Source organism: Pseudoliparis swirei, chromosome 2 (assembly GCF_029220125.1).
Source record: "Pseudoliparis swirei isolate HS2019 ecotype Mariana Trench chromosome 2, NWPU_hadal_v1, whole genome shotgun sequence".
Lineage (NCBI taxonomy): Eukaryota > Metazoa > Chordata > Actinopteri > Perciformes > Liparidae > Pseudoliparis > Pseudoliparis swirei.
This window is the reverse complement of record NC_079389.1, coordinates 10,815,139-11,391,854: the sequence shown is the minus strand read 5'-3', so window position 1 is coordinate 11,391,854 and position 576,716 is coordinate 10,815,139. Positions and strand designations below refer to the sequence as shown.

The 576,716-nt window shown below is 41.0% G+C and overlaps 19 protein-coding genes, 2 long non-coding RNA genes and 1 pseudogene across 33 annotated transcripts; 9 read left to right on the top strand and 13 right to left on the bottom strand.

The window, feature by feature from the left end:
- The first annotated feature begins 59,754 nt into the window (after positions 1-59,754).
- LOC130208383 (polypeptide N-acetylgalactosaminyltransferase 5) lies at positions 59,755-65,917 on the top strand. Its single transcript, XM_056437469.1, has 10 exons — positions 59,755-61,252; positions 61,333-61,499; positions 62,547-62,666; positions 63,245-63,380; positions 63,482-63,601; positions 63,678-63,795; positions 63,903-64,232; positions 64,440-64,520; positions 64,771-64,923; positions 65,111-65,917. Exons 1-10 carry the CDS (start codon positions 60,345-60,347, stop codon positions 65,249-65,251), a joined length of 2,274 nt encoding a protein of 757 aa, XP_056293444.1. The 5' UTR covers positions 59,755-60,344; the 3' UTR covers positions 65,252-65,917.
- Positions 65,918-68,740: 2,823 nt separating this feature from the next.
- On the bottom strand, positions 68,741-73,461 carry cytip (cytohesin 1 interacting protein). The gene is made up of 8 exons (XM_056434488.1): positions 73,293-73,461; positions 73,034-73,083; positions 72,817-72,871; positions 72,122-72,224; positions 70,434-70,527; positions 70,231-70,297; positions 70,047-70,113; positions 68,741-69,841 (listed from the first exon to the last, which is right to left on the bottom strand). Exons 1-8 carry the CDS (start codon positions 73,458-73,460, stop codon positions 69,429-69,431), a joined length of 1,017 nt encoding a protein of 338 aa, XP_056290463.1. The 5' UTR covers position 73,461; the 3' UTR covers positions 68,741-69,428.
- A 1,681-nt stretch (positions 73,462-75,142) lies between these two features.
- LOC130204493 (activin receptor type-1C) lies at positions 75,143-92,019 on the bottom strand. 2 transcript variants are annotated; one of them, XM_056431269.1, is made up of 9 exons: positions 91,734-92,019; positions 85,503-85,733; positions 80,998-81,240; positions 80,644-80,874; positions 80,386-80,553; positions 79,950-80,106; positions 79,017-79,141; positions 78,591-78,721; positions 75,143-77,854 (listed from the first exon to the last, which is right to left on the bottom strand). In XM_056431269.1, the coding sequence occupies exons 1-9, from the start codon at positions 91,801-91,803 to the stop codon at positions 77,729-77,731; spliced, it is 1,482 nt and encodes a 493-aa protein (XP_056287244.1). In that variant the 5' UTR covers positions 91,804-92,019; the 3' UTR covers positions 75,143-77,728. The 2 variants fall into 2 exon arrangements, with proteins under 2 accessions (XP_056287244.1, XP_056287236.1); XM_056431261.1 differs by having other exon boundaries at positions 80,386-80,874; positions 91,734-92,018.
- A 10,462-nt stretch (positions 92,020-102,481) lies between these two features.
- On the bottom strand, positions 102,482-103,776 carry LOC130200034 (uncharacterized). Its single transcript, XR_008832919.1, has 2 exons — positions 103,160-103,776; positions 102,482-102,732 (listed from the first exon to the last, which is right to left on the bottom strand). It is a non-coding gene; the product is annotated as an uncharacterized LOC130200034 (long non-coding RNA).
- Positions 103,777-111,836: 8,060 nt separating this feature from the next.
- On the bottom strand, positions 111,837-136,659 carry LOC130199993 (activin receptor type-1-like). 2 transcript variants are annotated; one of them, XM_056423908.1, is made up of 13 exons: positions 136,257-136,659; positions 124,659-124,804; positions 123,759-123,832; positions 123,065-123,319; positions 122,502-122,774; positions 122,017-122,283; positions 120,210-120,415; positions 117,440-117,539; positions 115,674-115,820; positions 115,035-115,310; positions 113,712-113,909; positions 113,085-113,215; positions 111,837-112,926 (listed from the first exon to the last, which is right to left on the bottom strand). In XM_056423908.1, exons 2-13 carry the CDS (start codon positions 124,712-124,714, stop codon positions 112,792-112,794), a joined length of 2,118 nt encoding a protein of 705 aa, XP_056279883.1. In that variant the 5' UTR covers positions 124,715-124,804; positions 136,257-136,659; the 3' UTR covers positions 111,837-112,791. The 2 variants fall into 2 exon arrangements, with proteins under 2 accessions (XP_056279883.1, XP_056279893.1); XM_056423918.1 differs by lacking the exon at positions 124,659-124,804 and having other exon boundaries at positions 136,257-136,658.
- Positions 136,660-138,940: 2,281 nt separating this feature from the next.
- Positions 138,941-142,300, top strand: LOC130200025 (uncharacterized protein C7orf57-like). The gene is made up of 8 exons (XM_056423972.1): positions 138,941-138,993; positions 139,248-139,291; positions 139,419-139,583; positions 139,676-139,772; positions 140,076-140,196; positions 140,579-140,652; positions 141,610-141,701; positions 141,935-142,300. Exons 1-8 carry the CDS (start codon positions 138,983-138,985, stop codon positions 141,937-141,939), a joined length of 609 nt encoding a protein of 202 aa, XP_056279947.1. The 5' UTR covers positions 138,941-138,982; the 3' UTR covers positions 141,940-142,300.
- Positions 142,301-142,717: 417 nt separating this feature from the next.
- Positions 142,718-145,776, top strand: upp2 (uridine phosphorylase 2). Its single transcript, XM_056423961.1, has 7 exons — positions 142,718-142,903; positions 143,024-143,138; positions 143,244-143,402; positions 143,528-143,642; positions 143,863-144,072; positions 144,199-144,345; positions 144,561-145,776. Exons 1-7 carry the CDS (start codon positions 142,851-142,853, stop codon positions 144,701-144,703), a joined length of 942 nt encoding a protein of 313 aa, XP_056279936.1. The 5' UTR covers positions 142,718-142,850; the 3' UTR covers positions 144,704-145,776.
- Positions 145,660-169,294, bottom strand: LOC130199999 (coiled-coil domain-containing protein 148-like). Of its 3 annotated transcripts, XM_056423950.1 has the most exons (15): positions 169,212-169,294; positions 168,064-168,145; positions 167,696-167,843; positions 164,604-164,707; positions 162,793-162,884; positions 162,534-162,685; positions 160,447-160,542; positions 160,122-160,303; positions 159,181-159,319; positions 156,163-156,369; positions 149,251-149,391; positions 147,940-148,058; positions 146,935-147,052; positions 146,620-146,754; positions 145,660-146,050 (listed from the first exon to the last, which is right to left on the bottom strand). In XM_056423950.1, the coding sequence occupies exons 3-15, from the start codon at positions 167,810-167,812 to the stop codon at positions 145,907-145,909; spliced, it is 1,746 nt and encodes a 581-aa protein (XP_056279925.1). In that variant the 5' UTR covers positions 167,813-167,843; positions 168,064-168,145; positions 169,212-169,294; the 3' UTR covers positions 145,660-145,906. The 3 variants fall into 3 exon arrangements, with proteins under 3 accessions (XP_056279925.1, XP_056279908.1, XP_056279918.1); XM_056423933.1 differs by lacking the exon at positions 164,604-164,707; XM_056423943.1 differs by lacking the exons at positions 162,793-162,884; positions 164,604-164,707.
- A 141-nt stretch (positions 169,295-169,435) lies between these two features.
- On the top strand, positions 169,436-250,943 carry pkp4 (plakophilin 4). Of its 2 annotated transcripts, XM_056426542.1 has the most exons (23): positions 169,436-169,578; positions 185,199-185,332; positions 202,525-202,637; positions 206,491-206,525; positions 218,856-218,981; positions 220,490-220,683; positions 220,932-221,514; positions 223,087-223,113; positions 228,747-228,911; positions 231,717-231,927; positions 232,921-233,053; positions 234,022-234,235; positions 241,931-242,114; positions 242,702-242,819; positions 243,415-243,606; positions 244,022-244,195; positions 244,409-244,559; positions 245,416-245,608; positions 246,081-246,165; positions 246,472-246,589; positions 246,695-246,823; positions 247,560-247,624; positions 249,939-250,943. In XM_056426542.1, exons 2-23 carry the CDS (start codon positions 185,204-185,206, stop codon positions 250,182-250,184), a joined length of 3,585 nt encoding a protein of 1,194 aa, XP_056282517.1. In that variant the 5' UTR covers positions 169,436-169,578; positions 185,199-185,203; the 3' UTR covers positions 250,185-250,943. The 2 variants fall into 2 exon arrangements, with proteins under 2 accessions (XP_056282517.1, XP_056282525.1); XM_056426550.1 differs by lacking the exon at positions 223,087-223,113.
- Positions 250,944-252,954: 2,011 nt separating this feature from the next.
- Positions 252,955-254,634, top strand: dap1b (death associated protein 1b). Its single transcript, XM_056432860.1, has 4 exons — positions 252,955-253,083; positions 253,703-253,799; positions 253,950-254,016; positions 254,123-254,634. Exons 1-4 carry the CDS (start codon positions 253,014-253,016, stop codon positions 254,237-254,239), a joined length of 351 nt encoding a protein of 116 aa, XP_056288835.1. The 5' UTR covers positions 252,955-253,013; the 3' UTR covers positions 254,240-254,634.
- Positions 254,635-260,326: 5,692 nt separating this feature from the next.
- On the top strand, positions 260,327-358,423 carry tanc1b (tetratricopeptide repeat, ankyrin repeat and coiled-coil containing 1b). 3 transcript variants are annotated; one of them, XM_056422883.1, is made up of 26 exons: positions 260,327-260,408; positions 270,771-270,864; positions 288,956-289,162; positions 297,744-297,848; positions 312,806-312,939; positions 315,084-315,273; positions 318,843-319,166; positions 330,727-330,849; positions 332,335-332,616; positions 332,785-332,939; positions 336,998-337,229; positions 337,507-337,673; positions 339,416-340,023; positions 341,403-341,511; positions 341,762-341,884; positions 343,745-343,981; positions 344,122-344,307; positions 345,014-345,092; positions 351,637-351,770; positions 351,982-352,105; positions 352,241-352,416; positions 352,592-352,724; positions 353,446-353,537; positions 354,028-354,174; positions 355,563-355,663; positions 355,770-358,423. In XM_056422883.1, the coding sequence occupies exons 2-26, from the start codon at positions 270,804-270,806 to the stop codon at positions 357,454-357,456; spliced, it is 5,916 nt and encodes a 1,971-aa protein (XP_056278858.1). In that variant the 5' UTR covers positions 260,327-260,408; positions 270,771-270,803; the 3' UTR covers positions 357,457-358,423. The 3 variants fall into 3 exon arrangements, with proteins under 3 accessions (XP_056278858.1, XP_056278849.1, XP_056278868.1); XM_056422874.1 differs by having other exon boundaries at positions 297,741-297,848; XM_056422893.1 differs by lacking the exon at positions 288,956-289,162.
- Position 358,424: 1 nt separating this feature from the next.
- On the bottom strand, positions 358,425-369,002 carry LOC130201982 (WD repeat, SAM and U-box domain-containing protein 1-like; annotated as a pseudogene).
- Positions 369,003-369,512: 510 nt separating this feature from the next.
- LOC130205965 (bromodomain adjacent to zinc finger domain protein 2B) lies at positions 369,513-417,443 on the bottom strand. Of its 4 annotated transcripts, XM_056433601.1 has the most exons (40): positions 417,356-417,443; positions 410,002-410,045; positions 391,380-391,541; positions 389,177-389,362; positions 388,413-388,544; positions 388,050-388,243; positions 387,739-387,951; positions 387,145-387,434; positions 386,606-386,732; positions 385,876-385,937; positions 385,313-385,773; positions 384,867-385,163; positions 383,935-383,995; positions 382,738-382,846; positions 382,501-382,602; positions 381,942-382,152; positions 381,341-381,433; positions 381,197-381,258; positions 380,848-380,913; positions 379,936-380,001; positions 379,573-379,617; positions 379,278-379,304; positions 378,227-378,292; positions 377,883-378,023; positions 377,020-377,274; positions 376,000-376,220; positions 375,497-375,571; positions 375,148-375,385; positions 374,975-375,037; positions 374,741-374,876; positions 373,998-374,638; positions 373,574-373,862; positions 373,283-373,438; positions 372,985-373,133; positions 372,598-372,803; positions 372,226-372,358; positions 371,761-371,907; positions 371,343-371,632; positions 371,007-371,150; positions 369,513-370,894 (listed from the first exon to the last, which is right to left on the bottom strand). In XM_056433601.1, exons 3-40 carry the CDS (start codon positions 391,483-391,485, stop codon positions 370,747-370,749), a joined length of 6,408 nt encoding a protein of 2,135 aa, XP_056289576.1. In that variant the 5' UTR covers positions 391,486-391,541; positions 410,002-410,045; positions 417,356-417,443; the 3' UTR covers positions 369,513-370,746. The 4 variants fall into 4 exon arrangements, with proteins under 4 accessions (XP_056289576.1, XP_056289547.1, XP_056289557.1 ...); XM_056433572.1 differs by having other exon boundaries at positions 385,313-385,937; XM_056433582.1 differs by lacking the exon at positions 417,356-417,443 and adding an exon at positions 416,896-416,949 and having other exon boundaries at positions 385,313-385,937.
- A 4,707-nt stretch (positions 417,444-422,150) lies between these two features.
- cd302 (CD302 molecule) lies at positions 422,151-426,128 on the bottom strand. Its single transcript, XM_056429353.1, has 6 exons — positions 425,975-426,128; positions 424,912-425,037; positions 424,706-424,816; positions 423,879-424,061; positions 423,749-423,769; positions 422,151-423,654 (listed from the first exon to the last, which is right to left on the bottom strand). The coding sequence occupies exons 1-6, from the start codon at positions 426,063-426,065 to the stop codon at positions 423,452-423,454; spliced, it is 735 nt and encodes a 244-aa protein (XP_056285328.1). The 5' UTR covers positions 426,066-426,128; the 3' UTR covers positions 422,151-423,451.
- Positions 426,129-428,107: 1,979 nt separating this feature from the next.
- Positions 428,108-445,555, bottom strand: LOC130204383 (RNA-binding motif, single-stranded-interacting protein 1). Of its 3 annotated transcripts, none has more exons than XR_008833649.1 (14): positions 445,292-445,555; positions 441,974-442,137; positions 440,758-440,816; positions 439,095-439,186; positions 436,151-436,308; positions 435,053-435,132; positions 434,458-434,573; positions 434,027-434,076; positions 433,836-433,923; positions 431,513-431,563; positions 430,762-430,872; positions 430,573-430,653; positions 429,872-430,492; positions 428,108-428,946 (listed from the first exon to the last, which is right to left on the bottom strand). XR_008833649.1 is itself a non-coding variant. In XM_056431111.1 (14 exons), exons 1-13 carry the CDS (start codon positions 445,340-445,342, stop codon positions 430,424-430,426), a joined length of 1,170 nt encoding a protein of 389 aa, XP_056287086.1. In that variant the 5' UTR covers positions 445,343-445,555; the 3' UTR covers positions 428,108-428,946; positions 430,417-430,423. The 3 variants fall into 3 exon arrangements, 2 of the variants coding, with proteins under 2 accessions (XP_056287086.1, XP_056287074.1); XM_056431111.1 differs by having other exon boundaries at positions 430,417-430,492; XM_056431099.1 differs by having other exon boundaries at positions 428,108-430,492.
- A 10,149-nt stretch (positions 445,556-455,704) lies between these two features.
- On the top strand, positions 455,705-460,389 carry tank (TRAF family member-associated NFKB activator). The gene is made up of 8 exons (XM_056437942.1): positions 455,705-455,844; positions 456,644-456,785; positions 457,052-457,160; positions 457,310-457,380; positions 458,109-458,161; positions 458,260-458,378; positions 458,914-459,299; positions 459,927-460,389. Exons 2-8 carry the CDS (start codon positions 456,687-456,689, stop codon positions 460,095-460,097), a joined length of 1,008 nt encoding a protein of 335 aa, XP_056293917.1. The 5' UTR covers positions 455,705-455,844; positions 456,644-456,686; the 3' UTR covers positions 460,098-460,389.
- Positions 460,390-477,299: 16,910 nt separating this feature from the next.
- Positions 477,300-480,889, top strand: tbr1b (T-box brain transcription factor 1b). The gene is made up of 6 exons (XM_056433285.1): positions 477,300-477,991; positions 478,199-478,353; positions 478,545-478,666; positions 478,971-479,129; positions 479,404-479,465; positions 480,034-480,889. Exons 1-6 carry the CDS (start codon positions 477,300-477,302, stop codon positions 480,875-480,877), a joined length of 2,034 nt encoding a protein of 677 aa, XP_056289260.1. The 3' UTR covers positions 480,878-480,889.
- Positions 480,890-505,009: 24,120 nt separating this feature from the next.
- On the bottom strand, positions 505,010-506,883 carry gcgb (glucagon b). Its single transcript, XM_056432060.1, has 4 exons — positions 506,664-506,883; positions 506,444-506,549; positions 505,765-505,920; positions 505,010-505,557 (listed from the first exon to the last, which is right to left on the bottom strand). The coding sequence occupies exons 2-4, from the start codon at positions 506,536-506,538 to the stop codon at positions 505,437-505,439; spliced, it is 372 nt and encodes a 123-aa protein (XP_056288035.1). The 5' UTR covers positions 506,539-506,549; positions 506,664-506,883; the 3' UTR covers positions 505,010-505,436.
- A 297-nt stretch (positions 506,884-507,180) lies between these two features.
- Positions 507,181-511,613, bottom strand: fap (fibroblast activation protein, alpha; the record flags this gene model as incomplete). Its single annotated transcript, XM_056427215.1, has 11 exons — positions 507,181-507,688; positions 507,887-507,960; positions 508,123-508,195; positions 508,306-508,364; positions 509,248-509,347; positions 509,445-509,499; positions 509,672-509,866; positions 509,945-510,014; positions 510,294-510,392; positions 510,803-510,853; positions 511,463-511,613. Coding segments are annotated over 11 exons (1,029 nt in total), but the record flags the coding sequence as incomplete, so codon positions are not given.
- A 3,322-nt stretch (positions 511,614-514,935) lies between these two features.
- Positions 514,936-522,512, bottom strand: ifih1 (interferon induced with helicase C domain 1). The gene is made up of 13 exons (XM_056427203.1): positions 522,278-522,512; positions 521,997-522,178; positions 521,614-521,785; positions 521,366-521,485; positions 520,788-520,841; positions 518,869-519,086; positions 518,131-518,341; positions 516,966-517,183; positions 516,406-516,507; positions 516,186-516,309; positions 515,879-516,094; positions 515,157-515,413; positions 514,936-515,061 (listed from the first exon to the last, which is right to left on the bottom strand). Exons 1-13 carry the CDS (start codon positions 522,432-522,434, stop codon positions 514,936-514,938), a joined length of 2,157 nt encoding a protein of 718 aa, XP_056283178.1. The 5' UTR covers positions 522,435-522,512.
- Positions 522,513-535,807: 13,295 nt separating this feature from the next.
- On the bottom strand, positions 535,808-552,561 carry LOC130204773 (potassium voltage-gated channel subfamily H member 7). Its single transcript, XM_056431746.1, has 6 exons — positions 552,293-552,561; positions 551,622-551,852; positions 542,478-542,633; positions 537,950-538,387; positions 536,326-536,537; positions 535,808-536,049 (listed from the first exon to the last, which is right to left on the bottom strand). Exons 1-6 carry the CDS (start codon positions 552,366-552,368, stop codon positions 535,957-535,959), a joined length of 1,206 nt encoding a protein of 401 aa, XP_056287721.1. The 5' UTR covers positions 552,369-552,561; the 3' UTR covers positions 535,808-535,956.
- Positions 552,562-555,825: 3,264 nt separating this feature from the next.
- LOC130205223 (uncharacterized) lies at positions 555,826-558,681 on the top strand. Its single transcript, XR_008833891.1, has 6 exons — positions 555,826-555,888; positions 556,493-556,517; positions 556,761-556,923; positions 557,052-557,140; positions 557,725-557,803; positions 558,122-558,681. It is a non-coding gene; the product is annotated as an uncharacterized LOC130205223 (long non-coding RNA).
- Positions 558,682-576,716: the final 18,035 nt, after the last annotated feature.

The window sequence follows — 576,716 nt, the reverse complement described above, 5'->3', positions numbered from 1 at the left end:
AAGAAGAAATAGTGCATTTGTTGATATTTTTTAGGCATATATATATATATATGTATAACACTTGATGTGCTAGTAAGTATTTAGACTAGCTGGAAGGTGTTTGTGGGATTGACAAACCAACAGTGCCCATGTTTATAGCAATGAAGGAGCATGTCAAACAGTTCAACAGTGTAACTCATTGATGTGTTGTTCAATGGAGAGAAAACCAAATATAGAAACAGTTACCAATAAGGAAAATACACAATACTGACAGTCGTATCCAAACTGCAGAGTAAACTAAGGACTAATAACCTAACCCGTATAGGTGTTGGACAGTGAGTGGATTAGCAACTGGTGTGTGCTCTCGCTCAATACTGAACCAATTTCAGAAAAATGTTGTCCCCATTAGTCACTTCGACACAACAACACGGAAAAATAGGGTCCGGGATGAAAAGTATTAAAGTGGGCCTTCAAGAAGTAACAGAGCCTGCTGTGACGCTGTACAGTGTCTCTGTCCTCCTGGTAATACATACATATCACCAGGACAGTCCATACCATGTTAGACTTCAAATGAATTGTAAAACGACCTGCAAATGACAAGCACAGATAGTTGCAGCCCCCTGCGACTTTGGTGTGAATGAGTTTTAACCCTTTGTTAGCGAAAAAGAGGGGAAGAAAGCATAATCTATGATCCCAATGTTTCTGGAATGTTTAAAAAGGTCAATATGCTGATATTTTTGACAGCGCTTGACCTTTTGTGAAAAAAAGTAACAAAACCATTGGAATTGAAATAACTTCTTTGTTTAGTTCTGGCACATAATGTATCACAGTCAAAGCATGCCGTCTCCCTGCAGCATCTGCCCATGAGTGACTTGACTGTTAATCCGTCATATTGATCTAATATCAAAAGGTGCTATTTAAATGCAGTATAACTCCCCAGGAGCCATGATCTGTCAGTAGGCTCTGTTTGGAGTCTGGCTGAATAACTAATGTATGTTTTGTCTGATGCTGTGTCCAGGTGGTCCAACATCTGGCCTCTGCCCACCGAGGCAGGGCCCTACCAAGTGGTCATATAACCTGATTAAAGTAAGTGAGTTCATTTTACAGCAGATGTCGCAAAGTGATTCACGATTAAAACAAACAACAGGAAAGCAACAAAGAAGGAGTACAAGTATTTACACATAAGTGAACACTGTCTCCACAGAGAGAGAGTTCTAAACTTCAGAAGCCACAACCTCAAAAGCCCTCAGACGCCTCCTGGTGATGTGGCAGACGGTACTGTAGCGCTCTAACGTAGGCGGCTGCTTGAACATAGCAGACCTCGTGAGAATCTCCAATCAGATTTTGATCTTCATGGGAAGCTTATGTAAATAATTAAGGTCAAAAGCTTCACCAAAGAAGAATTCAGGATCACTTTCGAGCAATCCAGGGATTTCTTGCAAAGGCAGGTGAAACGTTGGCCGGCTGCTGGCACAGCGATATCAAAACTCCCTTTCAAAGAGCAAGGTGGCATATTGACGACGGGATCAGATTATGTATTGATTATATGAGTGATCTTTGTACTGTCTGACTAACTGTGGCTGCTCTGAGGTCCTCTAGCCCCGTTTACTACTGCGGGAACTCAGTAACCCGTGTCCTGTTTGAGTTTCCAATGTCTTCTGTTTGCGTAGGGAGCGACAACACAGTCATACACTCTTCAGTGAATTTAATGATAGTGACAATGAAGACTAAATGTGTGGACAGATTATCAGTATGAACACCACCTCTGTCCCACAGCTGACCTCGCCCTCGAAAGAAGTACGTCTGAAACCTTTTTGGTTTGTAAAACACGTGGAAAGGCGCAGCAGAACCTTGTACCAAAAGCCTCACAGGCTCCGAAGAATTCACGGGAAGATTTAGGTAACAACGCACTGGAGGTACATTACGCTGCAAAATTCTCTGTACTATATTCACAGCCATTGTGGGAGACACTGCTGGGCTTCCTGAGCCTGCAGGCAGCAGAGGAGGCTCTTCCTTGAATTGTGAAGCTCAGGGTTCGGCACAAAAGTGAGCAGAAGAGTCAGGTTTCATATTCGAAACAAAAACATTCAAGAGTCCAAAAAGGTTGTCGAAGAAAGACACAAAAAGCTGTTTGTCTGTCTTCTGTTTAGCTCACTCAATAAAGACCAATGCTCTATCTTACACATGTGTTTAACAATGCGTACAGGTTTTATGTCAAATTAAGCCTGACACCAGCTTGTGCATTACTGTCTATTTAGAATGGATCTTTTTGACAGCCCCATTCACAGTGACAGTAATCCCAGTACAACCAGCTCCTTCAATTCCAGCGTCGTTATTCCCGCACATGCATTAGATTGACCTCACATTAACCCAGATACATTTGATCTTTAAGAGCCATAAATTGGCTTTTGTCATTACCATAGGTTAATTACTGAGATTTGCTCTGTACCGTTGCTACACTGAGATTGCAATAATAAGCACCACACAAAAGCCATTCACGCTGCCTTCATGAGCACTAAATAGGCATTGTTTTGATCTTTCTTTTCCTGTCTGGAGTTGTGTTTGTATTGGTCTATTATTAGCACTCCACTGAGCAGTACTTTTGATACAGTTTGATTCTACTGAGCTTAGTTGAAACCTTGCCCTTCCTGTCATTCTCTCCCTAATAAGTCTTCTGACGTGCAGCCCAGGCCTGGATCTGATTGCTGTCCTGGCATTCCTCACAGCGCCTTTACGAGAAGGAAACTATACTCTTTGTTTAAGGACTTTCTAGAATGCATTGCAAGGGAAGTTTCTAAGATCTGTTTCTCACTCATTTTTTACTGATATTTGTTTTATCGGATTTGTTAGTTATTCAATTAAATTAGTTTGCGTGCATTTATTCAAAATAAATGTTGATAAATTCCCAGATTGTTTCAAATGAAACCTAAAATAATGGGCCCTATATGCCTGCCTTAGTACCAACATTGCTCAGACGTAGGTCTTAGATCCCACAGAAGCCACCCATGCCCTCACAGTACTAAAGCCATCCTCTTCTCACAGGAATGTGCGTCAGACTGAGTGATCAGAATGTCCTTTCCTCTTCTCTGAGTCTCCGTGCAGCAGCACCACCAGACGTCTCTGAACAGCTAAATGTGCAGTCACCTCCTTGTCAGCTGGTGAGGCCAATGAAAATTGACATTAAAAAATTCATATAATAGGCAATTATTTTGATAATACATTTGTATCAAACAAATGTTTTGTCACTTGTACTCCAAATATTCAAATATATTCAAATTGTAGTACATTTAATATCTTTGGGATATTTGTCTATCACAAAAATAATCAACAAAAATCATTAATATATATTGAAAATCATCCTTAGCTGCAACCCAAATGTAAGGAAAGAAATCGCTGACTGCCTGCATGTCTACCCGCCGTGCGTATTCTGTCTGTGCATTTGTTGAACATCTATTTGTATATTTAGTTCATAATGCTAACTTTGAGCAAGTGGCTTTGGGGAGAATCCTGAAGGAAGGGGCTGTCAGTGTTGCAGACTTGGCGACTGTCTTACTAGTTTTAGCGACTTTTGGAGCCGATGCTGCCGGCTGCATCCAATGGAAAAGACACAGTGCTAGGTTTTTGGTTGAATATATTTCATAAATCATCTTACTCTTGCTGGTTTCTCCAATGTGACCTAGTCTAGTTTAAATAATAAGCAAATATGGACACCTCACTTGACCCAAAGTCTCTGATTCAAGATAATTGTCATCTTCTTTTTTAAGGATATAGTGCTGTATTAAAAATGTACACTACTTTAACCCTTACAGTCAACTCTGCTATCATACAACAACCGTCTCAAGTTGTCAATCAAAATTAGAAGTTGTTAATATGGGAATCTTTTATATAAATGCAGCATAATCTTATACGGTCTCTTATGGCCCATTTACAGATGTTTCTTGGTTCTCTTCTGACTAGTACATGAAACGGTTCCATGCATTTCTGTAAAGAAATCAAAGGTTTGATCAACCACGAATGTTTCAAAAAGATTATAGGTAGAGATCTGTGCATGCGTGTGTGTGTGTGTGTGTGTGTGTGTGTGTGTGTGTGTGTGTGTGTGTGTGTGTGTGTGTGTGTGTGTGTGTGTGTGTGTGTGTGTATGTGTATGTGTGCGTACGAACATGCTCATATCTAATTATTACCAGTGGGCGTTGTTTCTCTGATGTGCCTTTATGAGAAGTGGAGAGGTTTTAGATTTCTCTCCTTTCCTAGAAGCCCTGTGCCGTTGATCCTCTTTTAGCTCAGTAACCATGACACTCAGACTCTCCCAGTTTGATATGCAGGATCAGTAACGGCACTCCAGATGGTAACTAGAACAGCACATCTATGTTGTTTTCTTCTGTGATTGTACCCCTAATGACACTGAACGCTGTGATTATGATCAAACCTGAGAAAGTTATGGAAATTATTCCGTGCCTACTGCGATACGTCGTATAGAAATGTCATGAAGACACCGTCATTTTTTCACCAACGCCAAGTTTAGATAAACCTAAAGTCAAATACATGGAATACAAATCAATCTATCGATCTTGACGCTGACAAAAATTGTTGATGAAATTTACACTGTATGTTGTGAAGAAGTCATTAAAGTGTCTGAGCCCTGCACTGTGTGATTGTAGTAAGAGTGTGCTTGAACACCTTTCTGTGTACACATTCAATCAGTGTTGTTCACAAGCCATTGGGGTATAACACACAGAACTACATGTTGGTCCTGTCGTTAGTTAAAGCCAGTTCACCTCAGTTTGATAGGAACAGTATGGATTACCTGTAAAGTGCAATTTGGCTAGTGACAGGTCTCTCCAAGTGAACCCTGCTGCACTTCTAATTGAGCTGTGGGTTTGCTGTGAGGACGAGTGTGGGAGTTTCTGTCAACACTATTTCGAAATGAAACACTAATTTCTGCAACAGCAAATACTGAAGAGACATATTCATGTGAGTTTTTCAGAATTTCTGATATGAAATGGCCATTTTGTTCTGCGAGAATTTTGGGGGACTTTTTCAGATGTGCTCCACACGGTAGTCTCTCTTCTCATTTTCACTTTTCCAGTTGTTGTCTCTGGAGTATTCAACTATTGAGTTAGTTCGATCATTTGAGGTTGTCAGACAACAATCAATAAGTGGTGCTTCTCGGGTTATGTGAAGCGACAGTCAGCGGTACTTGTAAATACCGTAAGGCCCTGCAGTGACAATGGCAAGGTATTAAATGAGAGCCAAACAAAGTTCATGGTAATTACAGGCTTTAATGAAGACCAGCCCAGACTGGCCATGTGATAGGCACAGCATACATCAGTCTTACCTTCCCTTCACTGACCTTATTGAAAGTACACGTAGAAGAGAAAGTTTAACTCACTTCAAACATTTTTTCAGCTCCAGTTTTAATGCCCCGTTTAGTGTGGAGCTTTAAACCCACCTGACCCGTCTCTTAAAGGCTGTTCCTCAGTACATACCTAAAGCTGCCATATTCAATGTGTCTAACAAGGGATAACATTACTGTGTGTGTTTGTGAAAGTCATCACCCTTAGTGCCTAACATTCAGAGAATTAGCATCTAATTGTGCATCTTAGTGTGTTTACGCTTATTGTTTTTTCTTCTTCTAGCAAGCAGCTGCTTCAGTTCACTCTTTCCGCTCTCATCGGCATTGCTTCCAGAAGCAGCACATAGCTGTTTTCCGCAAAATAGCTACCTGTGCATCTCCTCAGCGCCAAACAGCAAAAAGACACAGTTAGCGACTACCTGGGGAACATTGTGGAGCATGAAGCGGGTAAAGAGTCAGACACTTTCCTCAGGAGATGTTGGAGAGCAAAAGAGAGCTAAAGGAAGAGAACATGTTGGATTTACATACCCCCATTTACACTTTATTAAGTTATCTCGATTTTTTTCAAATGCATGTTAATACAAGGTGTAAGTGAGTACAGAACATTCAACTGCAAAGTTTTTGCCCTTATACTATATATGTCAGTGTTGGGTTGCACCTCGTTTTTTCTGCCTCCGAGTGGCCAAAACTAAGTGCAGGTTTATTGAAAAAACAAAAACAAGAAGAAACACAGAAACAAATAATATTCCTGATCCCTGCAATATAATTGTATCATTTTATTTTACTTAATACTGTTTGCTGAGAATAAATGCTCTTTTACACCAATGTCTAGTTAACAGTTAACGAGTCAATTTATAAAATGGATAATTTATCAATCTCGGCTGAGACTGGAAAATGAACATTTAAATATTAATAGATACATAAATGTACAAAATGATGATTCACATAATATAATGTTGGACTATTTAGATTGACCCTACAAAGTAGTGTGGGTAATGTCATGAGGAAACTGTATTATCATTTCAAGACAGGAAGTGGATGACAAAGATGTTAACCCAAAAGTGAACTTTTTTTTACGTCTTCAGGATAAATGTGTGACTCATTCTAAGATCTCTTCCACAGCGTCTGTGTTCAAATAGATGAAAACACATTGCATGAAAAAGAAAAGTGTGATTCATTTTTAAAGATGAAAAAATACATATGGCATTCTCACTTCACCTCCACACACACACACACACACACACACACACCTACACACACACACACACACATCTTCATCTCCTGCCGCCTCTCTTTGCTGCGCACACACACAAACACACCCTCTTTCCTGTCCTCCTGTGACACCGGCGGTCTTCTCCAGCTCGGTGACAATGATGAATGCAGAACATGAAACACATTAATGCAGCGGATTCTGGTCAATGTCAGGCCTTTCTTCACTGTGTCAAGTTAAACAAACAAGATCAAGCCAAAAGCGAATGGTAATTGACCCTCCAGAGATAAGGGCCTTGCAATTGAAGCAGGAGGTCATGGGAATCTCAAGGCATACTCAATCCTGAAAATATCCTCCGCTCTCTGTCCAAGTGGTCACTTTTATATGATGCTATATGCTTCTTATATCCCTTACAGCAGGCCTATTCAACTAGCGGCCCGCGGGCCGGATACGGCCCGTTTGAGTTTAACTATGGCCTGCAAGACTGCAGTATAGCTTGGTAAGAAAAAATAAAACTGACGGACACGCCTCTTTTATACATTGAGACATCTAACCCAGAGCCATTGAGTTTCACTGTTGCCTCAACCAAACCTGTATGGTTACATCTTTATGTTACGCACCCGTGTTGGTTGCCGGTGTTACACCCCTACTGGTTTTCAAACCTACTGGTTTCCCTGCGCGTGCCTGCGTTGTGTTCTCTTCACATCTGCAGCGGGGCTCTGTCTCGCTCACCAGATTCGTCACACATTCACAAACATATTGCTGGAGATCTTTAAGCCACCGTTCATATCCATTTGGGCGATTACGATTGTATAAGTGAGCAGTGCATCACAGCCACGGAGGAAGAAATACATTTTAGAAAAAATAAAAATAAAAAGATCGCCCGACCTGGTTTCGATCCCTTTCACGCAAAAGGAGTCTGCGCTCAAAGACATGCAGTCTGTGCGCTGCGCAACCAGATATTAGTTTCATCCCAAGTCATTTATAAATTGGCGGCTGTAGCTCAGTGGGGTAAGAAGGCCGTCCTTCAACCGTAAGGTTGTGGGTTCGATCCCCGCTCTCCCCATTAGTTGCAAGTTGAAGTGTCCTTGAGCAAGGCACTGAACCCCCAGTTGCTTCCCGGGCGCTTCACCGCAGCCCACTGCTCCTTAATAACTAAGGATGGGTTAAATGCAGAGAACTAATTTCCCCTTGGGGATTAGTAAAAGTGTATATAATTATATTGATCCATTAAGTCACATTTCTTATGTTTTCATGGGAACAGTTTGGACCTCAAACAACTGGTTACCTTGAGCGGATATTTACACTTTGAAACATGTTTATAGTGATGCTTGTTCGCAACACTTTTGCCACACAATACCGACGCATTTTCGTGTGTGACTGTTTACCTGTGGAAATATACATTACTGTTTTTCATTTTTAGCCATTATTTGATCAATATTCTGTGCGGCCCTCACACCCCCCGTGATTTTCTTATTCGGCCCACTTGCTACTGAAGTTGAATAGCCCTGCCTTACAGAGTTTAATTAATATGAGAATGGACCCTGTGTCTTCGCTGTGCAGCTTCACTTCATTGAAAGAAGCGGATTCTAAGTAATTAAGGGAATTTGAGATTTTGCAATTCTGGTTTTCAACGATAAAATAAATGTCCGTCAGTGTAACAAAGTATTTTTTCAATTCAATTCAGTTTATTTTGTATAGCCCATTATCACAAATTACAAATTTGCCTCAGAGGGCTTTACAATCTGTACACATACGACATCCCTGTCCCAGGACCTCACATCGGATCAGGAAAAACTCCCAGTGGACAGATACAATAGATGTCATGTGTACAGTATGGTGCTGATGCTGTATAATTGGAAGTGTAGGTGGTTTAACGCATTGTGAAAGTGATGTAAGGCCAACCCATCCCAGAATTTAATCATATATTCCTTTTTCTTATCATACAATAACATTGGACTTCTAGACCAACCTTCTCAACCTTTTTGTGTTTAGGACCCCTACATTATATACATATTGGGTCATAATCTGCTTTTTGATAAGAGTTATGAGAAGATTTTTGGTTGTTAGATCTGATTAAGACCAGAATTATATAGTTGTCAGCTACAGTTGAGATAAACTATTGCCCATTTAATGGTGGGGACCTTGGTTCTCCCTCAAGGGTCCTTTGCACTAAACAATGTGGAACTCACTGTATTCAGGAAGAGTATTTATATTTGTTTGTGAGCCTTTCAACATAAAGCTTTTATATGCATGCTTGTTTCTAGTGAGTATGTGAGTGTGAGGTACAGGCAGCTCTAAATAAGAAGCTCTGTCAAAACACATCTCACTGTACACTTCATGTGTCAGACATGTGTCATACTTAAAATATATTCTTCCTCTGTGATTGTATTTTTTAATAATGCATGAGCTACCATGTCTTAACGAGACAGAGTTGTTTTAATGTTGCATTTTAGTTCTTGCATTTAAGTATTTGCTTCATATAGACTTGCTTTCCTTTGTAGGAGTTCTATAAATATGTCTGGTGTATTTTTTAATGTGCAGTTCTATACAAAATAATGAGATGCTGAATACAGAATGTCCTTAGCCTGGTTGTAAAAAAGCGACTGGGCAATCAGAGCATTGGAGGAGTGATTCGGCATGAGGACATCATCTCCCTGTGCTACAGACAGAACAAATATCTACAAAGCATAGGAATTAAAATGTTTGCAAACATGAAGATTCACATGGTAGTACAGGTTGTTGTATGTCCATAGCAACACAATAAGAAAATTGGAAGGATGAAAATGTTACTTGCTACTTTGTGAAAAAAAGCAGAATAATTTGTTCAATTAGAAAATCAGTATTTTTTTGCTATGTTTAATTTAAAGAGTTCAACCAAATTCACATAATTTCCTATTTAACCCTGGTAGTATCTAGCCAATGGTTTTATTTATTTGCCTAGGTTTTAAGATATATATGACTTAAAGCTTTCGGCTGCCAGCACAATACATTTTAATTGTTAAATGTGTTAAATAGTTGAAAAGTAGTTGGCATTTCTTTGAACAGAGTGAACAAAATGTGATTCACCATCATAGTGATGGGGTAGTTATGTATGCCCTAGCATAAAATGTGTCAAAACCCAAACTGTCTGTACCTCTAGAACCCATTTGGGGCATGTGAGAAGGTGAACTGGCCCTTTAATGCAATTGGACTTCACGCCATGATTGTACTGTAAGGCGTTATCTATACATCATGCGCCCCAAAAGGATTCTAAATTCTTGATATTTATTAGATTAATTCAGTCAATGCCAAATGAAATACAAATCAATACTAAATGTGTTTAAATATGCTCCAGTAGGTGCATGTGATTGGATCCGAGCAATGTTATTGTCATTTTATTAAGCTGAATGTCGTGTTGATTTCTGTATCTGTCCTGGCAGTTGGTGTTTTTATTACTATTAATTTATGACTTGGGTTTTGTCTGCTTGGCCACTTGCATTTATAGAGTAATAAGGGAATGTATTTAATACACCCCCGCTTACAGTTGCTGTGTGAATTGTGAGCATGAATCAAGGGGATTGATTAAACCATACTGTCCCAGCCTTTAAGTGTGCTTAATTTCACGCCATCTATAAATAAAGCAATTATTTTCTTTTGCACACTGTCGAAGTGAGGGCTTCATATGTTTGGCTTTGCTGGGACAATTGTATATGAAGGCTGTTTCAAAGACTTATTGTGCATCTCTATTTCTCTTCTGGTTAATCCACTTCTAATATCGACTATGGGTGCTTTCATTAAGAAACGGGTGCCGTTTTTTGTTTTTACAAAGCTCAAATTATGAGGGAATTGTATTTTGAATGCACTTATGAAACAGTTTTAGCCCGGGAGTTCTAATACATACTTTTGTTGGGCTTAATCTACAGATTGTTGTTGCTATCCACGTGGGTATTAATGCAAACTCTTCAAAAGAACACAAACAGCGAAATTCTCAAGACTGAGTATGTGGGAGGGCTTATCCGAGCGTCTGCTGCCAGTTTCATCACTCGAGGATGCTTCATGTTGAATGGATTCATGCTTTTATTTCTAATCTTCACTTTGTCTCTCTTGCAGTTAGGCCGGGTCTCGCCTTGATCCTGACCAAAGCAACGAGAAATGAAGCTGCTGTGATCACAAACAGCCTCGAACTGTCTTTTGAATAATTTATATTCATATTGACATTGTTATTAAAAGCACATTTTTGGTTTTGCATTTCCTCCAGATCTCATTTTTATCTTTTTTTAATTGTATGAGTGTATTTCTAAATACTGAGTAAGACACAAGGTTATTCACACAGTAACATTTAGCTTCATAACTGCTTTAAGAATACCTCCACTGTGTACACATTGAAAACGTGTTGTGTATAACAATACCTACTGCAGGACCAAATGCATTGTAATTAGAAAATAATGGGCTAGTGTTCATGGATGGGAGGTTTCTACTTAACATTTTCCCTTCAAGCAAAAGGGAAAGTCAAAATCAACCTGGATAGAGGCCGTCAGACCCCAATATTAAAGTTGATCTAGCCTGTTAAAAGAAGGGGACTGTGCACACAGAGGTGTAATGACCAGGCTGTCTCTATTAAGGCTAACAGCTCGTCTCCTGCAAGGTGGTCATTTAGTAGTGCTGCTCATTCAGCCTAATCAATGGTTGAAGCAGCGGCGAACCATTAAATAAAAAAAGAGACGAGAGATGAGGTGCTTCTGATTGGGGTTAATTGGATGTAATTGGAATTTATACTGTACAGTGGACGACTCATTAAGAACACATTTAAAAATAATGTCGTTTGGGCTCAGGTCATTTAACCATTTGTACAATGAAAAAGTGTAAGGCAGGACTTGGGGAGGGGAAGGCGGGGGGGGGGGGGGGCATACATAGCTTGTGTAATTCAACTACCTATACAGGTTTTTTTTACCAGCTGGTTAAATTTCTGATTAAAAGAACTAATTGATTCAAATTAAATAACATGCTAAACTATGCTAACGCTTTACTTAAAGTCCTCCTATTTAGTATTGTATTATAAGCAGTAGATACACAATTAATAACTGGCTTATAACACATCATAATGTAGTTGAAAGTAGATATAAGAGTCTATTAATGTATGTGTATGAATCACTGCAGGCTGCTATACAAACAGTTATTCAAAGGAAAAGTTACAATGGGTAACAAACACAGTACATTACCAAACACTTATAACTACATTATAGTTTGTTATAAAACATGTATTCATTATTTTTATACTGCTTATAGATGATAAATATGGGGTGTTGACGAACGATGTTGAATCAGAAAATTTCCTTTAAATGCTGAATATATTCTCTCTCATGTGTTGTCCAGCTAGCATCCTGCGTTGGCCAGCTACTTGAAGCCCTGTGCCACGAGACAAGCTCAGACGGATGGATTTCAACACTAATCCGTTTGATGTAAGTGAATTTAGGTTCTAATTCATGTGCTTGTGCACTGTATAACAAGCTAGATTCAGCAACACACGGCCCATAAATTGAAGAGGCGAGTGAGGGGGAGAGAGACAAAGTCTGGGATGAGAGAAGGGGGTTGAAGAATATGGTGTTTAACTGGAAGGCAGTATGTTTTATCAGTCACTGGCACCATTTAGCTGACATAAATGAGCAGGCCCAGCTCTGGGAATAGGGCCTAGGCACCGGGTGTTCACCAAATCCTCACAAGAAGAATATCAGCACTTCTCACATGCTGCTGCCTGATATCCACGGCTGTAGCTGAAAACTATCTCCATTGTCCAGTTTGATTGCCTGAATCAAACTGATTTACTGCAAATCCATCTGAGCTTTGATAAATCTATTACAGTTTCATTCCGCTGATTTCATTAACGTGAATAAAACCAGCCATGCTTTCTGCATAACTGCCTTTTAATGGCTTGGCCCTGTCACCTGCCTCAGTATTAATCCCTCTGACTTATTGCTCCGCAGAGGGAATGAGTAATGGGTATTTGAATGTGATCAGCACAGTACAATGCAATTAAGGAACCAGTACTGTTCTGTGCCTTTAATCCTGAACTAATTTGAATTGCAGTTTGATAGCACTGTGAATCCTGCATAATTATGTAGGGTGCATATTAAACTCTGACAAACCGAAGAGGCCTTTAACTAGCCCTGCCATGAAGAGAGCGGCCAGGAGATTCCCAGTCAGGTAGCCAGCCACAGCACACTGGAAGTCTCAATTACCAGCGTCCTGGCTGACAGGTGGAGACCGGGTGGGGAGAAGCCTTCATTTGAAAATGGTTGGCGTCTTTCTTTTTTTCATCCCCATCTTCAACAATTATGTACAAGTGTCATTTTACCCTCAAAGTACCGATACATCAAGTGTGAATTAGAGAAGGTCCGGGTTTGGTCAGTGTTGATAAGCTCTGAGGGGACGGTACTTTTCTTTAAAGTCTACATTTATCATGTCTCCACTGGTAACTGTGAGTTATTTTAGGTTATTTTCATTTGCATTATACCTACTGAGGAACATACACAATTTTAGAAGCATCAAAGATGCTAACCTCAGCGTGTGCCTCTCGTGTGTTACTATTGCATGCAAATCAGAGCGAAGTAATAGATTTTCTGAAATTTAGCCAGATTAAATAACAGATATTTTTAGAATTCCCTTTGATGCATGTTAAAAAGATTTCTAATACGTTTTCCAAGTTTTTTATAACCCAAACCTAGATGATAATCAGAAATGACATATCTATTTGCTCAATTTGTATAATGTTCTTACCAATATATAATATTTCATACCCCTTGAAAAATAAAAAATATCCTTAACAGTGAACCATAGTGCTTCACACAAGATTGAGTCACAGAGCCAAGAAAGGAGGGATGTAGAGGGGAGAAGAGGAAGAAGACACAGAGGGGGCTTCTGGCTAAATTAAGCCATTGTGACTCAAAATCCTCCTTTAATAAGGTTCATGCTGTCTACAACTTCATCATTTTCTCCTGAATGATAATTACTTTATTCAATCATGTTCAGGTTTTAGTGAAAGCTAGCATTGATTGATTAACTTCAATTACCATGCTTGCATTTGCATAGATAAAAACTGCTTTTCAATTTGTGAGTGGCACGCGGGTGGAAACCCTGCCTTGATATTTGCATTTCAATGTGAACGGTGAAGGATAAAGGTGGGAGCGGGGACTGTTCACTGCTAAGCTCTTTCTGGTCGGCTGCACCAGCATCTATTTTTCCATAAACACCCTTTGTTATGATGTTGGTTTGCTCCCACCACGCAGAGAGATCCAGCAGAGAGCTCTGTTTGCAGGCTGGCTTGACGGCTCTGTTGGGGGATTAGGCAACGTTGCACTGCAACTCAGTGGAGAGCTTAGGTGAGCCGGGGCTGTGGCACTGCACCGCTCGCACATGCACTGAGACGGCTGTTGGGACATTTCACACTCCAAGGAATTGTACATGGCCATCCTCTATCTCTCGGCTGACGAAGCTAATGAAGATACACATGTGTACACAGCAAGAGGCACTGGAGATAATGATAATTATCACATGTCTATATCAATCATCATTAACCAGATTGAAAAACAGATATGAAGCTGCACTATTAATCTTGACAGATATCTCCTGCATTTAACCGTCAATGTATTTGAATTCCCTCAGCTTTTCATCTAGCACCTTCTATTTTACCTCCGCTACAAAACCACACGTTCATTTTCAAACAGGTAATAAGATGTGCACTCTCTTGACAAGCTGGAGTTTTGTTCTGCTTCTTGCCAACTTTAAGTGATAATGGAAAAACCAACAGACACATGTAATGACTTTATTGTAATTGGAAGACATGAGAACTTGAGTGTGAAAGAAAAAGAAGATGTTGAAGTCCATGGCCACTTGATCACTGTGAGCTAAAGTAAAAATAATGAGAGGAGGTGGTTTTATAATGTATAGAATTTCCATTTTGTTCTCCAGTGCATGCAGGTACTGTACAACTATACAGTGAGCAAAATCACAGCTGTGCCACTTATGCTTGAGTATTGGGATTACTGTCACCTTTGTCTGCATATTTTTCTTTGATTAATGTCACCCAAATGCTGTGTCTTCCAAATGAGAACCAAGTTCATTTGCATGATTTTTTGTACATGGTGCAAATTTGGGGATAAATTAGTCAGTCTTCCCATCTTTGTTGGCATGGTATCGAGTGATTTTTACTGAAGGAAGGAAGTCTGGGAGCAATACTCACAGAGAATTAAACCTGTGAGGTATGCTAATGATTAACATAATGACCATATTTACCTTCATATAAAAATACAGAAATTTGCATTAGGTGCCCTCAATGAACGAAGAGTTAATAATCAAGGCACTCACTTTTACTCCCTATTTGTTAGCTGGAGTGGCTGAACGGCAGCCTCAATATGTTTGGTGGCAGGCAACCATCAGCCGATATCTAAAACATATTATTATCTCCTATTGCTGCCTTGGAGGGGAATTCCCAGATGGTGGGATTATGATTAGGTATAGTTCATTTAGCTGTTTAGAAATGAGCATCTGGAAACACAGGTTGAATTAACACCACTGGGTCTCTCATTTTCTCTAAATGAGTGTCATTCAATTAATCTAATTATTAGGCATACAAAAGCTGAAGGACTAATAGATTCCTATTATCCCATAATTATCATCTCTACCTCACAAGTGCTTAGATTTCCGAACAGGCTCACATGTGTTAAGCGCCACACGGAACAGCCTCCAGCTTCTTTCTCATGCTCTCAGCAAGTGCAGATAAGTTAGAAAAATTTACAAACTTGGTTACTTTTTAAATGATCTGATTTGCATTTTGCTTTCTACTGTGAAGCGAGTTTGCTCTAATTCCTGGTCCTTTCGGATACAGAGCCCTGCTGGTTTTCCTTTTTGTCATGTAATCAGGTACTGATTTAGACCTGGAACACCAGCTGAATGAAATTAAGTATCTAGTAGTACTGAAAACAAGAGGCACTCTGGGTACTGAGGAACAGGACTGAGAGACACTTAATTACAGCACTGTATCTGTGACCAAAGAAAATGCACCTCAGAGGCATCATTAGCAGCAAATACACAGATATACTGCTCGGACAAATCAGTGGTATAGGTTTGAAATTCAAAGAGTCAACTCTGAAAGCAATTAGAAGTGAGAAAACTGGCAATCACAGTGGAGGAGAGCTATTTCAGAACAACTTAGCCGTATCCTATCTGGGACTCCTGTGGCTATTTCTGCTACATTTGTTGCAAACAAAAAGAGGTTGATCTGCTGGATTTTGAAGACGTCGTCTTCCTGTCACTTCACACTATCCGACATAATGGACGAGCGGAACGGATGATCGGTGTCAGCTCCTCATCAGTCCCCTCCTTTTACATGGATCCTGTGATGCAAGCCTAAAGTGGCCCGTGCCGCCCCCCCTTCCTATCTGGAGCCCCCGCTGGCCGGAAGGACCCGCTCCCCAGGCTGGAGTGGCTCCTGCTGGGACTGCCAAGCCGCTGGCGAGGGAGGGAGGAGGGGTTGCACAGACCTGGAGAACATTGTCAACAGCCCAGACCTCCCCCATCACCCTCCACCCCATCCTTCTCTCCTATCCTCCGTCCCTACTTACCCTCCCCCACGTATAGACAGATACTCTTCCTGCTGTATGCGCGTGTAGACGTGTGTGTGCACTTGTCATTTATCTCCATATGGGCTTCTCTGGTGAATGCATGTGTCAGAGAAAGGGAGAGACTGTGCATGTGTGCGTGTCTTTGTACAGGTCTTGGTATGAATGATTTTTAGTGTGGGCTGTATACGTGTGTGTAAGTGAATGACTGAGTGAATAAACATGTCCCAGGAAAGGATTAACCTCACAAGCTGAAACATCGAGAGAAAACACCAACAATACGTGTCAAATGCTGTACACAAATAATCAAACACAAGATTAAGTCATTATTTTTTGAGAATAAAACCATTTAAGTTGTAATAGAATTACTTGTGATGCTAAAACCAGCACCCGAATTGAACCATACTATTCCACCATTCACATTTTATTTTCTCAGCTTTGGCACGTTAAAAAAATACACCCCCCCCCCCCGCCCCCCCCAACAGGTCCTCCATCGGCCACTCTTCGGTCTAGCCTGGTCTATAATGCAAACACCCAGGCAACTTAATTCAAAAAGAAGAGATACCAATTTCTTCTCTGCAAGAGATATATCAAGGATGTTAAACAAAGCAAACAGCTGCATCGGATTCTTATGGCGCAAAGCTAAGCCTTCAATTTCAGCCTTCCCTCAGAAGAAAGCAGAATTTACCTTAAAATATATTCCTGGTAGAAGAGAGTGTATTGTGTTATCATGAGAGTCTGTTTATCTTGTGAATCTACATATGGCTATCTAATATCTTTGTGCCATTGAGCAGGTTTGAGGCTGGAGTCCCAGGGGTTTCAAGGCTGGGATTATGCATGGCGGGGGTTGAACTATTGCCCCTGTGTGATTGAAAGGCCTCCACCAGCTTAGGCCCTGTTTATTGTACATTTGCATTGCTCAGTTCCATGAGGCTGCTAGGAACTATCAGTGGCCAGGCAGCTCATATCTGGGCTGCTATAATTCGGTTTCCTCCGGATCCCCCCCCCCCCCATGCCTTCCAGCCAGCAGGAGAGGGAGCAATCATTTAGTCTGATTGACCACGATATCCCCTGATCAATATCTCGCACCAGGCCCCACACGGTGAGAGAAAACAAATCAAGTGTTTGTGTATTACAAGCCAATATTTACACCGGCATTCAGGATTAAATACCTACACACGTGTCCTTAATTTGGAGTAAAGAAAGGACTGTTGGAATATTATGCGTCATGTTTTGCACATGGAAGAAAAAACATTGTGAGACAACTTTAAAATGTGTCACGTTTTGTGTCAATGAGTTGCTTTCTTTATCATATTCTTCCACTGAAGAGCAGATCTATTAACAAAGATAATTGCATTTGAATCCATGCCCTGAAGTGGTCACCTCTGCAATTTCACTAATTCATCCTGGTGAAAGGCTGACCTTAAGAATTGTAATTACACACACCTGAGTTACACAAGAGCCCAAGAGGTCCGCAAAACGTTTACTGGTGAAGAAGGCATAATTACAGAAAACAATTAGCCCATTGTAGTGGCAGTTGGCAAGAAAGCTCTTCCAATGCAGCATCTGGCTTTAAACAAACAACTGATCATAAGAAAAGTTGTAATACGCTGTCGATATCACGGCAAGAACAAAGCCATTTTGTTCATCTGGTTTAGTCACAAACTTGGGAGAAACACAATGCACCTGCCTCTTCTTAAGGTATACAGTGGGGCGCAGCATTAGTTCTACATGACCACGTGGAATTAAGTGGTTTAGAGTAACCTGGTATAAACACAAATCATTTATGAATTTTAATAGGCCCGCCCATGCCTCATAACTATGCATGACTTCATACTTTCATAATTGACAGGAAATCTGAAATAGGCCAGGGGTCGCCTATTAGAATGACTTTTCATTTAATTTTTTGACAGCCTAATACACAAATGCGGGGCGGATTCCTTGAGCATATTCACGTAGTGCACAGGAACCTTTCTAGTGAAATCTAGCAGCAATCCCCCGAGGCCAGGACCACCTCTCTTATAATTACACAGTACTACACTGTACTAGAGAAGTAGATCTCCCTGAGAGTCGCACATAACGTCTGAACTGTTCAAACGAGAATTTAATTTGTCCATTACAGTATAACATTTCAGATCCATTTCAGTGATTAAAAACAAAAACTTGAAGAGCCAGACATGCACATGGCACACTCAGACACCAGACAGTGCATTACAGACAAAACAGTGCTGCGGTGACGGGTGTGTTGCGCAAGGTTACATCACTTCTAATCAGTGTATTCGACCGTGCAGACTGAGCAAGTAGAGAGTGTTGCATTTTTGCCAAAGTTCAGCTGTGGGTCAGGATGACCCCCCTCGCCATCATCTTCAACACCTACTCTGCACTGAGAGGTGTTCATATACAATAGAACAATATGCCGTGGGAGGTGGAGGAATGTGGGCCCTAACACCCCACTTTTTCCACAAGCTAAAACTCATTGTATCCCTAAGCTGTAAATCTACACCTCTGGGCTATAAAAGTGCTACAAAGAGGGTTCTTGACTGAGTAAATTAACATTCATCCCACTTGCAATTAAGCAGACAGACTGACATTGTAGCTCCTACATCGGTGCAACACTGGGAGCTTTGTTGACATGGCGTCTGGACAGAGGAAAAAAACAGAGGAAAATATTTTCAACTGAGTCATCGACTGGACATTGGTATCTGGAGACTGGAGTCTGAGTGCACAAAAAAACAAAAAAACAATGCGTGCAAAAAAGCTGTGCAAGCAATGCTCTCTCTCTCTGGGATACTGCACCATTATTAAGATCATCCTCACACCAGAAGGAGCAGAACGTGTCAACCCCAGTTTGTTATTTCACTGTACACTGTTGACCAATTATGGACCGCACAGGTCTGTACGTCAAAGTGTTTTTCTGTATTGAAAAAAAAATAGCTTTATATCAGTGTCCACATTTATCCACAGTTGGACCTAATAATATGAAAATGGAATTGGTCTAAATCTACAACAGATGGTGCGTGCTGTTAAGGCCATTTATAGCTCACAAAAAGGTGTTCATAACAAGCACAGAAGACACATCAGGCTCATAAAACCCCGATATGGACCAGAGTAAAAGAATAAAGTGTCTCCTGGAGAGAATTCCATTAAAAACAATAGGATAGTATTAAACATGCACATATTGGTTAACACCAGATATAAGAACACATACTGAAAGCATGAATACATTAACATCTGCTGCTTTTAGTCGCAGACAGTTACAGTAGTGGCATGTTTTGGTAAAAGGATATCATTAATCATGGGTATAATCAGATGACATCAGGTCATGGCCCACTAAGTGTGTTTTCCTCATTATGGTAATATGGAGGAGAGGGGTGTGTTTCCGCTCTTCTTCTTTTCTTTTTTTTTGCTTTTCGCTTTGACACTTCTGTTTATGACAACCTACTCCTGATGGAAGAAAAAGTAAAATATTAGGATCTTGGACACAACAGCCATTTTCTTAGATGATATAATCTGGTAAATGGCCGCTAAAATCGTGATTAAAAAAGAGAGTTTGCGATCTCAGACGCAATATCAGGTTAAAATACAAGATGTGTTGCTGCTACAAATAGATTATAAGTACAGGCAATAGTAGGACTATCTATAATTATTCATGACATCTGAATAAGTCAGTATAAACGAAGTGAGTTGGCTCATCTCTAAAATTATAAGTTTTTTGTTTACGTGACATCAAATCTAGATTTAAGTTACCCAAACTTCAGTTTACGAAAAGACCGAAAGCATTTATGTGGCAGTAGAAAATAAACCCTGAGGCTAGTTACTGTCTCCTTGATATATGAAGTTTGTGGGTTTGATTGTGTGATTATGTTCAGGGAGAATGACCTTTAGTGGCAACAGAATTGTAATATAATGAGAATGTGTCAGTCGGCGGGAGTACAGTGATGAGACGAGGCCAGGCAACCGGCGTTTAGAGCATCGATCCGCCGGGCACCATGAGTATAGAGGGGAATCTGAAATATTTCAACGCCTCCTTCTCCCAATATACAGGTGGATACGAGATCTCATCGAGCTGCTCCGAGGCACTTGAGGCAGCCAGAGCCGCCGAGTACAATAAGAAACAAGACAGGCATATGGACCCTCCTGCCTGTGATTAATGATGAGCAATAGATCGGCCGTTTTTTCCTGATTCACAATGTTAGCAATTATATAAAACAAAGTGTGTACTATATTAAAAAAGAAAATTATTGAAAAATCTTGTATTTATTAGTTTTCTTAGTTAAACCACATAGATTTAATGTAAGTAGAAGAATGACAATGTTGTATCGTAGTAATTGTGATTAATGTGGAAAATATAAAAAACAGTCGGCGTGCAGGTGACAGGAGAGGTGGTGCAGATTGATATGGTGATGGATTCTCTTACCTCCACCTTCTCATTAACTCTGGCCTGAGTAATATGACCTGGGAGAGATTTTCTCCTCCTACTTCAGCCCTAACACTGAGTCTCTAAGCCCTGCTCGGTAAGCCCTATCTCATAAAGCACAATTAAGTGGGCCAATCAGACAGGCTTAAAGTCACACCTCTAGTGCCTTAACTCCATAATTAACCAAAATACATCATCAGCAATAAATCAGCCCCATGGGTTTCAATCATAATCATAGTCAATCATAATGTTGTAATTTGCTGTGACTTTTACCTCAAGGACTACTTGGCATGATTTGGTCTAATAGGATTTAAAATCAATATTTTTTAGTCAGTTTTCCTTTAAAAAAAAGAAAAGTAAATCAAACTATCCGCAAATAAGAAATCTAATATAGAATTCAATGGGATTCTGTGTGCTGGTTGAATGTGATTTGAGTATGTAGTGAATAGTTTATCTCTGGGGTCTGAGCCCTAACTATGGAAGCAGAGCACCAGTGAAACATTAATCACCAAAGTATTATGGCTCATATCGTTGGACAGCACATTAATTCAGGTGGCTATTAGGCTGCCTCGCAGCCAACCTTCGAAAAAGGTCCACATTGAAATTCAGTTGACAGTATACAGTGTGCAGCAAGCCAACTATGGTGTTACTGCATTCCAACAATAAGCAAAACAAATTGCACATGTGAATATAACCAACATGTAAGTATATTTAGTGGCGAGGGAGCTGCAACAAAATGTAAACAGTGGACTTCAGTGGCCAGTCGGTGTGATCACTCTTGGCTGGCATATACGGTCTTTCCTGTATTCTTGTCAATAGAGACAGACGCTCTACCTGTAGATGGAAAATAAAAAAAGTGCTGAAGTAACACCAATTAGAAAGGCTCTCTCTCCTGCACTCCCTCAGAAAAGCCAGGCTCCGCTAAAGGTCAGCCTGAAATTTGAATGACAGGGCCAAAGTCTTTTACTCATAATTTTTGTGTTTGCAATAGATTTCGGAGCAATTCACAGCCTTAAAGGCCTTAAGTGGAACAGCAATTAATTGTAATGAATAATCTGACAAATCTGGTTGACATATGGCTGCTAATACTCCTCCTTTCTAGAGGGAGCAGTGGAGGGATTAGATTACCTCAAATGAAATCTGGGAGCGCTGTGCCATCTGCATGTACAGGGAGAGGCAGCGCACGTTAAACAGGACGTGGGTGGAACCGGGGTCTGCTCCCTGCTGCTCCAGTTCTCTCAACCTCACCAGCAACTGGTTTGGGAATAGGAGCGTTCTTTTCTCTCATCTTATTGAACCAGCTGCCTCTCGTGAAGTAAAAAGCAATAATGCTGCGCCGTTGCCAAAATCGAACAAACCGAGGAAGGTACCTTTAGGACGTGAACGATGTATGTAATAAGAGGCAGGCTGAACAGATACGGGGAGGGTATGAAGAGCCGACATGGTGGTCGTGGTGGAAGAAGTATTCACACTAAAACTATAATCCATAAAAAAGTCCTACATTCAAGAACTATTTGAAACAAAATACACCTAAATTATCAAAGAAGATGTTATATTTTTGCAGACTAGTCAACATTATATTATTTTAATACTGGATTATTATTATTATTATAATAAATATAAATGGATTAACATGAAAAGGTTATTTAATGTTGTAATTGATCAAAGTTGGACCAATTTCAACCACTTCATATACAATAACAATTCATCATATTTTATAAACTGTATGTTTTTTAAGTTATATCTTAAACAAGTGACTGGTAATTTCATATTTCCATCTCAAATGCAGTGGTTTAAAAGCACTTGAACAATTGTACTTGTAAATGGGACAAGCTGCTTGAATAGAATCAGAAACACCTGTAAAAGACGGATGGGTCAGATAAACATGTGATTGTACCTATTGATAGAGCACTGTTACACTTTTAGGGTCATTATTATGTCTGGAGCATGTTAAATAGTGCCAAAGAAGTAAGAATAGCCTGGTCCTCAGCTCTGTGAAACAATGCACTGCTGGGAGTGTGCTGCAATCTCATCAGAGGTGTGATCACGTCACACTGCTGAAGTATGAGAAAGAGCCCGCGTTCTGCAGGATGTCTACAGCCAAGTGACATAAGCAACTGGATCAAGGAATTGATTTAAAGCGGGGAAATTCTGTTCTCATCATATACTGTCACCATTTCTCAGCCTTTTACGTAGCATGGAGGCCAACATCTGACTACGTATATACACACACACACACATATACACACATTCTTTTGATGATGTAAGTTAGTCTTGTTACCTATGGACACAGTCAGACCAGCTGCTCCCCCAGTTTCCAGTTATGCTAAACTACGGCTTAACCGTCTGCTGGAGGAAGCTTTATACTTGACCTTGATAAAGGAGTGTGAACTTGGAACATGCTGTCTCCGTAAAATAATGTTCCAGGACAATGAAACTGTAACGTGAATTCAGTTTTGATGGGAGCGTATTTTTCGTAGATTCCTTTTACTTTTGACGTATCACAAATAAGTTTCAAAGGAGCCAGAGGACAAATGTCCAGGCATTTCACCTGTAGACTGCTGGAAACCAAGCACTTTGGTTCCATAAACATAACCAAGTACTTTTTTTGCCTTTTGTTTTTGATTAATTCAATTTCTTTGTCATTTTTAGCCAAACCATGATGTTTTTTATTCAACCTACCAAAGTAGTTTTTATAGTTATGAAGCTTTTTTTTTTTTTTTTTGCTTCAATTTACCAAATAAACAACATGTTTTGACCATCATTTGGGGAGATATAAGTTGGATTCAAAGCGTAATTAAGAGTGCATTTTAGTTGTATGAGTGTCATTTCTTAGGAGACATCAGAGTTGCTTGGAATCTTTGAAGCAGGAATGCACCGTGTTGAGTCCTGGTGTTATCCACTGAGCTGGCACAGAATCACTATCTTTCTTTTAAGATCACAGACCATTTTTATAAAAGGTGTTAAATCTAGTCTGAGAAAAGAGCCAAATTAAGGCACATCACAAAAACATTGTGTACAGGCGAGGTGTGCATTTGAAGTAATTCAGTGAAAGTGAGGTGGAGATCTAAGACAGTGCATCTGCTCACATGTGCCTAACCAGCACTAATGTGACAAAAACTCACCTAGAAAACACAGGCTAATCACCTCATCCAGAGGCAGCAGGTGTCACCTCGCATATCAGTCACTGCTGGCTGCTTTATGATCATCACTTTAACCCCAATGTAACTCTGATATAGAACACTAGATTGGCTCCATTTACTCCACCTGAGAGAAGGGAAAACAACAATGCATAATCATCCTTTTCTTCTTATAAAATACATTCTAAGCGGAAAGTTCAGGAGCCAGGTCTCATATTTAATTGCAGGAATTGAATAAAGAACGTTTTCCATGAGGTGCTGGTGTGTGGCTAGCATAATTGCCAGGGAGCAGGTCTTAATTTAAACCGGGGGGTAATTATCATGCAGAGCATACCCACCCAGAATGTTTGCATAACTATCACAAGCGTTTTCATAAATGATGCTTTAATTAGTCTTAATTAGAATTTGTTTAAGTCAGCAGGGAATGCAGGGCCCGTGAAATGATGTATGTAATAAGCATCAGGGCCCGCTCTGTTTTTTTCCTTACTTGGGGAATAGAGCTGACAAAATCACATCACATTAAATTGATTCAGTCAGAATTAAAATTCTTATGGTATTAATTAAATGGGGGAAGATCTCATTAGCAGGCTGTGTGGTGAGGGAGAGACCCTCTCTGCCAGCAGATGTGACGGTGTCAGAGCTGCTGTACATGCTAGCCATTAGGGCCCCCAGACAAGGAGAAAGTGAGGGAGGAGAGGAGAAGGAAGGAGGTGATGGAGGGAGAGGAAAGAGGCAGAGACGAGCTGAGAATGACAGAAGAGGAAAGAGATGGATCGAGGGGGAGGAAAAGAGGGAATGTGAGGGAGAGAAAGTGTGAAAGAACGGGAGAAAGGCAGCGCATGTCTGCAGCTCTGGGAGGAGGAGAGCGAGGTGGCAGCATATTAATGAGCTGCAGGCTCCTCATAGCTTTATTTAGCTTCATTTGGTCTATTTGGCTGGAGGAATTCAATAAGAGGAGAGCTAATGACTTGACCAGATACCCTGTTATCAGCACTGATGAGACACCCTCTCTGCTTGACTCTTTATACAGCTACAGTAGTCTAATAGGCGTCTGGGAGATTGCTGCCCAGAGTGCAGTGCAGACCTCCTCTCTGGAAATATAGAACATGATTGTGCCTTGGGGAGCTTTGCCTCGCTGGTACAGGGCTCACCTGATCCCCTTGTTAGGGAGCTAATAGCTATTGACACACTTCTTAAGGAACTGAACTGCTGAATAACAAGCCAATGCAGAGGTGTAACTGTACTGAGGATTTCCTCTTTTATCCTATTGTGTTTTTCAACTTGGCTTTTCATCCCTCAGGTAGCACACGGTATCATCAGGTCAGCAGATAGTGGGGATGTTGCGCAATAGACACATTATTGGACCGCCGCAGCAGCTGTCAGTTTGAGTGAGCAGCAACAGTGAGCGGACAGAAGGATATGGTGGGGGAGAAAAAACACCTCGTAATCATACACACCCATAGCAAATCACTATTTCCTCAGTTGGGTAACAGCGGGATGTTTTCGCTTCTATTGCGGGTGGAGAGCAGACATTTTTAGCAGATATATTTTCTATAAGGTGTCTGTAAATGTTGTTTGGAATATGCATCATGTGTCCCTCAGATAAATGAATACAAATAGTTCAACATTCTAGACTTTTTATTTACAATAGAGTCAAAATGTCGAGAAGAAATCTCTCAATATCCAAAACAGCTCTGTAAAACCCCCGAGGCCTACAGTATATGAGGCCGGCATTCTAAACACTGAAACACTGCCCTGTGTAGAATCCAATGAAAATGATAATGGAGGAAACAATGGCCCGAGGCAATGTAGCAGTAACCCAGCACCGCCAATGTTACAAGGCATCACTTTCCCTTTATTAGGAGTAAGCATGACTGTTAGGCCCTGCATAAATATTTGGGGTAAATACACACTATATCATTTTTCTTCACACTTGAATTGCATTATGATTTCCATGCAGACTCAGGTGAACCGGGGTCAGGGGACTAAATTAAGTGGGTCTTGGAAGCAGCTGCAATGGTTTCTCTCTTTAACCATGCTTGGCTGGTTAAGCTATCAAAAGCCGCTTGTACATGCATCATAAAAAACACTGTGTGTGTGTTTAAAATTGTATTAAAATGCTGTTGACCCTTAAAATTAGAAAGGGAAACGTGAAACTCTTTGCATGGCAATTATTTCATGTCCATCTAGAGCACAGTGGAGTGGGGACGTATGACCGAGGCCCCATGAAAATTTATTGACAGGCAGGCAGAGAAGTGAGTTGGTTCGTTTATGACAATGGGGCGTGATGACATCACACCATAAAAGCTCTCCGCAGGGTCAGATGGCATGCGCCGCAGCACGGGTTTGAGTCTTTGTGTTTGCTATGCATGAATATATTAAATGTAGAGTGGGTCAGTGGTTGACATTGCTTTCCTGTGATGAATTGTGACATCTGCCGCTATGCTGTTTTGACTGCAGACTGTCGGACCACGTGAAGTACTGTGGCTCAGAATGATACAAGTTGGAGATCCTGATCCAATATGTTCCTACGGAGAAATAACACGGATGGTCCTCTTTCACAAGGAGCTGAGCAGCAGTTTGCATAAGAAAAATCCCTCAAAATGTCTTTCCGAGGTTCATGAATAGAGTAATTGAGATATTTTCCTACTAAACTCTAGGGTTGGGCGACATATCGATATGTATATCGGAAACAACTGGAAGAGATGTTGCATTATTGTTTCTCTAGAAGAAACGCCTTCATATCTTTAGTTGCATTGGGGCATTGTGGGTAATGTTGCGAATGAATGAGAGGGACTTCATGACAATGTTGGAGTTAATATTGTTTTCATTAACGTGACAAATTGACTTGATTTGTTGGGTATTTATTTCAATAGATCGGCACATTTTATAAAATCATATTCATATTTACCACCCCAAAGTGTATGAAAATATATCAGTTTATTTTGATAGCATAACCATTTGTTCTTTCATTTTACAGTGAATGGCATCGGTCGTTCATTTCATTAGAAATGTGTGCTAATTCAGTTGCTATTCTCAGTATGGTCAAACTCAGTGCTGAAACTGTAAGCACAGGATAATATGATAATGTAGCTTATAATAATTAGCTGTTGTATATTCATTAGCCTTTTAATTGGTTAACTCTGGGGACTACCAGCAATTCCAGTCAGTCAAATACATTAATGACACACACACACGCACACACACACGCACACACACTCATACAACTGTTCTCCACACTGAAAGACCTTGCAGAAGTAACCTCCCCCTGAACTTTTGTAGAGCACTCTCCCTCCAATCACTCCAGCTTTCAATACAACTGTCAGCTTTGGCCAGAAATGCATGCTTTCGCTCTGAATTTGCAGCTTTGTCCTTCGTGAGAGGAAGTACCTATGACATCTGCAGTGACATGCTGGAGATAATCCTCCATGTGATTGTCGCACAAATTGGGGGTCAGCGGCGCTGCAGACAGGGGAACGTGGCAAGGGACATGGAGGAAATGTTCAATCACGGGCCAGCCCATTCGGGAGCCTCCCTTTTCAGCCTCTTCAGCCTATGGTTCATCTCTCTTTCGCACTCTCGCTCTCTTTTTCTCTGCCCACAGCTGCCGGGCTTCCACTGGGAGGGAGTTGTATTATGGCTGGGTTAATTTACTGATTAATATCCAGCCACTAGATCCAGCTTTCCCCAGATGGCCAATTAAAAACTACAACTGGCAGCGCGCATAGGCCTGGCAGCAGGTTGCCGACGGGCCCAGGGCTGGAGGCTGTGACAGAAGGTGTGGGTCCTGTTTGGGCCCGAATAAGAACCACGGACTCTTACTCTTTCACTCTCCACACCAGAAGGACAAACTGAAGTCGTAATACTGAGCTGAACAGAGGAGAAACGGGGGGCTGAGAGGGCTACTACCTACTGACACGATGTGGAAGACTTCATGAACAGAAAGTTAGAAGTGTATGTCAAGTTTGTCATATGAACAACATAAGATAGTACAACGATTGCATTTTAAATTGGGATTATGATATATGGCTGGTACAAAAATGTAATTATCTATATTTATTAGGAATAAATATGTACAAGGGTTTTGTTTTACAAAAAAAACATTTCAGGAACTAACACCGTTGAAAAATTGAGTAGTGCCTAAGTATTTATTAGATAATAATAGTGTCCTTATTTGAAGTGAGTATAGGGATGGCCTATTGTTTACTACACCTAGATATATGTAATGCAGATGTGAACAAAATTACAGTTTTATGCAATTATATGAAAACAAAGTGAAATAGATTTATATCTAGTTATGTACATTTTTAGTCAGTTAACACTACTACATACAGTATTCACGTATATTAAATACCTTTTCTTTGTATTCACTATGGTGGTTACTTTTTTGTCCAAATAACTACTCAACCATTACCGAGCAAATATGTGCAATAAGATCAATAATTATATAACCTTCAAGTACTCAAATTCATTTTTGGTATTGGATTTGGTATTTGGTATGTTTTGATATATTGACCGTTATGCCATACAATGTTGTTAAACTTACAAGTACATTTTTGTATAATTAATAACTAGTAAACATCAGTTGATTACAAGGCTTATTACAGAATTCCAAGTTTTAAATAAGCTATACTTGTAATTACTTTATAAATATGATGTGATTATTGTATTCTAAAGAAAGGGATCTCTTTCAAAATCCAATGTCTTTTGACATATAATGTGATTCATCCTTCTTCGAGTATAATATAATCTAGAATATAAATATTTGAGACCAGTAATATCTGAATACAAACTGTTCAATATAACCTAAAAAGCTTCTTTCCTACATTTCTCTGCAGTACTGCTGAATATTACCAGGCTGTAATATAATCCAGCCTGCAATGGAGCATTGTTAATTTCACTGTAATAACCTCACGTTATGAGGCACTGCTATATTTAGACGCAGGCCATTTGAATACAGGTCTTGTCTTAATACAGACACAAACCTTATAAATGGGCTTGGGTCACCATGGAAACACTGTAAATACAATAGCCCCTGCCGCTCTGAGAGGATGTGTAATTAATAACTGAATTACGGAACGGAGATAGAAGGCAGACAGACCCATGCAGCGTCTTAGTCCCTTGATAAAGGAAAGCGTAATACAAACAGTTGTACTTCTACTGGGTCAGCTAAACCAGGGATATCTGGGCCATCTCTGTTCAAAGAGAAGAAGGCCACGAGCAGAATTGATGGCCCATTTCATTATGTAATTGCCTCTTTAACTTCCTTGTTCTGAGCAATCGCTCTTTAAACTCAAGCTCAAGGTAATATATGCAGAGATATGAGGGTAGTCTCACAGACAGATAATTCAGTAAATAGCTGTAATCTTTGCATCACCTTTAACCACCCCAGAGCAGGCTAATATGTCATCTTACAACCGTGGAGTGCTAGAAATGAGGTACGCTACATGAAAAAAAGTGGTCGGCTACAGAGACAAGTTGTACATCAACACAGAGCTGAGCCGAATCCTGCAGGGTCACACAGTCCGGTGTGGAAAGCTTGCTGCTGCTGCGTATATCAAGTGTGGTCCGGTGGTGGAACAAGGCTCCAGACAGCCTTTAAGCTGCCACCCTCAGTGTTGGGGTACAAGGAGCACAAAGCTGGATATGATTACCTACAAGAGAGTGATGCTTCCTGCCCTCCGACCCCTGAACCTAAGGTGCACCTTCCATAGAATCAAAGTAAACACCGAGCCCCTGTTCACAGCCTCTGAAGTGGGTAGATGTGAGAACACAACACAAGTGACCCGCTTCCTTTCATTTCCTTCTTCATAAAGATCCTACAAATGAAGAAAAAAAAATGCAATGCAACACACAAAACAGTGGTGGGAAGGCTGCGCTCTTATTGAAGGGTCAGTAGTAGGATCACTGGGAGAAGGTCACCAAAGAGCCCAAATTCACACCCCATAATTGAGAAACAGGGGTCGCTGATTACAAGGCACGCAGCATAGAGGAACATAAGACAGTAGTTGGAGCTGTGCTTCACATCGAGCTGTACTGAAAACAAGACAAAGCGTTGAAAGAGAGCTCCGGTAAGACGGGATGGTCTTCTCAGGTCTACCACTGTGATAAAGAATGAAGACTTAATTAACTGAACAGCCGGATCTAACAGGGACCACTATATCAGAGAGACACAGAGACAGAGAGAGAGAGATACAGAGAGAGAGAGAGAGAGAGAGAGAGAGAGAGAGAGAGAGACAGAGAGAGAGAGAGAGACAGAGAGATAGAGATAGAGAGAGAGCGACAGAGAGAGAGAGAGATAGAGAGAGAGAGACAGAGAGAGAGAGAGAGAGAGAGAATTCCCTTTAATGTAATTAGATCAATTGGGCATGAAGTGAAGAGGCTTCATCCAAGAGCAGTGTGTGGTTTTGAAGTGGGATCACTGACTGAGGTTTGATTACCTTTTGATTGTTAATGCAAAATTGGAATGGGCCACAACGGTCTAAATCCCTTATATTTTAATTAAGAGTTTGGAGGATTGTTTTGTTTTTCAATGACTGATTGATACACAAGAAGATCCTAGTTTAAAGAAAAAAGTGACCTTAATGGGCATCATAAATACCTTTTATAGCAAATGTGCTTGTCACGTTCAAATCATTAGAGGTAATTAATGGCTTCTCTGATAATTCACCTGAGTGCTTTATGTCCACTTATTCGGCCTATAAATTACCTTTAGATGGACTTCTACCCTTGTCATTTCAAAACAGAGCTTTTCAGCTGAGGCTCAGTAGGTGTTTCTTTTTTTACCATTCCACTGCTCAAAACTATACGATACACATTCATGATGAAATATACTTTGAAAAAAAATGTCAATGCACTCTAACTGTAGAGAAATAAAACATGAATAGAAACAAACAATTATCTTGGAAGTGCTACCAAAGCAATACATTGCTACAATTATTTCACTACTGTTTGGCCGAAGAGCTCCTTGTCTCTTAAATAAGGACCCAGATTCGGGCTGGCCCCAACTTGAGGGTCCCAAGGGAGGTGATGGTTCTGTGGCCCAGTGGAGCAGTAGAGTGCCTCTGTCTGTGTCTGTCTCTACATTTCCAGTCACATACAGAAGACGGGCGTGAGGGATGGGCCTCATCGTCCAGGGGAAACGGCTTGTGTCGGCCGCCCACACTGCGCCTCCTCTGTGTGAAATTGGCTGAGAGGATGTAGACATATTCCGCGCACTGATCCATGGCTGAGTATAAACAAGAGAGGATCTCGCTTTCACTCCTAGAAGGTCAGGAAGCTTCCCCGTGAAACAATAAGTGACACTGGCTCTTCTGCACCCGCTAACCATCTGACCGGTGGAACTTGACCCTCCCTTCCCCACCCTCCTCCCCCTCCACCATCACCCTTCTCTGTGAGGGTATCTTGTGTAAAACTGATTCTTCCAGTCCTAGTGGGGTGCACTGATATTTAGTGGCTGGGTATGCCAACGTAATCAACAATACCAGGGACGGATACTCAAATTCCCATTGAGGGACAGAGCAGCAGACACAGCATTCAGCCTGTGACTGCAGATCCATGACCAGCCGGAAACACCTGTAAAATGTAACCTCAAAACACGACCGAGTCATTTATCATGAGTTCAGATAGACGGACAGAAAACGAAATCTAAAAATCATGTTAGATCTTCTTCTCACTGCCAGCAATGTCCAAATGGTTGAGACAGAGGCGGGCGATTTGTTCATGAAATCTGATTGCGGCTGCAGTAAAACGGACTAGGGAAGGCATGAATGTAATTAAAGTGGCTGACACTTTTATGCTGGGTAATGGGAGTCCAGGGCCCAGCTATTCCCTGATGAGCTCCCCTCACAGTATGGAGTACATTTTAATACCACCCTGCACAATGACTTAAATGCAACTCTCAAGGCCTTCATGGAGATATAATATTGATGTGTAAATAGGATAAATGCCAACATCCTGGGGTTTAAGGGACATAGTAAATAAACATTGCCTAATACCCAAAATATATAAAACCGCTCAGGCGTCTGGAAACTGCAGAGCAAGACAGGAATGAACGGGGAGGAGAGTGCAATGCCCAGCATCTACCTTTAGCATACTCCAAAACATGCGGTTACAGAATTACATAAATATAATTCTCAATATAATTAAAACCCAAGATACTGCACCATATGTTTGAGATTCACGTGCTGTATACAATAATTAGCATTGCCTTTGTATAGCTGCTGGTTTTAAACAAGAACATTTTCCTGAACAAAAGAAACAGAACATCTCTATGTTAAATTAGGCTTAATGAAATCACAGTCTGCCCTAAGTGGAGGAAACAGATGAGTTGTGGTGTGCACCAGCACTAATGTTAGGAAACAAATGCAGAGAGTAGAAAAACAGTTAGGCATTGTTCAATCAGTAATGTATTTGTTAACGCAGGTAGGAAGGAGGGAGCTTTTAGATCGCAGTGGGGAAGATAATGAAGAAGTTAATAAGAGGAATGGTACTTTGAAATGTTCCTCAACCACCCAGGTCCCACAATTTAATCTGTAATAAATAATCTCGCATCATTGCAAGATGGCATCTCATAATGGCAAATGAAATATGCTGGTATGATAGGTACAATAAATCTGGATTTTCCTATGGTTCCCTCAGGCTAGGACAATATGCAACTATAGTGCTCTCTGTCAGGAAGAGCAGATCTCAGAGCCGTCATAAAATCTAAATGGGCACTAATTAGGCAAGCCTTCCCTCTCACACTTACTATTTCTATTGACATTTTCGGCGCGCCGTCCCCCCTCCCCTGCACTACCATAAGTCACTGAGAGAAGAACTCCCAGGATTGCAGAGCACAGGGCTGTTAAAGGGAAGTTCAACTTAGTGGTAATGAATAAATTTGCCCTCCCATGCAGTACTGTTTCTTTTGTCTTGGACCCAAGCATATTCATGCATCTAAATGGTAATTTAATATTAACCCATGCCACAATGGCAGAAATGAGAGCCATAAATATACTTTGTAATTGCCTTTGATTAGTAACAACTTTATACCCATTTCTAAAAAAAAGAATTTTAGGAGGAAAGAGGAAATATGTTAATTGTAATTCATTTTCTTCAACATAATATCTAGCCAATGAATATATTCTGGTCTTTTTTTAAATGTGGCAACTACAACTATTTTACTACTTATTAAGAACAGTGATGATGTATTTTTCTCGCTGCCGACACCAGTGAGTTTAGGTAACTTCTAAAGGGAGCGCTGTGGTTGAGGGTTGGCGAGGACTGGTGGGATCACGTAGCTATATACGTATGCATTGCTGCCTGCTTGAAATTAATAAAAACCTAATGCGTGCTTGGCACAGGACTGCTTGTTGAACATATGCTGCAAGCATGGCTAAGCCATCTGGCTCAGAGTCAAGTATTCCCACCAACTGTAGTCTTATGCTACCTGACAGTGGAAAAGCTTTATTCCCCTGGCATCAGGGGCACAAATGGAGAAATATTATTGAAATGATTATCTGCATCAAGACTCAGATTTGGGCTGACATTTCGCTGGCTATGTGTAATCCGAGGGGTTGTCTAGGAGAGGGCGGAGAGGGGGTTTGCCGGTAAGCCTTGGCGGGATGATTAATGAAGCCAGGATACTGGGTGGACCCAGCCCACCTCCACTCAGACCCAGGGGCCAAGCCCCGCATATGAAATTGGCCTATGCTGCTCATCTCCCTGGGAGAGAGCCAGTGATGATCCTCCCGACACCGCTCAATACCTCCAGTCACCAAACAGCACTCCAAAGCAAATGCAGGTCCCGGCTTAGGAGCTACTCTCCTCACACTGTGGGTCTGTAAGGGAGGGCTGTGTGGTAAAGAACAGCATCCATACTCCTGCTCTTCTGTCAAGCACATTTTACTCAAGCCATCTTGTGTGTGTGGGGGGGGGGGGGGGTCAGCATGACAAGTTGTGCATTTTAAATTCGGTGAATTTTATCTGAAAGGAATATAATAGTATAATAACCCTTTAAGGTTTTGTAGGAACAGAAGACCTTTATCACATTTGGGGAGGAAAAAACAAAACACTGTCCCCTTTATAAAGTTTCATCAGAGATCGTCATATAATGTTATTTTGCGTGCCGAGTCTTCTGTATTTCAATGTAAAACCATGCTTGCCTTTTAATAACCATGAATTCCTCTGTGCTTTACATCCCTGCAGCAGCATTGTCGTAGCTCTCTCTCAGCCCCTTAGTCTTGATGGATGGGCCTGTGAAAGCCTCTGAGGACGCTAGTAATCGGATAACAGCAAACCAAATTCTTGACCAAGAAGAAGGAGAAAAAAAAGACGACAGACGGCAGCGACATGTAGCTCATGTATGAACACAGACGAAGGGAAGCAAGTAATTCAAAAAAGCGAGGGACATCTTTAATCATTCTGTGTCGATGATTAGTCATAGACAATGTCGCTTTGTTCAAAGTGGGCAGTAATTAATAACTGGAGCAGGACAGAACAATTGAAGGAGCGAGTGTCATGTGTTGTACAATACCAGAGAGGTGATTTCTAAATAGTGTAAATTAGGTGTTTACCTATTGTGATCCAGCCTGTGACACTGCAGCCTCTTTTACTTGAGAACAAGACCAAAGAGAATGATTAATTGCGAGCTCACTGGGTTTTACAGCTTCAAGAGTAAATCAACTTCTAAGAAGTGCTAACTTGCTAAAATATAAACTAATTTTAGGCCCCAGATATTAAAATATAATCCATCTTCTTCCTCCACAGGGAAAGCTAATTAGAAAATGTGACTGGCATAAGAGCGGAGAGGTGGAGGAATGGTGGGATTAGGCTCGCGAGCAGAAAATCACACCCTCTTGCTAAATCTTGGGATTTCTATACACTTCAAATCAACTATATCTCACCGCTTGTCACATTTCAAAAACAAAAGCTTGAAAATAATTGTATTCTACAAATAGAACATTAAATTAATAGATTACCAGAGTATTTCATTAATTTGTGGATCAATAAGAAAAGATGTACTGACATCTGTGATACCTTTTCCTCAGAATAACAAATATTTATGCTTTTTCTCCTTCTCTTGTTTTTTATTTGAACATCTAACTGGCACACTTTCTCTTTAATACAATAGCCAATAAACAACAGTTGCCCAAGGCAGAGAGGCTACCTGACTGAGGCTCGACTGGCATTCAGCTCTTGTGTTCATCATATGTATTGACCTTATGCAGTAAAACATCCACAGCCTATTGTTCAATGCGATTTATATGCTTCAGGAACAAACCAGTTCTAAACAGGAATAGCCAAGTTATATTCTCACAGATAAATTAATCCAACTGTTTCTATGTTGTGATAAATATGCATAAAAAAGGCTTAATTAAGTGATTTTTTAAATTACAATGTCCTTCTCACACAGATATTTTGAATGTCAGAGTGTGTAAATCAGTGGACAATGAGCAGTATGAGAGTGCATTGCATTCCAACATGACACAGTGGCAGTGTGCAACAGAGCTGAGTAGTCCCAGCCAGCCGAGCTTTTCGACGAGTCCCAGAAGACAATCCCCCGAGAGAAGAAATGCTCTGAGTGGTGACAGCTTAAAGGCAATAAGCCAATAATAAAGACCAGCAAAGTGGCCATGGGAGAGGGTTCTCTTCCTGCTAGCCTCAGAACAACAGAGCAAACAAGTGTCACTCAAGAGTCTGCAACCAGGTGTATAAAGTTATCGTGACATCTCTTTTTCTTTCTTTCTTTTTGCAACTTCCTGTTGTCGTGTCCTCTCATTTGTGTTGTCTTTTTTTTATCACTCTATATATGTACAAATCTCCTCAAGCAAGCATCTAAGAAAGATGTGATTTGTTGAGTGGCAAATTGACAATTTATTTTCAGCAAAACCTGTTCTGTTAACTCTTTCAGTACAGGAAATAACTTCATAATCCATTTACAGAGGCGTGTCAAGCGTTTTAGTGCTATAATAGCTCTCCTATTGCTGCCCTGCTCGGTGTTTATTTGGCTGGCCCAAATGCATCGAAATGCTTTTCTACTCACTGTAACTACTCAGAAACACTCAAAAGAAAACCTTCTGGGCGCAAATAGCACTTAAATTAACTAAAGTTAATTGCATAATGTATGGTCATGATACAGGAAGTGATAGGGAATGTATTTTACAGGTGGAGTTGTAAAGGACAAATATCCGTTATTACAGAAATTGCTGTGTGACAGAACAAAGTACTTTGCAGATAGAAGAAAAAACATTAAAATATTTATTTTAAATTCTGATAAATTCATACCTGAAACAATAAAGTGAATATTGCGCTGGGATACAAAGCACTAATTGGATACCAAGTAGCACACGCTGTATGACAGGAGAAGTGCATTCAACGCCATATGGCCCAATTCCCTCAAACTACCGCACCAAACTTTGTCTTTCCAGTCGACCTCTATGTAATCACATTTTTTTGTGGAACTTTAGTGGTCGACTCGAACATTATTCTTACACTTCAGTCCAGTTGTGTTGAGGATAAATTTCCGGGCTGGTTTGCAAAGTGCTGCAGGGGAAGGTAGTGGCTAGTCTGCCATGGGGGGCCAACCAGATGAAAACTCATTTGGAATTCGGCACTGCAACATTGCCATCTTTTGGCCAGACTGTATACTCTGTAGGATCCTCGGGATACTCCAAACCCATACTGAGGTCCTAAGGCAGTACACAAAGGTACGTAATGAATTTATTCTTTATATTGAGAGAGGAGGAATTATTTTGGCTGACAACACAATAAATAAAACAGCCCAATATGTTTGTAACTACTAAGTATATTTGACTGACATCCTTTATAGATTATATTTTCTTAACACAACCTACAGTATATATCACCTATGATTTAAAATGCTGTAGTCTGGATACAACAAAAGACTTCTTCCTCAATGTAACTGAACATTGTTGTGCTATTTAAATGCCATGTTTCAAGTATCGCATTATCAAGATTTAATATGACGGCTTGTAAAAACAAGTGGAACATTTTTTGCTTTTAATCCATCATCTACTCTTCTGCTGGAAGCAAATTGACAAACATGTGGTGAACAGGAAAGCTTGAGTGGATAGACTTGTCCTCTACCTGCATAAATATTTGTCTGAAGCGCCCATGCTGTCCTGTTTTCCCACGGTGGTTTATGGGACATCATGGATAAGCGAGAGGATGGGCTCTGACAGAGAGTGACAATTCATCCCTTCATCCCCCCCTAACTGACATGTCACATTCTCTGATGACTTTATTGTGCTCCCTGTCACTGCACTTAATCTGTGTGTCAGTCAAGCCAAAGCAGCCCAAACCACCACCTCCAGACAGCAGAGCTAATGCCCACCCTTTTAATGACATTAGATTTGGAGTAATGCCATTCAGTATAGCATTGATATTATCTTTTATTTGCATCATTCAGCCAGTGACAGAGCCAGAGCTCGGCCGATAGAGAGCTGGTCATCTCCCCATCCATTTCCACTAAGATGACAGATGTCAAGATGGAAACTGGTTAATATTTACTGTAGCCATGTTGTTGTTTTTATCACAGACAGACATGATGTCTCACTTTACTCCAAGTTGTCAGCCAATGAATCAAAACATTTTTTATTGTGATATTTGAAGAACAGAAGTATATATTTTTTTCTTTTTAAGAGTGCCGATTGCTAAAAATTAAACCCAATATAAGTTGGATACATTTACCTGAACTTTGTAATGAATAAAAACATCAGTTGTATCTTTGCAAGAAAGACACTAAAGCAAATCATCCTCATTTACTTGTCAATCACTTGATAATTAATTTTATGTTCTGTGGAAATTCCCTGACTGAAGGGCAATTAATAATATCTGCTTAGGCCTGGCAAAACCTGCGCAGGAAAATATTCCCTCTAACAATAAGTGTCTGTACTATCCATTTCAGGTGCTATGATGATATTATAATGAACGTGCCACAAATGATTTGGAGTGATTCAAAGTCCCTCTGCAGTGTCTTTGGTCCTCCTGTCATTATGGGAATGAGTAAGCAGCAGTACCAGCCTATCAGCATTAGAGGTAACTAAATACGTTCTTCTTTTATTTATTTTTAATGACAGTGCATTTTCTCTCCCATCAGAGCTCCAGTGCCTAATTAAATGTATTTAGCATCATAAATAATAGGGGACAGGTTGACACAATTAATTAATGTCTTGCCTCAATACCAGAGCCTCTCTACTGGCTGTGGAGAGAAAGTTAGCCCACTGCCAGGTACATGCTGCTGCCTGCATGTCTTGTTAGAAATTAGTAGCACATTTGTTTTCTAATAGGCCTACTGTGGAACTTGATACTGATTATGTCACAGGGCTAGAATAACCACTCGTGTCACTTTGAGTGAACAAGCAGCAACTGATATGTTGTAATTGGATTAATCTTTTTCTTCACTATTTATTTCATTATGGGTTTTTTATAGTGCGGGTATTGTTTGTGAAATATGCTTTTTTGCGTAGAGCAAGATGAGCATATCTCATATCTTTCCAATAAATATAAAGCTACAGCCAGCAGCATGTTAGCTTAGCATAGCGCAAAGACTGGAAACAGGAGGAACAACTAGCCTGCCTCCGTCCAAGGGTAACAAAATCAACCTACCGCGTTTTATTTAATCCACGCAAAAAAACAAAGTGTCACTGTGAGGTTGCCTTGAAACCAGCAGAGACTGTGCACGACTAATACAACAAAAACACTAAATACAAATACAAAACAGTGCAGCGGCACCTAACACTTTGTGTCATTTTTACATTTTGGTTTAGCCAAATCCAGGCCAGCTGCTTCACTCAGAATCCAGTGTTTGTGCTAAACTAAGCTAACCAGCTGCTGGGGTCGCGTGGTAGCCTATCAAACCAAGCGAAGAAGTGAATATCAGTGTTGTACTATTCTTTCAAAATGAGATATTCAATTAAATGTAATTGAGATTACAGAGAGCACAATAAGCTTCTCTACGTGAACGATCATTTGGTTCAAAGAAGTACCCTCTCTACTCCCAATGGCTTCCCGTGTTAGTGTTCACCAGCAATAAGCCAAACAATGCTGTTAGCTCGCTGGTTTTCTGTGGTTGAGTCCCAGCTCACCTTGCTGGTACATTCACCAGTGCCCTCTGCTTAGCAAAGCCCTCCACAAGCCCCTAAGGAGGACAGCAGGGAATTTTGGATGACATCCGGCTTTAAAAGCCCTTTCCAAGTCCTCACCCTTGAAGAGGGAAATATTTTGCAGCTTATTTTCTTGCATGGGCAGCGAGGAAAGGTGTACCAGTTTGTTAAGCCACCACCAGAACAAATAGGTAGCTGCCAGACAGGGCTGAGGGGGCTGGAGAGGATAGCATTACACGTTATTATGTTCATTTTAAATCTAGATATCTTTCCTAATTTTCTCACATTTTCTCTTGCCTGTGAAAACGCAAAGACATCACTTCTCTTCCCCCAACACGTGTAATTGCAATTTGCAAGAGCTAAACTAATTTTACGACACAGGAACACCTGTATTCATCTCCATATTAATAGAAAACAGGAAGTATAAATCCCAATTTTCCAGCAGCCAGTGTCAGTGAAGATGTTCCTTGAGGGAGAAGGCTGTCTCCTCTACATTAAAATATTGGTGTTCTCCCCCCGCTTTCTCTCTACAGCGTCCCTTCTGAGCCGAAATCAGATATCATAATTATGAATGACACCAAATCTACATCACTGGACTTGACACTTTTAATATACATACATGCCAATGCACATTTAAGTTTCCACTGTGAAGATGTTCTCCATGTTGAGTTATAGTTCTATGTGGCACCGCTCTACAATACAGGCCCCTGTGAGTCTCATTTAGCTGGGGGGAAGGGAGGTTCATTTGGATTAAGAAATATCTTTTAGAAAAGTAGATAACTAACTTTTACATTACTCCTGAAGCCACTAAAAATCTCTTAATCTCACACAGCCAACCTTAGCTATTAACAGAGGGGGGAAACTGGTCACCACTATGTATCCACATTAGAATGTTAGTACAAGGGGACATGTTGTGTTATCATCTTAAAACACCTCTATGCATATCATTATTTTTTTAAATACTAATTATCATTTAATTTACAAATGTAACCATTAATGAGTGTGAGTCTCACCCAGGGCTCCTCTCAGTGTGTGTCGTTACACCATGGACAGGGAAGCGCCGGAGCCATTGTCAGGTCAGGCACTACAAAGCTACGGCTGATGTAGGTGCTCTACGTGCCTCATTAGTAACAACATGAGCAGTGGACTAATGAACTTAAGACAATGCTAATTAATGGAAGAGAACAAAGGCTTAACATTTTTAGAAAGTGTGAAGCACTGAGTCTGCTTGTATGACAGCGTTTAAGCTACCTTAATCCGCTTGTGATGCGGCGCGTGGTGCCTCGACCTCGCAGCGGTGGGGCAGGTCAGAGGGAGTCGCTCCATACCTCAGCTGATATAGTCACCTGTGACAATCCTTTATGGGCTGATAAGTCAGGGAAGTCTCTCAAGGAACAGTGCAGTGACTTGGCAGAGGGTCTCCCCGGGGAGCAGGTGTCAGGGTTGTCTATCAGAAGCCTGAAAGGAGAAAAGGGACGCGTTACCGGGCTCTATTGTATCACGGTTGTCATTGACTGATCGGGTCCATTTAGCTGGCTTTCACAGTGAATGAAACCACCTGAATAGATGAAAGCGAGACAGCCTTCCCGACAAACAAGGAGCCCTGGAATATTCATGGAGGATCTGTGAGGAAAAGATTAATGTATTAGAAATTAAAATGGGGCCCGGACGTATGATCTTGCTCTAACACTTGGCCAGACCTGTGTCACCCGCCGCTAGCGCCTGAAGTCGGCACATGCCGCTGCCAAGGTGGAGAGGAATCATTAAGCACCCTGCCATTGTGTGAGCAGAATAATCAAACTTCACCCCCACCCCCCCTCCCCATTCTTTCCCGCAGCACTGACAATGAATAATTCCGGAGCCATTTGCAATGTTAACGGCACCTATCTGGGCCATCCATGCCTTTATGATAAGACCTCCAAATATGCATTTCAACAGTCTGAACAGAAGCTGCTTCACCGGCATTTCAAAGGACACCTGTCAGTCATCTGAAAGAGCTGTCAGTCTCTGTCACGCAACGGTGCCAGTGAAATGGCCCAAAAGATAATCTTTACTCCCTCTCTTTCTCTCTCTCCACCTCTCTCTTTCATATCAGAGCAGTTACATTTGCAATAGAGTGACAAGTGATTTACACTGGAAAATGGATTGTGTTTAAACTGAAAAGGGGGGGGGTTATTCTTTTAGGCTGCGCTATTCTTTGCCGGTGTACAGATGTATCAAATATGCTATCATAAATGTGATCTTGGCTACACTGAATGTCATTATGTTTGATACCATGAGCACTAGACGGGCTACTGAGCTCAAAGGTGAATTTGATAATTCCTATCTCTCTAAACAGAGCTCTGTGTCTGTGAGGAGTCGGAGCCGAGAAGGCTGGGATCAAACAGGTTTGCGTTTCCAAAAAAAGTTTGACCTTTTGTTGTTTTTGAATGAAATGGGACTTCAAATCCGGTTCACTTCTATGTGGTTTATCTACCATGCTGTACAACACTGCCCTGTTATATCTCTATCGATTTGTCCTTAATAAAATCATTTTCATCATCATTTTTACACAGATAAGACGTATAATTGATTTACTATAAACCTGTTTGTTGCAGATTGTTATTGCATGGCCACTTTCTTGGCAAAGAGACAAGTGAAGCTCCCTACCCCTCCACATGTAGGCCAGTAAATTGTTAAGCACGACTAACTTGTGTGCCACCAGCTGTTGGTGATATTTACAGATGAGTGCGGAGGATGTGTTTGGACCGAGGCTTGTGGGGCCACGGCAGCACAGACCCGGTCCCACTTCCCTTATGGCCACTGCGTGGGTGAGGACAGCCAACACAGACCACAGTACCATAAAATGACAATACAGAGGTGCAGAGAATAAAACCAAACTACATTTGACTTCAGCTGGACAGCTCGCTGACTCAGCGGAGCAAGGAGTAAGCCATGTGCTCATCATACTGTGAGTCTGAATCTGGAGAATGACCTTTATGACAAGTCATCCTCTCCAAAATCTTCTCCGTCACCCGCCAAAATGTACTATGCAATAAAGTGAGAAGGAGCCACGGCATGCAGGGCCCAGCTGTTTCCCTGCAGTGCACCACTCTCCCAATCACAAAGAGATCACAGCTAAGTTGTGGAACATTATATCATGCATACCAGACATCAAGTAGCACATTTGGATCACTGAAGTCCACTAAAACTGCCTGAAACTGTCTTCAATGTGCTGCTGGGAACTCTGCCAACCGCCAGAGTCACTTTAGTTCATCCAGCACAAGCCGATACAGAGCTCTGTGGAAACCCTTATGCTTCCCCATTCAAAATTCTTTGTTGTTTTCCAGCAAACCAGGCCATTTTCACACAGAACAAACAGCAATTTGACAAGGATTTTCACATTTTGGACACTCTTCTTTGCCACATAGTTTCCACACCATGTCCGTTCCTTCAACAATCTCCTCATTGTCGCTCAAGGAAGACATGATTCAAGAAGTGAGTCACTCGATGAATGTTCACTTTCATTTCAGAGCGCAGTAGGCTGGCATAATCCCCGATACTGAACCCTGACTCACCAGGTCCTTTTTAGATTGAGCGTTCTGTCCTGTCTTCCTTTGTGAAAAGGAACTTGCACTTGCACTTTTGACTCCATAAAGTTCATCCACACGCTCCCTGATGAAATTGCATGTGTCAGAAAGACAACAAGGCTGTTGTGAACAAAAACATTATGAGGAAACCCACTGAAGACAAATGAGCACACGTTCAAATAACTCACGAGTGAATGAAATGTTATGAGTTAATCAAATGAAGTGAATAAAGGAACAAAAGCGAGTAGTTATCTTGTCTGGGGGGGTTTTCTTCCATTTTGAAATCCTCACACAAATGAATGTCAATAGATGTGCTTGTACAACAGCTTTCTTACAAATTATTCAGTGCCTACAATTTTGCAGTTGAAAAAGTCACACACGTAAAGCCATTTACCTGAGTCACAAATGAGTGTGTAATTGAGTCCTTAGGGGAAATAACTCAGCTTAACTACTGGAAATAATGTGTAAATTCAATACATTTCCTAATGAGCTCATTTGAGTTTGCTGCAATTATATTTGCTAGTCAAGGCGCAGATAGGATTCTGCAGCTGAGTTGAGGTGAATAACACCAGCTCCCTTGTATTCATTAAAATTAGCATATGGACCTGTCAACGCTTCTCAGAGGCACGTTGTAACAATGCCATTTAGCCCTGCATCAAGCACTGCCAGTGGAATGAATGCATGTGGTGGGTAAATGCCTCCCCACCCCTAGCGACAGGGGTGGAATAGGACTGGCTCTGACGCACAAAAGAGGCTGCGTTTTAACAGCCAGGCCCTGGCCTCTGACCAGGGGCCATCCACATCAACACTGCTTACACTCGACCATACCTCCCAGCTACTGGCCCAGCCGACCAGCTCTCTGTACACATGGAGACAGACAGGGAGAGGAACGAGGCTGGAGAAAATGAAGACGGTGTGTGCGTGTGCATGTGTACGTGATTGCGTGTGTGTGTGTGTGTGTGTGTGTGTGTGTGTGTGTGTGTAGACTGTGGTGGGGCCACGGCGCAAAGAGAAGGAGATAGAAATAAAGAAAGGTCTCTGCATAGCGAGTCTCTGTACCTTCCCTTTAACAGCTCTCTATTCATCTTCCTTGACAAAGTGCATTTTACATTTTAATAAAACCAGAATTTATATATTATATATTATAACAAATTATGTGAATCTCCTGATTAACTTAAAAAACTATTCTTATCAAAAGGTTCCAGAAAAGACAGGCCCATGAAAGAAAAGAGCCTCTTTATTGTTGTTTGTCATCATTACACTGAAGCTGCCAGTGAGAGAAGGTATTGTTGCTCAGCGGAGCACACAAGGCCCTCGTTGCATTGTTGTGCCAGGATTTTAAAACAGGCGCGAGTTATCAATAGACCACAGACTATTCGACTCACTCAGCTGTGCCTCTCGATACACTTCAGAACCCCGCATGCTGAACAGCCAGCTATGATCTCACACAATTGGGCTGCTTAACTGACAAGCACTTTGTTTCCAGATGGATCCAGGTCTACGTCTAATGGACAGACGGTATCATCGCTCCAAAGCCTTCTGACTTCCATTTATCTCTTTATTCTTTATAAAGAATAGGAACTGAATTTACAGTATCAGTTAGATTGCACTATTCCAATTAATGTAAATCTCATGAGAATGTGCCATTAGAAGCCACACTGTATTCAGACATAATTAATCTTGCGATTTTCTTATGACAGCAGAAATGGAGCCGGTGAATTCTTCAGCCCCATGAAAGAGAAACAGAGGAATAAAAGACATGGCGAAGGAGAAGACAAGGCCTCAGCTGTGATTACCTGGAGCAGAAATTCGAATGTAAAGGCCTTGGGCTGGCTTTGATATTTCCATCGTTCGTTTGTCTGCGATGACCTGGACTACATCTAACAGACCTAGACTGGAGGTCAGTAGGAATCAAGAGAGAGGAGAGGAGAGGAGAGGAGAGGAAAGGAAAGGAGAGGAGAGGAGAAATTAGGAGTAGGGGCACACACTCTCCACTATACAGAGTTTTCCTCTCGCTCTCTATTTAACTCACACCCAACCACGCTCATTATAGTTACCTTTTGTCTAGTATTTGGTGCCATTACCACTCCAGCCCTAAGATTACTGGAACCAACTTTATTCTGTCAGGGTGCTTATTAAAAGTTTACATATTCACACTTCTGTGACCCTTAATGAGGATGAAGGGAGGCTGGTCATCACTTATGACAAACTATAGGCAATAAGGTGTAGATTAATTTAAACAGCTGCCCTATAGTTCGGGCATATCAACTCCAGAATCAATGTATGGTTGGAAAATGGCCTTAACAAATGAGAAATATTCGATATTAAGTCTAATATATGTCTGGTAAGCATAGGCTACATAGAAAATAAAAAAGACTGTCTTTGTCTTGGCTGGCATGCATTTCTAAAGTTGTGTGCTGTTACTAACAGTGTCAATAGACTTGCGAGTTGAAGGATTGGGGGGTGTCGGGTGTGAAAGATGTCCTCTAATTATCCAGGTGTCACACTGCTAAAACTATTAGCGTGCCCTGTGCTGTGGTGGCCTAAGTGGAGAAAATGCTTAATTAGGGACAAGAATACAGTAAAAAATAAAGAATAAGAATAAATTGCCAAAACGATATGGAGTACGCACACAAAGAGAATCTCCAAAAGGTTTAAAACATCCTAGCACAACTGAATCGCCCAGGGTTTAACAATGTAACTGGTTTACATGAAAGAGGCAGTGTTTGTAATTACAAGCAAATCAGTTCATCACTATTTGCTGCCGAAGCTACAGCATAGCACTAAATTATGTAATTGTGAATGCAAGTAGATTTCAAGCAAAGAAAAAGCTTGATTGATGCTCAAAACATTCACCAGATGAGGATGTAAGCTTTAGTGTAGAGCTGAAACAATAAGTTGATAAGCTGGTAGAAGCCTTAGACCCGGTCTGGGGACTTTATTGTTATAAAAAACAAGCAAATGTATATATAATATATTAATGTTGCACATAAAATTAAACAACAGAGCCTGGGCTACAAGAATCAGTCAGCCATTTAACTTTTTTTTTTTTCTCCAAAAAACTCAAATAATCCTAAATATATGTTTATCATAATTCGGCCCACTCTGCACGTTTCTGGAACCAGCGACCCTTAGCTGGGTGCCATCAGAAAAAGCCTGAAAACACAACCATCCACACTGATTCCAAACATATCTTCCAAATCCCTCTACACCAAAGCATCGCCGAGATATGAGCGAAAGAACACAGCAACATGAATCGCTTTATCCTTTTACAATCAGCAAATTAGGACAATCAAAACAAAAATTGTTACGGTAAATCCACACAAATATATGTTGCACTCTACCCTGTGCCTCATTCAACTCCTCCTGGACATGCAGAGTGACATGTGACATGTGTAGGGAAGTTATCAGATTTTACATTTTAAAAATCATGACGCCTTTCAGGATTCTATTGGCTCCCAGTGCTGTGAATCTTGTCTTGGTTTGTGGACCTCAATTCTACCGGCTCTGACGTTTCCAAAGAGGTGTCGTTTTATGAAATCAACCTGTCCCCCGCTGAGCTAGAGCTTGTTTTTTATGGGATATATAGTTTTATGAGTTTCAAAAAATTCATGAAAAAAAAAAGTTTCAAAATGCTGTATTTGGATAAATAGAACACCATAAGTATCATACAAGTAAAATATATGGTTTGATACTTGAGATAATTAAAATCCAAAATGTGCCAAAATGTCCATTTTGGAGACCTCGTCTGAACTCTGTGACTTTATTCTAACTTTTTCCAAGTCAAACTTTGCAGAGAGAATATTCAAATGTTGTACTATGATTTGGGAGAGCTTTAAATCTTGTAACTGCATCATTTCAAATAAATAATAATCCTGAAAGTGCTTTTTTTCAATTCGGACCTGAAACTTTTTTATTTTTGCTGTGTGCCACCTTTATTTACTCGTAACCAGTAATATAAAGACTCATATGTAAACATCTGAACACAAAAATAAGTGTTTACAAATGTAAAAAATATTCAAGAAGCCCAAGTGGTTGCAAAGACCCATCCTTTTTAGTTTGGGTATGCAATTTTTGAGCAAAGGCCTAACAATATGCAAGGAGCTGTAATCAAATTAATCAGAAACTATTTGCATGTCGTCTGCAGCGAGCAGACAGCCGCTCATTGCCAGCTAATAACATCCATGCTCTACTTTATAACCGCGGTGAATATAACCTCCACTAAGTGTATTTCACTGCTGTTTCTGACCACGAGTCACCCAGACCTGAAGGTTGGTATGTTAGGGCCACATTTAGGGATTTGGGCCCATAACGCTCTCTTGTTGTAATCTTAAGCCTTTCTCTCACTGAGAATTATAGGTAGATACGGTAGTCTTTTCCAAAAAAAAATCTAAATTAAAACTTCTACAAACATTGGCTGAAGAGAAGGGTTAACATCTCTTCAAGGTGGAGCTTTTGGTTCTATGATGCTGGCAGTGCAGTCTTTTTCTTTTACTGTGAACCCTATTGGTGGTCTGTTTCACTGGTGTTTCTAACCATGACTCGTGTGTGTGACACTACTCTGTCATGGCAGGTGTATTGCAAAGGATCAACAGAAGCGCAGTGATGAGTGTAAAAGTGTTTGCATGAGCTGGTCTCCAGGAAGCTGCAAGCTATACAACAACCACCAGAGACCGAAGCATTCAGCTCATTAGAAACAGGCATTTTTTCAACAGGCACTGCGCTCGTACACAGAATTATTGGGAGCAGCCTTTTCTCTTATTTGTAATAAAAAACACTTTCTTGAGTCAACATTATGAAATAATTTACTGTTCACAAAGGGAGATGCTCTCCTGAGCTTCAGTGATGGAAGAAAGAGAAACTATGTGTCACTTTACAGCAAAGACAAGCAATGTATCCCACATAGATAGATAGATAGATAGATAGATAGAGAGATAGATAAATAGATAGATAGATAGTGAATAGATAGATAGATAGATAGTGTCATGGAACAAATGTGAAAATGGGCTTTACAAATAAACTGAATTGAATTGAATAGATGCAGGATGATAATGACTCCAAGAAAAGCACTCATGAATACTGGTATAGCAGCAAGCTTGTGTAACAGCTATTTAAACTCTACAACAAGAGTATAAAGTTACTTGATGGATGAAATCCGGCTCCTGCATGGGAACTTAACTGCATTTAAAATCTGCCATAGCTTTCAATGACAGCTCACAACCGTTTCTCAAAACATGTTTTTGTGTGTAGAGTAATACAGCCGAGCTCGAATTCCTCTCGTCCCTTCAAGCGCAAAATATAAAAGGCCTGGGCTGCCACCACCTGATTCAATCAAGTGTGTTACATTGTATACCCATGGGCAACAAGGCAGCTTGTATTTTAATTAATAATGTAATACCCTGGTCTCAAAGCCTTGACCCCATGGCATTCTTGCTGCTTTTTTGTAAATTCTCTCAAGATCCCAGCAAAGATGCTGGGAGCATTTTTCTAGACACTCATGCAACTGGATTTGATGAATAAAGCTTGAAACTAGCACTGTTGTATTATAGAGCACTATGTGAGGGAAGATCATTTCGCATTATGTGATAGTTTAGGAACCAAGTACAATGTGGCACATGCCATTAATAATGTAAAATATTTTTCAAAAAGAAATAATCACTAATACTAGAGACGGATGGGGAACGAAATTGCAAAGAGCAATTTAACACAATTTGAAAATATACTGGGTTAAGAAAATATCCAATGTCAGCATAGTACATGGTGTGAATGAAAGTTAATGTTCAGGGCTATGAAGACAGAGACATGGCCGTAGGTGCTATGTTGTGAGGAATAACATGCACAGTGAAGGGTAAACGCACGCTCCTTTGGAGATCTTGGACCGGAAAGAAGCCTGAGGGAGCTCCAGGGCTTGTGGGTAGAGGCTGTATTCAACCTTTCTCTGCAGCCACACACACAACAGGAAATGATGGTGCTTTTACAGTATGCCACAGACTAATTTGTTCACACTAACAAAAATATTAGCTAAATATATACAAGTTAATGTAAATGACTTACATCAAGTCACAGGAAAAATAAAAACATTTTTGATGCGAGATGTGAGGCAAGTAATGCATTTTCATATGCAAAAAAAGATCAATTACCTGCCAATTACATATACATATATTACATTTATATACAGTATATTGTTTGTCATTTTATCAGAGGGGGTTTTGAAAGTATTCATAATTTTAAAACCACAGCTGACAAAATATCAAACAAGCAAGTACATTATAAGTATTTTTTTTAATCACAAATTGAATTTTTAATAGAACAAACATTTTAATTAGTTAACATGAGCTCAGCCACGAGTAAATCAAAAGTGATTATTCCTGCCCTTAGAGAAAGGCTGTCTCCCTGCGCTCTGTCAAAAGGTCAAGTATGGCCCCAAACCGGCATGCAGTGACAGTGACCTGGAAGCACTACTGATGACCCCACATCCAGGGGCCCAAAAGAGTTGATCATCTAACATGCAGGCTGCCCGGAGCCATGGAAATCTGACATTTGTCCTTATTCAAATGAACACAAACAATATGCATCTCATGCCTCTGTCTAACCTGTGCCAAATCTAAGGCACAGGGACCAGCAGTCTTAAAGCATTGTCCTCCAATCCAAGTCCATGCCCTTCCCTGTGAATATCGCCACCCAGCAGTCACACGCAGAGCGGCAGTGCGAGCGGACTGCACAGAGGCGCCATCGTCACCAGCATCTACACTAACACTGGGCACCATTGTTCTGGTCTACAGGGGTCACAACACGGACTGGGGTCAGAAAGGGAAGGAAAATGTTCACGATGATAACAATTCAAGTTATGGGTACTGTAAAAATAAAAAATGAAAGGATTAATATTTTCTTTGTGAACACTTTTCATGTTGATGTTGGCTGTCATTTAATTATCTAATATTTAAATCCTTAAAGAAGTTACAATTGATTTTTTGAAAGAATAAAAATAATTTATTTTAAATAAATGATTAGTGTCTGCTGCGTAAAATCGAAAGCTGGCGTATAGCTAAGTCTATAAGTGAACGACACAACGGTCACATGAGGGTGAGTAAGCTCAACAAAGCTGTGAAGGCAGACTAGTCAGCATGATGATGTTTTTTATGGTTTCTTTTAGCCGCTCGTTAGCTCCCACTTTTTAGGACAGAAAAGCTTTAACGTTGGAATATCTACTGACAACATCATTAACATTGTGTAACCTTGGATATTATTTCAGGCATCTAACATAACGTCTATTGACTTAATAATGAGGGAACGGAAAGTGCAAAAATACAAATTTCTGAGGTTTAGGACTCATTTTTGGACCATTTTAGGTTGAACTTTTTTCCAAATTAACGTAAAATGTGATATGTCGGTGATGTTTTTTACAGCTTCTTTCTACTGTCGCCAAGTGGCCAACAGATTTGTGACTGTAGGTTTAAAAATAATGCATCTTAATCTCAGTTAAAGGATGAGGCTGTACTGTCAACAAATAAAAGTAAACTAAAGAGTGCAAACTTGTGGCTCACTGATGTGATCTTACTAGTGTATGGAGAATAATACTGGTCTGAGGTAGATGTATGCCTTTTGACTGCACACATAATATTTAAAATACTTTGATCAATTCAAGATTAGTCTTTATTGATTTTGTTGCCAACAATATACAACAAATGACGACACTATTCCTTTAAATTTGGTCAAACATGATACATATCCATAATACTGTCCCTTCATGCTGTAGCCAACATAAGCCAGTTTACTACACTGGAGTAAAAAGCTTTGCAAAAACACCTCAATCAGAAGGTTATTGCCATAACCGGTGTATCCTCAGTAAATTCCCCCTGAATCGCGCTTGCCTGAAGCAACACCTACCATAGTAAATGCTTATCCATGTGGACTTCCCATCTCATGCTGTTGTGTCTGTATGCAGAAGGTAGCAGCCTGGGCTGGAGCTGTGTGACACAGAGCCAGGGCTCTCATGTCTTCAGGGCGTTCCACAGAGCATGATCATGAAAAGCAGAAACATGAAGAAAACTGCAAAAGGTTGAGCTATGGAAACGTCTTTCTTCTGCACGTCAGTTAATTTCCTCTTTTCCCCTTTGGTTCCACATCACTTTTCTATTATGTTTTGAACACTGTGAAAACATAATACAAATCATGCTGCTGAAAAAAAACAAAATCTAATCATTACGCCCTCAAATGAAAAAATGGATACCAGTGAAAAATGTAAGGGAATTGTTATTTTTCACACATTCTAATTCACATCACAAAGAAGCGAAAAGAAACACATGCTGTATATCAGATTGGTTTGGTGCCTTTTGCCCCGAGCCATGTAGCACACACACCGATATTAGTTTTAAATACAGATTGCTGGCAATAACAAAAGAGAGGAGTCCATGCTTGCCACATAGGCCCGGTCTGGAGTACCTCACATTGCCGGCTGGCCAGGACAACTTCAATCAAAAAGCTCAAATAAATGGAGTTCTTTGGGCTCTGTCAACTGTAAACTGTTATTGATCCCAACAAATGAAATGTGTTCACGTTGATCGATCAAACACATTATCTGGTTTTTTCCAGTCTATTACCAGCAAGTGGAAACTCAGGAGGCATCAATAAATAGAGTTGGGTCACCCCGGGTAGATTCCGCTCAAGCTAGAAGGACTGTAAAAACAGGCGACCACACATAAGCATCTTGTACTTAAAGGTAATGGACCTGCATCCTGACTAAACGCTAAGTGCCTGGGGTGTCTAGATGTGGAAAGCACTTCTGTCACACCTTCAAGGTCTAGAGGCAGTGTGTATGTACTGTATACTTGCCCTCCTCTCTTCTGCCCTTGCTAATTCCTCCCCCCCCCCCCCCACCCCTCCACCGTCATACAAACATATGAAAGCCTTCCAGCTGGCACTCAATGCCTGAACTTGGCAGGTTGGGGGGGGGACATGAGAATTAAACCTATATATCCCCAGCTACCAGTTCTCAAATATCAGTGGAGTCCAGCACTCCACCAGGGACTGATGGGAGGAAAGCATGTCGATGAACAAAAAGCTTCTTCTGGCACTACTCCTCTCAACTCTCAAGGAGTTACGTGTTCATAAGGAAGTAGAGTACAGTAGGTTCACGTGAGGAGGGGATCCATCTCCCAGTTGGAGGGCAAAGTGATGCTTCTCTGCTTTGTTTAATGTGTGCTTTAATCACAAAATGTACCTGGTTTTCCACATAATTATAAGTTGTCACTGTGACCAAGACTGTTGCCGGTAATATTAGATACACTTCACTAAAAATGATGCAGTCGAAAGCAACGGTTCTGCAAAAAAATCCTACCTTCATGAAGGTTATGAAGTTCAGTCTTTGTTTATACAATTTGAGTGCCGTTGATTCAACTTTATGATAATTTGGGAGTTTGTACCTTCGGTATGGTGGAATTCTATTGCAATTTATTCAGATGTATTTTTATTATTTAATCAAATCCAATTGATATGAATGTAATAGACACTCCTTAATATAACAAAAATGTAATTTCTGGGAACTGAGGGTAAGTTGCCGATCTGAAGGTGTATTTTTTTGGAAATATCTGAGGAAAATGGTTTCTTTTACCTTCAAATTAAGAGGACACAAAAATCAATGTGGAGTAATGCATGGCATAAGGAATTATATCTGATCATGAGGGTAATGTCAGATAACTTATTTCAATCGTAAAACTGCTATTTTATGTAGAAAACACGTATATAAACTTGTATGATTTCCAAGTTGTTCTTCTTCATTTCCATGACTGAACTTCATAATCCTCAAATGAACGACTAAAACTATTTTCTGTCCTTTTGCATTTCTTCAGACTAACAGGAGTGACAGCTTGTCCACGAACTAAAGGCAGCCTAACTAGAAATGGGAATATCCGCCCGTTTACAGTGATAGAGCAGCTCCGATAGCTCCTTTATTAAGGACAATTATTTTATAAAAACGGCAGAGGCTCATTCTTTCCATGTTTCTGCCACTGTCATTCCAGCTATTGATAAGATGTCTAAATTTAATGCAGAATAATTCTGCAGGAAAAAGATAAAAGGTTGCTGAATAAAATATGAGGCGAAGGCTGTAAATTGTAGCAATGCATATCATTTCATTCAAATGTAGGACGCAATTACCATCTGCTACACTCATCAGTCCCCTCCTTTATGACTTAATTATATGTTTAATGCTATCAGATCAAGGAAAGGGCAAAACAGATGAATGAGGGAGAAAAAGAAAAGATTCCGCAACAAGACAAAAGGCAGATGAAAAGTAACATAAAAGGATGGAATTGATTTCATTCACCAGGAAATAGAAAAAGTTAATTTAGATACAATGTTCCCTCATCTCCTGTGCCTTTGTAAGATAATGCGCCCAGTGTGTTGCCATTAGCTCGCCCACAAGGCAAACAAAAGAAGTCAAGTTCTTCAAAACTGGACGTCTTCCTGCATTCATTTTGACAAGACGTCAAAGTGGTGAATAGCTCAAAGTGTCTGTACGATCATTGCAATAATCAATGCGTTATCTTCATAAAACTTAAGGTTTAGCATAGGTGAATCACAGAACTCAATGTATTCTGTTGTTGTCCATTTTAAATGGTACAATGAAACTTCACAATACTGAAACTTTTAGTTTGGATGCAAATGGTGTTCGGCAGTGTTCACAAAGAAAACGGGGGTTGTCCAAATGGCTGTGGGGTAAAACGCTAGCCAGTGGGCATCCCAGGTGCCAGCGGGCACTGTCCTAACTGTGTACCTTTGGCCAGAACTCATTATAGGGTGACATTTAGGACTGCTGCTGTCCATGCCAAGTCAGCCCTCTGGATTGAGACAAATTATGTAGTTATTTTTTATGTCAGACATTAAGTCATGTCCAGTGGGAGCCAAATCAGTACCACCTTCATGTCACCTGGGGAGAAAAATAGATAAAGGCTCCTTAAACTCCTTAAAACGGGGCGCTCATCAACTTTTGGGAGTATTTGGTCTCAAAGAAACAAGATTGAATTGAATTTTGATCTGTAGTGCAGATGTTTTCACAGTATTATGAAATATTAGATCATAAGCTAAATTATTGTTTGCTAATTTACTTATTCTCACAGTAAAGACTAAATCAGAGTGTTGTTCAGTTTGTCTTATCCTTGCTCTCTTTCTTTGGATCCGAGAAAAAATATGATGCAGTCATGTCCTGAAAGAAGCGTTTCTCCCAAGCCTGAAGAAAAACTCAAAATGAACAGAATTATTGAATAGCCTACAATTATCTAAAAAATCTTTATTAAAGCCACACAAAAGGTTAATTATACAAAAAAAACACCCGACTTATATCTGTAAGCTATCATATAAAACAATGTACCTTCTCCGATGTCACATTGATGACTGGATTTTATGATTAACTTATATGTACGCACATTTATATCCATTAAAAACTAATAATATTTCTACTAATACTCTACAAGCTTTTTTTATTATTATTTATGGATATATTGCATTGGGAATGAAGCAACATTAGTTCTTGTTGCAGATTCCTCCATGAAGCCAAATAAATGTCATCGCACCAGATGGTGCATCACATGAACAGAACTAAAGCTCCATCTTGTGGACTAAGACAAGTACAACCCGAGCTTCCCGGGCTTTTCCATGTGCAGGTCTGGAAACAGATTTGCTTGCATTAACTCTTGACATTAGCAAATATGTGTAAGATGATATGAAAAGATGGCAATAATTAGGTAAGGCAGTGCGAGTATAAATACACAGTGTCTGTTTGAGAAAAGAGTAAATAGAAAATGCATGAAAGCGATACATATTAACAATACATATTTAATGGTTATTTCATTTAGTGGGAGAATCATTTTGGATTTGAGGATTCCTTTAATTCTCCCAACAGAGGAAGCTAAACAGAACAATTAAACACAGATGAAACAGTCATTAAGTGAGCAGTCTGCACGAGCCGCAGGTATCTTACAAAGCATGAAATTAATCAAAGTTGTTTATATCCTTTGTATTAGTGGGGAAATTATAGATAATTGCTCATATGATGTATTCCAAGTAAAGCAGTCCTACAATGCATATACATGCTGTGGATATGTTCCATACAAACTTCAAGATGCAACAAACAAAAAAATAGGGTGCAATTGATTAAATGTTAATTGTGCAAAGGTCTCCCTGATGGAAACCATCTGCCAAAACAAGCTGTACATTCACTAATTCTAATCATAATTCATTAAATGGCTAACAAATTACATACATCATAGTTAGTACAGGAGGAAAACTACCGCGGGAACTGTTATGAAACAAATTATCTTTAACAATGGAAGAAAATTACATCACATAACTAAATATTATTCTCGTTTCCACAAGCCATATTTCTTAATGAATTCCCTAATTAATTTAATTCACACAATGTGCATAATTTGGAGCTGCAAATGTCAGTGGGTCAGACTTAACCATATTGTTGCTGGCTGTCTCTTCCAACGAGTGCCATATTAGCACAACATGACCTCTATGTAAATTACACAGACCAATTGTTGTAATTTTAATTCCAGGGTGTAATTAACATGTTCTAAAGATATCATACAAGTACATTTAGCTCATTTTACACATGCCAGCGACAATGTCAGGTTTCCATTTGCCTTCATTTTCTGTAATCCCATTGATGGGAAATGGCATGACGGCTTATGTTGCATATGTCAATTATGACCCAAAAAGCCTCTTTTTTTATGTGTCTTGTATTTAAGTGCTGAGCTTTCTTGTCAGGGTGACTCAACACACTCAGAATGCTGGAGCTGTGAGCATTTAGAGACTCATTCGGAAAGCACTTCCATGTAAATTATAAGAGTATTTCTAACAGAGGTGGGCATTCGAACTACCGCTGTTCTTACTTTTTTAATTACGCACTCCATCCTTCTGAGGTCAACGGGCAGAATCAGAGTTAGTAAGCTCGAAAGATGTCACAGAGGTAAGTGTGACTCCAGAGTGAAATATTGATACCCCATGGATCACAATGGTAGCGTTAATGATTTTCGAGCAGTGAATTACTGTTGTGTGATTATTCTCAATTGGTTTTCAGTTTCTACTTTTCTTGTAAAAGAAAATATTGCAATTATTTCCCAGAACATCTGAGGGACCATTTTATTCAGAGTGCAAAGTTACAAACCTAGACTGTAAATCATCAACTTATCTTTTTCATTATTAATTAATCTACTGAATATCACTTAATTTCTGCAAAAATTTCGGAAAATAAGGAAAAAATATATAATTACAATTTCCAAAAGCCACAGGTGATGTCTTTAAATTGCTGATTTTGGCCAAGAAAAATATCAATATCAATTGATGTTCAAACCGAGAAAAGCAGCATCATCTCAAATTTGAGAATCTCAAACAAAAATGCTTAAAACCAGTAATCAAATGTGAAAATGATTGCAGACTAACAATTAATGGACTAATCATTTCAGCTCTTCGGTGTATTCCATTGGTAAAAGAAGCACATACGTGTGTGTGTGTGTGTGTGTGTGTGTGTGTGTGTGTGTGTGTGTGTGTGTGTGTGTGTGTGTGTGTGTGTGTGTGTGTGTGTGTGTGTTTGCACATTGTTTTACTTCAGGTAACACAATGAATGAAATCCTGTGTAATTACGCTCGTGATCATCTCACTGCTGTAAATGCTCCGTCACTTCTGTATCGCTGGCGTTTTTCGAAATGTTGTGCCCATCCAGTTTAGAGAAAATACAATCAAATTTACCAAATGATGCCATCATGAGTGAGAATGCAGACATGGATGAATAAATGAATAAATTGCCCAGTGGATGGAACATATAAGCTAACACATGCATTGCAGGGCTCGGGGGCTGTCCTGAGGCCAATCATTTAGCTAACACACTAATGAAAGCGTGTGTAGTGTGGTTAAGGGCAGCCACCATGGGAGGTACCACTCCCCTCCCTCCTCATGTTGGGGAGCGTTAATAGGCTGGATGGAGCCAATGGAGCTCCCAGGAGAGGCCTGCTGATGAAGAGGAAAACCTGTCGTCGCCTTCACTAATCACTGCCTAATGGCTGCAGTAACACAGGTTTTACAAATGTGATCATGCATGTGTGTGTGCCTGTGCACATCTGCGCATTGTGTGTGAGAAATACTGCAGTTTTTAAGATATCGGTCGTTTCACGAGAATGCTCTTTGCCTGTTGTTTCTATGCTCGGTCGTGTGCATATTTTGCTACCAAAGATGTTCGTTAAAAATGAAATTTACATAACGAGTGTCGGGTTATTGTGCTTTTGCAGGTATTGTTGGATTCCCCATCACCGAACCAAAAAATATAAAGATTTTGGAGTTTGTTTGTTTTGTTTTGTATCGTTAAAAGGTCACTGTCAAACTGACTGACAGCTCTAAATACTGTAACATCATTTTAAAGGGAAATCAATTCAGAGCTACAACGAGAAGCCCATTTATCGATTAGTCGATCGACAGAAATTTATCAGCAACTGTTTTGATAACTGATTGTCATTTTTTAACTTCCAGCTTCTATTTTGTGAGGATTTGCACATTTTCTGTTTTAGTAGTACTGAATATGTTGGCATTTTGGGCGTTTGCTCGGACAAACAAGTCATTTGAATACGTTTCCAGCTTTTTACCTTCGCATTGAAAATGCCAGAAGGTTATGTTTTGATCGCCGTGTATTTATTTATTTATTTATTTATTTGTATGCGTGTTATTCGCAAAACTCAAAAAGTATTGAACCGAATCGCATGAAATTTGGTGGGATGATTGTTTATTATCCGGGGACCAGTTGATGAGATTTTGGGATCGATCGGGTCAAAGGTCAAAGGTCATGAACAGGTCAAAATCTTTCGCAGAACTCAAAAAGTATTGAACCGAATCGCATGAAATTTGGTGGGATGATTGTTTATTAACCGGGGACCAGTTGATTAGATTTTGGGATCGATCGGGTCAAAGTCAAAGGTCATGAACAGGTCAAAATGTTCTTGAATCACATGAAATTTGGTGGGATGATTGTTTATTAACCGGGGACCATTTGATTAGATTTTGGGATCAATCGGGTCAAAGGTCAAGGTCAAGGTCATGGAAAGGTCAAACTCTTTTTTTACCATAGCACGATACATTTTTGTCCAATTGGCATGCAACTAATGCCAAAATGTTCATAATTCAATGCCCAATCTTGTGATATGCGAAGGTATGCGCTCTACTGAGTGCCCATTCTAGTTTTAAACTGTGATGGACATTTTGACATTCTTTACATTTTATGGACTAAATGGGCTAATTAATTAACCAAGACAATGAACAGCAGATAAAACAATAATAAAAATAATACTTAGTTACAGTCCTAAATAAATATCTTCCCCTTTGTTAACAGTATATGACTAATATTTAACAATAAAGCCGGTCTAATTCTCATCATGATCAATTGAGAAAAAACTAAATTTCATATTTTTCATCAGATCTTCGCATTACATGTATCAAGTTGTTGCTCAAACATTGAGTCATATAAAATAAAAAAGAAATACATCACAATGAGCTGACAAATCGTGGTGTCAAATATCTTTATTGACATTCCCTGGATTAAATTGATCAATAACTTCAGCCTGAAGTTTAGCATCGATTACAGGATGAAAATAGCAGCTGCATTTAAAATAAAGCCAATATTATAATAATGGTGGCAACTCTGTTCCTGTTAGCTTACAGTGTTTGCATGTGGATCACAAAGCTCACCTGCACTGAGTGATGTTAGCTCTGACCTAATGTCTGGCAGCACACAACGCCTGCTTGTTAGCACCGCGGTTCATCAAGTTACACAACATTTAGGGTGCGGCGCCTTCCTTGTTGGGCGTGCACTGCAGGTCCAACTTGTTTGAAATCGTGATACGCGACACACGATGACGTCACCATGGCTGGGCTTCAGCTTGACGTAAACTCGCAGGTTGACGCCGACACAATTGGCTCGTCTGTATACATTTTGACAACGTAAACGTCAAGCTGGACAACTTTAAGAAATCACTTCCGGTTAAAATCCACAGAATAAAAGTTCTGTTCTCGGTTGCTTTTTCGAGAGCTTTCCACCACATCACATGGGCCTCATCAGCAGATTAGTTCAGTTACCGTGCAAATAGGGGTCGTTCTACCTCCCATGACTCGGAACACCAGCTGGGACTTGTCATGCATGTTGATTTAAAGGAGCAACATGTAAAGTATAGCCAGATGCTCCAAATAGGAGACAGCACTCCACTGCTATGTCCATACAATATATTTACGGTCATCAGTTATACTTTTTTTTTTTTTAAGCCAGCTACTAACTAACAGCAGGGCAAGACAAATATACCACGAAACTGCATAAGCCAGTCAAAATAACATATTGTAATATTGTATATGCCGGCACTGTAGTTTACTTTAGCCAACTGTGTGTTGGTGCCACTAACCGGGTATGTTTATTGGATTAAATTCAGAGTATCATAAACGAGAAATGACCCGCAACTTCGTCTCGTTGTCCCTGTAACCAGAAGGCCAGCTCAGTAGCCAGATGTGCTCCGTGAGATGGACGCCCAGTCAGCTGACACTAGGATCAGATCCAGATGTGGGGGCGTTCACTGCTTCCAGAGTTGCGCCTGCTCTTCTCCCAGCAGCTGGGTCATTTTCTCTTTTCTGCCACTTTAAAAATTGGATTGAATTTTTCCAATGAGAAAAACATCAAAACGCACAAACCCAACGTACCTGCAACTTGCAACTTAATTGACGATCCCGGAGCATTTCTAATTATGTGTCCCCTACAGTGACTATGGTGCCTCTCAAAGTACAAAACAGGACCGGCTGTCCCTGGAACATTTAATATCAACACTGTAATGTGTGCACATATATCCTACACATTGACCTTTCAGGCCTTAGAAACAGAATTTTGATCTCAAGGTCAAATTGTTCGCTAACTTTTCAACCATGTCATCAGCCAAATGATTTCTGATTAAAAACAACAACATGGATGATGCCTTGGTCCAGAACCCTCCGACTCCATTGAGTTGACTTGACAATTCTGTACTGATATAAGGAATATGTACATGTGAAGTCCGAGAGGATTATGTAAAATACAACAAAAATGTATAGTAGCAAGACAAGACAACACTGTGGCCAGAAAAATGAGAAAATTAAACTTGAATTGACTGCAATATAAAGCATGGCCGACACTTGTATTGGCATGTTTTAGACTCATTATTGAAGTCCGCTATCTTACCCCAAAGTAGTATTGGTAAAATGAATGATCTACTCATTTTTTAGGTGGGTAAGAAAACATGTTCCAGTCATATTTCTCACTTCTTTGTGCTTTTTAGTGTCCCCCAGCAAACTGTTTCCGTCTGCACGTTGAACGCTTTATTTTGAAGGATATAAACACTTCCGGCGCCGCTCTCGCGGTCTCTGGCTCGCTTGCTGTTCGCTGCGTGCAGTAGGCCGACTCTTTCCTGCCAATGTGTCCAATCACAGTTTACTGACACAGTGGAAGTTGGTCGCTACGTACTCATACAAACAAAAGAACAACCGGTGTCAGTCAAAGTTGTGTCGTGGAGGTTCAACGACGAAGCCAACAACTTTAGCAAAGTTTCTGTGAGTGACGAAGACTTTTTTCTTCTTTTTTTCTTCTTCCTGGAATACAAAGAAACGTACCCGCTCACGGTTCCGCTGCGGTTGGAGGTGACCGGAGAGACGGTGTGGGTCAAACGCGTACCGCTGTAGCTTTGTGTCGGGCTCGGTTCTGCGCGTCTGGCGCTGCGCTGTTCCCGACTGACAACCCCGACTACAGCTGCTACTGCTGCTGCGTGTGGTATTCCTAGTATGCCACGCAGGCAGATAACATCTCCAAAGAAAAGGGAACTTAGAAGTGAACCACACAGTATGATTCTTTGACATTTTACTTCTGAATTTTCACGTGGAAGTCCATTTTTTTTAATTATTATAGTTTTTTTACCCAAAATGATGAGGATTAGGAGATACTTACGGGGGAGCGGGAGGGTTCTCGCCTTCGTGTTTATCGCCTCTGTCATTTGGCTGCTGCTGGACATGGCAGCACTTCGCATGTCGATGGACGATGTGAACAGTCAGCTGCTGAAGGAGCGAGTCATCAGAGACCGGGAGATCTCCAAACAGCAGCGGGGGACACAGTTGGTGAAACAGGGCTTTAAAAACCCGGTTCAGAGGGTGGACTTCGCTGTTACACGTGCTGGGAAAGGACCACTCAGTTCAAGCATCAAACTGGCTCATGTGTACAGACATGGAGGCCAGAAAGCTGGTCACCAAGGAGGTCATCTCCCCAAGGCTGACGAACCCAAACATGTTGCTTCTGAACATAAAGAAGGACACTACAATGTCGCACTGAAGCAGGATGGTCCTGCCAAGAAGAAAGCAGTCGACTTGGATCTGAATGGGATGAAATCGGAGACAAGTCGAGGAATGGATGTCATTATTAAAAGGACGTTACCTGTGGTGGTGTCTAATACAACTCAAGTGCCGCCTGTTGTGCACAAAAACAAACATGGAAAGAAGGGACCCATTCATTCTGAACCTAAGGTCGAGACTGTGACGGAAGTGAGTGTGCTTAAGCCCGTGGAGGCACACCCTGTTAAGACAACAACTAAATTAATACAGAAGGATGGAAAAGGAAAGGTAGTAGATGACACTGCAAGTGTCCACAAAGTGATTTCCTTGGATTTGACTAACGTTCCCAGAGACGCCAACGCAATGGGCCAGTTCGGTCAGGCGGCCCTTGTCGCCAGTAACGAAGACGCAGAGGTGAAGAAGAGATGGAACGAAGGGCACTTCAATGTCTTCCTGAGCGACAAGATTCCAGTGGACCGTGCCGTGCCAGACACCAGGCCTGAGATGTGAGTCCTCATTGCACATTTGACCTCTCGCAGTGCTTTGACTGCCAAGCTGAATTGTTTTTGTTGATTTTTATTTGTAGGTGTGCACAGCATCTGGTCCACGATAACTTGCCGTCCACCAGTGTGATCTTCTGTTTCGTGGATGAAGTTTGGTCCACGCTCCTCCGCTCTGTGCACAGTGTGCTCAACAGATCTCCTCCACACCTCCTCACAGAGATCATTCTGGTGGATGATTTCAGCACCAAAGGTAATGGGGATGCTTTACGAATAGAGCATCCTACTTCCAATGGGTCTTCACGGGTCCACAAGATTTGACAACTGCAGCAGCTAAAGCACCGGAAAACTGCTAATGACAACACTAAGCTGTTATTATTAGAGTCCACATTATGTCCAATAAGTATGATATTTACCGGCCTTATGTAGAGTGTTGTGCTAGACTAGATACACTTGCTTGTTTATAGCCTGATGGTTTTTTTTGAGTAACTAAAATATAGTAATAATTAATAAGTTGTCTAATAGTTAGACTTCAGTCTTCTGACTATCAACTTTCTTGCAGCTGCCTCTGTGACTGTAAGTCTTGATTGCTCTCTTTGTATTTTGTACATGTATTTATCTTTGGTCAAGTCTTTTTTAACCCTAGAGCCTAGTCCCGAGAACCTAGCCTACTTCTATCCAGTCAAAACCAATATTTGAAAGTAAAAAATGCAATCAAAAGGTAAATCAAAGGTAATCGTTGTCCACATTATTACATGAGAATGCAGACCTGTGTGAGCTTCAATGTAAGTCCACCAAAGTGAAAACAAATCACACAACTCTGTCGTCTTGGAGAATTTGGGGAGAGTTAGGTAATAGTAATTATAAATAAATAATAATATAAACACATTTCTTTAAGTACTCCCAGATGTGTGGTTATTAAAGATACAAGATATGTACGTGGGGAAACATTTTTATATTGATCATAAACCTGCCAGTGCTCTCCGGAGGACAAACTAATGATGTTTCTATCACTTTATGAATCAAGCGCTATGTAACATACATTATAGTTGGAGCTTTTTGCAAACACATTTTAATGAACATTCCAATATGAAATATGTCTGTTAAAGTATATTGGAGTCGAAAATAGTCCCCAACTGTTATTAAAGACTTGCCCATATGGTTCCCGGTAGTTTGTGCAAGTTTAAACTAAGTGGATCTAATTCGATTCTTACATGCTGTATGTCATCTGTTCAAGCTTTAAGCACTTTTCTCTGCTGCAAGTGTCGTTAAATCATATGTAATATTTTTCTCATGGCAGACTATCTGAAAGAGCAGCTAGACACATACATGTCCCAGTTCCCCAAAGTGCGAATCATTCGCCTGAAGGAGCGGCAAGGCCTCATCAGGGCCAGGCTGACTGGAGCGGCGGTAGCCAAAGGTAACCACTGTTGTGCTTTTGTCATAAATATCATCAATGTATGGTTTGCATCGTTGAGGGATTATGTCCCTCGAAAAAGAAAGAGGAAGGCAGGTGTCACATGCATGTGTCAAATCATGTGGTCAGACTTTGTAATTGGCCCACTGAAAACACAAGGCTGACCTTGTATTTACCATGTGTGTCTGATAAAAAGCATGCAGGCAAAGTTTCAAATTACAAATGTACTTTTAACACTGTTGCAAATCCAAGCTGCCTGCTAGTTTGGTGCGACCACATCTGCAGCACGGGACGCATTTTAGTCTGTTTGCATGGAATAACACAAGTGTAAACGTTCATGTGGCAGTCTTGTAACAAATACACGACCGAAACATGAGAGCAATGCCAGTTGAAAGGCAAACTGAGTTGCATGCATATTATTTACTTACTTAAATAAACAACTCCCTCTCAAGTTTTTCAGCATTAGAATGCACACTTCAGAATCAGAATTGTATTTATTGCCAAGTAGGTTTACACCTACCTGGAACTTGGTTATTTGTTTAACTGCAGCAGGATGCTTGTTTCCTTTCAACGCTCTGTAGGCGAGGTTCTTACCTTCCTCGACTCCCACATTGAATGTAACGTGGGCTGGCTGGAGCCGCTGCTGGAGAGAGTCTATCTGGACCGCAAGAAGGTGCCCTGTCCGGTTATTGAAGTCATCAGTGATAAGGACATGAGGTGACTCAACACAGTCTCGATTTGACAAGCCATATACGTGTCATCATCAACTGTCATTTTTGACGTTATATTTTTTTGCCCTGGTTCTTTCCTCTTTATAGTTATTTGCTGGTTGACAACTTCCAAAGAGGTGTTTTCAAATGGCCTTTGGTTTTCGGCTGGAGTGCACTACCAGAGGAGTACATTAGGAAGAATAACATGACCGTCTCCGATCCCATCAGGTACCTAAACATCAATTATTATATTCATATTGTATTATTATTTCTACTGCATCTTGTATTTATTCATATCTTACAGATGTCCAGTTATGGCTGGAGGCCTTTTCTCCATCGACAAGAAATACTTCTTTGAGCTTGGCACTTATGATCCGGGCCTGGATGTGTGGGGTGGGGAGAACATGGAGATTTCATTTAAGGTATATCACTCGTGGAATTCATACATGAGCATTGGCCACGGGTGTTTGTGAATGCCTCCGAAGTTCTCCCACATGACTCCTTATCCTACGTGTTGCCATTTGTGCAGATCTGGATGTGTGGCGGGGAAATCGAGATTATCCCCTGCTCTCGAGTGGGACACATCTTTCGAGGACAGAATCCTTACAAGTTCCCCAAAGACAGGCAGAAAACAGTGGAGCGTAACCTGGCGAGGGTGGCAGAGGTCTGGCTGGATGAGTACAAGGACCTTTTCTACGGCCATGGCTACCACCACCTGCGAGATAGAAAGGCCATTAACATCGGCAACCTCACCGATCAGATTGAGCTGAGGAAGAAGCTCAAATGCAAGAGCTTCCAGTGGTACCTGGACAACGTGTATCCAGATATGAAGCCTCCCTTAGTCCAAGCTGAGGGCCTGGTATGTTGTTAAATAAATGTTGTTTACATTTTCCTCAAACATCTGTTTATAAAAAAAAAGGCCTCCCTCCTTTTAAGCTACTGTCATGACTGCTGACAACCCAAACCGAGACCCGTTGTCATGCTTAACTCTAAAAACGTCAACGCATGTTTACCGTGCTGTTGTTTAACGTTGTTACAGTCTTTCTCGTCTAATTTGTCCCTGTAGGTCTTTAATCGCGGCTTAAGAAAATGCCTGACTCTGCAGAAAGGCTCTCTGTCGTTTGACACGTGTGACCTCAGCAGCCAGGTAGGTGTCTTTATTTTATCTCACTCATGATTTTACTGTAAAACAAATAATCTAAATCCAGTCAAATGCAATCACAGTGGGATCCAAGACCAACACGGGTGGAGTCTGGGACGAGACAAAGCCTTTCCTAATGTGGACCTTTTGGATTCAGAGCAGCCACTGAGCCATCCTTCAAAATCTGTCAGTCTTCATGGAGCATAATTACATCATGTCACTCTCCTCTCTTTCTCTCTCTTTCTCCGGTATTCAGAGTCAGCACTTTAATTACACCTGGATGAGACACGTTCGCCAGCAAGATCTATGCATCGCTCCCCACGGCAACGGCAGCGGCTTTGCTTTACAATTATGTGACAACGCCGTGCCTGAACATCGCTGGTTGCACAAATCATCCAACTCCGCTCTGGTAGGCTGGCTTCGGGTGTGCCGTTTGTTTTGTCTGCTGTCTGTGTTTCTGAGTCTCTGTATTTAAGACGGGCTGGCCTTGCTTCAAAATGTTGCCGTCAGTCGGACATTAGTGTCGTAGAAACAAAGAGTGCTTAGAGGCTGAAGCGTTGCCCGTTAATCATGTCTCCTGTTTTGTCTTTGTGAAGGCGGACCACCTCATAGCAGAGTATGCGTCCAAGCGCATGTGCCTGGAGGCGGGGCCTAAAGGGGACACTCTTCACCTGAATTCGTGTGAAAGCAGAAACGCCTTCCAAAAGTGGGAGTTCACAAAATACCACACTCAGTGATGAGACGGACATGTGCCGAGCACGACGGAGACCGAGAGAGTGGCGTCACGTGACGGGCCCGTCTGTGGTCCAGACCCAACACACGGCTGTCGAGAGGAGGCGGGAAGCGCTTTCGTGGCAGTCACATGTGTGGAGTAAAGCAAAGGGTGTGGGGGTGTGCAATGTTTCTAATTTCCTTTTGATTATATCGCCATGGACTGACCTTGAGTTTTGAACACTTGTACCAGAGGACAAAGAGCATCTTCTCTCCGATGTGGACCAGAGTTTGCTCAAAGGATTCGGGTGACTGTCAGGAGAAGAATACTCCATTTTGAGTGCAAAATATCATCTCACTGCCAAAGATGAAACAGTGACTCTTATTTCTGAGATGAATAAAGTGATTTTCTTTTTGTGTTTGCTCTGCTGGGATTGAATGAGTTCTCTTGTAAAAATGTATTAGTTAGTAAACATTTCTCTTATTTCCTGTGAGACATCTTGCTTAGTAGATGTCACTTACTTTGATGTTTGGTGAGGCACATGGTTGAAACGGCTGCTTCTATGTTTTTAAGCATTATTTAGGTGTTTCTTTTATTTGTATTTTTTTACTGTCCCTTTTGTATGAATTTCTTCTTGACACTAGAGGGAAGTGTTGTTCAGAACATGCAATAAATCTATGCTGTGACTTCATGATTGTGTGACCCGTCTAACCCCTTTACCACATACTGGTAGAAATGGATTTGATTAAGAAATAAAATGATGGCGATAAGGGTTTAATAGCATGTATTACTTTATTGTTATCACCAGTCTTTAGGACAAGTAAGTATGTAGGTTGAGGTAATCACTTAAATGCGTACCTTAATGCTAGAGGTTAATACCAAACAGATCATAGTTATTAGTAGAATTATAAAGGCCTACGTGTCTTATTTATGTAATCTGCTGCTCAAATACCTGCCTGACATAAAATGTTTTCATCCTAAAACTATCAAATGAAAACATTAAGTGTTTGGCGTAGCACTTCTTTTGGGGCAATCTTGTGTAACCTGGAGAGTTTCATCGATTTCCAATACGCACACATTTTAGAACAAATAAATATGTACATTGTGTACCACACGTTTTAGATATGCAGTCAGTTTTGTTATGTTACATTTTTCTTAAAAGAGCATAAAACCATAATCTTATAAATGCATGATCATGTACTCAAAGTCCTCTATCTTCTGGCGGGTGTTGCCTCTGCGGATCTTGCGGTACGACATGGTGTCGTATTTCGAGGAAGAGAGGTGGTTGTAGGATGTCTTTGGCTGAGGCAGAGTGGAGTAGCCTGAACTGGAGTTGTGATGAAAGCCCACAGGGACATGAGAGCTCTGGTCCTCCTCCAGCTCCAGCTGAAGCAGCCTGCCACCAGACATCTGGAGTTCAGCACTATAACTCTGCTCTGGGACGTCTGCCTTCCTGCTCGGCCTTGCACAATGCTCCTCGTTGGCTTGGTAAAGGGGTTCAATGCTCTGGGTCACTTCTATTTTTTCAACTGGGAGATTCACTGAAAAAAAGAAGAGGAAAGGAGAATCTGTCTTGTCAACAAAAACCTTCCTTTCAAATAATGTTTTACCACACATTAAAGCTAAATTCCTCTCACCTTTTTCTGCTGGTATGTTGTGCTGCATTTGCATGTTTGTGATGGTGCAGGTTAGAGATTCTCCACAGGCGCTCGCTGACATCTCTGCAGTTAGACTAGACTGTGCTCCTGGTTCTGAAGCATCTGACTGGTCCATGGGTACAGCTTTTGCTTTCTGGAGCACTTGTCGATTCTCTTCTTGCTCACTCAGAATGACCTGAGTCACTTCCGTCTCCAACTCTGCGATTTCGTTGTCCATGGTGCATTCATCCCCCGTATCATCCTCATCAGCTGCCACACTGTTGACAAGAAGCTTCCTGTTGTTAGCACCAAACCCACAAGATGTGTTCGCTTTTATTTCCTGATGAGCTCGGTCCTCGTCACTGTAGAACACCGAGTCATCTCCCTCCTCCATGGACCACACGTCTCTTTCTTCAGGATCCTCCAGGCTCTGGAGGGCCTCAAGAGTGATCCCTCCAATGATCTCCAGTACCTGGGATGGGAGTGCATCTTCTTCTATTGTGAGCCTCGGGGCCTTTGGAGGCATTGTGCGTGTCTCCATCTCCAGCTCTCTGGTTTTCTTTCCTCTTTGATAGCGATGATAGTCCAGCTTCAATGCTCTTCGATGTTTTTTGCTTCACTAGTTCTTAAATAAAAATGTGAGCGTTTCACCGTTCTGAGCATGTTACCAGAAAAACTTATTGTCTTACTTTGTCAAAGCGTGAAGAAGGAATCCATCCTGCATTTCAGTGAGCAGCGCACGGTGAAGCTCTCTAGTGTGCTCTCTAGTGCGAGTACCATGTAAGTCTGTGTGCATGGTGAACAGGGGTTTTGTTGTGGCCCCAACAAAGACTCTTTGTGACTCTGGCATCTGCATATTGAAGTGATTGTACTCATTCTTCGATAATCTGTTGGGTGACCACCTTCATTTTGTAACCTTGTGAGTCTGGATTAACATTCTCCTATAGGTTCGCTTTACAGTGTTTCACCTTACACATGTGATGAAGCTAAGCCCCAATTTGCACATAAATCCATACCACCTAAAATGATAATATAACAGGATATTTAAACACATAACATCAGCACTGTTAGAGGTAAAAAAATATATAAAATTCTCCAGTATTTTTCTTTTAAAGCAAAAATTAGAGTAAATTCCAAGAAGTACAGATTTGTGGATTTTCATCTCCCTTTAATCACGTCACAACCCTCAGATTTATCTTGTAACCATGTTAAAGGTTTGGAAACATACCTAATTGTGTAAAAGTAGTTAGATCAGAAAGCCATAGTAAGAAAAATAACTTTGATTATCATTTACAACATTATTAGATTGTGTTATAATCTGTCATGGGAGATATTTTGCTGCTGAAATACTACATGTACTCTTTGAATGTCAGAATGTTGATACTTCCTCCACGCTGTCCGCATGCAACACAACCTTTCCTGAAGAAACTTTTTTAATAAGAGGCATTTCCATTGAAGCATTTCATGTTCTGCTTCATAACACAAAACAAGTGGAAAAGTGGTGATTTTCTAAATGATCTCTCTCCTGGTTTTGCAGCTTGAAAATAAACAGCGTCATCGTGAATGGCAATCATCAAGAGCAGGAACACTGTATAGTGTATCATACATTGACAATGCCTCTCTCTCTCTCTCAACAGCAGGAAACCAAAGAAGTGAGACTTATTACAGGAAATGTGTGAGGTTTCTATTCTCTTTTTGTATTAATATTATTTTGTGTGTATGAGTAAATCATGTGCAACACCCGAGTCATCATCAATGTAGCCCACTCTGTTATGCACAAATTATATTTTTCCTTTTGAAAGTGTAACTTTAGAATGAGTGTGGATTATTATCTGGTTTATGAAGGAACACACTGGTGGGTTTGTAAGACTATCTTTTTTATTTTATTTTACAGATTCTCTTGATTTGATACCAACAAAATAAAGCATGACATTCTGTTAAACGTTGTATTGTCTTGCCACTGAAAGTGAAATTTGCACATTTAATTACATTCAGAATGTACAAGAAACAGTTTCAGTGTTTTTGAACAAACACTGAGAGTTGAAGTGAAGTAGCTCCAGCCCCTTGTGCCCACATCCTGTTGTGAGCTGAGCGAAGTAGAGCTTTGCTTTTGGTTTGCAGCACCTGAATGTGACAGACGACCACTTTAAATGTCTATCCGACCTGAAAGATACATTGTTATCATGTGTTTTATGTCACAATAGTCTCATTTGGAAATCCACGATGCTAGTTAACACATCCGGATTAATGCAGTTTCTTATTCAAGCTAGTGGTATACATAATATAATTTATTATAATCTTATTGACATATATTAATTTCAACAACAGAATATTGTCAGAATGCTTTTGTGCTATCCACAAGTCTAAGCCAAGCAGAACCCTCTTGAGTAAACTTTGATATTGACAAATGCCGAGCCCCTGACATGTCTGTCATCTCTGTGTTTCCCATGGAGACAAAAAATGGTTGTTAAAAAAGGTTTTACCCATCCTTAATTGTGGGGAAACACTTAATTACAGTGTTGTTTTCCCTCTGCGACAAGAGCATGAGAAACCATGTTCAACAAGTCACTGAATATTGGTTCCCCCCTCCTCCTCTTCAACTGATCGCTGGAGTCCAGGAATTAACTTCATTATGTGTTTGCGAACACTGGCCTTCCTGCTTTTACGGGGAAGGGTACCGAACAAGGAGGACATCCTTGTCTCCTCCCAGGAAGGAGAGAGGGAGCTGCTGCTGCTGTGGCTGAGGGATTGGTGGTGTCGGCTGGAGCTCCAGGAAAACCTGCAGGAGCTGAAGTCTCTGAAGAGGAAGCAGCCGTCCTCTGCAGGGCTGGGAGAGCACAGATCCCCAAACACGCTGGCCTGGTCACTGTCATCTGTCATCGTGCTCCTGTAACTACCGTCACTAGAGAAACGCCGGCCACAGCGCACTGTGGGGGAGCTCGGCATGGCTGAGGGGTCAGCTGAGAGGTTAAAGTTACCTGGAAACAAAACAAAGTCCCCGTGAGAGAAAGCTACGGATGACGGGAAGTTAGCATTTTGCTTCTCGTCAGAATCCTCTTTGTTCATCTGTCAGGGGAACTCCTTCATCTCATGCATCTGGCGTTCACACTTGAATTCACATCACCAGCAGCGTCGCTTCAGAAAGGAAGCGCTGCGGTCTGGCAGAGGAGCAAACCCTCTCACCTCGCATGAGACGTTGTTCCTGTTGTGTAAGGCCTTGCAGCTCCAACAATTTCACATGCAGTGATTGCTGTATGGGCAAAAAAAAACATCAGGGTTTTTCTTCCAGTAGTCTACGATCTTTTTTATTATTATTATCAGTTTTGCTCTTTCATTATTTTGAGCTGTCAGGGTCAAAGAGACACACCTTAAGCAGGTTCATCTTCTTCTCCAGCTCTATCTGCTTCACCATGTTCCCACATACAGTCTCCATCCTGGAATCACATAGCAACAGAATAATCACTCACACTTTCAACAGCAAACAGCTGTTATCAAACTGTTTTATATTTCTGTGCAGTATAGATTTATCCCCTGATGTGCTTTATTGCACAACCCATTAGTATCACTTACTTTAGACTGTTGGTGGATTCTCTTATGAGATCCAGTATGTGCTGATGAGATGATCCCTCAATGCTGAGCCCATTGATGGTGACGATAATATCTCCTGCAATAAATGAGGATGCCAAAAGAATTTAACATGACTTTGCACTGTATACATGTGCATCAGTGTGTGTGTGTGTGTGTGTGTGTTTGTGTGTAGAAGTGACATATCTGTCAATATGTACAACAGAAAGATACAATAAGGTGTGAGGGTTTCGTATGTGTATCCCTGTTTCTACAAAACAAATTAAACATTTTAAACAACCTTTAAAAAATCTATGAAACTAAAATGATTATTTTTTCTAAAAACTGGTCATTTAAAAAGCCTAGTATGTTTCCAAAAATGCCAAGCTGGCTGACCGTGAAAATGAACATACATTTTAGAGAGGTTTCAAATACTTTTATTTTGTCATACTTTTTTAACATTTAACATTTAACATTTGTAACCCTTTGCATTGGACTGTTTTTTGTGGTGACATAGCTAGACTCCATTGCTTTATTAATATTTTGCATGTACAGGACTGTCTCAGAAAATTAGAATATTGTGATAAAGTTCTTTATTTTCTGTAATGCAATTAAAAAAACAAAAATGTCATGCATTCTGGATTCATTACAAATCAACTGAAATATTGCAAGCCTTTTATTCTTTTAATATTGCTGATTATGGCTTACAGCTTAAGAAAACTCTAAAATCCTATCACATAAAATTTGAATATTTCCTCAGACCAAGTAAAAAAAAAGATTTATAACAGCAAAACAAAATCAAACATTTGAAAATGTGTTTCCAGGTGTTTCGAGTTAATTAGACGATTCAAGTGATTTGTTTAATACCCTACTAGTATACTTTTTCATGATATTCTAATATTTAGAGATAGGATATTTGAGTTTTCTTAAGCTGTAAGCCATAATCAGCAATATTAAAAGAATAAAAGGCTTGCAATATTTCAGTTGATTTGTAATGAATCCAGAATGCTTGACATTTGTTTTTTTAATTGCATTACAGAAAATAAAGAACTTTATCACAATATTCTAATTTTCTGAGACAGTCCTGTATGTGTGTGTGTGTGTGTGTGTGTGTGTGTGTGTGTGTGTGTGTGTGTGTGTGTGTGTGTGTGTGTGTGTGTGTGTGTAGGCGTTGGATAAGTGACATACACAGGGCTCTCAAGTCTCACGCATTGAGCGTGAGACTCACGCATTTCAGTCTTATCTCACGCATAGTTCACTACATGTACATACATATAACAGGGCTCTCAAGTCTCACGCATTTCGGTCTTATCTCACGCACTCCCGCCACACATCGAATTCCTCACGCTGAAAAAACCTCTCGGCTATTTAATACTTGAATGCAGGGGTGCTCAATACGCCGATCGATTGTTCCGCTGCAGAGCTCCGACGCCGGTCTGCGCGCATTGGGATGGAGCAAAAAATAGTCACTAGCACTAGCACCCCCCCCCCCCCCCGTCAACAACTTTTCTCGCGCGCGCAACGGTCAGCTGTATCGGGTGCTGATGGAAATCTCACGCTTGCCTGTCTTCAAAACTTGAGAGCCCTGCATACAGTATCTGTCAATATGTACACCAGAAAGATACAATAAGGTCTGAGGGTTGTGTATGTGTACGCCTGTGCCGGGCATGTGAGGAGGGTGTGGGGGGGTTCACCAGTGGTCAGGCCAGCCCTCTCAGCAGCGCTGTCCTCCTGCACTGTGGACACAAACGTGTACATCTCCACTGCAGAGCTGTCCTTCAGCTGCAGGCCGGAGGTCTGCAACAAAATAATTTATCAACACTTTTTCATGAAAAGATTCTCTGACGCACAGAGTGAGCATAATACACATTCTAGAAGCAGAGATTCAAATGCATGACATCGATATACTTTATATGAGTATCTAATGTAGCTCAGCGAAAGTTCAGACAGGAAGACATTGGGTACAGCTGGTTCATTCACAAGTCTTGCAGCGATTACTCCATTAGCTGATTGTGGGCGGGCCCGATGAATGAACCAACCATTTAGAGGCAGCCCAGTTGGGTAAGCCTATCACAGCGTTGTTGGTAACACTTTAAAGTTGTGTTCTCTGCTGCTGTCAGTTGTCGTTTCAGCTCGCGTCAGTTCGACCCTCCTCCACCCCAGGCTCCTCCAATTGGCGTTGCGGCAACGCTTCTTCGACACCACCACCAGTGTCTGGTCTCCATGGGGGGATTCTGCTGGCGCAGATATCAGCATCTCTACCCCTGGTTTATCCTACTTCAGGATGGAGTCCAATCGCCAAAAAGACTTTGCACTATTGCAATATACTATTGTAATCAATGATTGTTAAACTCTAAATACCCGTCTCTCCTGATTGAAATGTGATTACCTGAATTGCAAAACCAAATGTTTCATTGTCTTGTTTTCCCAGAACAATGGTGATTCTGTGCAAAGAAGAAATTCAAAACAAGAGAATAAATATACGGTATTAGGTATTTAATCCTCCTCTAAAATAAAGCAAAAATGTCAAATATATATTTATTATTGTAGTAAGGTTAAAGGTGAAACCTGTAAGATAAATTGCACATCAGATTTTATATATTTACCTTTGAGGGTCAGAGTAATCAACCAGTGAGTTGGAGCGGGTTTGTTTGGGCTGCAAAGAGAGAATGCAGAGTTCCTCTTTAAAACAATATTATAGCTTTAAGTTCTAAAGCTCTCTGGAAATGTAAGAAATTGTTTAATGTGAGAATGATGTTGATCCTACAGTGCGAAGGAATTTAAAAGATTAAAATTGTTTTTGAATTGTGTGTGTTTTTACACTTCATATTGCAGCTATGTATCACACTTGATTTACAGTCTCACCTTGCACACTCGGGGCAGAAAGCCTGTGTTTTGTTGATGTCGATCGTTGTTTCCCTTCAGTGAGCGTTGGTACCAAAGGGAACATTTCTTCCTCAGAGTATTATCCAGAATGTAATTCTCTTGGCTGCCCTGGCGTGAAAGGCCAATGAAATTCATGGTGGACTGCATGGTAGAGTAGTCCTTAAAGCGCCATCACGTCCTGCTGCAGCAGCTCTTCAGTGATCGTGTGGCCCTGCCTCGCTGTGCAGCCAACAGCACAATGTTTCAAGCGGAAATCCACGTCATGTGATGGTTGTGGTGGACCCACATCTGCAGATCACAGCTCACATACCTAATTTCCTGTTCACCTTTGAATTTGTTTTTCTTTCTTCTTTATAGAGAATGGGTGGTTTGCCTTATTGAAACACAAAGGAAGGAGCTTTTTTTTTCACAGTATTCCCCTTCAAACGGTCCCTTTTCCTCTTTCGCAGTCTAACCAATTCGATTTATGGTCTGTCAGAAATCAGCAATGCATGAGAAACTGCTACCTCACGCCTCCAGCAGCACCTGCTTCGAGCCTCTCTCACTCTCAGTTTCTCAATGGGCTTAGCTTCTGCCTGAGCATGAGTCCTGTGTTCTGCCAAGCAGGGTGACTTGTCTTATGAGGACAGACAAAAGGCTGATTTAGCTTGGGGCCAGTGTCACGCTCCCCGAACAGACAGCACGGGTCATTGGGCCGAAGGCATCAGACATGGTTGCTTCAAAAGGAAAATCACAGACACAGGCCGTCAGCAAGGGTGACAATGGTGGATGGCGCTTAAATCTTCTTCCACTACCACACCCTTCCTTACAAAAGGTACACTGTTTTATATCCAGAGCAAATAATATCATCTAACACTGTGCACAAAAGCTGCATTTCTTTGGTGACCAGAAAATCAGAGAAAACTGTTTATATGAACCCAGTTGAAATACTCATCTAGCAGATTGCCTCACAGCAATCCGCTCTGCCCCACTGACCTGCAGCAGAGCCAGTGGCCAAGCGACCACGGGACCGTCTGGAATAGATATCCCATTGGTCCAGGACATGGCAAACTCACATCTCTAGTTAAACCACTATAATATAGAAACGATAACATTGTGCTCTCTTATTTGAAATCATACACTCTCTCTGCTGCTTGATGAAAGCGAGGAGGAAAATAAATTGATATACTCTCTTCAATATAATAACACAGGAGAAAGCAGAACATAAATCTCTTCTGGAGTTTTAAAAATGTGTATCCTGAAACAATACTCATCTGTCCATATTGTTGTGTTGCAATGCATTCTAAAGCAGGCGTCAATCAAATCAAGTGTTCATCTTCCATTGTTAGTCTATAAATTAACTCTCTGTATTCACAAATGTGTTTCTTTCATGTGAAAAAATGCAAATCCATCTTAAAATGGTTAAAAAGCATTATTTAAAAAATGATTTGTCCCTAAGGCCCCTGTGGGTAACACTGTGTCACCTCTCTCGTCTTCTGTGACCGTCAGCACAATAAAATACGTGAAAGCCACTTGCTGCACAATCCTGTGGTGTTGACTCATCCGCGTAGTGCTGATGACCTCACTGTTACACTTTTATTTCCTCTGTCTAACGGACACATCATAAGCAGTGCACACGAATAGAGCGCGAGCGAAAGCTGAGAAGAGTCATCAGTTAAGGTAAAAGTGTGATGAGATCAAAACAGAACCCATTTCAGATGAGCTGCTCCGGGAAACTCTGTCCTATGTGCAGTCATCTGCTGAATCAGTGCTTTCAAAATCACAAATGCAAGACATTTTCTACAAGAAAACATATTTATAATGTGAAAAAAGTAATGAAAACAGTTCACTCCATGATAAACAGTTTATTGACCCAACTAATTTCTATACAGAATAAATAGTGTAAGAGATACAATGCAGGGGCATGAAATCTGAGCAACAACACAAAACGATATTGATCTACATAACAGGATGAAAATCCAAAAGCTCATTTTATGAACGTGATTTCACATTTGATTTGAGCATTTAGCGATTCCATATACAATATATTTTTTTTTAAAATTACAATATAAGTCAAAAATCGCACATGGTAGCCACTCTTTGGAATGATTGATACGTCTTTTCTATGATAAGCGTTCGGTTGTGTTACCAGTCTGATTCTTGGAGAAACAGATATGACACTATAGACGAAATCTAAGTTTGGTTTAGCATAAATCCAACAATAGATATAAAACTAATATATATTAAAAGTACTTTCATTGGACCCAGGCAGAGACGGACGCTTTCATACAGCATTTTCAATATTTCATATTCTGAGACACACAAAGTTGAATGATCCCATGATTGAAGTCAACGAAATCATGTCATGAAAAGAAAAACACGAAGACTTACATGAACTGATATTTGTCAAAAGAGCGACGGCTGATGCTACATTATCCCCCAGTAGTCATGACGACGCCTTCAGAACAGAACTTGTATGCGTCAACACTGAGCAGCCACATGGAAGTAAGTACCTCGCCATAACAACTTAAAACCTGGAAGATAACTGAGGATGAATTGAAAGCCATGATGATAGGACACAAACACTTATGGCAGATATGACACTATTATCTTAGCTTGGTTGAGCATCGATCCAACATTAGATCAAAACATATATACATCACAAGTACTTTAATTGGACCCAGGCAGAGACGGACACTAATACTGCATTTTCAATATATCTGTATTCTGCAACACACAACTAATCATTTCATAAAAAGAAAAACACGGAGCAAGTAACAGCTGATTCAACATTATCAACTATTAGTCATGACGCCTTCATAACTGAGCTTGTGTTTGTGTCAACACGAAGCAGCCACGTGGAAGAAAGTACCTCGCCGTCGCAACTAAAAACATGGGCGTGAGGATGAAAGGACTGAGGATGAATTGAAAGCCATGATGGCTGGGAAACGGGGTTTCTGCACAGTACCAGCTTCACAAACATTAACACATCAGATTCACGTCTTTAAACACAGGATGCACATGATATGAAACGCACACACAGGCACACCGTCACATATGTGGGTGCGTATAAGCACACATGGAACACAGATTCTCTCAAAGCCTGTTGTGACAAGACTTCACAGGCCTCATCGTATTGTACACCCATCACCCAGACAAGGCCCTGCAAGGGAAATGTCTGAGACTCATTTAATGACAGTAAGTAGTCATCATTTTTATGATTTCATCATTAGCTTTATCAAGATATTACCTTATCTTGGTCTTTGTTATTATGTAGTGCGTTGAGAAGCCTGCTGTCACACAGCATCGGGCTTGTACAAATGGGTGTTTTATAACATATTGAATGTAGTGTCAGATGTCCTCGTTAAGAATACAAACGAGCCAATGTTAACTTACTGAGGTTTGTGCATTCAAATCATAAAGACTTCATGATTTGAATAACATCCCTCCAGTGGGAATATACATGTATTTCAACAATGTAAAACATCCCGTTTCACATTCATGATCACACTTTGTTGCCAGCATTCACCCGTCAGAGAGAAGCGTATTTCAGCAACGCAAAGCTTTAAATAGGAAAACTGTAGAGCAGGAACTTATAGTTATACTTCTCTTTGTGCAAAAGGAAAAGAAAAAAAAGTCTATGTCAGCTCTACTGATCCCATGAGACTACTTCATTTGTCAGTCTAAATCGGTAAAGTTTGGCTTTGGGCGGCACCAGAAGAACGGCCTTTTCACTAAACCCAAAAGGGTTCAGTCGGTTGATTTTAGGATAACTCTTAGTTTCCTCCAGTAGGAGATTATTATTATTCATCCTCTGGGGACCAGGATTTTCTGAACCAAATGTCATGGTGGTCCGTTCAATATTTGGACCAACAGAAACAATGGACCAGCAACACATTATGTATCTTATTGTACATACAATTAGTCCTGTAATAACTAATCATTAGCACTTCAACATTGAGATTATCAGGGACAGTCTGTAAGTGTGTCATCTAAACCCACTCAGGGTTTCTTCTCCAGTAGGCGTGGGATGGTCAGTTAGCACACTAACTACTCAGCGATACTGTGTTTGATACAAGATATGGCACGAAAACATCACCATGTGCAACTTCAAGCTTCGGGCACTTAAATGTCTGAGGTAGCAACATTATCTGTGTATACATTATATTTTACATACATACATTCTTATGGTTCTTCCGACCAAAAGTGCAGCTGCTCGGTTCTTCTTTTTTTTTACTGTGTGTGTGTGTGTGTAGGTGTGTGTGTGTATGTGTGTGTGTGTGTGTGTGTGTGTGTAAAGCAGCCACTGACACCCCCTACAAAACTTTGGCACCAAAAACAACCTGAAGTTGCTCCCAGAGGGTGAACAGTGTTTATCTTTCCTGAAGAGGGCAGCCTCGGACTATCAGAGTTTCTCCCAGTTTGCTCTGGTCCTACTAATCTTTGACATCCTTGATGAAAGACAGCTGAGAGACGGTTTTCTTGACCCGCAGAGCAGTGAGTCGAGCAGCAGGGTTGGCATGCCAGCACTCTCTCATCAGTTTGCCCATCACACGCAGCGTCTGGTGTATCAACAAGGAGATAGGAGTAGTTTATGAAGATACGTTTTCTGCATTTCTGCTTAATTATACGGCGATAGTTGCAGCAAAGAGCTCAGGTGGGAAATGTAACCCCAGCAGCTGTAATAGGAAGCTTTGTACACGGTACGGCCGCGGACAGAACATTGTCTTTATTAAATTACTTTTTCTATACAGCAGAAGTTTCAGCTTATTTATTTGAGTAATTGAAATACCAAGACATGTTGTAATGATCCAAAACAATGTGTGGTTACTAACAGTGTACATGTAGTTATCTCTAATGACCAATGCATCACAGTTCAGAGGTAAATGCAGTCGGTTTTGTTCAGTTGAATTCACTGGAAGTAATCTTAACTGCTTAGTAACCATCTATCTGAAACAAGTGTGCAGATGTTTCTTTGACTTTCTATACGCTTGTATCTCAGAAGCAGCTGCTGAACTAAGCTGAGGACTTGCTTTCAGTCACCAGTGGTGTAACATTTGTGAAAATGAGGATGCAGGTGCCGGTAGGGAATTTTGGATTCAAAATTGGTTTAAAGGTGAACTGAACATGTCTACTGCAAGAAAACATCTCTGTCTTAAGAAATCTGATTCATCCTCTCAGCATAAGGCATGTTAAGTTTGTTTTTGTATCTGACTTTAGCAGTTTAATACACACTAGATGAGTTAGTATCATAACTATCTGACATGATTATAGATCAGATGCATCCTTCAGTCTCACCTCACAGCTCTGCCACTGGTTGGGAACGTTGGGTCGGAGTTTCTGCTCACACAGTACCTTCCTCATGTCCTCAATGGTTGGCTCAGAAGGCACAAAGTCAAAGTAAGGCAGCTGGAAATCTTCTTGAAGTCCTGTGAAAAAGTACAGATATAGATTTTGTTTATCGTGCCTTTCCTAACCCACATGATTACACGCGGTGTGCAGCAATCTGAAAAGGACATTAACCACCTTAAATTAGCTTATGAAGAACACATTTTCATTTATGATGGAACAACTGTTATTGGTAGAATTACATCAGTTTCATCAGTGGTGTCTTGTATGTAGCTGACTATTAGTGCCAGTCCAGTCTTGCTAATAATTTTAGCATTGAATATTTCTATATATATCGCTCGAAAATAGGGAGTGTATGCGAGTCATTTAAACTACCTCTAACAGAACACCTGCGGGCCAGTTCCCAGAACACCAGGCCTAGCGAGTAGATATCCGCCCTTTTGAATGACTCAAAGCAGTTCATATTGATTGTCTCATCCAGGATTTCTGGGGCCATGTACCTGCAGAGGACACAATAATTAAGAGATAATGACATTTTAAATGCACCGTGTTCTATATATAAGAAAACAAGCTTAGGTCATCATTGTGAAGAAAAAGAGATTTGAACATGTTGCTTCTTGAGACTTGAAAGACAAATAAATCATCTATAAAAACAACACTCACTGATTATTCATGACAATCCTTTGACAAATATGCATTGAATCGTAATTATTATAACAACGTAATTATTTGAACCTTGCACCGCTTTAACTTTATATACTTTATACTCACTTCTATAGACTTAGCATTTTTTTAAATTGTATTTATTACTTAATTGTTACATTTTCTCAAATGTAATATGTCCTGCTCTACTATTTTATTGTATTGTCTTTATAGTACCCTCGTTTGCTGCTGCTACAAGCAAATCCCCCCTGGGGATGAATAAAGTATATCTGTCTATCTATTCATCTACCCATCTATCTATCTATCTATCTATCTATCTAACCATATATCTATCTATCCATCTAACCATCTATCTATCTATCTACCCATCTATCTATCTATCTATCCATCTACCAATCTATCTATCTATCTATCCATCTAACCATCTATCTACTGTATCTATCTATCTACCCATCTATCTATCTATCTATCTATCTATCTATCTATCCATCTACCAATCTATCTATCTATCTATCCATCTATCCATCTAACTATCTAACCATCTTTCCATTCATCTACCCATCCATCTATTCTTATCAAGTTATTCCAGTGTCGTCCTGTTGCTACTTGGTGTGTGTCCGTTGCGTGTTGTGAGGTAAATCCTACCTCTTGGTTCCCACTCTGTGGTTGGACGGTATGTCCATGGAGTTGCTGCTGGAGTCGTGTTTCACAGCCAAACCCAAATCTGCGATGACCGCTGTGCCGTTCGCCTTCACCAGGACATTTTTGGACTTTAGGTCTCTGTGAGCAATGGCAGGTTTCCCTAAAACCAAGAAGGACACCAACATGGTTTTAATTTAGGCCATAATTGCCAATATTTTTGACATTTTAGAGAATAAATAAGAAATAAATAAATCTAAAAAATCAAAAATAATCTTTAATCGCAGGTCTGAATAACATTCCGATTCATCAATTGACAGACAGTTTTGAGAAATCACAGGCTCATCATTAACTTGTGAAATATGGGTTCAGACAATTGTTTTGTATATGAAGGTTTTACTGCGCACACAAGTGTTGTAGTTAGGATAGAGTACCTCCTTACCCTGTGTTCCAATGAGTTCCATGTGGAGATGTGCTAGTCCACTTGCTATGGACAGAGCGAGGACGATCATGCCTTCCAGAGGGACTGTGTACCTGTTCAGGTAGTCATAAAGGGAGCCATGCTCGTGGTACTCTGACACCAACCAGAGCTGGGTCCACGAGCCATTATCTGCAAGAATACAGTCACATGTTGGCACATTTATCTCATAAATATCATGTGAACTTGATTCTTTTTGGTCTGTGTATCTGATTTTGATGCCTTTGTTGTCTGCAGCAATGAAGCCCAAGATGTTCTCATGTCTGAGCATGATTGTCTGATAAATTTCTGCTTCACGAAACCACGACCTCTCGTCTCTGGAGGAGAAAATCTTCACCGCCACATCCTCTCCTCGCCACTTTCCCCGCCACACCTCCCCAAACCGACCCTTCCCAATAGACTCCTGCAGGACAATGGTCTGAGCTATCGTCCGCTGGACCAGCAAAGGCAGACCTGCAACACACCAGCAAGACTGTTAGCTGATATTGATAAAACAATAATATTTCACTGGCTTTACATGCATCCACGTCTTGTTGAGCTGAACCCAGAATGCGCCATAAGCTAAGTCGCTCTTACCTGATCCGGAGCCTGAGGTGCTCATGTCATAGATCAGATCTTTGAGACATTTGTCATGTGACATTAGCATCTGGTCCTCCAAAGGCTCCTCTGGGTCCTGCTTGTGCGCTCTGGTGTAAACACAGCGGTGGCTCTGCACAACGAACACACTCAGCAGGATCCCCACACACAACAGGCAGGAGGGCACCAGGATCACGGCAGCGAGCTGCAGCTTGCTCCAGGCGGGTTCTTCCAAAGGCCTCTCTGATGACACAAACACACATACAACATGTTACAGTTTTTCTCCATTGCTTTGGCTCAATTCTTGAAACAGAAATTACATTCTCAAAGATCTTAGTGCATTTGGTAAAATAGCATATATGGTTCAGCACAACTACATAGATCCCCTTCAAAAGGTCATATCTCACCCAAAACAGTTAACTCAAGCTTCAAACCCAAATCATTTTCTCATAAAAATAGTCAGTGCCCCCAAAATGAAAACTTCCTTCTCGATTGCTGTGGCTCATCTCTCTCGAAAAAAAAGGACATTCTCAAAGCTTTAAATACATTTGCCAAAATAACCTAGATGGTTTAGCAAAACACTATGGCACACCTGCAAAAGGTCATATCTCTCCCAAAACACACAACTCATCAGTCAAAACTCATTCCTTTTCTCATACAAATAGTCAGTGCCCCCAAAATAAAAAGTCCCTTCGTCATTGTTTAAACACTGCAGGTCAAAATGTTTAGATGTTTTGTCAGTATGGCAGTGGACCATAGAAATATCCCTCATGTGCACATTTCAATCTTGGCTTCGTCCTTTGACACTGAATGGTTACTGTAGGAGATGTTTTCTTTCCAGAATACTATGTGTATCAAACAGAAAAAAGATTCATTCAAGAGGAGCCAACAAGGTTTCCCATCACATACTGTATTGCACTTATACTGCCATGGAAATTCTTACAGTAATTGCAAAACAGAAACAGAAAATGTGTACAGCAAAAAATAGTGTCAAACAAAAAGCACATAAAAAATAAAATAAAGTATAGCCTACACGACTGGAACAAAACATACAGTAGGAAAGTAAAGCAAAGCTGGAGTTCAAAGCTGGAGTTCATCCTCACTCTCCTGCTCAACATCGCATCTGATGTTCTCCCTTGCGATGCAACGGGGGAAGAATCGCCCTGCATGCCGCAACCATCCCCTGCACTGATCTGCCGTGACATCGGCACAAGCAGCATCCATTGCCTGGAGAAGGGACCTCTGGTTTAGAGCCCGATGCTCATACACCCTCCACCACCACGCACCCTTGCTCCTCTTCCTCTTCTTCTTCCTCCTCTTCCTCGAACAGGCAGTTGCACTTGTTCGTTTACCTGGCCAGGTGCTTCCATGTTCATACTGTAAACTGTACTGAACTTTGTCACGCCCTAGATATTTGATGGAAGCATTTATCCTCCTGGATAGCACCTGTCAGCTAACTAAAATTACTGTGTGATTGGTGATCGGATGTGAGAAAATCCCCCTTGATTAGTAAAGTTCTAGTTGAACCTGAAAATGAAGCCGATGATCCAAGAGATCCATATTACAGGATATACCATAATGTTTTTCTTGGTATTATGTGCCTGAACGATTTTGACAGAGGAGTGAACTATTGTGCAGGTGATGATGTAAACAAGGAAATTATGCCAAGATGTTTTGCAGAGAACAACCACTTGACTGAGAAGCAACAGTCAGTTTAGACCAGCCAGATGTATTCAATTGGTAATTGGGCTAACTGAAGGCAATTGTACCTAACCATTTGCACAGATGTGCTAAATCATTTGAAATGTGTGCAAGCTGTAGGCAATTGTACTCGTCATTTGCAAGGAGTTTCTAAAACAATTGCAATTTGATGAAAGGAATGAGAAATTCAAATCTGTTGTGAACAAGTGCCCAGTGGTTTGGAGGTTTGCACGAGTTGTTTTGAGAATGTCATTTCTGTTTCAAGAATTGAGCCAAAGCAATGGAGAAAAACTGTAATGTAGCCAACAGTTACCATGTAGTTGGTCTCTACACCAAACCTTTAGGACCAAGACTCAGGAGAATGAGTGGGAATTTACAATTGAGCTCCTTGTGACTGTTGCCCGGTGTCGCTCGGGGGTTTGAGTCCTTCTGATGGAGGCTCATCCCATGGACGGTGTGGGCATTATTGATAATTGTTCAACAGTGTGGCCTGAAATCATCATCTCAAGCAAACAATGTATCATCCCTGGTGAATGAGTGGGTTATGCTTAAATATGCTGATTTCTTAAAAACAATTTTCTGACCTTAAAACTAGCACAGTTAAATTGAGCCATCACTCTGCTGACAATCTAAATTGTAGATTAGGCAGACGCAAAGTTTTGTCTACCAAAAAATGCTTTTTCCAAAAAACAAAACTAATGTCATCACTGCCCATAAATGTAATTTATCAAAAGTAATGATACAGAGGCAGAAGCTTTTAAAAAATGTTCTCCAAAAAGTGCCAACATTGCCATTTTTTTTTTGGGGTTGTTTATTTGAAATAAGTAACTGATCCACAACAGGTGCACTAGGAGAATACATTGTTGGTTTCGCAAAACACAGTAAGCTGACATTGTCATCTCTGACCTTCCTTCTGTCTGTGGGTGGACAGAGGATCCTGGATACAAACTAAAATAGCAGAGCTGGTGGGCGCTGGGACAATATGAGATTGAAAGGCATGCTGACAACATGATGCACAGTGAACACCGCATTGTAGCATATCAGTACAATGACATCATAGGCCAGAGGAAATAAAAATAATAACTTTGGCTACCAACTTGATTTAGCCAACTTTTGGTCCTATTTTAACTTCAGGAGTTATTGCAGGAACTAATAACTCTTTCAAAATACAGTTTCCACATAAACAATGCAGCCTTGAGAAACCCAAACCGTATCCATGTTTCACCAGCCTTTTCATCTTCTCAAATCCCAGAAGCATGAAATGTCCAGGAGTGCCTCAAACGTGCAACATCTGCAGATGGCCCAATGTGCAAAGCAACACGTTGTGGACTAAACCACAGTTTCCTAAGATGTCTTTGGCCTTTTACCTAAAAACATGTCATGTGCAGTAACTACATCATGCCTGTAGCTCAGCAGACATGGTGCAGAACACTTTACTCTCCTCTGGCCAAGAGGAAAAAGACCTTCTTCAAACTGTTTATTGGTGACTGCATGGGTCAAAGGAAGTAATCTACTGAATTTACCTCAAATTATTTTGATTATTATTCCCTTCCCTTTAGTTTATCTCTGTCTTCATTTTTTGGGGGGTGTCGTGAATTAAAAACGGAACATTGTATTTTCAGAGAGTACTTATTGTCACTTATTTTTAAAGAAGTAGAAAGAGGAAAACTAGTCTTTGAAAACCAGACTATATACAGTATATATATATATATCTTGATTAATAATTAATCGGCAACAGTTTTAATAATCAATTCATTGCTTTCAATGTGATCGTTTGCTTTTTATTGTCATCTTGTATGTTATACTAACAATATCTTGAGGTTTTGGACTGATGGCTGAACAAAATAAGACATCTAACGACCTAACCATTTAATTTATTGACAAAGAATAATTGTTAGTTTAATTAATACGTAAAATAGATGGCCATATTAGTGTACTCATGAGCACAAAAAATAATGCTAACTTAATAGGTGATGATATGATGCATTTAGATTGTTGTAAAGATGACCTGATCAATATTCTCATGTGAATAATGGATCAAATCTTTCAGCTTGTTGTTTTGGTCCACCTTTGGTTGGACTAACTACAACAAGGGGACAACACCGACACTGATGTTGCTCTGTGATGAACATGTTAACCATTTCAACTTCACAAGGGTATAACATGTAAAAGAAAAGTGTGTGTTTGTGAAGTCATGTCCCTAACTGGACAAAACATGATGAATCCAGTTTTCACAAATCGGATTTATATTCTTTTTTAATGATCCCATTTTCATAAAATTGCCTCAAACGCATGTTACACATAAACCAAAAGAAACACAATGCATTAAACATGAACCTATTGATTGCAGCAGAAAGAACCCCATGAACCCTGATGCTAAATGTCACTCTCGGCATCCTGTTTTCCACTGAATTGTTTATCGACAGGTAAAAGTAATCCTCCTCTGCTTGAAAGCCAACGTCCACCCGGCAGACCCACGATAGGCTTTTAACATGCAGTACATGCTTGAAAAAGTATTTATTTATATATAATTCAGTGGAGGGAGGGGGAGGATCATTGAATGGCGTCTCATTGCCTCTGACCGATGTGTTACTTCACAGGATATAGTAGGATCAGCATCCACCTTGTCTAGCTGGGGCCAGAATGAGTGGGAAATCCCACCCTGATTGGGGTGATGTTGCTGTTGAATTACTCCTGTATCTACTGAGCAATTTGACATTGTCTGTCTGAGGGTATAATCATTTTTTGGAGTCTTTGAGTATTTACATTTTTTATTTTAATGATCCATTCCATAGCCTCTGTACCTGGGTGCAGGTGCAGAGTCTCATTGTTGCAGAAATCAATGAAGCAGCAGTTCCTCTTTGAGACATTTGGGGAGCTGTAGCAGAAGACCTGGCCCTTCATCTCAGAGGGCGACATGCACGACTTGTCCGTTTCCTCCTTCCCATCAATTAGCATCACAGAGTTCCAGCAGGCTCCATCTGCGGTCGTCTCACAGGTGTGGTTGGCGCAAAGCTGGCAGACACACCTTAGACCTAAAAACAAATGACATCATTAGAGATGGTTATTCTCTCCACAGACATTGATGAAATGGCTGGGGAGGAAAGACAGTATAATTCAAAGTCATAGCAAGTGTTTTTATTACTCTTTAGAAGCTCCTGTTATGCGAGCAGGTACATGCTCTTAAATGGCTGGAAGTGGAGGAACCAACGTAATGCCTCTTAGTTTAACACCCAGATAATCTTGTGTTCCTCTTGGAGCTGCTGTCATGTTTTGTCTGATAAGACTGGGAGTGATTGATAAGCAAGCTTGCACTGCCTGCTGACTGGAAAAACTAGAAATAAACTGTAATTATATTATACAATATTAAATTAAACCAATTTGAATGCATGCATTATTTCTAGGGCTGTCAATCGATTTAAAAAAATTAACTAATTAATCGCACATTTTGAAATTGCGATTAATTAATCGCGATTAATCGCGATTAATCGCAATTAAAAGTTCAAAGTTAAAAGTTCATTCTTTTTAAAGACAAAACTTCACACAGAGCTGTGTTTTCAAAGAGGCTCCTACATATAAAGTGCCAGCGAGGTATTTAATATCGTGGATGATAAATTGTTTCTTCAGTGAAACATCAGATTAGTAAAAAATATATATATATATTGAGACCCCATTGGTCCTGTCATCTTTAACATTGAACACAGCAGAACCAGTGGCCTTGGTAACTGACTGACATTCACATATGTCACGTTAACCCTCTGGAGGCTGGGCTCATTTTATACATTTTACAAACAAACAAAAATTCACCGTTTAACCCTTGTGTTGCCTTCGGATCATTTTGACCCGAATCAATATTACACCCTCCTGCCGCCTTCGGGTTAATTTGACCCCATTCAATGTTTAATGTCGGTGTTCTTTCGGTAGTCAACAAACAAACATAAAGTGCCTCACACTTAAACTTGGAAAACAATATTAATTCTAATAATTTTCTGGAGGTTTTAATTGCTGGCGTCAAATTGAACCCAAAGGGTAAAATATGTAAGTAAATATAAAGGTAACAGGAGGGTGAAACATTGAATCGGGTCAAAATGACCCAAAGGCGGGGGGAGGGTTAAATATTTAATCGGGTCATAATGACCCGAAGGCAACACAAGGGTTAAAAGTGTTTCCCTTCTTTTAAAGACAAAACTTCACACAGAGCTGTGTTTTCAAAGAGGCTCCTACATATACAGTGCCAGCGAGGTATTTAATATCGTGGATGATAAATTGTTTCTTCAGTGAAACATCAGATTAGTAAAAAAAAAAGTATATTGAGACCCCATTGGTCCTGTCATCTTTAACATTGAACAGCAGCAGAACCAGTGGCCTTGGTAACTGACTGACATTCAAATATGTCACGTTAACCCTCTGGAGGTTGGGGGCATTTTATACATTTTACAAAATAAATTAAATTCACCGTTTAAAGTCTTTTGCATGTGACACACCCCACGTGTTATACATCAAACATTCCAGAACAATCTCAGCTCTGAAATGAGCCTCATTGTCCTCGCGCCGTGTCCTCTGGTTGTCTGACTGACAGGCTGCTAAATGAGCCTAACCTGTGAGGTGGGAGGTCCTTTGTGATTTACTGAGTGTTCATTGGTTTGACCAATCACGTTGAAGGTTTCGTGTGTCGCGTTCTTTCCGCGCCGCGTCACCCGACACGTCGCCCCTTCGTTCCTCTGTGTATCAGAGGGGGAGACGGGAGGAAGGAGGAGCAGGAGGAAACCCGACTGATTCATCCACGAGTTAAACTGATTTCTGATGATTGTTTTAAAAACGGAAACAGTGTCAAACCGTACTGCCGCGGTTTAAAAAAAAAAAAAAAAAAATGCCTTAATTGCGTTAAAATATTTTAGTGCGTTAACGCGGCCAAATTAATCGCATAGATTAACGCGTTAACGCTGACAGCCCTAATTATTTCAATAATAATAATCATTAAAAAAAAGTGTTTAAGGAAATGTCTCCATGGTGTCCAATTATAAATCAAATTATTAACTTTTTTAAATGTTTATCATAAAATGTCTGCCAGTATTTCATTTTTAATCATTTGTATACTATAATTGTCTTTCAGTTCCACATAATCTGTATTTGTCATGTATCAACACACGTGAGAAGTGTTTGGATTAAACAATACACAACAAACATAACAAAATATATTGCTGATGATTTTTTTTTAAATAGAGCCAGTCTCCTTAGCTCGGGATCATCCGTGCTGTTTATGGTTCACAAGGAAGCAAAGTCAAAAATCAAAAACTCTTTTATTCATCCTGAACTTGGAAAATAATATAATATACTTCCCCGCATACTAATACTAACCCCTAATTCTACACGAAGAGTGTTGTTGTTGTTTTTACACATCTAGAAGTGGCCTTTTTTACTTCTGAAGGGCTGGAAATAGAGCGATTTAAGCATGTATACTACTGCATGTATTGTAACGCTCATTCCAATAAGGGAAAGAAGCAATCAATATTTCCCAAGGGTTTACAGATAAGAACAGAAACTAAACGACACACATTTCACAACTGCAGATGGTGGTCAAAGTTCAAGTGACTCCTACTTGAGTTACTGTAGTTACTGTACTTGAATTTATATGCAATAAGATTTGTCTTTTTATGTTTTCTTTTAGTTTTTAATGAGATCTGGAGATGTTTAGTCCTTCTCTCGTTGCTTCATGACTCAGTCAGGAAGACATGTTGTTCATGGATATCCTGCTTAAATGAAGTCTACAGATGTGTGTGTCATCAATGTAGCAATCATGAAATATGTTTAATAAAACGCTAATTATAAAAAAAGAGAACAGCATGGGTTTAAGGATTGACCGCACATTACCAGTATGTGTTGAATGGCACCAAGATGGTGTAGTATTGTTTAAAAAAACTGTGCAATATTTATTATAGTGAACAGGATGAATTCATCATCATTTCTGGTCTTTTAATTGATTGAGATTTCAAAAAAATCGAAGGATATACAAACTAATAATCGAAAAGTGTTTTTTAAGGCTCCTCCAGCAGACGTGTTCTTTAACAGTCTCCTTGTGAATCGCTTAGCAACAAACTAACTCAAGGACGAGGGTGATGAGTACTCGGACTCTGACACTATGGGTTAACAAGATTCTGTTTTAGGCAGATGAAAACTGAGCATTGATGTGGATTGGTTTAATGGCCTCTTTAATCACGTATGGTGAAAGGGAAGTAATTAAAAAATGTTAAAAACACACAGCCCGGGTTTAAACCTGCCGTCTGGCCCTTCTGTGTGGAGTTTTCATGTTCTCCCACATAAGGGTTTTTCCTCCAACAGTCCAAAGACATGCAGGATAGTTAAGTTTAGTGTGTGAGTGGTATCTCCATGCGTATGTGAGTGGTATCTCCAGGCGTGATAGCCTGTTGACCTATCCAGAATATACCGTGGCTTTGTTCAATGCCAGCTGTGATCGGCTCCAACCCACCTCCACCACCCTGAATAGGATAAGCGGTAACGACAATGGATGGACGGATGACTGGTTTTGGGGAAGGGCTGCCATAAACACCAAACTGTGTTCAGTTTGCAAAACAGATGGGGAGAACAGTGGTGTGCTAGCAATCAACACTATCACAAATTGTACTGGTGTCTTCAAAAAATGCTGAAACAAAAATCCACACCAAAGACCACCAAAAGAAAAGCAACTGTCTTTTTTAACATAGTGCATCAAATCAACTTAACAGGAGTTGAATTTTTTTTTAATACTATGAACATTATATTTTAGTCTGGTTGTTGCTCAATAACTTGAATTCCATTTACATCAGGCCATAGATATTTAGTCACACCTGATCTACTGTAACATTTTCCATAAATCAGACACCCGAATGAGACTTCCTGTTGATAAAGGATTCTATAGTGTTGTACTGCATCGTTTTAGTGAATAATCTACTCAAAACAAAACAAACAGCAGGAAATCCACCAGAAACCAATACAAGAAAATGAATTGGAAGACCTACAGAACTGTTAAACAAACTGTTATGACATTGCTTTGAGGATGTGATGAATCCAATCTGTTTTTGAATTTGGGGTTTGAAACGGTTAATTCCCAAAGGTGTGAATGCCTTGTTTTCTGCATTGTGGAGTGGGGTTTTGTGGATGAAGCAGTTATCGTTGGAAATATTTCATCACAAAAAGTGTAATCCATCAGTAACTTTGAGGAGACTTATTATTTAAAATCAAACATTCTGCACATTTCCACACATCCAGGAATGTGTGCATGTTTCCTATTATTTTTCCAAGAACTCCTCACAGGTTTGAATAGTTTTGCAGCTCTCCTCAATCTGGGTGGAGATATGATTTATTACCTATGTGAACAAAGGTGATATAAAGCATTTACTCCTCAACTTGTTTTCTTAACTTAAATATGTGTCTGTCAGTTCTTCTCGGAGATGCTCAATAATGTAGGCATGAGTAGGGGAGAGTTATTGAGAAACTGCTCTTAATTCAACAGATGTTAATTTCATTTCTAAGTTTTAAAAGTACTTGAAGAACCGTTTTACCACAGAAGCCGTCAGCGAGAATTGATAGTAATGAAGGATACCACTCAAGTGCAAGAAATTACTCCTCATATCCTTCTTCTTTTTTTGTGAGACCTGGAATGAGGGCATCTTAGAGAAAAAAGCACTCGGTTGATTAGCTGAATTTGTGTGTTTGATTATATCAGGATATAAGTGTGGACTTACTAAAATGGAATAACTATCATTTACTGAGTATAAAACCTGAAATACCAGTTAACTGACACAGCCGTACAAACATTGCCCTTACACAATTGACCCACCACTCCGTTGCCCCATTAAAAACATACAACACTAGCTCCCATGCACCTTCTGTCAAACAAGAACACCTTTCACTTATTTTTAAAGTGTGTGTCAGTCTTCTATTCTAAGCCAAACACAAAGAAGAGGGAGCGTCACACTGCAACCATCGCTGCCTCAGACAGAATAGCTTTAAGTCACACCAGGAAAATCCCAGACAGCAGGAGGTATCCAGTAAGTCAGGTATAGCATGGAAATGGGTGAGACATTGATTTGATGTATTTTACAACATAACATGCAACGTAACAGCCTGCGGACCACCACGTGAACGATTCAATCTTGCTGAAATTAAGGATTATTCTCGTTAATCATCTGGTCTATCAATTCTATGAAATGTGATGGATGAATTATGCAGATCACAACCTGCCATTTTAATTTTGAATTGTTTTTCCAATTTCCAATCAATATGACAAGAATAATCTGCAAATCCTCACATTGGTGAGGAACCAGAGAATGCTTGGTATTTTTTTTATCTAATGCTTCAACTACAGTATAACATTTTGGCAAAGAAATTGTAATAGTTCAATTATAAAACAAAAAAATGCAATTTTTGATATAGGAGGGCCTCTAGAAAAATTCTAAATATGATGTGCAAAAGAAACAATGTCCTTCTGAATAAAACACATCACATTTTAAGTTTAGCCCAAAACAATGACAGCATAATACTGGCTGGGAAATAGCAATTAAGAAAGAAATCTGACAGTATTCTATAGTTTTCTTTAACTGACAGGCAACCATTTAGGACAGCACATGGTCTGTTAACACTTACTGTACCGCATGGAAGAACAAGTAGATTTTGATTTCTTTTTAAATATTATTTCCTTTTTAAATAATTGCCATTTTAAAAGGTGTATTAGGAACATAAATTAGGCCTAATAAAAAAAAAAAGAGGTTCTGTAATCAACGGCGAGTGTAATGGTATAAAATAATGTGTTATAAATAAAGTTAAATGAACTTAATTCATGGTGCATGGTTTAGTTGATATAGCAGCATAGTTTACGGGCGAATTAAAAAGTCAACTGAATTCCTTAGTTAGCAAAACATGTAAATGGCAGGCAGTTTGATAACTCACATACAACCTTTTTTTTAAAAGTGATTGACTAAATGAATGCGTTTGATCAAGCTAATGAAAACTGAGTGCGACCCTGTCAGCTGCCGTACCTGCAGTCAGCTGGGCGACGGACAGGAAGATCAACGCCGCTCGAAAGCTCCGCTTCCCGGGACGCATCATGGCGGGAGCGGCATCTGCTCGGTCCCCACGCACCGTTCCCACCGCGACCCTACAGAAACACGCGCTTCATTGCGGTGGAGTCGGCAGGCTGTGCCTCGCTGAGTAACCGCGGGGGAGGGCACTGTGCACCGCAGAGAGGCTCGCTCGGCCCCTGTTGACGACGATTTAAGAGGATTAACGCTGCAGACCTCAGATAAAGACGTGGGAATGAGAGCCAGAGAGAAAGTGTGTTGCACATCCTTCCAACTGCTGCAGGTCCAGTGGAACACCGCCTCCTGTCTGCATGTTTAATACACACACAATTCAAGAAGGTGTCAGCTCTCTGGTATTTATCAAATGCTTACTGGTTGGAGGTGTGCTGATGTGTCTGTAACCCCTGTGAGATGTCTCCTGTTCAATGAATCTCCCTGGAGCTGGGCAGGCTGGTAGCAACGGTTTATTCTGCATTCATACAAAAGGGACAGAGTACGTAGTCAGCGTCGGTGGGCAACGGCGCGTGCTCCGTTCTCTTGGGGAATCCCGAGTCACTCTCGTTACCCATTTAAATACAGTCACATAATATACAAAACTGAACAAAACAAAAAGTGATCGTATAGTGGATTTACACTGTCTTTCTTAACTAATTAATTATTCATATTTACAATTCAATAACAAAGTAATAATAACAACTCACTCATTAATAACACACTCATAAGAACAACACACTGTAACATACCTGCATTTATACAAAAGGGACAGAGTACGTAGTCAGCGTCGGTGGGCAACGGCGCGTGCTCCGCTCTAGAGACGGAGCCACGTTCGTGTTAGCTAGGTTAGCTACGATTAACATTTATGACTGGCGACGAAACATATGCAGGGCTCTCAAGTCTCACGCATTGAGCGTGAGACTCACGCATTTCGTTCTTATCTCACGCACTCCCGCCACACATCGAATTCCTCACGCTGAAAAAACCTCTCGGCTATTTAATGCTTGAATGCAGGGGTGCTCAATACGCCGATCGATTGTTCCGCTGCAGAGCTCCGACGCCGGTCTGCGCGCATTGGGATGGAGCAAAAAAATAGAGAGAGGGCGAGTGCAATCACTGGCACCGACAACTCACTGGCAACTCACTGGCACCTCACTGGCACCTCACTGGCAACTCACTGGCACCTCACTGGCAACTCACTGGCACCTCACTGGCAAGTCTGTGTGCCACAGACTGCATAGATAATGTATTTTTTTAGACTTACTTAAAATATGCAATACGATATTGCTGTACAATACTGCTGTACTATATTGAATATTGTTTTGCTACTACTACGTTCACCGTAATATATAACACTTATATACCATGATATGTATAATGTACCGCCTTTCTTTAATAATAAAAATATATAATTATTTTTTACCATGTCATACTGTTATACCTCCATGAAATTCTCCTTTGAGGAGATGCCACTGTTAGTCTAAAGTTTAAGCACTGGCACTCAGTGACACTTGCGGCACTTGCCATCAGTTGCCAGCAGTTGCCAGCAGTTGCCAGCAGATGCCACTACTAGTCAAAAGTGCCACTACTGGTTAAAAGTGCCACTACTGGTTAAAAGTGCCACTACTAGTCAAAAGTGCCAGCAGGCGGAGGGTCGGCCGAGTCTGCGACGATTTAGTGACAAGCTTCACTGAAGTGCCCGGACAGCGGAAGAAATCACTTTCATGATCACAAAATGGAGGAGCTGCGGTTTAGCTAGATAGATAGATAGCTAAAATAGCTAGATACACAGATGGATGTGTGTATATATATATAAAAGACACTAATTAATATATATATATATATTATTAGTGTCTTTGTAGACACTACTGACAATATGCAATAAGATAGTGCTGTACATTACTGCTGTACTATATTTAATATTGTTTTGCTACTACTACGTTTCACCGTAATCTATTACACTTATATACCATGATATTGTAACGTCTCGGACGTTATGGCACTGATGACACGGAGACGGGACGACGTTATTAATCCTCCCTTTATTGGGCATCCACCAACACATACAGCGTGTTCCTCTCAGCTTAGCAGGTCGAAAGTCAACAACAACGGTTCCGTCAACCACCCTTAAGTCCCGTTTTCCGACAGGTTAACGCCGCCTGGCCTCTACTCCGCCAATCAGAGGCAGGCGCCCTCGCGCAGCATGCACGGTGCCACACTTTGATTGACAGCCACTTCACAGGGTCGCGACAATATATTACAAGTGAAACGTAGTAGAAGCAAAACAATATTAAATATAGTACAGCAGTAATGTACAGCACTATCGCATATTGTAAGTAAGTGTCTACAAAAAGACACTATATATATATATATATCCATCTGTGTATCTAGCTATTTTAGCTATCTATCTATCTATCTATCTATCTATCTATCTAGCTAAACCGCAGCTCCTCCATTCTGTGATCATGAAAGTGATTTCTTCCGCTGTCCGGGCACTTCAGTGAAGCTTGTCACTAAATCGTCGCAGACTCGTCACTGCGGCCGACCCTCCGTCTGCTGGCACTTTTTGACTAGTAGTGGCACTTTTTAACTAGTAGTGGCACTTTTTAACTAGTAGTGGCACTTTTTGACTAGTAGTGGCATCTGCTGGCAACTGCTGGCAACTGCTGGCAACTGATGGCAAGTGCCGGCAAGTGTCACTGAGTGCCAGTGCTTAAACTTTAGACTAACAGTGGCATCTCCTCAAAGGAGAATTTCATGGAGGTATAACAGTATGACATGGTAAAAAAAATAATTATATATTTTTATTATTAAAGAAAGGCGGGTACATTATACATATCATGGTATATAAGTGTTATATATTACGAAGTGAAACGTAGTAGTAGCAAAACAATATTCAATATAGTACAGCAGTATTGTACAGCAATATCGTATTGCATATTTTAAGTAAGTCTAAAAAAATACATTATCTATGCAAGTCTGTGGCACTTGCCACAGACTTGCCATTGAGGTGCCAGTGAGGTGCCAGTGAGTTGCCAGTGAGGTGCCAGTGAGGTGCCAGTGAGGTGCCAGTGAGGTGCCACTGAGGTGCCAGTGAGTTGCCAGTGAGGTGCCAGTGAGGTGCCAGTGAGTTGTCGCTGAGTACTGGCACCGAGCGGCACTTGCCACAGACTTGCCACTGAGGTGCCACTGAGTGCCAGCGTCGCTAGGGGGATCTCGCCCCTACTGAAAAAATAGTCACTAGCACCCCCCCCCCCCCCCCCCCACCCCCTAACCCGTCAACAACTCTTTTCGGCTCGATACCGGCGCGCGCAACGGTCAGCTGTATCGGGTGCTGATGGAAATCTCACGCTTGCCTGTCTTCAAAACTTGAGAGCCCTGCATATGAAACAAATACATAACCTAATGAAAACATGACGAACACAGTCTAAGACAATTACTAAACAAACAAATAAAGCCAGCTCACTTTTCATTCACTATTCCCATCTATTACACCGATATAGCCCACAGACACATTCAGACAGACGTTACCTCTTGGGGAATCCCGAGTCACTCTGGGGATCCCCCACAATCCCTTTGCGTCTTGTTATGAACTGCAAGTGCACCTTAACCACAGCAGGTGGCGTAAATTCCATTTTAGCTGGATTTAATGCAGACCAGATTGACTATGTTACACAAACGCCTTTAAAAGGTGAATTTACATTTTTTTGTAAAATGTATAAAATGCCCCCAGCCTCCAGAGGGTTAACGTGACATATGTGAATGTCAGTCAGTTACCAAGGCCACTGGTTCTGCTGCTGTTCAGTGTTAAAGATGACAGGACCAATGGGGTCTCAATATATTTTTTTTTTTTACTAATCTGATGTTTCACTGAAGAAACAATTTATCATCCACAATATTAAATACCTCGCTGGCACTTTATAGGTAGGAGCCTCTTTGAAAACAAGATTCAAGAGAGATTCAAGATGTTTTATTTGTCACATACACACACAGGGTGTGCAGTGAAATGAAAGTGGCAATGCTCAGCAGGAATGTGCAAGGGCAACAAGTACACACTATTTACAAATAAAAAACAACACAATATTTACAGTAAGTGTGTGTGTGTGTGTGTGTGTGTGTGTGTGCCTAAGAGGGGCAGTTGTGTGGGTCTATGTGGGGGTCCTGGTGAGGTCGGAGTTCACAATCCTGATGGCCTGAGGAAAGAAACTCCGTCTCAGTCTCTCTGTTCTTGCAGCGTGACTACGGGGGCGCCTGCCTGACCGCAGCAGCTGAAACAGTCTGTTGTTGGGGTGGTGAGGATCCTTCATGATCCTGCCGGCTCTGGTTCTGCACCTCCTGGTGTACAAGTCCTGCAGGGTGGGAGTGTAGTTCCAATAGTGCGCTCAGCCGAACGCACTACTCTCTGCAGAGCCTTCCTGTCCTGAGCGGAGCAGTTGCCAAACCAGGCTGTGATGCTTCCTGTCAGGACGCTCTCTACAGCTCCAGAGTAGAAGGACTGAAGGATCCTCTGGGAAACTTTAAATTTCCTCAGCTGCCTGAGGTGGTAGAGGCGCTGCCTTGCCTTTCTCACCAGAGTGTCTGTGTTTGTTGACCATGTCAGATCCTCGGTGATGTGGACTCCCAGGTATTTATACCCGCTCACCCTCTCCACAGTAGTCCCGTTAATCCCCAGTGGTGAGTACGTCCTCTGTTGTTGTACCTTCCTAAAGTCCACAATCAGCTCCTTAGTTTTGGTGACATTCATGATGAGGCTGTTGTCCCGGCACCAGAGTGACAGATCAGCAACTTCCTCCAGGTAGGCCTTCGTCGTTGTCGGAGATCAGGCCCACCACCACTGTGTCATCCGCAAACGTGATGATGGAGTTTGAGCTGAACCTGGCAACACAGTCATGTGTATACAGGGAGTACAGTAGGGAGCTGAGGACGCAACCCTGGGGGATCCTGTGTTCAGGGTGAGGGATTGAGGTGTGTCTGCCCACCCTGACCACCTGTGGCCTGGCGGTCAGGAAGTCCAGGATCCAAGCACACAGGGGGTGTTCAGTCCCAGCTCAATCAGCTTGCCGGCCAGTCTGGAGGGACTATGGTGTTGAAAGCTGAACTATAATCAATGAACAGTAGTCTCACATAGCCCCCTCTGGCTGTCCAGATGAGAGAGTGTGGTGTGCAGTACCTGGGAGACAGCATCATCCGTGGATCTGTTTGGGCGATAAGCAAACTGCAGCGGGTCCATGGAGGAAGGGAGGAAGGCGCAGATGTAGTCCTTTATCAGCCTCTCAGCATTTCATGACCACCGAGGTGAGGGCCACCGGTCGGTAGTCATTCATACATGCTGGAGAAGCATTCTTGGGCACAGGGACAATAGTGGATCTCTTGAAGCAGGCGGGGACCACGGACTCAGCCAGGAGAGGTTGAATATTGTGGTGAACACTGGAGCTAGCTGGTTAGCACAGGTCTTCAGTACTCGCCCAGATATGCCATCTGGACCTGCAGCTTTCCTGGTGTTCACCCTCAACAGAGCCCTCCTCACACTGTGCTCGGTCACAGAGAGTGTGTTCATCCCCAGCGGTAGAACTCACCTCGGCTACGCTTAACGGTGTTGTTGTTGGCGAGCTAGCGCTGTTGTTGCTAGCCTCAAACCGTGCATAAAATGAGTTCAGGTCGTCCGCTAGGGATGCGTCGGCACTCACCATTGCGCGGGGTCTGCTCCCGTAGTTTGTGATAGTCCGTAGCCCCTGCCATAGGCGCCTGGTGTCGCGCTGCTCCATCTGTGATTCCACTCTGTCTCGGTACCTCCTTTTGGCGTTCTTCACCGCCCTCCTCAGTCCATAGACCGCTGCCTTGTACTCGTCCATGTTGCCGGATACAAGACCGGAGTTATAGGCAGCAGTACGGGCGTTCACAGCTTCACGGATGGATCTATCAACCCACGGCTTTTGATTAGGAAAGACCCTAACTTTTACCGTGGGGACGATGGTGTCCGTTAGCGTTGCTATGAGGCTCATTGCTACTTCCAAACTCGCTGACGTCACTGGAACTGGATTGGATCATGTCCCAGTCGACAATACTCAGAGCGTCCTGTAGCTCAGCCTCTGATTGGTCAGACCACCGCATTACGCCTCGTCACTACCGCTTCCCGCGATCCTTTGTTTATACTCCGGATGCAGAAAAAGGGCGGCATGGTATGATTATTCTAACGGAGGGAGAGAGACAGCCTTATAGCCTCTCTTGAATGGCGTATAGCAGTGGTCCAACGTTCTTTCCCCTCTGGTAGCACACGTAATGTGCTGGTGAAAGTTCGGCATGACTTTTTTTAGGTTTGCCTTGTTAAAGTCCCCAGCCACCACCACAGCCGCGTCGGGATACTTGTTCTGATGCCGACATAACACATCATGTAGGTCCGATAGTGCTACGTCGGTGTCCGCTTGTGGTGGAATGTAGACGGCTGTGGTGATGACCGAGCTGAACTCCCGGGGAAGGTAGAATGGACGGCATGAGATCGTCAGATGTTCCAGGTTCGGCGAGCAGGAACGAGAAAGAGTCTTAATGTTCTTGGGATCGCACCACATGTTGTTCGTCATGAAGCAGACCCCTCCACCCTTAGATTTACCAGACTCTTCCGTTCTGTCTGCACGGAAAACAGAGAAGGACTCGGTTGGACATATGGCTCGATCCGGCACCAGCGGGGTCAGCCAAGTTTCCGTCAGACAAAAGATGTTACAATCCCGCATGTCCCGTTGGAATCTGATCCTTGCCCTAAAATCATCCATCTTATTTTCCAGAGACTGGACGTTAGCAAGAAGGATGCTGGGCAGAGGTGGACGGTGGGCTTGAACTCTCAGTCTGTTCCGAATTCCGCTCCGTTTCCCTCGATGTTTTCGTCGTCTCCCGTAGTAGCGTCTCCACTGCTGTTGTTGTGGTTCGCCGCACGATCTCTGCCGGCCACGCTGGATCGATGGAAAAAGTGGACAAAAACCCTTGTTTTGCGCAAAAGTTTATGTCCAAAAGTGTGCTGCGGTCGTATGTTGTTAGTGCCGATGTGTTTGTGGCAAAGAAAATATTAAAAATAAACACAAAAACTAAAAGAGCGCACAATCTCCGCGGAGCTGCCGCGACGGCGACTGGACACTGCCGCGCCATCTCACAGCCGCGCCAAAACACAGCTCTGTGTGAAGTTTGGTCTTTAAAAAGAATGAACTTTTAACTTTTAATTGCGATTAATGAATTTCAAAATGTGCGATTAATTAGTTTATTTTTTTTAATCGATTGACAGCCCTAATATTTATGTATATATATTTATATAAATATACATATGCTAATATGCGTTAACAAGAGGAATGTGATAATAGCGTCGTTAGCTTGTTTAAAGTTCATTTAAATCAATTAAAGACGGATTTATTTTGTAGGTATTTGTCAACTTTGCCAAAGAACAGACGGACGGCGACGTCCTCACCGACGTGGTCATCGGCACGCTGCACCGCTCCGTCCAACCACCGCCGAGCACCACCCCCCTTCAGCCAATCGGCACGCCACAGCAACATGACCAATCACAGGACAGCAAACCAAAAGAGGGCCAATCAAAACAGCCCAAAGCCGGCGCGGTCAACTCTCAAGATGGCCGAGCCGACGGAGAGAGAAGCGACAGCAAACCGATGACCGGGATGCCTCCGCGGGGGGAGGAGCCTCCGCGGGGGGAGGAGTCTCAGAGGAGGGGCCGGAGGAGCAGCAGCGAATCAGACAGCAGCAACGATGGAGCTCAGGAAGAACCCAGAGCACCCAGTAACCCCAGAGCAGCCAGTAACCCCAGAGCAGCCAGTAACCCCAGAGCAGCCAGTAACCCCAGAGCACGGAGCGCCAGGAGAAACCCGGCAGCCCTCTTCATCGTGGACAGACTCACACAGGACAGCGCTGTGTGTGTGTGTGTGTGTGTGTGTGTTCATGGTTCACACGTCGTACTGTGTCTTCTCTCTCTCTGTCTTCTCTCTCTCTTTCTCTCTCTCTGTCTTCTCTCTCTCTCTCTCTCTGTCTTCTCTCTCTCTCTCTGTCTTCTCTTTGTCTCTCTCTCATCAGTCCAAACTGCAACTAACGATTATTTTGATAATCGATTAATCGGTTGATTATTCTATCGATTAATCGATTAATCGGATAAAAAAACAAACAAAACTTAATTGTCAACCCTTTATTCAAAACAGGGTCCGTACGGTCATGGAATTTTTAAATGGCTATTAGCAGGCCTAGAAAAGTAATTGAAAAAAATAAAATCCCAAAATATTTGGAAAAGTAATGCAAATTTGTTTTATTCAAATTTTAATTTACACGGTATATATACGGTATGCTTTGGAATTCTCATTGTTAGTTTAAATACTACATCTTCTCACTTTGTCACGTTTCGACAGAGTTTTCACAACATGTTTAATCATGGAAATGTGGTTTAAAGTCATGGAAAGGTCCTGGAGACCCACTGGTCAGCATGTGGATGAACCCGTCACAAACAGACTGACAGCTTTACTCTCCTGTTCACTGGTCACCATGGTGATGAACCGTCACAAACAGACTGACAGCTTTCCTCTCCTGAGCAGTGGTCCCCATTTGGACCGGCCCCCTGAACAATATCAGAGACGCGTTCCGATTTATTATTTTTTTCACCCTGCCCGCTGCCGTTGAGATTGCAGTGAGACGCGGAAAAAATGTGAAGTGGTGCTCTTCGCAATAAAACATCTTTGATGGGACGTGTCGAGTCTCGGCCAATCAGCGTTCAGATGTCGACAGCGTCTGGGAAGTTAGGTTAGCTTGAATGTTAGTCCGCTACATCTGCTGCTGTCACGCTGCACGGTGTAGCGATGCTAACAAAGTACCCGTACGTTAAAAACGATGTGATTTAGCATATTTTTAGTATCGATACTTCATTAAAAGAGCGATCAGAGCGCACGCGCTGCTCCGCTCCGTTAAATGCTGTCTGCACGCGCAGCGCAGCGATCACAGCGAGTCGTGGCTTATCTCCGTTGCCTTTCTCCATGGAAAAATATTTTCCGCTATCCGCCACGGAATAAATAACCACGTTTTCTACGTTATACTCTTGTGGAAATGCCACACACGTCGTGACATGTAGCGCCCTGGTGTCTGGGTTCATAACGTCACCCGTAGGCGCACTTAGCTCCGTGAATGTCTCCGACGACGTGAATGACTTCCGCATCCAGCGCCACGTGAGCAGCAGCAGCCAATTAGATTCATCAACAGAGGAGCAGCTCAACGCTGATTGGCTCTCACAACGCAGCGTTGCCAACTATTTTAATAATCGATTTTATCGATTCGTTGTTGCAGCCCTACTTCTGACAGGATATGAAGCAGCGCTCCACGTGAAGCTGGAGGCGTTCCAGGCTCCGTAATAATCTTGATTGAGCTCTTTAAAAACAGAAAAACACTCAAAGACTTTGAGGAGAGAATTGTGACGATGTTAATTATGAAATAACTCCTCATATTTAGTGAACTTTAAACAAGTTATTCTTTTATAAATCAATTGATTGATAACCATGGTTTTTATTTTGTGAGCTTGGGGAACAACGTCAGTGACGATGTTTTCACGTCTTCTGTTGGCCACGTGTCGAATAAACTGAACTCTTATCACAACATATTTAAATATGTTCTCAATATGAAAGGATTTAACAGTCTGGACACACACTATACACACACATCTACACTCTCTACACGCACTATATACACATCTACACACACTATATACACACAGCTACACACACATCTAAACACTCTCTACACGCACTATATACATATCTACACACACTATATACACATATCTAAACACTCTACACACTATACATACTCTATACACATCTACACACACATCTAAACACTCTCTACACACACTATACACATCGACACTCTACACACTATATAAACATCTACACACACTATATACACATCTACACACACACTATATACACTCTCTACACGCACTATATACACATCTACACACTACACACACTATATACACATGTCTTTCTGTCGTGTTGATTGTTGTTTGTTTGTCATGTCCAAATGTTGCACCTTCCACCAAAAAAAATTCCTCGTTTGTGTAAACATTCCTGGCAATAAAACTGTTTGATTCTGATTCTGATTGATCTACACACTACACACACTATATACACATCTAAACACTCTACACACTATATACACTCTCTACACGCACTATATACACATCTAAACACTCTACACACTATATACACATCTACACACTCTATCTACACGCACTATATACACATCTACACACTATATAAACACTATCTACACAATGCCAAAGCCATCCAAATTAAATCAAAGAAATTATGACGGATCCAATAATTAATTAATTTAGTCTCAGCCTCTGGTTATTGGTTGTTTTTGTAATAATTAAAAACTATTTTATTAGTTTCTATAATAATGAATGTTCAGCCGGTTGTTTCTGCTGTTACTCAACAGTTATAATAAAAGGCATGAGGCGAGTATCAGGAGTCTCCAGCTGTTACCTCTTAGTATTTAATGACTACATGTTTTATACAAGCTGAATGTCATGAAGCTGATGTTCTGATGAAGGTCTGAAGGCTGAATGTACTTTACGCTGTTACGCCTAAATATAAAGTATGAGATGAACTGAAGCTGCTGCAGAGGGAAGAGAAACGGCTCCATGTCTGAACGTCTGGAGGAAAATAAAAGACTACCAATTAAAGACTCGTGAAGTGGTTTATTGATGAGTCACGGTGGTGGAGGTCACGGTGGAGGTCACGAGGTTCTTCTTGGTCCCCTTGAGGAGCAGCTCTGGTTCTGATGGAGCTTCATTCACTCCTATGGAGGTTCAGGGTCTTCTGCCAGTAATAGAGCCCACAAGGAGGCTGAGATCCCTGAGATGAGCCGCCGGTGACCTGGCTTCACCACACCGTGCTCACCACAACAATAAAGTGCAACCTGTGAAAAACTAAGAAAAAAAAGTTCAAATATTTGTCATTAAAGAGTTTTACTGTGTTTTACACTGCATATCTTTTTCAAAACCACAATAACATGAAACCAAAACAAAACGAGTTCAGATATGCGAGTCATCACGTGTTATTTTATTATTATAGCTGCAATGAGCTTTTTAAACCGGGGTTGCAGGCTTGATACGGTCACTCAATGCTCATTGTTGAGCTTTTATTTTGAAAGGGAACGGCGGAAAAGACGATCGTAACCCGTTAACGCCGCAACGTAAACATTCACACGAAAGTACAGGCATGTCACGTTTTGTGTATGAATTACTCCGTTTAACGTCCGTGTACTTTGTAACTAGAGGGCCGCGTCCCACCGTTTGAGAACCCCTTAGCTAGGCTAACGTAACGGTTAGCTAGCTATCGTAAATCAAAGCACACCGTTTAGTGACGTAGACAGAGCGCTCGCGCGTCAGTGAGCGAGGACGTGTTGGCCGGTGAGTGTCGTTGATTCGAGTCTTCTTCCCCACATAGCGTCGACTCCGGGGCGGATCCGTTGGTTCCGTCGCCCTCGGTTCGGCCGCGCGCACCCGATAAGCCCCGCCCACGGATCGCGGACCGTCAAACGGCGGATTCTCAAATCGAACGCGCCTTTCCCCCGAGTTTACTGCAGGCAGGCAATTAGGCAGCCTATACCGTTAGGACCCATTGAAAGGGGGGGCGGGGCTTTCCTCTTGAATACAGCGCCAACATTCACGATCAGAGGCCGGAACGTGACGTCACACCTACGTCACACATTAAAGGCAGGACTTTCTATAAATAAGACTCCCACACGAAGCTACTTTATCCAGCGGACTTCAACATATGGTGAGTGCTGTCATTCTGTATTTACTAGATCAAAGACAAAAAGGCTTTCTAAGTTCATTTACGAGTGTCTTTTGGCTCCAGACAACACATTAAGGAAGACTTTTTTGCAAATTTCCTTAAAAAAAAGAACAATGAATTCAAGAGAAGCAATGAGGGCCACTGAACTAGCCCACGACAGACATGTGTTCGTGACATTGGTCATCCATCGGGCGCTGAAAGAACTTAAAGTGTTTGTCTTCAATGAAAAGTGCATCGCCTTTCTCAAGAGAATAGTTGACAAAGCGCTGGAGGGATTTGACTACGATGAGGAATTCTGCGAGAATGTTCATCATGTCAAAAACATCGCCCGGAGTCTAGTGGCCAAGATGAGGATGCATTTTAGTGAGGCGGCGCTTCAGACCATCATCGAGCTCGAGGACCCGATCATCGAGGACTTCATTGCACAGTTGATGCAGATCGCAACCCGCCAGGTGTTTGATAACAAGAGCAAGAGCAAGAGCCCCAAGATATTCTGGCTGGGCCTGGCATCTATGGCATGTCTGGTGGCTACGTCGATTATTTTGATCATTATTCATATCTAAGAGCTTTGATAGCCTTAGCACTTAACCCGCAGTCCCCGCCGGTTCCCCGTCACCGGTTCCCCCTGCCGGTTCCCCCCACCTGTTCCCCCCCGCCGGTTCCCCCGATAGTGGCTTTTGTGTCTCAGAGCTTTGATAGCCTTAGCACTTAACCCGCAGTCCCCGCCGGTTCCCCGTCACCGGTTCCCCCCACCGGTTCCCCCTGCCGGTTCCCCCCCGCCGGTTCCCCCGATAGTGGCTTTTGTGTCTCAGAGCTTTGATAGCCTTAGCACTTAACCCGCAGTCCCTTGGTTCCCGTCACAGGTTCCCCACCGTTCCCCTGCGGTTCCCCCGCCGGTTCCCCCGATAGTGGCTTTTGTGTCTAAGAGCTTTGATAGCCTTAGCACTTAACCCACAGTCCCCGCCGGTTCCCCGTCACAGGTTCCCCCCACCGGTTCCCCCCCGCCGGTTCCCCCGATAGTGGCTTTTGTGTCTAAGAGCTTTGATAGCCTTAGCACTTAACCCGCAGTCGCCGCCGGTTCCCCATTGCCGGTTCCCCCCCGCCGGTTCCCCCGATAGTGGCTTTTGTGTCTAAGAGCTTTGATAGCCTTAGCACTTAACCCGCAGTCCCCGGCGGTTCCCCGTCGCCGGTTCCCCCGATGCTGGCTTTTGTGTCTAAGAGCTTTGATAGCCTTAGCACTTAACCCGCAGTCCCCGCCGGTTCCCCATTGCCGGTTCCCCCGATAGTGGCTTTTGTGTCTAAGAGCTTTGATAGCCTTAGCACAATCTCTGAAACCTGGAGATTGTCTGAAGTCTGATTTTCCCAGCTGCTCCTGAACGCATCATCTCACTCTTCCGGTAAGCTTTGGTTGCCAGCTCAACAGCGAGCATGACTTCTTCTTCTCTCCCGCCTCTTGCTCAGTGTGTCTCATGTATAGTTATCCCCCTGCCTCCCTTAATGATAACGATACATGCAACAAGTGTAGTTTATTTGCTAGGTTGGAGGCAGGTCTAAGTGGGTTAGATGCACCCGCTATCGAAGCTCAGTCAGAGCTATGTAGTTAGCGCGCCTTCGTAGTCGGCGCTGGAGCTACAGTCAGCTGATAGCTGTTCCCCGCGGTAACCGTGCAGCCGGATGGTTGGGTAACTGTCGCAGGAGTCGTAAGTCACACAAGCCCCGCTGTGCACCAACCACTTCACGTTTTGAACCAGTTTTCCTGCTCAGCGACACACCCGCTGAGGAACACACCCTGGTTATCGGAGCTCTATAGTCAGGAACGTGAAAAGAAGCCAGCCACCACCCAGTCGTAGCCTCCCGGGGCCAGAGCGGCGACGGGAGTCTTGTTTGCTGCTGGCTAAGGATAAGCGGAGATACAGTCAGATTGTAATACGCGGTGGGTGGTACGCGCGAGCCCGCCGCTCGGAACTCACTAAAATTAATGTGGAATCGGTGTGCTTATGCCAAGACGTTGTCGGACACCGTAATTTTCTCTGGCCCTCTCCCAAATTTGCAGACAGGGATTGTATGGCGAGATATCGTCTTTCAACCGCTGGCTGTCGAGTGGTGCCCAGCGAATAATGTGGGCTCGTAGACAACTGGAAGACTTTCTGGGAAAACCTGATCTGATGAGGAGGCGGCATTCATCCCGTTTGGACGGAGCGCGCCTCATTTCTGCGAATATGACCAAGTTGATCACGGACTTAATCTATGACAACCCAGGGTTCAGATCAGGAACCGAGCAGAGTTGTAGTTTAACACCCTTCTCTGCTCTTCCATTCGAGCAGTTACCCACCCTTGACTTTAGAGTAGAGACTGTGTCTGTCCCACGGCCACTTCAATTAAATAAATCAAAAGTAAGCAGAAGAGGAGTACACAATAACCTTATACAAGTTAACACAATTATTTCAGCAGTGCAACAAAATAGGTCTATTAAATGTGGTCTCCTAAATATTCGATCTCTGTCATCTAAAGCTGTGTTACTGAATGATTTAATATCAGATAATCACATTGATTTATGTTGCCTAACTGAAACCTGGCTGAGCCATGAAGAATATGTCTGCCTGAATGAATCGACTCCTCCAAGTCATATTAATACTCACATTCCTCGAGGCACCGGTCGAGGAGGTGGAGTAGCAGCCATCTTTGAATCGAGCCTATTAATTAATCCTCAACCAAAATTACACTACACTTCATTTGAAAGCCTTGTTCTTAGTCTTTCACATCCAACCTGGAAAACACTACAGCCAATTCGATTTGTGATTCTGTACCGGCCACCAGGTCCATATTCAGAGTTTATATCTGAATTCTCAGAATTTATATCAAGTTTGGTTCTTAAAACCGATAAAGTTATTATTGTTGGAGATTTTAATATCCATGTGGATGTTGATAATGATTGCCTTAGTGCTGCATTCATCTCCTTGTTGGACTCGATTGGCTTCTGTCAGAGAGTACAGAAACCCACTCACAGCTTTGGCCACACGCTTGATCTTGTTCTTACTTATGGCGTTGACATTGAGCATTTGAACGCCTTCCCACAGAATCCTCTCCTGTCAGACCCCAACCTCATAACTTTTGAATTTATACTCAGGGAGTTTCCTCCGTTAGTCAAAAGTTTCTGCACTAGATGTCTAACTGATAGTGCTGTAGCTAAATTTAAAGCGATTCCTTCTGTATTTGATTCGATACCACGTCTCAATATAACAGAGGACTCCTGGTCTAACTTTAGTCCGTCCCAGATTGATCATCTTGTTGACAGTGCCATAGGCTCTCTGAGAATGACACTGGACTCGATAGCCCTCTGAAGAAGAAGACAGTGAGGAAGAGGAGGTTTGCTCCTGGTATAACCCTCAGACCCGCAAACTGAAGCAAGCGTCACGAAAGCTTGAACATATGGCGTTCAACTAATCTCGAAGAATCCCGCTTAGTTTGGCGAGATAGTCTTAAAACATATAAGAAGGCCCTCCGTAATGCCAGAGCAGCCTATTACTCATCAATAATAGAAAATAAAACAACCCCAGGTTTCTCTTCAGCACTGTAGCCAGGCTGACAGAGAGTCACAGCTCTGTGGAGCCGAGCATTCCTATAAACCTTAGTGGTAATGACTTTATGAACTTCTTTAATGAAAATATTTTAACTATTAGGGACAAGATTAATAATCTCTTGCCCATAACCAGTGCCAATCTGTCCTCAAGTGGAATGGCCTTGGAAACCGCTGTATGCCCTGGTGTATATTTGGAGGGATTTTCTCCTATCAACCGTGACCAATTATTTTCAACGGTTTCTACTTCGAACACGTCTACCTGTCTCTTGGACCCCATCCCGCGAGGCTGCTTAAAGACGTTTTGCCTTTAATTGGTGGCTCTCTATTAGATATTATCAATGTGTCTCTGCTAACAGGCCACGTACCACACTCCTTCAAGGTGGCTGTTATTAAACCTCTCCTGAAGAAGCCCACTCTGGATCCAGAGGTATTGGTTAACTACAGACCGATCTCTAACCTCCCCTTCCTCTCCAAGATCCTTGAGAAAGTGGTCGCAAATCAGTTGTGCGACTTTCTACATCATAATAGTTTATTTGAGAAATTTCAATCAGGATTTAGAAAACACCACAGCACCGAGACGGCACTGGTGAAAATTACAAATGACCTCTTAATGGCAGCAGATAAAGGACTCCTCTCTGTCCTGGTCTTGTTAGACCTTAGTGCTGCATTTGACACCATTGACCATGACATCCTGTTACAGAGACTGGAGCAGTCGATTGGCATTTCAGGCACGGCACTAATTTGGTTTAAATCCTATTTATCAGATCGATCTCAGTTTGTATTTGTAAACGATGGCCTCGATAACCACCAACGTTAATCACGGAGTTCCACAAGGTTCTGTGCTTGGACCAATTTTATTTACCTTATACATGCTTCCTTTGGGCAATATTATCAGGAAACACTCCATAAACTTTCATTGTTATGCAGATGACACTCAACTATATTTATCGATAAAACCAGAGGAGAGCAACCAACTCTGTAAAATTCAAGCATGTCTTAAAGACATAAAAACATGGATGACCTGCAACTTCTTGATGTTAAACTCAGACAAAACCGAAGTAATTTTAATCGGCCCTGAGCACCTCAGAGATCAATTATCTGGTGATGTGGATTCTGTAGACGGCATTGCCCTGGCATCCAACACCACTGTAAAGAATCTTGGCGTTATCTTTGATCGGGACTTGTCCTTTAACTCCCACGTAAAGCAAATCTCAAGGACTGCATTCTTTCATCTACGTAATATTTCAAAAATCAGGCACATCTTGTCTCAAAAGATGCAGAAAAATTGGTTCACGTTCGTTACTTGAGACTGGATTACTGCAACTCCTTATTAGCAGGCTGCTCTAATAAATCTCTTAGGTCCCTCCAGTTGATCCAGAATGCTGCAGCTCGTGTTCTCACTAAAACTAAGAAAAGAGATCACATCACTCCTGCACTAGCTGCTCTGCACTGGCTCCCAGTAAAATCAAGAATCACTTTTAAAATTCTTCTCTTAACCTACAAAGCCTTGATTGGTGATGCTCCATCATATCTTAAGGAGCTTGTCGTACCATATTGCCCCACTAGAGAGCTACGCTCACTAAATGCGGGACTACTTGTAGTTCCTAGAGTCTTAAAAGTAGAATGGGGCCAGAGCCTTTAGTTATCAAGCTCCTCTTTATGGAACCAGCTTCCAATTTCAGTCCGGGAGGCAGACACAGTCACCTCGTTAAGAGTAGACTGAAGACCTTCCTCTTGACAGAGCTTATAGTTAGGGCTGAATCAGGTTTGCCCTGGTCCAGCCCCTTGATATGCTGCTATAGGCTTATAGCTGCCGGGGACGTTTTAGGATGCACTGAGTACCTATCTCCTCTTTTTCTCTCCTTAAGGATGAATTTTCATCTCTCAATCACACGTTACTAACTCTGCTTTCTCCCGCAGTCCTTTTGACTTGACGCCCCATGAGTTCTTCGGACCCTATGGGTCGGCATAGATCCCATCTGCCTGATGGATCGTCTGGGTCGTGGTATTCCTGCTCATGTCTACGCCACTGTCCTGTTGAGACTCGCCCTCCTCCTCCCCACCGCCATCTGCCTGATGGATCGTGGAGGTCTCCATCGTGGAATATGCCTACTATGAACTATTCATACACTCTGTCATATTCATTGAATGTATTTTAACTCTAAATCTGTCCTTCTGTACACATTACATCTATTGCTTCTGTCCATCCTAGGAGAGGATCCTCCTCTGTTGCTCTCCTCCAGGTTTCTTCCTTTTTCCCCTGAAGGGTTATTTGGGAGTTTTCCTGGTCCGATGTGAGGTTTTGGGGCAGGGATGTCTATGTGTACAGATTGTAAAGCACTCGAGACAAATTTGTAATTTGTGAAATTGGCTATACAAATAAACTGAATTGAATTGAATAACCTCCCCTCCCCCCTCCGGTTCCCCCGCTTCCTTCCTCCTCAGACGCCTCCCTCCCTGGCGCTCTCCTCTCCCTCCCCTCTGGCCTCTCCCCTCCCTCCTCCCTCTCCCTCCTCCTCCCTCCTCCTCCACTCCTCTGGCGCCTCCCTCCACCCCTGCCTCCCCTCCTCGCTTCCACTCCCCTCTGGTGCCTCTCCCCCCTCCACTCCCCTCTGGCGCCTCCCCCCCTCCTCGCTTCCAGGAGGGGAGTGGAGGCGCCAGAGGGGAGTGGAAGCGAGGAGGGGGGGGGGGCGCCAGAGGGGAGTGGAAGCGAGGAGGGGGGTGGATGCAGGGGCGCCAGAGGAGTGGAAGGAGGAGGGCGCCAGAGGGTGGAGGAAGGGGGAGGCGCCAGAGGGGAGTAGAAGCGAGGAGGGGGGGAGGCGCCAGAGGGGAGTGGAAGCGAGGAGGGGGGGAGGCGCCAGAGGGGAGTGGAAAGCGAGGAGGGGGGGAGGCGCCAGAGGGGAGTGGAAGCGAGGAGGGGGGGAGGCGCCAGAGGGGAGTAGAAGCGAGGCGCCAGAGGGGAGTGGAAAGCGAGGAGGGGGGCGCAACAAGTGTCTGCAGCCTTCGGGGAGAGGAAGGCGTCATCGATCGGCGCCTGATGGCCACCGTGCCCCCAATGCTTTGATGGCCTTAACCCGCAGTGAGCGTGAGTGTGTATGTGGGCCCAATGGGGGGGGGGGGTTAAATTAAGTAATTAATCACCATCGGCTGGTGACATTTTGGGGGGGGGCGGCGCAGTTGGGCGGCGTGGTTTAAATATCACTCAACAATGAGAAGAAGAGGTTTTGAGTCGAATACGCCACACGCTACACGCTACGCCACACGCTACACGCCACGCTACGCCAGATTTAATGCAGACCAGATTGACTATGTTACATGTCTATATAAAAAAGCTCAGGATGAAAATGTAAAACTACAACATCTCAGGGTATCTGTATACATCCTACACAATCCCACATGGAACATGGTTGTTTTGGGAATGTTCAGTGACTTTTCTCCTACTGCATGTGTGCATAGTGGGTCTATGTTGACATTCTGGGTTTCAGCTGACCTTGTAAACCTGTGTGGTGCCCTGTGCCAGAGAAAGTTGCCGAAGAAAAGCAGCCTAGAAACCGCTGCTAACATCCTGTCCAACCAAGCCAAGAGTAAACACTGGCAGCTGTACATTAAGCTCAGTGTAAATGTTAGCTCAACTCACCTGCATGCAATACTTTCTTTTACTGCCGAGTGCCGACCATGCTGTGTTCCTGCTGCTCAGGCACCATGCATAGCAACAGCAGGTGCCAACGTCACCAAGGAGCGTGGATGAGTGAACCGAGATTACAAGACCAAACCCACCAGCACAGAAAGTACTTCTTTCCATGTATTCACAGCAAAGCCTACTCTAGGCAGTCTGCTGAGACAGTGACACATATGTCACTAATCCAGGAATCTCTCTATTGTGGCTTCTGCAAAGACCAACAATACATTAACCGTGGCTCTGAATGTACTTGTGATTGTAGAAATGTTTTCAAAAAGTGAGCCATATGAATACAATTTCAGAAACATATGACGAGTTCTACCGCTCAGCTGTCGGTGCGTAGAGGTACGCAGCATGGATACAGACCTAGTACAGAGCCTCGGAGAAATAAGATGTTATCTTGGAACTGGTCGAGTCAAAGGTCTGTGGTCTGTTGGTTCAAATGACAATGAATATGAAGACAGTCTGCGTAGAAGGTTTCACAGCTGTTGATACATGCCAGCGGGGGGGTCTCAGCACCGTTTGGCAGTAAGAAAATAAATTGATATGCGGAAATAACCGATGATAGTGACTCATGTCAGGGTAAACTAAAATGTCTATGTTTACTGATATAGAGGCACAAGAATATGGAAGTTGGGTTTTAGGTGGGAATAATAAGTGACTACTATATACTGTAGGAACAGCTTCCTATTGGACTTTGAAATCACAAGAGAATGGTTAGAAACTGGAAGTTTGATTTTAAACCATAGATTGTGCTCAAATAATAAATAATTAAGAGATGTACTTTATCATAACTAAAATAAGTGTGTGTGTGGGGGAGGGGATGCAACATTCATTCAATAGTTGTTGAGGTATTTAAATCAGGCCCCAAGTAACAAAGCTCATCAATATTGCCAACACTGGAGCCGCTCCACTACCGAGGCTAAAAGAGAATAAAAACTGAGATAAAGCATCAAGACAAATGACAGATAAAACACTTTTTTTTCCATTTAATTAATATATATCACTAATTAATATAAAATGTTAAAGCAATAAAAAAAGGCTGAAGTTTGACTTCATTTACTTGACAATGCACGCATTAAGTCAACAATGCACACGTTAAGACAGTATGCAGGATGTGCAGGCTTACTTACAGGCCTCTGCAGGACTAGAGTTCAGTATCTAACAGATATCTTAATGGTTCCTTTAGCATTTTGTCTCTGTAAAGCTGAAGAAACAAAACATAGAACAGGTACAGGGAATACTATGTAAAATCCATGATGATACAGAAAAGGTTTGCAATGGAGAACCTTTTAGTTTAGTTAGATCTCAGGAAACGAACAGTGCCATTGATGCATCTGTACAAACAAATCCTCGCGGGATTGGTGAGATCCCCAAAAATGTGTTCCGACAGTATTTGTAAACAGAGGTGTACGACACACCAAGTACAACATAACAATGCTCGCTGCGATTGCCACTGAAGAAAGTATGAAGATTAAGTAGGCAAGTTGATTACTTCTCCAAATGAATCCACCGTCATACGAATGAACAATGCAGTGCAATTCGAGGGATGAAGTGTAATTGCTAAAAATGTTCAGACATTTTTCAATCGGAAAAGAACGTGTCCATAAATTCTGCGGTTCTAACAAAAGCGAGCTCAATTAAATACCCAGGTAACAGTTTCTTCCTTGAATAACATTGCAAACAGTCCAGCTCCTATGTCACAAGTGTAATATACATTTTCCTATTCCCGCGACTATTATTAGTCTCAGAAATGTCCGGTAAGCCATCTTTGGATGCCAAAATGTTTCCCGCCAAGTGTACTAAAATAAATACAGGTTTGTGCCACTATAAGGGCACTGAACCAATCAAGTCTCTTGTCTTGTGAGATTCCTCCAGGATGGCCCACCCTCGGGATGACTTCAACGGCCTTGAAGTATGTCTGCAGACTCAAATGTCTGTTTTGAGTTTGTCCAGAGAGTTGTCGATCTTCGTGAGGGTCTTCTTGATGCGTAACGCTGTTAATCTGGCTGACGGGTTCTGGTACCAGCACTCCTTCATGAGTTTAGCCATGGAGGTTAAAGTCTGAAGATAAATTTAAAAAAAGAAAAAATAATAATAATCAATCGGTGTGTCCTGTGTCAACATTAGAATATTGCTGAAATGCAATTATATGGGGATATAAAAAGCATGCAGACTTGAACTAATTACTATACAATGATCACTGTATAAATATGACTTACAGGGTCAGAAAACCATCTGTTTGGGATGTTGGGCCTCTGCTGATCCACACACACAACCTTCTTCATATCCTCAAAGCTGGGATCACTTGGAACCACGTCGTGAAAAGGTGGCTTGTAGTCTTCTACAATGCCTACGAGGAGAGCAGAGCACACAGCAATTCACTTTCAAGCACACTCAATCACTTTAAACAAAGTGGAATAAAAAGATACACTGTCAAATGGCTGACACATAAAATACACTTTTTTTGCTCAAGTGCAGTCGTGGGACAAAATAGAGACAGGAGGTTACTGCGTTGAGGGTAAATCAATATCTTAAGGGTGGCTGAGAGCCCACTTCCTACTGTAAGTGATAAACCCATTTGGACCGTGGTAGGTCGTATTTCACATCAGAGGTCTCTAGCTTCTCCCCAGACGGTGGATGTTGTCATGTGTATCAAAGCCAACGCTTTCCATCCCGGAAAAGCTTTTACTTAGTCCACCTTAAAGCACTGATTCTGTGTTCAGTCTGAAGGGAAACACCGTGTGACAATATGCAGATATAGGTAATGCAAATGTATCGAAACAAGGAAGACGGTTAACAACGAGATCCGGTATAACCTCATCATGTCGTGTAAAACGTTTACTGACCATTGCTGACTGTCCTCCTGGCGATCTCCCACAGGACGAGGCCTAGGGCCCAGATGTCCACTCGCTTGTAGGACTCGAAACAGTCCATCTGGATGGTGTCGTCGAGCACTTCAGGTGCCATGTAGCGCTTTGTGCCCACTTTTGGGTTGTTCCCCACATCCAGCTCGTTGGTGTCTTGAAAATGCATGACCGCCAGACCTAGCGTGAAAACACAGAAGACTATAAGGTTCCCCTGCAGATATGACGCAGGTATATACACAGGTATTCGTTTGAATGTGAAAACTCAGACAACTATAATGAAACAAAACACTACGCTCACTCAACTGATGCTGAGACACGACTCGATGTCGTACACAGTCCTGTTCCCACAGGATGTAATCCAACAAAACAACAACAACAACTGCTGCCATGTTTGTCAGAGCAGCAAAAAGCTTCATCTGGAGCAGGATTTATTACATCGAGCTCGTAAACATGCCGAGCCAGTCGCCAGACTACGGCTTGTACCTGAATTTGTTTTTCATCAAGCACCTGCAACTGGAACATTGGTGTATTAGAGGTCAGAGTTTCTCTGAATGCGTTTCTGATTAAGGGCTCGGTGGTACATTTAAGCAGTGGATGTTCTGCCTCGATTAACAACAAATATGGCTCAGCGGGTAGATGCTAGTAGAGTTATATTATTGCAGATGCACGTTTTATGCAATACCCACAGACCACAACTTTCAACCACCATCTTTTCCGCTTATCCGGGCCCGGGCCGTGGTAGCGGCAGGCTTAGTAGGGCCACGGCCATCCAGACATCCGTTGCAATATTTTCAAGCTCTTCCTCGTGAACCCCGAAGCGTTCCCGGGACAAATGAAATGTATAATCTCTCCAGCGTGTTCTCAGTCTAATCAGAGGCGTCCAACCAGCTGGACGTGCCCTGAAACTTCTAAAAGGAAGGAGTCCAGGAGCTTGAATCACCTCAGATGGCGCCTTTGGACACCAAGGAGACGCAGCTCTATTCAGAGTGCTCTTCGGGTTTCTGGGTTTCTCACCCTATCCAAGTTTGACAGCAGCTACCCGACTACCATTACCCAAAGCTCGTGTTAATAGGAGCGGGTCAGAACGGAGGTGGACTGGTCAGAGCTTTTCCTTCCGGCTCTCACAACAATAGTGGTACAGTGGAGCTCCACTTTACCCTCACTAATGAACAAAACCCTGAGTTACCTGAACCAGAGCGATTGATCTTATCAACATCTTGAAGATAGACTTGTACAACTACTTAAATTAAACAGTAGGGAAATGTAATCAGATTCATGTTAACGATTAGTCAGTATTCTCACCAAGGTCAGCAATGCAGCACTGTCCGTTCTTTATGACCAGTATGTTTTTGCTCTTGAGGTCTCGGTGGGCAATGGCCGGTTTTCCCTGAGTGCCGAAGATCTCCACGTGGAGGTGTGCGAGGCCGCTTGCGATGGAGAGCGCCATGCGGAGGCAGCTGGATGCATCGAGGGTGCTGAGTTGAAGGTAATCGTACAAGGAGCCCATCTCGTGGAAGTGTGTGATCAACCACAACTGAGTGCTGGAGTTCCTCGAGGTCATGTCTGAAGCTATGAAGCCTAAATTGAGTGAAATATACCAATGCAATTAATTCAAAAAAACCTTGATCAATACATGCATCATGGTGTAAAGCCAATGAGACATGTTTGGAACTACAGCATAATAAATAAACCCTTAAGGCAAGGTTGGATGGTTTGCACAAGTACTTTTGTAAACAAGAGATAAAAATGCGATTTAAAAAAAAAAATTTAATATTTCAAGCTCTAGAGCCTTTTGATTTGTGCATCATATTTTAAGTCCTGTCGTAATCAATCGAATTGCTCTAGGTTTAATGAGCAATTAGTTATACCTCGACAGATGGCATGGTACAGTGGGTATTCTCACAGCTTGCTCAGCCTGTATACATGAAATATGGTACGCACCGAGGATGTTCTCATGTCTCAGCAGCACAGTGTTGTAGATCTCCGTCTCTCGGAACCAGGACTTCTCGTCTCTGGAGGAGAAGATTTTGACGGCGACACTCTCTCCCTGCCACTGACCCCTCCACACTTCACCGTAACGGCCCTTACCTGGTGGACAAAAACATGGGAGAATCTAGAACGGGCACTCGGTAGAGCGCATACCTTCGCATATCACAAGATTGGGCATTGAATTATGAACATTTTGGCATTAGTTGCATGCCAATTGGACAAAAATGTATCGTGCTATGGTAAAAAAAGATGTTGACCTTTCCATGACCTTGACCCGATTGATCCCAAAATCTAATCAAATGGTCCCCGGATAATAACCAATCATCCCACCAAATTCCATGTGATTCAAGAAGATTTGACCTGTTCATGACCTTTGACCTTGACCTTTGACCCGATCGATCCCAAAATCTAATCAACTGGTCCCCGGATAATAAACAATCATCCCACCAAATTTCATGCGATTCGGTTCAATACTTTGAGTTCTGCGAAATATTTTGACCTGTTCATGACCTTTGACCTTGACCTTTGACCCGATCAATCCCAAAATCTAATCAACTGGTCCCCGGATAATAAACAATCATCCCACCAAATTTCATGCGATTCGGTTCAATACTTTTTGAGTTTTGCGAATAACACGCATACAAATAAATAAATAAATAAATACACGGCGATCAAAACATAACCTTCCGCACTTTCAATGCGAAGGTAATGAGCAAACATAGAAATAGACTCATGACCTTCTTAAAAATATTTTTTTTTAAATCAGCCTGGGGGATGCGTTTTTACTTCCCACTGGCATTACTTGGTATTTTTGTCTGTTTTATGTATAAAGGCTGCTGTTAGTGTTATAATTAACATTATTTAATCTGGAGCCACTTATAGACTCTTTTACTTCAGCTATTCAATGTGTAAATAGGCATAAGTTTAATAACATGTTCACAATAACAACATTGTAAGCCGATAATAATGTGCCGTCTGTGTGAACATCAGCTTATTTAGCTGCCTTCTAGTGGCAAAAAAGTAGTTAATGCATTTCTATTTGATTTCCTTCTCGGGTTTAGATGCAAATACCAATTGCTAAATAGACTTCATCACACTTCTTTCAAAATGGGTTACTCAACACATGTGATCACAACAAGTGTGTCCATTCAAATAGGTCTGCTGTTGGCATGGACGGATTAAGAAACCACGGGCCCCTGAAACCACGGGCCTGGAAGGGCCCCCCCACTATATTTTTTTAAACAGTCCTGAGCAGACAACATAAATTATATGACCATGACATGAATGACTTATACGGCTATGGCGCATCGTCTCATAGCATCATAACAATACAAAGTTAATAACAGCTACTGAGGCTCTGGATTAGGGCCCCCTGAGCTCATGGGCCCCTGAGCTCACGGGCCCCTGGTGCCGTAGGCGTAATCCATCCCTCAGTAGGACTATTGGGGCCCTGTTACTGACATGAATGACTTAAGCCCAGCATATACCGCATACCATATCATCATATTCATATCAATACAATGTTAATCACAGCCCAGGTGAGCTCATGGGCCCCTGGGCCTGGGCCCGGTAGGCCCGTTGGTTAATCCATCCCTGGCTGTTGGCAATATTCTCTCTGACACTTAAAACACTTGATTACAGGATATAAATCATGTAGGAGGCAGAGTCTGACGCAGTGCTATTGTGCATATGAAAACAGCCTTTTACAGGACACTTACCTACACACTCGTTGAGTGTGATTTGTCGTGCAACAGTTCTCTGAACGAGGAAGGGGAGCCCTGAGCCACTTCCTGAAGTGCAGGAATGATCCAGAAGATCCTGGCAAAGAGAAAAACAAAAAGGGCTTTTGTAAATGTACATGTATGTGGTATATTTGCAAGTGAGCGAGTTGAATGAAAACGTTCCCAAAGGATTCCTGTGGCTCGAGCGTATGAAATAAGAAGATGAAATAAGGAGCATCTGGGACTCAGATGGAGACGAATACAAATAGTCAGCCTTTGATGTGGTACCCACAGTAAGCAGTCAGTGTGTATATCAGGAAGTCTGTGTGTGTGTGTGTCTGTCTGTGGGGATATATTCTGGAGGTGCAGAGTGCCCCCTGCTGAGTAAACAACAGAGGAGGTGCCACCCCCTCCCTGATGACTGGTGTGAGTGCTGTTTTTTTTCTCTAACCAGTGAGCTGACTCCAAAACAGGTGCAAAGCAGCGAAGTCTTTCTTTTTATTCAAACACATGCAGCATCCCAATGCCGACACAGGAGGGCAGTGTGCCGCAAGAGACCAAACAAACGGCTAAACTGGGAGGGGAAGATGAGGATTGAAAACAACAAAGAAGAGTGATGCCTCAGATAAACAGATGCATAATGCAAGAGCTTCCTGGGAGACTATTTGAAATCACAACACAGGAACGCAAGGCAGAGGCCATAAAATGTATGACGAGTTGCTCTGCAGAGAGTTTAAATCCCTCTCTTCGGTACAGGTGGATTGTTTTTGGGAGGGTATATTTGGGCCAGGCCGTTAAGCAGCAGAATGCAATCAGAACGTTGCAATATCACCATAATCAGACGACTTCTGGGCAGTAGCCTCCAGAGGGACCAGCCCATGTGTTTCAGGCCGATATGCTTTTCCAAGCCACATCACCGTTCCTAATACCGTCTCTCATGGCACTGCCGAGTACTTTTTTTATTATGCCGAAACAAACAAACAATCTGTGGCACATATTTGGGCTTCCCATTGCCAAGTGCACTGATGGACTTTGGAAATAGCTTGAAACAAAGCCAGAATCAGCCATTTCTTTCTCCGACACGCACACACACTCATCATGAATGATCGTACTTTAACAGTAGATATTTACGAGTTTCATAATTAAAGACAAATGGGATAATCTGGGCTTTGAAGAGTTTAAACATGCTTACAAAAAAAAGATATGTCTTCTATGACAGCTGACATTGTGACTAGAAATGCTTTCAAATGAAAAAGGTTACCAATGTTAGTTAATATAAAGCATATTTTGTCAGAATAGAGGATCACAAAATGGACGGTAGTAGTCGTGCATTTTGTTCGGGCACAAGCTAGACGGAGAGTTTCAGCTGAACTTGATTACAGTGCGTAAGCCAGTGAATGTGCTGGGTTGCCTTTCAGACCTTCCCCTAACCACAGGACTCCACCTAAACTCTGGATCAGTTTAGTGGGCCTCAAAACATAAACTACTCTGCAGAGAATTTACAATCCACAGTTGAGTGGAGAGAAAATAAATCGCTCAAGACATTCCTCAAACAGACTGGGAAAATTAAAGGATTCACAACAACAAACAGCAAAAATGTTGTCCCAACAATGACAGTGAGCACTACAATGTATTTGGACTGAAACCTGCACCGTGTATACAGCGACAGTGCATTTATATATTCTTTCATAGCACTTATTGAAGTTCATCCATGAAGTGTGAAGCAAAGACTCAATAAAACCATTGCAGAAGTGAGTGGGCCAGTTTGATTTTGCCATGTTGAATGAAAAAATGTGCTTTTAAAGATAACTTGGAGCAAATTTTTTTCAGTCAGTATGCGTGTGCTAATAACAGAATATAAGAGTACATCCTTGACAGCCTGGATCACAAATCTGGGTTAAAAGGTATATCGTGCCATCTTGTCACCATTGTATATTATCTGGAGTCAAACAGTATAATTGAGTAAAAAGAAAAGTCCCCACTAATCCAACAGTTTCAACTCATCAGCTGAATCCCCTAAATTAATACAACACATCATTTCAAAAGGGGTTTTCCATCTCTGTTGTTGGGATACATCGGCACTTAGAAGACTCTCTCCATAATCCAAGTGTACAGAAAACAGCCCTCCTACTATTCAACAACAAGGTTGTATCTGCTATCACATGAAAAGATTCACAGAGTAGGTTTTTAAATATCAGAGCTAAAAACTTTATCTAAATAATTATTGTTTTCTGGTGCTGTAAAATGTTGTCTTATTGTTTTATATAATATAATCCTTTACCAACCTTGAAATTATATTAATTCCTTACATAATACAGCTGTGCTTACAGTGCAAATTGCAGATGTGTCATGATAGAGCCAACGCTTTTTCATTCAAGTATTCTTTCCCACTGTTTCCTTTCTAAGTGCCTTGAATTACACTGGCTGTTTTTAGCCAACTCCTTTACTCAGTAAAAAGAGACACGGATTTATTTACCAATTAAAACTTTTTTTTACACAACAGACTTTCTGTGACTCACGCATAGTCCGTTTATAGCCGTATATACACAGCACTAGCTAGCACAGTGAGAAAGAAGTGGGTATAAAATAAAAGACCGGAGATTAATTTGACATACTAGTCAAGTAAAATATGCCATGAGAAACGCTAAAACTATTCTCTCCAGTGAGCTCAGGTATGTTTTATATAGTATTTGTATGTGTTCTTATAGTCTTTATTGGTATACGTCCAATCCTTGATTACGCTTTTAGGAGGTAGAATCCTACTCACCGCCAGAGTGCTCTCCCCCACGTTGGATGCTATAAGGCCATCGATGGTTCCATATTCTGCATCCCGTGATGTTAGTCTCTCCATTTGGTTGTTGTGGATGCGTCTGAACACCAGGATAGCGACAGCAGAGAGGATGATGAGGATGATGATGGGCGCCACGATGACGATAGCCAGTGTGGTCACACTGTAGCTAGATAGCTCGTCGGCTGTGAGGGGAGAGAAACGTTCACAATGACAGATTTCTTCAGACTAATCGGGCTTTCGTTTTTGGACATAAAAAAAACACAAAGTAAAGCTTGATTTCTAAGATTGGATTTGGCTTGCATCAAGTAAACAACAGATGGGAGCGTCCAATGCAACAGAGCAGAGGAGGTGACCATAACTATGTACAGGACTGTCTCAGAAAATTAGAATATTGTGATAAAGTTCTTTATTTTCTGTAATGCAATTAAAAAAACAAAAATGTCATGCATTCTGGATTCATTACAAATCAACTGAAATATTGCAAGCCTTTTATTCTTTTAATATTGCTGATTATGGCTTACAGCTTAAGAAAACTCTAAAATCCTATCTCATAAAATTTTAATATTTCCTCAGACCAAGTAAAAAAGACAGCTGAGTGTTTGTCAAGGCTCAGGAAGCCCTTGCAGGTGTTTGAGTTAATTAGACAATTCAAGTGATTTGTTTAATACCCTACTAGTATACTTTTTCATGATATTCTAATATTTAGAGATAGGATATTTGAGTTTTCTTAAGCTGTAAGCCATAATCAGCAATATTAAAAGAATAAAAGGCTTGCAATATTTCAGTTGATTTGTAATGAATCCAGAATGCATGACATTTTTGTATTTTGAATTGCATTACAGAAAATAAAGAACTTCATAACAATATTCTAATTTTCTGAGACAGTCCTGTATATGTGTGTTGAGGGAAAACTCTTTCTTACTGCAGCTTTTTCTCTCACTGGACCACACAGATGGACACAAATCACACGTTCGCAACACTCTGCATACCTTCGGGAGAAACCATTTAGGGGTGGGGGTGCACATGCGCATGTACATGAGCATTCATTCACACAGACACAGAGAGGATCTCAGTCAGCAGAGGCCGGGCCTGAGGAACTCGCCACCATTCACACTTTCCAAACATACCAAAGGAAAGACGACTCAGCTCTGCCAGACAATGATCCCCTTTTTTCAACTCAAATTATGAAAAGTTTCTCCCAAATACCCATAACTACCAGCACATTGTAGGAACTCACTAGACTTGAACCATTAACTTGGGCAGGGTTGCATTTAGCTTAAATATATTTGTATTTGCAGCAATGTAAAACCAAGACATGATGTGGTAAACTGCACCCAGTTAACTTGTGTTAACACTCATATTATCTGAGCTAAAGGTGATAGAAAAAAAGGTGCAACAGCAGCTCTGTGTTAGATGCCTGCCACTGGGCACTGAGGACACCGGGGAAGTGGACGGTGACTAAACAATACTCGAAACCTCCCTTCGGTTGCTCAGCGTCACCCCCGTGTCCATTTCATACGGTGCCAGGAGTGTGACCACACGGAGGTGGAACTCGGGCCAAGAGAAACCATCCAAAACAGCCGAGGCAGACATTTTCCCAGCTGATGTTGAAGCCCTCTCAGAAGACTATGAATGCTTTGTTTAAAACAGTAAGATCTAGCCCACATGGTCGTTCCTATTCTGAACCGATAGAATCTACGCAGCACTTTATCTAAAAAGGCTTTTCGCAAATACAGTTCAATGCAGAAATCAATAGATGGAGCTCTTGAGCATCGTCGTGTACCTTTGACAGGTAGCTCCACGGTGCTGTTCAAGTTGCACAGGTGCCCATGGCAGCACTCCACTATCTGGTCTCTGGAAGGTGGGGTCTTGCAGGTCAAGGTGCTCTGCTCATAGACCTTGAAGCAGCCTTTCTGGTAGACCATGGAGCCAGCGCTGACCGTCAGGGATGAGAAACACTGGTGGCCCTTGCAGCGTTTCTCTCTTTCGCATGAGCTGCCCTCACATACACAATCATGCTCCTCTTTGATCTGGGGCTTTACTTCCCCCGCTGCAAGAGATTCAGGAAGAGGAAATAGATGATAAATAATAACACTTTTGACAAAAGAAATAATTAAAGCGGTTCCTGCGTTACTACAAATACGCATATAGCTTTGTATGGCGTTAAAAAAAAATCATAATTCAAGTAGAGTTTGTCACGAAATTAAATTGTTGTGCGTGACATATGGTCCATGGTGAACGACAGCCGAGAAATGTGGACAAAGGCACCTTTCCCTGGAGTTTGCACAGTGACGTTCATGTTACACAGATGGCCCTGGCAGCACTTGACAACATGGGCCGATGAGGGGGGCATGGCGCAGGTGACTTTGCCCTCGTCGTCGTCTCTCAGGCAGCCCTTCTGTTGGACGGCCACCCCATCCATCATCTTCAGAGAGGAGAAACAGTGCTGGCCTGCACAGCGATGGTCTCGCTCACACACACCGCCCTCGCACATACACTCCTGGTCTCTGAGGACCGGTCTGCCAGCAGACCGTTCTACATCTGATAAGAGGATATAAAGATATGGGGAAACCCATTACAGCAATACTATTAGCGGACCGTTAAATTAAACAGCATTCACTCAGTTCAGAAAACATGAAAATGTATCTCTGTTGGCTGAAGAGGCCAGTCAAGTAGATTTAAATATACGAGTTTTGAAAATGATAAATGTCTTCATATTTTAAAAAGACTAAACGGTGAACCTTAGGTGAGCCACCTGCTTCCATTCATTTAGAAAAAAAACATTCAAGCAGGATATTTCTTTCACACGGTTAAGAGGCAAAACACTTCACCTTTCACCGGTAACTCCAAGGAGATGTTCATGTTACACAAATCCCCAAAGCAGCACTCCACCACCAGCTCAGGAGTTGGCGGGCTTTTGCATCGTGAGGACACTTCCTCATCGCCCACGATGCAGCCCCTCTGTATGGCCGACGTCCCGTTCAGTGTGGAGAGGGCGGTGAAGCACTGCTGGCCGAAACATCGTTCCCCACTGCTGCAGGACCCTCCGTCACACAAACATTCAGAGTTCCTCGAACTGACATCCCCTTAAAAGACAAGAACAATTGAACTGGTCATAATTCATCCATAAAATACACAGAGCTGCTGCAAAGAAGGACCGCACTCTCCAATATGTTTGGCGACATGATGATGATCCTCATCCTTTGCATGGATCTATTTTCAGTCCGACAAGTGTGAATAGCCACCCTAAAAAAGCTCCTTTCTCCTGGATTCCATCGCCACTGCAGTTGTTTAAAATAACACTGCGAGACAGCAGATGAGAGGGTGACAGACTGGGGAGGGTGACGGGACAAAGAGTGTGAATTGTTGGTCTATAAATGTAAAAGACTTGAGGGGGATAGAGAAATACACCGAGGCTGCAAGATTGTGTGCATGTTTAACCGGAGTAAAAGAGAACAGGGGCCCTGAGACATCCCGTCGACACCATTCAAGTTACTACTGCATGGACTTGGGACAAGCACTTACCTTCCAAGCTTGAACATGCAAAGACCAGGGCGATCAAAACCAAAAGAAACATGGCCCTCGCCGTCATTGTAGAGCTAGATGGATAAAGAAGAAGAAGAGAGAAACACTCAAATGAAGCTGCATTCCAATGAATTAATGTACATGCTGAACGGGGGCTGAGATTGTATTCAGATCAAATGACGTACTTTAAAAAAAATTGTAAACCCTATTTCAGGATACCATTCAGCAAGATAGACAGAAGACCAAGAGAGAGACAGACGGACAACGACAGGATAAGCTGTCGAACAATGAGTAATAGATTTTACAGAGGGAGACATTTTCTAGTTTTTAGAAAAAGCAAGTTTAAAATGTTCAAGTAAAGTGGGTCTCAAGCCTTCCTGTTGTCGTGGAAACGAGGCATTGAGTGGCAAGCAATGGGGAGACTGGTGCTCTCTTACTGGCTGCCTTTATGCGTGCATGTGTGTGCAATGCATGCTCGGTGACGTCTGTGTGTTGGTTGGAGGGACATGCTGCTTGGCAGTGAGGGGAGAGGAGAAGGAGGACGAGGAGCACGGCGGGAGAGTATGGCTGCCCAGAAACTATCATTTAGAGACCCAGAGACAGTCTAATCCTTCAATATCTAATGCGTCTCTAGACGTGTCCACATTGGCTGTGCGTTTGTGTTTGTTTGTTTTATCCAGAGACACATTTCTTTACCAGGCCACCAGTTTAACTCAAAAGGAATAAATCCCCCCCCCCCCCCCCCATTTCATAAAGATGATATGTTGAGTTCTGGGGAAACATCATAGCCTGCAGCGTGCCCCGTTTACACTGAGGCACCGGGGCCGTTATCTTGGAAGCATGCGTTTGCGTGCCTGAATGCATCTGTGCCACTGATAAATACCCAAGAGCCCCCCTTACCTCCATCCCCTCCAAGCGTTGGTGCCCGTCTCCCAGACAGGAATGATTAAGCACATAATGCTAGCATTAGCCCAACGGTGGCGTCTGTACGGGCCGCTCACACACAGACCACATGCTGCTCCTTTAATCAGAGCACAAAACAGAGGCTGCCGCACAGAGATAATCAGGAGCTCTGTCTGCTCCCCCTGGACCAGGGGAGAGGGGAGCAGCCATGGGGGCAGGGCACAGGCAGGAGGGCACGAGGAGGTAAGGGAGGTGCAGTCAGGGGGCAACTGGGGGACAATGGGTCAGAGAACGGACCGTGTGGGCTGCAACAGTGAGGGAGGCTAGATGGGGGGAGAAGTGGGACATGGGGTGTCTGGAGACAGCGCCCAGGGGGACAGCAGGAAGAAGGGCACCATGCTGGTGGCGTGGGGGGGGCGGGGCCACGGTGAAGCCAGGGGGTCGAAGGAAGCAGGATGAAGAGATAAGCAGAGAGGTAAAAGACAATAGTCTGGAGCACATGCCTGAACCTAAAAAAACAGATTCTGTCAAACTGGTTATCTTGGCATTCACTCATTTATCAGTCGTGGAGAAAGACGGCAAAGAGCACGACATCCTGACGCGCACGCTGCCGACAGATCAATAACTCACCTCAATTAACCAAGTAGAGGATGTCATGAGGCTCCATTTAACGGCTTCCATAAGTGGAAGTAAATAATGTGCTGCCTTTTTGTTTATATTTACTGAGGAAAGACCCTCGACGGAGCACTGAAATCACCTCCGGTCTCAAATCATGTCTTAAACAAGCCGTCAGACGCAGTGAGCCACATGCCAGCAGCCAAACCACTACGTGGTCCTTTTATGTGCCGTTACGTACAAAGAAAATATTTCAGTCTGCACTGCAAAGCCCGAGGGCCTTTTGCTTGTTCTCCGACATCTATGTTTACGTGTGTATTCGCATACATCGGCTACTGGAAGTTTTTTTGAATTACTTTTTTATCTACACAGTTTGTGTTTCATAAATACGGGAACACACAAAATACTCCACATCTACCCACACACATTGCTAGCAAACCTCAGAAGGGACTCACAAAGGAGCGAGGCAGGGCCGGCATCTGCACAACCGATTGTGATCTCAGCAGACAACTTGATGGCGCTGTGTGTGTGTTGCAGCTCTCTATCCCTGCATATTGAATTCTCTGGCAGTGTTGTGTACTGTGTGTTCACAGAGCCGACATCCTGCCAACAGTGTGCTCGCCCCTCACCCCCCAAACAACTATCCGTCTCAACCCCCTTCTTTACTTTTACTCCCTCTTCCTATTTCCTCTGATGTGGTGGTGTAATAGGAAACCATATAAATGTCACATGGTAATTATATTTCCCCATGTTTACTGCTGTTGAACATAATAATCTAAGGATTAACTACAGTATGCAGCACATTGTATAGAAGCTAATAAAAGGTGGCCATATTTAATTGTACATGACTGTTTTACGATGCATTGCATGACGATGATTCCTTCTCTATTCTCCCTTCGCTCTGTGAACAGACAGGCAGTGTAAATATTGGTTGACATTTCAAAGTGTATCCAGCTCGTGTTTTACGGGGTACAAAATAAATCAAGAACGGTGCTTAAGTATAATGTTGAAGTACTTGTACGTTGCTTAGGGTTGCTTAGGTATTTCCACTTTAAGCCAGTTCACAATTATAATCCACTACATTTTCGAGACAAATATTTAGCTTTTTAGTTTAGTTACTTTGCAGATTGATGTTTTACATGCAACACATGCAATTATCTTTTTTATGTGGTGCCCTGTAAAGAATTCAACTAACAGAGTGTATAGAAAGTAGGAATAAATACCTGCATCTCAACCAAGCAGTTACATTTAAAGCTACCTACACATTAAATCATCAGTGATGATAACATATACGGGTATAATTATATGCACAATCAGTACTTTTGAATCGCAAGGATTTTTTCATTGATAATCATCAATAGAGTGTTCCTTCACTTTAAATTCTAAATGCAGTTACTATGGATTTTACACCTTACATAAGGAAATAATCTGAATGTTTATCCCACCATAGGCCTTTTGTATGATGATGCCAATGCCTCTGAGATACGTAAGCACTGTCGATGCTCATGGAAATACAGAAACCCCATTTAGCTCAACACAAGGAGGTCAAAGTGTGGCCACCCCGGAGAGAAAGAGTTGATAGACAAGGCCCTGTGAAACGTATGCTAGGTTTAACTCCCACCGAGTGCTGCTGGAGGAACGTGAAAGTGATCCCACTTATCACGGCTCACTTTTTCGACGCCACGTTTCCTTTCCTTCCCAGACTCTTTCCAGTGATCCCACTCCAGAGGGCTATCTTGATAAGCACTTCTAAGGCGTTGAGCTGGGCTTTAAGTGATTAGATGGAGATGATTAAACATGCCACTCAAATCGTGTGTTTGGTACAACTGTACCCAAAAAGAGAAGCGTGTTGGCAGTTATGATGATTTAAATTGTGTTACACATTCCCACTTAATCAACTACATCATCAACTGCAATGTTAAACCTAAAATGGAATTCGCATTTGCGGCTTCTCGGTGACATGGTGCAGGATAGAGAAGGGAGGACGCGGGAAGCCCTGCAGGAATTGCTGAGTCATCATGCTGGCAAAGAGGGAGACGAGAGGTGGAATCTGTGTCTGAGCAGGCGGGCCGGCACAGTTGCCATGGCACAAATAGCCTGGGCACCGCGGACGCTGCAGAGAGCTGCAGGGTGGCGAGGGAGGTAACAGGCAGAGACTGGAGCAATGCGGAGTCTGCTGTTGGCGTCCCCGTCCCCGACCCAGACAGCCAAACTGCCATCAGGGACACACAGATGGTCGGCTCCTAGGCGGATGTGGGTGGAACACAGACCTGAGGGCGAGCGTTGTCCTCTTTGCAGCAGCCCACATTCATATTCACACTCCAGCACAGCAAATAAACATAGTCATCTTGGCTTCAAAAAAATATTCTCCACCTACAGTCAAACACGGCACTTGGGCTGACTCAAACTTAAAGTTCAGAGAATACACAACACTAACTTTTTAGTATGTAATGAGGGAGTACACAGTCACATTTGATACTGCAAATGGTGTCTTAAGAACAAATCTGTGTTGGATTTAACACCAACTGACACCTTACGAAACCCACAGCACAACGATAATGTTAAACCAATTTAGGACATATGTGATGGGCCTTGTCATCTTGCGAAGGGCTTGCCGTATGGTTAGCCGTTGGCGTAAGGCCTCTACACACTGTGTGACATTGGCAATCGTGTAGCTCTATTACATGTCACACTGTGCAAGACGGAACCAAGAAAATATTGTATCACGTCCGTGTCAGACTGTATAATATCAATTTTGAGTGTGCGATGAATGCCTGATGAAATGTAGAGACGTAAAGTAAATAAGTAAAATCATCTGCCCTGATTTTGTGATCAAGAAAACTGCCGCAAGGTTTGGCCACACGTCATTTAAAATTGCAGACAGAATAACGCGTGGGTATTTTGTAAACTTTTGTAAAAGCTTTCTAAAGCCGTCATATGGAAAGAATTTGGTCCTTTGTGAAACCGTCAATATGTTGACGCAGGCTGGATGTGTCGCCCAATGGGATACAAGCAAAGCTCGGTGGAATGTAAAGTGGTCCAAACTCCGCCACATTAAACAGTGATATATTTAGGAAACGTTAATGAACCAAACAAAGACATCGTCCTGGCAGCGGTATTGAAATGGAGCTCCGTGCGGCGCTGTGACCTTGTCTGGCGGAACTGTGAAACGCAGGTTGACCCCTTCTTGATATCCTGTGTCGTACAACTGAGACTGTGCAAGAAAGCCGGATGGTTCCGCTGAGTGCAAAGCTCAATAACCTTTGGAAACACATGGGGCTCATCAACGGCGGAGATAAACCTGCAGTGCCCCATCAGGTGGAGCCAGGCGTCATCTCTCGGGGCCCGACAGCATCTCAGCAGCTGCCTCCTTTCACAGCGTGAGGAATGTAATCAAATGCAAATGCCCCCCCTGCATACGCTCAACCCTCACTCACACATTCATTGCAGTTGGCAACAGCACAGCAGGTTTTGGCTCTTGGATACAGTGCACCCCCCCCCCCCCCCCCACACACACACACACACACACACACACACACACTTCGGTCTAGATCAGATGTAATCAGAGACAATTGTGTCATTTTCTTCCTGCTGCCTTACCTAAGTTCTGGGGTTTTATACAAGACGTCACCAACACGCAGAACCAAAACTAAAGCATCCAATCCAGTAAGTAATAGCAGTTGTTGGAGTTCTGCAAGGTTTTATTATGGATTTGAAAAGGCTTGAAGTCTTGCGAGACAACGTTATACGATTTTACAGCATTGTGGGGACATTGTTCACAAGTCATCTATGAAATGGTCACCATAGCAATTAGACATTTATCACACAGCCATCAAAACATCTGAAACAGCCAATTCAAACACCATCTTTGTGGCCCCCGGCTATGTTTGCCAACTGAGGAATGCGCAAACACTCTCCCCTCAAACCGTCTCAAAGTGCACTGCCCTGGGGCAATGCTCTCCTCAAAAGACATCTTGGTTTGTATCACGGTGCACCCTTTAAAAACACATATTCCTCTTGTGAAACAAGAAAGTCCGCTAAACAGACCAGAGAGCTGTGTGCACAGCCAGACGAAGCTCAGGGAATATCTAGTCTCGATTGATTCTGCACCCTTCCTGTCAATAACTGAGCTCCAGGAGTTAGAGGGCGATCATGATTTCCCCAGCTGTGTGACCCACGACAACAACCAAACTAATGAGCACCGTGCTGATAATCACTCGGCACACAGCTTCCAACAAAACAACGCATGTGCATCCAGCTCAAAGCTCCGTCGCTATGACATGGCCAACGCAGCCTTTATGGCCGAGAGTCTCCTGGCCTTCCGGATAGGAGAGACTTCTAAGGAGAAGGAGCAGTAGTAAACATGGGAAATGAAGACGTGACGGATTCTTGCATGAAGGGCTGAGCAATAAGTACATTTAAACGGGCAGCAATTGTGATGATTTGGTAATATATTGTGACTAAATCAAAGCTAATTCTGATCAAATTGTATTTTCTTTAATGTGGTCCAACACTATGCATTGAGTTTGACACAATTTAAATGTCATTATTATTTTAAATCAGATTAATTGGTAAAATTGATCAGAGAAATCTGATAATCCTTGTGTCATTTAAAAAGCTTAAAATCTTCAAAAATAAACAGGTTCAACTTCAGAAATGTGAATTTGTAAGTTTATTATTTTTACAATCAAGTAAGTGAGAAAGTAATTGTCAGATTAACCAATATTTAAACATTGTGTGAATTACAAGCTTAGATTTTGCCATATCATTTTATCCAACACATATATGGCCAACAAATATCACAACAAATGTAAAAGATGTATGCTGTTGTGATATTGATTTCTTGCTCGACTGCCCAGCCCTACTTGCTTGTCAAAACCAATGAATAACTAAAACCAAACAAATTCCCCATTTGGCTCAAGCATGGGGAATGGACTGGACTAATTCAAGCAAGCTCCATCAATGTGTTCCTGAAGCACTTCCATCACAACAGAACTACTTCAGCTTTCGACCCCATGACCCCAGGAGATGAAACAGATTATTTTCAAGTCGTAGACAAAGTGCCCACACCGAATAAGAGTCCAAGCCTCGGACTGGGGAATGTGATCAGAGAGAGGCAGTAACTGAAACAAAGCCATAACTTTTAACAGCTGAGCGATAAGACAAGAGCACTGAAGGGAATGAAGGGCTCATAAAATGTGTATTGCAGACTGTCTCCAGTCTGGGGTAAGTGTTGAGAGAGGAGAGGAGCCACAAGCACTGCAGATCTATGGGCATCTGAAGACTGGAGTGTCTTGTATCCCTTTTATCTGTCTCCACTGGTCCTCCACCACATTTGAGCACAGAATCAGATAAATCAATCCGTCTGTGCGGAGCCACCAGACGGAAAGAGCGAGCTCCCAAACAGCAACAAGACTCAAATCTGGAAAATACACAGGCAGCCTTTTATCTTTTCCTCCTTCCCCTCTAACAAGTCCTAGAGAGTTCGTCTCATCCTGATATGTTTGGGCTACATAAAGCTGACGATTAAATGGCTAAAGGGTTACCTTGGCCTGGATTAAAATAAATGGACATCTCTCGGACACCATTATATTAGAGCGCGGAACAAGACAGGGATGCCCAATCTCTCCACTGCTTTTTGCCCTCTATATAGAGCCTCTGGCGCAATGGATAAGACAGACAGAAAGCATTAAAGGCATTTGTTTAAATGGATCAGACCACAAAGTGGCCCTGTATGCTGACGATATCCTGATTTACTTAACTACCCCCTCTAACTCCCTTCTTGAATTAATGAACCTGTTAAAAACATTTGGTAGATATGCAGGATATAAATTAAACCTATAAAAAACACAAATCTTGACCTTTAATTGTACACCCCCTAAACACATTAAAGATAAATTCCACCTTAACTGGGACTAGAAGTCCTTGAAATACACCGACCAAGAGATATCTCAACATTGGCAGAGATAAACTACACTCCTCTCTCAACAAAAATTAAAGAAGATATATATCGATGGAACTCTATTTCTTTCCTCGGATTAACCCATAGAATTGACTCTGTAAAAATGAACATTCTCCCACGATATCTGTTCCTATTTCAAGCACTCCCTGTCGAAATTCCCCCGAAACAATTCTCTGAATTGGATAAAATCATTTCAAGATTTATCTGGCAAGGGAAAAAAACCAAGGATTAAATTTAAAACTCTATAACTTCCAAAAGAAGGAGGAATGGCTCTACCCAACTTTAAAAATTACTTCTATGCTGTTCAGATTAAACCCTTAATTAACATGTGTACCCCATCTTATTGCGCCAGGTGGAAAGATATTGAACTCTCTATTATGAATGACCCCCCAATTCAAGCATTATTAGCACACAAAAACCTGGGAAAACTTATAGACAATTTCCAAAACCCATGGATCAAATTCAATTAAAAAATCTGGAACATGATAAAAAGAGAATATAAACTAGATCATAAACTACAAATACTTCAATGGTGCGCCTATGACCCGGGGTTCAAACCAAATGAAATGGATCATAGATTTAAATCTTGGATCTAGGGTTGCAACAACGAAACGATAAAAATCGATTATTAAAATAGTTGGCAACGAATTTCATTATCGATTCGTTGTGTCGCGCGATTATTACAGCGCTCAATAAGTCACGGAGTATAAACAAAGTTGAGTTGAGCGCAGAGCAGCGCAGGAGAAACTAGAGCGGAGCGGAGGGAGAGGACAGAACGCTGCGTTGTGAGAGCCAATCAGCACTAAGCTGCTCCTCTGTTGATGAATCTAATTGGCTGCTGCTGCTCACGTGGCGCTGGATGCGGAAGTCATTCACGTAGTCGGAGACATTCACGGAGCTAAGTGCGCCTCCGGGTGACGTTATGAACCCAGACACCAGGGCGCTACATGTCACGACGTGTGTGGCATTTCCACAAGAGTATAACGTAGAAAACGTGGTTATTTATTCCGTGGCGGATAGCGGAAAATATTTTTCCATGGAGAAAGGCAACGGAGATAAGCCGCGACGCCACTCGACTACAACATTTAACGGAGCAGCGCGTGCGCTCTGAACGCTCTTTTAATGAAGTATCGATACTAAAAATATGCTAAATCACATCGTTTTTAACGTACGGGTACTTTGTTAGTATCGCTACACTGTGCAGCGTGACAGCAGTAGATGTAGCGGACTAACATTCAAGCTAACCTAACTTCCCAAACGCTGTGGACATCTGAACGCTGATTGGCCGAGACTCGACACGTCTCATTAAAGATGTTTTATTGCGAAGAAGAGCACCACTTCACATTTTTTCCGCGTCTCACTGCAATCTCAACGGCAGCGGGCCAGGTGAAAAAAATAATAAATCTGAACGCATCTCTGATATTGTTCAGGGGGCGGGGCCACATGGGGACCACTGCTCAGGAGAGGAAAGCTGTCAGTCTGTTTGTGACGGGTTCATCACCATGGTGACCAGTGGGTTTCCAGGACCTTTCCATGACTTTAAACCAAATTTCCATGATTAAACATTTTGTGAAAACTGTCTATACGTGACAAAGTGAGAAGATGTAGTATTTAAAATAACAATGAGAATTCCAAAGCATACCGTATAAATTAACATTTGAATCAAACAAATTTGCATTACTTTTCCAAATATTTTGGGATTTTCTTTTTTTTCAATTACTTTTCTAGGCCTGCTAATAGCCATTTAAAAATTCCATGACTTTTCCAGGTTTTCCATGACCGTACGGACCCTGTTTTGAATAAAGGGTTGAAAATTAAAGTTTTTTTGGTTTTTTTATCCGATTAATCGATAAAATATTCAACCGATTAATCGATTTTCAAAATAATCGTTAGTTGCAGCCCTACTTGGATCCCAAAAGGTATAACGACATACTATTCTTTGACAGATAAAGGACAACTAAAGGACTTTGAACACCTAAGGGAAAAATATCGTCTTGAAAAATCTGATTTTTATAGATATCTCCAGATACGCAACCATTTCGAACATAACATTAGAAATACAATAGACCTTGATGAACCAATACTAAGAATATTTCTCGGTGCCTACCAAAACGAATCAAACAGAGGTATTATCTCTAAATCCTACAAGGGCCTTATGACAAAAAAATCCCACACTGCAGTATATGTAAAGGAAAAATGGGAAAGAGATGGCAACCTCTCAATATCAAACGAAGACTGGTTAGATGTGTGTAAATTCCAATGGAAATGTACCAACTCTCATATATGGTGGGAATTTGCATGGACAGATCCTGTGGAGATAATAAATGAATGACCCTGCAACGCTGCTCTAGTTTAGGAAACCTCTCCGACCTCTATCCCTCTCCCTCCCTAGTCTCCCCCTTGTCTGATGTATTTCTCTGTTTGTATGTACACTCTCCCAAAAATGTTCAATGTTATTTAATTTGAAAAACTGGATGGTATATATATTGAATACTACACCTGTGCTGATGTATACTATATAAATTAAGATACTATCCAAAAACGAAAATAAAAATATATTTTTTTAAAAAGGCTAACGGATTTTTTTTTTTTAAAGACTAAAAATAACACTGCAGACAGAGGGGCGCCTTTCTAACCCTTTCTAGCTGGACACGAGCATAGAGCAGAGGCAAATTCAACCCACATGCTGTGTTTCTCTGCAACATGCTGCCTCATCTGATGCCAGGTTTGTTGGTTGTCAAACTTTCGAGTAAATCGGCATACACTCACACAGATGCAAGTGCACACAGGACCGAAGCAAGATAGCTGAAGGTTGCTGCAATGAGCTCGACTGCAAGCCAAATTCTGCCCCCTTTCTATCCTCCAGCCGCCGCCTCCGACCCGCATTCACACAAACACACTCATATATTGTCTCCCACACACACACGTAGGCCGGCATACAGTATCCCCTCCCTCTCTTCCTCCTTAACTTCGGAGCCACCTACATGGAAGAGCTACGAGACTCTTGCTCAGACTTGAAGCAGTATATCTTGGGCTCATAACTGCAGTTCTCTTGTTAATGACAGACTGTGTAACCTGATTCCACACACACTCGGGTTTTTTTGGAGCTGGCGCTTCCCTCTCCTCCACTTGGATATTGTACCAGACCCAAACTGCACAAGCTGCTTTTGACAGCCTGTAAAAAGCACAGTAAAATGATCACTATATATATATATATACACACATATATATGGCATTCTATGACTCAATATTACCATTGGCAGTAAGATTGTGTAAAACCTAAATATCGTCAATCATTGTAAATCAGACACACACACACACACGGCCTCTTTGAAACAAATGCATGAAAAAGAATGATTCTACATTCCAAGACACACCAAACCAGTCCTATTGTTGGGAATGCATTGTTGGTCTCAGGGAGACAGATAACCTCCAGATAGGCAGTTTAGAACAATGCCACTGGCCCAGGGCCAAACAATAACATTGTTGTAGACCGAGAGACGTTGAGGAGGAGCGGACTAATCACAATGGCAGGCTGAGCGGCCACAATCAGGCCCGGTGCCCGTTACCTCGGCTGAACGGAACGGGGCGCCCAAGAGCCCCTGGAGTTGAACCGCATCTCTGCCTCAGACCTTTTATCAGACCACTATCAGCCAGACTCCAGGACGCGAGTCACCGGGGACAGCAGGCGCCCTCATGGAGGCCCGTCTTCTGTGACTGGTCAGCTGTGTGGTTACAGACTCCAGATCATCAAGCAAACACACGCTGCCACTCACCATCACAAAGAACCCCCGCTGTGATTCCTCTCATCCAGTCCAAGGGGAACTCACCAACAAACAATAAGTGTATTACATGTTATTTTGAGTGGCTACTCCATACTGATTCAACCATGTGGAGCCCCATGTCTAGCTATCAGAGTAACACATTAAAGTGTGGTCAACTTGTTTAGGGTGCGTCAGCATAAATGCATCTCACCATCAACGGAGCTCGGCGGTGTTCAATCCCAAAGGCTCGGCCACACATCAAAAACAAATTAAACAGTTAAGTGCCCCCTAGACATTTGTTCTCCTAGCGAAGAAAGACCCGATTAGTATGTGGGAATGGGATTTCTTGGGAGCCAGGATCCGGCACAATGAGTTGATTGGGAGGAAGAACCCTTCAGCGAGAGACATTCCCCTTTCACACATCCTTTAATCTGGACAATTACCCCTGAATGTTACTTTTCAGTGAGCATTAACACCTCTGTAATGAAGTTTGCACCCTCTCATCAGCCGGTCTACCGGCTTTACATTTAATTGCCCTGCAATCTTATCACATACAGTTTCCTGTTGGATCTGATTGTTCTTCTGCAAGGAAAAAGGCATGTCAACAAATACTCTACCTAGACTGGAGATATCTGAAATGTCACTTCATTGCCAACTAGTTTCAAATTAAACCACAGACCATTGTAAGCAACGGTGTGTGTGTGTGTGTGTGTGTGTGTGTGTGTGTGTGTGTGTGTGTGTGTGTGTTTTTTGAGCTCTCCCAGGACTGCGATTGTGATGTTAAAGTGCTCAGCAGGGGCTGAAGATGAGACACACGATGGAGCAGGAACGACCCTCCCAAAGAGCGTTTGCATGACAACAAGCCCAAAAACAACCTCCTAACAAAGTCACAACTAGTTGCAAAGTTGTTCGCTTGAGTGTAACGTACACGTTACAAGTCGCAACGCAGGACCCGAGACGATGGTGTTCACATGTTTAGCCCGGAGCTCACCCCCAGTCAAACCAAAACATCTCTCTTTACGCGTGAAAGGAAGGAGGCTAAATCACAAAGCCTGCGCGCGCGTGTGTGCGTGCGTGTGTGTATACATGTGTGTGTGGGGGGGGGGGGGGTAATTACAGAACAGGCCAAGATTTTTTTTACAAGGAAAAGCTGAGAGGGATTTATTGTGAGAGCAAATTAAACGAAACATTTTCCTGCAAAATCAGCAAACTTCTCAGCGTCTGTAGAAATGTCTGCGTGGGGATTCAACTCACCTCCGTGGTGGGTTTTTCAGTAACCGGCGCAGGTCGACCTACTCTTCCATCTCCAGTGAATTCACCGACGAAAATCCGATTTGTTTTCCAAAGTCTGAAGAGCACAGCCTACGTGACGCCAGCATTATCGTCCGTCGTTCGCTCGGTGGAGACCAACACAAATTAAAGTGACACATTCACGCGATACTCAGAAGAGAGAAGCCATAAAGGCGTTATTTTAAAAAACCGGTATGCCTCTCCTTCACACACCGACACTGCGCTGTCTGGGGCTTCACAACTCGCACTCCAATCCACGAAGGCAAGAAGCCAGCTTCGGAGGAAGTTACCTTTGCAACAACTCTGCGTTAGTAAGATGCGGAAGACGAGATGGTAAATACGGGCGTTTCCGGTTACGCGTTTCAAAATAAAACAAAACTAGCTCTTCCGCTTTCTTTAAATGTTATGTTATTTCTAAGGATGGAATGGTATATTTATTGAATTAAATATATTTTATAAAAGTAGATTTAAGAAAAGATCAAAAGTGGCAAAATGTAAGTTTACTAATGCATTGTACTAAGGTAACTAAGGTATCAATTCGATAGTTTACTTCTGCTCCATTACATCTCAGCAGGAAATGTTGTATTAGTTCCATTTGAAAACGATATGGATTTTACAACACATATCATGACACATGTTTTAGATTAATTTAGATTAAGTTGGAGGTAGGTTCATCTGGTTGTAGATGTTTTCTTTGACGGAGGTATGTGCACCTGTGTGAACTGGGTTATGATGACTTGAGTCTTTAAAAAATGTATATTGTCTAACAGTTTTATGTTGTATTGTCTGAAACTTTGTGTCATGTGCTACTGCTGCTGTCTTGGCCAGGACACTCTTGTAAAGGAGATTTTTAATCTCAATGAGGCGTTTTCCTGGTTAAATAAATTTTTAATTAAAAAAAGTTACCCATATTGACCAACTACAAAATAAAAATGTGACTTTCACATAAATAGATTAGTACTTATAATATAATATCATTATATGTCTTGAAATAATATAGTGTTCAACTCAAAGGGGCTATTTTTCCGTTTGGACAACTGTGACGGGCCCTGGCCCTAATCCCTGATCATGCTCTTGTCCCTCGGGAGCAGATTGCTTGATGCACAACACCTGGTCCGAGAACAGGGAGGGCATAAACGCCTCAAGCTCTCACGTTACTGGGTGCAGGTTATTCTCTCCTTACAGGTGGAGGGGTCGCAGAGCCTTGCTGCCGGTTACTTTGGAGTTGGTTTCCTTTGGTCTCGCTGACAACACCTACACTCCATTACTCACACATGCACATTGACACTACTGATGTTACTGACTACCACTCTCCATAAAGTTAACAATTCCTTTATTAAGTTAAATAAACACTAATTTTCTATCAACTACTGTGTCTGCGACGTGTTTGTCATGGGTTGTGACACTGCTTTTACTTTAAGTACTTTGTGTAAATTTGTTTTTTTATGCTACACCAAACGTACATTCACTTAATTCCTATTTTCAATGCAGCACTTTCACATCTAAAGGAGTATTTTAACATTGTGGTATTGCTACGTTAAAGTAGCAATAGGCTACCACAATGTTTTAACATCACTAATGCCATAATTAGTGAGCAGCATTTTATTGTTGTAGCTGGAGCCATTTTTGTATATACTATTAGGAATGGCTAGATTAAGGGGCCTAAAGGGTAATTATCCCATATAGCCACCTCTCACATATGCGTACATAATGTGTAAAGCACTCCTATTTAATACTGCCAAGGCCCTGTGCATACAAACAGCTGTTAGCTTGTTACAGTTTGTGTCCCCCATCTTCTGATCGCCCACATATTCTCTAACGATAAACTGTGCTTTTATGTTGAAGCAAAGGCATGCATTTCCTGTAACAGATGTGTTCTCTCTGGCAAGCTTGACCTGCGCGGTAATTAAAGAACCATTGCTATTTCGTTTCCTCTGCGCATGTTCCCCACTCTGCATTCAGGAAAGTGAAGGTTTCAAGCTTTTCACACATTTTTTGTATTTCAGGCAATAAGAATGTTCGGTTTTTTTTGTTAACAAATATGGGCAGTAAGCAGAAAAAAAGGACATGACATTATTTTAAATTTAGTTTCGGAACATATATGAGTATTTATTTGTAAAAAAGAGATCATATCAATATTTTAGAATTTAAAAAAATCTGAGATGTTACTTTATTGATCATATAAATCGTAGGTTAGAATAATGTCCTGTATTCTGATGTAATAACATAGCCACATCATTAAGAATGATATCTTGTTTGAGTGTGTAATGCATCACTTGTGTTTTTAATCATTAGATGACATCGACACCTTTAGTACTCTTTAGCCAACTTTTCAAATTGATTAAACAAATATAAGCAACAAATGGGCTAAAGTATGAAATATTGACAACGAGTAAGCTACCTGAGTTCAACACAATACCTGAGTTTAACACAATATTGCACCAATATTTATAATCGAAAATAAAATGTTATGTTATTCTGAAATGGTCCCTGATACTTTTGGTATAGGTCTATCTAGGCCTATCTATTTATCTATCTATCTATCTATCTGTCTATCTATCTATCTAACTAACTAACTAACTATCTAACTTTCTATGCCGTCGGGTATTGTACCTGAAAACCGTGTCCATGGCAACGCAGACAGAAGTTCCAAACAGAGTCAGTACTCCGTTCTTCGTTCGGCTTCTAACATGTATTCAGAGTGAGTTTTACTACATTTTAATCCGAACCGTCATTGCTGTGTTTTAAATACCTTACTTATTAGTAAGTTGTAATTATTTACTAGACTTATTAGTTAATGACAGTTTGTATTTTCTTGAAGGACTGGATACATGAGTCAGCTAGTTAGCTAACCTATGCTAACGTTAATGACAACGCTCTAACGTTAATGAGACGGACCAGCTGCCATCCAAGAGGTTGACAGTGTTGACGGGTTTTTGTCCCCATTTCCCCTAGAAATGTCTCAGTTCTGTCGAGTACCGATCCATCAACAACATCTGGCAAGTAGGACACCTGTTTGTGCTTAGTGTAACGTTAGTTATCCCTCACGATGCCAGTCTGGTAGTGATGTAGCTCATGATGTAGCAGTGAGTGAACTTCACTTCTGTGTTTGTTTTAACACTACAGGTGTCAAACCAGGATATCAAGGAATAAATGGCCAGATCTCCCAGATTCCAGGACTGTCCCCGAGCATCAGCACTCTTCCTGAGGAGAGGGCCCGAGGGCGAAGGGCAGGAGTCCTAGCAAGTGATTCGGACTATATCAAGCTTGCAAAACAAGGAGGGCATAAGGGTAGAGACATCCAGCTGCCTCATCCAGACTGATATCCTTTGAGCTGATTGATGCATTTCGCCTCATATTTTTACCCTTTATTTCCCCAACAGGACTTTTATGGCATGAGGAATCAATTACTTCTAAACTTGGTCTATACCAACCTCCAGACTGGTTCAGCGCCACATCAGAAGATACCAGGAAACCAAGGTGACATTTGTCTTGTTTGTTTCTATCATGCACAGGGTCTTACACATGCTTTCACCTCCATTACTAACACTACTTGCTGATAATATGCTCCTAGTGACAGTTCTGCTTCAGTTCTGACACTGCTAACTTTCAATCCTTTTTATAAAGTCCTCTAAATGAAATATGAAAACACAATATAAACAGTCACAATCAGTCACAATAAAAACGAATGTACGCTGTTGATCTTCATTATATATCTTAGCTCTCATTAAGTGGAGGATACATGTCAGATATGTCTCTGCACTGTGTGTTTCTTTTCAACAGTCTAATTAACAGTGAAGAGATAAAAAACCCTGGAGCCCTTGAAGCAGCAGAGGCCCCCTTTGGGACTGACACTGTGTCAGCCATGGGGAGGGATGGTAGCGGCAGCAATGGAAAAGAGAAGGTAAACAAAGAAATGTCAAAGTCACTTCAAAAGTTATTTAGCTACAAATACGATTACACAACAACAACAAAAGCTATTCTATATCTTGCGTTGTTTTATTCTGCTATGTTTGCATGTTAAAGGCTGGTCAGTAAGGCTCTAGTCGTGTTACACACTGTTGCTTAATCGGGCAGACCTACTTTGGGATTCAGGTAATTGTTTCTCAATGTGTTATAGGCAAAATGAGACGATAACATAATGCCTAATTCAAGGCAGAAATGGGGAAAAATACCTAATAATAATAATAATAATAATAATAATAATAGTAATAATAATAATAATATCCTTGCTATATTTACCTTCACAAAGTACCCAGCACGTTCTGTGACTTTGTGTTCTTCAGAACAACGACGTTCATGACGGCCAAGTGGGGAAACGGTCATCCAATCAATATCATGGCAGCAAATTCAAGAGGATGTAAGTTCCCGTGGTCACAAGATGGTGCTGTTGTTCCGTATTCTATCCAATACAAATGGCTGGTACCAGAAAAAGAATTGCACTGAGAAGAATATATTTATTATCGACCAGTGATTTTATTGTGTCAGACCATATCAGTCTTTTTAAGGGATAGGTTTACATTTTCCAAATCATTGTGAACAGGAGGAAAGATTACAGGACGTTTTTAAATGTCACCTGTTTTATGACAACAACTTGAATCTACGAGTGTAATCAATTTGTATATTTGTTCGCTTTTCAATCAGTTTCATTTACTAGCATAACAACACATTATGATATATGGCTGAATTGGAATTATTTTGTATTTCACAGCATATTGTCAGTAAATATTACACCATGTGTCTCCATGTTGTGGTGACTAGGCAGACATGCTCATGGGCAGGGAGCACACTTATGTCACATCACCTGTTTGCTTTGGCTCCCTGCTCCTCTGTGGCTCCTCTTGCACTCTTATGAAATACCAATGACTTGTCGAAAACCCAAAGTTACCTTACAACAGTTAACTAGAACAAAACAGTTACTGTGGCTAGAGTGCATGTATGGTTTTAACCACAAAGGAGCCACTTAAATCCTACAGTCATGTTTGCCACCATTGAAGTGAAGTAATAAACAAAGAACGAGTCAAAGGAACCCAGAGGCTATGACCTGACAATTGTTAAAAAGTTGTTGACTGTATTGGTGAGATGTTTTGCAATGAGTAACCAGTTTATATAATGTTTACAGGGTAGGGTTCAGATTAAAAGTGTGCACTGGGTCAGCTGTAGCCCCTCATGGAAATCTAAGAGACACTTTGAGGGGATGACGAAAATGAAAATCTTTTGGAAACTACAAAAGCACTATTTGGTTTAATTTTTAATGAAAAGTTTTCTTTTTTTATGCATTTCAATGACGTTCACTTTATGACTTTGGTGTTCTCAGAATATTTGATAAGAATCCAGCCCCTGTCGACATGTCTAAGCTGTTGAGCTTTGGTTATGTTGAAGACGACACAGCCGCCACTGGTTTGTCAAGTAAGTCTCACGGTGTTTCTGAACGCTTCAGGTACAATCTTCCAAATCACCGTGAATCATTTCCTCCCTCGTTTTTTCACAATGTTCTTAAAATTCACCTCACGATAATAGAAGGAAATGAAGCCACGGGGGTGAACTTGAAGATATCAACCACTGAGAATTTAAGATGCTTCTTGACAGTGTGAGTAAATGATGATGAGGAGAATGACTTCTATACATTTCCATGTCAACAGATTAGAAGACTGCCAGTGCTGTGGGAAAAAGACGACAAACTCCAATGCTTCCAACAGGAATAGTTGCCATCCCTCATCCATTTATTAATTCCAACTAACTAATTAACTTAATTTCATTGTGAGCCACATCAAATGTTTTACTTCGTTTCGATTGATGTGCCATGTGAGATGTATTACTCAAGTGTGAAATCGCTTCATTGAATTAAAACTAGAGCCTTTTATTTATTGTGCGTGTTGGTGGTGCGCCATTAACTGCATTCCTTAAGTAAAGAAAGCACCAGTAACTCTTTTGTTGTGCTGTGTCTGTTATTGTTACAAACTTTAAGGAAACAAGTTGGATTATTAAAATAAAATAAAATAATATGTCTTATGTCTTCTATGCTTTCTATCACGAGCTGAACTTTGAACGTTATTAATTTGCCACATAATAATGTTACATTACAGCAAAGAAGAGTCCACTTGGTGTAGTTAACAGGGGAAATGTTCACTGACCCGGTTGGCTGTACAGGAAGTTAGCTGTGTGTGCGTAGGTGCGTCTTTGTTTCGCCACAACAATGTATTACATGTCAATGTGAGAGATTATCTCAGTGTTCTTTGGGAAAGCTGCGTGTCATAACACTTATGTTATTCAACCACCACAGGTGGTTTTCTTTTTGAAGGTACACTGACGCTTTGGAACTGGGCCAATGCGTTTTCACAGCATTGATCTCGCTCCGCTTGTTTGGAACCGGTGGATGTTTTTGTGAGAGCAAGGACGGGTGCTACTCCTCTCTCTGGAACCAATCAGCGGCAGGGCCAGATGTCACTGCTATATCAGCTCTGCAGCCAGACACAAATCTTATTCAAAAACAGCCACGAGTGTTAAGAGGTTTAAAACAACAAATTTAAACTGGATTTCAAAGCGTCTCCTCCAGTCATGGCACCAATTCTGCTTAACTGTTTGGGGAATGACCACAATGAGTATATCAAGTAAGTATTTGGGAACATGTACTCAGATTGGAATTTACTTGTTGTCGCCGCTCAAAACCCATTGTAATACGTTTTGGTAATCCATTCCTTTATTAATATGCCGTACTATATTGCTTGTAGACAACTAGTCCAAGTGAAAAATCCCTACTTGGACGCCATGGAGGAGGATATTCTCTACCACTTCAGCTTGGGCACCAAGACTCACAATCTTCCAGAAATGTTTGGAGATCTTAAGGTTTGTGAAATGATAAAAAAAAATCAAATTGAATGATTTTGGGTTTGGAGGATTTCAAAAGCGAGAACATCGAAATCACTCGTCCCCTTTCTCTGCTTCCCGTAGTTTGTCTGTGTTGGAGGCAGCGCGAATCGAATGAAGGCTTTCGCCCAGTTCATCCACCAGGAACTGGAGCTGCCTGGAAACCCAGAGGAAGTCGTCGATATCTGCGAGGCCACTGATCGCTACTGCATGTATAAAGTGGGACCCGTGCTCTCTATGAGTGTAAGTATGACAGAACTATGCCATAAACTGCCCTATTTGGCAAGTGCTTCAAAATATTGCATTACTGGTTTAATAATGTCATTATTTTTAAAGTCATTTCCATCCTGATCTTGTTTCCATCACAGCATGGCATGGGGGTCCCTTCCATCTCTATAATGCTGCATGAGCTCATCAAACTGCTGCACCACGCTCAGTGCCGGAACGTGGTCCTGTTGCGCCTCGGGACATCTGGCGGTGTTGGTAAGTACTTTGCATTTTGTTTTGGAAGTGTTGGAAAACCTTTTCCAGAAGGTGCTTTCACAGAATCTCTCTCCCACCCTGGCTATTCAATTCAATTCAGTTTATTTTGTATAGCCCATTATCACAAATTACAAATTTGCCTCAGAGGACTTTTTTTTGCTATCAGGCAGTGACTTTAAAATAAATCATATTGTACTTGTCTGCCTGGTGTCGCCTTTAGGTCTGGCTCCTGGGACTGTGGTGGTCACGGATAAAGCCGTGGACTACTCCTTCCTGCCCCAGTTCGAGCAGGTGGTTCTGGGTAAAGTTGTGACCAGAAGCACTGAGCTGGACGAGGGATTGGCCAATGAGCTTCTGCAGTGCTCCGCTGAGCTTCAACAATTCCCTACAGTGATTGGAAACACCCTGTGCACCCATGACTTTTATGAAGGTAAACACAGCATCTCTCGCTCAGGTGGTTTGTGGTCATATTGACACATCGTTTGAGTTCACAGAGAAATCGACAGATCAAATCCATCGGTCGGATCGTGACAGATCTTGTGCTGTGTCTCTCCAGGTCAAGGCCGACTTGACGGAGCTCTTTGCTCCTTCTCTCATGAAGACAAACTGGAGTATCTCAGGAAAGCTCACGCGGCCGGAGTGAGGAATATTGAAATGGAGTCCTCCGTATTTGCGGCTATGTGCCGCGCCTGTGGCCTCAAAGGTAGTGTTGAAGTGACAAAACGTCTTCTGTACATTCCGTACAATGACAGAGACTATCTGGCTTTGAAGATACAGTCTTGCCTATGCAACACCTCTATATTGGCCATAAACTGTACAGAATATGATCGTCGGATGATTTATGATTCGACCCAATGACACGAGGACTAAGGAAATTAGCATGTACTATGTGACCAATAATCTCCCTTTTCTCTCCAGGGGCGGTGGTCTGTGTTGCATTGCTGGACCGCTTCGAGGGAGACCAGATCACGTCCTCTCATGACGTGCTGGTGGAGTACCAGCAGAGACCTCAAGTCCTGGTGTCCCACTTCATCAAGAAGCGTCTGGGACGTGCTGTCTGAAATCCCTCCGTCTGCCCTCCCAACCCCAGCTTCCCAAATAGAGTGTAAATAGCTGATATGTGGATATGTACATATACTGTATTTAACATGTTAATATGTGTATTAGACACTTATTAAAAAAGTTATGATTTCTTTGATTTAATTGATGAAGCTCAAATATTAAGTATGTTGCATAAGTACACTACCGTTCAAAAGTTTGGGGTCATCCAGACAATTTCGTGTTACATGAAAACTCACTTTTATTTATCAAATGAATTGAAAATTGAATAGAAAATATAGTCAAGACATTGACAAGGTTAGGAATAATGAATAATATTTGAAGTATTAATTTTGTTCTTCAAATTTCAAGCTCAAAGGAAGGCCAGTTGTATAGCTTATATCACCAGCATAACTGTTTTCAGCTGTGCTAACATAATTGCACAAGGGTTTTCTAATCAGATATTAGTCTTCTAAGGCGATTAGCAAACACAATGTACCATTAGAACACTGGAGTGATAGTTGATGGAAATGGGCCTCTATACACCTATGGAGATATTTCATTAGAAACCAGACGTTTCCACCTAGAATAGTCATTTACCACATTAACAATGTATAGAGTGTATTTTTGATTAATGTTATCTTTATTGAAAAAACTGCTATTCTTTGAAAAATAAAGACATTTCTAAGTGACCCCAAACTTTTGAACGTTAGTGTATATGAAAGTATGTATTGGATCGTTTAATATTTAATACTCTGGCATTTATGTAAGGTAACATTCATTTTCTAAAGAATGTGTTCTGTATGTTGATTTTAATATTTGACTTGCACTTGTAACTCAACAAAAATTGTTGGGCGTGTGAGCAAATGATTGCTAAATCATTGTCATTTTTCTTATGAAACAGGAAATGGACCAGACATTTAGTTGTTCCTGCCACACAAGCAGTTTATAAATATTGATATACAGAGAGGTAATCATAATCTGTTAGAGGTATATGTTTATTGTCAAATAATGATAATGTATTATACTGTATTTCTCATGAAGTGTATACAACGTTCAATAAAAGTCAACAATAATAAAAGCCTTTCGTCACTTGCTCATGCTAAACTGTGTGATCTGTTCAACTGTGAATATCATTCTTCGCTTAATAAAATGTATATATTTAAATGAGATAAAACCAGAACAATGGGTTTGACTTAATAATGTGACCCAAAACAATCCCCGGGTCAGAATTTGAGTGTGGATTTGGTATCTCGTCTCGGGGGTTTAGGGGGTGAGATCACCGACAGGACCTCTTTGGCATACTGGCTGTGTTGCAGACCGGCGTCCCGCAGAGCCTGCTCCACCCGCACTCTTGGATCAGACACAATCTGGAAAACAGATATTAAAAGAAAATCCACGATGAATAATACATATCCAGCTGTTTCCCACTAAATCACCCCACTCTGTTACAATTGTTTGTTTTTGTGGTTCACTCTGTATTTAACACTAAAAACAAGATTAATCACTAATCCTTCACAGTTTGCTCTTGGAGGAGAAGATTTGCTCGATTGAGAACCATTAGTCACCGCTCGTGTTACACAATAAGCACGTTCTAACCGTGATGACGAAACCAGACAGAGGCAGAGACTCCGCAGCACACCGATTGACCTGCTGGCCTTGAGATGCAGCCTGTGTATACAAGTCTCTCACATGGAGGTAAAACATTAACGGACCAGCCCACCAGCTTACATAACTGGCCTCCACTGCATGGGTCACTGGTCAGTTTCACCTCAGATGTAAATAAACATTACGTAAATGGTTAAACATTCAAGGTAATTGGGGAAAGATGTATACTTTGTAGGAGGTAGGGGCAAAGGAGCATGCAGCTGGAGAGCTTTTGTCGGAATAAAAAAAAGAAGCTAAAGGTTACAAGAGACTGGATGTTATAACGGGTCACCTGTGTGTCGGTGTACGTGTTGATGCTATAGAGAGGCCTTTGGAGCTCAAACTCCTCGACAGTCACGTGTCGACCCTTCCAAGCCTCTGTATCTGCCATCATCCTCTCTGGGTCTGCCTCTGCCACCACCCTAACCTTAGATAAAGAGGGGGGATGGGGGAGGAAACATGTCACATAGTGATCATTTTATTTTGATTTACCGCCATAGGGTGGCGGTGATGTCTCAACTGGGAACAATATGAGTTCAGGTCTTCCCTTTGGGTCATTCCAACTTAGGAAACTAGAGTGGTTGAAAGGGCGTATCTGGAGCTCCACCTGGTTTCTGAGAACTTCCAGGCGATTCTGTTTCTCTTCCTCTTCCCTCTGCCACTCAAGCTCCTGCGCCTCTCTCTCCTCCCTTCGCCGCTGCAGCATATCTGCCCGAAACAGGATCCTAGAGGGAACACAGTCAACGCACAGGGTGTGCACATCGGACCCGATCAGCTCCTCTCCTCCGCCCAACGTTACCCATCGCTCCTGACACAGCAGGCCTCCGGGCGGTGGAGGGTTTCATGGAGCCGACAAAGAACAGCTCCTCTTCCATCGTCTGTTTTTATCTGTTCCTCAGCCCCAGCGTGATTGTGGTTCTCATTCATGCCAAGTTCATTCTCACAGGCAAAGTCAAAATCATTATTTGGTTTTAATGCCAGTCTATTTGAATGCCTGCAGAGAAATGCTAAGAAAATTGCACCAAACAGGGTGTTTTAAACTAAAATGCAGTTCTTACCTGCTCCCTCTGAGCAAAGGTTTTAAGTGAAATGACAGCAGCTGAGCCTTGTTAAAGGTAAAATCCACCTACAGTCTTATTATTTATTATAATCATCAGATACATACAGGTACATACATCAAATGTGTTCTCTGCATTTAACTCCTCCTCAGCCCTTTAGGAGCAGTGGGCTGCTGGAAAGCAACCAGAGGATGAACCGCCGAGCATTGAGCCAAAGCCACCCGTCTGTGACATTCAGGAGTTATGTTGACGCCAGGTGCTGTTTATCAGTCTCCGGTAGTCTCTCTTTCAGTTAAAGGTACAGTCCAGCCATTTCGAATTGCACTTCCATAAAGTTGGATGACTCAGCATGGACAGATTTAAATAATAGTCAAATTGAAGCAACAGCAGCAGAGATATTCTGTGTCGTGGGAAACATTTAAACCTAGCTGCTCCATAAAGAAGAGTGAAGTAAGCCTGATATTACAAGTCGATATGAAGTCGTAGGATATTTTGGATTGCAAAAGGTAATAATGCTTTCTTCGGGTTCTGGTTTCTATTTTAGCAACACTCACCTTTCTTTATCTCGCCTTGCCTGTTCTTCCATGACACTCCTAAGATTAGCGAGTCTCTCTTGATCCCCCGCCTCCAGCTTCTGCCTCCTCTTCTGCTGCTGTAAATAAAACTGCCTGACCTGGGGGGAAAACAACAATTTACAAAGAATTACAACAAAAAGTTAACGACAGCCGCGAGAAAAGAAGCCACAGGCCCACTAATTTGACTCCCACAGAGCTCTTAAGATCATCATTTCCTATTGATTGTGCCAGAGCAGAAATCAGATAAGTTTAAATAGAAAGAATGAGATGATATTTCAATGCTTGGCAGACTATTGGCCTATATTATATGGAATCCAATGCAGCCTAAATACTCGCATGAATCAGAGTGTCTCAGGTGGCGCATGGTGTCAAAGCAGAATGAGGTAATTAAATAAACACACACACATTGTGGAGTTGTTGTACCTATGAGGAAAACTAAATGAAATGATCCAAATACCCAGATGATTTTTAACAATGTTTGCTTTTAATTTTATCTTCATGTGTACCTGTAAATAAAAAAAATGTCAATGTTGCAACAAATGGGAAGCAACTTGAAGCATCAATGGAAAACCTGATGATGTCGTATGCAGATATAGTATATGTCCTTTATCTATACAAAGCTCCAGATGTCCCAAAATATGCCATGTATTAATTATCTAATGCAAACAAGTTATTTAAAAGTTTGGAACATAGCATTTCCAGTGGTTCTATAAAATTACTTTCAGTGGTATTTTTAGTTCAAGATCATTTATCCCTCCACTCGCCAAAAGGTTGAAGCATGAGCTGACGTGCCACATTTATATGTATATGAATATATTTGGTGCTTTTCAGCTTGGTATCCAGTTGAGCCAATATGACTATTTATATGGATAATCATCCATCTAAAGTTTACTCATCTATACCTTCTGTCCATTCAAATATACAGCAGATCATTTCTGCTAAGGACTGCCGAGGATAGCGGCATGATAAAGAAGCATACCAATTCATAATGAATTATCGTGTTATGTTTTCCTTCATATAATCTAGATCAACAAGGTACAATATATGAAAGTTGTGGGTACCGGATGACAAATACCACCTGCTATCGTATCTACAAAGAATAATTACTGTACTATTTATGGAGACTGCCTTTCCACCATTTAAAAATGTTACTTGGTTTTTACAAATATTGTGAAATCAAACAAACGGATAATAAAATGAAATGTGATGGACATATTCATAGGCATACATTTCGATATGAAGGAAATGCTGCAGGGAAACCAACGATCCATTCAGTGTGATGCCGTTTACTTTCTCTTTGTGCTGTGATCTGACAGCAGCCTCCTTCTCCTGCTCCCTCTTTCGCCTCGCCTCTTCCTCCTCTTGTTGTCTAGAAGCTATAGCTGCCTCCAGTCTTGCCACCTCCTCCTGCTGAGCCCGCCACTGCTGCAGCTACAACGACACATGCAAATACACACAAGGGGGAAACAAAAAGGAGGTTATTTCCCGTGAGCAGCTGTCTTGAAAGAATCACTCACAGGGGGACCACCGGCTGAGCCTCACTGCCACGGAGCCGACGTGTGGAATGAACTTAAGAAGAGGTGTCAAAACTTCCTTTCACATTCGTCAGATCACTTCAAGGCACGTCAAAGCACTGAATTATAAAGAACACCCTGGCGTTTAAGCCCGATAACAAATAAAACATATTCTGGTATTACTGTTTATTCGGTCCTCAAGGGGCAATTCAGGAAAGATATCATACATCATTTTTAAAAAGGCAAACACAACTATCACCTACATTTAAGCTTTAAGGCTTTAAAATATGATAATCACTATACATGGAGAGATACATTGTTTTGACAAAAAAATGGTGTTTCCGTGCTTCTTTTTTTTGCAGAGAAAGCAATCTTAACTCGCCCAACTAGACATCTGGAAACAGACGGTCTGAACTTATCTCTCATGCACATATTCAGTCCAACATTTGCTGGCGGGTGAGTGACAGGTTCGTTACGCAGCAGCCTCTCTGCGGCATGCTGGGTATTAGAGTGTTGCATTCCAATCGGGGAGACAGATTCACAGATCTATCAGTGGAGAGCTTCATAATTCCCGAAGGAATGAACTGCAAATTAACATGGTCTCTCACACACACACATTAGCCCGAGTGCCATCAAGTCAATCATCCTCGATGTCCGCATGAGAATAAGCAGCAGCTGTGTGTTTGAGAGGGGACGTCAATAAACCGTCTCTCCTCTAATCTACCTCCAACTGACAGTGTTGAAGCTGGAGCTGCAACAAGCCTCTTCTTTAGAAATCAGACATTTAGGGCTATATTTTCCTGAAGCTGGGTTCAAAATAAAATATTCGTGACCGGAAGAACAATCCAGAGTAGTGACTGAGTAACTCATACCAGAACTGTTTCTCCAGTAGTCTTGCACTGTCCATTTGTCCTGCTGCTTCTTCCTTTGTGTGTGGTGATATTCACCTGTTGGTGTTAGCTTTGATTCTAATATTGCTGCCTTGTGTAATTTAATCTTTGCGAATGGGAAAAGGTCACACTAATGGCTCCAATAACTACGATTCTTGCCCTGAGTAAAACTATGCATAACGTGATTAGTCCTGTTGGCCTCCGGGCTCTTACACAGAAGCTGAACACCTGCCCTGGTTCGAGTCCCTGGGGGCATTTGTTGCATGTCATTCCTCGTCATTCTCTCCTTCTCTCCCTCTGAAAATGAAATTAAAGAAACTGGTGTTTTCGAGAAAGAAAAAAAAAACTAAACTATAAAAACTAGCTCACACAATTAAACCATCCATCAAACTCCAGCCTGGCCCCGATAAGAGATACCCGTTTGATGTCTGGAACATTGAGAGATGAGGTGTGTAAACAACCTGCTGGGTCTGGAAAGCATATTTTTGACACATACAGACTTAAAAACTAAGATTTATCACATGACAGATAACACCATCTTTGTCATAAAGCAAGCATCTAAAGTTCAGTTGCACTGGTCACTCAAGGTCACAGAACAATCTGAAGTGTATCTGTATCGCATAGTTACACAAACACAGGAAGAGCCACATTGGTTGAAGTCTTTTTGTCCGTCTTTCTTGTTTAGGCAGAGATAAAAAGGCCTTTTAGGCAGCACAAAGAAAATAAAATGGTCATTGTGTACAGTCTACAGCAATTTGTCACCGGAATCTCATTTTCTGAGAATTCAAAAGCGAAATGGAAGACCATCTTTTTCATGGCAGCACAAAAACGACTCCAGAGATGTCAGAATAACAAAAGAATGAGAGCCTTTTTATCCACACACGGCAGCCTGCTCAAAGCCTTTCTGAATACAACTGTACAGTTATCGGTATGTCTTCTGTCGGGTGCTGTTGCAGCAGCCTGTATTGTAATTGCAGGTCATTTAATGACACACTTTAAATGGATAACAGATAAATGAAACAGATAAGGTATGAACGCATACTAATCTAGCACCAATATCTTTGCTTTGAATTATAGCATCAAACTGTCGACATGTGTTTTATCTATATGAACAGCACCACTCCATCATTTGTGGTAGCACTCGACCGAGTGACACATGAGATATACCGAATCTTTAAAAAGGGACAAGAACTAATGTCCACGAAGAAGAGATGAGAAAAAATGAGACTATGCAATTATCTTTGCATTACCACAGCAGGCACAATCTGAATGTTCCTAAGGTTTCTAACAGGTACATGATTTTGTAAAAGAAAATTATACACATTCAAGCAATTAACTCCTCGAAGATGTCAGCTGAAACCATATGTGGCCCACGCATCGTCTCAACCACCGAGGCTCTGCCGTGTCCCTTCCACGACCACGGAAAGAAGAGTTGTACTTGTTAGTCGCTAACGCTCAGTGACAGCCGGGGATCTGCTCACACACAGCGCCCAGATAACGGACTGATTGCTGCAGGACGGGCACACGGATCATCCAATTCCACAAGTTTGGAATCCCCTGCTATGTCACTTCAGATGGGAGAAAACTATACTCAGTATTTCTCGAGCTTTTGGGTTGTAGAAAGGCATCTTTACTTCTTCTTCCTGTGATACTCATTGAATGTGTTGTAACTCTGTAACACTGTTCACTCAGTACTCATGACATCTCTTGCTTCTGTCCATCCTGGGAGAGGGATCCTCCTCTGTAGCTCTCATGAAGGCTTTTTCCCTTTTTCCTCCGGGAAAGTTTGGTTTCTATTGTTTGGGAGTTTTTCGTGATCCGATGTGAGGTCCTGGGACAGGGATGTCGTATGTATCCACATTTGTAATTTGTGATATTGGTCTATATAAAATAAACTGAATTGAATTTACAAATAGATATTTTACTGTATGAAAATGCATGTTTTGTACATGGGGAACAACAACACGGGATCATTTAAATGGCAGTAATAAACAAAGGACTTTGAAGGACTCTATGCAACAGTTGAATAGGAATAGAAGAAAAGTCACTGGTATTGTGGTTCTGTGCACAATACTGAAAATAACAAGATTACATTCACAGGTATATCTAGCCAGAGCTCAAAGACACATTTGTATTTAGAGCTCAATTGCATCGTTGTGGTTTAATAATGATCAAGTGTCACTTACGCTTTCCTGGACTTGAAGACAAATTCAAAATCGAAGGGTATTTGGGGGGAAAACCGTCTTATCTCCTGTTGTTCAACACTGTAGATCGGACATCAACTAAACGGAAGCATTTAATTATTCTTCTTTTGGGGCCAATACTATCTCAAATGTAAATACAATACTTGGTATCTGAATCATACCGTTTATTATATATGTTGAAATATCACTTATTAGAGGAAAGAAGAAAAACATTGATATAACAAGTGATTTCCAACTTTTGAAGACACTATACAATAATCGGTAAGTGTTGTTTATATTGTAAAGTACTCTGGAGAACAGGAAATGAAAAAAATAGAAAAGCCTTTTTTCCTCTCTATTGTTGTGTTGCTTTTCATGCTGGGCTGCTCATCCGTTCCCCACCTGTTGCAACAATCTGTCATTCCTCCAGCTTTATTTACCGATGTGGAAAACACAATCGCTCATCAAAGATGCCTGTTGGTAAGATGAGTGTAGGAGGCTAAATGAAAGCAGGGAGAGAAAGGGGCTTGAATGAACCGGAACAAGGACAGCAGCCAGAACACCGCAGAACCAACAGCTGATGATTCGAGAAGAGGAATCATTCTTTGAGTTATATATATTTCATGCATGCAGTGTTACTACTCATCTTACTCATCCATGCCATTGTCGTTTCCACAACACACACCATATACAAGTATATCACACCTGGAGCTGCTGAACAACTTCCTTTTTGACCAGTAATGTCGTCTTAAGACTCATGAATCCAGCCAGCCGTCCTTGCATGGCCACTCTTTGGTTGCCAGGAAGATGCTATTGTCTGTGTGACAGCATTACCCTTTCCAAAACAGAAGGACAAGCTCACTCAGAAATCAATTACCCTGGATTTCCTCCCACGTTCCTCAGTAGAGAGCTGGCAGCACATGCCATGCTCCCAATCACAAGGTCAGAAGAACCAGACCAGCACCAGTCCAATATATACTTTCATCTGAACCCACAGCAGCACAGAGCAGATGCGATGACGAGGGTGATCATTTGCATATAATCACAGCTATAAAATATAACAAGTCAGCAATTAACGACTTTAACAAGTACCACCATGCACAGCGGTCCTTTATCTATTCAATCCGTTCAAAAATGCTGTTCCTTAGAGCAGTGGTTCTCAAATGGGGGTGCATTAAGGCACTCCAGGGTACGTGAAATTAAAAAATATCCATTTTTAATTATCAAACTGGGTGTGAATGGGTGAATGACGTGTTGTGTTAAATTGTTCTAAATGGTCGGATGATGAGAAAGGAGCATTACATTAAACTCTTTCAGCTCTGTGTGTATGCTAACTCGTGGTCACAAGCTGCAACAAGGGGTGTTAATGTACTGCATGTGACTCATGTGACCAATGTGCAATCCTATTTGGCTGTTTATTTTCCTAAGTTAAGGATGAATTGTTCTTGAATGATTGAGCATGATATTGACCTTGAGTCCTCCATGAAATCTAAATGTTGATACATTTAGAAGGGGCCTGCCAGCTGCAGTGCTCCAGTCTTCTACCACATTATACAGCACACACACACAAAATATAAGGGTGCAATAGAGTCGGTAGAGTTGCTTAGGTCGGAGGGAGCAGCTGCAGAAAACAAAGTGTTAAAGAAACCGGAGGAGAATATAGTCTCGCCGCTGTGCCACTCTGCTGGGATGATAAAGGCAGCGGAAAAAAAGAGATTGGATGCGAACAGGCGTCCGTCCATCTGAGCCTCCACACAAACTCAAAGATATGCACATACACTGAATAAACAAAAAACATGGAGGTGGAAAAAATCATGGGAATGAAAATGTCTGGGTGATTGTATTGTTCTTATTGTCTCACAGAGCTATGAAAACCAAACTCAGAAATGTGTTTGCAACAGTAGTTTATGTTCTGCTTCAGATGTACCCAAACTGAGAGTCAAAGGCCCCTGTTGTTTTCACAAATACAGAAAATCAAGAGCTTGCATGGACATGTTACTGTCTTGAATAACATATTAAATCCTTTAAAACATTTTTTTATTATGGCGTAGTTGTTGCAGCTGAATTTAAGGTAACTCATTCTGACAGAATGAAAAGTCCCCGTGAATTTACTCTGCCTCACTTAAACCAGCAGCAAATGGCAGAGCACAGTAGAGGATAAAGTGAACACGGACCATTTACCTGTAATAATCAGCTACATAAAAGCAAGGTCGGCGAAAAACTACCCGTTTAATATAATGCATTATGCTCATCAAAGTGAAAGAATCTGCAAGCTGTTGCTTGTTAGAAACTGTAGGACTACATGAATTACACAAGTCAATGCCGCAAAAAAATTAGAATAACCACTTTAAAAGTGCCCCTAAAGTAAGACGAGTAATGCCAGAGAAATTGCACATACATCTTTTCCAACCTTTGTTTTAGGTTTAGCAAGAGAAATGTGCAAAGGTTTCAGGTGTGCTGCAATAAAACAGAGTGCTGTTGGCTTTATCTTCAGTGTTTGTTGCACAGGTTGCACATTTACACGCGGCTTATGAACTGAAGAGACCATTTCTATGTCACAATTTTGCAGCCTTACTATAAAATTAAACCCTAAAATAAAAGACAAGGGGGATGCACCCCATAATTAATAGAGTGACTTCTTGTTGTGTTCCTATTGTCCCAACACAGAAAATAGAGTAAGCTTCTTGGATTGTTAGTAACTGGTTTTACCTTCCATGAATATAATGTAAATATGTATATGGTTTTTAAACTATAACTTTGGCTGACATTCCCAGAGATCAGTTATACATGTCCACAAGAGACATCTGGGGACATTTGGGGGTAAAAAACACTGAGGAAAAAAGATCGTCGTAATGAGCAAGAGGGTGAGCGCAAGCAAACTCCACAGGTTGGAAGGAAGAAACCTAAACCAGCATTCTTCTCCCGGTTATTTGACTAAACTAGGCTCAGTGGGGAGTGGGACGGCCCACACCAACCAGCTCAGTACATCAGACTCTTCTTATCTAATCAGCCAAAGGACATACGCACTTTTTTTTTTTTTTACTTGCAGGCAAAGCAAATTCTATCTGCACGGCACTGCATCAACAACACATGGATTTGTTCACATGAGTAACTTGTTTGTAGTGTGAATGTGAACTAGCACCCCTCAGAGACAGCTACATAATGTTTGCGACACCATCCTTATTAGCTTGTTTGCATTCACAGCCCATCCCATGTGGCAGCTCAAAGCGAGAGATGCTGTCAAGCAGCCTGGAGTAATTTGCAGCCTCGTCAGCAGATATAGTGTACACAAGAAGGCAGTCAGATGCACGTCTGCTGCCTCACAACTATCACGTCCACATATGGGAAAGGAGGTTTAATACATACGGGTTCACTCCATCAGTCAATGAGAGTGAGTGTGCCTTAAAAAATATGAAGTAGATCACAGAGAGCTCCTATTGGATTAGCTGCAGAGAAGACTATCAAAGGTATTCATCCACTTCCTGCCCATAGTACAAGTGGGATGGATGCTCAGAACTGCAGCACACATGCATACATAAAAAGGGCTTTCTTGTGAAGTTAGACATGTTCCTACACTTTGACAGCCCCTGGTGTGAAGGTATACAAGACGCTAACCTTCTCTCTGAGATGTGAGCAGATGTCCTGCTGGTGCTGGTGGCCTCTGTGGCACTCCAGCTCCTCCTGGTGGGCTTGCCTCGCCTCCTGCAGGGTGAACAGGGCTCTGGCCAACAGCTCTTCCTGGTCTCGCTGAAATTGCTGAGTCACCACTCTCAGCTGTGCCTGGGTGAAGCGCAGCCGGTCCCACACACGTTCATGCTCCACCTGGAAGACCAATATGGCACGGAGAAGGCAGTGTTTGCACGTGGGATGGGCTCAAGTGTATTATTGATTCATATAAGCATTGAACAAAAAACATCAAAAGCATCACCTAAAACCCCCAAAATGGATATGAGAAACACGTGCACAAGAAGGACTGCCCTGCCGCCCACAGGGCAACACTGCTGTATTATTCATAGTGATGGTCACAATTGATGACACACAAACCGCAATCAACACACACCACTCCATGATATACCGTCTATAATAACGGCAGCAGGACCAGAGGGAAAACTGTGTGTCAGATCTGGCTCTGCTGGTGTATAAAATGGTCCCTCTCTCCTGGCTGTGAAATGTCCTGAAGGAAAATAGTTCCTTTCTGTGTGAGGACTGCCTGTAGCTATTCATCATTGTTTCAGCACTCACGGTGGCTGCATCACTTGGCTGCTTCATTGGAACAGAGGGAATGATAGTCATCTACGGGCTAATAACGGCTAACTGGCGGTGGGAAGGCATTAGACGGCTGACTGGTTTTATTGAAAATGAGTGAGCTGACAGAACTGCCAACGGAATAGAAGTGACAGAGGCAGTCAAGCAAATCCTGTCCATTAATGCACAACTTTAGAACTTGACGAAGATCCACCCTTTGTTCTTCACTTTCTCGTGTCCTCTCCTTCACTACCCTTCCTTGTGTTGTTGTGAGTGGGCAAGAACACAGTATGTGTTCATGCTTGCAATTTGTGTTGGCACATACGCATGCTTGCACCTTAGCCAACACATTAGATGTATGTGGAGCCATCCCACAGCAGTGTACACTTAAAGTGGCACGACATCTAGTGAAACTGCTGCATCCACATTCCCTCTGCAGAGGGCTGTCTCCTCGAGGACTGCGCCACACAAAGGAGAGAAAAAAACTCGCTGCCCAGGCAGTCGGAAAAGGAATTATTTCCACTTTTGCCATGGAATATTATGTCGACATTAGCCTACTATGAAACTACTTATATTAGAGAACATCAAGGAGTATGTCAGAATAGACCAAAAAAGACACCCATCCAGCAGAGGGAGATGTTCACTTCAACCTAGTGACACTTAGGTTAGCACAAAGAACACAGAACATCTCCACATACTTTTACGCACAGTATAAAGAGTATTTTTTGCTGAGATAGTGATATGCACTGGGATTGAAGTTGCAAGTTTCGTAAAAGAAAAAATGCAATAACAAAATATTTTTTAGGACTTCTTGGGATCAAGAGAGAAAAGTAAGTAAATGTCACCAATTCTCTAAAGAGTAGAAACATAGGTTTCTACTCTATATTCCTTTGGGTAAAAAAAAAAAAAAAAGGTTCTCTCTCAAACTATTCTTCTCATCCCCACCCCCACAAAGAAATTGAAAAATAATATGGGATTTATCACCACGGCTCTTAAATATTTACACTGGACGGAGCCTTGAACTTTGGTTTTATGTCACACCTGCTATCGCTGTAAAAACTGAGCTGTATCTTGCATTCAAATTTAAAGAAAGAACACTGACAGAAGCAATAGTAAATTATGTTATCATTCTGAAAGGATTGAACGCAGACGGCACTAAATGGCATGTGAGGAAAATATTAAGGCTCAAGCAGGATAATGCTTCACTGCTATGAATGGGAATTACTTCTCCAACGACGAATATATCTGCCCAAAGCAGACTACTGCTACTGCAGACATGATTTTTATTTTTATTTTATAAAAAAATAAATGCTGGTTCATTTAGAGCACACTTTAACAAGAGGACCCTCCTTTGAGCATACGGGATACCAATGTCATCGCTCTTCACTAAAAAAGCCTGTAATAAAAGTATAACTTTCCCCCCCAACACTGATCAGTTTGGCTGAATGATGTCAACTCGAAATGCTGCACCCAGCTGGAACTAAGATGAGGACAGCTCTCTGGGTGCAGGCGAGGGAGGAGGAGAGTGCCGCCGGTGGTTGTCATGACGATGCAAGGCGGCGGCATTAACCAGTTGTCCAAAGTGGGTGACATGACACGTCCTGCTGTGTTTTTAATGGCTCATTGTCCAGGCTTATCTGTGTCTGTGCTCAGCTCCGGCTACTGAGCGACATTGATCAGGGAGTCTGGGACTCACACTGCAGGGAGGCTTCAGACTGAGGAGGGAGTCACATTTTTAGATGGGTGTGAGTTTTGGTGCATCAATATACAGTGTGTGCATGTGTGTTTCTTCCATCGAAAAGGGCATATATAGTGGGGGTGGGGGGGATACATACAAATAACCTCCAAATGCTCAGCAGTCAACACATTTTAATTTAGGTAGTTCAGCAGCTTCAAGGTGTCCATGTAAATGAAAAAAAGAGCATTTCTCTCAGCGACAATTCCCCAGATAAACAACTGAAACTAAAAACACATCTATTCCGACTATACCTTGAATAAAAACAGATTAGCACTTCAGGGGTTCTTGAATGGCACTTACTTATGGTATTTTTGTAGTTTGACCTTCTTGAAGAAATGTAACTTTCTTGATTCTTGTTCTTCTGAGTTTATACTCATGGTTGAAAGCACTTATTGTAAGTCGCTTTGGATAAAAGGGTCTGCCAAATGACATGTAATGTAATGTAACGTACGGTAATGTAATCGTCCCAATACACATGAGGGCCTTAAACAAGCTTTTGCTTGAAATATACCATAAACAATAATTGATTTTCAAAATTGTTGATACATTAAAATATTATTAAAAAAAGACCAACAACTATGACTATTTTTCTATACGCGCGAGTGTGTGTGTGTGTCTCCGTGCTCAGGTGGTTTTGCCAAAGTACTAACCAGCTCTTGTCTAGTTTTGTCCTGGAAGAGTCTTTGCATCATGTCCATGTAGAGTGCCCTGTGGTTGGGGATGTCATAAGTGTACTGTGACAAAGTGGACAGGAAGCGTTGGTGGTCATCTGCACACCAGCCACAGAACCTGAAAGACATTCCAATCCAGACAACACATGACCATATCGAAAAATAAATACTACAATGACACTATAGGCTGTGTTCCAAATCTCAAACCTTTCCTTTTTCCTTTTAGCACATACTACCTTGGCATGCAGTATGCATACAACTGGGACATACTACTTTCGATAAAAACACTGCGCCTTTAACTTTGACCCACTTTCTCATATATCCGAGTATATTGTATGTGAAAACTGTCAATGAGTTGTCATCATGCCGTCAACTGTCTCGGCGGCTCAGTCGATGTGACATATCTTCCACTGCGCAGAGGATTGTGGGCTTGCGTACAACCAGATGCAATAGAACATCCTGGTGTTCTTAGTATACTACATTTGACATATTATGTATTGGGACATATACAATAATATTGGAAGTATGGGTATTGGACCACATCATTTCACTTACTTTCAAAAGGATACATATTGATAAATTACTCATAGAAGCTAACAGCGCGATCACATGGAAATAAAAATCAAGACATATTGATATTATCAACCCCCTGGTCAGCAAGACTTGTGATGTCCATCAGACTGTAGCTGGGGAGTAAAGTGACTGTGCCTCTTTATATTGTTGATGTCCTGCTGAGTTTTATTATTTCATCTTGATCTGCTGAGTTACACTAGAGCTCTGCATACACATGTATCACAATTGGATGGCTGAAAATCATTGATAGCAGCAAAAGTCACGACAATCTTCCTGTTCAATAAATGTGTAAGCATTTAGAATTATTAAAAGCAGCAACGCTGAACTGCAGTGGTCCTTAAGCCTACCTGTCAGTCGTTTGCAGTTGACCTTGGAGATTCTGCAGCCTCCTCTGGTACCTTTCTGACAGGAAGTGGAAGGCCTGGATCAGGGAGTCCTTCAGCTCTGGGTAAGGGCAGTCTGAATTCAAAACCTCCTCCGGAATGTTTTCTATGTTCACCAGATTATCCGAAGTACTAGTAAGATATTTCTGCGGAGGACGATATGACCAATTTGTATATATTTAATGCAATGTTTTGATTTTGCGACACACTGTAGCTCAAGTAGGAGCTTCAATACAGAATGGAGGTTGTTCAAAAGGAGGAGATCTAGAAGAGCAGTGAAAACACTTACATCCAAGCCAAGACCAATGATCTCCCCCTCCAGGGCCAGGTACTCTGCCTGAAGTTGTGCAGTTATGTCATCTTGCTGGTCCTTCACAAAGTTTATCTGGTGATCAAACGATAAAAAAACAACATTACAAGTGTATCCTTAACACAAGCTTAGAAACAAACAAACATGGATTTAGCACAGTTTGATCTGATTTCGTACAGGAAAATAAAACTGGCAAGTATGAACTGTCACTTTAGTATCACATGGAGTAAAATTGGTCCACATCTTTCCCTGAGCAGGAAATCTTTTTATATCAATAGTGCTTCGAGAAATCTCTTCTCCTTCAGACTGGGACTTAAGACTCAAGAGCTAATCGACTGGAACACTTTCCCCCTCTTATGTCATGGCTGCTCAAATCAACAGTACTGGTTGAACTGAGCTCCAGCTTGTTCTTCCAGATGTCTAGATTCAGAAACATGTTATCAGGAGAATGATTTAGTAATAGCAAGTAATTAGAAACTGTTTATTTTCCAAGATACTCGCTTGTTAGAAATTGAGATGTTTATCAAATGACAAGGCCCGTTTCTGTTTCATAAAGGGAATATAGACATAAGAGAAATCAAAGTAGATTTTTCTGTTAATATATCAAGTAGAGTAACACGTTGTTAATGAAAGGAAGCAAGAACAAAAACATAAAATGCATAGATGTGCTCCATATTTCTTCTTTGCTGTTGCAATGCAAAGCTATTTTTTCCCTCTAATTAAATATGAACACAGATGCTATGAGCCTGGATGGGATGACAAAGATGGGGACCCCTTCTGTTGATTACAGGAATATAAAATATATCAATAATATAAAAAGGTAGAAGTAATTGACTCCTAAGTATGGCAAAAAATAGCAAAAGATTTCAGAATTCCACAACACCTGATGTGGAATGATGGATGGCTGAGTGGATGGGCAAGTGGTCGTAGTTTGGTCTATCTAGTTGAAACCGTAACACAATTTATGATTAAGAATAAATACTGTTTGACAATCATGATTCATAGAAATAAACTGTGCAATTCTCACAGTTTTAACTTTGACTTACTTATTTCCTAAATTGTTGGAAAAAAACACAACAATAGATAGTGTCAAAACAATTCTAAATATTTAACAACCAGTCCTATGATGGGGGTAAATTGCAGTCTAAATGTACATTTTGAATTCTTTTTTATACAGTAGAGCTTAACATAGTGCTCATTTTCTTCTGACTCTGGTTTTCATTTAAAAACACACGGGGATGGGCGTGTAATTATGTTGCACCTGAAATACATCTGTCTTCGATTTGTTGTGAGTCAGACAGTTAAGTAACCCGGTGAAATAAGGAATAGGACAAATTGATGTTAAAAGACATGAAATAAAAAGAGAGACAAAAAGCAGAGGCATCATGGCTGTGTGTGTGTGTGTGTGTGTGTGTGCGTGTGCGTGTGCTTGTGCGTGGGTTGTCCTATTGTGCCCATGCAATTAGGTGGTTGGGGGCTGTGGGCCAGCAAGAGCAGAGGAGGTCATGGGAAAGAAACAAGCATGAGTGAGCCGCACGGAGGCGACCAAACGGATGGCAGGCGGTTCATTCCAAGTTTGGTCTGTCTTTAAAGACCCCCGCTTACTCCTTAATCTCACCATTCATCTCTAGAGCTTCAGAGAGTCAAAAGCAGACCGGGTGATTTAGGGACTGTGGATAACTAACAAACAAGAGATTCATGGACAGTGGACACGTCTCTGCGTGTAAACTGAGATCATTGTGAGGACAAGCAGGAGAGTTTTAACTTCTGTTAGATGTTCTAGATAGACTGTTTGGTTCGGTACCGGCAGAGAGTGAGCACAACTAAGGTTCATTGTTAATCCCTTCGGAGTATACTGACAAGATGGAATACTCCCAAATGGTTCATTACCAGCCGCGGACAAAGACTTCCCAAAAGGTTAAACCACTTTATTTTTCAAAGCAGGTGCAGCAAAAGACGCTATTTCTGCGAGATAGATGTTTTAAATCTGGCATTTCCACTAAAGCCCTCTGGTCAAAGTCGCTGTGGACATTCAGACATGTCTTTATTTCATACCATTCATATACCTGTTGTATTACATGTTCCCAATTTGATGGATGGGCAGTGAGCTGCTGATGTTGAACTTCGCCCAGTCTGAAGCGCAGGTCATCTGTGAGCTGATGGACAGGTTGCACCGTGGCCATCCAGAATTCCTTCTGCTCCCTCTCTAGAAGCCGCCCTGAACCCACAGACATGCAGGGACACACATTAGCATAGTAGTTATGAACAGAAGAGACTGATGAAGAGACAGTAGGTAATACAATCAACAATATTAGTGTAATTTACCATAATCTTGTAGCGAGAAGATGGCAGTATCTGTTCTACCATTTGGCTTGATTTGTTCTAGAAAATCATTGATGTCATTCTCAGCTTTCCGCCTGTTCCACGAGAGAAAGAGTAAACTGTGTTTCTTTACATAATACGACACATAACCTGCAAGACTGCAAGATAATGTCACTTGAAGAAAAGACTAAAAATAACTTGAAATTCTGGGCACATATATTGCGAAATAAATGATTGATGTGTACTGGTAGGAAGCTTAATCCACAATGATCGATCACAACTAAAGCTGTGAAATAAATGTAGTGACGTAAATAAAGGAAGTACGATTTAATTGCATAACTAAAACTAGAACGGGCACTCGGTAGAGCGCATACCTTCGCATATCACAAGATTGGGCATTGAATTATGAACATTTTGGCATTAGTTGCATGCCAATTGGACAAAAATGTATCGTGCTATGGTAAAAAAAAAGATGTTGACCTTTCCATGACCTTGACCTTGACCTTTGACCCGATTGATCCCAAAATCGAATCAAATGGTCCCCGGATAATAACCAATCATCCCACCAAATTCCATGTGATTCAAGAAGATTTGACCTGTTCATGACCTTTGACCTTGACCTTTGACCCGATCGATCCCAAAATCTAATCAACTGGTCCCCGGATAATAAACAATCATCCCACCAAATTTCATGCGATTCGGTTCAATACTTTTTGAGTTCTGCGAAAGATTTTGACCTGTTCATGACCTTTGACCTTGACCTTTGACCCGATCGATCCCAAAATCTAATCAACTGGTCCCCGGATAATAAACAATCATCCCACCAAATTTCATGCGATTCGGTTCAATACTTTTTGAGTTTTGCGAATAACACGCATACAAATAAATAAATAAATAAATAAATACACTGCGATCAAAACATAACCTTCCGGCATTTTCAATGCGAAGGTAATAAGGTATTATTCCCTCAAAATGTTACTGAAATACATTTATTTCGTCATTTTCTACCACTGCAAGGATTAGTGTTTTTGGAGATAAGGGGGTGGCATGGGTACATATCACAAACACATACTATCTCAGACTCAGATATCTCCAAAACAAATTGGGGATATAATGTCTCATGATGTGGGCAGCATCACACTAACAGCACGGCGGAGGATGCTCCTGTTATTGTTACCTCTTACTTACTGGCCCAGGGGTTGACGTGGTTGTGAATAAAGAGAGTAACCATAGAGATATACCTGCCTGTTTTACCAGTTAATAAGGTGGCTTTTCATTCTAACTAGACATATGTGTTGAGGGTTGCAAGCCGTGACACATCTTTATGATTGTGCTCATTACCGAGGCTCACGCTTGTGTACATCATTAACCTTGGGTGGCTCACACACAGTCATTACGCAGCCAAACAAGCTGCACCGCAGAGCTAGAGCTGCCCTTCTCACTACACAAGGCATGACACCGCTGGGGCCCCCGGTCCCACACTTCTGCCTCAGCACAGAGGGGAGAGTTTTCCTCAGGATACTTCTCTGCCCACACATAACTCAAACCATCCACTTCTCTCCGTGTTTCACCCTTTAATTCAATGTCACCACTGCAAGAAAATCATCTTAAATCTTACTCTTCTCCTCTTCTTGTTTTCTCACTGATCCTTTTTTCTCTCTTTGGGCTTACTTTTATTCCCCCTCTTTACACCCTTTTTTCCATGCAGAGTCCTGTCTGGGCTCAATGGAGCTTAAGTGGAACGACTGCATGGTGTAATCGCAGATCCAGAAAACGGCAGCAGATAATGACAGGGCGTAATAGGGGGCTCTTACTCCGCTTTTTGCTGCCTGGGGCACTCTCTGCTCCACACCTGTCTCTGCTGCCGGAGTATGGACCTCTCCTTGGTTGCCTTGGCTGCACAACAAGTCTTCTGAACCTATAAGACAAGGTTTGATGCACAGCAGGAATACACTCGAGAACTGGAATAATCTCTGACTGAAAAATAAATGTCTGCAGTGTTGCTATTGAATGCACTTTAGCCATGACATTTATTTTCTCCTGCAAATAATTGACTTCATCTCGACAATTCTGAGTCTGGAGTACTTTAATGCGTCAATTATCTGGACCATTTTATAACAGAGGAAAAGCATGAGAACTATAAAGTCAATAAATCATAATGTTGCAAGGACGGTAAAACCAAAAATGGGGTCATTTTTGTTCTCCTATATAGCCACGGATAAGTTCCCTTGCTCTTTGCCCATTAAGCGTATTTTTATACAGGCATTTGCCTCAGCCTTTGGCAACATTTTGTCTTTGAGAGCACCATAAATGTTGGTAAATCATCCGAAACAGTATCATTGTTAAACCAAGAAAGCAAAATAAACAGCGTCAAATTAATTAATCAAGTAGAAACATGCGTGACATGCATGAGACGTGTGGTTAGGAGAGGCGGGGGAGGTAGAGGTCTTCATTTAATCTAATTTGTTTTCCTTTTCCATCATGAAAGAACAAGGCCCTCCTTCAGAAATGTCTCCATGAAGTAAATGAATATCCTATCAGTGTTGTTATACACAGTCCACTGGCTCAGATAACTGCACAAAAGAATATCTCGAATAACTAATATCTGGGTACAAACTTCATTTTAATGGGAAATCAAAAGGACTAAGGTGTTAATTTATGTTGTGACTGACTATCTGCATTTCAACTTGCTGCTGCTTTTGTTGCTTTTGCCCTCAAGGTGATGCCCATTTTATAGTTCTAGGAATCTACAGGGTTCAATCTAAAACGAGTGCTGCTCTGAAAGAAAAAGGCCAAATTGAGGTTATCCCATGCCTCCTCCAGGCCTCCTATGTGATGTTAATTTGCATTGGCTGTCTAATAGGCTGCCGTGGAGAACAGAAACTGTGCCTGAAGCTAAACTTACATCAGCTGATTTCAATCTCGCTGTGCCAAATAAAACTAATCTATTAACATCCAACCATATCCATCTTATGTTGGCTATTAAACCACACATCCACCCGTTTAACGGGCATTACGTTTTATTTGGAGAAAACTATTTTGGAGAAAATCTATTATTCTATTTCCAATATTCATATCTTTGACAATCCACATTTTAATGCATATGACAGCATTTTTTTGGGTAATCTCTTTTTTATATGCACTTTTAATCCAGCCTTTGCAGATTCACAGTCAGATGTTAGTGCCTTTCATCTATTTCTTATGAGTCAATCACAACCTTGACATTTATCAATACAAATTGTAGTATTAGAGTATACAGAGTTGAAAGTAAAACATATTTGTTATAGAACCACATTATGGGGCTCCACTGCTAGTTAGAGGAGCATAATGCAGTAAAATAGTTTTTTGTCTGGACTTGACTGTAGAGTTATTGTGCACATGCATGGCTCTCCCCCTATTGTATAACAGTGGACAAATGTTACCAAACATATAAATAATTGCAACATTCTATTGTTCACTCATTTACTGCTCCCTGCAACATCATGTGAGGTGGCTGCAGGACGCTTCAACAATACAAAGAGCCAGAAAAAGGGAATCAGACACATTCATCGACACGCCGTCTTAACGTTGGAAGAATCTCTCTGAATGTTGGAGAAAACTCTCCTAATATCATCCCGATACCCCCAATGCTTGCAAAATGATTTATAGACTTACGGAGTCCTCGTAAAATAGATGTAATAACATGTTGTAAAATATCAGAAGCCACTTCCGTTCACAATGCGGTGTATTCTAGGTTATTATACGGCGACTAAACATGTTTCTCGGTGAGCTTGAATTTGCATTGTGAGATTGTCGCACATATTTCAGGACACAAAAAAGTCTCTTACTCAGCAAATATATGAATTATGTAGCAAAGAAGGAGTAATTTCGCTCACAGCTCAGGACCCTAAATCTGCAGCAGCTAAACAAACCTTAATTACATATTTACACCTGTGTATTTCCTGTTGTGATGTGTTGAAGTGTATTCCATGGAAAGGCCTTTTGTATCTCAATGAAAAGGTGTGGTGGTTCTCTTTCATAAACTGGGTGGGTACTTGAATTATTGTTTTTTTGTTTAATGTTTACGATAGGGGAAACACTTGTTTTAGTAATGCTGCCGGTCCCTTTTTAGAGAGCAAAAAATTATCCTGCTTGAGATGACTCATGGTCATTTATTCCCCCTCAGCCACATCACCAATGGGAGATGCTCAGAAAGCCTTTCAGCAGGGCAACATAGCAGGTCTTATCTTGAGTATGCAGAGCGCTGGGTTGGATGAAGCCACAGGCAACCGTACTGATACTAAAAGGCCTCTGCCACAGTTTACCAATTAAAACACCGCAGGTCCAACAGCCTTATCTCCACTGCCCCTAGCATTCACTCTTTGCTCTTCTCAGAGTGAGACTATGAACTTCAAACAGTTTTATAGAAACCCCATGCAACCACATTAATATTCATGAAATTGGCAATAAATGCTATTGTGTATGGCAGTGATATTGCTGCTCTTATTAATGTAATAATAATAATAATAATACATCAAATTTCTATAGCGCTTTTCATAATACTCAAAGACGCTTAATGTAAACTCTAAAGCTTATGCAATGCCTGTTTTCATATGGAATCTCTTTACAGTATGTGGTGTGTAAAAGAGAGGAATGAAAGGTAGAGACAAACAGAAATAAATTGGACTATTTACCACTATTAAACACATGCTGTTTTATCACCTCACATTAAAATCAGGTTCAAACTCTTCCTGTGGTGGGTAATGAGGACTGTTTGCTCTCGGGAAAAACAAACATGTTCTATCACTGTGTTGTTCTTTTTCATTTGCTGTTGAATCACCTTGTCATTAAGTGAAACAAGAATGGATTTTATAATAACATTGCTGTTTTAAGCACAGGCACAATATTGATAACAATCTAAATGTACCTTTAATCCAATTAGATGAGACTCCAGGCGTTCTGCATCAACAATGGCTTGAAGTTCTTTGTAATCAGCCGGTTTGTACTTTGAGCGGCCGAGACCAATCGTCGAAGATCCCTTCATTCTTGATTTCTGAAGTAAAGTTTTATGCTGACTTCAGCATAGAAAAAAACAGAAGTAAAGCCTTTTTTTTTTTTACTTCAGCTGTGACTCAACGAGACAGGTGAATAAATACAGGCAATGCTGCCTCTAAGGTGAGCATCAAAGACTTGACACCCATTTGGGGACCAAAGGTCAAATCTGTTCAACAGATCAATGGCAACCATGTTACAAGTCAGTAATGTTGCAGACCTAGTTGCTGCTGACTTACCCACCTCTTCTGGTCTGTAGTTTGTAATGAACGTATGCAGATCCCTTCACTCCTCACTGTAGAGCCCTATTAGTATGCATTAGTGCCTGCAAAATAAAGACATACATACAGAGGTTGTGCAAAACATGTTAATAAAAGACAACATTTTACTTGCACTGGTAACTTTGGTGGGGTCACTCAAATGATTGACAAGATACTACAAGCCTAAAGCAAGAAAGTCTATCAAAAAGCAAACTTTGCCATCAAGGTCTGCATGACATAATCAGTCGACTGTAACAAGTTTTATAGTTTGGGAGGGGACGGGCTGTGCTCGATGTGATCAGATATTCTTCTGGAACATCTATCTATATGCCTTTGTTTTGGATTAAGCTTTGAAAATGTACGGCCTCACAGGCACTGTGTCCATTGTGTACACTGTGGAGAGGGTTAGTGAGAAGTATGCAGGAGAGGATTTAATCTACGACGAAAATAAAAACGTTGTTTTCTGGATCAATTGATGACAGTTGCTATTTTGTGCTCATGTCAGTGGCAGACGTACAGTCCTCTTTCAAAAAATGTAATGAAGACCTATATTATTATGTATCAACTATCAACACAAAATGAAAAGCTACAGTAAGGATAGAGAAAATAAAAGTAGCTTAACATATTTGCGTTTGATTTACCTCAGGACGATTGTCCATAGGCTACTTGAGAGGGACATTTAGGGAAATACCCAAAGTTTCTTGGTTACAACTTTCCAAAAGTGAAAGTATTAGCTGGTCCTCAAGTAAAGTTAAAGCCCTCCCTTTGAATACTTTACTGTTGTTTGGACAAATCAAGCAAGTCACGTAAAAACAACTTAACTAGCTAAATCAACAGAAATGCTTATCAATTAAGAAGAAAATAATCGATAATAAGGAAAATAGCAGATAGCTGCAGCCCTATCGTTCAACATTAATACTGGAGCACACAAACAGAAACAGAAACTAAAGGGCAGGGAAGATGGAGAAGCTGTGACGGTGTTGGCGTTAGTCGATCCAGACTAATATAAATGTGAATAATATTGTGGGCGTAAACACCTCGTAATATAAATAAAAACCCACACAAGTACGACGTCTTTACGATGCAGGTGATACGATATTAACGATATTAACCCACTGAATCCCAGTTTACCTTGTGAAATCCCTCCGCTCTGTACAGTTGACACACATTTGTAACCACGGAAACTATCATCTCGTCTGTTATTGGGCAACTCCGCAATGCAAACATCACATGAAACGCCCATTGCTCCCGTCGCGACCAATCAGGAGTACGCATTGCTTTCCCCCATTCCCACTGACGTCATGCACGCTCGCATTGCCTGGGACTCCTGGTGGAAGCAGGGAACAGGGAAAGGGCAGTCTTCTTCTTCCCGACTATTGAGGCGCGATTCACTCTTCCACATGCATGGGACTAAACGACGGGACTTTACCGATGAAGTTACATCTTCCAATGTAGATCCGAGCCGCAGCTCAGCCAGCGGAACAACAGTCCTCCTAAGGTATTTAATTGCTCCACCCATGCCCGCGCTTTCGCTAACTGCAGAATAACTGAGGGGGGACGTAAGGGGAAAAAGAAAAGCATCTGTGCGCAAGCAAGGAGGGTTTGGACTAACGCGACAGACTCGGAAAGTCTTGAATCTACTGCAAATAACGTGTTCGCTTTTTGTTATGTGGCAAAAAGGCAAACTTTCTATCTTTAGGCTTCTTCAGAGCGGAAGAACATCTAATACTACGATAATCTTGATCTTGTGACCGGGTCTTTGCCAGCAAAAACGCACACCTCTGAGGGACCCTCGAGCCGTCGGGATGAAAACTTGGCTGGCTCGCGTGCAGCAACTGTTTCGGTTTTAGTTTTAGTTCTCCTCCGGCGACTCTCCAAAGCCCCACTTTTCTCTGATATTGCCCTTGAAAGCGTTGTTGCCAAGTGGCGGAGGGACATGCAGGTGAGTTTAAGACTGTGGGAATCTCAGGAATGCGAGGTCGGCGAGGGGTGGAGATCCCGACTCCCCGCTCCCACAAGATACGCTTATCTTTACTCTCACGCTTACTCGCCGCACTCAAACATACAAACGCCATATTTAATTACCCTTATCTGAATTGAAAGCAGGGGCGTTTCTGGTAACGTGTACCATGACTGTGCTTCTAGTGCCTGGCAGTGTGCACGAATAACCTACCTTTTTTAGGACAAGATGGACTCACCTCTATTGCCCCGGAAGCTAATTAAAGTCACATTACCTTCCCTAATGCAGTATTCTCTGAGCATGGTTAATTCGGTATATATTCTAATTCTTTCATGTGTTATAGACACATATTCATTGCCATGTCCCACTTTGGCTTTTAAAGTAGGTCTTGTTTGAAATGCACATCCGACCTAAAGCCCTTTGCTCATTCTTCTAACTTTTATTTCTCCTAACTTGAACTGTCACTATAATCTCAGTGTGAGAGATTTTATTTCAAGGGGAATAGAAACTGTTCCAGTTCATTTGAATCTTTCTGTTTAAGTCTGGCTAAAACAGAAGAAAACAGAGGGTTCAAAGAGCAGCTCTTAATTGTGTTACTATGGCTATTCGCCTACAGTCAAGTCCCATACCTCGCCACATGAAAGATGCTGGGAGTAGTGGTTTAAGTCCCCTCTGTTGCTATGCGAGTGTCGAAAGGTTATCAGCATGTTGTCATAGTCCACGTTTTTTATTTCATCCACCAGTGCATGTGGCAAATGAGATCATATGTGAATATCTCTCTCTCTCACTCAGTCTCACACACACCAATGAGGAATCGCTGGTTTGCTCCCCCTCTCGTGATTCACATTAACGTGAAAGACACACACTGGCACACAGCTGACAGCCATTGACAGTGTTGTACTGTGGAATTGAAAAAAATAGCGAGACATTGGTTCAAAGAGTCAGAGACTCTCCCTCTGTTTTTGCTTCTTTTTTTGTTACAGTTCTGTGTGTAGTCTAAGCAGTAACACTGTGTTTGGCTCAAGGAGAAAGGTTTTTAGCAAGTCGGGCATTCAACCAACCTACTGTCGGTTTAATTTGTTATGCTGCATGTTCTTTATCATTCTTGCTAGACCAGATGATGATCCGTGTCTGTGAAACTTTCTGTATTGATTATGCGGGTAGGCTACTTATATATGTAAGAACACGTTGTATAAAGGGCAACGGTGTAACAAAAACACAACCAGTTGCAAAAGGCTTTTTGTGTGGTTATTTGACCCTGACTTCACGGTGAGTTCTTCTTAATGGCAACTGACAACAGTTGAATAGTTTACGCCCTTTGGCTGGCCTCTCCTCCTTGTACTTTTTTCACCCCCTAATTCTCGCTTGAAATCCAGGCTTAAGCCCTCACCCCTATTTTACATGTCAGATTAGCTTTTTTCTGCTACAATCAAAAAGTATCGCCCCTCCCCCCTTTTAAGGAAGCGGGGGAAGAAAGACTTTCCAGTCTGCGCTTTACAGCCTGTTAGCCTGCAAAGAAAATGGTTGTTTGTCTTGGGTCTTTGCACCGCTGTATTTAAAGTAAAGTGCTGAAGATTCAACCTCTTCTCTCGGCCAGTCAAGAGAAGGTCAGAGCCCCGTGTGCTCTTCAAAGTAGAGCTTTTACAGCGACACTCAGACTTTTGTGTCTTCTTTACTCCTTTACCAACCATTGAATAACTAATTTAAATATTTGTATTATATCAGTGTACTCATAACAATAATACAGAATTGATAGCTGTACAGATGCTAATGCAATGCTCAGAATGTTGTGATGGAATGTTTGTAAATACGTTTCACGAAAATTATTTACTGGAAACTTTGAGAGTTTGCAGAAGTATTTCATACAATAGATTTGGGTTTATTAGTTGTTTTTTGTATGAAGGACTCTGCTACTGGGGTGTGTTTCTAGTGTGGGATGATAATGATGGTTACCAGAAGCAGTTTTCAACAACCCCCCTCCCCTGCCCCACATACTGCAGCTTCTTTCCATCCCACATTAAACTATTTGGTATAGTCTAAAGAGAGTTTATCTCCTGCCTCCATTGAGAACAACCACATGATGTAGCAGAGTAGGGAACTTCCATTGTGAACCTGCAAAACCTCTCTTTGTTTTGATCTGGAGACTTAAAACAGTAACCAGATCTTTTAATATTATCGTAAAATAGGATTTGAATATCTTAAGTATATTTAACTAAGATTTAATATAGTGTTAATATGCAGGAGGATTCCAAGCTTAAATGTCAATTATGAATGAGTAGCACAGCACATATGGCGTGCCTATCGATCTTGAGTAAAAATCAAACAAATTAAAGAAGCACACGTCACATATTCCGCTTGCATTGGCTTGTGTGAATAAGCCTTGACATGCGCGGCTGCTGGCGGACTGTTGATCTAACCAGATATCTACATAGATTCATGAAAGAGGAGTAGATGTAATGCTTTGGTTAGATCCCGGACAGCGAAAGATAATATGGAACACAAAGCATGTCAGCACTTTCAGAGATTAGGGGCACAATAGATATTTGTACGGTAAAATAGCCCTCCATAGGACAAGTTGAGTCTGAAAGGCTGCCCCCTCGTCAGTGTTTGCTATGTGGTCAGAGCTTTGCCACATGTGGCGTTACTACGAGAGTCTTCCGACAAGCTCATTGCTCCAACAATCCCATCCATCTCACGCTCTGGCTGCAGAATTAGCTCACCAGGGCACATAATACCGTGTTGAATATTTCAAAGTGCTACTCGCATTATCACCCCAAGGCGAAAGCTCTCTCTTTACTGGTAGTAAAAGGAGGAGTGGTACAGGAGTCGATCCCAGTGGAGTGGATGACATAATATACAGGGACCCTGAAAACACTGGCGCAACCTCTACAGTCATAAAAACATCTCAAAACCTAGAAATTTAATGCTGAACAGTTCATTTTTGATACAAATCTCGTCCTGTTGTAAATAAGTCAACAGTCTTACAAACTAAGCTGTTTAAAACAAGAGCTGTTCTTGATGTTTCACTGGCAGCAACTAGCGATTATTGGTTATTTTTAGTTTGATTGTAAAGGATATGAAATGTCAGGATTAACATATGAGTCAAACAATTTGAACTATCCCTTAATTGTTTTATTGTTTGAGCACAGGAACTTAGGCTTTGTGCTTCTTGCTTTAGACTTTTAAAATCTGTGGGATCCGGTATCGTTCAAGAGTGGTATGTAAGCGCTCAGAGGTTGGATTAAGTCTGAATGTGAAGGGATCTCCCCAATGAAAGGATACATTCTGCCCACAAGGTCCACGCCTGTTTCCAGACTACGACTGACAACTAAAACAATCGATGGGACTCTCCCGACTCACCTGCTTCTGTAAAACTCTGCCAAGAAGCACTATATTCACTACTTAAAGGAATACTTCACCCAAAAAATGACAATCTATTGAGTTACTTACCTTGTGTCACCTTGAATTTGTGATAACATTTTTTTTTTTGGTGTGTCTCCTCTCCACTATGAACTAGAAATATAAAAATCTGAGGAAATTCTGGAACACTATATTAAAACTCTCAATGACCTGTGCAGTATAATCCAAGTCTCATTTATCCATTTGTTTGCTCATTATTTCCCCAAAGCATATATCTTCACTAAAAATAGCATTTAAAACACTTCTGCATAAACTTCTACTTGCGTAGGTGGGCGACTTGTCCGTGTGAGTCTGAAGTGTTTAAGATGGTTCGGTTTGCATGAAGATGTTGTGTTTTGGAAGTATCATAAGATTGGATGAATATGACTTGGATTGTTCTACACCAGGTGTGCGAGAGTTCGTAAATTGATGTTTGAATATAGTTTTTCTGGACTTAAACGCGGCCCCCATTTACTCCAATTCAGCTGGACATTCTTCTGGTTTTTGATTCTTCATTCACCATGGAGGACTTGGAGAGAACGTTTTTAAGAGTTTAAGGTAACACAGCGGGAGGAATATCTATTTCAATGGCAATCTTGTGGAGGAGGTATTAATTTAAATGTCGAGGCATTTAAACGTCTGTAACAAAGTAATATTAACTCCTGACGTCCTGAGAAGGAGAGTTGTTGACCCAATTCTCCCAACTCTGGAGTTATTGAACAAATTCAGATACTGAACAAGCACATGACATTTAAAATGGCATTTTCTAGATCCTAAGATTTGGATTTTTTTTTAGGCAGATGTGGGCTGTGTGATATCAAAGCTTATACTGTATCTTTTCTTTCTCTATCAAAGTAATGATAAAGGGACAACATCAAAGCTGAAAAACCTGTCGCCTTCAGTCGATGGCTCTGGAACAAGACACTCTGCTCTTTACGTCCCCTTGAATCTCGCACAAAGGATAAGGACATGGATAAGGAAGTTTATTGTCATTGTAAAAAAAAATACAACGAAATTAAAACTGGTGACTCATCATTCAGTACAGCAGCAACAGTAAAACAATATGTATAAAAACATTTAAAGACAGGACATTTCTCATTTAAAAATAAATAAGAATAAATAAAACAAAACACAGGCATCAGTGGCTTAAAAGTGAACAAGTGTCATGTAAAAGAGTATGTTGGTCCCCCCCGCAGCACTGTCCGGTGCTAGCTGGGTGGGGTGATGGGTGTGGGGGTGATGGAGGAAAGCGCTCTGGGGAAGAGTCTGTTCCTCAGCCTGTTAGTCTGAGCCTCCTGGGAGCGATGAACGCAACGTCCCCGGGCCCTACCAGTCGCAGGATCTCCGGTGGGATAGAGTCCAATATTTCTGTAATATTTCTGCCTCGTCTTAAATAGGAGGCTCTGATGCACAAACAAGTACACACAAAACACACAGGCCGAAAACACTACGAACAAACTGAGAGTGCCAAGCCGCTGCGTACATGCATGCCGACAACTTCTATGCTTGGTTAGCAGATCTACAACAAGAAGCAGAGACAAATCACAGAATAACCAGCACTTATGTCTGTTGTTTAAAGTGCTGATGTATTATGAGAGAAACTACGACTTCAATGCTACCAGCTTAATAACTCTCATTTAACCTGTTAAAGGTCTCATTCTCGTCTTGGGTGTTTTTGTGGCACCCAAAGTGCACTCTCCTCAGCATGCACCAGTAACCCCTCATCAATGCCAAAGCCCACTTATTTTAGGATAGACATTCACTCCCAGGTGCTCCCACATCATAGAACATGTATATTATCCGTTATCCTGCGGCATCCAAACTAAACACAGAGAAGCTGAAGGAACATTACTCACACGGCATAGAAGAGATGAACACGTTTTGAAATGGCATAAAAGAAAAGATTTGCACCCACACTAGACACACACACACAAAGTCATACACGTGCTCTATGAATCATTACAGCTTACGGGAATTTTATTTTACCAACATGAGTGGCATGATTTATTTTTTCAATTAAGTCCCACTTTGATAGATTATCCACATGGTGCCATCTATAAGAAACCCTACCTTCTCTTCAGTACGCAGTGACTTTGTTCACAGAACCTTTTGTTCAACTAAACCAATACATTAAAAAAGGTTTGGATCTCCAATGCAATGTATTTTCACCTGAACTAAGTCACTGTTTTAAAACGCCAGCTGGTGCTGGTTGGCTGATATGACATTTACTTCAATAACTGCATTCCTTCTGTCTTTCTGAATAATGCATGTTGTCCTGATGGTCAAACTACAGAAACTACATTTTTTTACACATTTTAATTATTCCGGTTGTTACTTTGTTCTTCAATAATTATTCTCAGTTGTGTTAAGTCTGATCTTGAAAGCATTTTTCTTTTCCTTGAAATTCAAATTGAATGCAATCTTTTTACTGTTAAACATCCAGCAGTGAGTGTGTATTACCTTCATTCATACAGTAATTAACAGTTCTTTGTGATAGATAACAAACAAAAACAAAACACTTTACTCAAGTCATTTCAGTTAAATTAAGCTAATAATAGTAGTCTCTGAAATATTCAAGTCTTTATGTGTATGCTAATTCTGTCATTAGTTATAATAAGGAAAGGTGTTCAGAATTTTAGATGAGGTTTTCTTCCTCTGGACTCTCAGAGATCACTTTCCAACCTGCAGGCCAGAAATGATGGAGGCCAAATAAAGTTGTAAATTCCAAGTTTGAGTGCTGGCTATTTCAAATATGTTATTAGCATTGAGGCATTTCTCAGTTGAGCAGTCAAATGAGCTAAATTGTTAAACTCTTGCCAACATGTGGTTCGGTAACGTGATATATCCTCAGATATACTTTCACGATCCGCATACAGCCAGGAATGTTTGCAAAAGAACAGCAAAAACAAATATTACATGCTTCCTAATTTTGAGTTTTTCAGACAACTTTAAGTGAAATACATGCCCGACACTATACTATCCACACCCACATTTACGGTAGTGTTGTTTGTTGGAAGCATGCATGGAAAATGCAATGAAAGGAAAATATATTTATCAGCCAATCGTGTGACTTTATAGGGCCAACAAAGCCTGCATATTAACACCATGACTTATTAGATAACTGGCTTGTTTCAGTCATACAGTAACGCGTTACTGTAATTCCACTACTTTTAGCGGTAACGAGCGTGTAACAAAGTATTTTTTAAATAAACTAACGCAGTTACAGTTACTGAAATTTAAATGAGTTCGTTACTCGCGTTAATCTCTTTTGTGAAAAATGAACACTTGCAGACAAGAAGACAAGCTAGGCCGACTTTAGCTGCTTCTGATCTGACATCGCAGGACCTTGGTGGCGCAATGATATTGTAACGTCTCGGACGTTATGGACTGATGACACGGAGACGGGACGACGTTATTAATCCTCCCTTTATTGGGCATTCACCAACACAGACAGCGTGCTCCTCTCAGCTCAGCAGCTCGAACATCAACAACAACGGTACCCGTCAACCACCCGTAACTTCCGTTTTACGACAGGTTAACCCGCCTCCCTCTACTCCGCCAATCACAGGCACGCCCCCTCGACCAGCACGCACGGTGCCACACTGTGATTGACAGCCACTTCCAGTGTTGCCAGGTCCGCGGTTTTTGCCGCTGGTTGAATTTTTTGTCCGCTGGTTCGGGTAGACCTATTTTGCATGCAAATTACATGAATATCTTTAAATAAAAATCCATATTTTAAATGAAATAATATATTTATACCCAAATCCTACCAAACTGACTCCAGATCAGCACGTACACGCCTCAATAGCACCCCCCCCCTCAATTATATGCAGCACCTCAAGGCACCTTTGTTTTCTTTTAATTAGTGTTAATACTGTAGGCCAATCACTTTTATTTCATTGGGCCTAATGTAAAAAAACCACTGTTAAATGACTGAGACAGTTATTTTGTATTAAGTTAAGTATTAAAAGGGACTTTTGTACTACTGCTTGATTTGAAGGCCTGTTGCCCTGTTGATTGCAATAAATAGGTCTACAACATATGTTTATTGTGTTTGACTGTTCAGTACTGTTCATTACATTAAAAAAGCAGACATAAAAGTAACTTAAAAGTTACTTTCCCGAGTAACTAATTACTTTTGATATACAGTAACTAGTAAAGTAATTAAATTACTTTTAAAAGAAGTAACTATAACTAATTACTAATTTTCAGTAACTTGCCCAACACTGCTGTTTCCTGCGTTTACTCCAAGGAAAGCCCTGCCCTGTGGATACACATGTTCAGATAGGCCTCCGGTTATTGCAACATTTGTCGGGGTGAGGTACATGGTGTGATGGAGGCACGAGGGTAGCTTCTGAATGATTTATTTTGCACGTCCACTTTGTAGAGAAGTTGGAGGAGATGCTGTCGGACTATTGTCTCCTCTCTGTAAAGCCTCATACTTCACCACGTTTAATCCTAGATCAACAGGTATGTGTCTATTTGTGGCTGCCTATTGAAGCTAATGATTGATAAAGTGATTTTATGATCATGAAAGACTGTTTCTACTCTGGAAAGGAGACATTCCTTTGCTGCTGGGTGTGTCAATATGAGCAAAGCATTTTCAGCTGTTGAGAGCAGCAGAAAGTGAAACATCTAGGTATGGAATAATAACTTTTTTGTGTGTGTATTGCTGCAGGCTAGTCTATCATGTGCTTTTCAGAAAATCTGTGATCCTCAGAAGAAGAATTTCCCACATGTGGCACCGACTAAGAAGTTCCAGTATGCGGATACTTAGGAGTGTACGGTCTGAGGTTACGGTTAATCAGTGACATGCAGTGTGTGCAGGACCATTGGTATATTTGTGTTACCCGCATTCTCAAATCAGCTCAGAGCAATGACTTTGTCAGGGCTTCGGTCAGCTCTTCCTCATAGTAGTGTGTGCAGTACAGGGGATTGTTTCAGAATTCGTTGTAAAACATAATGCTGCTATCGTGAATGCTTTCTGACACAAACGTGTTTTTCTTCCTCTTTCTTCCTTCTGGGGATTTATTAAGACAGAAATATCTTTTTATTCTTTAAATTGGTTAACTATGTTAAACTACATTGGACCACACATGCTAGTTGTATTCAAGGAAAAAAAATACAGTTTGTGAAAGAAGCAATTAAACATTGTGGTTCTTTGGGGATGGTGTTTTAGCTGTTGAGAGATTAGTAATGGGTCTATACTTCTCCCCTCAAAGCATTTACATGCTACATCATGCCGCTAGGTCACTCTAGTTCAGTGCTATGGGGAGTAAAAATCCACCAGATGATTTCACTGATCAGCTCCTCTTGCACAAGTCAAAGTCGCTGTGTTAATTGCTAATTTGGTGTATTGGTGACAACCTACACAATGTCATCTTCAAGCTTTAATGTGTACTTGAAATGCAGCAAGAATATTTATTGGCTCAATCCACAATGTAGCACTTCATAGATTGCTATGTTTGGTTCTGCTTGTAGAAATAAACACAAGTTTTAAACATACCTGCAAACTTGTCACCTTTCGGTGAAATTCACCGTTTTGAACTCAAAATAGGTCATCCACGTGAATCGTGGAGATCCGAAGAGTTTTTTTGGGGGGGGGGGGGTCACCTGGCCCGCTGCCGTTGAGATTGCAGTGAGACGCGGAGAAAAGTGTGAAGTGGTGCTCTTCGCAATAAAACATCTTTGATGGGACGTGTTGAGTCTCGGCCAATCAGCGTTCAGATGTCGACATCGTTTGGGGGTTCAGGTTAGCTTGAATGTTAGTCCACTACATCTGCTGCTGTCACGCTGCACGGTGCATCGATGCTAACAAAGGACCTGTACGTTAAACACGATGTGATTTAGCATATTTTTAGTATCGATACTTCATTAAGAGAGCGATCAGAGCTCACGCGCTGCTCCGTGTTGAGCTGTCTGCGCACACTGCGCTGCGCAGCTCACAGCGAGAGAAGTGGCGCAGCTATAGAGACCGACTTCGGCTTAAAAAATAAAAATATGCCAGAAGTGAAATGTTTCAGTCTTTAAAGTTCTGTAACTCTACAGCTGCTCATCCTGATGAACTGTGGATCATCTGGTCAGAGACTAACGGCCTCATAGTGTATAATCAATGCTATGATGGAACCATGTAGTTTCATTCATATCTTGCTGTATTAATTCTAATATTACTGACATTTGTTAAGTGTTGAAAAAGTTGGTAAAAAGGCCTACAGGCCTACAGATGTTTTATTTATTACTATTATAGCTAAATATACCAGTCTCGTATTTATGGTACCATATTGTTTTTATGGTATTGTATTGAATTCTGGTATCGGGTATCATGATATTTATGGCAGGTATGTAATATGTATAGAAGTTATAATATGAGTATCGTGACAAACAGGTAGAGACAGAACAGATTCAGGGAGAAGTCCATGAGGACTGTTCAGGCAACAACAAAAAAGGAAGTTGGTTCATGAATGACTTTAACCATATTATATATAATGACAATGTATATTTGTTATTACTATCATTATAGGGCTGAGTCAGAGCGGAGGACCTTTTGTTCTTAAACTGTTTATTATCATTATTTAGATTTGTGGTCAGAACAATAAAATGACCGTAGTTGTGGTTCTAAAAGCTTTGAGGCTTCAAACAACGTGGATGTGGTGTGGTGACAAAAAAGAAGAAAAATCACCTGCACCCCCCCCCCCCCCCTGTTGTCACCTTTTTCACCCCTCATGAGTTTGCAGGTATGTTTAAAGAATAAGGTAATTAACTGTTACTTATCACCTCTTCGTCTCCAAAGAAGAGCAGTAGATGAGGAATGGAGCCGGCTGTATATTCCGTCAGCCGCTCTCAGCTGTGTTCGAGCTGTAGATTTCCCGTAGCTCTTTTAACTCAGCAAGTCGTAGCAATCAGCATTTGAACTGCTGCTTCTCCGAGACTCCCTGCAATTGCAATTTAGACTAATTTATAATTATTTGTCAGCTCATCTCCATTTGTCTGTTTTGAATGTCTGTGACCTGGTGTCACTCAGCCTCCTGAAGGCAAATCCCCCCCTTCTCCCGAATGATAGAGCTTTGGATTTAGGACTTCGCCAACAGCCACACTAATATGTTTCCATTTAAAACAAAATGATTTATATCCATGCTAGCACAACTAGTAACAAATATCGCATAACTATTCACGTACACTGGGCATGTGGCTGACGATTACTTTAAAAGGAACAACTACAAATCACAGTTTACCAGATTATGGGTCCACGCTTGTTTCGTTGTTGTCTGTGTGTTTTCACAATGGTAGCTCTGCCAGTTGGAATTCATGCTTCCATTCGTTTACAGTTAATAAGCATTTCTATTCAAAAGAAAGTCCTTCTTTTGTCTCCATCGCCTTACTCAGAGCGGGACTTCAGACGTTGCTCCAATTCATAGTTGTCACGTCGTGACATGCATGGTGTCCTGGAAGGCCAAACAGTCGGCCAAATATGGCGGCTCGCACTTGACTCCCAATAGAAACGCAGCACAAGCGTGTCAATGTTCCTTCTAATTCAAGCCACAAATACTTTAATTACCTCTCCACTGAAGAAAAACAAAGATATGAGATCAAACTGTGGGCTTTTAGCACTTGCGATCCATACACAACACAACACACAGCCATAATCTAGTTGCTAAAATCCTGCAAGTCCTGTCAGAGTGTTACTTCAGCAGTGTTTACATATATATGCTGTGGAGAATCCCTCACCTTACACTGCCGCCAGGATGAAAACATACAACAATGTGTACAGCTCCTAATCTAGCAACATTACATAACACCAAATCATCTGACGTCGAGGGCTGTTACTGCGAGTGCCTGTCCGGCATTATGAAGACGGACTTGAGTGTAAATCACGAATCTGTAAAAGACACGTTCACAAAAGTTGTTTAAAGCTTGACACCACACATTTATAAAATATTAAGCTGGAAATGCAGCTACTTTATGCAGGTAAAATCTAAACAAAAACTGCACAAAGTATGGGTTTAAACTGTTAAATCTGAAATATCATTTCTGCCCACTGGTTAAACCCTCTCTCCCTTAATACAACTGCTGACAACTTTTCAGAGTGAAAATAAACCTTTCCTTGTCACTATAACTGATTACAACCATGCTGTGTACTCTTACAAAAAAACGATCTAGTTTATTCGTCTGAACATTAGCTCAACATTGTCTTTGTTCTTTATTTCGTTGAAAATATGTGTGAAAGGATTTGCAAATCATTGCATTATGACTGTATTTACTTCTCACACGGCATCCCAGCTCTCTCTAACCAACTTTTGCCAACAGTGTAACCAATCAAGGCCACTGGACTTGGTTGTCTCGATCCACAACAGAAATCCATGTCAGAACAATTACTTAAAAATATAAGAATTCTAATACTCAGTGTTTATTTGAGCTGGCCTTTGATTCACGCCGGGAGATCTTTCTCGGACGGGATTCTGTAGAAACACGGTCATGGCTCGTCTCCTAATCGTTTAGAGCAGTGGTTCTCAAATGGCGGTATATGAAGGCCCTCCAGGGGGTAAAAATAATAATAAGATAATTATAAATAGCATCCATGTTTTTATAAAAGCAAGTGTCATAAAGTATGACAAACGCTACAGTCGGGTAGTATCAACGCGAGAGCAGCATATAAAGGAAAGATTACTTATAGCTGTGCATCCTCCAGCCGAAAATAATCAAATCAAACGTCAGACTGAAACAGAAACTGAAATTAATATGTTAGTTTAAAACGTTTTAAATGGAAGGATATGTGCAACATTCAGCAACACAGTCTAGGAACCCTCTCACTGCCCCATGAATCCAAAAGCTCTGACCAGCAAAGAAAACAATTATTAAATGCTATGTCAGTGATACACATGGATATGCGGTTGTATTCCCTTGGAGAAATGTGCTTCCTGACCAGCTGCATGTGAACACATTCGAAATAAACGTGTTCTCTGGTTTGTTGCTTTAAGATGGTAGACAGTGTTTATTTTCCACTTGGTCAAGGAAAATAACCAAAATAGTAATAATTAAATGCAAGTTTACCTCATTGTTTAGACCAGAATGAGGTCATTTCTACTCTGTGGGAACGGCGCAGTACGGCCCCTTAAGTGGTTGTAACTTGTAACTGTCAAGAATGTAACATGGCTCTGACCAACAAAAAAACAATAATTGTGATATATATATATATATAAAGTCTAGTTGTGTGTGTGTGTGTAGATGTAAGTGTGTGTGTGTGCGTGCATTTTTTAAAGTGGAACTCTGACACTGCCACACCAGATTTCGTGTGAAGTATTGAGAAGCATGGATAGTTCAGCCAGGTTATTTCCCCCTCAGCATTTGGAGGGAAACGCAAAGAGAAATGCTGAAGAACCAGTCGGCCGCGTGCCAATAGGACTGTGGTAGGTTGGCAGCAGCGGCGTTGTCTTCACTCCCATCTCGGAGCTTCTGAGGAGTCCAAGCTAAGCAGAGTGTAATCATTCAGTACCAGATGTAATGGGGAATTTCAGAGGTAGGCTCAAATATACAATGAGGGAAATGTATCTTTCTCTAATGGTGCCGTTGGTAGAGGTGTCTTTCCTTTTTGAATGCGTTTTTTTTCTGTGGTTCTATTTCCTGCAGTCTGCTCAGTGAGTACACTCCTACAGTATTTGTTAGACTGCTGAGATTTTTCATGTGGACAGGTTATATTCACAGATGTTGGTGAAGCCTTGATGTCATTTTTTCCCCCCCGACAAGTTAGTAAGTACTTTTTTTGATGGCGGGCATGTTTTATCAAATATTGAAGGGTTACAAACAGGTTAAGCTTGATAAGGCACATTTAATACTTAATCCATGGTTATTTACATGTACAATTGCCATAACAAGCTCCATAGCTGCACTCCTCGCTTTATTCTTCTGTGGCAACGTGCTGAGAGAGAAAGAGGAAAGGATTTTGCCCTCCCGACCGGGCTGCCAACTTCTGTCGGTTTAAAATGTGCACTCCGTTAGTCCTGTCTGTGGTGTTCTCTTGTGTTTGTGCAAAAGTCGGGGAGGAGGAGTTCTGTCAAATTCAAACAGCTTTTCCTTTTTCCTGTCACTGCGTTTTCTGGGAATCAGGCGCCATGCCCTTGATTCAAAGGCTGCAGTGGAAGAGAGAGAAAGAGAGGGGGGGGGGGGGGCTGTGTTGCAACACTATGAATGAGCAGGAAAGGAATTTAGGAGACTGACAAGGGAATACATGGAAAATCCTGTGTGGACTAACATACTTGGGAGTAGTAAAACCGTATCTGTCATTTAACACCACGGCTGGCACGTGACCCGGTTCAGGTCCAACACCTTGAAATGCGCACGCTGCCTTGGTGACAGACTCCCAGAATACCTCAGGGTCACATTTCGCTTAGATGTCTGGGGGACCTCCCACGTTCTTCTTCTCCCAAAACCTTTTCTGTTCTCACCATAAACAACCAAACCAGCTCACACAAACCGTCTGTCAGCCTGAGCTAAATGATTCCTTACTCGTCTTCGTTTGTGTATGTGCATCGGCAGATTTAAGTCGGCGGGTCCTTTTACATGACAACAAATTAGCCTTTAACCCTTTAAAAGAATGTCTGTTGTTGCAAATTTGACTCATTCAGTAAAGCTATTGTATAACAAGTCACCCTAAGGTGCTAATTATGAACCAGGAGTGCTCTAATACACACTTTAATGGAGGGGAGAGCTAATTTGCTTCTGGCATGGCTCTTTAGTAAATTACCATATGGTTATTTCATGGTGGTTTTCGCAGATACTATCTCTCTCCGTATTCACGGTGTTTCTGCACTACATGTATCACCGTAACTGCATTCTGTGTCGTGTAGTAAAGTACAGCATGCCGAGATATCAAGATAAAAGTGCAGAAACCTAGGGGTGGAGTATGTCTTTGTGTTTTCTCTTGGCGATGACAGTGGCAGTGGATCTCTTCTAAGGCAGTAAAAGTCCTCGTAAAATCTCCGTTTCCCTAAAGTCACATACCTCCTGTGTTATTGGACTCCTTGCTTTTGTCTCCTGCTGCAGCTCCTTTGAGGCAGCCATCGCAGCCTTTAGCTGCTCTTTCTGGCTCAACAGGCTCCTTCTAGTAAATATGAATCCACCTTGAGCAGCGTCCCCCTGACACTCTTTTTGACAACAGATATAATGAGACCATAACTATTCACTTTATTTTCCTATTTCAATCGCGGACAAGAGGCCAGAGAGAGCGGAGGAGACAGGAACACCGTATCTCTTTCGTCTGGCTGTTTTTTGTTTCTCAAAAGCCAGCTCGTCCTCTTGGACCTCTCCACTGCATCTTATTCACAAACATATATTGCATTCACCTATGCTTCTGTATTGCTCATATTTTAATTTATTTTGTGTTTTTGTTTTTTTGTCTTTTTAAATTACGTGACTGTATTACATACACTGATCATTTAAGTTGGGTGTTGTCTTCGTCCACACTGCATTGATTTGCACAGATGTAAAACATGGACAGTCTATTTGTTTTTTTCGAGCCGTATTGCGTGTGTGTGTGTGTGTTTGAGTATAGCTGGTTGTGGTGTATGATCATGGGTAGTCACATCTCAGCATTGCTCACCTCTGGGTATCAAGGAGTGTTTGACTCATCTGTGTGTTTATGAGTGGAGTGTGTTTGCACACACATGCACACATTCCGTTGTGTGTGTACAAGATTGTGTTTTCTTTTTCTGAAGAGTGCTTGCGATGACCTGTGTGTGTGTGTGTGTGTGTGTTTGTCCACACAGGAGGAATGCCAGCTCCTGAGCAGAGCCCAGTGACGGAGGAGGGGCTTCTGCTGACCATCTGCAACAGTTCAACTGGCCGCAACATGGAGGCTGACATCACCGCCATCCACATCCTGGCCTCTGTTAAAGAACAGGTAGTGTGTTTCTTCGTTCCCACCGTGCTAAAAGCTCATTGATTGACGTGACATTTATTGAATGCATAATTGTCTGGTGACTCACACATTGTATTGAGAAGAAATCCACTGTGCGGTAGTGTCACACACACACCCTGTTGTCATTCTGTTTATAGAAATTGTATCTGGTTGTGGGAGGATTTTAGTTCAAAGCAGAACTGCGGTTGGAGTGGACTTGTGTTAACTTTATTGTTTTAAATGTGTAATACGGTTGACTCTGAGCTTTTGGTTGTTTAGTGCCTGCAGTCATTGGCCCTGGCTTGAGTCAACAGACAACCAGGAAGATCATCTCTAGCAGGGTTTGTGAGCGTGTAGTGAGACATGCCCTCAGTCTCACTCCCTCTATGATTCATCCACACTGCCTTCTGTTAAAGACACACACACACACAGACACAGACATGCACACACTCCTCTGCTCTCTGGCTTCTCTCCAGCCCTCCATATTCCTGATAATTCAGCACAGGGCAAACTGGGCTAAAGAGATTTAGTCTATTATTAATTATGCTAATTACCCTCTGGGACATCTCGCTACCTTACTCCCTCCCAGAATGACCCTTAAGTTGAGCTACAGTTTGATAATAAATACCAGAGAAGGCAATTCATTTATTTGAAATAGCCCTAGAACGTCCCATTTAGGGGTGCACCCGGAAAGTGAGTCTTGTTTACATGAGTAAATAGGGAAGGAAGGAAGGAAAGAGGGAGCACCGGTTGATGTCACTTCCTTCCCTAGAGTATTCCTCAGCAGCTCGTCCGGTTAGAGCAGAAATCCATGCAGGCGAGCAGGAAGAGCGAGTCGCCTGCCTGAGCTGTTGCTTTTAGAGGGACGGGCTGGAAACACGCAGTCGAGGCTGGAAAAAGATCGTTCTCCTCAGTATTTAAGTTGGAGAGGCAAATGAAAGGGTGAGTCAGAGTGAAAAGATGAAGGTCAGAAAGCTTGTGTGAGTGTGTTTTCCCCCTGTGTGCTTTCGTGTGAAATTCTCGTGTCGAGAGGCAGACCTTCGAGGGATCCTGCTGTCGATGTAAACATGCAGGTCTGTCGCGGTCAGGGCTTAGCGTGACTGAGTGTTTGGTAAGTGTCGACTATCGCTCGACTATCTTGTGTTTTGTCCCCCCCTGTTTCTGCCTGTTATTGGCTGATTTCTATCCCTCCTCTTGTCTTATTCACTCCTCTTCATACTCATTTTCCAAACTTCTTTTTCTGTCACTGCTGTAAGTTACAGCTGCACAGGCTTTGCCAAGATGCCCAAACAAGGAGAGATTCTCCAACATTTTATTATTGCATTCTCCTTTTGTGTTCATCTGCATGGATTTAAGTCTTCCCTCTGTATTTCCTGCTGTATTTACGACGAACACGCCTTAGACTTTTTGCCCTTCATTTGAGGATTTGGTTCTGTTGTGCTGTAGTTGCTGGTTTTTCGAGTCCTGTCTTTGCCTCTTTTTAAAAGCACGGATCCACCATAACGATGACACATCCATAATGGTTTATTACAGACCACATTTAAGTGTTTAAATGTCAATGTTTTTCCTGCTGCACTGCACACCTCGCTTTGAAGAACCACATGTGCTATTCTTCAAGCCCGACTTAATCACAAAACCTAAAGCTGTATTGTCATTTTAAATCACCTCTATTCAGTATTTATTATCTTATTCAAATTGAATCTAACCGAAGGGGGTTATTTCAAGAATTATCTGAGACATAGTTTTTTTTCATCCGATTCATCATTAGTGTAATTGAAGCAGTGGGAGGTGGCGGCATTCATACAGTCTTTTGTGTGGATTCGGCAACCACAACGTCCTTGTGTGTCTTGTCGATGTGTTTTGCGTTTTTTATTTTGTTTTATACAAAAAACCCAGATGTCTGTAATTATTGGAATTTAAAAGAAGAATTTTGTTGTATATTTCTGTTATTGATATTATTTTCTCATTAAATTAAAGAACTCATCAGCTCTCCATGTTTTTTCTTCACATTCTGTAAGCATCATTCGAGCCAGAGAGGGACCCCATTTTATTATAAATTGCAGCAGGAAACATAAAATCTGATTGTAAAAATATGAATTAATTCGAAATGTGATTTTGATTTCATCCCTCCAGTCAATCATAAAAGGTGTGGGATATATTTCCAAATAACTCTAAATCTGTTAAATATCATTTTAATTTGTCACCGATCTGTGCATTTGTGACACATTTTGCTGCTGGAAATATGCAAACTACAAGTCGAGTGTGTATGAATGTTACAAGCGATGAGGTTAAGCCGTAAAATTAAGTCAGGATTTTCTACGATCTCCAAATTTCCAAGGTGTGACTTATAAGAGCACGTGAACAGTTTTTTAATGATGACGATGTGGATTGTCTTGAGTCAGAATAGAATAGCCAATATAGAATCAGTCTCGCAATGACGGATGAGGATCTGATTTTCTGTGTTTTGTACATACAGGACTGTCTCAGAAAATTAGAATATTGTGATAAAGTTCTTTATTTTCTGTAATGCAATTAAAAAAACAAAAATGTCATGCATTCTGGATTCATTACAAATCAACTGAAATATTGCAAGCCTTTTATTCTTTTAATATTGCTGATTATGGTTTACAGCTTAAGAAAACTCAAATATCCTATTTCTAAATATTAGAATATCATGAAAAAGTATACTAGTAGGGTATTAAACAAATCACTTGAATCGTCTAATTAACTCGAAACACCTGGAAACACATTTTCAAATGTTTGATTTTGTTTTGCTGTTATAAATCTTTTTTTTTACTTGGTCTGAGGAAATATTCAAATTTTATGAGATAGGATTTTAGAGTTTTCTTAAGCTGTAAGCCATAATCAGCAATATTAAAAGAATAAAAGGCTTGCAATATTTCAGTTGATTTGTAATGAATCCAGAATGCATGACATTTTTGTTTTCTTAATTGCATTACAGAAAATAAAGAACTTTATCACAATATTCTAATTTTCTGAGACAGTCCTGTATATTCATTTAATTAGTTTAAGTGTCTCTCCTTCAGTTATTGCAAACCTTTGGGAAATAAATGCATTGCTGACGAATAAAGCAAATCAGTCTTTTAATGAAATCTGCATCAAGCATTAGAGTAAAATATTTAACCTCCACTAGTGGAGACTAGACACATTGTGATATTGAAATAAAGGGAAATATATTAGAATCTGCATCAGCATCAATATTGGCTGAAAAAAGTATAAGCAGTGACGAGAGAAAATAAACTTCTCTCCAAAACCCTCCTCTTCTTTTTTTCTTCTTTAAAAAAAAATCAATAATTATTTCAGGTTCTTCGTGTGAACAACACAGTTGTCTACGTTTGTATACTTTATATACTGTATTCCCGAATTTATGTTTTGACCAATTCTTTGCTACATTAAAAACGTACACTGCTATTGTAATTCCATGCAGAAGAGAGAAAATAAACGTCTCTCCAAAACCCTCTTTTATTGTTTACCCTGCAATTAAAAATAATTGACCACGTTGTTACTATTTTAATTAATAATAATTAAAAAATGTACTGTATATCTATGTTTTTATTTGTAACATTAGGTTTTACGAAAGCAATGTTGTTGCCCCACACCAAAACGACATCTCAGTCACTTCCGCACATTATTAATTAAACCCTGGTATCAGATCGGCCGATTACCAAAGTCCAGGTATCGGTATCGAGATTGAAAAAGTCGGATCAGTGCATCCCTACTAACAAGTGCCATTATCGCCATATTTAAATGATAATCCCCCCCTCCCTTCTCTATGACAGTTTTTCTCCCCACATGGTGAGGTCGTGAGGAACAACTATGAAGTCGTTGGTCCTGGACGACACATCATATGAACCAGTTGGTTTCGAGCAGTTCCAGCTGAGTACGGCTGCATCCTACAGACAGCGTTTTCATTTGAGTTGTTTAGCTCCTGCTTGTTTGAGCAGGTACGGGTTCAGTGTGGCGTTCACCGAGTGTTGATGGCCACATTCAATCAAGTGGCCATTAACCACTCAGCAGTTTACAACTCTTTGATGAATAAAATGGTCGACCGCGTTTTGTCTGAGCCAACACTGTATTCACACGCATATAAAAACGCCCTGTCGTTGCCCCATTAGAAGTGCTCTCTCCAGTGATTTAGTATGATGTGGGCAGAACAGATGCTTCCAAAGTCCCAAACTTTTACGTTTGACATTTTCTTTTGTGTCTGGTTGAAGTACTTTCCACCAGCAGAACAACTAACAATTTGCATCAGTTGAAATAAAGAAAGGTCAGAGATGGATGTCGACAGGTATGAAATGTAATGCACACTTGAGTGTGTGGAGGGGCTATAGAATGTTTCTTAAACACCGATCGGCAAGATAATTGGCTTGAAATCCATTTATGAGAGATTGTGTTTGTGATCATGTGACTGGTCCATATAATATGCTTCCACCCAAACAACGTGTAGGTTCAAGTGAGTGTGTTTTCAAACACCACTCGGTAACTCACAAAGGGAAGCGCCTACAGGTGTCACCCATCATGGAAGCTTCAATGTCCTCATGTTTATGAGGGCTGAGATAAACTCAAACAAAAACAGATTTTGCGAGACATCTGAAAGCCAGGTTGGGAAGCCATGCGATTTTATTCATCTTCTTTCAAACGTACAACACATGTAAGTCTCTTTTCTTTCTTTGCTAACTCCCAAAGAAAAGGAACATTTGACTTCCCCCTCATGGGCAAGAGCAATCTACTCCAAAGGAAACACATTAATATTATTACTATTATTGCTCGAGAATAAATATTTGTGAAAGCATCTCCGGCATTTCCATTCAGGTGTTCTTTTCCTCCAATTTAAATGCACATAAAGTAGCATATAGACGAAACCTTTTCGAAGCTTTAGATGTTGGGGTATCCTAGCAGATGCATTTGGCACCCGACCAAACAGCCTTTTGGGAGCTTGTTGGCAGCCACCGGGCAGCCATCAATGAGCGTGAGGTCAAGCCTTTAAAGAGCATGTCAGTGATCACTCTGCCCTCATCTCCGCTACCTACTGCATCTCCCAGGAGAGGAGCAGCTGCGTGAAATTTGATTTCGTCCCCACCAAGCACTACTTAATGTACACACATATCTTCAATGGCTTCTCAGTATTCCTGTTTTAGTTATTTTTGTGTTCCAGCATGAATCGGCTGGGGGAACTGAAAGAGGGATGGGTGGATGGGGACGATGAAGAGAAATCTCGCTCCGTGTAGTCGGCGTATTAAGGGTTATTAATGTAAGCCTTGAAATGTCGAGGCTTTTTGCTGCAGTGCTGCACATTTGCAGCCATGAAGGACTCGACGTATGAAGCGGTATCCCTCAGCAGCCTTCTGTTTGAGATGAAGCGTTTCTACCTTGATAAAAACAGCTGGCTAATGTCCAGTATCAACAGCAGTGACGGGTGTCATCCAGATCGATGAAAGAAGCTTTATTTTTGTTGTCGACATTCATCAGCGACACAGTTGCCACATTTGGTCGTAAGTGTATGCACTTCTGTGTTTCTGTTAAAAAGCCTCTAATTTGGAAAGCACATTTAAAAGTGTTTACAGCTGATTCTGTCCTTTTACTTTGTTTTAGTGATTTGTATTGGGGGGTTTTCTTCATAAAAACACACATTTAAAATGTAAAGTAAATCAATTAGTGATTTTATGGATTACAACAATTATGTATTTTAAACTGTCTAGATGTATTTTTTTTAAAGGTAATAATTCATCTCTAATATCTATTTATGTTGTTGTGAAGACATCTCATTTAAAAAACTGGATTTATTCAAGTTTCTCAGCAAAAATGGCATTTTACGAGATTACATTTGATCACATCCTTATTTTCACTGAACAGAGCCTGAACGCATCATAATGAAACTAAACAAATCCTTCGTAGCTTGACCATTATCGGGGCTGCCATGGTTACCAGCTCTCCTGTTGATTTAAACACGGGTTGGTTGTTTTCAATGTAATGTTATCAGAGAACAACTAGAAAAGCATAAATGCAGATGCCCTGCTTGCTTAGTTACTAAATATCGCCGGACTTATTTACAGCAATACGAGTTTCAGACAAGGGCAGAGGAGGGAGTTTATTCAGGGTTTTATCCTTTTTTGTCGTGGAGAGATTTATCCCCAAACACAAGTCTGGTGTCAAATTACTCCTTCCAATCTTAAGCGCTGGGAATCATTTTGCGGTTTGTTACCCGTGGAAACGCGGTGTTTTTGTGTCCTCCGCTTCCTCCCCCATAATTGGGCTTTGCCCTCAGAGTGATGCTGTTATTAGCTGTGCCTGGACATGCCTACACGTACCACACAACTGGTAAAAAAAAGAAAGAGGGCCTCTTAGGCGTGCCGTACTATGGCGTTTCAACACACAGCGCCTTCCAGAACACACCACAGTGGAATTTTCCCACTTTGTTGGATACCATTACACATGAAAAAATCTGTCTGCCTCCAGCTTCTCGCTGGCAAACTGGAGCTACACTCTGTGACCCCGTTTTCATCCAAATGCAGCACAGACGGACTCTTTGCGAAGCCTATGGGCTGACCTTGTTTGAGTGCAACAACTCCAGCACCCTCGTCAAGGCTTGATGAGCTGACTGAAATATTACTCTATTGTGACACCAGTGCAAGTCCCCATAATATTTCAATGAAGCCAAAGTCGTCTTTGTCTAAGTGACCCGCTTAAAGACTTAGTAGTCGGGTTGGGGCAAAAATTCAAGACAGTGTTTTTGTCATTTATGCAATTCCCTGCCATAAGCACAGCAGAAAGGTTGAATTATCTCTGCAGGCGATAGTGTCTATTCCACCTCCATAGCAGAAATAAGGACTCTAATTACAATCGACTGGTGATTTTTTTTCCACTCCTTGGGGTCTTATATGCCGTTCTCTCCCTAGCGCTGCCTCTTTCACACGGGCAAGGAGAAATCTCGAGGCATCAGTATTCTGGCCTCGATTATAGTCATACAAATGGAAGCACTGGCTCCGAGCAATTACCCCACGGGGGAGCAGGACAAGTATGAGAGGAAACGAGTGAGACCGTTTGAGAGGGGAGTGATGCAGGTGAAGGAGAGTGCTCAGATATACAGAGGAAAGACAAAACGCTCAGAAACAGAGGGGGGGGGGGGCACAGAGGGTGGTGACTGAATGGAAAAGGACAAAAGAGAGCGTGAGCATGACGGAGAGCGGCAGAGTCAGAGAGGCTGTCACCTGTGAATGGTGCTCTAAAGTGCTGTGGCAGGGGGCTGTCAATGCAGAGGAAAACAGAAAAGAGGGAAGAGAGGAAGAGGAGATAAATGTGACATGGTGCCAAAGGAGGTGTGTGTGTGTGTGTGTGTGTGTGCGTCTGGCCCGACACAGCGCTGACGTTTTTGAACCCAGCCCTGGGAGATCTCCCCCAGCTAGCCTGTTAATAGTCATCACCGTCATCATCCTCATCATCATCCTCATCACGATAATCATTGCCACAGTCAACAGCACACACAGAGGACCCGACCCGGTCACCGGGGAGCAGGAGCTGTGCTCAGGAAGTTGGAAGCACAGTAAAATGCACCCGGGCTGTCCTTGGCCCGGCATACGTCCACTGAGGAAGTTTGAGGAACTTCACTGGGTGAATCACCAACCAGGTGTACGGCTCCGCTTCGTCCTCTGCCCAAACATCTCAGATGAGTTTCTCTAAATGATCCTGAGGTAATCGTACAAGTCACTGCAGTCTTTGTTCACGACAGCAACCGCCAGATTGACAGTCCCTAGATTGCTTACTCTCCTCATTTTGGCCCAGAGCAATGTTCTTTTGTGTCTTGTGCCACAACGCGGTTGATCTGTCGGTGGAATTGTTCTTGCACGAGTCTACATGAATTGCACCGGCTTTGTGATCGCACTGCTGCAGCATTTAGATTTTTGTTCCAGTGGAGGAGATACGGAGAGCAGATAGCGGATTCTGAGTTCCTGTTATCTACTGTCCGCCTCTATGCCGTGGCATTATTATCAACAGCATCCCCTCAGAGCTGCTGGTGAGGTTCAGCATCGTGTAGCTACACAAAGCAACAGTTCACTTTTGTCAGTGGCAGCTGAAAGTTCGTTTTTTAAATTCAGTCTTTTGTACTTGCGAAATGATATGAGGATGTGTGACGGACATGACCCCACACACCATAAGCAGGTGCCACATGCACTTGAAGCCAAGTTTATTCTAGAAGTCAAGGTTTTTTAAAGGAGAAATTATGTCCACTGATTTAACAGAATATATTTAATTTATTTTAAACGATGCCACATATTGCTTATTGGTTCCACTAGGAATGCGACATAAATTGTCATTTAAGGCGTAATTACGTCTGGCTCGGAATGCCAACGAGGCAGAAATGCAAAGGCGTTTACTCTGAAGGGGGAAAGAACACCAACCGGCCTTTTGCTTTTAGCCCCATTTCCAACATGCTCCTTTTTGACCAAACCACCTCTACCAGAAACACCTCGCTTTCAAGGGCCACGGAAAAATGTTCAAATATTTTCTTCTGTTCAATCAACACATTTTAAGATCGTCGTTGGATCTGTTGAGAACGGCCTCTGTGTTTCTCGTGCTCTCGCCCTCGCAGTCTCTCTCCTCCATGTCTTTGTTAGTGACGTTCTTTCTTTCATCGTCAATCTCTGGCAAGTGCTGGCTGCTGTACTTGCTCATGCTCGTGACAGCTCCTTTTATTTAGCATTCACCATGCAGATGACAGTTTCTATAATGGCATTTTAATTATCAAGCCATAATTGTAATTTCTTTTTCATGCTCAAATATATGAAAAAAACCGATGTTCTCAGGGGTCTTACTCCCCCGCAACATGTTTTATCTCAAATGTCCCCAACATTAAATTATTATTGGAGTGATGAGGTCTGTTGAACAATTTTGTAGTCACTGCTTTTTTGTAATAAAGTGCAACAACTAACATTGTGACACGTCTTCTACTGAGTAATCTGACTCCTCGAGATCACGTCTCACTTGTCATGTCTTTAAGCTCAATGTTGGAGTCGGATATCATCCTTAAAATGTGTATTTGTCATGCTGCTTGACACCACTTTATTTCAGTTTTTCCTGATTTTCTAGATAAATATAAAGTTAAAATTGACAGAAATGTCAGCATAGGATGAATGCAATACACTGTATTTGGGTGAACACAGAATCATAAGCAGCTAAAATGTACTGGTACCATATGGAGGTCAACATGGAACGACTCATTATTGGACATGGGATTCCAGCACTATATTAATTTGTGAACACTAATCATCCTGCTTTTATTTTAAATCCCATGTCTGTATACAACTGCAGTATTTCAGTTTTCTCTCAATAGAAGAACTTAAAATATCATCTTAGCTGCTGCTCTGCAAATCTCCTGCTATAAATGCTGGTAATGCAGCATTATAAATCCTGGCCGAAATTCAGTTCTATTGTAAACTTGCTTTTCCATTATCTGAGAGTGAATAATGATTTGCATTTCTGTTAATGGCTTCTTGTCACATTATCAGCTTGTACAGTATAAACGCTGTGGGTGCTAAAGCAATGTCCTCTCTCTGATTCACCTATTGCTGCTGTACTTTACAGTGTTTTAAAATGCCGTTCTATCCAATGTGGTGATTATCATGCCGCTGCAGCCAGTTTCCTCGAACCTTAGTATTTTAACAAGGTGACTTTGTGGCAGTTTTTGTAAGAAATTGCATAGCGTGGTTCCTCCAGTTCTGGTCACACAGCCTGTTCTCAGGCCTGTTCTTTTCGCTCACCCCCCAGGCCTGCTTTTCTGTCCCTGCTACTGCAGAAAATCCTTTAACCTCTGATGTCATTCTCCCACTGCGCAACAGTGTCGGGCTCTCGTTACAATGGGTCCTCCACACTGCAGTGAGGACGAAGAGCTGTCAAAATGCACCTGAACATCACAAATGAGCACGCAGACCCGTCTTTACAGGCCCAATTCCCAGCACCACCAAAATACACTTTACCACAGATTCAAACGGGCGGGACTCAGGCTAACGAGAACTATTAAGGATAAGATCTCCTATCTTAATTAATAGTGGGCTTTGGGCTCTCACTACCGAAGATTAGGCAGAAATTGCTTTGATGTATTGCTCACAATTATTATTCTGTCACATAAAGGAAGGTGCTGAGTTACCAAGCATAATTTCACACATTGCTAGCACAGCATTATATCATCCTAATTCATCATACGTGGCAGGTATGATGTTGTAGGTTTCTTGTGTTACATACAGGAGGTGAAATGATGCATCTGTTTGCATGGTGACTCTCACATGACATGGACATGCATTCCTCCCCAGACATGACAATAAGAGAGATTGCATTACAGATCTAGGTCTACGTATTGTGTATATTTTGTATAAATGTAAATATACCTTTGTAACAACACTAGCTATAAATACATATAGTGTACAAATATACAGCTGTAAGCGAGTAGAGTGATTTGAGGTATGAACTCTTTTTAAGCTGCCGATGCTGACTGTTGGAACGGGGAACGACCATAACCGAGAAACCATCTTCCAAGTCAAAATATTTGATGTAAGAAAAATGCAAGGTTGGAATTAAATTCCTATATCATAATATTTGATTTTGACTGAATAAAGAAAAATCTTCCATAATCAATCTTGACATTCAAGCACCCAAACCTGCCCAACAAAGCATTAGATATGCATTAAAACATATTGAATAATGTATTCGAGTTCCCCAGAAGGGAAAGCTGGAAGCAGAAGTACACGCCAAGGTATATAGCAGGGTACGGTTTATGCTGATCCATGTTACATTTTCTGGTTGTCCAATTTAATACATTTCTGAGGAAGTGATTTAACAATCAAAGAGTGGGCTGGTTGACCAAATATCGTATGAAAGACGTTTGAAACGTGTCACTGACAATCTGTCCGATCTAGTTTGAAGAGCGAGGCGTGATTGGCTTTGGTTCATTCATAGTCGGACGCCTCTCTTTTGGATGTTTCTACTACAACAACAAAATCTGTACTGTACTGACACAAATATTTAAATGGATAAAAATATTGTGATTTTATATTTTTATATATATATAAATACATACACACACTGTATATACAGGCTGTTAAAAAATTCAATTATTGATTAATAATTAATACATGATGCTGTACTGTAGTTTCAATACATGACATGATGGGTTTATGTGTACGTAAGCTCCCTCGCTTATCTATGCTGCACCAGCGTTCATGTGCTGAACCAGCAGCGGGCAGAAGCCACTTTAGGCATTTCAGATGGGTCTTGTACTGTCAGCATCCATAAAGATGACAAGGGAGCCTGTATATTGGTAGCTGGGTCTGCTGCCATGTGTCATCTGTTTCTTTAGGGCCCATCTAAGGGACACGAGGGGACAGGATCTGATTCAGCTCTGGGACAAAAGGCTGACCAGTCCCAACAGGCTCATTGTAATGTCAAATAAAAGCATTGGAAGCCTTGTTGGCACAGAAAATCTGGCCACACATTGTTTCGGTCCTCCCTCTTCACACTCGGGCCACATCCAGACGACTACGTTTCCATTTGAAAACGCATATGTTTTGCTGCGTTTACACTGAGCATCCACACTAATCCGGAGATTTAGAGCACCGAAAACGGAGGAGTTTAAAAAGGCATCTGAGGAGTCATACGTTTGTAGACTGCGGGGTTACCTCATTGTGTGGACGGCGGGCGTAACCAGATAAGTTGGAAAACGATGACGTAAACATCCGCGGTCGCTACTTGATCGGGTGCCTTTCCCTGATTCCGCAGTGAAGTCCACACAGAAACTGTAAACAAACAAAAGTATAAATGTTCTCTGGTACAACAGGGACTTCAGGGAGTGTGATAGGTGTGTTGATCAATATTATTGACCGCATGCATGCGTGAAAAGTAACGTGAGAGAATATGCGCTTTAGAAGGTGATAGTAAAGAGGCATGACAGTAATCCTCGATGCCATCTGAGAGGCCAATATACTCAACGTGACGTAAACTCTGCACTGTTGTGTCATGGTTGGCTGTAGGATCAGAAAGAGTACGCCACCTGATCGTTGCCTTCTAAAAAGTGTCAGCTTTTGGAAATTGTGCTCCAAAAAACTAAAAATATATATACAATTTGACACACAGTGAGTCTACAACTGAAAGAAAAGACTTGGAGGGCGCAGCTTGATGCAGGAAACTGTCCATAGTACGAACACAACAGGGTTCAGCCGGGCATATGGGCAACATGCCTGCCTGCTTCAGCCTTGGAGCAGCTTTGAATATCACTAGTGACAAAGACTTATACTGCCTTATAGCTGCAACAGATGTCTCTTTCGGCTTGGTCAATATCAAAGTCCATCCAATCAGCCAGCTGAAGGCCAGCCACTCTTTGTGTGAAGTATCAAGAGAGAAAGAACTGTTTATTTCTCTCGTGCCTTGCATTTACAACTGTGTTATGAGAACTGCTGCATAAAATGAAGATGCTGGACTTGACAGTCTGCCAAAACAAAACAATTGGATTATGAGCTTAAGAGAGAGAAGGCACATAAATGGTGGGCCAAGAATAGTGACATTTGCAGGAGCAGGGATTCTCTGTCTTCATTTAGATAGTGTTAAGTCTCTCTCTTTTTTTTCTCATAAACGTCTGTTACATATTTATACAGGAATCGCATACAGTCGCTATAAGCTGTACACATGGAGGATTCATTTAATCCTTTAGTTGTATGTATGGGTGTTTGTGTGAGGATGAATGGAATTCATTTTTATGTTAATTTGTATTCATTCTGTATTTGTCCCATTTACTCACTTCTACAATGACCCATTGCTGCCAGACTGAGATATATATATATATATATATATATATATATATATATATATATATCTTTCCTGTTGTCTGTGTGTGTCCATATGGGTTATACCCAGGCACGTGCACAGATAGAGCCCTAGTGGTGCTCAAGCACCAGCCCCTTTGCCCTGGATGAGAAAAGTGCCCTTTTTCCTGGAGACACATTTTTTTCATTCATCCGTATTTAAGAATAAAAGTTACTCTCTCTGTCATCAAGTCCCCCCAAATGTGTTTTAATATCCGACGGGGCATTTATTTGAGTTCTTGTGAGAATTTCGCCTAGACCCGCTCCGCGGCGCTCACGAGCCCCCCTCCTCCCCCCGCTGCGCTCCTCCCTCCTCCTCCTCCGCGCAGTGCTCCTCGCGCCACGAAACGGCTGCACCTCCTTCTCCTCTGACCTGCAGCACCAGACAATCAGGTCATGACGGTGTTTGTCCCCTGACGTTGTTTTGTGATAAATCAACCACAACATTAGCGCTGCTGAAAACATGACGTCACAACTGGTCCGACGTTTCCTAAAAAAAATAATAAACAAAAACTCAGAAATCCGTGATTTCAAAGCCTTGTCCAGCTGTTTACTGACGTTAGTTATGTTTAGAGAGAGGGAGAGAGAGAGAGAGAGAGAGAAGAGAGAGAAAAGAGAGAGAGAGAGAGTTCGTATTTCTATTTAACGGGCTAGTCTAGGATTTGCGTGGCCAGACTGAAAAAAAAATCATACGGCCTCTCTGGTATTGTTCAGAGGGCCGGGCCAAATGTGGAGGCGGGACGTATCCGGCCCGCGGGCCTTAGTTTGAGGACCACTGCTCTTGGCTGTTGATGTCTATCAATATCGCTCATTTTGAAAATGACGTCAGAGGGCAATACGGATCCGTATCAGACCAGGAGGAGGGCAATACGTGGCTGGCATGAAGTCCCATTAGCCAATCAGAACGCTTGTACTGTTGTTGCTATATAATAATTCATCTTTATTCATAAAGAACATGTAAGCTAGCGGTCTGATGCTGCCCAGAGGAAACGCAGGTCGAGGAGAGCATCATCAGTGTATTGCTGCTTATGCTTCAACTCTGTCAGAATTTTTTTTTGGCATTGGGTGCCCTTTTTTGTTTGTTTGAGCACCTGCCCCAAAATGTCTGTGCACGTGCCTGGTTATACCCCTCCCTTGTCACTTCCACCATATGTTCCCTCTCGTGCACATTGGTGGCAGAATCACACACTGGAGTAATTCCAGATTAGTATCAAATAGACTGTGTTTGAATCCTCTCTCCCTCCTGGCGCACGCTTACCCCTTGTCCCTTCTGTTTAAAGTCCCTCTCTCTTATACCTTGAAGGTCTAGCATTAAGTCATATTCATTGTTTGCACCGTAAAGTAATCTTATTACCTCAGCCCCGTGAATGCATACAAGGTGCGTGTACAGGACTGTCTCAGAAAATTAGAATATTGTGATGAAGTTCTTTATTTTCTGTAATGCAATTAAAAAACAAAAATGTCATGCATTCTGGATTCATTACAAATCAACTGAAATATTGCAAGCCTTTTATTCTTTTAATATTGCTGATTATGGCTTACAGCTTAAGAAAACTCAAATATCCTATCTCTAAATATTAGAATATCATGAAAAAGTATACTAGTAGGGTATTAAACAAATCACTTGAATTGTCTAATTAACTCGAAACACCTGCAAGGGTTTCCTGAGCCTTGACAAACACTCAGCTGTTATAAATCTTTTTTTTACTTGGTCTGAGGAAATATTAAAATTTTATGAGATAGGATTTTAGAGTTTTCTTAAACTGTAAGCCATAATCAGCAATATTAAAAGAATAAAAGGCTTGCAATATTTCAGTTGATTTGTAATGAATCCAGAATGCATGACATTTTTGTTTTTTTAATTGCATTACAGAAAATAAAGAACTTTATCACAATATTCTAATTTTCTGAGACAGTCCTGTATGTGCGTGTGTGTGAGTGTGTGTGTGTGTGTGTGTGTGTGCGCGCCCGTGTGTGTGTGTGCAGTAATGGTGTCACAATAATTTAATCTACGTCTCTTGTGGGAAACAATCCCGCTTCTAGCACTGCCCCAATGTGCATCACTTAGTCGGGTTCAGTCCTGGGGCTCAGGAATAATTCTGTTCAGAGGAGTGTGTGCAGGACCAAGAGTTCAGATCGCAATATTTCTTGCTAAAAAAGAAAAACGTCCAATTTCTTACAAATAAATGTTGTGTCAAAAGCAGCTGGTGAAATGAATAAGTCCCTCTCCCCTTGACATTCTGCACATACGGAGCAATTTATGACTGCATTGTGATTACTGAGCCACATCTGTTAAAACAAAAAGAAGTAATACTGGGAACAGGAATGATTGTTTGGAATGAAAAGTTGAAATTGGCAATTTTCATGCAACCGAATCACTCAGAAGGGGTTATGTGTCACAAAGAGGAATTACGGCTCATTTACTTTTCTCAATAAATCAGCGTTTCGGCCACTCTATCTTTGTTCTCCTCCTGGAGCTGTGATCAGCACTCTCTTATTATGTATCAATCAGGAATAAGGAGGCGTGGGGAGGAGCCTTGCTATTGCCTCAGGAGTCTGGCCTTTGCTGGGCGATTACATATTGGAATAATTATCTGAAAGTGAAAATGTAATTTGCACAATCATTTTTTGTTACACAGAGGAGTTTACACTGCTTCCTAAAGTGTTTCTCCAATAGCAAGTGACAGCTTGAAGGCCAATTAGAATAGAGTAGAGTTCAGTTCTGTGTAATCCAAATATCAAGTAATAAGGGAATATTCAACCAAGATAATTACATTGAAGGTAATAACAATAACAAACCAGGCTGTCCTTTTTTAGGATGTTCATTTCACCATCCAGCATCTTGGTCACACACATTGTGTTTGGTGTGAATAAAGGTCTCTCTCATCTTATCTTATTTGCCTGGCAGCACAAGATGTCATCACGGTTTACTCGCGGCACTGCACGGCTATCTCAGCGAGAGGAGAAAAAGAAATGTCATTTAGGAACGAGGACTTAGCAGCTTTCCCTCCCGCATGCTCCCTCTCACTGCAGTTAAGCTTCACACATCAGCAAGCGAGGGAGAGGAGAGCAGCGGAGGGTGAAAAGTAGCAGTGTGGGGGAGGGGTGAGTAGGGCATGTCTACAATGTAAAGGGACATTTCAGTGCACCCTCGGGGAGCATTGAACAGGAGGTGTGGGGAGTGGGCGGGTCTTAGGATCGTAGAGTGGCCAAACTTCCTCCGAGGTCACAAAAGAAGCTGAGAGTCGGTTTGTGTGTGTGTGTCTTCGTGTGAATGCAGCTGACTATGAATGTGATTGGCCATGGTAATGGGCGTTACATGGGTTAACTAAGGATAGCAGGGCGAGGATCCTGCCATCAAGAGTTTTGGTGACTTGAGTAATTTTTGCAAGAAAAACACGAGTGTTGGTGCTGGTTTGAATGTTCTCTTTATACTGCCGTGGTAGTGGTATGGATGGATGAAAAAGGTATTTATACATTACAGCCCCTTTCACACTGGTCAGAAAACAAAACATGTGGCTTTTAGTAGGAACGGGTACAATTGGCATTTATTCCTGGGACAAGTCACTGCAGTCGTCTCAGGTCTCAACAATCATAAACTGTGGTTTAAGCATTTTGAAATACATAAACAGAAGAAAAAAACATTTCCACTACTTCCAGTGACGCACCAGAAAAAAAACATAACAGAAAGGGTTCCCCGTCTACTGCCAGTGAGAAATTAGTTTTTTAGTTTAGGCTGTTTTTAGCACATTTTCCCATTTACAAAATCTGCATAAACAGTCTAATTTTACAAAAAGAAAAGTGTGTGTGTGTCCATTTGTCTGTGTACTAAAGCTCCTCTGAGTGTCTTATAAGTGTCATGATGCAGTGCTTGGCGCTAGGGAGCTGTGCAAGTAATGGCTTCGCTCAGGCTAGATAATTAGTCAAATGCTGATTTCTACTCGACTTCTATAGGAGCAGAGCCGCCACGGCTAAATGTCCCCCACTGAAGTGGTGCTTATCTCTCTGTGTGGGCTGGGGAAATAGCAGTCTACCATATAGTGTGTGTTAGAGAATGTCTACAGCCTGTATGTGTTAACCTACTTGTGATCTAACATTTATATTTGGATTTGAGTTGTTTGAGGTGCTTCTATTTTGTGTCATCATCAACCTACATGCCATGATGAAGCACAACACTGAAGGAGCTAGCAGTCCGACTGTCAACCGTCCTCCATCATTGACTTCACATTTGCCATTTCGAACTACGTAAAGCTCTCTCTGATGAGAATGTCCCTTGTCTTTTTGTGTGTGTGTGTGTGTTTGTGTGTGTGTGTGTGTGTGTGTGCACAGGAGCTCCAGTTTGAGCGGCTAACCAGGGAGCTGGAAGTGGAAAGACAGATTGTGGCCAATCAGCTGGAAAGATGCAGACTGGGGGCCGAGTCGCCAGGCACTGGTAGCAGCAGGTAATGAGAAGATGAACACACACACACACACACACACACAGAGCAACAATCCAACACATAGCATTTTCATCCTTCACAGCAGTGGCCATATTCCATCGTGTAACCTTATGTCACAGTGATGGAGCGTCCCAGTTTGCGTAACTATGATTGGACTGTGAATGTGAAAAAGTCCCCATCTTGTCCTGTAATTTAGAAACGGACAGCGTCATCTTGGCTTATCGGAAACACGGTCGTAGCAGTTAGCTATTTAAATCTGCAGGATGTTGTCCCGGCTAACCGACTCAAATAATTTTAATGGTAAACTGAAATGAAAATGTAAACGTCTGTGTCTGTCGGCAAAATATTACGCCTATGTTTATCAATGACGGAGCGTGTGTGTGTGTGTGAATGCGCATGATAGTGGAGTGTTGTTTGCCCGGTGAAGCACTGCTGTCAGCGGGGAAGGAGCGGGGAGCTTCTGAGTTTGTTCTGGGAGCTCGTTGCCATCAGCTCAGAGACGACACGGCTTCATCATCACACCTCAGTGAGCGCACACGCTGTCCTGCGGCTCAGACATGCCGGGTTCATTTGGACAGCTCAATACCACATACAACATCCCGATGGGCTTCAGAGAACTCCGTTGATCCTTCAAACACCAGTCCTATATTGTCACATGGCTTGAATGTTTACCTACATTTCATTTGACAAAAGATAGAGCAAATGAGGAGATACGCTGTTCTTCGGGAATGTGATGGCATTGGCAAAAAACAGTCATGAATGAATACTGGTAGTTCTCCAAAATGAACTATTCAATCTAACAAAATACTGCAGAAGAAAACATCACGGGTGACTATTTCGATACATATAATCTGTCATAACATGTATATATAAGTCATAGCAACATGGTTTGAAATGTTCCATGCATGTTTTGTAACATTCATTCATGCATCACTGTTTTCAGTTGCACTTAATTAAACAAGTCATATGTGTAGCGTCTTTTAGGTGTAGTTAAAATGCAATTATATCAAGTGGCAAGGGAAATTACAGTTGAGGTTAATAGACTGTGACATTTAAGAGATTGCTTAATGGTCAGAGTGTTCAGGCATTATTAAAATATATAGAGTATTTTTTTCTTCTGAGAGGAATAGCCCTGTAAAAAGCGCTGATTACTTTATGACAATACTGGAAGCCTCTTTATTACCCAAACAGCAGTACGGGCCTGTTGAGTTCATCAGCTTGGCAGTTTCTTCTTTCTCCCCTGCTGCCTGCTGTATGTATAATGTATCAACGGTTGTTAGCACCTTACTGACCACAGTATTTATGTAGAACACTGAATACTAATGTCTTTAACCAAGGCTAGCAGCAGTTTTAGATGAACCCCATGGTATCACCCCAGGCCAAGTGTTATTTGCATTTTTTTCATTTTTTTTCCACAAATGGTCACGGGATGCCAGGTTTGAGCCGCATTGGTTCCCAAATAGACCATGATATTATTGTGATATATGTGGATACATGACACTTAATCTGAAATGGGGCTGTAATGACTCCCTGTGATCTCTTCTGACTTTGTGATAAAAAGATATGCCCTTACACAATGCAATTTTGTACTCCAGCCTGCATACCTACACAAATTGCAGAACTCGGGACCCAGAGTGTCAATTTCCCCTTTCTTCATTTTTAGAGAGGTGCAAGTATGGAGCAGCTTCAATTGGTGGCAAAAAGGTCTGGACAACAGCTCTCTGGAAATAGACACAGCCAACCTCCTCTCATTCCCTCTTTACGGTTCTGTGTTTTAGACCCCACATTTAATGTATACATCCACGCCAGTGATCATAACTGGAGATATAAGCGACACGTTTCTTTCCTGTGGTTGTCCCATAGTCGCTCACTCATCCAAGATGCATTTTAGAATAAGAGCTGGAGAACTAGACAGTCTTTCTTTCAACAATATGACTGCCTCTTGTATGTATTTTTGTTTTTTAGGCCTTTGGGCCCGAAAACGTCCGCACAACCTTTTAGAAACATTGGTCGTGTTATTTCTAAACTGTTCCAAACTGTTGACTCGGAGAGCCCTGCACGAGATTTCCAATGGGTCTGGTCTGTTTGTCTAGGCACAAATGGCAAATAAAACTTTGAATCTTGAATCTTCTTGGTACGGGTTGAATCAAGTTGAAGTATTCAGGTGTCTTCAGTGGAAATCTAGCTTTGTTAAACAGTTTTTTAAATAATCCTATTCTAATAAGGAGACAGGTTCCCCATGATGTTTTAGAAATCCGGTTTGTGACAAAAGATGTAATCACACTTTAAACGCAGACACTTTTCCTTCTGTATCCATCCACCACCTCCTCGGGACTCTTAAGAGAAAAAATGCAACAACATTTTCACACCTTTTTAATTCAAAGACAGACATAACAAAGAAAGTCAAATAAAATGAATGTCACTGGAGATTTGTGTGTGAATTGAGATGAGCTTTAACCATCGAGTTCACACTGCTTGGCTCAATAGCTCAGCGGGACGCCGGCAGAGGTGATGGTGCACTTTAAGGTTGTAATGGGAGTCATTCCATTTCATGACACCTCTAGAGTTGACCGCTCCCTTCATTTCTACCAACATACAGGGTGTTGTTGTCAAACTTTAACTTGACCTCAAGTGAAATTTGTGAAAGATGCAACCTCCACCCAGCCAGAAGGAGTGTGCTTTGAGGTTCAGGCCTGTAGTTTATCAGCATTTTATCGGCATCATCATTATGGTCACCATTCTTCTACTACGTCTGTTATGGTTCAGTATAGCACAGCTCCCCAAACTTCCTCTTTTTAATTGCCTGCATGCTCATTACAATTCTGAGACATGCTTCTTAAAGCTCACAGTGTCACCTTTGATGGAAGAATAGCAGCTGTTGCAACATCGGGTATTGTCCAGAAATAATATAGTCGTCTGGTTCTGCACAATCCATGGGCCTAGTGTTGTGATGATACCAGCGGATGAAATAAGATGCTCAACTATTAATCCAAAACCTATTTGCTGGGTGGGTTCACCAGTAAAACTCCAGCTACCGGTTGGACTTTACGCTTCCCCTGTAGCTTTCCTACAGTCGGGTGTGGATGCCTCAGGCCAAAGGTCGCGAGGACCTTTCCCAAGGGATTGAACAGATTTCTGCCATAGTCTTCTGGGAACTTGGTCTGATGCTTTCCTGCTCTTTTCTTGCCATGAAGAATGATTCCTCATCTACTGACCGAGGCTGATCCATCATCGATCTCCCACACACTTCCTAGATCCGATCTGATTTTGCTGCTTGGTGTCCTCAGTGTTGTGGCTGAGAAGTCACAGACGGTGACCGCTCTCTGGCTCGACCATTATTCTGCCACATTATTCTCTGGAGACTGAGTATCTCTCTGGAATATACACTGGCAAGCCGGTCACGATTGCTTTAAGATGCCAGGATACTGTTGACTTGTACACTCAGTGTGTGTGTGTGTGTGTGAATATACTGTATGATCACTTCTGTCTTTTGTCTGAGCTCAGCTTTAGCTCCCATCCGGATGTGTCCAATCCTTTGGCCATTTGTACTTTTTAGCTTTGTTTATTAAGCTAATTAAGTGGAAAAACAGCTTCCAGTCTCACAGTTGTAGAATATCTCTTTTTATGCTGATGGGTCCTCAAAACACGAGCTGTCACCAAAAGCACCTTTAGGTCTGGATAGACACAGATGACAGGATCTCAACCAGGGATTACCCTCTCCGACCCTTTTAGTGAAAGGCCCAAGGGAAACACACATGAAGCTGAAAGGTGTCTCTTCCACATCTCTTCTCACCGTGGTGTCTATGGTTTGTAGTGCATGTATTCACTTTTCCATCTCCTGTTTTCTCCCGTACAGCTCGTCTGAGAAGTCCCTGCCTTGGAGAACTGCAGGTATGTCAACTCAAACGTGATCGATGTTCCTCTTGCGAACAAAATCTGTTTGCTGTCCAATTCTAAGCAAGTTTACATGCATTTTGATCGTATGAAGCATCCTCTACACTCACTCATTGGTAACCTGATAGTTACACATGGGGAAATATGTGTTCAACAATTAATATGGAACAACAAATCAGTGCTCACCCCAGAGAGTTTTACTATAATAATAATAATAATAATAATCATTTATTTTATATAGCGCTTCTCAAGGCACCCGAAGTAGCTTTACAGAGTCCAGTAGTCATACACACACACAGTCATCCCGGTGGTGGTAAGCTACATCAGTAGCCACAGCTGCCCTGGGGCAGACTGACGGAAGCGAGGCAGCCAATCAGCGCCTACGGCCCCTCCGACCGCCACCAACATTCATTCACATCCATACGAACCGGGTGAGGTTGCGGTGCATGTTTTTATGATGGTGGGGGGAACCGGAGTACCCGGAGTCAACCCACGCAGACACGAGGAGAACATGCAAACTCCACACAGAAAGGACCTGGAACGACCGGGACGACCGGGATTCGAACCCAGGGCCTTCTTGCTGTGAGGCGACAGTGCTAACCACTGAGCCACCGTGCTGCCCTTACTGGAACAAAATGGACTCAAAATGCCACCTCCCATCAGGGACACTTGTTACTGTGGATATTCATATCAGTATCAACATCATTATATGTAAGTGATATAAATACTTAATCTGATCTGTGTATTGTATTTTTAGCTTTTCTTGTCTTTACGATTCACTTATTTATCATATCTTTACTCTTTGAATATATATCATACCTGCAAACTTGTCACCTTTCGGTGAAATTCACCGTTTTGAACTCAAAATTTTTGGGGGGGGGGTGGTGGGGGGGTGGTCACCTGGCCCGCTGCCGTTGAGATTGCAGTGAGACGCGGAGAACATGTGAAGTGGTGCTCTTCGCAATAAAACATCTTTGATGGGACGTGTCGAGTCTCGGCCAATCAGCGTTCAGATGTCCACAGCGTTTGGGGGTTCAGGTTAGCTTGAATGTTAGCCCGCTACATCTGCTGCTGTCACGCTGCACGGTGCATCGATGCTAACAAAGTACCCGTACGTTAAACACCATGTGATTTAGCATTTTTTTTTTATCGATACTTCATTAACCCTCCTGTTACCTTAACATTTACTAACATATGTTACCCTCGGGGTCAATTTGACCCCAGCAATTAAAACCTCCAGAAAATTATTAGAATTAATATTGTTTCCCAAGTTTAAGTGTCAGGTACTTTATGTTTGTTTGTTGACTACCTAAATAGCCCTTTAAATATATAAAAAAGTTGATATTTCTTATATGTTTGACACCTGACAGCCTGGAGTCAAATTGACCCCAAGGAACACCGACATTAAACATTGAATGGGGTCAAATTGACCCTAAAGGTAACAGGAGGGTTAAGAGAGCGATCAGAGCGCACGCGCTGCTCCGTGTCGAGCTGTCTGCGCAGCTCACAGCCAGAGAAGTGGCGCAGCTTTAGAGACCGACTTCGGCTTAAAAAATATAAAGATGCCAGAAGTGAAATGTTTCAGTCTGTAAAGCTCTGTAACTCTACAGCTGCTCATCCTGATGAACTGTGTATCATCTGGTCAGAGACTAACAGCCTCATAGTGTATCATCAATGCTATGATGGAACCATGTAGTTTCATTCATATCTGGCTGTAATAATACTAATATTACTGCCATTTGTTAAGTGTTGAAAAAGTTGGTAAAAAGTGAACCATACAGATGTTTTATTTATTACTATTATAGATCAATATACCAGTATCGTATTTATGGTATCATATTGTTTTTATGGTATTGTATCGAATTCTGGTATCGAGTATCATGATATTTATGGCAGGTATGGTATAGAAGTTATAATGTTAGTATCGTGACAACCAGGTAGAGGCAGAACAGACTCAAGGAACAGAGTCATGGCTCAGCAGAGCACGCAAGGCCCAAAAAAAGGAAGTTGGTTCATGAATGACTTTAACCATATTATAATGAAAATATATATTTGTTATTACTATTATTATAGGGCCCGAACAGTCAGTGCGTTTACATGATGGTATAATTCGAATCTTGCTTTAGTCGGACTATGCTATCTTTTGGGGGATCTGCTGTTATCCCAATATACATGGCAGTGAGTAATTCGAATCATTGGCTGAAAGCATGTCATATCCGATACGATAGGCGGCGCTGTTTTCATTACAACTCGTGGTGATACAGCCATTTCCGCTTGACCTCTTCACCACCACCAACAACAACATTTCGAGAAAGATGGCGAACAGAAAGCGAGGCGAAGCTACATCCCTCTACTATTCTTCCATGGTGTTAATAGGAGTACAGCGAATGCAAATGGCGCTATTGGCTGAGTTGAGAACGGAGAGAAGACGCCGTCGCCGAAGGTACACGGAGAATTTAATATATCGTCTCTTTCGACTTCCGGGTCACGACATGGGAGGGAGGGAGGGGGGGAGGGAGGAGGGATCTCGAGCATGCGCAAAGACGCAAAGTCCAGTTCCGAATCGAATTCAGAGTTACATGCCGCGAGAGTCGAATTATCAACTGGATCGGACCGAGCTATCCAGGGGTGTTAATCGGACCGAAGTCGGACCGCACAAAGTCCGACTTCGGTGTTTACATGAAACGGATAATTCGATTTCAGTCCGACTAAGCCAATAATTCGATTGCATGTAAACGCACTGACTCAGTCAGGGTTAGCGGCGGTCAGGGTTAGCGGCGGTCAGGGTTAGCGGCGGTGAGGGTTAGCGCCGGTCAGGGTTAGCGGCGGTCAGAGTTAGCGCCGGTCAGGGTTAGCGGCGGTCAGAGTTAGCGGCGGTCATGGTTAGCGGCGGTGAGGGTTAGCGGCGGCGGTCAGAGTTAGCGGCGGCGGTCAGGGTTAGCGGCGGTGAGGGTTAGCGGCGGTCAGAGTTAGCGGCGGCGGTCAGAGTTAGCGGCGGCGGTCAGGGTTAGCGGCGGTGAGGGTTAGCGGCGGTGAGGGTTAGGGTCAATGATTCAAATTACTCACTGCCATTAGGAATGCGCGATATAAACGATATAAACGATAAAAAATGGCCTACGATAGAGATCTTAGTTATATTGCTCTATCGCGATATTGCATGTTTGACGCGATCTATCCATGACCCGCGAAATATAAAGTGCCACGAGTGTCACGATGTGTACAGGATGTGGACCCAGCGGATGTGGACCCAGCGGGACGGGCGGTGATCGCGGGAGGCGCGAGGCAGGAACGGGTAGGCACTAGGCAGACGGATGATCGGCTGGCTGCTGACGGAACGAGTAATCCTCTGGCGGGTGTACATTACGTATAACAATAACGCATGTGACAATAGTACAATGATCCCACAACTCGTGGGTGTCAAGCTGGGGTTCTTATAGTCCCGTTGATTTGTGATTGCTTGCCGGTGTGTGCGCCGCGCGGCAGCGGAGTCCGAAGCCACGCCCCCCACCGCGTCAAGCCCGGTGACACGGTCGCGACCGTGACAACGAGCTGCAACCGTCTGCAACGCATCGTCCGCGAAAGTAAACATGTTCTTTAGTTGACATATATGTCCCTTATACTGGAAGTGTATTCTTTATTCAAAAAATGTATTATACTAATTTCATGTTCATTTCAAAATTGTATGTGTGCACAATAAATGTTCTCAAAACGACATACTAAGTTTCTTTCTTCTTTTGTTTTATACATTTAGCAGTTTGGCTTTCCTTAGAGTCTATGTAACCTGTTCTGAAATGGTTCTATTATGATTTACAGTATATATCGTGATATATATCGGTATCGCAATAGCTGCAATGTATATCGCAATATGGATTTTAGGCCATATCGCCCATCCCTAACTGCCATGTATATTGGGATAACAGCAGATCCCCCAAAAGATAGCATAGTCCGACTAAAGCAAGATTCTAATTATACCATCATGTAAACGCACTGAGAGATGTAGATAGGGACATGTATGTGATATAAGTAAGGCTCAACTGTTCCGCTAAGCGTCTGTTAAGTCTGTGTGTGTGTGTGTAGTACAGTTCAGGCATGTTTTACATTTCATCAATAATCATCGCTAACACGAGGCATTTCAACCACGCAAACATTAATGTGCAGCCTCAGGCGTATTCTTGTTTTAATATTTCTCTAAGCTATATGTGTTAGGGTATGAGTGTTGTGGAGGACCCAAACACACGCAACACAGTAGCTTCAGAATCAAATTCAGGATTTTATTAACCTGAATTTCACAAAACCAAAAACAAGAAACAAACAAATCTCAACACAGGGAGAACTGGCAGTCTCACTCTAAAGTCGGGAGGGCAACTCAACCGCTCTCTGCTGATCCGGCGTCGGGAGGGCAACTCCACCGAGCTTGTGAAGTCGGGAGGGAAACTCAACCGAACCTGTGTGCTGCTGCTGAACCACAGGCTTTACCGGAACGACCTGACAGCGCCCCAGAGAAAGACCTGGTCCTTATAACCACTGCTGGTGATTACCAGAACTCATCACAGCTGGTCCAACGGAAGCGGGCGTGGCCGTGGGCGGAAACCGGGGGTGGATACTGTAGACAGACAACACCACACAGACAGAAGGGAAACAAGACAGGGAATCACACACTAGGAGCAGACAGGAACCCTAACAGTACCCCCCCCCCTCAACGGGAGCCTCTTGGCGAACTACCAGGTCTAACGGGGTTCCGCCGGTGATAGGCAGTTATGAGGCCTGGATCCAAGATTCGGGAACGGGGAACCCAGCACCGCTCCTCCGGACCATAACCCTCCCAGTCAACCAGGTACTGATACCCCCTACCACGGCGACGGACATCCAGGAGGCGATTGACCGTATAGACGGGGCCCCCCTCGATGAGCCGGGGGGGTGGAGGGGGGTCTGGCGGCGGATTAAGGGGGCTAGAGACAACGGGCTTGAGGAGGGAAACATGAAAAACGGGGTGAACCCTCATGGAACGTGGCAATTGAAGTTTCACCGAGACAGGGTTGATGATGGAGATGATGGGAAAAGGGCCGACATATCTGGGGGAGAGCTTCTTGCACTCAGTGCGAAGGGGAATGTCCTTGGTCGAAAGCCAAACCGATTGCCCGACCTGGTAGGTGGGAGCTGGAACACGACGTCGATCCGCCACCTTCTTATTTTGCTCCGCGGTGCGAAGCAGAGCGGCCCGAGCCACCCTCCACATGCGCCTACACCGACAGGCATTGCTCAAAACTGATGGTACCGCAACCTCGACCTCCTGGCTAGGGAACAGGGGGGGCTGATAGCCTAAGGAGGCCTCAAAAGGGGATAGCCCGGTGGCGGTGGAGGAGTGGGAATTGTGGGCGTATTCGACCCAAGGGAGATGACGACTCCATGAGGAGGGACTGGTGGCGATCACACACCTAAGGATGGCCTCGAGCTCCTGGTTCATCCTCTCCGTTTGGCCATTAGTCTGGGGATGGAATCCCGAAGAGAGACTGGCCGTGGCGCCGAGGGTGTGGCAGAAAGCCTTCCAAAGCTGGGACGAGAACTGCGGTCCGCGGTCCGAAACTATGTCCGCCGGGATGCCATGAAGTCTGACCACATGCTGGACCAGTAAATCGGCGGTCTCGCAGGCTGAAGGGAGCTTGGACAGGGGAATGAAATGAGCCGCCTTCGAAAAACGATCCACCACCGTCAGGATGGCCGTGTTCCCGTCCGACGGGGGGAAACCAGTAACAAAATCTACCGCAATGTGGGACCACGGTCGATGAGGCACAGGAAGTGGTCGTAGTAACCCCACGGGTGGTCGATGTGAAGTCTTGTTGCGGGCGCACGTCGTGCATGCCAGCACGTACGCACGGGCGTCCCCCTCGAGAGACGGCCACCAAAAAGAACGGCGGAGCCAGCTTATCATCCGACGGATGCCAGGGTGACCGGAGAGACGGGACTCGTGGGCCCACCGCAGGACTTGGGATCGGACAGCCAGCGGAACAAACAGGCGGTTCAGGGGGCCCCCTCCGGGGTCAGGTCGAGTGTGCTGAGCCTCGCGTACCACCCTCTCGATCTCCCAGGTAACTGCACCAAGCATGCATGAGGCGGGTAAGATGACGTCGGGAGTGGATTCCCCCTCCTCCGGGGCAAACTGACGGGAGAGTGCGTCCGGCTTGGTGTTCTTGTGCCCTGGCCGGAAGGTGATAGTGAACTTAAAACGGGTGAAGAACAACGCCCAGCGGGCCTGGCGGGAATTGAGGCATCTCGCCGAATGGATATACTCCAGGTTCCAGAATCAATCAGAGCCGACAGTTGCACTGGCCCAGATGACAAATGCAGGGTGGCAGGAAACAGTGCTTGAGACCCAGAATGGGGAATTCTCCTGGAGTTATCACTCGCCAGCACCCCCACTCTTACTGGCGAGCTCTCTCTTTTGGCCGAACCGAGCAGACGGCCATGCAGTGACCCGACTCGCCACAGTACAGACAGCGTCCCGTTCGAAAACGTCTCTCTCTCTCCTCTGGAGAGATATGGATACGCCCCAGCTGCATCGGCTCCTCCGGATCCAAAGGGGGGGGTGCCGAAGAAGTAGAACGTAAGCGTGCCTGGCTGTACGGGCGGAACCGGCTCGGGGACTGAGGGCTGGGAGCGGAAGCAAATTGACGCACCGGATTGGAAGACCCGTGGTTCCTCTCCCGACGGCGTTCCCGAATACGGTTATCCAACCTGATTGTGAGGGTGATGAGCTCCTCGAAAGAGTCTGGCTCCTCTCGGACGGCGAGTTCATCCCTCAGAAGATCCGACAGACTGCAGCGGTATATTCCCTTCAGCGCCTCACTGTCCCAGCCTGACTCCGTGGCCAGAATCTGGAACTCCACGGAATATTCCGCTACACTGGAGGAACCCTGGCGAAGACTGAGCAGTCGCTGAACAACGTCCCGGGTGTACACCGGGTGATCAAATACCCTCTTGAATTCCTCCACGAAGCGCTCGTAGGAGACCCGAGCTGAGCGTCTGTGGAGCCATGGCTCAGCCCAGACCAGCGCCCTGTCGCGTAGTAACGCCACCGTATACGCCACCTTCGCATTGTCCGAGGCGTACATGCGGGGCTGCTGGCTGAAAACAAATCCACACTGGAGCATGAACCCTCTGCAACCTCCGGACGCTCCACCATAGGGCACGGGTGAAGGAACAAAAGACTCACGGGTGCTGGACGACTCCCCGTCATCCGAGACTGGCTCCGCTCGAGGTGAACGGCGCAGTGTGAGCTCCTGCAACAGGCCTCCTATCTCCGCCATCTGGGTCCCGAAAGTACGCTGGGAGGTCAGTAGGTCCTCCAGTACCTGCTGGTGTTGGCCGAGGAGGACACCTTGAGAGCTAACCGCCCTCTGCAGATGATCCGCAGAAAGTGAAGCTGCTGCTGCGGCTGGGTCCGTCATTGTGGTTCAGGTCGTTCTGTTAGGGTATGAGTGTTGTGGAGGACCCAAACGCACGCAACACAGTAGCTTCAGAATCAAATTCAGGATTTTATTAACCTGAATTTCACAAAACCAAAAACAAGAAACAAACAAATCTCAACACAGGGAGAACTGGCAGTCTCACTCTAAAGTCGGGAGGGCAACTCAACCGCTCTCTGCTGATCCGGCGTCGGGAGGGCAACTCCACCGAGCTTGTGAAGTCGGGAGGGAAACTCAACCGAGCTTGTGAAGTCGGGAGGGAAACTCAACCGAGCCTGTGTGCTGCTGCTGAACCACAGGCTTTACCGGAACGACCTGACAGCGCGCCAGAGAAAGACCTGGTCCTTATAACCACTGCTGGTGATTACCAGAACTCATCACAGCTGGTCCAACGGAAGCGGGCGTGGCCGTGGGCGGAAACCGGGGGTGGATACTGTAGACAGACAACACCACACAGACAGAAGGGAAACAAGACAGGGGAATCACACACTAGGAGCAGACAGGAACCCTAACAATATGGCTGCCCGCTTAACCACGCCCTTGATGTGGAGCGAAAGCATCTCTCAACGACCCCTTTTTCTCTCTGTTTGTTTAGTCCACATCCTTGAAGGATCTTTACCTGATACCTATAATTAATTAAATAAGAATAATTAATTAAATATACCAGTGGTCCCCAAACTAAGGCCCATCCAGCCCGCCTCCACATTTGGCCCGGCCCCCTGAACAAAACCAGAGACGCATTATGATTTATTTTTTATTTTTTATTTTTTCAGTCTGGCCACGCAAATCCTAGACTAGCCCCTGTCAAATAGAACGGAATAATGGCGAGTTAGTTCGGTTTCTTAGCCTGCTTGCTTTGTGGTTTTCACAGGGAAGTTGATGAGAGAGAGAGCTGCAAACAGCGGTGTCTACAAGCCTACTGGAACCTATAAAAGGATTATAAGGAAGGAACACGAGAACTTTGAGAGACTGCTCATATGAGTCATTTGAGTAACAGATTCTGCTCTGACAACTAAGCTTTTACCTGTTAAGATTGTGCACGGCACAACAGAAAGTTAATGTTAAATAAACTTTTTTTCTGTGAAGAACCCAGAGGGGTATTTGGTTATTATTTATTTCATAAATAGTGTTATTTATTTCCTGACTCTTTTTTCTGTGAAGATCCCGGAAAGGGTTATTAATATTTGGTTATGTGTGGCTTTATGGAAAACAATAAATGTTTACATTTAGGCACCCCTGCGATCATCACACTTGTTCTGTTACAAACTGACCCCAGCCCCCATCAGAGAAGGGAAAAGTTATGTGGCCCTCACAGGAAAAAGTTTGGGGACCCTTGGAATATACCAATAATTTTCATGGCTCATTTATTGCACAGTGGAACAAAGCAAATTTCTGCAATGGTCATTAATATTTTATCGTCAACCCAGTCAGAAAAGCCTAAAGGGTTATAGTTGTACATATATGCACTGCGAATATGAATTCAGCACCGCTTTCTCATTTTCTGCCCATTCCTCATTTCCTTGTTGAATGCATCACATTAGTGTTTCCACAACACCGGGGACTGATCACAATCACTGTTTTGCTTCATATTGATTTATCATTGTAGTGTGGATGATAAATAATAGTCAGATGTGGCAATGTATTTTTTTCAATCTAAATTAATTAAAGTGTAAATGTGTGGCACAGAGCATCACGGGCCACGTTTGTCCGTGGGGCTTCTTGGCAACAGGAACCACTGTCGGTCTTTGTTGTCTGAGAGTGTTGTATATACGTGTTAGTTTGGAAACAGCCTTTTAGCACCAGGGAGTATCAATGTAGTCACATCTCTTGTCCTCTGAGGGTAGAAAACACCACAGAATGAACGGTTTCTTTTTCTGTCGCTCGTCTTCTTTTTTTCAGACATGCATTCTCCTCAATATGCTGAGTTTAACTTGTCAGCACCACTTGTCAGCCTAGAGACGCGATGGGAAGGGTCTTTAAACTAAAAAGGGGCATATGACACCCCAGAAAAATGTGACTTTTAGATGATTGTTCTGTCAGAAATCGATGGTGGAATAGAGTGAGTCATATGTGTTGTTGTTGTTGTTGTTGTTGTTGATCCTGTGTGGTGTAAATGAGCTGATACATTATGTTATAACGTGATTCTTCTGATTGTCTCGAAAACATCCATAAATAATTATATATATATATATTTATTTATTTATTTTTTACACATATATGTTGCAAAGCGTACCAAATTATGAAGTGAATATCACGTGGTAATTAGGTTTTGGTAGCATTCATTGGTTACCTGCCCAGCTCTCCACTGGTTTTCCTCATAATTATAAGCCTGTGGTCCTTTTCTATGATTATTAATATGTATTTTCAACCTCAACAGGCTCAAAGTTAGCACTAGAAACAAGATGTATTATTAATTGACACGTCTGGTTTCTTTGTTTTAAAGTGTAAATGAAAAGTGCCAGATTTCCCTGTCGTTTATACATAGATATATTTTTGGAAAACCCACATACTTTTCCCACACACTAATTAGAAATAGTGAAATACCTACACAAAAGTAGTGAGGGAAATGTAAATACAATTCTTCTGATCTAAAGCCGTGGTCAGTGTCTCTACAGGTGCAGCTTGACTGTAAACTGTATTGTGTAGTTTGATCTAATACATAATCAATAGACAAGAACATGTTTTGGTGGGCCTTAGGGTGCTTCGACAACCAGTGTTACAAAAGTGAGCATAAGTCGTGGAGATGCATATTCAACTGCAAAATAAGTTTTAAAATATATCCCCTGTGGAATAAGTTCCAACTCTCTTCTTCAGTTAAAAAACAAATACTCTATCAGAGTTATGGCTGGAAGCGGCAACATTAACAACTTTCAATTGTAACATATGAGAGACCTTATTGTGAATGCCAAACACCCTTTCTTTCTTGTCGTCTCCCTCTCTTCCGTCTCTGTTCTGGCTTTTTGGCATCTCATTTATCAAACAGGATCAAGGCTCAGTATAAAAACCCTGTGGTATGAAACGACACTTGGTGTGCCAGACACAGAATCACTGCTGGGATCGCAGGAGACAGAAGAGTAGTTCAGTCACGTTATTATTTAAGTTTAAAGGACATATAAATGCTTCCTGATCTTCTAAAACCTAGAACGTCATCGTGTTTCTGTAATTACTTAAACAGGTCTCTTGTATCACCCACATGCAATTTTAATTACATTCTCTCTGTGTGTCGTGGCCCGTCGCCAAAGAGCATTGGGGCCAAAAAAAAGATCACGTAGAGAGAAACAAATAAGGTTGATGAACCCTTGCTGCATCCTCTGCAATATGTGAAAATGCATAATTGAGGAAAGTTTTAATAACCCAAATAAAGAGCGATGCTGCGGGTGCTGCAGCATCGACCCACCCAGGTGGGTGAGGAATATTATGCATGTAATTATGTTTTTCCTGTCACATTACACTCCACCTCTCCTGGTTGTTGTCACCTGTAATATATTTGTTTTTAATTATTTCAAGCAGCGTAAGATTTCCAGATGCTTTCCACTAACATGTAGTATAGTGTGCTGTACTAATTTGTCTTTTGGCCTATTATTAATATGAAGTGGCAGGAAGGTTTGGACCAGATTCAGACTCTCAAAATATGATTCATGTCCAACTATTAACCAAAAGTTGCATCGAAGAAATGTGGCTTTGTCACCATCAGCTGCCAGTGTTGTTATACTGGCGAGTGAAGTTTACATGTCTGAACTGGTCTGTTTTCATACAGCTGGCACAACGTGTGCTTCTGTCGGGGTGTGATTTACATGGTTGTATGATAGGTAGGAGCTTGAGGACATTAAGTCTTGCACAAGTTTAATTACGTCAAACTGTAATATTTTGGTTTTATTAGCTAAATAAAAAATTAATTCCATGCCTAAATAAAAAAAATTATATCGTATCAAATAAATATTATGAATCTTGCACATGGATCATGACACCCTCTAATTGTACCTCGAGATGTGGAAAACAAATAAAGAGAAAAGCAACCAAGGAGACAGTGAGTGGGTGAGCAAGAAAGCGGACTAAACACAAACTGTCATTTATGCGCTTGTTATTTTCAGCGAGGTTGTCGATTATATAAAAAAAATGGCAGCACTGTTGAAAGGGACACGATTGTCAAAGTGTTTTTGCAAAGAGTGAGGATGTTTGATCTAGAATGGCCCTGCTGAAGGCCCGGGGGAGATGCAGGGCCGACCTTCACACAACAAGCCATGCCAAATGTGTATTCTTTCAACCGGACTCCGTCAGTCCCATCTGTGAATGGGCAAACGTTCTGAGACCTTCAGGTTGTCAAACACCACGCGACGCTTACTGTATATGTCAACAGATTTATTCAACAGGTCAGTTTGGGCAACAAGGCGGCTTCTTCATCCAACCCGTCCTCATCCTCACACCCGCTTGTTATCGGGCAGCATTTGAACAGCTCCAAGCCGATGTTTGCCCCTCGTTTCTCCTCGTTTGTTGCAGTGATTGCAGACTAACTCATTAACACTGGTCACACTTAACTCGATTGGAATTACTGGGGGGAACCTTCTGCACAGGGACATAAGAGGGCTGATTCCAGCTCCTGCTTTCCACATGGGTTGTTGTCATGAGGAGAGGAAGATGTAGTCTGAAAACGTTAGAGGAGTGAAACTATTCGGATTTAATGACTCCACTGTACACAAGCATGAAACTAATGTTGCAGACATCATTGTTTGTTGTTTTCTCTCAACTCCATCAATTGTTCACTGCTTTAATTTCTTTTAGAATCTTTCCATCCAAAGCCCAAACTCTTATTGTTTCTGACGCAAAGCCTTTCCTCTTTGTCTGACTCTCTGCTGTGTCTTTCCAGATGCCTCCGCCGCGGGGGATGCCAAGTCTCGGGTGACTGACAGCTCCCAGTCACCCAGCTACCGCATCAGGACTGAGTCAGAGCAGGTGTCTGTGGACTCCCCGGAGCAGTCCTCCCTCCATGAAAGTGAGGCTCTGTATATTGCCTTCTCTCTATCGTGGGCAGGCTTCTTTTTTTCTCTCACTCCCATCCTCGCTTTCTTCTCTCAGCATTGTCCCGCTAAATGCACATGGCGATCATTTGACGAGAAATAATATCATTATATTTCTCCTTTGATGATACAGAAAGCCTGCTTCACCCTGCGGCGTTGTCCTTTCCACACTTTGAGTGTCACCTATAACAATTGATTCCTAATCACGGCTTTTAAAAGGCTAAATGTGCCATGGCGCCCTGAACTATAGTGGTGGCAGAAAAGTTCTCACCTGCTGAGCCATTTGTCATTAGCAATGCTGTCTAGGTAAAGGTCATGTCTATTAAGAAACTGCGTATAATGTGTCCATCTCCTATCCCTCTAACCCAGAGGTGTCAAACTCATTTTCACCTTGGGCCACTTCAGCATCATGGCCACCTCTTAAGGGGCCAGTGTAACCGAAACTGGATAAACTACGACCAAACATATAGTTAAACTAGAACGGGCACGTGGTAGAGCGCATACCTTCGCCGCAGCCACTTTTTGGTACTTGGCATGAGAGTGTGGGGAACTGTAAATTTATGTTACTTGATACCGGAGATTGTGGTCATTATGACATGTCATATATCACAAGATTGGGCATTGAATTATGAACATTTTGGCATTAGTTGCATGCCAATTGGATAAAAATTTACCGCGCTATGGTAAAAAGAAGATGTTTACCTTTTCATGACCTTGACCTTTGACCCGATCACTCCCAAAATCTAAACAAATGGTCCCCGGATAATAACCAATCATCCCACCAAATTTCATGCGATTCGGTTTCATACTTTTTGAGTTATGCGAGTAACACGCATACAAATAAATAAATAAATACACGGCGATCAAAACATAACCTTCCGCATTTTCAATGCGAAGGTAATAACTGTCTTTGCATTTTTTTATTTTTTTTATTTTTTTATAATGGTTTATTTAATAAGGGACAGTGCACATTGATAAAAACTTTGCAGTAAATGTGCCAGAGTTAGCCAAGAGGCTATTTTTCATCTGTAGTCCCAATGTTGCTGATGTTAAGAACAAACCTAAAAACATAAGATTACAAATACAATCTACAGATAAAGCAAATAAAATAAGGGAGAACAATGTTAAAATGGACAGAATAAAAACATAATGTCAGAGATACAACGTAAAAGCTTACAGACTAAATGTGACATATATTTGATTATAGTTTATTTGAGTGTAGAGACATTGTAGATAAGAACATTTCTCTAATATTATAACATAAACCCATTTAATTTGAATCCTTCAAAATAAAAGTATAGGATTTTTTTTTCAAGAAAAGGTGATCATATGTCTTTCAAGCCGTCATGGGGCCACATAAAATGACGTGGCAGGCCGGATTCGGCCCCCGGGCCTTGTGTTTGACACCTGTGCTCTAACCCGTCCTTCTTCTCTCTCTCAGCATTTAATTTTTGCCCTTTATTTTTCTGTTGCGCTCTCTCAGGGCCCGCAGGGAAGTTGCGTAGCTCAAATCAGATAAACTCGTACTCGGACAGCGGCTACCAGGATGCCAGCAGCGGCTACGTCAGCAGCCAGAACCTGGGCAAGGCGGAGCTGAGGGTGCAGCACTCCTTCCCTGGTGCCGGCACTGGTACCCTGGGGAGGAATACCAGGGCCGAGGGCCAGGCTTCAGCCCAGGTACTGCCAGCAATCAACGGACAACATATTGCTGTCATCAAGCACAACATGCATCTTAAAGATTACCCTCGAAGTAACACCAGCAAATATTCAGTAAAAATTTTTTTAGAACAATATATCCCAGAGTGAAGTCATCCCCTGTAATGAATGCTGTGTTTTTTAGAACGTTATAGTGACAGCAGAGAGTACAACACGCTTGTTAATGATTGTATCGCTCCTGAACATATTGTTCTCTTTCTGACGTGCAGGGTCCGGCCGTAACAACAGCTGTGCCCGGTCGTGCTATGCGGAGGGTCAGCTCAGTGCCTCCTCGCTCTCACTCGCCGGGCTACGTCAGCAGTATGTCCCCCTCCCGCGGCTCCCTGCGTCCCTCTGTTGGCAGTGCCTACGGCTCCCCCGTTGTGACTGAACCCAAACCCCTCTCCAGCATCTTCTCCACTACCTTGCCCTCTGCCCAGCGCGCCAGTCACACCGTCGCAGCGGGCAGCAGCTCGCCCTACACCACGCAGAGAAACTCCCCCGCCGCGCTGCGACGCGCGGGCTCCACCAACTCCCGGTCGGGAGGCGCCAGCCGTACGACCTCGCCTTATCAGGCCTCGGCGGGGTCCTCATCAGGCCGCATGGGCTCGCCTCTGACAATGGTGGAGAGCATCAACCCTCCACTGACGAAGCAGCCGACTCACTCGTCGTCTCCGGTCAGGGCCAGCATGACCGCCGTGCCGCAGCACTTCAGCTCCACGCTGCCCCGCTCCATGTTCCACAGCACCGACCCCTACGGACCCCAGAGTTATGACATCTACGAAAGGATGACGCGACCCGACAGCTTCACAGGTGCTTAAATGCACACACACATGCACACAGACACACACACACAGAGAAAGACATTACAGTGTTTCAGCTCAGTAATCTGCTCAAACTTAACCTCGTAATGGTAGATAATAACTTTTATTTAACCCTCCTGTCGCCTTAGGGTCATTTTGACCCGATTCAATGTTTCACCCTCCTGTTACCTTTATATTTACTAACATATTTTACCCTTTGGGTTCAATTTGACGCCAGCAATTAAAACCTCCAGAAAATTATTAGAATTAATATTGTTTTCCAAGTTTAAGTGTGAGGCACTTTATGTTTGTTTGTTGACTACCGAAAGAACACCGACATTAAACATTGAATGGGGTCAAATTAATCCTAAGGCGGGGGGAGGGTGTAATATTGATTCGGGTCAAAATGACCCTAAGGCAACACAAGGGTTAAGAATGTTGTTATTTTTATTTCAATCATTAATGTAAGAAATTAATATTAACGTCTATATTACCGTAAAAATGAAAACATTGATATAATGAAAAGTAACAAACACTTTTAAGATGGCTATTTTGAGTTTGACGTTCAACTTGCCATCTCTTCGGCTGTCACATAATTGCTTTCCAAAAGTGAAACCTTTTTTGTTGGTTTGCTGTTGGCTCTGTGCTCAGCATAATGAATCTGAAAATAAACAGCGACCGTGGGGTCAGCAATTGTTCTGGTGTGAATCCAAAACATAGTTCCTACGAGAAGATAAATAGGCTATTAGTCCAAAGACTATAAAAGACTGCTGATCACAGTTAGTTTTGCTAATAACAAAACAAACGGGAAACCGATTTTTAAGCTGCGGTTAAGTTGCAATTTAAATTGAGCAAATTCATAAAGAATGTTGGTGGTAGTTTTAATTTGCAGGTTGAATAAGGGATCGGCAATTTAATTGCATACTTCTGCAGTGAAATAATAGAGAAGGTGGAAAAGGACATTTCCACAACACATAACAGAGTTCTGTGGGAATCTATTATTTTGACGAGTGCATTATAAAGCTATATTGAACGCACTCACCAAGGACAAAATGAGGTGGCTGATTAACTGTGTGTGTTTGTGTAATTCAATCAGAACAGTTGAGGAGATCAGGAAGATAATAATTTCAAAAACCCGCCTGTCCCAACTAGCTTGTGTGTCATCCTTTTAGGACACACGCTGACTCATGTTTTCTAGTGAAACACGCATCCTGTTAGAATCTGGAGCCAACCAGTCCCCCCCCCCCCCCCCCCCCCCGCAGCCAAAGGAAGAGGCCGGCCTGCGCAGCGCTCACTTCTTCAAGTAACTCCTGTAGATGAGACAAGATGATGAAAACAAAAGTTATTACACCGCAAAATCACACATTTACTCCCATTTCAGTATTCATATTCAGTATCCTATTATTATATTTTCAGCTGGAAAAAGAAATCAAAGTAGTCAAGTGAAAGCAGGATTCCACCAAAAAGCAAAGAGCATTTCTGTTTCCCTCCAAAAGGTAAAAGAAGCAAAACACGATACGATGTTTCCACGGTTAATAGACTGTTTTCTGCTTGACTTCCTGCTGCCTCGGGATGTCCTCAGATGTCCTGGTTGATGATGACGTTCAAGGTGAACATTTGTGGTTGTTTCCGTGACATCGGTTTCCCATCATCCTCACTGCACCGGAGTTGCATGAAGTTGCTGCATGTGCACTTTTGTCTTTTATTTGTTCTCGGTGAAATAATCATCTCCAACCAATTGCCATTCCTACCATGTTTATTTTATTATCCGCTGTAATATAAAATGCTACATTGGGAATGCTATTCACAAAAATATTGCCACTAGGTTTTTTTCCATTTTTATCTTTTGCTAATTATCCAACTAGACATTAAGGTACATGCAGTCCGAATCTTTACTTTGAACCACACATAAACATACAACAATGTTAAACAGTACAAAAGATAAACAAGTTGATATCTATATCTCTTCGCTATTCTTGGTGGGATGGGTCCTTTTTCCAGACAAGAAGAGCGTTGTTGTGTTTCACAGCTTTCGTTGCCACACAACGGCTGTACTGGTTAGCGATCTGTTCCAAACCATCTTTAAATCACAGAGAAAGTGTGACCTTGTTGGCAGAATTCCTCATCTTGTGCCTTCTGTCAAACGTTTATTTTCACATGCAGGTTCTTGTAAGTAGGCATTTAAGTCACAGCGCTGAGTGATGATGTTTCAAGCAGAAACAAATGGGTTTTCAGTCTCCTCTGAGCAAGGGAGACACCAGCCTTGTTCTCTCTCTCTCTCGCTGGTCGAGCATCCCTCACATGTCCTCCTTCTCCTCTCCCTCCTGTCACTCTCATCCTTTCACTGTCTTCCTTTCGCTCACATACACAACGGTGGAGCCCAACCTCTGACACAGTCATTTGTCACGTGTGTTTGATGAGCCACAGTGGAAGAACGTGGGATGTTGGTGTGATCGGGCTCAAATGAAAGCATTTGGCAAACGCCATCCGACAGCCGAACCTTAATGCTGTTGCTTTTGGTGGTTTTCCGTCGGCATCTATCAGAAGACGCTTTGTCTCCTTTCCTCTCCTCTCGTTCTGCTCTGTCACGCGCTGTGTAGTTTCCTTGTTTTCCTTTCATCAGACCTCTATCCCTTCACTTGTATTTTTTGTTTCTTATCTTGTGCTCTTCTCTTTTTCCCATGCCCCCCCCCCCGCCTTCCTCACACCCTGCTCCCTTCCCTCCACTGTCATTGGCATGAAGTCATACCTTCCCTCTGCTGCTGAGAAATGAAGACACATTGATCTTAATAATGTCCCCATTAGGTTTTATGTGCATTTCAGAGTAGGGGTGCGACCAACTGAGCGAGTGGAGACGCCACCGTCGTAGTTTTAACCGTGGAACACTTTATTTTGTACACCTATTCTCCCTTTAAAGTAATTACGAATTGTACTAATGATCCTTTAAGTTCTCCAGTTAATCTGGATAGGGTTTTTGAATGAAACGGTTCTTGTTGAGGATGGCAGTCAGCTGCATCCATTTACGTGTTTGTTTCTCCAGAGCGAGCACGCGCCAAGCCCGCCACCGTCCTTCATCGCGCCTCTGCCAAGTGCAATCTGTTAAAGCCGCGGTGAAAGGGCTGAGGAGGAGAATTTAATGACTATAACGCAGCAGGAATGTGGGCCATTCATCCTCGATAGACAGCAGTATGTTATTTCTCCCTGACAATTTGCAGATGCTTTTCAGAAGTCACTGCAGCCAGGGGAGCAGAGTCAAGAAGGCGGACGGATGAGTCTCCTCTGACGTTGTTTGAACGTTGCTGCATGCAGGTGTCAGGCTGCTGAGTGGGAGAGATATAGGCATGAAGGCTCCATGCCTAGGAGAGTCTGTCCCCGTCGCTCGGTCACAGCCGGGCTTTACATGGGATGAGAAGTCTCTGGTGGTCCTAGACGGCCTCATTAACCCTCTTTTCTTTACCTCCCCCCTCTCGCTTTTTCCTCTTTTGCTCTCGCCTATTCCTTAAGTCTTCCCACTGCCTCCTCTCTCTTCATAGCCTTACCCCCCCTTTAAAAAACCTTTGAACACCAGAAGTGATTTCCTGCCAAGCTGCTGCTAGTGGCTATTGTGTGCTCTGCCACCGAGTGAAAGGCTTCCTGTGCTATTGAGGGCGCCACTACAGCACTCGGCAGCGGCAGCATTATTCAGTTTTACTCCCTTCCCTTCACAATAACATGCCTTCCATTTCAGAGTATTTGTTTAGATGTAGGCTGTGGTTAAATGTAACCCCTGGTGCTTCAACTGGAGGTATTCAATATAATTCATAGATAAGCCTGCCATTGTGAACCTGTTTAATTTAGCAAAAAGCCACAAGAGAGACCACTAAAAGCTAACGTTGGAGAGCCTAAAACCCTCTAAGCTGCTCTGAAAGCATTGCCTCAAATCATTAATTTGATTGAATGATGTTTGAACATTACTTATTTTAAATAATGTAAAATAAGAACAAAATTAAATATTATTTTCCCACCAAGCAATTCATAAACAATCGAGAAACAACCCCGGTAGCATGTGTGGAGTGGGACTGCCGGTCAGTGCAGGAATCGAACAGTGTACCACCGAAGCAGGGTTGTCGGGAAGAGGGAGTGGGATGCTTTTGACACGAGCCAAATTGTTGGATATAACGGAGCCAAGATCTGTTAATATATTAACAGATAATTGGAATTCGACAGCAAAAAAAGCAAAAAGCATTTTAATATTAAAATGTTCCACAGCCTCCACAGGTGTCTGAAAGCTGAACAAACAGCCAGGGATGAAATACAAACGTGAGAAAACCTTCATTTGAAGTCAAACACAGTCTTAACATTCAAATGAGTGTTTTGTCAAAGCGGCAAATTTTACATGCACAAAATATACAATATCATAGAGGATTTAGACTCTCCACCCCACATCCACTGTTCAGAATTCAGCTTTAATATTTGTAAAAGATGTGGGTGAGTCTGTCTATCATCTTAGTACATAAAGTGGAGTGCAGCCATCTTTTTTAATAAACACAAACCAATAATCTAGATAATCCATTCTCCTATGCGTTAGTCATGCGGCGAGAGGTTGGCTCGGTCTTTTGATGTTCTCCGGTGCTTCGGAGGTCCGCCTCGGTCCACCCGCTCTCTACATCTGAAAGGTTCCCTCGCTTTGCCCCGGAGCCCCGCTACTCCCAAAGGAGGCAAGCGTTCTTATTTATTAATTTCCTTCCGTCTCAAACTGTGACAAGAATCCCTCATTTAGCTGGTTCTGCATGGCAGCGCTGGTGTTCAGCAGCAGTCTGGGACTGAGCTCACGCAGTTGGAGAAGGACCCAAGTGACGTTTGTAGGCCCGCGAAATGTGCAGCGAGCAGTTAGTTGCCAGCTGTGTACCGGCCCACCGGGCTTCACAGTGCAGTGAGCTTCACTGATGGGAGGTTCAACACAAACAGAGAAACATCGGCATGCAGATCAAAATAGAGAATAAAGAAAAGCAAACCTGAGATTTATATCCACCTTGTCTTCTACTTTCCACTGTAGAAGTGTTTCTTTTACTTTGTATAGTCCAGAACACATTCATGTCATTATCAGAACTTTACAGTAAACAAACGTTATTGTACCTCTTGTCACAATAACACATTCACCCCAAGGGAATTATTAGCTGAATCAGGCCCGTAACTATAGCCATTAGACCTTTTATTATTTGGATTTTGCAGCTTTACAGCCCATCATTCATCTTCGCCACAGCAATATCTGTGTTAGTTTTGTCCTTTCCAGCCTCAAACGACTCAAAACACTGAAAAAATGATTGTTCGGTCTCAAAAGACAGAACCATTGTATTTAATTTAGTACAATGTTTTGATCATAACTTGAACATACTTTTTACTTATTGCTGTTTTATGTGAATTTCTCCCTTATGAGTAAACCCTAATGGACAGTATATGTAGCACGGTCAACGATGGGCTTCACTTGGAGGGGTGTAGCACAGAGGAGGATTTTAATGCTCTAGAATGACCACGTCCTCTTCAAGAAAACACAGAGCGGTGCTGGGTTCATGTTGTGATTTTGAGGTCAGTCGGGTAAGGGGTCTCATGGCGGTATATCTTGTTTATGCAGATGGATTCAGAGCTACAGATATTATTGTTGCCTCACTGTTATTGTTTCACATGTGGACTGAATCAGAGTCCGACAGGCATCGCTGCCCCCATGCAGCATTTTGTTATCAGGACTTTTGTTCCCTTTTGTTATTTGCGTAGGTGTCGATTCAATCACTCTCCTGTCATCAGCCCTGTGTGTCTCCTTTTCTCACCTTCTTCGAGTTAGCTTGTTGCTGATTTCAGAAGCCGTTTCCCAGACCACACTTTTCTCAACATCTTCTCAATTTGTAAATCAAGTTAATAACAAGATTGTTAGTTAGTTTTGTTGATCTCTCCAGACAAATACAGAATAAAACTAGTTATTTCCTGTCCGGCTGGTTCAGAACATACACTACCGTTCAAAAGTTTGGGGTCACCCAGACAATTTCGTGTCTTCCATGAAAACTCACACTTTTATTTATCAAATGAATTGAACATTTCATAGAACATATAGTCAAGACATTGACAAGGTTAGAAATAATGATTAATATTTGAAGTATTAATTTTGTTCTACAAACTTCAAGCTCAAAGGAAGGCCAGTTGTATAGCTTATATCACCAGCATAACTGTTTTCAGCTGTGCTAGCATAATTGCACAAGGGTTTTCTAATCAGACATTAGTCTTCTAAGGCGATTAGCAAACACAATGTACCATTAGAACACTGGAGTGATCGTTGCTGTAAATGGGCCTCTATACACCTATGGAGATATTTCATTAGAAACCAGACACTTCCACCTTGAATATTAATTCACCACATTAACAATGTATTGTGTGTATTTTTGATTAATTTAATGTTATCTTTATTGAAAAAACAGTGCTTTTCTTTGAAAAATAAAGACATTTCTAAGTGACCCCAAACTTTTGAACGGTAGTGTACATGGATGATGGCAGTTGACCCATAGAGAATATTAAAAAAGAGCTTCAAACATGTTATTTTTAAAGTCTTTACTTGGGGTGACAAAATCGATTTTATATTGTGACTGATTACATTCATTAATTTTATTCTAGACTTAGTCCCATACTTTCTATTTTCTCGCAGGTGTGTCAACTTTATTTAATGCGGGAATAGTGACACACAGAAACAAGAACAACTAATAGTTTCATCTTGTCTTTAAGAATCCTGTTTAATTGTTTTTTACTCATCCATTCTTCCTGTTTGTTTCCATTCATTTTCAACCTGTGTAGAAAATAACGTACAATCCTGAAACTTGCTTCAAAGAGGACCCAGTGAGCGTCCTATCACATCTTCTTTTATTTGTCTCGGTGTTGACTGTCCTGTTATTGTTGTTTGTTATTGTGGAGCAGACTGCATATTTAAGCGTCTTTTGAGTGTCTAGAAAAGCGCTTTATAAATTCGAAGTATTATTATTATTACATCGGTGAACCGCATGAGCATGCAACAATGACCTTAGCTTAGACAACAATTAAAGGAGACATGATTGATGGCCTAAAACAAGCAAGTATCTCAACCTGATTCTCATACCACAAGGGGGGGGGGCCTTTAACAGGTCACATGGGAGTTGAATGACCAAGGGCTCAAACCTTAAGACACTTAACTGTCTAACGACTCATCCCCTGACTCATCCGCTCACCACTCTCCTTCACCTCCAGGAATACGGAGCTCATACGCCAGTCAACACAGCCAGCTTGGCCCGGACTTAAGGTCGGCCGTGTCCCCGGACCGCCACATTGCTCCAATTTACGAGGATCGGACGTTCCAGGGCCCGTTGTACCGCAGCCCCACCCAGCAGGGGACCCTCTACAGGAGCGCCTCAGGTTGGTCCCCCATTATTTAGTATGTAAAACAACAGGAAACAAGGAAAAGTCCAGATAAAGACAAACCACCGACAACATTATCAAACTATGTCCAAAAAGATCTTCGATGTGTATTTTACTTCATTGCCCGCTTTCTATTGGCTGTCACCTTGTAAAGATGTATCGCTGCAGATGAGACAATACTTCTGCTATGGTTCGGTGAATCTGATTTGCATCAATGTTAGCTCACAAGTGTAGGACTGAAGTTATAAACCATCCTAAAAAGTCAGTATACTGTATATTGGGAGTTTTTAATCGTGGTTACTCTAAAGGTACATTTCATCAGGCTATATTAATGTGATTTTGCCTTCTGGATTGTTAGCAAAAGAAAACGTAGAGAGAGGTACGTGACTGTACAACAACCCTTCAAGTCCCAGTGTATTTAGCTTCCGTACTATTATGTACTCAGAAACTAAATATTTAAGTGGTGTGTGCAGGTCCAAGAGGGATTTAAATCAAAACCTTCACATTTGATTGTTCTGCTGAAAAGTGCGCAGGCTTTCAGAGCAATAATGAGCTGCGGAGGACTGTGCTGTTGAGTAATAATTTGAAATCTCCATCGTCTTATTTTGATTTAGTTTGTTTGAGTTTGACATCAATACGAAAGGTAACCGGTCTGTCACTAGCTACCAGCAGGTACTTTGTTTCTTTTACCGTTGCACTAAGCTAGATACAATGATAAACTAATCAAAGGGGATAATAATAATAATAATAATACATTTATTTTATAAGGCGCCTTTCAAGGCACTCAAGGTCGCCGTACAACACATTAAAACAATCAAAGAGGGATCAAAGAGAACGTAGCACATAATGTCATGTGATATCCTAAATACGGTGATGTTTAGGCTGGTTTGCAACAGTGTCGTCAATATGATAATAATCTGCTGTGCAAACAGTTAAAACTGTATTTACAGTTTTCTTACTTCTTTTTGAATTCTTATTTAAGCACAATTCTTCTCCGATAACATTTTAATTTCAAGCGGACTCGTTTTTGCGTTCAGAGCACTTTCTCGCTCTTATCAAGTACAGGCAAATCTCTCCGTCTTTTCCTCTTAATCCTCGAGCCCTTGACTCTGCAATCTTGCCTTCCTTTGGGAACACCCTCCCTCCGTCCATCTGCCCTTGGGCTCAACTGCTCCCTATGTTATGTCTTTCTTCTTTGCTTTCTATTTTTCACTTTGTCTCCCTCTTCTTCCCTGCCTCCCTTCCTTTCCTCTCTCTACTGTCAGTAGAAATGGTTAGACATGAGTTAATAGGCAGGTACTGATATGTCATCCTGCCACAAAGGAGTCCATTACCCGTGTGTCACACGGAGAATGGAAAGAAGGATGGAGGCGCTGGGGGACAGCTTGGTTACCCACAGCCTGCTTTCTTCCAGCGCTCCTGATGTTGGCATTCTTGTCTCATCATCCCCTCTGCCTCAGATACACATGCTTAGTTTGCACTGACACACACACACTCCATTCAGCTTCCTCCTTGGCACACAGGAGATCTGCTTCGACCGATAAGTTGACTAATAAATGCTATTGATGCTGCGAAGAGGCCCCCAGACAGGCCACTATAATGTGTTTATGCCAGCTGTATTGAGTAAAGACAAGTGGGACGGAGCTGGAGGGGTGTTCAATATGGACTCTTTGTAATTGGAAAATCCAATTTGATCCCAGGGTTTTCTTTGTTATGTTGTGAAATGAAATTTCAATGGGCCATTTCCCCCCCATCGGCTTTCCTTGCATTTTCTTTGATCTTTTTCTGGAAGATTGCACTTTACATTTTTTTGCAAAAGAGAAATATTGATCCTGGGTTGAAAAGATGTGAAATGGAACCCAAGTAGTTTTACTGGAACTGCACTGCGACACTATATAGTTTATAATTTGTCCTCTGGTGTCTTTGGCTCTATTTTGGGAGATAACCATATTGCAGGGAAGTGCTGCCGCCCAACATAAAAATGCACCGATGTGAGAAATTGTCTTTTTGGAGCAGCCCCACCAGTAGAAACGTCTTTGTTTCTGGTGGGAGGGAGCAGGAGCACGCACATGCCCAGTCCTCTTGGCATGCCGATAGGGATCTGTCACGCTGCCACGCATCACGTGGCTCCGGTGAGAAGGAGGGCTAAACTCAACCTGCTTGTTTACGCAGTTCAGTGTTTTTGACCCATTGTGTGAAAGAAGTAGGTCATAATATGACTTGGAGCGAATGAAATGAGGAAGACGACTGGAGCGAGTTGTCGTCAGGACGGAACATTGGAGCTTGTCTGGAAGGATGACTTTACTAGCATCTCTCTGAAGGTCTTGGAGCTGGTCATGGTTTGGCGTTGCCTCCCTGCTGCGTTTGGCAAAGTTAGCCTCGGAACACAGTGGCGCAAAGGAGCGAGAAGACATTGAGGAAAGGCTTTTTGGATCTTTGAGAAAGTTGAGTCCTCCGGCCCTCTTTGAAAACCAGCAGGATCCGTTTGGTTGAACACCAGCTTTTAAAAGCAAAACAACACGCAAACAGCCCCTTAAAAAAAAGAAGACTTCTGCTATGTGGAGCCATGGGAGCTGTGTTTTATCCTCGTCATTAATTGGTTCCAGGTTTTAGAAGTTGCTGAGTCTGACGGAACGGACGCATGTTTTTATTTTCCCGCTGGTTTGAAGTGGTTTGCTACCGGTGAGCAGAGCTCAGAGTTTAGCTGAAAAGGTTTGAATGCTGCTCATAGCCACTAAAACGTCTTTGTCAGCTCGCATCTGTGTTTTTCCTCTTTAAGCGTTATTTTGTCTGCCCCCTCAGGTGTGGGGAGTCTCCAGCGGACCCCCAGCCAACGCAGTGCTATGATCTACCAAAGAAACAACTATGCTCTTAACACAGCAGCCACCTATGCTGATCCGTATCGCTCAGCCCAGTACCGGCCCACTGATCCCAACTCCACCCGCCAGCCTGTTGGCATGGATGATAGTGCTAACCGCTCACCCTCTATAGACAGCATTCAGAAGGATCCCAGGTAAGTGCTGCTCACATTGTCGTGTGATGCTATGTTTCTTAACGATAAGACGTAGCCAGCTGTTAGTAACCAGCACAGTGTAGCGGGAAACAGTCCACGAGGAGACGAGGAACACTTACAAGGCATCGCTGTTCTGCTGGGTCAACACCGGTGTCCTCTTTCTATCCAAACAGGGGGCCCCATGGGGAGTCGCATGCAGTCTCGAGCTTTTAAGCTGGCTTTACTGTGCTTGGCCTCTTAACAATAAACTCTCACATACACTAAAGCGCTGCGTCGGCTCTTGTCGGTCAGACGTTTAAGCGTAGAGAGTGGGTTGACCTCTGCGGTAAACCCCCTGACCTTGCACATGGGGAGCGTTGTTTACCCCCATGTCTGTTGCTGTCGTGTAACTACTTGAAGAGAGTGCACCAGGGGGTGGGGGATGGGGGGGCACCATGACCCAAGTCTGTTCAGGAAGTAAAATGTCCTCCTAAACTATCTAACGGGATCTCTGTCCAGGGTGATTTTCAGCTTTGTGCTGGGATTTAATCAAAGAAACAAACGGTGTGAACAGCTGGGGCCGTTTATCAATTCCAAGTACGCTTTTGTACTTTTGGTGTTTGGACTTGGGAGTCTCGACTCCAAAGGACAGGAGGACGGTCTTTCTGCAATTGGAACAGCAGCTGACTTGATGATGTCACCACATCAGATGTTCTTGCTAATGAGTTTACAGTCAAACTAGATATGACAGCCCTGCTTTTTCCATTATCCTTTAAATCTAATTATTTAACTTGTTGTGCGTGTGTGTGTGTTTGTGTGTGTGTATATGAGAGGGAAGTCAAGTGGATTGTTAGATAGAACGGGATTTCAATGTAATTTCCTTTTCTTACTAGTTTGCCCTGAGGTGCTGAAAGTATTCGTTTCAATCAAAACTGTGTCTGTGTTTTTAAGGAGAAACATAACGTCTTCCTCTGTCTTCATGCTGTTGCATTTGCACCCCATCTGTGATTCTAGAGAGTTTGCTTGGCGTGACCCGGAGCTGACTGAGGTGATCCACATGCTGCAGCACCACTTCCCCTCAGTGCAGGCCAACGCAGCCGCCTACCTGCAGCACCTGTGCTTTGGCGATAATCGGATTAAGTCTGAGGTAGGTTTTTTTCCCCACCAATGCCAGACTGTGTCTCAAAATAAAGACTTTTTCTACATCTGAACTCAACCAATTTACCAAATGGTCCGTGGTAAGCGTCCTCCACAGTCCCCACGTTCTGCTTTAAGCGTGAGCTTTCATACACCTGCTACAGGTGTGGACATTTTTCATGTGCAGTAACAAGTTGTCAGTTCATAAGTGTTGGAGGAATTAAGATCATTTTATAGAGATACTCATGGCCACGAGCAGATTAAGCCGACTGACTTTTATTTATGTTTCAAGTGAAATGACTTGACGTGTCACCTCTCGAGGACGGATTACATAGACATGCATGTCCCCCTCAGGATGAATTGTAATCTCTTGAGTGATCCGTTAAATGTTCCAACGACCCAGCAGACCCTTCATAGAGGCAACATCTACAGCACCATCTCACACATAGACGCATTCCCACTGCTGGCTCATGCCACAAACCAATGATAAAACAACCACAATGCAACAGTTAACCGAAAATACATCGACACACAGGAATCCATCGTGCTGCCTATTTTTCACTTGAAACATTAAAGGTCAAGTGTGTCCTTTCTCAACTTAATGCTGAGAGAGGAAAAAGACATCAGAGATCCCATCATGCCAAATGTCAACACATCACAAACGACTCCTGCTATAGAATGAAAAGCAGAAAAGATTCAGTTGTCCTTTCCTCGCACGTCTCATTCTTCTCTCAAGAGGAAACCGTTAATTTCGTCCTTTCAGCTACCATCTCCCGTGGGAACGGCTTTTCTTTGGTGGACTTAGATTAGCAATTTAAAAAAATGTGTCTCTCAGTGTGATTTATTTCCATGTGTGTAGATGTTCTTGTCACATGAATAAATGCATGATGTGGCTGTCCCCAGTATATAAGATGAAAAGAAAAACCTCTTTGTGGACAGAATCTTTTCCCCACCTGATCTCACTCACGTCGTCCATAGGTGTGCCGACTGGGAGGAATTAAACATCTGGTGGACCTGCTAGACCACAAGGTCGTTGAGGTCCAGAAGAACTCTTGTGGAGCTCTGAGGAACCTGGTTTATGGGAAAGCTATGGATGAGAACAAGGTCGCTGTGAGGAACGCAGGAGGTATCCCAGCTCTGCTCCGGCTGCTGAGAAAGACCGTAGACGCAGAAGTGAGGGAGCTCGTCACGGGTAAGTCGGCACGTGTGGAGGATAGATATGCATTTCAAAACATTGCGGTGAATTCTGTGCTTCATGCTTTCCCTTTTAGGATGTGAGCGTGTCGTGTTCACGCTGTTTCTTTGCCCCTCCACTCCACTTTTACATGCTTCCACGTAACTATCATCCCCTATAAAGCGCTTCCTTCTGCCTTTACATGAAGGCAAAAGTACACTTCCTGTTATGAGTTTCATAATTTCTTTTTGTCATAACTTTTAATCAACAACATTTTTTTAAATAGTGAAAAGAAACATTGTTTCTTTCATATTTCCCCACATTCAAATTTGCCTTTTTATGTTCCAAAAAGCAGGCCAAAACCCACACATATTCAATTGACACTCATTATAAACGGAGACACATTTTCAAATCGTCACATCTAAGAGGCTCGAACCAGAGGATGTCTCACGTTTGTGCTTGGTGATTAACTGAAAGCAGAGATTTTTTTATTAATATTTTCATTATTACCAAAATCAAATGACAATGTCAAAATGTGAGAGGAGGAGCTTGTGGTGCGGAGCCTAAAGATGATTATCGCCTGAATCTGCAACTCCCCTCGGCTTTACGGAGCTCTGTCTGTAGCAGCTTGCAGCCGTTTAGCTCTCCAGCATTAAACTCTGTTGTTTTGGATCCCTCTTCTAGAATCAGCTCTTCAGCACGTTACAAGACAGGAACATTGTGCAGAACATCCTGAATTATTTACCTGACAAACTGTGTGTTAGCAGCGTGTTGTGTGGTTGCTCACGATTCGGCGTTGCTCATGGTTACCTGGTGCTGCATGTCACGGTCAACCATTCAATCTCGCTCCGAGAGATTAGGTATGAAATCAGAAACTACTTAACAGTTAAGCAGACTACTTACTGCGGTTTATCCTAAGATTGTGATTGTCGTAGTAACTGAGTCAGAAAGGCTTTTCCTTAAGTAGCCGCCACTGCTGTCACTACTACTTAAAATATATGTAAAGAAGTGAAGCCACATTTTCACAGGCGGCGGAGAATTGTAGCTCCGTCTCCGTCTGCTTGTCGGTCTCCTCCTCTCTGCTTTGCACTGAGTGCAGCTCTGTGCTATATGTGTGTTGTCTGAGCTCTGCAAACGGGGGTATAAACCTGTGTGGTTTAGAATCAGGGTGGAGAACTACAGAAATGACCAAGCCAAGACGTTTGGCTCCCAGGTGGCTGAGTCAGCTGCTTGAGCTCGGCTCCAGCCCCCGCACCAATATGGTCTCAGGTGTCGGTCCAGCGGACCCCTGAAGAAAAACAATACAGAGAGAGTACGGACACAACACAGGTCGCATTGCTATCTGGCCTGGGAGAGGATGGTCTTCAGTAACGCCAGCGTCGGAAATAGACACGGGTAAAGGGCAAAACTGCCCCTAGGAAATATAATGTTGTCCCTGATGTCACGAGGAGAGGGGCAAAACATGCACCCATAATTATGATAATTTAATAGCGTTTTGTTTTTGTTCTTCATTGTGTGTGTCCTATCCGTATTGCCTGTACTAGGTAGGTACACAAAAAATGTTGAATGATAAAAAAGAAAGAAATACGTTTTTATAAGAAATGACCACAAAGAAATAAGAATACAATTAAATATGATTGTCTGATTTATGTTTGTGTAAAAAAATCGATAAAAACACTTTGAATCTGTAGACTACTGCCTAATAGTCTTATTATTTCCATGTTTATGATAATTTCTCATACACTGTAAGCCTAAATAAGTATACTTATTATTTTTGAACAAAGGTTAAATGCCATTTCACAAGTTGGAAAAAAGTGCCCCCAATTTCTTTTTAAATGCCCCTGGATTTCAGTCAGTGGGCGAAGAATTGCCCCCTAAAAAATATCTAAATTTCCTACCCTGAGTAACGCATACCAAAGGAATACTATTTGAAAAGAGCACAAGAGCAGAATGTGTCTTCTAATTTGTCGCTTAATTAAGTACACAGGAGTCACGGGTTGATATCCAGTAGAACTTCTTTCGCTGCCTTCATTCACTTTTCAAAAGGTTGGCTCCCCTGAGTGAGCAGCTTAACTGTGAGGTCTGTTCAAGCTTTTCCCCGTCTAGCCTGATAGCCTGCTGCAGATAATTGTAGTTTAGGCCCAAGGATGGCGCAATTAGAAAAGATCACAAGTGCTGCATCACCTCTGGTTAATTACGACTGATGAGAACAATCCACATGAAGAGCTTTCAGCTGGATGACAAGGCCATCCCACCTCTACCTAATGGGGACTGCACTGTTTTGGTCTAGTTGTTTATAAATGAATTATAACACCTTAGAAAGCCATAACTTGGCTTGGGAACCGTCGGGGCTCCCATTTGTGTCAGTGGCCTTCTCGACTCCGCTGGGAGGTCCAGGTGTCGTCTTGCTTCATTACAAGTAGCTGAAATGGCTAACCCCCTGCTCCGGGTCAGAGGTCATGTTGTGGGGACACACAAAGCGACCCTTACCTGCCTCGTCTCCTAGCAGCTGTTGTGGTTATTGCTCTGAAACCAGCATGCGTGCACAAAACTCTGTGTTTTGTTACCATGTGTTCGACATTACATGGCTGCATTTTTTTGGGCTTTACTTTGGCAAACTCAACCACATTCTTAAACATGATTTGATTGGGTTGTGCGTGTGTGGGTGCTCTTCATGGTAAGAATAAGTGTATTAAAAGATAATTATTTGCTCTTACAGAGAAAAGATGTTGTCAAATAACTAAGAGTGAATAATTTAGGAGATCATCAATTTGGATGGTATCCACTCACCACCTCATCCATCTGTTGCTAGAATAGACACATCTCTGGAAGTAGTTTGGTTTAACAATGAACTTAAGAAACCCCTTATCCCCTCTTCCATATAAAATAGGACTTAAGCAGGAATATGTCATAGTCTTCCTTGTGTACTATTATCACCTGTAACTTCATTGCAGTCACACGGCCGCTTGTATTGTCTTCGCTGCTGTCATTTCATTTGTGACCATTCCACATGAATTTACATATTTAGTTGCACCTGAACAAAGTCTGTAAGAGTCTAACTTCTTTTGACAGTTCCAACCCAGACCTACATACAAAATAGTGAAAGATAAAAACACGGATGGAGATCACATGTTTGTTTTTTCCCTTTCCTCCAGTCCTGCTCTTCATGAGAACAGATCATATTTAATCCAATCAACACGTCAAAAACATAATTTTCTGGAATCTGGTGAATTTGAAATCTGAAGCACTTTACCAGTTGAACTGTATTTAAATGTTTCAGTGTATCAAGCTGAGCACTACTTAGTTTAACTTCATCCATTTTCCACAACAGTGAATCGTTTCCCAGTGTTGGAATCTCAATTACTGTGTTTGTTTTGTTTGAGAACAAAGAATGAGGAGACATTTTGATCAAATAAAAAATGGGAAGGTGAATTTGATCCAAAAATAAATCCAGTTATAGCCGTAAGCAGCATTGCACTGACTCCCGCTGCATGAGGGAGGAAATGAGAAACGCCCACCAACCTCAAACGTACACAGCCGGCCCCTTGTCGGACGTTTAGTCGATGCAGCATCGACAAGTTTCCAGTCCAGCTCTCCAGAAATGTAAAGGTTAATACATGTGTTTGTTTTTTGAATGATCAGCAGCTTTTCAGAGAATGAACTAAATGCTGACCGAGTTACTGCACCTGAGAAAGTCGATAACATGCTGACCCGGGCTTTCAGAGACAAAGATCAGAGCAGCAGCCCGACAGTTTGGGAATCCAACAACAACAATCCATTTGATCTGTGTGTGTCTCGTAGAGAAAGTTGCAGGTCTTGTTTAGCCTTGCAATGCGGTACCTCTACAGTGAGAACAACAAGTGACATGTGAATAAGCAGGCTCTTAAAGCGCTCTCTTTTTATGCTTGTAATATGAACGAGAAAAATGCTGCACCTGCCACTGCAAAGGCAGAGGTGAAAAACAAGGAACAATTGCAATAAAGGGGTGACACTATTGATTTTTCAACATGCAGTTCTGGTGATTGGTTCCAGTACAGATAACATCAACAGTGCCGTAAACTCAACAGGCATCGACAAGACCTGTGGTCCTTCTGACGGCCGCCTGACCACAGGCTCCGGGTGTCAGGGCCATTAAACCGCCAGTATAACTGCTTTATGCTTCTTGGTTGGTCGAACCAGGAGAGACTGTCTGAAAATGTCTGCCCAGTTTTCAGTTCAGTTAGCTCTTTGTTCAAGGCTTCAACTGCTGTAAGAGATATTCTAACTAGCTTTTGACATTTATTATTTTTCCTCCACCCCCGTATTGAGCCTCTCCCTTTTCTTGCTCTCTGGAGTTACGCTCTGGATAGACGATTGGCCGTCGTGTCACAACAGTGTCTACATTGGCTCGCTGTTACAAAGTCAGGGGGCCAAGGCAACTGAGAGCATGAGCAGAGAACACAGTTTGGTACACACACACACACACACAAGTACACAAAGTTGCTCCATCATACTGTCAGACATGACTTATTGCCGCACCCCAGTGAATTTGACTTGATTTTTGCAGCATGCCGCCGCCTCCTCAGGACAGGTCTGAAATCCTGCAGAGAATGTCTTATTTCTATAAATGTACATTAGATTGGGTGTGGTCGTGTGGAGGAACTATAGTGGGGTTGTGGAGGTGAAAGCACCGGCGGAGTTGGTCAGCAGGCGGGGGGGAAGTGTTATCACTGCAATGGTGGTCCTATTTCAGGGCATTCCTTGTGTATCGGAGTGTCTTGTGAGAAAGGCAAACACAGAACTGAATACGCAAGGAGGAGGGCTCTATCGCCACAGTGGGATTTAATTGAAACGTATCCCCCTGCCTGAGAAGACCAGAGATGGTAGCCCCCTTCTGGTGCTCTGCTTTCGGCATGCAACCCCTCACACACACACACTGCTGGCAAGCTCTGATAAGAAGCACATGCTGCATGCTTTCTTTACCAGAGCCAAGTATCACTTCATTCTCTGCATTGATATTTTACGATGATGAAAGCTCGCACACAGATTGGAATGTTTCTTTAAAGCAGTTTGATGCCGTATTAAGTGAAATGACTGTTGATTAAATGATTGGCAGAAAAGCTGCTTGGCAGACGCATATCTGTCTGTATGGCTTCTTGCCAGCAGCGCATCTGAAATGGACTCCTGGTCTTTATTATAGACTATTATCGTCTGTGTTGGTTCAATTAGAGAGAGAGAGGGGAGAGCGTGCTAAGAAGAAATAAAATGTGTAGATAAGAGAGTAGGGTTTTTCCTGCATTGAGAAAATTTTGGCGCGCGCCTCAGCCGTTTTCCTGAACGCCTATGACAAATCCCGAGCGCCTAAGGGCTCGAACACACCAGACGCGCCTCTCAAAAACGCGTCGCCCGCATAACCATTGATTCCCTATGGTACGGCGCTGTTTTGCCCGGCAGGTTTTGACAAGGTTTTTTTTGGTGCGGCTGCGCTTTTTAGAGGCGCGACTGGTGTGTTCGAGCCCTAAGGCAAAAAAAAGTCTGCAATGAAAAAAAGAAGAAAAAAACTGTGTTCATCACGTGCATGTCAGCGAATATGTTCTCAATAGTATGTTTCAAGTAGGCTACAGCCGAACCCTCGTTCTGTTTTGATCAATAGTAATCGAGTTGATAAGCGCGTCTTCTTGTCTGATCAATACGCAACTGTGAGGTGCGCGAATGGACAGAGCGGTCAGCTGCTGGTCACTCAACAGCCCGACGTGCACGAATACACCTGCTGGACTATTGTCAATAGGGATGCAGCGATTTGATCGGCGCCGATCCATATCGGCCGATATTCCCATTATCGGTTTTGATCGGCGTTCTCAAAACGGCCGATCAAACTTGGCCGATCAGATGACATAACATCTGCGAGAACTATCAGAGACGTTTCAATCGCCGCGCATCGCAACGGAGACAATGCGCCCGGCGAGGGCCGCAGAGTGAGAGGTCCACGAGGGGATCCTCACCACCGAGCGGCGTCCCCGTCCCCCGAGTTGAATCTCTGGGTCAACTCAACCGACACTCACATGTCTGCCCCTATAGACTGATGTTCACGGTAAACGCATTCGATCGGGAGCGCGCGAGGGTTTTGATTAAGTTAGCGGAAGGATTTACGTGACACAACATCCGGTTTTGAAAAGTTAGCGGAAAGAACCACGTGGAACAACATCCGTTTTTCAAAATAAGATGTCGACAAATCATACACTAACATATACAAGTAAACAATGAACTGATTTTGTATCTTTAGAGATCGTTTCTGAGATTTAGCTTAAATTATGCTAACATTAAAACATTGTTACTGTACCAAGGAAGAGTTTATAAAAATAAGTCAGACTTTTGTATGTTAAGAAAAGTCCTGTATATAGATTTCCCCAAGAGTTCCAGGAAATGAATAATGCAGATGTGTTCCATACATATCTGAAATCCCCATCACTGGCAATCAATCAATTTGAATGTATCAATTAGGACATTTTTCAAAGTAAAAGTCCTAAATGTTTAAAGAAATCGGTAATTTCTTTAATGTTTGAGGTGCTTTATATATGTATTTTCTCATATTCCTAGGCAATAATGCTACACAATAAATAGAATGCTTCAATCGACACCGTGATCGGTATTATCGGATCGGCAGATACTGATTTCGGTGATCGGCACCCAAAAACCTGATCGGTGCATCTCTAATTGTCAATCTATTAGCCTATCTATTTTAATCTAAAGTGGAAGCAAAATGATTTCCTCAAGCATTGCCTCCATTATTTATGTGAAGAAAAAAAAAATCCATAGATGTCTGCTAATTACATGGCAATATAGATTGCGGCAAAAAAAAATGTGGGAGCACCGAAGACCCATTTTGACCCAGGAAAAACCCTGGAGAGAACAAGTCAGGATAGCTAATCATTATTTTTCTTTACCTCTTACATTCAGGTGCACACGTACAGAGTGCAGCTTTAATAGCTCGCCCTGGTCTGTAGATCATGTACTTTGTTCTGCACTTACAAACCAAGGTCAAGTTGAAGTGCAAAAAACAGAAGTCATGAAGTGACCATTCACACTCGTGCACTCTGTAGTTTTGTTGCATTTGTAGCATTTTGAAGTACTAACCGTGTGCTGAGCCGCAGCTTCAGCCATCCGCCTGCTCCAAGGTTGCTGGTGCCCTGCACGAGTCAGCCTGGGCCTTACTGTAAGCCTCGCAGCAAGACGCATCTAATTAGAAGAACATGCTACATGCTGGCTAATCCCTGACAGATGCAGCATCAAAGGCTGCCAGGTCTGTGCAGAATCATCAGTGGTTACCGAAAGTCTGATTTGAATTGAGTTAAATGGCAACATTTCTAAATCCTTGACATTTATTTATATTTCATTTCAAATAACTGAGTTTGACTTTGCCAAATGGATCCCTACCCGGGATCTTCTTCTTTTTTTAAATACCGTTTCAAGCAAATAATCTTAGCCCTGGGGATATTCTGCCCAGATAGAATTACAAGTGAATGTCTGATGCCGTGATGCTCGAGCGGTTTCTTGTGAGGAGTGTTCTTCACTTGTGTGTGCGAGTCAGTGTCTGTTTGTTCGTGGACAAATGCACACACTGAGCTATTAAAAGCCCAAGTTGTGGCTTCCTCTGTTGGGTTAACCTAACTGCACAACCGGAGGTGTGCGTGTCTGCTTCTCAATGCCTGTGTTTGCGTGCGGGTGTCTCCACAGGGGTGGTGTGGAACCTGTCATCATGTGACGCCATCAAGATGACGATCATCAGGGAAGCCTTAACGACACTCACCAACACTGTGATCATCCCTCACTCTGGATGGAGCAGCTCCACCTTCGATGACGACCACAAGCTGAAGTTCCACTCCTCCCTGGTGCTGAGGAACACCACAGGCTGCCTGAGGTGAACCACCTGATGAGCACACTTGGCACTAGCACCCCTATGTGGACAACTGCCGCTATTACATCCAGCAGGGGACGGGCTGCTCATGTGGGTCTTCTTTAAAAGCTCAGTTCATGTTGTCAGAACATAACAAGAAATAAAATACCTAAACTCTTGTAATTGTGCATGTTTTAGTCAAATAGCTGTGACCTGTCACATGTCTGTTTCAAAGTTATCATTCCATCGACTATTTCAGTCAATTATGTAATATGAGCAGCTTCTCTCCGTGTGTCTGTGTGTGCGGCAGTTAGGATAGTTAGCCGTTACTTTCTAAAAGCTTGTGTGTGTGTGTGTGCATACATGCATGTGCGTGTGTGTGTGTGTGTGTGTGTGTGTGTGTGTGTGAGAGAGCACACTTAGTTCCTTATTTACTCAGCAAAGTGTGATAATGACTTCAGTCAGACCACACACACAGACACTTCATACATTATGGATGGTGTACATAATTAATTGGGACACACACACACACACAGCTGTCATTTTCTGTGTTAGTGAAGCCCCAAATCAAAAGCCTAATTTATTTGTGTGTGTGATGTGCTTTTCAAAAGGAACCTGAGTTCAGCTGGTGAGGAGGCCAGAAAACAAATGCGTGTGTGTGAAGGCCTGGTTGACTCACTACTCTACGTCATCAAAGCGTGTGTAAACACCTCTGACTTTGACAGCAAGGTACACACTAAAACACTTGTTTGAATAATTGTTCTGCCTGTGTTGGAATGACCTCCACAGCATCCAGCAGCAGCAGCTATGTCATGCACTTTATGGCCCAAAGCACAACTCGTACATGCACACCCTTCAGAATCCAAGAGCTGTGAGCTGCTATAGAGAACATGTTTCTATGGCAGCTGTAGAAATTGGATCAGATCTCTCAGACGTGCAGCTGTGGACTGTAAAATACATTAAAAAGTCAAGTGGCTCATCTGTAAAGTGGAGATCACATCCCCTGGGGAATGGGCCTCTTCATTTTGTCAAACATTGATGCTCATTGGCATTCTGTGAGGCAAAGCTTGCAGAGAACTCAAACGGGGTGAAATAAAATCCATTAGCTCTGGTCAAGAGAATGTTTCTAGCTGGAGACCCTTGGACTCCATAACGAACTGATTTGTGACGTGGCCGATAGCCGGCCCGCGTGGCACACAATGGCCGTATATGGTGTAGCGTGCTGCACAGAGTTTATTGTATTGTCAATTTGTTCACGGGGATTAATTTTCGACCGTCTTTCCTGTAACTACTCACACCCCTGTCTCCTTCTGCCTGCCATCAGATTGTGGAGAACTGTATTTGCACTCTGAGGAACCTGTCATATCGTTTGGAGCTGGAGCTGCCGCCGCCCCGGCAGGTTGGGGGTCAGGAGCTCGACGGCTTACTGGGCAGCGAGTCGCCCAGTAAAGAGGTGGACTCCAGCTGCTGGGGCCGGAAGAAGAAGAAGAAGAAAAAGAGCTTGCAGGAAGACACGGTGAGCGTGGCGCTTTTAAATAGATGCTCAGTGCAATATTCATATTAGCAAAACATTTTTTTCTCAAAGGAAATTCACAAAATGTTTGCTCGGACCACACAAGGAAACCTAGCAGTCTGTTTGTTAAGTGACCTAACATTATCATGCAATTGTTATTTATCATGCTACAATATAAACATTAAACATCCACATGAACAGTCCCACTCATACCTCTCAAATGGAGCATTGTTACTGTCATCTAAGTGTCCATTTCTGTTTTAATGAGGCTCGTCTTCTCCTCCTTGTTTCCTTCCCTGCCTTAGTTAGTGTGTTATGTACTTTTGATGTATTGTTTTTCATGCATTTTTGAAAAAAGGAAAAGTTCTGCATCAGAACCAGCATTTAAACCTGACTAAACATTGTGATTGTTGTTCAGTGGGACGGTGTCGGACCCATCCCCGGCTTCTCCAAGTCTCCCAAAGGGGCGGAGATGTTATGGCACCCTTCGGTGGTGAAACCGTACTTAATGCTGCTGGCTGAGAGCTCAAATCCCGCCACCCTGGAGGGCGCCGCTGGGTCCCTTCAGAACCTTTCAGCTGGCAACTGGAAGGTACAGTAATGTTTGTGTATCTATGTACACACAAACAGACACACACATTCTCCAGGAGACTATTTATTCAAGCGTCTATTCCCAAACAATCTAAAGAAACTGTGTCCGTCATAGCTGAGTAAGCTTTACACTTGGAAATGCGCGTTCAGGCCATCCATTTCCCCGTGAGGCGGCGGGCCCCTTTCGGAGGTGTGATGCCTTGTGTGGGTTCAGTTTGCAGCGTACATCCGTGCTGCCGTGCGTAAGGAGAAGGGACTTCCCATCCTCGTGGAGCTGCTGCGGATGGATAACGACAGGGTGGTGAGTTCGGTCGCCACCGCTCTGAGAAACATGGCGCTGGATGTCAGGAACAAGGAACTCATAGGTCAGTCACACATTTCATTTCAGACGAATTGATTCTCATGAGTTGCATAATATGATACACAAATATGAAGATTCTTAATGCTGTTCTTCTTTCCATGTGTTCGCTCAAGTTAACAATGAAGCTCCTGTTGCACTGATAAGACATGTTGTAAATGGGTTAAGCATGGCTATATGCATCAAACGTGTTTATAATATGTAAATTAGCATTATAAATACTTTTTATTTACACACATTATATCCCATTTAAGAGCTGCTGACAAATTAAATCCAGTTAAACAATGTGTTTAAATTCAGAAACAGAACCAGTGCATTTTGTGAACATTTTGACGACTGGTTGTCATTTTTCATGATATCTCACTCCAGTCTTTTTGTTCCATTTAAACCGTCTCATTTAATGAAGAACAAGTTAGTTTGTGCTCTCTGTGTGGAATTAATGAAGAGTTCCAGTTACAGCAATGCAGGGGTGATGCCGGGCAGATGGGGCAGGAGTTGCCGTGTTGTGTTGAGATGTCCTTCAGCTGCTCTGCTGAAGGAGAGATAGGGGGAAATCCTTCTTCTTTTTTTTTTACATCAAAATGCTCACTCTCTGTCGTCCTTGTGAGGAAGACGCAATGTCATTGAGGAAAACTACTTACCTCACCACAGTCCGGAGCCGAATTAGCATATCATTCAAATAGCAAGCACAAAATACCGCTGAGGTCACCGTTGCAGACATCCACTTACTGACATTACGCAGCATGGACAGATAAATGCAACGCAGTCCGCGTGTCCCGTCTCTGTGCATCAGCTTCTGCTCGCTGCAGCACACTGCGTCATCATGAGTTTGCTGCATGTCTCGCTTCCCCCTCCTCCCTCAGGAAAGTATGCGATGAGGGACCTGGTCAACCGGCTCCCCGGGGGAAACACCACCCTGCTGTCGGACGAGACGGTGGCGGCCATCTGTTGCACCCTGCACGAGGTCACCAGCAAAAACATGGAGAACGCCAAGGCTTTGGCCGACGCGGGGGGCATCGAGAAGCTGGTCAACATCACCAAGGGCAGAGGAGACAGGTGGGCTCCAGCAGCATGCATTTGTCCCAACGGGTGTCGAGCACACACTGATGTCAACCGGACTCGCCACCATATGCACACGCTCAAACCCACTGCTAGAATACACCGAGAGCCATATGTGGCCGGTGGCGAGACACACTGTCCTGGACATTGGACAGTTTTACACACACACCTACACGTTTAACAACCACACACACCAACATGTCAATGCTCAGAGAAGAACAGATCACAGCCGCAGGGAAGGGGGTGGTGGAGGTTTGATGTCCCTGTGGAATGATGGACTAGCAGCTGTTTCTAACCCACGATATATTCAGTGATGTTTCGGGTTAAAACCCACTGAGGACACTCGCCTCCTTCAGTCACACTGTTGTGTGATGTCAACAGTGTGAATGGAAATGAGGTTAAAATGATTGGGGAATACTCAAATATGTGTGTGTGTGTGTCTGTATGTGTGTGTGTGTGTGTTTTCCAGGTACTCTATGAAGGTGGTGAAAGCAGCAGCTCAGGTGCTGAACACACTGTGGCAGTACCGGGATCTGCGTACCATCTATAAGAAAGTGAGAACTTTGGTGTTTAAACTTGAAACAGTCCCATACTTGTGTCTGTTCACAATCAATTGATTTGTACAATTCAACTGTAAGAAAGAAACTGTTAAGCATGTGTTACATGTTGTAATATTCAGTGTGTACAACATGTTTTTTATCAATATGGACTTACTGTTGGTCACACAAGACATTTATTCAAATATTCCCTGTGACCAAAGGCGGGGAATTTTTACAACGAGATACAACACAAGAGTTTGACCAAATCCAGCACTGCTCTGGTCATTCAAACCACCGCTTTTCCTCTCTTCTTCCCAACAGGATGGATGGAACCAAAACCATTTCCTCACTCCAGTTTCAACACTTGAACGGGACAAGTTCAAGTCTCAGCCCACCCTCCCCACCAGCACCATTCAGATGTCCCCAGTCAACCACACTGGTAGGCTCCAGTTTCCTACAGACCCTGCCAGATGAAAATAAACTCTGCCAGTGAAACGTGAAAACCTCTGGAATTTACTGTTGAAATGTGTTTTTCTGTTCCCAGCTGCCAGTGCCACGTCGTCTCCTGCCATGAAAGAGCATAGAGACACCGTAGATTACAAGAGAGCACAGTCAACTATGCAAGTTCATAATAACCAAGGGGACAACAGTATCCAAAAAAACCAGTATACAGGTACTCAAACAATGCACACATCTGAAAGTCCATACGGTTTGCCCATTGGTATTCTTTAAAAATGTATCCACTGACTGCACCAGACTGTAATCACAGGCTACCCTCTGGTCCTCTCTGTGCAAGGCTTCATCTATTTTATCCCTCATAACGCTCCAAGCAGATTCCATGGCCAGCCTCGTCTCTTTTTATCATCTCCAGTAAAGCCTGCCGGCACTGAGACAGTCAGTCATTTTCATTTCCGAGCACTTCGGAGCTGGTCCGCACAGCAGTAAAGTGAATTGTTCAGCCAGTGGAGGGCTCGTTGTTAGCTGACCCGAGTCGTAGCATGCAGACAGGGGCGGTGAGTGGGTACCCAGACACACTAGAGTCAGACGAGAGCTCTTGTCAGCCTACGCTGGTTGGCGGGAGCAAGGGGAGGGAGGAGTAAACAAAATGAGCCGCAGCCTCAACAGTCCATGCATTACATAACCAAATAGAAGTTGAGTTTCTGGATTCCACCAGTCGGGTAAAGTGGCAACAATAATACTCACCCCATGGGCAATGCAAACGACAGTGCCCAAATGTATTAGTTGATGGTATTGCTCTCACAGCATAACGCTTCTTGATCATGCTCCATCTAAATACAGATATTTGTCCTCTGGGGATGTGTTGACTTTTTCCCTGATATGAAATGAAGTCAGGAAGTGTATTTGCTTAAAGTACCATTAAACTGCTCTTTATATGTATTCATTTCCAGGGTCTGGCAAGCCTTCTCCATATTACTACTCATCCCCCACAAGAGAGGAGCCCAGAAGAACACAGGTGAATATAATAATTCTTCAAATATGTTTGGCTTTATTTCACAGGCTCTGCATTCATATCTGCTTGTGTTTTCAACCCTGCCATGGTAGCTTTTATGAGGTTGTTTCCACAATGCAAATTAATGCGATATATTATTTGCAAGCAACAAGCAGCACCCCCTGCAATGATATAACATAATATTATCTTGGTAATCACATACAATAACATAGCACAATAAAAGAAGCCCAGAGGGCCATGTCTACACAGTTATGTATTCTTCCTTATTATATTTATTAGTATACTTCAGGACTTGGTTGAAGGTTCTGACGGAGACGAATCCTCACAATTTCCCAAAGCCCAGGGTGATATCTTACAGCCTAATGATATTCAATTGCCAATGATTTACAAGGCAGGCTCAAAATGACTCAAAACAATAAAAGGAATTACATTTCTTGTTGATTGATTTTTTAAAATTTCTGATCACCGTTTGCTTCGAGGTAGCGTTTGATAGTAATGGTACACGGCCGTTGTTTGAGATCCCTCCAACGTGCTGTACAAACCTGGCGAGGACAGCGGGCTCTTCCACCCCTCTTGACTAATATATAGAGACTGACTGTGGATAAATGCCGATGCTGGGAATGACCCAGTCCATCAGCTATTGTCTGAGCGAGAGTGATTGTGACTGCTGGGATTGAGATCGTCCGGGTGCGTCTCAGGCACCTGTCACTGTGGGACACGTCCATGTGTGCCCATTCAGATAACAGGCACAGTGAGGAGGAGGGAGGAGACAAATGAGAGCATTCTCTTGTGTCTTTCATCCCATCACATTAGGCCAGTTAATGTTCGAGGACAGTCATCACCTCATTTATTTGAGATAAATTCCTTCTATCTTCTGGATTCATAGCCTTTACTAAGTTTTCTGTTGCATTAGTGGCCAGAGACGTGGGGGCTCTGAGGTGTTTGAGTAGTTTATTCGTGTAAAGACAAGAGTGCATTTAGATGAAACTGCAGACATGCTTGCATCTTGGATCTTGCATCTAAATCTGTCCTTCTGTACACATTACATCTATTGTTCTGTCCATCCTGGAGAGGGATCCTCCTCTGTTGCTCTCCTGAAGGTTTCTTCCCTTTTTTTCCCCCTGAAGGGTTATTTGGGAGTTTTTCCTGGTCCGATGTGAGGTTTTGGGGCAGGGATGTCTATGTGTACAGATTGTAAAGCACTCCGAGACAAATTTGTAATTTGTGAAATTGGGCTATACAAATAAACTGAATTGAATTGAATTGGTTCATTTTATTACCAACAAGTGGAAGATTCTAACACAACTATTTGTGTTCTTGACAATGCTGGAAGAAGTACTCCGATTCTTAAATAATTGGAATACTTTCAGCATATATATTTATTATTCAAGACAAGAGAAAGTAATGCACATAAAACCCGGAAACTATATCTTAATGTATTTTCACATCGGTTTTTGTATAGATTGAACAAACAAGATATTGTTTCTAGCCGTTGTTTCCAATCGCTATGCTAAGCTAAGCTAACCTGCTGGCTGCGGTATTATATTTATCAGATAGACATGAGCAGATTAGTGGTATGAATTGTCATGTCTCAGTTTATTTAGCTTACTTTATATGCTTGCGGGTAATAATGCATCATACAATTGGAATCTGAAAGTAGCCACTAACCTTACCAGCACAATACATGTAGTGGAGTAAAACGTACAACATTTCCCTCCGAGATGTAGTGAGTAAGTATTTTGAAATGGAAATACACCTCAAGTACCTCAAACAGTCATTTGAATCCTTAAAATGTTGGTCCTGGTTGATCTGGCATCACTTGTGTTAGAGGTCGCCTGTAACTCCTCATCTACTCGCCTGTAAGTCTGAAAGGACCATGTCTTGTTTCGCAGATTTGTTTCTAGTGATTCAACTTGAATCTTGGTGATGAATGCTTCACAATTTAAACCTCCTGATGTGTTTGCCATTTGAATGCTTTTGATATTAGGCAGCAGCAATGGGAAATGTTTGCTTTGCATGAAGTACATATGGGCTCTGATTCGGTGTGAGGAGGCTGAACAGTAAACAGTGAGACTGACATCAGTGAAACAGATTCACTACGTTACATACGGATCATTTCCTGTGAATATCTTGTCGACTCCGCCACTAACATTGAAAACTAAAGAGAATCATCAATAATTTGATTTCAGGATTTGACTCGTGGAATTGATTTCGCGAGGATTACAATTTTAAGCACGGCGCTTGAGTACATTTGTTCGCCGCTGCTGGCTCTTCATCTTGTTTCAGTGAAACTCAAATCTGCCTCTTGTCCTTGCAGCCCGTGTATTATAGCGAGGAGCCAGGCAGGAGGAACTACGATACATACAGAATGTACCCGCAGCATCCCTACGGCTACGACGACCCGTACTTAGAGCAGGTCATCACCTACCCGCCCACAGCCGACTACAGCTCCAAGCCTCACGGACTGAAATCCACCACCAACTATGTGGACTTTTACGCGAGCACGCGGAGGCCTTCCTACAGGGCAGAGCAGTACCCGGGCTCTCCTGACTCCTGGGTATAGGGGGGAGAGGGGCAGGGAGCCCGAAGAGCACACAAGAACTGACAAAACTTTTTCATGAACTTGGCTTCATAAGTGTTTGTTTTAAAGTGAATGTGTGTGTGTGTGTGCGTGTGTGTGTGGAGAGGGAGTTCAACTGACTGATGGCAGATGGAAAGATGGAATGTGTGCCAAAGAAGGAAATCAAGGAATGTTCTTTTTAAATTATTTTTTATTTGGTAGAGGAAGATGGAATCATGCTGGGGGGCCTGTCGAGGGACGATTCCCTCCACGACGGTGAGGAGACGTGCATCCTGTCTAGATGTTTATGTTTTCTTTTCTTTATGAAACTCTTAGCTGTGATAGCGGGGTCAAAGGTGTGAGTCATGTGAGCGAGGGTCCGCGGTAAGAGTCAAGATGGGGAATGTGTATGTGCTGAAGCCAAAATGGATCATGAACTCTTATCTGTCAATAAAAAACACACACACACACACACAAAAACAAAAGTACAATAATGATGTTAGATTGTACAGAGGGATAACGTTGTATCTGTACTCAACGTTGAAGCTGTGTAATGCCATGAAGTCTTGTACATTTCTTTCATTATATTGTAAATATAGAAGAAGAAAAAAACATGTTACCTGGTTTACACTCATCAGCACTGGTTAAAAAAAACGAAACTTGTGCCATGTCAAATCGCTTTAGATATATAAATATATGAAGAAACAAAGATGGCATCACAACCATGCGAAAAATAATAAAAGGTCAATTTTGTTTTTTAAACCCTGTTGTTTAATTGTAACTTTTCGTCTAATTGCAACTTTTCGTGTAATTGCATCGTTCGGTGTGTTTCTATGCACAAACAAATGAGTGGGAATGTGGGAGAAACACACAACAGAAACTCTCCTCTCTTTTGGATAGTTTGTTCTCTGCAGTTTCCTGTTGTTCCACTATTCACACAAACATGTGGGGAAGCAGGCCGGCTTCCAACCAGCAAGGCTGCGCTTCATAAAACTGCTTCTGATAGGTCCACATAAATGTGGGGGACAGATTTGTGGACTATTTGTGTGAAAGACACACCCTCATGCTTTAGTCCACCATCAGTGCATGTGCACTGTTCAGAGTGGGAACTTTCAAATCAGCACATCATAAGTGTATCAAGGTACGCTGATCATCATTTAAACTTGCCACTAAATGCAAAGTGCTGGTGTGGACCATGTACCTCTCAGGGTGTTGGAGATTTAGATCACTTCTCTCTAAAGGAGTGAGCAGGGCTGCGGTCACTAAATGTGTTCCAGTTGGGTAAAGAATAATAATCACCATATTGAAGAGCAACTATACAGCGATGTAGAAGCAGTGGAGGAAAATAAATCTGTGACCCAAAGAGCCTGCAGCAACACTTAATAGCACATGTTAACATGAACACACACACACCCCTCCCCCTCTAAGATCTGGTTACCTATTAACCCCTTAATGTGTAATACATGTAGGTTTTCTATGCCACCTGGTCTGACGTTTGCTGTGTGATTTCCAATCGTTATGCTAAGCTAACCTGTTGGCTGCAGTATTATATTTAAGTTTTAACAGATAGACATGAGTAGATTACTGGTATCAATCAGTATCTTGCAATTGGAATCTTTAAAGTAGGCACTAACTTTACCAACACCATAAATGCAGTAAAACGTACAACATTTCCCTCTGAAATGTAGGGATTAAGTAGTATGACAAGAAAATACACCTCAAATATACTATTCAACACAAACGTACCAAACAGACACGATGAGGGTCTTGAAACTAGCCTCAGGGATTGATGATAACACACAGCTTTAAGATCAGATAACACCCTTAAAGCCCTTATTGTGTCAGTTGACATTTGACTTTAGTTAAGTATATAAATAAATACCCAAACAAGTGTGCTAGTCATTTGACAAACAGTCACCAGGTTTCTTTGAGCAAGAACATATAATACAGTCTCAATCATGTGTTAATAAGACACTAAATACAAATGATATATCATTAGACTATTGTTTAGACAGAGAAGTGACTTTAACAGTGAAGCTGCTGCAAAGCATCAGGACTAGGTCATGTAGGACAATTTGGAGATTAATGATTTTTGTTATATGCATGCGTGGAAGCAGATGTCAAATCAAATGTGGAATTACACACATGGTTACACACCCAGAGGTGTGTTTGATTGGCATCCGCCTGACTCGGGTTGGACTTGATGGAGCATCTCTAAGTTGAGTGACACTTCTGAGGAAGGAGAGATCTTTTTAAACAAGCTCAAACATATAAGCAAGCCTCACCCTCAGGCTGGATCGTATTCAGCCAGAGTGACTGGATACACCTGTGGATATCAATGTTAATCACACGCAGTGTAGATACTGATATCAATGTTCACTTCCATGTGCATTTTTACACAAAAGCACAAAGATAGTGTTGTTGTTGTGCGTGTGAGTTAATGTCTGGCCCACTATTTCTGTCGGGCGGAATCACAGCACTTGTGGATTGCGCTTATTCGGTTCAAATGAAACGGGTTTGCCGAGATTTTCAAAATAAGACAGTCCTTCAAATAATTAAATAAAAAGACCAACTTCAATAAAACATTAATAAAATAGTATTCCTGAGACAATTAATGTAAGTAAGGGATCCCAATGGGACATTGTATATTTGTTGTTATTGTTTTACAAGTCAGAGCGCAGTGAACATCTCAAAGAAGCGTCTCTTTAGCTGCGCGCTTCCGGTCGCCCAACAGGACGTCATCTCTGTTTGAACATAAAAACAACGAGTGGGCGTGGAGCAGAGTTGCTGTTGTCGTGCTTTCTTTGCGTTTACTCCGAAAAGTTTGAAAATATGGTGCAGCAAATCTCCAAGTCTAGAGCGAGTGAGACTCCTCTGCTGAAAGCTGGCCATCCTCCGGCAGGTAGGCCGTTGTTCGCGTGACTTTGTGTTGTGGCGTTGGCTTTTATTTGGTGGAATGCGTTAAAGCCAAAGCACGCTGTTGTGATTGTTGTTGTTTTGCACGGCTGAACCCAGATGGAGAGAGCCGTGCAGATCGAGACCTCACGTCTCTTTGTTTGTTGCACTATCCCGCTGTAACGAACAGGTTGCTGCAATATTATCGTGTGATTCTCTGATTTCTGTTAGTACTATTCGCATCCATCGGGCGACTCGTGTACATCTGCGGCTCACGCGCACGCGCTTCTTTGCAAGCAGGCCTCCGCTGAAAGTAACACTGTGTTCTCATCGGCTGAATGCTCACACAGGCACGATCCCTGCAGCGCACACCGACTGTTATTGTTTGTTTTTGTTATTTTTATTTATTTATTTGTAGACTGCCACAATTTGTGTGTGCATGTAAACCAATACATTTTACTTGTTTGCGTTTTAAGTGAACGTTGCATGATTTATGGAGAACTGCTTTAATGTCTAACTCGCGTTGTAAGGTGGAGAAGATGTCTCATTAGTTATATATATACTTTTTTTTGAATGAAGTAATGTCTTCTCACATATTTAACCCATGTTCGTCTCTGGGTCAATAGTGAAGGCTGGAGGTAAACGGATGGCCAAGAAAAGCTTCGACGACAGTGGCAGCCATGGGATTCCAGACAAGGAGACCAAGAGGACTGATAAACCAAGGTTGGCCGGAAATCTTCATCTTTTAAATTGTAATAAATGGTGTCAATTAAAAGGGATATTACCTCACACGGTCATCAGTTTTGATCTAGTAGACAACTGAAATGAGTTTAAGTGAAACCTTTTGATGTGTTTGTGTGTGTGCTCTTGCAGCAGGTCCCTCACCACCTCCAACAGGATGCAACCAGTTAGTATTCTTCTGTCAGGAACTCTTGACAAGGTAAAAAAAAGGAAACTTATTTTTAAAATACCATTTACAAACTGGAATAGTCACAGTGCGTCTCGTGCCACACTACAGTGTGTGATAAACTCCTGCCTGTTTGCAGCTCAGCCATAACTTTCCAGAGACTCCAGTCAGCATGAGGCACAGCAAGGTGCGCCCTGCTTTGGAAAAGTCCTACTCCCCCCGGAACTTTGTCATCCAGCAGCCGCAGAAGTTTTGAACAACATGTGTTTAATAAAATCCCAGAGGGAACCATGCAAAGTCAACCGTGAAAGGCAAACATGAAGCGCTAGACACGCGCGGGGACTGACTGGTTGTCCGTAAAGTGTCAGTGTTTATGAAGGGAGAGCTTTCGTTGGGCTCTGTTTATACTTTCTAGGCTGCGCTTGTTTATAAGAATACTTTAAAGTGGCATTGAATCTGTATTTTCAAGTGTTGTGAGAAAAAAGTCCTAGCTGATGAAAACCAGATGGTGTTTTGGTATGTTTATTAATATGAGGGTTGGGGGTTGTAAAGTGAGGTTTTTTGATAGCTTTTCCAGTGAAATCTTCTCAATGTATTGCTTGTCTCTTAGATTTGATAAAAACGTATCTAAAAATAAATTGTATGGCCGTACTAGATTGCGGATCTCTTTTTTTTCTTTTCTTAATGTGTATTTTGTAGTAAGCTACAATGACCACTAGGTGGAAGTAAATCGCTATTTAAAACACCTCTTTGAGCTTCAAACGACTAACTTCAAGCCTTTGTTGCCTTTTCAAGCATTTATTCACTGATACATACTCCTGTGCATTGCAATAAGTGACTGCATCGACTAAATCTTGACTATCGTGCTGATCAAAAACAATCTAAATGTCTGTTCTTCCACAGCAGCTATTTTAGTATCTCTTGAATTAAGGTTCCATTGTGGATGGTGATTCACTGTTAAACGGTCTGACTAGACAAAGTCTTTAGGGACTTCCCTTAAAGGCCAGCTCTGTCTTGTCAGTAAACAAAAGCCACAAACTGCTCGGCTTCGCTTGAGGCCTAATGACTCCAACAAAATATTACATCTGCAAAAGGACCGCAGTTAAGTAAGCAAAGAAATCCATGCTGGTTTAGCGTCAGATTTCTGAGTGACGTTGTATCCTGCAAGCTGCCCTTCCAACGTGTCATTATAGACACAGGATAATAGCACATACATAGACTAAATACATTTAAATCAATGCTGCCAAAGAAATATAAAGAATCTTGAAAAGAAACTGAAATGAAAAGATTCAAATACTAAACTCTTTTCTGGAAACCTCAATTTTTTTGTTAAGCCTTTTTCAAAGATATTTTGACTTGTCTTGGGTCCTTTCAATGTGTCACAGTAAATCATGATTGCTGCAGAGATTCATCTAGCACAATACCAGGAATGGAATTCAACCTTCTATAAAACCAATTTCTCACACCAACATGTACGTTGAAGGCCAATATATTTTTTTACGCCCTCATTACCAACACTGAATGCATTGGGGAAATGCCACACATTGGGCCTACAGAGACCATTCTCTTCCATAGGCAGATTACATTTTACCCAAGTTGCACCATTCTACATGTGATTAATACTTAATGATTTATAACTTTAGGGTTGTTGCCTATTTTCGTTAAACATCTGACATTTTTTGGGGGGGCGAAGCCAGTATCAATGTATGCTCTCTAGGGTTGGGTACCGAAACCCGGTGCCAATATGGTACCGGTTCCAATACAACCGGTATTACCCGGACCGAAACGCAACGCACATTTCGGTGCTTCTTTCCGGTGCCTGAGCCGATTAAAATTGAAAAAAACTATTGTTGTGAACTTCTCTGGTGACTCCGCCCTGTCAGCAGGTTACGATAGCCTATCATTTAACTTTGACAGCGGAGGCTGCGCCGTGTGCAGTGTTGCCAGGTCCGCGGTTTTCCCGCGGAATTGGGCTACTTTTGAAGTGTTGCCGCGGGTTGAATTTTTTGTCCGCTGGTTCGGGTAGACCTATTTTGCATGCAAATTACATGAATATCTTTAAATAAAAATCCATATTTTAAATGAAATAATTTATTTATACCCAAATCCTACCAAACTGACTCCAGATCAGCACGTACACGCCGACACATCCGCGCAGTGCCTTCGATCTCCGCGACCTTGTCCGTCACCATGGAAACATTGTCACGTGACATCTAAGCGCTTTGGTGCTAGTGACGTCACGGAGCCCCGAAGCAGAGTCTGTAAGTAGAAGTGATTTCCAGCAAAGCAGCAGGGATTTGTGAATCTCACAGGAGCGGTGGGCGATAGGCGGTTCAGAATCGCCTACACGGGAGGAGCGATTCATAGGCGAGTATGATTATGAATCGCCTACCTCCCCAACGGGGTGGGACGGTTTGGCGAGAATCACCTCGTGTGATTACTCCTACACCCCATCCCGGGGTGGGTTTGGTTCTGTGGGATTCACAAATGGGGCCCTTTTAACCCCTTAGTTTATTTTAGTTTAGTTTATTTCGATCAGCAAAATATACAACAATCAGAATTCAACAAAAGAAGAAAGTGGCTGACCGAAAGGGTCGAGGCTGAAGCTATCTAGCTTATAAGTGCCCTAACCTATGATTTCTCAAAAAAACTTATTTCAAAGAACCATATATATATATATATATATATATATATATATATTAGTGCTGTGAAAAATAACGCGTTAACGCGTTATGATTAAATTACAGGATTAATTTGTTTTGTTTTTTAACGCATTTAACGCATGTGCAGAATGAGCTTCCAATCCGTCTGTTGTTGGTCGTCTCTACAGCAGCATGTCATTCTGTCTCTTCGTGTCGCGTTAACACGACTCCGATCTCAGTCTCGCGCGCGCCGCAGAGCTCCGGTGCCGCGCCTGACGAAAAAAAGTCACTTGCATGAAGGAGTTATGCTTAGGACACCAACATGGTCAGCAGCGGTACTGGACATGGACTTTAAAAGCAGTGTATATGGTTTGGCACGGGCATATTTTGAGTTCTGATATTGGGCTGGTTTTGATTGGGCTGGTTTTGTCACACAGACCTGGCAACCCTGGCCGTGTGTGACTACGTGAGCCCGTGTCGAGCACACCAGCGTCAGGCTGGGCGCGATGGGGAGACCGTCACCGGTCCCCCTGAACACGTGGAGACCGATTATGACGAGCAGCCTGAATTTAGATTAGTACCGTAACGTTGACTGCAAGTCTTGCATTCATAAAAGTAGGCCAAGAAATAATAAATTAGCCATTATAACCATGCTTAAGCTAGCTCGTAGCTAGCGCTAGCTACGAGCGTGACAGTCTGCTAGCAGATGTGTTGATGTCCAGCGGTCCCGGCTGTATACCCGGTGTTACCGGGAATATAATGACGGAGGAATAAAGACCGTGGGGCGTCACTTTGTTTCAGTGTAACTCTCGCTGTCAGAAGCAAAACTTTATTTGTCACGTGTCATCTTCAGTCCCTCTGATTGGTTGTTCTCTTTGCCCATCAAAACAGTGACAGGATTAACCCTATAAGGTCTGCACATGACAATACATATCACATCATATAATGGAGAACATATATTGTGTATGTTAACAGTCTGATATCCGTTGTGTGTCAGTGCTCCATGATAACGGCTTCTACAGGGAATATGGCCAAAGAGGTTTTTAATGTCCTCATTGTGCGTTTAAAATAAAAAAGGTATCGGTTCAGGCACCGTTTGGGCACCGGTATCGTTTTAAAAGTACCGGTTTAGCACCGGTATCGGAAAAAACCCAAACGATACCCATCCCTAATGCTCTCACACCTTATTTCTCAGAAATAAAGTGTGCATATATCCCATACTGTCCTGTGTGGAAGTTTTTATTTCGACAAAGTATAAGTCACCTGACCGTGGAGCCTGAACACTATCTTTTAGTAATGCTATACTTACGCTGCAGAATGAGCCTTTGTGTCTAAGTTATCCGTTTCAATAAAAGCCCTGCGAGTGTGGGAATAGAATAGCTTCTCCTAATCTACGAACAGGTTGAGTGTGAGCATGCAAGCGTGTTTTCCCCTGTTCTTGCGTGTCATGTTGTCCATTTGTTCACTCACAACCTTTTTGTTTGCACCAGAAAGCCCTCAAATTATCTGCTCGTTTGTTCGCCCAACAAAGTACTCAACGATAGCCTTGCAAACACAACGTGCCAACCTTAAATTCCCAGTGATGCTCATGCTGTTCACACATGCCTTTGGTGCCATCTGTGTGTGTAAAGTTCAGAGACCCCTTCAGCTCTGTTTGAGTAGTGGAGCAGTTGGTGGTCTTCTGACTTGCAGACATGGAGCATTTCTCTGCCAGTGTCTGCCCGTTCCCTGCCATGTGAAGAGCCTCGCTGACCCAGTGACGCCCACCACACTGCTGAGAAAACACTGTCTGCTCAATGTATAACACCGCCTCACACGGAAGGGTGGGAGGAATGAGAAGATGTGTACAGTCCCAAAATATGTTCCAATCACCACAGTACACTTTTTAAAGTATGCAGGTTAATGCCTTAAATTGCAGAATTATAATTGACAAAAGACACAATTCTGATTTTATGGCATTACACTTCTGTTGAACACATCTTTGGTGAGACAAATGTGTTCCCATGAAACAAACTGCATACAATATTGCCACCTCACGAGGTCCCCATAGAGTAAGGGCTGCTGTGAGCATCACTTGATGGGCAGAGGGTGAGTCAGAAAGCCTTTGCAGTTAATTGTATTCCACAGAGTAAGGACTTATTTGCACTTTGGACATTTTAAGGTAATTAGATACTGTTTTTATATACCTGCATATCTCTCAATAGGAATGACATTTGAATTAAGATCATATGCTGATATGAGGCCAACAGTAGACACCGATTCAGCAGTACACACTAAGCTACTGAGAGACATTCTACAGCCACTGTCACAAACCTAAGCCAATTAGGCCTAATTTACATAAAAGCTTTGACTCATGTTTCAACCCTTCCTCACCTAATGGGCATCAACAAGGATGAAGTTACATAGTACACTACATACATACATATGAGCAATAACATAACATGTATTAATAGTAAAAGTGCTTATTGTAAAGACTGTGATAAATCGTTGATATTTTAATGTTGTAGCTGTACAGGTGGTGCAATGTAGCAATACATCATGTTTTATGAGCTTCTTTAATCTTGTGTGTAAAATCTTAATCTGCAGAGTAACAACTAATGATAAAATAAGATTAATATATGGAGTAAAAATTACAACAAAATAAAAAATATATTTGAGGCCAAGATGACATCTTTAAATTGTTTATATTGCCCCAAAATCAATACATATATATATATATATATATAATTTCCAAAATATATAAAAGAAAAAAGCAGCAAATCCTGACTTCAGAAGCTGGCATTTAGAAATGTTTGGCAATTTTGCTTGATAGGTGACTTACACAATTATACCAATTATCACATTTATTGTTCATACATTCTAAAGTTATTAATCGTCTCCCATCTGACAGGAAGCCTACTGGTGCACATGTATAAAGTTGTACAAAAAGTAAAAAGGCTTAACGCAGCCTTCATGTTGCTTTACTTCTGCAATCAACATCAGTGTTTATCTTGCTCATCAAAAGTCTTTAATATTATTTTGAACACAAAATTATCCTTCATGGTGACCTGTAAGTGTTAAGCTAAAATGTCAGTGTTTTAAGGCTGATTCCAGAAAATCTAGCCTTAGTATATTTAAATTATTACTAACAAATTAAATAAAGGATCCAGTAATTATCTTGAAATATGATTCTGACAGTGTGGCGGGCCTTTGAAACAGCATAAGATAAAACTGCATCAAAATTTATTTTCACTTATATCAGTATCCCACAGTTTTATTTTAGTCATGATTTCCTAATAATTTTGTAACTATGCTATCTGGTATTTTGACTTGTGTTGAGATGATGAGCAGGGAAACGCTTTATCTCAATCATCACAATGAGCAGCAATTTGAACAAATAAGAATGGAAAATCCAAGAGACTGAACTATTTGAGGGACTTCGGTGTTTCTGGTTAGTCCCTGCAGCAAATCCCACAACCCTCTAAATTACAAGCCTGCAGTTTACGGTGATCCTAATCCATGTATCTTCTAGCGTCGAGCATCCTGTCGTGTCCATGAGGCACGCACAGAGACACGAGGAGGAAGAGGAAAAGGGGAGGAGGGAGGAAGGGGGGCCTTCCTCTCGGTTCCCTGGCCTCTGGTGATGTGCCTCCCTCACCGATGACCTCACGCGGGGAGGAGGAGCCCAGAGTCCCGTCGCCTACCTTGGTGGATCCGGTGGGAACTGAGTTCGTGTGGAGATACGCTGGAAGACCGGGGAAAACTTTTTTGGGGGGTCTTTCTAATATCCATGACATTTATCAGGTAAGACACTAAAAATAACTATTCTCAAGTTGTCGTCAGAGCTGGCCCGGAGGTGTCGGTTCACCGGTTCGGTAAAAGTAACGCCTCAGAGAGTTGTTCCAGTCAGGGGAGTTTTGGTGGCATTTTTTCCTGGGAGGAATGTCGGGACATGCCCATTGAGCCGCCGTCAGAACCCACCGGGAATGACAGCGGCGTGTTTTAGTTCCCACTTATCCCGGGTTAGTGCAGCCTCGGTGTGTTGACTTATTTCCCGTGTCGCCGACGTGACTGACGTTAAGTGTGCCCGTTACTCGAGCGAGTTGGCTGAGCATCGAGCCAGCAGCGTTAACGTGAATCAAACGGAGCACGCAGGTAACGTTTCCGTTCGCTGCGACGTGACGCTAACCGGACACACACGTCACACTCAAACTCACCAACGTTAACCGAACAAGTTTATCTATTAGGGTTTCACTTTCAATTGTAATTGATTAGTCGATGATATTGGCACCATTTTTTGATAATGATGAATTACTAAAGAAGCAAATAGCTACATATATGAGGCCAGTGTAGTATACCGCTATTACTTAACTACGTTATAACACTTCCGGTGACATGGGGCTGTAATTATTGCTGTATTGATAATTTAATGTCAGTTAAAAATGCCTCGCTCACTATTCGTGTCAAATGTCACACTGGCTCTGAAGATTTAAAAAAAACATATTTTTACAAATTAAAAAATGTATGGGTGATTTGATTATGTCATGCATTTTGCTGGTATGTGGTGACCTTTCTAAAGACAAACAGATATCCAAGATAATTTGAAGATAGATAATAGGGATGGCGGAGTCACATCCTGCTCAGTAGGATGCAGATGTTTAGCTAAATGGTTAATGACTTTTCTTATAACTGTGTGGTCTTGTTTGATGCCAATGTAAGTCTGTATTTTGTGATTGGATGCTGTGGTTTTCAAACCAGGACCAAACCCAGATATAGTAGTAGGTTTAAGGGTACAGGACTGTAATCTTGTCTGCCCACATAGATTGAGTCATTGAAGTTTCACCACTGGCTCAATGTGACTTTAGCTGTTTTCAGCATATTTTGTCGTGGAGGATTATCCTTGTAACTCAGCCAGGTGCTTTGAAAAGTTCTGTGTTCCTTTCAGAGAAATTGCTTGTAAATGTCAAGATGCAGTTTTGATCTTTGAAAGCACATGAAGTCATCGATTCTGCGTTCTCTCTGAACAATTCATCTAAAGTCTTCATAATCTCTTGGCGGTCTTTCTGCCAGACCATTAGCTATGTCTTAAACTGAGTTACTTTTCTCAATCTAGCTTCAAGGGAAACTTCACTCTACATACAGTGTTGATTTTACATGTGACACTCAACAGGTGCAGCACGCAGGCTTTGCTGCGGACAATCCTGCTAACCTCCAGTTAACCTGGAGACAGTCAATATTAACTTCCCAATATAATTTCACGCAATTTTACGTTGATCTACAATGGATTTGCATGCCTCCATTCCAAGGCTAGATTGACCACAATTGTCTTCCAACTGCAGGGTTATGAGATGTTTGCACTACAGAGCACTCATCTTATTGAAAGTGCCACAAGAGTTTGCCTCCCAGTATCTACAGAGCCTGGTTCCCATGGTCCCCAGCCAGTTGGCCTGTAACAGATGCTGGCATCAGAGTCGCATTGTTATGGCTAAGGAGGAAAAGTTATTGGAGCCAGTGACCCGACGGACTGCACATACTGAGTTGTTGTTGATGTTGATCATGATGATGATGAGTTTGTACTTTTGAAAAGTGCTACTCATTGCAGAATCACTTGGGTCGAAAAGGAAACAGGAAAGAAACGCTAAATATTAGAAAAATACAAGCGTCAACATAATTCCCTAACACACGGATGCTCTCAAACCATACTTATATTTTACAGTTCAGCTGACTTACTATTGTTTTTTGGGGATCTGGTAGTTCTTGTATTTTGCAGTAGATATTGGATTTTAGCTTAAATCTGAAAGCTAAAGTACTGTCATCCATCTATTTATCACAAGGGCTCATAAGGGAGCAGTCTTCTATGCTATCTAAGTGATTTTCATAATGTGTACTCATGGCCAAGACATGTTCACACATATCCAAGTCATTGCGGTGGTTTTGGGGCATGTTGTAAAATAACTGTAATATCGGAGGAGGCAAGTAGCTGTTCCTCCCTGAGCTACTGAAACTGAAGCAGTGTGTTTATTGCTCCGCCGTTGGTGCGACACAATCTCCTGCAATGAGGTAGCTGAAGAGCCATAAAATCAAACAGGCCTAACATTGCAAAAGAAGGATACTCCTCGATGTTCTACTTACTCTTTATTTGCCTTCTAAAAAAACACTAATCTCACAGACATCATTAATAAGTCCTAAAGTTCTAAAATGACTACATATTTACCAAGGAAATGCATTATGTTGTATCCTCAGTGCTGGGGTGAAGGATCATACACAGGCCCTCTGGCAAAGAGGCATTGTGTAATTGAATTAGCTCAAGTTTCCTGAAGACTCATGGCACGTTTTGAATCAAAACGCCTCGCCTTACCGCTTAATTCCCCCTCAGGTCATCAATTAAAACATTACAGAATGACAGACATACATATTGAGTTGCCTTTGTGCGTTAGTGATAGTGTTGGCACGTGTCCAAGTATGACTCATTCTGCAACATTTTATACCAATGCTAAATATATCCTAACTTTATCTCTCGAGTTGAAAGTCCATGTACGCAGGTGTGTATGGGTTTTTAAGGTCTATGCACGAGCATATGTGCGCTCATGCTTGCATGTGTGTATCCAAAGCACGTGTGTGTCTGTTTGGAAGTGCTTCTTAGGAACAGCTGTTACTGATTTACATCTTTGTCAAGCTTTTTTGAAAAAGCCAGACAGACAGAGAGAGGTCGAGATGCAGCGCCCCTCGGGCGTGCCAACGTGTGGAATTCAGTATTTGTGACGAGATACTTGCAAATAATACATTTCGTGATACATTTTGTTGACATTGGCAAAAACGATAAAGCAGAATTAGTATTCTTTCCAGCTTGCCGTGATTATTTTAGCTTCGACAGCTAATGCAGCTCTGGCGGCTACAGAAAAGGTCATTTTATTTCTCAGAGTTCACGCTGGACAGATTTATCAAATCTGACAGATTTGATGAATCTCTGTGTATCAAGATTTTGATTCTGCTTTTAGTTTCAATAAGATACGATTGAACTCTAAATTTAAATGGGGAAGGCCCGGATTAGATGTCCACTCGAAGCACTGGACCCTCATAGACTTAAATAACATGACTCCTCTATTTAGTTAAACCTGAGTGCAGGAGGAGAGTGTATGGTCTGTCCTCACCATTTTTAGCTCACAATACTTTTGCATCGTGGGTTCCCTCTTTTAACAATCACTTTACAATTTCACAGTGGGATATACACTCGCCTTCTGTGAATCTTTAAGGCCAGACATTGGAACCGTGTGTGTGTGATATACTCTTATCATAACAATTAATCGGTGAAACTAATCTCATTGGGTCAGATGTGTCTATTTGTCTTGGCTCTTTGCATCTGTAAAAGTCGGCGCACATAAAAGACTGAATCAAATCTTGTCTCATGTGACAACAGTATCTGTATGTAGTTTGTATATTAATGTGCAAAGCTAGGTGTCCTTCCCTATTCAGTTATGGCATACAAACTGATAATCCACCATGCGTCCTTCGCTGCTAAATGGTATTAACTGTTTTTAACACAAAATAATATAAGAAGTTCAGTCAGTATAGATAAAGTGAGACGGGCTAAGAATAAACCTGCACTCAAACTGAAAGTGGGTATGGTATCTTATCTGCAAAGTGCTTCTTGGTCTGAAGCCCTATTGGATGCACACTGACTAAACTCCTGGCTTAAAGGCATATAGTGTTTCATTTCATAGTTCAGTTCATATATGTAACCCTGTGACCTACAAATCTTAGCGACCGATAATCCCTCTGTAGTTACGGGCACTTCCTGTAGACTTTAAACACAACTGTTAATGTTTTACCCTTAATCAAACACCAGGCTTTCAGGGAGGCAAATGTTGAATTCGGTGCAGGCACGAGGCTGATGGTACATCTTTGTTTATTTCTTACTCCAGATGTTCATTAACACTTAATTGCTATGGCAAATCAGTGAAAGTGAGACCGTTAAATGTGCAGCGTTCAAAGCAGTTAATGGCTGTAGCTCTGATCAGATGATTGTTGTTACTCAGTGTGCAGTTAGTGCTGGCTGATAATTTCAGAGGAGGGGTGGATGTTGGTGTGATGTAACTCGAGTGTAATTGTTCAAGAGGAAAAGGCAAGGCTCAGTGGAGAAACTGGTTTGTGAGAACTTAGAAGGAAGATCCTCGGCACTGTTAGTTCATTCATAAATCCATGTTGCACTCCGATCTGTCAAGCTAAATTAATGTAGGTTATTTGCAAGTCTATAGCTGGCTCAGTTTTTATTTTAATCTGGTTAGGTTGTGTTGTTATGTCCTATCTTATTCCAACCTTTTAGCTTTAGGTTTAGGACCTTGAGTGAAACTGGGAATTCAGAGCAAAGATTGCTTTCTAAAACATGCCTTGACATTTCTAGAGCAACACTGCTGGTATTAAAAGACACCATTACTGCTGATCCAGCATGCAGGCCTGTGTATGGATTCATTATTCATCAGTCATATTAGAAACGATCAAGAACAAGTGGCCTCAGAGGGTGGATCAGTCTTTTCAAAAATACAGTTCTTTCCCCACGGCCGTCTAATGAGCAGATCAGACTTGTTATCCTTTTTAATTTCATGCAGAGCCATGTGGATAATCCTCCTCAATAACAAACTATCTAGCTTTGCCCCAAGCTAGCTTTTTGAATCAGCCCGTGTCTGTGATATCATGGTTCAAAGGCAAAGGTAAATAATCACATGTCTTTGAGATTAAATATCGGTCTGTTTTCTCAGAATATAGTTTTGAAGAATTTCTCCCTGAAATTGTTTATATTTTCTAAGACTCATGCTACATACATGCCACCACATGTCATGCTTAGAGTCAAGTTGTGATGCTTTTTGTTTTCAGGAACACAGTGCTACCGATGATACCATCCCTATCCCATGGAGAAAGCTTGTGTAGAAGAAACCATTTGAGCCACCACTTTTATTTGCGTCGAATTCCTCTTGTCAATTGCATAAACAATATTCATGAACCTAAGAACCTTTAGGTCACGTGTATTTCAACTGCAGGTTTGAGGTTTGGTTCCTAGGCCATAGTTCCTGGCGTTTAAAGGTTCTGCTTCCGGATGACTCTTCTGGCTCCGGATGGAGTTTGCATTGCTGAATGTTGTTGGAAGGTCAAGCCGAGACCTTGAGGCTGCTATAACTTGTGTGCAGTATTCATCCCGACTACTTAGGCCTTTGGTACTCTTATCCATCTCATTTTACTTTGAAAACTCAGGAAGTCCTTCTATTGCTTAAAATGGCTGGCATTTGACTTTCAAGGATTTCCTTTAAGAGTGAAACTGATGCTGCACTAATGACTGCCTTTAAATAAAGTTTGAAATGCATATTCTTGTGCACTTTTGGTCCCTGTGATGGACACATGTGCTGATTTGGTGATTGATTCTTGCAAGTTGATAGCAAACTACACTCATTTCAAAGGATCTGGACATAACCCTGGTTATGTAGGTAGTTATGCTACACATACAGTGTGTTTGTAATTCTAATGTAGTTGCCTCACCTTTCTTAACTGTAAGTTGGACTTGCTAAAGAATTCTTTCTACCTCGTATTTAAGTCAAAGTAAAGTAAAATGTTACTCGAATGTTTAGCAAGAATGCGTTCATGTGAGTATGTTTAAACCGCTCGCCTGTCAAATGATACAAGCAGGGTGTAGTATTATATTATCAAGTTAAACATTATCTTTACTCTTGATGGTCAGCTATTGGCGTTCCAAGACATTTAACTGCTCATTATAAGATGAAAACCTGCTTCTGTCGGCTCCAAGGTGCGGGCTGTCCTGGAGGCACTTCAAGCTGGTGGACTAGTTACATAAAAATGTCTTTTCTTTTGTTATTTCCCTTCCACTCATGTGAGTGTGAATAACAACCGTTGCTTACAATGGCCGACACTGAGCCTGTGTTGTCCTCCATAGCTACTCCCCACACTTCCTTCTTCAAGGGTTTGTTAGCTAACTTCTCATTGTTTATGGACCACTTGAACTCAGCGTCCAGGCCGGGGCCTGTTTCCTGCACTCAGTAAATGGACAACAAAAGAATAGAATAATATGCCGTTCACAGAGACATTTTAAAAATATCTGATCTCTTTGAGGCAGTGTTTGATAAACTAACTCGAGGGTCCGCCAATAATGAGAATTTCTTTGTTGCTATGACAACAGTGTGGAAATCAGAGTGATCATTCATGTAGAATCTGTTGATCAAGATAGCTGAAAGGGCGTATCAGCTGGCAAGAAATGAACACGCAGGGTAGGAAATAGCTGTTTCCTGCAATCCTGGTGGAGTGGTGAAGTTTATTCGAGCTTAAAGGTAGAACCCAATAGAGGACAAAGCAGGTTTTAACCCACCAACTACCAATGTATGTGTAAAGCTTTCCTGCCAGAGGCATTGGGGTCAAACAATCCTATTTCCGTTCTATATATAGCTTCTCAGATGACTGTAGTATAGCGACATGACCCCATTAAAGACATGTCACATAAGCATTCTCCAGGTGAGAATCATTTCTTACTCACAGCCGGTATGGATTTGAACTCCATCAAGTCAGGAATGACCTGAAAAACATACATGTTGGTAACCCGAGGAACCCTTTAAGCACCCTGGTTTCCAATTGTTCTTCTGTGAAAGGGAAACGTCTCTTCATTGTAAAAGAGCCTGGAGTCTTTTTTTGTTTTGTTGCCGTGATCCGTTCCAAGGTAACAGAAGGTCTACATGTGAAGGTCATAGAGCTGACTTATGCCTGGTTGAAAATGCCAGCCTTGGGGAAGCATCCGTAATCTTACATGGCACTGTCCAAACACAGTGATACGGTCTGCTGTCTGTTCCTACAGTTGCTTGTGGCTTTTTGAAGCCTGTTGAGGACTTTTGATGGCTAGGTGGCTGGTTTCTTGTGCTGTTTCTTCCTGCTTTTGGTGTGTCTTGCACAGAGAGCAGATGTGAATATTGAGAGTATTTTTTAGTCCTTTCAGCCTGTGTGTGTCCACAAAGACCTGTGAGCCACTGTGTGACTGTCACAGCTCTGTTTTAATATTGAGAGGCCCCTTCTTGGAGGCCAGGCTTTGAGGCTGATATCCAAATGCAGCTTAAAAGCACTGTGATGGACCTGACTTTGAGGGCTCTCTGGATACCCGTCTTTCTGCATCGCATGCAGTCCATGAGTCCTGCGAGGAGACTTTCTTACAAAGGTCACAGCTATATCCCCACCACAGCTTAAGCTGAATTGGATGTTTGTTGTGGTGCCTTTGCTATCGTAGGATCCACATTTTCTCACATCGACTTCCAAGAAAAACAGCCTAAGGCCTAGGCAACATCAACACGTACTGTCTGTTTAAAATAATGTAGATTTTAGGTGTGTTTATTCACTGACCTCACGATTCGATTAAATTTCATTTCACCAATGATTCAAATTCACGACGATTCTCTATCCATCACAATGTATTGCATCTTTCATTTTCTATTTTACTGCACATGGCTACTTTTTCAACATGCAACAATAAATCTGAACTCCTTTTTATTTCCAAAGTGCTTTTCAAAGAGCCAGTAATATATGACTAATTGTACAGTTTTCCTAACTTGGTTTACTTCAGAGAAAAAACCTTGTTGTTACACCTCTGCCAAACATTATTGGAATGAGTACAATGATAACGTCATCTTGATTCCTGACCATCTGGGGCTATTGCAACCTAGTGTCATAGTCGTCTGTTCAGTGGGCAAGAATGTGTCAATGTCTTGTGGGGAAAAGTATTCAGACTGTTGTAGTATGTAGCACTGAGTCTATGTTGTGGCTCCGGGAACCAAAGGACTGTTGTTACTGTTGAGCAATGTTCAGGGCTTAATTGTCCTCACCTTGGATGTCTAGTGGAGGCACACCTCGGGATACAACGTGATGAGTGTGGATGATGGCTGATGAGGTGTTGTCTCATTCTCACAGTCGGTCCTGACTCTGTGTCTGGTGGCTGTGATGAGGGGGGAGGGGGTATGGAAGGAATTTGTCATGTTGGCTTTTGATGTTTCAGGAGGGCGTTTCTCATTTCCTTTGGGTTAACCTGAGTGATGTTTATTGTTACTGTGGCGATGAGCAGCCAGCTCCCAAACAGCAGTTAGCCGTTCTACTTGCCACGCAAATGTAAAACACAAAGCCATATTATCCTGAATTACACTCTTCTGTATACATACAGTTTTTGGTCAGGCGGCTGCATTCTTAAGTATTACATTAAATACAGTTTCATAAGTGCTGCTGTGTACTTGATCCTTCCATCTGACCTCCCTGTTATTACATCAATATTTCAAACAAAATAGGCTTAAAACATACCAGACGTACATGACTACATTACAATACATGTTGATTATACCACAACATGAATTAGTTTAAATTGTTACGCTTTGGACAACCTTTACCACTGTCATTTCTTGGTTGATTGTTGTCCTCTAGTCAAAGCACCAAGCGTACAAAGCTTGATTAGTCAGGAAGAGATGTATTTTTCTCTGGTGCAGAGTACTACTTACATCTACTAGGTTGACACTTTAGCATGGTCTTGTTAATACAAGTCTCACATGTCAAGTTCAGGTGTTACTGGGGAAGGGACTTGCCTTGAGAGAGAAGACGACAAGGACATGGTGACTCTGAAAGCACCTGACCTTCCTGATCTGATGACGTAAGGGAAACAAGTTATTTCACAGAAGAAATCAGGACTATTAAATCATCTCCAGAAGATGATGGATCAGACCTAGAATTGCATTATGAAGCCTCTCAGGGGGGATATTGACTTAATGTTTGGCAAATTAAATGAAATCAGTTTTCACTACAAGCTGATTGAAGGGCATTGATGATATACTATTTGAAACCGTGGCCCTGCCTCCTGCCGTGGCCCTGCTGGTGCCGATGTGAGGTCCTGGGACAGGGATGTCGTATGTGTACAGATTGCAAAGCCCTCCGAGGCAAATTCATAATTTGTGATTTTGGGCTGAACAAAATGAACTGAATTTAATTGAACAGAGCCAAATAAATTGAAGATGACCATGTGGACCAGTTCCAGACATTAAATATGGGGTAACATAGGGCTGGAGAGTATGATGGGCTCGCCTTGTGTGTTGCGCTGCTTTGAGAATGCTCTCATAATCTTGAATACGGCTCGGTGGAGTTAACCTCATGAATTGTAAAACATTTTGAGCAGTCAAGGTAGGCTCGAGGTACAGGGCCTCATCGGGGATTTGGTCCCTACATCTCCACCTCCAATAACAGGTCCAGAAGGGGCTCTGCTTCATCATGTTTCATCTGACACCATCAAGGAGGAAAAGGGCAAATCGATAGCCTCTCTGTCAGCAGCAAAGGAGGACCTCGATTTTTATAGCCTGGATTCTGGGGTTGAGAATTCAGTGTGTTGTGTTTGCAGTAGGCTTACCCTTATTTGGTTGAAACCATTATTTTCATTGGAAAGATTGCTCCGCTGCTATTAATACAGCAAGTTAGCAACCTATACTGTGTTTAGAGGGTTAAAAACCCAAAATCCCACACAATTTAGTGCTTTAACTATTGCTGTGTTTATTTCAGTATGTTTTTCTCCATTGTAAATTGTCATAAAACTATAAATAATTCCAAAGTAAAACAAGCACATCAAGGCATATCCAGACCGGGCCGCCAGTTTCACAATGGATTCACAATGCGCACGAGCTCGGGAATATCCATGGAAAGGGGTTGAAACAGCCAAGTTCATCCACATAGCATCAATTACATGTGGAATTCAAGGCATTTGACAGAGTGCATAACAAGATAGGAGAAGTTGTCCTTTTCTGTTTAAATATTAGAGCATTCTTTCCATGAGCCGCTCACTGATGACCTGCAGGATTGGGAGTGCTGTGGGAAAACTCCCTGGTGGGTGCCAGCTAAGCAGGATGAAATGCGGATATAGACTGTTTTTCCATTGCTGTTAGAATTTCGAGGACACATTTTGCTTTGTTTGTTTAGTTCTGGGGAACGCAAATACTTGCATTTGAAGGTGTTTTAATTGTTTTCTTATTGACAGGTGTGTAGAGAGGAAATGGCCTCTGTTTGCTGGATAATTGGTACTGTTTTGGATGAGGGACAAAAGAAAAATTTCTGTTGTTTTGTCGTGCTTTGAGTGACTGAATTTGTGTCGTTTTCTCCCAGGGGCCTTAAAGAGAGGCTTTCAGGAATCTTGCCATGTTCAAGGCAGTGCTGAAGAAGAGCAGAGATGGAGGCAAAGGGAGCAAGAAGGATTCAGGTATGTGGAAGATCAGGAGGAGAAACGTCACGCTAGGCTTCTTGAAACAAACTCTCCGCAGCCTAAAGGCTTCGGCACACATTCTATTCTGAGGCAGATAGATGGACACTTCATATCATCCTGCTTTCATTTGTGAAAATGGAAACTATAAGGTAAACAGAGAACTTAAATACAGGTAGGGTGACAACATAGCAGTGGTACAGCTTAACAAGAAAATGAAGTTCTTAGTTTATTACTCAATTGTAAGCACTGACCATAAATCAAATTACTTTAATTAAGGATGTGAGACAGTACAGATATGAAAGTGTTGCTGCATGTTTTGTTTAAAATTTGCACCGCAAATGAGTACAACAGGCTCAGTAATGGTAAGGACCTCTATCGTCTGTGTTGGGAGGTGTGCAGCAAATGAACTTTGTCGGCTCACAGAAGTCCAGCATCAGCCCACTACGTCTTTAAATCACTCAAAATCCATAGAACCACTATTACGTCTACACCTTTTGATTCAGAGCAGGATATAGTCCAAGATTCTTTGATTAGTTTTTTATGATAGAAACAACTCAGCCATTGTGTCATATGTGAACAGATGTTTTCTTTTCCTTTGGAAGTCTGTCGTATTGCCCAACATGACTAAACATGAGTCACGCTCAGCAATACATTGTGGACTCGTCTCTTGTTCATACAACCTCCCCCTCCACTGTCTTTACATAGCATACAACCATTTATACGTATACTGCATCTACCAGCCGAGACTCGATTTACGGCCTCAGGACTGGTTTTAACAGGCAGCATCTGGTTCAAACGGCAGATTCATATCTCACACGTGTGCTCTTTAGTTGTCTGCTTTGATTGTTTCACTCAACACTTAATGCTAAATTGAAAGGGGAAAAGATCACCTCCCGTCATCTCCACTGCTCTTCAGCCCAGTACAAAGGGACAATTGAGTAGTGTGGGCTTGTATTGTTTTATATCAAGTTGTTGCAACCTGTTTCACATGTATGAATCACTCAGACATCCACACTATACACTTAAACACAGGAGTTTCTGTGTGCACTTGAAGGCCGGGAGCAGCGGAGTTTTATGGCGGCATACAGCTCCTTTATTCCAGCCTTACTCTCCCAGTTGGAACCCATCCATCAAGCTAAAGCAGCTCTGTCTCCCATTCTCATGCTGGGACAATAACATCGAGCCACTCGTCTCTGTTGTTCGGGGCTCTTAGGACAGATGAGAGGTCACAGAGATACAACAGTTAGCAGTGGCCACATTGCCACACTGGCCACTACTGCATATTTGTGAAAAGATGTTTTGATGGTCAGACCCATTAAAATGTATTGCAAGTATGTTGGCAAATCACCTGCAATATTGGATTATATACCTTAAAACATTTTGATTAAAATATTGATGAGTTATATATTGTATTTGATTCCATACGAACACCTCCAGTAGGTTATTTTTATTAGTCAGGTATAAAATACGTTTCATAGTCATTTGCATTAAAAGTTTTAAATTGCGACCCTGTGTTTACTTTTCTGTTGTCCTTGAAGATGAGAATTTGTTCGTAAATTCAGATCCTTCCTGGGATCTGAAAGGAGATTTGCCAGACAGAAGCCCTGATGTGGAAGGCCGTGTTAATCAAATTGGGATACACTGCAGTGTAGTTGATGGTGTCTGAGACAAGATGGTACCATGTTGGACATAATCTATTCACTGCTCCTTCTGTAAGGGTTCATTTAATTCTGATCCCAAAGGCTTTGGGAAATAATGTTGTTTTGAAAGTAAATGTCTGCAGCATTGTTCTTTCGTTCATTATCTATGGTTCTATCTTTCTGCCATTTTCAAAATTGGAATATGGACAAGGGTTTGTTTACTTTGGTTGATACAGGTTTGTGTATGACAGCTGGTATTCATCTTACCAGCTTGTTTGGGGGTTTTTTTGCAGATGAATGACATTTTCATTCATTAGTCAACCACATTGTGTTGGTTCAGACGTATGGCGTATCAGACTGTACAGATTTTCCTTCATTCAGAAAGACCAGATGTACAGAGTCCTTGTAACTTCTGCTCAGCAAAATATAAAAAAATCAGTGGGAGGAAAGACCTTATTATGGTATAATTGCAAGATAGCTCAGCATATGTTGCTCATGACATGGTGGCAACTTTAAAGCAGTAAAGGAAACTTGGCCCCTACGCGAGATACCACTACAGTCTCTCCTTTGGGGTCACCCCATTGCCAACACCACAAAACACACAGTTTGCTAATTTAGTCCTCTCCATCATGTGCTCCTCCTAGATCCTTTCTCTTCCTCCTATTTCTCGCTTGCCTCCTCCAGACTAAGTCTGTAAGGAATCTGTTTGGCATTGGCCTTTTTAATCCCGTTTAAGCACTTCTTTTTCTTTATGGTCTGCCAGTCCGGAAGTGGGATGCTAGTTTGCTTTGGCCTGTGGGCTTTGATGTCAACATTTTTTGAGAGAGGTTACATTGCAAGTAGGTTTCACTGCTGCTAATAGATTTGGGACCTGGAGGCACAAGAAGATGATTATATTGTAAAGAATCAAACGGTGTTTTAATTGGTGTTCTCTTTAATGAAACAGGCGCCTCAGATTTGACCGCACATTTCACCTATGACTTCTCATTAATTCACAGCAGTTTCTGGTTTGTAGTTCATTATAAAGAAAATTGCTTTTTCCAAGTTGATAGAATTGTTTCAGGACAGTTTACTGTCATAAGGACAGTTTGTGTGAACGCATTTCCTCCTGTTCTCCTCTTGACCTGAAGAGCCTATAGTAATTATAGGCAGCAGAAGTGCTTTTGCGGCAGTTTCTGGATGTTATTTGCTGGAAGGGTCCTACATGCAGACTGTGCTCTCAGGCAGTCAGGGCCATCACATCAATTGTGTCTTTTTTTCAGCTTGAATTATGGAAGTGAATATGAGGGAATATGGACGAAATTGGATTACGGGCAACTCAATTGGTGCATGCCAATTTATTATGTTTTGTTGTTTTAACCTTGGTTGCTTTTTTTGGTTTTTCATTATTAATCAATAATACCCTTGGCCCATTGTTGACGCTTTTGGATTCAATTCCTTGTTCACCCTCCTTTTACCTTTATATTTACTAACATATTTTCCTTTTGGCCTAATTAAAATTTCCCTTAAAAAATTAAAAAATTATTAAATTTGTTTTGTTTTCCAAGTTTAAGTTGAGCTTGTTATGTTTTGTTTTGTTGACTACTACCGAACAAAACATTGAAACATTGCAAATTAAAAATTTAAAGGGGAGGGTGGGGTATTGATTCGTTGAAAAATAAAAAAAAACTACTAAAGGTTAAGTGAAGTTAAACTTAAAACTCGGACAAATCCCTTTGACTTGAAACACTTTCCACCAGGATTTAATTGTCTTCTAGACGAAAGTGGTATACGAGTCTTTCTTTTTAAGATCGCTGAGACCTCACTGTCTTGAATAAAGTATACTGCTACCTACAGCTGCTTCTGTCCTGGGAGTTTCTTCAGTCAGTATCTGTCCATAATGTGACCCACAGAAACAGCATCTTTGACTCAGATTTAACTGCTGTGTGTACGTGTGTGTGTGTGTGTGTGTGTATCTGTGTGTGTTGGGTAATGTCTCTGAAGGCCCCCCCCAACCTGAGATGACCACTTGATGAGCTCGGTGGCTGGAGGCAGCTGCCGGACTGTTGTCTGTCTGTTGTGGGTGACGCAGTGTTAATCACACGAGCATGCGTTGTCGTGCACTCTTTGAGGCTGATAACAGTTTCAGCTGTTTATTACACCTATCCCCAACACACACACAGGTCATGTACACACAAACGCAACCGCAACCGCCAGTTGGCAGGGTTTGTCGTCGTTTGTTTTCCAGCACGGAGACAGAGTGCACCTGTCTGTACGGGAGGCAGGAGTCCTGCTGTTGACCTGCCTGCACACAAAAGAGGTCTCGACCCTACAAATCCGATGTGAGTTCCCAGCAGTGTATCTACAGGGGAAATAATTGTCCCCTCTGGCATGTTGTCAGCAATGACATGGGGTTGTCAAAGAACAGTTCAACTAGTTTAATCATTACTATCAGAGGGAGGGGCAAAGGATTTCTGCAATTCTTTACGCTGGCAGTTTCCTTTCACATCGGCAATTTAATAACAACTACATCTGCACCAAAGTCCCATTTAAAAGGTGACCGATCGGTGTTCTTTTCAAATGCAACTTGGCGTACAGCTGAAGATTGTGAACATGTGACCACAGCGGGGAAAATATAATGAGAAGCCACTGACTATACGAAGACTCTGACAACAACATGTTCCTGATTCGCTGCCTCTCACAATTATTTGAAGTCTGTTTTCGTTGTCAAAGGTTACACTTTTGATTCGGGGAACCTCATTTAGATTTCCGAAAGAAAAGTGAAATATAAAAGGGAGTGTTCATCATGTTAAGGACCCATTCACCAACTAATGGTGTGTGTTTATGCATGTGTGCGTTAGCGAAAGAGCCTTCGGACCTGCACTCTGTTGCCTCAGCTGTGGTGGTGAGTGGTACATGCTGCCTCTGCAGTTTCTGTGACTCTTTGGTGTTTTCACATGAAACAGGGATTTGTTGCAAAGGGTCAGACAACAGCAAATTGGTCAAAGAAGGACTTTGTTTGTAGGAATGCATATGGTTCTTAAAATTTCAAGCACTACAATGATTATAGAGTTATGATAAACCTGAATGCCAAATGTACTTCAGGGGTTGGACTCTAGCCCTGCAATAAATTCTTCCTTTGTGAGGCTTATAATGCCCAGCTTTTTCTGAGCCTGCGAGTGGAGTGTTGATGAAGCAATAGTTAATGTGGTTGTGGTTTAGTTGGGCAGCTGACAATACAGATTTCTGTAGCCTTCTTTCTGTTTTCAATACTGTTCATTCACTCTCTGTGGCGATACAGTTAAATATTACAGCTGACATTGCAGAGATTCCTTTCCTGTTGTCTTTCTTCTTTCTCTTTCAGCTGCCCTCAGGGGTTTCACATGGGGAATTTTTACTGTTATTGGAAGCATCCCTCAATAAACAATGACAACAGGTGGTTGGGCAGGTATTTACCCAAACAAAAGAATTGCTTTTGATGGACAGTTGTTTGTCCAAACAAAAGCTTATTTTTGTATTGGCAAAAGAGCAATTATAAAATTGTAATAAAATGTATTTTTGTCTTTTTGACAGTTAGTGCAGCTAAACATTTTTTTTTCTTCCCACAAACTTTTGTTGCCCAGGATTTTTTGTATCAGAAATGGAGAAGTTTTACCTTTGTTAAAATGTGATTCATAATTAACGACATGCTGTTCTTTGAGGACCCTCAACAGGCTAGCTTTGACAGTTTTCTCTCACCCTTTGGTTTCTTCAATGTGTGCCAGCCACTTTGCCAGTTAGATGATACATTTTGTTCTGAAGCCAAGGGATGGGCTTCATGTTACTAATCAGGTTGTCTCCATTTTTTTAAAGAACTCTGTTTCTAGTCTGAGGTGAAGTCCTCCAACATCACTGTTGGAAAGCTAAACCGGATGCAGGACCACAGTGAACTCTCTCCCAGACATAAAGAAGGTGGCCAACCATCCCCTCAGACATTAACAAACACTACTCAGTGCAGAGTCCACACACTGGTTCTTGTGTCAAACTGCTTGTGTTAGTCTGGTTCTTCTCCATGAACAGCTGGGTGGCAGTATCCTCTCTAGCCATATCTACCGCATCCATTTTGAGACACGCTCCCTCCTTGTCATGTGGCTTGTCAGGAAACTTAAAGAAAACTCCCTCACTGTGTTCTTCTGTTGTGGGTGGACATTTTAACATGTACTTAGGAATACTGCTCTTGTACCAAAAGTGTGCTCAGAGTGAGTGTGAAATATAATGGTGTCGTCTTTGGGTGAAACTGCATGGTAACAACAGCAAAGGAATAATTTAGCTAGTGAAAGGCAGTGCTTGTGTACCTAATAATCTTGATACTAAAGCACAGACACCAAAAATACAATGTAAAATTTGGTGTCGCAAAAATTAAAAGTTGTAAGTGCTAAACCAAGACAGACAGAGAGACAGACAAACAAACAAGATGTTCTAAGTCAACCACAGGATGTCGAGACCACACACACAGTATGTGACCTGTACAGGAAGACACGCTCCACGTTATGCCACACACATGCATACACATGCGGATAGAGAGCGAGAGAGGAATGCAACCATAAGGTGCATTATTAACATCCTTTGATTAACCATAATAACTAGTGCTCAGACCAGAACCACGGACTCCTTTTATCATCAGCTCAGGGTTTTCCTTTTGGAAAACATGAAGTACTGTAAAACAACTCTTGCAGCTACAGTGGTCGGGTTTGCCGTCAGTTTACCACTTGAGCTTTTAATTGTAAGTATTATGTGATAAATAGATCTTTAAATTACTGAAAAAAAACATAGGGTTATATCTAGGTTACCATTCTATAACCCTCTTGTAATTTTAATTAAAAGAAAACGGGGCTGACAATTGTGAAATGGATTTTTGGACCATGTTTGCTATTTTTGCTTGCAGTCATGTTTGTCTAGATTTCCATGCCCAGACAGTTATGGTAGGATTTAAGATTGGAGAAAAAAAGAATGCACCTGATCTACAAAGGAGCCCATTGAGTGGGTATCAAAGCACTGTGCAGCCAGCAGGCAACGATTAGCAGGGCGTAGCTCCAAACCACATCTTTCACACACACACACACACACACACACACACACACACACACAAACATACACAAAAACCTCAGGTGTATGCATAGTTGACACTCCATGTCTGTAAAGCAAAATCAGGGCTCTCAGGAGGAGTGGACCTGGTCAGTCAACCTCACTGTTTTCTGTTTGCAGAGACTTTGAGAACAAACATTAGCACCTGGTTACATTTCACTTTTACATGATCACATGACTAAAGGAAAAAGGCTATTAAGCTCATTATTTTCTGATCACATTTTATGTACAAAATCTGCCTCTGGTTGCCGACCAATCCTAAAAGGTTTCTATGCTGCCGAGCCTCATTGTACTGATTTATACTGATCTTATGGTGCCTTTTATTTTACATGTTCACAAGAAAACCGTTCTAAGTACTTAGCTTAACATGAATAAACGTTTTTCTGACAAGGGACCATATTCTATTAATTATTAATTATATTAATTATTAATTGTTTTCTTGCAGCTTGAAGTCAAACATGGTGGCATATTAGGTAACATCAAATGACATATACAGTTTTAATTTCACATCTCCATTCAGCCTGACATTGTGTTAATTTGAAGCTTTTTTTTCTTCTCTGGTTATATTGTTAATTTGCCATAAGCAATCAGCAGCAAGTGACTTATCTGTCTCGCTGGTGGTTGCTGGGAGCAGTTTATGTTTTTCACATTGATTTCGGGTTGATTTGAGGAATTCTGTAGGTTAACCTACAATAACCTTTACAGCTACTTCAATCTCATCCACGCTTGTGTTCATTTGCATATCACTAGTTTTCACTAACGATTTTTCCCCAGAACGAGTACTTGGTTTTTTTCTGGTAATATGAAATAGGAAAGTTTGGCTTAAGAATTCTACTGTACTTAAATCTATTGTTGTGGCTCATTTCAGTGTTAATGAACACCATTTTTCTTATAGGGGTTGTTTCAATTTGAACTGAAATTTGAATCTCAATCACCCTTTCTTGGTTGATATTCAACCAACAGACATGCAGAGAAGCCACATGCATTAGGTAATAGTCAAATCTGGCACTGCTCTTCTTGCCCAGTGGCTTCTGATTGGGAGGTATTTGGAGAAATGCTTCCATGGTTCCCAGTGGTCCACTGTCCACCCGAGCAGCCGGTGACCGCCCTCCATTACCCTAATTTGGCTCTGGTACACTCGGCATCGATGGTGCCTCTGACCTTGGAAGTGTGTGCACAGCAACGAAAATTAATCCAAACAAATACACAAGGACTCGATGGAAGCAGGGGTGGTGTAATCCACCACACAGCAACACACCAGTCACAGTCCCCCTCTTATCCCATCACCCATCCATGTGCAAATTGTTTTTTTGCCACTTCAAAGAGGAGGAAAAACAGTTCATCAGTTAACATGCCAGGGTGTTTTTAGGTTGTCTTTGAAGTGGCGATAGTGGCTGCCACGGCAGTTCTTTGGCTGGAGAGGTCAGCAGGCCACTGTTTTTTTCTAATTACAGCGTGACCTGCCTGGGCAGACACATTCCTCCTGTCTGATTTCCTGTTTTGCTTTCATACCTTTAACATAATTTGCCTGTGATCTAAAGAAGCACTTGAGGTGTCCCTTTTTATTCAGAAGGCTACGCTGTCACCAACAGGACGAGCTGTTTATAGCCTTTCTTCTGTAGTTGACTTTGATATTTTTTCAAGAATCTTGAAGGTTGTGCTTTTCTCATTTATTGCCATTTCTCTCTATGCAGATACCAAATCATGCTGTCACAGTCTGACTATCAGAAAAGTCTGTGTGGGTGTCAGTGGAGACCTCTGTTTAGACGTGGACTTTGGGGCCCCTTTCTCTCTCCTCTGGGCTCCTCCTCTGCGCTACTCTTTTCTGAAGTTCGGAACACAGAGACTCTTTTTTTGGAATTGTGCCTGCGATGAATGTCTTGCCATCCTTCGCTCAGGAGGGTTTGAGACCCTGAACTAATGACCTCGGTTCCTTTGTACCCAGCCTCAAAGAAACAGGAGATAGTGCTTATTGCAAGACCCATTTGCACATTTATTCCCTCTTCATATTTATTCATCTCATATTTTTAATGGGGCATTTCAAATCAATATTCCTTTGAAAATTATTGGTTAAGCTTACTTAGGTCGAAAGGGGTTAGAGCAAGATAGAAATGGCATTATGCTGGACTTTTGTTAGAAGCCTGTTTCGTGACGGAAGAGGTCATTAACTATTTCTTCCCTTATTAATCATGACATTTACAATCATGAGAACATTCAAATGCTCATGGTTGAAAAAGAAGTTCCTATCAGCCTTCTGAGTGCATGAAATGAGGCAAATGTGATTGATGCTAAACTCACACAGATTCGCCATTAACAAAGATTTTCAAAGATGGTACAAAGCTTGCAAGATTTTCCCTGGTGCGTGTTTGCTTATGGGATTAGGCTCTTTGGAAGGACCGGCCAGCCTTTGTGCCACGTCCTCGTCCATTTGACGTGACTGAACGGGCTGTTGTCCAGGGGTTAGTGGTGTTCTCATGACCTCACCTGGCCCCAGCAGAAGCTCTGCCTAATGATCTGTGCTAATGGCAAGACCAAATCTGTTGTTAAACCAGATCTCCATGGCAACGTCGGACTCCAGACCACATTGCACTTTTGCCTGGAATCAAATTCCATCTCTGTCTCAGAGCTGCTTTATCCATATTTTTAAAAGAAAGGAGTAAACTGAATTGGTGGAAAGCGCAAACATTTAGACACATCTGAAAATGTGGGACAACTAAAAAAACACATTTCATCTGGCTGCATTTGTGACTCCTCCACCTTGAAGCAAAGTGGCCCCAGTGCTGTGTTCCTGGTGTTCACATGATTGATCATAGTATGGAAAAGTGTGCTCTGTAATCCATCATCCATCTGTCCTTTGTCTGGACAGTACCAGATGTCTGTAGAGGACATTCATGTAATTAACCCCATGTACAAACCCATGTGAGGAATTTTATGGTTTACTGTTGCATCAATGCAGATGATGCTCACCAACTATTTAAAGAGTCTATGTAGCAGTGTTTTTTTTCTCCAAAATTAAGACCTGGTCATTGAGTTAATTAATCATCAATATGTGCTTCGACAGTTCATCAGAGATGCAACCAGAAAAAGCATAAAAACAACATTAAGAAACATACAAAAAGAAAAGATGGATTGTTCGTGTAATGCTGAGCGCCACTGTTTTCACCCTTTCTTTACACGGCCTCAATTGTTGTAGGTATGCACTCGGATATTTAAAGAATGTAAAAACTCATGCCAAGTACTTCAAACTTAGTTGAAAAGTGTTAAAGCTCGGACAACAGCTGACTCCCTTGCACTAGTCAAAGGGCTTTGATTAAGATTAGGGGCGTCGGATAAAAACGGATAGGAGGAGAGAGGTGTGTTTTCCCTTTCGTGTGGGGGTGAACAGTTTGTCCCACTTTTGGTGTCTGGTATTGAGGAGGCCTGCAGAGAGACATTCATACCGGGACCTCACACACCATTCTGCTTGCATAAATATCAATAACTCTCCAGACAGGAATGTCAATGGTGGATCTGCCATAATTTATTCTAAATCTCTGATGAAACAAGGTCACGCCCTTGGCAATTCAACATTTCATGGATGGTTAAACATATGCATGTGTGCCCTTTGTCTATAATATGCAAACATCAAACCTCAAAAATCTATTTATTCATTTAGTTATTTGTAATTGTACTATGTATTTAATTGGTTATTCTTTATTAGCTTTCTCATTATTAGTTATCTGTTGAAGATGAATCTAATCTAATCTAGACACCATTGTAGCACCCCTGCCTCTGCATAGACTGTTCTCAGGTAGTTTATGCAGTTCATCTGTTTTTGGAGCAATATCCTCTTACTCAGTGAGAATGGTCTAATTAAAATATGCTTCACTTGACTTTTGTACGATTCTGTAGCACACTGTATTTCTCTTCTGGCGGTCCCTTTATTGGTCTTCCTCGTGCTTTCCTGTCGCATATCTGGACAGTTTCCCCATATCCACTTAAATCGTCACTGCTCCTGCTCCTCCTCTTCCTCCTCTCCCCAAGACACACCCACCCCTCCCTGTCAGCCTCTCCTCCCCTGGGGCCGGTGGGGAAGGCATTCCAGAGCTCAGGCCTCTGCAGAGTCACAACGGAAGAGAGAGGCAGGCAGAGTCTTAGTGCTTAGTGCTTAGTTTCTTGTTTTGCCGACAGCATCTTTGCGTTTGCATAAAGCAGCTAATTTGTTCTCATTGTCAAGTGTGTGTGAATCTGAGTTGAGGGGTTCAGAGCTGCAGGAGCTGTTCCTGTTTCTGACACGCTAAAACTAAAGACCCTTAGTTGTTTTCCCTCCTCGGGGGCCACCAGCATAGATGTGTAATCCTCTGAAATCCCGAGGAGAGTTGCTCTCGACACTCGACGAGTTCATGGAATTTGATTGCTGCAGACAGAATTGACATTTCATGGTAGAAAATATGCCCACAGGAGGCATGTGGAGCCGTCTGTTCATATACTTAACATCCAATAAACAAGAGGGACAAGAAAAGAGAATCAAACGCTGCAAGGGAGAGATGTCGTATTAGTTGCCTGTATACTTAATTCTGCACCAGCAGTGAAGCCGGGTGGTCAGCGACGTGCACGTTTATACAAGGGGAAAGAAAAGTGTGTGGCATGTGTCGTAAGAGACACTTGGTTTATTTTATTATTAATCATTTAAATAAGTCTGTGTTTCATAGCCTTTTGTCAGGCTGCCTTGTACAGTATTTAAACTGTTTCTGTGGCTACCGCCGAAATGGTCTAAAATAAGAATGGCTCATGGGAAAATAACTGATGTCTATTTCCCAGACTGTCTGTATGACTTTGATTAACAGTCGTTTGTCTTTTAAATGTCTTAAAATATTGACTAAGTTTTGAACCATCTTATTATCATATCTAATTGTTCCTTCTTCATCAGAGACCACTTGTCCCGAATACCTTCCCCCCATGCTGTATTCCTTGTTGTCTGTCTCTCCTCCCTGTGGGTTGCTGTGTGTTAACCACGACAGCTTTTGTGCGACTGTCACCCTGGTCTCGGAAGTACACAGGGAATCCACATTGGCACTCGGTCTAGCGGGAGAATTCCTCCTTTGGTGGATTGTCCTCCGGTCATCGTGCTTTGTGTGTCGACTGAAAGAATCTGCATTCATTATCGCCGTTCTCCATTTTCTCTGTTGTCCACTAAATGAACTGGTGGCAAGCTAATAGAGTATTTGGGTGTGTTTACAATATATGTTTCTGGAGAGAAAATATAATGGTATCATGGATCATATTGTTGATATAGACTTTTCCAGTAAAACCAGCTTCTGCAAACAGTTTTCACAGTGTTAGTCGTCCTCTTAGTGGCAAGCCAAGCGGTTTGCATTGAATGCGATGGGCAGTGGTCAAACTATTATTCTGTCTTTGGCATGTCAGGGTTTTTGAGACGTTGCTACATCACAGTCTTGCAGTTTGGAATCTAACTTCCCTATTAAGAAAGGTGCAGGGATGTAGGTCAAAAGGTCAATTTACTTCATCTAACTCTCAACCTCCCCTTCTCTCGGGTTAAACACAGGCCGTCATTTTCCAATTTTTGCAATATGTTTTATAGCATTATATAGTCTACTCTATAGCTTGAACAAATGATATTGTCAATCTACAACGGCATGTGAGAGCGAGAGATAGAGGTGGGATTTCTTTCAGAGACCCCCCCCCCCCAATAATCCTGTTGAGGTTTTCAGGGGGTCTCGAGTGTCACTCAACACTCAGACCCCCCGAGACCCTCTGGATTTTGCACAATGTGTGGAGGCCCATGCCACGGTGTCTCGTGGGAGTCAGCGTTGAATGTTAGATGCCAACTTGACAGGTTTTACTCGAGACACCATGAGCACAATACGACCATAAAGATATACTTGGGCTGTAATGTAATGCGTTTCTGTTATTTTGGCCACTCCTGTTAAGTAACCTTTTGTAGTCTAGTGTACAGTTTACCACAAAGTCATATTATTTGATTGGACAGTTCAGGCTGTCTCTGTTGGACAATGGAGGGGGTCTGTGTCTTTCACAGGGGGATTGCATTCCCTCACAAGGAGCGACCGATCACATTTCACTGCACAGATTTACTTGAGAGGCGAACAACAGCATCCAGTTGTAGACCCTTAAAATAATCTATACCTCAAAGCATTCAACATTCAACATGGACAGTGCCTAACATGCTAGCAGGAGAAAAAAGAGAATGCTTAGTTCATGTCTGGGAAGTGGGTTTTAATTAGTTTATTTGATGAGGAGCCTCGACAACCATTCACTACATATTGTAATCGGAATGCAGAAAAGGGAAGTTCATCATCAAAAAATAAGAAGTGCACTTGCAATGCAAAAGCCCTAATCAGTCTTCAAACAGTTAGGATTATGTATTTCCCTTTTCATGTTGTTTTAATTCAAAGTACAGGGTTTCCATCTTTACATTATTGCAGAAGTAGGAGCCAGTGAGACGGAACATTGGTTGGAATAAGCGTTTACGATTGACTCACATTGACCTGCTAAAAAAAATGGATTTCTACTTTAATGTTTTTTTTACTAAATCAATGTCTTGAAATAATATTGAACCATTTTGTGTATGGGTTGGGCATGTCCTCATGGCTCTGGCCCATCACTTTGATGAGGACGAAAGAGCATACAAGGGACTGTAATCATTTTTACATCATCTTGGGCCAGCACTGTATAATTAGAAAGGGTTGATTTCCTTGACCACAGCAGGGTTTAAAATTGCAGGCCTTGCCCCAACCGGGGTTTAGGAAAGTAACAGAAATAGCTCTGGCGAGTTTCTGTCCTTGTGTCCTTCTGCGTTATAAAGTGTCTGTCAGATGGCAGAGCAATCACCGTGACACACTGCAGCCTATTCACCAGCACTCGGAGGGCCAGCTTTTATGTGGCGCCTCTTGTTTTCTGAACCAACGACCAAAATTACAACTTTGTCTTAATCTCTTTAGCATGCAATATGCTTGTAACCTGTACCAGCCACGGGCTGCTGTGCAGCTAGTGATACTGTTTCTGAAAAAGGACACGTTTTTACTACACAAGGGTGTATGTGTAGGATAACTGCACCAGTTATCATGCCACCACAGAATCACAAATAATACCAATTACATTATGATATCTTATGTTTTCTTTAATTGTGAGGTTGCTCACTGAAGGAAACGAATGCTGCTGTCAAAGGAATCGGTCTTTAGACTAGTTTGATAAAGAAGAAGGGTTTTCTTAGGAAGATGATTTTTTTTCCTCCTATTATATACTCTCTGTAGTTTTATTCTTAATTTTAAAATACCACACTTAGGGGCTTTATCATTTTTATTTTATTTACAATATTTATGAAATATATCATTACTTTATTGTTTTTAGTTGTGGGGCATGTTTTGCCTTTATTCAGGAGTAAAAGTAGAAAGATGACAGGAACTGATAGGAGGGAGAGAAGAAACAGGCTATACAGATTATATATTATACAAAGAAAAATATTGTCATTACAATGAATAAATGTCGTAATAAAATCTCACACTTGTGTTGAGTGCTTACTACAGGGAGAACTTGACTCAAATGATCTTCTTCAACTCTTCAATAACTCTATCTAAAAAATGAAAATAAAGAAGGGAATACGAAGTGCTGGATTTAAGTGTGACATCAGAGAAGGTGAACTTCAGCTGCCCGGAAAAGCACACACACTCGGGCTGTGATTTAAAAAAAACAACCAGATAGTCAAAGCTGAAAATTATTTAAATATTCGATTGTGCTAAGCTTTCTCCCGAGCACACTTAATTCACCACATGACGGGAGTCACCAGATCAATTTGGGAACAGTGTCATGGACATAATGTGTAATTAGTTTGAGCATATACATTTTTTTGGGGACACATATTCAAACTAACAGTGGCTATTGACAGCCCTGAGACGCTTCCCTCAGGAGCCTTTACAGTGTCAGTTTCAATGTGGATGCAGGTCCCCCTCAGGTCAGGGTAACAACATGTCCTGGCCTTGACTAAGTGACCTTTGGGCCATTCACAGGTTTTTCCATGTCTGGAGGCATGCAGAGGTGTCATTGCAACCTTTCCGCTTCCTGTCTCTGGCATTCTTCTTTGTTTAGGAGGCTTTTAAAACACAGACCAGCTTTGTGTCCCCTGTGGCGAGGCAGAGGCGTGGAGAAAATAGGTCTCTGTTTCTGATTAGCCCGGCAGCCCAACAACACTCAGACCCCGAGGAGAGAAGCAGGATGCGAATAGCAGCTTGCCTCTTGGAGTTGAGTCTTCAGTGATTTCTACAAACCTCTGGCTGCAGACGGGCGTCAGAGCTAATCTGCTGCAGTCTTCCCGAGCAGCACAGAAAGCAGAACCAAAGCTAATTGTCAGTACAGTGGTTCACCACATCTGCAGTTATGTTTTAGCTGGCTCTGCTGACATATGGTCTGTATTATTAGTGAGGTATTACATGTTATCTTGAGGTTGATTATTCATACATTTTAATTTGTGGCCATGATGAGTGGGCAACTTTGATGCCGCAGAATAGATGAATTTGCAGTTTGCTGGCTCCAGTGCTAAAATGTTCTTTCCATTCAGGTTTGGTTCTCAGTAATGCAAAACCTGTTTTTTCCATCTCGGCCCGGACTCCTTCGGGTAAAACTAGTAGCCAGGTTAAGTGATTTGCAAGCCCTGAGTGAAGTCATGTGCAGAGACTGTGGGGAGCCATTTCTGTGAGGACAAATTACATCAAGAGGTGAGACAAAAAATGAGAAAAGAGAAGGGAATACGAAGTGCTGGATTCAAGTGTGACAGCAGAGAAGGTGAACTATAGCCGCCCTGAAGCCCAAAGGACTTACAGGGCACCATGAAGCCAGAGGAGCAGTCTTCCAGCTTACATTGCAAACTAGCAGATTTCTGAACAAATAAATTGTATTGCACACCACCGCAACTAGGTTAACAGGTTTTTTAAAGATCATAATTACACAGTGGTGTTTTTACATGGGAAACACGACAAAGTAAACTTCCATACAGATTAGAACGAGCATGACGTGTGGATTTCTTGTTGAGTCCTAAGTGTACTATTATTGTGTTTGAGAGGTTAGTTGACAAGGGGCACAACTGTTATTAAGGTCAATGTTGATTTGTTGGGCAAATGTACCAATGCAGAAGAAGTAGATCCAGTTTCCCCCCCACAGGTGAGGGTTGATACAGCTCCTTGATACAGCTACTCAAAACTGTGATGCAATGCAATGTGGGCTCTTCAAGCTGCTCAGTGTTGATTACAATACATTTGACTTTGAGTTCACATGTATACGAACACCTTTGCATTGAAATACCAAGCTACTCTTTCTGTTTTTTTAATACATCTGCTCAAATTATAAAACATTTCAAAACAGTCACAACAAAACTATACAAACTACATAATTCCCTTTTTATGTCACCCCCACTTCCTCCCTTTTTCTTCAGCTTTGATGTTCCTTTTGTGCTCACTAATGGCAACAAACTCAATTTGATCTTATCCAGTAATCTTCAAAACTGGCGTTATGTTGAAGACGTATGAGCCCAGTTGATGGGGAGTGCTTGTTTTCCAATCTGGGATTGATCAACATTCTGCTGTTTTCCTGCAGAGCGATAAATACAATGTGGATAGAGGCAAGATGAAGCACCTGGCTTTGAATGAGTGACATTTAATGAATTTGATGACACATTTTGGTCTTTAACCCTTGTGTTGCCTTAGGGTCATTTTGACCCGAATCAATATTACACCCTCCCCCCGCTTTAGGATTAATTTGACCCCATTCAATGTTTAATGTCGGTGTTCTTTCGGTAGTCAACAAACAAACATAAAGTGCCTCACACTTAAACTTGGAAACAATATTAATTCTAATAATTTTCTGGAGGTTTTAATTGCTGGCGTCAAATTGAACCCAAAGGGTAAAATATGTTAGTAAATATAAAGGTAACAGGAGGGTGAAACATTGAATCGGGTCAAAATGACCCAAAGGCGGGGGGAGGGTGTAATATTGATTCGGGTCAAAATGACCCTAAGGCAACACAAGGGTTAATAACTTAAAATACTTCGACAGTAACAACTAGCCTGTGTGTTTAGTGAATCACATGTTATCTTAACTCATCGGTCAATGACACAGCCTTATTGACTCCACGAACTGGATGTCCTTCTCATGTGCCCCGATGGCATGAGAAATGCTGACTGCCCGTGACCCCGGGTTTAAAAACCAATGTGGCCCTGTGTTGTCAATGATCCAGGTCTCTTCTGTTCTTGTCCCACCTCTACTGGTCTCGTTGTGGCCCCAGTGAGCTCCATGTGAGCAGTGGAAACAGGCCAGTGCATCGACAGCTTAACTAGAAAGAAGCTAGATGCACGGTGAATATTTTTCCTTCCATAGACTTTCTGTAGGAGACAACTCTACTGTATGCTGAGATCAACCATGATCCCTGCTGTGTAAGTGGCCCCTGTCTTTGTAGCGTAGTTGCATAACAGGCAGCTGAGTACCTTACAATGTAATGCATGTAGAACGTTTTGTGTGGCTTCATTTTATTAATTCAAAGTGCATGCGAAATATTTTACTCTATCTGTTTTCTATGAATACTCAAAAATGGTCAGATCCTAGTTGCTTTCCGCAGCAAAAAAAATGGTTTCCACGGTTTCCACTGAGGTTTTACATTCCTGGTGTTCAGACTCAGATGGTAGTAAAAGTAAATGATTTGGGACATTGTTTCAGTTGGGTCAGCTTCAAGGTCACTGTGGTCATCCTTAGTTATCAAAACAAAAAGTCTTTGCAAGTTCTGGTCTGTGTGTAAAACAAATTAAATTGTTTTGCTATCATCATCCTTTGGTAATTATACGTAAAACATCTCTTCAGATCAGTGTACTAGAATTCCACAGTTCTCTTTGAGTTCATGAAGTTTGTAGGTGACTCTGTTCTTGATAATATTGTGACGTTTTAATATTCTATAGGTGGAGGCTTTCTGGCTCTTCCTATATATCTTAGTTAGGTTTTTGTGTTTCATAAATTGTGCAATTAAAAAAAGGTAAATACTTCACACACATTCTTACAGTGTTGTTTTCTAGTATTTGTCTGCTTGTTGAGCTCTTCAAACAGTGCAGAGTTCTGCACAATCAGCAGTGTGAACATATACACAATACTGATTAGTGTGCAGTGCATTCATATAACACACGTTAGTACATTTATTCATAATTCTCAACAACATTGTACTTTGGTGGAAACACATTTCAAATTCCACTGGGCACTAGCAAACAAAAGTGTGACTCAGTTTGTCCTTACATCTTCGCATGAGGTAAAACAAAAGCTATTTGTAAAATCAACCCTGTGTTTCTCCTCAACAGGGGATGTCCACAGCCACAGTGCCCAAAGAAGATTCCCACCCGAGGGAAGCCCTCAGCTCCACGAGCCGGGCAGCGGGCAGCCTCACATCCCGGATGATGTCTTCAGATTAAGCCTTGCCAAGGGAGTGTCCATGTCTCTTCCATCCTCACCTCTCCTGCCACGACAGTCCTACATGATGCCCTTACGCCCGAGCAAGAGGTCACCAGGTACTGGTTGTCCATATATTTTAGCGTTTCTATGGTTCCTGGTGTTGTAACTGTATTTCCAATAGTTCAAATATTCTCAGAACAAAAGGCTTCTGTTGTGGACCATACACTATACACTACCATGAGTATTAACATGAACAAGATATATTTGCTGCAAGAATGTGGCTCGATTAAATTCATTGCACACTATTTCAGTCTCAAATTCCATTCCCGTCTACCTCCAGGTGTTCTTATCCGATAGTTGAGCATTTGATACTTTGATGCTCCAGGAATGACGATCCCTCGGCCTTAAAACTTTGCTGCTGCAGCTTTGAACTTAAACCTCCTTCAAACTTGTGAAACAATTCTGAGTAATTGTTACTCTTCAAAATAAAAGTTATACAGAGGGCAAGTTGATAAAGTAAAACTATAGCTCGGTGGTTCTGGATCCCAGCACCTTGACTATCAGACGGGGTGCAGAGGATTGCTCTTGTCACTCCACTCTTGTATTTGATCACCTTGTGTCGATGTGGAGGTTTCTACAACCGCACTGCGTGTTTACACTATACTGGCTGGTAATGGGCGTGTGTTTACACTGGATCCAATTGTCAGTCCTCTCGAGCTCCTTCTATCCACCATGTTGAGAACATGCTTGTCAGCAGCTGTGGGGTGCTTCAAAGCAGGGGCTATCTTTGGAGCTGAACTTGTCTCAACCTGAGTCTTTGTATTCTGAAGACTTTGCGAGGAGAGAAATCTTTTCAGTGGTCAATGCCGCCCCACTCACATGTGGCACTCATCTGTGGGCTATCTCGCCTTTGTTAAAAGTGGTTACAGCTTTGCTCTGTTTAGTGTAAAGATGAGTCGATAGGAAGGGGGTAGTATGGTTTCATCCTTATGCAAACTTGTGTTTCCTGGATTTTAATTTTGTTTTCAATTAGCTGATGTAAAGTAGTTCTGAAACTGGGCACTTCGCAGATGATGGAAAACAGGCTTCCGGACGCGCGTGAATTAAGTTATCAACATTTAATGGCAGGAAGTGTAAAACAAACATTCAAGGCGCTCTTCCTCGGCTCCCGGCTCCTCCGCTACCTGTAGAAGAGACCCGATTTCTCTAATCCACGGAGTTTTATACTCCAAATCACTGGCCCCGGTCAAAACGTCACTTCCGGTCAAGTCGCTCAACAAGTATTTTCACAATAAGAGTCCTGTCTTGTTATTGTCCGCATTAAAGTCACTTTCACAATAAAAGTCCCTTGTTATTGTAAGTCACTTCACGGAATTCAACCGGCCTCGTCAATCTATAATACTAACATACAGTCACTCTCATGCAACATACATTAATTCTTGCCATTTACATTTGCATAGAGTAAACATTACCCCTATGCTTCATAATACATTAATAACAATATCAATATTCTCCCTAATATTTTCTATTATAATATCTTCCTATATGTATTAATTTAAAACATAAGACCTCTGCAGATGTTATCAAAATAAACTATTACAACCGAACACTGATCAAGTTGCTGTGTTTCTGGATTTTTGTTGAAATGCAATCATGCAATTTTCATCATATCATTTCAAACCTCATATTGGACTTGTAGGCCCGCCATTGTGATGCAGTACATTGTACCAATGTTCAGAGGAAAAGCAGATATATCATTGCTTAGGCACGCTTAATCCCAGGTTTATAAAAAAAAGTAGAGTTATATTTGCTTTTTTTTTAAACCCAAAGAGAGTGTTGATGAAATGTTCATCTTCAGTAATGACATGAAGGACACAAGGTAGTGAGAGATGAAGGAATAGAAGAGACTGGGTTTGTGAAGGTGAAAAGGACTCTGCGGACGGGGGATGGGGGACACTCATTAACGGCATAGTCCCACTGGGGGTGCTCTGAGGTATGGAAAAAGGAAGAAAAAAATGGACTGACAAGATAGGATGTTATGGAGGACAACCAGGAAGAAAGGGGGATGTTTTGTAGGCTGTCCTCGCAGGTAACTGTGAAAAGCGGTCGGGGGAGAGTTCACACCTCCAGTTAATAAACACATACTGAAGGAAATGTCTCAGCTCTGCGACGAAAACAACATGGGTCATAATCCTTCTCGCCGAGCCTCAGTACACTCAATTCAAGACTCATCTCCGTTGAAATGAGTGTGAAACAATTCATTGTCGTTATACTGATGTTCTGCTAAATCGTTCATTTTGATTCACCACGGATACCTAGCGAAAAGAAAGCTGGAATCATTGCAACCATTTTATCAGCATCATGCATACATTTCTACTGATATTTGCAAAAAGCTCATCAGGCAAAAGACAAAGTTTAAAAAATATTGGTTATACCACACATCTATTTGTTCACCTTCCCATCAGTGATGTGAGGGGGAAGTGGTTTCGCTGATTCAAAGAGCATCTTGTGGCCTGGCTTCATTTCCTGACACATTGGATAATCTATCGCAGTTCGGAAGACTCAAACTTAGTGGTTGGTGTTTTCTTTTTCATGAAAACTTCACAGGGGAGAACAGAGAAACATTGAGTTAATTAGGAGCGTAACGGATGCCTGAGCCACAAAATCCTGGTGGCGTTGAGTGCCATAGCTTTGATCAGCTAAGCCCAGAGCTTAACCATGAAACACTGCACCCTGACATGTGTTTAGCAGCACCTAGGCTTTATAGTCTTAATAGTTTACAGGCACCATGAAGGTCCAGGGAGGAGCATTTACTGCAAGAATGTAGCCTGAAACGACCCATCTTGCCGTCCAATCCAGTGCAGGTCAAAGATCAGGAATTGAACAACTTGAACCTCGATCTTAAGTGGGTAGAAAATAGCCGATGACACTTTTTCAAAGGTTGGAAACTCCCTGCGCGCCAGCTCTCAGTCTCCTGGGTATCTACACAGTGACCTCCTCTGGTTGTTATATGTTACTGGGCCATTGAGGGTTGAAAAGCATCTGTTGTCCTCAAGGTTGCGCTGCTTGTAAAGATGACGCTTTGGCAGCTGTTGGAATGAACACTAAATGCTCCCCTCTCCATAATTATACTTACAAACAATATATAGAGCCAGACTGCACCCCTGAAGTATAAGTTGGTGGCCAGAGAGGTGATTCTGGTGCTGCCACTGGATGTACCCATACCCCATGCTTTGCCTCCCCGTCAGCTTCCAATGGATCATAAAACAGCAATTCATATAAAAGTATTGCTGTCATGTGAAGTGTATCATTTTAATTAGTATATCTGGAATGAGGCCGCAGGGTAAATTGTCTCTGGTATTAGCTTTTATTGTGTAAATTGAAATAGTTGAGTGTATTTTTCTATGATGAGAGCTTTGTTTTCGGAGGTTCAGAGGCTGATTCCTTTATCGATCAGCAAAGCAAGTCAGAAATTCACTATTCTGACATCATCTCCTTGCTATTTAGTCGGGAACACGTCCGTCACACTGAGACCCATTGGGCCAAACTGAAACCAATTATCTGCAGCTTCTAGCTTGTGTTGTTGTTGTTTTTATTAATGACCATAACCTTTCAGTAAAATGTGTTTTCTTTGAGATTTTTTTTTGAGTGGGGATAAAAGTATTAAGACAACAGACTACATCAAACAACAATAATCTGGTGGAATTTCTCTGTAGATTTGTGTGTTTTAACTAAGCTTCAGAGCAATTGTTAAAACCATGTATAAGTTCATGTCTAATTAAACTGACCTTGTCGAACGGAGATTTGTGAATAGGATTCAAAGTGATTCAATCCCCAATAACTGTAATCGATTTCCCCATCGCAATATTATCTTTAAAATGTTCTCGCCAAATCATTTGTTAGAATTTGTATTAACCTGTATGAGTACAATGTTCATCCACTACCGTTTTACATCTTCATCGCCAGATGAGTTCACATTATTTTGCAGCACCGTCATTAGGGCAGGACTGGTCTTCAAAGCCCGTTGTAGCCTCTTTGAGGGGAGCTCTCCTGAAGTCCGCTCTGGGGTATTGACAGTAAGCACACAGCCCACTGGGAATATTGATGTCTTTTTGAGAGCCGAGCTGCAGAAGACCTTGTGATTCTGCAAGAACCCTTTGAAATGTTCCTCTGATGAGCACCCATGAAAAGTTATATCCAGTTCTTCACTTCACCGCACTTCGCTACACTCCAGCTTCGGCTGATTACCTTCGCATTGAAAATGCGGAAGGTTATGGTTTGATCGCCGTGTATTTATTTATTTATTTGTATGCGTGTTCCTCGCATAACAAAAAAAGTTTTAAACCAAATCGCATGAAATTTGGTGGGATGATTGGTTATTATCCGGGGACCATTTGATTAGATTTTGGGATCAATCGGGTCAAAGGTCAAGGTCATGGAAAGGTCAACATCTTCTTTTTACCATAGCACGGTCAATTTGTATCCAATTGGCAACTAATGCCAACATGTTCGTAATTCAATGCCCAATCTTGTGATATGCGAAGGTATGCCCATTCTAGTTATCACATGCAATCCCCTTTTTCATCTGCAGTGCAATCCCAAGTCCCCTCCTGCCTAATAGACCAACATGGCTTCTGCAATTGTTGTTATCTTTGAGGAATGTATGACCAATGTGCACGGTGGACATTGAGTACATAATTCATACCAGTGTGTGAAACAGCATGTGTGAGATTAGTCATGACGATGTAGTCTTTGAAAAAGATGACTAGTTTCTCTTTGTTGTACAGCGCATACATGGCAATAACCCGGAGATAAAGGCATTATGTCAGGCTGTGAATAGGGAATGAATACAACATGTGCACTTGCATTTTAGTCAACAAAGCATCATTTCTTTAACAGTTTCTTCGCCGCTTTGCAACCACAATGTTGAAAAGATTAAAAGCTTGGTCCATCTTTTAACTCTAATAAGTATATGTCATGCTCCTCATTAATAGGAATGCAACAGACTTTGATATGCAGCGCTCCAAATGCCAGCGTCATCTAATATATTATTTTTCACTTCTGAGTTGAAGAATGACATTTTGGAGCATAAAGGGGGCTGTTGTGAGACGGCTGCCATTCCCTCTGCTGCACAAAGAGTGCACACTCTGATTGAAAAGTTGAAATGTGAAGAAGTCAGAGTCCATCGTGAAGAATGCTCGGAAATCTCCTTGATCACTTCCTATAACCATGAACAATCCTCTCTTTCATTGGCATTGACTGGACATTGTACGTTCTTGGTCATAGGTATGCCACTGTTTGGTGTGTGCGTGCATGTGCTGAGTGATGGTTGCTGGTCGTGGATTCCTGAATCTCACAGTGAATACTGGCGAGTAAAGAGTCCTCTGCAGTCCTCCTTGCCTGGCTGCTTTCCCCGAGGGAGACGCTGTTCTCTCTGTTTTTCTTCCTGTAGCCCATCTACTCACATTCCCTTTGTTTGCTTGCTTTTCTTCATGTGTATATTACCGTGTGTATTTACAAGGACACATGTTTACTGTACATTGAAGGTGAGCAGCTAATATTTTTAGAGCTAAATTATCACTCATGGAAACATTTCTGTAAGCTAAAAACATACTTTTGATAGATTATGTGAACTTAATATGCCCTTTTTTAACCCTTGTGTTGCCTTAGGGTCATTTTGACCCGAATCAATATTACACCCTCCCCCCGCTTTAGGATTAATTTGACCCCATTCAATGTTTAATGTCGGTGTTCTTTCGGTAGTCAACAAACAAACATAAAGTGCCTCACACTTAAACTTGGAAAACAATATTAATTCTAATAATTTTCTGGAGGTTTTAATTGCTGGCGTCAAATTGAACCCAAAGGGTAAAATATGTTAGTAAATATAAAGGTAACAGGAGGGTGAAACATTGAATCGGGTCAAAATGACCCAAAGGCAACACAAGGGTTCAGATCATCACATCCAATACACATTGAGACATCATAACTATCAATAAAAACACAACTGCAGAATAATACATGTAACATTTGTTAAGAAACGTGTCGCTTCCCCTAATTAATGTGAATAGATTGGCGTTCTGAATTTTGCGTCCGAACTCTGATGAAAGTGAGAACACGTCTCACGTCTGCCTCTCTCTGTCCTTCAAGGGTCATCTGACACTTCCATCTCCTCAACCTTTTCATGCCTGTTATAAACTGCAATTGCTTATTCGTCAGTGCTTCCATCTCGAAGGGCAGAGCGGTTACAGCTCGCTGTTAAATCTTGAGATTAGATTTTGAGACAAAACAGAACCTGTATGCTTTGTCTTTCATGAGCTGATGCTCGAACATCAGCATCTCTCTTCCCTGTGTCATCAGCCCTCAGATGTGGTCTAAAAGGACCCTTGATAGCCAGCAACATGTTTGTTGTATCATGTGTGGATCCCGTGTTCCTCTTGGCACTTTGTATAAACCCAATCTGAATTTAAGCACATGGTTACAATTCCTCAAACTATGCGCCTTGATTTGAGATAAAACGCACTCAATTAAATATATTCGTCTGTGTGTTTTTGGTCCAACATATTTACCTGAACTAAATGTGTCCCACACACAGAGCCCCCTGTGTCTCTGTTGTTCCACTTGAATTGGAGCCGTGTGACTCGGGTGTAATAGGTTGTGCCTGACCGTCCACCGATGAATGGAGGGTTTCAGGACTCTTTGGCTTCGTCTGCTATAAATAACAGGCTGCACTTGGATTGCTTTGTAGATGCTTCACTGGCTCAGACTTCGACCTCACCTATGTACTCGGGCTGGGCGGTATATCAATCTAATATCAATATTGACATTGCGTCGATATTGCAAAACATTTACGCCATGAGATTTTTGTTAAATAATCATTGATAATGTGAATATAATGACTAATTATAAAAAGCATTATAATAGAACAGCTATTTATTTCTTTATTTACATATTGCCTAACCCCACTATGTACACAAACTTCACGTGTGGAAAACCTCATTTTAAGATTCTAGTGTTATTATCACCCGTTAAAACTCTTTTGCACCACATAGTGTGACTACTGCTTTCTGCTCCTCTGATAGAGGAGCCCAGTAAAAGTACTTTGAGCTCTTTTACTGGGTTTATATCGTGACTTCCGCTAACAAGCAAGAAGAGAGAGGGCGTCAAAAGCACCATTCCCCACGATGCATTTCAAGTTGCATATCCATAGATGGCACTGTGCATCAAGATTACTTTGACTGTCATGCTTGGTTTGTGGCAATGACACTTCCAGATCATGTCCCCTAATGTGGCTGCTGCCGTTACTCCCCCCCCCCCCCCCCCCCCACACACCTCCACTTTTAGTATCTGGCCAAGAGCGAAGCCGCAGTTTTTAAAAAATGTCGTCTAACTCAGAGGATTTTTTTACTGGAGGTGGGAGGGACTGGTTATCAAATGTGGTAATAGGAAATGGTTATCGCTGCTCTTCCATTTAATCGTTATGTTATGAATGGGGTTACAGATGCAGTCATCTGGAAGAGGGGGAGGTTTGGATCGGGTTACAGTGGGTCAAGGTTGGAGTAGAATGGAGGAGTCGTTTAAGGGGAGGCATGCTGTTGCGATCCTCCCTGAATTGATGGATCTATATTGTACAGTCAACTCATGTTAGATTGTTTCCTGCAGTCAAACCTTTGATTTTGTGTCTGGACTCTGGAAATTAATTATTTGATTCCACCATAAATTGTGGGATAGAAGTAGAGTACTTGTCCAGAGCCAGTTGCTTGGGAGATGTTTGTTTCAGGTCGAGTGTCTTTGCTGAATCTCCTGCATGTACAAATAATTATAATGTCATTCTTAAGAAAGATTAGTCAATATTTACTGCCAATCATAAACATAACCTCATGTTTTGTCTATGTCGGGCAAATTAAAAGCAGTTTTTGCAGAATATGCATGAGACAACATGGGCAAATCCTTGTGTACGCACAGAGATGGAAAAGGAGCTGTGTCTCTCGTGGGGTGTGTATGTCAGTGGTTTGTGTTACAGGTCGGCACAGTGAGCAAGCATTCTGTTTGGAGCGGGGGGAATGTCTGAGTCTGTCCTGGTGAGAGAACCGAGCAGCCAGCTAACCTCGACACCAAAGACAGTCCTCAGAGGACTGCACCGCTTTCCCTGATGCAACATCTGACATACAGCAGGACGTATGGACCTACATCTCCCCTTGTGTATCTTTGCAGCAATAACAGGGGATACTTTCATGGGACTGCTCACAGATGAAAAAGCAGAACAATTCCGTGTCTGTTTCGACGATCCCCAACAGTGCATGTGTGTTTAAATACTCATCTTTAAAGTTCACTAAGAGGCTAATTGTTGTGGTTTCCTGCTGTATTCTACATTCCCAGAGACGACTCGCAGTATTTCACTGCGAGTCTCGAGCCATGCAGACAATATTCTGGGTTGTTAGACAGACCAGAGCTGCTATCAGCGCAGGGAGCTGGAAGTGTGTGTGTTGGTGTGTGTGTGAATGAGTATGTGAGCTACGGAGTGCAGCCAAGCCTCTCCAACTAAGACACCACCACCTCTCATCTCTAATCCCTTTTGGAGCACGTTAATCCAGCAAGAACTCTTTTTCTCCCTCTTTTTCTTTCATTCTCCCTCTCCCTCTCTCTCCCTCTCTCTCTCTCTCTCTCTCTCTCTGTATCCTCGGTCTGTGCTAGCAGGTCCAACCAGGAAACCCAAATATGTGGAGAGTCCTCGTGTTCCCTCTGATGCCATCGTTTCAGTACTGAGGAACGTGGCCGATAACAAGGAGTCCTCACATAATGGTGAGTTCACATCATGGCTTGTCATTCATTTGTGTGTGTGTGTATATGTCTCTGTGTTTTTGGAGGCATTGGAAACTTGAGCTGGCTTAAGAATGAGTAATGTACATGTGGTCGGTTGGAATTCACAACGTTGCTCTAAAACTGTGATCTTCATGGCTGTGCGTTTGGTTTTTTATTGAATATCCTTGTTGTGTCCATGGGGTCAGGGACAGGTCTCTGTAATTTAAGGGTTCCTGCACGAGCGGTCCATGTAAGTACCAGTGCGTTTGAGCGGTGCTCCTTCATGTAGCCTCTTATACAAACACACAATAGTGCCGTGTTTATTTTAAAGTGTGTGTTTAGATTACAGAAGAGTCAGTTTTCTTCTACGGGGGACACATTGTCTGACCGGAGCACTGCATTTGTTATACATGGGAATGTATTTAGGACAAGACCGTAAATTTCTCAATAGGACAAGACCGTAAATTTCTCAAGAACGGAACCTACTGTATATATATATATATATATATATATATGTGTGCGTTTGTGCGAGGTGAGCCGTAAGTGTTATTCTGTCCTTTATTGGGCGTTGTGTTTGAGTGTTTCGGGGTAACGTTCCCCAAAGTGCTCTCTATTGGTTTCCAGCACAGCAGGCTCAAATTCCTCTCATTGACTTCAGCAGAGTGATGAGATGCGTTATCTTTAGCAAAGGGCAACACAGAAAGTGGTGCCCTGTTATTGTACATGGCTCACATACGCAGACAGTAGTAGCTCGGCACATACCCGCCACTGCTGACCGTTACATACCAAGGCACAAGGGTGTGTCTGACATTCAGCTGGCACAGAGCCGTGTTTCGGCTCAGAGCGGCCGACCGGCAGATAGCAGACGCCAGATAAATGTTATCTCATGACAGCTGTTGCTCTGGCACTGGTCGTCGGCTAATGTTTGGAGAACTTTCGAGAGACCTGGTTTGGAATTTTTCTATAGAAAAGCATGGGGAGTATCTATGTAGTTTGTGATGTTTCAATGATTTTGAGTTTACACAAGCAACACCCCTCTCCCCCATCTCACCTCTGCAGACCTGAGACCCCCCTTGAAGCACATGTAGTATAAAATACACATTCACATGCCGGTGCTGGGCACAGTCCTTCTTAAGCTTTTCCTCCTCCCTCTTGCTTCCCAACAGCAGGGTGAAAAGAAAAACAATGCTCACGGTGTGCCAACTTTATGTTAAAATTGACTGACTAAGACCTCCGTAGAATTTAGAAAAGCAGAAAATGAAACGAACCCTCAAACAGCTTCAGTCTCAATCACAGAGAGTGGCAAAGAACTTCCTGAGGTTATGACATTTTATTTAGCATTTCTGGTTTAATCCTGATGGTAGAGATAGCTGTCGCAGATCTGGTAAATGTATGGCACATAATAAATGATTTGGCAGTCTATAAGATGGTTGTCTTACCCAGTACATTTCTGTTGCTCATCGCACTCTTTGTATTGTAATACAGCTACTTGTTATTGCTGCCACGTACAGTCATTCATTCACTGGATGTAAGTAGCTAAGCCAGAAGAACTACCGTCTTCTTCCTAAAGCTGTTGCTGTCAGGTAAAAGAAGTTACAGCAATGAGTCCACTTCCTCAACTATTATGTACAATTATGTGCTGTGTAAATTCTAGACTAATGATGGCTGATTGTGGCGGCCCAGCTGTTGTCGGATGAGGCCCCATGAACCGCAGAAAGGCTTCTCAACAGAGCTTCACACGCTATTCCTCTCAAGGGGGTACAATCAGAAATATAAGAATTGCATGTGATCTGAAGTTACACCATGTCGTTGGATCTAGTGTCTGAGTTTGCCTTTGGCCTGTGCATCACTTGCATGTGACAAGGACGTTTCCAGTGTTCTGTTGTCAATAAAGGAAGCATCTCTCAGCCTGTGTCGTCTACCACTTCAGAGATTGGTAAACAGTGCTGTCGTTTTTGCAAACTTCTGAGAGCGCCGGATAAGATAGTTGTTTGACATTGGAGCTTTTATAACAAGGTCAGCGTCGGCATGGAAGGTTGATACAGTGCCGGAAGAATCGGATCTGGGGAATGAATCCGTTGGAAGTTTAGGATCACAGTGTGACGTTCAGGTCCAAAATAAAGTCAGTTCTTAGGAGTTGTAAAGGAGCTTTTGTTTGGTCTTGTGCGGGAGGATGCCACTCTTGAATGCATAAAAACTGTCTCACACCAATAGTCACAAGCAACTGAGGCTTCTTGTGGTATGGTAGGAAGTAAGACCCTTAGTTGCCTAAAATGGTAATTGTATAGCTTTCTTATCCAGTATCATTTTTGTGTTTGTGTGTTTCATTTTGGCCATCTTCAGATATGATTGAAGCTTGCATGTGGAATTCATTTGTTCTTCTTTTAGGGTGGACTGTCAGCGTTCCACAGCTCTCTGTTGTGTACAAGCGGGATGGGCTGGAGGCTGTGATAGGAAATGTGTATTTGACCGACAGTCGAGTCTCACATCGCTCTTTGAGGAAGGATAGAGTTTCCTGTGCATGTGTGGATGCCATGTGTGTTTCCGTTGCGTGTCCGCAAGTACATTTATGTTTGTTTATGTATGCGTGTATGACTGTGTGATTGCATTTGCAACAGGCGGTCAACAGTCACCTGTCACCTGACACCAATAATTGTTTCAGCTGTTGTCTCAGAGCTCTGGCCCTGTCGATCAAGCCTGTACCTCAGGTCCCATCCTCTCCCACAACGATGTCTCTCTCTTACAGCACCCCTCTCCCCCCTGAGCCCAAGCACTTTGCACCTGTTTCTTCATGTGCTGGTTATCTTGTCAAGGCTGAAATTAGGACCCAACTCACAGTCGTGTTCTGTGAATTTACGCCTCCTAAAACATCTGACTGTGGCAGTGCTTTTTCTTCTCTATTGTATGTGCAGTTCTCGTATTAACCTGAGCTTTCATTTTGGATTTCCTGTATAATCACACTTTTGGGAGACTATCGTTCTTTTTGCTACTTATAGAACTGTTATTGTTCCCGTTTTATTGGGAGATAACAGTAAACACATTTAAATGTGTCATCGTAGCCATCTTTAGCTGTCAAATGATTCATTTTGGCACACCTTAAGGCTAGCTTATGGCAGAATACAACATCACACATCCGTCACCACGTTGAGCTGCTGAGAGGCAATAGAAATGCTCCCAATCTTGTATTTAGCACCTTTTAACAGTTTCAGATAAGTGTATGTGGCTTTTTGTGTATTGGCTAAATCGTGTTTGATATTTTTTATTTTATTTATGATATGTAAAACATCTCATCAAAGAGAAGTCATGATGCAATGTTTCCCAACTAAGGTCCGAGTCTGCATTCATAAGATGATGCAGATAGTGTGATATCGTTCTTGTTGTCTTGGTATGATACTGAATTTGAAAGAGATGTGAGGAAATATGTTCTTATATAATGAGAGTGAATGCGGTGCACCAGTTAAGCATAGGACATTTTTACAAACTGGCTTTACTTTGTACCATTTCCAAAGATTAAATTATAAATTGTATAATCAAGACCCATTGTTCCCAGTTTCTAAAACTTCTGATAATGATGACAACTTATGATCGGCAAGCAGTGGCGAGGTGGCAGCAGAGTTGAATGGGCCGTGATTTCTTTTTGGCTATATATAGTCATATTCATTTCGGGTTCATTGCTCATTTCTTTTTTTTAATCCGCTGCTCAGGGCTGACTGTTAGTTGTTTGTCGTTTTCCTTATTTAATGATGAAGCTTCATTAATCAGTATTTCTCATCTCTTGAGGATTCTTACACCACAGCCGCCAGGCCCCGCAGGGGGGCATCAATTAATGAAGAAGCTTCAGCTCTGCTGGTCAAACGGTGAATGAAATGCCATCTGTAGCGACCATTAGAGCCACAACAATAACAGCTAGCATCAAGCTGAGATGTCAGTCACAGTTATGATTACTACCCCTTTGCCACCCCCTCCTGACAAACCGTATTTTACGAGGAGATACTTTATTATTAACAGTCTAACTTCAGTTTGCTGTCCGATCTCATTGGACATTTCATCTGTGCTTGCAGCAAAGGACATGTATGGTCCTAAGAGTGGAAACAGGAATACGCGTCCTTCAGGAGGGCACGTCACCTCATACCTCTGAGCTCAATTGGGGAAGCAGGATATATGTTCTCATCGAGGGTTCATTAAACGGGCTCCACGGTTGGGGTAATGAAACTCCAGCTGCTAATGAGCACCGGCTGGATTGTATTCTCGGCAGGGAGCGAGCCAAACGGGTCTGTGGAGCCTGTTGGTTCACGGTGTTCCCCCGCTGCGCCGTCCTTCTTCTGCTCCTCCTACTTCCATCTTCATTCTTCTTCCCTTGCAACACGCCGCTGCGATTTCACACCTGCTCATAAACTTCCTCAGGCAGCAGATAATGATGTTGTTTTCTTTTGCCTCCATTTGCCATACAGTTACTGGAATAACAACAAGTGGTTCCAGTTGCATCCTTTTCTCTCTCCATATCTCCCTGGTCACATATAGAAGGCTAATCAGACACCTGCTTAGTTTCATTGTTTAGTCATTTAACTTTATAAGTGCCTTCCGTCCACATCAACTGACATCATGTTATTGTCCACCACATAATCATACATTTCCATCATGAAGTCTTAAATTGATTCATACATTTGTGCTAAATAGCGTTCACGTTTTGATTGAGTCATTAAGTCATGTGAAGGCGTTTGGAATGGGACCAATGAGACACTGGATTGAGGAAGGTAAGAGGAGTTAATGAGAAACATTGGAGCACTGCTGCTGATTCATTACACATTGTCCCTGAATGGTATTTTATGACAGGAGGTGGGCTATAATAGACAACACTCAACAAAGCCTATTTTCCTTCTCATCAAATCATTTACATTGAGGCAATTTACAGCCGTTGTGGAACGATAGCATTACTGTTTACTGAGCTTTCACGGTTGGACACTCCAAAGGACTTTTTTGTTTTTCTTGGTACACACAGGCTTCTATTTAGGACTGGTCTGTGTTTTTATGAGTTGTTTTTTATTCATCAGGTTAGCCAAAGATGTTTCAGTTCTGCCTTTACAACCCTTTTTTATGCTTTCCTGTTCAGAAATACTTGACAGCTGAGGAAGTCTGTGGACTAAGTTGTCAATTGTTTTCTTATTTGAATTAGATTAGAAAATTCCTTTGCAGGATGTATGCTATACAGTTATCATTTAAATGTATCATTTTTTATGTTTTAAAACTAAAATTCTGGCCAGAGCTTACATATTTCACCTTTTAAAAGTACATATCATTTTATAATATTGTGGTATTAGTCTTCTTCTCTATTTATTGGAAGAGACACACAGTACTGCAACACTTACATGGCCTTGAGCCGACTGAATGTGAGATATATAAGACTTCATAGTCACGTCAAGCACAGTTTCACTGCATTTTATAGTAATTACTAACTATTCAAAAATCCTTGGGGAGATAATTACCTGTAAAGCTAACTGGTAAACAGCACACACAGTATGGTGTCATCACGGAAAATGACGTTGGGACAAGACGATGACCAACAATTGAATTCAGTTTTATTTACATTGCCCGATTTAAGAGGCATTTACAATCTGTATAACACAACACATCATGTGTCCTCTGCAGGGATTTATTTTACATCTTCAATGTCACTTTAAAGGCAATGGCTCCTCGATAGAGCTCTCGATGCAATCAGATCAACATAGGAGCAGAAGTGAAATAGAGCATGTGACTGAAAGTTACCCGATTTGATCCACAACCATGTTGAACAAATTTGGAAGGTAAGCGAAAGAACTGTATTTCAATCAGCGAAGACCCGTTAAATGAAGAAAGGATGTTTATTGTTAACATGTGATGTGCAATGATGAAGTCTCAGAGTCTTTGGCGCTTGGACTCTACGGGGAGATTTGTAGTTGAGGGCTGACGGCCCTGATCAGCAACGAGATAGATCGTGGGTTAGATGCACGGCTCCGCGCTATCGAAGCTCAGACAGCTATGCTAGTTAGCCCGCCCTCTCCCGTAGTCGGCGCGGAGCTACAGTCAGCTGTTAGCTGTGCCCCGACGGTAACCGTGCAGCCGGATGGTTGGGTAACTGTTCGCAGGAGTCGTAAGTCTACACAGAAGCCCGCTGTGCACCAACCACTTCACGTTTCGAACCAGTTTTCCCTGCTCAGCGACACACCCGCTGAGGAACACACCCTGGTTATCGGGAGCTCTATAGTCAGGAACGTGAAAATAGCGAAGCCACGGACCAGAGTCGTGTGCCTCCCAGAGCGGGCGACGTGGAGTCTTGTTTGAAGCTGCTGGCTAAGGATAAGCGGAGATACAGTCAGATTGTAATACACGCCGGTGGTAATGACGCCGAGCCCGCAACTCACTAAAATTAATGTGGAATCGGTGTGCTTATGCCAAGACGTTGTCGGACACCGTAATTTTCTCTGGCCCTCTCCCAAATTTGCAGACAGACGAATTGTATAGCCGAATGTCGTCTTTCAACCGCTGGCTGTCGAGGTGGTGCCCAGCGAATAATGTGGGCTACGAGACAACTGGAAGACTTTCTGGGGAAAACCTGATCTGATGAGGAGGCGGCATTCATCCCACGTTGGACGGAGCGCCTCATTTCTGCGAATATGACCAAGTTGATCACGGACTTAATCTATGACAACCCAGGGTTCAGATCAGGAACCGAGCAGAGTTGTAGTTTAACACCCTTCTCTGCTCTTCCATTCGAGCAGTTACCCACCCTTGACTTTAGAGTAGAGACTGTGTCTGTCCCACGGCCACTTCAATTAAATAAATCAAAAGTAAGCAGAAGAGGAGTCGTACACAATAACCTTATACAAGTTAACACAATTATTTCAGCAGTGCAACAAAATAGGTCTATTAAATGTGGTCTCCTAAATATTCGATCTCTGTCATCTAAAGCTGTGTTACTGAATGATTTAATATCAGATAATCACATTGATTTATGTTGCCTAACTGAAACCTGGCTGAGCCATGAAGAATATGTCTGCCTGAATGAATCGACTCCTCCAAGTCATATTAATACTCACATTCCTCGAGGCACCGGTCGAGGAGGTGGAGTAGCAGCCATCTTTGAATCGAGCCTATTAATTAATCCTCAACCAAAATTACACTACACCTCATTTGAAAGCCTTGTTCTTAGTCTTTCACATCCAACCTGGAAAACACTACAGCCAATTCGATTTGTGATTCTGTACCGCCACCAGGTCCATATTCAGAGTTTATATCTGAATTCTCAGAATTTATATCAAGTTTGGTTCTTAAAACCGATAAAGTTATTATTGTTGGAGATTTTAATATCCATGTGGATGTTGATAATGATTGCCTTAGTGCTGCATTCATCTCCTTGTTGGACTCGATTGGCTTCTGTCAGAGGAAACCCACTCACAGCTTTGGCCACACGCTTGATCTTGTTCTTACTTATGGCGTTGACATTGAGCATTTGAACGTCTTCCCACAGAATCCTCTTCTGTCAGACCACAACCTCATAACTTTTGAATTTATACTACAGTGTACTCCGTTAGTCAAAAGTTTTACACTAGATGTCTAACTGATAGTGCTGTAGCTAAATTTAAAGAAGCGATTCCTTCTGTATTTGATTCGATACCACGTCTCAATATAACAGAGGACTCCTGGTCTAACTTTAGTCCGTCCCAGATTGATCATCTTGTTGACAGTGCCATAGGCTCTCTGAGAATGACACTGGACTCGATAGCCCTCTGAAGAAGAAGACAGTGAGGAAGAGGAGGTTTGCTCCTGGTATAACCCTCAGACCCGCAAACTGAAGCAACGTCAGCTTGAACGCATATGGCGTCAACTAATCTCAAGAATCCCGCTTAGTTTGGCGAGATAGTCTTAAAACATATAAGAAGGCCCTCCGTAATGCCAGAGCAGCCTATTACTCATCAATAATAGAAAAATAAAACAACCCCAGGTTTCTCTTCAGCACTGTAGCCAGGCTGACAGAGAGTCACAGCTCTGTGGGCCGAGCATTCCTATAAACCTTAGTGGTAATGACTTTATGAACTTCTTTAATGAAAAGATTTTAACTATTAGGACAAGATTAATAATCTCTTGCCCATAACCAGTGCCAATCTGTCCTCAAGTGGAATGGCCTTGGAAACCGCTGTATGCCCTGGTGTATATTTGAGGATTTTCTCCTATCAACCGTGACCAATTATTTTCAACGGTTTCTACTTGAACACGCCTACCTGTCTCTTGGACCCCATCCCGACGAGGCTGCTTAAAGACGTTTTGCCTTTAATTGGCGGCTCTATTAGATATTATCAATGTGTCTCTGCTAACAGGCCACGTACCACACTCCTTCAAGGTGGCTGTTATTAAACCTCTCCTGAAGAAGCCCACTCTGGATCCAGAGGTATTGGCTAACTACAGACCGATCTCTAACCTCCCTTCCTCTCCAAGATCCTTGAGAAAGTGGTCGCAAATCAGTTGTGCGACTTTCTACATCATAATAGTTTATTTGAGAAATTTCAATCAGGATTTAGAAAACACCACAGCACCGAGACGGCACTGGTGAAAATTACAAATGACCTCTTAATGGCAGCAGATAAAGGACTCCTCTCTGTCCTGGTCTTGTTAGACCTTAGTGCTGCATTCGACACCATTGACCATGACATCCTGTTACAGAGACTGGAGCAGTCGATTGGCATTTCAGGCACGGCACTAATTTGGTTTAAATCCTATTTATCAGATCGATCTCAGTTTGTATTTGTAAACGATGACGCCGATAACCACCAACGTTAATCACGGAGTTCCACAAGGTTCTGTGCATGGACCAATTTTATTTACCTTATACATGCTTCCTTTGGGCAATATTATCAGGAAACACTCCATAAACTTTCATTGTTATGCAGATAACACTCAACTATATTTATCGATAAAACCAGAGGAGAGCAACCAACTCTGTAAAATTCAAGCATGTCTTAAAGACATAAAAACATGGATGACCTGCAACTTCTTGATGTTAAACTCAGACAAACCGAAGTAATTTTAATCGGCCCTGAGCACCTCAGAGATCAATTATCTGGTGATGTGGATTCTGTCATTGCCCTGGCATCCAACACCACAGTAAAGAATCTTGGCGTTATCTTTGATCGACTTGTCCTTTAACTCCCACGTAAAGCAAATCTCAAGGACTGCATTCTTTCATCTACGTAATATTTCAAAAATCAGGCACATCTTGTCTCAAAAGATGCAGAAAAATTGGTTCAGAGACTGGATTACTGCAACTCCTTATTAGCAGGCTGCTCTAATAAATCTCTTAGGTCCCTCCAGTTGATCCAGAATGCTGCAGCTCGTGTTCTCACTAAAACTAAGAAAAGAGATCACATCACTCCTGCACTAGCTGCTCTGCACTGGCTCCCAGTAAAATCAAGAATCACTTTTAAAATTCTTCTCTTAACCTACAAAGCCTTGATTGGTGATGCTCCATCATATCTTAAGGAGCTTGTCGTACCATATTGCCCCACTAAAGAGCTACGCTCACTAAATGCGGGACTACTTGTAGTTCCTAGAGTCTTAAAAGTAGAATGGGAGCCAGAGCCTTTAGTTATCAAGCTCCTCTTTATGGAACCAGCTTCCAATTTCAGTCAGGCAGACACAGTCACAAGAGTAGACTTAAGACCTTCCTCTTGACAGAGCTTATAGTTAGGGCTGAATCAGGTTTGCCCTGGTCCAGCCCCTTGATATGCTGCTATAGGCTTATAGCTGCCGGGAGGATGCACTGAGTACCTATCTCCTCTTTTATGAATTTTCATCTCTCAATCACACGTTACTAACTCTGCTTTCTCCCGGAAGTCCTTGACTTCGTCTCATGGGGTCATCGGACCCTATCTGCCTGATGGATCGTCTGGGTCGTGGAATTCCTGCTCATGACTACGCCACTGTCCTGTTGAGACTCTCCTCCTCCCCACCGCCATCTGCCTGATGGATCGTGGAGGTCTCCATCGTGGAATATGCCTACTATGAACTATTCATACACTCTGTCATATTCATTGAATGTATTTTAACTCTAAATCTGTCCTTCTGTACACATTACATCTATTGCATCTGTCCATCCTAGGAGAGGATCCTCCTCTGTTGCTCTCCTCCAGGTTTCTTCCTTTTTTCCCCTGAAGGGTTATTTGGGAGTTTTCCTGGTCCGATGTGAGGTTTTGGGGCAGGGATGTACAGATTGTAAAGCACTCCGAGACAAATTTGTAATTTGTGAAATTGGGCTATACAAATAAACTGAATTGAATTGAATTGAATCCCCCCCCCCCCCCCCCCCCCCGTGGAGTCCAGACCTGGTGGTGCTGATGAGCTGATAGAATGATGAGTTGAAGCTGATGGATCCTTGAAGACTGGCTGGAGATGGGGTGGTGAAGGGGTGCATGACAGCAACCTGAATGAACTGAAGGTAGAGAGACGGTCATATTTGAATGAGTAGGCAGCGAGACGATTGGCTCATTTTCCTCGTTCCTGATCTGCGCAGCTGGACTCATGATTGACGGCGCCGAGCGATGACAGCGAGTAAGTAACGAGTCCGCATGTGTGGGAAATGATTATCGGACATCGGGATGAAAGGCTGGCGTGAGGAGTATGGTCTTCCTGTCTGAACTTACACGAAGCTTCATGTGTCCCTCCCTCAGTACAACAGCTGAGGGGCTCTGGAGTGAGACGCTTAACCAACAACAGATAAGACCGAGGATAAGACCGAGGTTGTTATGAGAAGCTCCTAGGAGTAGAAATAATGATAATACAATAATTACATTGACCAGTATTTACTTTACATGAGCTCATTTTTTATTGTGGTTTGAGGGGATTTGGATGTCATTGTTGCCAGCAGTCAGTACACTGGTTACAAGTGATGAATAGGCTATGATAATTCATAAGAGAAACTGGTCCCAGTGTTAACCATTTAACTGTACGAGACAATTGCTCTGTTGTGTTTTGAAGAACGTGTGATGAACATACAAGCAGATACATGGTATTACATTATGTATGAGCTACAGGTTTACAATATATTGCACTTACTTTTCTCAACATCATGTAAGGGGGGCACACATTTTCTCTGGTCTTCACCAACGCATTATGTTTGCGCTTTTCAGCCACGCTGTACTTTTAACAAACTCGCAAATAAAAAACAGCCTGTCACTCTGTGCTAATGTAGAGTTGCCATACATGTGTGATGTGTATGGTGCCCTATTAAACAACCTGGGCCCAGCTCTTCGCTTTATCTGTTTCCTTCTACTAGATGCTGATTTAGATAAGATTAGCTCATGAGTTCTTAAACCTTAATGATAGAAAATCCCCAAAAGATGTCAAAGTAAGGCAACGCCTGAGAACCAAAGCATTGAAAGCTGACTTTCAAAACATTGTCAGAACCAGTAAATACATTTTTGAAGAAATTATTTTTACAGGCTCCTAGTTATGTGTATTTGTGCATGTTGTGGTATGTAAGACATGGCAGTTTAATTATTAAAGTACTCTGTGAAGATTCAACAGGATGTGTTCTATAATCCAGTGACCCTGCATCTATAAAATAGTCGTTGTCGGCAGCATTCAGGCTTCAATGTCGTCTTTGCACCAGTGGTCTTAAAAGGCATTTACATGAGCAGGGTGACGGTCCCTATAAATGAAGCGATTTTCAATTTATGGTCTTTCTTACTGCACAGACTTTGCAATGGATAAAAGTTAATGCAAGTGCAGCATCCAATTTGTTTTAGGTTAGCAATCAGTGCCACATAGAAAACAACTAAATTACTGCTATGTCTTCTTTCAGTGCTGTACCGTTTTTCAGTTTCTCTGGATTTAAAACAAGTGGTGTTCTGAGAGGTGGTGCAACTGGCTTTACGTCAGCGCCAAGGCGAAACAAATACTGACATCTAAATCACGCAACCCGGTGAGCAGATATGATAAATGTGCAAAGGCTCAGCCTCGAGATATGTGCTTGTCTGATATTACTTACAAAACAAGTATATTGTCAAACACATTTTCTAGTATAGAGAAGCTAGTGTTTAGATGTTATTGATGAATTACTGTCATTGTTCTTCCTTTCTTTGAAAATGTGCTCTTGTTATAATAGCATACCAGCTGTTTGCATTTTAATTCTAACCATCTTAAGTTTTCAAGGAGATTCAAGAACCATTGGTGCTCTTAAATTAGTGGTCAATTAATTTTCACCATTTGCGCTCTCTTCTTGATTAGACTTGCATTTTATTTCCATTTAAAAACAAAGTAATCTACTAATAAGATCGCGAGTCCAGATGTTCAATTAAAAATAAAATACATTTATTTTGTGTAGCACAAAATCACAAATCACAAATTTGTTCAAAATAAAAGCTCATGTTGGAAAGCACCTGTTGTTGCTACAGGAAAGCAGAAATATTTGACTTGTGGTGTGAATTATTTAACACATATTCTTGAAAATATGGTTTTCTAGTGAAATCATTGCATTGAATCAGGCCCACTTTTATTTAAGATGAGAAATATTAACATAATTCCCCTTTTGGGAATCCATCTCTGTGACATTGACCTCTCTGCTGCCACTGGTGGCTGGTTTGACATTGTATAATGTCCCGACAAGACCGTTGTCCTGGAACCTCACTTCATTATTGTTGCAATAATAACTTTCTTTGACCAGTGGGAACACCAACAGCATTCAATACTCAGGTGAACTCCCGATGGACAAATGGCAAGAGCAATAAGACAGTGAAGGAACAGATTTCCTACTGTATGTCGTTATATGTGCATTATTTAGAATGACCTTACTCCTTCACAGCCCGCAGTGGAAGTAGGGGCTTTCATCAAAGCCATGCTGACTTTGATTTCCGTGCACCAGCTCTCCATCATTCTTCCTATTTCCTCGTCTTGACACCACAACAATCTACATCAATGTAAAGGTTGATTATAGAAGAAATATGAACATCCCAAATTATTGAAGCATCTTAATTACACTTCAGAATTCTACTAGGCCAGGAACCTCAGTATATTTTATTATTCCAAGGACTGCATGGGAAGAGTTACTCCCCTCTCATTTCCACGACTAGAAAGTATATACAATTATATAAAAATGCCTCAAAGGAGGATGAGGCAGCTCCACTACCTACAATATTACAAGATGGAGTTTTGGCTCCCCAAAATTCTACACGTACTTTAAAAAAACACATTTAGAACCCAGCAGCATCCAAACATGCTCACCTAAATTAATGCATACACCAATTGTAGATATAAATAGACAGCGCAAAGCAACTTGAGTAAGAAAACAGATTTAGGAATATTTCACAGCAGAATATGGAGGAGCGATTGACTGGCATGGCCAATATTAAAAGTGTTTCTGTCGTGTATCAAATTTAATTTCAGTTCACTTTAAAATTGGAAATATATCTTTTTCCTCCTAAAAAGTAATTAACTGCCAACCAAAGAGCAAATGTAACAGTCTATCACAGGTGTGCATTCACTAAAATGACAGGTCTGCCTGTCGAGTCATCCTTATTTTAAGATTGCTAGTTGTCCAAAAGTGCCGTCAACTGTGATATTGACGTTTTAAATGCGTGCTCTGCTCATAGAGAACGCTACCATATCAAATATAGTGCTTCCTAACTATCAGCCAGCCACCAGAGGGAGTTTGAGATGTTTTCGCTTCACTTTTGAGGAGCTCTCATGGCACTGCCGACACACTCTTCAGAGAGGGAAATGCTGTATATTACTAGTTTGGCCCGTTTGCTCTGTGTGGTGTTGTTGTTGTACAATAGGGAGCAGATGGGCAAAACAAAAGGCGCTGAATTTAGTATTTGGTATCATTCTGTTTTCCTAGGAGCTGCCCTGTGAGTAAGGACCATTCTTGGGAATGTAGCACAACATGGAAGTGAATACGGTGCTCTGTTAATTTCAATGTGAAAGTTCATCACAACATAACAACATGGCAGTATATTGGGCCATTGGAAGTAACTTGTTTATTTATCAGATTGACTGCCAACGTTATTAATAACTGCAAGAGAAAGAGGGTAAAGGAGAAAATGAAGGAGAGAGGAGGAAAAGGTGCTGACAGAGAGCTGTATGATACACTTGTGTACCTTGGACATCTGCCTCTCTCTCTCTCTTTTTCTCTCACTCTCTCTCTCTCTCTCTTTCTCCCTTGTCTGTCGTTCAGTCTGTTCATTCTCAGGCAATGTTGTGACTCTTCCTTAATTACCCTGACACACCCACACATTTGTGTGGATGATGAAATATAATTTGTTCCATTATATATAATATATGCTAAAAAACAATATTTATAAACATAAATAGATTGCAGTTGATCTCTGCCTTGTTGACGGCTTCTCAGCCTTGAATTTGCTGTCGAAACAAGTGTTGTGCCTCGAGAGTTAGGACTGCAGGCGGTTTAAGCTGTTGGAGAAAGTCTCGATCCACTCATTGATATTCAGAGGCTCTATGAGTGAGAGCTGTAAACAACCAGAAAGCCCTGGATTTGGCACTTGAAGCGTTGCAGCACACACACACTCACACTCACACACTCACGTATACACACACACACACACACACACACACACACACACACACACACACACACACACACAGTCCCTGCTTTCTTAACAATGCAAGACATTCACATGTCTTCGGACTCTTTTCGAACACACACATGCACACACACTCAAGTCGTGCAAGCCCCCACCACACTCCCTCTCTCTTTCTCTCACTCCCTTGCTCTTCTTTACTCCCTCTCTTCGAGGCTGCACCACATCAGCAGCAGCTGGAGGGTGCAGCATAGCATTTCAGAGCAGAGTGGCGCTGTGTGGGCCATCCTGTGGAGTGAGGGGATCTGCCCGCTAACGTTGAGCATTTCTCTCTCTGTCCCTCCCCCTCCCTCTCTCTCTCTCACTCCCTTTCTCCCTCTCCCTCTTCTCTAGAGCTGCAAGCAGAGAAACAACCAAGCTCCTCCTCCCTTGCCACTCAGGAACTGATGACACGGCTGGGCTTTTTACTAGGAGAAGGGATCCCGGGTACGGCACGCATACCTATGGACGACAAGATTGAAAAGAAGGTATTTCATTTTCACCCTCCCTCCAACTCACTCCCTGTTTCAGCAACGGCTACTGCCACTGCTGCAGCTCACAGATAGAGAGAGAGAAAGAGAGAGCGGGTAAGGATGAGAGAAGGAGGGAGTTGTGAGAGTGTAACAGAAGAATGGATTTTTTTTGTTGCAGCTTGATTCATTTTTTCCCACTGTGCATTATTTTCGGATGGGGATTCAGGAGGCACCTCTAGGAATAAGTTGTTGGCACAACAAACAACGGTAACTGTCAAACTGTTTTGTTAGAGATGAATGATGGAGCTGTTTAAAGAAAGTAACTGAGTATTTAAATTCTGCTGCATGTGGTCTTATTCTCTCTCTGGTGTGGTGTATGAGTCTCTCAGTAACTTGAGTGCTATTCCAGGGGCTCTTGAGTATGTAACAAGAGTGACTGAGTCCCGGTCCAGAAATAGAGTTGTGTTAAGACTGAGCCTCCGTTTGTTTGGTTCTACCAATTATGCTCGGGCTGTGTGAAGAGCACAGCCCAGCATGCTACGCTTCCCTCATTTATCTCGTGTCTTAGACACATTTCGACACTGAACTGGCAATTCTAGGAATGAGAAAGAGACTTCCAAAGTAATTTATCAATCATGTTCATTAGTCGAGACGTGGGAATGGCTTGTTTGTGTGCGTTTAGGTGTGTGTTTTAGAACACAGTTGGGGAGGAGCACTTAATTGTCATCTGCCAGCAATTTTCTCTTCCTCCTTACTGCTGTTTTACAGCATGACTCAAATTCAGCATGCTTGTTTTTAGTCCTGCCAGACAGTAAATCATGACGTGACAGTTAGCTGTTTGGTTTTATTAATATTAGGATGCCACAAGTTGTTCATGATGCCTGAAGCGCTGTGAAATCCCTCCTCTTGTGCTGCTTGTTTTCATTCAGTGTGCCACTGCACAAACAAGAAGAGCTTTACACAGCAACAGTCGGTACAATTCAGTTCAGTTTAGTTTTAGTTAAACCTCCAATGAGACGTTAGTCCCACTTCTATCTCAAATGGGCTACGCGTTGGTGAGTTTACTGTTTTGGGAGTTCAGTTGGGCTAAAGAACAATAGGGTTTAAAAAATACTGCAGTACGGTTTTAAGCAGGACACAGATTGTTATTGTTTTAACAAACTTTGTTATAACAACTACATATACACAGTAAGTACTATCATTATAATATAATACAATTAAGTTGTTATTAAAAAATGTTAGTGCACTATATTAAGGAGGCTTTTTAAACTGGTTATGGTTGTTTGAGTTCAGGTATAGTGTTAAAAATGGTTTGTGATAGTTTGCTGGGATTTTAATTGGAGCACGTGGTTTGAGGTAATGCATGTCTTGGAGAAAGTGGTGCTGGAGAAGCCATCTGTCGGTGAAAGTTCCTGCATGCAACAAATTATGTGCAGCGAAGTTGATTTATTGAGGATAAAGGTTGATTTAATTTGACCTGGGCTTGTAATATTGTTTAATTGCGATGTGCATGGAGCAGTGTATGTGGAACAGTTTGAAGGATGTGGCTCTTCTCACAGTGGGCACAGATGATTCTTGAGCTACAGTATGCTGCGTGCAATCAGAATACTGTTGGAAGAAGATGGGAAACCAGCTTTAATTTGGATTTCTACGGTTGTCAGTTAGCTCGAACAAAGATTCAGCTGCTGTTTGGTTGAGGGACAGGCCTGATGGCACGCATGAGCAAGGCATCTATTGTGCCACAACAAAGTAGATACTTCTTCCCTTGAGAATTTCGATTCAGGCCTATTTTGGTCCCTTCAGACATATAAGTGTGTAATTTTCAAGCCTGGCTCCATTTACAGCGCTTCTGCCCTTTTGGCTTGTGTGTCATGCTCACGTGTAAAATGCGTGTTTACTTTTGAAGGAATCATTGTCATTGATTTCACCTGATCTTGGTAAAGAGGCAATGAACTTGGATCAAATCATTCTTATAGTTCTCTCACCTCTTCTTCCAAATAAGGTTGTAAAATAGAAAATGTTTGTCGTATTTGTTGCTGCTCATGCTGAAGAAATGTGATGATGTTGCCAGCTGACAGTTTATATTGGGTGGACTTCATACTTCGTTGACATATTCGTGTGGAACTTTAACCCATTTCTGCTTTCTTTCTTCTCCCCAGTGCTCGGTGATTAGCCAGGGTATCAGCCCCTGCTCTACACTGACCAGCAGCACTGCGTCTCCCAGCACCGACAGTCCATGTTCAACACTCAACAGCACGGCCAGCCGCCCCCCCCTCAGCCGCTCCAGCCCCTGTGGGACCATCACAAGCCCCAGCTCCACACTTGAGAGCAAAGACAGTGGCATCATCGGTGAGAAATAACCAACTGCGTTATCATACTCAAATAGCAACTTGTATGGAGTAGTAAAAAACAGAAACTAGTACTAGTACCCTGTGGAGTTTTTAACTAAAATTAGCATTATGGAGAGATGTTTTTACAAGCAAGTCCCCATTTTATTTGTTTCTTCATGGACGCAAATACACTTCCTTACCACAGGTTTAACGTTGTTTGCGACGAGAACGTGCAGGCCAAAGCTAGCAACCATGGATGGAAACAATATATATATATATATTTTTTTTGGTGAGGATTAATATGGCCGGACGCAACGATTTGCACTGTAAAGATATCGTGGAGTAATGTCCTCCTGAGCAGAGAAATTTACCGCTTTACTAATACAGCTTTTAACAATAATAACTGTTGATAACTGTAAAGCATCCTCCCTCTGGTTGCCCCCCAGGCTAACACTGTTAGCTCTGTCTGTTGCAGTTGTTTGTACTTTTTGCGCCGTAAGCAAAGTTAGCTTCCGGCTCCAGAAGCTGCTAGCTGCCGTGTAGAGCTCCTTTAAAGTCAGCTTTTAAAAAGTGTTTTGTGGGAGCAATGAACACAATACCTTGTTCAGGTCTCAAACCCACGAGGCATTATTGAGAGTGACACTGAATGTAAATATTACAAGAACGGTTCATGTGGGCCAGAGGTTACAACTGTTTACTGTTGTGCTGCATTTGTATTTTAAAAAACTGTTTAGGATGACGCAAAACTAAATAATTCAACGGACATTCATGTCATAAAACATGACATTATAGCAATCACTAACAATGCTAGGAATGTGACATTGATGAGTTAACCCTGCTGTTTTCTCTGCACACAGTCAATACTTTATTAATATAAACTAATTACATCATTTCCAATGATTACATTCTATCCAGTCTGAGAATGTTACCTCATGTGCACATCGTGATTTAGACCATGACGTTTCTCCTGTGCCGTGTCACTCATTTCTCATTTTGTTTAACCCGTTTGATTTTTTGTGGTACTAAATAGCATTTGTGTCAGGTTGTATTAAACCACCATGTCTCAGTTATTACGTTTCTATAGAGCTGTTCCTGTATGAGAGAGCATTGAGGTGACAGTTGCCAGACATCTGGAGATTTACACAGGCAGACGGGGATATGGCGTAGTCTATTGATATAATAATCCCTCTGCCATTTCTACTCAAACTTTCCGGTGGCTATACAAATGTTCGAAATTCATTCTGAAAATATCTTTTGACTATTTGTCGTGGGAATTCAATAGCAAATTGTTACTGCATGCTCCTGCAGTTATCCTCGGTTGAACTTCTGAAGGCAATGTTAGATTTGGGGGGGAAAGTAATATTTACCTTCGCATTGAAAATGCCGGAAGGTTATGTTTTGATCGCCGTGTATTTATTTATTTGTATGCGTGTTATTCGCAAAACTCAAAAAGTATTGAACCGAATCGCATGCAATTTGGTGGGATGATTGTTTATTATCCGGGGACCAGTTGATGAGATTTTGGGATCGATCGGGTCAAAGGTCAAGGTCAAAGGTCATGAACAGGTCAAAATCTTTCGCAGAACTCAAAAAGTATTGAACCGAATCGCATGAAATTTGGTGGGATGATTGTTTATTATCCGGGGACCAGTTGATTAGATTTTGGGATCGATCGGGTCAAAGGTCAAGGTCAAAGGTCATGAACAGGTCAAATCTTCTTGAATCACATGGAATTTGGTGGGATGATTGGTTATTATCCGGGGACCATTTGATTAGATTTTGGGATCAATCGGGTCAAAGGTCAAGGTCAAGGTCATGGAAAGGTCAACTTCTTTTTTTTTACCATAGCACGATACATTTTTGTCCAATTGGCATGCAACTAATGCCAAAATGTTCATAATTCAATGCCCAATCTTGTGATATGCGAAGGTATGCGCTCTACCGAGTGCCCGTTCTAGTCTCTTATGAACTAACTAGAATATGTCACATGTTATGCCTGTTTAGGTATAAACGTATCAGCATGATTGCTCTGCAGTAAACAGCAATGCATTCCCATTTGAATTTCAAGTGATGCAGACTGATTAGCACGAGTCTCTCAGTCCCCCCAGAGCAATATCTGAGCTCACCATTAAATAATTTCTGGGAGCTGGGATATAAATTGTTCCAGCATGGAACATCGGCATGCTGCCGCCCAGCATGGTCTCCCGCGTTGTAAAGCTACTTGTGTCAAATCAGAATTGACTTTGTGAGAGAAGGACACAATGTGACATGGTCTACAACATGCCACCCAGCCTTGATACGACTCTACAGGCATGTAAGAGAACAAAGCTATGTTGTGTCCACAAGTCAGATTCCAACCAGTAATTCATGTTCCCTGTTCTTTGAAGTGTGACTCTGATTTCAAAAGCACATTAGTTTAGCTTTGTACTGCCGTTAAAAGCTTCTTTGGTGGATTTGGGAGATTTTGCAATGTCTTAACATTTACAAAATAGCTCCCGGAGGAGTTCTGCACGGGGTGCCTGGAGAAAGACTTATTACAGCCCTGTAGCAATAACTATAACCAGCTGGTTAAATCACACGCTCATCATACTTTTGAATGAATAGATACAAAGTTATTTCTTGCCAGGGGCTGTATTTCAACACAATAACAGTCACTGTAACTTCTTCACTGTGATGACGGCTCATGGGCCTCTGAAGTCGAGCGTGTTGCCTTCCAATTGGAAGATTGACGGTGTATCTGCAGATAGCCCCTTGCATGGGAGCCTTTGCCATCGTGTGTGATTTTATTTGTGACAGGGAGAATAATGACAAGTAGTGTGAAGTGCTTTGAGTGATCGGACGGCGCATTACATAGAAAGGCTCACTGCAAATGCATGTCCATTGACCATTTGATATTTTGTGCCATGCTCAGAGTAGCCCTAAACCTTACTGCTGTCATGAATGACATCATACATGACCAGATGCAGACCACAATGCCAGGATGTGTTATGTTAATATTAGTAATGATGTAACGTGATGCGGCATTATCAAATCCAGATTAAGAGCGTGTGATGCAAAAGCAGCCAGCTGGACAGTCATTTCCTATCCTCTGACCGTGCTGATGTTTCTGTAACCAGCTTGTGTCGCTCTGGCCCTCCACTCATCTTTTAGGATTGTATTGGATACCTTGGTTGGCCTGAGGGAGGATTAAAGGATTTGTTGTCATGTTAGCAAAACATAAAAATACTCAAGGCAGTTTCAAATACTACTTCTTCACTCTGCTTTTACATTTTTTATATATTTAAGGTTGAATTTTGTGTCAATGTACTGCATTCACTATAGCTGTTTACAACATATTTTATAGGATCTAATGATCGGTAGAAAGAACAGAAGGCATTCAGGAAATGAACTCTAGTCTCGTCTCATCAGTGCAAGCAGACAGCCTCTGTAAAGGGCAATGAGAAAAAGCACGGACTTATTAAAAGTTATAAGTTCCATTACAGCTCAGTATCTCATGAAAGATGAAGACAGATAAATGTTCATCGCACACAAAGCGCATCTTACCTCACTAAATTGCTCTAATTCCTTCTCTGTTTAATCTCCCCTCAGCCACCATCACCAGCTCCTCTGAGAATGATGACCGCAGTGGCTCCAGCCTGGAGTGGAGTAAGGATGGCAGCCTGAGAGGCAGCGGGCGCCATGGCCTGGCACAGAGTGTGCGGGCTGACACCTGCTCCCCTGTGGCCGAAGAAGACTCCAACAGCGCTCCTGCAGCACCAGCCGACACCCCGTCCAGGACAGACCAGCAGCAGCAGCAGTCCAGCACATCAGCAGGGGCACCACAGCCTCAAAGTCACTCACCCGAGGGACCCTTTCCATACCCAGCACAGACATCTTCTTCCCTCATGATGCCGAGGCCGAACTCTGTAGCAGGTAAGATTCTATGGGTTTATTAAGCATTCGAAATCCGGATGTCTGCTGGGCAGAAGGGAGTAAGAAATGGTCTCTCTTTCCTCTGTGGCTGTGTTCATTTAGCATTACAAGAAAACTATTTCCTCTTAGCCGAGTAACCTTTGTGATGCTGATAACATTACAACTCTGGCGGTCAGCTTGGGTGTCTCACTGAATTGCATTGCCAGTCAGTTCATTGACGCGGTGATATGATTTGTGTGTCATTTCCGGATTTAGGCACACACAAAAAGCAGGTATAGAAGTAATGAGAAGTGTTTCAGAAGGCAGTTTGCGCTTGAGAAGTGGGGCATCAAGGCAGAAGTCTGTAGGCAGCTGTTGTATGCTCTGCCTCGGCCCTGCTTACCATTTCGGATCTAAGTGCAAACCAGTGCCTCACTGATCTGTTCTGCATTCCGGCCCTGGAACCTCCCTGTTATGGCTCAGTCCTCCATATCCACACAGCTGTCACAGTTGTTGATATCCCTCCGCAGCCCACTTACCCTCTCCTTCTTACCCCCCTTTTCCATTCCCAGATCTCCTCCACTCTGCCTACCTCTGTTTTTGCTGTGACTGCTTCTGGCCTTGGCCCTGTTGTTGATGGAACTCACAAGTTCTACATCTTCCTTTCAAACTAAAGCCCTTACTGAATGCAATTGTTGAACGAGTACGTGAGATCCTGTGTTATGCACGAAGGACAGCTGTTGAATTTTAAGTGAACGGCAGAATCACGAACCATGTAGTCTGCAGCTCATACTCCATACCCTGGGGAATATGCTGCACACGCTTGCTTTTAGGCTGACTACAGACGAGAACTAACAGCAACATGAACATAAAGGACATTAAACATTAACCTGTTTTAGCATTAGCAGACTAGAGCGTGGATAGCGTGTGAATGGTACAACAGATGAAAGAAGCGCTCTTCAAGGGGAGATGAAGATCGTACGAAGGGAAGGGTTACAGCTTGGAGAGCAGATGATCTTAATCACACTGCATTATACAAGCTGATCGTTTCATTGGTGATTTATAAGTCACAGAAAAGTACAAAGGCAGGGCCAGACTGTGAAGAACTGGGGACAGAAGCATGGAGAAAATAAGTGGACTCAGGTCAGACCATTAGCCAAGAATAAGACGAGTCAAAGAAAGGTAAAAAAGAAAAAACCTTTTAGACTGATACAACTCATAAAACACCTAAATCGAGACCGAGATAAGACAAGAGTAGTATATCCCTCAACATATGAATAGTAGTTATTAGCTGGACAATGATTCATTTTTAAAAATCTATATTTTGGGGCTGAGGAGTATAACTGGGTTCCGAGTGTTTTGCCCACCAGGATGCTGCAGCGGCCAGTGTGTTGAAGATCAAATGCTTTATTGCTCCTGTAAAATATGCCTTGTGTCTGCTACTACTCTTTTTTTTTCTCTATGATAACATCAAACTTAAGTTCCTATTGAATTTGAATGAACTTATTGTGAATCACAGTTGGCAAAAGCATGTGCCAGATAGTTGTAATGTAAATGTGTTTGTGTGAATTCCTTGATTACATTACATTTAGCTGACGCTTTTATCCAAAGTGACTTACAATTACACACTGTAGACACAGCTACAGGGAGCAATTTGGGGTGTCTTGTGTTTTGCTCAAGGACGCATCGACTAGGCCTAGCAGAATCAAACCGCCGATCTTCTGATTGAAAGACGGAGCTGTCGCCCCTTGACAAATTGCAACAAATGCTAGTCCTTGCAATGTTATTTTTTCTATTGACAAGAGAGGAAGATGGTATGCAGATGAGACGGAAGCCGAATAATGCTCTGGGAACATCACCTGCCGATCATAGCTTGTGTATTTCCATCCCGCACTGTGCACTGCTTTTGCAAAACACTTTGATAATATTTCTCCAGCCCACCGCTGAATCTGTCCCCACATTGCCAACATGAAGTGGCTCGTGGCATTGTGCTGTACAGATGTCCTTCTCTTGTTCCATTAGTCCATACCCTTTTACATCTCATCATTATTTTGCCGCTGACATAAACCTGAACAGCAAAGACACACACTCAGACCAGGAGATATGTGGACGTTAATGTGTGAGCGCCAGTGTGCATGTCTCTCTGTGTGCTGCAAACGTGTATTGGCTGATGTCATAGTTATGCAGCTTTGCCCTCTAGGGTCCTGCAGAATCCACACCTCAGATTGTATGCGCTGTGGCAAAGCCCCGAGCGAGCACATCAAGGACGTGGTGAGACAACTTAATGTACGGCAAGAGAGGGTGCTTCTTTCCAGTTGATGCTCAAGGATATTGTATTAAAAAGACATTCTAAAGAAGCATACCAAATCAGGGAGGACCTGAGGTAAAGAAATGACATACCATTGTTCAACATAAAGAAAGAAATGTATCACGAGTAACATGCATTCACTCTGTGCCAGTACCTCTGTGACTCTTTTACAATGTGTGGTTCTGTGTCCCAGCACGTTGGATAATACGATGTCTCCTGAGATTATGCCTTTACCTATTTGATAGACATTAAGTTCGGAGAATGAACATGTCAGATAATTGCAGATAAATAATCCCCCCACTCCCCAATATCCTATGTGTACAGATTGTGAAGCCCTCTGAGGCAAATTTGTTAATTTGTGATATTGGGCTTTACAAAATAAACTGAATTGAATTGAATAATAGATTCTGGGGTGGAAAACACTTTCTCCACCCCCATGCTTTCAAGTTTTCATTCCATAAACTTTAATTTCATCTCAGTTCCTCGAGGTCTGAGACGATATCACTCTGCTTAAAAACCCTGGATTGCGCCCTTTGGGTTGGGAGCCCCTTCTGCTACACATGAGGTCAAGTATCTCAGGGTCTTGTTGACAGACGAGAGTAATGTTGAGAATGCGTTGCACAGTTGGATTCGTGTGGAGTGGGCAGTGATACAGACCGTGTGCTTTTCTGTGATGAAGAAGAATCTTGGTATGAAGGGAGAGCTCTCTCTTTTACACTTGATCTACATCAAGAGGATTGGAGCGACCAATACAGTGACGTTCTTTTGCAGAGTGTCAGGATGCACTCTTAGGCTCAGTGGGAGGAGCTTGGACATCTGAAAGGTAAAGTAGCTATTTCTTGAAGCTGAAAAGAGAGATTTAAGTGACTATGGGGAGACCTCTATGTGTAGTGGACTTGGAACACATGTCTCTCTATATATTTAGATAAAATAAAGCAAAATATTAAATGTACTTGCAATTTAATTACATCCATTTAATTGAAACTCTGTTCTGTTCTTCTGTTGACTATCGATTGACGAAGCATTGTCACATCGAGGTAACACAGCATATGAGTTGCAGCACAAAGGCCACGTTTTCTTAGAGGCAAAGTGGATTGTGCCCATCTGTCTCATGCCAATCAACAGGGCTAAAGCTGTGCCTCTAGAATGTGAACTATGTATGGAGAAGGAATGTCCACCTATTCCAGAGAAGGGTCATTTACACTGCCTTGGTGAACACACACACACACACACACTTATACTGTCGCTAGCTTGTCCCTGAATTGTCGTATAAACTCCAGCAGCACTGTGTGTAGCCTGGATTTGCTGTGGAAGTTGCACAAATGTTGGCTTGCACCAGCTGTCACCGCTGGCAGAGCTGAATCCTGATGCCACTTTCGGAGCAGCTTGGAATAGCATCATTAGTTGGTAGCCTGAGGCACTATTTTGGCCACCATTCAGCACAGAAATGTTCTGCCATATCGTATGAGGCAACATTAATGTTGTAACAACACCTACCTCAGACATTTATCGTCCATATAGAATTAAAATATCCCCTGTTTTAAACTGGACATTTACCATATACAGTAACGGCTGTGTGGCATACCAGGGTTTTTCCTGGGTCAAAATGGGTCTTCGGTGCTCCCCAAAAAAAAATTCACGGTCTCTATTACTATATCACCGTAATTAGCAGGCATCTATGTCTTTTTTTTGCTTTTTTTCCCCATAAATAATGGAGGCAATGGTTGAGGAAATCATTTTGCTAAAATAGATAGGCTAATAGATTGACAATTAGAGATGCACCGATCAGATTTTTGGGTGCCGATCACTGAAATCAGTATCTGCTGATCCGATAATACCGATCGCGGTGTTGATTGAAGCATTCTATTTATTGTGTAGCATTATTGCCTAGGACTATGAGGAAATACATATATAAAGCACCTCAAACATGAAAGAAATTACAGATTTCTTTAAACATTTAAGACTTTTACTTAGAAAAATTTCCTAATTGATACATTAAAATTGATTGATTGCTATTGTAGGGGATTTCTGATATGTATGGAACACATCTGCATTATTCATTTCCTGGAACTCTTGGGGAAATCTATATACAGGACTTTTCTTAACATACAAAAGTCTGACTTATTTTTATCAACTTTCCTTGGTACAGTAAAAATGTTTTAATGTTACCATAATTTAAGCTAAATCTCAGAAACGATCTCTAAAGATACAAAATCAGTTCATTGTTTACTTGTATATGTTAGTGTATGATTTGTCGACATCTTATTTTGAAAAACTGATGTTTCACGTGGTTCTTTCCGCTAACTTTGCAAAACCGGATGTTGTCACTTAAATCCTTCCGCTAACTATCAAAACCCTCGCGCGCTCCCGATCGAATGCGTTTACCGTGAGCATCAGTCTATAAGGGCAGACATGTGAGAGTCGGCTGAGTTGACCCAGTGATTCAACTCGGGGGACGGGGACGCCGCTCGGTGCGTGAGGATCCCCTCGTGGACCTCTCACTCTGCGGCCCTCGCCGGGCGCATTGTCTCCATTGAGGTGCGCCGCGATTGAAAATTCTCTGATAGTTCTCGCAGATGTTATGTCATCTGATCGGCCGTTTTGAGAACGCCGATCAAAATCGATAATGGGAATATCGGCCGATATGGATCGACGCCGAACAGATCGTGCATCCCTATTGACAATAGTCCAGGTGTATTTGTGCACGTCGGGCTGTTGAGTGAGTGATCAGCAGCTGGCTGCTCTGTCCATTCGCGCACCTCACAGTTGCGTATTGATCAGACAAGCTTATTAACTCGATTACTATTGATCAAAACAGAACGAGGGTTCGGCTGTAGCCTACTTGAAACATACTATTGAGAACATATTCGCTGACATGCACGTGATGAACACAGTTTTTTTTTCTTCTTTTTTCTTCCTGTCGCGGACTTTTTTGTGCCTTAGGCGCTCAGGATTTGTCATAGGCGCTCGGGAAGACGGCGCGCGCCCAAGTTTTCTCTATGCAGGAAAAACCCTGCATACATTGAAGGCCCAAATAGTACAAGCTTTATCCCCGACTTCTTTGTGCTATTAAAAAAAAGAAGGAATGTTTTCATGTCCTTGCAGCAAACAATTTCTGAGCATTTAGCATCCCTTGAAAATACACTCGTCTTGAGTCTTACTCCAGTCCAGTATTAAAAGCCTCCTGAGACAGTTCTCAGCAAACAAATCACTTTGTTTGCTGCACAAATAAATGTCTGTCTTGATTCAGTTGGAATCACACTATCTAATTCAATAATATTTATTTCAAGACTATTTTCTTTTTTTTCTTCAATATAGTGCAAAGTAACTCCATAGAGAAGAGCGTATGTTTAAGCAGAGGTAGAGTCTGTGTATGTTTCAATGGTTGACAAAGTTCTTGCTCTCTTCATTATGCTACGGTAAAACTAATTCTATTTTTAAGTCATGGTTGTTCAGCTTTTTAAAAATCGATTACAGAGCCAAAGGGCCATATTAGTGGTGGCCACTGGAATCTAGCGGTTTAAAAAAAATCTGCGCTCGATCTGCTTGTGGTCAGGTTGCTCAGACAGGGAGATTGAGTCCAGGTCACTGTGGCTCAGGAATGCTGCTACATTGCATCTGTGGTGTTTTGCTATTTGACGGAGCTTTAAGGTCAGATCGATGTTGAAGTACAGGACACTGTGTCTACTGTCTACTCCACAGTCCTCGGCTCCTCTGGCAAAGACTCATGCTCCGTGATATATTATGTGATGCTCCTCAAGGATGTTATTAATCCATCAAAACCGTTGAGAACAATGACTAGGTCAGGTTTGAGTACAGCTCACATCTTTGTTTTATTAGAAGGACTGAAATCATCTCCATCTGGTCCATGTGAACAATGACTCAATGATGTCTGCAAAGATCAGAGAGTAATCTTTTCAAATTAAGAAATCATGTCTGTCAGTATTGCAACATGACGATGACAACTCCAGTCTTCTCTAATAGTTCCAAAGACAATATTGTCTCCTGTACTTGTTGGACCGTACAGTATCTTCCCGTTCTTGTCAATGTCCTCAGGTAGCTATGGCGCTCTGCTCTGCCTCTGGCTTTATGTAACTGTTGCTCTTTTCAGTTAGAGATAGAATAGAATGCGCAAAGAAAACAGATAACCCATTAAGATCGTCCAGCTCTCTAAAAAGGTCACAGCAACTTCTTTAAAATGTCCGCTCCCAGAGAACTGTTGGTGAATCAATCACACAGCAGGAGCTACATTAAAATCTATACAGAGATCTGCATCCCATTTGAAAAGCCATTTAAAACTCTGCTGGGTGTCACTCCATTGGTCGATCAAAACTTGCCAAAAGCCGAATCTCAAAGGGACAATGTGTTGGAGAACTCCTCACCACAGAAGCCATCTGGCTGTGTTTGATTGACAGCACCCCGTGACTGAGAACTTTGTAATACTGTAGGTGTCGAGGGATTATGCAACTGTTCTGAAGGCATGAATGTCTCAATGTCCAAGGTGTCTTTTTTCATAGCTTTAGCTCTTGGCACTGAGTGTTTCCAGTGAGGGATGAACTGGCCTGTGCATGCATCCTGTGTTTAACATCATTTCCAAAGCTACTCTCTCTATTGTGCTTTTAATTTTGTAGTTATTTCAAAAGTATATGCTTTTAGCCACGCTCTCGGGCTGACTGTCTGTCTCTTGGTCGCCCGGTTGGCTGGTATGCTACTTTGGTCCAGACTGAAATACCTCAATAAGCATTGGATGGATTGCTATTAAAGATTGTACAGAAATTTATGACACGGTCCCCTCGGATCATTTGTAATAACTTTGGCGGCCCCTTAACTCTTCATGTCGCGCCCTCATCAGATCAAAATGTTTTATTTCTCCAATACTTTGGTTTATGACCAAATAACCACATTCCCATAGCTCCAGCTGCACTTTGTTGCATGTACATATTAGACAATGTTAGAATACTAATGCTCAAATCTAATGCAAGCTTATCTCAGGGCAAGAAATAATGTCTCCTGTAGATGCTCCAGTGGGAGAGCAGTGTTTCATAATCAAAGCACAACACAATACATTTAACACACAACTTGCTCAAGTTTTTAACAGATACATTTTTCGCAAAAGTGGACCTTTGCAGCTGGAGTTTTTTTTTTAATGTTTCCATGGTAACAAGCCACATTTGTGTGCAGGCCACTTAAAATGGTACGTTGCACTCAGTCATCTGAATCTGAAGCCATTCTTAATTAACAGGGCAGGACTGGAGCTCCAGGAGATGCTAAAGTATTTAGTACAGATAATTCCCCACAACCTTCTGAATCAAACCTCTTTATGTTACACATGTGACACATACAGTATCTTACATCAAGATTCCTGGGTTCATAGTTTCCATCTCTCACACAACACTTTGCCTAATGATGTAACTGTATGATTTTTGTAAACTTGAACATTACAACAAATTGATATCAAGATTATGCCGAGATAATTATCAGTGTATTATTTCATATACCAGAGCCACTCTAGAAGTCCAAGATATATACAGTATATTGCTGACTTATTGCTTACTGCTCAGTATATTGTCACCAGAGGGTCGTCAAATTCCCTAAGAGCGTTTTTCTAAACTGAACTCAATGAAATAGCTTACAGCTTAGGCTATGCAGCAATGATTCTCAGACGGACGCTGCCAGCAGCCAGACTGCTCTCGGCGAGTCCTCGACCTGCGCATGCTCAAATCTATTCAAACCTTTTATTGAAAAAAAAAGGTTGCCACTCTCCCAAATTTGTATTTCTGCCGGAATGAATGGTTTTGATGAAAAATATTCACAGCAAAGTATTTAACATTTTCCTGTTGTTAACTCGTCACCCCCCCCCCTCCCCGGTGGGTCCAGGCCTTTACTCTAAAAAAAGAGTCTTTCACTTGTATCCGCCGGTATGGAGGAAAGTCACATCAGTGCAAGACGGACTAAAGGAGCTCAGCCCTCTTCCTCTCTGCTCTGCTCTGGGTCTGAAGGTTTCAAAGGGCAGAGCTGCCTGAGGAAAGAAATAATTTCCATATGAATACAGTCTGCCACATTTCTACATCTTCAAAGTCACTGCAAGTATAGACTTCAAGGTATCAAATGTACGTTTTGTCAATGAGTAGAGAGACATGTCAGAATAGGAAAAAGTAGAGACTGAGGGGAGAAGAATAATTGAAGAGGGGATTGGCAGGACATGAAGGCCTCCTGTGGGAATTGTTGGCCTTGAAAGAATTGTAGATACCAAGCGATATGAGGAGTGTGTGCATTGATAGTACCTAAGCACGTTAAACTGAGGACCACCTGCAGTCGTTGCCTATTGGACCCACAGGCAAGAAGATGTGCCTGGTGCAGAATGGCATACAGTGTGCCTTTTGTGTTATCACTTCAGAAATCTTAAAGATATTGCAGCAGAAAAGAGAGAGCTCTCCTTAAGGTCTGTGTCGGTATCGGGCTGTAGAGTTGATTCGTGGTGTGTTTGCTGTCCATCTCCTCTCTCCCTCATTTGTTTTCACATCTCATGCTTTTTTTTTACCCTCTTTTTCTCATGCTTTTCTCTTATCCTTCACCCCACTTCAGCCAGGACCATTGATTAATAGTACAGTAGCTGGCCATTACAGACTGTAATCAGCCACTGGAGACTAAATCTCTCGGATTTTCCATTTATATTCCCCCTAATTCATTCCTTTTCACCCTCTGTTGCTTGCTCACCAATTTCGGAAAGCATTCATTCATTTAGCAAGTGCCTCATGCTTTGGATGCTGTGACTGTCTGAGCGCTAGAGAGGGGGCAGCCAAGCCCTCTGCGCAGCAGCTGAATGCTGTTCATGTGCCTGCATGGGAGCACGAGGGCAGAGGCATCGCTTTTGTGTCCTCAATGAGCTCATCCACTCTGAGTATTCAGGTGGAGGGCTGCTCTTTGCCCATTGGCCTGTAAGCCTGTCCCAGTATATTCCACGCTGGAGACGAGGAAGTCTCCCAGTGAGAAAGCCCTCTGTCCTTCCGGGCTCTGCTGTTGCATGTAAGTAGCTGTTCAGTTTCGCTGTAGAGTCACGTTTGCTCAAGTATGAGTGCCGTGTTACTCTGCGCTCACTGACTTGATGAGTTTGCCCCTCTTCTTTTCTTTACTTTGTTACCTTCGCATTGAAAATGCGGAAGGTTATGTTTTGATCGCCGTGACTATTGTCCCCCGCGTGGCTCACCTCGGTGCTTAAATAAGGACTACAATCTTCCTCCTTCCTCTTCCCTCCATGGACCATGCGTTGCTTTTGCCGCTGAAACAGAGACGGACGGATGATCTGTCCTCCCAGTGCTGCACACACTCTCATCTGGACAGCCAGGGGGGGGGCTATGAGACTGCTGTCTTTCACAGTAGTCCCCCTCCAGACCGGCGGCAAGCTGACTGAGGGGGACTGACACCCCCTGTTCCGACAACGGCGAGAAGGCTACCCTGGAGGAAGCACAACAACAGAGGACCTCACCCACTGGGATTAAACGGGACTACTGTGGAGAGTGTGGGTATAAATACCTGGGAGTCCACATCACCGAGGATCTGGGCAGCGCCTCTACCACCTCAGGCAGCTGAGGAAATTTAAAGTTTCCCAGATCCTTCTCAGTCCTTACTCTGGAGCTGTAGAGGCGTCCTGGTTTGGCAACTGCTCCTCAGGAGGAGAAGAGAGAGAGAGTAGTGCGTGCGTCTGAACGCACATATTGAACTACACTCCCACCATCCTCCCACCAACAACAGACTGTTTCATCAGTTGCTGCAGGCAGGCGCCCGCCTCCGTAGTCAGTCAACAGAGAAGAGAGAGACAGTTTTTTTTCTTCTCAGGCCATCAGGATTGTGAACTCCGACCCACCCGGACCCCATAGACCCACACACCTGCCCTTGTTAGGCACACACACACACACACACACACACACACTTACTGTAAATATGTGTTTTTTTTTTTGTATTGTGTGTTTGTTGCCCTTTGCCACATTCCTGCTGCATTGCCACTTTATTTCACTTGCACACCTGTGTGTGTATGTGACAAAATCTTGAAATCTTGTATTTATTTATTTATTTATTTATTTATTTGTATGTATGCGTGTTATTCGCAGAACTCAAAAAATATTGAACCGAATCGCATGAAATTTGCTGGGATGATTGGTTATTATCCGGGGACCAGTTGATTAGATTTTGGGATCGATCGGGTCAAAGGTCAAGGTCAAAGGTCATGAACAGGTCAAATCTTCTTGAATCGCATGCAATTTGGTGGGATGATTGGTTATTATCCGGGGACCATTTGATTAGATTTTGGGATCAATCGGGTCAAAGGTCAAGGTCAAGGTCATGGAAAGGTCAACAATTTTTTTTTACCATAGCACGATACATTTTTGTCCAATTGGCATGCAACTAATGCCAAAATGTTCATAATTCAATGCCCAATCTTGTGATATGCGAAGGTATGCGCTCTACCGAGTGCCCATTCTAGTTTGTTCATAGTTCAACGTTCTACATTGTAGTTAACTGTGAAAACACCACCCACTGCCGTAAAGGGAGCCGCGAGGGCCTTCTTTTATTCCTGTCAAAGTTGTGTTGAGGGCAGCTTCCTCAGTTACTCTGTTGTCAGCAGATGGGTTTTAATCAGTGGGACATTCCAGAGAGTGAGTAAGCGACCAAGTGAGGGGAGCGAGGGAGTGAAAAGAAGAGTGGAGTGTTTTGACAGTCTCTCCCAGCTGAGACGAGACTAGAAAGCAGATGCTTTGGTTCTGCTCTTCAGCAGGGCCGACATGGATGAGAAGAGAAACCTTGAAACACTTATGCACATCTTTATATGTTCAGACCATGTCTCATGCTTCAAACAGGATGTTGCATCGCTTGAATAATCAAAAGTTGAGATTCAACGAAACATAAAGGTAGACTGCTCTCTCCCTGTCTGCCCCAGTGTGTTTGTGGGGACAGACCTCTCACTGCTATATCGTGGCTAGCTGTCACATCAAATCAAAGAAAACGGGAGCATCACTGTCTTGACGTGGGGATACTGGTATTTTTCTAGAGTGTACTGGTACCTGCACTAACAGCTTCAAGCAAACTGTAAATGTCAGAGCGCTCTGGCTCGCCTCTTCTTCACTAATCTTCTCTCAGAGATGCCAAATGTGCCACCGCATTTTTCTCTTGTGTGTGTTTCTGTCTTACTCTTTATCGTCGATGTGAAAGAAACTTCCCTCAAGATGCGCCAAAGCGTCTGCTTCACTCACCCTTTAACTCTGTCTCTGCATACAGCAACCAGTTCCACAAAGCTGGAAGACTTGAGCTTTCTTGATGAACAGCGCAACGCCCCCCTGCGGACATCCATTCGCCTACCCTGGCATAACACGGGAGGAAGGCCACCTCAGGACTCTAAAGGTGACTCCGCGATGCATTATTACTGTAGATGCACGTGAGGCAAGCCAAAGCACTTAATAGCAAATGTCTTCATTTGAAGTCATGACAATTGTATGTCGACAACATGTATGGTGTACTTTTGTCAGTTGTAGTGTTAAAGGTTTCATTGTTTTGGCTAGGCTGCATAACACTATATTTCAAATAAAACAGTGACAGTTGCTGTGTTTCAGCTCTCATGGTGTTTGGTGAGTTCACATCCATAAAAGGCAGCGTAGGAAAGAGTGTAGGAATTGTAGCTTCTCATGCTATTAAGAGGAATGTAAAGCATGCTCTACAGTTCATGCATGGGTCATCCTAGGTGGATGTAATTACCCTCAAATTAAAAGTAGAGGTCAGCATTTAAACTTCATGTTCTTAGTTTTGAACTCAGGGAGTTAAAGTGCTGAGCACCAAAACTGTCCAGATACTTCAAGTACACTCCGCAAACACTACTACACTGATTTATATATTAAAGCTAAACTATCAAAAAAACATTTAGCTCTGCAGATAAAAACCTGTCCTTGGTTCACCAGACTTTATCGTGGTTATAAAACCTCGGCCTCAATGAGAGAATTCCCACAGAGTGAATATTAGATGAGAACATGAATCATTTAATGTGACATCATTAGGTAGTCAAATGTTTTAGCTCTATTTTAAAAGAGTCCTGTTTTCTTTTCCCCATTTCCTTAAACAGGTTGACTTTAGATATGTTTATTTAGACCTCACATATATCTGTATTGCATACATCATCTAATATGTTAAATGTGCTTGTAATCGTTTCATTAATGTCAACGTCACAAATTAAGCTTCAGTTGACTCATTTGTAGTAGCATGAGTAAAAGCAACAGTGGTTTTAGTTTTTGTGATTCTCGTATTAGTAGAGAGGATGAGAGCTTTCTTGAGTGAACAAGTGTTCTACGATCTGATTAGTGCTAAAGTGGACAAGACCACTTACATTGAGAATCCACATAAATGAACATTTATCCAAGCTGAAGTGGAACAAAAATACAGTTTTAAGATGTTTTTGATAGATAGATAGATAGATAGATATATACTTTATTAATCCCCAAGGGGAAATTTGTCGTGACAGTAGCAGCAACACACAAGAGTAAAAACAAAACACAAAATGTAAGAAACAGGGATGAACATGGCACATTCTGGAAGAACCAAACTATCAAGATTATTTCTTACAATCTGTTAAATGTTGGTTTGTATATGGCAATGTATACAAACTTGTGAAGAATGAAAGATGTATTTTCTCTGGGATAAATTAAAGCTGAACTCAAAGTCGCCAGTATGCAAAAATTGTCTTTAAAAAAGTCCATTACTGACAGAGTGGGATTCTTTCCAAAAGCTAGTCACCTTTCTCTAAAAAGCAGACACTGACTCTGAATATTTTTGCATTTGTAAGGGAAAAAGTGACAGAAATGTATTTGAATGCTTTTCCTTCCTATTACTTTTCCCCAGCTCGTTTCGCTCCCTACAAACCCGTGGACATCATGCTCAAGCCCTTGCTGTTTGAGGTGCCCAGCATCACCACAGACTCTGTGTTCGTGGGACGAGATTGGCTCTTTCAGCAGCTGGAAGATACCCTGAGGGCCAGCGGGTCTACAGAGAACCACGGCGCTGTAGTTGTCGGCAGCGTGGGTTATGGGAAGACGGCCATCATCTCTCGGCTAGTAGCACTCAGCTGCCATGGAGGCCGAATGCGGCAGATCGCCTCCAACAGTCCCAGTGCCTCCCCAAAAAGTAAGCTGACAATATCAACTAAAAACAATCTGGTTTCACAAATTGCATAAAACCAATTTATCTAATGCGTTAAATACAAAATAAACACTGTTTGATTTAGAACTCGCATGTCTATATTCATTCACGTCTTCATTCGTCCGTGACAAAGTGTTTGACTGTGTCTTCCAGGTTGTGGCGGACCAAGCACAGAACTTCCACTCAGCCAGCCTCCACAGCCGACTCCACCTTCCAGCGCGACCAACACGCTGAGGCCCAACAGCTGCCCGGGCACCCCCGAGATGCAGCGGCGCAGGGAGCAGGCTGTCAAACGGCTGGCTGCTAAGGTACGACTCCTGAAATACAGCCCCTCAGCATGCAAGAGGAATCATAGTGTCACTGGAAAATAAATTGTCTCACTTATCGTTAAAGATGATGATCCATCCCAAAAAATATGACTACGAATCAATCATTATAGAAACAAATGCAGATGTATCTGCCGTCACTGTGTACATGTAGTGGAGTACTGCGCTTTTTTGGTCTGTATTATCCACCCTTCTTGCAGTTCCTATGCGTGTTCTTGCTGGTGATGCTCTCCCTCATTACAAAGACGCTCATAGTGTGTTGAATTGCTATTAGTATGTATGAGATGAGCACCGCAGAAACCTCAATTGATTTATGTTTAGACGTGTTTGTATTTGATTTATGGTTGTTTATGTTCATTTATTTGATATTCAGCCTATAAAATATGGATGGTTTTTCACTGAGGTTATGAAAGACGATGCAACTATTGGTCTCTCGGAGACCTTTATTATCTCAAGCTAGTTTGATTTGAGAAGCAGTGAGCTTAGTTAAAGACATGGAAATGCAAAAAACAAGTTAAATATTAATGTCCGCAGCATCTCACTACTGCAGTGCAACTGTGGGGATTTGGGAAGATAGAAAGCCTCAGCTCACGCCTTTAGCAGGACCCTTTCAGCTCACAGATTGAAGGCATTGTGTAGGGGGAGGATTACCAGAGGGTCTCTCTCTGCTGCCATGAATCCACAGTTTACGGTACTCAGAGCTTTTGTCCTTATTAGAAAGCTGTTTTAAATGGCGCCTAGTGCAACATGTATTGTAATCAGCTGTATTTAGTAACAACTTTTTAGATTACATTTTAGCTGCTGTAGTATTCACTTTCTTTTTATAAAGGTAGACACCAACATTGTTACATAGGGTCTATAGATTTATATTATTTTCTGTGTGTGTATATATATATATATAAAATTGTCCACGAGTGCAAAATAGTTTTTGGATTGCAATATCAAATCAATGGTGTACTTTTTTTGCCCTCAGTGCACAGTGCATCAACTATTTTAAACTAAATATACAAATTGTTTCATTGTTAAGCTTTAGTACTAAAGAGTTATCAGGTGACCGAGCAACAAATGGAAATCTACGCAGTTTGTATTTGTCCCCCATTCTAAGAATAGTTGCGTACTACTAATAATTTGACTTTGATCTATTACAGCTGTTGTGAATCTGTTTAATCAAATCATTTTCACCAAAGCTTCAGTATCTCTCATACATTCCCACACAACCTGGAAAACCGGTAAACAGTTGACCATTTTTCCAGTCATTGAAAACACTCGGACAATGTCCAAGAAAATCTAGTGTTGTCCGAAGTTGTATCTATCGGAGCCCTCCGTCGCTCTAAGTTGTGTTCGGGGTGATATTTATTGTCTTTTATGTGCGAGAATATTTTTTATAGGCTGCTCTGGGTCATGTTGTGGAAACAAACACACCCCAAAGTCACGTCACATGGCAGCACATGCAGGTTGGATGACTACACATGTGTTTCCCCCCCAACTGGTTAAAAAGATTGAATAGTGTTAAATTGGTTTCTATGTTTGGTTCATTTGCTAAAGTTGATGTGTGAGAGAGATCATTTCTGACACCACTAATAACCTTAGACTGCATACATTTCAGATAAGTCAGACTTCAATACAGAGATACATATTTATGCACAGCACGATTCCTGCCTGTCATACCCGCTTGATCATCACTGAAAATCTCGGAGATCTCTAGAAAAAAGTGGGAACCTTTCGGCTAACTTAACATTTTTGCATTTAAGTCAGCAACACTGTCATCATTATCGGAGACCACTGGTTTGTGACAGAGTTGGCAGCCAAGGCACAAACAGGAGTTGGGCCATATTTCTGCAATGTTTTCTCCAATGACCAAAATAGTTCCGTTTGCAGTCGAGTCCTCGCTGTAACTCAAATGTCCTCGACTCAATGCCCTTTGGCTTGCTTCGTGGAATTGCTGCTCGCGGCTATCTTTTTTTATTTTTTTATTGTTAGCTCCACATCTTCGGATACTGCTTTTAGTACGGTGGTACGCTTTTGTCAATCAATTTCTAATTATTCAATCTTGATCTCGTTGTAATCTATATCTCTTTATATATATGATCTGAATATATCTCATTGGCTGAAACTTCTCTCCAGGTCTTCACTGCTGCTCCCTAAGGGACTTCTGTGTAGAGGCAAACCACGACTGCTTACATCATGCAGATTGGGGGCCGCTGTGTTGCAGAGGATTCAGATCCACAATGGCATTCACTTCATTTGAATACCTTTTTGATTGTGGGTTGTTATCTCTTTTTGAGCGGTGACACAGATTTCTAATGGGACTCGTTGGTGCTTACATCCAGGTGTCCCTGTAACACCTTCAGTTAATACTCCTGCCCTGTCATGGATACCTGCTTAATAGTGAAATGGAGCATGAAATACATCCTGTACAGTTTGCCTATGCCACAGGAAATGCAACATGTCATGTACCAGTCATTTGACTTTATGCCACTGATGCTCATCTTAATGTCAATAAACCCAAGCGATATCCCTCGAGCTAATTATCGGGTGAATTGTTTCCAACAGGCGCTCAGTGATGTGTGAATACTGAGGCTCTGAGCAGCTTCTGTCAAAGTCTGTCAGTTCTTTTTAATCATTGATTTGAAAGCGGTCTCATAACAGGGGCACTGAGGCGTTACATTTTATCGTCTATCGCAATTTAATTTCTCACCCGTATTCCAGAGGCACGTTTTAGGCATTGTTTCTCGACAACAGATTCTTTTCTGTGCCGGTTCATACATGGCTGCAGGTGCACTGCAGAGTTTTGCATCAGATTGGTTGGATGCTTATTGGTTATTTATGAGGCAGTAGTGGACATGACTTGGACACTAACTACCACTGCAGTCTTTGTCAGGCAAGATATATTGTATTTCTACAAATGGCAGGTAACTTTCATTTATTGTACATTCAGTTACTCAATGCCCCAAGAGAAGAGCATTGAGCAGTCTGTTTCCTCTGGAATATGATGTTCTTTAAAAGTCACAGCTAATTTGATTTCATGGAATTAAATGGCTATTCTAGGATGATGTTTTTTTCTGTGAGTTTCACTCTGAGTTACCTACTTCTCTGACTATCACATCAGCATACAAAGACCTTTACATAAAGAACACACATCTGGAGAAAACGAGTTGATGTTGTAGTGAAACACTGGTGCTCCAACCCCAGGGTTTCATTTATAACGACTTGTTTGTATCACGGGGCTCTGGATTGTTTGGTATTATTGTTCCTACCTCGTCATGTTTTAGATCTCAAAGTCACTGTCAACATCATGCAGCTTGTAGTGGATATATTAGTTAATGTGGTTTGTATTTACTTCATTACAAATGTTGGACATATAATACACATGACGATGTTACTGTGGTTTGGCTTAAAAGCAAGTCCTTTAGTTGGTTATTTTTCAGAAGCTGGTCATCATTGTTGAACAATAGGCAGCAGCAGCAGCAGAGTCAGCTACTCCTCCTCCTGCTGATCGGGGAAGTGTGTCAGCTCCTCCAGGTTGGACTGTAATTAGAACAAAGTCACACATCCCCAGGGCATCTCTCTCTTTGCTTCTTCCCCAATTCTTGTCCCACCCTGTTCTTTTTCAATCAGACCTCCTTGGAACTTTGCAGCAACTTCAGAAAGACAAGATACTCCTTTTAGAGCTACACCTGGGATCCACTGGCTCCTTTTTATAGTCGAGTTTATTTGAGGTTTTCGGCATTTGCCCAATTACTTTATCACCCCTTCAGAATTTTTTTTTATTACTTATTTGAAGAGACCACATGTGTCTTTCTGGAAGCGGAGTATGAATAAGAGATTCAAGACTGTATCCACAGAATGTTGTTATTAAATCAACAAGGCAGTCGGATTTTGCAAATGCTTTGAGGTTTTTGAGCGTTTCCAGCGTTGCACATTTTTTCATTGCTAAAGCCAAAACTAATGAACCTTTATTACTCTGACATGTTTTTAATACGCCTAAAGTCTGAAATAACTATGGCTTCTTCTGTCTTTCTCTCCTCTTTGTGTTCCAGGTGGTGGCATATCACTACTGCCAGGCAGATAACACGTACACGTGCCTCGTCCCAGAGTTTGTGCACAGTATCGCTGCCTTGCTGTGCAGAGCACACCAGCTCAGTGCGTACCGGGAGATGTTGCTGAAAGAGCCCCACCTCCAGAGCATGCTCAGTCTGCGCTCCTGTGTCCAGGACCCCTTGGCCGCTTTCCGGAGGGGGGTCCTTGAGCCACTAACCAGCCTTCGTAACGGTAAAACACCATTATATTTATGATACTATTTATATTAGATTATTTCATGTTTCCGGGTGACTTTTTTCCCCTCTTTTAAATAAAGAAAATACCATATTATAATGCCAAATAATTACACAGCACACCTCTGAAAGAAAAAGTTTATTTACTGCATTGAAATAAAGCACCACTCTGCACACAGGCCACGGTGAAGTTAAGTTGAACTGAACTGTCACAGTAAGAGTTGCACCTCGCTGCCCATCGTCTGACCTTAGTTGGTTATTGTGTGTGTTTCCAGAGCGGAGGATTCCAGATGAGGATCACATCATCTTGATAGACGGGTTGAACGAAGCCGAGTTCCATAAGCCTGACTCTGGAGACACCATCGCCTCCTTCATCACGAAGATCATTGCCAAGTTTCCCTCCTGGCTGAAACTTGTGGTCACAGTCCGGGTCAATTTACTGGTAAGGAAGAGCTCATTTGTAAAAAATTAAAAAAACATTGTTTTATATAGTTGACATATATCAGATATGAATACCAATTATCAATATTTATATGTGTTCAACATTTCAAATGTACTAGCTTGTGTCAAGGGAGGGTTAAAATCAGCTTCTTACAGAGGGTTAGTGCATTGGAAAAATGTTCTCAATATGATTGTAAAACCTAACAAAGCTCAAGTCAGATCTTCCGCCACTTCTTGATACTCTCACTCACCCTGAAGATTTGACAAGTGGGAAAGTCTCTACAGAGGAATTTCTGTCAAGCATATCCTGGAACATTCAAGAGGGAACTGAAGTATCAGTGACCCAGGAATCCAGCCTGTATGACAGGGAAGCAGCAGTCAGTCACGGAGAGCTGACTCACTTGTGTAAAGAGACACGAGGTCTACCAGTTACAGGGATGTGCCGCGCCTGTGTCGGACTCACACTGAGGTTTTGACACGCCGATGAGACACAACGTCTGATTTTCTTGGCTGTGATCAGTATGAAACTCACTGAAAACCAAGATCTGCCCATTTGCTTTCATCCTGCGAGTCAGAATCTAATTAATATTCGGTTTATGCAGAGGGTCTGTGGATATGCTAAATCAATCTATTGTAACAGTGACATTTTGTATTCATGCTCTTATGTATTCACCTCTATTAATCCGTCAGGGTCCGTTTGTGGGGTGGAAAGATTTCTCCGGCTGTCTGTTGACTGGACACAAAGCAAGTTAGGTGTAGCTCTGTCGACTCTGATTGACACAGTGGAACAGTTTTTAAATTGAAGGGAATTTGTGTCACAGCCTCTTAAGTCGTCAGCCAGTTTTTCATGGCACATTGTTCGTAGTAATAAATAGTCAATATAAAAAACAGGATGAATCATTTCTATAGCATTGCGAGGACCACATAATAATCCATCTTCAATGGAATCCATGAAGAAATACTACTCAGTTTGCATCATATTTGTGCATAGAAGTGTCATGAAAGGGTCAGGGTTGTGTTACTTGGAGCCAACAAATCGGATGTCAGCCCCGTAGAAGGGTTCAGGGTGTTGGCTTCTGCTTGCTGGACTAATATCTGGCCTATCGGTGAGGTGTTGCTTGCACTTCAACCACCTCGTGGATTAGAATCAGTGCGATTCAGTGACTCTGTGCATGTGCGGACACACGTTCACGTGTGTGTATTTGCTGTACCCTGTCGTGATGAGGAAGAGTGAAGTGTTATCTCACTGAGGAAATGTTTTTTTTTAGCCTCCGACAGGCAGAGGATTGGAGGATTACGGTGCATTGATTTCTCAAACCCCCAGGACAGAGATTGAAATGTGAGCTCTGGCTCAGACCTCTGTTTGAAGTATTCCTGTTGCTCTGCACCATTCCAGCCATCCCCTGCCTCTTAATACTCACTTTCACAGTCCTGTTTTTTCCTCACAGCCACATTTCCAACAGTAACAAGTTTCTGCTTTAGCCTGATAGCTCGGCATGTTTGCTCCCCTACTGTTCAAAGCAGCCCTCTGATAATAAACACACAGAAGCCATTATTTCTCGATGGGTCTGTTGTGGTAGTGAAGAACACAATTTATATTGCAGACACGACGAGTGGAAAACTACTTATTGTTATGCGGGTTTTGAGATTTAAGTAGTACATTCTCTCATACTAATTTTCAAAGAGCATGGAAATGTGACTTCTTATATGTCACTGACTGTCTTTACTATGTCTCTTCTACAGGAGATCACCAGCCTTCTGTCCTTCTCCAAGATCTCTCTGGATGACTTCTCCGACAACACAGAGATAAGCAACGACCTCAATGCTTATATCCAGTACCGCATCAACGGCAGCAAGGATATCATGAACAATATCAGCCTGAATGGCAAAGCCGACCCGACCACAGTCGGCAAGCTCAGTAGCCACCTGATCTCCCGCAGCCAGGGCTCCTACCTGTATCTCAAACTCACCCTGGATCTGTTTGAGAGAGGTCACCTGGTGATCAAGAGTGCCAGCTACAAAGTCGTGCCCGTCTCGCTGGCTGAGCTCTACCAGTTACAGTGCAACATGAAGTTCATGACCAATTCAGCCTTTGAGCGCTCGCTGCCCGTCCTCAATGTGGCCCTCGCCTCACTGCACCCCATGACCGACGACCAGCTGTTCCAAGCCATCAACGCCGTCTTCATCCAAGGGGAGCTGCAATGGGAGGACTTCCAACAACGCATGGAGGTGCTCTCGTGCTTCCTCATCAAACGGCGGGACAAGACGCGCATGTTTTGCCACCCCTCCTTCAGAGAGTGGCTGGTGTGGAGAGCTGATGGAGAGAGTACGGACTTTCTCTGTGACCCCAGGTCTGTCCTCTTTGCCTTTTTCAGCTAATGCAGAAACTCAGCAGTTCTCAAGTCTGTAGTGCATCTAGAAAAAACAACCTGTAATTCAGGACATGAGGATAGTTACAATACAGTAGGCACATTATTAAAATGTAGGAGGCTTGTTATCATAATGTCCTTACAGCATTATTTTCTGAGTAAACTGTTACGAATTCAGCCCTTTGAGTTCAAATATTATGCAAACAGCACTCATGAAAGAAAATCATGTTGTTTGTCCCTGAGGTTTCTACTTCTGGCTCTGAATTAGTTATTAATGATATGTGAATCATGGCCAACCCATTGCATTAAAAGTGGACTGAAGAGGACTATTTGTAGAGAATAAATGAAAGATTATCATCAGGAAATGCAGAATGATTCATATGTTGAGGTCAGCGAGGAAATTGGCTTTGAGATGTTCCAGGTATTTGTTCATAACCCACTTTTCATAACGCAGTCGCTATTTTATACATTTATATTTTATTTTGTCACGAGCATTCAACATTCACAAGAAAAATATATATGGGATACATTTTGTAAAACTCATTTTGTTTGTGTGTGTTCCTGCTCACTAAAAAGGTTATACTGTAAAACAAGTTGAAAAAAGTCTTAAACTAGTCCTGAATATTTGACATCATGCAGCATTTGTGGGAATCTCCCGTGTATTCTACTCGAGTTTCTAGAAGAAACTTCAATCTGCAGAAAGTGATCAGTGTGCCTTTCTTGGGTGTATCTGCTTTAGTAATGCTACCTACTTGTAATTCTGGAAGCCCCTCGCCCACATTAGAGACTTCAATCATTCACAATTCACAGATTGGATGATGTCACTGGCCGCTCGTCCGTTGCACCTCTGCTCACACAGTGGTGTTTCTAAATGGACCCGAGTCGAGCTTCATATTCTGGTCATTCACAACCTTCCAACTCGCCATTAAAAAACAAAGACTCTGGCAAAGGGAATGCACATGCTGACAAAAGCTTTCCTCACTGCCTCTCTGTCTGTGCCAGGGCACCAATAGAGATCATTTTAACCAGATCAAAGCGATCTGCAATCATGCATGTCCTTTTAATGAAGTTTGGCATTAATTAATGGCAAAGTGCCTGACTGGATATTAAAGGGAGAACCCAGGGGTTTTACACTCTTCCCTTGCGCTCTTCATGGCCAACATAAATGAGAATTTCCATGTTCACGGGGGCCAGATAAACTTATCCTGAAGCTCAAAACCAGATGAGACTATATTATGAAAACATTTTATTCACATTCATTTACCAAAGCAACGGGAAATCTCCATGTGTTCTGCTGTTATTCAGTTTAGTACCTATTGTCCTTCATAGCCGAGTATCGTCTCTGTTGTTTCCTCCCACAGGACTGGTCACGCTCTTATGGCGTTCATGCTTTCCCGCCAAGAGGGGAAACTTAATCGTCAGCAGACGATGGAGCTGGGACACCACATCCTCAAAGCACACATCTTCAAGGTACAGCCAAGGAAGCTACGCATGCGCTCCACATTCATCTTTAATTGAAATCAATCCTTTCTGGAATTGCCATCGTGTTCTGTTTATTTTGTGTATCTTTCGTGTGAGGATAGTTCACCAGAGGATACGCTACGAGATGAGAAGAGAAATGCTTGTTTACCTCAAGTCCATTGACTTTATGTATGTGTGTTTTTATCTTTGTACATTCAAATATGCATTGGTGTGTGTGTGTGTGTGTGTGTGTGTGTAGGGGCTGAGTAAGAGAACGGGTGTGTCATCCAGTGTGCTGCAGGCTTTGTGGATCAGCTGCAGTGCTGACGGCCTTTCTGCAGCGTTGGCCTCTCTGAGGAATCTGTACACACCCAACGTCAAGGTAAAGATGTTCTCCAGCTCTTGTGTGTCAGTTAGACCTAAAACAATCAGCCCAGTAGCTGATTGGTTGATGAAACATCCGCTAATTCCGGTTTCTCAATACTATGCCAGGTTTTTGATTGGTGGTAAGACCAAACAAGCAATTTGAGAACATTGCTCTAGATTCTGGTATCTTAAAATAGACACTCCTTCATATTTTAGACTTTAATTTTGATTAGTAATAGTACTGTTCTTACTAGTTGATTGATTGATGAATCAAAAAGTCAAAAATTAATATATCACTAAAACCCACTCAAACTGATGATTAGTATACCGGGCATTATCAGTGACACATGAAGAACTAACATGTCCTCCCTGAATGCTCTTGTACTTCCACAAATGGCAATTACGTTGTGATTATTATAAACTATCTGTTCCTTCCACATACTTATGGGGATGAACTTAGAAGAGATTCACTTTAGAAATTACCATTAAAAACAGTCTGTATTTATCCATATATTCAGTTCCATGTTTGAGTCCTCGGATATTCTACTAATGGTTTGTTGCTTTTGGAGCTCTTCTAGTTTGGTTTTGAAGGGGGGAGTATTGGCCTTTCCTCGATTATGTCACAATGATGTATTCTGGCTTCAAGCTAAATGATCCCGCATATTGTAGTATTTCAGTGGTATTCCATCACTTGTTGTCATCCTCAATGTCCATTTGTGAATTATTGTGTGTGAAGTATACCATCACTCAGAGACATTTACAGAATGACCTTGTTCTGTCCTTTGGGGGGAAAAATGAGAATCGCTGTTAATTCATTCCACAGTGGATCCAACGAAAAATACACAATTTAATTTCATGTTGTCGGATCCTCATGTGGCTCCGTGGTTCTGTTTGACTCGGCATTCATTATTGATTTCCTCATTGAGGAAGAGAGCAACGCACTTAATAATTGCATTCAATCGAATGTGACCACTTTATTTGGTGTCTGACCTTTGCTTGGTGAAAAAGAGCCGAAGCTAAAGCAATAGAAATGTTGGCAGTGAAATTAGGGGGAGAACATCACATGTATTTGGAGTCTGAGTTTTAGATTCTGCTGCTGTTTAAACTAGTCCTTGTTCCTAGTGTTCACTAAGTCATAAATTGCTTGGGTTTAGATTATTTTTAGAATAATGAGTGCATAAGGATTCACGTGATCCTTCACATATATTCTTTATATGTGTTCGAATGTAATGATTGTCATTTTTATTTTCCATGTTGCAATTGAGCTATTTTGTTATTTTCTTTACACACAACATCTATTGCACGTCCTGGGAGAGGATCCCTCATCTGTTGCTTTTTGCAGTTTCTTCCATTTGTTACCTCTTTAAAAGGAGGACAGAGGGTGTAAGGACAGAGGGTGTAAGGACAGAGGGTGTTTTATTCCCTACACATTGTAAAGCAAACCTTTGATTTCTGATATTTAGCTATATACAGTAAATAAAATGGAGTAGACTTGACATGGTTTAAAAACAGCAAGATTATGTTTTTTTACCTAAAAAATCACAGCATGACAGCATGTTGTCAGTCTTCTGTTTCCTCCTTTTTAAAATTACATTAATCAGAATCAGAAACATTTATTTGCTACGTGTCTTAGACACACGAAGAATTTGTCTTGGCGGCCGGTGTGTACACATTAGACAGACAAAACAACAACAATCAAAAACAATCAACAGTCAACATATAAGATCAAATAAATCCATTCATAGGGGTCAGCGGGGGTCAATCTTGAATTCAATTTCAAAGGAAACTTTGACATAGGAGCTGCAGGTGGTAACACTTTGTATCCACGTTGTTCCAACACCAGCTGTCTGTGTTTGCCTTTTATTTGTACAATCAGGTGAGCCGTCTGCTGATGCTTGGTGGAGCGAACGTGAATTACCGCACAGAGGTCCTGAACAACGCGCCGGTGCTTTGCGTCCAGTGCCACCTCGGTCATCAGGAAATTGCCTTCCTGCTGTTGGAGTTTGGGGCCAGCGTAGACGTGGTGTCCGAAAATGGCATGAACCCCCTCTGCTTTTCAGCCGCTGCAGGACACGTGGGACTTGTCATGCTGCTCTGCAAGAGAGGGAGCAAGGTAAGGAGCCCACACGGTTCACCCTCTAGTTTTATGACTCGTTTTAAGACTTCATATTGCTGCAGTACATCACTCAAAAGCTATTTCAACACACAGTACATTTATCCCAGGTAAAACTAACCTTGTTGTATTCCCACCAGGTTGATCATGTAGACAAGAGTGGCCAGTGTGCACTGGTCCACGCTGCTCTCCGAGGACACCCAGAGATTATCCAGTACCTGCTGGAGCTGGAATGGAGTGGTGAAGGGCAGCAGCAGGACTGTGCTCTGAAGAACAAAGCTCTGCAGCAGGCTTTGATAGCGGCATCCAGCATGGGACACACACAGGTCGGACTCACACACACACGCACACGTTTTACTTCACACACAGTCCACCCCGACCAGCACCCTCACCACGTACAGGAAAAACAAGAATATGATAAATAAACAATACTGATGACAAAAAGAGATAAAGTTGAATGACAAAAACTAACACACACACATACAAAACAAAACATCTTTCCAAAGATGTACTCCACGTTTAGCTTTTTTCTGACTTTACAACAGCACCTTCTCTTTGCGTTTTCACAAACTATTCCAGAAAGCGGAGGTAGCTATAGATACGATCTTGTTCTCAGTGAAGATGACTTGGGGTTTGAGCCGCATATGTCTGAAAGCAGGGTTCAGTGATTGCTGCCCAGGTGTGTCGCAGGCTTAAGGTTTATTTTGGCTTCCTTATTAGTTGGAATGGGATCCTGAGGCCCGGCTCAGAGTAACAGAACTGGGCCAAGCTAAGCTGTCAACCCACATGCAGACGGAGACCCCGTTAAAGTATTAATCAGATTGGACTCAACTCACATACTCTTCTCCAGTGGTTCAGGGACAAGTGGCTGTCTCGTCTGCTGCGATTGATTAAGAAGAATTCTCTCCACCAGCTGTATCCCATTTGTTGCTATTCTGCTTCAAAATTAGCATTTTGTAGAACCTCGAAGATTTATTTGATATCTTTTGCTGAAACAGTATGCCATTAATCCAAGTTTCTCTTTTCTGACAGGTTGTGAGAGGCTTGCTGGCAGTGAATAATGAGCACGCCGTGCAAATCGATAGCCATGACACTCTGTGGGGAGAGACAGGTATGTGTTCATCCATCTTTTTGCATTACGGGGCTCCCTCGTATCATCACCTGCTGCTTTAACATTCTGGACCTCACTGCTGTGAGCGGAGGTGTGTGTGTCTCTCCTGCACAGTAATGCTCTCGGCTTGATGTGACGCTCATCTCAAACCTGTGTGCGTTTTTATGGCTATTCCAAGTTTTCCCTCGCTTTCTGGTAAAAGCATTACTTACTGTGGCTCATGTGGGTTTCTACTTTGAGTTTTGTCAACACAGCATTTCCTCTGAACGATGATTTCCCAACATGCCGCTGGATTTCAGCTCCAGTCTCCCTTGGTGCTCTGTGTTTAGATATTGTTAACAGTTGGGACATTTCAAGTCAGTCTACCAGATGCTGGTTGTATTGTAGACCACATTTAGGTATAAACTAATTACATATTATTTATAATCCACTTAGATGTAGTTGTTGACATTAGCAGAACCTTTTTTTCTCTCCACTTCCAGCTGTGAAACTGCGAAAAAAGAGAGCTGGACAAAGTAGTCAAGAGCAATATTTACAAAGAATGGACCCATATGTGGCCATAAGAATATTTATTCACACATGTGCTTTGTTTTCTTGATCCCTGTTTAAGTACTACATATATTTCTTCGACATTATCCGAGTTTCAGACACAGTGTTCGAGCTGCAATATTCTTTGTGAAGGTTTTTGAAATATTGGATACATTTTTAAATGTTTGTCTCTCATCTTCAACGTGAGCTTTTTCTTTGAGACACAATTCAAGCTCTACATGTTCGTATCGCACCGCTTCTTGTTTGACAATAGTGTTCGATGCGTGTTTTGTGCATCATCATACTAGAATAGATTTTTTTTGCAGAAGGAGAATTTTAATACTAGTCATTTTTATGCCTGTCTCAGTTGTAACCCAGCAGGATTCAGCACTAAAAGTTTGGTGCCACAGGAATGTAGGTCAGCCTATTAGTGCGGAGGCTGTCCACAGTGTGGTTAACTGCTGCTTGTGTTCTGCAGAATGACTGCAGGACTTCAGACCTTATTACTGTCCTGGACAGAGAGCCGTCCCCCTGAAATATCCCTTTGTGGAACTGCTGCTCTGTTTCCGCTGATGACTGGAATCTGTGTTCTGGTGAAATCGTAACATCTGCCTCTGAACAAAGCTTTGAGTCACATTACTAAACCTGAGATGTAACCTGGACATGATTATTGTAACCACACATATAGTAACCACACCTCTAAACTCTCTCAGCTCTATTTACAATGTGGATGTTAAATCACAAGCAGCACCCTCTTTGTATGCCTTCTAAAGTATTAAAATATGAGGCCACAGGTAGCAAATGGAAGTTGCCGAGCTTCGCTCTAGCGCCACTGACCTGAAACAAAGTGACCTCGAAACCCTCGGCATGACCGGATATTCAAATATTTCTGAACCAATCTGGCGAAATCTGTCGTTTAAAACTAGATTCAGACTGGGTTGTGCTTGCGGGGAAACCAGGTTGTATTTCCTGCAGACGCATAGTGAACATTTTGTGGCTTTCCAGGTAGAGATGCAGCTTTGTAGAGTTCACGGTGTGAAAACGACTCTGCCCATATTGGCTGGATGCAAACAACAGAAATGATCAGCGCTGAGCAGCATTCTATTAAATATCAGTTTCACTTCAAATGCCTTTCCTACCATGCAGCGGGAAGATGTAATAATCCAACCTGGTAACAGAATGCCAAAACCGACAACGACTCGCAATATCCCCTCTAAACACGTCCATTCATCGCTGTCTCCAAAACAATTCTCCGATAATAACCTGTCTGTGTGAAGATGAATTTCATATTTAAAATTCAATGGAATATTTCATCTCTATGCAAATAGGCCTAATATCTCCTGTGTTTAAATAGAGGCGGATGGAATTGCACAGCTGTGGAAGCTCCATCTTTTTTAAATCCCCTTTTAGGACGCCAAACACTTCATCGTTATGCAAAGAAAGGTAATTTGCCTGCAAAGAATCATTGAGGTGAAGGCTCAACGCAAAGATCAACACGTCCTCGTGTTGCAGGAGAGTAATCTTTTGTAAATCATGTATCATTAATGATAATTGTGTTTATCCCCTGTGACGTACAGATGGGTAGAGACCATCCTCTGTCTTTTTGTTATACTCATCTTAAAAAACAAATATGTATATAACAATGTAGGAAAAAAGCAGTAGCCAGTGGATGCCTCGATGCATATTATGCTTGTCAGCTGTTGTCATGGCAATAATCCATTTGGATGAGAGTTTATTTATATTATTTGAGACAGGATCCCAATTTATTTGTAGCCTTCATTTGTTTGTCTTCTTGTGTTTGTTGAGTTTCTGAGTTCATGCTGATCGAGCTTTATTTGGCGGGGTCTTAAGCTCGTGGAGAGACGACCCTCATGCTGCTGTAGTTAGCATGGCTTCAATTTAGGGGACGCATTCTGAATACTCTTTATTCTCTTCTTTTTCTTTATTCTCACATCAAGTGACAAACACCTGCATTTTTCCTGTGAGCGCTGAAGCCAACCCTGTGTTCATCGATGAAAAGATCTTTTGTTAAAGGCTATATTCATCAGCATCTTGAAGAAAAGATTCTTCATCCAAACTCGTGCTTCTAAACAGGAAGTTGACGCATGAATAAATGCTCCGAAATAAATGGGAAATGTAACTTTCAGTTCGGGAGCTGCTGGAATGTACTGGTTTTATTTCTTTTAATGTGGAGCAGTCAAATGTTAACTGAAACGTTTCCGATAATATCCATGGGGTTCACAGAGGCAACGTTTGCTTGTGTGCTCAGTGGAAATACATTTCTTTAAAAAAAGTCCAAAACAACCATCCATTTTACAAATGACAAGTCAATGTTTCAGTTTCTTTAACATGTTGCCTGTAACCTTATGTAATTGACATTTTGTTCAGTCAAATTATACTTAATTTAATTATTTATTATTTTAGAAACTAACCAACAGATAAATTATAACATGAGAAAAGTCCCAACTGTCCTAACTCTGGTTAGAAATGTATATTTAGAGCCTTTAATCGTGGTTGGTAAAACAGCTCCTTGTTGTTTAATGGATCTGCAAAGTTGTTGTTGAAAGGCCAGGTCACGACTAGGGATGGGTATCGTTTGGGTTTTTTCCGATACCGGTGCTAAACCGGTACTTTTAAAACGATACCGGTGCCTAAACGGTGCCTGAACCGATACTTTTTTATTTTAAACGCACAATGAGGACATTAAAAACCTCTTTGGCCATATTCCCTGTAGAAGCCGTTATCATGGAGCACTGACACACAACGGATATCAGACTGTTAACATACACAATATATGTTCTCCATTATATGATGTGATATGTATTGTCATGTGCAGACTTTATAGGGTTAATCCTGTCACTGTTTTGATGGGCAAAGAGAACAACCAATCAGAGGTACTGAAGAGGACACGTGACAAATAAAGTTTTGCTTCTGACAGCGAGAGTTCCACTGAAACAAAGTGATGCCCCACGGTCTTTATTCCTCCGTCATTATATTCCCGGTAACACCGGGTATACAGCCGGGACCGCTGGACATCAACACATCTGCTAGCAGACTGTCACGCTTGTAGCTCGTGCTAGCTACGAGCTAGCTTAAGCATGGTTATAATGGCTAATTTATTATTTCTTGGCCTACTTTTATGAATGCAAGACTTTCAGTCAACGTTACGGTACTAATCTGAGTTCAGGCTGCTCGTCATAATCGGTCTCCACGTGTTCAGGGGGACCGGTGACGGTCTCCCCATCGCGCCCAGCCTGACGCTGGTGTGCTCGACACGGGCTCACGTAGTCACACACGGCCAGGGTTGCCAGGTCTGTGTGACAAAACCAGCCCAGAAACCAGCCCAATATCAGAACTCAAAATATGCCCGTGCCAAACCATATACACTGCTTTTAAAGTCCATGTCCAGTACCGCTGCTAACCATGTTGGTGTCCTAAGCATAACTCCTTCATGCAAGTGACTTTTTTTCGTCAGGCGCCGGCACCGGAGCTCTGCGGCGCGCGCGAGACGGAGATCGGAGTCGTGTTAACGCGACACGTAGAGACAGAATGACATGCTGCTGTAGAGACGACCAACAACAGACCGATTGGAAGCTCATTCTGCGCATGCGTTAAATGCGTAAAAAAAAAAAAAAAAAAATCCTGTAATTTAATCATAACGCGTTATTTTTCACAGCACTAATATATATATATATATATATATATATATATATATATATATATATATATATATATATGGTTCTTTGAAATAAGTTTTTTTGAGAAATCATAGGTTAGGGCACTTATAAGCTAGATAGCTTCAGCCTCGACCCTTTCGGTCAGCCACTTTCTTCTTTTGTTGAATTCTGATTGTTGTATATTTTGCTGATCGAAATAAACTAAACTAAAATAAACTAAACTAAACTAAGGGGTTAAAAGGGCCCCATTTGTGAATCCCACAGAACCAAACCCACCCCGGGATGGGGTGTAGGAGTAATCACACGAGGTGATTCTCGCCAAACCGTCCCACCCCGTTGGGGAGGTCGGCGATTCATAATCATACTCGCCTATGAATCGCTCCTCCCGTGTAGGCGATTCTGAACCGCCTATCGCCCACCGCTCCTGTGAGATTCACAAATCCCTGCTGCTTTGCTGGAAATCACTTCTACTTATAGACTCTGGTTCGGGGCTCCGTGACGTCACTAGCACCAAAGTGCTTAGATGTCACGTGACAATGTTTCCATGGTGACGGACAAGGTCCCGGAGATCGAAGGCACTGCGCGGATGTGTCGGCGTGTATGTGCTGATCTGGAGTCAGTTTGGTAGGATTTGGGTATAAATAAATTATTTCATTTAAAATATGGATTTTTATTTAAAGATATCCATGTAATTTGCATGCAAAATAGGTCTACCCGAACCAGCGGACAAAAAATTCAACCCGCGGCAACACTTCAGAAGTAGCCCAATTCCGCGGGAAAACCGCGGACCTGGCAACACTGCACAAGGCGCAGCCTCCGCTGTCAAAGTTAAATATGAGAGGCTATCATAACCTGCTGACAGGGCGGAGTCACCAGAGAAGTTCACAACAATAGTTTTTTTCAATTTTAATCGGCTCAGGCACCGGAAAGAAGCACCACAATGTGCGTTGCGTTTCGGTCCGGGTAATACCGATTGTATTGGAACCGGTACCATATTGGCACCGGGTTTCGGTACCCAACCCTAGTCACGACCTCTTCGTTGGCGTGTCTTGGGTTACTCCGGCCTAGAAGTGAAGTGTTGGTGGATAAAGACATTATGTGTTTACTTTGTAAATCCGTCTCATCAGATGGTGATTCAGAGTCTCCTCCTCCGTCAGGACGCTGCTGCTCTGAAGGCAGAGTGGAGACGAGGCTGATGATCAGCTCACAACACATGTGCGAAGATTACAAATTTGGCCAGAATAGACAAGAAGTTGCACGTCGAACTGAAACAAAGAATGGCCACATGTAGAAGAAGGAGGAAGAAAAGTTCATAACATCTGCTCATGAAGATATGGGAATGTAGTGAGAGCTCCTCAGGATACACTGCGTGATGTAACAACAGGCGTCCCTTTCACCAGCTGTTGATGGTGTGTTCAGTGTAACCCAGGTGCTGCTAACGTTGCTCTCTGAAGCCTCAACTCAGCCTAGATTTAGCCTTTCTACATCATTGTTTTCCGTTGTGCTGTGGGAGGATTTCCATCTGCAGAGCAGATGGAGGGCGGGATTGTTTGGCCTTTATGACTGTTGGTCCAGATGGATGATGTCAGTCAGATCTGGAGGCTCAGCAGCACCTTAAATCTCTCCGAGGTGAATATGAGAGAAGAGCTGTTCCGGTCCTTACGGAGGATCTCGCTCTGTTTTGACAAGCGGCGCTCGTTTAGGCCCCGCCCATCTGCTGCCGGACGCCAGCAGCCGCAGATTAACTGCAAGCGTTGAACATTTCCAGAATCTGTCTTTTGATTTTCTTCCCAGACCCGAATACAAGCACAATTACGTTGTTCTTCTTTTTGTTCGGAATGAATTTGACACGGTTAAATCCAGTTAATCGTGTTTTGAAAAAAAGATACAGAATATAAATAAGAACGGGTGTTTTGCACACTTGTTTGACTCAGTTGTCTAATGTTTGTCTGGTAATGCAGAACATGTAAGGCTTCGCTCTGTACAAGGCCCGGGGAGCTTGAGGCAGAATTTTAATGAGTTTAATAAGCATATCGTAATTGTCTGTTTATAATCTCAATTAGCGCCAAGCATTCGCTTTTCTCTCCTCGTCGTTGAAGAACAAGAGGGATTGGGTTGCTAAAGAGCCTTGATGAATACGTCCGTGTGTACTGTACATATTGTTATTGTCACTAATCTTGCTACCCAGTATCCTCTCTGGCTTAAGCGTGATGCTTTATATTCCACTCTAATCTCACGACGGTACGCCACCCTTACCGTACGTTGCTCCTCTACAGATCTAAATGAAGAAGTCAGGACGACTTCAGATTCTAACGGCTCCTCCTTCATCCTCTCTTTAGCCTTGACGGCAGCAGCCGGCCGGGGGAAGATGGAGGTCTGCAGCTTCCTGTTGGGGCAGGGGGCGGTGGTGCAGCAGTTCAACCGGCGGGGGGTGTCTCCTCTATTCTGCGCCGTCAGACAGGGACACTGGCAGGTGAGACCCACCGACTTCAGACAAACCATCACTCTGTAACCACAGCGGTCACACGGCAGCGACACCTCGTGTGGGATTGGATTGTTGTCTATGTTTACTTGTAGATGTCCGGCCCATAGAGCGACTTCTGGTCTCATTGTTTCCTGTGAATGTAATGACCTCATGCAGCTGCATGTGTCTGATGGCCATTCTCTGACTGACTGTTTCCTAGATTGCAGAGCTGCTGTTGCAGCACGGTGCTGATGTCAACATCAGCGACAAGCAGGGCCGGACCCTCCTCATGGTGGCTGCCTGCGAGGGTCACCTGAGCACCGTAGAGTTTCTGCTTTGTAAAGGTGCGCGACACCATCAGCACCACAGCACATCCACCATTAATACCGTCATGCACCAAGAAATCACAATACTGGATGTATTGACTGAGCAGAATGTGTTAACGTGAAGTATTGAATGGCTGTCGTTGGTTTCAAAAGGTGCATCTTTGACCTCGATGGACAAGGAGGGCCTGACCCCCCTGAGCTGGGCATGTTTAAAAGGACAGAAGAACGTTGTGCAGTTTCTGGTGGAGAAAGGTGCGGTCATCGACCACACGGACAGAAATGGACGGACTCCGCTGGACCTCGCTGCCTTCTATGGAGATGCAGAGATTGTGAGTGAAAATAGTTTCAAATGGCCCCAAAACCCCGAACATCAACACGACTTCATTCAGCCTTGACCGAGCGCCTCCCGTGGCCATGACGGCACACACACCGCTGTGCATCCGGCCAGCTCGTGACCGTCAACGCGCTGTTTCGGAGTGTTTAACTGTCGGTGCGGTCGTGTAGGTCCAGTACCTGGTGGAGCGAGGAGCGGTGATCGAGCACGTGGACTACAGCGGCATGAGGCCTCTGGACAGAGCCATCGGCTGTCGCCACACGTCGGTGGTGGTCACTCTGCTGAAGAAAGGGGCCAAGCTGGGTAAGCACACTGCTGTGTCCTGGTACTGTAAAGGTTTGTGTGTGAGCGGTCCATTAGTTCACCACTGAGTGAGCTGTTCCTCCTGTGGGCTATAGAAACGGCATTTTGGTTTTCTACGTTTTTCTGTTTTGCTTCCATGTCCAGCTCGTTTCTGTCTGCTCAGATCAGACTAATTCTGTGGAATGTTTCCGGAAAAAAACCTTGTTTCCATTCCTGCCTTTCACTCGCTGTTCAGCTTGTGCGTGTGCGTGTGCCATTCCTCTTCTCCCTCATGCTATGCTCGGCTAATTTAAGAATGTGACTTATCAGCTAAATGACGTTCACGGAGCTATCTGGGTCTGCAGCTTATCTCCGGTGCACTCTGCCGTCTCAGAAAAGACTGATTATGTTTTTAAAGTCATGATTAGAACCGACGCACTTCTTTCTTAGCTCGCTTTAAAACTTTTTCAAGTTGATTGACACATAATTATATCTGGTCACAAAACACTTCACACCTTTTCCTTTCTTTACAAATGACTCCTCCTGCATGACCTCTTTTCTCTTCACTCTCTCCCTCCCAACTCTTTCTTAACTGCCTTCAATACATTAAGGCTACAGAACGTCACCGTACGATCGATCAGGTACACTCTTTAGGTAACTTTACCTTGTACCAATATACAGAGAATACAGTGTGTTCTGTTGGCACCAGTGACAACGACATGACGCGCCTCTCCACCCACAGGGAACGCAGCGTGGGCCATGGCGACGTCCAAGCCTGATATCCTGATCATCCTCCTCCAGAAGCTGATGGAGGAGGGAAACCTACTTTACAAGGTAACGTGGACCTGGACCAGAAGTGGAACGAGCCCTTTCCTGTCTTATCGAAATGTTTCTTGTAAACTGAGTTATGATGAGATGTCAGGCTTCCTGTCATCTGGAAGGGAACAAACATCGACCGATATAATTCAGTTCAGCACAACAATGAAGTGATCACCGTCCTGTTTTTAGCCCAGGTAAATGCAGAAAATGAATAGATGTGTATGGTCCGCACCACTTAACAAAGGAGCCGTGATTGATGTCGAGCATTTAACGGCTCGAGCTTGTGGGAGAAAAGACAAACTTGTCAGTTGTTATGTGTGTGTGTGAGTGTGTGTTATTTATTGGTCTGTGATTCTCATATGATTGATGAGAAGGGAAGGCTCAGCTCGGGGAACAGCTTTGCAGAAGTATGTGCTGAGTATCTCGGCTCGGCTTCTCTCCCCATATTTTCCTTGTGGTTCGGTCCTCTTCTTCACTGCATGTCTGCCCTCCATGTGTCCTCCAGAAAGGGAAGATGAAGGAGGCAGCCCAGAGGTACCAGTACGCCCTCAGGAAGTTTCCTAGAGAAGGCTTTGGCGACGACCTGAAGGCATTTAAAGACCTGAGGGTCTCCCTGTACCTCAATCTCTCCCGCTGTCGCAGAAAAACCAACGTAAGCCTCTCGAGAGACACTCCACTTTCTTTCCCTTTGTTCCTCAGCTAGTGCTGCTGTTTCTAGCACAATCCTTTCATGACGGTTTCTAAAAGGTGGTTCACTCACCACAGTTGTATTTGTCTGTGAGTAATGAATATCATGGGGCATCAATAGATTAATATTTGCTGAAGAATACACTTGTTTCTGTTATTAAATGTGTTTTATTCACTCTTTCAATACATACACACATAATGGCACACAACACTGGTAAAAGAGTAACAGATGAGATGAGACAAAAAGTAGCAAATGAGGAGGGACCAAGTATCGATAGGTTGGAGAGCATATTTCCTTGTTAGGTTCTTTCCTTTTAATCAGAAATGTCAAACAATTTATGTTGGTAATTATTAGTTTCTATTCTTACTTTTAACCGTTCAGCGTGACTTGTGTGGTCTCTGAGCAGAGAACAGTCCTTGAAGCAGCAATAAAGCTCGCCAGCGCAGGAGAAGAGCTCCGAAAAGCTGGGGACATTCTGCCAGTGGCCTCGGCACGGACTGGCGTCCAGAAAAAGAGAAACAATGTCACAGAAATGAAGACAAGTCCTTCTTTCACTTGGACACTTCCACAATAGTTGATAGTGAAGAGTGAAATATGTTAATGTGCCCACCTTTTTTCCTCCAACGGTCACAGTTACTTTATAGAGTGCTTGCCATCATTTAATTAAAAGCTGAAGCTGATCAGTGCATCAACGTTTGAGGCCGAGATGAATCAGTGACGAGCTCCTTGTGAAATGCGTTGAGCATGTGGAGGCTTGTTAGTGTCCAGATGGCAACAGGGAGGAAGCCACAAGCCCACTGGGCAGTGGACTCTAATCTTTTCAATGTGTACATGCGCCTGTCTGCTCACTCAGAGTCTGTGCCGAGAAGAGAATGATGCATTAATGACTATTGCAGAAGGACATTTTAAAAATGAGTGAAGAAAACATAAGACTTTCTTTCTTGGAACCTCTGGATACTTATTTCTTCAGAGAAGCTCTTCATAATAGTTTGTTTACATAATGCTCAGTCTAGTCACGAGTCTTAGTTACAAATCTGACTTTTGTAGAAAACCAGCTGATAATGTTTTAATAATAATAATAATAATCATCCCAAAATCTAGAAGGAGATTAGGGGGAAATGGATTCCAGTGGGTTATCTGTTGTGTGTTTGTACAGTAACAGCACCCGGGGGTGCCTGCCACACTTTTTGATCACTCTGCACAGAGATAGAAGCTGCTGGAGAGATGCAGCTTGGGTCAAATGCTGTGTTGGAAAATACTGTCATCTCCTTAATGCAATAAATAAAACGTGTGTACTTTATATTTTGAATATCTTCTGGCTCACTAATGAATTAATTCTGCTCTTATTGTAGGATTTTGGGATGGCTGAGGAGTTTGCAACAAAAGCACTGGAGCTGAAACCCAAATCCTACGAGGCGTACTATGCCCGAGCACGAGCCAAAAGAAGCAGCAGGTAAACCATCGAGCGCCAGAACAACTCCTGCGGTTGTTATTGCTGGTGAATGATGTCATCTGGATCCACTAACAATGTTTCTCTTTGTTCTTTCTCTAACACTCAGGCAGTTTACGGCGGCCCTGTCGGACCTGCATGAAGCCGCCACGCTGTGCCCCAATAACCAGGAAATCCGTCGCTTGCTGACTCGCGTCGAAGACGAGTTCAGACAGATGCAGCGCGCTCAGCCTAAAGGAGGCGCCGGCGCCGCGGCCGCTCCCAGCCCGGCTTCTGGAGGTCACGAGTCCCAACAGGAGCAGGACGAAGGTCAGGAGGAGCCGTCAGAGCACAGCCTTGCCAGGAGCGTGCAAGGACAAAGAGACATCCTGGAGGAGGAAGAGGAGGAGGAGGAGGAAGAGGAGAAGGCCGGTGCCTCGCTGCACGACAGAACCAGTGAAGCCTGCTGGTCACAGAACAGTTCCTCCGACAACAGAGACTTACCCTCCGAGCCCGTCAGCAGCAGTTTGGGACATCAGAGTCCGAGCCCCGGCTCGCCCCCGGGCCCCAGCCGGCTGCCCCTCCACCGGTACCCGAGAGAGCACCGGGAGGCGCTGGCCCAACAGGGCCTGGTCCTGCAGCCCACCAAGCAGGCCCAGATAGTCAAGACCAACCAGCATATGAGCTCAATGCAGGCCGGGGGAGGAGCTGCCGGGGGAGGAGCTGTCGGGGGAGGAGCTGCCGGGGGAGGAGCTGTCGGGGGAGGAGCTGCCGGGGGAGGAGCTGTCGGGGGAGGAGCTGCCGGGGGAGGAGCTGCCGGGGGAGGAGCTGTCGGGGGCCGTGCGACAGGGGCCAGATCTCAGTACGCTCCCTCCAGTCCCTTACCGAGCCGACACATGTCCAGTATGCTGAAGCCGGGCCCCGGCATCGACATCGGCCCTCTGCCGCTCCCAGCTGACGAGCCCGTGTACGGGACCCGCATGTCGCTGGCGGCCGCCTCCACGGGCCGCGGTGGTGAGAACGAGAGCCTTCATTCCTCTCAGGTGTCTCCCTCGTCCTGCAGCAGCTCCAAGGGTCAGGGCCCAGAGCGGCCGTCTGTCCACTCCGCGTGCTCCCTGGATGGTTTGGCCTGCTCTGGTCCCGGACCTCAGGGGAGCCACACTGACCAAGGAAAGGACGGGCTGTGTGGCGGCGGCGGCGTGTCCAGTTCCACCAGCAGCCTGGCGTCCAGCAGCAGCCTCTCGGACAGCGGCAAGCTGGGACCGGATGTCCGCACCAAGACCTCCGACAAAACAAAGCACAGCCAACAGGCCGGCGCCGCAGCCGACTACAAACCCAGACCGTTCATGGGCATCATTGACAAGACGGCACGCTTTCTCCAACAGCAGCAGCAAATACAGCAACAACAACAACAACAACAACACGGGCTGCAAAGTTTCCCGAGCCTGCAGTCCGCGGGCCGCAGCTGGCTGAACCACTCGTCCGACGGCCTCGCGTGTCCCAACATGGCGCCGCTGCCCGCCGCCGGCGAGCCGCCTCACGCCAAAGCAGGGAGCACTTACCAGGAGCAGCACCCGCCTCCAGCACCCCAGGGGGCCACGGCCACGAGCGGCTTCCAGAACGGCGTGCACGCCAAGGAATTCACGGAGAAGTTCTGCCAAGCCGCCAACTGTTTCAAGGAGTCCAAGCCGGCGGTGGCGATGGCGCACTCGTTCATGGACGGGAAAGCCAAGCAGCCCGGCCTCAACCGAGACAACGCCGCCATCCACGGAGCGGCGATGAAACCAAAGCGCTCGTTTATCGAGTCCAACGTGTAGACGCGTGTGTCATCGTTCATGCGCTCCACGGCGCACACAAACAAGCAGAAAGCTTGAGCGAAGAGTCGCTTCATTTGTTTTATTTGACCAACCCGACACGCGCCTCTCTCTCCAGCCGGGCAGGAAGTGCAGTTTGCCGTCTGTTTCCAGTGTGAAAGCGGCCGGCGGGCGGCGGCGCCCCGAAGGCTCCGGGCGGCTCTCCTCCTCCCGACCCGTCGGCTTCTGTTACGCGACATGTCGGCCGCCACTCAGCCAAGCTGGAGCCTTTGCACTGAAGGAAGCGTCCGGTCCTCGTCAACGTGACCCGGAGCACTTTATCCACTCGGAGGCCAGATTCAGTTGCAGCAGAATGTTTTTACCCAAGAGTTTAGTGCGGGTGAAATGGGGTTTGAACTGGTTCATGACGCCCATGGTGCCCAGAGGAGAGAAAGTCCTCATGGAAGGCGTGCGTCTAGAGGACGGGCATCCCTGTGTTCTACCAAGGATGTTATAGATCCTCGTGTTTATATTATATAAATATGTATGTTTCCTTCTTTTCTGTGGAGATCTATGTTAAGTGTATTGACAAATTGAGACATTTGTTAAATGTGTTTGTACATTATATAAATCACCATTAACGTTGAATTTAAATCCTTACTGCATCAGCTTGTTGTTGCTGTCTAGTTTAATTTATTTACAGCGCCAATGGCTTCGTTAATTGTAAAAGCAATATATTTTATATAGTTATTTTTGCACAGCTAATAAGACATTTAATGATTCTCAATAACGTTGAGTTTAAGTGTACGCTACAATTACAGTTTATATTACAGAGTAAAAACGGTGTTGGGGCCGGTGCCATCCGCTCTATTTTAATATGTACGTTAAATGCAACTGTTGCCATGTCGTCAGTGTTGTGAGCGTCACGACTGGAGAGAACATTGTGCCACCGCCACCATGGGAGAGAAATAAAGAGCCACTGAGGAACTCACTAACAGGTCTACTGGCTTTTATTCTCAATCACAAGACCGGCTGAAGAGGACTTGATGATGATGACGAGCCCGAAGAGGAGCGTAAACATTCTGCAGCCAAACGGACCAATAAGGCGGGACGAGGATCTGCTCAGCAGCGCCTCAGTGGCCACACGTGGAACTGCAGGACAACGGCACTTAGATTAAATTCGGTGCTTGCTTTTTGTAATCTATAACTAGTGTATTGATTCGATTCAGGTTTTTATTTATTGTTCTTGAATTGAAATGTTCATTTGTCAGAGAAACAACAGCACAAGTGACCATTTATTACCGGATAATGAAAGGAGTAGAGAACAGTCGTACTCTGAGTAATGAACAGCGGCGCATTTAGTTTATTGTGAATTCAATTAGTATTTCAAGAGAAAATGTTATTTGTAATTCAGTTGCATAGTGTCGTTTCTAACATATCATTAAATATACAGTATAATAATGCCGTAGGCTACAATTAATTAATAGGTATGCAGGTATTTTGCTCAACAGGACTCTTTCCGAAGTAAATATCTCTCAACTTATGAGACTTTGAATTCTAATTATTTTGTTTTATTAGTAATTACTTGAACACTAATAAGAGCATCCAGTTTAATGATAAAGTACCTGTTTAGTTGGCAAACCACCTCCAGTGAGCCTCTGCCTCCCGGCTCGACTTCCATCGTGTTATTGCCATCTTCACAGCTCTGTTGGGCGTGGTCCGGAGCAGCAGGTCATGGTTCTGGTTCGGCCCCTGGTCCAGCTCTCAATGGCTTCCCGCCTGTGGAGCGGACGCGCAGTGTGACGCCTCACACACACGTTGGGCAGCGATGACCGGATCCTTCATCGGCTCTCTGGGGACACAGAAACTCATCTGGAGCCTCGGCGCCCCGCGGCTCTGCTCTCGAGGCCTCGACCGCGGAGGCCCACGGACTCTGAGGAACACACGCACCGTTTAGTGCCACCGGTAGATGACATCACGCGCAGCGCAATCTCCCGTAACACTTCAAACTTTGTGACGCAGAGATTATGTGTGCCCATTCCTTTAGTGACCGAGTATCTAAAGCAGCTGACATCTATTGCACGTGAACGTTACTCCTCTAAAGAGGCATCCGAGTTGTTCCCGTCGAACAGGATCAGCGCTCTGCACTCGACAGCCTGCCTGTCCTCTCGCTGGCCTCCAGGATGAAACAGGCAGCAGTCAATCTGGACCTCGGTGGACTCAATCTGTGCCAGACACGAGGAGCCAGACACGTCTGATCGCCTCACAACTCATGCGAGTATCTCCCCTGAGGCGTTGGTGTGTGTTGTAGTTTAAAAGTGAACATGTCATTATTCTACTCGGAAATAAAAACATATTAAAAAAGGGCCAAAAGAGGAACACGTTGCTCTGCACACAGCTGCGAGTCTCAGCGCGCTGACAGCAGCAATCTCTGAGTTTGTCATCGACTGCTAATTTCACCACCTGCTAGAATGGCGGGAGCACTTTGACAGCCTCGTGATTAGTGTGTGTCCGTGTAGAAAGTGGCAGGCAGAGCTCCAGTGAATGAGAGCAGCTGCAGACAGATTAGTCTCAAATATATCGTTTTTACGCTCCGAATAACATTATTTCAGACTGCAGTTTAACAATTCTATTGAGCCAAGAGATATTCTGTGAAGGTGTTTACTGACTGGAGACTATTCCATCCATTTCCCATCTACCTTCAGTCTATTTCTATAATTCTTGCAAAATATTGCAAGGTGTAGTCATGTTCAGTTTAAAAAAAAAGCTGTTATATCTTCTTCAAGGGTACACAATTAGCAGTTGAATTTATTAATATATATTTATTTACAGTTTTCTGTCATGTATTTTTTAATTATTCTGATTAGTTTATCTATTCAGTTACAATATATATATTTTACACAAAATAATCAGAGTTCAAAAACTATTGTAATCAACCCATAAAATATCCCCCAATGCCAAATCTGTGATCTCCCCAACACCCAGACACGATGAGCTGCGTGTCCTCAGTGGGAGTTTCTGAGCGTATTGATGTTCGTCATGATTGTGCTGAGGATGCTTTAAAAACATCTGCTTCTATGTTTGGAAATGATGTCAAGAATGCCAAAACAAAAAGGGAGGATTTTTGGAAGGAGTGATAAAACGGCAATATGACTTAAAGTTGCATTTGATGACAATTTGAACTTTTTGCACATATGGAAGAGACTTCAGGATATATTTTGTATACTTTTGTTTCAGAATAAGAGAGTCATTTGAATTGAAGTTCTCTTCTCCCAATAGGCTGCAGAGTGACTTTGTTCTGAAGCATCGTAAGTACACATGGCAAAGAGCGGCTGCCTCCCTGGACTCGGGGCCTTGAAAGTCCCGCATTCAACTTTAAAGTGAAACAGGAAGTGGTGGATGTTTGCGGTCATAATCATAAATACTTTGAATACTACGGGAAAAGTGATGTTGCACAATCAAAGTTTCTTCTCCCAATGAAACACGTGGAACCTATTAAGTCCCTCAATTCATCCAATAAATTACTCTTGGATAGAGAAACGGCTTAACAGCTCTATAAGGGTTACGATTTCCATAAGTTCCCACATATTTCATAAGGACTGAAACCATTAGTGCTATACGGTCCACTTTACATTTAGATTGATAATTTGATGAGCCGCTACGATAAAACTGCAGAATAAGGCCGTCTCCACAGAGAGACACTGAATTATATTCGAGAGGAGAGGAGAGGAGCACCCCCCCCCCGCCCCCCCCCGTCTTACTCAAAGATTCATGAATATTTCATTAAGTAAAGTGAGCTTGAATCTAATCTTCTGCCTGTGTGTGTCTAAGTGTGTGTAAGCGTGTGTCTAAGCATGCATACTCATTTTAAACAAACAGCATGGATGAAAAATATATATATATTTTTTTACTGCTGTCCAATTAAAGCAAACAGCAATATCCAGCAGGGCGTTTCTCCTGTGATGAAGGGCGGGCCGGGGACGTGATGACAGCCGCCGGCCGTAATCAGAATAAAGACGGCTTTTCTGGGCATTGTGGCATTCATGCAGCGCGCCAACTGTCTGCTACGTCCTCCTCAAAACTGTGTGTGAAAATAAGAATTCAGGATGTGCTTAGCCGAACTGTGCTGAAATACTAACGAGAAAGCACACACACAGGAAATAAGGTGAGAGATCAAAACTAATAATTAAACGTCATATTACCTTAATAATTTATAATTGTTGCAGTCTGGATTCGGCCTTCATAAATTAGTTATTATTAATAATATAGTTTTTTTCTGTTTAAAGTGTGTAAACTAAAACATAGATTGGTTAATGATGATAATATGGTTCCTGAAATATCCCATAATGGTTCAATTAATGATAATACATGTGCATAGCAGGTGTGAATCTTATGCAGCGGGTGCCTGCACACATTGTTTTGACCCATAAACATCCACAATGTTGGGCATTTGGTGCCAGAGTTAACAAAAGCTAAAACAATTGAAGTATTTACATATATTCCATGTATTTAATGTGTATAAAGACTGAGGTGTAAACACCCTAACGCTGTGAGAACAAGAGGTGACCCATCGATGCTCGTGTCTGGACATTGTGAGCGAGTGAGCTGCTTCGGGTCACAGTTTGGAGTGACTCGACACCGTGACCTTGACCGACCCTGGAGGGACTAATCTTATGATGTCATCCCGTGGGGTACTGTCCTCACAGCGTGATTTGTGATTGTATAAGCAGATAGAAACGTTGCAGCTCCGCTTCCCTAAATCAGATCATTGTTTGGGGAAGACTTGTGAGGGGGAAATAAATCAATCAGAGCATCAATAAATAAATAAAAAAGAAGCGGCTTATGTCATGCTATCCAACTGAAGGTTGTCATGTTTTAGGATCAAATGGTAAATCCCCACAAAAACAGAGTCCCAGGGTCCCTGTGTGTGTGTGTGTGTGTGTGTCCTGTCCACTAATGTGCGCGATTGTGTTTTATATTCCTCACCGATTCCCAGCTCTGCTGCCGCTCCCTCGTCCAGCTGGCTGATCTCCGCTCCGTCGATGGTGTTGGCTTTGAAGATGCTGACGAGCTCCTCCAGTCCGTCCTCACACGGCCAAGTCTGCACATCCTCCTCCGACCAATCAGCCGCCAGGAGTGACCCGGCAACTTCCTTCCTGCAAAACACACAACAGGAAGGGAGCAAGTGCCCTACAATTATACCCCCCCCCCCCCTCCTCTGAAACAAAACTTATCTGATGTTCTCTTCCACAGAAAAGGACACGCTCCCTCTGAGCTGATCGTCCCGGCACACAGATCCCTGACCTCGCATGGGATCTACCAAAGAAAACAAAAAGTCCCTCCCAGGGTTGTTCCTTCAGATTGTGCCGGCATGTAGCTCATCAACCTTCACAGCGACGATCATTTATCGGCCGAGTGCCAGACAAGCCGGCCTGTTGTGCGGCGGCCTCGTGATCCCCGCCGCCCGTCATGATCTGCGTGGAGGATAACCCCGACGCCTGGGAGGCGTTGCTCATGACCACGCCAACCGCACATTAGGCCGGCCCCCTTCCTCCCACTGCCGGCCGAGACCATTCTTAATCGATGTAAATGATTGTGGTTTCGATAACCCCCTCAAAATATGCCTCCACCCGAGAATGAGTGCGGCTTTGCAGCTGAAAAAATAAAAAGACACTCGGATTTGCTTTTGGATACGACAGTAAAAGTGCTGACGTGCGGATGTTCAGCAGGCGATCCTCAGCAACACGCTGACCGGTCAGCATCCTAGCACTAAAGACACAGTCCAGTGTTGTTCTCCCTTATTCGGCGAGAGTAACACTTTGTCAACATAACTCATGCCCCAAGCACAGAGTGGACAAATGCACTTATCAGCGTGACGGAGAGCAGCACCTCCTCTCTGCAGCGGGGAGTCTCCCAGTCTGGGAGGCCGAGTCATGGAAACCTCACAGAGCTGCACACTGGGACCGCTCAGACGTCGGTGTTTCATCACAAGGGCAGATGCACACATGAGGCTCTCGTCATCATCCATCGGAACATGTTCTGTAACTTCTCCTTGGCAGCAGGTTAAGCCAGACATGCAGACATCCCTCTCCCCAGAATCGTTCTCCGGCCTCTCGGGGAATCAGGCGTCCAAAGCCAGATGAGCTACATAATCTCTGGAGCTCGTTCCTGGTCGACACTGGGGTTCCTCCACCTTCCCCATCACTCACAAGATAAGGCTGGGGATGTGGAGACCGCTCTATTGTTCTGCTGTCGTCAACAAATCCCACAAACAGACGACAAACAGGAATTAAGTATTTCTACAAACACATTTTGAGAAAAAGATTGATCGCTTATTCCGCACTACCATTGACCTCCAGTAGTTTCCAAAAATCACATTACATTAGTATGTCATAACAGAGTCATAGGAGAATAAGTCATACAAACGTCATTGTATTGTAAGGAATACAAAAAACAATAGTATGTAAATGGAGGTCATTCGGGTATGCTATAAACATTAAGTCATATGTAAAGTCGTAAGAGTCTGTAAAGAAGAGGTCTAATCAAACAACCTGGAAACACCTGTGCAGGAGGACTGATGTGTGGCATTAAGATGACATGTTGGTTGCTTAAAGTCACGTGCTCCACTGAGCTGTATTGTTCCGTTTGGTTCCATTTTATCTGATCTTTAAAATAAGTGTTTTTTCACATCGTCTTAAATAAAGCACTTTAATAGAAAATTAATGAAACAAGACATATTTGTGATGCATTTTTAACAACTCAGCAGGAACAAACGGCCTCTGGAAGGTGTTCAGAGACGGACCAACACGGTGTTGGTTCAGTCTTTTAATGACATTTCCTGGCATTAGAAACATATTGAATAATGGCAGCCTTATCCTTTAAAGCCAGGCAGTTGTTGTTGAATTTTCTTTTACATTTTTCTTGGCGTCTCCATTAGCTTCTACAAAGGCAAAGGGGTTTCTACGGGTTCACATAACCTGACATTCAGTAGCTATACAAACATGATAAACAGTGGGCTTTAGCTCAAAGATGTCGAGGGTGGAAACAAGAATGTACCTGGGCACGCGGCCTGCCGTGATTCAGCGGCTACAGAAAAACATAAAAGAGGATAACTTTAACATGTGCAAAGAAAGAAAGAAAGATTAAAGGAAAGGGTAAATATAGATGAAGAGGTAGAGACATAAAAAGGCAGATCTCCATTGAGATGGAATTTGCTTTGTCAACATAAACCTGACTAATGGCAGACGGGAAGTTGCCCTGTTGAAACTTCAAGGCCTCCAGATGTCTAACGATCGCACCTTTTCATTTAGTATTCCGATTGTTGTCTTTCATGTTGGGTTGGAACTTTCTTCTTTTTTAGGAAGAGGATTCACAACAGCTCTCTGAGGCTCAGTGGTACTTTGCCCTGCTGCACCAATAAACATCAATGACACTTCCTCCTCCAGAGCCACTGCAGCCAGACAGCAATACACATGGAAGAGGAGCTTCTCCTGCTGGATATCTCCCCAAACACTCTTTAGGGAGGCGTTGCTGCTCCAAGGGGATCCTGTGCTTTCAACCACTGCTAACAGGCTGTTAAGAAATGGTGCATTTGAAGGCACCAACCTAAACAATTCCCTGTTAAGTATTTACCAGTTCTGCTGACTTCATCTTCTATTGTCCAAACATTTACGGTTCGGTCCATGGAGCCAGTTGCAATCCACGGCATGGTGGGAGACAGAGCAACAGCAGTCACATACCTGCAGTGAGGAGGAGGAGGAGGAGAAATGTCAAGGGTGTGTATGAGAGAGGAAGAGATCAGCTTTAAAAGTCAGCTTCAATACACCCGTAATAAAATATAAATTAAAATCCAGTCTTAGATCGTACTGCATCTTAAATCCTTTCAAGCACTTCAAAGGGCCCCGCTGGTGTCCACCTGCGGGGCCACCTCAATGACTTTACACTGTTGCATCACTGCACCCGGGGATTCTGGGAAAGAACTAGTCAGGCAAAAATCACACGTTTTGACCTGAAACTCTTTTGCCGTTTGTCCGATAGCCGCAGAGATTGCATCGCTGCGGGAGGTCAGGACATTGACCCTTCATGCTGCTTCAAAGTGTGGAGCAGGGTTCCCAGGTTCTGTAAACAAAGAGCAAGCAGGAACGTTTGGGATCTCTGTGTTTACAGTAGTTGGGATAAAATATTTAGAAAAGGTAGAAACAAAGCCAAAGTGCTTTACTTACGGCGTCATATATTGCAACACTTTTATCCACCGAGCTGTGGAATAATTGGAGTAAAGTTATTTGCAGAATCCATATCTCTGCATTTGCATTACAGAATTAACAACACATGTACTCAAAAAATGTCTTCAAACACAGATTAATGTGCAGTATGTTTGACTTTAAACCGGAAGGCGCAGAGGGATGCAAACAGAAGTTTAAACACAACTAAATGCACTCCTCCTGTGGCTGCTGAGGAAACACGGCACCAGGGCTCCGCAGTGGCATCTGCTGTTTACAGCCAAGACAGAAAGGAGCACTCAAAACATGGAGGTGAGATTCATTTAAACCCAATTCATCCCAAATGAGCCAATGATTTCACAGCAAATAATAAACAAGAAGATATCCAGTTGGCAACACGAGTTGTTTATTAAAGCTGCTCACACGTGTGAAGATGAGGTGTGTGTGTGTGTGTTAGTGTGTGTGTGCGTTACCCCGAAACGAGCAGCTCTCCATCAGACGAGAAGGCACAAGACAGAACTGGAGCCGCCTGGCTGGTGAGAGTGTGCAGCGACGTCATGACACATGCTGAGAGGTAAACAACAAACACATGTTTACTTACATTCACTGATGTTCTTTTCCCGGGACTTTCCTGAACCCCTTCCTGCCTCGCCTTAACCACCGAAACCTGGTCTGCAGTGTGAAACAAGTACACACACACACACACACACAATAGTGCAATAATCCTATGTGCCACTCGTCAGTAGCATCTAAATTGTTCTCCTGTAAATACACATGTATTAAATTAAACCTCCCTCTTTTTCATTAGAGTAAAGATGCTGTTTTCAGGCCCCTTGGGAGCTTGATTAGTTATTTGCATACATATCCAGCATGTAAAGTACCCTTACTTAGTCAGGAAAAAAAACTAAAATGTATAATCAAACCTGACAAACATGTAACCGCACACTTATGAATATTTATTAAATGAGACGTGTGCTGCTGGGTGAAAGGAAAAGGCTGCAACACTGACAAGACAACAAATTGACTCGAATAAGACCATAACATTTTTATATGGAGCTGCAAACACAAAGTAAGCCCGGACAAGAAAAATGCTCCATACAGATCCAACTCACAGGCTCAAAATGTTCCCCTTGCTTCCCTGTGTGATCTACGCTCGAGTCTTTTCTCCCTGTAGAAACGGAGCAAGAGGGGCTGAAGCCTGTAATCTTCTTTAAAAAGACAAAGGCACATCTCAGGAAGGCGGCCTTGTTGAAAGCTCCTCCAGAGAATGAGGAGAATACATTTTAAATAAAGGAAACAAGGACAGACATTGTTCTGTCTCTCTCCACAAGCTGCGCAGAGATGAAAAATCCCTGCGGACCACAGAGGGTCATCATCACACATCTCACCCTCCCTAGAAACGCTCGTTACCACGGCAACACGACTGAGGAGCCAACAACATGTCATGTTCACACTCTAATGAAGACACAGTCTGGTAACACAACCTCAGGACATACACGAGATGTCCTGTAGGCGGTTCAAGAAGCGAGTGTCACACTGGCGATACTGTGTGCACCTGCTTTCCTCTGCACACACACACTCACACACACACTCACACACTGTCCTCTGCAGCTGCTGTACTTCAGCACACTGTCTTGAAGTGATCCATTATTAATGAGTCTCTCTACAGCCGATTTATTCCACACACTAATAAAATTCCTCTATTCTGCAGAGCGATTTCAAGGTGAAAGCAGTCAGCAGGTTCCCTCCGTCTCAAATAAACAAGGAGCAGGAGTTCATTGGTCCTGGCTTGAACTTTGGCTTAAAATGTTGATAAAGTTATAGAGATGAGTTTAATGAGATGAATTGAAAGCACCTGTGAGAGCCTGGAGGGTGCTTGAAAAAGATGGAATCCTTAATTGAAGGAATGAATCCTCCATCTCGATTGGTTAATCCAGCCCGTGGAGTTCATTATGCGTCTCTTTTGTTAATCCTTTCCCAACTCTGGTGTGTTTTTAGAATATTAGTTCAGTTAATAACAAACTAGGCCCGAGTAGGACACAAACCAAACCAGAGGAAGTCAAATGTTTTACAGCCAGGGAAACCTGCATCTGTTTATGACCCATACAGTCTTATGTTGTGAACAATATATTGGGTTCCAAATGAATACAATACGTTCTGCCAAACAGGATTATCATTTATTCTATCTGCGCTTCTCTCCCTGGTTTGAAGTAGGCGTGGCTCTGATGAAATAATCACTTCAACATATTTCAGTACACTAATCTGAATATTTCAACGCAAGAATCAGGATGGTATGTGATGACAAGGGCAGTAAGATGCAACCAAGTCGGTATATGGGTGTAAAAATCCCTAAATCAAGAAAGAACCTCCAATCTCAGGTTGTGACCTCATTTGGCAGAAAAATCAGCTATTTAGATCATCAACTATTACTTAGTAGCCTTTCCAACATGATGGATACAACTTCATATATTAATGGCAAAGTGAAGAAATTAAAGTGGCACTTTCTCACCTGTTTTTGTCATTTTGAGCACTAAAAGTTTAATCGAGAAAATAACCCACACATATATTCGCAGTTTTAAACCGTGGTTAAATCATATCCAAGTGTCTGCTCAGACAATTGCAAGTAATTATAAATTAGGAATAGGCCTATTTGTAGAGAAATACCCCGGAAAGTAGCGGGCCACTTTCAGGCTATCGCGAGGCAGGGAGCTGTAACTGAGGACATGATTGCCACCGGGTCTCCTTGTACCTGCGTAACGCCTTGGAGGGGAAGTCCCAGAGGGCCACGGTGCCGCCATCGCTGGCCCCTGCCACCAGGAGGGAGGAGTCCGGTGCTACTGCGCACGCGCGGAGCGGACTGGGTGCAGCAGCACGGCGTGCACCTCACCGGTCTCCGTGCGCCACACGATGGCGGATCCGTCCGTGGAGCAGCCGAGCAGGTAGCCGCTGCACGCGCTGAAGCAGCAGCAGTGACCCCACCTAACCGTGGCCCGACAGCGGAGAGAAGGGAAGCTCCGAGAAGTCCGCCGTTTCATAAACACGGGAGGGTTCGTCTCCGGAACAGGTCGCGAGGAGCCACGGAGAGAAAGCACAGCCGCTGACTCCGTCTGCGTGGTGCCGAAGGGCGCAAAGTAGTGACACCATCTTGGGACGGACGTGTGGCTCTGCGGAGGGAGACGTTCACTCACAAGGTGGCGCAAAATGCCCAATTGTCTGCCTGAGAGGAGAGTTGTTGGCGACAGCAGTCCGTCCGTCAAACGTGTCGCTAAAATGTCGTAAAGATACACTCGGCACTAACTGTTGCTCCAATGTGCGGACGGGAACTCTCATTAAATACTTCCTCCAACTGTAAAGGCCGCTTATCTCGCCCAGCTGTTATCAGTCACGTGACGCTTATAGAGTAGCACAATGTTCGTAGTCCATTTTGTTCTCTAGTTGCAATTCTATAAACATTAATAAAAGCTCAACTTAAAAACAATTAACTCTACTATCAGCTAAACTTATTCGTACTAATCCAAAATGCTTCTTTTCAGTGTCAGATTTATATTATTAGATCAGCATTTTATATTGTAGCGGTTCGAGCTGGAGCTAATTTGACATACTTTATTGTGCTGGGTAGTTTTATCTGTAACATTGCTGCATATTTAATGTATTATCATGTTAAATTTGAAAGGTCCTAGTCACTACAGAATATATGTAAAATAAATGTAGTGGAGTTAAGTATAAAGGTTTCTCCTAAAGTATAATATAAGTGTAAAGCATCAACATTTGGAAATACTAAACTACATGTAGCTCAAAGTTTTACATAAGTGAATGTACTTTCTGAAATTCCACTACTGACCAATAAAACAATGCATTAACTCCATTTCAACCAAATCAAAGTTTTAATTTAAATCTATGATTAAAAAATTGTCAGTATACAATTTGCTCTAAATCAAAAGGGAAGACGGCGAGGGCCTAAAAGTGTTATTGAGAAACAGGTTTATTTTATCTGTGCCACACACTCACTATTCCAAAATAATATTTCCACAAAAGTCGCTACTCATTTCACAATATTCATAATAAAATACAGTTACTTCGAGTCTTCTGACTTCAGCTGTCTTGAGACGCCTCTACTGGACCGTGACACTGTCTGACCCACTGCAGGTTTACGGCTGTCCACGGGATGCCTGACAAGACTGGCTGAAGGAAACGCTTGGAGATGACACGCACTATATGCACCACATCTATTGTTTTCAGAGTAGAAGCTCACAAGAATATTACATTTTGTGTAAGGGTTTCCAACAGTATATTGTGCAGAACACACATACACAAACAGTACACACACACAGAAAATAGAAAAAAGCACACTCCTCCACGCACTGTTTAGAGGTCAGAGGTCAGGCACAACAATACTGAGGAGGCCAGTGTTTGAGTGGATATTCAGCACCGGCAGAGGACAGTATAAGACATATGAAGTGCTACAATCATCCTTATGCATCAACAATATTTTAACAAGACTGTATGGTATGTACACTCTATACATGTTAGAAATACAACTTGAAAGAGTGATACCTCCTGTTATTTTACACAATTAACTTGCAGATTAACAGAAGTACTGCTGGCACCCTATAGTCAAAGAGCTGTAAACAATTCCTTTTTTGATTGGCTAGTTCAATAGTAAAACAATCTCTTGATTTTTCTTTTAAAGCTTTGTGCCATGTCCTGCTTTTTTACTTTTTTTAGAAAAGACAGACTGTAACATAAATACTTGAGAAAATAAATACACATATATACACTGAAATAAAGTACTGATGGTAAAAAAAAGGAATCATCAAGGCCAATCGACTGAGGACATCCCCAAAGTAGAAAGGCCCGAATACATTATTGAGCCCAAGAGTCAGTGCATTCTGATAAAGAAAACAGTTTTGCACTTTAAGATATTAATCCATGAAGTGTGTTTTTCGCAGCAGGAGAATTTGTCCCATCACATTGCACGTCAGTGGAATTATAACTTATTTATCGATTTAGTGTCTCAGGTGATGAGAAGGCCTCTAACACCGTAGCTGAAGTGTGCCATGTAGAGAATAGCATTGAAAGGCCACACTGCAAATGGTTACTCCAGCAGTTCAGTCCATCGTTTGTCAAAAAATGTCCTCATGTTGTGTCCGGCACGTCCGATTTCGGAATCGTCCTCGTTAAATTGTTCACAGTTATCAAAAACCAGGTTCACGTCAACGATGAAAGTTTCCAAATTCAAGTACCTGTAATTGTTAGAAACGGTTTTAATTCATGTTTATACGCAGCAACAAATACACAAATAATAATGATTGTGTCTACCTAAAAACAAACAATGTGACAGTAACAAACACATACTGGTTGTTGGTGAGCTTTTCTTTGATGGTGAAGAAGTCCATGGGCTTTTTGATGACCTTCCTGTATCCAGGGACCACTTTCTGGTTGACGGGCGTGAGGAAGGGCCACGCGTCCTGTTGGGCCTCCAGCTCATCCAGCAGCACTCTGGGGAGAACAAGTCAAAATAACAAGTTATATCATCGTGTCAATAGTTAGAGAAAAGCTTTGAAACATTGTCAAATTATATATGAAATGAAATTGCCTGATACAAAAGGAGGTTTTGATTCCCACAGAGGAGAACGAGAAGAGGTAAAGTAAATGCTGCTATGCATGCAGTGAGAACATGCTCATGCTTACCGGCACATCGTGAGCCCATTTGTGGTGCTATCTTTGGTCATTTTGGCTTTTTTAACACAGTGGACAGGGCTGCCTTGCCTGGCCTGGGAGCAGGGGGGGCTTTCGTCTCCTTTCCTCTTCTTTAACTCCTTGGTACCTTTCTTTGGCACGCTGTTGCTGCTGGCAGCCTCTTCTTTGATGAGCTCTCCTACCACAGATGGCTTACTGTTTTTTTTTACCTCGCTGCCTTTCTTCCCTCCTCCAGCTGTTCGACTTTGTTGCTTCCTACTCCAGAGGGATTGACCGCTTCCCTGAATGACAAAACACACAGGAGATGAGTGAAGAGACCCAGAAAACATATAAAATCAATTAACTGGGTGTGTACATGTGATGCATCTACTGTGACAGTGGAATAAACCATCAGGGCATGCTGGTGTACCTTTGCTACACAAGTGGGACAAAACCAGTCGCCGTCAGGTACTGTCGTGATCTTGGGTTTCTGGCAGTAAGTGTGGCAGCCTTTGTCACAGCCGTCACAGAGTAAGAGCAGTTCTTCATTATCTCCCTTTTGACAGAGCTGGCAGTGCTGGAAACAAAATAGTGTTGATACATTACTGAGAAAACCCGAGTTTCTTAATGCCTTTCATTGCGGCCAGTCACATTGAATGATGTTGATTTGTTACTGATTGTAAACCGAAATGGTTGCGGCGTTGTTTTGATGTATTGTGTATTGATGCACCCAACACACCTCTTCTGTCTTTTCTTTTGCCTAATAACAACGCTGCTGTGCAGATTTATTGTGTTATCTTTGATTGCTTTCAAGAGGTTTATGTACTTTAAAAAAAAAATCAATAAACCATTAATTTATACAATCTGTGATTATGGGAGAGAGTGTGTCACTAACCACTTTCATGATGGATCGTTCCCAGGCAATGGATTTCTGCAGCTGCTGAATGCAGAGTGACAGCTGGGCCGAGCTGCGGACTTCACCGAGGGCTTTACGCCACAACCTCATCCCCGGTGCCACCTCCTCCTCACTGTTTTAAGATCACAGAAAGTGAGAGCATAACTATCACTTAACATTCATATGCAGTCTGAAACATTATCCAAACTGAATAACAAAAGCCAATAACCCTCGTTTCAGAAGCAGTGCATTGCATAAGTGTGGGATGAACCTTCACCTTCACCACTAGAGGATGGTGTGGTGCAGGTACAGTGACAGTATCCACTCTGATCTGAAAGGTTGGACTCAGAGGGTCTTCTTCTCTCCAATTACCTTCGCTCGATGTTCCTCTCCAGCTCTGCCAGCCTGATGACAGCTATATCAAGGGGATTATCAGGCCGTCGCACCACCGGGCCAGGGGGTTCCTCCTGGCTGGTTTCTCTCTGTCCCTTCTTCTCTGGAGGAGGGAGAGAAAGCAGCTTGTGCTCATGGTAGACCAGATCCTCCCTCTCCGACTGGGGCTCGGGATACATCCAACCCTGAGGGAGACGTTGTTACATTTAATGACACAGTACTTAACATCAAGACAGTGAGGACACTGGTCAAGGACAAGCATACATTAGATAATTACTCAAGAAAATTAATTTGAATAAAACCAGTGTTATATTATCGACATGATCTGTAAGAAGATGAAAGAGTCGAATGCTCATTTGCACATACCTTGACCTGCAGGCTGGCCGATATAACTTTCCTCTCTAGACCCTCGACTTGCTGCAGCAGGCTGATGTCCACCTCCATGGCCTGCTCCTCAACACACCAACCCTCCACTGTCTCCTCACTCGACTCCCCCTTCTCCAGCACATCAATCGCTAACACCACAGGTACAAAACAGAAATTACAAACTACTGTCTACTGAAAGAAAACATTACATTCAAAGTAAACCGACCAAATGCCAATAATACACATCGCATGTGTGTGGACTCTTGACATGAAGAGAGCAGGGGAAATGTGGACGAACCGTCTTTGCTGTTGGCACAGAGCTGGTTTGTGTACTCCATATGTCTCTGGATCTGTTTCTGCAGGGCCTTCTCTCTGATGCCCCGGCTGTGGAGGGCCTTGACCAGACTGTGCAGCTCCTCCTTGTCTGCCACCCTCCACCAGCCACAAAGCATCTCTGCCAACACACATGCACAATTTAAAAAGTGTTTAATTTTCAGAAACATAGAGGAGTTGTATAACTGAGTGACCGTCTGTCTGGGCAGTAAATACTCCAGCATATGAGACAGTACTGGCAGTGAGACATTCTTACCCTCGGGGATGGGCTGAGGACTCGGGTAGTCCTGGGTCTTGGCCACGTCCACAGCAGGGAATGAAGCACACTCGGGCTTGTCACTCTGTCGCTCTGGGGTCTCGATCTTGTCGACACAGTTGTTGTTTGCCAGAAAGATGACCGTTTTGCCATCACCCTCTGCATGTTGAGAGGCCAGATCCAGCATTGGGGGTAGATAAGCACCAGAGAAGGGCAGGCTGGTACATGTTGCTGCGCCGAAGCCGTCGCACCATGTCAGCCTGCTTTGATGAATGCCAGACTGTACTTGCTGAGGGGACAAGTACACACACTTTAAACGACGATCAAACTTTACTTCAACAAGCTTGATGTTTAAGCCGATACAGTGGGAGCACTGCACAGCGACAGCTGAAATAATTGTGACGGATTATTGCCATCAACCAACCTGAGAGACAGAAGGCTGAATGTTATTGACCCCAGCAGGACCAGTGGAACTAGCTAGTGGATTAGGGGAGGAGGTCTGTAGTGGAGAGGAGGCTGGAGGGCTGGAGCCTGAGGAGGCGAACGACGACTCGTCACAAGGAGAGCGAGGCAAGAGGCTAAACCACTGGTTGCTCTTTTCCATCAGTATCTTGGAGAGCAGATCCTCGTGAAAGATAGACTGAGGACTGCAGTTCATCCAGGGACTATTGAGCTGGGGAGCACCAAGCAGAGACACCACTGAAGTATCCAATTTATCGATCAGTCCCTGCTGACGAGTCGCTGTCCGAGAGGTAGGATATGAGGGATGACATGCAGTGGTAGGTACACGAGCAGAATGACTGCAGTGAGAGTTGATGTCTGAATCTGGAGCCATTTTGGCAACTTGAAGGAGTTTGCTGAGCTTGGAGAAGGAGCCGGGTTTCTGGAGGAACAGATTGAGACTGTCCTTATCCTGCTGGCCCTCCGGTGTGGTTGTAGAGCCGTCTGTGCTCTGTGCTGGGCTGGACGCCACTGCCTTCTTCGTCTCTTCCTGCTCTTCTTCTTTTACCCCGATCACCGCGGAGGTCCTCTGTCTTTTCCTCTCTCTCTCCGCCTCGTCACAACCTGAAGAACATGAAAAGGTAACGTCAGCACCAAAACAAGTGCAAAAAATGTTGAACAAGGGCAAAAGTTAACAACATCTGAGCTCTCAGTTTTGGTCTGCACCTTCACCGCTCTCCACAAAGACGCTGCTGCACTGTGGGAGGACCCAGTAGCGTCTCTTGTAGCGGTCCTCTCCAACCGCCATGGAGCGCAGAGAGTGAGACGAGTCAAATAACTTCTGTCTGATCTGACTCTGTTGCTAGAGGGACAGAGAGCACAGCAGGTTGAACTATGCACTGTTGAATTCATTGATGTGCTGATCCTGAAAAAACAATAATCTCAGAGGGTTTAATATACCTTGTATGTTTTCTCTATCTGTTTCTCCAGCTCCTCCATGCTGGCCGAGTGGACACTGTCGTCCTGGAAGAAAAGATCTCATTAGCACGAGGCCGGTGGACCGGCTGACATTTACTATAGCAAACACTCATTTCAGTTGCTGGCTCCAGGAAAAGCATCGTGCCGTCACTGACCTCCTCTTCACATATCTCTGCTTTCTTCCCCTTTCTCCCCCCCAATTCCTCTTCCTCATCATCGTCGTCGTCCTCTCCTTGGTCTTCACTGGTGTCATCCTCGTCCTCTTCCTCCTCACTGTCCCCGTCTTTCCTCTTGCATTTGTTTCTAGCAGTGGGGATAACTACGATGTGGCAGTCCTCTCCTCCCACATTGCTGTCTCTTTTCCCAGTCTTCTTGGCGTGGATGCTTCTCAGTCTGTGAAGACAACAATGGACAGTCAGCTTGTAGAGTGCACATATGCGTGAAATTCAGATTTGTTCAGCATCATAATCTTTGAATAGCAGTTTAGAAGTTGTATGTACTCACTTGCGAAGTTTTCCCTCGACTATCCACTTATCCTTCCTCAGGTTGGTAATGTGATCTATGTTTTTGTCGATCTCACTGTAAAGTATCAGAAGAGATTCACACAAATGTTTCCGTGACCTTCTCTGCATTATAAAAAGAGCATGTCGTCTTTGCGCCACACTTCTGTGTGCAGCAGATGTGTTTCAAAGTGTTACCAGTACTAATTAAATATTTATGACATGTAGTTTGATGCAACATTGTGAAACGGTCCATCAGACCTCAATCTATGCAATTACTTTTGGTACTTCTGTTATTTCTATTAGACTGATGCCTCAATGAATAAAACAAGCCAATACTTTCCACTCTCAGGCACAGAGGTTAACGCGTGTGCTTCAGGCACATATAGTACGATCAACTTGTTTGTACAGACTTAGAATGCCCGCCGCATTTTAGTGCGAGTTTAATTCATTAACATTACAGGATTATAAAACGTATCTTCGGTCAGAAGGAGGGAGGACGCTCACCTGATCACAGCCTTACTGCAGCAGAGCTCATTAACTAGGAATGCTAGCATGGAGGCCTTCTGTGACGGGCTGTGGGCCTGAAACGCCTTGGTCCTGAGGCTGAGGGCCAGAGCGGCCTGCTCCGTCTGGCCGCTACCCTCCATGTAGATACGCAGGATCTCAGACACGTTGTCCCGGTTGATCCCAACATTAGTCAGGTGGTCCCCCAAGGCTGTCTTATTCTGATAGAAAAAGGGTGTTTCAAAAACGGAGTTCAGGGGTGTTAAACAAACCATAATATCATTTTATATACTGTAATCCATGAGAGCAGGGCACAGGTGACGGATATAGCCCCTAAGATGAAATGAAAAACACTCTCCTTTTAAGCAATTATCTTTTTGTTAAGTGAAGTAAGCAACGCTAAGTGCTTGTGTGACCGTTGGGATACGTCTCAGACACAATTAGGATGTTAAGATATTATGAAAAATCATGATTTAGTTCACAGTCTGGCACATCTCACTAAATGTACACAGCCTCTTAATACAATGAGCTGCAATAACGCATTGTGATGATTGCACCCTTTCGCACAGCATGGAGAATGCATTCAGACTTTGACTTAAAATGTATCTGTTTACCAGCAGCTCTAAACACTGATACTCTCCTAAACACGCTCTTCATTTAGCTTCAGAGAGCCCGAGTACTCATAACTCTTAACATCTGGACGAGCCGGCCACTGTCCTTATTTCCTTTTGTAAATCATTCTATATTATCACGGCAGTTGGTTCTTCATTTAAATATCTTAAATGAAACAAAATAGAACTCTACATTTAAGAAAATTGCAACAAGAGCTACAATCGTTACATCGAAAATCCATAATTAAAGCTGTGAAAGATTGAATGTGTTTGCCCAATAGTTAGGTCTGAATCAATACATGTTATGGGAGAATAGCAGCTGTGTGCTTGTTTCTGTATGGATGTGTGCACATACAGTTCACATGTATATTACAGTACATGAACCATTTGCAATTCAACAAACTCTCACCTTGGGACCGGCAGGTATCCCAGGATCACACACAACTGCAGAGAGCATGTTCACCAGCAGGTCCTGCACCTTGCCCATACTGTCCCCAGTGTTCAGCAAGCCCTCTTGAAGGTCACTTAGGTTCAGCATGTTTGGATTCATGTCGAGCTTCAGGACCTTCCCAAAGCTTCTCAGAAACTGCAGCACCATCAGGCATTCAGAGAAGGTACTATCCGATAAGACCAGACCGGGGATCCGGGACAACTCTGGAAGTGGCTGTCGAGTAATAAAAACACTATTTTAAAAATGAAATGCGTATTTATCATCTTTCGACCAAATATGAATAGTCCTGCACCCAAAGAATCAACATTAAGACAATTTCAAAAAGATCTTAAAGACTAAGATGGAAACATTTCCTAGCATGTCTCCCAGTGCAGATATTACTCGTTTCAGACTCTTTTGTCTGTCACGTCCTGTAAAAGAAATCTAATGAATCAAATATCAGCATGTTTTGTTCACCCAAGTAGCAGATCAGTCATACTGTAGTTGGTGTTAGGGCATCAGTCGCCACTTGATGGCAGTAGTTTAACCTAAACCTGCTTTCTTTTTAATCTATTCCAGATGCTTTCAGTGATATTGCACATCTATTTTGGTAGATCTGATAGTGAAACAATGAAACCATAAATTTGTCAGAGAGCATTTCTAATCTTCATGCCTATAGCTCCGACAGTGATTACACTGATTGATTCCCATGTCAAAAAATCCCCTTGCTGTCGGAAAATCCAATCTTTTCCACACATACCTATTCCACATATGAGACAATTCATGCTGACACACATGGACTCTCACTCTCATCTGCTAGCAGCGCCACAGTGTGTGAATACCTTATGATCTGCTAAACACATGTCTTCATTTGGTTTCTTCAGCTCCTTTGCTTTTTCAAGTTCCAATCTTCGGAGCTCTAGTTTCTTCTCCTTGTTTAAGCGTTTCTCGTCCTTCTTCTCTTTCTTCAGACGCTCCTTCTCCTACAGACAAGAAAAACTATTATTGACACTGCGGCAGACTGTAGTGCCCAGAATTACAGAGGGTGGAAAACACAAACTATGACCTCAATTACCAGACTGTTGAATCATCAACAACATAAAACATTACTGAGGGAGGGAAAACTAAATGAAACCGTGTCGCAAAACACAGGAGTGGGGATGTGAGCAGCTCAGGCGTTACCCACCTCTGCCTTCTTACGGGTCTCCACAGCCTTCATGAGCATCAAGTGCTGCCTGCGTCTTTCCCTCTCCTGGCAAAGCGCACACACACACACACAAACACACACAGTTTATTTTCTATTCACAGTTCATATTATTCTTTGAGGGGAAAATGGCACATCGAGTACATGCACAGTAGAAGAAGAAACACAGATCACCATTTGTCACAATCGTCACACACAATGTAGCACATAGCACGGTAGTTAAAGTGTAAAAACCACACAACAGGTCAACCAAATGCAACACAATGATAGACGAAGAGCTACATCGCGGGTAGTGACGCACACATAAAGCACAAGTTAGAAACAGCCATTATTAATCTGAGCATGTCGACGAGAAAGATACAAGCCAAGAAGTTTAGAAATATAAGCTGCAAATATTAAGTGTTACAGTGACAAGTAAAGCACATCATTTATAGTCAACTTATGAACAATGTTGTAAGAAACCTATTCTGGAGATTAAATAATATATAGTATAACTTTTTACTGTGAACACTTTACTGTAGAGTCCATGTATGCTGTCATTGCGTTATCTAGTGATGCAAATGAACAACCATGATAAAACATTTCAATCTCAAATAAGGAAAAACAAGAATTTGGTTTCCATTAAGTCAGTGATGTAAATCACTGGCAAGAAGTGTGTCTTGATTTTTCTCAGGTGATAGAATAGATTAGAAATGTGACTCATACACTTTAGAAGAAAAGGATGTGAGGAACTACATTTATTCAATCTGAAACAAAAACAATGTAATAGGAAGTTGGTGTTCCTTCGGGCGATTACAGTGCTTTGCACGCTGTTAAATGTTCTGCTTTTAATCAGATGGGCCAGATAATGGATGTGTTTACTTTGAGAGACAAATAGTGCAGACGGATGGAGTGCACTGCTTTGGAAAAGCCATGCAGAAGGATGTAGTATGACTGCAGCCAATGCTACACTTTGCTATGCTTTGATGGCAACCATTTATCACAACACATTCACAATAGGTTGTTAAATGTACAGAAACAAACATACCCATACCATATCTAGTCTATGTCTCTCCAACTCCTGGTAGAAAGAGTTTGCAAAGTATTAAGAAATAGACAAATCACACAACAAAATGAATGCCAGAAAGATTGAAACTATAGTAAACTCAAATAAAAACACAGCCATGAGGACCTCAAAGCAGAATTTGATAACATACAGTGTACAAAACAATTGAATTAGGCTACGGAAAATGATCTTTAGTCAGAGACTATTTCCAAGACATTCAGTTTAAACAGAGTAAGAATGGCTTTGGCATAATTTAATCTTGATAATAAAAAATAAAAACTACCTGATGCTTCATTATGACAGCTTGGAGTCTTCGTATCTCCTTCTCCTTTGACAAAAAAAATATAGTCAATTAGAAATCAAAACATATACACATAAAATGACAATTCTAAAAGTTGTGTACATACTTTATTGAACAACATCATGCTAAAGTTCCAGGCTCCTAGACTTCATTGAAAACATTTCATAGATAGATGTAGAACGCAAGGAAATGATCAAACCTCTTTTTATCAGTGATTAACTAAGGCAATGGAAATCTCGTTTACACTGACGAGCAGCTCAATGGAGCAAAAACATCGTACGGCAGACTAGCAAGAGAAACAGGACGGGAGTCAGCTGAACAAGGGAGCGTGCTAATCTGGAGCACCTTGTTTCGCTTCTCAGCCTCCATTATTTTGGTATTGGCTGCTTCTTCTTTCTTCTTTCTTTTAGCCTGTACGTAAGGAGACACAATAGCTTCATTTAAAAACACATGGCACAGAAATGCTTTGAATAAAAAATGTTTTGATTGGGGCAGAACACTCTGATTGAAGATTTGAATTAAGAAAATTATCTTTATTACATTTTTATTAAAGTAGAAATAATAAAAAATACTGTGGAAAATATTTAAAATATATTAAATGCATATAAATTGTATTCTTAATGTTATGTAAACGTGTTTGCTAGATTATTATTATTTTTTAGATTTTAACTCCATCAATGGAAAATATTCCACAGAGAGCTAAATAGTCTCACTAGGCTGGCCAATAAAGTCCCATCTAACATATTCAAATCTTGTGCAATGAGATGTGTATGTCCTTCCATTACAGTGAAAGACAAAATGGTTGCAGTTAATATGAAACACCAGCAGGCAGTGAGAATAAATTAAGCTAAATTCTATCAGTAATTACAGCCACAACGAAATCCTGTTAAGAGCTGCTTGCCAAGCGTGTCAACTAAAATTTGATTTATAAAAGCTCAAATACTTCACAGATGCTATTAGAGAGAGAATGCAAAATAGGAATTTCACGTAGCCTTGGCAAACTCTGGGCCACCGCTTACTTAATGAAATACTGTATTTTGTATTAAGCTCTCACGGTCCGAGGAGATTTTCATATTCAATGGCACTTTTTCAAAAAACCAATTAGGCATTAGTCACATGTACTCACTGGATGTGACTAAAAGTGGAGCCACATAATTTAGGAATAGCCTTTGGTTGGGTTTTAAAAAAAGAAAAAATTCTATCAACAGCAGAAAGAAAGTGTTTTATAATGTTTCTGCAATAACTTTCAGGACGAACCTCGAGAATTTGCTGTGCACGGAATTCTTTCTCCATACGAATTTGCTGAATGCGCTTGATCTTCTCCTGGTAAAAGGATGAGGGCAAGATCAAATGAATTAACTGTTAAGTCATGCATGTTATAGAGTAGTGGAGGGGGATAGGGGGGGGGGGGGTGAAGAAGTACAGTGGGTCTTTGCAGACGAGAAAGGTGCAACATTTAAAAAGGATAGCAACTTCCTTGTAGAATTTTTAAAGCAATTCGACTGTGCTTAAAACTTTTTGACCTTGGAGCACACATGGTCTGTCACACATGGTTATGACGCTTTGCATGGAAAATTAAACAATACGTGCAAAGGAAAGGCCTTACTTGCTGTTTAATAATCTTCATCTGCTCCCTCTTTTTCCGCCTCTCCTCTGCAGCCACTATTGCTGGAAGACAGACAAATGAGGCATTATGTAGCATTATGATGCAAGTGTGTGAGTGGAGTGGAACTCGTCATTGTGTGTTTACCTTGTTGCTTCCTTGTCTCTTTGGCTGCTTGTGCCATAACCTGTTTCTCAAGTTTCCTCATCATTTTGATCTGAGCTGCCTGTCGAGCTATTTCTGCAACATAATTAAATATGTTACTGAAATCACAGACCCTATTAAAAAATTAAAAGGAAAAAGTGACCCACAGATACTCTTACAATTCCCCAAATCCCCCTGAACAACCTGAAAATAAAGTGCCAGGAGTTGTTGCAACAAGAGACTGTGTTTACATGCAATAATGACTTTGTGGCCTAATGAGAAATCATTATTGCTGTCTGGGATTCTAGAAAGAAACCATTACAGCTTGATTTTAAGGATATGACGACAGAAGATTCACCACTGCTATTTTTGACTGTTGGAAAAATGTCTCTGCTATTAACCTCTAGTTAAAAAATATATATACTCGTTTGACGCTTAGTTGGAAATATGATGAAGGGATGACTTTATCGTCAGTCGTCTTACTCGCCTTGCAGAAAAGATAAATATCCCAAACCACAATACAATACATAGCCAATAGTTGTGTTTAATGGTTGATTTTCTCTTGAACAGGTGCTGCGGACAGTATTCTGAGATGTTAACTGACCTTGAGCCTCCAGTTTGCGTAACAGCTTTGCATCACTGACATCTTGGAAGTTATTTTCATCAATATTAAGAGGATGGCTCTTCCACCGGCTGGCCCCAGTGACATCACCTATTGACTGCCGCTCAGACTGTGTGCAACGGCTGCGCCTCCCATCCATCGCCATGATACTGGGAGCGATCTCCTCCTCTGCCAGCAAGAACCACTGTAAGCCCTGGGTTATCAGAGGAGAAGAAAGACATACGAAAATCAACAAACCAAACTAAAATGTCTCGACTGATTATACACCCAATGCTTTCATTTATGGATTTCCTACTTAAAAGCTGCAGCGTTGAGTTTGTGTAGGAAGTACACAACATGCCTCAGCGGTACTATTCTTCATGTTTAAAACATATTTTAATTAACTTTTGCATTTCATAAAATAATACAATATATTGCATTGTATTATACAATATTTTACTTTTCCATAAGTGATTGAATTTCCTATTTGTTCATAATTGATATCGACATCCTTGAGCGATGAAACTAAATCACGTACACAACAACAAGTGGACACATTTACCTCCGGTCCTTCTCTGGCTTCATAGAAGTCGCCAACTTGAATTTTTGTACTGAAGCTGAAATTATCTCGTGAGATTTCAGTTATTCCATTCCGAAGTAAGTACTGCAGACAATTGAATAATGCATATTAATTAAAGAAGGACATTTCAGTCATATTAACTGCTGCAGTGAGCATATGCAATAATGTCAGGCTTTAAAGCTACTTTCAATAAGAGGAAGCTAAACCTCGTAGGCTTACCTTCATGACATCAGGATACTGACGAAGCTTCTTCCGACATGGAGCAAAGTAAGAAACTTCTCCTTGGAGACGACCCGCCACCGTCCTGATACGCGTCTCTCTCTGCCACCTGAAAAACAAAAAAATTGCTAAAATAGCACACACACGACCATATCGTGAAAACAATGAAAGACAGATCGCTCCAGTGTCAATACTGGGACAGGTACAGTACACATATATCATGTAGTTCACAACAGGAAGCAAATAAGGAGATAAACGGTGCAAATGCTGTTTGTACAGCGGTGTAGTCTGTGGCCTCGTCTTCCTCTGACCCTCCAAGTGGTCACATTTCTAGATGGCCATGCACCAAGTGGGGCTACCCCTCATTTCCCATGAGCTACGCTCAAGAGCAGCCGTGGCTTATACACAAGTCATGTCGGCCGTTATCCCACACAGAGAAGGGGTTAATATACAGACTTATGGCCTGTTTCCTGTGAACCTGCTGATGAAAAACATCCCCAGAAGATGAAAGGCGCTCTGATCCAAGGCTGCAGAATTTGTGGGCAGGGGGCTACTCATGTTGCATGTCTGTGTTGAGGCTGGATGCAATTAACCCCTTGATGCTGAAGTGCTGGGCCTCATTTCATTTCCTGCCTACTGCTCACGACTGGACTTTTTAAAGGCCCCTAAAAGGATGTTTTTTGTTATCTACTTCTACACATCTATTGATGAAGACGCGACTGTTCTCGAATTAGAAACTGTCGTAGTCCTTTTTACAGGAACATTTACAGTATCTACCCTGGGAATTCTTGCTGCATTCTTGCCCAGTTTCATATTTAAACAGTGATGTGACCCAACTCCAGTTGACAGATGAAGATGAACATCTCGTTTGCAATGCCACAAGCACAGTACTCGTTTAGAGAAGTAAGTGCTTTGTATTCCTTTTTTTTTTACTGGTGTGAATACATTCACACTGAAAGTTTCTTAGCAAACCCGGAGATATGATAATATTTGTGTCTTTTGCTCCTCAAAGACCGTAGATAACCTTTTGGGAAAGGTCACTCGTCAGCCTTCAGTGAGCTGGCATTTTACGACAACACCAATTGCATAAACACAAACAATTCAGCAAGTAGAACAGTAAGGACAAAATGGAACATGGTCAGACTGTCAAACCGTGGTGTGTTTCCTTTGATATGAAGTGCATGCACAGTAGCTCACCCAAACTTAAGAGGCAACCGAAGTACTCTCTCATCAGTTACTCTCCTCCTCTTGCCTGATCCTAGAAAACAGGAGAAATGACTCAGCGCTTTTCATACCTCCAATAGGATGTGAGCAAATCCACAAATATGCCAATGTTTACAGATATATCCACTTCAAAAAACAAGTGTTGGGGCAAAACGTTATTGCAAATATAAAACATCAAACAAAAGGAGACCCTGTTGTACTTTATTTGACTGTGAATAGCTGTTCTCTATTTTAAATGGCAAACGTCACATGACTTCATTTAAATAACCATGCCGTCAGCTCAGTTCACAACAATGCCCTGATATGCATGGACATAAATATTAGACGAACAATATTTCGACCTTTTGACACATAAGAGAAGTACAAAACACAGGAACAGAGCTTGTACAGCAACAAGCCTCACCGCTGTCATGACTCGTTTTGATATTTTGAAATAGTTAAATTCGGTATTTTCAAAATGTTTCTTTTATGTCTTTGAGAGTAATACACAACATACAGTCTTCTATTACTATTATTAAAAGGAAATGAATACTTCTCCATTACAGTCAGTCAGAATCCTGCTCTATTAGCAGTGTATATGCTCCGTGACTCATCCAATATCAGATGTGTAATGCATCTTCCTGGTTTAATAAAGAAAAAGCTACTGGGGACATCAAAACAATGACACAAGCCATTTCTTCCAAAGAGATCATTTTAACCTGGAACTATTGAGGGATGTGCATCAATGTTTTCATACTGGAAAATGAACGTCATTTTCCAATGATGGATTGGAAAGTCTGAATATGCAGCGTGAGAGGAGAAAAAAAATACCAAGCTGACTTTTGTCATGATCCTCCTCTGACTCGCATGTAAAAAGCATCTCATTGAATTGTAAACTGAAGCCGTCTTGTAGGTTGATTTGTTACCTGGCTGAGTTGCAAACGTGAAGGATGGCGATATGGTGCTGTGGTTACTGAGGGCCCCAGAGCTGGTCACTGTGTTGGGGCCAGGTGGGCTACGAGGTGAACTTTGAGGCTTGATGATCTGCAGGTTAAGCAGCGAGCAGTTGTCTGAGAGGCTCGTGGAGGACTTGTTAGAAGACGTGGACGCTTTAGCGAGTTTCAGGTGAGTCTTTTCTGCATCGCTGTCTGTTTCCGTCTCACTGCGTTCCTTAATACCATCTTCGGAGCCATCAGAGTCGCTATCCAGATTGCTCTCCGACTCTACAAGGGATACCAGTGTGACGCGGGGGGGAGAAATGATATTCTAATTAGCATTCTGCTCACAACCAAATCTCATCTAACATTTAATATCTGCAATAACATGTTGTCAATGGCATACACTTATTCAATTACGGTCTGTTTAGTCTAACCTGAGAGGCTACTGCCAGAATCTTCATCCTCAATATTATCTTCATTGTCTTCATCATCGTCATCAAAGTCATCTCCTAAAGAGTCGTCTGAGTCCCTGCTGCTGTGGATATCAGACTCACTGCCTCTGACCAAGTCTACAGGTGGACAGGATGCGTTGGTTTTAGCGAGGCTCTTTCCTGCGTGGAGAGACTTGGGAGTGTTATTCTTCCTTGGCCTGTGAGCAAGACCTGATGAGACTGGAGATTTAAGTAGGGAAGCAGAGCTGCCGGACATCTCCTCAGTGCATGTGTTCAGGTTGATGGCCATGAGATAGGGCGGGCTGGTGGCTCCCAGGAGTGGCTTGCTACTTGGGATGCTGACCTGGCTGCGGGGTTTAGTGATGAGGGCCAAAGGGGCATCCTGAACTGCGTTGTGGATCACTCCATTAAGGTGGTGGTTCAGGAACAGATTGGTGTCACTGCTGTGTGGGAGGGACAGTAAATGACTGCTGAAAGTATCCAATGAATGTTTATGCCGTGTCGGCAACGATGAAGAGGATGCTGAATCTTTGTGACTTTTATACCAGTTCTGGCTCTTAGGTCGCAGAGGGAAAGCTTGCTTCACAGAGTCCTTGGACTGGAGGGTCTTTAGAAGTAAAAAAAGAAAAAGTGAAAGAAACACAAAGACAAAAAAAATGAAGTAATTACACAAACTGTCACTCACATTACATTACTTTGGGCTGTGAAGGATGGAATTGAAGGTGTAATAAGAGACAGGGACAATGAGAGCAGGCTCGAGCCTGTCAACTACAGGAAAGAGAAAAAGGCTGCTGTGGAAAATATTTTCAAATTGTTTGGCTTAGTGCCATTGTGCGACTCTGGCTGTCATCTTGTATTTGTTTCTATTGTCATACTCAATCAAAAGCCTGTATTTAATGTACCACCATTATATGAATTAAATCCTTCTCGTCACAGACTGCTACATTTTCCTTCCTTTTCAAAATAGTGACAATAACAGAGTCCTTAAAAGAGACAGAATTCTCGTCTCCTGATAACAAACATCCCAAAGTGTAAAAGAGCTAATTGCTTTTACATGTTGTGAAGTATTCCCCATTGAGCTAACTGCGTTGTCACTTTTCGTCATGTTGCGGTCAGGCTCACATGGAGTATAATAAAAGCCCTGATTTCATTAAAGCAATTAGATTTTTCATATCGTGGCCAGAATTTGTAAAAAAAAAAAAAAAAAGCTACAGTTTCAATGCAACAATGAATAACAAATATAACTTGTTTAAATTTAAAACTCTTCAAGTGTACCGATCTTTGATCCTGAAGGTTTCCACTGCTCTCCTTCATGCCATCAGCCAGCTGGGTGTGCTTCAGAGAGGGCATCAAGAATGTGGGTTTCTGAGGAGGCTTTTGAGAGGCTAACAGGGTCGGCAGTCTGGGTGAAGAAGAGAGGGAGAGGCTTTGGTGAGGAACACAGACAGAAGCTTCGGAGGGTTGTTATGCAACATCAGTATCAATATCAATGTATGAGTGAGCAATAAATATAGCCTGTGCAATACTAACAGTTTATATTCCCTACCTCATATGAGCAACATTTGTTTACAATTTGATTATTCCTTGTACATGTTCAGGTATTTTGTACATGTTCAGGTATTTTTTTCTACTGATGTCTCTTGTTGCACTATCCACTTTGATGCTGTAATCCTGCAAATGTCCCCCACTGTGGGACTAATACAGGATTGTGTTATCTTATCTTAGGTGGGATTGAATGAGAGAAGTGTTTCTGTGAGGTGGAAGGATGTAAGAATTTCGATGAGATGGAGAAAGAGAAGGCATTAGATGAGGACCTGGAGGGCAGTAGAGAGGCCTCCCTGTGGGACGGTGCTTGGGGGCTGTTGCCGGCTGCCAACCCTGTGGCCTGGATCACGCTGATGTGCTGCTGGCCTTCCTCCTCCGCAGTCCCGGAGCTCGGGAGGACCAGTGCTGTCGACTGCGACAGGCCGGCGAGATGGGAAGAGGAATGCAGACGGTACGGGGAAGTCAAAGGAACAGTTTCACGTTGACCGTCTTGAGCTGAATTTCCATCAGCAGTGCAAGGTCTCTTCTTTTTACTCTCAGAAGTGTTCTGTGTCAGCCGCTGAGTAGGAGGATGAGGAAAAGACAGCATGTCATGTCAGCTCCTACTGAGATAGCCTCACAGTAGCAGCTCTGTCAACTAGCACATACATCCAGTTTTCCACCCACGACCATGGCTATTTTTGACAAATTATGTTTACAGCACTTAAGAGAGGAAATCTGTCAATTTAAAAAAAAAAATTTTACCAGCCATTTTCATAGTAGGACAATATTTACAAAATAAACTACGTGTCTATGCCTCTACTGATTTTCAAAAGCGTAGTATGTTGCTAAATATTCAAACAATACAAGTTTGAGAAACGTACCTTGATTTTCCTTTTCACTTGACTGTCCTTTTCTGAATCAGACTCGCCACTGTCATTGCTCTGATCATCCCCATCTTCATCATTGTCGTCGTCATCCTCGATATCATCAGGATCACTGCTGCTGTCCTCACCATCACTGCAGGAGCTATCTGACAACGATCCCGATTGGCTGCCACTCATGCTGGAGGTCTCTATTGGTCTTTTGTTGGGTTTCTAAATATTGATGAGCAAGTTGATTAATCAAGTAAAATAGGAGAAAGTGTGAAGTGGGTTTTAATGCAGTGTATTGTACACAAGTGATGAGCATTAACCTTTTCTTTGGTTTTCTGGGTGATCTTCTGGTGCAGTTGGCTCAGCTCCTGACTGTTCTTTTGACTCTGAGTACTGTTGGCTTTAGTTTTCTCCACGTTTCTCTTTGTTGGAAATGAATTGGTGTTCACAGCAGAGTTCCCAGTAGGAGACGAAGCACTCCTACCATTGACTGTTCCAATTACGCCTACAGAAACTGGAATTATGCATTTCTTTAGATGGAAACTAATGAGAACAAGCAACACATTAGATAAGTCTCATAATGTTACCATTAGTATTTTAATGTTATACAAAAATATGTTTATGGAACCATTCTTTGTAGAGCCTCTGTGCTTTTCTTTAATCTAAAACAACATGTTTTTTACCTGAGGCGCATGACTGCAAGTGAGTGGGGTTGTGGCTTTTGAAGGTTGATGCAAATACGGGATGCAGACCTAGAAGAGGAGGGAAGAAGGAGCCTACTCCGCTGGCCTGTACCTCAGATGGCCGCCACCAGTCTGGAAAGAGGGGGTTGCGAGATGTCGTGCAGTGAGGCTTAAATAGACACTTTATCTTGATGTGCAGAGAATTAAATCTGACATGTTCTAAGAGCATGTTTTATCCAACCTGTCAAAAACACTAATCACAAGTTTTACATTGACAACAAGTGAATTCTACTGGCTGTTATTTCATCCCTTTATATTGAGTTGAAAAATTAAAGCAGAGGTCATCTACTACAATAGCTGAAACGATTCCCCTCATCGACTAGACACGGCAAAGCTGTAGCAGCTTCCCAAGCGCAGCATTCTTCTGAAACAGCATCTGCTTTCTAAAACCTACATTTACTCTGCGTTGAGTGTCATGATATCACTTTAAAAGCATAGAATCAGACATTCCTGAATGATTCGACATAAAAACATGCCAAAATCTTACATTTTCGAGGGGAGACTGAAAAGGGAAGAGAAAATATGTAAACTATGTGTCTATTTCTGTAGCAATGGAGTTTTACATTTGACCTCACCATTAGAATGATGATATGATCCAGTAAGACGCCAAAACAGTTTCAATGACGATCAAAACAATCAACGCTACGATCAAGCACATGTTGCGCTTTACTTTAATTATTAGAAAAACACATTGCATTTCCTACCTGGAAATGTACCAAACTGGGAGTGAGCAGTCAAGGCAGACAAGCCCAGACGACCAAGGCCTCCAAACTCAGAGCGGCCTGAACCTGATGTGTAGAGTCCGAAAGCTGGATGGCTGACCAAAGGAAAACCATTGTAACTGCCAGAAATATTTGAACGTTCATTCCCAGTCACCTGGCGCAGATGACCTGGAGAACAAAGGACACAGTTTGAAGAACGCTTTAATTACAATCTATTGACATATTCATTTTTTGGGGTTAATCTAAAAATATGGTGGATCCTGATATTCTATAAACATATACAGTACACAACAATCTATTGAACATATCATGGTTTAATTATTCCTTTTTTAAATAATCAATTGTTAATACCATGATACCATTAAGGACCTCTTTAGACAGTATTTTGTGCACTTTGCCAGTGTCCACTCGTCTTCCACAAGCCGATAGCTTGACAGTTGAGATTACTATAAAAAGCCATGGTCATTGTTTACGTTTATTATAAAATGTTTTCCATTACAGTGATTATTTTGTGGGAGAGGCTTTGGAGGAAAGCCTGAAGCTAGTGCTGCCAGCTACTTCCATTGGAAAAGAGTTGGATACTTTAAAAAAAATCTAGCTTACTCTTACTGACTCAGACCCTAAGTGGAAGAGCCCAGAGCAAGTATGAGCCTGACCAAAGCAAACGCCGTTGATTTGTTTTGAGTAAATCCAAAGATAAACAGGCTAAATAGGGTATTATTACTGTTTTTCCATAATCTGCGAAATTTGGCTACAATTATTTGATCAATCGAATACTACATTTTCAACACCATCTGTCCAATAGGCTTTAAATGCATCTAATTGTAGTTGTTTGTATATCAAACCCTAACCTGTTAATGCAATCTTACTTCAATGACAATTAACGGAAAAGGTTAGTGCAGTTTAACTGACATGAAAGTAGAACGAGAAACCCTAAAAACCACACAGGCAATTTTTAAGGTTGTGGCCTTGACTTTATAAAATGCACTCCTGCTGTACAAGAACAGTGAGATCTTTTACAAACTTAAAATAACCAGGTCATGCCTTTTCTCAAATGCCACTCTGGAATTAGACACTTGTTCTAACTGGGTTAAATTGACCAGGAAGGGAAGCATAAACATGTTTCTCAGATACACTCACCTAAAGCAATTACAAAGCTTTTAAGAGTATGAAAGCTTGAGAAAAAAATGTATTCAAAGGGGTGTAACCATCCCGTGTCTTGTGGTATCTTTCTTCGACTTCCCACAGGGGATAGGACATCTCTTAAAATAACACAATGTACTTGATAATCATAACAGCTATGTGACTACAGAGGTGCCAATGTGCTTTAGTGTTCAGTCCAAAATAAATTATCTGGGAAATTTCTGTGCACGTTTGGTGTGGGGGTTTGAAAATGAATAATTCATGAGCGTCTCTAATGTGTTCTTCGTTGTGATAGCACAGCAAGAAAAAAAGACACTACTTTTTGGGGCATCTTATCATGAAAGAAGAAAATAATCACAAACCACAGTATGTAAATTTGCACATTATTTTGTGGTCAGGGGTAATCTGACAGTTTATGCATCACCGCTTCTCAATACATAATGGCTTTGACCACAATTAATATTCAGAGAAGAGGATGTTGGCGGCTGCATGCACACCGAGAGGCTGACAGACACGTCAAATCACACAGGATAAACTGGAGCTAAAGGTTGTCAAAAGACATTCACAAGGGCGTAGACCAAGCTTTTTAATTGTAGGCATTCATTAATTCAACAGTCAATGCTATTAAATTGTCTGTAACATGTTTCGACTCGGAGAAGCTCCCTTATTGTGGCACAATTTGAATTTAGTGTTTTCAACACAATTTAGTTGGATGTCTCATCTGGATTTTCTTCTGTGTGGAAGTGTAGTTATGAAGTGCATCCTGACTGTAAAGTCAGTTGGAATGGTGCATTCATTAACATTTATTAATAGCATGTGGATTTAAGGCTGTTTTGTTTGTGGCTATTAAAACCATTTGAAGCCCTTAACCTCCCAAAAGTAATGTATCGACCTCGTCTAAAATGTGGGCAGAATTATAGGAAATAATGACTTGAAACTAAATAACATGTAAACACAATTAACTTTCCGTCAGCTTTGATCTTGTGACTTGACTTGTACAAAGTGTGTGTGTGTGTGTGTGTGTGTGTGTGTGTGTCCATACCACAGGTGATGAGAGGGGAGCTGCCTGCAGGGCTCGGGGCCGGGTAGGACTTTGTGGAGGGTGTCTGGGGTGGAGCAGGGGAGGAGCTGGCTGAAGAAGAGGCCATGTGAAGGGACGACGGGGCTAATGATGGGGAGGTCAGCCGCTCTCCGAACTCCACATCTGTCAAACACAATTTAGTCAATACATGCAAGTAAAGAAGAGACTCAGTTTCTGTCCAACACATCTGAAATACCGTCAAAACAAAACTGGATTTCAACCACTGACGTCTCAATGTGTAGAATTCCTTTGTGAAAGCAACATGTTGAGCATTATTACTGCAAATTACACTGGCTGAAAACTCCATGGTATGGTTTATTGTATTGTGATGTTATTAGTGCTGACATTTTTTTTGTACTATCAAATTAGCGGCATTATCCCTGTTTTCTGGCATTGTATGGAGCAAATGGTCAATCAACTAATTGTATAATAAAATATAATATATATGTATATAACAATATAATCAACAATAACCTGGAGGTGCAGCACTGGATCTAATACTTCTGGGTAATTAATTTACAAAAATCTGATGTTAAAATGAAGGATTCTAATGACATTGTAATTAAATACAAATTGCCATGGTTTTGTTTCATGTAAAGCAAAACAGCAGATTGTAAATGTGATTTTGCATTCAGTTGCCTTAATATTCAGAGATATATACCGTTGTACAGTTTGGAGTCTCACACACACACACAATACATCAAAACTGAAAGACACACACCCACACACACGCGCACACACACACACACACACACACACACACACACACACACACTCTTGTCATGTCTATTAAAGCAGGAAGACAATCTTTAGTGTCTTAAGAACACATTTTATTTCATCCTTCCACAATTTTTAAATGAAGTCCACAATGATGAATAAACAGGAGCCACAATCATAGTCTCTGCCATTTTCTCTGATGACTGTCAGACCACTGTCTTTCTTCCCATCGACCAAATCATGCCACAGAGATTCTAGTACTGCGGTGTTCTTTAATCAGCGTCACATTTCCGGGAGTTTTTCCATAATGTATGCCACTTCACAATCCCCTGATCACAAAAGCCCACATCTGAAATCCTCTTTAACGCACGTTTCCAGGTTGTGCTTTACAGCCTGCCTTTGTTATTGTATTGTACATTACTCCACCAATTTCAAGATCTCCCTGGTGATTCTCCTCTGCACAAGAAAACAGGAGCGGCTGATTAATTTGAGGAGACAAAAGCTACCATCTGAATAGCAAGTATCATCCCTCACCAGGAACAGCACTGATGAGACGTAAATGACATGAAAGCTGCAGCCATGCTTCACTGGAAAGGCCAACACTTCCTGCACTAGTGTGTGTTTGTGTCGTACAAAGAACAAAGATAGTTTCATATTTATAAATCAACATTTTTAAAAATTCAAAGTAATTTGGTGTCATTTTGACCTTGCAGCATCACACTTCACCTGTCATTCAAAGATGTCAAGTATGCTAATGTCAACCTAAAACCCTTTTTCCTGCGTATTCATTATGAATCTGTACAAATTAAATTAAATATTCAACACGGTGGACAAGGATTAAAGATAAAATGGTTCAAATTAATTCTGCACGACAGAGGCAGCAAGTACAGAATGCTGGGTATTTTCTAAATATTTTAATTAACTTGATGGATGGATGTACACCATCTTGAGCTAATAAAAGCATGTGATGTGAAAGACAACCAGCAGGATGCAGGGGGAGGGGTGGGGGAGGGGGTGGGGACAAATTACTATGATTGAATGAATCAAAGTCAAGTCCACATCTATAACTCCACAAGAATAATTCAGCCCGTCGCCTAGGAGTAAAAACTTCTCTTCCAAAGGGAAAACAATTAACTTATCAACAGAATTGAAGAGCTTCTAATGAGACAAATCACAAAATGCCGGCAATCATTTGAATGTAGGCTGCTATCACTATTCAAATAAGCAATCTAACCACTGAGACGAAACACTCGACAAGCAAACATTCACATGATAAAACATGTCACATAATTAATAACCCTACGTCTCTGGATCCTCATTTAACATGACAAAGAGGAAGCCTGTTCACATGTTCTTTTTCTCTCGTGTGTATACAGTGTTATAAATGATACACATTATATTCACACTTTGGCTATGCAAACTAGATTGTACACTAAAATAAGGTAGATCCAATAATGTCATTTGCACATTCCTACCCATGGTCATGGGTCGCTGGAGTCGATCCCAGCATGCATTGGCAGATGCACAGTAGTGAAAATGCTTCATCAGATTGCCAGTGCATGACAGGTGCAAGGGCCCAAGAGAAGACTCGTGAGCAGTCTTCAATCCCCTTGACATGTTGTAATAGAAGGGAACTGAAACACCAAGCCAATAATCACTTTGTTTTATTGTTGGCTCCTTTGTTCTTCTACCGTTATCTGCTGGATCTTAGAATCACTATTTCTTATTGTGTTGATGTTACTTGCTGAACTGGCATCGTCAAATACCTGGATATTTTGAAAAAAAATGCTTATTTTAGCTCATTAGGGCAACATTTACAATTGTTTGTACTATAGATTAATCTAATTGATTAAAGCTACTTATCATAACAAACCTAGTATCACAGCATGGCTCTGTGAGCGTAACTAGCATGTGCATAACACTCAGCCGTCGTTTTCTATACTTCTGTATTTGTCCGGATTGAACAAAGAAGACAAAGAGGGTTAGTGAGCTTGTTTTTACAAACAATTTCTTAGATGTTTATAAATTGATATGGTAATCATTAATGACAATAAACGATAAACTGTTAAAATAAATAGCATTAGTAATAGTGAACTTTGAAAATAAGCATTTAACAGTCAAAACAATAAAGTTGATTAACTATGAAATTACCAATTATTAATAATTTGTATTGGTTATGTAACCGAGAGCTTAAGAGTTTTTGGTGGGCAGATTTTGGATGTAGCATGTTTATATACTGGGAAGAAATATCATATTTACCCTTCAGATTTAAGAATAGCAACAATCTCATCCAACTCTTGGCAATAATCAGCAAGTTTCTCAAAATGTCACAGTATTATTTTAAACTGAATGCTGAATTAAATAAATAAAACTATGCAAACCAAAAGGTTTTTACCCAACTGATAAATAAACAAGCACAAATATGTATATGAATGTATATTTGAGGTTTTCACATCATAAAAACTGATGGATTATTTTGTATTTCTCTTTCCAGCTGTGTCATTGTGTGTGTGACGGAGCTCTGTATAATTTACCACATTGTATTGTTGTCGAGTACACGCAAGCATTTGTTTTCTATTGTGTGTTCCTTTGTGTCCATGCTATCTTCTTTCACAATAATAGATGGCTGATGCTAACTATGATAATTCAGTAACGGAGTCATAAGCATGGAGCAGCAGTATTCGGACTCCAAACATATTGTCTTTTCAGCTAATGGAGGGCACACACAGGAGAAAGAGGGAGTGTATCAGAGTGTCTCGACACTGTTCCAGGATACAGAGCTGCATCACTCAAGGTTCTCTGCCTGTCCAACAATCTGTGATGGAAGTGACGTGATGAAAATAAAAGAGCAAGTGGCTGAAAAAGAAAATTCAAAACAAATAGAATACGTCAAGTTCTGACTATAATTGCCATGTATTAATACTGACCCATTAATTATCATTTTTGTACATCACAATGTTAAATCTACTTTCTTAGACATCAACATCCCCCCTATAGCCTACATGGTTTCTTTGCCATCATCTGCACACTCTTAAAACCTACAAATCACTGCTGGTGTCCATCATCCGACAAGACAATGAATTCCTTCTGAAAAATAGCAACGCCACTCACAGTTTGGCCTCCATACTTTTCTAGATGGGAGGGAAAAAGGTTTGTAAGAAACAGAGGGACTGAAACAATGACCCTAATTCTCACTTGATTTATTACCAGTAACATTGTAAACTGGAGTTGTTGGTCTCAATCGCTCGTTTCAAGTCTTTCTAAATACAGCATGATGTTAATTGAGTAAATTATGGACTATCTTACTGTGATCGATGAAGTCAAGGCTCCAAAACGGCAGTCCACAAACCAATGGGTGATCTCACGATGATTACGGCCACTTCTTATATACAGTCTATGGTTTACACGCACAAGATGTGCAGGATGAGAGCTCGATGTAGGCCGGGATTCTTGTGATCAAAGGATGAATGGCTGTTCAATGGTACACCCACAGTTCAGTTGCAGTACCATGCTCCTATTCCATCAGTTTATGTCTTCTGATGACATGTTATTGTTCCTGGCCTTGACTCCCACTCTACCTGGAAAGTGATGAAGTGCTCTGTCCGACCCATCCCACAAGCTAAGGAAGTAACATTCAGATTGACCTGCATAAAAGGGCAACACTACAGTAACACACAGCATTACTCAGAGTCGAGTGAGTCTGAAGGGGGATTTCAGGGCCAACTATTGCCTTTTATGTTTGGTGATGTTGCAGTTTGGGGATTTATGTACCATTAAAACCATTTTCTTTGAGTCCATGGAAATATATTCAAATGAAAATCCACAGACTGTGTGCAAAAAGGCCAAGTGGTCATTTAATAAGGTGACATTACAATGTAGCTTAAATTTACTGTTCAGAAAGCAATGACTGAAAAAGGTACGTTTAAGGTAATTTGGCATATAATCAAATGTATGTAACCCTCCGCAATGTCGTTCACCTCACATCTGCAAAAAAAATTTAAACTGAATATTCTTCTCACTTTTACTCAGGTCTTTTCAATTAACGGTGTTTAGGTACACTGAGCATGCTGACATGAGCTGTGTGGAGTGATTAAAAAGAAGGGGAAAAAAATCTATACTCTGCATCACAGGCTCGTTTACAATTCATCTCAGGTTTGTTTTTTGCAGCGAGGGCCCCTTTTTTATGACCATGTTGGGAGGGGAAATAAAACCAGGTGCTTTCCAGAGGGTTTGTGTTCATGAGTGTGTGCAGCGATGGTTGTCATCAAAGATGGAACAGTTCAGACGAAGATGCTGGATGTAGGTTGAAAATAACGGAATCGATGGAGCAACTGATCGACTGACTATTACTGTTGGATGGTAGATGGCAGAGCAGTGTTGGTTCCACCGGAGAGCCATTGGGATGCTCTGTGACACTGATCCAGTCGTCTGTCACTAAATGTCATCCATAGCAAGGCCTGCCCTCGAGTTACTAAACACCTTCAAACACCATCTATTCACAGATTTGACCGTCTCAGCCAGTCATTTATGCATCACTGTAATCACATGTTTGACCTCTTCTGCAATAATGCACAAATGCTGCAAGCCCAGCAATGAGATCCACCGACCATACCATACTGCAAGGATAGTCATCCATTCTTCCTCTTGAGAATTACCACAAAACACAAGGCGTAGGCATTCTGTTATCATCATTCTTCAAGGCACATCCATCTTTTAGGGAGACCTTCACGCCAAAAAATAAATTTCTGTTTGCATCGACCGCTTCACACAAATATGGAATGCTGCCGCAAATACATTGGAAAGGCGGGTAGTTAAAGAGGCAAATGTACTCTGATGAATGAGGTGAGGCTTCAGTTTGACAAATGTTTCAAGAAATGCATTTGTCCTTCACCGTTGGCACAGTTTGCAGTCTGCATGTGGATCATTTTCATGAAGGGTGTTCTGGGGGTGGGAGCCCCACATGTTCTGCACAGACTGACATCCATCATGAACACGCTCCTCGTGCGCCTGCCTACTGCTGCCCCATCAGCAGCAAGCATTAGCCATAAAATGTGGAGCTCAGCCTCCAGTTCTTAATTAGACACATACAGGGAAGGAGGAAGAGAGGGGGTAGCGAGAGAAAAGGACAAGTAATTGCATGCATCTTCCAATCAACTGCTATTAAGCTGTTGTTGTTGTTGTTAGCTTTGAAAATGCAGGTGGCACAAGAAGAATGGTACACCTGTATGACGTTTTTATTTTTAATGCGTTGTTAGGGCAGTTTATTTTCCAATAGAATGCTACACTCAATATAAATGAACTATTAACTGAGCTACAGTAGGTGGCAATATGCAGCCAATTCTTGGTATTTGTAGTGTTTTCCAAACGGTGGAGATGGAGAGGCAAGCCTAAACTTGTTCCAGATAATCCCATGTGCACCACATTAATATCCCGACACATGTCAGAATATACCACGACACCCTCCTTGTTTAATTCTGCATTATTTGTTTGCGAAACTTCAATTACTCCGAGAAAGCAAGGTGGCAATGCAGTTCGACAAATTCAGCAGTTGAATATCTCAGTTTGACATTATTGGGTTGTGAAAGGTGTGCATTAGCATGTAAACAGGGAAGAAACCAGCTTGAATATAAATCAGTTGCAATCATCTGACAGGAAGCGGAGCTACAAATTAAACGTGAAAGTAGGATGCTGGTGCAAAGGTTACGTGTCATTATGAACAACTAAATAACACGCGGCCGAGCAAAAGACTCCTTCTACTATACCAGACTCGACTGTAAACACATCCTTGTGTCAATACAATAATTTCTTATTTACTTGGTAAACAAACAGCTGCAAGGAGACAATTTGAATTCAGCTACATAAATACATTATGTCACAAAACTGCCTGTAGTTGTTACCAATCAAGGATCTGCTTGTTGTCCGTCGGTGGAAGGTGACGTGGTGAAGTCTGATGGGGTGATTCTGAATATCTCTCATGCCAGAGACAGTGAGGACAGAGGTCTAAGGTTCCCTTTGTCCTTAAGGCTTGATACTACAATGTCAAGAACACTCGTGCTTTAGATTATGAAAGAAGCAGCGTTTATTTATGGGAAAACATGGAGCTTAACAGGCCTCTGACGCATTTCTCCCCACTGTCCATGTCCAAGATGAAATAGAAGGCAGTCAGGATCTAGGTAAACATCACTATCACGGCTCTTTCATTCCCGACGCCTCACGCTCTCTCTCTCTCTCTCTCTCACTTTCCAAAGAGCACAACATAAATCACATGGCAACCGTAATGGGAAGTGGGACTGCGGTGTGCCAAATGAAGCACTAAAACAGATCCCGAGTGTCCCTTTCAAAGCATTAGTCACACAGTGTCCATATGCCCACAGCTTTATTGAAGCAGGCAATGCTGCTAACATTGAAACAAACACCTGTGCAGTGTGCACACACCGAATGTCCTGAATGAAGGTCAATGACACAAAAACAAGATAATCAGGGATTGTAACCTCATAATTTGGCACTGCACCCTTACAGCAAGATAATGTCAGGCTGCCAAAAGACGATTTTTAATCGCTGAACTCTCGCATCAGCCGTCTAAAGGAGACGTATGGGGACGGACACATCACAGATTCACATCTCAACACTGGTCGCGTTGACGTGGAGAACCATGGGACCACACACCCAGAACACATTCTTGGAAGACAAAGAATCAAGGCGGGCCCTCACCTCAGACGGGATGGAGCAGGCTTGATTAAGACAACAAAGAGGAACATGAAACACTGACAGATACAAGACTTTCCAGCTTTGACACATTCTCCAGACTCTGATGCTCAGTATTTTGTCTTAATGCCACTAGAAATGGTGAATGATGATTTAAAAAATACGCAAGTGTGTTGCGAGTAGCTGAGCTAAGCACTGCACAGCCAGCCAGTTTAAGCTTATTTCTGTTTGCAGCACACCACCTACAAAGGCTGATATTCTGCTTCATATTGTATGTCAATCAAACCCTAGAAATATCATTAGCAGTGTGTGTGGCAGTGAAAATACATGCAATAAACCAAACCTGTAGGGGAAAAAGGCAAAAGGAATTGAACAAATGAAAAGCGGTGCAGGATGGATGTTGAGAAGCTGTCAGCAGCTGACAGGTTTCCCAAGCAGACAAATGAAAAAGAAACAATCAAATCCTTAAAGTGGACAATGCTACTAAGTTGTCCACACTGCAGATGCACTGTCTTTTCAATTATCAATTTGTTAAATCAGGGTAATAAAGTCAATAATTTCGTTGATTTCAACCACGACAAATAATTAACTCTGGATCTGGAACAAATAGTCCAGTGATTGTAAATCACAACCTTATTCTCGACAGATCACAACCAGAAAAGAAGAACAAAGAATGAAAAACAGTTTTACTCGGGTATACAATGGTTAAACTAATAATTACATTCATAATAACATTTGAATGGAGCCAAATTAATGAGTTTTTGCCTTGCTGCAAAAAAATATATACATACACTCACTTTCACACATGCGCATTATCTGTTAAGGCGCGAGTTATTCTGAATGTTGCCGTCAAAATAACACTGCTCTCTGTGCAGAGGCTGCACCAGAGCCACAGACTGAACAATGCGGTGCCATTCGGCTTCATTGTGATCGAATCAAAGCTGATCAGGAACTGAAGTGTCAAAGGCGGAAAACAACAGTTTTGCCATCTCGAGCTCTTTGTTCCTGGCACCAGAATGCAACTGCGTTCCACATCGTAATTTTAGAGGAGTAATATAAGTTAAGGGTATCACATTAATTGTGCATGTCATTATTTTAAATATACTAATTTGTGGGATAAAACAAAGAACAATGGCGTTTAGATGGAGAAGAAGAGGAAAAATAAGTCTTATAGTACTCAAAAACACCTGAAATTAATTCGAGACGTATTACTAAGCGCACGGTACATGCAGCTGTGGCTTCAATAGATGTGGGAGAGTCACTTGGGATACTCATCAGACTTCTTCTATTTTGATGAATGTGCGGGTAAAATAACTAATTTCCTGTCTGCCGATGAGCCATGTTCACAAAAAGAGCTTCTTCTCTGCTGCTATATGAATATTTCCATCTCCTGCTTGCACTACTCAGACACTCTGTACTGTGTTACATGGAGCGAACAATGACCATACTGAACACCACTGGCCACTTCAAGCAGCCATAATAATAAGTGGACCTTTTAATACATGTGAAATATTATTGTACCAGACTACAACCAGTCAGCGTTTGGGAGACCAATGCCTTATTTTCAAATCAGATTTAATTTGGAATTTGACCGGGATGTGCAAACTGTTGAGAGTTGGCTATAAATCAATGGAGACAAAAAGCAAACTGCAAAAGAAGCAATTAACCAAAAACAAGACCAGAAACTGAAGCTGTTGCGAGCTGTTATTATATATAGATGTTTTCTTGAGCATCCTTGGAATTTGCAGGGATCTCACCCTATGGACATTAGCTGGACCAAAATAACACTGTAATGTTGGACTGATGCGTATTTTTGAGGCCAATATGTATTTCAGAGTTTAATTAAATCAGATGATACGTCTTTTCCAAGGAACTGAGGCGCTCAGAATGCATTTTGACCACTGAGCCAAGTTCAAGTTTGTATTTGAGGCCATAGTTTCTGCTTCCGAAAAGTCCCTGCTTTTGAGCAAACAATTTCTGTTAGAAAAGGAGCTGTAAAAGATTAAGTTTAAATTTCGCAAACCAACAAACCACTTTTAAAAATGGTGGTTAGTAACACTATTAGGACGAGAGGTGGTAATTTCCTTAATGTTGACCAAAAATTCTGGAGCCCAAATCCTGACTAGCCTAAAAAGATATATTAGATTAATACCTCTGCATGTCTGCTTTCTAACATCTAGGGACACATCATTATTGCAACAGCGTATTTTGTTGCATGCAACACAAAAAAACATATCTAAAACTGATAACAGACTAATAAGGAGCAGCTTCATCGAATGTACTTCATCTTTAGATTATATAGTTTTTGGTAAAGAAAAGCCAATGAAGAAGAAGTCAAGATGTGGGAGCATATAAATGATAATACACTGTTCATAAAAATAAAACACAAAACAAGAATGAGTGCAGAACTACCTCGTGGGACTCCACACATTTACTGAGCCGATGAACGAACAACAAAGAGACGTAGAGATTCCTGGCAGGAAACAGAAAAACCATGCGTGTTGTTATAGATACACCCTCCTTCAGTCTAAGCCCAACAACATGATGCCATGACCATCAGTGCCACACAAAAACAGCCTGTTGACTGTAGGAGCCATATTGCAAATATTTAAAAATATAATCATGTTGAGGAGCTGCGTTGCCACTGAGCTCCATTTATTTATTTGTATTTTGGACAGGAAAAGCAGGACGGGTTCTAAGGAAAGCAGTTGCATGAGGATAAGATGAAAGAGACCACCACAAAACGCCTCACTGAAGGGCCCCCCCCCCCCCTCTGGAAGGCCCTCCACATCCGTCAGGCTCCAACCCCATCATCCCTCACAACCCACCTCTTCAAAGTCTCCTTCACCTGCTAACCTCTGCACCCTCCTCATCACTACATGACTCATCCCGCATAGCTTTTCCAGTTCTTTCCTTTTTTCCCGAAATGTTCGGTTTGTTTGTTTTGTTTCCTTCTTGTCTTTCTATTTAGTTTTGTTCTGTTTGTCTATGCCTAATGTAAAGCGTCTTTGAGTGTCTAGAAAAGCGCTACCATCCACTGCAAACCCTTCTACTCCCCACGTGAGTTCGCTTCATTCATCCTGGCCGGAGTTTACATGCCGCCGCAGGGAAACGTGCAAGAGGCACAGCGGACTGTCGCCGAACAGATACGGTGTGTGGAGCGGACCTACCCGGACTCTTTAGTTATTGTACTCGGGGATTTTAACAAAGGAAACCTCAGCCACGAACTTCCTAAATATAGACAGTTAATTAAATGCCCTACTAGAGAGAAGAGCATTCTGGACCACTGCTACACAACAATCAGCAGGGCCTATCACGCCGTCCCTCGAGCTGCACTGGGAAACTCTGACCACGTCATGGTTCATCTGATTCCCTCATACAGGCAGAGACTAAAGCTCTGCAAACCTGTGGTGAGGAAGTTCGAGAAGTGGACCAGTGAGGCTCTGGAGGATCTATGGGCGTGCTTGGACTGTACTGACTGGGATGTCTTCAGGACTGCTACCAACAGCCTGGATGAGTACACAGAGGCTGTAACTTCCTACATCAGCTTCTGTGAGGACAGCTGTATTCCATCCAGCTCCAGGGTGAGTTATAACAACGACAAACCCTGGTTCACAGCGGAGCTCAGGAAGCTAAGACTGCAGAAGGACCAGGCATTCAGGAGTGGGGACAAGGACCTGTACACAGAGTCCAAATACAGGTTTAGCAAGGCGGTGAGAGATGCTAACGACTGTACTCTGAGAAACTGCAACAGCAGCTCTCAGCAAACGACTCTGCTTCTGTCTGGAGAGGCTCAGGCAGATCACCAACTACAAGCCCAAATCACCCCACTCCATGAACAATGTGCTTCTGGCAGGCAGGCTCATGAGTTTCTACTGCGCTTTGAAAGACAATGGAGCAGTCCTGAGACAATCCCCCACAGCCCCATCAACAAGCCACAGACCATCAGCCCACCCTCCCCAGCCCATCAGGGCTCACACCTCTGGAGCACCCTCCATCAACTCAGCGACGACCCTCGTCATCCTGGAGAGAGACGTCAACAGGCTGTTCAAAAAGCAGAACCCCCGCAAAGCAGTGGGCCCGGACTCCGTCTCCCCCTCCAACCTGAAGCACTGTGCTGACCAGCTGTCTCCGGTGTTCACCGACATCTTCAACACCTCCCTGGAGACATGCCACGTTCCAGCCTGCTTCAAGGCCTCCACCATCATCCCCGTCCCCAAAAAACCCAAGATCACAGGACTCAATGACTACAGGCCCGTCGCCCTGACCTCTGTGGTCATGAAGTCCTTTGAACGCTTGGTCCTGTCACACCTCAAGACCATCACCGACCCACTCCTGGACCCCCTGCAGTTCGCCTACAGAGCCAACAGGTCTGCAGGCGACACAGTCAACATGGCCCTTCACTACATCCTCCAGCATCTGGACTCCCCAGGAACCTACGCCAGGATCCTGTTTGTGGACTTCAGCTCTGCTTTCAATACAATCATCCCGTCCCTGCTGCAGGACAAGCTCTCCCAGCTGCACGTGCCCGACTCCACCTGCAGGTGGATCACAGACTTCCTGACCGACAGGAAGCAGCACGTGAGGCTGGGGAAACACGTCTCAGGCTCCCGGACCACCAGCACAGGTTCCCCCCAAGGCTGTGTTCTTTCCCCTCTGCTGTTCTCCCTGTACACCAACAGCTGCACCTCCAGTCACCAGTCCATCAAGCTCCTAAAGTTCGCGGATGACACCACCCTCATTGGGCTCATCTCTGGTGGGGACGAGACCGCCTACAGGTGGGAGACTGACCACCTGGTGACCTGGTGCAGCCAGAACAACCTGGAGCTCAACGCTCTAAAGACAGTGGAGATGGTTGTGGATTTCAGGAGGAATGCAGCCCCCTCCCCCTCTCATCCTGTGTGACTCCCCCGTCGACGCTGTGGAGTCCTTCCGCTTCCTGGGCTCCATCATCACCCAGGACCTCAAGTGGGAGCTGAACATCGGCTCCATCACCAAGAAGGCCCAGCAGAGGATGTTCTTCCTGAGGCAGCTGAGGAAATTCAACCTGCCAGGGAGAATGATGGTACAATTCTACACGGCCATCGTTGAGTCCATCATCTGCTCCTCCATCACCGTCTGGCACCCTGCAGCCACAGCCAAAGACAAGTGCAGGCTGCAGAGCATCATCCGCTCGGCCGAGAGGGTTATCGGCTGCAATCTGCCTTCCCTCCAGGTCCTGTTCACTTCCAGGTCACTGAAGCGGGCCAGAAAGATTGTCGCTGACCCCTCCCACCCTGGACACTCCCTGTTCGAGTCCCTCCCCTCGGGGAGGAGGCTGCGGTCCATCAGGACAAAGACCTCCCGCCACACCAAAAGTTTTTTCCCGTCGGCAGTCGGGCTCATCAATGGAGCCCGGGACTGACTGACTGTCACCCCCAGGACTACCACCTCTTCTTCCACCTTCCACTCTCCTCCTTCTTCCCGCTCCTTCCTCTTCCTCCTACTCCTCCTCCCTCCTCCTTCTTCTTCCCTCCTGGAGGCCTCCTCCACACACGTCACTTTAACATGCACTTTAACTTGAGGCCTCCTCCACACACATGCCACTTTATTTACATGCACTTTAATTAAACACACGCCACGTGTAACATACACTTTTAACTAAAACACACCACTTGAAGCACACACCCAAACACTTTCACATTATTTGTTGTCTTTCTGTCGTGTTGATTGTTGTTTGTTTGTCATGTCCAAATGTTGCACCTTCCGCCAAAAAAAATTCCTCGTTTGTGTAAACATTCCTGGCAATAAAACTGTTTCTGATTCTGATTCTATATCAATTTGAAGTATTATAATTATTATAGTCACATAGTGACAGAAAAACAACTTGCCTGCATGTGTATGTCCCATTTGTATATAGGACAGATCAAATAACATATAGCATTAGAGCATGTAACAATCAAAATCTGCATTTTGCATTACTCAAACAAAAATGTGGAACATGCTTTTAAGTATTTAAATGGAGATAGGATCACATAAGAGAGGGGCTCATGCAGCCAAGCGTCAAGGAGTGTTAACATTCTCCAGTGTTTTCTCCCACGAAGAAATAAATACCATTGACCCAAACGACAGATAACAGTAACCTAATAATGTAACATAGATATCCATATGTAATGTTAATTCAACATTTGTGAAAATTAGACATATTTAAATAAAAAATGGGATATAATGTTTTGTAAAATATAACTCAAACTATAACAACATATTGGAATGAATGAAGATCAACACGTTGTATAACAATATCATAAATAATTACAATCTGGGGAAGGAAGGCAACACTTTTTCTGAAGGAAAACCACTCAAATCCAAACACTTCCTCTGGAATATTCAGACTAAGTGAATACAATATCCATTTTACTGCAGGAGGACAGTCAGTGCATAACAATGAGAACTTCAAAGGAAATCAACTATCAAGCTGAAATGCATACATATTAAACTTGGGTCTAAATGTCATTTGCTTTTTGCATCGTTTCTTCATTTCCCTCATTTTTCCCCAGGTTCATTCAATGTTTTATTCTGAATTAAATTTGTTTACAGCCGGAATTAATGACTGCATATCATCATTTTATTCTGTGTGCCGGTGTTATCTGTGTAATGAGAAGAGCCATTACGACATTAATATAATGTACATGTTTATTTGCATAAACATTTTAACCTGAGCAAATTATTTATTTTCAGTCAAATAATGTGAATGAAAACCAATTGTAGCAATGCCATACATCTTTACTCCCGAGGAATCTCTCCCACTAACCATTTTGTTTGAAGAACTGTTGGAAATCAGTCAAATCAATAACAATAATCCTGTAACAACGGGGAATAGTTGGAGCTAAACAGCTGCCATGTATCGCTTTTGTGTGAGTCAATCTTGCACTGATGTATTTTCTACTGACCTAAAAACAAACTACAATTGTTTTCCTCATTATGTATTAACAACAAACACCAACTTCACAATTTCACATGCAATCTTTCTCTAAATTAAATTTGTTTTAATTTCACACTAACTTAGTCAACAATGGAAGTGAGATAATTGATCGTGTGCAAGGGGATCTCTTTAAACGGCAGAAGGTCACCTCCCGCCAGCCGAGCTGATAGGGAAAATGGCGTTATGCTCCAATCTGCCATTTCTCTTCCCAGACAAAGACTCCATCTGCCACCGAGCCATTTGCAGCCTCAGAGTCAGAATATCAATGATTTCTAACCATTCTACAACTCGCCGTTCACCTTGATGTCACCTCTAACCCGTCTGAGCGCTGACACCACAGATCCTCTCGCTGAAGGTCCTGTAGGCTGCCAACACAACTCTCATCCAGCTACGTAGCATTTGTGCTGCTCAAGAGCGGTACGCATTTTATTAGCATTGATGATACAATAGTTTTTTGAGAGCAGTTACAATGTTTCAGAACTCCGAGCTTACTCTAAATATGACAAATATGTGCCCTCAAAATCAAGTCCCATCAGAAATTTGACAGGATCTGCAGGATATTTGTTTTGTGATGCACAACGTTGCCGTGTACTGATAAAGTAAGAGAGACTCAAAATCTCTGTTGCCCAATGAAGACTTAATGCCATCTGTAAAGAAGGAACACGAGGCAGCTGGCCATGACCACATGAGAACACTTTATCTTCCCCACTGCCATCTGCGCACCTCTTGCAGACCTACAGTCTCCCAACAAGCTCCCCAGTAGACCATGCAGGGCCTGTTCAGCCCAGACCTCTCACCCCAGAAGACAAACATACAGTCATTATTTCCACTTCATTGAAAAGAAACCAGCCTCCTGCAGCTGCCTGGACCTCAAACAGCTGGACTAACTTCCTCCCAGTTAAGTGGGACAACTGCGACTCCACATTACCAAAAAAAGGAACCTTTCTACAGGTAACACACTGCGTGATGCTGCTGAATTTGCACCATTGCTCTTGTCCCTCTGCGTCTGACTTCCCTGAATCAATCACGACTTTGTTCTAAATTGATAAAACAGGTGAACCATCACCGTGAACCATTTAAGTGATGTATTGTCACATCAAAAATTCAAAAGGAAGTTCTGAGAAACCCTAATGACTACACAAGGTTAATTAGACACAATATCTCTAGTTCTGTTTTTCCAGAAGCAACCTTTACCTGCACTCCTTTTTATTTGAGGCTAGAGAAGTTTCTTTTTTACTTTATGAGTTTTGCAGAATTTCAATATTCTATGGTATCTTTCTGTTGCTTAAACGTGCAAATGCACAGGCAACAACAATGTGTAACCTTCGTGGACTGGTCAAATCAATGACCTCACAACGCTACAATATGTTTGATGTAAAGATCATTAATCTCATAACCTCTGCAATGATTCTGGACTACATGCACATTGGACTATTCTTAGAAGTTAAACGTGCCTGTGTATTCATTACACTTTTGAGAACATGTGTGAATAGTATCTGTACAAGTCTTTGATTTGCCATTGACAGAGTTCTTTCATACCTTCACTTCACGTGTGTTTCAGTGCCCTTCATGGCAGAAAAATGTGGAGCAAAAGAAGAGTGGGCTTGATGTACGACCTCAACAAATTACATAGCCACGGCAATCTGTTTGCTCTACCAGCAAAGTCACAAAATACAGCCTCCTCTGTAAAGCGACACTATGACCTGAAGGCCATCAATATGAACACAAGAGGACGGTTACTGTGGTAGCTCAACCTCTCTCTCTATTACACACAAACAGAGCACACTCAATGATGATGCATATAAAACACACCGTTCACCTGTCCAGAAACTGGCCTCCCGTGCATTTAAGACGGGGAAGTGTTCGAAAAATAATTAGACTTTTGAAGTGATACCAAATATATGAATATCAATACTGGAAGTGATTAACACTACATGCCGACTCAATCCCACATTCTGTAAAGTACGAAAACTAACAAAGTCGAAATTGGAAAAATCATGAAAATATTTAAATTAGCTGAATTATGCAAACACTAATATGTTTATTGGATCACAATGTACCTGACATTTTAACAGTGCGAGGGAACGTGTCCTGCTTCACTTCGTCTCCCTTAACAATTCCTCCGAAAATAAACACGCCTGCTTTGTCTGCAGCCAGACATGCCCTTTGTGTGCTTTGTACCTCCATTGTGTTAAAGTGGTATAGAAATGAACAGCAGCACCGCCTGGCTTTTACTAAAAAGCAGCTGCAGGCACATAATATACAAGAAGTGCCAATTTAAATTTATTTTAGCTTGATTAAAGTTAGTCTAGGTCTCTCACACGTGTTTCTTGCCTCTTTTCTGTAGATTATAGCTGACAAAGATCAGAGATCATTATGTTCAGCAGAACTCAAGTCGGGACTAACTCTTGGAATCCTATCCTCATTACACCTCTTAAATCATTTATACATTACTCTTTTTTTTCACAAATTGAAGCTTAATTTGTTTCATTTCCCCTTTAAAAGTAGGAATGTTCACTTCATGTCCAGCTTGCTTGGAAAAATGTAGATTAACTCTGAAAAAACAAGTAATTGATCTATCATCTTGGTTTAAATTAACAGAGGCGAAGCAGGGCTGGTCATCTAGGAACTGCAGTGGTACCAAAGCAACAGCACAGTGCACAGAGTAAACTAATTAACAGAGCTAATAAACCAGTCAAACTGCTCTGATAATGTTCAAATAAACATACACTGTATCGGTAAGCATCGTTGTGTGAATATGTATCACAGCGAAGCAAAGAAAGAATGTTATGTTTCAGCATTCTTGAACCCATTGTTTGTCATTCAATAGCATGTGTATGGACACAGGGTCATACTAGCACTGTGAAATTAATGTACAGAAACCACTGTGTCATCCTCTGGCAAGCAAAAGCAATGGCTGGCTATAACTTGCCAACCTGGCAACGGTTTCTGAAACCTAAGATTGGGCTCTAAACTGAAGGTTACTCATAACTGCTATAATAAATCCTCGAGGGCTTCTACTACACACAAATGAAAGTGAGAGTACTCAGGTTTAGAGAGGATGGGATTCCTATGGCGAGGCGCATTTTGCCATTGCCATTTCAACTCGGCTTGTCTGCAGCTCTACAGATGACCTGTCTCCTTCCAGGGTCAGTCACATAAACAGTAGGAAACTTTTCCCTCGAGATCCGGAGGTGGCCGTATACGTGCCATAAATTTCACAGTACAACTTCAGCATTCTTCGCTTCATGAAGGGTAAAGGAGCAGTCACAGTCACCTTTAGGATTTTACTTCATGTTGAAAGAGTTGCGGCGCACAAAAACGGGGTCAGAGTAGCAAAGAAAAAAAGAGACAATGTTGGATTCAACTCAGTCGTTAAATGTGAACACAGACCCTTCCAGAAACAGTAGCACTGATCACTCAACTATATAGGATTAGCCAACACTTCAATTAGGGAGCAGAATTATTTCTTGTTGACAATATTTCACTTGCAGCACAATACACTTAATTTCAGCTGTGTGTGCACCAAGTGCAACTGTCTTCATATAGACACTGCTTGGGAAATCTCATCAATTTACTACTATTCTACAATGGAGCATGTACAACAGAAAACAAATTAACTGCACTTTCAAAACTGCAAATTGACTCATAATTTAGCAGCAAGTATGTTCAGAAAGAGAAAATAAATCAGGATGAAAGGCAGTGCCTTTGACACAACCACCACCTCTGTCTTGGGGCCATTTTTAATAGCAACCAGGAACCATCTGTATATGGGGAGTAGCCCAAATTCAACTTTAAAACAAAACAAAAAATAGCTTCAACCGCACCAATTATGCATGTTTGGTTCACAGTAATTTATCTTAATACACCCCTTAGTCAAAAGAGTTGTGTTTTCTCCCAAGAGATTTAAATATGTTCTGATGCTTCAACATTTTAATTCTAAAAAAAGACAGGAATTAATTAAATACATACAAAATGAGAGCAAAGTGTAATGCAGCGCAAACTAATTCCATAAAGGAGGACATTGTTAAAACTCAAACTAATTGGAAAACTTATAATCCTATACCTAAATAGTACTTTAAAATGGGGTGTTTTGCTTAGTCGTGCATTTCCATTCACACATTTTTTCAATTTACCAAAGCAAACTACTGCACAATGGCAGTGATGGACAATGTGTAGCTAACGTAACCAAACACTTACTTGTATGAGACGGTCCTCAGTTCTGTGACATCACTGCTCTGCACCTGAAACACGAGACAACAGTCAGATTTATTGCTTGCTTTTATCGATTTACTCATTCAGCACCGTTCCTATCTGACGGCTCTGTGAAAATGAAATAAAAATGGTAATATGGACCCCAAAGGGAGATGAGTTATCCATTCTTAGCATCAGCAGAAAATCTAACTCCAGCTCCCAGAGACAAGCACAGTGCAACGGGACAAAACACTTGGCAGAGATGCAAGTATAACAAGAGTAGATACATCTAGATTCTAAAAAATCCAATGACCTTCGGAAACTGTAATGAATAAATGCCTTCAATTTGATGAGAAATTGAAATGTTTTATCATCACTCAAATACAAAGCTTGAACGTTTTCCCCCTTCTCCTGAAATAGTTTTAAAATGTGTTCAGATGAAGAAATGTTTATCTTGAATCCTCTCATGGTGAGGAAATGTCATAAGAACATAGACATATGGTAGGCCCTGCAAACATTTCTGACCTGCCACCACATGTTTACTCTGCATTACCATATGGGTTCATTTTGTTTGGAATGTAAAGGAAATTGGTCCTAAACCAATTTCAATCTTTGAATCACTGAAAACCTTGCAAGTCTTCATATGTCATTCAAAATTACTGACCCTTTAATGTGTCTCCACAACCATAAGAGTATTGCATTTATGGTAATGTATTAAAGCCCTGGACTATATCATAGAAAAATACAGACCTGTCAAAGAACCACAACCATTTTGCGGTCTATCAATAATAACTCTGGGTTTTTAACGACTATATCATCACAGGGTTGGACAATCCATGTAATATTAAAGGTTTTGGTCAGGCTGTATTAATCATATCATGCAGATAAAAAACTAAAATTTTACAATATCATTAATAGACACAATGGTAAACACCTTTACTAAAAAAAATCTTTAGTTGAACCTTAATTCGATGAGTTGACTAATTTGACATGTACAACCATAACATTCACTGTGACCCACAGTAAAAAAAATAAAAAATCTTCATGTCAGACCTTTATATCATCTCCAGAATTTATGCATGATCCTATATGCATTTCCCCCCCAAATAAGTTACATTTTGAGTATTTTTTATCAAGAAAAATTCATCAAATAAGTATTTTTACATTCAATACCTCCCTTGTAAAAATTCCAGAAACTGCCAGACCCTTTGCTCTCTATATACTTTTAACTCTGCTGCACCATTACGATGTGTTTTTCTCATCAAGTTCAAGTACTTACATTTGAGTACCAATACCAGTACTTAATAATGCAAAAACAATTCAATCAACTTTTAAATTATTGAAATGATCAGTTGTACAAAACATCACCAAAAAAAGAAAAAGCTTAGTAAACTCAGTCCCCTAAAAGGAGGTCATCACTCCTTTACAAACTCCCCTTTGTAGGACAATACTATTGGCTAAGGACAAAGGGATACACCTCTCATGTGTTAGGTTAGACTCATGGTATCCATGTGTGATCTTTAACAGCGGAAAGCTGTAATATTATCCTCATATTCTAGTTTGCAAATGGCTGCAAGCCAACTAAAAGCATCAAAGGAGTGAGCTCCCATGCTATCGGGATACAATTAGGGTTTTTATTCACCTATTAAAGACGACTACAGGCACTTAAGCAGGAAATCCGCTATAGAAATGGAACAACTCGAGAGAGCATCATGTGATAGGATCCCACAGCCGCAGCGATAAATGGGGCCAGTGGCAAAAAGTGGTGGAGCTCCTTCTCCACTTCCAAAACCCAGACTTCTGGCACTCCCTCTCAGACCAAAGCAGATCACGGAACGTCCTTTTTATCTCAACTAGACACCTGTAAAGCATTTTCACTATATTGCAAATGGTTGCAATATACTGGATTGGGAGCATTGTATTGCCTCTCAACATGGCGACAACCGGCAACTCACGGTGCCAACAGCGCAAATATTGCAAACTACGGCGAAAGTGCTGACAGAGCAAACGGTGTTTACCTGAAAGGACACTGGAGTGCGGTTGCTGTGCTTCCGCAATGACGCCGTTGTTATCAGATTATCAGATGTAACCGCTGTATGAGAGCAGTGCAGCTCACATTCACTAAATCATGCACTAAAAGCACATGCGGCCAGCCGAGCAAGGTCAACAAAGCAAGGAGAAGCTTGGATTACAACACAGAGGGAGAGCAACCTGCTTCTCTGCTGAGGTGGACATTACTACACAATATTCAAAGCAAATAGTTTGCCATCTTGCACCTTAATCACAATTACGGTCCTAAATTCTACCAGATTAGATTATGAGGACTCCAAACAGCGTTTGGCTTATTGGTTGCAAAAGGCCAACATTGTGCAGGATCTATGTTTTCTACACAGTTACTATTTTCTACAATGCAGCAACTTTGGATAATAGTGAATAATATCCGACTATCAAAAAGTAAGACACGTATTCACTTAAACTCCAATGAACCAACCAGAGATTGCTTCAGGTCATCTATTCAGCATGTTGGTTGGTTTAACATATGCTTTCTCAAGATTTAATTCCATAATTATAATCTATCCGAGCACTGAAATGCTGCTTTTCAAAGATATCTGTGAACTAGTTGAGGCCTCTACAGTGTGTCATAATATATGACACACTGTAAGAAAGCCTAACAAGCACATTTATTTGGTTAGGATTTTAGGTCAACACATTACTGACCCAGAAAAACATCCTCAAAACTGGATAGGCTTATGATCAAAACAATGACAGAAGGCTTTCAACTGAACACCATAAAAAAACACAGCATTTTAAAATGTCTTATAAATGGAAAAAATAACAGATTGGCCACTTTCTTCTTTCACATTTATTTTCTGATATAGAAAATATTACCCTTCCTCTTTATGCTTTTAAAAACGGCTCCTATACTACCATCAGGACACATTGGATGTATCGTAACCTCCGCCCTCTCACATGAGTAGCAGCAACACTGGTTGTGCGTCAACGACACGCGAGTCACCTCACAGTTCCATCTGTTTATTTTGAAGTGTGAATAACAGTGTAAAATTTTTTTACCGTCTTCTACACTTACATGTTTCATTCGATATCTAGAGGGAAAAGGTCACTCTGTAGTTTCAAATAATTGATGCTGTAACTAGTCTTTGAACAACTGCAAGGCTGAATCTCCTCAGGTTACATACCGGTCCATCTATCTGGCATATAATGGCATTGGCCTCCCTCCATAGAAAGACGTTTACTAAGTCACGAGTCATAAGTTACTAAAAAGAAACCAGAGTACCAAACGCAGGTTCTTTGCACAGCATTATTTGAAGGTTTCTGCTTGCAAGTGAGGTCAGAGTGACCATTGTGTTTGTTATGACAGTAGCGTCTTAATAACTGGTATTCATTACTAAATCTCACCCTTTCAGCTTTGACAAACTCACACAGTCTCCTACAAATGATGTCAATCTGAGGGCTTTTACATGTGTAACAATATATTCAACGGCAACATTCAGGGCACACACAGAAAGCAGTTGTGATATATATCGCAACGAAAAGAAAAAGTGTGTTGGTTTACAAATTGTAAGGAATTGTGGTGTCCTTGTAGATTTTTTTTAATTATGGAGATCATTTCAGGGTAATTTACTTCACCTGAACCGTGGATCATTTTGAACCACTCAGCTAAAACACCTAAAAGCGTGTCAATGAAATGTGTTTATTTGAGGTTGTATGGAGAATTCTGTGCTTTTATGGCGTTTCTTTAATGGAAGAAAGTGCTAATTTTCACAGTACGAGACAGAAAGGCAATACGTTGCCTGCACAATGTCTCATCAGGGTGTGGAAAGAATTTAGTCAATCCGATTCACTAAGCCTTAGAGTTTGGCCTTTGCTGATCCAAACATTTCGAGGGGAAACAAATATTTTCGCCCGTCTCTTATCAGGCCAGAATATTTAAAAATGGGACTCGAGCAGCATGCCAAGTGCCGCTCAAGTAGGACCTGTTTGTGGCAGCAGTGACCAGATTTTAAATGCTTGAGGATCAATAAAAAAAAAAGTGAACTGCTGAGGCACAGCCTTTGTGTGAGAGTGAAATGGTTTACAACAAAAACTGGACAAAAGGTTTGTATTGGATCTGCACCTATCTGACTGAGAACAATGTAAGTGAAGCCACCTCATTCATTCACAGCTGGTCTGCCATTCCTGCAGCAAAGGGGGTAAATAAATATGAAACAGTCAAACAAATAGAACAGACCAGTAACATGTTAAACATCAGCCTCATTTACACAGCAGGGAGACTTCAATCTCAGAAGCATCATTGGCTCAAATAAAGCACTGCGAAAAGCATCTCCAGGCGGAGAGAATATAGATCAGGAAGATGAGTGAAAAAGAGTAATCTCCCTGACATATTCCTAATAATCCACCTCCCTCGTGCCGCTCCCCCCAAGCTCACCCAATCATAAAGTGTCAACACTGACCTACAAAAAGGGACTCCCGTCAAGCCCTACATGTTTAAAAACATCAATCACAGCAGACAAAGAGGGTACATTGAATTATACAGTATTAACCTTCAGGGCTTGCATATAAAGACCATAGATTTATTTATGCTTGTGTGTTAAGAGCCTCTGCATTGTTCCTTACAGCAAGTTGGCTGCCAAATTGATGAACCTGCTCAGCCCTCAGCAGGAGGCCAGCATCTTTGATTAATGAGTGCAAACTTCTGGAAAGGGTAAGAATCGGAGAAACATGGTAAAAATGGGAGAAAACAATTATTAGCAGATCAGTCCTGTATTTTCTGTGTTGGACTAAAGGCCAAAAGAAAAAAGAGGCAAAGGAACATAAAAAGGGGCCATCTATATAACAAAAGGGGCTACAGAAATATGTGATTTCCACAACACTGACTAATTGAACAAAGCACAACACATTTGGATACATCTAACACAGAAAAAAAAAAGACAGACAACTGAAAACATACTCTATATACCTGATGCACAACAATCCAACAACGCTGATGTGTTTACTCTGTATTTATTTTAAGTAATACAATAAATAGTGTGTAATCAAGTGAATACATTTCTAATTATTAATTTAGCAACCATGAGCCTTATCAGCATGGAAGAGCAAAACCCTGTATTATCTTTAAGATTGTTAAATGTGAAAGGCTCCTATTAGAATACAAGTATAATGCACCTGAACATTGTTCTCTCTGCAGAGGTTTTTTTTCAAGGACATGTGCTCTGAATAAATATGAGGCAAATTTATTGACCTTCTACCTGTGTTTTGATTCATTGGCAGTTACTGGATGCATGCATAACACATCAAGGCTATGATCTGATTTATCTCGCTGCCTTGGCTACTGAAGCCATTTAAATGATGGACTTTACCAGGAATAATGTTTACTGCCATTTCAGTTAGGACTCTGTGTGCAAAGGGCATACACAGGTTCATTATTATCAATTATATCTGTAAGGGCAAACCAGCTCCACTATGCCGCAAACAAAAGATGCCTGGTAAAACAAATGAAAGCAAGTAGCTTTACACCATCGAAATAAGCTCGACACCGGATGAGAACAGTTGCTCACGAATCATCAAGCACCACACACTGCTGTCTAAAGTGAGGTTGATGCTGCCATGACAAAGTTCAGAAGGGCCCACTGCAAGTTTATTTCCAGGTTGTAACAATCCAGAGGCCTGTTACTGCATACATTGCTTGACATGTCACAGTAGGAAATAAATAAAAATTAAGGATGGCTGAATTCCATAGGCGCTTCTGTTTCATGCTGGCTCGCTGACAGTACTTACCTAGATACTAGAATACAGCAAAGTCCTCGTTAATGTTATGAGCAACACCTGTGAGTCTCCAACCCTGACTAAATCAAGATGCCTGCGGTGAAAATTGCCTATTAATATGAACTTATCTTGAGCATGGTCTTAATTAATTTCAAGGGCAATGGGTTGTAACATGTTTTAGAATAGGCCTTACATTTAAATGTCTGCCTCTGTTCAGAATTGGCAGAATGAGGTATGGTTTGTCCTTTAAATATTTCTTTTTCAGTTTTCTAAAATTAAGAGTCAGCCAAGTATGTTCATCATAAATAATAACATAGTTGACATGAATTATAAATTGGCAGTTAGGCCTGTTAGTGTTTGTGGCAGATTATTATTACAGCCACTAACGTTTACAAAATGAATTACTAGGGCTCATAAAATAAAGTGATGTGTCATCACAGGAACAGTAAAGTTGCTGGTTTGCAGTTTCATAACACTCAAGTCAGTTAAGAAATCACACGAGCCTAAAATCAAAACTCCCAAAACATGTGTGCGAATAAAAATACTGCTTTCACTTTCAACTCCATAGAAATCAAGAGGGTATCATTCAGATATGTCCCCAAGTTGCACAACTTTGTTGGAGAAAACAACGTTTAAATCGACAGCAATAATCTCATTTAAATAGCCCAAGATGGCGTAAACCTGGATGTTAATATGAAAAGCAGAAACATGGAGGGTATTGTCATAATCTCAAAGGGTACATTCAGGCCAGACCGCAGCTGCAGCATTAGCTGCACTCTTAATAGGAAGCAACAACAAGAGAAGAAGATAGATAGAGGGGGAGCAGCGGGCAGCTAGACCCCGGCTTTAACACTCGTAACACATGTGTAAGAGTTCAAATAAAACGCTGTCAAAGCAAACGTGCATTATATAGTCCAGTTTGGTCATTTCATCACATGGTTGTCACACGAAGCTTGAAACCACGCGCTACTTTATATATATGATGCACTCTAACAATAGGCATGCTGGGAGTTTTTTTTTAAACGACTGCGTCTATCAGCGAAGTTATATTGACGTGTTCATCACCGTTAAACGTTTCCGGACGAACCGTGAATCCCCGGGAGTGGACAAACTCACGGTATCGGGCAACAAAGACGAGAGACGCTGCAAGGTAATGAAAGCCTGAGCAGCGGTCCCTGTCCGCCTGCCTCCTGCATGTCGGTTCGTCCGGGCCGAGCAGCGTTACCGGTAACATGTTCACGTTAGTTTCTCCACCTTACATTCCTCCCGTGACCAGGTAACGAGCTCAACGTGACGCTGGAGCTTTTTTTGGTCAAAGTTTGAATCTGAAACATCCGCAAACACCGAATCCACTTTGACACTAACTTTTTCTCTTTTTTACATTTCCTTTTTTTTTTATCGTGGTGTTGAACCTGCGCAGCGGATAACGCTCCAGTGAGGCAAGTGTAGAGAGGGATGCTACTGCTTTAGCAGGAGAGAGAAAACAATACGAAAAGAAGCCATTTGCTTAGCTGTTAGCCCAGGCGACATAAACCTGTGAAAAATAACACGTAACTGAACGCGGACGTAAACTCACCTTATCGTCGAAAAACGGTGTTATTCCTTTTTAGTAGAAGCGAATATGGACAAACGCCGTGTTGATTTACTTCCCAGTTTTGCGCAGTTTTGCGGGGTGTTAGAAGAGATGAGTGGAGGACGCGGCCGGTGTGATTGAGTGTGTTGGTCTCTGACGCTGGTCGCGGATTGAAGAGATTCTCTCCTCCGCTTCACTCGGAGCAACTCGAGAGAAGTGACGTCAGCTCGAGGCTTCTCCAATGCAAACTTTTGCTCCCCCGAAAAACTGCAGCCAGCAAGTGCAACATGCCTACCGTCAGCATACGTGCAAGTCGTGCATGCACTCGTCCTGTCTATACGAAGAGTGCAGCTGATGCCCCCTACGCGGAGCGCCACCCATGTAAAGAAAATCAAAATAAGGAACGGCTATACTATGAATTACGTTTGTTTTTTTAACTGCGTTGATTGATGATATATGATTACTGCTCATCACTCTAGACTGCATCAATGTAGCCCATGAAGGTAAATAGAGACATGAACTCCCTCACACACAGGTGTATATGTGCTTTAAATGTCCAGCTTGACAGTGAAATCTTTTTTGTTGTTGTTTTTGCTACAAATGTGCAAGTATAGAAATAGACACATCGAAACAAACTCATCCAACAACAAACTCACAAAACCAAAAAATTGAAAAGGTAACTTCTAGTAGCCCTAAGCAAAACAAGGTAATGGCAATAAGTAAATACACATTTTAACTGGAAAACCAATTGATAAGAACCAGTTAAAAATGAAGACAGGTGCTCAACAAATTAATTTAGACTGCAAATAACTATATTCATAAAACAAATTATGCTTGGATCTCTTGCACCTGCCATAGAGGAATCCATACCTCTTTTAACAGGTAAAAGCTCAATCTTTTTATTTATCTGATGCCAGTTATTTTATAATTATATAACATTTTTATTCAAATTAACAAGGGATTTCTTTTGGTGACAACGCAATACCTTTCGTTCACCCAATGAAGCGACTCCAGTAGGACAAGGGCTACCATCTGTCTTTCTTTATCCACAATAAGCAACCGTATGATCTGCTGCAGGACATGGGATGCATTTTATCATTCCACTCAAAAACAAACATTTACGAACATCAACAGAAACTGTATCGCTGGTGTGGCCGGATGAAATGCTGTAGATCAGCGTTTACATATTATATACATCTTTTGTAATAGATTATAGATTAGATCAAAATGTGTTTGTTCTTAGAGATTAGGATGAAGTGTATATTACATTTGTGCATTTAACAAATAGTCACTTGTCATGACAGTACGTTGCACCATGCTGTGTTTTGTGAAAGATGTGTTTTAGTGGATGAAGCGGATTTCAATTCATGGCACTGCAACTTTTGCCAAAGCACAGTGTACACAAAGCTGAGCTATTAAGATATGGCAATTAAGGCAGAAAGACATGTTTTGATTAAAGATGTGGAGAAAACAATAATTTTACAAAGACATTTGGGCTTTCTATTTCTGTGTCATTTCTGTCAATTTTAGATGCTGCAGTCACAGCAGCTACTGACTGAGTTAAGCACACGCCTGGCTGGATTAAAACACATGGTGAGGGAGGTGAAAACATCATCTGATAAATGTATCACCCGAGCCACAGGATACCTGGGTTTTTATTGTATTGGACAATCTTCATTAGGGAGAATGAGTGATGCGAGAGATCATGGCAGCGTCACTTTGAAAAGCCTTTTACGGCCATGGTTTTTCACATTGCACAATCAAAATGTCAGCCTAGCGTGGTCATTTGTAACATACTAGTCGCAGCCGATGGCTGCAATGCAGCAGCATGCTGGGGGAAGGGCAAAGAGTCCGTCTCCTTTTAAAGGTTTTTTTTTATAGTCTTGATTAGAAAGTATAATGAGATACCAAAGACACAGCAAAGATGATCTCTCTGGAGACTGATGGAAAACAAATTAAGATGGTGCTTTTGTTTTTAATTATTATTTTTCTATCAGTCCACAGAAAGCTTAGTATACCCGTAAGGCACAGGAGTTGGACTCTCTCACATTTTTTTTTCTTCTGTCCTGACATATTTAAATAATAGAGATTTTAATCATGTCAGCACACGATGTTCTGATCCCTTTAACACCGAAGCCTCCGAGCGTTGCACATGCATTTGATTTAGAAAGTGGCACAGTGTCTGAGCTGAAAACTGTGTGCATTCATCGCTTACGTTTGCATGTGTGAGTACTTGTCTTTGTAAGATGCAGTCTAAAATCCAGGTTTAAAAAACAAATCCCCCAAATCTGCCACACCACGTGTGTTGTCAGATACAAATGTGAGCTTGTACTTGAGCTTGAATCACACTGCATCGTTGTACCATACACTTAGAGTAGCTCTTCTTACCATGCATTAATGGGGAATGCTAAATTAATCATACAATACAATGGCAGGAACGTGAATCGAGGATGAGCGGAAAATAAATATCTGATATGGAGTAGTCGTGGGAAAGAAGGGAAACGGGATTGTGGTGAAACCAGAAAGACAGGAAAGAGTTCTGGCCTTTGTATTAACACAAAGACCAGAGAGAGTTATTAATGTTTCTTTGTATTTACAAGTCTAAGACTTTGTGAAACAGATTGCAGCTTATTTGATGCACAACTTGAAAATGCAGAGGCTTGATGAACGTCTGTCTTGAGATCCAGTGTGGCTGTCACTTTCATTCCATCTGTCATGCTCCTGGATGTCATATCTTATTCATGCATTCCAATGTCCATTTTAATTAGCCACCGTGGCTCAACTTGACCTCTTCCTGGTTCAAGCCGCACCCTGGCAGATGTGAAGAAGAAAATTAATTTGAGTGAAAATAGGCCATTAGGGTTATTGGGATGGGAAAACAGCCCCTCTATGGTATTAACATACACAAATGTACACAGTTAAACAAAAAAGACAACGTTAGGGATGTTAGCAGAAATCACTTCAGTTACATGTTTACACACATTAAATGTTTATTCCTCAAAAGGTTAGTCATGAATTCAAGAAAATCCCATTATTAAAAATAAATACAAATTAAACGAGGTTTTTCAGTACATTAGTGTTCAAATTAATTATCATAATTCAAATTATGATTATTCTGCCAGTGCAGGAAAACCATCCTTCTGCATGCCACAACATGTTTTTCTCTGTTGGAACTGTTGACAAAAAGGAGCACTACGACAAATTGCAAATCTGTGTAGGTTCAGCAGGCCTTATGTAGTTTGATAATCATTATTATTCATTCTTAACTCATTCTATTAGAATTGCTAAAACATCTGAGAGGAAGGCAGCAATTCAGAGAGCTCGAACCAGACTACAATGTGTTTTCTGTTTACAATCACACTCCAAGCTTTCTAAATGTGCCATTAAGAGTTCTATTCAAATGAAGGCATACTCAAAGCAATCTGCATCTCTATAAATTATAATGTGTTGTATGTTAACAAGCGTAAATCCCTCGTTGGCTTTGGCAGATCTGGTAAATAAACACAAACAAATATCTACTTAAATAAAACCAATTAAGGCCCTTTAAAGGGCCCCGTCTGGGAAACAATTCATGTAATGCATGTTAGAATAATGAATAAACATAATTTTAGTTTAATGGGTTTTCCGCGAATGTTTTTCACTATACGCCTTTTTGACTGACAGTCATTTTGATATACAGTAAACAAATTTGTAACAGAGTGCAACAATTTAAAAATCAAATAAATATGGTTGTCATTATATCAAGACCTGTCAATCAGCAGGTTGCATGTTTATTTTTAGTGGTTGGGCTTTTTTTTCATATCTGAATCAGGAAATGAGCCTTTAAGCTCCGTTTACTCACTTCCTGTTTGGTGCTTGGGAGAGGAATCCTTTAACTATACCCTGAGAGAAGCACCAGTGTCAAACGTATACATGCTCTTCCCTAGCTCAGTCCTATTCTTGCCTAACATGTTAATTATTGGCCACCACAGTGAGACATATTACTTGTATACTTATCAAGGACTTTCACCTTAGCTGGAAGACCAGATAAGCTTTCCATAACTGTACATTGGATCTTCGGTACCTACTCTATCACATGGTATTTGTTTCCTCTGGAGACGGGCATGTCATTTTTACAAAGCGGTGTTTTCTATAGATTATTTCGACAACAAATACTCACACAACCCTCAAACTGATTCTCATCCATGTTTCCGGACCTCATTAACTATTTGAAGAAAAAGCCTCCCAGCAGTGTCAGGAAGTAACTTTACAGAAATGTGATTCACTGTCCCACCTTGTGGCCACATCTAGACATTACCTGCTTGGAAGAAAAGATTATTGGTTTGGTTCTCTACTCGCTGCTACATCAAGAAATGTTGGTCCTCAAATGCTTTTTGATAAGTGCATGTTAAAAAGATTGAAAGAAAGAAGAAGCTAATGAGACACACGCAGCAGAGATTTAAAGACATTAGATGACATAATTAGATGTCAGACTTCTTGGAAGTCCAAAATTAGATGTGCATGACTGAAAAAAAATGAAAAGTGCATCTCTCTGCTGTTTCAACCCGGCCCACACTGAGATGTCAACAGAGCCACTGGACATTTGAAGGCAGTGGCAATGTTGATGTCCCGATTGATCCAGAATGAGATATTCTATACATTTCACACAAAAGGTAGGGTACTTCTTTTTTTCTCAAACTGCATATTTGTGACACGCAAGGCTGGAAGGTGACATACTATTGTAACATATTATTCCAAATGCTTCCTGTTACAATTGACCTATCTGACGCCGATCAATTCAAGAAACGCAACAACAAGCTCTTCTTATCGTCAAACATACTTTATTAGGAAAAACACACAGGGGCTCGGATCCTGCAGCGTTAATCTCAAATATTGCATTCATGCTGTTAAAAGTGTACAACAATGTTAAAAGGGGTACTTTACAAATGTTTCAGTATACCCATCAATTATTGATTGTCTAATATCACAGGAACCATCATTTCCAACACCAAAATCTCTCTCCTCAAAAGAAAACAATGATATTAAGATTGGACTGAAGGAAACATAGAACATGCATATCTTTTTGACAAGGTAGGACTGACGGTCTGTGAATAGAGTATATTCATAACGGCCACCTCCACAATATTCTGGAATGACTGAAAGACGGTTTCTTCAGTGTTAGGATTGTTGACCAACGTTGGCTTTACTGGCTATATTCTGGCGAGTCACAAAAGAAATCAAAGCATGCAAAGAATGTGAGGACATTAGCCAGGACCCAGCTGCTCATTTCAAAATGATATTTTACCTGGGAAACAATCTGAATCCCGCATTGTGCAAATCGGTCTTATTGGCATCATTTACACGCGTGGAATAACAGGACGATTTCTCAAAATACAGCTAGGTTTATGTTCCGACCGAGCTATCTACATGGATGTGCCCTGAATAGCATGTCATGTCTTTGAATACTGCCCCAAAAGGGAATACTCCACTGGTTTGAAAGACGTGACCATTACATGGCCGTCTGGGTCGAACGGAGCCATGAGATTGGTTGCATGTGAAATGTAGAATAAAGCATTTTTGGAGCTTGATACGCATGAAGGACTTAACATCAGGGTGTCTTTGTCTTTGCTGCATCAATTTCACATACTTATTTCAATCTCATTTCAATCCTTCAAAACTAAAATCACTGAACATTTATAAAAGCGTGGCTCTTTATTTGATCCCTCCCTCTTTTTCGATAAGAAACAGCAAGTTACTTTTCACACGGAGGAATAATTTTCCCAAAAGTTATTTGAGAAATGCGCAGTGCCCGATTATAATGCCGTTACACATGACATGTAGAGCAGGCTGCTGTAGCTGCTGATGCACTAATCTGAAACATGTACAGATGATTCTTTGCTTGCGCAGATGACAAAAAAGCAGTGAGATGTTTATGTGCCATAGTGAGTCGTTAGTATTAAAAGTAAGCCGGGTGTCAGCTTTCTCACAATCACACGACATCATTCTTGACAGAGCCATAACATTGACATGTTTTTTCCCCCCCGAGTGGACATATACTGTGCATAAACACCCACCCAGTGAGGAGGGCCTGGTGCTTCCTGGGAGAGAGATACCGTTCTCCTATGGCACGCTGTCAGTCTCCTCAGACTCCACCAGGCAGGAGCGGTCGGTGTCCAGAACTCGGAACGGCGGGTGGTACTCAAACGCTGCGAGCATACTGGAGCCAGGATTGTGCCTCTGGTGTACAACCCACACTACTGCCGAGACTCCCATGATAGCCACCACGCTGAGGATGACCAGGCCGGACAGCAGTGCGCTCGATTCTGGAAGGGAACAAGTAACAATGCAACGAAGGTCACGACTCTAAAAACACGTCACCGAGGAATAAGTAAAGAAACGGCTAAAAGGTTGACTTACTCGGCTTGACTTTCTCTGCCTCTGAAGATTAAAAAAATAAAAAAATTTAAAAAAACATTGTGAGGCAAGTGGAACACAATCCCGACCATATTAGTCACATTAGCTCAAATCTTTGTGACTTAATTCTTACTCTGAGCCGTCTCACAGACCACTCCATTCTCAGTCTGATCCAGGCAGCTGACATTTTCCCACTTTCCCGTGTTGCAGTGCAGAGCCACACATGTATCCAAGGTTACGAGGTCCGATGGAGAAGGGCCGTCCTCCCAGTTACTGAATCCTACTGGTTGCTCACCCAACCACTTCATGTTGTCGCCTGTCAACATACACCGATCAGTACAATACAGCCGTTACCACAGGTAATGTGTCCCTTTTGATTTGCCTTAGGCCTTCCTCCAGCACACAATCTACACTGAACTGTGTTCCAACACTAAATAATAAGGGTTTCCCTCCTCAGGATTTAGATGTGATTGAGAGTTTCTGGTAGCTAAGCATCCCCCACATGGTGCCTTCAAATAACAGGATTTCCTGAAGTTGTGCATGGATTTATAGACAAGGATGAGGTTGGTGTCGTCATACAACCTTTCAAAAGAAGCACGCACAAAACACACAGTAAACAAATAAATGGAAATGAATCTTTACATGGACAGGATATTTTAAAAATCCTAAAACATATATAGTCAAGCTGACCTTGAGTTCAACATTTTTGTAGAAATGACAGTATATTGAACCCCAATGGAGATTTAAAAAAAACATCAGATATGGTCTATGGACTTTGAGACAACACTTTATAATTATTATTTTAAACAAAACCCTGAACTAATCATACTAGTTTTTAACTAGTAAAAAGTTGAAATGTTTCCTTTTTCATTGTTGTACAAAATCAGATGTTATCCTATATTGTATCCCATGTCCTATATCTAGCATGTTTTCACAGTCCTCCGGTCACATGGTACTTACTGTTTGTGTCATAATACATTCCCAGCCAAATGTTGATCTCGTTTTTCCACACCGCTGGGCTGTATTTGATGACAAAGTCATTCTCCTCAGCACTCTGGATGGTCAAAAGCTCTGGAAAAAATCAGAGCAATTTATGACAACCAAATCACATACACATTGAAAAAACACATATTTTTTAAATATATATTAGAAAATGTATCGGGTACCAAATCCTTGGCAGAGGGTTTTTGCTCTCTCAAAAGTGTAGCTTTTGATTCGGTCTTCTTCTCCGTGGACAAAGTGGTAACACCGGTCTCCAAACGGCACCCAGGTGCGTCCATCTGCGGGGCAGTCTGAGGAGAAACCCCGGGAAGCAAACATTTGACACCTGGCCCTATCCGGAATTGTTATTTTTAGCCGAGTGCATCTGCGCAGGAGGATTTAGAAACGACAGGAGAAGAGTGAACAATGAAATGTGGGACTTAACTAGTTTACAACTATCACAAGCCCCATTTTAAGATGCTACAGCAGCGCTGCTTCGTGTCTGGTTGGATTGTTACCGTCCTATAGCCCCAACGCGTACGTGTGTGTTTATTATTTTTATTTAAAAAATATGTTTTAACCATTGAGATTAAAAATCTCCTTTACAAGAGTGTCCAGGCCAAACAGCAGCAGACGCACATTACACAAAGTTCCAGTCAATACAACATAAAACAGTGACAGACAAAATAAAAAGATAGATTTGTTTAGATCACAGCACGAGTCCAGCCGGAACCCCACGTGACCCCTGTTCCTCTTAATCAGTGCGGGTTGAACCCGTGTCGAGCCTTTCCAGATTGTTGCTAGTTGTTGTCTCGAGCCGCTAGAACAACGCACATTATCTCACATGTTACACGTCTCTTATTGTCTCCGTCATAAACTTAGTTAACAGTGAGTTTCATTACGTTACCGTTATAATGTAGCCCGCGCGCGTCTCAAAGGGGCAAACACGAGTTGTACGTTGCGTGGACGCGTTGGCGGTGGTTCAGAAGTTACGTTGCCGTATATTATGCAACGTCGACATTCAGGGCAATTGGTTTGCTAACATTGAGGCTGGAACACGGTGCACGTATACCTCCGTGGAGGCAAATGTCGACGGAAACAAGACCCGAAACACACACAGGCGCAACAGGGTGAAGAGCACTGACTGCAACAGGCCTACAGCCAGGTTACACATCGATATGCCTGCGGAGATAAAAAAACATATCGCGTCCATTTAGGAGGGAAGAGAAGAAGTAAACGAACTCTTACCTCCCGACAAACACAACCGCAGCTGCACAAGCAGCACAAAGACACTGGCCACTAATGACAGGGAGCGGGGATTTGTCTTCAGGGACTCCATGACGGCGCAGGCGAGTGATCATTGAGCAGCAAACTAGTTTCTGACTGTTGACCGACTGTCTGCAGCAGCAACGTGAGCGAGATCCCACCCACCCGCACGGTATATGGCTCTCAGGAAGGGCCTCATCGCTTCACTCAAACATAGTGTAAACCCGCCAGTCTGCCCTATTTTTACCTACTTTGGTTTAAAGTTAGTCATGGGTGATTGTTGTAAATCGAGCGCGGGGGCAACTTAAAGAAAATTATGTTTGGTGGAGTTTCCTGGTAATTTAGCCGTTGTGTTCGTATGTTTATGTATTAGTAAAATAAGCTCAACATGTGTTGCACACACACGCCTCTAGGTGGTGCTGTGCGCACAGTGTTCGTCTGAATAGAGCGTAGATGTGCATAGTCAAGCTGTGTGTAACACACACACACACACACACACACGTTCTCTGTAAAGTAGTTATCATTGTTATCAGTCATCACGGTTCCGATGCTGTGGTTAAGTATATTGATATTATGATATTGTTCATCAGATTCAACCTTCTACCAGTTATTTACAATTCGTTTTATTTTGAAATGCCCATCTGTTATATTTGTAATGCGTTTCAGACTATTTGCTGTTACCATAAAAAAATTGTGTTGGTGTATATTCATTTTTAAAACGCATGCGTGTACACTGTTGTTTTGTATTGAGACTGTTCACTCAGTCTCTATACAATAAAAAAGGCATTCCGTTTTAAGGCTCCCATTATATTTTCTCATTACACATTAAATCCATGACATGTTTTGGAATATTCCAAATGTATTCAATTATGGTTTGTCAATATGTTTTAGGACATCAGTGGGCAGGAAAAAGCAATTCCCTCTTCCTAAACGGCAGAAGCAAATGGGTGAGGCTGTAGGGTGCTTCCTCCCTAAGCAGGTGAGGATGGAGGAGACAGCAGAGTTTCAGCGGGGAGAGGGGGTGCTTGCGATCGCAGGTGGCACACACGCAGACAGCTGGAGCGTGAGTTTTGCTCCTCATCGAGCTGGTGGCTTCCCGCAGGGTGGCACAACACCCTGCAGGGTACCGTGGGGGCCCATCTGCCACGACAAGGCCTGCTCCCAGACGCCCCCATCCACCCACCGTACGCCATACTTCCTGATACCCCTCACTCACCATGTCTGGGCCACGTATGTTGTCAATACCATGCAGCAGTGTTTATGTAATCCGGACCAGGTCCTCACCCGTTGGCGGTACAATTCATAAATACTGTTAACCAACTCAGAGCTAGAGAATACCGTCTTTTATAGATTGCAGAATACATTTACTTTATCAGTACTGATGGCAGAGCTTCATTTCTGTTATTATAATTGATAGCATAGAGGACTGAAACTGTCCGATAGCTATTTAATATAGAATAGGTATAGTGTTTGTATCTAGTCATTCATTAAATTATCTTGCGATGACACCACATGGAGGAAAACATCACAGGATCTTTTTCATCGATGGTAAAATATTTCTTGCTAGCTGGAAGAAATAATAATGTCTCATTAACTCACAAGAGTGAATCTCTGAAAGATTGGTTCATGTATGTGTAAGGTAAGAGATGGTCACTGTCACAATAATAGAGTGCTATCTGGGAGAAAAATTAAAATGAAGTGACCTCTGTCAGCAGCTGCGTTGATGGGGGACCTGAACAGATGTTTCTTTTGTTTCCATGTTTGTGTTTTTGAAATTGTCACTGGAAAACTACTCAAGTATGTTTAATACATCCCATGTTTAAAAATAACAATGAAAATAATGAGATGTTTCAAACTGAAGAAAATTAATTCATTATATTGCATATTTTAACAATCTGCCAAAGGCCAGATTCCTTAAACATAAATCAAAATAAAAAACAAATTATTATACAACTACTAACTGGATGAGAACACAAATGATGTATTTACAGAATTCCATCATCAATCCAAGGTGAGCAACCTGCTATACTCAAGACAATGTAAAACAGGTGTAATCGGGATTCAAGAGAAAGAACAGTAGATCTCCTCTACAATAAAGACAAGAGGTGCCATGTATTAGAAGTTGAAAACTTTGAAACATTTTATTCACAAATGCCAAAGAAATTAAAAGAATAAACCTTAGGTGACCTTCTCCGGAAAACAAAACAAAAGTTGTTGGCTTAAACAAACACTACAGAACAAAATTCCAAAGGAACGAATCCCTAAACTGTACATAGAAGTTACCACTTTCAATTATGTGGCACAAGATTAAAAAAATAAAATCAATAAACTTTCATATATCTATGAAAATGTCCTCAAGCTGTCTGTACAACAATTGTCATAAATTAGAAATCTTTTCATATAACTTAATGACTGTTCAACATGGTGAATACTTATGAGCAGTTTTTCTTAGGTGCACCCCTGCAGCTCTCGACCCAGATACAATGGCACTTGGTTCAGATGCCACTAGCAGCATTAACCTCACAAGACAGAACTACCTCTCAGGCATTACAGACATCTCAAGTATTATCACAGTGATCCTTGCCATTGGTTCACACCCAAGCCGACTACAGAGGAAATGCTGCTGCTTGTTTGCCGAGACCCCGGACAAAGCAACACATGTTAAACGTTTTCTTGACATTGTTGGTTTTTACCATGTCAAAATCAGCCTCTGGAATCTATAGCCATAAAAGCAGCAGCAGCAGCAACTTTTTTCTTTTTTTTGCAACCAAGAAACGGAGTGTGTGAACAAGAGTAGAAATATGTTGTCGCCCTAATGATTACAATAATAGATCATTTAAAAAATAGGTCTAAAGGAAAATCTAAAAGTATTCAAAACAACCTATAGCTGTATGTGGCCAGCTCCTGAGCGTGGCATTTGGTCTGGAAAGGCGGGCTGGACCTGCTAACCCGACCTAGTACAGAGGAGAAAGAAAACTCTGAGGTAGATAGCTGGTTTGACTGACCACCAGGTCGAATCACAGGATTATTAGAGGACCATAATCAAAAAGCCTGCTTTGATCTACTATGATCAAAAAATATCTGACTTTTATTTAGTTTTTAAGTCATATCACTATCTTTTTATAGTTGAAATTTACTCATTTTTCCATTTTTCAGTAAGTACGAAATGAATCTCTTGTTGGATCCAGGGCTTCCTGTATGCGTGCGCGTGCGTTATTACCTATGGAACTGAATGAAACTGTACAAAAAAGGCACACTCCAAACTGCAATCTAGTTTGCAGAGTCACTTGTATCCTGTTTAAAGAGACAGAGGATTTCCTCGGTGATACTAAGCTCACAATCTTTGTTGAAGTAAACTACATTTGAAAGTGCCTAGTTTGTTTGTATTGTGTCAAAGAGCTAGGTGCAATAAAATATATATATTCCTCTCATTTAACCCCCCAACTCGCAGAAATTTTGCCTAAATTCTTAAAAAACAAGGCCGCGATGAGTCTTTTTTGCACAATCGGAAGTCTAAGTTTTCCCGTTAGCTTTTCAGTTAAAAGTGAAAAAGACACACCCCATCAAAATAACAATTAACATCACCCCAAAGACAAAAAAAACACAACCAATAAAGTAAATTTGCCCTCTCATTCCCCCACCTATAAATTTCAATATCAGTTCAAATTCTAAAATCATCAAAAAGGCAAGATTCAAAAAGGGAACACATTCAAACATGTACAATTTTCTTTGCGAAATAAATATTACAATCAATAAAATCATCAGATGTGGAAACATCTTTTCCTAAAATGTCAATATCAGTTTGGAGGGGGAAAGTAATAGCACGTTGATTTCATTAAAAAGTCCTACATAGCTCATTTTCAAGGCAACAGCTCTCACCATTGTTTTGCTTATTGTTGCTCTTTGTGGTGTTCTGTGCAACTACGGAATCAAAACTATAGAGACAAGTTTGAATTAGACAGCAAGGTCAATCTAAAGTACTAAGATAAATCACTTTACAAGAAAAAAACCACATAACCCTTAACCATAGCAACACTCACACAGCAAGCACAAAAACATGATTTTCTGCTGAAAAAAGTCCTCAGAAAAAAAGAAAGCTGGAAATATTAACAAACACACATGTACTATCATGCACGTTGAACAACTAGTCACAAATTCTTCCTTGTATCCTGTGGCAATTGATAAAAAATAAACGTTTTCTAGTATGAAAATAAAACTTTCAAATCACACAAATATATATATCTGTATATATATATATACACATACACTAATAATTTGAACTGAATTAACTCAGATATTCTCTATGAAAATGATACCAAAAATAGTCTCACTTAAACATTTGCAGAACCTGTGCAAAACAGTGAAAAGATCCTTAGTATCCATTGCATTTGTAGACATGATTGTTTTAGCTGTCCGAATGTTACCTCAGCACTACTTTGCTTGTTGGTAGGAATATGGGGAATGATTGCCAGATGAATCCACTTGTGACTGTGCACCATCCTGGAAGAGAGTGGGAAATAACAATGAGCTGATGTTTTAATTCCTTAATACTTTACAGACATTGATGTTGACCCACGCACCTCGACAGGAACATTTGGTGTCTGCATGTGTGCATACTGTGGGATATATCCTCCTTGCATAGCTGCGTTGGTGGCCATGAACTGCACAACGAAGGAGCGGAATTAGTTTAATGGAGCACTTCGAACACCTCCTTCTCAAATAACTAGAATGTGTGAACTAATTTCTGATCCCATGCAGAGTTCACTCACCGATCCAGCACTGCCCAGAGAAAGATGACTCATCTGCTGTGCAAGAGGAGCCATCATGGAAGTCGGCTGTAGTGACATAGATGGGTCCATAGAGGGCGATATCACAGTACCCTGGAAGAAAAGTGTGCCCAGATGAGAGGAATGTATGCAGCTTTTGTATCGCACACAGTCACTGAGAGAATATTCTTCTTTTATACTGAAATACTACTCAAAATAACATATGGCTTCAAGATCATAGAATGTCACGAAAAGTATTTTTTTTTGCAGCATTGGATTTTAGGTAAAGAGTAACTCATCTCAGGCTTCACATCAAATGCCCACACCAGAAGGTGACATAACAAGCTGAGCAAGTTGTCTATGAGCATCTTGGCTGGCCTGATGCCTCGAGCAGTGTTTTCTCATCTATGCTGGCTCATTTTCAAAGCAAGAAAGGAGTCTTCTCTCTCTCTCTCTCAGTTCAAACCCATCTGTGATAAAAAAATATTGGGCATCTGTCATCAAATACACTGTTTCATGTAGCCTCTCCAAAGCAGTTGATTTTACATTCCTATACAAACACTTTAGTACTGTAAATCCTCAAGGATCAGTGTTACCTTATGTGTAACTACTACTCTCCCATATTGTGTCTGTATGTTTACAGAAATATGTTTCAATTTCTGTTACAACCACAGAGGGAAATGTTTGGATTACAGAGAAAAGGGAAGATAGAGTTGTGATGAAGACAGTGAGAACATAGGGATTCAGTTCTTACTGGGTGCTGCATGATGTAGGGTTGATGGGACATCCAGGACGGGTTCTGCACCTGGAACACCACACAAACACACTCTGTAAACACACTGACATTGAACAGCTGCCTTGCCAGAGATCACATGCTACTGTGACTGGCACGGCAACAAGCACAAAAGGCCACTGTGTCCTTTGTCCCATATTTAATCCACACCTCAAAAACCCCACAGGACAAGTTTCTGAATCCTGAGGACACACAGTTGTTAAACACAATGAGCTATGTCCCTGCATGTACACTGGTGATAGCTATGTGCTCTCTTTGTTGCATTGCAGTATTAAAGCTTCATTACATTACATGTCATTTAGCAGACGCTTTTATCCAAAAAGACTTACAATAAGTGCATCAACCTAGAGTATAAACTAAAAACAACAAGAATACAGGAAGTAACATTTCCTCAACTCAGTCGAACTACAAAAGTACCATAATAAGAGCCATCCCAGTGCCACTGAAGTGCAAATCTGTGCTTTAATCCAGATGTAGTCGGAAAAGGTGTGTTTTCAGTCTCCGGCGGAAGCTGTAGAGACTTTCTGCTGTCCTGATGTCAGTGGGGAGCTCGTTCCACCACTGAGGAGCCAGGACAGCAAACAGTCTGGATGTAGAGTGATTAGCTCGAGGTGCAGGAGGCACAAGTCGATTGGCTGTTGCCGAGCGGAGCGAACGTGCCGGGGTGTACGGTGTGACCACATCCCGGATGTAGACGGGGCCCGATACGTTTAGAGCACGGTACGCCAGAACCAGTGTTTTGAAGGTAGAACGAGCTTTTGGCTGCAGATATAGAGGAAGAGAAGGAAGAGAGAAGAGATTGATAGAAGAGCAAGTCTTCCGCTTGATTCGATTTGCGCCATTTTCTTTCCGTCGCTCGCAGGGTGGCTCTGTCGGCGCGCACCGAGTCCGACAACCACGGAGCCGGAGAGGATTTCCGAACCGGTCGTGTCTTAAAAGGACAAAGAGAATCAAGACATGAAGACAGGGAAGAGAGGAGAGCGTCTGTGGCAGAGTTAGGATGCATGAGTGAGAAGGAGCCAGTTGAGGGGAGAGCAGATAGGACAGAGGAGGCAAGAGAGGAGGGACAGAGGGTGCGAATGTTGCGACGTACAGGTGCAGAGTCTGTAGATATGGGTGGGTTGTCAGTACCAGAGAGCGAGAGAGAGTAAGAGATGAAGAAGTGGTCAGAGACATGGAGAGGAGTCACAGTGAGGTTGGAGGTAGAGCAGTTTCTAGTGAAAATGTAGTCAAGGTGGTTGCCGGCTTTGTGAGTGGGAGGGGAGGGACTGAGTGAGAGGTTAAAGGAAGACAGTAAGAATAAAAGATCACATGACTTCTCTGTCTGGATGTTCAAGTCACCCAGAAGGATGAGCGGGGGGCCGTGTTCCGAGAAGTTCGACAGGAGGGCGTCTAGCTCTTCCAAGAAATCTCCCAAAGAACCAGGGGGACGGTAGAGAACAACAATGTGTAGTTGAACCGGATGAGTAACCGTCACAGCATGGAACTCAAAAGTCAGTGGGATAAAGAGTGGAAGCGGGTAGGGAGCGAAACACCATGTGGGTGAGATGAGTAAACCTGCACCTCCACCCCGACCAGAGGGTCTGGGTGTGTGGCTGAAGGAGAAGGCCGAGGAGAGAGCAGCCGGGGTAGACGTGTTGTCTGCTGTGATCCAGGTCTCAGTGAGAGCCAGGAAGTCAAGCGACTGCTCCACAGCAAAGAGATGAAACCGGCCTTGCGGTTGGCTGACTGACAGTTCCAGAGGCCTCCCATGACAAGGTGCTGGGTGTGAGTAGAACGGGTAGGAAGGATAACCGAGGAGGGGTTCCGGTACATGAATGAACGAGGCCGATAGTAACGACGAGTTGAAATACACACATATTCACAAAATGGTGGAATACACAGCCACCCACGCAGACTCCAACGGAAGACTCCTATGTCTTTGTCCTCCGAGCCTTCGTCACGCTGACGACCCGATCCGGTTATGAGCCCAAGTTGGTGCCAATTACCTCCAGCCGCGTTGACACCACCCCTTCGTCGTTGATATTCAAATGACACTCAATTGAAACCAGGTGATGAGCGCTCGTCCAATCAGTGAAGATTCAGGTGTCAGTAAACAGGACACACCTCTCTACCAAAACAAATCCTAAAACAGTACAGACCAACAATCTAGCAGCTCTAAACAACAATACAACAGTAACTCAGCAGCTAAAACTAATTTAAAGAAGACACTTAGCAGGATCCAAGTAGTCAGTAGTCTCGCCTCACAGGCTTCAGAGCTGTCATGGAAAGGAGGGACTCAAACCTGGTATGTTGAAACCGGAGACATGTAAGGAGACAAGGTTGTTTGAGCGATCATCCTGTTTGCAATACTGTATGCTGGTGGAAAAAATCTGAGGACACAGAATGAAGTGGAATTCAATCAAACAACAACGTAAGTTGAGTAAAATAAAAATGTTTTGAGACAGAGCGGTCTAATCTGTTGTTGTAGTTTACCCGTTTTGCATTGCAGCTGCACTGGGGTCATACGTCAGTGTCATTCCGGCCTAGATACAAAAGAAGGCAGAGGCTTGGCAACTAAACAGAAGCATCCCAAAACAAACACGGCATCATCATCATCATCTGAAAGTCCATTGTGCATCTATTCTGCTCACACTTAAAAAGGTGACGCCCTTGAATACAACATACTTCAGGATTAACAAGGATCATAACCTAAATTCGAACTCAATAGAAATCTGTCGCTACTGACAGGATCCATGATTTATAGAAGATGATTCTTCTGCAACACTAATCAATAAAGTCACTCTGAAGTGCCTCTGCTTTTTTTTCATCAATATGTGTTTCACTCTGTTGTTCATCATTCAACATTTAAGATTCACCTAAACTGTGTCCTTTATTATTCATAGTTGGTTCCCATCACCACTTACCAGTCTGTTGTCGCCGTCCCTTCCCCATCCACGACCATTCAGGCCAAATTTATTTCGACTTTGACGCTTTTTCTGTCCACCATCAGCAAACTTGCACAGCAAAGGTTCAGCTGGCGCTAAAGAAAGAGAAGCGGCGAGAGAACAACATAAAAGGTTCGTCTTTAACATAATCACACACTATCTGTTTTTGCTTGCTATACAGTCGTTCACTTCCTAAAGCCTGGGAGTGCACATGCACTAGCCAGCCTGGGAACGCAGACGTCTAACTTGGCAGCTGTGGATCTGTAATCCCCTCCCCTTCCTAAAAGAGGCAAGGCCAGCAGAGACTATTTCAGTCTAATAATCCAATTAAAAAGCTTAGAGAGGAAGCAGAGGCCACACAGAGCAGCTCCCACTCTCACATTTTCTTTGTCTGTGCTCTTCCCCTTAGGGCTGAGTATGTATTAGCAGCAGATTCACTGACTCCAGTTAAAGGAAAGAATATTTGGGCTGACCACATTATTAAATAAATCCAGTTATTTTCTTACATTTTTTATGGCATGGCAGTTGAACTACAATATTTGTCCATGGAAATATAGGATCCAGGAAGTCTTACCTGGATAACCTGGAGGTGTCTTGATAAACTTTCCATTGAAGTGAGAAATGACTGCATCACATTTCTCAGTTGACTCCATCCTGAAGTTATAAAAGACACACAAAGCATAACTACATTAGTGAACTGCTTTCTTCTGGTCTGCGTAGAAGTTCAATATCAAAGAGTGCAAGGTGAAAGAGTACATATGTTGTAAAGAAAGCTTGTATAGTAGTCTCCACAATTTGGACACACAAACTAATGAACGCACACCCACTCCTATGATGCACACACATGATATGTGTCAATCAGGTATTTCCGGCAAACCTCACGTTGTACAAGTACGGCTGGTGGGAGCAAACATCGCTACTATAATTAAATCACCCAGTCATGAAACTATTTCTGAGAAGAAGTTACCATTTGTCCATACATGAACTGTTCTCTCCGTCCTTCTCTCATCAACACATCAATAGCTATGTGTATTTCTGTATCTTTTTTTCTGAAACAAAACTATTCTACACTGAACTGCATGGGAAACTTTATAATGAGAAATTAACAAACCCCAAAGAGGTTGAAATCCTTTTCGACAATTTGAAATGTTAAAACGTTATTTAATCGTTGATAGTATAGATCCTTTGGTATAGTTAGCAGTCTTGTATCTTGAATGACATCATCTTTGTTGTCACTTTCCTTGACATCCATCCATTATCTAACCACTTATCCCATTCAGGTCCCAGTTGACATTGGGCGAAGGCAAGGTGTACCCTGGGCAGGTTGTCAGTCTCTTACATGGCTGACATAAATAGACAGACAACCATTCACACTCACATCCACACCTATGGATGATTTAGAGTCATCAATTAACCTAAGCTGCATGTCTTTGGATTGTGGGAGGAAGCCGGTGAACCCAGAGGGAACACGAACACACACACACACGCACGCCTGTTTACTGCAGTAAAGGAGTCTCTTTATGTTGATTAATCATACCAATGTCTCATATTTTATATATCGTCACCTAAATGATATGTAATTTATTATTTAACATATTTGTGGCAAAAAAATATATATATATATTAACATTGTTTCAGGAATCATTGACAATGAATACTACAGGGATGTAACCTTGCAAAGCCAACTCCTCTGCTGCCTCCACTGGAGTCCCTCAAGATGCGTGTGGATATGACCTGGCCGAAGTGCTTTAACATGTTCTCCAGTTCCTGCTCATCCAGAGACATCGGCAAGTTGGAGATGTACAAGTTTGTCGGGTCTTGTTCTTGTTGCTTGACAGTGAAAAAGGGGGAAAGAAGAAACCATAGAAAATGTAATTACACAATAAGAAATGGTTGAATTACACCTGGAAAACACAGAAATACACCTGGAAAACACAAAAACATTACTTTGTGGTCTCATATTCCCACTGGCTTTAGTAACAAAGAGGAAGAGAGGAGGGAGTTTCTCTTACACTTCCGTATCATGTAACCCTGGAAATGACTAAATGTTCAATAGACTTCAAAAAAGGGATATTAGTCATGGGGTTAACATGTTTTTGCTTCTTCCGGTCTCTATTGGGGGTTTTAGGTAGTAAAGGGTTAGTGTGAACAGTGATGAAAAGACATTTGCATGCGGCCCACAATGGCTTGAGGCTGACATCAGCTGATTTCTTGCTGTATTTTACTAGCATCAGCAGAAACATAGGACCTGGAAACAAGATCCTGGGTAGCGGTCTCCCACCATAAATATTCATCAGCATTGTGTTGTTCAGAGTCAGCTACAGGGACAGGTTGATTCACTAAAAGTAGTACACTAGCAGTAAAGTCAACATTTCAACAAAATGTTGAACATATTTTCAACAAAAAAACAGGGAAGGAGTCCAATCAAAGGAGTTGGTCCTGAACACAAATGGAATGAGAGAGTGGATGATGGAGTAAAAGGTGCACGGATGTGTTGATTCAGCACATCAGGCCTACGCAGCTCTGACAACTGTAAAGAGAGCAATAGACCTTCAGTGATACCCTTACCTATCCGCTGATGGAGGGGTGCTACTCTTTGCTTTGCTACAAGCACACACTGTTACCTTTACTTAACCACGATACATTAGCTTAGGATTTATGCTTCTTGTTTAGGAACAAAATACCCCACATTCCCACCTGGTAAGTGCCCGGTACGTCACAGTCTCATCTGTTGGCCACTCAGCAGCTCCGCTAAAGCAATTGGGAATTTGAGTGTCTTCCTCAAGGGCTCTAACAAGTGTGGCAAAGAGGGAGTGCTGCTCTTTTAACTTCCTCTGCTCACATTTAGCCCGCTGATCCAGAGATTGGACTGGGACTTTCCGGTCACAAGAAACAATGATAAACAATGCTATTCCTCTATTAATGTAATTCAGACAGCTTGATGAAAACATCTAAAAGAATTCCATGATATACAATGTTGACTATGTTAATAACTTTTTCTACAAATGTGCATTAGATGTATCCCCTTTATTCATACAGAGAAAGGGAAGCACCTAATCAAGTAGTACAAGGCATTCATTGGAATAACATATGGTAAAAAGAAGGGAAACTCTTATCTGGCCACTTACCAGCAACTGCCTTTGAAATAATAATGAGAGAAAGTCCATTAAGGGTGCTTGGGCAGATACAAAACAGGAAAGGGGACCTTTGTCAGAGAGTCCATTAAGCCCAAACAAGCTTCAGCAATCGTGAGAATAAAGCTGGAGTGAAAGGCTCACATTTTATAATGGCATTTACCTTCCACAATACAAAGATTAAACTTCAGCATGCCCCTTGGAGCTGCTCTATTTTAATTAAAAAAGTTAAATGGGTGCACAGAGGCATGTCAAGAAGCTCTACAGATCCCCAGACAGGGAAATGAGGCAAAGGGTTCTCGCTCAGCGTCGTATGGGAACTAATTTCCCCTGACTGGTTCCTGTTACCATAACAACACATACAAGTATGTACTTCCTTTCCGGATGTCAGAGAGTGTAGTAAAGTAATACAGTCCTTAAAAAACCCTTTATCTAAAAATCTCCAAAAGCTGGATCTGTCGTGTAGTGCTTTATGGACAGACTGTCATTAATGTAATAGTTTTATCTATTTATTCAACATGACGACCTACTGTAACTCCGACTTGCTCAGTGAAGAATCATTTTGTTTGCGCATTTCCTGCAACGTTTGCCAATGTTTGACATATTTTCAGCAGGAAGCCTCATTTGCTGCCAGCTCATTTTTGCAAGGCTTAAGTTAAATAATCTTTCAGGGAAATGTTTGTGTGCTTTGGAGAAGACGAGTCTCCGCTCACTAAACATGTCCACATGGTGGATAATGTCTGGTACACCAACCCACTGTCAGCCACACCAATCTCCCACTTATATGCAAATGGCCACATATAAATTATTACATTACATTACATGTCATTTAGCAGACGCTTTTATCCAAAGCGACTTACAATAAGTTATAAACCGGAGTCCAACTTTATCTAAAATGAAAATGAAATAGAAATGAGATGGGGGAGATAATGAGACAAATAAGAAAGAGAGAAAGACGGAGCTCCCCGCAGAGGGCAGCAGGTGGCAGCATGAAAAACAGCATGCTGTTATAATAGTACAGCAAATGTCTCAATAGAATACGACAGTGCAATGCATTCAGGGGCTCACTGTGAATGTTGGGTCAAACCTGACATTGTGACCTGGCAGATATATCAAACAGACACTTTCACTATTGACACACAAACTGAGACATTCAAACTTCAACAACCTTGCGCACATGTGTCACATCGCTTCTGAAAATGGATGCAAGTCCCTCAGTAAATTTGCTGCTGAATTGTGACTGAAATCAAATTTCCCCTCCGTAGACACAAACTTAATATTTACTGATCCAACTCTCAGAGTCACTACAGAGTACAGACCAAAGGTTGGAGAGCAAACACTCTGCAGTCAAGGATTCCAGTCCTGCTCTCCAATACCACACATATTAGGTTTAGGTTTCCTCGCCAGACAGATGGAAGAGAAACAGGGTTACGAGGTGACGTATGAGCGTGATATCAGGATTAGACAGTAATGAATCCTCACCTTTGCCATCTGAGCTTGGACACCAGTGGTCTTCAGGGCAGCCACAGCTTTCTGCGCAGCGGCCGGGCTGTCAAAGTCCACAAAGCCATATCCTGAGGAGACGAGCAGCAGAGTTAGCACAATGTTCTACACAGCCGGCACAAACAAATGAGTGAGCCGGGGTGTTACCTATGCCTCCATGTGTTGGATGTGATGGGTTGTGCGTAGGTAGTAGGTGTAACATGTTGCTAACAAAGCTTCACATACTGTGGCTCACTATGTGAATGTACAATGTGTATGTCTGCATGTACTTCTGCATTATATTGGTATATTTACAATTTGTATACATACAATGTATTTAAGTGAGCGTGTGTGTGTGTGTGTGTGTAAGGAGAGGTAGAAAAGCGCTGAGAATGCAGATCCCAGTGTGACGTTCATGGCTCAGGTCAGCTCTTTGTCCTGGGGGATACAAACAGGGAGAACCTGTGGTTCCTAACCTCTACTGCAGCTGCTATATTTAACCTTTTCAAACTTAATTATGTTGAACGTCAGGGCGCCTTCCGCAGAGTCACATTGGTACTCAAAGTTAAAAGTGAATCATTGTCTGATGCTGTGTCTCAAATTACGTTCTTGCGCACTAACACTTGTTATTTGAGTGCATAAGTGCGTTCACACACAAGTATGTCAAAATGCACCAGGATGGTGTGTTCATGAAAGCCATAACGTTGTGTGTGGAAGGCTGGACCCTCCTCACCCTTAATGGTTGCCATCTAAGCTACAAAGCTGAAAGGGGGAGGACCACCAAACGTGTAAAAAGGGAAGTTTAGGAAGCTGCAGCGGTTGCATTCGCCTCGGTAAACACCGCACACGGGCGGTGACGTATTTTCCTCCTCGCATGAAACGGGGAGCACACACAAGCAAGGAAAGGTTTCAAAGTAATTATCAGGTGAGCGAACAAGCTGGCAGATACTTTGGTGGGCGACATTTACATTCAAATGTTGTCCCTATTACTTCGTCCGGTTGCAATTTGCCACTGTGCAGTGTACTACATGGAACTATACTAGCGGAAGTAAACAAATTGAGAGCATTTTAGCTATTAAAACCACGTTCTTGATCGTTCTGAAATTAGCTATTATTAAACCATCTCTTTGGCCTTCATGCAAATGTCAGTCAGAGCTTTAAAAAGGTCTTTAACAGTGTCCCTTTTCCCTGGGGGCCATCAATTAACTTGCTTCTGTATAATCCAGAGGAGAGTGACAACATTCTCCTAATCCCATCAGAACCAGGGAGAATCCGTGAGCAACTCTTTAGTGCAATGGGCAGTCTACTAGAAATGGATCAAGACCAACACTGTCCCTCAGCAGAAAGAGGAGGAGTCGGCTACTTCTCCCCAGGAAGCGCCCACAACAGTGACAAAGCGCCAGACAAGGGCTGAAGCTTAAAATAACATCAGCTGGGAGGCGCCTCAAGCAGCCTGGCTGTCTGTTTCCTGACTTGCCTGATCGTCTGACACAACGGCATAGCTGTCAAATGAATGTTTTGACACATTGGAAGTCAACCAATTTTTGAGAACATTTTGAAATTGAGTGTTGAAAGTCCTCCAGGTAAATTCCTTGCTCCATGCATAATCAAAGGAGAGCGAAAAGAGGGCAGGGCTGGAAAGACGAAAAACAACTTCACACACCTTTACATTTGTTTGTAGTCTTGTCCAGGATGGCCTTTGTTGATACAATTTTACCATACCTAGGGGAGGAGCAAAAAGGCGAGGCATTTTTAGCTGTATTATTATTACAGACTGAGTTATAAAACAAGCAGAGAGGGAGGGTTGAGCAACAATCTATGACATCACCGAACAAATATGAGAAACAGGAAGTGGTTTCCATGTGGTAGTGAGAAGTTAAACAGTCCTTTGTGAACCACTTTATGCAACTTTATACAGACTGAGTTACCATGTTCACCTTACATGTTGTAATGGCAGACAGCACATAAAAAGGGTTGTGTTGTTTTCAATCTTTACAGTTCAAAAGAGTTAATATGCTCAATGAAGTGAAGAACATTTTCAAAATTGGGAGTGATGTAATGAACATAGGCTTCTCTTAAAATATATTTCCTTCAATGTGTGTTTTCCATTTGGACCACATTAGTGGATAAATTCAGTCCAGAGGCATTATGTTAAAAATGACCTCTTTAATCTACAGTGACCGTGATAAATGCCACGATGGACTGCAGTTTACCAGAAGGGTCATTTAGCCCGGGGTTAGGCTAAATGGTAAAATGGGTTTAATTCCATGCATTCAAATCTCAAATAATTTGTGGATTTAGCATGTTTGCTCTTGTACAACCTTTAGGTTGCTTTTAAATCTAAAGTTCTCCCATTTGAGGATTAATCCATAATTTAAAAGTAAAAAGAAATACTCTATCTCTCACAGTAAAGCATTTTCAAGATTGTTTTTTATCCATCTGAATTTTCAATAAAATAAAAAAAGAATAATAACTACTGAGGCCAATTTCAATAAGCGATACATTTCTTAACACACAAAGAATGACTTTGCAACTTTGTGTTGTAAAAGACAAGGCCTCACGAAATAAAAGCAAATTTGACTGCATTTGTTTTTAATTTCAAATATTTCTAATATTTAAACTAATTTATGGCTCAATTTGTATTACTAAAAGCTACAACAAAGACAAAACTATTTTAGGATGTTTCAATAAAATATGTTTAAATTTGATGTCCATTACATATTTACAGCTTACCTTTTGCATTTTCACAATTTATTTGTACTTTAAAAAATGTGTGTCAAAAAAGGACTGACACTCTCACTACTCTCTAAAACTAAGTAGGCCAAAAAGTCAAGGGCTGATCAAAAGCAGATAATGATCAGAGGAAGTGTGGTACTCACGGCTGACAGAGCTTGACCAGGTCATGGTCTGTGGTTGAAGGGGACAGGCCTCGGATGTAGAGGTTTGTTTTGCTGAGCTGGTCCCAGCCCGCAGTGCTACTGCTGCTGCTGTGGTTGCTCGGGCTGGGTGGAGCCATGGGGTGTGACGACGGGGCAACAAATGGCTGGAATACACACACAAAATTAAGTTGAATTCAACTTCAGAATGGCTGGTAATTAAATAATATGGTTCATCGTCGTAGTTCAAAGTTATCGGGTCTTCGTGGATGAATCGCCTCCGACCACGACCAGCATCCCTAATGGCTGTGGTCGAGTGTGGTCAGAAGATTGCTTCTGATGTCCCAGTGTCCTGAGAGACCCTGGAGCCCACTGGGGCAGCAGTTACAAGCTTAGCTAACTATGCAATATTGACATATTTTTACCATACAAAGTTGATATTGCAAATTTCTTAGCAAACAGTTGCTAGCTCTAATATATATATATATATATACACACACACTCATAGTCTCAATCGATAAAAAAAATGTAACTAATTAATCGCACATTTTGAAATTCATTAATCGCGATTAAAAGTTATTTTTGTCTTCTTTTTAAAGACAAAACTTCACACAGAGCTGTGTTTCAAAGAGGCTCCTACCTATAAAGTGCCAGCGAGGTATTTAATATCGTGGATGATAAATTGTTTCTTCAGTGAAACATCCAGATTAGTAAAGAAAAATAAGTATAATTGAGACCCCATTGGTCCTGTCATCTTTAACATTGAACAGCAGCAGAACCAGTGGCCTTGGTAAACTGACTGACATTCACCCTCTGGAGGCTGGGCTCATTTTCTCCATTTTACAAAAAAATGTAAATTCACCTTTTAAAGGCGTTTGCATATGACACATACCCACGTGTTATACATCAAACATTCCAGAACAATCTCAGCTCTATATAATGAGGCTCATTGTCCTCGCGCCGTGTTCTCTGTCTTCTGACTGACAGGTTGCTAATGAGCCTCACCTGTGTGAGGTCCTTTGTGATTTACTGAGTGTTCATTGGTTGTTTTTTTCGCAAAATGTTGACAGACAAACGGAATGACAAATCATGGTGAATGTTTCGTGTGACGAGTTCTTTCCGCGCCGCGTCACCCGACACGTCAGTCATATAGTCACATATTAGCCAATGTATCATGTTGGTTTGTGTTCAGTGTGAGGATTAACTTTTGACAGAGCAGTGATCCGTAACTGCAGAACAATCTCCATCACACCTTCGTAGTCAGCACAATAAAGGTCCACAGGGGCTTGTAGCTTTGTACACTTTACACTCTCATTAATGAGCAGCTTTATAAATATGCTCAGAATGGTTTGAATGAACGCTCATTCATTTAAGAATTTTTAATCATTTTTCTCTGAGATTATAAACCCAGTCAAACAACTTGCACTGTAGTTTTCATGTGCTTTTCAATTTCCGGTCGTTTTTTAAAGTCTAAGTAACGCTTACAATGCCTCTCCTTTGGAAAGGGGGAAAAGCAAGACTCCTTTAGCGATAGGGGAACTTTTTTGCTTTATGTTTACAAAACACAGATGTCGTCGCTCTCCCCTTCAGGGATTTTTCTTCTTTACTATCCAATACCTATTACTACCAACACCCCCCCCCCCCACCACCACCACTACCACCACCAACCCCCCTCTCTGAGGAATCACAAGCTGAGAGGAAGCTGATGGAATCACAAGCATGAAGTGGTGACAGGATTCAGCAACCCAAGTCAGGACAAGAGGATCTTCTCCTGTGACCGACTGGTCAACGGCCTCACATGCCTTCAGCTGAAATACGTCTGACTTCCTGCACCACACCAACCAGTTATCTGCTCCCTTAAGCATTGGTCTGTCACAAAGTTCATATGGTGCGAACTAAATCGTTTTGCCCTTCAGTAATCGCCATAAAGGCCACAGCAATAATGTTGCTCCACGAATAGGTGACAAAGGAAAAGTAGTCACAACATATTTAGCATTTCTTGGAAAATTAAATAAAAATCGTACACACTGCACGACTGTTATGTGAAATATGTCACAGTTGCTCTCATGACAAGCCCTCATTTACAAACAATATAACCGTGGCATCACTGCAAATATATTTTGGGATTATTTCCAGAATTGCAGATCAGGCTACAGGTCAAAAATGTACTTAAAAGAAATGATCCATATTTCAAAAAGACCAGGTGCCGAAATAAATGTACTAAATGTGGAAAATAAAGATGTTTTAGATTTGAGAGGAAAAAATACTCCATGATCTATTTGTATTAAACTTGTACTGTTACAATCAAGCAATAGTTCATACCATGTAACCAGCAGCACACAAGACAAGTCAGTCTTCTAAAGAACGCTTGCCACTGAGCCCCGAGCTTCATGTTCAGTCTGGGCTTCAGGTGAGTGCAACTTCCCTTTTCTGGAGGACTGGAAGATCATTTTGTGTTCATACACGCGGCTGGTTACTGCAGGACTGTAAGAGGCTGTGATGGGGAGACGATGGCATCTTATCAGCCAGCTCCAGACCAGCAGAGCCTGTCATATCCAAACTGGAAATACACAGGGCTTCCAGTAACAGGCCTCGCCCATGGAGCTCTCGCCACAGAATAACAGCATGATCACTTAAAGTAAATATGCTTATTCAAATCGTTTGGCTACAGGGAGTTCTTAAGAAGATCTATACAATCTGAAAGGAACGTCCGTACTATTATTCTAGACAACACAGAGAAAACTAATTTGCAAGTGAAATGGGGTGTATGAATTACATATTTAAAAAGGTGACATTTGATTTAGTAACTGGAAATGACTAAATAGAAGCCGACTAATGTCCACTGGTCCAAACTAAGCAAGAATAGTATACTTTGGAAATCGCAAACATCTGTTCTATCGAGTTTCTGTGAAGTGGTGTTCACTGCCAGCTCAAGTGACTTTATGGGCAATCCAAAAATATGGAGAAGTTACGCAATTAGAGGGGGTAAGCCGACACGTTTTGCTTTGTGGCCACTATTAAATACAGCATCCACTGAGGTTGAAGGCCTGCGTCTCTCCAGTGGAGCACAGCCCGCAGCAGGTATTCTCAGTATGCATAAGTGGCCCGTCTGAATGGTTCATGACACACAGCAACACAACACTGCCATTTAAAAATTAAGGTTACATAAGTAGCCGAAACCAAATGAAGTTTTCTTTCTGTTTGAGCGTCGCCTATAAGTTTATTTAGGCTGTGAGCTGCTGTCAGATATAGATTGTTATCGACTTCTATTAGCTTTGCGCCATATTATGTCTGAAGGCTGGTAGATTTGAGCGAGTTTACCTGTTTGCGATACGGAGTCCTTAGTGGGTTTCCAGAATTAGCAAAAATCATCCTTAATTCGAACAGGGAGGGTAGTTTTTTTCTTCTTCAGTTGAGCTACAATTGTCTAGAGAAATACATAAAACTCCTTGTACAAGTAGAAACTGTTTGGGCATGGATATGCTCCTTACTCCGCTGAAGGACACAACAATATAATTATATACATATCCTTATTGTCGTCGACTATCCTGCCACAGGAACCTCCGTAAATTGTCCCAACTTCGATTGCCCAGCCCCGTTTGTTTGACTGGCTTCATTGATTTGCAGTCAGCGCTGCGTAGGACAGACACTGCCACGGTGGGAGAAACCATTCCACATCTCAGTGTAGGGGTGTTAAGAAGTAATACAAAGATCCCAAAATACACTTCAATTTGCATCTGTTTACTCTGATGAGGATTGGAAGGTTATATTTTCGTGCGTACAGCATTGTGTCTTGTCGTTGGCTTTTGTTTCCTGAACACATAATATAGAAACGCTGTTTGCACCTGTTGTTTGTGTATTAATAGATGCATACCAAACATTCCGCCGTCAACGCTGGCCCATACATAATACCTTTCTACCACGAACCATGGTGAATATTTTTAGAAAAGGGACAAATAAAATTAACTTCTGTGTTTAGTTTTAATGAAACGTATCAATGGCAGTGAAGGATTTCATTAAGTTGGGAGGGAGCGTCCTACCGCGAATATATGAGCTCCAATTGGCCACAATCCACAATTGTTTTAGAGGCCTGAATAAATATGTGTTTTTTTATTATTAAAATGCTGGATTACAAGCGCATCTATTTCCCATACAATGATAAATAAAAAAAGAACGCACATAATTAAAATACACAGCAAGACAATTTAACCAGACACAAAAAACATAGCCTAATTTTACAGGAAACCGCAGAAAACATTGTGGGAAATGGGCATTTCCTCAATATACCTATACATTTTTTTTCTTAAACTACTTGGAAATGGATGATACAAATGTTAAAGATGTAAAAGATCAGTCTAGTAAATTTCGCAAAAATCTCTGAAAATGAAAAATAAATGATTTGCACGTCTAGAAACAACTATAGAGGACATTTAGTAAATAATGCTTTAGATTATGAGCTATAATCAGCAATAATGGAAGGATTCGGTCTTTCATTATAAAATATTATTTTGAAAGAGTCTCTTTTGTGTATTGTGTTTATTAACTCTCTTAATGTGAGTGGCAGATGATGGTGGGGGAAGTCTTTACTGAGCAGGTAGGGACAGGGTGGGCTATAAATCAAAAGCAATCTGTCACCTGCTGATTGGAAAACCAATGGTGACAGAAAATGTGAATTAATGGCGACCTTCAGCAAGGTATACAGGCACCATGCTATAACCGTTGTCTTGTCCTGACTTAGTTAACAGCTGAACCATGTTGTCTCCCTGATTTTAGCTTGCAGTTGTTGATAGCAGTTGTTTTCTGTCACCACTGTCAGCGAGAACAAATAAGTCCCTGTGTTTTTTTCTCATTGACCCAAATGTGCTGTGTTGTAATATCTGAAGAGAACACGTGGCTTTGTTTTGGCCAAATAATGTGAAACTGGCTCATTAAAGCTAGGAAATGACCACTATGATATCAATGTATCCAAACACAGGTGCAATAGGTGATATGCCATTCCTAAATGGAAGAAAAGGTCACCAGTAGCGCATGTAGAGAAGTTCACCAGGCCAGCAGGAGTCAGCATTAGAGGAAGGGTATAGCTGTCTGATTCACTCTGCTCACGGTGCCAGAGAGGAAATTGAACCACCACCTTTTATGAAACAGTGAAAGGAAGGGTGATCTCTGATCCCTGTATTTGTATAGCCCAATAACAACTCCTAAACTAGAATGGGCACTCGGTAGAGTGCATACCTTCGCATATCACAAGATTGGGCATTGAATTATGAACATTTTGGCATTAGTTGCATGCCAATTGGATACAAATTGACCGTGCTATGGTAAAAAGAAGATTTTGACCTATCCATGACCTTGACCTTGACCTTTGACCCGATTGATCCCAAAATCTAATCAAATGGTCCCCGGATAATAACCAATCATCCCACCAAATTTCATGCGATTCAAGAGGATGTTGACCTTTTCATGACCTTGACCTTTGATCCGATCGATCCCAAAATCTAATCAAATGGTCCCCGGATAATAACCAATCATCCCACCAAATTTCATGCGATTCGGTTTAAAACTTTTTTTGTTATGCGAATAACACGCATACAAATAAATAAATAAATAAATACACGGCGATCAAAACATTACCTTCCACATTTTCAATGCGAAGGTAATAAACCTACACATGTATATATCTCTTCGATGCTTTCCATAGCAACAACCAGCCTTGGAATGAATACCTCACTTAAATATATAGCCTGCAGTAGAATGAAATCCCTTCTAGCAGTGTCAGAGTTTTTTTTAATGAAAGGGCATACCGTTGCTTGATATCCAGAGAGCATGCTGTTCCTCTTCAGGCGATCTCCTTTCATTATAGGTACAGGTTTAGATTTTGCATGCACAATCCCCCAAACAGGCACAAACATGCATAGATGTAAAGAATATACGATTCCTAAGACACAAACCCATACACACAGAGAGCTCCCTCCCTCTCTCTCTCTCTCGCACACACACACACACACACACACACACACACACACACACACACACACACACACACACACACACACACACACACACACCTGTACACACACTGCTGGGTATTTCCAAGGGAAATAAGAGAGAGAGAGGTTATTTTAGGACGTTGTGGTATTTTTTTCTCACTCCTCCAGGAGCAAATGAAAACAGTCTATAGGCTACTAGCTGAGGTATATTGAGAAAACGTGGCTCTCTGTTTTGTTCTCAAAATTCACAAGATAAATTGCAAATTGCAGTCCAAAGGCAGAGAGAGAGAGAGAGAGAGAGAGAGAGAGAGAGAGAGAGAGAGAGAGAGAGAGAGAGAGAGAAAAAGGATTTCTCCTCACTTCCTTTCTGTGTTAGATTCCTGATAAGTATTTTAGCAGCTCCAGGAAGCTTTTAGTATCCGTTCCTGTACCTTTCTCCCAGCACGGATTGGGGCGTGTGACCCCTCTTTGGCAGCAGCAGATTTATTTCCCCTGACTCTTTGACTGTAGACTAACCACAAAAGAGAGCTGTGAGTTTCCGATGTGTGTGTTGCACAGAAAAAATGCCACATTCACAACTCTGGTCTTTAATTAAGGTGCTGATGTGGGGGTGGTGTTCATGACAGGCCTGCTCAATTATACACAAATTAATGAGTCACTTTACTGACTCCAAGTAATAAATAACAAGGAGGATGGGGGTTTTTTTTAAAGAAAGAAAAAGTTCTATGGTTTGATGTTTGAAATGGCTAGATGGTCTTTCAAATACTCTTTATCACATTATTTTTTGAAACCCCTATCTATGTGATTCACAATCTGTGTTTGATATATAGCAATAGAGAACTTTAATTTCATAATATATTGATCATCAAGTTATTGTATTCACTTACTGTATTTATTATTTTGTTCAGTTGAGTAAATCCCATAACTGTATGAGGCTTATACAGCATTAGATAATTTGGAATCTCCATATTTGTATGACACCTTAAGCACACAGTACATCACTGCAGAAGAAGGATAATGTTAGACATACTCATTCATTTTATAGCTTTGACATCATGTACAAAACATGTGGAAAGGCAATTTATAAATCATGAAACATGAAACCATCTTATGTCCATTATGAATTTTCATACATAAGTTATTTCTTCATGAAAGACTCAAACGCTAACTTTTGTTTTATTGATCCCTTACATAACTTTATTAAGTTATGTAAAAACACATAGTTGCAAATACAATATGGTCTTCTTTTCAAATATGTCCCACATAAAGTGGTTCATATGATAAGGTTTTATTTAATTCATATCACTTGCTGACATTTTACACACATATTTGAAGCGTTTCAGAATTATTTCCAACATATGAGAGGAAATACTTGACAGCAGGAAAGGTTTTGTTGTGGAGCCTGGCCTCATTTCGCTCATGTCAAATGTCCTGAGAATAAGAGTCATATGCGTCCAAAGGCCGTTCTTTCAGGCCTGACTGACATAAAGAGCACGGCCACTGGGCTGTTTCATTGTGTACATTCTGCTGCCAGGCAACTCTACACACTTTATTGTAAACACTGTATGGTGCAGTTCAGCCTCAGCATAATGCCATTGTCCACATCCTCACCATGGCAGTTGATGCATTCAACTTGACAAGGATTTAAATTGTACTTTGGCGGAGGCAGCCTGCCATCAAGTTTTGTCAAAATATTACGAAATTATCCCGACTTTGCTAACTGTTAGCTCTAAAGAATCTGTATCTATGTTTTCTATGCTTTATTTAGATATAGGCTTTAGAGAAAACACTACAATACAATCAGCACAGTCCACAGACAACATTTGCTATTGTTATGACGAGAAAGTGCAGTAAACTCATTAATAAGATAAATACACAAACTAATATGGTGATGATGAGTGGAAATATATAACAGGAAACAATCACCATGTCGCACTTATTTAGAGGCAACTTCTGTTTTAGAATATCACAAATCCTGCAAAATCCAAACTGGCTTAAAAGCCTTTTTTTCATTTTAACTTTTTTATACAATGACACTTTGTTGAGTCGTCTGGTACGCTGTCGAGTAATCATCAGATACATCCTCCCATCCATTGTAATTACAAGAACCACCATGAATGAATGACCCCATTCTATGAAATCTATTCACTTGGAAGGGAGTTTGAGGATGAACTAACGCACCAAAATATGATTTCCATTTTAATGTAGGATGGCGTGAATGCATGCTCTGTTTCCTGGAGCTGGTAGAACTCATCTATGAGAAGCCTCAAGTCTCCTGCTGATAAAACTTTCATGAGCTTGAGTAATGAAGAGCACTACAGAAGTCTTTATGTGAGGTCGGCTACGGACTTTCCTCTTATCCTAATATACTCTTTCACTTCTTCCGTTTTGTTCCGTCTGACATTTTGTACTATTTGACCCTAAATTTCCACATAACTGACTTGTATTCTGCTCTGTAGTTGGTATACATTTTCAGTTCAGAAACAATTTGAGAGTATTTGCAAAATAAACAGATGCCAAGTTGTGCTCAGTTATATTCTGAAGAGCAAATCAACTGTGTTTGGGCAGAAGAGAAGAGATCTACAGTCAGCAATAAAGACAGAAATAAAAGCATTCAGTGGGTCTGCTGTCTCACATACCTCACCCACTGTGGGAAACACACACAACATTGAATATTGATTTTAGATGCCCAAAGTGCTTTATCTTATACTTATCTTATACTGACAAATTAGAAATCAATGCACATGTTTGAGGACAACCAATAATGCATTGCTTGCTCACTTTGGGGGCTTTTGGGACGTGAACACATAAAGTTAAATAACTTAAATGTATTTATATTATATTAAAAGTGAAGGGTTTGTGCTTAAAGTAATACTTTAAAAATGTATCGATAGAGGGAATATAAAACGTATTTCTTGTATTGTACTGATTCAGTAACAGGATTTGTGATTAATCAACCCTTTAAAGGAAGATTAAAGAGCTATTGATGTTTTAGTCTGGTGACATGCCTTACTGTGCATACACTGCATTGTAAACAACATTTTGTTCAATGAGAGGTTTGTGGTTTAGCTCTTGTGAAACAGGAACAGGGAGAGAACTTCCTCTCGCTATCAGCCAGGAAATTCAATACCGTTGCAGAAAAGTCTTCTTACCGACTTTTTGCTGCACCATCTTATTTAGATTGCTGTGGAGGTGCAATAAGTACAATGGTGCTTTATTACTAAATAATCATGTTATGCTTCTCTCTGGAATTTGAAACATTGGCCCACAAGAGCGGATTAGAGTCAAGTACAACTCACGATCATATAATATCCCATAAAAAAAGTATTGCAATAAAACCGTCTTCTCACAATGTCTCAACATTCTCACTCTGTGCTCTTCAAAAAGCAGGAAGGCCCTGGGGCCAGAGCCTCGACCCAAACACTATTGTGTGCAGCTTTAGCCTCTGATGGAAACCACTGTGACACACATACTTTCACATATTCCAGAAGAAACACTAATTGCACCTCTTCACGGTGCGATAAACTGTTTTGGCACGGCGGCTTGAATGAATAAAACCACTATAAAAAAATGTGCGAAAAGACAAAGAAGAAATTGCATCTCCATTTTTTCTTCTTTCTTTCATTTGTAGTTTCTTGGTCTCTTGACAGGAAAGGTTCTCTTCATTCTCCTCCACCTCTCTCTGAGCTCCTGAAATCTGATCTATGCGTTTCCCCCCTGCATTCCTCTTCTCCCTCTCCTCCCCCGGCATGCCACAGTCCTCAGCTCTGCCCTCTGTCTGATCCCACGTTTCTGCAGACCCACAGCAGATTGTTTATTTTGTTAGACACGGAGGAAACATGGATGGACCCTTACATTGGCTCAAGATTTACTCCCGAGCTCCAGGCTGGCTCCAGTGTGATGTGTATCTAGAACAGGCCCCTATAAGCCTAGTATCCCTTTCACCAGTGACACATCACAAAGGACAATGGGACTGCATGCCTGGGGAATACAATATTAGATGATCACACCAGTTGATATTGAGCATGCAAACAATCCACTAATACTACATGTAGAAATTAAGGAAACAGATCATTGGATAAAGCACACACACCAATGTCCTATGATGAATGATGGGCAACCCCTTACACACACACACACACCCACACACATGCACACACACACACACACACACACACACACACACACACACACACACTCACATCTTACCCTTTTATATGCCTTCTCTTGGGTTGTCCCCAGAGATCATTTCTGCAAAAAGTGTATTAGGCCTCTTTGCAACCTCTTGTAAGTGGTGAGGTCAGGGTATTGACAAAATTGCTTTGGGAGACTCATCAGAAAAACATCTTTCTGCTCATTTTATTTTTGGACATTGGGCTCATAAGTGTTATAAGTGGCTGCATTTACGGAGGTTCATTACCAGTCTAAAGGAAACACTGTTTATAATTAATTAAAGCACTGTATATTCATCTTCTTCTCTTCAACACTATGGGTTATTGTATAATGTTAAAACACAGGGGTCTGCAATGCAGGATGTGATATAATATGAATATATACTTTTGAGGGAAATGCCTTTCAGCCTTTGTGACTGTTGTAGCTGAGTAATACTTCAGTGCGGTTTACTTTCACCCAGGCGTGACAGGTAAAGTTGAGAAAGAGTATATAATGCAACAATATTCCTAAGTTTATTGTTTTCTTTGGGTAACATATTGACATTCTGAGTCGTCAGCCGGGTAACAAAATGCCCGTTGCAGGAAAGATAGAGAAAATGGTCCTTGAGGTGAATGACTGTGTGTTCATCACAGTCTAAGATGGCATTGTTCTTTACCAGAACCACACGACAAGAGTCACATCAGATTGCCAAAAATTCAGCAGCCATGAAAAATATGTGACACCTTTAAGACGACATGCTGTTTAATAAATTCCTGTTATTTTATATATACATTGAGGTTGTTGGTGGCCCTCTGGAAATGTAAGTCATTCTCAGTAGGAGTAGAGGTTGAGGTTGGAATGTCAGTGAGGGTCAAGACGACAACCTCCGTGGCAGGACTCCAGATAACGGTCCCAGGAGGAGCCAGGCCACTGGAGTCCCACTGGGCTGGACGGGCTACATGAAGGTCTGCACGAATGATGCCAAGGAAATATTACTTATGATAACGTTTTGTTATCTGCAGTAAATCACGACATGATTAAAAATGTAAACGCATATTTACTGCACCATAAGTATTTGCAACATACGTACATTTGGAAAATATTACATGAAAATTGGCATTTGACAAGCGAGTCTGCTTTTTCCAATTTAAACTGCTATCACCCTCACACTCCAAATGATCATTTTCAATTTGCTAAAAATATTCTCTGTTTCACTTAGTATTGATTCAGTGGGTTGTACATACTCTGCCTCTATGGTCTGAAAATCCTCAATAACTTAAACATCTGTTAAAAATCAAGTTAAAAGAGATCCATCCATCCATTCTCATCCGCTTATTCCGGGGTCGGGTCGCGGGGGCAGCAGACCCAGCAGGTTGACCCAGACTTCCCTCTCGCCCGCAACATTTTCCAGCTCATTCTGGGGGATCCCGAGGCGTTCCCAGGCCAGCCGGGAGATGTAATCCCTCCAGCGTGTCCTTTGTCTTCCACGAGGTCTCCTTCCAGTTAAAAGAGATACTCTGTTTTAATAAATCCCTCTCAGCTGCCATCTACTGGTTATCTTGTTGTCCTGAAAATATTTCTTGAATCGGCGTTTGCCGAGGAAAGAGTTCTCGATGAAGCATGTAATCAGAGTTATAAACCTAAATCATGTGCAGACAAAGTTCAACATAAAACAATGGCGGCTTGATGAAGTGTAAAAGCAATAGCTGTGTAGAAACAGGGAGGAGATTCCCAGTGTGTCTCCAGGACAGAGTACTGCATCACTTTGAAAAGAAAACTATACACGCCCAAAGTATTTATTCAGAAAGAAGTGAGACATTCACACTTGATTTAGGGTGTTGTGTTTTAGTGGAAGTGAAACTAATGTACCTAAATAAAAGCAGTCCCAGATTAGGGATACATCGACTATTTGGGTAAATTAAGCCACTGAAGTATTCATGTCGGAATGTTCTTTGCCCAAACATCAACAATGGAGAAGAACCATTGTTGTGTCAATTGTCAAACAGACCTAAGGTTTATTCGTGCCAAATTACATGCTGCAAAACACCCAACTGTGAACTGTAATGTGATCTAACCACTGGCTGTAGCTCAATTGCCCAAAACCATTAACTATTCTGTCATCACCATTACATCCTCATTATAAATTGTACAGGTTTGGCTCTGGACAGGTTTTTAGAGGTGGATCTGAAGGAGCACAATGAGGCCCGTATATCACATTACTATGAATCTGATCCCATGTGGACCTGTGGCCACAATTTACCTCTTTCTTCCACCAGTATCACCAGAGGGCACCAGAGCTCACCTTTACATGGTAATGTGCTGGTTTTCGAGGAATAAAGCAGAACAGATTATTAAATCTTGCCTGGACCATTGTGCGTTCACATCATGGGAAAACCGTTAAGTCTTTACATACAGGAGACATTATTATTCATCCTGCCTTTGCATGAGAGTGAGGCATGTCCCCTCATTCGTGATCAGACTATTTTACAACTTTTTGAAAAGTAATTTGTTTTTCCTGCCCTTTAGTGGTGATAGTTCCCACCTGTATATAACCTGTATAAACACTGTTGGCTGTGTGTTTATTCTAAGCCTATCTCAAGGGTAAGAATGAGGGCATTTGGCCATGTGAGCACAAGATAAGGGCCACATGATTACAGGACAGAGTTAATATTGTACTTTAGTGGTTTCCAAATAAATTAAGAAATCTATTTACCAAGAATCAACTGACACACAGCAGTGAACCGAGGCCTTTTGAGGCCTCTGGAGGTCTTGTATCCATGTGGCAGTTGCCCAACTGTAATCCAGGAAAGGTTTTTTATTATTTATTTTGTTAACATTGCTATGTGATACTTTTATATTTTTTCTTCTGGTTTTATATGTTCAATGTAAAGCATAAATATACTTTAATTGAGTGTTACCAATTGGTCTAAGCATGCAACTTCTTCCACTGCCAACCTAATGTCAATTATGTTTTGCTTTTTTAATTAATTGCACATTTGTTAAGGAATTTGAAACTAGCCAAATGTAACGTCAACAAAGGCGGTCTGGCTTTATTAGCTTATTTTGTGCTCACATGGCAGGCTACATAGTCCTAAATAGGAAACTGTTTACTAGAATGATCACAATAGACCTTTCTCAAGACAGGGAAATTGATAACATCATTTCATTTAACATAACATCGATTGCTTAGTTCTAATAAGTGCCGGTAAACTATTCCAGCGAGCCAGCATGCACAATACCATGGCCTCCCCTCAGTGGAATGCATACATCACTAATGTTATTAAACACACCAAACAAGTCTAGAGGCCCTATAGTGCTGCCGACATATGACCCCCCAACAGGTTCATCTGGCCTTGCTTGTCACAGCTTTGTTCACAACGAGGCAGGCTCAATACTTTCGACAGAACATTTAATAACATTGAAAAGTAAAACGAGCACAGTGTAACTCTGCTTTGGGGACAGTCGGTTGCAGACTCGTAGGCTGGAAGAACCCTCAACCAGCGACCCACCCAGCGCTCCTCTGAGCTCGGCGCTGATTGGCCGGGGTCGAGTAAAGGCGGAAGTCGACAGAGCAAGGGGATTCCCCGAGGGAAGTTCCCAACTCAACTGGGCTATGTAAAACATACATTGCCATATCCTCTCTGGCGCTTCGTAACTTTGCATGTGAAGATTAGACGACGTCGCTGCGGTGGTGTCAGACCATAACTTGGACTTTTAACAGTTACTCGAATGAAGGTAAGAGGACGCTCACTCACTGGCGACGCGGAGAACCGATCCGCGGAGTCGTTGCTCGGTCGCTTCATCCGCCACCGGTTGAATGAGCTAGGGCTGAGCGGTCAGATACGGTTAAAGGAAAGCGGATCTGTGTGGATGAGGCTTTGAATGACACTTTACACAACTTCCCTGCTGTGCCTCGGTAGTCAGGGTTGATGCAGCGTACTTACTGTGGTTCCACCGTTGTGTGTGTGTGTGCGCGCGCGTGTGTGTGTGTGCGTGTATGTGCCAACGTTAGTGTGTTGAAGATTGATCAATAATTGATGAACAGCTCTGGAAGAGACTGACATCAGCCTCTTGCTTGTTTTGCATCATCTCACCATGTCCATGTTAACTGTTACATGAATAAGTTTTGCTGCTGCAATTGTCCCAGAGCTATTTTGAAGTCTGTGCTGCTGAAACTGGACAAGAACAGACAAACTTGTAGAGCTTACTTAGGTCAGAGGTCGAGTTATGCAATACATTCAGTATCAAGTTAATTCATTTTCAATGGCTCAGTTTCCCAACGTCAGAATTTCTTTCAGAACTAGAACAAGGCATTGATTGTTGAATGCAATTTTGCTTTTGCACTTAAAATGATAATAATCCATAATCTTATGATATTAAGAAATATGTTTTCTCAGTTTTCTCATTGCATCAGAGTTTTTACTGTTTTGTTACTATTTTGTAAGTGTGTAAGGACAAGTTGTCTGTGTGTAGAAACATTATGAAACAAGCAATGTTATGTTCTAAAACAGTAACATTGTGATTTCACTTATAGGGCTCATGTCTGCTTTGCCAGGGATGATTGTGGAGCACACGGCATGGAAAGGAACATCGGAGACCAGCTCAATAAAGCTTTTGAAGCTTATCGCCAGGTCTCCATTGAAAAGGACAATGCTAAAAAGGAGCTGCAACAAATGGTAACGACATGTGGAGAAAGACTTTGTCAAACTGTGTGTGAAATACGCCAAACTTTACCAATATAGCAAACGATTCTAAGTCACAGAGCAGCTTGCTAAGTGTGTTTACTAATGTTATTTTTGATAACAGTCTGATCGCAAGAAATCAGTTTTGAAAACATGATTATTATGTATATATGGATATGAAAATGTGACACACAGATGCATTCGCATAGACCAGATTGCGGATATTGGTGCTAAAAATAACAGAAACCTAATTTTTACAGAGTGAATATTATGAGCGATACACTCAACAACTTCAAAAGCAGATAGAGGACCAGCAGCAGTTGATTTCGAAACTTGAAGCTAAGTTATCAGCAACAAGGCCACCATCAGGTTAGTGAGACGAGGTGATCGATCATTTACACTTCTATTACATTGCTTTCTGGCCATTGATATTGGATTGTAATACATTTAACGTAATCTGTTTCATCTAGCTTTACCTCTTGTTCAAACTGTTAATTTGAACTGTTTTGGTTTCTCAGGTGAGATGAAATGTGAGCCTTGTAACCATCTACTTGATGGGGCCAGCGCTTATAAGAAAATACAGTTCCCGGTATGTGCGCTACAGTGTGCTCTGTTTCTTCTTCTTTCTGTCTAGACTATGGGAAACCGGCAATATGACTGGTTTTTTTCATTCTCACATTTGAAAAAACACATGAACATACCTCCAGCTTCCTCTCGCATACAAACGTTACTTTTACTTCGGCTGGATGTTGTTGCACTTGCGTCAACACAGATGTTGTGAGAACACATTATATCAATGGGAAATAAATATAGCCGTAATTATAACATATGTTGATCCATATTTGATTCATACTGCCTGATAACATTTGAGCAGTGTACGTTTAGGGTCTGTAAAGTCTCAGCATCATCCTTTAAATTATTATAGTCATTACTTATTTACTTTAAAAAAAGAAAAATTCAGTTTGTAACTATTGTTTACAAATTTCATTAACTCAGTTAGGAGAAATGTTTCTTTTTCCAAAGGTTTCATCAATCCAGAAAACCAATATTACATTGCTGCTGTAATAGTACCCACCCTTTATTTTACTCCACACTAGGTGTATCCACGTTTACTTCACCAGATGGTGCTAGAGGATAATATCGCTTGCACAGTTAAACAGCTTGAGCATCATTGTTCATTATTTAATGGGTCAGGGAACATTTTCCACTATTAACTGACAATGTGTGATGTGTAAATGAAATTGCAGATACATTAACAATATGCCCTTGGATAATTGTTGCTAATGATCATTATAAATGTAATGTGTCTTTTTACAGGAGAATACGGGCACTGTTGCTTCTAAAATGCCAGTCAACAGCTGCGTTGACTCGTATGTCTCTTCAGACTTTAAAATAAATATATATATATAAAGAAATCATAGACATTACGGTTAAAGAATATGTTTGTATTTATTTATTTATTTGTCAGTCAGGATATGCTGAATGCGTTTGAAGCAATTCAAGGGAAATTCCGGCAGATTCGCTCTCTTACCAGGAGACAAAAAGATCACCTAAAAAGGTTCCACGGAGGAACCGATGCATCAAACGGTAATATTAATATTGACCAATTATTAATACTGACGTGTTTTTCGCACCTGAACCTAAATCGACTTGTTTTCTTAATTAAATTACTTAAAAGACAATGTGCTCCATTGAAACTTGCTTTTGAATTGCTCATTGAGATAATTACGTAACACCTTAACTAGGACTGTGCTCGAATGCCTTGTTGTTCTTTTGATTTATAGCTGTTTAAAAAGTGATCTAAAAATACATTTAACAATTCCACTGACACATGAAATAGTGTTGGCTCTCGATACTAGCTGTATTGTTAATAAGGATAATAATTATTCATACAATAATAAATATAAAATGTGATGAAAATATCTTTTCTATCTGTGTGTATTAATACACTTGCATATATAGTTGCATATATATAATGTCTGTGTGTTTTTTTATACGTGTCCATATCTATACATATATTTCTGCAACTTAAAATGTCAATGTGAAATGCTCAATTGTCTTTTAAAGCATGTCAACATAGCAACCAGGACATAAAATGTCATGTTTCTCTGCCGCCTGACAGATCAGCGGTTCTCCATGCCCATCCAGTGCACAGACCGTACAGCAGAGGCAGAGAGACCCTTTAACTCAGCGTTAATGTCAGCCGTGGATATTCCACTCCCGCCTTTGTCTCTGGCGTCTTGTGGCGCCAGCCCCGAGGACAGGGACTTAGAAGACTCTCTCACCAAACTCAGTGTCAAATTCCCGCCCTCTGCGGACAGTGAATATGACTTTCTGAACAGTGCTCCTGAGAGACACATTGGTCTGACCATGCCCACAAAGCGGTCTCTCAGTAGTGTCCCCTCCACATTGACAGAAGAGGAGCCCGTGGAACAGCCCATGCCTTTTGTCTACCCTCCATCCCCCACCCACTCACCATCACCTTCGCTCTCCCAGGAGAGTGTGCAGGTGAGAAACACAGGAGAATGTCTGAGAAAACTAGTCGCAAATTATCAGTCTCTGATTGGTCTTCGCTAATGGAGAAGAGAAGCAGTGTGAAGTCCATAAAAAAATCCCCTCGGTCTAACTTGAAACGTATTACTGTGTAATGTGTGCTGATTCTTTTTTTACTTAAGCATGGATGCTCTGGTTATATTTGGCATCCTTGCTGGAAAGTGTGAGCCAGATGGAATCACATTACAGTGTCTGAATCTGATGAAACAAGTATGATGGTTAAGTGGAATTTTTATTTGCTGATGTGTGTAAATGCAGAATAAAGAAATTGTGAAGGACATGTAGTAATATCTTAAAGTTGGTTTCAGAGTTTTTCGTAGCATGATTCTTTCCCTGGATTAAATCAACACAGGCATTCATAATAGACGAGGCTTGTGTGACGGTGCGGTTGAACACATATATCGTAAGATAATTAAACACTTGAGAATAGCCTTTTGCCTTTATTGTTGTGGAGTATTTGTGGAGACCAGTGTGTCGACATGGTCTTGTTTTCCTGAAAGCAACAGATACTTCAACATGAGTGTAAGGATTGTTAAGACTATGAATAATATATTGTTTCCTTTGGATCCTCCTGCTCTGCAGCCTCTCTGGAGCCCTGAGCTGTGTGATGCAGGAGACGTGGGGACGGAGCTGACGACGCCTCAGAGCAGCAGTCCTGACAAATGTGCTTTCTGCCACGCTGTGGTTCCTCAGGACCGAATGAACGGCCACCTCTACTCTCATTTCTCGCCTGAGAACGAAGCCGACAATTGAGAGTGAAGGCAGAGACTGACGGGCCCAGGGCCACAACTACTCCGATACTTACTGTATTCATAGTCTAGTCCTTCCTGGCATGATGAACATGCGCTGTACTGGATTTGAAATGACACTGCAATACGACTTGAATCCATTTATTTAATATTGAAGAATTGAATGGTACACTTTCAAGCCCATTATATTTTTCTAATATCACGCTGAGATTTAACTCTAGTTCAAATGATGATGATGCCTAACATGAGTTGTAAATATATATATATGAGCAAATAAAGCACACATTTACTCTTTACATTTTTTATTATTTGAATAATTTTCAACATGGAAACATAAAACAGGTCGGGGTACTTATGTATCGATACATAAACATATAAGGTGTACAAGATGTGTATTTATTTACTTTCTTTCTGCAACATGTTTAAACATTATTATTTTACAATCGGAATTAATATTGTAACAATTTTATTTTAAAAGAAACATGTTTTGCATTGTGAATTTAGAATATATAATATTTAAATCCAACTTTTTAAACTAAATACAACATTTTAGATAAACAGTGAGATTTTATATCTCAGAACAATAATATGTCACATATTATAAATGCCAACAATATTCATCAAATCACTCAAATGTTTACAATGTACATGTTGATGAGCACTATTTTCACTTGTGTATTTCAACCAGGATAATTTGAAACAGCTGTATGTTATTCTTGGTGCAGAGTTGGGAATAGTACCAACCTAGAAATCACTCTCAGAGCTAGTATGCCATGTATTCATTAAAAGTAACTTCCCAGATGGCAGCACATAACAGGGCGAAGCTTATTGTTAAATAGGATTCCTAATTACTTTGCTATTTGTATACTTGTGGTTTTACCTCAGACAATATTATGTATTGTGTATTGATCGGCACATTTCTTTGAAGGGACATTATTTGACGTTTTCTTTTCTCCAATAATGCTCCACAAAGTATTTAATGAGACATTCCAGGCGTCCCAGTTTCAAATGTCATTATAAGCTAACATTGATCAATTCATTAGTTAATAGTTATGAAAAAATATGTCAATTTCACAAGATGTTAAAGAGACTAAACAGTGAAATGCAGGTAATTGTAATTTGGGAATGGAACAGATGGTGTTTCAATCACTGACGTATTTTACAATATGTACACAACCTAACATTCGACTAAACCGGAGTCATTTCAGCTTTTGACTTCCGCAGTATTTATTCACACCTTTGAAAACAATTGCAGTGAATTTCACCATTCAGTGACAACGTTTGAAAAAACGGGGACACTGTGTGTTGGGACAGCGTTGTGCAAAGAGGACCTCTCAGCCCTTCAGATATGGGCTGGTAACACTTGTGCTGGGTAGATGAGCTGGTGTGAAGACTGCAAGCAACATTTCTCCTCTCTTTACAAGTGTTTGGTATTTTAACTTTATACCACTTTCCAAAATCAAATACTGCTTAACAGATGGATTGATTTGTTATATCAACCGTAACTGATTTAGCATGGCCCATTTCACTGTGTTTTATAAATGACTCAAACGGGATGCAGTGATATAGTAATGCTACCAACTACTGCAAACTAGTGAGTCATTAGACTAAAATAAAGGAGCACTAAAATATAACACATGTATTCCTTTTTTTTTTTTTTTTGGCAAATACATATCCCTCATGATCCTCTCTGGTTAATCTGCAAAGAGTCCAACATTGTGCAGCCTGCATGCTTTTCTCTCTGGGATCATGAACAGCTGCTTGCTCATAATTATGTTGTCATTCGTTGTTATTTGGAAGAGGAAACTCGTACTGACAGCTAGGATTTTTGTGTGTGTGTGTGTATTTCCGCACACTGTATATTTACACACTTGTGTACAGTCCACTACAGCTCTAAGGCATTATTATTACCATCATTTCCAGTAGAATATGATATATTTGTGCCATTTTTCTACCAGTATATTTGGCCCCATATTGGCTACCAGTGGCAGTATGATTGAAATAGATATAGGAGCTGTAACAAAAAAATGAAGGCGGATAAAAAACAAAAAAAGAGAAGGATATGGATTGAGACGGAGAAGTAGCAGGCTGATTACAAGGTGTCAAAATTGCCAGGAGCAAAAAGGTGAAAGCAATCAGGGGTGAGAAGAGTGCAGCATTCGTGAGGGGCAACTAATTATCCATCTCATTTGTGGAGAGAAGCATTTGAGGCAGCTCTAGCCCTGTGAATGGTGACAGATTGGTGCGGAGGAGAGGGGAGGTGTTAGAACAATGGAGCCCAGCTCACCATCATTACTGCATGCTAATCAGCAGTTATTCTGCACCACCAGTCGATGCTGTAGAGAGTTTGGGGAGACAGGGAAGTCACAGGCTTCAGGCGACCACAGTCCTTTTAAAGCAGTGAAGAGGGACGAAACAGCACAGTAAAGCTGTTGGCAATTATTTGAGCTTGTTATCCTATGGAGAGACTTATATGTGTGGCCTCCTGTATTAGCTTGTACTTGAAAGATGAGGTCTTGGTACTGGAGTATTTCTAAGTGGATTTAGGGAAGTAATAGGTCACCATGGTGTAACAAATAATATGCATACAGTATATATATATATATATATATACACTGTATGCATATTTTATGTATATTTACTGTATATATATATATATTTATATATATATATATTTATATAGTACATGTCAATACAGAATAACAATAAATAATAGTCGTAATTTTAAGATTTTAGAGACATTTAATCATTTAAAGATAATGAACAATGGAAGAGAAAAGTATAAGCAGAAAGCACAATAAAAGGAATGTAAACAAGCTATTTAAAGAGGGGTACAAAATAACACCTTTTTAGGGCATTTTTTGTTGATATGTATATTGTAAAAAGACATACTGTGCATTCCAATTCCCACACCACTATACTATTTAGTGCACCACAAACATGTTTAGTATGTCTCAATGCGCATCAGATATATGAGCAATAGGATAAAGGTTTAAGGTACAATTGTATGACCGAGTAAAATGTCAGATCACAATATTTCATGAAATACAATATGCATATAAAAAAAGCTACTTTGCTTACATGCAGCTCATCTCTTTGGTTGTTGCCAACATTGTTAGTTATAATCAGCTGGTTTCAGAGTGAGTAAAAGGGCTGCTTAAAGCTGGATGAGGCCGCAGCTGTGTATTTCTGCATTGGAAATCTCCACTCATTCTGTAAAATGGTAACACTTTTTAAAAACCAGTCTAAAATAATGTATTTGTCTTGTTTTATTGTTAATAGTAGCGTTCACCAGTGCTTATTCCTTTTTTGCTTTTTACACCCATTGATAGTTGTTATACTGTATTTAATATATATATATATATATATATATATATATATATATATATATATATTATAATAACAGACCATATACTGATGAGACACCATTCCACAAAGTCATTGTTATTTAAATATTTAAACAATGGTTTTCAGATTGTGCCATTGCCAAAAGATGTAACACGAGTGGGGGAGAAAAAGGAGATTGTTAAAGGGTTTAATCAAATCATTAAAAAAAACAGAGAGATATCAAGTGGATTAAGGTCACCTGACTCCAATGACCTCTTCACATCAATCTCATTACAATAATTAACAACTTTGGAGAGAAGCATATTCAACTGTCTGTGCACTGGTCACCATTGGCATGAGAGACTGCCAACTCTCATGGCGTTGCGAGCTGAGAGTATCACCTCACAGTTGTCTTGCCATGCGTTGGGCCCCTCGTGCTCTCTGCGCAGCAGTGGTGGAGCTGACTGTGTTCGATTAAATGTGTTGAAGCCATCACTGCCTGTGCAAACAGCCTCCCATCTCCATTGTGATTGTTTCAGTGCTGGTCTGAGAGACCTGATTTCTGGAGCAGATATTTGGCAGTCACAGCAAGTGATGACAGAGGCAGTGGTGAGATCGCACCCAGAACCCCAGAGGAGACTCACGCTTCAGGCTCTTTCAATACGACAAAAAACACACACAAAGGCACTGATCAGAGGATTCTGATGATGACATTTTTCTGAAAGTAATTTTTTTTCCCCCAAGATGATGGGGGCGGGGGGGGGGGGGGAGGGTTGGACATTTGTAAACTTCTGAACTTTTTGATGACACTTGGCTGCCAACTTGAAATAGTTGTACGACTACAAGTATAGCTCTCGAGATGTCGTCCTCTTGTTATCTTATTGTCGCTGGTAAATCAGTGGATGTTGTTATTTCCTCTTGACACACGGGGGTGGGATGGAGCCTGACGATGTTTGCGGAATGGCAACTTGCAATTCAGGGTTTAAGGCAGCATGAAATAATCCAATCTTGGTTTAATGACCTAGCCTTGCTGGGCGAGGACGACAGGGAACATGCTCTTGACTTATACTGAATTTGCCAATTAACACCTCCAATAACAGGCTGCCTCTGAACATCACCAATGTGGAGAGGGGAGGAGCAAGTCTCGTGCACTTTGTATTTCAGCCTCTGATCCTGTAATAAGGTCTGTGATTTCTTATATGCTGAAAATGATTTTGGCCTTATACACTGCTTGGTGAAATTTCCCTAAATTGTGCATGAATTATTGCAATGGCTTTACAATAAATTCCCCCTTCACGAGCTGTGCAGTCACTGACTGGCATTGCTGTTGCTGTAAATATTTAATTTGTCCACGTGCTGCTAGAATCCTTATGTAGTTATTGGACATTCTATTTTTCGCACATGTCCATATGGCCATGTGCAGCTTCAATTAGACACATGGCTGGTATCTAAGATACACCGTATTTAATTGGCTTTGTCCCTTCTTATTGTTAGACATGAAAATACAAAACAAGAGCGCTGTCCTCAATAGAAGATATATCTAAAAAGATCTGTCCCCCTCAAATAAGCTTCCTCATTCTAGTCACCCCTCTGGTTTCACACATGCTTATCAGACTCCCAAACAACACCTAGTACAGGTGTGAATATCAAAATCCCCAGTGAAAATCACAGTGGGTATTTGTGTGTTGTCCTCGGAGTCCTCTTACTTGCAGCTTTGCATTGGGGCTGAGATGCTGCTGGCTAACAGCAACTGCAGAAACACCTTTGGCTAAGTGTAAGGTGGACCTTCTTACACCAAATGTGCTTAATGACTGAAAAAAACGGCACCCATATCTAATTGAAAAAAGTGTTTCAGTGTACAGTAGCTGGGTATTGTCAGGTACAATCACACCATAACACAGTAGTTTCACAATTCATTAGCAGGTACTTTAAGAATATACAATAAGTGAAATATGGCTGCATAATTGACAGCAGTTCACACCGTAGGGAAAGTGCAGTGATCCGTCTAATGATCGTAAAGTGTAGTAAATTTCGCGGCACAAGTTAACACTTGAGGTGTGAGCTGTGTATAGTTGTGACGACAGAGGCCTTGTCCTAACACTTTGTCAACATAACAGATACAAACACTGCAAAGATGCGAGTTACTGTATATTCATGTCAGTAGGACTGAAGAGATTCACAATATCCCTCCTCAAGGTTGGCAGATCATAGCGCTTGTATCCTCATGCTGACCACCTTTGTGTCAAGAGTAGACGAACATGAGCCTTTGTAAGAGACGCGACATACAAATCAATTCATTTATTCAGTGTTAAGAAACCATCTGGCTTGATTAAAGCTGAAAGTCATCCTGGCAGACCAGTTTCCTGACTGACACCTCATAAAATTAGTGGGAGGACAGCTTCATTTACCGCCTTTGCTCAGCTCAGTCTGCAGCTTATCATCTTGCTGTGCTCTCCACTCAGATTTGAGCGGAAAAGTCGTCCACAAGTTCCATTTACCTCAAGTCTTTGTTACATTATTAAACAGATTCAGTGTCTCTGGGTTGTTGTTTATTAGTCTTAGATAGTGAGATATAACACTTTTTGTGTTCTCATTGTGGAGGCTGTGAAAATGACACGCCATATGTAATACACTTGCTTGCTGATGGTCTTGCCAATTCCCCTAAGATCAGTCAGTCCTGTGCCAATGCTCACACTTTCTCTTTGTCCTTGTGATTCGATTGAGCTTTGTGGATTGGATGGCTTTCTTTTTGATGCTGTGTCTGGTGTTTAGTTGTTGATTTGATGTCACTCACGACCCAGTTAATATCACCATTTGAACCAGAACATACGTGTTCACGTATACTTCCAAGCCACATGGAGAAAGAAATCCAGATACTATCTATTTGAGAGGTACAGATAAAAATGAAATTATTAACGTTGTTCAGAAGTTTAAGAACAAAACATCTCTGGATTGGAATGGTATCGACATGACTTTAATAAAACAAGTAATTGACACTATAGTAGACCCTCTAACTTTCATCTGTAATCTATCGTTCGACTTGGGATGCTTTCCCAGTAATATGAAAACGGCTAAAGTGATCCCAGTACACAAAGCTGGAGAAAAACACCTATTTACTAACTACAGGCCGGTTTCACTGCTCTCCCAGTTCTCTAAAATTCTCGAAAAGCTCTTTGTTGTGCGGTTGGACAGCTTCGTTGACAAATATGAGTTGATTATGGACAGACAATATGGTTTTAGAACAAATAGATCAACTGCAATGGCTTTAATGGATTTAGTCGAAGAATTAACAAGTAACAGTGATAACAAAAAATATTCAGTAGGTGTTTTTGTCGATCTAAAAAAAGCGTTTGACACAATTGATCATGGTATTTTAATACATAAACTGGAAAGGTATGGGATTAGAGGGGTAGGGCTAAATTGGTTAAAAAGTTACATTGAAAACAGAAAACAGTTTGTTCAGTTGGGTGTAACTAGGTCACCTCTCTTAGATATTTTATGTGGTGTTCATGAGGTCAATTCTTGGACCGAAATTATTTGTACTGTACATCAATGACATCTGCAATGTTTCTAAAATATTGAATTATGTTATTTTTGCTGATGACACTAATGTATTCTGTGCTGGGAGAACCTTCAGCAGCTGTTGGAGGTTGTCACGGCAGAATTGAGTAAGCTAAAGTTGTGGTTCGATGTCAATAAATTATCAGTAAACATTAAAAAAACAAAATTTATGGTTTTTGGTAATAAAAATATACATCCGAATACTCCAGTAGAATTAATGTTGGATAGTGTTAGGCTGGAAAGAGTTTTCGAGAATATGTTTTTGGGTGTGATAATCGACCACAACTTTAGCTGGAAACAACATGTCAAGTATGTAAGGTCCAAATTAGCACGAACTGTAGGGATATTAGGCAAAACACGGCACATACTGAATTATAAATCATTGCAGACATTATATTACACTCTCATTCTACCATACATGACCTATTGTGTTGAAGTGTGGGGGAACACCTACAAAAGCACCCTACAGCCATTATGCATCATGCAAAAGAGAGCAATTAGAATAGTAAATAATGTAGGATATCTTGAACACACCAATTCTCTGTTCTTAAAATCACATACACTGAAACTTATGGATATAGTAGAGTTCAAAACAGCACAAATTCTGTACAAAGCTAAACATAATTCACTTCCAGGAAATATTCAAAAGATGTTTAGAGATAGAGAAGGAGAGTATGAACTAAGAGGGAGATGGAATTTTAAACAACCAATTGTTCATTCAACTTTAAAAAACATGTGTACATCTGTCTGTGGGGTGAAACAGTGGAATAGTTTAACTGATGACATCAAGGAAAGTAAGAATCTGGTGATATTCAAAAAAAAATTTAAAGACATGACTCTGGACAAGTACAGACGTATTGATGACGCATTATAAGTAACTGGTAATGGGAACAAGTTTTTTGTTGTTTTTGTTTTGTTGATTGTTTTATGTGTTTCTGTAATGCAATTAAAAACAAAAAATGTCATTGCATTCTGATTCATTACAAATCAACTGAAATATTGCAAGCCTTTTATTCTGATTTATTGCTGATTATGGCTTACAGCTTAAGAAAACTCAAATATCCTATCTCTAAATATTAGAATATCATGAAAAAGTATACTAGTAGGGTATTAAACAAATCACTTGAATTGTCTAATTAACTCGAAACACCTGCAAGGGTTTCCTGAGCCTTGACAAACACTCAGCTGTTATAAATCTTTTTTTTTACTTGGTCTGAGGAAATATTAAAATTTTATGAGATAGGATTTTAGAGTTTTCTTAAACTGTAAGCCATAATCAGCAATATTAAAAGAATAAATTTGCAATATTTCAGTTGATTTGTAATGAATCCAGAATGCACATTTTTTTTTTTTTTAATTGCATTACAGAAAATAAAGAACTTTATCACAATATTCTAATTTTCTGAGACAGTCCTGTATATGTAGGTATGTGTATTTATGTGTGTATATATGTTTATATGGGTGTGTGAATTTGTATGCATGTTTATATGTTTATGTATATATATATATATATATGTATATGGTTCTCGAAAATAAGTATTTTCATGAAACCATAGGTTAGGGCATTTATAAGCTTGATAGCTTCAGCCTTGACCCTTTCGGTCAGCCACTTTCTTCTTCTGTTGAAATTTTTTTGTTGATTTTGTATATTATTGCTGATCGAAATAAACTACACTAAACTAAACTAAACATATGTTATAATCAGTCAAAGATAGCTAAGGCATTGATAGAGGAGAAGCACACATGTAGTAAACAGGAACGCAAGTGGGAGACGGGTGTATAAACCAAAGCATGTTCCTGAGCCAGTGATGGTTTTTTTGTCCCTTCTAATTCTGCACAAAACAAATTGGCTGCATATTGTGTTCACACCTTTAGTAACCTGGGGACAGCAAGCTCAATTCTCCCTTGTCATACCTGTGACAACAACCCGCAAAGTGCTCCCCGTGCCCTAATCTGCGAGGTAGAGACCTGCTGCTGCCGCTGCTGCATGAACACGTTGTTTTCTTCTTCCTTTGCTGCTCGTCACTTTTTTTTAATACATTTACACACCCACCAGAATCACACAAGGTAAAAGAAAATATGCGAGTGTCTCACAGGCTACCTTTTTTTTCACGAAAACATGGAAGCGCTCAGAAGAAGGCAATAAAGGCTGATGGTCTTTGATTTAGAAATGGCAGTCAGACCATGATTTTAGCATCAACAGATGGCCAGTAGATTGGTTTAAATGAGTAACACCACTGCCTGTTTTAGAGTTGGCTCAAGTAGTCGAGTAGTGTACTACTGTCTTATCATATCTCCTTGTGTAGATGATGATGTCACCATGATAGATGCTGCTCAAGTGGGATCAGACCTACTCAGTGATGCCTGTAGAGATCAGCTCTGGGAGATCCCTGTCTGGCTGCATTATTCAACAATACTCCTTACTTCTCCCAGGGAAAAGGGACTGTTGAATATTTGAAAGACACAATTTGATTTTGTATTTAAGTGTATAGACGTAGATGCGGGTGGGTGGGTGTGTGTGGGGGGGGGGGAATAGAGATAGTGCCAGTCGGTGCAGCCTGGACGGTCACCAAGGCAATTTGCCGAGTTTTTGTAACTGATCTACAGGACTTCTTGGCCGTCTCACTAGGGGGACGTTTTGGAAAAGTGGGCTTCTTTGAGCGCCTTTTGACTGCGACGACAAGCTGACAGGTCATTGATCATTTCAGTCTCATAAGTATTGCCACCAGTTAGTTTAGAATTTTATCAAACCTTCTTGTGCCAAGCTTTTCAGTCACCTTGATGTCTTGAATGGATAGCATTTTATAGCTGTGCCAGGTGGTACTCCCGTTACACCATGCAGAACATTTCTAGAGCTCAAACTGTCACTTACTGTTTCCCTATATTCCCTATAGAATTAAAATGTCATTTAATTCTAGTGGAGAAACAAGGTAAAGTGCCTTTACTTTCTGCGTATCGGTGCCACACCACATGCATCGGGTGCACTTTCAATTTCTTTGTCCCTCTCTCCTCATACAGCCTGAGTACACTGTCTTTCTTCATCTGTGTGTGTGTGTGTGTGTGTGTGTTGTAATGTGAGTTTCCCTGTGCTTTGTTTACATAGCCAGGCTGGTCGTGCATGCTTTCTAGTAGGACATGTTGGTGCCCCACTGGCTAGCTCATTGGTGTCGCACTGCACTGCACTCACATCGCCGGTTACACCTGTTTATACAATCCTCACCGACAGCGGTGTCATGGAGGCATAGCGCCCACCGTCCGGTTCCACCCTCAGGTAAACACTACCGGGTTTGTCAGCACTGCTGTTGTATTATACACTTTTAATTGAAACAATAGAGCTATTAATAAAAATAATAAAAATAAAAATATGCAAAGGTTCTGAGTCTTCTCTGGACTCCTGTGCTGTTTTGTTAAATTGAATGTAGCCTATCAATATTTCAGTTGCAACATAACGTACCAGACATTGTGCCAGTCAGTTTTAGCCCATTTTCAGTACGGAAGTGTAAGAAACAACATGGCTGCTGAACCACTGCTCAGATCCTGATGAGCCAAGCGGGGTATCGATCCATCTGGCTCTGAAGACACTGTCATGTCACCTTTGCATTTAAGTGTTATCTTGTCAGCTTCAAATGACGTAGCTGTCAGACCTGGAAAAAGCCGGCCTGTGTGATGTTGCTTTGTCTCTAATGTCCAGCTGTTGCTACAACAGTCTGTCCCAGCAACGCGTTTGAATCCAGTTTTCAGATGGTGTTTTGTCAAGATTTATATCTCTGTTGCATATTCGTTGATTCGGATGTTTATGTGTTTATAATTTCCATTGTGTATTTTTGAATGCCATATTCCACCCTATGCATACAAGTTGATTCTCAGCTTCACATATTTTTCTTCTTCATATTTCCTTGATGTCACCCACTCCTTTAGATAATTAAAAATAACATTGAATGTTATCAGAAGCTCAGCTCAAACCGAGTGCAAATTGCTTTAAATGCCTTTCCTGCAGATGTGACTGATGGTTAAAGGCGTTGAATTCAGCTTTGTGGTAAAAGGGCACGCAGTCTTTGAACCAAGGTGTGGTAACAGGGTGAAAATTTGAAAGCAATTTCTCTCCCCAGCTAATGCAGCCCACATCACCCCTAATGATAACACGCCCACTGCATTGCACCTACAGCACTAATTTTCATGTTTTCACTCACATCCGCTGCAAACGCTTTAGTCGTTCCATCCTCTTTTCTCATGCACAAATCAGTGTCCAATGTCTAATTTATTCCCAGTGTCGCGGCTCTTCCTTTCCCGGTCATTTAAAAAGTGGATCACTTCCTGAAGGCTCTTGCAGAAGATGCAGGCTGGAGAATGGTAAACAGTAGGACACCAGCCAGTAGTTCACACTTGTTGGAGCATCCTAGAGAGGCCGTGGAAATGGATTCTTTCTTGATTTCACGGTACTGCCTGTATTTCTCATCTTTTTAATCAGTGTGAAATGGTGGCACTGTGTGATGTATTATTTTCTGCATACCATTCCTGAAACATGTGATGTCGTGAAGCACATGTGCGGCAGTATGGATTGAACATTCATATCGCAAAAAAAGAAGCAAAATGGATCACAAGATTTATTACTGTTGGTCAATTTTGTCATGAAAAATAAACTGGTTTCCACATGTTTGTTTGTGACAGCAAGATTTGAGCGGTAGAGACATAAATCATGACACATTTATTTTTCCTCTCAACTTGGAACATGGTTCTCTTCCCTGTAGAATTCAGAGCTGATCATTAACCTTTCCTTTAGTTCATTCCTTGCCTGGTCACATTTCCTCTCGATTTGGTTCCTGGCCCCATATGCCACTTTCCTATTTCCTGCCTGCAGACAGCAGGGAGTAGCTCTATTATCACCTTCCTAGAGCTGTCTTTGAATGTGAGAGGCAATTCCATTTCACTCAGCCATGGGGAGGAGGAGGAGGAGGAGGAAGAGGAGGAGGGAAAATAACACACCATAGAAATTGGTTTACGGTTACTTCTTATCGTCGAAAGTAGTACTATGTTGTATTTGCTCGCATTGCCTGGATGTAAAGATTATAAGATGCACAGTCTGTTGAGAAGGTTCAGGTTTTTGTGGAATAGTTCCAAATCAGAGCAAAGGTTAAGCGTGGTGTATCATGTCTGGTTGTTGTGTGAACACTTTATCGTCAGGTCCATTTAGAAGTCATCTTTTGAAATATTAACAATCCTAAAGCAGCTATTTTACAGTGCTGTGAAGCTGTGCTAAACATATCTAAGATGACTCTAATGTGTTCACTTTCAAGTGTGTTTTCTCCTTTTTGCAACATTCTACTCGTAGTCTGCGTTATTTTTGGACTTCCCTAAGTCTTACAGCAGCTTTTATGAGCCTCTAGTTCCTTGGAATGGTAGGGCTCTTGACAATATTGCTCCTGGATAAATTAAACATGAGTTACGTAGAGTGCTAATCTGTGGGCCTCTCTTTTCACACTGCATTCCCAATGAGCTGCGTGTTGGCCTGGTGTTGTTGCCTGTGATTTTAATGAAGATTATTCTTGTAACACGAGTCGCCTGTTTGCTCTGACTCTCCCCCCAAAATATTTTTTCTTCAAACTGAGAATTTGTGTTCCTTTGAGGAATATGTGCAGCATTTGTCTTTTATTTGAAACATGTTTTTGTTGAAGGTTAATCACCAGTTGATCGCAGTTATAATTAAAGAGATTTAGGCATGCACCTTTTTTATGTTGATTCATCAGATAACAGGTTTGTGAGTTGTTGTTTCTAGATCACACATTCATGTCAACCTAGTGATAGTTATCGATTAAACAGTATGCTGGCAGACGCATCTTTGACTGGATAATTAGTATTTATTTTCATCTTGTCAAAGCAATGCAGGCTCGTATCAAAAAGGGCAAAAGCTTAAGTTACTGGATTGGATCTGTTTTCTCTCGTTCAGTTTGAGGCTGATAGTGCTCAAGGAAACCTCAGAGGATCCTCAAAGGACTAAGTGCACACTTCATGGCATGGCTACTCTTAGAATGGAACTGATGTTTTATAAATAATTTCAAAGTTACAAACATCAGCCTTACAATCACAGCGTTTCAATGATATTCATTTGGCATAAGTCAGTTTCATTTCAGTGTGCTTTTCATCAGAAATGGCTTAAAAAGTAGAGTTAGTCTGAATTTTTCATGCCATTGGCTTACTGGGGGCAGTGGCCATGTTCTTCACTTGCAGACGTCTGACAGTGTATGGCAGCAGAAATAACAAAATGGTCACAAACCCCAATTGCACTCCCCGGGTCACACAGGCTCTTTAAAATTTAAAGAGACTAGCAACAAACCAAACAGTTGATAACGGGTCAGTAGCAGGTGATAAAAGAAGTTTTCGTATGGGGCATTAGCTTTCCACTAACTTTGTGATTCCTGACATTACATCCTCACCATTTGTTTAGCCGTTGTAAGCATTGCTCTCTCTAAGGGCGTGTAGTACCCAGAGGATTGCAATATTTAACACGTGCTACTTTGCTAGAGAATTGGTATGAGACAAAATTCACACATTAATGATATGCATTCATTTTTACATTCCGGTATGAACCTTATTCTATTCTTAAAAGGGGGAGGGCTCTATTTATCAGTATAATAGCTCATGCATTATCCCATACAAGCATACTATCCATGTGTTCATTGCAGAAAATAAAAAATAACAAAAATGACATCTCCTTTACCCTCGAACTTATTCAAGAGAAAAATAAATGTGGCACAAGAATATTAAATGGCATATTGATGATCCCTATCACAGGACTGTTTATGACCTTGCATCGAATATTGGATAATAATACAAAACACAATTAAACCTGAGTGGTATAATCGTAAAACTCGAACTGTGAATAAACATAACATCTCTTTTTTTATTCTCTTTATTTATATGACTTCATTCACCTATAATTTGGAGATTAAATAGTGCAGAAATAGAGAGTAACTGCTCATACATATTATATGACTATTATATTATATAATAAAGATATAATCTCTGTTTTCTTACATTGATCTCTGCTCCAGACCAAGAAGCACATGTATAAATATTTGTTTTTGGTGAATAATCTCTAGAGTGCAGGCTCAGGTATGGTATTGGGACACACGCCATGTCACTTGTATTTCCACTGAACATCACAATCACCTGTCCTGAGGGTAATTTGCTGTGAGGTTTGTGGTAAAGAATCACGGTCGGGTCTGGACATCAATAATGAGCAGGTGTAGGAGTGCACTTCTGCTGAGACGTGTGTCTAGGTGTGTCCAGGGAGCACGGCTAATAAGGGTTTAAAAGCCACAACTGTCCACTCCGCCCCTTAACAGGCCTCCAGCTGTCTTTCCTCAGTGAGCACCCTGATTCCCTCTGACAGAGCAGATCACTGATGGCAAGAACCCACAGGGGGGAATAGTTTTGTCAACAAAGTACAAAGCCCCACCTAACTAGATCAGATAAGTCACGCTGGTTAATTAAAGACGTAAGGTAAACATAGGGTTTGTCTTGTTTTTTTAATTATTATATTTATTTATTTGAATCAAAGACCCTTGAAGAAAGGAAGAAATACGTCACTTTGATTTATTGATGGAAATTGCAATGTGACGTCTGGCAAACAACATATAAATAACTTAAAGGCCATCTTAAATGCATTCCCATAAAATTTTTAGTGCCGCTGTAATATAAGCCACTACCTGTCATGAATCCCAAATAACCTTGGCTCTATCCTCTTAGTTCAGCCCAGTGTGCCTCATCCCTTATTACTGGCCTGACAAGGAAATGTTTACCCATCCGACAAGAGACACGCCATTTCATAGTCGGAAAAAGCAATTTCACCTGACTGGAGTAGCACACTATGTCCCCATATCCTTGCTGGCTATAATTTTGTTGTCATTTTGTGTGCTGTGATCATATCATTGAAGTGACAGTGCTGGGCATTAGGTAAAGTCCCTAAGCCAGTGCTCACTTTCAGGCTTTTTCTCTCCTTGTCATTCACATTGATTAGATTAGACCCAGGTGGCAAGCAGATTCCTTTGGCACAACAATAAAAAATGGCGATACAGCAGCTTGAAGATAAAAGCATGTTGTTTTACGCTCAACTGAACATTGTTAACCTGAACTGGTTTTATGGGGGAAAAAGTATTTTTTACAATTATATATATTTTGTATTTTCACAGATTATTGAGCGATTATTCTTAACAAGATCTTTAAAAATAGGTGTGTTGCAATTTTTTGTATATGCCTGCATTGACAAATTGTAGATGTATTAATGCACTTATTAGAATGAAATCTTAGAGTATGATAAGTATGAAGTAGAAAGAGCATACACATGTTTAGGGACCCATTCCATTGAGCTCATCTGGTCAATGGTGGGTTTGAGCAAGGCAAGGTGAAGAGATCCTATCTGTACCATGCTATCTCCCAGAGGGACAAGGCTGGCCGGGCAAAACAAATCGGCCCCCCTCCTCTTTGGTCATGTCCACTAGCTGGATGAGCCAATAGAAAGAAAGGACTTCTGATAAACAGGCACCAGAGCACCTGGGGAAACAAACCGAGCTCCTGCACGGGTGATTCACCAATTGGTTTGTTCAGGGGAAAATAAGCTTATTAAAGATCAGTGATGGAAGTGAACCATACTCCTGTAATGAGGAGAGCAGAGAGTGGCCTCTTTTGCGTGGGCACAGACAAGCCTGTGCTTGCATGTTTCACAGGAAGAGAAAGCTGGACCATATAGCTCTCTAATGTAATGACCCTTCTTGTTAGCTTCAGAGATTCATGGCAGTTCCTCAGAGATACAACCTTGTGGATGCACAAGCGAAACAGGCCTTGATTGGTCTTCTCTCATCCTTCTCTGGTTCAGATTGTATGGGTTAAAGACACTACAGTATAGAGCTAAACCACAAGTTATTTCATGAAGAGGAAATGTTCAATGTTTGAGGTCGAAGTCAATTATGTTTCAGCATTACTTCATATTGTCAGTTTTCTATTTTTTTGTCTCCCCCCCCCCCATTCACACACACACACACACACACACACACACACACACACACACACACACACACACACACACACACACACACACACACACAAATTATGCAATTCAATAGAAAAATAGCCATGTGTTCATTAATTCCCTGACATTCATTCGGAATATATTGAGATTCATCATTATTGATTTGTACCCAATGTAAATAAATCCAGTGCAACTTAACAAAAGTATACATAACATAACATTGTTTTTATTATTATTATTATTGTGTGTCCAAGGACTCTACTAAAAGCAGTTTGTGTTAACTTAGAAATGACTGTGTTAGTAAGTTAAGCAGTATGGTAGGACATTCTAATATTTCCTTTTATCTTTTCTTATTTTGGTCAGATGGAAAAAAAGAATGGATTCTTTTGTGGATTCACATAATCTCTTCAATGTGACTGTATGTACTGAAACATACTTCAACCAAACACATGAGCATGCAATCTGCATTATGTAGTGACATAAAATATGATATTTATTTGAAAATCCTTTTGTGGAAAATACAGATTTTTGTTCATAATGGCAGTCTGATTTTATGAGCCTGTGCAATAACTTCTCTCAAAATATTTTGCCGAGCAATATCAAAAATCTTCAAACTGATTTGCTTTTACTTTCTACAAGATGTATTTTCCACAGCAGCACTGTTATTAGTCCATATGGTTTATAACTTTAAGGCATCAACTATTTATCCGCACTGGGACTCATAAACACATCTTCAGTGGGACGCCATGATTTCACGCTATACCACAAACATTTTAAGGCATCAGATGTACTGCCTGTCATGGACTGTCATTTTTGGCGTGTAAATAATACATCTTGGTTTCTTCAGCAGACACTCTTTGGCACTCATAGCGCATAAATAGGTAAATAAAGCGGATAAGTAGGTAAATAACGCAGCTGACAGTCTTTATAACCCTTATACTTTCATGTTTTTTTGTTTTTCTTGTCCATAATCAGACACATGTCGGAGTCCATATATTTTTATCAAATATAGGCCCATGTCACACTTAAAATACAAGCACTTTATTCACAGCGCTCCTCTGATTGTTCTAATTAAGAGCTGTCTAATTAAATTACAGCCTTGAGTCAACCAATGGCAGCCCTTGTTTCATTAGCAAAGCGGGGAGAGTGACGGAAAGAAAATCCTTCCTGTGTGCAGGATAGTGTCAATTGGCTAATTTGCTGCCTTCGCCACAAGTCTTAGTGTGAGATTAGGGAAGACGCATGCAAATGCTTGCGATAAAGGTTGAGCAAATACGTGTTTCTCTTTAAGCTATGCAGGTCGAGAATTGCATCTCGCCAGCGACTGATCTCTCCAAGAAATTTATGAATGTGGGCAGTGGCTTTTCGAGCTCCGATGGATCAGATCTTTCGTTGCAGGACCATCCTATTATATCTGCAAGTGACAACCTGGAGAGAAGTTCACCTCTGAAAAAAAACTCTAGGGAGATGACGAATCAGTCAGAGGCAGACAATTTCCCTGACTCCAAGGACGCATCGGGGGACGTCCAGAGGGGCAAACTCTCTCCTGGTCTTCAAGGAGTCTCTGACATCCGTCATAATTTCGATGGATCTGCAGGAGAAAGGTGCATCTTTTCTCCATCTATCCAGCCACAGTCAGTTTCAGCAGCTCCCAGTGTCATGTTCCCTTACCCGACCCAGCATGGACCAGCGCACCCGGCTTTTTCTATTGGAAGTCCCAGCCGTTATATGGCCCATCACCCGGTCATAACTAACGGAGCTTACAACAGCCTTCTGACCAACACTTCTCCTCAAGGCTACCCGGCAGCGAGCTACCCTTACGCGCAACAGTATGGACACACTTACCAAGGAGGGGCTTTTTACCAGTTCTCCACGGCGCAAGCAGGACTGGTTCCGGGGAAAGCGCAGGTGTATCTGTGCAACAGGGCCCTGTGGCTGAAGTTTCACCGGCACCAAACAGAGATGATCATCACAAAGCAAGGACGGTAAGTGCACGAATACGGGCTTGCCTGTTCTACACCTGCAGCATTTCTGCTTTTAGTTCAAATGTGGTGTGTATTAATTAGCATTGAATCACTATTACCCCATAGCAAGTCAAACGTAATCAAGGCAAAAAAAGGGTGGGCATGTCGCCTGATTTCTGTGCATTTTTTTCCATTTTTTATAAATCTCTCTGCCTTTATTTTCCACAGACGAATGTTCCCATTTTTAAGCTTCAACATTTCTGGCCTTGACCCAACCGCTCACTACAATATATTTGTGGATGTAATACTTGCTGATCCAAATCACTGGCGATTTCAAGGAGGCAAGTGGGTGCCATGTGGAAAAGCAGACACAAATGTAACAGGTAGTTATAGTATACTATAACTAATTTGTCCCAACATTTATTTAAATTAACATTGTTGATTCCATGGAATAACTTTTTGTTTTTTAACCATTTAACCGTTTAACATTTAAAATACGGGCAAACGACTTTATTTTGAAAATAAAAATACATTTCGTGTTTTAATTCTTTGTATTTCTGCGTATTGTTTTAAGGAAATAGGGTTTATATGCACCCGGACTCACCAAATACCGGAGCGCACTGGATGCGTCAAGAAATATCATTTGGAAAGCTAAAGCTTACGAACAACAAAGGTGCCTCCAACAACACAGGACAGGTAATGCACCATCACACCCAATGTTTCAATTACAAAGAGATTTTGTGTTTTTTTGTAAAAGCAGATGAACAAATGCAATGATTTTTCCATGTCACCTTTCGTTCATGCTTGTTGCACAGCCTTATTGTTATTACTCATCTGGAGGGGCTTACTGCTTTATCATATACAGCGCAACAGCATGCGCACCGTTGTTACAATAATCATTACACATATATATAATCGAGTAAAAACAATTCAGCGTGCTGCTTTCACCATCTATCGAAAGTTTGAAGCTGAGTTTCTGATGTGCGTCTTGAATCTCCAGATGGTCGTCCTCCAGTCTCTCCACAAGTACCAGCCCAGGCTCCATGTGGTGGAAGTGAACGAGGATGGGACAGAGGACACCAGTCAACCGGGAAGAGTCCAGACTTTCACTTTCACAGAAACGCAATTCATCGCCGTCACAGCGTACCAGAATACAGACGTAGGACCACTTCTTAATTCACACAACACTGCACACGGCTCCCGGACAACACTTATTCATTAAAAAAAATTAAATATCATTGAATAAAAAGAGAGAAAAAATTCTCTACATTTCCAAATAATATTTATTTGAGGTATTTGTAACAAATTAGATGAAAATGGATTGTAATATAATCAAGATAATAAACAATAACTATTATTTCAGAATTTGACGCAGAATTTGACTTATCTCCAAACACACGCTGCTTTTCTAATGATATATTAATTTCCCACAGATTACGCAACTAAAAATCGACCACAATCCGTTTGCTAAAGGATTCCGGGACAACTACGACACGTAAGTTTTTCTTTTATTCTTCGGATTTGGGGACTTTTATTCGATTGTAATTGTGTTAAGTGTATAGCCTCTTTGTTGTACATGTTGCTGTAATGCGGGTTAGGGTTATCGCCATATTAAAAACACATAAATGCACTTCTGATTCATGGTTTTGAATTGATATCTGACTTAGAGGGGGGCTCATAAGATAAAAAAAAAATAAACGAAACGAAAAAAGAAAAAAAAAGAATTTTTTTTGCAGTTGAAATTGAACAACTTTATTGAAAAGTCTTGACAAAAGTGTCCAAATATTCGTTAAACACGCTCGGTTAGTCAGTGGTGACACCATTTATCCTTCATGGCAATTCAGCTTGTTCTGCTGAAAATAACAAGCGCATATTGAACCATTAAAATAAAGCAGCATTCCGATTGGGAAACACTATTGCGTACAGATTAGGTTTGATAAATATGTTTAAATCACGCAATGATATGATAATACTATTTCGAATGTCTTTGATTTCCAGAGCACAGATGTAGTGCACACTGTAGTCACTGCATTGTTTCTCTGTTTCTCTCTCCATCTCTTCAGTGTCTACACAGGCTGCGACATTGACCGCCTAACTCCATCACCGGGTGACTCTCCGCGTTCACAGATCGTGCCGGGTGCGAGATATGCCATGCCTAGCTCTTTCCTGCAGGACCAATTTGTCAGCACTTATGCCAAATCTCGCTTTCACCCTGGCGTGGGGACTGGTCCTGGCACGGAGCGCAGCGTCCCACTCGGCCACAGCTTGCTGTCCCCGCAGCAAACCGACGAGCCCAGTGTTGCCACCCCCCCGCAGCGATGGTTTGTCACCCCTGCCAACAACCGACTGGACTTTGCTGCCTCGGCATACGACGCCGCTGATTTCGCCGGTAACGCGGCCACCTTGCTGTCCTACGCAGCGGCCGGAGTGAAGGCTCTTCCCCTGCCGACTGCAGGCTGCTCCAACCGGGCTCTTGGCTATTACGCAGACCCGTCAGGCTGGGGAGGACGCACACCGCCGCAGTACTGCGGCGTAAACAACAAATCCAGCTCGGTCTTTTCCTGCTGGCCCGCTAACTCTATCGGGGGCCGAGCATGTACCAACTACCTGGCCGAGGAAGGAGACTCCCTCACGACAGAGAGGTCGCCGATCGGCGGCTCGGACGAGACCAAACCCAAAGACATGACATCAGAGTCGAGCTGGATAGAGACACCGTCCTCCATTAAGTCCATTGATTCGAGCGATTCTGGTATCTTTGAACAGGCCAAACGGAGAAGAATCTCACCTTCTGCCACGCCGGTTTCAGAGACAGTGTCCCCGTTAAAATCTGAGCTGCTGGCACCGAGAGAGTGTGAGAAAAACGGCATAAAGGACATTGGTTATTACAGTTTCTATCCTCACAGTTAAAACAACAGAACAGTGAACTATCTATCTATCTATCTATCTATCTATCTATCTCTCTCTCTCTCTCTCTCTCTCTCTCTCTCTCTCTCTCTCTCTCTCTCTCTCTCTCTCTCTCTATCTATCTATCTATCTATCTATCTATCTCTGTTAATCAATACAAATATAAAAGAAGGACTGACACCTCCACAGTTATTAGCCAAAGTGTAAATTATTCCATGGCTTGGGCGCCTTGTTTCCAGAAAACACTGTAATTGTGAAAATACTGTACATATAATATTGAGCATTTGGTGATAGTAATTGAATACAGAATAGATCAAATCCGATTAAGTAGTGTTTAAAAAAAATCTTTTGTTGAGTAGCCTAGTAAACGAAAATATCGATAATCTTGTACATTAAATGTTCTTGTGTAGCATGCTGACATATTAATCCCTGTCAGTAAAAAAAAAAGTATTTTGTACTTTATCGATGCTATAGGCTCCCAAAAGTTTATGACGATCACTACATTCATGATATCCGTGATTACATGTTGGTAAAGTAGACTAAGAGTCTTTTTTCTTTCAGTTGGTTATATTTCATGGCTTGTATATGATGTTGTGAAAATCTCTGTATCTGCTTGTAATGTGATTCTAACATAATAAATGAAGTTATCATCAGGGCAAGCAATTTATTTGTTCAGCAGTTGTTTAAAAAAAACTTTTGCATTTAAACAGACACATAAGGACAGTTAATCAAAGCTGTTGTATCAGGACATTAACATAATATTTTAATCTCACTATTAGAAATAATCCTAATTTGACAATGTAATATGTTTTCTTATGTGTTCACTGATTGGTCCAGGATGAATTGCATATTCAAAAGTCCGTTTTTGGTCATGAGACTTCCACGTGTCCAACACCGCACAGCCAAAACACGTTAAATTAAAGAGAGCATATACGTAATGGGGGACACTTATCACGTGAATGCACTTCACATTTCATATGTGTCATTTTCATATCCGCCAAAATTAAAAGTTGACCAGTTGGTTATTAACGATTATGAAAAGTAACACTGCCTAATATTTTTCTGACTCAACTTGTGCAACACCATTTGGAGTCTCAGAGGGTGACAACAACAACACAAGTTGTGAAGTATTCTGCGGAAGGAAGTGACACATCAAACAAAAGGAAGCATTGTGCCTATGGGTACGTAAGGACCAGAACAACAGGGGTAAGAATAATAATAATAATGGTATTTTGTATTGAACATTCGTATTATTATTTTGACTGCAGATCAATTGGTTGGTTAATGCTCATTGAATGATTCAACCCGTATTTAATCGCTGCCTTAAATCTATCATTACTTCTGAATGGCGTTTTACAAAATGATGTTAAACACTGCTATCCAATTAATGAAGTTACAAATTATAATTAAAACGGGAAGATGCATAATAAAACCCAATGGACACTTAATTGTAATTTTGGTGTGAAAGAGAAGCTCGTAGCTATTAATAAGATGTGTGCTATTTAACGTCTTAAATAGTGTGTGAGGGGGATGCTCACTGACAGTCAGACAGGCTTTCCCAGGAATAAACAGTAGATGGCGTCATGGCGATAACTGAATGCAGCTCCTGTAATCAAACAGCTTTTCACCACGTGTCCGTTTTTTAGGCGTACTGTCCAAAACAGAGGGAGCTGTGAGACATTACAACAAAGTTATTACAATAAATGAACTATTAGCGACTCAAATAAAGGCATGGATTTATAGGGACAGTGACGTCAATATTATTATATCAGCTGAAGGGATCCATGTTATCATAAAGACTCAAAACAGCAGAGACAAAAATGGTTTTAGCTGCAACATGAAAACACCCTGAAAATAAAAGTTACAACAAGAAAAAATAAAAATAAACTATTCGTATATCTTTATAGGCTGGAGTCAGGCAGAGACATCACTGATGTGCCTGTTATTATGTATCCCCAAATACTTATGATAATTACTCCTTATCTGATAATTTGATTAGTGTCTGTTGTGTTTTGTGAGGTACTGTGCACATCTGCTGATACTTTCCATCTTAAGTTCATTTAAAGCATGATGCCCCAGATGACTCAGAAAAGCGTCTCCTAAAAAACATTTTATGCAGGCATTTTCTCACAAAGACGTTTCCAAGAAACACTATAATATAATAACATAATGTGCAATTTAGCTAATTGGCTCACAATATGTTTTAAAATACTAATTATATAACAAAACAAAAAGCCTACTAATTTGAACTCAATTGAGAGGGAAGCATGAGTGAGACATTTTACGGAACGTGTGGGAGGGAAAACACTGCACATTGGAGTGCAGCATATTCTGCTATAAGCTTGTGCCCACTGAATCACAGTCTAATAAAAACCACAAGGACATTGTTTCATGACGGAACCGAACAAAGGAAGGTTTCACCCGGAAAAGCGGGCCTCTCTGCTCACCTCTGCGGCTAAACAAAGGCTTAACGTCGAAGAGTGACGCGTCCGCGTCAGCTGGCAGAGATGCGCATGTTTCTAGGAGCGAGGACAGCGCGAGAGGCGCAAATCACCCCGGAGCGGCTGACCGACGATGAGATAAACATGTGACCGCCGTTTGGTCGCGCAGACACAGCTCCACCTGCCCGGATTACACACAGCAGAGGTCTCCATCTCCCTGATACTGATACGGGGACACCGCGGAGAGAGGAAGATGGACACCGTGGACCAAGGTGCTCAGATAGAGCCGCTGCTTCCGACGGTAAAGAGCCCTGATCTCCAGGGACACATATTATACTCATGTGCATATTAATATTTCAGAACGCCTTTTATCCAGACTGTCAGGCGTAATCCATATATGTGCTGTGTACTGAAGACTAACATTTAAGAGTTATTAAAAATGCAACTTTTTCTTCAGGAGGCTGATACCTTTTGTTTTAAGTATACCTGAGGAGCTTTGAGCAGGTGTGGCTCACCTGAAGAGAACCACTCACTTACAGAAAGACGAAAGAGGAATAAGATGGAGATATTGTATCTGACGAAGTATTTTATTTTATTTAACTTATTGTTAATTGAGCCGAAATGGGACTTTGTAGCCTTGGCATGATGCCAAAGTTACTTTCTAATATGAAAAAGGCACCCGGAGGCTTTATATGTCAGTATAATGCTGTTTTGCAGTATATCATGGAGGCTTCAGGGGTGATTACAGTAAGTGTTGTTACTTTATACATCAATTTATAAATGTCTTTTGGAACAGATGTGCGATGACTATAGTACATTCAGTCAGAAGTGACCTTGTGTATGTTGTAATAAAGTTGATGCGGCATGTTGGCGTGATGCTGTTCTGACCACATGTACATATGTCCATACAAATTGAGGCAACGAGGTCACACAGACAAGCTGACAACAAACTCTTCCAACAAGTATCTTGGGAGGAAATGGTCTATTGAAAAATGTTATTGCTATAAAAGAAGTCTCTTAGGGGACGTTCACGCGTGGGCCCATCCCCATCGGTCTTTGCAGATCACTTTGGAGGAGATTTGTTATCAATATTCATATGCTGTTTACATAAAAATAGATTTTTTTTCCATTTAGCTGAAGGTTTTAGACTGACTGAGCTTCTTTGCTCGGGTACTATTAGACCCACTCGGCTTTGATTTCAAAATGTAAGGTTGTAACCCGGCCTTGAAAGTCCCTGTACATTTAAAAATCTAAAAATAACATTACGTTATGAAGTGAGTTCATCTTAATCTGATTTGCAGCAACACATGTCTGAGTATGAAGTGTTTTGAGCTGCTGAATAAACCCTTCCAAACTAAAGTGATGATTGTTTATCTTCCAGGTCAATTCTCCATTTGGCTCATCTGTTGGGCATCAAAGTTTGGTGAGTTACATCCCCTCGGCCTAATGGATCCATTTTGAAATTAAGGACTAGCATACAAAAATGACATTTGTAATGCATTGCCAAAATGTTTTTTAAACAAACTTGTACAAGTGAAATAAGAAGAGAAAACTCACCAGAGCTGCAGGAACACTCCTGAGTAACCACGTTGATTTCATGAGCAAATAAAGAGGGAAGAGAGAAACAATGCTGGAAATCAAGTTTTGTTTTTAAAGAGAGTGATGATGTCACCGTTATTATCTCACATATGCTCACAAATTGCATCTGTTTGCCACAACAGAAGGGCGTCGGTGTGAAGCAGGGCAGCAGAGCTCAGCTTTTAGACAGTGTCCAAAACCAGAGGACGCAGCGGGAGAGTTCCTTCATGCTAAGCACATGGATGCTCATTGGCTTTGCACATATCAGGTATAGGACAAGCGCCTTTTGGAGAAAACACGCAGGTTAAGAGAGGGCAAGATGTGTTTCACAGAACAGACATGTCGGACATTTTTTAAATTGGGACCCCCGTCTCTGTAAGTGTCCAACATGAGAGTAGAATCTAGGCCAAAATACAAAAGTAGAAAACAGCTTTCTCCTGCTGATCACACCAAGTCTGCCAACTTGAGGGTTCAAATACGTTAAATAGCATCTCTGCAAAAAGAAAGTACGAATGTGTCCTTACAGGATATTGACGCTTATAGCAGAAACATTTAAGGATTACAGAGGTTTTTTGTGGCACATGAAAGCCTGTGCAGTTAACGATATTGCTCCCACTGATGGTTCCAAAATTGCTACAGCCATCTGTAGGGATCAGATCCAAGTCTGTGCCACATCCTGTGATATCACTTCAGCTGTGGGGTTTGTGCCTTAACTGAAACATGATTTTGTTTGTAAATTAATGAGTATTAGTCTAAAAGGCATGTTCCTTTGGATTCTTGTTTTTTTTTTAGAACCTATACTTGTTCCTGAGAACCACATTATTGATCTGATCTTGTTCTGTAGCCAATCTGTCATATGTGTTTATATATATATATATATAACGTCTATTTAAACAATCAACCTTTTTACAGTAAAAGTTAATCTAACATCTAAAATGCACCAGAGCAACCCAACACTTATTGCACATGTGAGGAACAAGGCTTGTACCTGACACTAACACCATGTGTCTCTCAACAGTGTTGTTTCAGCAGGTATAGCCTCAACACATGTATCACTATTTCCAATTAGGAGTCCATGTAATGAAACAAATATTTATTTTTTAGATGTAGCAGAATGTACCAAATTACACGCAGTAATTTTGTATTATGCTTTTGAAAGTGAATTGAACTGTTTTTTTTCATAATAAGTAAATGTGTACAATAGAGTGTAAATACACAGACATTTGGTTGGTTGAGTTTGAATGAGAAACAAGTTAAAGAAAGTGGTCATTGACGAGTGACCGACAGTATCGTCCACATTGACTTCTGTGGTGCTGACTGTGTGAAGAATAGAGTTGGAAAAACGTTAATGAGTTTTGAGACACATGTTACAAATTGTACAACACTGTAATGCTTTCTTTACAAATGTAACAGCAGTGCACATTTAATATGGGCTAATGTGTCTGCTGTAGTAACAAATACTGTCGGCGTAATCTGAGCAGGCATGTTGATCCGTGCCCTGTGTATCTGTAGACACATGTGTCGTTGCAGTTGTGAACAGCAGTGCCCTTCATTATCATAATGCCTTGATGGTCAACTGTTGGTCAAGATGGATCAGAAAAAAGCTGATATCAAGCAAGCTTTCAGAATTTCTTGTGTAATAAAGGTTTTTAATCTGTTCACAATTTCCAGGAGATATTGGATTTGCATTCGCAATTCCAGCTGTTACTGCATGGATTTACAGGAAATATCCGGTCCATGCGTGAAGTATAGTGTATCTGCCACTGTGCACGTTGTATAAAGAACAATGTCATTTAGGGTTGTGTTAATGCAAATATTTGTTGATGTTTGATAGCCGATGCTGCCTGAACGCGGTTTATGCTTGGCCTGTGCGATTGATGCATTGAATGAACACGTGCAATGCAAACCCGCCCTCTAAACCTTCAGCTTGTTCCACGAACCACACTTGAACATTTTTAATTGAGTCGAGTATATTGAGAGGCAGACAAAGAGAGGAACGTATAAAAGTTTGGCATTCATAAACATGTTCAATTTAAGGAGAGGTAAATTAAAAGCTCTAAAATGTTATTCCTTCACATTTTTTGATTTCATCGTCCTGGTGATTAAAAGATTCTTTAAGGTTTCTGGATTTCCTTTTCACACACAGTAGAAGTAGTGTGGCCAGTGTGTCGGTCACAGATTCAGGATTCATTCATCTGTTTAATGTTGAAACGCTCCAAAGATTTAAAGGAATCGTGTCATTTTTTTATAGAAAAGATCGAGTAGTTCCATGGGCTCTATCTCCTGCCATGGCAGTCTCTTGTTGGTTTTTCCAAACAATTTAACTGGTTCAGATAAAGTGCTTATTTACTTTTGCCACACGTGGGACAGGTGCCCATAACTTCTGAGGTTGTATCAGCCTGGTGGTTCAGGAGATTCATGGGAAATCTTTTCCGCTCAAACAGCATGCCATTCAGTATTCTCTCTTGTAATCTGTCTAAAACTCTTCATCAAGGATTATAATGCATGTTTTCTGCCATGTGGACCAGTCTCATAATTCGCCTGTTGCAGTGAGAATGAATATAATACACCTGTTTCAATGTATTGGTGTCACTGGATATGTGTGGGTGGTTGAAGAATTCAGTGATTAAAAGAAAAAGGAAAAGAAAAAAATCAGATAATGAGGAGATTAGAAACTTCATTGAACTAACGTGTTTGTTTTAAACTGTCAACAAATGGTGACTCACCTTTTAAGGTCGGGTCACATTAACAAAGTAATACAGGTCACTGCGAAAAAAGCACTGCAAACAAGATTAATCAGGAGAGACATGTGAATGAAGAAAAGACAAGTGTGTTCCATAACATGGTCGGTGATCATGAAGTCGTGGCAGAAAGTCGTTGGCGCTTACACTCAACTGGGAGGTTTATAGTCAAGGGGTGTTTGCCCTGAGTGGCAGCAACATAAATCCCCCATGCAGTCCAGACCCTGGTGGTGGCTGCTGGTACTGCTGAGTCTAGGATGCTGATGAGGCTGAACAGATGAATCTGTGGTGATGGGAATTCAGTAGAGGGGCTAGAGAGGATCGTATTTAAAAAGAGACAATGGTAAAATGATAGATTAACAATGTAGGTGTGAGGCTGGGCTATTAGATATATGTGATCATCTGATGAGAACAGCTGGTATTGACAGTCCCAGACAATGATAACAAGTACATTATGAGTGGGCGTGCGTGAGAGGACTGAATAGCAGGATATACGAGAAATATTCTGCAGGCCTAAGCAGAATAGTCTTCTAGTGAATCCGACTAGAGCGTAATTTTAGCTTTAATTGTACAGTCATTTATTTTTCCCATTATGAAAAGCTGTTTGTTTGGACTAAGACGATACTCTTTCCTCTTCAAGGTGATACATGCAATTATTTGCCGGGTTTTAAAAAGGAAGGGGGGGTTAGAAAATCAAAAGCCAAAGGGGGGGGTTCCCCAAACGGGAAACCCTTTAAAAGGACAGGAAAAAAACTTTTTTAAAAAGAAAAAAGGTTTACTTTTTTTTTAAAAAACCCAAAATTTTTTTTTTTTTAAAAATTCCCCAGGAAAAACCCCCCAAGGTTAAAGTTTTAAAACCTTTATAATTTTGAAATTTAAAAAAATTTTTCCAAAAAACCTTTTTTTTAAAAAGGGACCTTTTTATTTTAAATTTTAAAACCCCCGGGTTTGCCCAATTTTAAAAAAAGGTAAAGTTTTTAAAAAACTTTTTTTATTTTTTTGGGGTTTTTTTTAAAAATTTTTTTTAAAAAAATTATTATTAAAACAATTTTTACAATAAAAACCAAAATTTTTAAAAAAAATTTTTTGTTTTTTTTGGGGTTTTTTTTCCCAGGGGTTTTTTTTTAATTTTTGGGATTTAAAAAAAAAATTTTTTTAAAAAGCCCAAAATTTCCCTTTTTAAAAACCTTTAAAAAATTTTGCCCTTTAAAATTTTTTTTTAAAACGTTTTCCCTAAAAGGGGGAAAATAAAAAACAAAAAATTTAAATAAAAATTTTTTTTTTGTTTCCCAATTTAGGGAAAACTTTTATCTTTTTTATTAAAAGGGCATTTTTTAAACCCCACATTTTTTTTTGCTTTAAAAAAGCCCAGGCTTTTTTTTAAATTTAAAAAAATTTTTTTTAATTTTTCCAAAAAACCCTTTATTTCTTTTAAACGGGTATTTTTTGGTTTTAAATTTTGGCCCCAAAATTTTTGTTTTAATCAATTTTTTAAGAGAATTTATTTTTAAATTCAAAAAAAAATTTTTAAAACAAAAAGTTTTTTTTTAAAAATAAAAAGGTTGCTTTTTTTAAAATTTATTTTTTATTTTTGAAGGGGGGGGAAACGGGGCTCCCTCCTTGGAAAAAATTTTAAATTTTTTAAAATTATCTAAAAGGGTTTTTTGGGTTTTAAAATTTTTTATTTGAAAAGAAACATTTTTTTTTAAAAAAACTTTTTCCAGAAAAAAAGGGCTTTAAAACCCCAAAAAAAAAGATTTTAAAAGGTCGTCAAGGGCGGGGAAATTTAAATTTTTTCCCCCCCCGGGGGTTTTAAAAAGGGGTTTTGCAAAGAAAAAATTTTTAAAAATTTTGGGAAATTTTTAAATTTGTATTAAAAATTTAAATTCCCTTTTAAATATAAAAAAAATTTTGGGAAAGCCCCCAAAAAAAAACCCCATTTTAAATTTAATTTTAAATTTTTGCATTTTCCTTTTTAAAAGTTAAATTTTCAAAAAATTCCCCAAATTTTAAAAAGGAAAGGGAACTAATGTGAAAGAAAAAACTTCCCAAAAACCCAAAAAGGTTAATGAAATTTTTTGGGGTTGGGGAGGGAGTTTTGGGAAAAAGTTTTTCAAGAAAAAAATTTATTTTTTTAAAAGGAAAAGAAAATTTTTTTTTTAAAAGTTTTATTTTTTTTAAAAAATTTTTTTTTTTTTGGGGAAAAAAAAACAAATTCCTTTTTTTTTTGCCCAGGGTAAAAAAAATTAAAAATTTTTTAAAAAATTTTAAAATCCTTTATGGGTTTTTAACCCATGTTTTTTTTTTGAAAAAAAAAAAATTTCAATTTTAAAAACATTTTTTTAAAAGGGTTTTTAAAAAAAAAAAAGTCTAAAAAAAGAATTTTTTAATAATTGGGGGTTTTTTTGGGGTTTTTCCCAAAAAATTTTTTTTTTAAAAAAAGGGAAAAAATTTTTAAAAATTTTTCTTTTTTTAAAAAAAATTTTTTAACTGCAAATATTTGGGCCCAAAATTTTGGGCCAAAAGGGAGGGAATTTAGGGGCCCTTGAAAAAAACCAAAAGGGGCCCCCCAAAATAAAAAAAAGGGAACCCAAAAAGGAAAAATCTGTGGGGACCCCAAACCGGGGGGGGAAAAGGGAAGAAAAGAACAAAAGTCTCGGGTTTTAAAAAATTTTTTTAAAAAAAGATTTTAAAAAATTTCCCTTTTTTTCCCAAGCTCCCTTTGCCCCACCCCATTTTTTTCCCGGGGGGGTTTTTTTTTCCCCCTCCTAAACAAAAAAACCCCGGAAGAATTTTTTTAAAAAAATAAACCAAATTTTAAAAAAATTTTTTTAAAAAAACCCAAAAAAACCCGAAAATTGGGGGAAAAAAGTTTGCCTTTTGGTCCCATTTTTTTATTTTCCCGGAAAACCCCCAAAACCGGGGGTTTTTTCCCCCCTTTTCCCCAAAAAATTTGCAAATTTGGGTTTTGGGGGGGGGTTGGTTTAAATTGGGGCCCCCCCGGGGCCGGCCAAAAAGTTTTCGGGAAAAGGGGGGGGGCCCGGGTAACCAAATTTGTGGGTTGCAGATTTGTTTACGGGGGTTCCCTTTTTGGGGAAAAATTTTGTGGATTTTTTTTAAAACCTTTTTTTTTTAAAATTTTTAAAAAAAAATTTACCGTTTAAACCCCGGGTTGAAAATTTTGGGTAAATTTTTAAAAAATTTTCAAAAAAAGGGGGGAAAATTGAAAAAAAAAATGGAAAAAAAAAAAAAAAGGGGAATTTTATAAAATTAAAAAATTCCTTTATTTTTTTTAAACAAATCCTTATTGTTTTCCTTTTTTGGGGGTTTTGAAAACCCCTTTCCCCAGGGGGGCCAAAGGGACCTTTTTAGGGAGAATTTAAAACACAGGAATTTAAAAAAAAACTTTTTTTTAAAAAAAAATTTCCCAAAATTTAGGGAGCTGGGGAAAAAAAAAGGGGGTTTCGTTTAAACCCCCCAAAATTTTGAAACCGTTTTTCGCGGGTTTTTTTTAGGGGCCCGGGGTAAACCTCCAAAAAAATTTAAAATTTGTGTTCAAAACCCCCTTTAAAAGGGGAAAGGAACCTTTTTTCTTTAAACAAACTTCCCAATTCCCCCAAAAAAACCCTTTTGCTACCCTGAATTTAAAATTTGGGGGAATTTTTTTTAAAATTTTTTTTTTTAAACCTTTTTTAAAATTTTTCTCTTCAGTTTTGGGGCCTTGAATTTTTTTTTTCTTTTTTTTTTTAATTTTTTGGAAAAGGGGAAAATTTTTAAACTAGATTTTTTAAAATTTTAAAATTTGAAACCAAAAAAATAAACCCCGCCGAAAAAATTTACTTGTTTATGGGTTTGGGGGGAAATTTTAAACCCAAAAAAATTTTTCAAGAGGTTTTTTTTTGGGAAAAAAAAAACTTCCCTTTGGGCCCCCCCAAAAACCTTTTTTTTTTTTTTAAAAATTTTTCCCTTTTAAAAAGCCCCTTTATTCCCCAAAAGTGAAAATTAAAAGGGAAAAAAACTTTTTGTTGAAACCGGGTTTTTTGGAAAAAAATTTTTCCTTTAAAAATTTTTAAATTTTTGTTTTTTTTTAATTTTAAAAAATTTTTTTTTCCCACCAAAAATTTTGAGCATTTTGCCCCAATTTTACCCCCCCGGGGCTTTTTTAAATGGGGTTTCTTTTTTTTGGCAAAAAAAAATTGTTTTTTTAAAATACAAGGTTTTTTTCCCCTTTTTTAACCCCTTTCCCCCAAAAATTTTTTATTTGGAAATGGCAAAAGAACAAAAAAATTTTAAAATTTCCAAAATTTTAAAAATTAAAAAAATTTTTTAAAAAAGAATTAAACAATTCTACGTTTTTTTAACAAAAATTGGGGGGGTTTTTGGCCCCCGGGATTTTTTTCAAAAATGTCCCCAAAGGGGCCCATTTTTAAAAAAATTTTTTTAAATTTCTTTTTTTTACGACACAATTTTTTTAAAATTCATTTTAAAAAAAAAGAATTTTGGGGTTTTTTTTTTAAAAATTTTAAATTTTTTTCAATTTCATTTTTAAATTTTTTTGGGGTAAAAACCAAAAGTCGGGAAAACCCAAAAAAACCCCTCATCCTTTTTTCAAAAAAAATTTTTTCCAAAAATTTTTTTTTTTTGGGTTTTTTAAAATTAATTTTTTTAATTAATAAAATTTTTAAAAAAATTTTTTTTTAAAAATTTTAAAAAGGTTTGTTTTAAAACCCTTTTACATAAATTATTTTTTATTTTTAAATTTTTAAACCCATTTTTTTTTAAAAATTTTTCCCCCTTTGAAAAGAAAAAAATTTTAAAAAAAAAATTTACCAAAAATAATTTTAAAAAATTTTAAAATTTTCCCCAAAATTTTAAATTTTTTTTGGGGGTTTATAAAACATTTTTTTTTCCCAAAGCAAAATTTTTTTGGGCCCCCCCTTTTTTTTTTAAAAAATAAATTTTATATTTTTAAAAGAATTTAAACCCCCCTTTTTTCCCCAAATTAAAACCTTTTCAAAATTTTTGGGGTTTGGGTTTTTAAAAAAGTCCTTTTAAAAAATTTTTTTTTTTTTTTTTGGGGGTTTTCTTTTTCAGGAAAGTCAGGGGTTTTGATTTGGCGGGCCCCCGGGCCCTTTTGGGGGCCCCTTTATTTTTTCCCAAAAAAAAATAAACCCTAAAATTTTCTTTTAAAATTAACCTTTTAAAAAATTTTTAAAAAAAAATTTTTTTAAACAGAGTTTTTTTTCCCCCAAAAAAATTTTTGGGGTTTTTATTTCCCCCAACAGGGAAATTTTCCCCAAACCCAATTTAAATTTTTACTGAAAATTTTTTAATGTTGAAAAAATTTAAAAAAAATTTGGGCCCTTTAAAAAAATTTTTTTAAAAAAGGGAAAAAAAGCCTTTTTTTAAAAAATTTTAAATTTAAAAAAAGGCATTAATGAAAAATAAATTTTAACCCATTTTAAAAAACCTTTTACAATTAAAGGAAAAAAAAATTTTTGGAAAAAGATTTTGGGTTTTAAAAAAAATTTGTATGTTTTTTTTCCCGGGGTTTTTTCCCCCCCGGATTTTTTGGGGAAAAAAGTTTACCGAAAAATTTTAAAAAATTTAAAAAAAATTTTTTTGAAAAAAATTTTTTTTTGGGCGTTTCCCAAAACCCATTTTCTATTTTTTGGGGGTTTAGGTTTTTTTTTAAAAATCCTGCAAAAAAACCCCAAATTTATTTAAGGAACTTTTGGTTTTACAAAAAGCCAAAATTAAGAAAAATTTTAGAAGTTGGGTTTTTAGGGGTTTAATCTTAAAAAGGGGAAAAGTTATTTTCCCCAAAATTTTTTACATAAAGTAAATTTTCCAACAAATTTTTGGGCCTGGTCATAAATTTTAAAGGGGGTTTTTTTTTGGGGGAAAGGGGTTTGGAGTAAATTTTTGGGGAAAGGGGGGGAATTTTTTTATTACCCCTCCCTTTTTTTTTTAAAATTTTGACCCCTTTTTTAAATCCCCTTTTCGGGGGTTTTTTTAAAATTTTTTCCCCAAAAAAAACCCTTTTCCCCCAAAAAACCCCCGGGGGAAAAAAATTTTAAAATTTTTTTCCAAAATAAAAAAAATTTTTTTTAAAAAAAGGGGCCCCTTTTTTGGGAAAAATTTTGTTCCCTTTTTTTTTTTTTGGGGTTTGAGGTTCCCCTTTAAATTTAAAAAAAATTTTTCCCCTTTTTAAAAAACCAAAAAAAGGGGGGTTTGTTTTTTTAAAAAAAAAATTTTTCAAAAAAAAGGGGAAAAGGATAAAATTTCAATTTTTTGAAAGGAAAAGAAAAAAAAAAATTTTTAGGGTTTTAAAAAAAAAATCTTTTAAATTTAAAAAAAAACTTTCCTTTTTTTGAAAATTTTAAAAAGGGAAAAGTTTTTTTTTTTTTTTTTCCCCTTATTCCCGCAATTTGGGGGGGGTTTCCCTTTGGGCCGCCACCCCCCCCTTATTTGGTAAACCCCCCTTTGGGGGTTTTTTAAAAAATTAAAAGGAAAAAAAATTTCTCTTCAAAAAAAAGGGAAAATAAAAAAAAAAAACCCCGCCCCAATTTTCTTTTTGCTTTTATAAAAAATTATAAAATTTTTCCAAAAATAAATGTTTTTTCCACATACTTTGCCCTTTTTTAATTTAAAATGTTAAAATTTTTTAAAAAAAATTACCCTTTTTAAATTTTTTTTTGGGAAAAAAGGAAAAAAAAATTTTTTTTTACCAACCCCCCCCTTTGAAAAATTTCTTTTTTTTTTAAAAAGTTTCTTTTAAAAAATAAAAATTTTAAAATTGGGCCCCCATTTTTTTAAAAAAAGAAAGAAAATTTCTTACCCCAAAAAGGCCCCAAAATGAAAAAAAAAATGTTTAAAAAAAAAATTTTGGGTTTTTTAAAAAATTTTTAAAAATTAAAAAAAGTTTTTTTAAATCGGGGGGAAAAATTTGGGTTTTTAATTTTAAAAAAAAATTTTAAAAAAAGGGGGGTTTGGAAAGGGCGCCTTTTCCCCTTTTTAAAATTTTTTAAAAACAAATTTTAAAAATAAAAAATTTTTTGGCAAAAAAAAAAATTTTTAAAAAAGTAAAAATAAAAAAGGAAATTTAAAAATTTCCAACCCCGGGCTTTTTTGGGGGTTTGGGGGTTTTAAAATGTTTTTCCCCAAAAAAGGGGTCAAAACAAAAAAAATATTTTTCCCTTTAAACCGACCTTTTTTTTAAAAAAATTAAACTAAAAATGTTTTTTGGGGCCCACTTTGTTTGAAAAAAGACCCCCAAAAAAAGGGAATTTGAAAAAATTCCCGAAAAATTTTTTTCATAAAATTTTTTAAAGATATTTAAAATTTTTTTTTCAAAAGTTTCCTTAAAATTCCTTTTTTAAAATTTAAAAATAAGCCCTCCCCTATTTTATAAATTTAAAAAATTTAAACCGGGAAAAAAAAATTTATTAAAAAAATTTTTTAAAAAACAAAATTTTTAAAAATTTTTAAAATCTTAAAATTATTTTAAATAATTTTAAAAATTAAAAAAGGGCCCCTAAATAAAAATTTTAAAGGGGGTAAAATAAAAAGAAAGGGGTTTTAAACCCGTTTTATTTTAAAAAGGGGAAGTTTTTTAAAAAAAAAATTAAAAAAGGGGCCCCAATTATTTAAATCCCGGGGGGTTTCAAAAAAAAACCCCCCGGGGGGAAAACAAAAAAAAGGGAAACACCCTGCAAAACCTTAAAATTAAAACCCAATTTTAATTTTTAGGCGTGTTTTTTTTTTTAAAAAAAATTTGTTTAAAAAATTTTTTTAAAAAATTGCCAAGGGGAAAAGGGGTGGGAATTTTTGGGGGAAGGGTTTAATAAAATTTTTTTCGAAAGGTTTTGGAAGGTTTTAGGGGAAAAACCCCCTTTTAAAGATAAAAAAGGGATTTTTTTGGAATTTTTGGGACCAATTTTCATTTGGCCCTGGGGGCCAAATTTTTAAAAAATTAGCCCCCAAATTGGGAAGAAAATTATGAAAAAATTTTTTAAAATGAAAACCCTTTGGTTTTTTGGGTTTTAAAAAGGAAATTCCCAGAAAAAATTCGGGGGAAAAAAATTTGGGGGAAAATTTTTAAAAAAATTTTTTAAGGGGAAAAAAAAGAGGGCCCTTTTTTAAAAAATTTAAAATTTTTTAAAAACCAAAAAAAAACCCGCTTAAAATAAATAAAAAAAAATTTTGAATTATTTTGAATTTAAGGGTTTTTTTTCCCCAAAAAAAACTTAAGTTCCCCCCAAAAGCCCCAAAATGCCTTTTTGCCTTTTTAAAAAAAATTTTTGCCCCCGGGCAAAACCCCCCGGGAAAAAAAAAGGCCCTTTTTTTAAAATTTGGGGGTTTAACCCTAAAAATCTTTTTCAAAATTTTAAACCACACAAAAGGGGTTTTAAAATTTTGGGGTTTTTAAAATCCCAAATTTAAAAAAAAAGAAAAAAAATCCCCAAAATAAAAAAAAATTTTTAAAAAAATTTTTAATTAAATTAAAAATTTTTTTTTTAAAAAGCAAAAATTAAAAATTTTAAAACCCCCAAAATTTAAACCCCCCCAAAAAAACCAAAAAAAAACCAAAAAAATTTTTTTTTCCCCTTTTGAGAAAAAGGTTTTAAAAAACCTTTTCAAAAAAAAAAAAAAAAACCCCAAACACCACCCAATTTTTTTTAAAACGTTTTTCCTTTTTTAAAAAATTTCCCCCTTTGAAACGGGCCTCGGGAAAAAGTTTTTAAAAACCCAAAAAAAATTTTTCCTTTATTTTAAAAAAAAATTTTAAAACCAAAAATTTTAAAATTGTCCTTTTTAATTTTAATGAAAAATTCCCTTCTTGGGAATGATCCCCATAAACCCTTTCCCCTTTAGGGGGGCCCCTTTGGTTAAAAAAAAAGCCCAAATTTTTTCAATGGGTTTTTAAAAAAATTTTTGGGGAAAAATTTTTTTTTGAAATTTTCCTTCCAAAACGGTTTTTTTTGGCTTTTTTTTGGGCTTTAAAAAACTTTTTAAGAAAAAAAGGGGGGTTTTTTCCCGGGGAAAAATTTTTTTTTTAAAAAAATTTAAATCGGATAACAGGGAAAAGAAATGTAAAATTTGGGGATTTTAAAAAAAATTTTTAAAATTTTTTTAAATTATTTTTTTAAAATTTAAATTTTTTCCTTTTTTTTTGGGTTGAAAAAAAAAAAAATTCAAACATTTTAATTTTCCTTTTAAGGGTTTTTCATTTTAAAAAATTTTTTTCCCCTCCTTTAAAGGGGAAAGGCTAGCCCAAACCCCTTTTCCCCAAAAGGGTTAAATTTTAAAAAAAAACCCCAAAAAACATAAAAAAAATTCAGAACATTAAACCCTTTAAAAAAATTCCCCCTTTTTTAAAAAATGGGGGGGGAAAAAAGGATGGTTTTTTTTGGGGCCCCCCCTTAAACAAATTTAAAAAATTTTTTCCCCTTTTTTCCCCCCTTTCTCCTTTAAAAAAATTTTATAATTTTCCCCCGGGGGGGAAAAAAAATGGTATTTTTTTTTTTTTTTTAAAAAAACCCAAAAAAAAAATTTTTTTTGGGGGGTTTTTTTTGGGGTTTAAAGGGGGGCCGAAAAATTTAAGGGCCCAAAAAAAAAAGTTTTTCCAAACCAAAATGGGACAAAAAACCCTTTGGGGGGGAAAAAAATTTTTCCAAAAAAATTTTCCCGGGGGAAAAACCCCCGTTTTCCCTCCCCATTCAAGTAAAACCCTTCTTTCGGGGGAAAAGAAAAATTCCTGGGTGGGGCGGGTTTAAAAAATTTTTCCCCCCTTGGGCCCTTTTTAAAGCCCCCCCTTTTTCCAAAAATTTAAAAAAAAAATTTTTTTAATTTTTTTGGCAATTATCTTTTTCCTATATTAAAGCAGCGTCCATAATAACCGAATTTTGATATTTCGGTGGCAACCAAGATAAAATACCCATGCATCTTAAACATGATTGCAGAAAAACCATGCTCCATATCTAACCAAGTCGGTACTTTCCTTTGTTTTCGACATCAGTAGTGTTTCTTCATTCCCAAAGATAGTGAACGAATTGTAACCCCGTAAAATGTAATTGACTTACATGCTGTGGAATCCACCAGAGGTTCAGTAAAAAAAAATTAAATTGTACTGTATTTAACCTAAAATTATTCAAATAAAAATGTATACAATATTCATCAGAACTTAAAGCAGCTTTGACTAAACTTTTAAACGATTTTATTTGAATTTCCACACATCCTTGGATTATAATCAATAGGCAGCTCCAGTTAATTCTACTTTATAACTAATTCCAGATGTGAATAACAACAAATAGGTTTGGTATTAGAACCCCTCACTTCTAATTATAGGAAGGTTGAACATTGGTTACCATTTTTCCAATTTGAACACATTTGTTACTAAATAGTTTTCCCCTAAAATGAAGAATTGTTAAGAAGCCCCCAAGGTTCTTCTGCCCAGGTTAGGTGGTAATTCTTATGTGTTCAAAAAATCAAACATGGGTATTTAAATTTGAACTTTAATTCCTTTTATTATTTCTGGTAAAGAAGGCTCTAATTACTTGATTTTTAAAATTATGACATCGCGAAACTTTGTCTGGAAAGTCCCTGGGTTGTTGCCACCGGGTTTCCATACTTTTTAAAAGTGAATCACTTTGTGACAATTTTCCATGAGATGCAATTTTTCCTCCTGATGTAATGTTCATTGGGGCCCCGTGCTAAATCTTTGTTCAAGGTCAATGCTTTTAATTTAAATGCATACCAAAACAATTACCTTTAGTATACCCAAGCGAGAAATATATACTGTAATTGGTCAATTTCAAGGGATCGGTTTAATAATGTTTACGAGGTTGAGGCATCCTTTAAATAGGCCCCAATGGAAATTGGTCTGAAATATGCTCTAAACATTCATCCAAAAGCATGTCAATTGTAAGAAATTGCTTTACTGGCATTTTTTCGACTTCAGGTAAACATGATTATGACTGATTTCTCCCAAGCTAAAAAACAAGCCAGATTTTACTTTGCATTACACATAACAAGTTTTTCTACACATTTTAGCTCAGCTTTTATTCTGAATACATAGGGTAAAAAGGGGACATCCGTTTACAAGTCATTCCCTATTATGGGTTAAACAAATAATTTTTGCATTATACGCAGGTTAGCATTTAACAACATTCGTGTTTTCTTTTAATTTGTAGCCAGCTTGTTCCGGGTTTGTTGGCCCTACCATAGCATGTTTAATGAGCGATTATGTCGAATGCCAAAATAAAATAATAAAATTCTAAAGGTGTTACAGAAATACGAACATTTTATTTAATTAAAATGTATAGACTTTCATTTCAACACTTGAAAAATCATATTTTGTAAAACTTTAAATAAGAAATTTTGAAAAGCTATGGTGCCTTCCCAACTTTTAAACAAGGGCCATTTGTTTTACCATCGTAGACAGAGAATACTCAGCTTGTTCGTTAGCTTTTTAGATAAACTGAAAAGACAAGTTTTTTAATTTAAAACACCAAAAAGTACATAGATTGCTCAGCCCCAGAGTGGAGAAATAATTACTGACAATAAGGATCCCAATTAAAAGATATGCTTTATGGTTGTGGCGATCCCAGAATGGTTCATTTGGATATTATTTATTGAAAATTCATTTATTGGACCAATGGTTAGAAAGACTTTTGTCCCTCTCTTCTGATCGACTTGCTGCCCACATTTAACCCGTTCATCTTTTGAACATATCAGACTTCTTCAAACAAAGAACCCTTTTGCCCGGTCAAAGACCCAAAGTGTTGCAGTCTTTCTTTGTAAAGTCAATTCTTCCCTTTTTTCCCATACCTAAATCAACTTTTTCTTTAATGCTATACACACCATAAATCACCTCCACTTTATCTTTTAAAAAATATTATTTTCAGGTTTCTTGTTTGGCCTTTTATCCTAAAATTGTATTTTAAATAACAAGAAAAAGTTCGATGGTTTGATAATCAAGACTTTTAAAAGGTTATTTTGGGATCTGAAATGAGGTTGTTTTGCTATCTTTTGAACCACAATAAAGTAGGGACACCTCAGGTGTCTTTAAGGATGAAAAAATGACAGCCTTTTAAAACTAGGACAATAAGGAAAGGAGGATGAGGCTGGGCAGAAGACGAGGTCGTACAAGTGCAAATTCGGGGCAGAATAACATAATGGTTATTTTAAAAAACTTGTTGGACAGAGGGGAGTCATTTCTTAAGCATGAATCTAAATGCCTTTCAGCATGCAACTTTTACTCTTTCCAAAGGAAGGCAAAGTTGACACTATTTCCAGGGAATCACACCATCTTATATCACACGACCATCCAAACAACGGTTCTTTTGAACACATGCAGGGAAAGCTAATTTATTAGAATAATAATATTCAAACATTAGGTAAGACTTCTGTTGTATCAAAAGTCATTAATTTTGTTCTTCACCAAAAGGGTTGAGTTTTGTTTTCCCAGCAAATGCAGTTTGAAATTCTTAAAGGTTTTTAAATCAGAACTTAAAGCTTTCCCCACAAATGCAATTAAAAGGATAATGAAAATGCAACTTAGCCCTTAGGAGACATTAACCAGAAACGTCTACACCATTAGCCAAAAAGTTGGGTATGAAATTTTCGGTTAAAGTCTTTCTGTTAACAAAGGGACATCTAGTGAATTTTTGAAAAGTTAATGACATCTTTTACGGGAATACCATTTATTCCCTGTTAAGGTGAAGCAAGGATGACAAATTTTATTTTTAAATAATCGTATTAAACAAAGCTTTTGGACAGGGTTAACCAAGCCATTACTTAGATTAATTGGTTTATGTAAATTGCCAGTCCATTAAAAGTTCTCTTTTTAATTTGCAAATTTATCAAATAATGCTCAAAAGTAAATTAATAAATTTGTAATGAGTAAAATTTCTGATGGCACTGTCAAATTTAAGATCATCTAACAAAGCAAATATTATATTTTAGGAAAAGGATGGGAATAAAGTTTTACTTGAATGCGGGATGTTTCCCACTCCGATTCTTACTGAAGAAAAGTACGTAGCAGCAAGTTAGTTACGACGGGAACGGAAAATTTCTTTGAAGTAAATCTTTATATTTTTAAACCATTGCCTTGTTCTGACTCTTGATTCTCACAGTTCCCCAAAACAATGTCTTTAATGTTTGAGGAACTTGTAATGCAAAGTTTATGAACCCAAGAAAGGTCATTAACTTCAAGCAAGGACTTTTGAATTAATTGCCTAACACGGTTTTGTTTTAAAATTTCCCAAAATGTTTTGTCAATTTTAGATGTATATAATAAAATCTACCATACAAAAACTAAACGGCTGTTGTTAAGCATCCCCGTATTTAGGTAGATATTAAAATAAAAATATCTTAGGGCATTCGAAGAGTAGTCAGAGTCCAGGCAGGGTCGTGGGCACGGCAGTCTGGAAAAAGGTTTGGAGAAGGAATGCACAAAGATGAAAACATCTACAAAGTACGGGCACAACAATTTTATCTAAGCTTCTACTGGCTTCCCAGTGATTCTATATGATTTGGGAAGTAACCAGCAAGGACAGCAGGGGTACTGGGCCCCGTTTAGCTGCCATGGTGGAACTGGTGTTCAATGATTGAAGGGCCTTTGGCTGGCTAATTGCAGTATTTTAATTGGGTTGCTGCTCCCCACCCAACCTCTGCATCAACCAGAAGCCTCACAAGTAACCGGGCGTGGTCAGCAAGCCCCTGTCCCTTGAATAGCAGCATCCCAAAAGAGGCCCAGGGGAGGCCTGTTTGCTGAGTTCATGTTGGCCAGATCATCTTTTTTGGCTTTGAGTGGTGTTTAACCAAAATGCAGACTTCACAAATGAATTTGCCTACGAGGCCTTTTAATGTCCAACAAGGTTTAATTATTACCTATATATATAAATCTACCTGAATACATAAAACTCACAGGCTGTTGTTAAGCTACTTAATTTAGGTAGATATAAAAATTATTTAGGGGCTTTCAAGGTAGTCAAACAACACGTGTCACCAGGTTGGAGTAAAAAGGTGTAAAGGAATGCCGGCGCATGAAAAGTCTACAAAGTAGGACGCAACATGTAGCTCAAAGCTTACGGGTTTTTCCCAGGTAAATTCTATGGGTTGATCTCGGGGACGGGAAAAGTGAACCGGTTATTGTAGTCCTGAATTGATTGTAACTGGAATTCAGTCCAGCCCAGTCACTCGTAAGGAGGAATTTAATGACCTGAGTGTTTAGATGGTAAGTGTGGACGCGCAGTGGATAGCGCACAGGAATTTTAGAAGCAGAACCAGAGTGGCTTCAAACCGTAACACTTTCAGAAAACTGGAGTGCATGATGAGAAACGTAAGATGAAGAAAATGGAGGAAAGTGTTGTGAGTCGTTGTCACTGTCCCATCTGTGTGCTCAGAAACAAATCTGTGTCCTATTCTGCAGTTAATCAATCCTTCACGTTTAGTCTTGTAAATCTCTGTGCGTACGGTAAGTGAATAATTGTATTATCTCATGTGTTGCAAATATTTTGCCTCTTCATGATCCAATGGAACCTTCTATTGTACTTTTTAAATCTAGAAACTGCTGAGCTGCACTATATGTTAACTACAGAAATGTAAAGTCTTTTGCCTAGCTGGGAGATTTTTTAAATTTTTTGTTGTTGGATACATTTCTTTACATTTTTTCTAAACATTTTTGAAATATCATTATACTAACATATACAGCATAAGATATCCTTGAATTATTTATCTATTTGTATACGTATTCCCTGTAATTCTTAATGCTCTCTTTATACATTGTATATTATGTGGAAATTATTGAGATCTAGTGAATATTTTTAAAGCCTCAGGTCATTCTTTATCATAACCATTAACACATTTTGAAAAGCCATAAAGAAATGTGTTAAAATCCCGATAACTTATAAAGCCAGCAAAATACACATTTACGATGTCTGTTTATGGGATGGGGCCATTTAGAATCTCCAATAATGGTTATGATTAACAGGAATGAGTGCTTTAATGTGATTGATAAAAGGCAATATAATGTTAAGAACCAAATGCAACATCACTTTCTGCCAGAATGTTCATTTTGTATTTACATGCTAAATTATTTATCCATATTTATTTTGTGGAATTAAATGTTTGCCAGACAATACCTTGTATTATAACAGATACTTACAGTATTCTTCCTCCAGGTGTCAGTGTACTGCTTATATTGTAAATGTAAATTCAAATAATCTCATTATTTGTTTGAATGCTTGTATGAAGTTTAGTGGATTATAAATTAAAAATCGTCATTGTCATGAATGCAATTTAGTTACAGGATTAAGTTTTGTTTTGTGTTTATTAATTTACATATGTTGTCTTTAGCCATTTTCTCATGTGTATTGTATCTGAGCAGTTTGTGTCACTTGTGTGGACGGTGCTCCTGCCTCCTGTCCAGGCCATTATTGTAAATGAGAATTGGTTCTCAATTGATTTTACCTGGCTAAATAAAGGTAATATATAGTATGAATTCCTTCCATTAAAATATCATCATGTGACTATGAGTTAATTACATTACATATCATTTAGCTGACTCTTATCCACAGCGATTTACAATAAAGTTACGTTCACACCGTAGATTCAGGATTAAGTGTCTTGCTCAAGGACACATCGACTAGGGTGGGGATTAAATCTCCAACCCCCTGATTAAAAGACGAACCTGCTAACCACTGACCCACAGTTGCCCCTAAACAGCTATTAGTTAACATTTAAAGGCTGATGTATCAGTATTAATGATTGTATTCAAATATAAATTGATACAGGATCACAATTTATGGAATTCAGTCACACAGAAAAGACCATTCAAGCATACATTTGCTCAATCTCACTGAAAGCAGAATAGTACCTATTTATACTCGCCTTACGGGAATGTGCATTAATTTATAATTTACTATTTATTGTGTAATGACGACTACTAACTGGTAAGAAATGAGGAACACTTCCTTCAACAACAACACCCCTTACTTGTTAATGTTGAATTAAGGCTGTTGGGCCATGTAGCATGTAGATGTCGATGGATGTTTGGTAAAACAGCTGTTTTTTTCAGAGATACAGATCACTTGCATTGGTCTCAAACGGTGAGTGTAATCTGGCTAACTCGGTGGCATAAAGATGAATGCATGACGTAACTGAAGCCCCTTTCCCACTGGACAAAAACCCCCACTAACATCTGGATTTTGTCTGCAGTGGGAAAGTAACAATTGCCATTAAATCCCTTGACAAAATTAGAGATACAATTATGGAGATGATAATCCATGATATAATCTATTATGATAATGCATAAACTCATAGTGACTGTAACATTGCTTCAAGGTGAGCAATGGGAATTCCAGATACAGCATGTTACATAAAATAATCTGTAGTTATTTAATAGTAATGCATAAATTAAGCATGTTTCTTATGAAGTGTTTCAGAAATGTTTACCCCTGCTTGAAAAGCAACCAATTTAATTTTAGACTCAGAGATCATTTGTATTGTCTCAAATCACATAGACTGTCAAATAATTAGGTAGCACCACATGCTTGGTCACGCACAGCATTGATGTAATTCCTGCAGGGGGGTACCATGATAGAAACATCTAATATCATTGCTGCTAAGCAATAAGCATTAATGTCCAACCCTCAGAGATTTGGCCTACAAATAGATTGAAGTGGGCAGAGGTTCTTGCAATCAACAGCTGGTTTTGATGAGCGGTGGATGACAGCTTAGAGAGGTGGCACATCCCAAAGCATCTCAAGCTGCTGGCTCATGTGAATTCCTGTTTTTGTCTCAGCGCCAGGAGGAACTGGAGAGCGTCGACCCGGTCGTTGTTCCCAACGAGTCTGAGCTGATTGACGTGATTTCATGTTCTTTCATTCAGCCCTCCTTGGTGTCGCTGGGTGCTCCTCCTCCAGTGAACAGCTGACAGGTGATATGCATCATCCTGTAACCCGATGGAAATCCCACAGCACATTTCTCCCAGGGGAGTGACGTGCTTATTGATTTTTTTTTCTGCCTCCACAAACGGAAAGATTAGGAGAGCATGATTGGTGCCTGCAGTCAAAATGTAACACTGGTGTTAACTGGATAATTACAATAGTATGCACTGTATATTCTCATTAACTAATCGAGAATGTATAACATGTTTTCTTTGAAACAAATATCGTTTTTGAAGTTTCAGAATTTATATTTTTGGTGGACATTAACAGGTGGATCCTGTGCCTAAAACAAGATCTCTATGAATTATCTGAGATTATGTGTGTAGATGGACTCGTACACACTCAGATGTAGAACCTTGACAAGAATATTGACCAATATTTCAAAAGGGATTACATTTTTTTTTAAAGAGGAAACTCATAGATTGTACACATTTCTTTATTGAAAACTAAATATGACTTTTATCTGAATAATAAGAAAAGGTATTGAGACTATCTACAGATGTAATTATCCAAGTTGCAATTCAGCTCGATAATGTGATTTTAACATATTCTTACAGATTTTATGTGAGAAGGAAAATGCAAACAGCCAAAATGAGAACAAAATGAATTATGGTGTGAATGCTTGATAAAATAAAATAATCACATTGCATTTATGATTAAGACTCATTTCAAACATACTGTTCCTTTTGGCATTTTGACAAACTTCCCTTTAACCATTGAAGGCCACCAGAGCTTCTTATTAGGAGAATTTAATAGCATGACCAGGAAAATACTTGAATACAGTTTGTGAAACATATAATAGCACAGAGTCAGTCTGAATCGTCGCATATTTAGGGAGCTGTTGGTTTTACTCTCTTCTGCCTCGGCCAGTCTTCAACCAGGACACAAACTCCTTGACTGCTTGGTCCTGCAGGTACGAGCTCACGTCACTGGTGTAGGTGCCGTCTGCATGGCGTCTAAACAGGCTCCTGCAGAGACAGACACATCTAGATGATGTACTAGCTGTGTACACAATTGCGTTGTCTGATCCAATGACCCAGGCATACAGCAATCTAGAGTATTACTACAATTAAAGCAAGACTTTTGGCTTCCTTGATATGACTTGAGCCCTATTTGATATCATTTATCCTATGCAACCAAGTTATAGTGATCCAGCAAGAAACGGGCACACTCACCCAGTCCTTTTTGAGTTCTTTAGCCACTGGACAAAGTCTTGTGCTCTTCTTGTCTCCAGGTATTTACTGTAGTCGTTGGAAAATGTTCCCTCCGAATGTCTCTTCATGTTTGGGAGCTCAATGGGTTCGGCCAGCATGGAATTTTCCGCCAATAGACTAGAATATTATGGAGATAATAAAGCTTTAGTTGACACAATCTCCACTCAAACACTCCCCGTCCTGTCATTTGTAATAATATCTTAACGTTTGGATGGCTTTGAGGTTTGTGAAATTGAACGTTCAAAGAATTTCAATTACTGTTTAAAAAAAATGAATAATAACAAATGTCACATTATCCTGGGATCCTTTTCCCCTAATGTCCATAGCTAAAACTTTGAAAGCAACATGTCAACCTACTACCTGTCTACCAGAATAAGAGTCTTCCTTTAGAAATGTAAACAAAAAAAGAAATATGATATAAATATAAAAAAGTGGTAGTTGCTTCTCTGCTGTAACACTGAGCCATCTAATTTTGTTAAAACCTTTTTTTGCCTTTAAAGGATTTGCTGCATATTTGTGCAGCTCAGGATGGTGTCACCAAATACTCATAAGAGCCTTTTGTAATCCTCTCATAAAAAAAATCTTTGCCAGCGGAGCTTTTTAGGCCAATGTATGAGACCAAGAAGAGAGCTGATCTTACATGGGGTTTCGGTTTGTGTCCTGGTCAGGCATCTGCCAGCTGCTTTGGATCACGATGAGCAGCAGGACTGCCGCCACAGAGTGAACGCTTTTCATCGTTTGAGCTTCTGAAAGATGAGCAAAGAAAGACACTGTGAGAATATTTAAATACAGGATGAGATAAATAAAATACAATGGAGACATGCATTTATTTAAAAGGAGGAAGGTACAACAATTCTCACCTGTGCTCCTCGCTGTCAAGCGTCCAAGAGAAGGATTGTAAAGTGCGTTGATTGGTGCCCTTCTTTCCTCTGAAGCTGTTTCATGGTCCTCTTCTTGATCTGCCCAGTCTTATATAGTAGAGCTGAGGATCATTCTCCCAGGTGACTCCCCCGTCACTGAAACACCAGCATCCTCTGTTACTCTCAACCCATTAGTCAGCTTCCATCTCAGTCCACTGAATGTATTTGACTTTGTTTAGAGCAAGCTACCACTTTAAGTGTTGCAATCAAACATGACCTCTACCCTGTCAAACAAACACTGACAAATACTGGCACCCATATATGTTCAAATTACTGCCTCTCAAGTCTCTTGAATCAAAAAACATTTTTTTTTGTATCATGCTATAAATATAAATATATACAGTATATTATACAATATAATTCTCTTTTTTAATCGTAAAATTCATGTTTTCTCCACATTACTTGCATGTGTGTAAGCTTTAAAATATAGTTAAATGTATCAATAGAGACAAAAATCCATCACTCCATTATTTTTTATTGTAATATTTATCCAAAAGATCTGTGGCAAAATCATCTGGAAAAGTAATCAATCAGTTTTATTTTAAAACAATGTTCATTCAATAGAACATGACAACTACACACATTATAACACTCACACTACAAATCAGTACTGTGCAATTGATCTATTGTATGAAATCACATTAAAAAAATGTTTTAAACATAAATGCATGCACGGCTTTTAGTGTGTTTTCAATGTCAGCTATATTGACAAATATCCATAATCCATATAAAGTACAAATGTGTGAGCATTTAAACATCCATGCACACATGGATAAAACACTAAAACAAATATGGACTAATATGTTCTTTCTGACACAAAAGATACACAAATTAGAAAAGAAATGCTGTCACATTCTTCAAATCTATTTGGGATAAATGAGGCATTTCTTCAGGAAGTGGCTCATGAGGGTGTATGTATGATAAAAGGCGGATCCCCTGAGAGCGTGGTCCTTGTCTGTGTACCACTGAAATTAATGCCAAATTCAGATTAGTACACAGCCTCTAAAATGCTTGAATCCAATTTCACATTATACACATTTTAAACCATATATTTAAGACTAAGCATTATAACACATGGCAGTTTGTTTTCCCCATTTTAAACGTTCATTAAATCAACACCATCAAGGCTAATATTATTCCCACTTCCCAGAGTCAATATTTACCATCGTCTCAAAGTCCACTTGCTTGTCCACCAGAGCTTTGGAGATCTGTGCTGCCTGCTGGAAATGGACATTGTCTACAGGAAAGAAAGGGCTTTCAATATGTGAATGAACATCAAAGCTCAAGGCAAACAGGGTCCATTAGTGAAAAGCTTTACTGCGTTACCTGGTACACTGTTGAGAAACAGGGCTACCACATGCTCAAAGACTGAAAACAGGTGTATTGTGATGAGACGTACCATCTGCTGTGCCGTGAACCAATAGATAGTCTACTGTTTTGAAGTTCATTGCTCTGGCTGTCACTGTGGAATTCTGTTAGATAAAAGAGATATGTCACCATGAACAACGTCCTGTATGTCTCAAGTCAGTATTGTGCAGTTTGAAAAGAATATTGTGATAGAGCTGACTTGTCTAAAACGTACCTTGTAAGACTCAGCATTTTCTGCGGGGATGCCCATGTAGCGTTCGGTGTACACTGCATCTGCATAGAAAATACCACAATTATACAGCACATGGTACAAAAAATGACATTTATTAAACAGAAGGAAAGATGTTTTGAGAGAGTTGACAAGATTTATATGGAGATTTGAATCCTTAGAGGGGAGGGAACTTAGTTGATTTTACACATCAATTTAATTACATTTATTTTGTGTAGCCCCATAGAAAATACCACAATTATACAGCACATGGTACAAAATATGACATTTATTAAAGAGAAGGAAAGATGTTTTGAGAGAGTTGACAAGATTTATATGGAGATTTGAATCCTTAGAGGGGAGGGAACTTAGTTGATTTTACACATCAATTTAATTACATTTATTTTGTGTAGCCCCAAGTCACACATCACAACCTTGCCTCTGAGGGCGTTACAATCTATACACATACAACATCCTCTGTCCCGGGACCCTCACATCGGTACAGGAAAAACTCCCCCCCATTAACCCAATAGCAGGAGGGGAATAAGGAAGACACCTGAAGGAGCGTAACAGAGAAGGATCCCCTTAGAAAGAAGTTCCAGACCTCTGAAGTCTGCTTCATATCTCTGCTCGAGGTACGTGGCTCGAGGCTTCATTAGCCAGCACTTGGAAAACACACCTGCATCTTCAACCAAATAATCTGGGGTTGGGTTGCATTGTGAGTAATATTGATGCCAGATTTTGGCAAAGGAGGAGAATGCATGGAATCGAAATTCCGATATCTCTGCTACTGTAGCATTGACTTTAATACAAATATGTTTTTAGTTTCTGAAGATGGTTTGGAACTGCTATGGCAAATGAGTGGAGAACACTCCTTTACATTGTGAAAATGATGACATATGAGGCAAAAAGTTCTCAGTTGTAGAAATATATACTTTAAACACCGACCATAATATTCCCACTTGGCCACTGGGGCGACTGCGATTCCACATTTGAAGAGTCCAGTTCCAGCACCCAAGGCCATTGAGGTGACGTAGCCACCATATGACTGGAAGTCAGAATAGATTGGATTTAGAGAATGTAAAATCTCTTCATAAGTAGATATGTAAAGGAGAAATACAGAGAGCAACAAGACAGCAACTTACCCAGCCCCAGATTGCTATTCTGTCTGGGTCGATAAAACCCATGTCGATGAATTTCCTACAATACATAAATAGTTTATAAGCAACAAAAACAATGGACACGAGTATTGGCCCATCTTTGTGAATAATATGATACAACTTTGCTTGTCAGAGGTAAAGCCAACAAATGGGATGCCATCCCGGTGCATGCGATGTAACATGAGGTGATCGGCTGCGAGGACACACGTTACCTCACTGCTGATATCTGATCCTCCACTTCGAACGTCCCAAGGCGTTTGTAGATTGCGTGCATTATTTCATCACCTTGGTAACCGCTTCCCCTTCCATCAAAGCTGGCAATGATGATCTCGTTTGAACTGGTGAGGTACGTGCCCCAGTTCAGGTTAAAACGATAGTCCACCTCTTGACTGCAAGGCCCTCCATACCTGCAGATGTCATCAGATGTTTACGAAGGCTCACTGAATTATTCTGCGACGGAGTGCCGAGGAGTATTGTTAACTTACACATCAATCAGAAGAGGATACTTTTTAGACTTCTTGAAATTTTGTGGTAAACTCATTTCATACCAAAGATCTGAAAAAAAGTTATAAAGGTTATGACAAGCTGTACTATTCCTAAATCAGAGGCTGATTAACAACAAAACTCCAATGAACCCATAAAAGAAAAGTAACTGCAGACACATAATAAAATAAATGTGGGTGACCAGTGAATAGGAAAAAAGGGAACATGTTTTAGATATCATTAACAGCACTCATTTTTGGACTCTTTCTGTTATGATATCAATGCATTGGGTCCAAAACTGAAACCTGACATCTTCAAACATACTGCAAGAGATCTTTAAACATGTCTCACCATATCCTGCAACCTTTAATGTGCCGTACTTCATTGTTGGCATTTGAATTTCTGACAGGATGTTTTGCAGTTCACTGTTGTCTTCGAGAATGGAGAGCTCTGACAAAAAAAGAAGAACAAAAAGACATTTGAATATCAAACTATGCTCATGCTGGAAGTTACTGAGTTGCATACAAGTGAATATCAAAGATATATTTCTACTTTTAAACCACAAACTGTTAACCTTCAAAATCTGCCACCTTGATGCAACCTGACCAGAATCAGTGTGCAAAGTACAGAGCTGATGTCACCATAACACAACATAGACTTTACTATTTAACACTGGAGTTAAACTTTCATGAAAAACACAAGAATATTACAGTTAATTACTTTTGCGACAACAACATACTGATATATAGATTATCAATCTGTGCAGCACACAACATTAGATGATCTGACATTTATTAACTGTAAAATGTCAATGCAATACACAATCCAACAATGGGCTTAGGGTTAGTGAGGATACAGACCTGCACCTGAGCCCCTGTTGTCCATGAGTGTGTAGATGGGCAACCCAGGTCCTGGTAAAAACAAAAATAGAAAATGCACAATTAGTTTATCAAACATCAAGTCTTCTGTACCACTTCAAAAGTCTTAGCACAGATTATTGTTCACAAATGCTTCTTGCCAGTGAGTTATTACCTTCGCATTGAAAATGCGGAAGGTAATGTTTTGATCGCCGTGTATTTATTTATTTATTTGTATGCGTGTTATTCGCAAAACTCAAAAAGTATTGAACCGAATCGCATGAAATTTGGTGGGATGATTGGTTATTATCCGGGGACCAGTTGATTAGATTTTTGGATCGATCGGGTCAAAGTTCAAGGTCAAAGGTCATGAACAGGTCAAAATCTTCTTGAATCGCATGAAATTTGGTGGGATGATTGGTTATTATCCGGGACCATTTGATTAGATTTTGGGATCAATCGGGTCAAAGGTCAAAGGTCAAAGGTCATGGAAGGTCAACATAATTTTTTTACCATAGTGACATGATCATTTTTGTCCAATTGGCATGCAACTAATGCCAAAATGTTCATAATTCAATGCCCAATCTTGTGATATGCGAAGGTATGCGCTCTACCGAGTGCCCATTCTAGTTGCTTAAGAGAAGATGTCGATGGGTAACTGACCGTAGCAGTCCATTCGGTAGTATGAGGCGTCAGAGCTGAAGTAAGCTGAGTTGTACTGACACCTGTCCTTACGCAGGTCACAGGTGAGACACAGAGGAGCAGAAGGGCTGCTTCCAATAATAACCCTGATAAACAAACAACTCACGTCAGTTATGACAGTTCATCCTCACATTGTAATATTTAGTGTGCTCTCATTTTTTTCCTTGTAAAATTCAAAATATATAAATTTAATTTCTGAGTCAAATTCCTGGAGAAGATTTTAATATTCTTATTAATTTCTCTTAATTCTTCAATCCTAAAAAATTTATTAATTCTGTATTAATACAATACTGCAAGTGTCTTAATGCTAAGTACTCAATGTTTTTTAAAATTGGATTAAGTAATATCATCAAATGATAAATTCAAAGTTACAAAAGTAAATTTTCCCAAAATTTTGGGGAAAGTAGAAAGTGCATAACCAAAATAAATAAATATCTCTACACTCACAAGTGGGATAAATTTTTACCCTGGGTTACTATTCGCACTTAAAGTAAACGTAGTTACAGTTTAGAACAAGAAACTATAAATAAAATATATTTCATTAACAAATCAAACAACCATTTAATAATTATCTCCACCAAACTTGGTCCATCAGAGACCATTTATACATATTTATTTGCTGCCTTAAGTCGTTAAAACTTGTTCTGAACTAATTGGTTACACACTGTTTTCAAATGAAAACGACAACACGGATTCAGGGAAAAAAGCAGACATAGCTTAACAGGTACTGAAATAAACCTGGCAAACAATGAGAGTAACAATAAAACCATCAGACTATGTTTCGCCCCTTAATGTAAAGGGGCTGTTGATTAATTTCCTTTGTGGGTTACACAAACAACCGTTTGGGCGATTTTAGTTTAATCAAACAGCAGTTCCGGTAAAGAATACGCACGAACCAGGAGCCACTTTTAAATTTACGAATGAAAATAATGTGGCATGGTCGTATATTAACTATGAAACATATAATTGACCATATCACCTTGGGTTGCAGTCTTTGAATCTTTGAAGGTGAAAAGTTAATACTTCTTTCACCTTGAGAAAACACACACGGGCTTTCCGCTGGAGATAATAAACTTAAAGGGCCCTTTAAATTTGGGTTCATCATGTAATTAATCGAACAAAAATGAGACCCTCCTAATGCCTGATGAATCAATTCAGGACCTTTATGCTATTTAGGAATGGCAATCCCTTACTACCAGGCGAAAGATTCCAGCGTGAAGCATTCATCTTAGAAATAAATTTTTTGAAGAACAACAAATTTGGTTTGAAGTGAAATGGAACTCTTTAATTACTTTTGAAAAAGTAAAATAATTATGAAGAACAAAAGGAAAACCAGTGGTAATTTTGTTGTTTAAATGACTTAAATGATCCTGGGGATCCACAACTTTCGCAGGGGACAGAATGTCTGATAGTTCTAAAAGCCTAAAGCCAACATTGATCTAAACTGCAAAGCATTTTTCTCATGGTTGAAGTGCTACTATCCCTGTTGGCTGCAAAATTCCCAGAAATGAAGAAAAAAATATCATTTTCCTACGAAAATTTGCACAGTGTGGGAAAATCATAAAATATAACCCCTACAATAGGTGTTTTCAAGTTTTTAGAAGGGAAAAGTATTAAATACGTAACAATTTGGAAGAAAACAAATTAGAAGAAAAAAAGGACTACACAGATGTACAGTTTTAAACTTGTCATCAATACCTTTGCCCTCCTCCGTTAGAATCGATAATTTCTTTTGCCCCTGGTCACATTTTTTTCCTTTAAAACAACAAAGTTCTCAAAATGGAGCAGGGCCGTTTCCTTGGTAACATATTGATCTTAATGGAAAATCAAATCACAGGGGAGCAAAATTGTTTGAAAACTATGCATTCTTGGTGGGCCAGCGAAAAACATATATTGGGCTCAAATCCCAAGAAGACACAGTACTGAATAAAATAATAATTTTACTGTAATTAGCTTATCATGATCATAAGACTGAATACTATTTATGTGAGTGTCCAACCAACATTCAATTTCATGTTTTAAATGGTGAAAATCCCAAATCATCAAGTAACCCATGTTATATTGAACATGGTCAAACATGGGAATCCTGGATCCACCCAGAGAAAGATTCGAATAAACAGAAATTTATGAGTCTGACAACATGTGATTTGGATTCATTCTAGTGTTTCCTTAAAAAAGTTTTCTGTCATTTTAAAAGTTCCCTGTAAAAGAAAAACAAATAGTTTACAAATGTTAAAGTCAATAGAGGAAATTCATTTTTAATTGGAGGAAAACTTGCCCACTTGTGTGCAGATATGTCCTTTCTCAGTTTAAAGACAACTACTAAAATCAGGTGTAATTGCTCAACATTATTTTGATGACCTTGTCTGCATATGGAATGGGTTTGTGACACGGCAGCAAATTAGACCTTTCAATGTATAATAATCCTTTCCATTTTAGCCCTTTCCATGAGCTGAATAAACAATTATTTAAAAAATAACCAAAGAAAGAATTGTCAGCACTGGAATAAATCACAACATGAAGAAACATTTCCCGTTTAATTCAAAATAATAGGTCCATGGATTTTGATTCAAAATTATGTAACGTCTCATACCCCCTTCTTCAAAGGTTTAAGCCCAAAATGAACTCTGTCATCAAGTTCCCTTTTTTGGTTGAAAGCCCAATTTGGTTCATCAATCAACTGAAAGTATATGAACCTTTTTTTAAGGTACAGTAGAAAACCAAAAACCTGATAATAAACAATTCATTTTCCTGGCCAGTAAAAAGATTAAGCTGAGTGTGTCACGAAATTGCATTGTCGGTTGATAAAATAGGAATTTGTTTATCAGTTACTTTTCATGATAAATAAATTTGAGGATTTATTTGATTTTCGTTAAGGTGCTCAGCTGCAGGTACATTCAATAATTTGGGCATTGATTAAAACCTGCATGCATAATGTCGTTCACTCGAATAAAAACATAATTAAATTTCCTGAACTCCGCTGACTTATGCATGTTTTTGATGACTCTGGATGTTGCCGGGAAGACGGTTTGCTTCAGTCGCAGCTAATTATAAAATTTATCGATTCCAGATCCTTCTCCTGCAATAATCTAGAGTCAGTAATGTAAATTGTGTTCATTGAATTAAAGGAACTGAAAAACTCAAAAAAGTTGGATCTCATTTGATGACAGTTCGCCTTAGGGTCACAACTGAGAAAACAATACCCTCTTTCATCACTGCGTTAATTTCTGACTTTGGTGCTGACTTGTCCATTATGTACCATTAACATCCATTAGCCCGTTTCGTTTTACACTTTGTTAAGAAACAACTTTCACTTTTAAGTCAGAGGTGATGCATTTTAAATGGTAAACAAAACTTAAATGCCAATTTAACATATTGATAAAGGTCACAAACAAGGTATTTCCAACACACAATAACCTTTAGATCATAAATCTTCAGGGCACGGCCTGCATAACAAAATTGCACGCTGGTATGTCCAAACCCTCCTCTGCGACGGTGGTAGCAATCAACAAGTTGACTTCACCATTGCGGAATTTGTTCAGTACGTCCCTCTGCTCTGCCTGATAAATGACACATTTGAGGCCATTATGATTTGTATTTAAAGTTGTTAGGTTGCTCGGGGAAATATGCTGCAGTTTGTGTCACATGCACTCACATTGGTCATTGCCTTAACAGCACTCTGGTCACTTTGCCCAATCATATGTGCGGCTTTCACTCCGACATCAGCATACTTGGGATTTTCCTGAATCCACTGACTTAGAGCAATGGCGCTGCGACGTGTTTTGGTGAAAATTATCCCTCTGGCCTCCTCCCTGCTGCTGAATTCACGCAGGATTTGGCTTCTTAGTTTCGACAGGCTATCATTTTCATACTCTGGGTTTGATGCGAGCATCTCCAGCTCATCCTTCTTCTCTGCAAGACATCAGATGTCAAAGTATTGTGGTAAATTCTTAGTATCATTTTAGAAGTTAAAGGAACAGTTTGAGGAAAAACTTTTATTCGAAAGCCAAAGTGGATAAACTACGAGGTGTTGATGTACAGGTCTCGTTAACACCGTTGGGCTCCTAGGCAACCTGCGGAAACTTACACATGAAACCACGGCTTGCAGGTTTTACACTTTGGAGATATAATGAGTTAATTAGTGAACTTTACAGGTGCTGTATTTTGTGGATTTTGTTGCCTTTGGAAATAACCATTTTAGCTGTTTCCTTATGTTTCCAGTCTTTATGTTAAGCTAAACAAACTTTATATTTAGAGATATGAGAGTGGTGTCACTATTTGCAAGATGTTAAATACTTAACTATTGACTTAAAATGCAACGGGAAATTAACAGTATTGATAACAAGTCACAAGGGCGTTTTCCCAACACCACAATACCTTTAAACAGATTGCAGAGGAATCTCTCAGTATCGGTACTTTGCATGACATGCTCCTCGTCTGGTATTATTTTTTTCTTTATCTCCTCCTCGTGGTATTTGTTCAGGAAACTGAAAGCATCCTGCATGCGAATGGTGTGGCTGAGTTTCAGGCCCTCGTTGTACTGTCGAAGGTGCTCAGAGCAAATCCGCACTTTCTGATTTTCCTCTGTTGCAGCTGGAACAAATTGAGACAAGTTTTAGATCCGAGAAGCCAGGTAGCTGGTTATAAAAAGCATCTAGAGAGAAGCATCACATATTGTGCTCACCTATTCGCTCTTTTTGGACAACCCACTGTTCATAAATCTGAGTGCCAAACTCAGAGGTGAGGCTCAGCTCAGCATGTGTGTGAATGGAATTCATGATGTTCTTGATTACATCACCAAAAGGATCCTGAAAAGAACGCAAACATGTAACACTCTTTCATTCCTGATAGAGAAACTGTATTATAAAGCTACCATGAGGTCATCCCCTGTTGAACCAATGTACCTCTTTTCTGTCTTCAACAGGACAAAGGATTTTCCTTGGTTCCCTTTGGTACTGCCCAAGGCCCTTCGTCATGATTCTGGAAGCATCCAAGTTTGCACAAATCTATGAAAGAAAGACATGTTTTATTTTTCATTGAAATGAATACAAATAAGACATATCCATCTCAGTGATTTCCTACTACATAAATGTCTGCATGTCAGACACAGTTGAGCAGAAGCCAAAAAGCTGTTTTTAAATTTTCCAAAAACTTGGAAATAGCTTGGCAGGATGAATGTGATCCTCGATGACGAAGGCAAAGAAACGGCAGGGTTCAGATGAGCAAAAGATGAGAGTATAAAACTAAAAGAAAGATCATTATTTTGTTGATTTTGAATGTGAATATATCAGGTGTAGGTGCACAATTAAAACAGCTTGATTAGCAACAGGTTAATCATCTCTTCTGTGATTCTTATGGGCCTCTGGTTGTATAGTAGTTAGCATTCGATTATTAGGTGTTGCTAATATGTGTTCTGTGCTTTTGTCTACATAGGTGTGGACAGGAAGCAGAGAATAGTACTCACGCGCAGTATGTGGTCCACAGTTTTGTCCAATTTTGTGGCACCATCAACACCCGGTGAGGCGGTCAGGCCCAGGATCTGAGGGAGGGGCTTGGGCTTCTTCTGCTCTTTTTTCAGCCTTTTGTTTTTGTGCTTTTGCATCAGATAGCGCATCATTATGTGGTTGTAGACTCCTCCTTTCTGAGTGTGGTGACACTCATCTATTACGATCAGTGTCAGATCTACATGAAGAGAAGACGTGACAGAAAAATGTATAAAAATGCATGTATTGAACAGTATGTCACACAAAGAAGTCTTGTTGTAAAAAGCAACATGGAGGATTAAAACAAGAGATTCTTTGGACAGAATGATGTTTTGGCAAAGCAGTGCCATTTATAGGATATTTATTTGTATTTCTTTTTCAGCCTTGTAGAGTTTGATTTTAACTGCTACGATTATTTTTTTCAGTTCTAACATCTGTCTTTGAGAGAGATCCTCCCACACAAACCAGCACATTTCCAGGAACCTGACTCATCAGTTTAAGCCACACAATAAATAACACATGCTGGAAAACCTCGAAAATAGCTTCAACTCATTATTTATTTATTTTTACTTTAAAAAAAAGTCTGAGTGAGGTGAATCATAAGCATTCACACGAAGAAGTTAAACCAGTGATACAAATATGTCCCCGGGGGAAGAAGAGAAAGAACGGAGGAGTGGCAGCTTGATGTACTGTGGGTGATAGAAGGTCTCATGTGAATTTGATCAGCCGCACACTGATGGCTTGAACAGACGTGTGGCCTGGAAGGCAGGATATAGGAAAAAAAGAAAAAGGACACGCTCTCAGGCGTTTCAACAAACAGCATATGTTCCGCCGGGGTGGCTATTCCACCTTGGACTGGTGAGTGCCAACAATAGTGAACAGCCGAGCCGGAAGACTTTGACAAGATCCTGTCAGGTATCATCAGGGGAGATGTTACGAGTCCTCTGGGTGGCTTTCTATTCAAAAACCTGTCAGTGTGTGTGGTTTAAGCCTGAACAGATTTGAACTAAATGTTTTAGGATGCATTTAAAAAAAAAAAACCAGGAAGTTGTTTTGACCTTATTTAAATGCTTAATGCCTGTGTGTTTTTAAGAGGTGATCAGGTTCAAGACGAAAGAGAATTGTATAATAATTGTATAAGCATACCGCTCAACTCCACCCCTTCATCCTCTCCTTTGTTAGACCTCTCCAAGAAATTCTCAAGGATCTGGGCAGTGCAGATGATGACGTCATTTTTCTTCACTATCTCTGTGAATGAGATTTTGAGCTGGCAGTCTCCACTGACTCTCTCCACTTTATACGTCTGCTTCAGAAATGGCAAGAACTCTGCAGAGTAATGCTGCTCAACAAGAGGAACCTGCAGGACATCAGAGCACATTCAATACAATGATGTTGATGGTAATGAAGAAATATCTGCATCGTTTCTATTACTAAAAGCTCCTTGTTGTTGTTTGTTTATGCAACAGCATTTGGTGTGCCCTGATTAAAAAATATGTTGTTGTTCAGTGTGAGCTACTCTCTCTTCTGCAGAGAAGTGACTTATTGTGAGTTATTATTTGGTTCTTTCCAGTGTTAAAGCACGGTGAACCACTATGATCAGTTTAAGTCACATACAATCACTATTTCTCAAGCTGTTTTAAAATTCAACTAAATAGTTGTACAACTTAAATAGAGGCCTTTTCCAGTGCGGAGCAGATCACATGCATCTCAAATGGAACCAAAGTGCAAGGGAATACTTAAACCGTGTGGCATGTAATTTGTGGTGAGCTGACCCACATGTCCAAATTGACTGAAAGATAGAATGTTTTCTTTGGATTTGAAGAGCAGATAAGTCGGTCAGCATAGTGTTGCAAAGCCAAGCGGTTTCAAGTCAGGTTGTTGTACCTTGTTCACCAGGACGACCACTTTCCCTGAAAGCCCTTTTGCCCTCCTGTGGTCCAGATGTTTTTTGGTAATGTAAACTGCAACTCTGGTTTTACCACTTCCTGTCGGGAGGCACACGATGATGTTTTTCCCTTCCAAGGCAGGTCTAGCGACGTCCATCTGATAATCTCGAAGAACAATATCAGCTATTTCTGGACCTCCAGCTGCTGCTCCAAGACCTGTAATGCAGAGCAGAGCCTCAGACAGACAACACTTATTGTCTATTTCAGAAATCCACAATTACAGGCATCACAAGCAGGAAACCACTGTGCTTGTCATTGTTTGTGGTTTTCGTCCTGGGCTGGAATGTTTTCTTAAAGCTGCTATGAAAAATGCAAAACACACTGTGACCATGTGCACTGATTTCATGGAATATGTTCTTCTTAAAAAACATAAACAATGAACATTCAGACTCTAAAGTCTCCTGACTTTAAACAACAATGACGACAGAATGAACTATACAGAACACCATAAAGCCGCATGCCTGACATACAGTAGTCAATATTTGAACACTGTGCTAAATTTTTTTATTTCAGTCAGATTGCTTAGTTTTAACCAGATATATTCAAACATATGTGCCAAAAGCTGGCTAGCAGACGTCATTGTTCAAGTACAAATAAATCAATGTAATTTGGCATTTTACTCATGAGATCTAAAATAGGAATTCCCATTCCAAGGCGTATATGATAACACTTTTACTGCCTCAAATGTGTCTAAAATAATCAAACTCCAGGTGATGTACAGTATTTCCTTGCACAAGCTAACATCTGCTTGTATTTATCAATCATTTAGATTTTCTCAAGTGGCTTGCAGTGTATCATTTCATCACATTTCATTTCACTGTGTCCTATGTTCCTGTTTGCAAGGACAGAACACTTTATGATTCACTTCAGTCAGACTTGAAGTCGCTGGCGGGCTATGACTCATTTGCTCTGTCTAGGCCGGGGATGTGCATATACCCCCCTCTCTGCTACCTTCAATTTGAGGTACTATGTTTCCCCCCAGTTATGAGTTCAATCTCCCGGAAAGCTTTTTTTCCCCACTGTGCAAACAGCTTTTAATTTTCCCTCTCAGACCGGGTATGCCAGAGGTTAAAGTGCTGTTTCAAGGAACGGCTAGAAGTAAATACATGTCTGTGCCTGTGGCTAGATCGAGCTTAAAAGACAATAACAAGTAAACAGTGGCCTGTGTAACCCCCTGTATTTTTACTTATTACAGTAGGAAAGTCAACAATCAGCTTTGTTTAATATCGTTAAAAAGCCACAGGCTTATTTTTCAATTTAATTCAATGCAGTGAAATGAATTCCAGAACCACTAATAACTGCACATGAAACAATCGTATATGTGATCATCTCTGTTTAATCCAAGCACCTTGGCCAACCAGCCAGGTTGATGTCACGACTCATTTAACGAGACAAACTGCACTGCAACGAATTATTAATGTAATTAGTTCACACGGCTCTACTCTCTACATATAGGTGTAATGGAAAGCCTCACTCCACAGCGACTTGAATTCAAGTTTTCCTTTACATTATCTAACAATGTGCCAATATAGCAGCATGTGGTTTAAATTTAAAGTGCTGGCTATGCTCTGTCCGCTTTGACCTCCATGTGGTCCATCATGGTACACACATGGAACTTATTGTCTGCTGTCAAGCAGCCAGAAATATTACACTTGCAGCAAATCCCAAACACACTCATTCTGCTTTTACTGCACTATTGGGCATCTACACATCCAGCTTTTCTCGCGATGATTTGAGTTTTGTTGTTGTTCCGTGTGTGGGACTAGAATCCACTTTTTAGATTACTAGCATACTTTGAATCCTAAAACATAAACAGTATCAACTACTGTAGGGTGAGTGGCGGTGGATCAGTCCCACCTGGTTGTGAGCTTGTTGGCAGTTGATTGGATTCAGGAGCTTCTTCGTACAGGTCTGAAAAGACAGTTACATTTGTAGTTTATTACAATTATAGATACAAATGCAATGACATGCATTTGGCCTGGCTCTCTCAGCCCTTAAAACTCTGAAAGAAAAAAGACTGCTTATACTGAGATATTAACTCAGGTATACCATCATGAAAGGCAGGACGTACATCTTAAACCTGTTGTCTGTGTTGGGAATAGCAACTGCTAAAGAGTCAGTCCACCAACATTACCAAAGGGTAGATTTCTCCTCTTCCTCCTGGTGGTATCTCACCATGCAGTTAATTGCAGATGGAGATTTCTGATTTCTGGTGCCTCTCAATAAAGCAAAAGAGGTGGATTGAATTCTGTGAGGTCCTTAAATTACATTTTTATTTTGTTTACGAGAAGCAATGTCCCAGTTACTCATTATAATTCACAGACCTGGCTCTGGACAGTTTCAGAGATGACATATGTGAGTGACTCTTGTGCGTGTTTTACTATATCAACTAAATAAACTATTTTCATAAACATGTCCATACAAAACTGCCAGACCTGCTTCATCCTGAGACTCCTCCATAACGTTGATGTCCAATAACTGTAGGCTATCACTGCATTCGGCCACTGCTGGAGCTTCAATCTCATCTTTCACTGAAGGCAGGTTCTCTTCGGCGCCTAATGGTAAATAATAACATCACACTTGTTAAATGAATTAGTAAACGTCTAGTAAATAATCTCTACCAAACCCAGATACTTCTCTCATGACATTCCCTGTGTTGGGTGTGTGCTCCTGTGTGAGTCACCTTTCTTGTCAGAGTCAGGTGACCCTCCAGTCAGCTCGTACAGTTCCTTGTGATCAGTTTCACGCAGAACCTCGAGAAACTCAGAGAACCATCCTTTTCGACCCTTCACGATAGCACTCAGAAGTTCACGTGCTCCAGCTATGTTTCCTCGTTGTGTTGTTGTGGAAATAATCTACAGCAGGAGCATAATAATATACAGGTTTAAGGTTGTCAGAGTGAGGTACAGCGCTGTGTGAAACAGATGAGGAGCCTACATGTGTCTGCCATCGTGTGGCCAACCACTGCAAAGACAAGTGGAACTGGAAAAAACTACACACGACTGTGGATGTTGTGAGAGGTACAATATTCTCCAGTGACAGATTCAAATATGATGGTGTACTTACAATCTCACTATCCTCCTGGGTGAGTAGTTCTCGGGAGAAACATTTCATCTGCACCTCATCAGTCTTCATGTTCAGAAGACTTGGTGAGAGTAGTTCAATGAGCTTGACACGTTGATCATTTTCGGCCTCCACTGCAGGCTCTGGGGGATTGGATTGCATGTATTCCGCTGCACATTCACACCCTGCATGTTTCAACGCATCAACAAATGTCATGAACCAGCCATCGTCATGTGGCTTCTTTAGAACTGCGGAAATAAGTTGATCCGCGGCCTTAGGGTTACCTTCGTTTCTCGCCTTCTGTTTGATCTGCTCCTTTTGGCCGATTTCGATGAAATCTATATGATCCAGAACCTGATCCACTCTGATAAGCTCTCGCAACCTCTGCCTATAGTGTTCGATGAGGCTCTCACATTCCTCGTTCTCGTTATCAGAAGCCATGGCGACTTCAATCAGCCGATCTTTATCACGCTGAGCGCAGGAGCCTCGACTCAAGCCTCACTAAGTATGACAACAGGGAGTAAACACGATGACTCGCTGTATCGAGGAAATGAAACAGTTTCACTTTCGTTTCTCCCAAACCAGCAAGCGTTAAACTGTAGTTATCTCAAAATAGACACAAACACGTTGCCCATTGCATGATATACAAATGAAACATTAGATGTAGACAAAAACAATAAATTATAAATGTTTTTCGGTATTCACAAAAGCGTAATCCAATCTCAACCTGAATAAAAACATATTTTACGGACATATTTTTTTAACTTAATCTTTCACAGATCTGATGATTCGGCTTAGAATTTTGTTGTTGCGTAGGATGAACATGTCTGCAATATTTGTGACATTTCTATTCATGTGTTTATAGATGGTTTAAGTGTGCGCACGCGTCGCCTGATATACGGATCAGGTTTTAATAACTGTCTCCGGTGTCAAGTTTTAAGACTATTTTTTACGGCGTCGAGCTCCACGCATATTCATGCTGCGTTTAAGTGCTAGTTGAAAACTAGGAATTCTGGGTTTTTGGTAAGTCAACGTCCTTGTAATCGAATTCACTCCTTATTAAACTGGCCACCAGGTGTCAGCATTGTAACATATGTTCCAATAATAGGTCTTTGAATGCAACTGACTGAGTTATGTACAGCTGCTTTAATTTGAATATTTACACTGACCTGTACTCCGCCGTTTATAATAATAATAATAATCAATGTTTATAGGGATATTTTATGTGTTAATATACATATTTGTATTGAACGTTTAGTATAACATGTTGTTAGGAACTTTGTTTAAAGGTGAGTATAAGTACATTAAGTTAAAGCCCAACACACCACTTGTCCATTAACACAGGTGTTTTCATTTGTGGCTGATTAACATCGTTTGATTGTCTTTTCCCTCACTATAATTGTGCACCTGTAAAGGTGGGACAGCTTTACTATATGCATTGAGCTGACCTCATGTAATTCCCCAACATAGCTCTGTCAAGCTTGTGCAACTTTAGAGGAGAAATACTACTCTCGTAATTTGTATTTCCACTCTTAGTACACCTTTATGGACTCACAAAGAATAATATGACACAACTAGAAGTGTTTTTTTCTCTTCATTTATTGCTCCCACAGCTTCAAAACAAACATGTTTTTCTAATGAGTTTCTTATATAATTTACTCAGTTAAAAAAGAAAATATATATATTTTTACATCTTGCAATGTGATGTGTTTATCTTCTAACAATTGTCTAACAACATTTATAATTGAATGTACATTATTAACAAAAACAGTACAGGGAAATGATATGCTTCAATGATGTTATGGTTAGTTATACATGAAGATGTTGACTTAGCATTTGGATTGGTTGAATAGGCACAAAACCCTCTCTGGGGCCTGTTTATGCGCAAGTACTAACTTTCCATGTGTTCTCCTTCTCCTCTCTCGTCAACACATCCTTTAAGTGCATCCTAAAAAGAGACAAATATGCTGACATCATAAGATATTGTTATGTGCTACTTTGGGCTCTTAAGCAGTGCAAAACAGTAAACATATACATACAAAAACATGCACTGCCATGTAGAAATACCTACATCATACTTGTTTGTCAGAGTCCTAGCTCTGAGATACCAGCAGAATACTCTTAAATCTGTTATGTTATGTTATGATAACTTCACAGACAAGCATGTATGGTGTGTTCTGTTAGCTTAATGTTGTGCAGTAGGTGCAGGCCAGTGTTGTACAGTAATAATGCACATTGTTTGAAGAAGAAAACAACAGTATACTTGATACTGTGCTATATAATGCAGTGCAATTTTTTCATAACCCCTGAGTCACACTACAGAGAAGACGGGCATACAACTAAGGATAAGAAACCTTTTCTCACAACTTTGTAAAAATGCTGTATTACACTAATAGCTTCAGAAAACAGTATAATCTGTTCATATGCAGGCCCTCTCAGGAGAGTGTGTCTATGTATCACACACAAGCGTTATACTCAAACAGGCTCTAACAGGACTTGCCAGGTTCATCAGTGACTGTTGAGGCTGCTCACGTGGCCAGTATCCCAGCAGGGGTAATTCACCGTGTTTGTTCTGACCTATGGCCTTATCATCGCCTCAGAGTCAGGTGCCAGGCAAAGACTTCAACTGGGGGAAGAATGGCTATGTCACCATTTTCCTGTTATGACAAAGTGTCCTTCTCATGCTTAACGTAATCATGCAGTTCATGAAAGATGGCAACAAGGACACAGTAGTGCAAGGCCCAAGCATTGGCTCACATTCTTGATTCCAGGACTCCGTTTGGTCTTGAAAACAGCTTGGACTACCTGGTGACAGAGGCGGGCCGCCTCTAGCCAATAATCACAACTTTGAGTCAAAGTCTCCATCTCTACTTCCTTTTCCCCACTAACTGGAGTACAGGAAGCTAAGTGATGGATTGCATGTGCCTGTCTCTAGGGCCACTTTAGCAGTGGGTAGGACAGTTACTGCTCTCTGTTGACACTGAGCTTCCTGGGAAATAATCTTCCCCTCTTCTGACGACAGAAATAAAAGGGTAAGAAAAGCCCAAATAAATAATTACTGTTAACTATTTATAATGCATTTCATAAGTATATCAGTCGATGGACAAAAATGCTCCTGGCCAGATCTCGGTTCTATATAGTTGGGTGATCTGGGTGTTTGGCTTTTTACTGCCCCTCTTCCTTGCTTTCTGCACAGGGGTACTTGTAGGGAAGGATTTGTGGCTGCCATGTGTCACCTTGTCTGTCAGGTGACTTTCTTCTGTCTTTGATTGTGGTTTTAGTGTCTATAAACTGTGTTTGGTCTCTCTCTGGATGTTGCCAAGCATGTTCAGCTCTTACAGGAACATTATCTGGGGATGACGAGGGGCAGTTGGCCTGAGTCTTTTTTGTGTACATGCACTTCCTGTTTTCCTGGCAGTGGCTTGGCCTGGGTGTTTAGGAGCTACTCTTGTCGGCGCTTTGCACCCGAAACCAGAAAGAAACACGTGATGTGATGTACTGATGCCTGGAGGGCTGGACATTGGGACCTGTCTAATGAGAGGTAAGTCAGTCAGCTCTTCTCGCTTATGAATATAAAAAACATGTATTGCCATGTTGACATACCTCTATCGTACTTGTTTGTCAGAGTCCTAGCTCTGAGATAACAGCAGTATACTGTTAGCAAGTAAAGATAGAGGATGAGACACATCTCTCTCTTGTCCTGGGGTCCACGAATGAAGTGCAAACATGATTTGATACAGTACGTGTGGTGTTCGCTTTGGCTGATTCACTGGCCCGCTCAGTCTAGCCCAGTGTGACCAATTGTGTGTTGGGGCATAACATGTTGCATCAAAAGGAGTGGTACAGAACCCATGAGAGCCCATTAGAGAACAAAGCTGGTTGAAATAGAAAGTTGCATTAGGTGTTTCAGTGCTAGTTCTATAACAGCCAGGTGGAGCTCTTTAACCAGCATTTCCGCCGTTTACGTTGAACTTAGCTGTCGACTTAGTAAATGGGGCTGTCCTTCCACCGGGCCACTCTTTAGGGTGTTGTTCGATTGGTTGAGCATGTACTTGTGCATTTAAAATGTGAATCTGATACCTTAGTGTCCATTCTGTGTTAAGAGAACTACGGTTAGAATATGTAACCATTGTTATTACACTGATAACTGCAGAAAACAGTTGAACACACTGTTAACTGCAGCAACAGTATTTTATCCACATGCATAATGAATAATAAAAACACTGTACGACTATTACTAAGCCATCACAAATTAACAATACAGATGTCTGTGCCAGCATGCCGATAAAAAGCCGCTACTTAAAAGAATACACATAAGAATAAAATTTGGATATCTCAACGGTTGGTGAATAGGAGGAATTTTTACAACAGTTTTCAGAATCCATATTTTAATTTGGACTCCAGGAATTTCCAAGATGAATAATTAAGCACAAAATATTCAAATCAATTTGAGAGTGAACATTGTCTCCCAAATACACTTCACCAATAATTTTTCCTTTAACGAAAGAAATTTTGAATCATGGAATATTCAAAGTTCGGAAGAAAATTTAAATTGGGAAACAATTTAAACATCCTGGGTACAAAATAATTTTTCCCTTTCAATAAACCCCAACATTAAGGTCTCTTCTAAAATTGTTGAAACTTGTCCCTTCTTAGTGACAAAGAAAGTTTAATAAATTTCTTGCTGCATACAATAATTTTTATTGATTACAAAAAAGGAAACATATTTTACTTTAATGGTAAACTATTTAAGTTACCTTTAAAATTTGTACTATGGCAAAAATTAAGTATGATTGTTAAATTAATGTATCAAATATTAAAGTTAAAACTTGTTTTAAAAGTCTAAAAATAAGATATTCACAAGGGAATTTAAATTTGTGGTTTCATCTTGTTCACATGTAAATTATATCTTTTGGAGTATTACCTGGGAATTAAGCATATAGGGGGAAGATTGGTAATTATTTCATTTTTTTAAAAATTTTAAATAAATTTATTTCAAATTGAAAATCTCTAAGGTATTAAGTAATCCTTGAAGGAAAACTTTGCACCATTGGATCTTGAATAGAATCATTGGAAGCAAAAAAATTTATTATACAAATGTAATTGACATTATCAATTAAAAAAAACATTTAGTATATCAATATTTTATTGATATCCGTAAGTAAATAATTTACAATGATTTCAAAAAGTTCATTTTCAATGGAGAAAGTATCTTTTTAAGTAATCTTTAATAAAGCACCTATTTTCATATTTTGATGAAATTAATCCTAACCCTAAAATAATTCCCCCCAATTTAAAGAAAAAAATTTAAACACAGCTTTGCAAGAGAACCTCAATAAATATTAAAGTTTAATTGATCAAGTAAAAAATTCCCATATAATTCAAATAATATCAAAATTTAAGATAATTAATAAAACTTTAAAATAACCAAAAAAAACCTTTTTAAAAAATTAATTTTCAGGTATTGGAAATATATATATTAAAAGAAATTCTTTTTTTTTGTAAATTTTTAAATTCTATTTTGTTATTAAAAATAATTTTATTATTTTTCTAAGCTTTAAATAATTATGTAAAATAAATTTCCTATTGTGGATCACAGAAAAGCATAATAAAATCTATTCAAAATAAATTTTATAAATTTCTACAGGAAAAAATTAAATAAAGTAAATTGTATTTCATTGACTGTCAAGTAGAACCTTGCAGTTGAGCAATTTAATTCAATTTACATTTCTTATTTAAATAAGTTTATTTTGGATATAACATATAATAAATACCCGGTTTAAATAAAAGCAAGTAAACACACAATGCCCAAAATTGAATTAAAGTTAAATAATACAGAAAACCCAATAAAGATCAAGAATCCAGCATGTGGCATGAACTTATTGGTTTTTTATTACAATTCATCAACCAAATCCACAAATTCCAGCGGCATGCTGCTGGAACTTAAATAATTACTGCTTTTAAACGTTGCGAAACGAACCCTAGACAAACTTCGCAAAAGCCTTAATTTAAAGGAAAAATAATAATCTCTTTTTTGAAAAAACCTTGCAAAGCATTAAGGCCCCGTTCAATTTTTACCCTTAATTTTCTGTTTACATGAAGGGCTTAAATGACAAAAAAAACTGGTAAACTGGGAAAGCCAAACTTTTTTTAAACCAAGTCAAAAACCCTGAGTGAAGGAACCGAGACAGAAAATCCCTGAATCACCACCACAACAAAGGGAAATTGCAGCTAGGATAGCCGGTCCACTAGCCAAACTTTAATATGCATTTGATTCCTTAAAATTTGAGTCTGGAAAAAAGACACATTAAAGAGCAAACGTTTTAAAGTGACTTTTGCAAACATTAAAAAAAAGGAAAAAATTATTTTAAATATTTAGTGGACACCCCCCAAACCAAAAGTGGAACAATAAATTAAAACAGTTATGTAATTTTTTAGAATAACAATTTGGAGGGCAGGGGGAGGGTTTTTTTAGTTTTCACCCGGGGTTTTCTTTTTCCTTTTAACAAAAAAAGGAAAAAAAAAACCCAAAATTTTTTTCCAAACCCTTTTTAATTTTAAATTTGGGTAAAGGTTTTGCCAAAAAAACCCCCTAGAAACCCCTTATTCCCCTTTTTTTAAAGGGCCCCCTTTTTTTTTTTCCCTAAAAAAAACCCCCTTTTTTTTCCCCCTAAAAAGGTATTGGTGAGCCTTTAGGGGGCAAAAAAAAAAGGAAAGGGGTTTTTCAAACCCAATTTTAAAAAAAATTTTTCCTTTTTTTTTAGTGTTCAAAATTTTAGGGAAACCGGGGGGGTAAATTTTCCGTTAAAAAAAAATTTTTTTTTTCGGGCATGAATTTTTAAAAATTTTGGGGGCTGGAAAACCCTTTGGCCAAAAGGGAAAAAAAACCCTTTTGCAAATGGAAAATTTTAAAATTTTTAAAAAGGTTTAACCCGGAAAAAAAAAAAAAAACCCCGGATCCTTTTGTTTCCAATTTTGGGAAAAATTTTTTTTAAATTTTGGGTTTCCCGTAAAAAAAATTTTTTCCCCCGGGCCCCCCCCAAAAATTTTTCCCCTGTCAAAAAAAACCAAAGGAAAAACCCCCAAAAAATGTTTTTTTACCCCCTTTTTTTAAATTATTTATTTTTGGGAAAAATTTTCCCATTAAAAAAAAAAAAAAATTTTCATTTTAAATCTAAAAAAATTTTTTTGGAAATTTCCTTTAAAAACCCTTTTTTGGGGGGCCCCCTTTTGGGTTTTTATTTTTCGGTTTTGCCAAATTTGAAAGGAAAAATCCCCCCTTTTTTTTCCCTTTTTTGCCCCTTTTTAGGGTTTCCCAAAATTTTTTCCAAAACCCAAGGGCCACGGGGGAAAGAAAAAAAACCCAAATTTTTGGAAAGTAAAAAAAAATTTTAAAAATCCCTTTAAAAAGGGAAAAATTTCCCCGGGTTTTTGCCCCCCTTTTTTATATGACCATTTTGGGCCCGAGTTTTTTTCCCAAAAGTTTTGGGGGTCCCAAATTCCCTTTTCCCCGGGTTTTAAAAGGGGCCCCCATTCCCATCAAAGGGGTTCCCCCGGGTTTTTCAAGGGCCCGGGTAAAAATTTCCCCCCTTTTCCTTTTTTTTTCCCCCCCACGGGGAAATTTTAAAATTTCCCTTTTACCTGGGAAAATTTTTAATCTTGCTAAAAAAAAGGGAAATTTGGGAAAAAAAAAATTGTTAAAATTTTAAATATCATTTTTTTCCCCGTAAATTTTTCCCCCTTTTTTAGGGGAAAAAAAAAAGGGGTTTTTTTTTTTAAAAAAAACCATTTTTTTTTGTTTCCCTTTTTTCCCCCAAAAAATTTTTTTTAAAAATTTGGGTTTTTTAAGTTATTTTTTAACTTTCCCGGGTTTTTTAAAAACAAACCCCCCAAAAATTTAAAAGTTGGGGAACCCATTTTTTTAAAAATTTTTTTTTTTTTCCAAATTTTGGGTTTTTGGGCCCCACCCCTGGGGAAAACCCCCCAAAAAAAAATTTTAAACCCTTTTGATTTTTGTTTTGGAAATTAATTTTTGGGGGGCTTTAAAAAATTTTTGGGGTTTTTTTTTTATGTTTGAAAAAAATTTTTTAAAAAAGAAGGTTTTAATGGGAGAAAATTTAAAAAAGCAAATACAAAGTTTAAAAACAAAGCCTTTTCCCAAAAAAATTTTTCTAAGGGGTTCCCCTTGCCTTTTCTTTTTCTTTCCCCCCGGGTTTTTTTCCCTTTCCCCCTTGTTTGTTTGGAAACCCAAATCACTTTTGGGGCTGTTTTTTCTTTTTTAAAAACCCCCCGGCCTTTTTGAAGGGAAATTAACCAAAAAGATTTTTAAAAATTAAAAAATCAAAAATTTTTCCCTTGGGGGCCCCCTTTTAAACAAAAAAAAAAAAAAGGGGGTTTTTTTTTGTTTTTGGTTTAATTTTGGGGGGAAAAAAGGTTTTAAAAAGGGAAATTTTCCTTTTCCCTTTTTTAAAACCCAATTTTAAAGGGTTCTTTCCTTTCCCCCGTTACCGCAAAGGGGGTTGGGGCCCTTTGGGACCCCCCGTAATTTGGGCCCCCCAAAAAAAGGGAAATTTCCCTTTTTTTTTCAGTTCCAAAAAAACAATTTTTTAACCCCCCCCTTTTTTTATGTCAACCTTGGGGAGAAAAATTTTAAAAAAATTAAAATTGGGAAAAATTTTTTTAAACCCTGGGGAAAAAAAAGGGGGGGAAAAGGGAAAAAAATTTAAAATTTTTTTTTAAAAAAAATTTTTTTTTGATTTTTTAAATTTTACAGGGATCCCCAAAAACCCTTTTAAAAAAATTTCATTTTTGAACTACCTTTTTAATTTCCCTATTTTTTTTTTATTTTCCCCGTTTAAGGGGGGAAATTTGTAAAAAATTTGGGGGGCCCCCCCGGGGAATTTTTTAGGGTTTTGGAATTTTCCCCGGGGGGGTTTTGGGGGGGTTTTAGCCTTTTTTTTTGGGGGCTAGGAAAAATTTTTGGTTTATTTTTGGGTTTAAAAAGTAAAGGCAGGGAAGAAAAAATTTTTAAAAAAAATGGGATAAAACTTTGGGGGGTTTAAAAAATCTTTTTTTAAAACCCGGGGGAAACAAAAATTTTAAAAAAAAAGGGGTTTTTCCTTTTAATTTTTTTTTTTAAATGATTTTTAAAGGGTTTAAAATTTTTAAAAAAAACCCCCCCCCAAAAAAAAAATTTTAAAAAACTGTTTTTTTAAAATTTTTTTTTTATTTAAAATTTTATAAAACCCCCAAAAAAGGGTTTTGTTCAAAAAGGGGGGGAAAAAAATTTAAAAATTTTTTTAAAAATTTTTTTTTAAAACAAAAGGTTTTTTTTGGGGAAAAGGGAAAAAAAGGGTTTTTTTTAAACCCCCCTTTTTTAAAAGGGGGCCCCAAAAAAAACCCCCCAAAATTTTATTTGGGTTTTAATTTTTGGTTTTTTTTAAACCTTTTTGTGGGGTTTTCCGAAAATGAAAAATAGGAATTTTTTAAAAAAAAAATTTTTTTTTACCCTTAAATCTAAAAGTTTTTTGTTTTTGGGGAAAACCCAAAGGAAAAAGGGGAAAGGGGGGTTTAAAACCCCTTTTCCCCCCTTTTTCCCCCTAAGTTTTTTGGAAACCAAAATTTTTTCCAAATCCCGGGAAAATTTTTTGGAGGTCACCCCCAAATTTGGGTTTTTAATTTTGGGGCCCCAAAAAACCCCAAAGAACCCAAAAGAAAAAAAATTTTTTTAAAAAATTAAATAAAAAAAACCTGGGTTTCATTTTTTGGGCCGTTTTTTTTTTTTTGGAAAAAAATTTTCCTGTTTCTTTTTTCCTCAAAAAATTTTTTTTTTTTTTTTCCCCCTTTGCAAAACCCCGAAAAAAACCCAAATTTTTAATTTTTTAAATTTTAAAAAAAATTTTTAAAACTTTTTTCCCCCCTAATTTTAAACAAATAAAGGGGAAACCTTCCCAAAAAAATTTTATTTTTTTAAAACTTGGGCTTAAAGGGTAATGTTTTTCTGGGAAAGGAAAAAAAATTCAGTGGAAAAAGGGAAGTTTTTTTTAAAAAAAATTTTTTTAAATTTTGTTTTTCAATTTTTTAAAAAAAACCTTTTTTTGGGGCCCGGAAAATTTTTTCCCTTTTTAAACGGCCCGGGTTTAATTTTTCCAAAATATTTCATTTTTGGCTTTTTCCAAAATTTTTTAAAACGGAAATTTTTAGGGCCACTTTTTTTTTAATTTTCAAAAAGGGAAAACGGTGGCGTTTTTTTTGGGGGGGGGGGGTTTTTTTTTAAAAAATTTTTTTTTCTTTTCAAAAAAATTTTTTTTAAAAAACCCCCTTTTTTTTTAAAAAAAAAGGGGGGAAAAAAAAACCCATACACAAAAATCCAAAGGGGTTCAAATTTTAAAGCATTTTAAATATTTTAAAAAAATTTTTAAAAAAATTTTAAAATTAACCCTTTTCTTTAAAAAAAAATTTTTTTTCATTTTTAAATTAAAAAATTTTTGGATTTTTAAATTTTAAAAAAAATTTTAACCCTTGGTTTAAATTTTCCTTTTTTTCCTCCCAAAAAAAAAAAATTTTAAAACCCCCATTTTTTACACCAAAAAACCCCCCCAAATTTGGGGCCTTACTTCAATTTTATTTTTATTTTAAAAATTTTTGGGGGGATTTAACCCCTTTTACGGGGGTTAAAGTTATTTTTTTCCCCCAAAAAAACCCGGAGTTTTAAATTTTCCCGGGGGGGAAAGGTCTTTTTTCCCCAAAAAAAAATTTTTGGGAAAATGGTTAAAGAAAAAAAAAAAACCCCCTTTCCCCTTTAAAAATAAAGGGCCCCTCCCAAAACTTCCCCCCTTTTTAAATTTTAAAAATTTAAATGAAAACCCCCAAAAAAGATGAAAAATCGTATTTAAAATTTTTTACAAGCCCTTTTTTTTTAAACCAAAAAAAGGTTTGGGGTTTAAGAACAATTTGTTTTTGTTTTAAATTTCCCTTTTTTAAAAAAAAAACCCCCCAAAATTTTTTCCTTTTTTTTATTTAATTCCTTTTTAAAGTGGGTTTAAAAATTAAAAGGGGGTTTTTTTTAAAAAATCCAATTTTTTAAAATTTTTTTCCTCCCAAAAATTCCCCAGAAAACCCCTTTTTTTTGTTTTCATTTTTTTAAAAATTTCTCCCAATTTTTTTGTTTCCCCCCCAAAAAAAAAAATCTTTGCTTTTGAAAAACAAAACTTATCCTTTTGGGGGAAAACCCCACTAAAAAATTTTAATTTCAATGGGGGTTTTTAAAAGGGGAAAAGTTTTATTTTCCTAAAATTTTCCCCCCTTTTTTTTAAAAAAAAAAAAAAATTTTGGGGAAAAAATTTTTGGGGTTTGGGAGGGCCCCATCTCCCCAAAAAGGGGAATTTTTTTTTGGTTTTTCCCCCTTTAAAACCGGGGGTTTTTTATTTTTTTCCCCCCCAAAATTTAATTTTTAAAATTAAATTTTTTTTTAAAAGAGGGCCCTTTTTTCCCCGTCTCTGGGCAAAAAAATTTTTCCCTTTTAAATTAATTTTAAATTTTAAACCCAAACCCGTTTTTTTCCCCCCCCCGTTAAAAGTTTTTTTGGAAAGGGTTCCCCCCAAATTAAAATTTTAAAAAAGGGGGCCCAAAAAAATTTTTTCCCTTTTAAAAAAGGGAAAAATTTCCAAACCCCTTCCCTTGCAAAATTTTTTTTTCCCCTTTTAAATTTTTTTTTCACAAAATACCCCCCCCCCAAAAATTTTTGATATTTTAAAAATTTTAAAAAAAAAATTTTTTTTTTGGGCCCTTCCCGCTTTTTGGGGTCCACTTTTTTTTGGGGGGGTTTAAAAAAATTTTTTAATTTTGGGAATAAATTTTGGCTAAACGAAAAGGGTTTTTTGTGTTGGGTTTGGGCTTTTTTAAAAATCTTTAAAAATCAAAAACTGGGAAGGGTTGAGAAATTTTTAAAGGGAAATGTTTTCTTAAAATTTTTAAAAATTTAAAAAAATTTTAAAGCTTTTCCCCCTTTAAAAATTTAAAACAAAATTTGGGGTTTTTTTGAAAAAAAAGGATTTCGGTAAGGGGGGGAAAATTTTAAATGTTTTTTTACACAACCCCCCTTTTTCCCTTTTAAAAAAATCCCAAAAGGTTTTTCTTTCACCAAATTTAAAAAAATTTTTTTAATTGGTTTCTCGTTTTTTGTTTCCTTTTCCAATTTAAGAAATTTTTAAAAAATTTCCCCAAACCCCAATCCCAAAATTTTGCATTTTTTTCCTTTTTTCTTTAAAAAATGTTTTTTTTTAATCCGGGGGGTTTTTTTTTTAAAATTTTTTTCCTTTTTAAAAAAATTTAAATTTTTTTTTAAAACCCGGTTAATGGGGTTTTTTTAAAAAAATTTTTCCCTTTTTTAAAATGGAAACCCTTGGGGAAAAAAATAAATTTTGTTTTTCTTTTCCCAAAAAATTTTTTCCCAAAAAAAAATTTTAAATTTTTTTTTCAAAGGGTTTTAAAATTTTTTTTAAAAAAGCGCTTTTACTTTTTTTTTTAGAAATTAAAAAAATTTGAAAAAAGGGCCCGGGTTAATTTTTTAACCCTGAAGTTTAAAACATTTTTAAAGGGAAAAAGAAATTTTTTTTTAAAAAAAATTCTTTAAAAAAGGGGAACAAAATTTTTTAAAACCCCCGAAAAATTTTATAAATTTGAAAAAACCCTTTTAAAACCCCCAGGGGTTTTACACTCTTTTTAAAAAACCCCGGACTCCCGTTTTAAAAAATTAAATTAATTTTAAAAATAGTTTTGGGTTTTTTTTAACCCTGATTAAAAAAATTTTTTTTTAAAAAAAGTTTTAAAAAAAAGAAATTTAAAAAACTGGTTTTTTTTGGGGTTTTTAGTTCCAATTTTTTCCAAAGGGTTTTTTTTCGCTTCAAAGGGGAAACCCCGCCCCAAAAAAACCCCAACATTTTTTCCTTTCTTTTGGGGAAAAATATTTTTAAAATTCCTCCCCCTTTAGGTTTAGGGTTTGCCTGGGGTTTTTCCTTTAAATTTTTTTCCCCCGCCCAAAAAAAAAAAAAAAAATTTTTTTAAAAAATAAATTTTTTTTTCATTTTTTTTTGGTTTTTTTTTGTTTTTTCCCCCTTTTTTTTAAGGGGAGGGAAAATTTTGGGGGGGGTTTTTTTCAATTTTTGTTTAAAAAATTTTTTTGGGTTTTTGGCTTCCCCCCTTTTTTCCCCTTTTTTTAAAAAAATTTTAAAAACCAAAAACCAGGGGAACCCCCCTTTTTTAGGCGGGGGTTTAAAGGGGTTTTTTTAAAAAAAAAAATTTAGTAAACCAAATTACCGGGGTTCTTTCCCTTTTTTTTATTTAAAAAAATGAGTTTTTTTCTTTGTTTTAAAGGGTGATAATGGAAAATTTAAAAAAAAAATTTTTTTTGGGAAAAATGCCCTTTTTAAACCCCTTTTTTCCCCCCCTCCCCCTTACCTTTAAATTTTAAAAACAAAAAGGCCCTTTTTAAAAAAAAATTTTTTAAATTTCCCCCAAAAACCCAGACTTTCCCAATTCTACTTAGGGCCCCCGGGCCCCAAATTTTAGGGGCTTTTGGGGTTTTAAATTTCAATGGGGATTTTTTTAAAAAAGGGGTTTAAAAAATTTTTAAAAAAACCAAAAGTTAAAATTTTGAAAAATAAAAAATTAAAAAGGGTATTCTTCCCAACTCCGTTTGGGGGGGCCCCCTTGGGCCCTTTTAAAAAGGCATCAGCTGGACTGGTCAACAGGGAATTGAGTGACTACATAGCCGCTGTGACAGGAAGCGTTCGTTCTGCTGCATTGTCCTTGAGAAGGAAACTGAATACCTACAGAAGGCTTGCTCGTAAAAAATATATACTGTATTTTGTGAGGGATCAGTGGGATGACCTTTCCCTTCCTGAAACAACTACTCTTAGCTCTCAATATTATCCTCCCCTTTTCTGCAATTAGGAATGTCCAATTACCCATCACTCCTATCCTTAATGTCTCTTCTCCACTGTTGACCTGGATGTACCTCTGTGAACCATCGGATCACCAGCTCTTCTTTTGTCACCTGCCAGCAAGAAATGTCACCAGCAAGTCACATGTGCAGATAGAGTGCCACGCTATCTAACAACCCACCTGAGGTTTTTAGAGGTACCGCATCAAATGACTACATTTGGACTCAGTGCAGCGATCAAGACTTATTCAGAGCCAATTGGGTTATTTTAAATACAGAACCAAAGATGATTGAGAATCAAATAACTAGGTCTTATGATGGTGGTTGAAGAGTTTGCCTATGGTTCAGAAGGCACTGCAATATCAAACAAAGTGGAGCATACTCACTCACCTGCGTGACTTTTTCCGTGACATTGTGAGTTCTGTCTTTGACCTTTGGTGCTATGATGGCTGTCTCGGGTGTTGGCGGAGAATGAGTCTTCTTGTCAGTCCCCTCAGAGAAATTGAGTGCAATCAGAGGGATCTTGTGGATGGTGCTATACTTATTGATGTTAGAATCAGAGGTAGAGCCAAGAAGGCTGGACTTCACATGATTAAAAGTGCCTGGTGGTTTAGAACAAATAACAGTCACATTAGTATCTTTGATAAACTTATTCTATAAACAATACCTCAAATGTATATGTTGATAGGATTGCATAGTTTTCATTAACAACCGAAGCTTTGGGGGTGGCTTTAGCTCAGTGGGGTAAGAGGGCCGTCCTGCAAGATCTCAGTGTCCTTGAGCAAGGCACTGAACCCCAGCACTGCTCATAACTAAGGATGGGTTAAATGCAGAGAACTAATTTCCCCTTCGGGATTAATAAAAGTGTATATTCTTCTTCTTACTATCTGATAGTCAGTCTGCTCACTTGATGTAGTGAGCAGAGCTTAAACAAATACAGTTAATACAGGAGTGAAATAAGTGTAATGGTTTGTTGACTTAAGAAATACTAAAAGCGATGCTTCACCTTATTTTGATGTTTTGTTAATAGGGTGACAAACTAATACTTTGTAGATACTGTAGATGCATTGGTGTAGCCAGCTGTACAGTAGCAGCTGACTAAACTTACACAGCTGATAGTGGAGGAGCTACAGAGAATGTTTTTCAACTTTATCTACACATGTGAAGTTCACGACAGCTCAGCGAGCTTATGCTGGTAAGAATAAGGTGGGATATCGAGAATCTCACATATTTCTTCAAGCAGTTTTGCCAAACTCTGCTTCTCTTTTCCTCACAGGATACGCATGTATCGACGCACGTGTTAACAGTATGACGGTCTGGAGGCACATCCCGAGCTAAAATTACCTTTTATGACATTTGTGGCAACAGAGAGCTGTTGAGTAGAAATTAAGTGTTTCTGTAACATAACATAACACGGCTATGGAGATATTTAGGATTTTACCTTGCATAATACAAGCATACATTAATGCAGGTTAATCTAAAAGCAATGCGTTGATTATTAGCGCATGACGCAAGCAGATACGAGGTTGATGTGACAAAATCACAACAGTGTTTCAAGAAAACAAATAATTAAGTGGAGTCAGCCCACTTCACTGATCCAGCAAAAGTGGATCTGTCAAGAGCATTTATGCTGATTGCCTTTTTTGAAAGTCATCCTCCAGAAGCACTGAGTCATGGGCAAAAATACACGATTACCTTTGACATTGTCAAAAGAAGCGTTAGGTGGACAACAACAAATGAATAAACATTTTAATTAACCTATATATATTAATGAAAAAATAGTAAAGGTAAGTACAGTGTGCCTGTCTACAAGTGTTGATTCTTAAATGTAACTTTTGATGACTACATTTGTAATAAGTGTACTGCTGAACCAAGTGTCATATGGTTGAATTAACACTGGTCTGCATTCTAATGCAAACTCCATCATAATGTGCTGGATGGGACAGTGGGGCGCTTTACACCAATTTCTGCTGGAGCTGTAAGCTCTACGTACATTCTGTAGTTCGGTACATACCTTCACTGGTATGACAATCCTTGAATATGCTTTTGGAATTTGAGCTGTAGGCCTCCATTTCATGGACAGATGAGGCTCGCCTCATGCTGTTGAAGCTGCCTCTGGGGAAGGTGTTTGAGAGGGTGGTGGAAGATTGGTGTGGCTCTGTTTGGTACAGTGTCTCCCAGATGTGTTTAGGGGACAAATGGCAAAGTGGTTCAGGGCCGACGCTAGCCTGGGAAGATTTGTGGCTTGAGTCTATGAGGCCATGCGTGTCATTGGTCTCAATGGGACTGCACATGCTCTTGGTGGGTGAAGGGAAGCTCTGCAGGGCCACTGAGCCCTCATTCTCTTTGGGTGGGTCCACCATCACAGCATCTGGGTCCTCTTGCGGGAGAGATTGTTTGGTATTCATTAGGCTGAAAGCGGCCTGGCGGAAGCGGACAAATCTACTCCTCCCTAAAAAGTGAGAAGAATTATGAGAAAGCACTCTCAACAGTAATAAGAAGGCCCGACATTGAGAACATCTGAAACATGTCCGCTCATAAATAATGAAATAAACAAATTTGGACTCTGGTTTTTCAAGTGTGCAGGCCTCCATATTATTTTCAAATTAATCTTTTATAAGACTTCCATGCTGTGTTTGTCCCTAGACAGGGGATCAAATGTCTGTAATTCCTGCAAACCTTTTTGTAAGTAAAGCTTCATGTCTTCTAAATAATAAAACCATGTTGTTATATTCTGTCGTGGTTAACCGTTGCCGTGTAAGCACATCAGTGCTCTAAACTATAAAAATTAAGATCAAAACAGATTGTCAAATCATCTTTTTTCTGTGTCCATTAACATGTGAAAAGCCGATTGCCAAATCAATGTATTATGCTCCACCCAATTCTTTTATAAAATAAAAAAATGTTTTCACAAGGGACACAGTCGTCAATGACCTCTTGGGACAGTTTTGTCTCATTAATAATAGAAGGAGGGCGAAAGTGAAGACAACCATCTCTCAGGAGCCTCCTTACATAAAGTCATTGCCATCTGTTTCCATTCCCTGAACAAATGTGCTAATGTTACAACTATAGCTGCTTACAATAGAGACATGACAATCAATAAGTTTCCTGAAGAGGAACCGATTGACATTCTGAGCTGGCAGGAGATATGGACAACCTTCCTTTCTTTTCCCTGAAGGGAGACTATCATCAATGCTTTTGACTGTTGCTCTGGCTGCATGTTTATATATAATACCTATATAACATATTGTCGTATAGCACTATCGACCTCATTAGATGCCCTTTGTTGTCAGAGCTGGCGGCTGCAGACTAAGAAATCTCAGCATCTCTTGAAATAATTGTCGTACGATTTGGAGCCTACTAACTTTGATGGTCCTCTGACTTTACTTCTAGCACCAACATTAAGTTGACATTTGAGTTTGCAGTGAAATCTTTCAGCAATTACCTGCAACACTGACATTAGCCTCTGCTGTACTTGGTGCTTATTGCAAATGATCAAATTCTTGCAGGCTAAAACACAATATGTTACATATCTCATATCTATTATGAGTCTGATATTGTACCCAATCATATAAAACTAGGCGTGTTGTCTGAGTCTAGAAGGCATTGCACAATTCATCCAGGTCTATTGATTTGTGTTCAAGGGTTTTAAACTTCTTCACACCTCGGCATCGCATGAGTCAGTCATGTGAGAATTAATAGAGTTCCATGTATCAACGAGTGCAGTAGTCTGGGGTGGGAATATAAAGATGGCATTGGGAATTGCTTGGAAATGGTGATGCAGTCATCCGTCCTCAGTGCAGTGGTTGTTGTATTTTAACAAAGATGGCTTTAAATATGATGATAAAATAGTGTACAAAGAATAACTCAGAAATCTGAGAAAGGTTGTCATGGAACTGGCCTGAATGAACAAATTATTGTTGCAACTCCAAATCCTCCAAAATAATGCCAATGTACATTTTAGAGAACAAAAATATACAACCAAATAAATACATATGGAATAGGGAATACATACATGCATCAAAATGGATATATAAAGAAGTCACTATAGTTCAATGAATGAATACATTTAAAAAATATGATTTGCAAATGTCACATGTATTACCCAGTCGTTCTATTTTCATCTGTTTTGTTCCAATGAATAGGGCGTGGTTACCTCACAAACTGAAGTTACATTTCCATCGCTGCGACTACTTCCCCAGGAGGAGAGCAGACAGCAGCTCTGGAGACGGAGCTTCGGTTAGGGGTGCGCTATGTTGATGCTTTGGTCTAAATCTGTAAGTAGACCACAGCCCATTCATTTGAATAGAACAGATGAAATCAAAAAGAGCTGCTACTTCACACCTTCACTAAAGGGACTCTTATGGCACACACAGAACTACCATCTGACCTAAACAACTCACATGTGGCCATAATCATACCTCAAAGGACTTTTAATTGGGAATCATCCAAGTACGTGTTTCGACTTGGGAACTCCCCACTAGTGACTAGACTGATTACATTCCTTGTACTTTTGCGCTTTGAGCTGTGAGCGAGTTAAAGTATCTCAGGGCCTTGTTCACATAGGAAAGAAAGATGGAGCATAAGATTAACAAGGAAATCAATGCAACATGAGCAGTGACATGGTCTTATGTTGTGAAAAAGCTGAGCTGAGCCTCATGATTTTGTGGTTTTATTTCCCAGCCCTGAGCTATGCTCACGAGCGATGATGGTAGTATTTCAGAGTGTGAGGTTGTTGATAAACCAGCCAACATCGCTTCCACTTCACAGTGTGTATGCGCTCACCCTAAGGGATACGATGAGGAGCTTGGATATCTGTAAAGAGGTTGCAATGAATCGTCCTATTAAAAGAGACGTGTGTATCTGCGCCTCTATTTTAAAGTTAACATATTCTAATGTCGTGGATTTAAAAGTGAAAAAAGGTATCTGTGCACCGAACAGTTGATCCTTCTGCTGAGTAATTTGCAAGTATATTGTCTCTGGTTTTGGGCCTTGAAGGCATGTTGAAGTTGCTGAATGGTGTGTTCTAGATGGCAGGTCAGGGAAAGAGGGATTGCTCTCTTCCAGGCTCAATATTGTGCGAGTTGATAGCTGGGGGCCTTTTGCCAGCTGTCAGACCATAATTAGCTCCCCAATGTCCAAAGATCACTTATAATAGACTGCTACACCCACATATATGGCTAAGCTTTTTGGGAGTGTTCTCCCTGATCCATTAAGGTAAGACGCTAAAGAATAACTGAATATCTTTTTTTAAAGCAGTGATATGTCCAAGTCATTCCTGAATGAATTTTTTCGCAGGTGTTAAGTTTTTGTTTCTGTGGTCTAAACACTGTTGATTACATAAATGTTTCATACGCATATGAAGAAACAATTAATATAGTGTGGGAATAAAAAAGACAATACAGTGTGTGCATATCATATCGTCTGATAGTATGCAGCACCATTGCTAAAGCATTAGCAAGAGTCCTTCGTTAAACCCAATATTTATGCACTGGCATTATCTAAGGGCTGCTCAAAGATAAAGACAATAGTAAAGTCATACTTAAAGTGTGATGTGAGCATGTAGTCAAGACTCTTTCTAATCAAAAGTCACATCATATTTGTTCTACCCCATCTACCCACAGGTCGCCTCGCTGTATCACGCTGACAAGCAATCAACTCTGATTAGCAATGTTAGTAACGGGCACTCGCTCACACATTAGAAACACACACACACATACAGATATGTTACATATGTATGCATGCACCAACTAACATACACATGCATACACACAGTACAGCACAAGTCAAATGCCAGTGTCCTGGAGTAATTCATGCTGAGGGAAGGGTTTAGCTGAGCTCCGGTCAGAGAAAGATGCTGAGTGCCTCCAATCAGAGAGGAGCGGGAACGTCTCACTGACATTTACACCTACTGACACACATAAAAAAAAAAAAAATGCTTTATACTGTTCTCCCAAAAGACATAAAACAAATAAATAATGAAACATTTTCAACCGGATAAGGTTATGTAAGCAGACCGCTCATTCCCTGTATGCACAAAGTGCATTTTCCATCATTGTACATGTAAACTGCTTTGTATTGGCAATTTAAATAATGCATACTTTTGTGGAATAATAATAGAAGCTGGCAACATTTTTGGAGGAGCATCTCGGGGAATGGAATAAAAATCTCTCGTGCCTAATTAGTGTCTAGCAGATGTAAAGTGCTATTTTTTTAACATTTTTTTTTTAAAGGATAGTGCCATTTCACAAAATATGTACCGGCTTAATTTGGGGGGGGGGGGGGGGTGAAATGTGATAAATTTATGACACATGCCATGCCATGCATACTATTTTGGTACAGCATCATATCTAGATTTTATTTAGCTTTGATCATGAAAGAAGTACCTAGAGAATACTGGTTTGGAATGAAACCAGTATGAAATTTCAACTAATACAAAAGCCACGGCAGCAAACACCAACAAATTAGTCTCTCTCAGTAACAATGCTAGTCCAGGTATATTTATACCATAGTAAGGAAGGAACGGCAGAAAATATACTCACTTTGATCTGACTTTGTAGGTGACGTTGGGCTTATCTTCTCTGTGGAGTGGTCACTTTCCTCATCCACAATGAAATCAAAATTTAAGATAAACATCATCACAACGCCCTCTTCATTTTTCACAGGGATTATGTGAATGTTACACTGGAAGTCAGACCCTGAAAGAGAAACAAAGTGTCATTGCCAAAAAGGGGAATCATTGATTATCCTTCTGCCAGTAATCTCTAAAAGGTTAATAACTATGTCCCAAGATGTCATTATTCAACCTAAAACTAGAGAAAACAAACCCCATCATGCTTAAGGGAAATGATCAAATCAGGCAAGTCATTTTAGAGGCCATAATGTAGAATTGTAATTAAACAGAAATCTTAAAACGACTAACACCTCCCTCTGGTTTCACATAAATGTTGGGAAAACAGAGTTGATCCAATTTAAAGGTCAACGCCTGCATGTCAGTGCAAATGAAATAGTAGAGAGAGATGAAATATGTAAACCCAGGGGTTAAACAAAGTCAAGTAATAAAAAACTAAGTGCGTTCATGTGTGCATGCCCCATATAGATGCACTGTAAGTATTTTAATGAGCAATACATAGCATGAAAATGATAGCAGGACCTGGGAAAATGTAACGCGAGAGCCAGAGCAGCACATAATAGAGCCAATTTAGAGGATTGCATTGTGCTCATAGGAACAATCACTGGAACCGAGCAATGTGTGAGGCAGTGGAGCAGAAAACAATCCATGATCTAAACTTAGTCTTAAGCCCAGACTCTACCCATTTATCAGCTGAAATGGTTATAGCTGAGAGTGGAAGCTATTGATGCCTGAGGGAAAAATGGCCCACCAATGAAACTAGCTCCTCACTGGACCCTACACAGCAACACAATAACACCTAGACAATCAGGCTGTCATACAATATCACGGCGATCATCTCTGGTGCGGGACGAAGCTATCTTGAAATTACCCAGCGCAAAATACAGGTTGTCTATTTTTTCAATATAATATATTTAGTATACATTTAGTTATATTAGTTATCTGGTCTATGCAATTAAAATGTATAATACTAACTGCCTCTCCATATAGGTCTGTCTGTCCTTCTGTCGGGCTGGTTGTGAGGACACATATTACCAGTGTTCACTGTAATCTCTGCAGGGCTCACAGACACCCTGCCAGCAGCATTCATTAGCTGGAGACTTGCTGTCTGACTAAATATAACAAGCTCGGCCTGCCTCAACATGCCAGTGTTCTGTTGGAAGGATTTCGGCATCAAATCACAGATGTGGTGCTGCATTGTCACAATTAAAAATATGATAATGTAATCTCAGGACAATGTAAAACACAACAAATATACAGTATTTGAGAATACAGGTAGAATTCAATGTTTCAACAGTATCATGTGAATCAATGTGAAAAGCATGTGAATGTTCTGTATGTGAATAATAAGACCAGCGGGTCGATACTCCACACATCTTGTCATGGTTATGTTGTGCTGTAAAGTAGAAGAGCAGAGCAGTGCTTAGAGAGATGCAGAGATGACTGTCCCCCTTTTTAGAAAAATCCTTCACTTAATTCTACATTGTCCCTTCTACAATATCAAAGAAAGCTCTTTTGGTTGTTGACTTTAATCTATTTGAGTTAACATTTGAAAAATGTTCATAGTGAGTGTGAATGTTATTCAGTATTGACTTTGAATTATCTAATAAATGCTGCAGGAATTAATATTGTTAGTGATAAATCCTTAACATCTTCCATATAAAACATAATTCATATTTCAGAATGTGCACATTACATTACATTTCAAATGCTGTTGTTAATAACAGCATTGTGCAATGTTGTCCAGTGTTGCATCATTGGAAAAAAGTGATGGAATGGGTGATGATGATAAACAGTCATATTTATGGGCTAGAGTTTACCTGAACAGATGGGAAAACAATGGTCATGCTTAAAGGCTAAGCCATGGGGGTCCCCACTCATCCGCTCTACTGCTGAATGTCACCTCTACCAAAATTGGATCAAAGGAAAGCTTCTTTACAACTGCTCTCGCATATTATCTTCTCATCACTAAATTATTTATGATTTTGTCAACTTGCGTAAATGCCGACATTGCTCTTATCCCGGTAAACAAAGGGAACTTTTTGTGAATAAAACAAGGAGCGCTTTTCTTTCCTGCAGCTAAAATCTGTGGTGGTAAGTCATATGATCAGCAGAGCTATACATGACATTGACGAAATACGGCCCAGCCATTGATTTGGGAACAACTGTGTTATTCGTCTTCCTTTTGACTTCCAACCAAGTTCAAGAGCTATATTGATGCAATTTGGTTGAGGGAAATGATGTAAACTCAAAGCTTAGATTTTTTTCACCAAATCTTTTCCTGATCACATTTTTGCGTATTAAAAATAGTTTAATTGACATCAACCACATGTCATTGCCTAACATGTGTTGATATGTGTGTTATGATACAATTAAAACCACCCTATGCATTTGAAGTCAAGCCATAGAATACTTTGGGAATAAAAACAGATCAAATGGATCCTATCTGCGATGCTACCTCCTGTTGACGGACTAACTGCCTTGGCACACATAACCTTTCAGCTAGAGCATGGTTTGGACTATGACACACTGGATATTCAAACCATCAACCGGGTGATACACTGACTGTATGTTTTATTTTCTCTGACACGAATTAGTGAATATTAAACTCAGTCATGTTATTTAGAGTTGTAGCACCTCACTCATAAAAGGGGCATATCAGGGAGCAGGACTGAGCCAGATTGTACTTTTAGAGCCAGACTTAGGTGGGGAGCGCGTCTGCAGTAGGTCTGGTGGCCGGGCATTAACACGTAGTGTTCAGCCGAGCACAGCTCAAAGCATCTGCATGGAGTCGCTGCCCTAAGGGCCTGCAGCCTTCAAGGATATAGACTTTGGGAAAAACCGTGCTGACCCCGGGCATTGCAGACAGGCTCTAGGGATGTGGATCATTACCTCTTTGTTGGGGGAAGGTACCGGAGCTGGTGCAGATGGAGCTGTATAAACTAGATAACGTCGGGCTCACCTCCGCATATATCACTTGTTCTGAAGCCAAATTCCGGAAGGGTGTGAGGATACTCATGAGCCCCTAGCTGAGCCCTGCTGTGTTTGAGTTCTCCCTGGGAACAAGATAGTTGATTATGTGACTGTGAGTCACTCAGAAGAATCCCTGACCGTTGTTTGTGCTTATGCACTAAACAGCTCGGAGTACCATTCTTGGAGTCACAGGGTAGCATTGTGCCAAGGGGCCCGTGGGCAGCAATGCAGATTGGGAGGAACTCTCAATGATATAGACATTGTGGACATTTCTATATTTTTCCAATGTCTATATCGAACCTGATCTGAGCCTGAATGGTTCTTTGTAAACTTTTGCGCCATAACAAACACCATGTTCGAGCACAACACATTTTTGTCTCATTGGAGAATGAGACACTGTCCCAAGCGAGGGACTTCTACTATCTCGAGAGATGGAAATGTGGTTCTGTGTGGCATTATCACTAATGAGGGCATTGTGGGGAAGAGGGAGCTGCGCTGGAAAACCAAGCTCTGGATTTACCAGTCCATCTATGTTCTGCTCCTTCTATATGTATATGCGCATAAAGACAATGCTCAACAGGATTTGAGCATATGGTGGATAAGATATGAACGTAATCTCTGTGACATCTACCACAGGTTTCTGAAGAGGTGTTGTGAAGCTCTAAGTGGGTGGCTCAAGCCGTCGCCATCTTGGCAGTGACAATACAGCCTAAATCTAAAAATGGGTAAAGAGATGGATCGTTGGTGCAGCTGAGGTGGGCTCTTGTGACGACAAGAGATGGCACCCACCTATCACTCAAAGGGGCATCACCCTAAATCATGCCTACATTTAAATTTGTTTAAATCATAATACTGTTTAAAACGTAATAATATTTGTTTTTGTACAGTGGTCATTCACATTTAATAGGGCTGTACATCTTGTTTCAATAACATTGGAAATGACCAGTCAGTTTTACTCGAATACAATGTCAAATCACAACGAATACATTGCAGCTCGTGAAAAAGGCTGTGGACATGCTGTATCAATATCATATGTGTGTGTCTATTTCTCATTTCTTTGTGTTGTAACTTTGTTGTGTTCTGTCCAACGTGTTTCTACGTTTTCTGTACATGTTCTATTTTTAGACATGCTGTCATATGTCTTTTCAAATTGTTGAGTTTTTCTAATTGGCTTGTGATTTATATATTTGCAATGCTCTATTTCCCTTAATATGGCATATGTCTTGTCAAAATGCAGTTGGAATCCTCTTTCAACCTTTAGTTTTTACACGATAAAGTCCTCACCCCAATATATATTAATACATGTAAGCTGTAGCGTACAGTATGTGTGCTGCTGACAAATACTGAACATTTGGGTTGCAGGCTATCCAACCTTGCTCTTCTACATCAGTCAACTCAGCACGACAACATGATATCTTTCAAACTCAGCCATAGCTGCTGGACATGGTTAACATCTTTGTCAGTGGAGCAGTTTGTACTGGCGAGTGCCATTAATTCCTTGACCTTTAGGTACAGTGTTTCCCTGTGAGCCAAGAAATGTTATTAACACATGCTTAAATGTATGGACAGTGTATTAACCCTTGTGTTGCCTTCGGGTCAATTTGACCCGATTCAATGTTTCACCCTCCTGTCGCCTTCGGGTCAATATGACCCGATTCAATGTGTAACCCTCCTGTTACCTTTATATTTACTAACATATTTTACCCTTGAGGTCAATATGACCCCAGCTATTAAAATCTCCAGAAAATTATTAGAATTAATATTGTTTTCCAAGTTTAAGTGTGAGGTACTTTATGTTTGTTTGTTGACTCCCGAAAGAACACCGACATTAAACATTGAATCGGGGCACATTGACCCGAAGGCGACAGGAGGGTTAGATATTGAATCGGGTCAAAATGACCCGAAGGCAACACAAGGGTTAAGATTAGTAAAAGGACAAGCTACCTTTTCATGATGGAAATGTCATTACTGTAGATTATATTTCCATCATCAATTATTTAAAGATTTTTGCATAGTCAAGTGATCCTTTAAACACTTTGAAAATAATCACTCACAGGTCACACAGAGTTGTGGTGGAACTGTTAGATGTCTTAAAGATACATACATATATACAGTAGTGCATTAAAAATTTTATTTAAAAAAAGCTATTTCTTATTTTAACCCTTTTTGATTAATGTATTGAGGCTTCATATTAATCTGCATCAGCATGACTAAAATTACAGAGCGCTGTTTTTTGATTTTGCATCTATCTACAAAAGTACTATCTGCAACTGGAGCATTAAAACAGTACAGCCGCAGACGACTGCCTGGCAGTACGTCTTGTATAATGAAATCTGACATGTTTCTTTTTCAGGGCTATTCTGCTTAAGCCAATATGCAACGTTACTGGGGCATAGCCAATCGGGACTAGAGCATGTAGGGAGAGGCCATGCAAGCTAACCCTTTGTTTAGAGTTCTTGGGCCTTGTGGTAACATCTTGCCTCAGTGACAGTCCTGCAAGCTACACAGCCTGGCCTAATTTCATCTTTAATCAGTGTCTCAAACGCCATCAGGGATAACCAGCAGCTCTGGTTGAAACTACATTTCATTTGTGTTTACATTTATCAATTCATGATATAATGCTCTGTGATCTATTGTTCTGTTTAATTTGGCAACAAATGTTGGTGAATTGAATGCAATTGATGCTATAAATTATATTCAAGTTAGCATACAGTGACTAATTAAGAGAAAAACGCAGATGGTGTGGAGTGGAATATTAGATTACCTTCTCCAGTACAAGCATCCCATGTGATAAAAATAGCCTGTGGATGAACATTCCTGTCGAATGCAAAGTTAGACCTGTACTCGTATGGTGTTCCATGCTCCATCTGCTCCTACTCGCTACCAGTGAACCTGTTTCACATCGTAATTAAAGGGATTAAGCAATGGCAGCAAACCAACTATTAGAATAAATATGCAAATGTGTCTCTAATGACGCCATAATAATGTCATGTTCTTTAAATGAGTATACGTTATAGCATGCTACCTACACTTACCATTGCACAAAGATGGAAATCCCCACTGGACTTTTTTAAATTTGCACCATCTCGCTGGACGAGCAGATTTCAATCTAACAGATGAAAGATGATGAGTAAAGCTCTCCATGAGTTTCACCTGCGAGACACCAAAGACGGCTATGGGTGATGACAAATAGATGTGCTCTTTTTGAGTTGGGTTACCCAAGAGTCCTGCAGCACACCTGGAGCACAGAGGCACCCCTGCCTCTAAACACTCAGCAGGGGTACACAGGCCTTCAGTACCCTTGGTGGGGAGTCACCTATGAAACCCTGCACCCACGCATACCACATGTCCCAGATCATTCAGCACCGTTAGCCAAGCTGCCACTGTTATGTAGCCATTATCCACTTAACTTCTCTCAGCACGGTGTCAGCTTCCTTTTGTTAAAACTCATTCAGGTATAAAGTGTTATTACACCCTGTGGAAAAGGATAGCTTTACAAAGCCATCCAGGGAAATCATTTATCTCGTTGATTATGTATCATTGCTGGAGGAGGAATATATCTGTGGTATCTTCTCTCACAACCTTTCTTGGTTGTTCACAAAGAATGGAACACAAAATGTAAACGTAAGGACATTTACATGTTGTGTTCATGCTTTGTGAACACAACATGTAAATGTCCTCATGCTGAAGGTCTTGGCTGGGCTCCTCTGGCCCCTATTGTTCCACTACTTTTTAATGTTTAATCATATACATAAGCAGCTTAACTTTGAGCCTTTTCAGTAAAAAAAAAGAAAAGAAGCAAAGCTTTGTTGCTCCTGATGTCACACGGCTTTCTCGAATCCCAAACCTTACTCAGTTATTGCTGGGAGAGAAGAATCAAACTACACTATGTCCGATAAGCATGGAGGGCATTTCCATAGTTTAGAGTGACTGCATCCTTAGTGTGAAAAATCCTGGAGAAACAAAAAAGAGAATAGTGGTAACATATCTCAGCCGTTATATTTTATCTTCTTTTTAAACATGCCGGTTAGATTTGTGATGTACAGGAGGTGCATGGAAAATGGAAGGGGTTTAATACGAGGGATTAAGTGATTTGCAAGAAAACTGATAACTTGAAATACATTCGGGAGAGGAGACATGGAATACATCCATTTCCAACTCATCAGCTTCAATTTGTAGAGCGACTTAAATCAATACGGCCATCTCCCTCAAGGATGCCATAAATCTTTCATTCCCCCATAGCAGAGGGAGCATGTGGACTGTGTCCCTCCGTACCAGTTTAATGCATTTACCCTGTAAGCTGCTCATTCCCAGTCACCGCACTGTCAGCCTTGACATCTTTATTCATGAGCACACACCCTCATTGTAAATTCCTCTGAGGAGTATTAAGAGTTGTGTCTTGAAGCTGCAATGCACACTGGGGAGTATTGTGAAGAGACGGAGCAAACTATGGTGTTGGAAGGTTTGTGTAGCTCTCTCCGTAATACTTTAAACGTCAAAGGCACATGATGCTTTGATGGAATACAGCATATGCGTGTAAGATGGGAGACTAAATGAAGTTGCTTTAAAATCCTACTCCTCAGAAACAAGCTGCTCATGCCCTCACAAACAGACCCTGGAGTGTTTCGTGTAATTGTCTTGCAGGTTTCTGAAACAATCTATTTTGGCAGTGTAGCAGCTGGCTCTTAGTTTCTTTCTGATTGGCAAAAAATAAAAAAATAAAAACATCAAAGACAAAATATGACATGCTTTTTGATGACACATCAAACATGAATCCATGACCTAGAATCTAGTCAAACTCACAATTAAAAATGAAAGCCCTGGCTCCTTATGATGAAATTAAATATTAAGTTTCTTATTTTTCAGCTTGTAGGTAATCACACAGTACAAAATACGATGAACTCAAATATTGTCCTCTATTGGTGCAAATGCTAGCACAAAATAAAAAGAACAAAAGCATGTTCTTGTTGTGATGCTCTATAAAGGAGTTATTTTGGTTTGGCTCTGTACTGCTATGTCATGTTAACCATGAACACCTAATGTGAGAGGTGATGGTCAATCCTGGGATTCAAGCCACTGAGCTGTAACATCGTATTAATACTCTCTGACTCAGAGTTGCTATCTCTGCAGCGCACCATTCTAGGATTGACCAGAAATTAATGTCACACACCTGTCTAGCATTAAAAGGGAGAGCAGGTTTTATGCATAACTGGCGATGCTGTAGTCTACTACATGCACAGCAATTTACAGGTTAGTGGAGTGATCTGCTGTCTACTAAGGCTGCTGTACACCTTTGCTGTACACAACGTGGCTAAATGTGCCATGGATCTCAAATACGGTGTGTTTAAATTGGAAAAGTGTTAAGCCGATATATATAAGATAAAGTCAGAGAACATTACAGGACAGCAGGTGAGCTCTGTCTTATTACCACCATCCCTCACTCCGTCCATCAACGCACTAACACTGTGCATCACTTGACATTGCACCTACTCTTTTATCCTATTTCTATCTTCAATCCAAAACTAAGAGGTCCACACCATCAATTTGGCAGCAATACTTTTTTGTGTCATCCAGGCACATGATGCTGTGAATTTTGGCAGGTGCCAAAAAGATGTATCCATATTACCGTTATACACCTCTTCTGTAATGCATTCAACCAAAACCTAATAACTCACACCACCACAACCTAATGTGATTGATTAAAGGTGGATGTTATATGCAGCATCATGTTGGTTTCTGTTTGCATGTTGATGTTTTGCTTTATGGGAACATTATTTACAAATACATATTCATAAACCTGCTGATATATGGGGAGGATCAAAGTGAGTGTATATGTATCTGTGTACGTTCACCAAATGGGACATGAATACTTCTGGCTTAAATTTACACAAGGAGTTATTTTGGAGCTGACAGCCAACTCTGTTTTCATCTGCCAGGGGTAGTGTCTGAATCTGCAACACATCTTGTAACTGACTCTCACATCAGGGAGTGATGGACATAGTGAAGAGCAGGAGTAGGTGCTTTCTAAGGAGCAATGGGCATTCTGCGACATCCACACCGTGGGACAAGGTTACTTACTCACCATCCTTACGGTAGTAGGTGATGTCCACCTTGCGCTCCTCTGACCCAAACACAGCCTGAGCCACCTGGTTGATGGCCTCCTGGTCCGTCAGGTTGCCATGGAGGAAGTCGCAGGTGCATGGCTTCTGCATGATGTCCGGTCTTGAGAAGCCTGTCATCTCACAGAAGCCGTCGTTGCAGTATATAATTGCACAGTTCTCCACCCTGGCGTTGGCTATCATAAATTTCCGGTCTACGTGGAAAGAAAAAGAATGCATTTAACTATCTACTGGCTCTGTAGCACAAAATGCTTTACAAATAAAATACATTATTATTATTATTATGGGAAATCTGACATCAGAGCCTACAACTTGGTGTCAACTCCTATAAAAGCAATCAGTAATGAAGTTAATTAAGTTCACTGTCGCTGGATAACAAAATAAGCAATCATTATTTTGATCATCAAATCTCATATCGCATATCACTTTAGTTTGAATTTTTATGAAAAAATTTCCCATAAACAACATTTTTATTCTCATAAAATGTTTTATGGAAATTATGTTTTTCTCCACAAAACGACCTTGCATGTATTCATTCATCGTTTGTGGGTCATTGTTAATTTGTCAAAACATTGGGTTGTATATCAGGTGGCAATGATTGTAATCAAGAAAGATAATAAAGAAAGATACTTACTCTCACCCTCGAATTTCCGAATAATCATTCCAAGGAATGTGTTTTGTGGCGCAACGTGACCTCTTCTCACAGGCATGTTTACACAAAAAATATCCCGGGATCTCCAGTAGAAAGCGTCTTGAGGAGCCAATCCCAAAGTTACAGATGTTGGCTCTTTGTGATGTTCTCCTTACCACAGACCATGCTCGACGCGGGCTCTCTCTCTCCACCTAGAATTACCTTCCCACTTCTTCGAGGAGTTCTTTTGCCCGCTCGTATGCCTGCGCATGTAAATGCCTCCTCGCCGAAACGCACGGAATCGGAGAGGATTGCTCGAGTTATATTCTGTGCGCAAAGCATTTCGCGTTGCGGCGGGATGCGATCCCGGCGTCCTCTGGGGCGCTGTATTAGGCGCGTGCAGCGGACAGTGGTTGATATGCCGAGGGGAGTGACGTACTTTCCCATGGGACTTAGTTCCCTCCACCTCGAGCAAAGATAATTATCTTTCCCATCCTCCTGCACAGAGAATAAGCATTAACGGAATATATATTATGCCCAACAATACTGCCGTAAAAAATATATATGTTCAATTATCCTAACAGCGCACATTAAATGCACAGTGATAAAGTCCGCCATGCTCAAGTGGTTTCATACTATAAAAGCTTAACCTGTAGCCTCGTGAATGTATTTAAAGTCCGATGTCATATTTTTACACACGCATTATTTGTAAGCGTTATGTGTAGGCTTTCATTTTGGTCTGTCATTTTAGTCTACATATATGTCCTCACAACTGACCGACTGAAGACTATAGCTGTAACTTGAGCTTTAGTTGTAGGCAGGGCTCTCAAGTTTTGAAGACAGGCAAGCGTGAGATTTCCATCAGCACCCGATACAGCTGACCGTTGCGCGCGCCGGCATCGAGCCGAAAAGAGTTGTTGACGGGGGGGGGGGTGCTAGTGACTATTTCTACTCCGAGAAAAGTTGTTGACGGGGGGGGGGGCTAGTGACTATTTCTACTCAGAGAAAAGTTGTTGACGGGGGGGGGGGGTGCTAGTGACTATTTTTTTGCTCCATCCCAATGCGCGCAGACCGGCGTCGGAGCTCTGCAACGGAACAATCGATCGGCGTATTGAGCACCCCTGCATTCAAGCATTAAAGAGCCGAGAGGTTTTTTCAGCGTGAGGAATTCGATGTGTGGCGGGAGTGCGTGAGATAAGACCGAAATGCGTGAGTCTCACGCTCAATGCGTGAGACTTGAGAGCCCTGGTTGTAGGCCTACTATTCTACATTGAGCGTGCTCTGTATGCGTCTAGTTCACTGGTAAACAAGTTACTAATTATGAAAGTAATGGCTACATCATTTTGGGAATCTCGTTCCAAACACGCATGTGAACCACCACTTCATGGTTTTACTGGGGCAAAGGTGATGTTTTATTTAGATTACTTTACCCATCACTTTTGTTGTTACTGCTTTAGAGCTTCTGGTTGATTTTGATTGCATAGATGGAGCCAGGCTAAAGTTGTTTCCAGGTCCTTATGCTAAGCTAACTAGCTGTCGGCTGTAGTGTTGCATTGTATTGACAGACATGGAATCACGCTTCTCATAAGCAGATTTCCTAAAATGTCAGTTAGTATCAAAACTGAGAAGTTCAAAATTAATTGTTGATATAAAAGAAGTTAAAGAGGTAGAGTAAACATGTAAACATGTTTTTTTAAGCTTCATTGATGCATTTTTCAACACAAACAGTTCAAAATGCCATCTACTATTTCAAACCAGCCCTAAATCTTGCAAAAATCATGTCTGCAATCAATGGATAAATCTGCTTTATGAAATAAAATAATGTTACCGCCATCTCATCTGACCTGCTCCTTGCGTCTACCCACCACATCTCGTTTTACTTTTTTTCTGCGCCACATCCACCATGCTTTATTGTTAAAACTGAATTGAGAAAATAAGCTGAACAGCAGACTGGTGGTCTGAGGAGAGGTTGGCTAATTAAGGTGATAATAATCCTGACAACACTTTGACATGTCAAGCCATCAGTTGATTCAATTTTATAAATATAAAAATATTTCTTCTGCATAATGTTGAATGTGATCTGGAATGATGATTGTATCCACTCAGTCATTTTATTGGATGAATCAATCAGCAGTTACAGCCACACTCTGCCGGTAGCAACGTTTAGGGGCTGTTCAAAATGGCTAATATAAGTAATAGCTATAGCGCCGATGCCTCGGCAATGCGTGTCAAAACAGAGTTTCAGAAGTACCTTTACCGTGTATAATAACCCCATTAAAAGTGTGTTGATCAAAAACAAAACACAGTACACGTTCCAGCTAAATCTCTGTGATCCGTATTGGAGGGAAACATCTGCAACAACATCTGCAATCAAGATTACAGCTTTTTCTGGCGCCTGTGCTCCAGTAAAAAAATACTATCTCTCCGCCACCGTAGCTCCAATATTTACAATATGCATAAACTCAGTCTTTTCTCATTACTAATCACGCTGCTATTCATTCACTTGATCATTCATTCATTTATTCCACATAATCTCTGAGAATTAAGAGCAATCTGAAAAACAGCAGCATCCTGTCCAGAGCCTAATCCAGGTCTCACGGCAGTACAGCTCTCGCTCTCCCTTTCCCTCTTTCTCACCCCTTCGACTCTCTCTGCTACTGCGGCCCACACGTATATCGAAGAAGTGCAGAAGCAAGGCTTACTCATTGTCCATATAAACCATTATGTTCCCATCTCGGAGAATAATCCACGAGTGTAAAACACTAAAGTGTTATTGCTGCTGTGCCTTAACCCATATGCCACTGCACACATTCTCCCCCATCTGCCCTCAATGAGATAAAAACGGAGCAACAAATGGGCTTAGTGTGTGACTTCACAATATCATTTAATCTGCCAGGTCAGTGTATTGCCCCTTATGCACTATTGAAAATGTTAGACCTTTAAAAAAAAGGTTTCTCAAAATCAAATACAAGTATGTAAAACGCTTAATTAAAACTTCTTCATTAATTTCCTCCCGGTGCCTTGGGCTCAGCAATTGTTTTGAACCCGCCTGTTATCACGTTTCCCTTCATTTGAAGGGTCAGACATACTGCAGCATCTGGCCCTGTGTCACCACTGTAAGGGAACTAGTGCTAGGCCCCGTGTGAATGCAGCTGCAGTCTCTAGGCACAAACACCATATGTTGCCACCCACAAATAGAGTACAAAGTAAACTGACAGTGAACTGCTGCATGCATGGCTGGTTTTGCCATTTGCCTTGTCCAAGCTGTGACTGCTGATTCATCACAAAGTACACTGTAAAATGTAATAGTAAAGTGTACTTAAAAAAATTACTGAGCTTTACTCATTTCTGCTTACTTTGTTGACCTTACTTTAAGAAACTTAGTAAAGAACACTTTTTGGTGAGTAAAGTTATTAAACTTATTATCTCAAGTAAGCTTTACTTTAAAAAAATGAGTGAGGCGGACTCGGAAGAAACTCGGGCGCACTCGGCAGCACTCGGCTCGAATACGCATGCGCAGTCGACCACTGAAGACGTTCTTTGCCCGAGACGGATTGGCGGCAGCGAGAAGGCAGTGCAGGTGTGCGCGTTACTTTAAGGTAAGTTTCAGCGTCTCAATAACGTTTTGCCGTTCATGTCCTTAGTAAACATCGTCGTATCTTCGCCATATTGTTCATATGTATATTTGTAGTTGAATGTTAACTTTACGAAGCGTTTAATGTAAGCTAGCTAGACCGTCAAAACAAACGAGTCACAATGTTAATGGCGGACATCGTCGTGGCCGTCTCACTCGTGTGCATTAACGCAGCACTACGGGAGTCACACAGCGCTACTGTCACTGAGTTAAGAGTGAATGCAATGTCAGGTTGAATGTAACGAGGAATAATTCAACCACAACCGTATGATGGAGAACTTCTCGGCCACAGCGAATGTGGTACAACGTTTTTTTTATTTGTACTTGTACATCATTTCTTATTTTGTGATATTTACTGGAAATGACATCCATTATAACCAATAGCAAGTTTGAAACTAAGCTCCCTGCCAACCTCCCTACAGAGAATTTATGACTTCAATCTATCTATCTATCTATATCTAGGACAAGCATTTCTAATCATATTCGTCTGTGAAATCTTCCATGAAACTGATGGCTTGACGAGGAGATATTTGTAGTTTGACTAATTGCTTTTGTTGTTTCTTTTGTAGGCTTTGAAAAACCTGGCAATGAATTGTAAGTATTGCTTATTTTCTTCTACACACTACTGCATAACACATGGAAGCGTTGCCAGATTGAGTCCATGTCTTCACACAGAGTGTCTCCTGTGACGACCATGAAGGGCAGATGAGGGGAGCTGATGAAATCTGTTCAATCTAGAAGCCACTAGTTTTCTGCCCAGTGTGATGTAGTATGTTGTAATGTGTATACTGTAGGTCTAATATGACTACATCTTAATTTATTTCTCTTTTATGTTAGATTCTGGCTGAGTTCTGTCGCTTATCAAGCAAAAATCTGAGTTGCAATCAGAGTTCTTCAAAGATCTCGACAAATACACTCCTCGCTTCCTGGAGAAGTTCAAGACCCAGAGGGGGAAAGTGTCGGACAGAAACTTGAACATCTGCAACAAGTCACACCTGGGGTAAGTTTATCAAGCAGTCATTTTTCTTTATGTGGTTAATAAAGTAGTGTCACAGCATTGCATGCAGAGCTGTCAAATGATTGTCCTTTAACACTTGTGAATTGTGTGTGTTTAAAATATTTTTTTAGAGTACAGATGTGAATGGGAGGTGAACAGCAGTCCTCCGTGGCTCTCCCGTCATCCTTGGAGATGACAACGCAGACTTCTTCAAGAATTTGTAAGTAGACTTCAGTCAAAATTATTTAATTCCACACCACAGGATGCCCAATATATCTCATGTGTTCTGCCTGTTAATCTTTTGGTATTGGCTACTTCTCTTCCAATCAGTGCTTCTATACTTTTTGATTCACTTATCCCTGATTGGGGCCCTTTTAGTGGGATCTCCCGTCTTTCCAGTCGCGTCCAGTTGCAGCTCTCTAGTCGCCCCATTCAAAACCCAAAGGCCTTCAAAATAAAAAAATACAAATCATATCACACCTAAATGGGTATCTGTACACCTTCACATGTCTGCATGATGGTAGAGGGGTTCTACTAATATCTCCTGTTACCAAAAAAGGGTTTTCACTTGTAACATTATCGCTATTTCTTTGTTGCTTTTGGGCAATATGCTCGCTCTACTGCCACAGGAGGTTCAGGAGCAGCGAATATGATGCAGGTGTGACGGCTGAAGATGGTAGGTATACCTGTTCAGCCTCCTGTGGTAGGAGCACATTTCCCAGAAGCAGCAGTGACAAAGAAATGTGGATGTTTACCACGAATATGGTTGCCCACGTATTAAACTTTGGTCTTTCTTTATTGAAGGTGTGAGTTTAGGATGGCGTGAAGCTTCGACTTGACCCTATGGAAACACAGCAGATGCCACCAAAGGGTCCTGATCGGGGTGTGTTGTGATGCAACCGCATTGACCTGTTCTCAGGCCCTTCTACATTCTGTTGTTTACATTTGCTCTATTATTGTTGTTCCATTCAAATATCATCCCCATTTGTAAATATGATAATTCATATTCTTTATTATTAGCTTTTGCAATCATTCAGTGAATCACATGATCAATGAATTTATCATCGCACTCACTCCTGAGCATCTTTCACTTGATTATCTAATAATATCAGAATCCAAGTAACCATTGTGTGTTCTACCATAGAAATGCAATGTGAAATTTGACATGTAATTGTGTTTTTTATGCTGCTCTTGTTATTAGGACTCTGATGACCTTCTGGACGTGTCCCACACCTCCATTGGGACCCTGACGGTGCTGAAGACATCGTGGCCTCCTCACTCGCTGGACCTGGAGTCTACAACTACTGCCATCGTTTTGGGAGGAACAGTCGTGATGGGTGACCGTGATAATCTTCCCCGTGCCCTGTGGCTACTCTTCGGACTTATTTCCCCTTGAATTTGGAGTATCCTCAACGAGTGAGGAACACCTTCTGAATTTATTCATAGAGTGCTTCTCACTTGGACCAAAAACCCTGAAATACAATCATTCAAAAAATCTACTGATGCCGTAAGGGACTGTGTTCATGATGTGCAGTCAGGCCCGAGAACTTCACCCTTCTATCTCCAATAGAACTCTTTTATAGAAAATGTCTGTTTTTGTTGTTTTTCTGTAGTGAAATTTAGCAAATGCCGAAAACGCTGTGTTCATCATATTTCTGCGTTACAAAACCTAATCTGGCAACATGTTCAGCGTTTTAAGCACGGTGTTTGAGTTTTAAAACATGTGTTTTTCTTCTAAATAAACGTTGTCTTCCATTGTAACTGTTCTCCTTCTTTTGTTTCAACAACTTACAGTTTTTAGTTCAGCTTACTTGATCATTTTAAGGCAATCGGTTTCCTCACTATTTCTAAGTAATGGGATCTCATTGACTAGTAAAGTTAACTAGTTATTATTAGTACTGTTTACTTAATATAACTTGGATCTTTTAAGTTGTCTTTTTTAAGTTAACCTAACGAATAATTGTTAAGTTAACTATACTAATGTTTACTGCAATTACATGAGTTGCCTAAACTTAGTTTCTTTTAGCTTTAAGAACTTAAAATCATTGAGCTACTTTACTTAGAAATGTTGAGGCAATCGGTTTCCTCACCTTTTTCAAGTAAAGACAACTTATTACATACTTAAAGATTTTTAAGTTACCTTCACTCGTATAATTTAGTTGTCTGAACAGACATATTATGAGTTGACTTAACTTACATTTACTCTAATTACATCAGTTGCCGAAACTCATTCATTTTTAGTTTTAAGAACTTAAAATTATTGAGCTACTTAACTTAGAAATTTTGAGGCAATCGGTTTCCTCACCTTTTTCAAGTAAAGTCAACTTATTACATGATTAAAGATTTTAAGTTACCTTCACTCGTATCTTTTAAGTTGTCTGAACTGACATATCATGAGTTGACTTAACTTATGTTTACTCCAATTACATCAGTTGCCGAAACTCATTTACTTTTAGTTTTAAGAACTTAAAATTATTGAGCTACTTTACTTAGAAAATTTGAGGCAATCGGTTTCCTCACCTTTTTCAAGTAAAGTTAACTTATTACATTTTACAGTGTAGGAACCTTCTGTAGGTCAGCCGTCCATTGTCGTTTGCCGACTGGCAGTGGAAGGATAATTAGTGGATACATAAAGCTAACACAAATCCTGCTGAGGGGAAATACAATCTACATATTGCATACAATTGAGGAGGAAACAAGCATATAAACATGTAACAAATATTATTTCAGATTTTGGATAATTTCTCTAAGATTATCTGAACAAAAGATAATGAGGATCAGAACAGATATTACATCTTTCATCCTTAACCATCACTCATAATTTGAAATAATTAGGGTGCACGTAACACAACTTGAGGAGGCAATAAATCATTTTATTTTCCTATACTGTAAAGAGTTTCCAACTGAGGCCATCAGCAGTATTCCCTTTTTTCTCCAGTGGAAATGGCTCTCCAAGGCTACAGCTGAACATCATTACACATCATCTATAAAGGTGCAGTGTAATCAGTGCCGCTGCTAGCCACCATGGTGCCCTAAACATAACTTCTTCATGATGCCCCCCACCGAGAATTTATTTTTCTGTTTCTGACAGATTAAAAAAGGCTGTGATTGGAATAAGGCACTGGAGCTGGCCCTGACGGGACAAATCAAAATCACCCATAATTCGGGATGTCCCGGACAATTCGGGACGGTTGGCAACCCTACTTGCACCTAAGTTATAACATATTTGAGTGTATTAACATCAGCAATAACGTCAGCTAGTTTGAGGTGTATGCATAGGCTAACCATTAAATTAGCAGCACATTTCCCGTATTTAACAATGATTAAACATGGATTTACCTGAAAGTGATGCACGGGCATCATCTCGCAGTTTCCTTCTTTTCCTTTTTTCTGCCCCTGACTCCTGTTGTCTTTTTGAGGCCATTTTCGAAAAGTTGAAGTTTACTGTCAAAGTTCGTCAGGCCACTGAGATCGGAAAGGGCACCCACGGCGGGCTTGGGAAGTTGAATGTGTATTTGTAACTTTTTTTGAGCAATTAAATATATCTCTTGTTTTGCCTGTTTTGTGTTATACATGCCTAAAAGGTGCCGAATATTTATATACTGAAATAATATCGGCATTATAATTATTATAACTATGATGATTATGGGAGCGGGGGCACTGAGTGTAATGCCAGATGGCATGAAAAAGGCACAGCCACTGGCCTTTCCCCCACTTACAATTTACCTTATGGATAATTAAACTGTTGTTGTAATCTGATGCTGGCAAAAAGTACACCACTATGTCACTTTGATGACCTTCTGATGTGCAGACTTTCATTTAGACGTAAATAAACAACAACTGTTGTGTCGGAAATACATTTTTTACAGTGAAATTCTAGTAATAAATATTTCTGAAAAGCTAACACATTAGCAGCATGAACACATTAATATTAATAACACTTGTGTTGGCAGCAGATGGTGAGTCAGATCCACTCATCGACTTACAAAATACAAAGTATGGAGATGTCGGTACCCTTCATACCCTTTCACTTTGTTTCCTACTGTGTGTAGATTAAATGCAAATGTGTCTGTGTTTAGAGAATGACTGCTATCAACTTCAAATATATACCATCTATAGAAATATATCCCGAAAGGACAAGTGACATCATTGTCTGCCAGTCTCTCACATATATCTAAAAACAGATGCCATCAACATATGGTAAATCACAGCTATTGGAGTCCCCTTGCCACGTTTTAGGAGGAGCAGTTCATGACCACTATACAGGTAGTCTATCGGCTCAATGGAGTGATGACATCATTTCAGTTATCCCCTGTGTAATCAGAGGTTACCATGGAAACTGGTGTGCCCCAGTGGATACGCCACCGTCCCTCGCCTCTTAAAAAAGTGGGCCACTTTTTATAAAAAATTGTCATGGTATTCTTTCCCTCATTAATGTTTTCATCATAACTAAGCCTTGCCTGGGAATTAAGTGAACACTATAACATAACACATGCTAGGATCTGACTTTATTACTTCATTATAAGCAACAGGTTGAGCTGGCTAATTTAGAAATTATGAATAGGATTGATAGAGCTTTTAATATGTTCACTCACCCTTCATGTCACTGTGTTCTTGACAACAGTAGTTGGGGTGGGGTGTGTGTGTGTGTATGTGTGTGTGGGGGGTGTATTATGTTTATACTGTAGGCAGGACTCTCTGTCTCTGTCTGCTTGGCACAGTTCACATGAGGGACTCTCACTCAGTCGTCTGACTCCACAGCTCTGTCTCTCTCGAGGGCAGCCAATCAAAAGTCCTTCTCCAGATCCCAACTAACTAACACAGATGTGACCTTGCATCACAAAACTGACTACTCACCCAGCACTGACCATTCATAAGACACACTTAACAACAAATATTAGAATACAATTCATTAGGTTTAGGAACGGGTCTGTACTGACATTAAAACAGACAGCTACATGAATAAACTCCCACAATAGATGGTAGCCACCACACGAGCAAATGTGTGTGTAACTTTCATGAATCATTAAGACTGAAGCAGGGAACATGAGCTTTTTAATCTTGCTTATTAGTTGTTTGACTCAAAGGAGACAGGTCTGTTTTTCTACAGCAATGCAGCCTGCCTCAGCATTTCTTTTATGAATATTCCTTTGTAACTTATTTTTGATCTTCACTATCATCCACTGTAGGATCGGTGATACGGAGAAAATGATCTGTAATGAGCCTTCACATTTTCAGTCTGAATGATTTGATTTGGATCAAATCTAAAACAATTTCTAAAGCAGGTCGTAGACACCTGAACATGTAAATACATGCACATTTATTCAATGGTCCATTTGTAGGATTTAGCACATGTATTAGCATTGCTGACATTACACACATACAGGACTGTCTCAGAAAATTAGAATATTGTGATAAAGTTCTTTATTTTCTGTAATGCAATTAAAAAAACAAAAATGTCATGCATTCTGGATTCATTACAAATCAACTGAAATATTGCAAGCCTTTTATTCTTTTAATATTGCTGATTATGGCTTACAGCTTAAGAAAACTCAAATATCCTATCTCTAAATATTAGAATATCATGAAAAAGTATACTAGTAGGTATTAAAAACACTTGAATCCAGATCGTCTAATTAACTCGAAACACCTGGAAACACATTTTCAAATGTTTGATTTTGTTTTGCTGTTATAAATCTTTTTTTTTACTTGGTCTGAGGAAATATTCAAATTTTATGAGATAGGATTTTAGAGTTTTCTTAAGCTGTAAGCCATAATCAGCAATATTAAAAGAATAAAAGGCTTGCAATATTTCAGTTGATTTGTAATGAATCCAGAATGCATGACATTTTTGTTTTTTTAATTGCATTACAGAAAATAAAGAACTTTATCACAATATTCTAATTTTCTGAGACAGTCCTGTATATATGCAGTGACAACCAACACATTACTTGTGATGATCTCAGGTCCAAATATTGACTGACATCTTTATTGAACTAAAATAAGATTTCTTTTTTTCCTATTACACTTTACTTAATTTACACTCACTGCACCAGCTACATTTCATTGCACATGAAACAAAACGTATGAGTGATCTTGGTGCTTAGAGTGAATATTCAATATGTTTTTGCAGTTATAGAGAAATTGTCTGCCAAATTCAGGATAAAAAGAGTTGCAATCTTTACAGGAATACATGACTCTGTGCTGACATCATGTGGTTGCTACTACAAGTCACATGTATTCTATGTGACTTTTTTCTATCCTGGCCTTGTTTAAACCACTCACAACACATGAAGCAAGCATGTGACCTCCATATAAAAGCCGGCTAAATACACATTGTCCTTGTGCAATCAAGTTCAAGTAAACGTAAGGAAACACCCAGCCCCAAAGAATATCAAATACTGATGCTAAGTTGGTGCAGCACTGAATCGGTTGCTGAACCTGCTGTGATTAACTTAACTGGGTTTTTAATATTCAAATGCATTCTCTGAATGGCTGTTTTAATTTTAATATAAAGGGTCAAAAAGTACTTTCAATTAAGTTTGAGTCTTGTTTGCCAATTCTTCATCCACTCTGAGATTGACTTAACTGGTATTGTAGCATTAATACAAATCGTGGTTCTTAAAAAATATAATACATGATAGTAATACAACATTACATCCTATCTATCGCACTGTGAGTATGTACAGTAAGTATCAACTATACAGAAAACACACACTCTTTGCTCCATTTACCGGGTAAACGGTGTATAGTAACACACCACGACTTAATAATAAACCTTTTGACCATTTCTGACGAATCATACAGACAAGTGGAGCTGGGGATCGAACCGCAGATCCTCTAGGACAACATTGATACTGCTTAGATACAGTCACCCAACATACTGTATATATGATATGATATGATATGATATGCCTTTATTCGTCCCACAGTGGGGAAATTTCAAAAATCACAGCAGCGGTGCACATCAGAGCATCAATGAAAATAAATATAAAACACAAAACTAAATACTAAAAACTAAATATTTTTAGTTTAAATTTTTTATTTTTTATATTATTATATATTATATATATATATATATATATATATACAATTACTGGGTTTTACTAAATGACTGTTGATTATAGCCATTAGCACTTTTTTCTTTTAATTACTTTTTCAAACCACAACGAATAGCAACCAATAACCATGAATGCTCCAAGCTAGCACCTATACGAATGGTTAATTACAATGTGGTCTTATCATGGGATTCGTTAACAATAAGAGAAATACAATATAACCAGACTTAATCTTCATTTGATTAAATCATATTTGACTGGAGTTGTAATAGGGAGGGTAGAAAGGAAATGAAGGGAAGGAAAGAAAGAAAGGAGGAAAGAAAGGGTGGAGATCAGCTGCCATACCGCGAGTAGCAGCCGAGATGTAGTCAGAATCGGCCGCTGCGTCCAGTATGTTGACGGGAAGCGGACATACTGGTGGCACCCAGAAGTCATTCCTCCATAAAATAGTGCAGCTCACATATAAAATGTTTCATTTAGAATTTAGGCTGTCATTTGTTAAAAACATCTACTCACTGTCCTATTTTCGATAGATCAATAAACTAATATTAAGATGAATTCCCAGTGTCCTGATTGTTCATTCATTTCACCTGCTCTCAGCCACGCCCCTGCCTCCCACGTGCATTTCCTGATTGTTCATGCCCTACACCTGTGTGTTTCCCTCTCCCCTGCTTTCCCTTGTCCCTGCCAGATTGTCTTTGTAATACCCCTGTGTTTGCGTCACCTTCAAGCCTTAGTTTAGTGTTAGTCCTCGTTTTCCGCTTGTTTTGTACTCTGCCCAGTAAAGTTAGTTGTTGCTTTACCTCGCCTGACTCCTGTCAGTTCCTCTGTGCCTAAGTCTTTGCCCCACCACACCCCAGTCGTGACAATGATTATTATCATGTTGTTTTATTCCCAATTTCTGCTTCAGAAAATGAATGAAGGTGCTTACTGTCGGATAGTTGAAGTTCATCAAAGAAGTGATGAAATAAGTTCTTCTTTCGACATAATAATGTGTTGTATTTAATTAATTGTTATGCATTTTGTTTTCTTGAACTAAAAATGTTGCGAAGTCTGGTTACCTACACTAATAAATGCATTAACTTTGATGTACATAAATGCCTCCCATGGCATCTGAAGTCCACCTGCATGTGCTATTAGGATAAAAGAATCACAGAAAGAAGTCCTTTACAGAAAATAACGATGACAAATTATTGCGGTTCCTCATGTAAGTTTCAGTCACTTCTGTGTTGGCTGAGTTCATGTTAAACAGGAGAGGGCAGTCTTGACCAAGATATAACTAAAAAGCCAGCATCTACAGCTGGTCAACCTGTTATATTTGTTTGATTGTAGTTAATTCAAATCAATTCAGTTTATTTTGTATAGCCCATTCTCACAAATTACAAATTTGCCTCAGAGGGCTTTACAATCTGTACACATAGACATCCCTGTCCCAGAACCTCACATCGGATCAGGAAAAACTCCCAAACAACCCTTCACCGGAAAAAAAGGGAAGAAACATTCAGGAGAGCAACAGAGGAGGATCCCTCTCCAGGATGGACAGGTGCAGTAGATGTCATGTGTACAGAAAAAGACAAGTTAAATGTTTGACTGTATGACATTTTCAATTATCTTTTGTGACTTGTATTTTCATTTTATCCTACAAACTCCATCAAGCTTTTATGACATTTGTACTATGGTTTTAAAACATGGACGCAAACAAACATTCTAGTGTAAGTTCATACTCATTTCAAGCGTGACATTTTTAGTGTCATATTGATAGTGTGACCTGACTGAAGGGACACCACCTGTGGCGAGTTGTGTGTTGGATTATCATACTGGGAATTAACAGAGGGAGGTTATAAACTTGCCAAGGCTTGCCAGAGGCAGGGTGAGAAATACAGAGACAGCCAGGGATAAACCCTGGAAAAATATGTCCTTAGATAGATGGATAGATGATGAATGGATATAAACAGACAGACATACAGACAGATACATATATAGATAAATGCTTACTTTTCAAATATAGCAAAAAACTGGTGAATAATTGTGTCAATATTATGTAAATCCGTCCCGGTTGGATAAATTCAGAGTGAAAAATTCATGTTCATGAGTAAAGTAAGTATACTTTGAAGTTACCTCCCCAATGAAGAAAGGTGGACGGTGTTAAAAGTAATTCTTAAGTGTGGCACTGGTGATAGAAAGTTCTTGTGTGGGGGGAAATGGTGCCATACCTATGTAACATTCATATCATTTAAATTATGAATCAGAGTAAGGAGAATTATATGTTCTAAGCTGATTAATATTTAAAGGATTGAGTCTACAGATCATCATATTGACAAAGGGAGAATACTAATGTCCTTTTCTCTGAGTCTGATTAGAGGTTAAGCAGAATGCAAACTGCATAATTTATTTACATTTTTGTCATTTTTGTACTTTTTGATTCAGCTCTCACTTTTTAGTTTTAAGAACTTCTTTGTTAAGAAGTCCCTCCCATTTTTAAATTTAAATTTGGTATGCTACAGAATGCAAAGAAGGGATAATTGGTGCCATTGTCTTCAGCATGTCAAAGAAAGTTTAAGATGTTTTTGGACTTTCATTGTGAAAAATGGTTTATGAGCAGCAGACTTAATCTGTAATGATGAATACAATCTGAGGCTTACATTTTCAAAGTCCATGCTCCAGTAGGCGACATACACACAGTGCCCACTGTCCCCACAGACATGCACAATCTGTTCAATTGAATGTTGTATTTATCTGGTTTGGAGACAGGGCAAAGTTACATGCTTTAGTATCATTATAACTCCTTTCAATAGTGGAATGTGCTTATTTCAGGGAGTGAGAAGCAGAGAGAGAGAAAGTGGGAGTGAGAGCCCAAGCAGGTGAGAGTGTCTAACGGTGAGGAAATCAATATGATGTAAATTATTAAGAGCTCAGGAATGCGTCTGACCCCTACTGTCTTGCAGACTGGGCTCTGAAGGCTGGCAGGTGGACGGGAGCTTGGACTCTTCCTCTAACACTCATTAGTGGCTGGGAGCCGAGGCTCCTTGTGAGGGGGAAGGCAAGGATCACAGCGGGGAAGTGATGGCCCAGGCCTCTCACATCCCGGCTCAGCCTTCGCTCTGGCTCCACCAGCCTCTCCCTGGAAGCTCATTAGTAAGTGCACTGATGCATAAGAGCTCGTCATTAGCTGGGCTTTTTTTCCGTCTTCATCTCTCTTTCCCCCGACACCATGTCTGATCCTGAAGACTGGTGGCAGTGCTGGTTTAAAAGACGAGAGAAGTCCACATTATAGCCATACGGACATGAGATAGTGGTAGCCACCAGATCTTCCTTTACTTTTTACCGGGTTGCAGGTTGGGGGTCTCAATTTGGAGTTCCTTCAAACGGAGCCATCCATAGCTCTTCAAACCTACGAGTAAACATTAGTGCTTGACCAGGACTTTGGCTGAGCGCCCCTTTCTTCCTCCATGGTAGGTTTTGATTTGAGGTATTTGCTTTTGCTGCTGGCCAGATCCCCTCAGCACCTGATGGTTGCCTAGGCTCTGAGTAAATAAGATCTGGGGCCCATGCCTCTTCGGGGCTGCTGGGTAAATAAGGTCTCTGGTGTGTGTAGCGTGCCTAGCAGCAGGGTGATCACTGGTGTGGAGACCTCCAGAGATCCGCCATCCCTTCTTTTCTATATCTAGCTGTTTAATTCTGTTATCTTCCTCTCTCTCTAACTTACTCAATTCTCCTTACCTTTCTACACACACGCACACACACACACACACACACACACACACACACACACACACACACACACACACACACACACACACACACACACACACACACACATACACATACACACACACACACACACACTGACCTCCCTCTCAGCAGAGATATTGATGAACATTAGCAAATTGTACTCATGAACATTTATGGCTTGCAACAGGACCAAGGGGTGTTCAATATCAAGGGATTAACATACTCACTTGTTTCAGCAGATTTCTCAAATAAAATGGAACAAAAAGATTGCAGCATCATATGAATTATTTTGTTTGTATGAATTAAGATTATACCTAAAATAATTCACATGCTTTTTTATACGCTTCTATTATGCTTTTTGACTATGGAGATGGACACTTTTAGAATTTAAAGATCCTGTAATTAAAAGTGTTTGAACATCACATAGGATCAAGCTCCCGTCTCTGAGGAACAGTTTGGCATTTAGTGAGTCTTTAAATGTCAGAAAGATAAATGATGATAATGGCACCTGTTATAATGTAATTACTTTCTCAATGGTAATCTTCCAAGCCCACAAACAAATGGATTTCATATACTACTGAAAGATTAAACAATTTAACACCTGATGTCTCCATGGCTTATTAAAGCAAAAAGTGGGCATAAGGGACCTGCAAAATATTGTCGTTGTTATATTGCTCAACCTACATATTGTGTACCTTGTTTGTCTCAAGCTAAGAGTGTTTTTTGTAAAAGGCAACTGTTTTGTTCAAGTTTCTCCAGTAAATGCATATTGTTCAGCCGCTATTTGAATGTCTTTTCATGGGAGGATTTACAGATAAGAAGGTAAGTTAAATTACATGCTAGTGTCATTCAGCCACTGTAACGAGGGATTTGCCTTTGTGAAAGTTTACTGAGTCAAATCTCATCAGCTTAATATGATCTGGCGCTAGCCATGCTGGATCCTCTTATGCCAATTAATCCAGGTTGTAACTCACAGACTCCTGCTGACCAATTCACATCCATTGTTGATAGTTTTTGGCTGCAGGAGCCTCAAACCTCCTTGTTAGAGCCAAAAACTGCAAGAAACCCACCACCTCTTTCAGCCCCATCATATTGTCTGTTGATTGCCAGCAATTAGTAAAGCCAGGCAGGCTGAGAAATGACAAGATGGTGCATTGCTATTGCAATGCATGGGCGTTGTTGGCTTACACACCAGCTGAATGCCTCGACAATGTTTGTTAACCCTCGGGGTCACAACTGATTCACTAGCGCAGACAGAAAACAAGATTTATGTAGCACAAATCAATACGCAGTCAGACTTTTACAATTGTGGGGCGGCAATCTAGGATGTTCTCTCTATCAGTCAAACATGACACTAACGCCTTTTTATTCCTGTTTAGCCCAGCCAGCGAGGAATCTGTTGGCAGGCCAAGACGGACACAGTGAGGAGCGGCCTGCCCTTGATTAGTTGGTGAACACATGGCAACATGCAGAGGCTGATGCGATGGTCTATTATTCTCCAGGTTTCCTGCTGGGGGTTATTTATCCACTGTTTATACATTGTGCGAGAAATCAGCAATTTACATCCCAGCGTTCGACAGTGTATCAAATGGACTAATGACAGTGTACTTGGTTGTTGAACCCACTCAGTGCTGTCTTAAGTAAATTAGAATGAATGCAGTTCCAGTTCTCCTCACAGTGAGTGTTCACTAACCAACCCTCCCCTCTTTATGCTCCCTGCCATCAGCTCTGATTTCATAAACATTGCTTGTCAACCAAACACAAAAGGACACACACCTGGCAGAACACTCACTGCAAACAACTCCAGAGTAAATTACAGTTGGGATCCTCCTCTTACAAGCCTGCAGGCCAGTAATGTAACACTTGTTTAATGTCCGCCCCGCTTACCCTGTTAAAGGGGGAAATTGGAAAGTGACATGAGTGACTGGTGGTATTCTCTGAGTATTGACCAGCAGGCACAAAAGAGGAGTTGAGTCTGGTGCCAAGTTCTATTTCAGGGGCTGAATTCCAATTGATTAGGAGGCTTGTGAAACAAACGCTGGTGACAGAAACGAGAGTACGGCCCTGGCAACTGCTGGGCATGGTGCCAGGTGTACAGTCTTCCCCTGCAGCATCTCTCCGTGTCTCTCTCTCTTTCTCTTTCTCTCTCTCTCTTTCTCACACACACATTAGTGACACATTAACGACAACCACAATGTGACCACTGGGATAACTTAGCAGCAGTATCTCTCGGCATGTGATTATGTATCCGACCAGCGTTTGCTTGTTCCTCTGATTTTTAGTGATACAATAGTTGTGAGCCACTTTCAAAATGTCATGGAAAGAATAAATGAATTCCTGGTATATACATATATATATATATATATATATATATATATGTATATATTTCTATATTACACTTGGTCCTCGACAATGACTCCTGCTTCAGTCAAGTATAGTTGTGAAGTACTTTTAGTATACTTTTGGCCTGATCTTCAAACTACATTATTCTATGTGAGTGTGTACCATGATAATATTTACTGTGTGTGTGTGTGTGTGTGTGTGTGTGTGTGTGTGTGTGTGTGTGTGTGTGTGTGTGTGTGGGCAGGGGCAAGTGGGTACATGTGTCTGTGCATATGCCTGGTCTTAGCAGCAGCCCCCTGTAAACCTCAGCTTGTCTTTATAGTGAAGTTGATGATTGGATAAACAGTCTGAGTCTGGATTATGGTATTTGAAAATGAAAGCATACGCACAATTAGCAATTTTAATGAGCAAGTAAGCATTATAAAACAAATTGTCATGGCAACAGCGACTTTTACAATATAGCTCTGCCTTAATATAGCAATTAAATATTATATACTGTAAGTACATAAACATCAGTTACCTTTAGAATGCCCTGCAAACACTCAGGATGCATGTAGAGTATATGTAACATTCATTTCAGGACATAAAACATTTTTGTTTTTGTTTAACTTGGTTAACTTTATATTCAATATACACTCCGGGTTGCATCTTGCTCTGCAAATCTGCTTTGATTGTGACACATATGAGGAAGCCATGCATATAATTTATGCATGGCTAATGCAAAGTTCAGTAGGCCTGTGCCAAACAAAACGCTGTTCAATTAAAAGGGAAGTAATGGCATCCTATGTAATAAAGGATATCTGTGCATACATAAACTGACAGAAAAGCATGATGGCTCATTCATGTCATGCTATGTAATTTAGCTAATGCATTTCCCCCTGCTCTTTAAAACACTTACACATTCAAATTTGCCATCATAATCTCTATGACAGAGGACATTAATTATGTTCGTTGGCTGATCGCTGTTTCTTCACAACATCTCTGATTAAAATTTCACACATTGTAATGATGTGCTTCAGAGCTAGAAGCTGTGAAATTTACTAAGCAGTCAGCGGGCTTGAATTTCTTGTTCTTGGGAGGTTTGTCCAGCACAAAAAAAACACATATAATCCAAATCGAAACTGTTAAGTGCTTGAGAAAAAGCTTTATTTACATGCAAATGGAAATATATCTTGTTCATTAAAATGTTGTGCAAATGAGGGAACAACAAAGCAGTAACTTCTCTCTAGACATGTGGGTTCAAATTTCATATTTGGGAAGTTTAATTAAGCAATAGATTATCTTTTGAAAGGAGGGTTCACTTTAATGAATCCCAAGAGACGGCAGATAAACACTGCAATGGTATCAAACATTCATCTCCTAAATAGATGTGAAAATTAGGGATGTAAATGGTTTTGCGCCTTTATTTTCATTGCTCATGGGAATATTTACCGGATAAAGACGACACTTATGTAACCTACATCATAGATATACTTTCATTTTTGGAAACCACATGAATATAACTCAACAATTTTCAAGGACAAACACTAAACACTTGTATAAAGCATTCTTTTCACAGCTGCAACTGTCAACAACAATTGAAGCAAGCAGGCTTTTCTATTTTATTCAACCTAATTTCATGTAGATTTATCTTTAACATCATCGTGCAACACTACCGCTACAGTATCTAATTCTCCCTCTTTTGTTTGGGTGAGCTCTTGTTCCACCAAAGAGAAGCACTGGTCATTTTAGTTTTTTCAATACGAGTTCTGTCTGAGTGTGGCTCTATACTCTGCAATCCTGAAACAGTACAGAGTCAGTGAACCCTGGTACATTGTGTGATGGAGGAGTGCTACGTGCCAACATTCACCTCTCTGAGGCCGGCTGTTGTTTTCCCCTGTAATGTCCATTTTATTGGGAATCTCAGCGAGCCTTCACTCTACCTACTGTGCTCAGCAGTGTGGAGAAGCCAGGGCCAGTAGAGTGGTGGTCAGTGCCTGTCAATCACAATCACAGGGATCAGTTAGCAGCTATCAGTCTGAGAACCCAGATGTTGCCTGTCTTCCATCTCCTCATGTTCTATCCATAGGCTGTCCTTTTTCCCCTTATTTGTTTTCCCCTTTACACTTCATATACTAATGTTGCCACACACTTTTGATGATTCCTTTCCGTGTTTGTTTTGTGTAATTTACTATTAGGAAATATATAAAGAGTAAAATGTGATATTTTCAACCTCAAGGGAGGTTTATTTCCTGGTGTTCTTGTTGGAGTATATGCAGGGGTGGGCTGATGTTGGGGAAGAGAGCAGTCAGAAGTGATACAAATGGAACACCACAACATACTGGAAAACAAACACAAACCATTGATTATATCATCTTTACAGACACCCAAAGCTCACCATGCTTGATGTTTACCTGACACGGAGTAAACAGCAGATTGGACTGTAGACTTCTACTCTGCATTTCATTTTGCTGCTGTGCCCTCGGTATATGTACGTCTATGACCTGTTCCCGCCCCTAATTTCCTCCATCACATTCTGAGCAGACCTGCCAACGGTCAGCTTCATTACAGCCAATATCTTAAATCACCTCTCATGTGTTTCCTACCAGTTTCAAGCTTGGTCTCCTCTGAATCGCAGTCATTTAAATGTTCCTGTGCTGATTGCGGGTGCAGGTGGTAATACATTACGGGACTGAGACAGCCAGTGGCAGAGTGCTGAAAGACCTTTATCCATTTGCACTAAGTTTCCCTTCACATTCGGAGGCATGTCGGTCTAATTAGGACAATGGTTTTGACTCAGGCCATATTCTTATGGGACAGCTCACTTTAAGTTGTACAACAAGGTGATTCTACATCATATATACTCCACCAGGCCAATAGATTATGCCGTGGTGCAGGGAATTTCAAGGAAATAAATTGTAAGTTAATGAAAGCGCAGAATGGCTGCGGAGAAGAATTGCAACAGGGTTATAGCTCTTTTCCTCTCCATCTTTTAAGTAAGTCTCAGATCTCATGAGAGAAAAATATGTATGGTGTGTGAAATATGATTAATGCCTTTTTGTTTAAATGAAGATGTGTGTAAAACTACGCAGGATGTCTATTTACATTGTATGCAAGTACCTTTATATAACAAAACTGATGTTTTACAATGCTGCGTGTCAAATCAAAGGTCGAGGTTAAATTTTATAAAAATAACTTATCTCTGTGTTTGAACTATAGTGGGTTCCCACTGCGTCTCTGTCTCTCAGTGATGAGCTCTTCTAGCAGGTAAAAGCCTCAGAAAGCCCTCGGTCCATTTCCATTCTAGCTTCCAGCAGTGTGAGTGGTGTGACAGCCTCTTGGGGGCAAAAGGATTATTGAGATCAGGCCTCCCCGAGCTCTATGCCTCTGGCCCAGCCAGCCCAGTCAGTTCCTCAAGCCCCCCAGTGCCTTACAGAGCAGCCCACCAGGCGCACAGAGAGCAAAGAGGCACCAGGGACCCCTCTAATTGTTCATGCTTTGGGCATCTCTCTGGCAAGCCAGCATGAAGAAGGCCCCCTGTCCCAAGGCTGTCCCACTGCTCCCCACTCAGCCCTCGCTCAGTGATTCTGAGTACCAGATATCTGCTTTGAGGCTTTATGTTTTTGAGGCTGTCCTAGTGCAGCTGGCAATTGTGAATTTCTCTGAAAGATTGCTTTCAACACGGTCAGTGCTAGTGTTACAAAAGGGTAATATTCTAACCTGCTCAAATGATCCATATGATTCATAGTTTAAATATATAAAGTTCTAAAGTGTTATGGCCTTTGCTCTTCATTTTTGGACTTTTGGAAAAATATATGGTCGGCTTCAATAAAATGTACATTTAGTTTTTTCGAATAATTAACACTGCTATTGAAAAGATTGTTCTAACAGAGATATTTCAGCGCACATAACAGTACAAACATAGTTGTGCTTGTGTACAGTGTTGATAGAAAAACACACTGAGACACTTTATTAGGCACATATACAATGTAACCCAAAACAATACAACAGATTAGAAACACCTATGTGACAGTGTCAAATCTTCAAAACTTAACATCATTATCTTTGCAAAGGTATCATTTATAGCTAAACTGTTGTATTGTATTATATTTTACCAAGTGGTGAAAATGTTCAGTCCTTGAAATGCTATAAATATTTCTCTATGCTGCTTGTGATATAACTGTAACATATTATAAAGCCATAAACAACAACAGCGGCCACACATATTCTGTTAGTTTAATGTATTTATTTTTCTGGTGTCTTGAAAGTACATTCCAAGAGGAGCTGCTGTGAAGCTTGAGGTCTTTGGAAGGCCATGGCTGCTGGGAAGTGGATGAGGACTGACAAGGCCACCCATACAAAGGAAGGGGCAGCTTCCAGTCCTCCAATGGGGGAGGGGAGGCAAATGAACATATACAGCTGCAATAATAAATACACAATTACTTTGATACTTGCTATTTATTCCTATTTGTATGTACTGTAGTCTTTTATGTATCTTGATATATGTGATCTCTTCAATTCTTTATTTAACAGAAAGAGGTGCTTCTGCTAACTTCTCATGAGGTGTTCACAACATGTGCCACTGTTTATGTGAAGAAGGGAATTACAACCATGGATCAAAAGATTGTGGAGCAGTGCACCGACGAGGCAGTGGTCAATAGATGGTTTAAAATTGGTTCCACTTCATGTGCTGCTTTCTAATTGCATGATTAACCAAATGGAACTAAAAGCAATTATGGGCCACAATAAAAATTAGGGTAAGCATGCCATTTATGTGATTGACAAAAACATGTAATAGCAACTCATTGGCAACATACATATTATATAGTTTAATTAAAAGTGATTTCTTTATTTTACAGCCCCTTGCTCACACATTTCTCACAAAAAAACACAAAAAAGCCAAACAGTTATTGCATCGACTTAATGGGATGAGAAATTATGATTCTGCTTTTGTTTATATTATTTACAAAATCTTTCTCAGGATGAAGCAACATACTTCTATTGCTGTTTTTGACTTTCTCTTTCTGACTTCCTCTCCAAAATATGTCGCACAAATGTGCACGTTTTATGCATATTGTGCAACGATTGAAAAAGTTACGAGCTCAGTAAATAGGTATTTAGGAATGCTGGTCATGCCAGTAACAGCTAGGCAAGGGATACGTAGACAATAGCCCCTAACTGGACTGTGACAGGGTAATTACTGTGCGCACATAATAAAATTCTCTTTACATAGGTCACTTGGAAAGTGTAATTAAAAAAGCGTGATAGATTATTTTTTATTGAAGCAATTAAACCAAAAAGCAAAAAAGTAATTAAGTGTGAAGGTAATAATAGTGTTGGTCAACAGCATTTGTATTGGGAGAGGGATTTGTCAGCCTCACCCCTCTAATGCGGCAAAGACATCATTTAATTTACACTTTCTGATTTTATTATGTTAAACTGTTTTTTACTGTTTAACAATTATGTTTATAATGCCAAAAACTGAGCAGGATGTAATGAAATCATTATTATGTGTGATAATTGTGACTAAATGCTAGATTTGAATTATCACCTTCCTCTATGCACTGAATTAATGAATCGTTACTATTCATACTACTGGTTTATAATTATGTTAAATTGGCCGTCTTATCAGCAGTCAAAGACTTGGGATTATCAGCGTCTTGACTGTGTGGAGTGTGCCAAATTCCTTGTGGATATACGCCTGTTTCCTGCACAAAGAAAAAAGGAGAGATAATATTGGGAGGTTAAACTCCACAATTTTCTCTGAAAAGATCTAAGAAGAGCTATTGCATAAATGCGCTCCTGCTTTATGAGGGAAATCAGACAGACGGGTCTTTGGGGCATTAACATCCACTTGACTTTGAGTGCAGCCGATTCTACAAGCCAACACATTCATGTAGCTGACACATCAACTGTGTTGATCTCTGTAATTGTGTCAGGTGACTGAATTCAGATGATATGTTAATGTGAAGGTGAAATATGTTGCCCTAGTTAGCATATGGGCCACTTGCATTTCAGAAATGTGTTTTCATTCAGCCTGCACATTTCTGAAAATAACAGCAAGATTCTAATTGTCAGTTATGGAAAAAAATGCATCGTTTTGTATCGTGAGGTCAAAGATCAATTGGAAGAAAGAAAGAGGCATTCATTTTGTAAATCAAGTTAAGAGAAAATTGAACAATGAAGATAATTGAAGAAAGAGAAAGAAAATAAAAGAAAGAATTTGAAACAAAAAATTTCTTCAGCTTAGTTATCTAGAATCTGTGGGGACCATCTCATCTGGCTTTGCCCGGTATGAAGTAAGGATCTGTTGAAGATTAATTAAATTAGAAGCTGTATCCACAGGTACCTAATCAGCAATATCTACCTCACTAGGAACAACTTCTTCTACTACTAGCTTCAAATCCACTCCCCCACACACCAGCAGTATCGCTTACATCTACATCCTGGGTGTCACTTGTGTGTGAGAAAAAGCCATGATAATAACCCTTCACACATGTCCTTTGAATGCTCTATAAATACCCATGGAAGCATGTCACAACATGAAAGAAATTCAACCTGAAGAAGAAAAACAAAGAATACTTATAATTGTTCAAACAGCAGAGGGATGATGAAAGCAGAGGGATGATTTCACATTGAGTCGTGATTTAAGGTGAAACTTTGATATTTTCTTTTGTTCCATCC

What these genes read in the sequence shown, in the direction of transcription:
- LOC130208383 (XM_056437469.1), top strand. Translation starts at nt 60,345, where the DNA reads ATGATGAGGATTAGGAGATACTTACGGGGGAGCGGGAGGGTTCTCGCC. An exon ending in ACATGGAGATTTCATTTAAG is followed by an intron (nt 63,796 to 63,902) that starts GTATATCACTCG and finishes CCATTTGTGCAG; the next exon opens with ATCTGGATGTGTGGCGGGGA. An exon ending in TAGTCCAAGCTGAGGGCCTG is followed by an intron (nt 64,233 to 64,439) that starts GTATGTTGTTAA and finishes TTGTCCCTGTAG; the next exon opens with GTCTTTAATCGCGGCTTAAG.
- dap1b (XM_056432860.1), top strand. Translation starts at nt 253,014, where the DNA reads ATGGTGCAGCAAATCTCCAAGTCTAGAGCGAGTGAGACTCCTCTGCTG. An exon ending in AAGAGGACTGATAAACCAAG is followed by an intron (nt 253,800 to 253,949) that starts GTTGGCCGGAAA and finishes GTGCTCTTGCAG; the next exon opens with CAGGTCCCTCACCACCTCCA. An exon ending in TGTCAGGAACTCTTGACAAG is followed by an intron (nt 254,017 to 254,122) that starts GTAAAAAAAAGG and finishes GCCTGTTTGCAG; the next exon opens with CTCAGCCATAACTTTCCAGA.
- ifih1 (XM_056427203.1), bottom strand. Translation starts at nt 522,434, where the DNA reads ATGGCTTCTGATAACGAGAACGAGGAATGTGAGAGCCTCATCGAACAC. An exon ending in CCCAGGAGGATAGTGAGATT is followed by an intron (nt 521,786 to 521,996) that starts GTAAGTACACCA and finishes CTCCTGCTGTAG; the next exon opens with ATTATTTCCACAACAACACA. An exon ending in GCCAACAAGCTCACAACCAG is followed by an intron (nt 519,087 to 520,787) that starts GTGGGACTGATC and finishes TCTGCATTACAG; the next exon opens with GTCTTGGAGCAGCAGCTGGA.
- pkp4 (XM_056426542.1), top strand. Translation starts at nt 185,204, where the DNA reads ATGCCAGCTCCTGAGCAGAGCCCAGTGACGGAGGAGGGGCTTCTGCTG. An exon ending in TGGCCTCTGTTAAAGAACAG is followed by an intron (nt 185,333 to 202,524) that starts GTAGTGTGTTTC and finishes GTGTGTGCACAG; the next exon opens with GAGCTCCAGTTTGAGCGGCT. An exon ending in CCTGCCTTGGAGAACTGCAG is followed by an intron (nt 206,526 to 218,855) that starts GTATGTCAACTC and finishes GTGTCTTTCCAG; the next exon opens with ATGCCTCCGCCGCGGGGGAT.
- LOC130204383 (XM_056431099.1), bottom strand. Translation starts at nt 445,342, where the DNA reads ATGATTTTTGCTAATTCTGGAAACCCACTAAGGACTCCGTATCGCAAA. An exon ending in GGGACGGCGACAACAGACTG is followed by an intron (nt 434,077 to 434,457) that starts GTAAGTGGTGAT and finishes TTTTGTATCTAG; the next exon opens with GCCGGAATGACACTGACGTA. An exon ending in GCAGCTGCAATGCAAAACGG is followed by an intron (nt 433,924 to 434,026) that starts GTAAACTACAAC and finishes CTGTGTCCTCAG; the next exon opens with ATTTTTTCCACCAGCATACA.
- LOC130204773 (XM_056431746.1), bottom strand. Translation starts at nt 552,368, where the DNA reads ATGCCTGTGAGAAGAGGTCACGTTGCGCCACAAAACACATTCCTTGGA. An exon ending in TCGGAAATTCGAGGGTGAGA is followed by an intron (nt 551,853 to 552,292) that starts GTAAGTATCTTT and finishes CTTTCCACGTAG; the next exon opens with ACCGGAAATTTATGATAGCC. An exon ending in ACCTACAAAGTCAGATCAAA is followed by an intron (nt 538,388 to 542,477) that starts GTGAGTATATTT and finishes CTCACTTTTTAG; the next exon opens with GGAGGAGTAGATTTGTCCGC.
- cd302 (XM_056429353.1), bottom strand. Translation starts at nt 426,065, where the DNA reads ATGGAGTCCCTGAAGACAAATCCCCGCTCCCTGTCATTAGTGGCCAGT. An exon ending in GCGGTTGTGTTTGTCGGGAG is followed by an intron (nt 425,038 to 425,974) that starts GTAAGAGTTCGT and finishes GTTTCTCCTCAG; the next exon opens with ACTGCCCCGCAGATGGACGC. An exon ending in GGTCTGTGAGACGGCTCAGA is followed by an intron (nt 423,770 to 423,878) that starts GTAAGAATTAAG and finishes TTTAATCTTCAG; the next exon opens with AGGCAGAGAAAGTCAAGCCG.
- tank (XM_056437942.1), top strand. Translation starts at nt 456,687, where the DNA reads ATGGAAAGGAACATCGGAGACCAGCTCAATAAAGCTTTTGAAGCTTAT. An exon ending in ATAAGAAAATACAGTTCCCG is followed by an intron (nt 457,381 to 458,108) that starts GTATGTGCGCTA and finishes GTCTTTTTACAG; the next exon opens with GAGAATACGGGCACTGTTGC. An exon ending in AGGAACCGATGCATCAAACG is followed by an intron (nt 458,379 to 458,913) that starts GTAATATTAATA and finishes GCCGCCTGACAG; the next exon opens with ATCAGCGGTTCTCCATGCCC.
- gcgb (XM_056432060.1), bottom strand. Translation starts at nt 506,538, where the DNA reads ATGAAAAGCGTTCACTCTGTGGCGGCAGTCCTGCTGCTCATCGTGATC. An exon ending in GACACAAACCGAAACCCCAT is followed by an intron (nt 505,921 to 506,443) that starts GTAAGATCAGCT and finishes ATAATATTCTAG; the next exon opens with TCTATTGGCGGAAAATTCCA. An exon ending in AAGAACTCAAAAAGGACTGG is followed by an intron (nt 505,558 to 505,764) that starts GTGAGTGTGCCC and finishes CTGTCTCTGCAG; the next exon opens with GAGCCTGTTTAGACGCCATG.
- LOC130199999 (XM_056423950.1), bottom strand. Translation starts at nt 167,812, where the DNA reads ATGAAGGGATCTTCGACGATTGGTCTCGGCCGCTCAAAGTACAAACCG. An exon ending in CCCAGGCAGCAAAAAGCGGA is followed by an intron (nt 162,885 to 164,603) that starts GTAAGAGCCCCC and finishes CTCGTGGAACAG; the next exon opens with GCGGAAAGCTGAGAATGACA. An exon ending in TGGAAGTTCTCAGAAACCAG is followed by an intron (nt 146,755 to 146,934) that starts GTGGAGCTCCAG and finishes TCTTTATCTAAG; the next exon opens with GTTAGGGTGGTGGCAGAGGC.
- tanc1b (XM_056422874.1), top strand. Translation starts at nt 270,804, where the DNA reads ATGTTCAAGGCAGTGCTGAAGAAGAGCAGAGATGGAGGCAAAGGGAGC. An exon ending in AGGGAAACCTACTTTACAAG is followed by an intron (nt 353,538 to 354,027) that starts GTAACGTGGACC and finishes TGTGTCCTCCAG; the next exon opens with AAAGGGAAGATGAAGGAGGC. An exon ending in GCTGTCGCAGAAAAACCAAC is followed by an intron (nt 354,175 to 355,562) that starts GTAAGCCTCTCG and finishes CTCTTATTGTAG; the next exon opens with GATTTTGGGATGGCTGAGGA.
- LOC130200025 (XM_056423972.1), top strand. An exon ending in GCAGCAATGGAAAAGAGAAG is followed by an intron (nt 140,197 to 140,578) that starts GTAAACAAAGAA and finishes TGTGTTCTTCAG; the next exon opens with AACAACGACGTTCATGACGG. An exon ending in GGCAGCAAATTCAAGAGGAT is followed by an intron (nt 140,653 to 141,609) that starts GTAAGTTCCCGT and finishes TGGTGTTCTCAG; the next exon opens with AATATTTGATAAGAATCCAG.
- LOC130204493 (XM_056431261.1), bottom strand. Translation starts at nt 91,803, where the DNA reads ATGATGCGTCCCGGGAAGCGGAGCTTTCGAGCGGCGTTGATCTTCCTG. An exon ending in CACAGAGTGGGAACCAAGAG is followed by an intron (nt 79,142 to 79,949) that starts GTAGGATTTACC and finishes TGTCCTCTGCAG; the next exon opens with GTACATGGCCCCAGAAATCC. An exon ending in CCGCAGGTGTTCTGTTAGAG is followed by an intron (nt 78,722 to 79,016) that starts GTAGTTTAAATG and finishes ACTTTTTCACAG; the next exon opens with GACTTCAAGAAGATTTCCAG.
- cytip (XM_056434488.1), bottom strand. Translation starts at nt 73,460, where the DNA reads ATGCAGTCCACCATGAATTTCATTGGCCTTTCACGCCAGGGCAGCCAA. An exon ending in CATTTGGTTTTGCAATTCAG is followed by an intron (nt 72,225 to 72,816) that starts GTAATCACATTT and finishes ATTTTGTTGCAG; the next exon opens with ACCTCCGGCCTGCAGCTGAA. An exon ending in GAGGGCTGGCCTGACCACTG is followed by an intron (nt 70,528 to 72,121) that starts GTGAACCCCCCC and finishes CATTTATTGCAG; the next exon opens with GAGATATTATCGTCACCATC.
- LOC130199993 (XM_056423908.1), bottom strand. Translation starts at nt 124,714, where the DNA reads ATGTGCTTAATCATTCCTGTCTGGGAGACGGGCACCAACGCTTGGAGG. An exon ending in TGTGCAAACTCCAGGGAAAG is followed by an intron (nt 122,284 to 122,501) that starts GTGCCTTTGTCC and finishes AATCTCTTGCAG; the next exon opens with CGGGGGAAGTAAAGCCCCAG. An exon ending in GAGACATGAGAACATCCTCG is followed by an intron (nt 115,311 to 115,673) that starts GTGCGTACCATA and finishes CACTCAATTTAG; the next exon opens with GCTTCATAGCTTCAGACATG.
- tbr1b (XM_056433285.1), top strand. Translation starts at nt 477,300, where the DNA reads ATGCAGGTCGAGAATTGCATCTCGCCAGCGACTGATCTCTCCAAGAAA. An exon ending in ATCATCACAAAGCAAGGACG is followed by an intron (nt 477,992 to 478,198) that starts GTAAGTGCACGA and finishes TATTTTCCACAG; the next exon opens with ACGAATGTTCCCATTTTTAA. An exon ending in AGCAGACACAAATGTAACAG is followed by an intron (nt 478,354 to 478,544) that starts GTAGTTATAGTA and finishes TATTGTTTTAAG; the next exon opens with GAAATAGGGTTTATATGCAC.
- upp2 (XM_056423961.1), top strand. Translation starts at nt 142,851, where the DNA reads ATGGCACCAATTCTGCTTAACTGTTTGGGGAATGACCACAATGAGTAT. An exon ending in CACCCATGACTTTTATGAAG is followed by an intron (nt 144,073 to 144,198) that starts GTAAACACAGCA and finishes GTGTCTCTCCAG; the next exon opens with GTCAAGGCCGACTTGACGGA. An exon ending in CCGCGCCTGTGGCCTCAAAG is followed by an intron (nt 144,346 to 144,560) that starts GTAGTGTTGAAG and finishes TTTTCTCTCCAG; the next exon opens with GGGCGGTGGTCTGTGTTGCA.
- LOC130205965 (XM_056433572.1), bottom strand. Translation starts at nt 391,485, where the DNA reads ATGGCCTCTTCTTCAGCCAGCTCCTCCCCTGCTCCACCCCAGACACCC. An exon ending in AGATAGAGAAAACATACAAG is followed by an intron (nt 374,877 to 374,974) that starts GTATATTAAACC and finishes CTGTCCCTCTAG; the next exon opens with CAACAGAGTCAGATCAGACA. An exon ending in CTTTGTGGAGAGCGGTGAAG is followed by an intron (nt 374,639 to 374,740) that starts GTGCAGACCAAA and finishes CATGTTCTTCAG; the next exon opens with GTTGTGACGAGGCGGAGAGA.